Below are 576716 nucleotides of genomic sequence, written 5' to 3'. Positions count from 1 at the left end.
GCTTCTCATTCACTTTTCAACTTTATATACAAAACCCTAAATCCCTTTTGGGCGGTCATCCCCTTTTTACTTTTTTACATGGCCGGCCGTAGCCTAGGCCCTTTTTCCCATTGTCCTTCTATCTTCCTAGCTTCCTTTCCACCGCCCGTCTGCATTTACAAATTGCACGGGTGAGAGCCCAACGCTCCTTGAATTAAACCATGATGCGCTTGTGCTCTTTTACTAAAGTATTGACTTGCGCTTTTCCTTGTGCGCCTTTCTCCCTTATTTAGGACTCTTCTCCTTGTGCGTCTTTGTCTTCCGTTTCTCTTTGCCTTGGCCTTTGTCTTTGTCTTCTGCTTTAGCTTTTTCGAATTTTCCATCTTCATTCATTTGAGGGTTAACATATTTGATAACTGGTTTTCTTTTCATATTGTTGCATTTTGTTTTGTTGAGATATGGGTAGAACTAAGGCTACTACAAGGAAGCAGAAGGTTGATTCTATGAAAATTGTTGAGAATATTCATGGGTCCTCTAGGCCATCCAAGACACCAAAGACACATAAAATGAGATATTCACAAGTTGTAAGATGTCTTAGGGAAATTAGAAAGGCAATGAAAGCTCTTAATAATGCAGTTGCAAAGTTGTCATTCTAGAGAGTGGTCATGGAGATATGCAATAAGCATAGTCTCAATAGATTTAGGTGGATAGGGAGTGCTCTTATTTGCATCTAGGAGGCTACAAAGGACTTCTTGATTCAATTTTTCCAAGATGCATACATCTGTTATCTCCATGCACATAGAGTGACACTTATGGATAAGGATATAATTATCCTACGAAGATTGAGATATAGATTCTCCAAGGTTTTGGAGCCAGTTCCCCTTATTACATATGAGAAGACATATAATATTCTTAATGTGCCATTGTATAGGAAGAAGAAGGAGGACACACATTGTAAAGTGGAGGATGTCACATATGAGAGAGATACAAGATAGCATGAGAATGAGAAAAATACTATAAAGAAACAAGTAGAGAAATGGAGGGAACATAAGAAGAAGACAACAATAAGAAAAAGAAGTAGAGCAACTGAGCTTTTTAACATGCTTGATAGGGTCAACCCAATAGGTTTTAGTGTACATGCCTTCTTGCTTGGTGATATAGGCAATAGAAATTATATTAGTTTTTTAGACTTAGAATGTATGTAGATCCTTAAGTGTAAGAGGAGAGAAGGAAACGACTCCATCCTTCTTGTTGGATTGAGGTATAATATATCTGAATTTGTTTGTTCTTAAGAATAATATTTTTTTATCAATAATTTTTTCTCGTATACTCACTATTTTTACTATTGTTACTAGGTGTATGATGGATGAACTCCCTTTTGATATACAACAAAAGGTTGAGATTCTTGATTCTTCAGTCTCCCACTACATGAGGCTAAGTGAGCTTGAAGCAAATGTATTTGATAATTGTCTTAATAGAATTGATTTTGATACCTTGGAGCTTATTATGATTTCATATCATGAAAAGTAAGCTGTTTGGTATTTTTTCTACTTTCAAAAGAGTTTATTATACTAAATTATTCACCTATGATTATTTCCAAATCTCATTGGAGCCTAATTGCTATAGATGTGTAGATAAAAAATGTTATTTAATCAATTCTATGAAAGGAGTACATGAAAATGCTAAGATGTAAGTTGAATTTTTCCGAGGCTCCTTGATCATTTGAACTTTTATCTATTGTAAATACTCTAAAATTTTTATTTTTGATATAGAGCTATAAAAGTCTAATTTAAGTTCTACAAAAAAAGTCTCCTATGCCTTCTAATCTACTTACACAAATGGAGTATAGACAAGTTGTGGTAAGCTTTTTATAAAATACATCAAGATACTTGATTTCATTAATCACCACAAATAAGTTGTTTAATTTTGCTTTATGTTGTTATTTATAGAGCCCTCATCAAGATGATAGTTATTCTTGTGGCTAGAGGGTGTGTAAATGCCAAAAGATTGGTCAAGTTTATTTATCTTAATGATGATAAAGTTATCAAGGTAATGTGGAATACATTTAGTTTTAAGATATTATTTCACTCAAACAAGAGGACATTGCAAAATAACAATGAACTAACATTAATTTCTTTCAAATGTGTGATAATTTTTCAAATATTGTTACAGTAGTGAGCATGTTTGGTATGTACGAGCAAAGATTTTCAAGTACATGCTTGTCAATTACTGCAAACAAGGAGAATAGATAGTCAAGGAGGCCATAGATAAGGAGGCGATAGAGAAGGAGGTAGAGATTGTGGAAGTAAAAAAGGAGATGCCCTCAACACCTAAGACAACCAAGGCATCAAAGAAGGCCAAAAGAACTCCTATAAAGGATATTCCTCACAAAAAGAAATAGCCTTTGTGTATTGTCTTATACAACCTCATGTATATATATCGTGAAAAAAACAAATGCAAATTTACTGCAATATTTGAGCTTGCATTTATATGAAAGTAAAGAGACATTTTCTTCAATGTCCTTACACTATCTTTCTCTCTCTTCTCTTTGATATCTGCAAAAAAATTAGCATAGATGTTTACCATTTAAGAAGTGGAATCAAATAAATATATATGCACTATATATGACTTGATGCACAAACTTACTCATTTGTTATTAAGTTAGAATACAAATGAACATGGCAATTCGATATCTTCATTCTATAAATCTAGTCTCACATGATGTAGTGTACATGATGATTTAACATTTAGTATTGTAATAATATCCTCATTGAGCCAAAAATCAATGTCTACTATAGGATCTTTGCCAAAATTGTCAAGATTATGATCAAAAACCAACTAGAAACATAATGCCATCTACTATAATAAAAGCTAAGGATAAAATTTTGAGTAGCAAGCATGTATTTGCAAGCAATAGAGTCTTGATTTATCTTGCAAGTTATCTTGCCTTCAATTCTTATATCCCACCCCTCATCTACAAATTCTAGGACATGATCATATGCCAATCTCTTGATTGATAACATGGCCTTTGAAAAGAAATCAATAAATACATTAATAGGCATAAACAAAGTAATCTTGGTTAGCATATTTGGGACATTAGGTTTCAATGTTTCTGTATCTCAAAAAATATTTTACATCTATAGCTCTCACTAGTGGTTGGACTTCATAAAGACCACTCAAGGCTTGTAAAATTAGACAAAGGAAGTGGGGATATTGCTCCTCACTGGCCATTATGCATAGGGATAATATAAAAATGGTCATTAAAAAATATTCCATTCTTTGTGAGCTGTGTTTTTCTCCTATCTTTGTATATTTCTTCTCCAATCAAACCATGCATAACATCAAGAATATCAATAATAGACTTGACAACCTGCCATTCCTCAAGATTAGAAGGACGAACATCTACAAATTTAAAAAAATATATCACAATAAAACCTAATGCTGAGTTTAATAAAAGAAAAGCATTGAGAATAAAATAATTATAATTTAATCTATACAATAAAAGACTTTAAGCTCCATGTTTCAAATGTAACTCTCTATGCATAAATGCATGTTGTACTAAAACCTCTTTTATGCTTTTCTTACTTGCTCCAAGTCTAAAATCTTTGATCTTACCCTTCCAAGTAGAAATGAAGAAACTCTCAGATCTTTATCTTTTCCTTCATATTTTCAATCTTTCTCTCTCCTCTCTCCTTTTCTTTTGTTGTGTGTTTCCATGGATTAATATATGAGAGAAGGGGTGGAGATGAGAGATTTTGATCGTGGGATGATGCTCAAGCATAAAGGAGCATACAGTAAGTTTGAAAGGATCCTTAGTAGCTATTGAAAGCATAAGCATGCCTCTAATCACGATATACATATGTCATAAGATGCGATTTTATGAGTAAGCGATAAATTTTATTATTTTATGATAAATTTTGGTTGAAAATGATTGGAAATGGTAGCATTTGGTTGCCAATGCTCTGATTTATTGAAAATATAAGAGAAATTAAGAAAAATCTATCATCCGATATTTTTTTGTAAACACGCGAAACCCGCAATATTGTGGTTTAAGAGAAATCATGTAGTTTTGGGGTTTTATCATGTGTATAGTATTTGTATGGGATGAAATATGATAGAAAAATAATTCTATGTAAGATCAATCAATATAAATTATTAAATTAAAAATATTGATATTTATCCATAAATAAATAGCCAAAAATAATTTTTTAGTGTGAAAAATAAGAAAAAATAATATTTGTAAATGTGAATGTATGCTACGGGTAAGACACGAGGTTTAGCCTCAGTTCTACTCTTATCTCTATGTTAAAGTTAATTTTTATTGCTTTCATGAAGGAAAAATACATAAAAAATGTCCTCTAAAACTACCACACCGAATGCACAATCTTAAGTGATAGGGAGAAGGGGGTATTAAGTGCTTATAAGATGCTGAATTCTGATGTTTTTATGATGCATGACATATAGGACATGTTGTCAAAGTGTTTGGGGTCGAAAGTCTACCATGGGGTAAGAGACAGTAGGGTGAAGGGAGATTCAAGGAGAGGAGTAGATGGAAGATAAGGGGTTTAAAGAAATAGAAGATGTAGAAGAAACCTGATAGAGGTGAAGCTTGTCAATTTATTTAAGCATCCTATCATACATGAAAGACATTGGCTCATAAGCATAGCTCATAATCAAATACATCCAAATAAGGGTGGGTTGAAGTCCAAGACACACTGAGACAATAGCTCAGCTCACACACAAATGCATAACATAACCCATGATCATAATCCATGATCCATGCTACTACATCCATTGACTACTATAGGTATTCACCTCAAAATTACATATAGCTTCAATCTAGTAGTGGTAGAAACCTTTACAATTAAGACATATATCAAATACTTGTGTCAAATCCTTGTCAAAGCTAAAGAAGCACTTCAACCCTATTAATAACAGTGTATTCCAGTCCTCAATCAAGGCTCTAGAATGCATACAAATCTAATCATAAGCTTGTCTAATGAATGCCCAAGGTTTCCCTACTATTTAGGGACCATATCCAATACATACATGCACTTAGATCACTTGCAAGCTCTTTCAAATTGAGTGGACTATGGGCCCTGTTTATGATAGTTTTGAATAGTCCAAAACAACCCATAGACCAAGAAAAGTCACACCTTTGGCTGTTCCAAGTGGTACACTAGATCACAGGAGCAAGAACCAAGCTCCAGGCATCAAGAAAAGCTTTGAGAAAGAATATGAAGCAAGAAGAGACCTTGCTGGTCATGGATTTCCTGTTCTTTATTATTCATGACACTACCATAGCTCTCTTCCTCTCTTCCCAAATGCATACCCCAGACACACTTTACCTTCCTCTCCTTAATCTTGCATGTTTCTAAATTGAACTCTAGTTGCATGCCCTTAGAAGCTCTACCTATGTTCTAGCTCTCCCCTTGTAGCCCACACCTGTGATTTGTGGTGTAAATCATGTTGATCTCCCTCTTCTTCACCTACATAACTCTTAGTTGCATAAGGCATACTCCAGTTGCCTAAGTCACTAACAAAGGCAAATACCATGTCCCATGCTCAAACCAAGTGGACTTGTCCAACTAAGTGACATCCGAGCAAAATGAACTTAAAGAGTCACTGCTTTATCTACTGTAACATGTCCTAAAGCTCCTGTAGACCAAGTATGCAGACCTAAATGATCCACAATATCTCCATTTTTCACACTGTAAACATAAAATCCCATGATAATCTACGATTTAAAATTAAGAGGGTCTAGTAGCACGAGAATGCTTGGTATTGGCCTTAAGTAGCGCAACAATCTTGGTTTAGAGAAAATGTATGAAAAGACATGTTTTGCACCTTCACAATGCTGGTTGCCAATAATAAACTTATTTGAGCACTATAAATCATACACAATTGCATTGCATGCACCATAAGGTATCAACCTGGATGCGTAGAAATTTTTTTCATGAACGATGATCTACGTTGAGTGTAAGGATACCATGAGATGTAGGGTTAGTGGTTCATTTCTTGGGGAGTGTATCTAATGAGAACTAACTATTATCTCCTAGATCGATTCATTAAAAGAGTGGAGTATGTATCAAATGTGCTTTATGTGTTCCATGACACATCTTGGGTCCAATTCTCGAGGTGTAGGAGAGCCATAGTTAGGGCAGCGACAATTAGCTAAGTGTGCTTATGTGGTGTATAACACCAATATGTGTAGAGACTCCCTCTGAGAAGTGTGGGAATTGTTATTCGTTGGATTACAATCTATACAAATACAAATTTCTGTAGTCAAGATTAAGGTAGTATACCCCTTAGATGCTCTTGGCCATGAGGCCGTAGGGGGTGGTTTGGGTGTGTAGTAGAGGCATGGCTAGTGCCTTAGAGTAAGTGTTGGACCCATTTTAGATCTCCAAAGGTGGTGCATTTTTCGAGAGCTACTAATAAGTGGTGGTCTCCAAATCTCGGTTGATAGGAACCAGTTTATTAGTGTATGCCAAAAGGTAGTGAGATATATCCAAAAGACCATCAAGCTGAGCTTCAGAGGCAAGAAAGAGCTAAATGGGCTAGACGGCGAAATGAGACTATTAGGAGATATTCTCCTCAATGGAGTGGTCCAATATCCCTACAAGGGAGGGGTCTTAGTAACCCTAACGTCATGCATAGTTCGTTAGGGGAAGAAGGAAGTTCTAGTACTTCCCTTCTTCCAGTGAGTTAGCCCACTTCGAGTGGAGTAATAGTTCCCATCATCCAAACACCTTTAGCAAACTCAATTGTTTTACCATGGTGCAACCCATTCCAATTCCAACAGGAATGCCAAACTTACTAGGCCTTAGGATTTTCTCTACCCATTTTTAATGGGTTAGCAGAGGAAGATGCAAAACTTTATATCAATGAATTCCAAAAGTTAATATTCAATTTTCAAATCCAAGATGAAGGACACTTGATGATGTTCTTTAATATGACTCTAAAAGGACGAGCTAGCTGCAGTATGGTATCACAGCCTAGAGGCTAGAACCATAACTATGATTGACATATTTATTGTGGGCTTCCGAAGAGAGTTTTCCCTTGAAAGGGGAGGTTAATACTGGCTACGTGTTTTCAATCGAACACATCAGAAACCTCACGAGAATGTTCGAGGCTATGCCAAGAAATGGAAGAAAGTATTTTCTAAGTTGCAAATCTATATTTCTATTCTAGTTATTGCTCAGTTTGCAATACTTTTTGCATGGGCTAGAATTTAACATCCAAGTGTAGTTAAGCAATGTTGCTCTTGACACAGCAGAGGAGGTAGAGTTATAATTACAAGTGGCCTATACCTCTAGGGCAAACTAGAATTTGAGTCTAGGTGTTAGAAATACTTTGGCACTGACGAATGGAGGTCAAGAGAGGTTCCCATGAGTGCTTCCAATGGGAGAGCAAGCATAATTCAAAATCTGCCCATGTTGCCAACTCCTCCTAGTGTGACCATGTCTATGGCTGTAATGAAAGAAGCTGAGGGAGAGAGAAAGAGAACTGAGGAGAGAGAAAGAGAACAAGAAGAAGAAGGAAGAAGACTAGAAGAGGAGAGAGAAAGAGAGAAAAGAGGAGAGAAAGGAGAAGGAAGCCATGGAAGCTAGAGATGAAGGTGAAGAGTGTGATCTTGATAATAACTGGTTGCCCTAATCTGGGGCTCTTACACCTTAAATACCCCGGTCAGTGTGACGGGGTGTCTAAACCCTAGTCGGTGTGTATCTCGCTTGTTATAATCCATCCCCACTCAAAAGGTTTTTGCCCTAAAAAACAAGGAGAAACAGAGGAGAGTGATGGGTGGGCTAAGGGAGGGTTGCAGAGTACTACTCAGAGCCCTTTGACAATGAAGAATAGGTGTGGAGAGACTAGGGACAGCATGTAGTCCTGGACCGGTCAGCTGAAGTAAACTGGTCATAACTTTTGATAGGTAGCTCCAAATGGGGCATACTATATGTCAAAACGGAGCTTATGACAAGTACTTTCAGCTATGTAGAATTCACATGCATTGGATTTGAGTAAGTACAAAATTGTTCTAAAACAGTGTGCAGTCTGCGGGTGGAAAGTGGGCAATTTGGGTCATGACTAGCTAGTCTTCCAGCCATTGGGGTTCACGAAGGTAGGGAAATTCATCGAGGATGTTTGCTGGGCACCAAGAGGCTTCTTCCAAGGGTAGGCCTTTCCATTAGATGAGGTATTCTTTGATGGATCGGGATCGTAAGTGCTTATCTCGTTGCCCAATAATTGCTTCAGGAATATATTGAGTGATGTCCTCTTCATCAATGGGGGGAAGTTCTTCCACATAGTCCACTGAGGAGCCTACAAAGGGTTTTAGCTAACTGACATGAAACACATTGTGGATTTTGGTGGTAGGGGGAATTTCTAAGCGGTAGGCCAAGTCACCAACTCTCTTCAGGATGCGGTATGGGCCATAGAAGTGGTGGGCTAGCTTGTTACTACTGCCCTCTTTGAGAGTGGAGTAGCGGGACTTAGGCACTTTCAAAAGGACCAATTTCCCTTCTTGGAATTCCAAATGCCTGCGTCTTTGATCAGCATAGAGTTTCATGTGTGTTTGGGCCTTCTGAAGATTCATTTTGCATTACTGAAGTAAAGCTTGCATGTGATCCAATTCAGCTTGACTCCGAGGATTGATCTTATCAGTAAACAAGACTGTAGGAAGGGGAACCTTATACCCATATAAAGCCTCAAAAGGAGAAACTCCAATGCTAGAGTGTGTGGAGTTATTATATGCAAACTCAGCCAAGTGAAGCCACGTATCCCAACTGTGTTGTACATCATGGCAAAAGTGCCTCAAGTATGTCTCAAGCCATTTGTTCACTCTCTTAGTTTGGCCATCAGTCTGAGGGTGATATGCAGTGGATGGAGCAAGCTCGGCCCATGGAGGTGAAAACTATCTGCCAGAAGTTGCTCATAAACTTTGCATTTCGATCATGTACTATGACTTGTGGTAAGCCATGCAACTTGAAGACATTTTCCATGAACTGAGTGGCCACCTGAGAGGCAGTATATTGGACCTTAGTGGGGATAAAGTGGGCAGCTTTGGTGAGGCGATTAACTACCACATAGATACTGTTCCACCCTTCCTTAGTCACGAGAAGGCCGGTGATAAACTCCATTGTGATGTGAGTCCATTTCCCGTCAGGGATGGGGAGAGGCTGCAAGAGGCCAGCGGGCTTGAGCATACTATCATTGTTCTGTTGGCATGGAACACATTTGGTCACAAAGTCCTTGATGTCCCTCCATAAGCCTTTCCAATGAAAGCTCTTGGCAATCTTGTCATATGTTTTGAAAACACCCAAGTGACCGGCAGTGGGGCAAGAATGCATTTCTTCCATGATCTTCTGCGTGAAGGGGGAAGTGTGTGGGATGACAATCTTGCCATGGGACCAAATAAGTCTATGCTTGAGTAGATATTGGGAGTTTTCAGCCATAACCCCATACTGTAATTTCTGAAATATGTGGCTGAAATGGTCATCTAACAAGTAAGGCTCTTGGAGCTCTTCAACCCAATCACTGTGCAATTCTAAGATAGATGACACTCTGCATGCCCACATTCGAGAGAGAGAATCAGCCACAATATTATCCTTGCCCCGCATGTGTGAAATGTCAAAGTCATAGTTCTGTAAGTTTGCCACCCATCGCCTTTGCTTAGGAGTCAAAGTAGACTAAGTCAGGAAGTATTGGAGGACTCGATGATCGTGTTTCACTTGGAAGCGGCTGCCATACAAATAGTGGTGCCATTTATCGATGGCATGGAGGATAGCCAACATCTCTTGGTCGTATACATTCATTTGCATCTCCTTCTCATCAAGCTTACGGCTTTCAAATGCAATCACACCATGCTCTTACAACAATACTGCACCAATACCCTGGCCATTGGGATTGCAATGAATGGTAAAGAGCTTAGAGAAGTCAGGGCAAACAAGGATGGGGGCTGAAGTAAGCACGTCCTTTAACTGTTTGAAGCTATGATCTGCTGTGGCATCCCAAAAGAATGACTCTTTTTTCAAGCGATCAGTCAAAGGTGCTACAATGGTGGCATAGTGCTTAATGAAGCATCTATAAAATGAAGAGAGACCAAGGAAGCCACGCAAGGAGGTGGTGGTGGAAGGAGTGGGCCAATCCTTAACACATTGCACCTTTTTGGGGTCAGCCTGTATACCATTTTTGATTACAATGTGTCCCAAGTACTCCACAAATGTCTGCATGAATATACATTTTCTCTCCTTAGCAAAGATTCGATGCTCTCTCAATATGTCAAATACCCTCCGAACGTGTGTCAAGTGCTCCATAGATGACTTGCTGTAAATGAGGATGTCATCAAAGAAAACAAGCACAAACTTGAACAAAAAGGGCTGTAGGATTTTGTTCATGAGGCTTTGAAAGGTGGCAGGGGCATTAGTCAACCTAAAAGGCATCACAGGAAAATGGTAAAGTCCATGATCAGTCCGGAAGGCCATTTTGACCTCATCTCCTGCCCGCATACGAATCCGATGGTAGCCAGAGCGCAAGTCAATCTTAGTGAAAAAGCAATCCCCTTTTAGCTCATCCAGCAAATCATCAATCCGTGGGATGGGGTAGCGATTCTTCACTGTGATCTTGTTCAAATATTGTAGTCAATACACATGCGGAAGGAGCCATCTTTCTTTTTTACCAAGAGGACAGGGGAAGCATAGGGGGAAGAACTTGGTTCAATGAAAGCCATCTCCAGCAACTCCTTGATTTGCTTTGCAACCTCTTCACGCTCACACTTGGAGAGTCTATAGGGGGGTTTGTTTACTGGCTTGGAATGGGGCGCTAGGTCAAGTGGGTGGTCCACTTGTCTCTTGGGAGGGAGGGATGTAGGCATCTAAAATAAGTCATTGTATTCCTCAAGTAAGGCCTGCAAGGCAGAGTCATATGATACTATGGAGGGCGGATCAGAATTGTCCTTATTTAATTGCAAAATAAAGATCTGTGAGCATTTCTTAAACTCTTGTTTGAGTTGCTTTGCTGTAATGAGCTGAAAATCAACATGGCCTCGAACTTCCTCTAGGTGGATAGGCTGTCCATGCATTATAAACTCCATGTAAAGCTGAGAGAAGTCCATAGCAATTTTCCCCAATTGTTTCAGCCAATCACAGCCCAAGACAACATCAATGGGGCCCATATCTAGGGCAATCAGATCAACCAGTGCCACATAATTTTCAGCCAAGCATAAGGGAACTGCGGGACATACATGTGTGCTAATTTCTTCTTCTCCATTTGCTACTTGGACCTTCAAGGGGTGGTGTAATGCCATAGGAATACATTTCAACCGATCAATGGCTGATTTATTGACAAAACTGTGAGTGCTTCCGCTATCCACAAGGATAAAAACATGCTTCCCATTGATACTGCCTTGAATGTGAAGGGTATTGGGGCTATGCGAACCTGTCCAAGCATCCAAGGAGATCGAGCAAAGGGAAGTGGGAGGTGGGTGGGATGTTAAATCAAGTATCTGTGAGGGCATACCGCCCGGGTCAAAGGGAAACCCATCCTCCAGGTCATAGAACTGCTCATGATCAACATCCTCTATGGGCTCAGTCTGGTCAATGGCCAGGTCATCCTCCTCAATATGCTAATCTTCCATGGCATACAAGCTATGAACTTTGACCTTAGCTGACTTGTAGGGGCATTTGGAGGCATGATCAGCAGTGTACTTATCACCACATTTAAAGCGTAGGCCCTTTTCTTTCCGTTCCTTGACAACATCTAGGGAGGTGAACCATTGACTACTGGATCCATGGGAAGGTGATGCAGTGGACTGTTTATTTTCAGCATATCGATTTTCAACCATAGAGCCCGATGATGTCCCAAAAGTGCCCATTTTCCTTTCAGTATGGAAGACGGGGTAAGTGGATACTTTGGGGCTGTTATTAGGCATAGAAGAACCTCGAAAACCCCCTCCTTATGGGGCTGATCGTGAAGGGATGTGGAGAGGTCCAACACCTTGCTGAAAATGCTCATTCTTACGGTACTTTCTTGCAAATCTTTCAGCCAGTTCGATTGCATCAAGCAAAGTAGTGAATTTTCGGGCCATGACATCAACTGATAGACTCGGTTCCAACCCATAGATGTACTTGTGCAATTTAGCATCGTCTCACTGATGCTTTCCACATACATGGGCAAGTTCATGAATTGATTAGTGTAGTCACGTACAATGAGATTATGTTGGTCAAGTGTACCACCTTCTTGCCAACCATTCTTTTTCCACAGGGGACACAAAAACTTGGACCATATGCATTTTGAAATCTTCCCAATCAATGAACTGTTGATTCTCCCGATTGATATAGCGCCACCAAGTGTGGGCAAAACCTTCCAAGTGGAGAGAAGCAAAAAGTATTTTCTGCTCATCAGTGCGGGGGTAGATGTTGAAGTAGGACTCCAACTTGGACGTCCATTCTTCCATGTCAGATGGTGAGGGAGATTGCCCATTGTACTTTGTGAGAATGACCTTGTCATGCAAATCATAAGGGCCATGCTGCCCATGAAATATTGCCATGCTGGCCATTTGTACCATATGGTCCTTGATGGGGCTGATTCATATGTGGTGCATGGGGGCTCCTAGGTAGAGCGGGTGAAATTCGACCCAAGGTAGGGGAAGGCCTCAAGTGAATGTTGCCGGCATGGTGGACAGGGGAATTCAATAGGGGCTCATCATGCATGTGAGAGGGTTCCTCGATCTCATAAGTAGAAGGGGAAATTCCCTTAGTGCCAAGTATACCCTGTGGTCCATGCGACGGTTCCTGATGTGGAGGGCGTCTAGAGTCATTGGTCTTCTCTTGGGATGAAGCGGTCGCTAACTGAGCAACAAGAGCGGTGAGTTGTTCCAAGGTCTGTTGGGTCTTTGAGTTTGAGATGGCCATGTGCTCGATCGCTTTATCAAACTTAGACATCATCTGGCGATGGTTGGTGACCATATCATTGTGGCGTTCCATATGACGGAGCTCATGTTGACAGAGAGTGTGATCAAGAAGGATATACAGGTCCATTCCAGGCATGTCCTCTTATATATCACCATGGTAATCTTGCACTGAGCTTGGTTCCTCATTCATGGAGGTCCGAGAGTCTCTAATCTCCCTCTGGAGTTCCTCTTGGACCTTGCTTTTGCCTTTCTGGCCAGCCATCTAGATGCAATCCACAGGACCTGCTGTCAGCAAAAAGGGCATAACTCTTAGTAGGAAACTCCGATTGTTGAGTTTTTGGGCTCAAGTTGGAGGGGACGACGGCCTCTTTGAGATGAGATATTAACCTTTATGACAAAAAATGATCAAAATTTTCTATAGGGGTTTTACGGTAGCTGTCCTGGAGCGGTCTACAACCTGTCCATAGTGACCCTAGTGCACAAAAATGGGCATAACTTTCACACCGTAACTCCGATTGGGGAGATTTCTTATTCAAACCAGAGGGGACAAAGCCCTCTTCAAGATGAGCTATAGGGTTTACCCCCAAATTTAGGACAGAATTTTTTGCAATTGGATATTTGTGAGAGTCCTCCAGGACTGTGACCAAAAACACTGTTTATCCCTTAGTGCCAATGTCTGACATGGATAGAGCATAGATCAAGGGGCCTGATCTAACATCTCAATAGCATCTTGAGCATACTGAACATAATCCCGAGCATCATTGCATACCCATCAACTCTGCCATTCATGCATAAGTACATTCACTGCCATACATCTCCATTGACTGCATGTACCTCAAGTGGCATACATGGGTGCCATTATCATTGCAGGGTATTCAAGAGGGATCATTGGGGTAGAGAAGTGTGGCTTATGGAAGTACCTGCACCTACAAACAAGTATTGGGCTCCGGATCACTGGGAGGTGGGCAAAGTTCCCCCCGGTCCGGGTTGTGCACCCCTTCAGGGTCTTAAGTGGTAAGGGAGGGTCACCTCTCTTTTGTCTTACCACCTTGCATGGCATCGGCCTTTTTCCTCAATTGGAGTATACATGGTAGAAATTTTTAATTAGCAATCAGCATGAGATGTATTGGAAAGAAGACATTGGGCCTTTTCATGAGATGCAAGGAATGATGAGGGTTGGGGTAGAAGTTACCTTGGCAGTCCAGTGACTCACTGGCTGCTACTTGCCCAATTTACAATGGCTAATATTCCAAGATCATAAGACAAAGTAGGGATTAATGTCAGCCATTACAATGAAATCCCGGGAAGAGGTATGATGCTTGTATGCAATCTTGAATCTCTCCAACAATGGATTAAGCTCAGCAAGTGGCTAAATTGAGAGATTAAGATTAGAGTGGCATACCTCTTTAATGCTTGTGATGACCATTGAAGCCCAAATCGTCATGATGCCGCTTGCTCCATTGATGAAGTTTGGTTGTTTGTTGGGCATCCGTGGAAGAGTGCTTTAGCCTTCGAGTGCTCTTGCTGGTGAAGAAGGCTCCCAAGCTTATCCCCGAGCTTGAGCTTCAAGGACGGGAAGCTTCAACTGAAGCTTTCATGGCTACCCGCAAAGCTCCCATGCATGCTAAGCTCAATGGCTTCATTTGAGCAAGAGGAATCCTTCACGGGCTGAAAGGGTTGTGGGGTTGAGTTTTCCAGGTCAGAGGAAGCTTTAGTTAGGAGAATCCATGGCTGCCCCAAGCTATTTAAAATAGTCCCAGCTGCTGTCCACCATGGAAGATGGTTCCCGGGTCAAAATGCCAAGGGGAGGGAGGGGTATGATGGATCAGTGCCCAGGAGTGCTGGGGAGGTGGAGAAGTAGGAGGAGAAGGAGGACATGGGTGCTGGGGGAGGCAGGCAGCTCAGCACAAAATGCGCCGCATTTTGCGGGCTGCTGCCTGCTGTCCCTGATGAGCTGAAGGTAGGCACCAAGGTGCTTGCCAGGTAGGAAATGGCCATGGGGAGCTTGTGGGAGGACTGAATGCTGAGGTTGAGGCCTGGGTGCAGTAGAAAGAAGGGATTTACGGATAGTCCACCATGGGAGCCTGAGGGAACAGCTTGGTGGGAAAGAGAGAGAAGTCTGGAATAAAAAGTAACTGTGGTTTTTCCTTTCTCTGAACTGTTGAACCCCCAACTTGCCCTGGGACTCCTAAAATTTGCATAAAAAGAAGTGATGACCTGCTACTTTAACCATTTTACCTCCAGATATGTCTAAGTCTCCAGCCATAGCTCGTGCTTGCTCCAAAAAACTGGAGCTAATTGCAGTCCTTCTTGCTGTACCTATACCTATAAGCTGAGTAACTAGGGTTTTTGGGATTTGAAAAGGAAGAAAGGGGAAAGAGGAAAAGGACCAAATCCTAAAGCTCTGATACCACTTGTAATGAAAGAAGCTGAGGGGAGAGAGAAAGAGAGTTGAGGAGAGAGAAAGAGAACGAGAAGAAGGAAGAAGACTAGAAGAGGAGAGAGAAAGAGAGAAAAGAGGAGAGAAAGGAGAAGGAAGCCATGGAAGCTGGAGATGAAGGTGAAGAGTGTGATCTTGATAATAATTGGTTGTCCTAATTTGGGGCTCTTACACCTTAAATACCCTGGTCAGTGTGACGGGGTGTCTAAACCCTAGTCGATGTGTATCCCACTTATTACAATGGCTAGTCAGATGGCTCCACCAAGCGTTGGAGGCCAAACAATAAATCCAATGTTTTTCCACGGAGTCAGCAGCCAATTCCTAATTAAGTGGTTAGGCAAATGGAATAATATGTAGATGATTGCGGTTATGAGTCAAGTGCCTTGAATGTCCTTGGCAAAGTTAAGGATATGATGAAGCACTATACTGAAAGATCAACGAACAATATAGGCAAATAGCTTTTTATGTCAATTTTCTTATGAAGCATCAAAATTTGATAGGGAGTCGATGCCCTGAAGAAGGTGTCCCCCTCAAGATTTAGTTGTAAGTAGTGTGGTAGCCAACATTTTCCTAGGAATTGTCCAAATGTTAAATGTGGCATATGTGGGAAGTCCGGCCACTTAGCTAGTACATGTTGAAGTAAGATTAGTTCTCTGTAGTAAGGAAGTAAATAGCTAGTTCAAGTCAACCATCCACTGCAAGGAAATAATCTCTAGCAAGATGAGGGACTAAAACAAATACTGCAAAGGGGAAAGCTATTGTAGAGGAGCTACCTAGTGGCAATGGAGTTAGCCTTATTGAATCTATTTGTGTCAAGGGCATTGAAGCTTCTAATTTACAGGTCATTACAAGAGGTCAAAAAGACATTGATAAAGACAAGGTAAAACGTGTTGAGGAAAATCCTAAGCAAGATGATAAGGGGACATAAGTCCTTAATCTTGACATGAAAGGTGGACCTCTAAAAGCCATTGAGATGTTAAAACTAACCCCAATAAAGTGTTGCTAAAGAAGAAGACAAAAGCCAAGAAAGAGGCACCAAAGCCTCTTCAAAGACCAAAGGAGAGAATGGTCTAGCGAGAGAAGAGAGCTCTTGCTAGCTATCATGAATTTGATTTAGCGAGTTGTCTTTGCGAAGTTAAGTCGAATGTAAACCTCCTGCATTTAAAAGTTGTCTCGAGGAGTGCATAAATAATTCAAGAAGATTCTTTGCACACTGGGTATATCGTGGAGCCCTTGGGAATAGTGCGTGTAAGAGATGATTGGTTTGAGCATGCTGAAAAGCATTGTCAAAGGGTAGCAGTATATGTTGATGGAATCTTAGTGAATCATGCTATTATAGACACGAGATCCTCCATCAACATTACGAGTTCAGAATTGATGGAGAGGCTAGAATTAAAAATAAAAAAAGATGCCTCCACGATTCTCTGAATGGCTAATGATAGTTTAAGACAACCTAAAGGTTGCATTACTAAAGTCCACGTGGTTGTTTGTGAATGTGGAATGCATTTTGGAATTTAGGGTTATTAGGTTTGTGGGGTGGCCTAGCTATCAAGTATTTCTAGGCATGCCATGGATCTTATAAGCAGACTGTTAGGTTGATATACATGTTGGTCGATTGATTTTTAGTAGAGATGCTAGACGTGTGGTAGTAGATGCCTACCCTAAATCTTCTCAAAGTGAAAGAGTTTCTTTATCCTCTACAGAGATAGATACATTGGAGGATGCAGCTAGTAGTAAGACGTCATTAAGTGATGAATCCAACAAGAGGTACACTATAGGGGATATCTATCAAGTAGCTTTGAATGCGCCAATAGAGGCTCAAGAGAGGATAAGAGATGTGGATGTAATTGAGTTGGACCTTGTTATGGCGAATGATTCATGCTCAGTTTGGAAGAAAGAAATGACTATGTGTCCTTGATTCAGAAATTCCACAACATCTTTGCCGAGCTAAGAGGAGTTCCTCCTAGCCTAGTTGTTCTTACCATTCCCTTAAAGGAAGGTAGCTACCCTGTGCGACAAAAATAAGGTGTATGCCTTTCAAACTAAGAGACGGGCTATTTGAGGAATTGAAAAAACTAAGAAATGTTGGCTTGATATTTTTGATCCAACACAAAGAATGGTATTTACTAGTTGTTATCATGAAGAAGAAAAATAATCAAATTCGGCTTTGTGTAGATTCAGAGAGCTTAACAAGCAGACTGTTAAGGATTATTGTCCGTTACCATTTATTGATCAGATTTTAGATCAATTAGTGGATAGAAAAATATATTTGTTTATGGATTGCTTTGCTGGATATATAGCCAAATGGCTATTGCGGAGGAAGATAAGTTGAAAACAATGTTTATGACTATCTTTGGTACTTGTGCATATCGTGTAATGGCCTTTGGGTTATATAATGCACCAAGTTATTGGCAACATACAACTAATAAGATTTTTGGTGACATCTCCCAGAGGAGTTAAAAGTTTTCATTGATGATTTGGGGGCAGCCACTACAAGAGATAGACAACTATTATTTTAAGGAAATGTTTTAAGTGTTACACACATCTCTACATTACTCTTAATCCATGAAAGTGTGTCTTTAGGGTGTCCTATGGGTTATTACTGGGCCATGTGGTTAGCTCAATTGGTCATGTCTGACCTTGAAAAGATAAAGGTTATAGTCGCTATAAGTTTGCCGCTACGCACTCCAAAAGAGGTACACAAATTGTGGTCATTAGTGGGGTATTGTTAGAGATTTATCAACGCATTGGTAGAAAGAACATTGCCATTGATGAGCTTGTTATATTTTAACTATCTTTTAATTGGAGGGAAGCTTGTTAAATATCCTTTGAGGATGTGAAGCAAGAACTAGCAAAAGCTCCAATCCTAAAAGCATCCAGAAGAGGTGAAGTTTTTTTATATATTTTCAACAACAATGTATAGTATTAACTACTTCTTAGCCTAAATTTGAGAGGAAAAGTGGTATCATCCAATAGCCTTTATAAGCCGTAAATTGGGGATATATGAATTCAACTATACTTATATGGAGAAATTGTGCCTTGGAATAGTTTTCACAACAAAGAAATTTAGGCACTATGTTCTCTATGAGAAGGTGGTATTTTTTATGAAGGTGGAGGGACTTATATTGTTGATGAACAAGTTGTAGCTACCTGATCGTTTAGCAAAGTGGTTGATCACTTTACAAGAGTTCAATTATGAGATTAGGAGTAAGCCACCAAAGTTGCAGGGTATTGTGGAATGTCTTGTGGATTTCGAGGAGCCAAATGAAATTTTAGTTGAAGGAAGTGACATTGAAGGGTTATCGAAAATTAATGCAGCATCCATCTCTTCCTGGTATGCAGCTATAACACATTATCTATCTATAGGGGGATTTGGGGCTACTTTATCAAAGTCTAAGAAGAGAAAGATTAAGCAACAAGCACTACGCTTTTCGATTATATCAGCAGGTGTCTTATATCGGAAAGGTGTGGACAAGATTTATCGCCAATGTGTAGTACCTGATCAGGTACCATTCATTCTTGAGAAATGCCATGATTCAACATGTGGGGGACATTTTACTGGATAACTTACTGCCCATAATGCTCTCTGTGCTGGATATTGGTGGCCATCGATTTTCCAAGATGCTTTTAGTTATGCTAAGCGCTATGGTGTCTGCCAAAGACACAATGTCAGGGAGAATTGTAAGCAGTCACTAAGCCCTATTTTAATTATGCTACCCTTCAAAAAATGGGGTATTGATTTTGTGGGATCAATATACCCTCCATTGGCTACACAAAAGCGTTATATTATTATAGCGACATACTACTTTACAAAGTGGTCTGAGGCTTGAGCAATGATGAAGGATAATGCCAAACCTGTTTCATTATGGAGCAAATTCTTTACCGGTTTGGTCCACCTAAGGAGATAGTGTCTGATCAAGGGACACACTTCCTGAATAAGGCTACAATAGCCTTCACATAATCTTTGAAGATTAAACACAATAAAACTACCCCATATAATCTACAAGAAAATAGTTGATTTGAGAGCACAAATAAACGAGCTTTTAGAGATCTTATCCAAGATAGTGTCTGAAAGTAAGTGAGATTGGGATAAGAATTGTATGTGGCAGTTTGGGCTTACAATAATATGAAATTCAAGAGAGCTATAGGCCACACCCCGTTCAAGTTAGTATATGGGAAAGAGTGGGTCTTACCATTGAAAATAGAGATACCCATTGTGCGATTTGCTCTCAATCATTCGTTGGGAGAGACAGAAGCATTGCAGGAAAGATTTCTTTCTCTTGCGTATCTTGATGAAATTCAGTTGTAGGCTCCATTACATCAAGAGGTGGGGAAAAAGAGGATGAAAGAACTTCACGACCTTCATGCCAAGAAATATAAATTTGTGAAAGGCCAGTTGGTGTTGTACTATGATGCTTGTTGAGCTATTTCTTTGTAAACAAGAACCCAAATGGGAGGGGCCGTATAAAATTGTACGTATAGGAAAAAATGGATTTATAGCCCTTTTAGTATATTTACATGGGTAAGAGTTTACGAATAAAGTTAACTTTAGCCTTACTACGTGTAAGGGTTGACATCATACTTGGTGCATGTGTAAGTCCTTCATGATTCAGCTTTAACTTGTAGTAGGTACTAAGACAACCGAATGGAAAGAACCATTCCTTATCTTGAGCATCCGTATTTAGAAAAATGTAACCACCAAGCTCAAGTGATCTATGGAGTGAAGGTTATCAGGTTATTGAGTGGCAAGTTAGATCTTTTACATGGGATAGTAAGGTCTACTGCCACCATTGTCAAAGGATTGTTATGAGTATTCCTATAGAGTTTAGCAAGGAAGGAGGGATTATACCTATTATACATTTTCTCTCTTGGATTGACTTTGATTATCATAAGTATGAGTGAGCTTAACAGTATGGCGTGGCCTATCATTGAAGACTGGGTCTATACTTTGTATTTTATCGGAGCTTCTAGAGGGCCCCGTAAACATATGACCATTGGTGTGTTCATTAAAGATCGTTGACATAGGGTTGTTATAAAAATAGGAGTATATTTAGGACACGCTTATACTAATAGTATGGCAGAATACAAGGCCTTGATTTATGGGGTTGAATGTAGCCTGACATGGTGGTATCCACTGGTTATTTCGGTAATAGGTAACTCACAGTTATTGATCAATCAATTGAATGGGACCTATAGTATGTGGGATCCCATCCTACGAATATACTATCGTGCAGCCTTGGATATATTGCATATTTTTGAGACAGTGACTTGTCAACTAATTCCCCAACAGTGGAATCACTTTGTGGATTCCCTGGCCAATTATGCTTTTGTTGAAGATGTCTTTTTCAATTTTGGTCCAGGGGAGCTTTTACAATTACCTTCTAGCATTAGCCAAGGACTACCTTGGGGTCTTCTTATTGACACATTCTATTTTGGCCATTGATGGCTAGTTTGGGTTATGAGTTAGGTAGCAATTAAGTACCTTCCTATTCTATCATGGATGCATAGGATCATTTGTCGTCATATTCATCGAACACCCCTTGCTATTTATGCAGGGGGTTAGCCATTAGCTTGATGCATTTAATGCAAGGTGCTTGAGTAGCCCTTATTCTTGGCTAGTTTTATGCTTCAGTTGAGTTATGTCAGGACCAAGGGTTTGTTTTAGCAATATGCTATTGAATAGTCGTTTTGTGAGAGTGTTGGGGATGAGAGAGAGATGATGGCACATCCCTAATCTACTCTTCAAGGGCTTCAATTTGGTTGTGAGCACACATATTTTTAGTCAAGTAATCAAAATGATGATTTTCAATCTTTCTCTCTCCTCTCTCCTCTTGTTGTGTGTTTCCATGGATTAATGTATAAGAAAAGGGGTTGGACTAAGATGAGAGATTTTGATGGTGGGATGATGTTGGAGCATAAAGGACATAAATGGAGGTTGGAAAGATTGTCAACAGCTATTGGAAAGTGTCAGTGGGCCTCTCATCACGAGATATGTACGTCATAAGACGCGATCTTATGAGTAAGCAATATATTTTATTGTTTTATGATAAATTTTGATTGAAAGTGGTTAAAAATAGTTGCAGTTGGTTTGCCAATGCTTTGATTTATTAGAAATGTTAGAGAAATCAAGAAAAGGATAGCTACAGTCCTTGTCAATCCGAAAAAAATGCCGGGTTACGATCCTCGATTTTATTTTTGCTCGAGATCTTCTCTATTTAATGATTTTATAGTTTCTCAAGTCCATTTTCTGAGAAGTTGAAAAGACTTTAAATCAAAGTCAGGATATCACATCCTCACCCCCTTAGAGGAATCAAGATGTCCTCATCTCGAATAAAACTAGGTATATTGGTTCCATATTGACTCATGGTTAATCCAAGTGGCATCCTCTTCTAGGGTAGTCTTTCCACTGGATGAGATATTCTCTAAGGGTTCTACTCCTCAATTTTCTCTCCCTTACATCAATTACTCTATCAAGTTGTAGCTTAAGGACTCCTTGGTTTGGTATTACAACTTGTTGATCATCAAGGATATGGTTAGGGTTAGCTACATATGCTTTCAATAAGCTAACATGAAATACATTGTGGATTTTTATATTCTCAAGGAGTTGTATCTTGTAAGCGCTTGGTCCTGAGCACTTGAGAACCTTATAGGGTCCACAATATCTTAGACTTAGCTTCTTAAATTCTCCTAAAGACAAAGAACTCTTCTTTGAAATAGACATGGACGAAGGCCATGTCTCCTTCTTTGAAGATTCGTTCTTGCCTTTTTAGATCACCATACGCCTTTTGTCGGTCCTTGGCAGCTTGAGTATCTTGTCTTTGGATTCTGAGAGTAGATATCTAGAAATCTATATTTTTTAGGGAGTTCATGAAATCTGTCCTTTTTGTAGTTGCAGTGGCTAGAGCGACCTACCACTTTTGCTGGAAGGATCTTTGTAACTTCCTCATAGATATATGGGTTTAGTTTGATCTTCTTGCCCCTAATATATAGGGTTGAGTTTACATTGGCTTCACAAAATAGATAGATCTTCACAACTTTAAGATCTTCCATCCATTTTACCCTTTTCAGATTATTCTGAAGATAAGCTAGATGGCTTGCATCGATACAGCAGTATCCTCTGCTAATCATCCACCGTCCTTTACGATATAAAGGCAAGGAGTTGTACAACTGATCTAGTATCCACATCATCTGATTCCTCCAGACAAGACTGGATGAATGTATAGCTGATATAAACATTACTCCGAAGATCAAGAATCGTTTCCAAGATTTGTTATTTTGTCATAATTCAAAAACATACATTAACAAAGAGAAGAAAACATATCCTAGGCTATATTTACCATCCAAGAAAATTTTTTCTTAAGCTTACATCGTATTCTATTCTAATGAGTGCTCTAATATCAACTATGGGGTGTCCACCACTCAATCCAAGGCACACCTTTTAGTAGTCTATCAATAGGTTTTCCACAATGATGCCGCCCCATCGACGCTCCCTTGGAGTATCACAAGGTTTGTCACTTAGGCCCTATTGAGTCTACATCGCAACAGAAGAGTTCCGACCGAACCCACTAGGATTGACATGAATTTTTAGGTTCCTAAAATCAGATGGATCTCCTAACAACCAGCTAGCATCAGTAATTTTGAGTTTCCACTTCCTATAGGATTACCCGAACTAAAGCAATCTTCCCATTGCACTTGATTCAAAGAGAATGGGAGACGGAGGGGAGTGTGGTACATCAATCCTCATGCCCATAAGGCAAAATCCCATTCCGGCCCCCTAAAACAATGCAAGTCAATTCTATCTAACGACTAGTTGGTCAATTTATCGTCTTCCTAGTTTTATCATCGATTTAGAAAAGCTCCCAGCTAACCGAGACCACCCTACCATTGGACGGACCCATTAGGGGTCATGTCCACCCACTTTCCTTTGATAGAGATATCATCTTTAGTTTTTTAATTACCTCTACAACACATTTATTGAAACATATACACCAACTTCCTTAATTAGTCTGTTAAATCATAGGTTCCTTCACGTAATTTATTTCACGAACACACATACAATTCAAACCCTTGAATTAAAAAAACAAATTTATTTATTATATTAGAAGTTTATTACAGTTTCCATCTTTTCAATCCTACAGAAGATATATAGAATTCCATGAGAAAATTCTGTCCACCAAGATTCCTCCCTTGTAAGTAGTATTAGGGTTTTAGGATCCCATCTTGGGTCATAAAGGGACTCACTAGATTTTAAGAGTAATGCAAAATTTCCGGCCAGAGCCCCCCTTGGCATCCACATTTCCTACTACTCAAGACTATCCCTACGAATAGACCTTTCCACTACGGAGCCAATCTAAGCCTCTTGAAGTGATAATCATGATGCCCTTGAGGTAGTGTCTCATAGCTAGCTTGGGGGTAGCCTAGCGTGATCTTTTCTTTTATCCTATTTGCCAAAGTTTTTAATCGGAGATCTAGATTCTAGCAAATACAAACAATCCTTTCAAATAATGACAATCACACCATCATGTAGTTCATAGCTTCACATAGCCAAGGTAGATCTTTAACCCAAGGTAACCTTACATTCTAACAAGGATTCTTATTCCCATAAAAAAGTGTTGAGTACAAATCTTTCAACGTTGTTAAGCAAGACATGAATTTCTTATTTAGGGCTAAATTACCCAACATAAGAGAATTTTCTTTAGTTGATACCTAGAAAAATATTGCGACAATAATTTAATGAGATAATTTACAAGATTCTTTAAATAGACTTTCACTTTTTAAGTGTTAATCAAATCCTAACCATTATCGTGTTTGGCAATAAATATATCGAGTTATTTTACTAATCTCAAGTGCACATATAATATCGTTTACTCATTTTGTGCAATAACCTCTTGCAACTATTTCCATCATGATTCTACGAATTATACTCTTGATTAATCTATCTACAAATCATAGGTAGCAGTTAACCGTTTGTGTGTGTATTAATACGCTCTCTAGATGAAGTTAACATCTTGTGTAAGTGTAAATGTAAAAGCTAACATTTTATGTACTTAATTTTGAAAAAAACCTTATTATTTTATGTGGAGATATGAAAATAATAGCCTATTTCTGAGTTGTGAACAACCTAGTTTGGCACAACATCATTGGGAATTTTGTCTTTGCTTGCATTTGCATTTGCCACATCTAATGTCCCATTCTCATAGTGGCAATTCCGACAACCTTGAGTATTCTCATATCTCTCGCAATATCCATTCTTTGACCGGTTGTGGTGGATTTCATGGTCTTTCTACCTCGTTGCTTTGGAGTCATCGTTCGCGAGCAAGTTCGAGAGATAGAGAAGATGGAATGAATTCGAATGGGAGAGCATGAGAGCAGTTTGCCGAGTTGAAGACCAAGACAAGGGCAGGTTGAGTTGATTCGTTTCCTCTCTAATCCCCTCTCTAATTCCCTCTCTCGCAGCCTCTCGTGAACTTCTTCCCTCTCTCTCTTTCTACTTCTCCCCCTCTCTAGTTTCCTCTCGTAGCCTCTCAGGGGGGGGAGGATATCCTTCTACCTCCCTCTCTTTTCCTCTCTCTTGCTCTATCCCCCCTTCTACCTCCCTCTCTTTTCCTCCCTCTTGCTCTATCCCCCCTTCTACCTTTCTCTCTTTTCCTCCCTCTTTCTCTACACTCCTGAGAAGGGCCTCTCCCCTCTTGCTCGGACCTCTCTCAACTACTCTCCATGCCTCTTATTTATAGCTAAATTAGAGAAGAAGGGTTGTGGCTAAGTACAAGAGCTCTTTATGAAGGGAATCTTAGCAAAATCAGCAATTTGAAGCTTCCAAGATGCAATCTAATGATGCTCAAATCACAAATCAAATGATTCCATTGGCTCCAAAAAGGGGGGTAAAACCGCAGGAAGCCTGGTCAGAAATCTTCCAAATCACTCCTTCTTCTCCCCATTCTCAGAGTGTTTCTTGCTGCTTGTAAGCTACGATTGCGACACGTGTGATTTCGCCAATCCTTATTTTTGCATTAAATCTCCAAAGAAGGCTAAAAAAGCCACTTGCTTTTTTTACATGACACCCTATTCTAGAAGTTTCCATAGCTTTTTAGGATATTTACAATAAATAATATCAAAAATATCAAAAATATGCTAGTTTTATCCAAAAAACTAATATTTTTGGACCATCCATAGTATAGACACTGAGACACTAATGACTAATATGGCTCATAACTTGCGTTTACGTGGTAACTTCTGCAGATGACTACAATCCTTGTCAATCCGAAAAAAATGTCGGGTTACGATCCTCAAGTTTTTTTTTACTTGAGATCTTCTCTATTTAATGATTTTAGAGTTCTTCAAGTACATTTTACGAAAAGTCGAGAAGATTTTAAATCAAAGTCAGGATATCACAGATCACCAAACTAATAGTTAAAATAGCCTAGTACAAATAGATTGATCCTCAAGAGTGGATGGAGTTGTTTCATTACCCAACGTTTCAACTTGAGGATTCTTCATAATCCTATTTCAAAAACACATCAAACGAATGTCTTAGACTAGGATATCTAGGTTTTTGTACATTGATGATGCCCGAAAAGATATGTATACTACTCTATAAAAGTGCTTTGGAGCTTTTCAAGGGCATGTACATAGTGAATCCTTGTGACACATACATGCCAACTCTATTCAGGTTTGTACATTTGTCACCTTATAGTGTATACTTGCTTACACTAATATGATCTAAGGTTGGTTTCCCCTTGTACTCTTGACATTAATATGCAAGATAGACATGAGCATCTCATATAAACCTCCTAAAAAAAACCATACTAGAAAGATGCATTCAACATATAATTGAGATAATGTATTGCATTGCTAAGATCTGATATGCTTGTACCAAAACAATGTTATGAGATGGTTATAGTATGTGAAAGAAAATGTTCACTTTGCTGCTATGGAGGCATTGATGAAATAATATGTTGTTATAGATAGCCTAGAGATGGCTAATAGATATTACCTTTGAATGGAATTTGAGCCTAATTATTCTAAAATACATGTTTATGTCATCCAACAAACATAATATGCATAATAGTGAAAAAAATATTTATGGCATTGTTGGGATATGTAAATCAAATGGTTGGTTTGTTTGTGTGGAGCCATGGATGAAATGGTGTATTGTGAAGGGAAATATACATGGTTGTCAATAAAATCTATAAATGGTCTAGATTACTATATATTACCCTTGAGTGGCATTTGAGTCACATTATTCTAATGTATGAGGTCATGATGGATTTCCCAATATATATACTATACTTTGATGAGTGTTTTATGGTTATCAAAATCTTTTACATGAATACAATAAATTGATGATAGTAACTATAAACTCTTAGATTACAAGAAATAAAATATGATGGGGAATAAGTCTAGTATGAACATGACAATATGTATTATGACATTTTAGCATCTACTCATGAAAATTTAAAGAAACACCATGATTTTATAGCATCTACTCATAAAAATTTAAAGAAACACCAATTGACTTTTGTAATTTTGACATGGCAACACTTTATAGCTCTAATCATTTGCAATTTATTATTTGTAGGCTTCCAAAGGACTTTTCATTGACAAAGATTGACTAGTTATCACATCATCATTGCTAGTGAGAATACCACAATAATAATCATCATCAAAATAAAACTTGGTCCTTATCAAATCATCACACAATCATCTCTTTCAATGAAACACTATATTTCAAACACATAAGAAGTATGTAGTGTACTTTGAATGGATATATAAATGTGGCTTCTTAATCTTTCTTCTAAAGTATTGTTGATGGTGTTCTAGTTATTTTATGTGTTGAATACAAACATAATATAATAAAGTGCTATTATTTCTTCTAAAGCATTATAAATTGTGTTATTGTTATTTTGTACATTGAATACAAAGAGAGTACAATAAGAAATGCCCATAAGAGGAGGAATATGTTATCAAGCCTTTTATATGAAAATTGTATTTAAGGTTCATTTTAAGTCTTCAAATGTGTTTGATCCAACCTTTTATTCCAAATATAATGCCTTACTAAGGGTAAGGTTTTGGCTAGAGCACCTTTATTAAAACCCATGTGAAGGATGATGTAAGAGGATAAATAGTTAGAGGATTATTTTCTGCAGCCTCAATCAAGTATTCAACAATCTACCCATATCTTGTCTTGATGGACATAGTTGTGTGCGAAAAGATTATTCATGTGATTATGAAAAGGGTGCACTAAGGGTCTTTTTTAAAGCACTGGATGATTTGTTATTGTCACTTTTTATATAAATCCCCTCAAAAGTCCCTTAATGTGCATAGACATGGCACACTTGCATATCTTACTTAAAACCACTTTGTGATGATTTTGGAATTGAAATATTAGGGTCTTTCAAGAGAGGTGTTGGTTTTAGACACACCTCAATAAGGATTTTGGATTGAAGTCAATAGCTTGAGAAGAATAGTTCGAAGCTTCTCTAAAAGTACCAATTATCTAATAAAATGACTATAGTGGCTGTGGTTTTTTATCCTACCAAAAGAGAAACATGTGTACATCATAATTCTTATTGAATAAAAGTCATATAACATATTTAGATTTATATATTTACTATCCTTAACACACATTAAAACATGTACAACCACTTTTCCATGTGCCACAAAAATAGGTGGGAAAATGTCATATGTGACTATGACTAAAAAATTATAATTAGGATTTGGAAAAGCTCTTTAAACTATCTATTAAAATGCAAGTGAATAGTTATATTCAACTTGGTAAAGGAGGCTATTATTGAAAAACCAATTTAGGGGATTGAGTAGATTCATGAAAATCTACTCGAGATGTAGATACATAAGTGTTCAATGTGGCAAAAGAAGGGAGAAGAAGTTATTAAATGAAAATCAACATTAACTTGGTGAATTTGGCGATGTCAATTAACCTATTAGGAATCACCCTAGTGGGATCGTTAGGCTATGGTAGTCCAATAGGCCTGGTGAAATATCAAAATATCTTGACAAGCTATTTGAACATGGAAAAGCCTCTATATATAGAGGATTTCGACTACATTTTTCACTTTTCTAGCTTCTAGGTGAGTCTCTTGGGAAGTGCATCCTTCTTGGGTGAAGAACTCTCTTACAAGGCAAAACACCAAGAGTACCCTATGCATTGAGTGGATGGTTCAAAGAATGTTTTGATGAGCCGAGTTCCATACTTTGCATAGATATACGTAAAAATAGACAACCATTGTGTGTCGCAGACAAGATTGAGTTTCTTGTTCGAGTGAGAGCAAGAGGCAATCCTTGATTGTCTACTAGTCTTGGTTCTTGTTTTTGAAAAAACATTGGAGCAATCATAAAGTGCTTTATATCTTGCCTATTTGGTTGTCTTACAGGCTAGGTCATCCTAGAAATGAAGCATTGGTAAATATCGAAGTCATAATGTAAAAACAAGTAATAAGATAGCATGTAAATCTTAACAATTTAATTAAAAGACCATAAAGAACTTGAAAGAAAAGTCTCTAGGGAAATGCAAAGTGCTAGAATTAATTGTTTGGATAACATAGAGCTAGATGAGTATAACTAAATTATGTAGGTCATCTTTAAAAAATAAGTATTAAAATAGTAGGTAAATCTAAATACTTTAATTGAAAAACCATAGAGACTTTAAAGAAAATGCTTTAAGAAAGTGCAAAATGTTAGAAGGTTAAAGAGTTAACACTTTTGAGCATGCTAATATTGGGCATCCTCTATAAATGTGAACTTGTAGATACATGTAGCCTATATTTAAGCCACACAATGTGCCTTATGTCATTACTTCACTCATAGACCATGTCATTTGTTCATGCTTCTATTCTATAAAACTTGATCTCCATCATCATTGCCCATCTCCCTAGTTGATCATTAATGACTAACAATTGAAGCTTGTATATTTGAATAACATCTCTTGGGAAATAAAAGCCTAATCAAATCTCAAGCCTATTCTTATACACTTTATGATTAACTCATCTATCTACCATCCCAATTGATGTGATGCCATTTGGAAATATTCACAACTCTAAAAGGTCAAGACAACTTGCTCTTAGATTTGATACGAAATAAATAGTCTAGTAGCATGGACTATTGCCTCACTAAATTGCTATTGGTGGTTCTTTTGTCATAACAAACATGTATTTGGATGCTCTCTATTCTACCTACATACAATAATATACAAATTGGATCATAAGGATGTGAAATGTACTCTCAATGTACCTTTGTGGCTAGAGTTCCCAAAGCAAAGGTTACAGGTTATATCATTTATTAACTAAGAGTATTTTTGGTGAATTGTTGTGCAACCTCTACTTTCTTGTATTAAGGAGACAAATGTACACTAAAAGACATATATGACACCATTTTCCCTTTCTTTAATAGAAAAATCTTTAATGTAGCACCAAATGAGTTAGTTTATCAATATGTATTAGGTCAGCCATTTCTATTGCAAATGTAGATAAGAGGTTATTCATGCGATATTAGAGATTAAGGAGTCTAGAACCATGCCAAAATGGTTGGTGCAAATGTTAAATGACCATAAATTGAATGCCTTTGTCAGGTAGTACTCATTGTAGCTCTCATAGTACACCTTATTCATTAGATCATTATACACTAGTTGTTTCTAGTATGTGTGATGAGAATGAGCCTATTGGTTTTAAAGAGGCATAAATTTAGAAAATTGGATGGTTAGATGCTATTTCAATATGATGATATTGTTAGCCTACCATTTTGTTAGACAATCATCTCTCGGTTGTGAACTCCATCAAATTTTGACAAAGACGTTAGAGCTTTGACAATTCTTTGTCATTTAGTTTGTGTGCACTACTTTCTTTGTGAGTATTAGATATGTTCACATTGTGTGTGCATCCACTGATATAACTTTGTTAGTGGTGGTCAGGTAGGTGCATTACTGATGATTTTGATCATTTTGGCATGTTTAGATGGCCATGTTAGTATTGTTTGCTCCAGGTAGGCTAGTCAACTAGTTTATGATTGGACAACTATATTACTTTACACCCATGCTTGCTAATTGGCTAGCTTTGATCATTGGGGAAATTCACTCTTCTATAGGTAACTACACACTCAAACTCTAGCCACCTATCTTCTCCATCTTTGATGCTACTATCGTCATCATCTTGATCTAGTACCCCCACTATCATGCCTTGGGTTGTATACAAACTAATCAATGCATCATTGTATTCGACATTCATTTCAGATTCAATGTAGATTTCTCTTATCTTCATACTATCCCTCTCTTCTCTTCCCTCTTTATGTCTATGCTCATCTTCCATTGCATAGTCTCACATAGTCTTAGAGCCTAAATGAGGACACGAGGGTTGAAAATCTATGTTTTCAACAACATTATGGTCCGTCACTTAGGCTCTAACAACACATATTTTTAGCTTTTTGTCTACTATAAAAAAAGTAGATTTTCAACATTGCTTAGGTACTTTCAACAAATGTGAGACATCTACCACTATTCTTTTGCATGTGTATCTAATTATTCTCTCTGTTCATGCTCTTGTATAGCAAAATCCTATACGTTCAGTATCTTTGCAAGTCTACATAGATGGATTACCATTGGTTTAATGTGTTTGATAACTCAAATGAGGAGTCTATTCATATTATCTCGAATAGGTGTCATGATCACCACAAAGATTGAAGGTCAAAGCCATCTTCCAATAAGTCTTGAAGGTCAAAGAAGCCTCCACCTCCCCCTTCTCTCCATGTCTCCCATAGGGTTCGTCCTTTTGGCACTAGGATGGCACCATCAATTCAATTGCTCAATCTCCTTTCCCTACAAAAGGAACATCAATCAGATGGATCTAATTAGTCCCTTTGATCCTACAAAGTGGAATGCATCCTTGCAAACTTGATCTTTGGGATTTTTTCACTACCCCATACCTCATCCCATGGAGGATCTTGTTGTTGGATTGACTATGGATCGTGCAACCCTTTTGGGATCGGCTCAACTCCCAAGCCTTGTAATTTCTCTTTATGAGCCTGCAAGACTCTATGGTTGTTGATGTACATAGTTTGTGGATGGTGGAAAAAGTGTGGATAAAGCTTTCTTCCCCCTCTAGTATAAGGCTTTTGTGCCCATTCTATCACTGTAGAGAAGGAGTTATAGATGCTCTCTATTGATGACTCTTTTTTATGAAGGATCACATCAATAAAATGGAGGATATGAGGGATAAGTTTACATCCCTTGGTCAAATGATATCTGTGGAGGATATGGCAATTGTTTGTGACTCTTTTTCTATGAAGGATCACATTAATAAAATGGAGGATATGAAGGATGAGCTTACATCCCTTGCTTAGATTATATCTTTGGAGGATATGGCAAATTTTCTCCTTACCTAGCTACCATCTCCTAAGAGTGATGTTTTCTACACCAGCCTTAGACTTACATTATAGTATGTGAGACTCTTATTTGGGAGGAGCTAGCCTCGCTTGTGTTGGATCATGACGAGCATCTCAAAGAGATAGGAGCCAATGGATCTAGCTCTAGTGTAGGTGTAGGATAGGGAAACAACAAGAACAAGAAGCATGATGATGAGAAGAAGTCAAGGGCTAAATGCTCACATTCTGAGAAGGGTACTCATTCGGAAGAGAAGCGTTGGTAGAAGTACTCCCATTTGAAGCCAAAGGAAGGTTTGAAGGATTTGAAGGCTACCATTGCTACTATTGAGTCTATATTTGTTCATTCCTTTGAGGTTGAGGATAGAACACTTGCTTTTTCCACTAAGGAGAAGCCATGGCTTGTTGACAGTGGGGCATGTTCACATATGACGTACCAACAAGATTGGCTTCAAGACTTGCCTTCCAGGGGGGTTCCATCACCATTTGTGAAAACTGTTTCATACTAGTTTGTGGACTCAAGACTATTCCCCTTTTTCTAGATACAAAAAATTCATCCATCGAAGTTATTTATGTAGAAAATTTAGGTTTGAACCTACTTTCTATCCCTGGTTTGATAGAACTAGGTATACCCATGGTATTTGCCTAGGATGTTGTGACCATTGAGGAATCTTCTACAAGTTCTCTATTCTTTGCTAAGTACCTAAGAAGGTGGGCTTTAAAAACATACTACCCTTGCTACATGAACTTTCCATGAGCTTGGGTTGCTTTGGCATTCCCATTATGGGCACCCAAATTTTGACTCCCTCAAATAGGCTTCTTGAAAGAAGTTAGTGGAGGGACTTCCAGATTTTCCTCCTATTCACACCCTATGCCCTAGCTACTTACAGAGGAAGCAACATACATAGGCTCATCCATAGGTTGCTTCTCGCAAGGCTACTACTCCGCTTGATTTGGTGCATACTGACTTATGCAAATAGATGTGTATGGTCTCCATTGAGAAGGCCAAATAGTTTATTCTTATAGTTGATCAACACTATGTCGTGCGGCCTTATTTTTTGGAGTACAAGAGTGAGCCATACTTCAACTTTTGTGATTGGAAGGTGTTTGTGGAAATGTAAACTTATTTCAAGGTTCATGTTCAAAGAATAGATCATCGAGGAGAGTATTGCTCGATGGTTTTTGAAAGGTTTTTCAAAGAGCACGGGATTCAATTGGTGTATTCTCATTTGAATACACCCTTTAAGAATGGTGTTGTAGTGGAGCACACCAACAAGACCATGCTCGATGGTGGAGCATCAAGATCTTCTTATTCCTTTGGTCTAAGGTAGTTGCTATAGCAGTACATATCCACAATAGGTCTATGACTTTGGCTTTATAGGACATGATTGAAAATGTGGAGTAGAAAAGGATAGGGAAATTAGAGGAACCTTAGAAAATGATCTTCGTCTCAAATAAAACGAAGAAAAAAATATGTTTTTAAAAAAACTACTTCTTGGGGTCTCTGTTCAATACCTTGTGAGACCCAGGGGCATGCTTGTGGTTGTGAAAGTAGGGGGTATATAATTGATCTATAGCTTCTAATTTTTGGGATTTTCCTATGGTACATTTCACAAATTCGCTTCTTGTAAATTTTGAGAAGTAATCGGGAAGAGAAGAAGACAAAACTCTCAAATAGAAAAGGAGGAGGAGATGAGAGTAGGCCTTCAAGGCCGCAATTTCCATTTTCTCAGGCCTTATAGGCCTCGGCATCACTATTCAGCCAAAGTTGACCTCCATCGCCACGCCTCTCGGTCCTTAGCTTAGCATTTTGAGCCACGTAAGGTTTCTTCTCCAATTGATCTTCGCTCTATCACTCAACCTTAATGGGGCTTAGCCTTCATAATTTGTAGTAACGAGCCTTAGCTTTGATTATTCTCGGACACGATCAACCTTCTTAGCCCAAAAAAAACTTTGCAATGATGAGGTGGCCTTACAATCAGTCACAACAATAAGGTTGAATAGGCACAAGAATGGGCCCACCATCTCATACCATGTGCCATAGCCACCACCCGCCTCTCAATGTGGCCATGAGCCCAACGGCTCATAGTGCACATTCAACTATCCCTCCACGCATGACTCACCAATAAGGCCACCACCTTACACATTCAGCCACTTGACTTCTTGTCGGCCACTCATGGACAAGCTGTTTAACTCCATGTTGGCATTCGTGGATGAATGGTTATCGAATTCCATGTGGCAAAATAAGGCATCTATTAAGGCCCAAAGGCATTGTAAATGATCATTGGCTAGTCCAAGCTGAATGTGGCTGAGATGGTTTATCAAGGTCAAGGGTGCTAATCATGAATGTGATTGATGGAAATCAAGATGCAAATGTTTATCGTGGTCATAAACAAGCTAATGGATGCACAATAATGAATTGAGATATAGACATACTTGTTACTATTATAAACAAGATTAAGGCTAATTGTGTGTTTAGCCTAGTGAGGTGATATGGCATGATCAAGACGCACAGAGAACAAAAGATATTAGTATAATAGGGGAAATTTTAAAAAGGTGAGGGGTAGATTCTACTTGATGATTGCATCTTGGAAAATGCCCATTGCCTATACTAGCTTTCATCGCTCTTTCATTTTTCCATAGAAATTTGAGAGTGATTAGCCACATTAGGAAATACATTTTTGGTTGAATTGCTTCATTCCACATATTATTAAATATGTAATTCCACTAGTTTGGTCTCCAATTGGTATGCCATCTTTCATTTAGCTTTTTACATAAACATGTATTATCTTCCTACACATCTAGAAGGGGGAGGATGGATTTATCCCCCACTAGGTAGACTCCCTTGAGCTCAAATGGCTAGCTGAGATTGATTGCAAATGAGAGGTGAGGTCCCCAAATCTTGTCTCTACTCCTTAGGAGTACAATTCAAATTTTTCAAAGGTCATATTTATTAATTAGTTGGTTATCAAACATCCATGTCCCATTGTGGTTGTCCTAGATGTCTTGCCAACATCTAATTCCCTTCTTAGACAATTTGAAATCTTGGTTAAGTTCTCCATTAAGGAGTGAGTTATGGAAGAAAGCCAACCAAATCGAATCCCTAGACTAAGATGAGGTGATAGGACCGACAATTTCTTATATTTAAAGTAGGCCTCCCATAGCCCTGTTGCTAGGGTTGAAGAGTTCTTTGCCTTGACGTTTATTGGGCTAATGATTATGGTGAGTGGATCTAGGTTCCTCCATTTAGGGGATTCCTCAATATGAAACGGTTTGATAGCTTCATGGAGTAGCATAACCTACTTTTCCTCCTTTCTTTTAAGGCTTCGAGCTACCCATTTAGCTGTGCTAATTTAGCTGCCAAGACTTGGATGTTTGGGAGACCTAGTCCACACATCCTCTTGGGAGTGGTGCATACTACCCATGAAACTTTAGGATGACTTAGTTTTTCTCTTTTCTATTAAGGCTTCAAGCTACCCATTTAGCTACTAATTTAGTTGCCAGGACTTGGATGCTTGGGAGTCCTAGTCTACCCATCTTCTTGGGAGTGGTGCATAATGCACATGAGACTTTAGGGATTTTAAATTTATCTCCATTTACACTCCATTAGAGATTCATTAACTTCTCTCTAAGTCTTTCATACTTGATTCTGAGGGTCTCCAACATGATAAGAAGTAGATTTTGAATGGCATGCTTTATCACCAACTATATTCAAATGTAGCCCTTTCCAATTTTGAAACTAATTCCTCACTTTTTCAAGGACCCAATCCCATCTCTGTTTGAGTGTGATCCCCAAAACGATGGCAATCACAAGCATCTTGCTTCTAGTAGCCAATGTGGAGGGTTATTTAAAAGTCTATTAATCTCTGTTTTGGTTGGATTTATCACTGAGCTAGAGGCTCTACAAAAAATCTAAAGGCAGTTCCAAAATTCTACTAGAGATACTAGGACATTCTTAATAGTGCCCTTGGTGTCATCAAAAATTTGATTGAGAACTATGTCTTTGTTGTTAGAAAGTTTAATATCGTTAATTTCAATATTTGCTTCTATGAGCTAACCAAATGCATCAACAACAATGGAAAATAAGATTGACCTTAATGGGAAAGAGTTGGCCATTTCCATTGATAGCTCTCCTTATGGATGCATTACCAAAAATAGAGTTTTGACGTACTTTATGAACCTCCTTCCTAATCCAATATCTTGTGGAGATAGCAAGATGAAGTCCCATTTGAGTCTGCCATAGGATTTGTCAAAGCCTATGTTAAAAGGACAGAACATTGGTTGGTCTTTTGGGCATACTATCCTTTCTAATCCACACGTCTAGGTGGGAAGAGAGCCTTCTAGATAGGGCTATGGCATATGTCTTATAAGTAGATGTTAATCATGTTAGGGGTCTCTAGCTTGAAAGAAGCTCCTCCTCATCCCTCTTGTGGATCAACTTGACAACTCCTTCATTCACAATGTGTGGTAGTGCTCCATATCTAAGAGATTCTTTCCACACCTTGATCCTAGAGGTGTAATTAGGGATTCTTTCTATTCTTCAAAGAACTCATTCAGTAATCCATCTAGTCCATGACTCTTGCCATTGGCCAAGGCATCTATAGTATTCTCAATCTCAACAAGAGTGAGACTACCATCTAGAATGTCAACCATCCTCTTGGGGACCATCTTTTTCCTAATCATAGCTATTTTTGCTTTTCCAATGTGTCCTTGGATTTCTGTCTCTAAGAGAGCTAAATTTTTGGAGAAGAAATTTTTTGCTATAACCAAAATTTCAACATTGTCTTTGGCTTTATAAACCATGCTTGGCCACCATTGTCCTGTTAAGAGTTGAATACCAGTGGCTTCCTTGACTTCTAGTGTTTTGAACTCTTTCTTAATCTTGAGAAAATTAGTTTAGAGGTGGGGTTCCCCCATATCTAATGAATTCTAATTTCTAGGGACTTGTAGAGGGAATATTTATTGGCTCTCTCGTCTCCTTTTTGGACTTGTTTGGTTCCCCCATATCTATTCTGATTTCTAGGGATATATAGAGTGAATCTTTATTGGCTCTCTCCACTCTACTCTTTTGAATTTTTTGGTTTTAAATTGCCTTAGGAGGGACTAGGTCTCTCTAATTGCTATTGTCCAAGTTGAAGTAGGGGAAATTGGGTGCTAAAATGCCTCAATCTAAATATTTCTAATGCCTATTCTAACATCCATATTCTTAATTAGCCTAGCTTCAATATGAAATTAACAAGATTTCACTACTTGAGAGTTTTTAGATAGACTTAATTGAATCGGGAAGTAATTAGACATCACAATTGTTTTAAACATTTTACATTTGAATTTAAAAATGTGGCCAATAGGCTAGCTCTCACATAAAATCTATTTGATCTAACTTTCCTAAGATTATTGTTGACTTTATTATCAGACCAAGAGAATCCTAATTCATTAATGATGTCTACCAAACCATGAAAAGCCTTAGCATTCAACATTTCTCTTTTTCTTTACCTAAGACACATTGACCCTTTTCAAGATGCCTATCCTTAGGGGATTCAACCATGTCGACTTGCCCCACCAACATTATTGTGAAATATATTAATGAATCCCAAACTTTCACCCTTTATAAAGCTTGTCAAGAGCATACATAAAAATAATAGAATTGTTCTAAAGCTCTAAACTGAGAGCCAACCTAGTTCTTATATTATTTATTATTATTTTATTGACTTGTTCTTTTAACTTATAAGAAATATCTATGCAAGCATCTCCTCTTCTATTGTTGTGCTTGGTTGTAAGCAAATCATGTTCTTTGGAGATTATATGCAGATTATTGAGTAGAATCTCCTCTTTTGTGGTACATGACATCAAGGGTAATGGTATTACATTTTAACCATTCCCTTATAGTCACTACCCTTTTAGGGTTAGTCAACCCCTTAGTATTGTAAGATAGTATACTTACTTCAATAATTTAGTCTTCTAGTCCCCCCCCCCCCCCCAACCCCAAATTTTCCATGAGTCCTCTCCCTACCCAAAGGTGTTTCTCTCACTCTACCCTACCTTTGAGTATCTATTTCAAAGGTTGGGAGTTATTACTATCCTTCTTTGGGCTATCGACAGGAAGAGGACTGAGTGGGATATTTACCCCCAAGAAGTTCCTCCTCTTGAGCCTCTGTAAATTTGATGTCTTGTGTTTGTTCATTTGGATCTATGTTTAGATTTTTAGTAGTTATTTTCTTATTATCTTCCTTATTCCCAAGCTATGTTTCTTCTACAATCACCTCATCATTGCTGGACTTAAAGAGATTGTGTCCCTATAATTTGTTGGCATCCCTCTTGAACTCTGTACCATTAAAGTTGTCATCTAGGTTCATGAGAAGTGTTGCATATCCATTTGAGTTCTTTCCCTTATTGTTGCTATTATTCTTATTAGAGCTGATTGACCTTCCCCTTATTGTGATTTTCTTATTAGTCGACTGACCTTTCCTTTATTGTTGGTATTATTCTTAGTAGTTGAATAACCCTTATTTTTATGATTCCCTTTCTTGTTCACTATCTGAAATCCATCATCTTGGGATTTCTCAGCTTTAGGAGGGGGAGTATCTTGCATTGAAGGCCTTAATTCTCAAGATTTCCATTCTAGACAATTTTGGATGAAATATCCTATTTTAAGAAATTTAAAATAGGAATTTGGGAGGGTTTTCTATATGATGGGTTGGTCCTTGATGAAGTTTTCGTTCATGTTTGATATCAATAAAGAATCAATTAGTTTTTTAATTATGACAACCTCAACAAGGAGTTGAGGATGTCATCTAGGACTGATGTTAATGTATAGCCTTTGGCCCAAGAGTTTGCCTATGGGGGAAGCTAGAAACTTGAGAAAGGGGCACAAGTTGAGGGGTAGATGGGAAAATTTTACCCAAACAAGAACACATGTTGGTTTAGGGCATGCTTCAAGGAATCAAATCCAAGGGTCCATTTAAATAAGAAAAAGCGGGAACTCCTAACCATCCCCATTGACCATAGCTTAGGAGGATGAGAGCAACTTGTTCATGTTCAAATTGGAAGAAGAAATAGTTATTAGGGAGATAGTGCATTATGGCTTGAAACCTAGCATTCCTTAGTTATTTCTAACCTAGGTTCTCAATTCAACTCTATAGTAGAGATAGAGAGGGGAAATTTATTAGTTGGAATACTTGACGTATTATTATTTGGCATATCACATTCTTGGGTCACTTGAGTTGAAATTGATTGGTCGTGCCATGACAACTAGGGATGTTATTAGGTGACATTTGGCCAATAACACTCTCTACAAGGTGAAAATTATTAAGATATCAAGCTCCACATGAGCTAGCATTCACTACACATCTTAACATTGATGTGACATGACTTTACTCACTAGCAAGTTAGGTGACCAACATGGAGGATATGTAAGTAATTCTAGAAATGTACTATATCCATGTAGTCCACTCTTGGTTATGCCACATTAATTGTGTCAACTCATCTATCTTTAGCGGGTTCATAGTTAAGTGATCCATGTACATATGTTCTAGTACTTTAATATTAGTCTCTTATCATTTTGTAGACTAAGTTCTTTTGTATGAAAGAATAATAAGAAGATTATTTCAACCCCACTTGTTTGTGTCCTAAAGTCTCTATTATGTGTGCATGCTCTTAATCGATTCACCTCTCTCTCTTGTTGTTTTACATGGTATCAAAGCAATCGCATGGCTACATAGAGCTCAATCAAATGCTGAGATGAAGATGAGAAAGTGTGAAAGCAAGAAATTAAGCAATGGATAACAAGCTCTTCCATTTGTTCAATTTTCTATAGAATATAGCCACCGGTGCAAAAGGCTCTTATATTGCAAATTGGCTCTTTATGGCTTTTTCACAATGATTTTTTCCATATGAGGTCATTTCAACCTCCATTCTAGTCGTGCAAGTTAGTCGAGAGTAGTTTCTAGATATATTACATAGTTGACTATGGTTGCCATATATAGGTGTAGAGGTTACCATTTGGGTACCCAACATGTAATTCATTTATAGGATATTATATTGCACATGGTGCTATATGTGGCAGGGTAGCTTGCTACTCTACTAGAATTTTTTTTCCTTTGCAACCGTCACTATTAGTGTCACTAATTTCTTTGCATGCGTCGCTATCCACATTGCAAACCGTTGCTATTTGAGTCCCATTTGCGATGCAAATAGCAATGATTTTTGCGACGATTGTATAGAGAGACTTATACCGACGCTTTTAGCGACGACGGGGGCAATTTTTTTAATGAACATTTGCGTTGCTTTGAACGTCGAGTATGAGGCATGTATCTTATAGTGAGAGTCTTACTTACATTTTTTATGAAGGCAAGAATATATGGGTGACCTCTATGACATCATATTGGATTAGTGTAATATTTTATTGAAAATTGTGGTCCCAAACTCAAATCTAATTAATTGAGTACTCAACATATTAAAACAACATTGTTTAGTAAGCTAACATGGGTAAAATTGCAAAATCTTTATGCATCCTTCTATGCATCGCTAAAGCTGATATAGTCTATTTTATACAACTTTCCAAACTATGCACATTTCTCAAAATTCTTATTGTTCTCATCTTTATCAAAATAAATGACTAATACAAGTTGGTAAGTATGAGCTATAAGCATCTAAGACTTACCCAATTCCTTTCAGAAAATATAGTATGTAGCTACACATTGCATTTAAAGTTTGACTTTGTGTTGCAATCTCAAATTAGATGCAAAGAAGATCAACACTACTGGAAGGACTAATCAAAGAGACTCTTGTGGGAAACTTCACTACTTTGGGGGTGGAGACTCTCATTTTATTAAAATATATTTATCAACAAATTCATATTTAAGAAAGTCGTGTGTTGCTAGCAAGGGCCCAAATTTGAAGGGTGGTCAGGCATCACTAGGCCCTTACACAATGTGGAAACATACTTGCAAAGTTGATTGCAATCAAGAAAGCTAATGACAAAAATAGTCATTCATAATTACTCATAATTTGTGTGGCATGAATGAGCTATAGAATGTGGATTTGTCATCATGAGGTTGGAGCTACGTGGTGAAGCTAGGGAGGAAGCTATGACGGCCGAGACATCAATTCATAGTGGTCAAGATCGGACATGCTACTGTAATGGAATGTGTCAGCATGCTTACAGTCTCATTGTGTTCTACATGGTATACTTTGGTATCAAGAGAGCTACATCGACGTGTCTAAACAGTCGGTGACCTTTCAAAGGACATGGGGTAGCTGACTATTAAGTCTAACCCTAACGATGTTTAAGGCCTGACATAGCTACGACAAGTAAGAGAATCCATCTTGGCAGCAATGGTGATTGTTGAGGCAATCGAACGTGTTTTCTCAAGAGGCAGGAGTGCATATTGTGGAGTGAGTGTCATTCGAAGGCTAGTGTGTATTTCTAATAATAAGAGAAGCACTAATTAAAATGATAAGCTTGATGCCTAAACAAAGGACCCCTAAGAGAAGCACTCATTAAAATGATAAGCTTGACCCCTAAACAAAGGAAGAACTTGATAGGGAAGTCAAAGACTTCACAAAACAATTGAATTCGTGCTAGCCAAAGTGAAGGCAAATGCCAAATTATCTTGTTGTAAGCACTAATGGACAAAAATAATCAGGTCATTTGTGCTTGCAAATAACATTGATATCACTTTCTGATTCTTGGGATGGATCAACGACAATTTCTAAGGTGGTGGCTTGCTTAAACTGAAAAGAAAATATAAAAATCCTCAAGTTCTTTTTTAAAATGACAAACAAAAGCCTAAAGGCTTTTAAAAACATGTTGTATTTGAGAGTAGGTAGTAAACTATATAAACCCCTTAAGATGTTAGTGCTAGGGGCCCTTCTCTTGTTTTCTAAGAAATTATAGCATGTTAGAAGAGGAGGGTCGCACTAAGAAAATTTGGATTAAAGAAGTTATGGACTATTGAATAACACTTTGGTCCATACAAATCTCAAGGATTGAGAAGTTAACATTTATGTAGCTATGCGAATTTGTAAATTCAAGGTACAAAGTTTGTTTCACTGATCTTTGTCATGCATTGCTTTACATATGTTTTATGGCTTCCAAAGATTTACGTGTTGTCAGCTTGTTGGTGCTTGATAATTTATTTTATTGAATTCTATTGATAAAAAAATTCATTCAAATTACCGACACTCCTTTTTCTCATGTGTTTTCAAGTTGTGACTAGAGTTTGTCTCTATCATCGCTCATGAAATAATGTGTGGGATATTGATGATAGACTGCTTGGTTAGATGCATTTGTATGTCTATACTTAGTATGCCAATAGTCATTATGACTCTTACATGGCCACTAACTTATCACTTATTATATTTGATTTGTTACACTTATTTACAACTGACATAGTTATAGCACTAGTCAATTAGTATAGTATGTTATGCACCATTTGACTCAATAGGCACTTTTCTTTACATTGTATCTTATGCTCATGTAAGTTACTATGTATAAATCCTAGGCATCACGTGCGTTCAATATTTATAGATCCCTTACTGTGAGTTAATTTTTTAAGTAAAAAATTTAATAGATGTTATGTAATAGCAATATAGAATTGACCACAAAGCAACTCCCAATGATTCATAAAAAAACTCTTAGTAATTCTAGTGACTATGAAAATATCATTGTAACAAAGGTAGATTTCAAATTTTTATTAATAAAAGTAAGATTTCAAAATAATTTTTAGATAGAGACATCAAGTATATAATTAGAGCATGCAATTCTCAACCCATAACTAGTTAACAAAGGGCATTCACGTTAGTATCTTATGGCTTATAGCATTGCCTAAAGCTACGACACACAATTACTAGGAAGCTAGACTAGAGCCCAGAGTCAGTCTTAGTGGTTTTTAATAAAAATATACAAATATAAATACTTTGACTATCCTATTACTATCTTTGGACTAGCTTACATTGCAATATTGATCTTGATGTTGCACTATTATGGTGGTAGCATGGCTCTAGCAAGGTATACCATTATATATTTTATATCTAGTTCATCTTAAAATATCCTCTCCATTCCACTTTTCTAGATCAAAGGCATATATGTCGCACATACATGCACGTGCACACACTCTCTCTCTCTTAAAGATGACGAGATAAATGCTCCTCAATCCATAATTCAAGCAACACAATGAAGCCACGCTTCATTTGTAATTCAAGGAGGTAGGTACATTAAAAGAAAAAGCATGTTGTATTTCTATAGCCCACAAGTAAATTCTAGAATAATCCACACAATTGATTTTTGCATTTGCAAAAAGTATTTTTTATTCCTTTATAAAATAGATATAACTATATAAAAAATGTGAATATACAAAATACACACGATGATTCAATGAAAAAATATGATTTTTAATTTTTACATTTATACAAATCTTATTTTATATTCCTTTACAAAGTAGATATAGCCATACAAAAAATGTGAGATACAAAATTTTTCTCCAATCCATAAGTGTATTCTACTCAATACCTCGACGTTTTCAAGCTAGATTCCATGATGATTCCAACATGTATAGATGCATCACCATGAACCACTAGTCGCATTCCTGATACAGACATCCAAATATAAAACATTTACAGGAAGAAAAATGCCAAAAAAATCACTCTAGAAGACTTTTTTTCTTCACTCTATTTATAGAGCAAATAATACTAAAAAGGACAAAAAATAATGTTCATTTGTGTATCCTCAATGTTCCTTTGTGAATTCATTAAAGATCTTCCAATCATTTTCATCAAGCTCATATTTTTTATTATTATAATCATATGTGAGGTTTGCAAGAGCAATGACACTTTCAATATCTATCATATCAAGGTACGTCAAATCCTATGTAAAACTTTGTGTTCCCTTTGATTTTTGATACCATCCAAGTTGAACCTCCACTCCTAAGGGTCTATCTAGAAGGCTAAACCCTCTCTTGTATTCCACATAGGTACCGCCAACTTTTCTTCTCATCTTTTGAACTCGTCCTAAGTGCCACACACTTTGTCTTTAAATTTTTTAAATACTTTTTTAAAAGCTTATCAATGGCCTTGTGATCTTCCCATTGGTATACTCTTCTTGGAAGAACACAGCACAATCTGAACCAATGCCAAATAGATTGTCATTTGTTTGAGTATGATGTTTCTCCTCCTTGCTATAGTATACTCCTTGTCGCACCCTTGTAAGCTTATCTTTGGAGAATGTGGGATTGCCATTGAGTTGACTTACCAATGTTGACTTAAAAAGAAACATATTATTGTCAAGCTCCACTATTGGATTTACTTTGTCCTTTTCATCTAACAAAGAATCTACTACATGTCTTATCTCACTTGTGTATACAACCTCCTCTAAATCCACTCCATCATTTATAAGAGTTGAAAATTCCTCATTTGTATGAGAATCTTGGAAATTTGAACTGGCATAAGCATCAAAAAGACCTTCGGACCAAGGCTCCAACCACCACTGTTTATTCTCTTTACCTTTTGGTTTCATTTGTAAATGCTCACAAATGTGGTGAGCACTTTGTAATCCCCTTTACAAGGCATCAATTTTCTTCCCATCAGTTGAAACACATTTGTAATCACCTAAATCTGCTTCTTCCACGGTCTCCTTGAGATTCAACTCTCTCCAAACATGCTCCTATTTCTTTTGGGCACATGTAAATTTCACACTATTCTCCTTGCACTCAAGATATGAAAGCCCATTCAAGATCCCTATACTATGTAGCATGTCCATCAAATCATAAGCACGCTCTTGCCCAACCATGCTCCCAACTTTGCTGAAGAAGATTTCAACTACATCAGATCCAATCAAATGTATTAGAAGCATCTTATTCGAATGAAAGTCTTTAAAATATTTTATGAGCAGTACAACAAAGTGGCACGAGAGTTGTACATCTAGGAATGCCACCTTACTAATAATTTTTTTGACAGTGTATATGTGGCATGTTTCATAATCCAAGATCTCCAAACTTGAAAAAAGAATGCCACTTTTGCTAAATGGACTCTCTCCACCAAGCTGAACTGTGGAGACAAGAAAATATCAATGTAGTCTCCTTCAATTTCAAGGTAAGCTTGTGTTCCCACCATGCTCCTCTCTTTTCTATGTTTTCCATTATTTGCTAACTCCCCCAAACACCATTGGACTTGCCTACTACACATTCTTTGTGTTGCAACCCAATTTTGATGATCATCTCACCTAGTATTGGCTTCCTTGAGCATATGCTTGTCAACTGCAAAAGAATCATAAACAATGGCACCATGATTCAAGGTAACCCAAACATCACCAAGATTCAATTGACGCTTTGGTTTGTCAAGAATATTGATAAGCTTTTTTTCATTATGTATAAAATCTTGATCATGTAGACCCAAAACCTCTCCGTTTGATCATTTTGCTGAGAGCGGCCATCCATCCCATTCAATCTTGTATCTGGTGCCATGTTTGTGAACATAATCAACTAACCTTAATTTTCTTCATCGACTACCTCCATCTAATGCATGTCCAATAATAGAACCTATCATTGAGGCAAGCTTCTCATCCCACAATGTTGAGATTTCACTCCATTGTCTTGGACAAAACTTGCATAAAAACGATTGCATGTGCAATGAGCAGCCACAACTAAGCGTAGAAGTGCTTCATGAAGTGGATTTGCAACAAAGACTCTTGCATAACCACCAATTATACAAGTTTCAAAAGCATCAATAATTATATTATAGACTACTTTTCCTTCTCCTACTTTAATCATGCATGAAGTTCCACTTATGGTCTAAAGACTTCTATCCATCAAACCCAATAAGCATATCATCTTTAGGGTTCCATCTACAATCAAAAAAAAAAAGTCATAAAATTTAAAAGTTGATCAAGAATATTTTTAACAAGCCCAAAAAATAAATTTTGCAATATGCTTACCTTATTCACTTCTTTATGATAGTCTCATCTTCCACCAAAATAAAGAGAATCTTTCCTGCAATGCCATGTTTTTCTTTCTCCTTCCGATATATTTCAAGAATAGCATAAAAAATGTGTCCAGGTTTAACATGCACATGAAGTGGTTGGCTTGTCTATGGGCTCTCTTTGTCATTGAGAGTGAAGAGTCATTGAGGTTAGTAGTGAGGAAATCATGTAACCTTGGTCCACCCCACATCTGTGCAACCTCAGACAAAGCTTTGGTATTTGCACTATATCCTTGGCCTCCCTTTAATCGTATCATATTTGTAGCTATCTTGAAAGAAGTCCCATAGCACAGGTTTTCCACCAAATTTTCTCAATCTATATGCTTCTATTATATTGTTACAAAATCTCTTTATATCTCTTCAATTAAGAGACTCCATGTTGGCTTCATGTAAGGTTCTTGTTTTCACTGAAAGAGCTGCAAGCCAAAGCTTATACTTGCATAGTTTAAAAGTGAGTTCTCTTATATGCTTTTTGACAACAAGTGTTGTCTATCTGAGCTCCTGTCTAGTGAGATAATCCAATCTTCTGTCAAATCTAGTTCCCTTGTTCCCTCTCTTCTATTGGGCTAACTTCTCTCTATATACTCTCATCCTAAAGTCAGAAAGCTTAGATATACCTTTGCAATGAGCACAAGATAAGTTTGTGAATAGTTGCCCACTATTTGAAATACGTGGACAATCAATGTGACAAAAGCAACCATCTATTTGAAAGCATGTATTTCCATAATTCAGATTTGCCATGGTAAAATGCTCTAAAAACCAAAGTTTACCACTATATTGATCATCTAATAAAGATTTCACATTGATACTCTTCTTGCTCACCTCAATTATGTAACTTTATAAACCCCAACATAACAAGTTTAAACTTACCAATGAATTTTCATCATCTTCATGGTTATTTAGAGATGAGGCCAATGGATCTCTCTCGTCAGTTGAATTTCCGATCTTTGTAGAGACCATGAACTTGCTAAGAGATGTTTGTTTTAGATCATGCACTATACCCTTTGGAGAACATCCACACAATCTTGAGAGCAATGGCTTGGATTTTCCTCCTTCAAAAATGCTTTTGTGTGCAATATTGATTTTGTATGTTCTATTAAAATTGTATATAGATCAAACCTTGAAGGACACAAATGTAGCCACATATCATCGTACTTGCACCTTAGACGAGCAAAGCTTTTATCTTTGAAGTCATGTAACGTAGCTTCAATGACCTCAAAATCCTAATCTACATAAAAAATAAACTTATATTATATAACAAGTTTAATATTAAAAAGCCTCATTTAATAAACAATCTATTTTTCAATAAAAAAATTTGCATATATAAACTCAAGCCTCATTTAATGCACAATCTGTTTTTCAATAACAAAAACTGCATATATAAACTCAAACAAAGAAAAAAGATAATATATTCACGTTTCTCCATGTAAAAATATAACTTCTCTATTGAAGTCTCTATTTCTTTCATATTCTTTGGTTCTTGATCAACTACAATATGTTGTATATCTGCTTTTGTAAGCCCTCAAAACATAAGATAATTTTTTGCATGACGTTTATTCTACATAATATGTATCCTCATAAAGTTAGAAAGACAAGTATATGCGACATGCTTCCCTTCCACTGAGTCCTTCCCATACAACAAGTTACATTCGTTACACCAAACGTAAACTCGAGATTCTCCGTTGATATCTTCGCTCTGTAATTCAAACCTATCATCCCTTGAGATTATTGATTATTTTAACTTTAGTCTTATTCTATTACATTCATGTTTTCCAAGTCTCGAGAGTGCTTGGACTTAACAATCTTCTTTTTAGCTTTAAAGTGAGGTTGCTTAAAGTGTCATTTTGTTCCTTCACAACTTGTTCTAAACAGTGGTCACTTATTTGGTGAACGAGGTTCATTCGTCACACTAACATGCCTCTTTATACAAACTTGAAGATTATCACTAAGAGTCCACCACTCCTCGTCACTTTTTAATAATATAATTATCCTCAATGAAGTCAAAAGATCCATCTATGAGCTCATCACCTGTAATTTGTTCACATATTTGAGCAAATATAGATTTTGATCCATATTTTCTTAACCTCACAAGACCTAAATTTTCTTGAGTATCATCAAAGCCTTGCTTGGATCTTATAAAAAGCTCTCATAAAATCCAAATGAAAAATCATTTATTCAATTATAAAACTTGCATTCAACATTAAAATATTATTACAAGAGCATATCTTAATTGAACGATAAAATATAATATTTTTAAGTATTATCTTTTTAAATTATATTATAAAGACAAATTGTAAAAAACTCATGGATCTAAAATCTAATTATTAAGATGTGACTAATAATAGTAAACTTCACTAAGAGTCAAATGGCTTAAAGCAACCCATACAAATATTACTCAAGCATGTGAAACATTTACATTCTACATGATAACATGAAAATAGAGTATGATGCTCATGAGATGGTATTATATATTACAAATTACATGTATTCCATATTACAAACCACAAGTCTATTCTACCAAGTTTTACAAAAAATTATAATTTGTTTTGAGATATCTTTGAATCAAGGAGTCATCGTGAGAAAGTTACTATATGTATATCCTCTACATCACATGCGTTTAAGGCCTACTTATAAATATCCTTATCTGTGAATTTTTCCTAAATAAAAGATAACCCTTTTCTATTCAATTTGTAAATAACCCCTTTACATTACACCCTTTTGTATGTAAAAAATATATAAAAATTATATTATAAAAATACCTTATTTTGAATCTACGTGATGCACACATATATTTAGGAGTAACTTACCCGAACAAGTCATAGAAACTAGTAATGAATTAGATATTTTACAAAATATGGGAAAAGATTGTGATATGTGGATTATTTAAAAAGGGTGAACTAAGATAAGGCCAAGTTCTACGAGTAGTCTTTATGCCTGATGCCAGGAGGCATATTTCACGGTGGATTCCGTGCCACGGTGGATTCCGTGAGGTTTTACGGTGGATTCCGTAAACTTTGATGACTGGGGCTCATACACAAAGTGGATTCTTTGTGCAAGAAGTTGATGGGGACGCCTGTCCTTTTCGGGCGTTTCATTAATTTAGTGTGTACATGGGTGATTCCATAGCGGGTGATTCCGCAAAATACATATTAAATTAATAAACTTTTATGAGTTTAGAGTGCGCACTCGTAATAAATTAAGGTTAGGATTTATTTCTAACCAGTTGATTTATTTATGTAGCTGAAGACTGCTAGGTATTCACTTTTGTCGGTTTAATTATATTATTTTACTAACGATTGTGAATGCTTCAGTTGATGTGTAGAGATAGCAGCAGTGGCGGAGGAAAGCATTGGAGTCTAGCGAGTATTCGACCTATGGATTATATTTTGATAGGCGCCACGCCTATATTTTGTCATGTCTATTGAGGCATCGATTATTTATTATTATTTTGTATGCGCCTATGCGCCCGGATATGTTATTTCTATTTGGAGATTGTGTTGGGCGTGCCAAACTCTATGGGCACCGTCCATTAGCTTTATTTCTATTTTTGTAAAAGCAAACTCGAAAGCTAAAAGCTTGTCATATTTTTGTAAATTGGGCTATTATTGAGCATGAAGATGGAAATATACATAAAATACATGCTTTGTGAAGCGCTCACACAAGGCATGGGGGGAGATTGAACCCAATTGGTCTCTTGCTCTTGTCGTTCATGCTTTTTACATTGTAATCTGTGCAAAAAGATAGAGTTCATTGTTCTTGGGGACCTTCCGGGATTCACTACGTGAGCATACAGTGACTGATCTGCGCACCAGTGGTATCAGAGCGGAGCTGAGATCAAGAGCTTCCAATCGCTACCCATCTCGTGCGAAGGTGGAGCTCCTGGAACGATCGGGCTCTACAGTCAATCTCGTCGCGAACCGTCGATACAGGCAGACTTCTGGCGATCAAGAACCCCTGTTTCTGTCATCAGATCGCGAAGGACCGGGCTGTACAGGCGGAGGACCACTCCTTCATCTCCATCAACAAGTCATGGATAAACAGAGTAATTTCTTTTCATTAAGCTTCAAAGATTAAGATTAATAATCAATAAGCTTGATTAGAAGCTTAAGAAAGCTTCAATTCAACAAATCGTTGGCAAGCGGCAGCATCCCGAGAATCGCGGCGGAAAAAACGCCCCCCCCCCACGAATCTGCGCCGTTTTCTTCATTAAACCCCCCCCCCCCCCCACCACTAAGCTTAATCCATTAAGCTTATCCCAATCAAGTCAGACAAGTTATCTCCTAACTCTGCAAGTCAACAACTCCAGGTCCCGCGCCTCAGAAATCAAGTTCTGCAAGTTCACTAAGTCGGCTAAGTTCTGCAAGAAACGAAGTTTCAAATTTCGTACTTTCAATGGCATACGAGAAGGAAAGACTGTTCTAGCATTCATTAGTCAGTTTGATGACTATTTCCATGAGGAAACTTATCCAGAAAAAGATAAAATCAAGTGTGTTACTAATCATTTGGTAGACAGAGCATCACTTTGGTGGACTGTAGTACGCAAGAGCATAGATTGTCCTGCTACTTGGGAAGATTTCAAGAAGAAGTTCATGCAGAATTTCCTTCCACCGTAATTTCATGAGAAGGCTATCAAGCAATGGGATCTACTTCAACACCGGGATCGTGAGCCTATTCCTCAGTATACAGAGCGCTTTTGGAATGCACTCCTCCAGTTACGCATGCTTGAAGACGTACCAGAGTCGACACATAAGCGGAAGTATATGTCTGGACTTCTTGGGCATTACTACGCTGAAGTTAACATGTTCAAGCCTGCTACTCTTGAAGACGCCATTTCACTAGCTCACGACACTGAAGATAAGCTACGCGGTAGAGACAGACAACCACAGCAATTATGGATCTAAACAATTCAATTCCAATTTTAGAAGATTTAATCCAGGTCGTTTCTCTTCATCATCTTTCCACAAGAATTGGGCTAAACCACCTGCATTACCATCCAATGTCAATCCAAATCCTAAGCCTATTCCACAAGCAAATCCAAATGTACCTAGACTTCCCGCCATTGCAAATAATGTAACCAAAGCCAAGCCAATAGTATGCTATAAATGTCACCAGCCTGGACATCTCGCAGCAAATTGTCATTCAAAGAAGCCACCAGCTCATATCAACTATCTTGGAGCCATGGACGAAGACGAACATGAGGATATGCCTAATTTCACTGAAGATGAGGACGACACTACTACTACTTCTGATACTTTACCAGGTATGCCTACTCCACATTCATTATTGACTATGAAATGTTTGGTGCATGGAAACGAAAAGACTATTTTGCATGAATACGGTAGTACTCATGATTTTATTTTAGCAAAATTAGTAAAAGAATTGAAATTACAGACTGTACCTACGCATTATCGCATAAAAGCTACATTTTTAGGCACTAGGTATAATGGTACACAGGAAGTGCAAGACTTAGAGATTCAAATTGGTTCATACACTGAAAGAAGAAATTTCTTAGTTGTTCCATTACAGTCGAGTGACATTATTTTAGGTATGCCTTGGCGACACCAGCATAATCCAGATATAGATTATTCCACACACACAATGAATATTAATTTTCAAGGAACATCTATTACATTATATGGTATGCATGCATCTAATGTTTTTCCACTACTTTCGCATACTCAAGCTAAACGTGCATTACGCAAGAGTAGTAAATCCTATCTCATTTGGGTGAATGAATTGCAAGTAAAGGAAAATCATATGCACCCTAGGCATAAGGAATTTCTTGCATATTTTAAGGACTGTTTTGCAGAAGACCTACCACCAGGTTTACCTCCTTCACGTCCAGAAGACCATAAGATAGATTTGATCCCTGGCACACAACCACCTTGCAAAGCACCATATAGGCATAACCAGATAGAGCAAAAAGAAATCCAGAGTCAAGTTGAGGAATTACTAAATAGAGGTTTGATTCGACCTAGTAGTTCTCCATTCGGTGCACATGTATTGTTAGTCAAGAAAAAGAATAATACTTATCGTATGTGCATTGACTATCGAGCTTTAAATAAGATCACTGTAAAGAATAGGTATCCTATTCCTAGAGTTGATGACCTTATGGACAAACTGCAAGGATCTTCTATATTTAGTAAAATTGACCTTAAGTCTGGTTATCATCAGGTGAGGCTAGATAAATCTGACATATTCAAGACTGCATTCAGAACACAGTTTGGTCATTACGAATTTTTAGTCATGCCATTCGGATTGACTAATGCACATGCTACCTTTAGTAGAATGATGAACCGTATCTTTTTGAAATATCAGTATTGTGTAATTATTTTCTTTGATGATATTTTGGTGTTTAGTCAAAATGAGAAAGAACATTATGAGCATTTATCATTGGTTTTTCAGTTATTGAAAGAAAATCAACTGTATGCAAATCCTGAAAAGAGTGAATTCTTTAAGGCAGAAATTGAGTATTTAGGTCATATTGTATCATCTAATGGAATTAAAGTTGATCCTAAGAAAATTGATGCAATATTGAATTGGCCTGTTCCTAAAAACGTGCATGAGTTACGCTCATTCCTTGGTCTTGCTAGTTTCTATAGGAAGTTTGTACGTAATTTTTCATTACTTGCTTTACCATTAACCAAACTTCTCAAGAAAGGAATTGTTTATCAATGGACCGAAAATCAACAGAAATCTTTTGACTTACTGAAACATGCATTAACCAATGCCCCTGTTCTACAGTTGCCTGACTTTAATAGACCATTCTTTCTAGTAGTGACCGATGCTAGTGGATCAGGAATAGGAGCCGTACTTATGCAAGACAATCATCCTATAGCATATTCTAGTTGTAAGCTGAAACCCTCTGAGCTGAAATATTCCACATATGACAAAGAACTATTAGCAGTTGTACAAGCATTAAGACAGTGGAAACACTACTTAATGGGTTTAGAATTTATGATTAAGACCGATCAGCAAAGTATTAGACATTTACTTAGCTAACCCCAAATCTCTGACCGTCATATCAAATGGGCTTCCTTTATTCAAACTTTTCATCCTATCATTCAATACCAACCTGGAAAAGAAAATGTAGTGGCTGATGCATTAAGTAGAATACCTGCCATTCATAATATTTCTGTCATATCTTTTGATTCTTTGATTGCTATGAAAGATACATATCACCAGGATATTACTTTTCATTCTGATTGGAATAAATTAGTTCAAAATAATTTCATTCCTGTTGATTCATTCTCATATAATGATGGATTTATGTTTTATGAAAAGAGATTGTGTGTTACAATTCCATTCCGATCTTTTGTTTTGAATGAAATTCATTGTCTCCCATATCAAGGTCATAGAGGTATCATATCTACATTACGTATGTTAACTGAAGATTTTTATTGGCCGCATATGGATGCAGATGTATCTAATTCTGTTTCTGAATGTTTGATTTGTCAAAGAGTTAAGAGACATCATGGTAAACAGTTTGGATTACTTATACCTTTGTCTATTCCATCTAAACCTTGGGAACAAATTTCTATGGATTTCATTACTGGTTTACCAAATACTAAATCTAACCATGATATGATTTGGACAGTTGTAGATAGATTTAGTAAACAAGCATATTTCATTCCATGTAAGAAAACTTTAGCAGCATCACAAGCAGGATGAACAGCGTGCACATAACCTGGTGGTTGCTCCATATAGACCTCTTCTTGCAAATCACCATGCAAGAAGGCATTCTTTACATCCATCTGATGTAAAGACCATCCCTTTGATGCAGCCATAGCAATGACTGCTCTTACGGTTGCCATCCTTGCAACCGGACTGAATGTTTCTTCATAGTCAATGCCATATGTTTGTGCATACCCCTTGACTACTAATCTTGCCTTGTATCTGTTCACAGAACCATCTGCATTGTGCTTCACCTTATAAACCCACTTACAGTCAATTGCATTTTTACCTTTAGGCAAAGGTACCAATTCCCATGTAGCATTTGCTTCCAAGGCATCCATTTCTTCATCCATGGCTTTTTCCCATTTTTCTTTTCCCATGGCTTGCTCAAAAGATGTGGGTTCTGGTTCCTGTATCACTTTGACCATATATGCATAGTGAATGGCTGTAAATCCATCATATTTCAGCCTATCCACAGGATACCTAGCTCTCGTAGACCTGCGCAAAGTAGGTTCACTCCCAGGTGCTCTCGAAACATCCCTGGTCTTCCTTACTCCAGGTGTAACAATAGAAGGAATACCCAACTCATCATCAATGCTCTGTTCTCAGCCACTCGATTCACCATCCACATAAGAGTGACCTGCATTCACATCAAACATGGGCTGATCAACCTTCTGTTTTCCTTTTCGTGATACCTGCATACCACTATCTGCATTGCTTTGAGAAGATTCTCCTGATCTCAATCTGCCTGTCCATGGCGAAGAGTGTGAACCACTGCTAGAGGACGCTCCAGGTCCACTAATATCTTGTGACTGTTGCTGTGAATTCTGTGCAGCATTACCATTTTGTGCATCTACATCATCAATCACATTTATTGGTTTATACCAACTACTCATCTCATCAAAAACAACATCTCTGCTCACTGTAAACTTACGAGTAGAAGGGTTATAGCATCTATACCCTTTTTGCTGCAGAGAGTAACCAATAAAGATGCACTTCTCAGCTTTTGGATCCAACTTGGATCTCAACTCATCTGGCACATGTACATAGGCAATGCAGCCAAAAATTTTCAAATGAGAAATATCTGGTTTCCTACCAGTATACCTCTCCTCTGGAGTCATTCCATGTATTGCTGCAATGGGAGTCCTGTTCATTATGTAGACTGCTGTAGCAACTACTTCAGCCCAATAAAAATCTGGCAAGTCTTTTTCATTGAGCATGGCACGAGATACCTCTCCAATATGCCTGTTTTTCCTTTCTGCAATTCCATTTTGTTGTGGGGTATAACTGCATGAATATTGCTGCTTTATGCCATACTCCTGCAAGAACTTTGCAAACTCATTTGAGAGGTACTCTCCCCCTCCATCTGACCTTAGGCATTTTATTTGCAGACCTGTTTCTTTTTCAGCCATAGCTTTAAGGGTTTTGAAATGCCCAAAAACTTCACTTTTCTTTTTCATAAAATACACCCAAACTTTTCTGCTATAGTCATCAATAAAAGTGACAAAATAATGACAGCCTCCAAGAGATGCAGCTTTAGTAGTCCACACATCAGAGTGGATTAATTCCAATGGCTTCTTACTCTCTTGAACATGTCTAGGAAATGGTTTCCTTGCCTGTTTTCCAAACTGACAGGCTTCACATACCTTATGCATTTCTGCAACCTTGAATTTTGGCAATCCTGCAACAATATTTTGGGCCTGCATTGATTTAAGTCGCTGTACATTAACATGACCAATGCGTTTATGCCAGATATCAATATCTGTAACTACACCGGTCCCATGTGCAAACATTGCTGCACTCAATTCAGACATGTCTGCATCCAACGTAAACATTTTGCCCTTCTTCTTTCCTTTTGCTATCAAGCGACCTTTATTTTTCATATCCTCAACAAAGCATCCATGAGGATTAAATCTGACCTGCAAGCCCTGCTCAACCATTTGACCGACAGAAACCATATTCTTGGTGATATTCGGGACATGAAATACATCGGACAGGTATTTCTTTTTCCCATCCTGCATAGACAAGGGAATTTTTCCAATCTGCACAATCGGATGTGTAGTATCATCACCAGTCTCCACAAATCCTGGTTTTTCCATTTTCCTTGCATCCTCCATCCATTCTGCATGACCTGTCATGTGGTTTGATGCACCTGAGTCAACATACCACACATCGTTGCTTTCTTCTGCACTTGTCACAGAATTGTTCATGTGCTGCACCATAAACAAATGCTCATTTCTGTCATCACCCTGTCTGCTAGAAGATGCATAATTCCCTTGTTGTAGTTTTCCATTCATGATGTCATTCTGCTTTTTATAGCAGTCTTTAGCCATATGACCCATTTTACCACAGTAGTAGCATTCAACATTACTGTTTGCATTTTGACCTCTTTGCCATCCACCACGACCTCTTTGGCTCCCCCTGCCTCTAGAGTTACCACGTCCTCCTCCATAGGACTGGTTTTCTTGAGTTTGCTGCATATTCTGATTTCTACCACGGCCTCCAAATCGGCCTCCTCTACCTCTGCCTCTACCTCTTCCAGTATTTGAGTAGAAGACAGCTTCTTTTGAAGTTCCTCCTGAAGAAGATGCACCACCATTTCTCTGTTCCTCGGAAATTAGAAGAGCAATCAACTCCTCAAAATCAGGAAATCTTTCACGAACTGAAATGGATGTCCGAAACTGTGCATAATCCTTTCCTAGACCATTCAAGGTCACAGAAACTAAATCATCATCTTCCACTGGTGACCCAATGGAAGCAAGTGCATCTGCAATCTTCTTCACCTTCATGTGGTAGTCGTTGATGCTCATATTTTCTCTTTGCACATTGTGCAACTCTTGCTTGAGCTGCATTTTCCTGGCTTGCGTATTTGTGCTATACATTTTTGACAAAGTATCCCATGCCTCCTTTGGCGTGCTTGCATCCTGAATATGCACAATCATAGAGTCTGAAATGCGGATAGACAACCAATACATAACTTTCCTGGCTCTCTCATGCCATGCTTTAAATGCCTGCATTTGCTGTTGATTGGGAACATCAAGAAGAACTGGTTCTTTTTCATTTCCTGCAACAAATTCCCAATATCCTTTTCCCATAAGGAAATTCGTCATTCTAAACTTCCATGCTTGGAAGTTGTTCTTGTCAAGCTTTTCAGTGACAATCTGTGAAAGAGAATCAGATGCCATTACAGAAGACTGCAAAAAATTCTGTCACTGCAAAAACCATAGCTTCACCCTCACAAGGGAAAATCTGCAAAACTGGCGAAAGTGGTATTTGACCACACAGTCACTTTCTAGTGACGATTTTGCATCAACAGGCAACAGGGATGATTCTGTAACTCCCAATGTCTCTGCGCACAAGCATACGATGCAATTTCTACAGCAACTTTTCACCGACCTATAGAACAGTGGCTGCATAACATAAAACTGGGCCTTTTCCTGAGTGCGTGCAAAAAACTTCCGCCTCCAAAACAGGCCTCGAAATGGCCTCAAATCAAAAAAACAAGGTCGTCAAGGGCTAAAGCCCTTTTCCGCAGCATATACTGCCCTCTTGCTTCACCGCGAAGGGCGTCTCAACCTGAGACAATGCACTCCTGCAATTTCCGGCTGTGCTACCTGCAGAGATCTGCTCCCAAAACAGAAAATGAAAGCAACACTGCTCCTCTTACCAGACCATCGCGAGCTTGGCTTGCTTTCTTGAGCTCCTTACCACGAACAAGGCTCTGATACCATGTCAAGATTGTGGGAGAGAAGGAAGGAGTCTCACTTGTAGCTTTCTTGCTTGCACAATGGGGGAAGACACACAAGGGTGGAGGCTGAAAACTGTTTTTCTCTTCTTAGTTGTGTAAGCCAAAAGAACTCAAGTACAAAGAAATAGAAGAACCCTAGATATGGGTCTCAAACCAAACTCAACTAACTAAGGTGGCATACTAACTGAGCCACGAACTAGAGTAGATAAGGATAGCTATCATGTAGCTATTATTCAGGGGCGGTGTACCAACCGCATCTGCAACTGACAAGTCGGTGACATAAATACACAACGGTCACCCTGGCGTATCACGAGTGGAGCTCGATATCTCAACAACTACTCCCCCAACCTTGCCTTGACCTTGCCCAGCCCTTCCAAATTGGCGCAAATCAATTTGGGCTAGCTTGAAGACCTGTAAAAAATTCATTTTTTACTTCAACCCTCCCTTGGCACTCATTGGCAGCTTGAAAACACTTCATTTAGCACTTGGGAAGACCCCCTTGATGCTTTACATTGGTGTTATCATTGACATTGATTTGTAGACTAATTTACCTCAATCCAAGACTATTTTCCACTATTCACAGGCAGCCACAAATAGTGTTACATCAGCACTTTATGTTTATGCTTGGTTGGCATTGACATTGGTTGCTCGATTGGTCCCGAATGTATCCCGAATGCTATGGGAATGTATGCCTATGATGTGAGATGCTTTTGGGGCTGAATTTACTCAGTCATTGACTGTTTTACACAGTCTCCACAAGCAGCCCAAAACAGGGCAGCCCTCTATCATTACACTTTATGCTCATGCTACATAGTCATTTGATGCCCAGTTGGTGCCTATACATATGGGAAAGTATGCCTATGGTTTGTCTATGGTTTTGAGCTTGGATTGAGCCACTGTTTGCTCAGTTTTGGGCGTTTATTTGCTGTTGGAATATTCAGGGTTGAAGCTATTTTGCTTATGTTTGGATATGCCTATTGGATTCAGGCTATGTCTTGGATATATATATTGATGTAGTGACTCTCAAGGATTGACATAGAGCTTGGATTTGCTTTCGAATCATTGGTTGAGTGACCGGTCTTGACATGCTTGGCCTATGCCACTACTATATGCACATTATATTGTTTGGAGTTGGATGCTACTAAGCCTTGCTTTGGCTTGACATTTGATTGCCTTGAGCTTACTTTGGCTATTTCTTGGCTTGCCAGAGTTACAATTTGTATGCACTTGATGTCTATGGATGCTATGTACGGATGCTACATGGCTTATATGCTCATGAGGTCTTATTGATGCTTGATCTTGTATCTTCTAGCACTAGTGCTATCATATGCCCTTGTTGAGCTTCTTTGCTTGATATTTACCACTTTTATGCCAGTGGGAGCATCTTGATTTGCTTGACAGACATTGAGCAAGCGGTTTATACTACTTGAGCATTCGAATACTTGAGACTGGGATCTTCACTTGGATGTTGCATGGTTGATATGCAGTGGTCCTCACAGATGTACTTGGGCTCATTTGGGATTTGCACTCCCTGAGCATACACCTCTTTGTGTCAGGTCTTGCCAGTGTTGTGTACACTTTGCCCTATTACACACAGGGTATGCCAGCTTATTGAGGATTCATTTGACATGCTTGGGTGTTTGCTCGATGTCCGTATGACTGTCACATGCTGATTTATGTCTGCTTGATTCTGGTTATGCTTTGACAGTTAGTGGTTGACTTGGCGCATTCATTTTGCCTACAATTTGCTCTCATTGTATCTGGATGTAATTTATTATAGCAAGCAATTATGCATAGACTGATGTGGAATTTTCCTGTTGAATCATCCTGATTTTATGTACTTTTGATGGTACTTGGTGCGCAGCATCATTAGCTATCAGTTCGTGGTCATTTTGCCTTGGTTTTGGTGGTATTTTAGCTGTTTTCAGCAGAAAACAACAAGCAGTTTTGAACTGTCAGCACCGTTTGGACTGCATTATGGCATCTTCTTCTATTGATAGTGCTATCTTCAACATCACTGAGATTGAAGGTACGAATTATGCCTATTGGAAGAGCTAAGTTTGGTAAGTATTAGTGTATAAATCACAGATAAAGCCACTAAGGATGCATGGTGAGTAGCCTAAAACTATGGCTGGTGATGAATGGGATGAGCTTGATGAGTTATGAAAGTTCACCCTCATCTTGTATCTTACTGAACATGTGCATTACAATGTGGTTGAGGAAGCATAGAGTGCTTGGCAGCTTTGCGATAAAATTAAGAACCTCTAAGACAAGAAAAGTCCAACAAGTTAGATGTATTGGCTGAAGCAGCTTATGGACCTGCCCATGAAGGAGAAAATGACAATGTTTGCTCATTTGTGCCAATTCTACACTATTCTTAAGAACTTAACTTTGTAGGGCATTACCTTTAATGATGAGGTTACTCCATTGTTTTTTCTTGGGACTCTGAGTGAGTCATGGGATGTATTCCACACTGCCTTATGTGCTCTTGCTACTATTTTAAACTTGTACGATGTAGAGAGTGCTCTTTTGCAAGAAGAGATCAATCGTAAGAACTTGGATGCCTCTCGTGTGTCGCATGCTTTGACTATTAGAGGCAGAGATGGTAATGAAAAGAATGATTGTGGGTATGGACGTTGCAGAGACTCGTAGAAATCTAGGTCTAAGTCGCGTGGTAAGTCGCACAGCAAGTCTTGTGGAAGAAATGCTAATGTGACATGTCATCATTGCGGCAAGAAGGGTCACACACACCCACAGTGTCATGAGTTGCGCAATGAGAAGCGCAAAGAGAAGGGGAAAGACAAAGTACAGAAAAAGTCCTCAGATTATATCATTATGCCTGTGAAATCTAGTGTGAAAATCGAGGAGATAAATGTCATGCAGACTGATGACTTCGATGGGGAGTATATACTTGCAGCTAGTTCTTGTGATGCTAGGTCATTGACCGAGGTTTACTCTATGTATGCGTAGTGCTGGCTTTTGGATTCTGGTGTTTCATTTCATGTTACACCTTGCCATGAGTGGTTCCATTCTTACCATACTATCTCTAGTTAAGTTCGCTTGGGTGATGATTGGTCACTTGCTATTGTTAGCATTGGGGATGTATAGCTGCAGTTCTCTGCTGGTAGTACTTTTTTGTTATAGGATGTACATCATGTACCTGCGCTTACACGCAGTCTTATGTATGTAAGGCAGCTTGATGATGCTAGGTTTCATGTTTCATTTGGGGATTCTGCCTGGAAGATTACACGTGGCAAACTTATGCTTGCTAGAGGTGGTGTACAGATCGGACGCCGTATGCACACATAGTGAGCGTCAGAAGGTCCCCAAGAACAAAAGAACTCTACTTTTTGCACAAAAAACAATGAAGAAAGCTTGCATGACATGAACAAGAGACTAATTGGGTGCGATCTCCCCCCATGCATTGTATGAGCACTCCACAAAGCATGTATTTTATATATTATTCATCTTCAAGCTCAAAAAATAGCCCAATTTACAATTAGCATGCTTTAGCTTTTGTGTTTGCTTTTGTGTAACTAAAGAATTAAAGCTATTGGATGCCCAAGAAGTCAGGCGGTACCCAAATACAATGTCAAATACAAATATTTAAATCATGCGCCCATGCGCATACAAAAATAATAAATAAATATCAAGCGCTTTAAGATAAAAAATTGATGATAATTTGAATACACGCTATCCTCCAATGCTTCCCACTGCCACCGCTGCTTGCTCTACACATCAGGTGTAAGCACACAAAAGATCTAAAATAGTACTGTTAGTAGCTTCTGTTTGACCATTTGTTTCAGGATGAAATGCAGATGAAAAATCAATCTTTGTTCCTAAGTTAGTAAACAAAGTAATTCAAAAATCATTGCAAAATCTAGAATCACGATCAGAAATAATGACTTTTGGTAAACCATGGTTAGTAAAAACTGTTTTCAAAAAAAATTGAGTAGCTTGAGATGCAGTTAAGATTTTCTTGCATGGAATAAAATATGCTTGTTTGCTGAACCTGTCTACAACAGTCCAAATCATATCATGATTAGCTTTAGTGTTAGGTAGATCAGTGATAAAATCCATTGAAATCTGTTCCCATAGTCGTGATGGAATGGATAATGGCATTAATAAACCATATTATTTACCATGGTGTCTTTTTAGTCGTTGACAAATTAGGCATTCATATACAAAGTTAGATACATCAGTGTCCATATGTGGCCAATAAAAATCTTCAATCAATGTACGCAAAGTAGATATAATTCCTCTATGACCTTGATATGGGGGACAATGAATTTCATGCAAAACAAATGATTGAAATGGAACAGTCACACACAATCTTTTTTCATAAAACATAAATCCATTAGTGTAAGATAGTGAATCAATAGGAATCCAATTATTTGCAACTAATTTATTCCAATCAGCTTGAAAAGTAGGATCTTGGTGATAAGTATCTTTCATTGGAATAAGGGAATCAAATGATATCACAGAAATATTTTGAATTGTCAGTCTTTACTCAAAGCGTCAGCAACAACATTCTCTTTTCCAGGTTGATATTGTATAAGGGGATGAAAACTTTGAATAAAAGCAGCCCATTTAATGTGCCGGTCAGATATTTGTGGTTGACTAAGAAGATGTCTAATGCTTTGTTGGTCAGTTTTGATCATGAATTCAGATCCCATTAAATAATGTTTCCATTGACGTAAGGCTTGTACTATGGCTAGCAATTCCTTGTCATAAGTAGAATATTTAAGTTCAGATGGTTTGAGTTTGCAGCTAGAGTAAGTTATGAGATGAGAATCTTGCATAAGGACTGCTCCTATTCCAGATCCACTAGCGTCAGTAACTACTAAGAAGAATGGTCTATTGAAGTCATGTAATTGTAATACAAGAGCATGAGTTAAAGCATGTTTCAGCAAATCAAAGGACTTTTGTTGATTGTCAGACCAATTATACACGATACCCTTCTTTAAGAGTTTTGTCAAAGGTAATGCAAGTAATGAGAAATTCCTTACAAATTTTCTGTAAAAGCTAGCAAGACCTAGAAAAGAACGTAATTCATGCACATTTTTGGATATTGGCCAATTTAAAATTGCTTCCATCTTTTTAGGGTCGACTTTAATACCTTCTGATGAAATAATATGTCCTAGATATTCAATTTCTGTTTGGAAGAATTCACTCTTTTCAAGGTTAGCATATAATTAATTGTCTTTTAATAACTTAAAAACTAAAGACAAATGTTCATAATGCTCATTCTCATTTTTACTGAAAACTAATATGTCATCAAAGAAAACAATGACACAATGCTGATGTTTCAGAAATATGCGATTCATCATACGACTGAATGTGGCTGGTGCATTAGTTAAACTGAAAGGCATAACCATAAATTCATAGTGTCCAAATTGTGTTCTAAATGCAGTTTTGAATATATCAGATTTGTCCAATCTTACTTGATGATATCCTGATTTAAGATCTATCTTACTGAATATGGCAGATCCTTGTAGCTTATCCATAAGATCATCTACCCTAGGAATCAGGTATCTATTCTTAACAGTAATTTTATTTAGGACACGATAATCAATGCACATGCGATAGGTATTATTTTTCTTTTTCACTAATAAGACAGGTACACCAAATGGAGAACTACTAGGTCTAATTAATCCTCTGTTAAGCAATTCTTCTATTTGGTTTTGAATTTCTTTCTGTTCAATTTGGTTATGTCTATATGGTGCTTTACATGGTGGTTGTGTTCCAGGAATTAAATCTATCTTATGATCTTCAGGACATGCAGGTGGTAATCCAGGTGGTAAATCAGCAACAAAACAATCTTGGAATTGGAAAAGAAATTGCCTAGGATGTATCTGTTTTTCTTTAGCTTGAATTTCATTCACCCATATTAGATAGGATTTACTACTTTTACGTAATGCACGTTAAGCCTGAGTATGAGTAAGCAATGGAAAATTATTGGAAGCGTGCATACCATGCAGTGTGATTTGTTTTCCTTGAAAATAAATTTTAATTGAATGCGTAGAATAATCTATATCAGGATTGTATTGAGAACGCCAAGGCATTCCTAAAATAATGTCACCAGACTGCAAAGGTACAACTAAGAAATTTCTTCGTTCAATATAATCACCAATTTTAATTTCTAAATTATGCACCTCTTGTGTTCCATTATATCTCGTACCTAGGAATACAACCTTGATGCGATAATATGTAGAAACAGTTTGTAATTTCAATTCTTTGACCAATTTTGCAGAAATAAAGTCATGTGTGCTCCCATCATCATGTAAAATAGTCTTTTCTTTACCATGCACAAAACATTTCATTGTTAATAAGGAACGAGGAGTTGGCATACCTGGCAAAGTATCAGAAGTAGTACCATTGTCGTCATCTTCTTCCGTAAAGTCCGGCATCTCTTCACGTTCTTCATCTTCTATTGCTCCCAGATAATTGATATGGACGGATGGCTTTTTGGATTGACAATTGGTTGCTAGATGTCCAGGTTGATGACATTTATAACAAACTATGGGTTTTGCTTTGGATACATTATTGGTAATGGAAGGAAGTTTAGGAATGTTGGGATTTGACTAAAGAGATGGCTTAGGATTTGAATTTGTGTTTGATGGCAAGGCAGGTGGTCATGTCCAAGATTTACGGAATGAAGATGGAAGAAAACAACTTTGATTGAATCTTCGAAAATTTGAATTGAATTGTTTGGAACCAAAGTTACCATTAGTTGGAAATTGTTGTGGTCGCTTGTCTCGTCCGCGAATTTTGTCTTCAGTGTCATGGGCCAAGGAAATTGCATCTTCAAGGGTTGTTGGCTTGAATATATTGACCTCCACATAAAAATGTCCAAGTAGGCCAGACATAAACTTGCGTTTATGAGTTGCTTCAGGTACATCTTCGAGCATTCATAGTTGCAATAGAGCATTCCAAAAACGTTCAGTATATTGTGAAATAGGTTCATGATCCCTTTGTTGTAGAAGATCCAATTGTTTGATTGCTTTTTCGTGGAATTAGGGAGGAAGGAAATTCTGCAAAAATTTCTTTTGGAAAGTCTCCCAAGTAGTGGGACAATCAACGCTTTTGCGGACCACAGTCCACCATAAGGATGCTCGGTCAACTAAATGGTTAGTGACATTTAATTTTGTATTTCTCAGCATATGTTTCTTCATAGAAATAATCATCAAATTGACTAATAAAAGCAAGGATAGTCTTTCCATCGCATGATCCATTGAAAGTACGAAATTTGAAGTTTCTTTTACTTATCTTTGTTTCTTTCCGAATAGATTGGGCTTCAAGTGTTGCATTGATGGTACGTCGTATAAGATCTTCAGGTTGCGATCCATCTTGGTCAGTGGTAGATCATTGCACATTGGCCAATTGAGCTTGCAAAGCTTGTCGTGCTCTTCGTTCTTCTTGTAGCTGCATCATAATCAAATCCAACTTTTGCTCCATTGTTGGTTCGGGTAGATCTCCTTCAGCCATAAAATCTTCCATGGTTTGATCAATCACCCTGCAAAATTCCAAAAGACCTCACACACTCGAAACCTTGTTAGCGGGATGAGCGTAGCTCAAAGGCGGGTTTACAAGGCTTGTATATATATATATATATATATATAAGTTTGGCTTTTGTAGTATTTCTTCTTTATGATTGCAAACTTCGATGTCACAATCGTCTTCCAAGAAAGTAATTTTGCGTATAGACTGCGCATAGTCTGCGTGTTGATGATTGTTTTCTGTAATCTGCTTCTGTCAGTTCACAGGTGTGAACAGGGGCTTCGAGAGGATAGTAGACTGATTCGTGAGTTGCTAAATACGAACTAACTCTATGGTGGTTGTTGAAGATGACTTGTAGGACCTTATTGACTTGGGTAACTTAGAGGACTTGGAGTTTTAAGCTTTTATGACTTAACTTGGATTTAAAGGACCTGAATATGTCGTCGCCAGATTCAGCGATGGCCAGTTCGTGCTACCGCCGCCGCTGACGGATGAATTCGAATAATGAAGCTTTTTATTAAGCTTCTTTTGAGCTTTATAACTAATCCTTAAAGCTTGAAAAGCTATGTATGAATTTTCTTATCTGTACTCAATGACTTGATGAGAGATCTTCCCGTGTGGTCCTCCACCTCTACAGAGGCCGGTCCCTCACGATCTGAGTGTATAGCAAGGGGTTCTTGACTGCCAGGAACACGTGGTATCGACCGTTTGCCATGAGACTGACTGTAGAGCTCGATTGTTCCATGAGCTCCGCCTTCGTGCGAGATGGTAAGCGATTGGAAGCTCTCGATCTCAGCTTCGCTCTGATACCACTGATGCACAGATCGGACGCCGTATGCACACGTAGTGAGCGTCAGAAGGTCCCCAAAAACAAAAGAACTCTACTTTTTGCACAAAAAACAATGAAGAAAGCTTGCACGACATGAGCAAGAGACTAATTGGGTGCAATCTCCACCCATGCCTTGTGTGAGCGCTCCACAAAGCATGTATTTTATATATTATTCATCTTCAAGCTCAAAAAAATAGCCCAATTTACAATTAGCACGCTTTAGCTTTTGTGTTTGCTTTTGTGCCACTAAAGAATTAAAGCTATTGGGTGCCCAAGAAGTCAGGCGGTACTCAAATACAATGTCCAATACAGATATTTAAATTATGCGGCCATGCGCATACAAAAATAATAAATAAATATCAAGTGCTTTAATAAATAAGCGCGACAAAATATGGGCGCCATGCCTAAGATACGCGTCCATAAAAAATTGATGATAGTTTGAATACACGCTATCCTCCAATGCTTCCCACTGCCACCGCTACTTGCTCTACACATCAACTAAAGCATTCATAATTGTTAGAAAAATAATACAATTAAACCGACAAAAGTGAATACCTAGCAGTCTTCAGCTACAAAAATAAATTGGTTAGAACTCAATCCTAACCTTAATTTATTACGAGTGCGCACTCTAAACTCATAAACGTTTATTAATTTAAATATGTATTTTGTGGAATCACCCGCTATGGAATCACCCACTTACACATTAAATTAACAAAACGCCTGAAAAGGATAGGCATCCCCATCGACTTTTCGCACAAAGAATCCACCTTGTGTATGAGCCCCGGTAATAAAATTTTACGGAATCCATCGCAAAACCTCACGGAATCCACCGTGGAATATACCTCCTGGCATCAAGAGGTGCCAAGGCTGGCAACCTCTATTCTCTTGTAGTTGATGGGTCCTCTATTGACCATGTTTTGTTAGTCAGTTCCATCCCACATGTAACTCTTTGGTATGCCTGTTTGGGTCATATGTCCTTGAAGGGAATGAAAATGCTTTCTGGTTTGCAGTATTGCCGCCCCTTGACTATGCATGTTTTGATTTATGTGAGCATTGTCTTTATGGTAGACAGACTAGGAATACACATAAGAAGTTTGGTAGGACACGCATGAGTGAGCCTCTGACACTGGTGCATTCGGATATCTGTGGGCCCATGCCCTATCAATCCATGGGTGGTGCAAAGTATTTTGTGACATTTATTGATGATTTTTCTCGTAAAGTCTAGGCTTATCCCATTAAGCTTAAGTCAGATGTCTTGGCTGTGTTTCAGAGATGGCTTGCATTGGTTGAGAACCAGAGTTGGCATAGGCTGAAATGCCTTAGGACTAACAATGTGGGGGAGAATATGTGTCACGTACCTTTGAGTAGCTATGTGATGAGAGGGGTATTAAGCGTCAGTTGACCTCCTATACCCCACCCTAGAATGGCTTGGCTGAGCGGATGAATAGAACCATCCAGGAGCATGTACAAAATATGCTTAGCCATGTAGGCCTACCACAGAGCTTTGGGACTGAGGCAGTCAGTACAAGTGTGCATGTCATCAATAGATCACCTTCTAGTGGTTTGGATTCTCAGGCTGCAGAGGAGGTATGGACTGGGAAATCTCCGTCTTATGCGCATCTACGTGTCTTTGGATGTGAGGCACTCTATCATGTGCCCAAGGACAAGCAGACTAAGTTGGATCCTAAGAGTGTCAAATGCATTTTCCTTGGCTATGGAGATGTAGGGGAGATGGGTTATCGCCTCTAGGATCCGCAGGCATGGAAAGTCATCCACAACCATGGTATAGTCTTCCATGAAGACAAGATGCATAGGTAGCCTAAGAAGGTGGTAGAGATACGCAGGGTTATATTCCAGGAGAAGCCATGTGCTCTTACACAGCCAATTGGACAACATGCCGTAGTAGTTGGTACTCATGGCCAGGGTGTTGGACAAGATGTAAGACATGTAGCAGAGCCTACAGTGAGACAATCTACTAGAGCTAAACGTCCACCTGATAGATTTGAGCCCTCGATGCATTATGTCTTGGTTACAAATGCAAGAGATCCTCTCACGATTGCATTGCCTAACAGCAAGAAGGCTTTACCATGAAAATAGGTGTACAAGCTGAAAAGTATCCTTGGGCACCCCAAGTCGGCTTATAAGGCAAGACTTATTACTAAGGGTTTTAAGCAGGAGCATGGATTTGACTTTGATGAATGCTTTTCTCCTATGGTCAAGATAACCACCCTACGCTTGGTTCTAGCCTTAGTTGCGCAGCTTGACTTGGACATGTATTAGATGGATGTCAAGACTACATTCTTGCATGGGGATTTGCATGATGAGATTTACATGAGTAGCCCAAGGGCTTTACAGAACCTAGCAGGGACCACCTAGTGTGCAAGTTGAAGAAAAGTTTTTATGGCTTGAAGTAGGCACCTAGGGAGTGGTATCATAAGTTTGATGCCTTTATACAGTCACAGGGCTACAACAGGAGTGCTATGGATCCGTGTCTTTACATGAAGACATCCCGTGATGGCTCATTGCTTATTTTGGTACTCAACCTGGAGCTTGATGTGCTATACAGATAAGAGAGAAACCACAATCAAAGAAGAGAGAGACAATTCGATGCTCAACAAAATTCCATGTTTGTCAATAGAGTAAATCCAATAGATGAGGTTATTTTGTGGGGTTAAAGTTTAGAGAGTTATTAGACACGTGCATGTCAATGCCCACTTTTACAACTTGCGCATGTCAATTGACCTACATGTGTCTTGGCCCTACTATCCTTTCCATTATTATATAATTACAACATTATTTCTCCCTAATTAAAATGACATTGAAACACACGCATTTTCATGCTCCTCTCTCTCTCAAACACGAGTGTGCGTATTCACACACATACACACTCTCTCTCCCCCTCCCATCATAGAGCCATCATAGTTTAAGTCTGAAGTCAAGAATGAAGCTTCAAGTTGCACACTATGATCATCCCGTTGAGCCATTCTCTCTCTCTTTCTCTCTCTCTCTCTCTCTCAAACACACATATCTTCCCTCCTCTCCATGGAACAACCCTGAACAGATTGTGCTTCATAAAATGTGTGAAAGGTGAGAAGGATCGAAGTTTGCTTGGAAGAGCTATGGTGGGAGATCAAGAGCAAGAAAGAGAGAGAGATAGACCAAATGGGAACTCCAACAGTCACAATGTGTGACCGGGCCTTCCTTTATTCAAACTCTCACTAAAAGAATAAAGAATAAAGTGACGGTGATGGGTGCCCACCACTTGCAGTGTGCAATGGTGGGTACTATCAGTGTAGTAATACACAACGGCTAGGCAGAGGCACCTTTATCCCCAACAACCTCCCACTTAAAGGTGAATCTACCCCAGTGAGGAGTGAAAAGAAAAAGAAAAGATACTACAATGTACACATGTACAACAGGATGAGAAAAAACATCCTCTCATCCAATGCCTATCAATCACCTGAGGAAGGCAAAGCGCTTAGTAGTGAGGCTTTTCATGAGCAGATCTGCAGGATTTTTGTCAATGGAGATCTTGATAAGGTCAACAGACTTGTCCTCCACAATTCCACGTATGAAGTGATACCTCACCTCAATGTGTTTTGTCTTTGCATGGAAAACCAGATTCTTGGCAGATTCTTAGCTAGCTGAATAGCACTCATAGAATCCGAATGCAGTGTAGGTATAGAAGCAATCCCAAGGTCATGAACCAAACGGCCCAACCATATGGCCTCCTTGTAAGCCTTAGTGCTGGCTACAACATACTCAGCCTCAATGGTAGAGAGAGCCGTACACTTCTGAACCCTGGACATCCAAGAGATAGCACCTCCAGCATAGGTGAATACATAGCCAGAAGTGAACTTCCTACTATCTGCATGTCCTACATAATGGGATTTTGTGTATCCCACAACTCCTATATCCTAGCTGCCATAGCAAATACACATATTTGTTGTGCCTTTTAGGTATCTCATGATACCCTTCACAGCATCCCAATGTTTCTTGCTAGGTGTAGCCATATAGCGTGCCACAACACCAACTGCAAAGGAAATATCTGATCGAGTGGCTATCATGGCATACATCAAATTTCCCACGGTTGATGCATAAGGGATCTCGGCCATCTTGGCCCTTTGCTTTTCTGTCTGTAGACAATCGGCATGTGAAACCTTTACATAAGAAGGTAATGGACAGCCAATAGGCTTCACATCCTGCATGCGGAAACACTCAAGGACTTAATGAATGTACTCCCTTTGTGAGAGGTAGAGTAGTCCCTGATGCCTATCGCGCTTAATGCGCATACCAAGAATGTGAGAGGCCTATCTCAAATTATTCATCTCAAAGATCTTCTTTAGCTAAGATTTAAGAGCATCCAACTCATCGTGAGCTTTCCCTACTATCAACATATCATCCACATAACACACTATTGCGCTCCACGTTCGATTGCATTCTCAACTCGAGTCATGAACTTATGAGTGGTGCAACTCTTAGGAGCATTCTCATACACATGTCAAATCAACTTGTGGAGATGTTGAAGGAGTGTTGAAGAGCGTGTGGTCTCATGTGGTCACCATTTGGCTACAAAACTACAATACTCATGCCACTAAATATGTCCATACCCAAGGCTTTTGGATGCCTTGCTTATGCAACCTCCACAAACATTCCAAGAGCTCAAATAGCCCCTACCTATAACTCTTGGCTCCCACCCCTAATATAATTAAAATTATTGCAAATTTTTTTACTTCCCCCTGTCAACACCACCAACTAGCGGGAGGGAGGGAAAGAAGAAGTTGACGATGATGATGATGACAATGAGGAGGAGGGACACACATGTGCCACCTCCCTCCCCTTACCCCCACTATCTCTTCCCCCCCCAACTTGTAGCGATGGTTGCATGGCGAAAGACCATTTTTGGCTACCCATATGGAGGGTGGGGAGAAGACCACCATTGCCCCCATAACCCCCCCTCCTCTCTATAAAGATTGATGGACCTAAAAACGGGCCGGCACTGGCTCATGCACTAGCCGGACCTCGTCACTATGCGCAAGACAACCCCTCGGCCTCGCGGCCAGGAGCGTCTATCAAAATCTCTGCCTTCCTAAACATTGCGTTTGTAATACGTTGTAGTCCAACTGATCCTAACCCAATATTGCTCCTCAGAGGGAGTCCCTTTCACATAGCCAAAAGGCTCGAATCACATACACATGGGGTTCCTCCTACGGCTGAATGCCGTCAACCCTCTGCGACTCTCCTACACCTTGGGGATTGGCCCCTCGATGCGCCGCTCAACATTTAGACATTTCGCACAAACGTCGCTCAAGGTACCAAATAAGCGTATCCAGGAATGTACCATTTCCTCACTTGCTGTCCCCTATAACCCTCGTCTATCCTACAGCATAGGAACCTCACGCTCTCAACGGTGGGTCAAGGGCCTACTGAAAACAATTGCTATGCGTATCCAGGAGCTGACTCTGATACTTTTAATTTCCTCTAAATGATCATGCAACGAGGTGGATGCCTAGTGCTCAAACATTTTAAAAACCAGCAGCGTGCAAGTGCAAAATATCTCCTTCATGCTTTTCTTTCTAATCGCTTTGTGCTTCGCTGCAACACCTAGCACCGAAGTGATCTTCGTGCTACTAGGTTTTAATTTTTATCAGTATTATTCCGTCCTAGATGCAATGCATATAAAATCAGCAAATTATCCCTCATGCTCAGCGGCATTTAACCATTTTTTCCACAACTCTACCCTTCCCCGTTTTGATAGTGCATCATTACATTCATTTCTTTTAGGGTTTCCTTGTCATTTTATGTGGAGAAAGGAAGGAAACACGCACTAAAACATATAAACAAGGCTGAAATGAAGCATAACTTCATGCCCCAGCCTTGCTATACATCAACAAACATAAATCCTATTTTTCTATATTTTTCGCAGCCCCAAATGTATTTTTCCCCTATTTTTCATGGTTTTTTTATCATTTTCCCGCCATTTTCTTCATTTTCTTGTATTTTTTAAATTGCTGAAAATGAAAACTAGTTTGTGGGCTGTGGCCCTTAGTTCAGTTGCAACAAAATTGAAAGATTAGTTGATGTGTATCGACGGTTTTCCCCATTTATATGCCCAAAACCCTTGTTTTTCCCCATTTTTCATGCGTTTTCGGGTTTCTTGACATTATTTCGAGCCATGAAATGCATGTTTTTCATAATTTCTGGTTATAAACAGTAAGAACTCAGAAGAATCAGCAGCATAATCAAATCTTAGTCCATATGAACGGCATTCCATTAATCAAAAGCATAAAACACTAAATTTTCTTTGTAATTTTTTAGTTTACCGCTTAAACGCGTGTTTCGGGTTTTTTTTTCCATGGCTGTAGATTTGGAAAACAGCAACACTTCATGTCCAGCAACATCACAAATCACCATTCTCAGCCCGTGTAGCAATCCGATCCATGCCGGACAAGTCTCCATCATTCTTTCTTCATTGCTCCTTCCCACACATGAACTGCCTCTTAGAAGAGAGAGAGGGAGGAGAGAGAAAGACTGAAATCAGAATTCTCCAAAGAGGGCATCATTGCGCGAGCGAAGGACGGCGATAGAGTCTGCAGACAGGAGGGAATGAGGGGCAGTGATCATTGATAGGGGTTGTTTGCAGGCTGCATACTCCATTGATCAACAATGGGGCGCATTTTTCGGCGCCTGCTGTCCACGATTCCTCTCCACGATTTGTTGCATCTCCAACCTCCAAAGTTTCATGTTACATTTAAATTTGGGCTCCCAAGGGTCACTTGCCCATTTTGGCCAAGTTTTGTCCACCTCTTCGCATCTTGACCGGTTTCTTGGCCATTTCCCCGTCCGGACTCGGAATCGAGCTCTGAAAAATCCTGGGCGTCCGGCTTAGCATCCCGCATTGGCCAGTAGCTTGTGTCAACCCGCACAACTGTCTGAAAAATTATGAAAAATCAACAAGTGTCGCTCGGGCGCCTTTAAAGCACTTTGGCGCTTAAAATCGTCCTAGATCGAGCCGCCGCCTTTGACAGTGAATATTTTTCCCTTGATCTTCATAATTTTTAGCTATTTTTAAGCACTTCCCGTCACCTAAATTCCACTCTCATTGGCGACCACGGGATAGGGCGACTCAGCCCGTCGAATCCACGAGCATATCTGCACATAAACAACCAAAGAAGCATCAAACTGATACAAAACAAATATATAATAAAACTCAGCACAATGCTTCCCCTACCCCTGGACAGAACCAAAGCATGATATCCACAAGGAATAGGCCGAGCATCATCTAATAGAAGATCCGAAGCGAGTCACTAACCAGCTGCTCCAACACAGCCAAACGAAAAAGAACTGCCAAAGAGGTTGCCCTAAGTGGTAGTCTGAACTACTTACCAACTAAAGACAACACAACTAGGAGCTCCTACAAGGCGAGGACTCCTATAGCCTGATCAAGGAATATTTTCATTCAGTACATGTCTTCTTTTAGGGTTTTTATTGGATGAACATACTTGGGCATGTAAAAAGGAGGGAGCTGAGCGTAGTGACCCAAGGAGAATAGGGCATCGGTCTCAGGACCTGTCTCGGCACCCAAGAACCTACCAAGCCCTCGCAAGGAGACACTTAATCCTTTTCTAACGCTCACTTTTATTTTCGCTCCAACCTTCCTGGTTTTGTCATTATTTTTCCAGCAAGAAGCCACCCCGAGGAAGACAAGGTATCGGCCCCGGGTCTGACTCGTCCCTAGGAACCTACCAGGCCTTCGCAAGGCAATGATCAACTGCTTATATATTTTCATTTCTTTTCTTTTAATTGATAGGGGTTAGAACCCCTTTTTACACACCTTCGCATTTATATTCATCTTTTAGGATATTCAGGATTTCTTGACATCATTATTATTATCTTCTAGCAGGCTTCTCTAACTGCCTCACTACTAACAGGAACTCCTAGAACGGCTGCCTAGCAGGTTAGCAGGACAGGGCCACTAGGACCTCCTTCTAAAACAGGTCTTTCAATGTCTAACAATGTCTTTACAGGAGGCAATGACTACTCCGACCTCCCTCAAACATACTTAGCCTAAACCTGGGACTTCATGCCTTGGTTGCCGGTTCCCAACAAAAATGTGCCCCCTCGACAAGTACAAATACACATATAACAGGAAAGAAAGGTACTCGTAAAGGAGAAATATCACCTGGAGTGGCCACCAGAAGCTTCCATCGTAGCAAAGGCTCCTCCAGGCTCCACAAAATTCCACAACCCGAAAAACCTGTCCAGCACAACACTAAACAAAAACCCAATTAAACGCACCCGCACTAGACAGGGAAATGGCCCTCTTGGCCTAATGAAATCAGACATGACTTTGCTACAAAACTGAATCGGCCCTCTTGGCCTAATGAAATAAAACAATACTATGCATAACATCCTCCTGGAAACAACCATGATAGACATCAAAGCATACTATTCCCAGGGGAACAGGGCTTGTAGCCCTAAACTAGGTGCAGTAGATTATGACCTATCCCTCCTGCGTATATCGCAAGAGGTGTTCGCATCACATGTCGAATCAGTCTGTGGGTCCGAGATAATAAAGGTAGATGAGTCTCGCTTACCCTCTGCATCACCCAAATCAACCATCGTCTGCCAAAGAGGGCATGTTCAGAAAGCATACCCCACAAACGACCAAGTCCTGTCTCACCATCAATAGATATATCGGGACAAGGGCCACAATTAAAGAAGAGGTCCTCTTCATACGCAAGATTAGCCAATGAATCGGCAAACTGATTCCAATTCCGTGGAATCAGCTGAAAAGACACTCTATCGAATTCGTCTAGCAGGGCTATGGCACTATGATGGTACATACAAAGGATCGGGTTCCGCACCATGTATGTCCCATTGAGTTGATTTAAAACCAACTGAGAGTCCCCTTTTATCAACAACTGGCGGATACCACCCTTCTTTGCAATATTCAAACCCATAATCAAGGCTTTGTATTCTGCCATATTATTGGTAAAATTCGCCCCGAGATAAGCAGCTAACTTCATGACAATGCGTCGTCGGGGGTCGCGGATGACAACTCCTACACTTCCTTTTTTGCATGCACCCCTGGACGCCCCATCAAAGTACAAGGTATACGTCCATAAAGGGTTTACATATCTTGCCATCATGGACTCTACGCGTAATTATGGTAATCGAAATTCAGCATATTCAACGGGTGGACTGTAGGCTCCATCCCTCCATCATCATTGAATTCGACAGGGATGCTCGTCAAAATTTGTAGGCAGTGATGGCAGAAGACCGTGATTTCCCAAATAAATGTCCCGCCTTCTTGCTCAATCACCTTGTATCCTTTGCTCCACCAAATGAGCTTTCCCTGATGATACCTCTGTTCCAAATATGGGTGTTCTAAATAAGGGATTAGACGACCCATCAACCTCTATCACGATTTCCTTGCAGATGTTTGATCGATCTTTCCTAGACCTACAAGGCAGTCATAGCATTAGTACAATCAGAAGTAATAAGGTTTAATCTTATTAAGATTAACCTTATTTTTAAATTCTATCCCCTCAAGGTCAGCTAACAACACTGTAGATTTATTCTTTCCTATTCTAACGATCTTATAGGGCCCATCCCATTTGGGTTCTAATTTGCCTGGAAATAATTCTCGTCGTGCGTCATAATACAGAACAAGCTGTCCTTTCTTGAAGGTGTATTTCTTGGCTTTGAGGTCGTGTAGCTTCTTCATTCGGCGCTTCGCCACTTCTTGGTGCAATAAGCTCTGCAACTTAAGCTCATCTAAATGTGCCAGTGTCGTCAAGCGCTCAAAAAGAGCGTCTTCATCGCTCAAAGAATGATTGATGGCGAACCGAATAGTCGGCAGCTCAATCTCTAAAGGCAAGACACACTCCTCCCCATATACTAACTTGAACGGGGTATGGCCAGTGGCTCGTTTGAAAGTCGTATTATAGGCCCACACTGCCACGTATAACTTTTTATCCCAATCCCGTTTCTTTTCCGACACAGTTTTGGACAGGATGCCCACAAGCTGCTTGTTGGTACTTTCGACTTGCCCATTGGCTTGCGGATTATATGGGGTTGTCTTGTTATGCTTGATGTTCCACAACTCTGTCAAACCTTTGATCACCTTATTCAGGAAATGAGTTCCGCGGTCCGACACTAATTCTTTCGGTGGACCAAACCGGCATATTATCTGCTCTAAAAGGAAACTAGCAGTTTCTTTAGCATCATCTTTCCTTGTTGCACGTGCTTCTGACCACTTTGTGAAGTAGTCAGTTGCTACAATGATGTACCGCTTTTGCGTAGTCGATGACGGAGTAATAGGACCCACAAAGTCTATTCCCCACTTCTCAAATGGAAGTATCGCCATAATAGGGGTGAGTGGTCGTTTCCTATTCTCTCGACTATCATGTCGTTGGCAAATATCGCATCGCTTAACATACGCAAACGCATCCTGGAAGATGGCAGGCCACCAATAACCTGCTCTTAAAGCCTTTTGTGCTGTAAGCCGTCCAGCAAAATGGCCACCGCAAGCAGAATCATGGCACTCTTCCAAAATGAATGGCACCTCGTCAGGCGTCACACATCGGCGATAGATATCATCAACCCCTTGCCGATATAATGTACCTGCGATCAAGGCAAACTTTAACGCTTGCTGCTTAATTTTCCTTTTCTCAGCCTTAGATAATTCGGATCCCGCCTCTCCTGTTGATAAATAATGCGTTATTGCAACATACCAGGAGGGAATAGATGCCGTATCTATTTTAAATATCATCTCCATGTCACTACCTTCAACCACAGATTCTTTCGGCTCCCCAAAGTCCACTAGACATCCCACGATGCCTTGCAACCTTGGTGGCTTACTCTTGATTTCATAATCAAATTCCTGCAAAGTGATCAACCACTTCGCTAAACGATCAGGCGGCTGTAACTTATTCATCAACAGTCGAAGTCCCTCCGCCTTCGTGTAAAACACGACTTTCTCATAGAGAATGTAATGCCTGAACTTCTTGGTCCCAAAGACCATCGCTAGACACAGCTTCTCCATGTAGGTGTAATTGATTTCGGATACCCCCAGCTTCCGACTAGCAAAAGCAATCGGGTGGTACCACTTTTCTTCCCAAAATTGGGCTAAACAGCAGCTGATACTATACATGGTGGCTGCTGAAAATATATAGAACACCTCACCTCTTTTAGGTGCTTTTAAAACGGGCGCTCTTGCTAGCTCTTGTTTCACATCCTCGAATGCTACCTTACAAGGGTCACCCCACACAAACGAACAGCTAAAGGACAATAAATTTGTAAGTGGCAACGTTCTTTCTGCTAAGGCGTTAATGAATCTACGGTAGTAACCAACCGAAGACAGAAAGCTATGAACTTCTTTCGGAGTGCGTGGTGGACCCATGGCAACTATAACTTTGACCTTCTCGGGGTCTGTCGCAATTCCTACCGAACTGACCACATGGCCCAGCAATAGCCCATAAGGTACTCCAAAAGCACACTTCCGTGGGTTTAGGGCGATGCAAAATTGCCTACAGCGCTCAAAGCATTTTCTCAAAATGATCAACTGCCTTTCTCTCACGGTGGCAGCCCCTAAGTCATCAATAAACACCCTCAACTCGTCAGGGGATATGTCACCGAATGTCTTATCGGTTGTTCGTTGCCACGAACCAGGCGCATTGCATAAACCAAAAGCCATCACGTGGTAAGCAAAAGTGCCAAATACAGTGATAAAAGTTGTTTTCAACTTGTCCTCTTCTGCAATTGCCATTTGGTTGTATCCTGCAAAGCAATCCATAAACGAATATATCTCCCTACCCGCTAATTGATCCAAAATCTGGTCAATAAATGGCAATGGGTAGTAGTCCTTAACTGTCTGCTTATTCAGCTCCCTAAAGTCTACACATAAACGGATCTGATTATTCTTCTTCTTTCTAATCACAACTGACGAACACCATTCCGTGTGTTGCACAGGAAAAATCAAACCCGCTTTTCGAAGCTTCTGTAACTCTTCAAACAGCCCGTCCCTCAATTCGAAAGGCATACGCCTTACTTTCTGCCGTACAGGACGACTGCCCTCTTTCAACGGAATTGTATGAACAGCAAGACTAGGAGGAATGCCTCTCAACTCATCATAACTCCAGGCAAAAATATCACGGAATTCCTGGATCAAGGCCACATAGTCCTCCCTTTCTGCTGTGCTGAGCATAGAGCCTAATTTGATTGGCCGCGAATCACCAAGCGTACCAAGGTCTAGCTCGATAACATCTGCATCTCTTATACGCTCTTGGCCCTCTATCGGCTCGTTCAAAGTGATCTGATAGATGTCCTCCGTGGTGGATCCCTCTTTGGACTCATCACTCGATGATGTCTCACTAGCAGATAAATCTTCTAATGTCTCCAATTCTGTAGAAGATAGAGGAGCTCTCTCACTCTGCGGGGACTCAGGGTAAGCATCAACCACCACACGTTGGGCACCTCTGCCGAATATTAATCGACCGGCAGGTATATCCACTTGGCAATCCGCTTGCAAGATCCAAGGTCGTCCAAGTAATACTTGGTAACTTGGCCGCCCTGCAAAACGAATCACCCTAAAGTCCAACAGGCATTCTACATTTGCAACAGTGACATGGACCTTAGTAATGCAGCCTTCCGGCTGTCTCAAACTGTCATCTGCCATTCTGAGAATTGTGGAAGTATCTTTCTGAATCGCAAGACCCAACCTTTCCATTAGTTCAGAACTCATAATGTTAACAGATGATCCCGTGTCGACAATAGCATAATCTACTAATATCCCATCGACATAGGCTGCAACCCTTGGGCAATGCTTCTCAGCATGCTCGAACCAGTCATCACCAACTCGCGCAATACCCAAAGGTTCTACGATATACCCGGTACGTAGGATCTTTCTAAATTCCTTGCGTACTCCTGGGGAAATCTTAATAAGCTGCAAAAGGTTCACATCCGGTTTGACTTCGCAAAGAGAGCCCGCCAAATCGAATTCATGATAGTTCGATAGAGCTCGCTTTTCACGCCAAACCATCCGCTCTTTAGGTCGCTGAACTGGCTTTATTGCCTCTTTCTTAACTTTCACCTTCTTCTTTGGTGGTTCCTTATCGGCTTTACTCTCTACGGGCTTCAAAGGTCCCCCTTCTAGGGCAGGATCCAAAACTTGCGTTCCTTTGTCGCCTTGTTTAGGGTTTCCCTCGACAGGCTTATCCTTGTCGGCTTCTCTACCCTTTTGACCTCTTGTAAGAACAGCTCGTAGATTAGAGGTTTCAGCATCATTAACGCGTACAGCCTCAATCAAACTAACCCCACTACCACTTGGTAGCTCCTCCACTGTAGTCTTTGGTCGTTGAAGTATTTGTTTAGGCCCATTTTCTGGCTGGGAATCATTTCCTTGGGCACGATGATTAACAGGCCCTGGTTGCCGACTACCACGCTGGAGAGAACTGATCTTACTCCAGCAAGTAGCTGCTAGATGGCCAGATTTTCCACAAATATCGCACTTAACATTTGGGCAATTTCTTGGATAGTGCTGCCCGCCACACCATTTGCAACTAAACCTCGACGGTGCACCCTCCTCCGGGTATCTACTTCCTATCAAATTTTGTTGTTTTTTAAGGAAGTTGACATCAACAGCTATTTGTCGATACTGCTCCGTAATCATGTCGGTATAATGCTTCATCATGTCCTTAACCTCGCCAAGAACATTGGAAGAACTCGACTCATAGCCTTGGTCATTACCATGTCACTCCATCGGCCTAACAATTCGATTAGGCACAGGTTGTTGAGTCACAGGCATGGTATTAGGATTGACTGCCTGGCCTCCACCATTTGGAGCCATTTGACTGCCCGTCGGCATCGACATGCTAGGGGGAGTTGGTAATAAAGGGACATTCTGCATCATGTTCCCTCTCCCATTAGGATTAGCCATCGCTATCCCTTGGCCACTACTGCCATTGGCTATTGCCATATTGTTTCCCAATACTAAACCCATATTCGAATTGCCGCGAGAAGCATAGGCTGCTTGTAGTCGGGATTCCACCTCTTGTGCTCGTGTAATGGCAGTATCTATATCCCCCAAGGGAACACTACTCAACTGCAATTGGATATTAAAGTCCAAACCATGTAGGAAATATTGCAATTGGGCAGCTATGGGGATAGGAATAGAGGTGTCCAACTTACGGAAGACCTCTTTTATCTTCTTCGCATAAGCACGAATATCCTCGTGTGGATCTTGGCGGGTCACATTGAGTACACGCAACCAATACTGCCCACCCCTTTCAGGGGCAAACTCCCTTCGAAAAGCTCCATAAAATGCATCAATGTTCAATATAGTTCCGGCTTCTAAACCATGATACCATATAGCGGCTCTTCCTTTGAGAGTCATGTTGAAGTACATCATTAAATGCCCTTCTTCTTGAATGCGACAGTTAAACATCAGCTTTTGAAACTCCCTAATGTGGAGTTCCGCATCTTCCTCAACTAGCCCATTAAAAATGGGTAGCGGGTAACCTAGAGCCGGCAAATCCGTCGTTCCTGCTGGAATTGCAATAGGCTGCGCCATGACGAGGATTGGATTTGCACTAGGAATAGGGACCGGTGGGGTTACACCTCCCGTACTTGACGTGGACTGGCTTATAGAAGGAAGGGGAGCACTAGAGCTTCCACCTTCTCCTAACTTATTGCTCGTGGTACTAAGACCACTAGATCCACTCCCTCGTAAGGGTTCAGCACCGCTACGCTTAGGGGAATATCTCCTAAAAATTTCAGCATGTCGCCTAGCTCTTTCGTCTCTTTCTTGCTTTTGGATTTCTGCTAGACGATGCTTATCAATAAATAACGGATCAATCTTAGTATCCTTTGGCATACACTACTAGTTGGTCCTTAAACAACCAGGATTCGAGAACCGCCACTTTTAAGCGGCTCTTGGCAGACGCACCACTGATGGACCTAAAAACGGGCCGGCACTGGCTCATGCACTAGCCGGACCTCGTCACTATGCGCAAGACAACCCCTCGGCCTCGCGGCCAGGAGCGTCTATTAAAATCTCTGCCTTCCTAAACATTGCGTTTGTAATACGTTGTAGTCCAACTGATCCTAACCCAATATTGCTCCTCAGAGGGAGTCCCTTTCACATAGCCAAAAGGCTCGAATCACATACACATGGGGTTCCTCCTACGGCTGAATGCCGTCAACCCTCTGCGACTCTCCTACACCTTGGGGATTGGCCCCTTGATGCGCCGCTCAACATTTAGACATTTCGCACAAACGTCGCTCAAGGTACCAAATAAGCGTATCCAGGAATGTACCATTTCCTCACTTGCTGTCCCCTATAACCCTCGTCTATCCTACAGCATAGGAACCTCACGCTCTCAACGGTGGGTCAAGGGCCTACTGAAAACAATTGCTATGCGTATCCAGGAGCTGACTCTGATACTTTTAATTTCCTCTAAATGATCATGCAACGAGGTGGATGCCTAGTGCTCAAACATTTTAAAAACCAGCAGCGTGCAAGTGCAAAATATCTCCTTCATGCTTTTCTTTCTAACCGCTTTGTGCTTCGCTGCAACACCTAGCACCGAAGTGATCTTCGTGCTACTAGGTTTTAATTTTTATCAGTATTATTCCGTCCTAGATGCAATGCATATAAAATCAGCAAATTATCCCTCATGCTCAGCGGCATTTAACCATTTTTTCCACAACTCTACCCTTCCCCGTTTTGATAGTGCATCATTACATTCATTTCTTTTAGGGTTTCCTTGTCATTTTATGTGGAGAAAGGAAGGAAACACGCACTAAAACATATAAACAAGGCTGAACTGAAGCATAACTTCATGCCCCAGCCTTGCTATACATCAACAAACATAAATCCTATTTTTCTATATTTTTCGCAGCCCCAAATGTATTTTTCCCCTATTTTTCATGGTTTTTTTATCATTTTCCCGCCATTTTCTTCATTTTCTTGTATTTTTTAAATTGCTGAAAATGAAAACTAGTTTGTGGGCTGTGGCCCTTAGTTCAGTTGCAACAAAATTGAAAGATTAGTTGATGTGTATCGACGGTTTTCCCCATTTATATGCCCAAAACCCTTGTTTTTCCCCATTTTTCATGCGTTTTCGGGTTTCTTGACATTATTTCGAGCCATGAAATGCATGTTTTTCATAATTTCTGGTTATAAACAGTAAGAACTCAGAAGAATCAGCAGCATAATCAAATCTTAGTCCATATGAACGGCATTCCATCAATCAAAAGCATAAAACACTAAATTTTCTTTGTAATTTTTTAGTTTACCGCTTAAACGCGTGTTTCGGGTTTTTTTTTCCATGGCTGTAGATTTGGAAAACAGCAACACTTCATGTCCAGCAACATCACAAATCACCATTCTCAGCCCGTGTAGCAATCCGATCCATGCCGGACAAGTCTCCATCATTCTTTCTTCATTGCTCCTTCCCACACATGAACTGCCTCTTAGAAGAGAGAGAGGGAGGAGAGAGAAAGACTGAAATCAGAATTCTCCAAAGAGGGCATCATTGCGCGAGCGAAGGACGGCGATAGAGTCTGCAGACAGGAGGGAATGAGGGGCAGTGATCATTGATAGGGGTTGTTTGCAGGCTGCATACTCCATTGATCAACAATGGGGCGCATTTTTCGGCGCCTGCTGTCCACGATTCCTCTCCATGATTTGTTGCATCTCCAACCTCCAAAGTTTCATGTTACATTTAAATTTGGGCTCCCAAGGGTCACTTGCCCATTTTGGCCAAGTTTTGTCCACCTCTTCGCATCTTGACCGGTTTCTTGGCCATTTCCCCGTCCGGACTCGGAATCGAGCTCTGAAAAATCCTGGGCGTCCGGCTTAGCATCCCGCATTGGCCAGTAGCTTGTGTCAACCCGCACGACTGTCTGAAAAATTATGAAAAATCAACAAGTGTCGCTCGGGCGCCTTTAAAGCACTTTGGCGCTTAAAATCGTCCTAGATCGAGCCGCCGCCTTTGACAGTGAATATTTTTCCCTTGATCTTCATAATATTTTTCCCGTCACCTAAATTCCGCTCTCAAAGATCCCCCCCCCCCCCCCCCCCCCGCGGATGAAGACAATAACCCCCCTTGTCAAGCTGCATAGAGAGAGAGAGAGAGAGAGAGAGAGAGAGAGAAAGAAAGAAAGTTATATTAACGTCTTCTAAAGACCAAAACTGGCCTATGAGACAAATTGTGATACAACTGATGAGAGAGAGAGAGAGAGAGAGAGAGAGAGAGAGAGAGAGAGAGAGAGAGAGAGAGAGGAAGAAGAAGAAGAAGAATCTAGAAGTTTTCTCCCCTTCTCCTCTTAGAGGGAGGTCACGAAAACCCTCCCTCCTTTGCTATTCCCGCAACAAGCAGTTCTATTGTCTACAACTAACAACTCCATCACTACATAAGTGGAAGGCTTTATTTGAGACCCCTTTTTGGTAAGAAAATCCTAGCTAGTTTTATGAATTAATAGTACCCTTATGTAAAATTATAAACATGAAATATAGATACTCCTTTTATGAATAAATTGATGCATTTTAAAAATTTTCCTTTTGTAAATGTATATCTGTAAGACTATCTTTTTAAAAATTCCCTTCTTTTGAACTCACATGATGCACATTTTTATACATAATAACTTACCCGAGATCTTATGTATACTTTGTGTACATTGAAAAGTGTGTAAAAGAAGAAGAAAGAAAGTAGAAAGAAAATGTTTTGGCATCCATCTCTCCTCTTGTGTGTACAATGTGTGCTTGGGGCAGTAGCTCAGGCAAGTCCCTGCACCATGTGATTTGTATGAGCAATATCTTAACTTTCTAGTGCCAACTGAAACTGATTATATCTTGAATATAAATATTCCATTGAATAGATAGCCTTGTTAGTAAATGCTTCAACAAACTCATCTACAATAGGCCCTACAACAACATTTTTTATTGTGACTTTGTTGACCTATTGCATATCTTGAATGAACTACAACATTCCATTTTTCTTCAATATAGTAAACCATAGTTAGAATATGTATCTAAGGATGGTCCCAAAATTTTCATCCCAATATTCTCATCTAACAACTCTATTAGCTTAGGCAAGTAGGCTCGACGCACACAAGAATTGGCCTTAAATTCCATGGCACATGCAACATTGTAAAAATGACCATGGGAGCCACAACGGTCGGATCACTACAACCAATTTCAACAAGCTAAAATGCAAAAGCCTTTCCATGCTTTGCCAACATCTTCATGAAACACTATTTCTTTGTAGGTAAAAGAAGCCTATCACACCAGACTTTCAACTCCTTCAGTGTATTAGCAATAAATTTATGCCTAGCTCCTTTTAGAACTTATTTTGTATCCCTTAAACTTGGCTAATTGGATAGTTTTATACTTTGTCTCTACAAGTGCTTTAGCCTGATTTTGCATTCCTTTACATTCTTATTTAGAATTTTTTTTAATGAATTCAAATATGTCAAGACTACATACATGTACAAAACAATTTTGAGCCATATTTTCAGAATTAATGACTACTGTAATTTCAGCCAATGTATCAGCAAAAATCAATCCATCAAACAACCCTAAAATACCGTCATTTGCAGCCAAAATCTATATTTCTTAAGCTTTTTTCAACTTGATGCACTTATATCCTTTGAGCCCTACACATAGCTTCAATACTCTTTAATCTTCTTGTGTTGTTCGCACATGAAAATCAATTGTAAAAATATTTTTCATTTTTATCAAGAGGGGCAAATATCTTTTGGACAACACTACCATAGCCCCCTTTTATAGCAGTGCCATCTAAGAACCGTTAAACTCCTTCGCATTTGATAGCATTGGATAATCCTTGAGAGTCTCTATATTAGGTGATGTTTAATGCACACAATCAAGAATTGTACTACCCTTTTGCCATCTTTACTCCTAACACAAGAATCTAAAGACCCATAATCAATTACTTTTGTCTCCATCCTTGCTGCCACAATGTGTGGCTACCCCAAGATAATTGGATAACTCCAAGCATCCTGTATGAAGAAATGTTAGTCATCATGTACTCATCCTACATTGGGACATGCAACATAAAGTTCACTAGGTGAATTATTTGTCCCCCACATTCTCCAACCATGGTCTACATCCACTAACCAACCACATTCTTATACCAACTATGGGTCATAACATTGATTTGAGACCCATGATCCAATAATGCAATACATTCCTTAATCACCCAATTTTTAGGTTCAATTCTCTTTATGACAACAATGGAATCATCAAATGTTTCCTAATGAATGCTTTATGAATCCATTTCCTCAGCAACATGCATCAATGTTGACTAGGTTCTCCCAAAAATTGACATTTTTCAAAATGATATCAATTATTTTATCATGAAATTCACACTTAGCAATGCCAAGTATCTTGCCAAGTGTATAAACTCAACCGTGCTACCAAGGATGCACTCCTCAAGTACCTTTTTAATGTCTAATAGTAGTCTCAATGTCTGATTGTAGGTTATAACCACGTTGCTTGCCTCTCTTCTTTCCATCCAACTTTTTATCTTACACTAAATCTTCCATTATGTGTTCAAGAGTGCCTTTTTTAGTAGCCTTCTATTGCTTCGTTTTACTCCATGTTATGCACTTTGAAGTATTTGCAACTCATAATCTCTTTCCTCTTTTCCTCTACAATAACATCCATATTTTGCACTTTTTCCAAATATGCATAGGCTATAAATGAATCCACTGAAGTATCCCCTCTTGTCATACACTGTATATTCTGATGACTAGCACATGACAATTTAGCCTTAGATGTCTTTTCCTTCTTTGCATAATCCAAAACATGAGATTAAACTTCAGATTTCATGGTAGCCTTATGTGTGCCAAGAGAGCCAATAGATTCTTCAATTTGCAACCTGCATGTATTAACCTTTATGGTTACAAATGCATTTCTTGCTACCAAATCCTCAAGCTGCTTCTAGATACCCCCTTAACTAAAATTTGGTTCAAGAGGAAACCCTCTCTCTCTTGCAAAATCCTCAAGCTGCTTCTAGATATCCCCTTTACCAAATTTTGGTTCAAGAGGAAATCCTCTCTCTCTTGCATGAACTTTAACGTCTTTCTAAAAGACCATTTTTTTCCCCTCTGCATTATGATAAGCCCCATAATCATCCTTTTCATGCTAAAGACTATCACACAATATATACTTGTGTTTCAAATCTTCTCTAATAGTTCTTTGGGTTGTCACTCATCCCCTTTCCTCCACTCTTTCATCCATTTTTGTAACCCTTAGACCATGCAATCCCTTCACTAACTTTTCCATTACATCCTCTTTTATAGATGGATTACTAAGCATAACTAGTTGATCAACCACATGGAAATAGTTGACTCTACTGTAATTTTTGATGCTTTCATAGAGATAGCAAGCGTAGTCCCAAAACCTAACTACAATTTCATTCTTTCCCTCTTTACAATCATATTTATAGCTTTTATTACATGTACCCAATCGGTTTTTAGCCTTATCCTTGATGTCTCATCTTCCAAATGGTCAATCAATTTCTCCTGCAAGACTAGACCTACAATTCTCAAGAATAATTCAATTTTCAGACTACCTATGATCTCATCAACATCCAATTGTGCATATCGACTTTCAAATTCATGTAGCAAAATCGTAGCTACAAGCCCTTTATTGGGTCTATCTACCCAATCCATGAAATATTTGCACGTTACCAAACTAGTAACTTGAAGGAAGAACTCTTCTCTAAGGGCTTTCTTAAAGATGGTCAAATCTGGATTCTTTCTATAACCAATTCACTACATCTAAATATGTGCCTTGTTTAATGATTTCATAGTGTATTATTCAATGCAATTAATTCTCCTTTTGGTTGAGTGTCTTGTTGTTGCTCGGAGAAATTATTCTAGTATAGAGTTTTTGATTTATTGTAATAAATATTGTTGAGCGATATTATTTCACCTATTCCTTGCTATTAGTGTGCTGTCTAATAAACCATATGTTATAAAATTTGCAATATCTTGAGCTCCTAGATTCAAATTAACAATTTTTTAATTCTAAATGGAGCTTCGGATAACCTCTTCAAATTGAGTATTTAATTTTTCGATTTGGGTCAATATTGAAAAAGTTATAGTCCCTAAATAGAAGATGTAAAAAATAATCCTACACCTATAATTGCCCTATTTGACTTGTTTTAACCCCTTTGTCTCCAAGAAAGTCCTTAATATATAAATCTAGTTGTGATACCAATGGTGATGAATAAAATGGTGGTCCATGCATCTACAATAGCTCTAAATCATTGGGGGTGGGCAAAGTACCTCCCTAGGTCAGCTTGTTACACCTTATTGAGAACTTCAAGAGTGAGGGAGGGTCGCCTCTCTTTTATCCCACTATCTATTGCCCTCACATCAACCTTTTAACTTGATCAAAATCATCGATCAATGGCAATGTCATAGCATTCTACTAAAAAAGGTATGAAATGGAATGATAGAAATGAAATTGACAAATGGACAAAATGGAAAATGGCAAGGGGAACTTGAGAAGTAAGGAATAGAGAGTGTACCTTTGATACCATCAGTGACTCAGATTTATTTCATATACTTACCTTGTCTATTAAATTTGATCAAAAGACCAAAACATTAAGGATCAAGGATTAGGACAAATCCAATGACAACAGATTTTGAGTGTGTTTTCAAATATGAATACTATGAAGAGATTCTTGAATTTGATTGCAATAGATAGAATGATTTTAATGGAAAAATTACTCAAGATAGAGATTCTATCAATGATTTAATCTCTCTCAGCAAGATGATAATGGCTCAACAAATGGATTTCAAAGAGAGTTTAAGAACAAGAATGGAAATACCTCTTGATACCACAGTTTTTTGCATAAATGAACACTTGTTCTCCTTAACAAAAAATTGATCCTCTCTAAGCATATCAAATATCCTTCTTTTGTGCATAAGAAGGTCCTTCAATGACTTTCTATAAGTAAGAAAATGACCAAAGAAAACTAGCGCAAAATTGAAGAGAAAGGGGTGCAAAACCTTGTCCATCAAACATTGAAAGGTATCAAGACATTAGCTTACTCAAATGACATAACAAGGAAATGGTAGATTTCATCACCTTCTTACATTCTACTTTAGTAATAGCCCTATCTTAATTTTATCTTTGTGACGTACTCAGCTCCCTTCAACTTATGTACTCTTGGTACTAGGGTACCTATTCTTGATTGCAATCTTCTTTAGATTACCATAATCAATACACATTCGCAAGGTTCCATTCATCTTCTTCAATAACAATAATGGTGAGGCATATAAGGAAGAACTTAGTTCTATAAATACCATTTCTAGAAAATACTTGATTTTCTTGGCCACTTTTCCTCTTTCACATTTGGAGAGTGTATAAGAAGGCTTGTTGATTGGCTTAAAGTTAGGTTCTAACTTAATAGGATGGTCAATTGCTCTCTTTGGAGAAAAGGTTTTTGGAACTCAAAAAAAGACCCTTTTGCTCTAATAATTATCTAAAGACTCATTTCTTCATTGAATTCTGAGACTCATATAAATTTTCTTTGTGGAGATGAAAGATAAATATTTGGGGCCTCTCCTCGAACTTAGTTGTTTGGTTATTATAAGATGAAAATCTGTTCTATTGCCATAGAGATCTTTTTTAACTCTATCAAAGCCAATCACAACCTAAAACAATGTCTATGGGGCCTATTTCCTAAAAGCTAGAGCTCGAGTGGAAGCATATAAGCGGAAGTAAGAGCTATGGTGGATGGAGCAAGAGAGAGAGAGAGAGATACCATCTGTGGGAAGTCCAATAGTCACAATGTGTGACTGGTCTTCCCTTATTCAATAACCATTGAAAGAATAAATAATAAAGTGATAGTGATGAGCACCCACCACATGTAGTGTACAAGTGTGTGGGTATAGTATAAAGTCAGTAAACATGGATGGTTAGGAAGAGGCACCTTTCCTCCCACTTAAAGAAAAATAACAAGTAAAAGAAAAAAGAGAAAGTACAACATGTGTATAGAGTACAATAGGATGAGGAGGACATATGTCATCTCACCAACTTCTTAAGTGAGGCAAAACATTTTGCTACTAATTGACATTTAGTGAGCAAATCTCTAGGATTCTTATTACTTAAGATCTTGACAAGCTCAATAGGCTTGTCCTCTACCACCTCTCTAATGAAGTGATAGTGCATCTCAATGTGCGATGTCTTTGTATGGAAGACTCAATTCTTGGCCAATTTAATATGACTCATAGAATCTGAATGTAATGTAGGAGTCATAGGCATACCAAAACCTACAACCAAATGGCCTAATCATAGGCCTTCTTGCAAGCCTCAATGTACTTAGCCATCCAAGAGATATCACCTCTATCATAGGTAAAGACATACCCAGAGGTGGGCTTTCTACTATTTGCATGTCTTGCGTGATCTGAGTCAATGATCTGAGTTAGTGTAATCCACAACTCCACGTATCCTGGCTACTATAGAAAATGCATATATATGTAGTGTCTTTTAGGTATCTCATGATACTCTTACGACATCCCAATGTTACCCACCAAGTGTAGCCATATAATATGCCAGAACTCTCATTGCAAATGCTATGTCACGATGAGTTGCTATCATAGTATATATCAAACTTTCGATTGCACTTTTGATTGCACAGTAGTCATCTTAACTATAGGAGAAAATACTTCATCGAAGTCAACACCAAGATCTCACTTAAAATTCTTTGTAGCCAATCTAGCCTTATATGCTAGCTTTGGGTGACCAAGGGTACTCTTCAACTTGTACATCCATTTGCATGGCAATGCATGTTTCCCATTAGGCAACAAAACTACGTCCCATGTACGGTTCTTTTGTAGTGCATCAAATTTAGACTACATAGCCTCTCCCAAGAATGAGAATCACCTTTGCACATACCCTCCTCATAGATAAGTGGCTCAATAAAGTTTGCCACCATGACATAATTAATAGATGGCTCATCATGATCAAGAGGATGTGAAGCTCTAGAAAAGTGCCTCAAAAGAGATGTGATATCCTACAACATCCATCTATCCAACAAGGAGTAGGCTTTTGGTTAAAGCTCATTCATGACATACATTACACAAGACAAAAGAATCATTTGAAGCATCAGACTTTATATTATCTTGTGCTTTTCCCTTGCCTTTCTCATTGTATCTATAATTGTGCATTTTATGGCACTATAGCCGAATATAACCCTACTACCCATAATAATGATATGTCAAAGAGGACTCACATCTGCGGGACTGAGATTGCCCACAATAGTGATACTTGGCCATGTTGGTCTATGAGTCTCTGCCATAGTTATTGTTGCCAATACTACTATTCTAGCCTATAATAATCAGTGCATGAGAAGTGCAGATTGCCGTAATGCTCTTTCTCTTTATCTCTTCTATTATTAGAGCACTCTCTACATCATTATATTTAAAACCACCCTTGTAGTATAGATGTGCACTCATAGTAGTACAAAAGGTGCCCCCCCATGATTTAGATAGTGTATCAAGTAAAAAAAAAGACTTGATATTATCTTCAAATTGAATGCCTTGCAATACATGTTGGCTGAAAATGAATTGAAACTCATTCAAATGAGTAGATAGTTGTACCTCCTTCATGTGAAGGTCCACAAGTTTCCTCAACTAGTATAATTGAGATGCAGGACTTTGTTTGTCATAAAGATCAAAAATATTTTCCATAATACATAATCACTAATCTTAGTATCAATGACATTAAAGTACACATGCTGTGATAATGAAAAAATGATAGTAGATTTGTATAGCTCATCAAGCTTTACCAAATTCTCTACATCATAAAGGTTAGGCTTTATGCCCTCTAACTTCAATGGTTTGACCTTCCTCTTCTACAACAAGACTTGACATATCTACATCTTCTAGTATTGAGAGTTATGACCATGAAGCTTTTCAATATTGAAACTAGCACTATCACCTAATGAGCTTGTTAGAATGACTACAAATGTCTACAAATGACAATGCGTGAGAGACCAAGAAGGAATATTTCAAGTGGAAAAACAAGAACAAAGGAAAGAAAAAATATGATAATGATGGTAAGAAAGAGGGGAAAGGCAAATATTGAAGAGGTCAATACCATAGTTAGTGATAACAATGATAGATTAATCAAGTGTATAATTCGTAGAATCATGATGGAAATAGTTGCAGGAGGTTATTGCATGAAATGAGCAAACAATGTTATGCGCACTCAAGATTAGTAAAATAACTCAATATATTTATTGCCAAACACGACAATGGTTAGGAGTTGATTCATGCTTAAAAAGTGGAAGTCTATTTAAAGAATCATGTAAATCATCTCATTAAATTATTGTCGTAATATTTTTCTAAGTACAACTAAAGGAAATTCACTTATGTTGGGTAAGTTAGCCCTAAATGGGAAATTTGTGTCTTGCTTAACAATGTTGAAATATTTGTATTCAATACTTCTTTATGGGAAGAAGAATCCTCATTATAATGTAACCTTACCTTGGGCTAAGGATCTACCTTGGCTATGTGAAGCTATGTGTGATTGTCATTGTTTGAAAGGATTATTTGTGTTTGCTAGAATCTAGATCTCTGATTAAAAACATTGACAAACAGGATAAAAGGAAAGATCGTGCTAGGCTACCCCCATGCTAGTTGCAAGACCCTACTCCAAGGGGGTCATGATTATTGCTTCGAGATGCTTAGACCAAATCCGTAACAACGGAAAGGTCTGTCCATAGAGATAGTCTCGAGTAGTAGGAAATGTGGATGCCAGGGGGGGCTCTGGAGGAAATGTGGCCGTAAATTTTGCATTACTCTTAGAATCTAACAAGCCCCTTCATGACCTAGGATGGGATCCAGGAACCCTAATACTAGTTACAAGGGAGGAATCTTGGTGGACATAATACCCTCGTAGAATTTTGTATATCTTTCACAGGATCAGAATGATGAAAATTGTAATAAGCTTCTAATATAATAAATGAATTTATTTTTTTAATTCAAGGGTTGTTTGAATTGTATGCATGTCCCTGAACTAAATTATGTGAAGGAACATGTGATGACTAATTCAGGAAGCTGGTTGTATATGTTTCAATAAATGTGATGTAGGTAATTGAAAAACTAAAGATGATATTGTCATCAAAGGAAAGCGGGAGGGCGTGACCCTTGACAAGTCCGTCCAATGGTAGGGTGGTCCCGCTTAGCTGAGAGCTTTTCTAAATCGGCAATAGAAATAGGGAGACAATAAATTGACCAACTAGTCGTTAGGTAGAACCGACTTGCATTGTTTTAGGGGATCGGAATGGGATTTTGCCTTATAGGCAGGAGGGTTAACGTACCGCACTCCCCTCCGTCTCCCATTCCCTTTGAACCAAGTGAAATGGCAAGTCACTTCAGTTTGATTAATCCTGTAGGAAGTGGAAACTCGAAATTACTGTCGCTAGCTGGCTGTTAGGAGACCCATATGATTTTAGGAACCTAGAAATTCACATCGATCCTAGTGGGTTCGGTTGAAACTCTTCCATTGCGACGTAGACTTAGTAGGGCCTAAGTGACAAATGCCGTGATACTCCAAGGGAGTGCCGGGTGGTGTCATTTTGGAAAACCTACTGATGGACTACTAAAAGGTGTGCCTTGGATTGAGACTAGCGGACACCTCACATGATCTTAGATTCACCATAACTTCTCCTGAACGTCACACTTTTTTCAAACCACTTTTCACAATTTGATTTCTTTTTTGTTGGAAGTGTGAAATTTTGTATCATAAAAAAGAAAAATATACACAACTGATTTAGATATAGAGGTTATGGATAACTTCAATATAGGAAAGCTTCATGAGTCCACTTACAACAATGACAATAACTTTGATACTACAGAATGGGGTGATATGATAGCCCATGTGTTTCTAATCAAGCTTCTTCTTTATTTGAAGCAAGATGGTGACCACTTTGGACTCCTTTCCATCTTTGCAAGCTACATCAAGATCCATATGCTCATGTAGCTTCTAGAGCTTTTCTACATCTATTTCAACTTGCAAACACAAATCAATCTTAAAACCTCTGAGTGGATCCATAAATTCCTTTTCAAATAATGCTTGATTTGTGCTCATCCAAACGTTCCACAAATAGTAGCTTCTAGTGTAGGGGGTAGACCATATACCTCCCCTAATAAAACCAGTTTCCAATTGAGCCTGGTGGGGTGATATGGCATGATCAAGACTTGCAGAGAACAAAATATATTAGTATTACAACAAGGTAGACTCCCTTGAGCTCAAATGGCTAGTTGAGATTGATTGCAAATGAGAGGTGAGGTCGAGTGCAATTTCAGTTTGTTTTTTATATTTATTAATTAGTTGGTTATCAAACATCCATGTCCCATTGTGGTTGTCCTAGATGTCTTGCCAACATCTGATTCCCTTCTTAGACAAATTGAAAACTTGGTTAAGTTCTCCATCAAAGATTGAGTGATGGAAGAAGGCCAACCAAATTGAATCACTAGAGTATAAAGGGAGAGTTATACTAATATGAGGTGATAGGACCAACAATATCTTATATTTAAACTAGGCCTCCCATAGCCCTTTTGCTAGGTTGAATAGTTCTTTGCCTTGATGTTTATTGGGCTAATGATTATGGTGAGTGGATCTAGGTTCCTCCATTTAGGGCATTCCTCAATATGAAACGGTTTGATAGCTTCATGAAGTAGCATAGCCTACTTTTCCTCCTTTCTATTAAGGCTTCAAGCTACCCATTTAGCTGTGCTAATTTAGTTGCCGAGACTTGGATGTTTGGGAGACCTACTCCACACATCCTCTTGGGAGTGGTGCAAAATACCCACCCATTTAGCTACTAATTTAGTTGCCAAGACATCAATGTTTTGGGAGTCCTAGTCCACCCATCCTCTTGGTAGTGGTGCATATTGCACATGAGACTTTAGGGATTTTAAATATATCTCCATTTGCACTCCATTTTAAATATATCTCCATTTGCACTCCATTAGAGATTAATGCCTAACTTCTCCAAGTCTTTCATACTTGATTTTGAGGGTCTCCAACATGATAGGAAGTAGATTTTGGAGGATAAGATGACATGCTTTAGCACCAACTATATTCAATTATATCCCTTTCCAATTTTCAAACTAATTCCTTATAGCATCATCACACGTCCAAAATCTTTCATATCAACCCACCCCCTCTCTCACATAGAATAGCCATGGGAACAAGGTGCAATGAGGAGAGAGAAAGACTAAAAACTAAAAATTCCATTTCTTGAATCATTTGTCACATGCATATAGCCAAAATAGAGAGCCCCATGTGTAGATTGAAGCCTTGCCTTCCATCTCTGAGACGAGCTTGCCTGCAATGGAGAGCCACAGTGATGAATTGAGGGGGCGCAAAAAATAAGTGCCCTCCCCCCCCCTCCCCCATGCTAAATTTTTAGATTTTTAAGCAATCTAAGGCTTGACCACTAACCTTCAAATTAACCAGTTCCATTTTTTGCACATTCACACTTCTTGGTAAGTGATTTTGGCCCCATTGGTAGGGTAAGTGGACTTTAAATTCCGATCTAACTAGACAACTTGATTTGTGGCACTGAAATCTATCAATTTGATCTCCATCACACACTTTTTGGGTCTCTGATCCAATAATCGCTTCATAATACTACATCTTGCAACTATTAAATGGAGGGTCAAACGACCTCCGATCGACAAATTGAGGCTTGCATTGGATTCTCGATGTCAAAATGCATCTAGGAAAATTCTAGCTCCTTGATCCACACTGGATTCATTTTTCATGAAAATTTGCTCTTTTACATCTCCCATGCCACTTTGACGCTCTAAAAATGACTTCAAAATTCAGCTGTCAACAACACTTTTGCCATGATACACAAAATGCATGGGATCATTGGCTTCACCTTGTGGATTTTTACTATAATAATACTCATCACATGAGTATTGGGATGTCTCCTTTGGAAGCATTGTATGGTCACAAAGTTTAAGTACCTTCCATGTTGCTTCATGATAATGTGAATCCTCATGTTCGTGAAGAGTTAGAGAAGATGGAGGCTCCTATGAAGCAATGTAAGGACAATATTAGAAAAGATTAAGAGACAATGAAATCCTATACAAATGAGAAATGAAGGCATGTGAAATTTGAAAAAGGTAAATGGGTTTTCTTGAAGGTTCCAAAAATGCATTATGCTTCTCTTAAGGGAGGGCATAATAAACTTGACCATCATTTTTATGGTCCATTTGCTTCAAGCTATCCTTGTAGTCTTCATTTGTAATTTGTCCCAATTTCAGCTTTTCAAATAAAGCTCTTTTATACTGGGATGACTTGTAATAAAAAAAGTTAATACCTTAGCCAATATTTAGCTTAGGTCTAAGGTTAGATACAAAAGGGTAAGTTGTAACTTGCCAACGATCTTTTGCCAATTGTAAACATTTCTTGTTTGAGGTTTCCACCTCCCACTATCCATTGAGGGTGCATAATATTTGGTCACCATGGCATTGGGGTGGATTCCATGCCTCTCCATAGCATGAGGAGGATATCATACTACAGCCTCTTATTGCTTTTAAAAAGGTATAAAAATTGGAAAATTGGATGGCCAGATGGTAGTTCAATATGATGATATTGTTAGCCAGAGGAGGCTAGGTAGGCAGAGGCTGAGAGAGAGATTGCATAGAAAGAGAAAGGCATGTTAGCATGCATGAGGACAATTGTGAGGTGCTTGAAATGATGGGTCCATTTTCTGATAATGTGTTGTCTCTAAGAAGGCCATACCAACAATAGCTCAGTGCATTTTGCTTTAGTGAGGAGGATATTTGAGTCCTCTCAAACCTTCAAAAGAAGGTCAACAATCATATAATGACCACAGTCTTAATGTATTGTGAAACTCTAAAAATTTTCTCGTATGAATATGGCCTAAGTCTTACTATTTATTTGCTTTTGCAGCTTAATTCTTGTAAACCTTCCCTCTGATATTCAAGAGAAGGTTTTCATCATAGATTCTCTCCTATCGATAGTTTTGACTAAGGAGAGAACATTGTATCTGGGCGTGTGCACGTGTTGCTGAGATTGCAATTTGGATCTCATACAACATCTGCTTATGGTATACCATGAAAGGTAAGGCCTTTTTGGTATGTTTCTTTTAAGTTATCTCAAATATTTTTTTAATTGCCAAACTTTATTGTCCTCCTTGCCTTGTAGATCTCATTTGAGCTTGATTGTTTATGATATTCCCACATGGAGATGCTTTCTAGCCAACTCAACTAAAGAATACAATGACGATGTGAAGCAATAAGTTCCATGAGAGGGAGAGGGAGAGGGAGAGGGGGAGAAAAAAAAGCACTAACTATGTTTTTCTTTACCAAAACAGTTCTTTGGAAAAGCTAGTAAACGGCTTCAAGGTAGTGGTTCAAGACCACAAAATGTTGGAAAACACAAGATTTCAAATAAAAAATTGCCCTCTTGTATATAATCCAGAGCTTTTGTAATCAAATTGCTATAATTGGAAATGGAATTTGGCATCTATATTTTTATTTGTACTATTGGATAGGTTGAGTAAGAGAAAAACTTATGTAGTGTGAATGTCCTTATATAAAGTATTTCTCTCTTTTCTTTGGGGAACTTGCACATAAGGTTCATCGTGATTCACGTTATTTGCAAACAGGAAAAATGTATCTTAAACAATGTACCATACTTTTGGATTAGATATTCTATTTACCTTGTAACCATTACACTTGAATAAATAAGCAACATGGATATTTAGGTCCTTATTTGTTAGGTCCATTCACACTTGATGCAAAGAGACATTTTCCCTTACAGTGAGCATCCTTAAGAGCTCATCCTCCAACCAAACCTTTAACATCATCACAAGATTATTAGCATCATCTCGTAAGTCTTGATCAATTGCCACGAACTTTCCATTCACATAATGCCATCTAATGTAATGTAAAGTCAGAATAAAATCTTGTGATGCAATCATATATTTGCAAACAATAGATTTATGTTCCACTTTGGATGTTCCACTTTGGATATAATCCTACACACTTCTTTTATATCCCAGCTTTGACCTAGAAAGTCCATACATTTCTTCGATTTACATATGAACATTGATGTTGTTTTCAAAACTTCCTCATCATTTAAAAAATCTACAAAAACATGTAATGGCATGAAGATTGTGATCTTTACTTGTCAATTACCTACATTAGGCCATAGATTTCTTTGAATATCTACATAAATCTTTAATCTATAAGATTCACATGTTTTTGCTGGCCAGGATTGGCCACTTTGCACTATCCAAGGCTAGGAGTAGAAGAGGGTTGAGAGATCCAAATCATGTTATACTTAATGGTGCATTGTAAAATTTATCATTTAAAAAAACCCATCCTCGACCAATGATCTGTTACAGGTTGCTTTGTACAACTGCTCACCAATAGAGTTGTGAATGGCATCAAAGATTCGAAGTATGCTTTCAATAGGTTGCCATCTTCAAGGTTTGATGGATATATATCTAGAACCCTAAACAAACTTCAGTAAATTCCTAAAATATAAAAACTTGGTTTCAAGCCTATTGAAAAGTTTTGAACTTATAGTTTGGTCTATGGCATGGCACGTCAATAGGCCAGTTCTGCAAAAACACAGTTTTGAGTGCATATATGCATGCAGTATAAGCACCTCCTTGATTTTTTCCCCTAATTCGTCAACCTTAAAATCATTGTCTTCCCACTTGTAGATATCAATGAATTCATTTCCACCTCGTCTTCTCTTCCTTATTTGTAATATAACCCAACTACCAATAGAGATGGTAGTAGGAATTCAGCTATTGTTGTCAATATCAAAATTGTTATAGATTGTGATTGCTCTGATAGAAGAGGAGGGGTGCCAAGGACATGAGGCTTCCATTCACATAGAAGATGAAGCAAAAGAAAATGTTGAGTGAAAAGAGAGAATAGAATAGAAAATCTTGTGCAAAAATGAAGGGATGACACACATTTTGCTAAACTATTTGAGTTTTTTGGAAAAAGGGGAGGGATATTACACTGGAGGGAAAACATTTGAGTATATTATTCAAGAATTTCAAGAAAATGATGGGGACACTACAAGGTTGTGTGGGATTGATAAGAAATGTCTCCATCTACTGCTTTAATTGTGCCAATACCTCTTGTTTATTGTGCCATTATGAATTTATGCTCCAAAAATACCTAAAAATGCTTCTTTTAAAAAATCTATAAAAATGAGATAAAATACTTCAAAATTGCAAAAACCCTATTTTACCGTAACGATCACTCTCCTCTTATTGGTTGAGATACTTTTTCTCTCTAAAACTAAAAGGCCCAAATTTGAGTCCAAATCTTCCCCAATGTTTAGTGCATATTGGCATTATTGCTCTTATGTCTCTTGACATAGTTGGGTTCAAATTTTGTGCTAATCTAATTCCAAAGATTTGTTGCTACTCCTGCCATCCAGTATAGCCAAAGATTCACTGTTATGCCACTTCAAAGGAATGGGCTTTTACACATGGTAGACAATGATAAAACTAATCCTCATGAAGAAAGGTCTCTGGGCAATAACTTGTGGATAGGAGAAGAGACCTAGAGATGTTGCTTTTGTAGTAGTATGGCAAAAGAATGATGACCAAGCCCAAACAATCATCAGCTTGATGACAATTATATCCACCATGTAGACACGTGATACATCTCATACCACTTGGGAATAGTTGGACACACTGTTTGGTGTCAAATCTAAATCCTCAAAATATAGATTGTTGATTGAGTTTTTCAGGTTGGATATGAAGGCTAATAAATCCCTTGCAACTCACCTTAATTATATGGAAATTTTGCTAACTCAACTAGTAGAGATTAGCTTAAAAATGGAAGAAGACATATGTATTGGAGTCTTACTTAAGACTCTTCCTCCAGAATTTGCTAATGTCTCTACCACACTAATTAATATGCCAAATCCAAATCAAGTAGATATCAAAGCATCACTCCTTGAAGAAGAGAAAAAGCTCAAAGATAAAGAGGAAGAAAGCACTTCAAAAGAAGAACAAGTACTGTATGTGAACAAGTACAAAGGGAAGAAAGACATTGTTTGTGACTTTTGTAAAAGAGCTGGGCACGGCACATTGAAAATTTTTGTTATTCTAGGAAAAGAACATAGAAGGCCTACCTTGCAACTGTCAAAGACAAAGAAGACCATGAACAAAAAGAAGAAGAATACATTCAAGAGAAAAAGGATAAGCCTCATTAGTCCTTCTATTCCCACTATTCAGACCGACTTTTTTAAAGCATTGTATATACTTCCCTTAATGTTCTTATCATAAGCCTTGAACTCCTCATGTAACTTATGCACCGCAACCTCTACACACTTAGTGAGGCCTTATAATAGCCTCTAGCTTTATATGGTTGGTTTTTCCATGTCTACACTTAACAAGATTCTACTCATGACAACCTCTATATACTCAGTGTTTTTATGGATGTGATTGAGGAGGGGTGTTGAGAAATATGCAATCAAACCCATATGTGCCTCTTTGTATGAAACAGTAAGGTAGGAAACATACAACTCAATCTGGGAAGAGTTTCCTTTATCCCATAGTCACAGTCAAAAAAAGTGGTACCATCCTATAACTATAAAAGAATGTACTTGACTATCATTTGAATATGAATGCTATTGTACTTTGTACATTCATTCTTGTCCATGTCTACTCAAGATTGTGTTTATGAGTCCAAGATAATCTATCTTGGAACCTAATTCGCTTGAGTAATAGTCAGTATGTCTAGTCCATATCAACAAGCTTCTTGTCTTTGACTTCCAACCTCCATAGCTAGCCTTACTCAAGATCTCTGTTTCTCAAAATAAATGTGGTGTACAATGGATAGATGGTAATGCTTATCCTAGGTGTAAGTATACGAATAATGCACAAGTTCACTATGTGCACTGGAGGTCATTAATGCTCTTAGGTGCGTGAATGTATGTGCACTTATGTACACATCACTCTAGGTACAATGTATTCTAAGGAAAGTGGATACTAATTAAAGTGCAACAATTAGGGTGCGTTTAGTGCACATGTGCACTCAATGCTCTAAGATACACCTAAGTGTTGGTGCACTTAGGTTTTTGTCTAGCCTTTGAGTACTAATGTATGATGTGCCTAAGTGTGTACATGATTGGGTTACGAGTGCCCGTGTACAATACTAAGGGGGTGCTAGTGCACGTGCCTATAGTAGGGGAGGTCTATGGTTTTGTGCTCAAGTGTGATGGTTTAAATACAAGAGCTTTGTAAGATGTGGTGCTTAAGGTGTAGCTACATGGAGCCTAGTTGCTATGTGTGTGGACATATGTTCTAATGGTGTGTTAAGCTAAGTACACTAGGGTGTGTGTGCATGAAAAGTTTCCTATGTGCAAAGTGGTGTACTAGTGCACTATGATGCATTGGTGGGCTGATGAGGTGCAAACAAGCTATGTGCGAATGTAGGGTATATTAATGTGGGTGGTGGACTAGGTTCCCTAACTAGATATGTGTCTCAATCTAAGTGGATATGTATCTTAGTGTGGGTGGACTGTATCAAGTGTGAAGCTAGGTACGATGAGAAGATTGTTATGGGGTATGCATATGCGTCTAAGAGGTGCAAGAGGTTAGATGAGCTCTATGTGTAGGTTGCATGTGTGGTGAGTGCACTAAGATCATGAGTACAAGATGGTTTGGGATTTATTAGTGTGTGGGGTCAGTGGTCTAGATCAAAATGCACACATGAGTGCATATGAGTGTTCACCTATGCACACAAGAGTGCCTAGGTGTGCACAAGTGTCACCAAGATGTGTGTGTGTGGGAGGCTGCATGGTGGATGCAAAATGGATGTATGGTGTGTGTATATGGATGTCAACATCAACCTCATGAAGTCACCTTCTACTTCTCATACTTCCCTACAATCCCCCTCCCTATTAGGGAGACATTGATTCTAGAGATGGAGGAGGGGTCTTTGTGCGCATGTGTGTGGTTACGGTTATGTGTGGGTTGGATTTACATCTGCATGTGTACATGAGGATGTGGATGTGTGATGTGTGTTTGTGGAAGCAATTTGTGGATGCATGGTGCATGTGTCGATGAATGCATGGTGCATGTAAGTGTGTCCCACATGTGCAATCCTAGCACCTCCCATCTTATCTTACTACCATACGATCCTTCCTTCCCAATAGGGAGGAATTTGATTGTGAGTGAGAGTAGGCGATTTTGGTGTGTATCAATGATGACGTATCTAGATGTGCATCTATGCATGTGAATTTTGTACTTCTATGCATGGAAGAGGATGATATGATGGCTATTATGAGTGCATGTAGTGCAATTATGTGTACATGTTGTGAAACATGGCTTACAAGGTGATAGATTGTACACAATGATGTGGTGTGTGTATCATTGCATACATCAATGTGCTCAATGTGGTGCATATATGCTCTTGTGCACCCTGATGTGATAGTGATACATCAAACCCTTCTCCCTATCTCATCGCTCCTATCGGTCCTTCCTTCCCAATAGGTTGGATGGTCAAGTGTGCAAGAGGGTGCGGTACTACTCACAAAGTCACACTAGGCACACGTGATACACATTAGTGCACACAGGATGAGAAAGGGATGCACATAAATATAGAGAGACCCTTTTCTTTTTAAAACACAAAAGACCATAAAGAACAAAAGAAATTAATTAGAAATTCCTTCCTATCAACATAGAGTCATTTAATGTGCCACACAAGGGAGAATGAAGATACATGCATCTATCTTCCACATGAGGTGCACATAGAGGCAAAATGCTTCTTGAGATAATTAATCCATATATAAGCATTAAAGGGAAATATGTGCAAACAACATATCCTCTGTCTCTCACCCTTTAGTGTACTCTCTCCCTTCTAGGTAGGGTGAGTCACAATGGGGGTTGAAGGGGGTTGCTCTACATAACTCCCCGGCTTTAATTGTTGAGACCAGAGTGTTTAAAATAAGGGCTTACATGGTGTTATTGTGCAACCATGGCATTCTTTGACAGGGCATCTCCTCTAGCTTGTGATGGGAGTTCTTCCTCCCCAACAACCACTGCTCCTCCTCCTCACTTATTTGTCCTTCCTTTCGACGATGGGAAGTGGCTATGGTAGTCAATACATAAGGGAAGTGATAGAACTAGAGAAGATGAAGTTGGTGATGATGATGGTTGGTGGTGGTGGTGGTGAAGGAGAACTGATAAGAGGATGATGATAATAGGGTAAAAGAAGAAAGCAACATGGATGATGAAGAAGGTGATGATCTTGTTGTTGATGATGATGCTATTGCCAATAGGGGAGAAGTTTGAGATGCTGTCAAGATGAAGGAGATGGATAAGGTGCTCATGCAGATCTTGTTGTAGATCATGGGGTTGATCCTATTGTAGGCTGTGAAGCAAGGAAAAGAGGATGATGAATGTGACACTAAGGATAATCATGTTGATGCTCAAGCTGATGAAGAAAACGTTGATGAAGATGAAGAGGACGATGAAGATGAACACCATGCTAATGCAAACATGATGATGAGAAGTTGCCCACGTGCTACACATAATTGTGATGATGGTGCCTTGAAGGAGAGGTTTCCCATGCTATTCATGCCTTGGAGGTTAGGTGTTGATAATGATGATGATAATGAACCCGATGTTTATGCTAGTCACATTAATGCTCAGTCTAATGATGGTGTATGCAGGGATTGTAGGCAAAAATTCTATGAGCAAAAAATGAGGATGATGTTGGTGTTGAAGATGATGGTGATGAACAAGTTGTCCACGTGCAATAGTAGGCGCAATCCTAAAGATGAAGATGACGATGATGGCACCTTGTAGGTAGCAAGTGGCATGCTTTGATCATGAGCAACAATAGAGAAGATTATGAGTAGTAGCAAATGATAATGACAATTGCTCTCGCAAGCAGCAGAGAAAGATGAAGAAGAAGATGATGATGACAATGAGGTAGAAGATGTACAAGAAGATGTGAGATAGGTAGTAGGGTTACTAAAAGCTACTATTATTTTTCTCCATTATTTTCCTTCCCTAATTTTCTTTATTATTTTCTTCCTCACAAAAAAAAAAGATCCCACAAAAAGAAGCAACCTAAAAGGCTATCAACCCTTAGCACATGTGGAGTGGCTTCTTGTTCTATCACACTCTATGGTGACTATTTACAACTACAGTAACCACTTACCATCTCGAAATTGAAAGCTATTGAATACCATCCTAACATTTATCCAAATCGTATTTCATGAATCCTAAATCTCAATCATAAAACCTAAATGTATGTTTGAGCACGAAAACAAAAATCTAAGTACTTGGAAGCATTTTAGAGTTGATATGAGTATCCCCTCCTATTTTGCAACCATGAACCATGCAAGTAACTTTGCGATTGAAGTGTCCTTGGTCCTAGAAATGGAACCAAAATGTTGGGCACCATGTACTCAATGTTGAGACTTTGAATACCCTCTTATCGATTCAAGAGGTTCAACCACTATGTGGATGACTACCTCTCCGATAGTCTCTTGCAATCGAATCCACACCAGATTATAGTGGATGTACAAAGAAAATCTCCATACATAAAATACATCCATGTATCCCACGATCCAAAGTGCACTTCTTAGGCTCCTACACCCTCTACAGCCTTCATCTTTCAAGAGGAGAGCATGGATAAGGTACGAGACAGTATACGATAAAAGGAGGAGGCTTCACCCTTGGTCCCTCACCACACACTCTCACTCTCTTTTCCTCAATCTCAACCTCTCTCCCTCACTCTTTGCCACAAGACAAAAGCAAGGAAGCAAGAGTCAAAAGTTAGCACATAGAAGAATAGCTTGTTCCATTCTTTCTCATCCTTTTTATACAAGTTTTTAGGCTTAGGGTTTCCCCATTTCCCTTGGCCATTCTAGCACTCTTTTTTGCCAAGTGACCAGTCACTCCTATTGATTTACATGTTCTTAATTCTAGTACCACATATATATCAATACAAATTGCATTGAAGGGAGATCGACTCTCTTTTCATTTTTCAAATTAATGAAAAAACTAAAAAATTCAAAAAATTTGTGGCCCAATCAAGCTCTTTCTTTCTTTCTTTGTGTCGTCACATTGTTAACATGTGCATGAGTAATACTAAATGTGTAAGAGTGAATCTTCATGTACAGGATGAATAAATTAATACCACCCATCCTACACAAGACTGAACTTTGATGTATACTTTGCATGTGAGTGAGTATGCACACATACCTTGTGCTCATGCAAGGGTAAATTTCTACGTGTGCCTATGTGTGCAAGCTTAGTTAATTAAGGAGTTATGAGGCAAGATCGCACGAGTTATGTATGTGTATGAGAGTGAGTGAACATGAGTACATAAGGGAGAGCACGAGTGAGAGTGAACGAGTAGTGCACAAGTGAGAGTAAGTATGTGCGTGGTGCTAATGAGAGTGAATGAGTGTGTACACAACTGAGTTAATGAGTGTGCATGAGTGAGTTAGTGAATGTGTGCTATGAGTATACATGAATGTTAATTCAGTGCATGTGGCCAAGGGATGTGGCCAAGGGAGAAGTAGTGCACGAGAGGTCTTGGTGGTGGACAAGAGAGAGTGGCTATGCAAATGAGTGGATGGCCATGGGGTGGTGTGGTTGAGTGGAAAGACCCAAGCATGAGCATGATATGATGAATGGAGAGGGTGTGAAGTGTGGTGATAGTAAATGATAGTGGAGAGGTGTGCATGATTGCATGCTATAGACGAGTGGAGGAGGTGCCATGGTTGAGAAATGCCTTTTTATTACCACAATGACCTTTTTGTCTCTGTAGCGTAAACAAATAGTATAGATAGAGATGAGAAAATTGACTTAAAAAAATATATATTGGCATAAGATGTAAACGACAAATGAGTTAGATAACGAATTCATTGACTACAACACTGATGGACAAATAATAGAGTAGATCTTACCTGATTCAAAGGCCTCCCAAGCAAAAGGTTTTCTCATAGATACAGGAATACTTAAAGTTAAGTCAAAACTAGAATGGTTTCATTTAGAAGTTCTCAACTATGAGAGCATATGATATCAATCTTCAAATCTAGTCCCCCAACCTTGAAGTAAATGAACAAAGAGGAAAATTAGCCTTTGATGCTCCACCCACCACAGAAGGATTAGATTTAGATTCAAACACAAGTAAAATAATGCATTATGAGTCCATGCTACACAGTCACCATGTTTGAGAGGAACAAGGAAGACTTCAAAAATCAAGATTCATTCATGAAGTCAAGTATATGTACTAGGTATCACCCATCATTATGGTACTAAAATAAAAAGAGAGAATCAAAGTAGGTATTAGCTATTTTTTTTTTTAAAGATACCATTACCCATTGCATATACTAACCACATTATCAATAGAGTGGTAGAAAAAGAAGCTTACAACTTCCTTGATGGCTTTTTAGAATATAACCAAGTGTAAGTCCACCCAGATAATAGGCACAAAATGGCATTTACCATAGAATGGGGAGTGTTTGCCTATATAGTTATGCCATTTTGTTTGACCAATGCTCTAGTCACTTTCCAACTATTAATGTGTATGATCTTCAAAGACATGTTGAGGTGATGGTTTGAGATATTTGTGGACAACTTGTATTTTCACTCTAGTTTAGAACACCCTTGAGAAACTTTAATTAATCTTTGAAAAATGTCAATAGTAGCAACTATCCTTGAATCCACTAGACTGCCAATTTTGGGTTAAGCATGACATCATCTTGGGTTATGTGGTATCCAAGAATGGCATAGTAACCAACTGTGCAAAACTAAGAGTTATATTGAATCTCTCACCACTTGAGAATATAATGACATTTATAACAATAGCATCCATTGCCCCTTAGAACATATTGTATACTTTAGGTGCTTTGTGTTGAACTATGCTTTCATAGCAAGGTCTCTTTACAAGTTCCTAATTGTCAGGGAATGGACTATTGAAATCACTTATGAAGCACTCAAAAAGGCTCTTGCAACTAAACCTATTCTTAGATTGGATAATAATATTCCACATACACATTGACACATCTAAAATTGCAATCAAAGAAATACAGTGCTAGCTCAATAAGTAGAACATGGACTTCATCATGAGTTTCACTAGTAGACAACTCATTGATGCAAAAATGAACTACTCAACTATGGGAAGGAAAGAACTAAGAATAGTATATGTTGTCAAATAACTTTGATACCATTTTCTAGTTACACCATTTCTCTTATTTATAGACTATCAGGCACTATTGTACTTGGTAAATAAACCTTGCATCACAAGAAGAATAGCTTGATGCCTTCTACTACAACTAGATTTTGACTCTCAATGGTAGTGTGAAAAGGAAAGCAACATTATAGGGTTGATCACATGTCAAGAATGATAATGTGGAGAAAATACAACTATCTCCTTAGCAATCAATTCTTTTGTATTCAATGAAAGACTCAACCCTTCAAAGGTGATCTAATGCCTCACTATGCTGATGATATCATTGAAATATTAGAGAATGAATTACGCAAATGACCAATTCAAAATGAATGATTCATATTCCTTGTGATGAAGACCTAACTATGTAAAATAATTACAAAGTAGTAATCAAACAATAGCAAGGTAGTTATGTAGATTAGGGCAAGATGCTCTTCTTTAGAGATGTTTGGGTGAGCACAAAATTAAGAAAGTGTTGTGAAAAGCACATGTAGGAATTGTAGGTAGCCACTTCAATGCAAATACTATGGCACACACGATCTTACATTAACTCTAATGGCTAACATTTTTGAAAGATATAGCATGCTTTGTTAAAGATTGTGATGAGTGCCAATGCACAAAATTACCAATTTGAAAGAATAAGATGGAACACTCTAGCAATTTCCTAATAACCCTTCAAAAAGTTAGAATAGATTTTGTGGAACCCATTAGCCCCATTGCTTCAATACTCACAAGCATGATACATATTGTGGTTGGTAACTGTATGACAAAATGGGCAAAGTCTACCACCACCCACAAGGATGTCACCCAAACAAAGGCCAAGTTCTTATGCGAGCAAGTCATTTCTCAATTTGGTTGCCCCATTGAGATAATCAATGACTCCTTTGATAAATGCAAATATCAAACATCTTCAACCCACCTTATTGGTCCTTCCATAAAATATATTCTACTTATTATCCTCCCAAAAATGGCCAAGTTGAATCTATGATCAAGATATTTATCAATATGCTAGCCAATATTGTTTTTGCCTCAAGATCTGATTGGGATCATGAACTCATGGTAGCTTTATAGGCCTATGGGACTACCTACAAGATCGTTACAAGATAGAATACCTTTAGGCTCACATATGGAACCAATACCATAATATCAATCAAATTCATGATCCTTAGAATTTGGATAACAATTCAGGAATGCTAGGAAGACACCAAAGCTTGGGTTCACACTAGATAAATTAGAATGCTTAACAAACGCTCGTGTCTTGGCCACACATGTCTTGCTTGCTAAGAAGGCTAGAGGTAAAGGTTGTTACGATAAGCATGTGAAATACAAAACCTTTGGTAAATGTGACTTGGTGCTTTTATACTCAATCAAGGGGCACAAGCAGAAGCCAAAACTCACAAGTGTAGGATCCTATTGTGTTCATGTTATTAACAGCATAGGCAATGCAAAATCAAAAACCCGAGAGGGAGAAAGTATTGAGTAGTTTAATGGAAGTCGTATCAAAAAGTACTACCTACTAGGATATTATCTACATGAACCTCCCATGATGAACTTGAAATTCATTAAACATGTCATGGTGATAGAACAAGGGTGGTACAAATAACTTGAGCAACAAATACAACTCAAAAGATTGTCTCAATCAAACTCTTTATCCATAACCCCATATGGTAATGTCAGAGTAGTTGGTCTTAATAACCTAGACTTTGAGGATGAACCCATTATACTACTAGCCTACCTCTAAGCCTGTTTAACCATGACAAAAGTTGTTATATTTGATACCTTAATTGACAAGGGATCTAATATGAATAGCCCCAATACTTTTTCTAGAAAAGATTAGGTCAACTACAATTAACTCCCACCAATGCCAAATTATGGGGGCAAACCATACTCGTTAGGGAAATGTAGACTTATGTCTACAGTGAAAACTGAAAGTATTCATCTTCTCTTCTATGTTCTATCAAACATGGAAGTAATAGGGACTAATATACTCCTAGGATGACCATTAAATACCCGATGAGTTGTAATGCCAACTACATTGACAAAAAAATTTACCTACAATTCTCAAAAGCATCAATCATCTTTGCCTCCAATTGAAAGGAACTAACTATAGGGCATGCCTCACACAATACTCCTATCCCACCACTATAGCATTCACTAAGCAAGTGTGTCATAACTTCACTAAAACAATCACGAGATGCTGAAGCCACAAACCTGTAGCTAGTTTAGGAAGCCCTAGTCATATGTTTAGCTTCAATAGAGGCCTACAAACAAACCCCAACAAAGGCTATGGCCCCCTAAGGCTACTAAAGCCCTCTAAGGCCTTTGCAAAATCTCAAGACAACTACATTCCAAAGTCTACTATGATCTATAAGCTGAAGAACCCTAGTTCTTCCTTGATCTCTACTACTAGCCAAAATACCACTTCTTTCAATGATACAATATAGAGCATCATAATTCATGAAAACATCATAGAGTAGAGTTTTCTACTTGACACCTAATTTTCCATGTCAACTACCTCAAAACTTGACCATTAGTTGGATCTAGCTAAAAACATAGTGCCATTCCAAAACCTAAAGGTCCCAAATCAAGCTTCCTTCTTGATTAGTGATACCAAGCTAAGGAAAAAAACTCTTTATGTAGGTATACACACAATCATTTCACCTAGGGGTTCTCAAGTTAGGTATATTTGGTGGCTTTAGTTGGCGAGCTCCGTTTCTAAACACCTTGCCCTTTTTTTCCTCACTTCACAACTAAGGGTACTTCAAGGGCAAGAGGCCTGAGGCTTGCTCGATCAATCTATCACCCTTGGGCTTTGCACAACACAGTAACTTCATACTAATTGGATACAACTAATGTAGACAACCCCTTAATAAGTAAGGCAAACACAATCAGTTAAGAATAGAACAATTTTCTCGTAGATAACTTTTATTGCTCAAGGTAGACACAACCCCTTAAGAAGATCATAAGTTTTCTTGCAAATTTCTTATGAGAACCCGTTAAGAGATCCATCATCGAGGCCCCATATCCCTATTCCATGTTGCATTTTTGTTCTCCACTGGTGCTATGAGCGACTCCTAGAAGGAGTTAATACATTTATGCCATCATCATTTGTTGGGAGCTTACGCTTGACCGCCAAGACCTACAGACTGCTTATTCTTTCAAGCGTTTCAAGCTGAGCACTAATGGCTACCTCTCACATAGCCAATGCACTATCCCCCTCTACAAGTGTAGTCAACTTATCTTGATGCCCAATTGAGTACCCTCCTCCCTCGTGCACATAGGTAGCTCCACGATTCGTGATGTGAGCTCGAGCAATCTCAATCCCTCTCCTTCAAGCTCCATCCTCCATAGTCACTCGAGACAAGAGAAGAGAAGAGAAGAGAAGAAGAAGAGAGGAGATGATGGAGAGCTTCTTCTCCAAGATCCCTTACCCTCACCCTCACCCTCACCCTCACCCTCACCCTCACACACTCACTCCCTCACTCTCTCACACTCCCTCTCTTAAGTACACACAAGGAAGAAGGCAAGAAGAAGAAGAAGAGCTTTTGCCACACACCAAAGAATGAGCTTCTCATTCACTTTTTGAGTTTATATACAAAACCCTTATCCCTTTTGGGTAGTCATCCTCTTTTTTACATGGCCCTAGGCCCTCTTCCCTATTGTCCTCCTATATTCTTAGCTTCGTTTCTATCGCCCGTCTACCCTTACAATTTGCACACGAGGGAGCCTATCACTTTTTTACAAGGATTTTAGCTATGCCTTTATATTCAAATGTGCGCCTTCTCTTTTTTAGCACTTTTTGGGCTCCGATGGCTGTGCCTTGGACTTCTTATGGCCATGCCTGCTCTTTTGAGCTCTTCCAAGTCTAATTTTCTTTTGGGCCGCCTCTTCAGCTCTTGACTTATGCTTTTCCAATTGTGCTGAGGTTAACATTGTCCCCCTCCTAGTCGAGTGCTAGTCCCATGGCACTAATGGGTAGTAGGGTTGTTGACAAACATCGATCTTGAACACAATGTAGCTATGGAGGTTTGAACTCGTAAACAAGAGACATGAAGACTAATGACTAGACACAGACTTTCACTCAAGTGAATTAGGTTCCAAGATAGATTAGCTTGGACTCATAAACACAATCTTGAGTGGATAGAGTTACAGACTCTAAGTACAAAGTACAATAGCATTGCATTAAAAAATGAACCAAGTACATGCTTTTATAGCTTTCCAGCTTATCCATTATCTTCACTATGCATATGGGATTTAGGACATCTCTTCTTGGACCATACATCATTTGTTATTTCTCAACACTCCCCCTCAAATGATGAGTCCCTACACTTGGTGGCTTTTGCCCCCCTACATGATAACATGGCCCGGGAGACTAGCTCATAGGTAGCCTAGTCAAGTTAAAGCTTGAGACTTTACATCTTTGGCAAGGGTTTTTACAAAGCAAATCCACTATGGGAACAAATTCCTTAAAACAATATGTCAGAGTTGTTGATGGTAGCGGAAGCATCTTCTTATTCGTCTTCATTCATGAATTGACTTTGGTGGTGGTCATTTTGCATATGCTGTGCTCTTTTCTTGTGAAAACATTCACTGGCAATATGGCCAGTCTTACCACAATAAGGACATGTCATCCGACTTTTGTTGTCGGTGTTGATCTCTTCCTTTGGGTTGCCAATCTATTGATGGAAAATCACTATTGATGATGGCTGTGGAAAAGGAACAAGGTTGCCAAGCTTTTCAAATTTTTGTTTATGATTTCCTCTAGGGTTTCAGATAGCTGACTGTTCTCGTAATGCTAGGCTCCACAATGAACAATGTCACACTTTGATGTGATAGGGAGCTGTGCTGGGAGTAGATGGAGAGTTCCCTTGAAGACGCCTCGAGCTGAAATCACATGTATGATGAGATGTAAGTACTCAACTGAAGGTAGGTGCAGTTTGGCTATGGTGGCCAAGAAGAGGTGTGTGAGAATAAGGTAGGAGATGAACTCAAACACTTTGTCCTGAGTTGGAGCTGAGCTATGAGAAGTTGGAGAAGTTGGGAGAAGAGATAAACTGAGCTCACCATGGCTCTGATACCATGTTGACAAACATGGAGCTTGAACACAGTTTAGCTATGGAGGCTTGAACTCGTAAGCAAGAGACATGAAGACTAATGACTAGACATAGACTTTCACTCAAGTGAATTAGGTTCCAACATAGATTAGCTTGGACTCATAAACACAATCTTGAGTGGATAGAGTTACAGACTCTAAGTAAAAAGTACAATAGCATTGCATTAAAAAGTGAATCAAGTATATGCTTTTATAGATCTCCAACTTCTCCACTATCCTCAATGTGCATATGGGATTTAGGACATCTCTTCCTGGAGCATACATCATTTATTATTTCTCAACAAGGGTGGGTGTAGTGAGATGGATTTTTGAGTTTGTATACAAGTCCTTGCTGAGGATGTTGTTGGATGGATCTGCCCTTTGAAATTGATGATGGTGTTGAGACGGGTCCCTCCCTAACACTGATGGTGGGTGGATCTGTCCTTTGAAATTGAAGATGGTGTTGACGGATCCTTCTTGGAGAATGGTAGATGGATGGATCTGTCCTTGAAATTGAATATGGTGTTGGATGGATCCCTCCTTGTTTCCTCTAAGGTCAATACAACAAAAACTTAACCTGCAAGACAAAATTTTGCTATCCTAAGGGGTGCATTTACCTCTTCCTATAGTGCATGGTGCAGGTGCGAGTGGAACTGGGAGTTCACGCAACGAACCTCATGCAAGCCTGTGGTGTTGTCCCACACTTCATAGCCTTGGACCATGTTGGAAATCTGGTACACCTTGTCCTGCCAGTATTGTGGGACCTCCTACCTCCATCGAGTGACAACTATGCTTCCCTCCTCGACCCATCGATTCACCAAGTTGTTGGCCATTTGAATAATGTTGTCCACTACTTCCACTAGTAGGACTTGGTCTAGGGCCTGTGGATAGAGGAATGATAGCTCAAAGGGCCAGGTTTGGAGTTCTCCTTGCTCTCAAATACTCAGTTCTCCTTTTCTTATCATCACTGTGTCACATTTTCTTTCGGCATTGAAGCTCCTTAGAAATTCTGCGCACTTGCTATAATCCATAGCCAGCTCGACCTTCTCTACATACTTCTGTAGATTGCATTGGTCCACGAGTTGTTTTACAGCTGGTTCCAATGATGGCATCTTCTAGGTTTAGGGTATGCTTGAATGTGAATTGGCTATAACCTCTTATTTCTATTATCAAGCCATACTTTACTTTCTCTTCCTTTGTGAATGGGAGCTTGCCACTTTTATCTTTCCCTACCATTTTAGGTTCCTATCATATATCATAGCTCACCATTAGTTTTCTTAAGTCAACTTCCACAAGGAGATAGATATACATACATCAAGGCTCTTAAGAATGTGAAATTCTTAAGTATAGAGTAAAATTTCCGCTTCAAGCAATCCACACGATTCAAAAATATCCATGATAAATTTTCCCACATTTTGAGTCTTGTCATTTAGACATTGATTGACATTTAAGGCATGTTTGTTTTCTTCTTTTCTAGTTTTCTTTTTATGATTCTTTCCTTTCCACCTCACCCCATCCCTCCCTCAGGAATGATTTGAATTTTTCTTAGGATTGGAGAGCGAAGGGTTAAGGGCATTTAAGCGTGCGTGGGTAGGTCATTATCTTGCAGAAGCCATGCATAGAATTGTGGGTTATATTCCAGCTAAGCATGGCGGTCCATATTGTGAGATTTGATGCCTACACGTGTGATATAGGTGACGACATCAGTGATAAGATCACCAAAGTCGATCCTACTAGCAATGTGTAGCTCTTCTTTAGTAAGGACTCAATCTAGGTAAGGGTGGCTCATGACTCCCTTTATGACAATGAAATTCACAGAAAACTGGATACATGTGATCTTCAACGGCCAGTTCTTCACTACTTCGAATGGTCTAACCTTCATTCCATTGGCCAATGTAACATTAAACCTAGCATTCTTGACAGGTGGGTTACCCAAAGCCTGGAGTATTACATGGTTAAGCACACTGACTCCTGCCCCCATGTCCACAATCCCTTTTCGTGTGGCATCTCCTAATGCTAGGACCATTAGGACTACATGCATCTCTGTGCCCTCCCAAAAAGCATTCATGTGTTACCACATCATGATCATGTAGGTCAGTTGCCCCTTGCTCCATTGGTCCTTCAACCCACTGCTTCAACTCTTGCCACAATGTTGGGTGCGGCCTAAGTAGATCTCAAAAAGGCAAAGTCATAGGGGTTTTCACTAACATAGCGAGGAGGTTATCAACTACATGGGTCTCTCTTAATTCAACACTCCTTGGCCATTGGCCCTGGCTAGTTTTTTGGCATGTAGCGTCTAAGCTTTGTCTCTATGGTACCGCATGTGATGTCGATATATCTCTCGATTTTACCCTTGCAGGTGAAACTGATGTGCTCATGCTAGAGAGCTCATCGATTCCATCCTCTAGGATGGGCTCAACATCTTTCAAGTGTTCTTGGGTCTCTTTCACCTACTCCATGATCTTCTCTATCGCTTAGATCTAACGTTTTGGGTTAGGGTACTCCCCTACCTTGCCACTCCCCTTCTCTGCCGTCTTTGGAGCAGACGCCACTGCCTGTGCATCGGTGACTTTCTTTCCTATGGGCAATGTCATAACACTCTCTGTTTTAAGTGTGACCTTGGCCTCCGTCCTCTTCTTCCTTCACCTACGTCTTTTTTTCTCTATCGAGGCTATGTCTAGATTGCTAGGTCCAAGCAGAGTGATATGGCGACATGCTTCGTCTATGTACGAGTCATGACATGTAACAGGATAGGTGTGTCATCTCTGTCAAATGTCTCAACTCCAAATAGCCCCAATGGTACTGATGACTCGTTTGCCAAACTAGAGGGTGGCTTTTGTCTAGGGCATTCGGAAAACAAGTGAGTGATTCCATACTTTGGGCACCTAAGATCGGTCTTTTCTCGATTAGCTTGCTTTCGTTCAGGGCAACATGAGGAGACATGCTCTGGATGACTGCAAGTCCAACAAGAAATCAGTTCTTGGGTCTGCCCCCCTAAGCCTCTACCCTTATCTCTTTTTAACGCCATCACCGGCATTGGTCCATAGTCCATGAGGATTGGATTGCCCTATTCATTGTATGAGACATAAGGGTTCATGTATGCATCCTCGTCGTTTGGCTCCTCCACATAGTGGACTAGAGTCGATGGGTGGGTTATGAAGGGTCCTTGTGGCCTAGGTATGCCTGTTGGGTTGATTTCCATCCTAGGAATAGCTAGTTTTGCATCATTGGTGTTGGGAAAGCTAATAGGGCTTCCCTCTTGAAGAAATTTGGCCGCCTAATCCCTAGGTAAGGTTGGTTGTAAGGTTGCGAGTATGGGAGTCTCCTCGACAGTCTGCAATTCTTGGCATCATGGCAGAACCTACCGCAATTAGCGTAGGGCCTGGATCTAGGATCCTGACACTCTGTTGGGAGGTGGTTGCCACCACAATGTATGCATTGGACGTGTGGACACGTTGGTCACCTCACCATTTCTTGTAGACTTGCTATCTCCATCTTCATCCTAGTCAGCTCTTGGCTTTGGTCTATGCTCTTCCCCTTGTCTTGGGTTCTAGGGGTTGATCGCTCTCACTGGATGTAGTTATCCTTTTTGAGGTTCTAGAGCTAGCCTTGTCTTGGTTCAAGTTCTTGGAGCTCCTCTCCTTGAGCTGGTCATCCACTTGAATGGTCTCTTCAAAAACCCTAGCTAGGACGTCTCTCAATGTGGAGTTGCTTGCTAAAGCCTTTTAAAGCTCTTCGCTAAGGATTCCATTGATGAACACTGTGGAGATGCTCATTTGTTGGGTCGTTCATTAGATGGGATTCTCTTGAAGAGACTCCGCACGTGGGTAATGTAGTTCCTTATGTCCTCTTTGTCCTTTTACCTGGCACTCATCAATCGGCCTATGAGGTTGTCCGAGTACCCTGCCTCTCAGAGAATCTCTTAATGAAGAGATCCTTGAGGTGGTTGAAATTGTTATGCTCTCCTGCATCTAAGCTAGTGTACTAGGTTCTACTCTTGTCACCTAAGCAAAGCTCGAATGCTTGGGAGCATTGGGCAAGGTCCGTGAGACCGTTGGCCTCACAAACATGCTCGAATTGCTCTATAAAACTATACGAGTTGTTGCTAGGTTGGTGCTTGTCTAATTGCTTAGCAACAACATGGATTTTTGACTGACTCTTGGAGCCTTGGTTGGCTCCTAGCCCTGGGAGAAATGAGGTCGCAAGTGCTATTGTGCTCTGCTTGGCAGATGTGTTATCTAATAGTCACTTCAGGAGAAGCTCGCTCAACGCATAAGGTCTCCTTCTAGCACCCTCTCTCCCTCTCTCTCTCTCTCCGTATCAGGTCCTATTCAGTTTCTATTTGCTAAGGCTAACACTCTCTAGATCTCTCACATTTCTAGATTTTGTTGTTGCAAGCTTTTAGCTTGCTGTCCTGATTATATGCCACCATGCCTTGCAAAGCTTTCCATGCTAGTTTCCTCTCCTTTTCGAGGTCTCCTACAATATCCTCGAATGGCCTACCATGGAGGTCCATTCGGGTTTGCAAGTCATACTTGCTCACCATCTGTTGGATTTCATCCGAGAAATCCCCCAGATCGAGCTCTTCATTGCGTCTACGATTCGTGCTAATCTCTACCATATCTGCAATCTCTTGCTTCACCAGGGTGTCAATGAGGTTAATCAAGTTGGGTAGATTCACGTCCCCAATGATGTCGGTCCTCGATGCATGACTCGTGTATTGTGTCTTTTCACTTGATTCTACCCTTGGGGTTCTCGATTGCTCGACTAAGTTTAAGGGTCTTCTTCTGTTGGTGGGTTCGTTTGAATTCTTAAGTTTCAGTGTGTTCCTTATTATTTACAACCGGCCCTCAATTAACATTCACTTAGTGTGTGTGCGTGCTCTTTTCCATGCATGGTGCGAAATCAAGCTTTCGACTTTTCAGTGCACTTCAGATGATAAAATCAATGTGGGGGGTGTGAATGCACAATAGAAAATGCAACTTATGCTATTCCCCTTTTCGTTCGTAGCCTAATGCAGCTCTAAGTACGTTCTCTGGCCGTTCCCAATAATTATCTAGGGTTTTTAATTACTGCTCTTCTCTACTCGGTTAGGGTGGAATTGGGGTCTATGAGTCGGTCCTCAACTCTAAGTGGGGTTGGACTCTCGACTACTAGGCTACTAGAGGTTGCCTCTAGGCAGTAGGTCACAATTTCATGTATTCTCGGCTTTTGTGAGCCAGGTTGTTTATCTAGGGGATTCCAGGGTCTAGTTCAGTTGCATTTGGTCGGAGGTTGGGTGATTTGTCATTGTTTTTATATTTTTTCCTGCTGGTTCGATTTCCAGAATCGGATAGTCCGGGTTCGTGACTCTAGGAGTCAGAGGGTTCGATAGTCAGCGAGCTATCCCACTCTATGAGTGTAGTGAGCTTACCTCGATGCTTGATTGACTACCTCCTCCATCGTTCACATTGATAGCTCCAAGATTCCTGATGTGAGCTCGAGCAACCTCAATCCCTCTCCTTTAAGCATACGAAGTGTTGGGGTAAAGGCGCCTCTGCCGTGACGCCCCGTGTATTACTACAGTGACAGTACCCGCCACTGCACACTGCAAGTGGCGGGCGCCCGTCACGTCACTTTATTCTTTACATTCATTTTAGTGACCAGTAAATAAAGGAAGGCCCGGTCACACATTGTGACCGTTGGAGTTTCCATTTCTTGTCTCTCTCTTTCTTGCTCTTGCTCTCCCACCATAGCTCGCGTGCAAGCTTCAATCCTTCTCACCTTTCAACTCATGTTTGAATCTATGGAATGTATTTGAGCTACGCATAAGCTTCGTCTTGGTTGGTATTCACTGGCATTTGGACCGACTTGGCATGTTCTTGGACCGCTTATGCCTCATGTCTATGCTTGACAGTTAGGCTTCATACATTACATGCTTTGGTTCGTGATATATGCCGCTTGGTTCGTCTATGCTTTACCGACATTGGGAGCTTTGCCTTGGATGTATTTGAGCATTTCCGACTCAGTTTGATCATTTACTTGGTTGCTATCGGATGTCATTGAGTTGACAGAGATCTTATTTTGGAATTATGTATTGCTTGTTGGTTGCTTCCATCAGTTGCTTCATGTATGTCATGCTCTTGGGATGCGTATGACGCATTGATTTGGTCACTTGTCACTGGTACTTTGTCTTAGGTTGCTTGAGCCCTTGAGCTCGTTTGTACGCCTTTTGTGCCAGTGGGAGCATCTTGCATGCTTACTTGACCTTGAGTAGGGATTACATGCTATTGGAGCAGTCTATGTCATTGAGCAGTTACAGATATATTGAGACTTTGGGATTATACTCCAACAATTGGATGTTGCATTGAGTATATGTCTTGGTTCACAGGATGCTTATGAGCTGAGTCTCAGTTTTGGATCCACTTTATTTTGAGCAGACACCTATTTGTGTCAGGTTTTGGCAGTTTGCAGGTACATTTTGCCTAGATTGTCTGGGGGTGTGCCTCTTACTAGCAGATGCTATTTGACATCTCTCGGTGTTATGCTCATGTATTTTCACTATCATTTGGCTTTGCCTTGTCCTCTTTATGCCGGCCTTAGACCTAGCATTGTTTAGTTGACATTAGATCCAGTTTTGGGACAGTTTACTCTCATTATTGCAGTTCTAAAATTTATTACAACAAGCATTTATTGGTGGACTGAGCAGTATTTTTTATGCTAAAATATCCTGATTTGGTGTACCACACCTAGTACTAAGTGGGCAGCATCTTTTGGCACACTTTTCTTGCCATTTGGAGCTCATTTCAGTGGATTTTGGGCATTTTCTGCAGTAAAACAGCCAGCTGTTTTACATTGTCTGTGCATTTCCAGTCTCCATTATGGCGTCCTCTTTGACTGATAATGCCATATTTAACATCACAAAGTTGGATGGTACCAACTACTCTTATTGGAAGAGTCAAAATTTGGCAGGTCTTGGTGTAGAAATCTCAGATTCAGCCACTTCAGTTGAGCGGGGAGCAGCCTGAAACTATGGACAATGACGACTGGCTTGAACTTGATGAGCTATACAAGTCCACGATTGTATTGTCTCTCACTGAAGAGGTACATTATAATGTATTTGAGGAAGCACAGAGTGCATGGGATCTATGGAATAAGATCAAGAATTTTTATGATAAGAAAAGTTCGGCGAGTCAGATGTACTGGTTGAAGCAGCTTATGGATCTGTGCATGAAGGATAATGCGACTATGTCTGCTCACTTGAGCCAGTTCCATGCTATACTGAAGAACCTGACTTCGCAGGATATTACATTTGGAGAGGAAGTAAATCCTCTCTTCTTGCTTGGGACTTTGAATGAGTCATGGGATGTATTCCGCACTGCCCTATGTGCCTCTAGTGCTACTCTGAAATTGAATGATGTTGAGAGTGCTCAGGAAGAGGTTAATCACAAAAACTTGGATGCCATTCGTGTTTCACATGCTTTGACAGTTAGAGGCAGGAATGATCGTGGTCATGGCCGTGGCCGTGACTCGCAGAAGGGTCGGTCTAAATCTCATGGAAAGTCGCGTGGGCGCAACGCTAATGTCACTTGTCATCATTGTGGGAAAAAGGGCCATATCAGACCATAGTGTCATGAGTTGCGCAATGAGAAGCGCAAGGACAAGGGGAAAGAGAAAGTGCAGGAGAAGTCCTCTAATCGCAGCATAGTACCTATGAAGTCCAGCGTCAAGATTGAGGAAATTAATGTCACGCAGACCGAGGATTCTGATGGTGGTGATGAGTTCATACTTGCAGCTAGTTTCTCTGATGCCTCACACTTGACTGAGACACCTAGTATGTATGCACAGTGCTGGTTATTGGATTCAGGTGCGTCCTTCCATGTGACGCCTTACCGTGAGTGGTTTCACTCTTACCGTACTGTATCTAGATCAGTCAGACTTGGAGATGACAAGTCTCTTGATATTGTGGGCTATGGAGATATTCAGTTGCAGTTTTCCACTGGCAGTTCCTTTTTGCTCAGGGATGTACGTCATGTACCTGCGCTTACGCGTAGTCTTATGTGTGTAGGACAGTTGGATGATGCAGGGTTTCATGTTTGTTTTGGGGATTCTGCCTGGAAGATTACTAGAGGCAGACTTGTGCTTGCTAGAGGTGCCAAGACTGGCAGTCTCTATCCTCTTGTTGTATCTGGGTCTTCTGTAGACCATGTTTTGGCAGTGGGCTCTCCCACATGTATCACTTTGGCATGCCCATTTGGGGCATATGTCTTTGAAGGGAATGAAAATGTTATCTGATTTGCAGTATCTTCCACCTTTGGACTATGCACGTTTTGACTCGTGTGATCATTGTCTTTATGGTAAGCAGAATAGGTCTACGCATAAGAAATCGGGTAGGCCATGCATGAGTGAGCCCTTGGCTTTGGTGCATTCAGATGTTTGTGGGCCCATGCCGTGTATGTCTATGGGTGGCGCGAAGTACTTTGTTACCTTCATTGATGATTTTTCTAGGAAAGTGTGGGCTTATCCCATAAAGCAAAAGTCCGATGTCTTGGCAGTCTTTCAGCGTTGGCTTGCTCTTGTTGAGAACCAGACTGGGTATAGGCTGAAATGCCTTAGGACTGACAATGGGGGAGAATATGTCTCACGTGCTTTTGAGCAGTTTTGTGATGACAGGGGTATTAAGCGTCAGTTGACCGCCCCTTACACCCCACCCCAGAATGGTTTGGTTGAGCGCATGAACAGGACTATTCAGGAGCGTGTCCTCTCTATGCTTAGCCATGCAGGCCTACCACAGAGCTTTTGGGCTGAGGCAGTTAGTACGGCAGTGCATGTCATAAACCGATCGGCTTCAAGTGGATTAAACTTCCAGGTTGCAGAGGAAGTTTGGGCTGGTAAGCTACCCTCTTATGCGCATCTCCGTGTCTTTGGATGTGAGGCATTCTGCCATGTGCCCAAGGACAAGAGGAGTAAGTTGGATCCAAAGAGCATTAAATGCATCTTTGTTGGTTATGGTGATTCAGGAGAGATGGGCTATCGCCTATGGGATCCGCAGGCGCGGAAAATAGTACGCAGCCATGATGTAGTCTTCCATGAAGACAAGATGCACAGGCAGCCTGAGAAGGTGGTTGAGATCCGCAGAGTGATCTTTTAGGAGGAGCCTAGAGCTCCTGCACAGCCAGTTGGACAGCCTACAACTGCAGCAGATGCTCATGGTCAGGGTGTTGGACATGCAGCTGGGCAGGCAGCAGAGCCTGCAGTGAGATGGTCTGCTAGAGACAGACGTCCACCTGATAGATTTCAGCCCTCTATGCATTATGTTTTGGTTACAGATGCAGGAGAGCCTTTCACTTATGATGAGGCTATGCATGCCCACCCTACGCTTAGTCTTGGCTTTGGTTGCTCAGCTTGACTTAGATCTATATTAGATGGATATCAAGACGGCTTTCTTACATGGGGACTTACATGATGAGATCTATATGGAGCAGCCTAAGGGCTTTGTAGAACCTGGCAGGGAGCACTTAGTGTGCAAGTTGAAGAAAAATCTTTATGGCTTGAAGCAGGCACCTAGGGAATGGTATCATAAGTTTGATGCCTTTATGCAGTCACAAGGCTACAACAGGAGTGCAACGAGATGCATTGAACGATAGTGGGGAGGGAAGGAGGGAGAGAAATAGAGAGAAGGAGGGAGGGGAAGGAAAAGAGAGATGGAGAGAAATAAAAAGAGAGAGAGAGAGAGTGGCTTCATAAATAAGAGTCGAAACCCAAGCGTGACATTTTACAGGTTTGTAAACGAGAGAGAGAGAGAGAGAGAGAGAGAGAGAGAGAGAGAGAGAGAGAGAGAGAGAGAGAGAGAGAGAGAGAGAGAGAGAGAGAAAGAGAGAGACGAGAGAGAGAGAGAGAGAGAGAGAGAGAGAGAGAGAGAGAGAGAGAGAGAGAGAGAGAAATGCCACCACCACCGCCGCTATCCACAAAGAGGGAGGAGACAAGTGTAAAGGAGAAGGAAGGAACTCACGAAGGAGAAGAAAAAGAAGGTAAGTACGAAGGGATTCTTCTTCAAGCTTTGAGATAAGTGCATTATCTCTACTCTCTTTGTTTTTCTCTTTTCTTTACTTCTCTCTTTATTTTTGTTGATAAAGAGATGTATAGAGAGGAAGGAAGAGAGATCAAAGCAAGGGAGATTGAAAGAGAGAGAGAGAGAGAGGCCATTGCCATCGCCAATCCACCACGAAAAGAGAGGGGACAACTTCAAATGAGGAGGAAACTCGTGAAGGATAAGAAGGAGAGAAGCACGAAAGGATTCTTTTTCAAGCTTTGAGGTAAGTGCATTCTCTCTTCTCTCTTTGTTTTTCTTTTTTCTTTACTTCTCTATTTCTTTTTGTCGATGAAGAGATGTATAGAGAGAAAAAGGGAGAGAGATCAACGACACAAGGAAGAGAGAGAGAGAGAGAGGCCGCTGCCATTGCCATTTCCATCGCCATCCACAAAAAGAGAGGGGATAACTGTACCCAAAGGAGGAGGGAACCTGTGAAGGAGAAGAAGGAGAGAAGCACGATAGGATTCTTATTCAAGCTTTGAGGTAAGTGCATTCTCTCTTCTCTCTATTCTTTGCTTATCTCTTTCTTATTGTTTATGAAGAGATTCATATATATATATATCTTTATATATATATATATATATATATATATATATATAGAGAGAGAGAGAGAGAGGCCACTGCCATCGGCATTTCCATCGCCATCCACAAAAAGAGAGGAGGCATTTGTACCCAAAGGAGGAGGAAACCCGTGAAGGAGAAGAAAAATAAGGGAAGCATGAAATGATTCTTCTTCAAGCTTTGAGGTAAGTGCATTCTTTTTTCTCTCTTTTCTTCGCTTCTCTCTTTCTTATTATTTATGAAGAGATTTAGAGAGAGAGAGAGAGAGAGAGAGAGAGAGAGAGAGTGTGTGTGTGTGTCAGAGAAAGAAATGAAGAGAGAAATGGAGGGGGGAAAGAATGAGTGAAATAAATATAAGAAGGGAGAGGGAGAGAGAGATGAGGATGGAAGGGGGAGGGAGGGAGGAAAGGAAGGAGAGAAATAAAGATAGGGAGGGGGAGAGAGAAAGAAAAATAGATAGAGAGAGAGGGAGAAAAATAAAGAAACGAGGAGAAAAGAGAGAGAGAGAGAGAGAGAGAGAGAGAGAGAGAGTGTGTGTGTGTGTGTGTGTCGGAGAAAGAAATGAAGAGAGAAATGGAGGGGGGAAAGAATGAGTGAAATAAATATAGGAAGGGAGAGGGAGAGAGAGATGAGGGTGGAAGGGGGAGGGAGGGAGGAAAGAAAGGAGAGAAATAAAGATAGGGAGGGGGAGAGAGAAAGAAAAATAGATAGAGAGAGAGGGAGAGAAAAATAAAGAAACGAGGAGAAAATAGAGAGAGAGAGAGAGAGAGAGAGAGATATATATATATATATATATATATATATAGGGAGAGGTAAAAGAAAAGTAGAGAAAACACACACACACACACATAGAGAGAGAGAGAGAGAGAGAAAGAAAGAAAGAAGAAAGAAAGTTATATTAACGTCTTCTAAAGACCAAAACTGGGCTATGAGACAAACTGTGATACAACTGATGAGGTCCAGCTATCCAAAATAAAAGTGCTGAATGAAAAGCTAAAAACTGGAAACTGAAAATACGGTGCTATGAGTGTGATAAGTGTCGTGTATGTGTATGTGCGTATGTAGCTCTGATACTCCAGATAATGGCTACAAAAGGGGAACAAATGTCGGCTGTGATAGGGGAACAACTGTCAGCTGTGATAAAGTGGTGCGATGTGTATATGTAATAGATGCAGGGAGATATACTATCCTGGAATGTAGTAGCAGTCGTCGAAGTCGCTAATAGCAGGTGATCCCTCCTAGATGCAGGATGTGGTACATCGGCGGTGGAGAAAGAGCAAACTGGAGATCTGAGATCCAATGTGTCGAGTGTTGTCGGATCTCAGTCTGTTGTCGATGTAGATCAAGAATCCTCCGGATCTCCTGTCGGTGTGGCTGTGGGGTCCGAAACCCACGGATCCTCGTGCGGCGTCGGGTACGCTGGTCCTTAGCCTACTGTAGTGTGAGCCCGGAGGTCTGGCTGGAGGCTGATACAGTAGCTCTCACTCTGTCTGTCTGAAAGAACTGTGTAATAGTCGTCTGGGTGGGCCCCTCTCTGACTGGGACCCGCTGTGTGCTCTGCTCTCTGATGTGCCATGCCTCTCCCAGAAAACGGCCAAATGATCTCTGATCCATATCAGTCATACATCCCTGAAATGAGCTGCTCAATGTGTATCTAGATCTCAACTCTGAGTATGTCGGGGCATCTGAGAACAAAATGCTCCTCACTCTCCACCTCTGATCTGCAAAGGAGGCATATCCTCTCCTCCCGTGGGATGCCACTGGCTCTGCCACTCTCAATCATAAGCTGATGTGATGATACCTTGAGCTGTCCAATAAGAACTCTCAATCGATGTGGCATATAGATCTGCATATATCTCGGAATCTCTATGAATCCCTGCTCTGATATGCTCAAGAACTGTGTATAATAATGTGCCATCTTCGATGGCAGTGGCTATGCAGGGCTGACCCATGTCCTCTGTATATAAATATGCCATATCTCCTGTTTGATGACTCTATTCCTATCAGAGAGAGAGAGGGTGTAAGTGGGAGCTTGAGTATCATATAGAAGAGGTGGAAGTCTATCAATGTCCAGCCCATGTCTGTCAAACCAAGCTCTAGTCTGTGCATACCATGATGTGGTATCCCCGCTCGAGCCATCTCCTGAGATGCCATATATGCTCTGTATGCAATGCGATCTCTGTCCATACCCTGAAATCTGTGTAGGAAGCAAACTATCTGAAATAATGCCTCGACTAGCATGGGCGGTGTGGCAAGCTCTGGTCGCACAATGTCATGTGGGACTGAGGCCTTGCTGCGAATCAATCTAGATATCATGATCACCTGGGTCTCTCCATCAATGTCCATACATAATCGGCAAGGCCTGGCCCCCATATAGCTGCTCCATACATCAGTGCTGGAGTGACTAGAGTATCAAAGAGCCATCCCTTGGTGCAGGGCTCCTGGAAATGTGCCTAATGACACTGTCGCTCCATAAGAGCCAATGCTGAGTATCCTCTAGTGAGGCGGTCACGAGCTGCCTGTGTCATCGAGAAAGTCCCTGAAGCTGCTGTAAAGGTGACTCCCAAATGAGAGAGAGAGAGAGAGAGAGAGAGAGAGAGAGAGAGAGAGAGAGAGAAAAGAAAGAAAGAAAGAAAGTTATATTAACGTCTTCTAAAGACCAAAACTGGCCTATGAGACAAACTGTGATACAACTGATGAGGTCCAGCTATCCAAAATAAAAGTGATGAATGAAAAGCTAAAAACTGAAAATTGAAAATAAGGTGCAGTGAGTGTGATAAGTGTCGTGTATGTGTATGTGCGTATGTAGCTCTGGTACTCCAGATAATGGCTACAAAAGGGGAACAAATATCAGCTGTGATAGGGGAACAACTGTCGGCTGTGATAAAGTGGTGCGATGTGTATATGTAACAGATGCAGGGAGATATACTATCCTGGGATGTAGTAGCAGTCGTCGAAGTCGCTAATAGCAGGTGATCCCTCCTGGATGCAGGATGTGGTACATCGACGGTGGAGAAAGAGCAAACTGGAGATTTGAGATCCAATGTGTCGAGTGTCGTCGGATCTCAGTCTGCTGTCGATGTAGATCAAGAACCCTCCGGATCTCCTGTCGGTGTGGCTGTGGGGTCCGAAACCCACGGATCCTCGTGCGGCGTCGGGTACGCTGGTCCTCAGCCTGCTGTAGTGTGAGCCCGGAGGTCTGGCTGGAGGCTGGTACAGTAGCTCTCACTCTGTCTGTCTGAAAGAACTGTGTAATAGTCGTCTGGGTGGGCCCCTCTCTGACTAGGACCCGCTGTGTGCTTTGCTCTCTGATGTGCCATACCTCTCCCAGAAAATGGCCAAATGATCTCTGATCCATATTAGTCATACATCCCTGAAGTGAGCTGCTCAATGTGTATCTAGATCTCAACTCTGAGTATGCCGGGCATCTGAGAACAAAATGCTCCTCACTCTCCACCTCTGATCTGCAAAGGGGGCATATCCTCTCCTCCCGTGGGATGCCACTGGCTCTGCCACTCTCAATCATAAGCTGAGAGAGAGAGAGAGAGAGAGAGAGAGAGAGAGAGAGAGAGAGGCCACTGCCACCGGCATTTCCATCGCCATCCACAAAAAGAGAGGAGGCATCTGTACCCAAAGGAGGAGGAAACCCGTGAAGGAGAAGAAAAATAAGAGAAGCACGAAAGGATTCTTCTTCAAGCTTTGAGATAAGTGCATTCTTTTTTCTCTCTTTTCTTCACTTCTCTCTTTCTTATTGTTTATGAAGAGATTGAGAGAGAGAGAGAGAGAGAGAGAGAGAGAGAGAGAGAGAGAGAGAGAGAGAGAGAGAGAGAGAGAGAGAGAGAGAGAGAGAGAGAGAGAGAGAGAGAGAGAGAGAGAGAGAGAAATGCCACCACCACCGCCGCTATCCACAAAGAGGGAGGAGACAAGTGTAAAGGAGAAGGAAGGAACTCACGAAGGAGAAGAAAAAGAAGGTAAGTACGAAGGGATTCTTCTTCAAGCTTTGAGATAAGTGCATTATCTCTACTCTCTTTGTTTTTCTCTTTTCTTTACTTCTCTCTTTATTTTTGTTGATAAAGAGATGTATAGAGAGGAAGGAAGAGAGATCAAAGCAAGGGAGATTGAAAGAGAGAGAGAGAGAGAGGCCATTGCCATCGCCAATCCACCACGAAAAGAGAGGGGACAACTTCAAATGAGGAGGAAACTCGTGAAGGATAAGAAGGAGAGAAGCACGAAAGGATTCTTTTTCAAGCTTTGAGGTAAGTGCATTCTCTCTTCTCTCTTTGTTTTTCTTTTTTCTTTACTTCTCTATTTCTTTTTGTCGATGAAGAGATGTATAGAGAGAAAAAGGGAGAGAGATCAACGACACAAGGAAGAGAGAGAGAGAGAGAGGCCGCTGCCATTGCCATTTCCATCGCCATCCACAAAAAGAGAGGGGATAACTGTACCCAAAGGAGGAGGGAACCTGTGAAGGAGAAGAAGGAGAGAAGCACGATAGGATTCTTATTCAAGCTTTGAGGTAAGTGCATTCTCTCTTCTCTCTATTCTTTGCTTATCTCTTTCTTATTGTTTATGAAGAGATTCATATATATATATATCTTTATATATATATATATATATATATATATATATATAGAGAGAGAGAGAGAGAGGCCACTGCCATCGGCATTTCCATCGCCATCCACAAAAAGAGAGGAGGCATTTGTACCCAAAGGAGGAGGAAACCCGTGAAGGAGAAGAAAAATAAGGGAAGCATGAAATGATTCTTCTTCAAGCTTTGAGGTAAGTGCATTCTTTTTTCTCTCTTTTCTTCGCTTCTCTCTTTCTTATTATTTATGAAGAGATTTAGAGAGAGAGAGAGAGAGAGAGAGAGAGAGAGAGAGTGTGTGTGTGTGTCAGAGAAAGAAATGAAGAGAGAAATGGAGGGGGGAAAGAATGAGTGAAATAAATATAAGAAGGGAGAGGGAGAGAGAGATGAGGATGGAAGGGGGAGGGAGGGAGGAAAGGAAGGAGAGAAATAAAGATAGGGAGGGGGAGAGAGAAAGAAAAATAGATAGAGAGAGAGGGAGAAAAATAAAGAAACGAGGAGAAAAGAGAGAGAGAGAGAGAGAGAGAGAGAGAGAGAGAGAGAGTGTGTGTGTGTGTGTCGGAGAAAGAAATGAAGAGAGAAATGGAGGGGGGAAAGAATGAGTGAAATAAATATAGGAAGGGAGAGGGAGAGAGAGATGAGGGTGGAAGGGGGAGGGAGGGAGGAAAGAAAGGAGAGAAATAAAGATAGGGAGGGGGAGAGAGAAAGAAAAATAGATAGAGAGAGAGGGAGAGAAAAATAAAGAAACGAGGAGAAAATAGAGAGAGAGAGAGAGAGAGAGAGAGAGATATATATATATATATATATATATATATAGGGAGAGGTAAAAGAAAAGTAGAGAAAACACACACACACACACATAGAGAGAGAGAGAGAGAGAGAAAGAAAGAAAGAAGAAAGAAAGTTATATTAACGTCTTCTAAAGACCAAAACTGGGCTATGAGACAAACTGTGATACAACTGATGAGGTCCAGCTATCCAAAATAAAAGTGCTGAATGAAAAGCTAAAAACTGGAAACTGAAAATACGGTGCTATGAGTGTGATAAGTGTCGTGTATGTGTATGTGCGTATGTAGCTCTGATACTCCAGATAATGGCTACAAAAGGGGAACAAATGTCGGCTGTGATAGGGGAACAACTGTCGGCTGTGATAAAGTGGTGCGATGTGTATATGTAATAGATGCAGGGAGATATACTATCCTGGAATGTAGTAGCAGTCGTCGAAGTCGCTAATAGCAGGTGATCCCTCCTAGATGCAGGATGTGGTACATCGGCGGTGGAGAAAGAGCAAACTGGAGATCTGAGATCCAATGTGTCGAGTGTTGTCGGATCTCAGTCTGTTGTCGATGTAGATCAAGAATCCTCCGGATCTCCTGTCGGTGTGGCTGTGGGGTCCGAAACCCACGGATCCTCGTGCGGCGTCGGGTACGCTGGTCCTTAGCCTACTGTAGTGTGAGCCCGGAGGTCTGGCTGGAGGCTGATACAGTAGCTCTCACTCTGTCTGTCTGAAAGAACTGTGTAATAGTCGTCTGGGTGGGCCCCTCTCTGACTGGGACCCGCTGTGTGCTCTGCTCTCTGATGTGCCATGCCTCTCCCAGAAAACGGCCAAATGATCTCTGATCCATATCAGTCATACATCCCTGAAATGAGCTGCTCAATGTGTATCTAGATCTCAACTCTGAGTATGTCGGGGCATCTGAGAACAAAATGCTCCTCACTCTCCACCTCTGATCTGCAAAGGAGGCATATCCTCTCCTCCCGTGGGATGCCACTGGCTCTGCCACTCTCAATCATAAGCTGATGTGATGATACCTTGAGCTGTCCAATAAGAACTCTCAATCGATGTGGCATATAGATCTGCATATATCTCGGAATCTCTATGAATCCCTGCTCTGATATGCTCAAGAACTGTGTATAATAATGTGCCATCTTCGATGGCAGTGGCTATGCAGGGCTGACCCATGTCCTCTGTATATAAATATGCCATATCTCCTGTTTGATGACTCTATTCCTATCAGAGAGAGAGAGGGTGTAAGTGGGAGCTTGAGTATCATATAGAAGAGGTGGAAGTCTATCAATGTCCAGCCCATGTCTGTCAAACCAAGCTCTAGTCTGTGCATACCATGATGTGGTATCCCCGCTCGAGCCATCTCCTGAGATGCCATATATGCTCTGTATGCAATGCGATCTCTGTCCATACCCTGAAATCTGTGTAGGAAGCAAACTATCTGAAATAATGCCTCGACTAGCATGGGCGGTGTGGCAAGCTCTGGTCGCACAATGTCATGTGGGACTGAGGCCTTGCTGCGAATCAATCTAGATATCATGATCACCTGGGTCTCTCCATCAATGTCCATACATAATCGGCAAGGCCTGGCCCCCATATAGCTGCTCCATACATCAGTGCTGGAGTGACTAGAGTATCAAAGAGCCATCCCTTGGTGCAGGGCTCCTGGAAATGTGCCTAATGACACTGTCGCTCCATAAGAGCCAATGCTGAGTATCCTCTAGTGAGGCGGTCACGAGCTGCCTGTGTCATCGAGAAAGTCCCTGAAGCTGCTGTAAAGGTGACTCCCAAATGAGAGAGAGAGAGAGAGAGAGAGAGAGAGAGAGAGAGAGAGAGAGAGAGAAAAGAAAGAAAGAAAGAAAGTTATATTAACGTCTTCTAAAGACCAAAACTGGCCTATGAGACAAACTGTGATACAACTGATGAGGTCCAGCTATCCAAAATAAAAGTGATGAATGAAAAGCTAAAAACTGAAAATTGAAAATAAGGTGCAGTGAGTGTGATAAGTGTCGTGTATGTGTATGTGCGTATGTAGCTCTGGTACTCCAGATAATGGCTACAAAAGGGGAACAAATATCAGCTGTGATAGGGGAACAACTGTCGGCTGTGATAAAGTGGTGCGATGTGTATATGTAACAGATGCAGGGAGATATACTATCCTGGGATGTAGTAGCAGTCGTCGAAGTCGCTAATAGCAGGTGATCCCTCCTGGATGCAGGATGTGGTACATCGACGGTGGAGAAAGAGCAAACTGGAGATTTGAGATCCAATGTGTCGAGTGTCGTCGGATCTCAGTCTGCTGTCGATGTAGATCAAGAACCCTCCGGATCTCCTGTCGGTGTGGCTGTGGGGTCCGAAACCCACGGATCCTCGTGCGGCGTCGGGTACGCTGGTCCTCAGCCTGCTGTAGTGTGAGCCCGGAGGTCTGGCTGGAGGCTGGTACAGTAGCTCTCACTCTGTCTGTCTGAAAGAACTGTGTAATAGTCGTCTGGGTGGGCCCCTCTCTGACTAGGACCCGCTGTGTGCTTTGCTCTCTGATGTGCCATACCTCTCCCAGAAAATGGCCAAATGATCTCTGATCCATATTAGTCATACATCCCTGAAGTGAGCTGCTCAATGTGTATCTAGATCTCAACTCTGAGTATGCCGGGCATCTGAGAACAAAATGCTCCTCACTCTCCACCTCTGATCTGCAAAGGGGGCATATCCTCTCCTCCCGTGGGATGCCACTGGCTCTGCCACTCTCAATCATAAGCTGAGAGAGAGAGAGAGAGAGAGAGAGAGAGAGAGAGAGAGAGGCCACTGCCACCGGCATTTCCATCGCCATCCACAAAAAGAGAGGAGGCATCTGTACCCAAAGGAGGAGGAAACCCGTGAAGGAGAAGAAAAATAAGAGAAGCACGAAAGGATTCTTCTTCAAGCTTTGAGATAAGTGCATTCTTTTTTCTCTCTTTTCTTCACTTCTCTCTTTCTTATTGTTTATGAAGAGATTGAGAGAGAGAGAGAGAGAGAGAGAGAGAGAGAGAGAGAGAGAGAGAGAGAGAGAGAGAGAGAGAGAGAGAGAGAGTGTGTGTGTGTGTGTGTGTGTGTGAAAGAAATGAAGAGAGAAATGGAGGGGGGAAAGAATGAGTGAAATAAATATAGGAAGGGAGAGGGAGAGAGAGATGAGGGTGGAAGGGGGAGGGAGGGAGGAAAGGAATGAGAGAAATAAAGATAGGGAGGGGGAGAGAGAAAGAAAAATAGATAGAGAGAGAGGGAGAAAAATAAAGAAACGAGGAGAAAATAGAGAGAGAGAGAGAGAGAGAGAGAGAGAGAGAGAGAGAGAGAGAGAGAGTGTGTGTGTGTGTGTGTCAGAGAAAGAAATGAAGAGAGAAATGGAGGGGGGAAAGAATGAGTGAAATAAATATAGGAAGGGAGAGGGAGAGAGAGATGAGGGTGGAAGGGGGAGGGAGGGAGGAAAGAAAGGAGAGAAATAAAGATAGGGAGGGGGAGAGAGAAAGAAAAATAGATAGAGAGAGGGAGAGAAAAATAAAGAAACGAGGAGAAAATAGAGAGAGAGAGATATATATATATAGGGAGAGGTAAAAGAAAAGTAGAGAAAACACACAGAGAGAGAGAGAGAGAGAGAGAGGCTATGGCAAGTAAAGATGGCTCGAGATCTCGATACAGGGATGTAAAAAGAAATCATACTAAGGTGAAATCGGAGACTATCTCTAGATTCGAAGAAGCTACAAAGAGCAGACCGTACCATACTTGAAGCAGATGAGAGCCAAAAGAGTCCAAGAGCTGAAAAATGGAGAGAACTTGACAAAAAAAGAACTAAGGAGCCAAGAAAAGAAGAAACATGTAAAAAAAATGAAAAATTCTAGTCAAACGAAGATGAAGAAGAAAAGGGAGAGAATGAGCTCAACCTAGATCTTGGAACACCCCGTCTTCAATAAGAAGAAGCCGATTGTTGCTGCTACCTTGACTACTACAATGAAGACTACTACCAAGAAGGCTACCCTGAAGACCAATACCTCTATAATGAATATCCTCCTCAAGGAGATGGATACTACTACCCTGAATATTTTCCCATCGACTACCACCTAGAAGGAGAATACCTCTACAAGGACTATCCCTATCTCGAAGAATGCTAATCTAAAGGAGCCCAAGAAGAGGAAGAAATGATGGAGTATTATGTGAAGGGAGAAGGATGGAGAATGGATGTGTTTTCAAAGGTAGAACGTATTATGATGGAGTTAGGATACAAGAAAGAAGACAAAGATATGTGGATATGTAAGAAGGATGAATCCTTGCACCACATGTTGTAGCTCAAGAAATGAAGTTTAAGGGGAAGGATGAGCTTGATTCTTTTGATCGTGAAACACCTCCATCCATTGAGATTGAGGATGAGGTCAAGTCGATACCCTCTTGTGAGGCACGAGATGCCTTTGATGAAGGGTAAGGCCAATAAAGAAGAGATAGAAGATGACTTAGACGTAGGTAAAAACAAGAAAGAAGAAGTAGAGCTCAGAGACACTACTACTTCCTATATAAGTATTTCTGGCTCCAATGCCATGGTATAACTCGTACAAATGTCCAAATGCTCCCCCAAAAAAACTTGAAAAATTTTAGGAATAAGTTGAAGTGAGCAAAAGATCAATGGGACTTATTCATATCTCAGGGTCTGGACTGCAATGAAAGCTTGAAGTAAAGCTCTTCTTCTTGGGCCTAAGCAAGTGATAAAAAAGCTCATTGACTTGATTATATCTAGCTTTTGCAATCACAAGCTCTTCTTCTCGGACTTAAGCAAGTGATGAAAACTCTCATTGCGTAATACCTTTTCAAATTGATTATATCTAGCTTTTGCAATTATAAGATTCTTAGAAAAAAAATGATGCACAAGTTTGACATTAGATGTAGGTGACATTGATAAATGAATTATACAAGAATATTTAGTGCATATAGCTAGAAGGGTGGCAAGGTTGCATGCTCTACTACCTAATTTTTCTCCCCTCTGTAACTATCGTTATTTGTGTCGAAAATTTACTTTACAATCGTTGCTATTAGCATCACTATTTGCGTCGCTATTTGCATTGCTAACCGAATTAGCAATGCAAATAGCGACAAATTTATCGCGTTGCTAATAACGACGCGAATAGCGATGACAAGGGTACTTTTTTCCATGAATAGTTCCGTTACTTTAAACCTCGCTGTTGGATCTATATGTTATAGTGGGATATAATTAATCCACATGAATAGTAAACTTATACATGTGTCTTAAAATTTTTTTGACCCTTGACATAAAGATAACTAAACTTATCCAAAATTATGAAGTCATTCTATCCTTGGTGTCAATCTCTTACATTTTGATCACATTAACTATCTAGCCAATTATTCATTGTGAACCTTTAAATGTATACAAGACTATGGCAATTTAGATATATCATATTATGCATGACAAGAATCTAAATTTAAATGGTTTACTAATCTGTGAAATGATAATGAAAACCTTAACATACTTTTCATTCAATATAAGTTAATGTTATTTGGTATATATCTATATATATTTACACACAAAAACCTAGCAAAATAACAAGTATTAAAACCAATTTAACATGTCAAATGACATATAAACATTTAAATAAAATGATATTGAATAAAAAATGATAGTCAAATTTATACAATGTTCATGACTACATGGGTGTTGATTACTGTTACGCTTCAAAATTATTGAGCATTGATCTAACAATCATAATTTGTTTGATAATGTACACATTGACATTCAATTTGGAGAAGAATATATACAGCTTTAATTCCTATTCCTTCCTCTTAATATGTACTCTTAGTGATTGTATCAATAAACTTCTTCATAGAAATTAAACAAAGTTCAATAAAAAGGTAAGATTGTTTGTAATGTTCATGAATGCATAGTCATTTGATCTATTTTTATAATTGTAAACTAATTTTTGGAGAAGAGTTTATACACTATAGGATTGCTTCTAAACCAAGAATATATTCTTATTCTTGATAAGATTGTAGACTTATTAACAAACACACGATTTAGGTCATAATACCTTAAATTGGAACTAATCCCAAGCCTTTATTCATATAGCACTTTTTTCCATGTACGTTCAAATAATTTATAATGATATTTTGCTTGCAATACATATATCTAATTTGTGTATAATACATATGTGACACATTTTCCATCTTTTTCTTCCCTTTTTAGCTACATCTCCTTTTGACATGAATAATAAGCCTCACAGGATCTTATTCACTTCTCCGCGTACTCTTAGAGTATTAGCAAGTCTCACTTTATGTAGTACAAAAGACACATCTACCCCTTGAGGTCTTGCGATTGTGCAATATACCCCTTGTAGGAGGCCCTTGTTAAGAAGCCTCCATATGAAAACATTTATTCGTTCTTAGCCTCATCTCTTATCCTCAACTATCTTATGATAATTATAATTGACTGATCATTTCAAAAAATTATCTAGGTGCACAAAAGCCCAATCAAACCATAGGGATGAAGGCTAAAGTGCAAGCAAAGGGGAATGCCACCAAAACCATTCCTCCAAGTTGGACCAAATGAGCCTATAACCTCAAGCAACTCAAGGTTAGTTAAGCATCCTAGATATGACTAAAACTTAACTTGCAAAGTGTTAGTTCATACTCAAAAATGAGTATATATGGCACATTTAGGTTTCGTTTGATGCAATATTTATCTCTAGACACGTTTTATAGACAGTTGTAACTTTTTGCATCATACATCATTTTGGCCTTTTGCAAACATTAATAAATCACTTCATTCCTCTGTGTGTGTGTGTGTCTCTCTCTCTCTCTCTCTCTCTCTCACACACACACACACACACAACACCCATCTTGAATTTAGAACTTTTTGGAAGAGGGGGGCTATTTAAAGGAACAATTTGATCCAAAGTTGCTTTCAATAGGTGTAACGAGACATCTTTAAAGTTGATATTCAAATAACTTATTGATCATCCTACATATTTATGGCCTTGCTTGAAGAAGAATAGACGAAAATGGTGCCATATTATATGTTCTTTCAAAAACCTTTATCCCTTCTTCGATAAAGTCTTTTGGAGATGGAAGATTTGTGTCAACCTGCAATACATAAAACACTTACATGACCGATGGAGGTAGCAAGGTAGAGAGATTGTCTTAAACCCAAGAGTGTTATGAGAGAAAATCACGAGAATGTCAAAAACACTAGGTTCAAAATAAGCACAACTTTATAATGAGTATCTCACACACACACACACACACACACACACACACACACACACAAACCAACTATTAAAGCAATGAAAGTTACTAATACATCATGACCCAAAATTAACCTAGTGCTTATGCTTTCTGAACTCCTCTATGATGAGTTTGCCACCTGCATGAACCACCCATTTGCTCTCCTTTCTAGTTGCATTCATCTTGGGTAATTTCATTAGGTCATGTTTTGGGTTGAGTTGGTGTAAGTTCCTCTACGATTCATTCCTTTCTTACATTGAAGAAGTGTTTGCTTTTCCCAAAAAGCCTTAGGCTTTTTATGCCTTTCAAACTTAAGGCAATTTAATATTTTTAACGTTCATAACTTTGACATTTAGGATATTAAAAGCTTAGGAAACTTTAAAGCCTTTAAAGCTTTTTACTCCATGTGTTAACGCTACCCTCTGCTGAACGGTCTGCTTTGTCGTGCCCTACTTCTTTTTCTGTTCCTTTGTTGCTTCTTCTTCATCTGTGTCTTCCCGCCTTCATCAGCTTACGGCTTTGTCGCCTTACCAGTCTTCATCGATGATCCCCTTTTGTCCTAGCTTGCCATCGTCAACTTCAACTTCGCCTTCTTTATCGCGATTGATTGAAATGTTTGATCCCCCTCTTCCTCGACTATCTCCCTGTCTCCTTCCTCTTTTCTATTGTCGTTCCCTTTAAGCATTTTGATTGCTTTAATACTTTGGCTTTATATTCCATGTTTCCATACTTTGAAGTTGCTTAATCCTTTTAATGCAATGCCATTTATGGCAGGTTATTAAATATCCTCACAACGCCCTATAGAGGTATAGCAAATCCACTTCCATCCCTAGCAATTAAACATGGCCTTTATATCTATATATGAGAGAGAGAGAGAGAGAGAGGGAGAGAGAGAGAGAGAGAGAGTGTGTGTGTGTGTGTGTGTGGAGTTGGTAAGCAACTAAGTTAAACCAAAATGGGTGGACTTAATGGAGGTGGATATTTCTGAAGATGAAGTGGAAGAAGTGCTATCTCACCTACCTTGAAGGAAAAGCCTTGGCTGGGATGGGCTTCCTAATGAGCTCTTTTCAACTAATGTGCAACAGGTTAAAGACCCATTGACTCACCTGTGTCAGCAAGTGTGGAGTTCTGGTATTATGCCATTAGATTGTCATTCGGTTGTTGCCCAAGGTTCCCTCCCCAACCTATTTGAAACAATAGAGACCTATTTCTGTTATGGGTTCGTTATACAAAATTTTCTCCAAAATCATTGCCAACAGATTGAAGAAAGTTTTTCCGCACTTGGTTCATCCATGCCAATATGGTTTCATTAAAGGCCGCAATATAATGCATAACATCTGGAATGTTCAACTGGGTATTGACTATGCTAAAGCTTCAGGATATCAAGTAATTATATTGCACCTCAATATTGAGAAGGCATTTGATCATGTTAGCTAGTCTTTTTTGCTGCAATTATTGTCTACAATGGGATTTGACCCTCGCATGGTTTCTCTTATTGACACTATTGGTCAAGGAGTTGTGGCTCATATTGCTCTTAATGGAGGGATCACGGAAGAAATTGCCTTATCTCGGTCCCTTAGGCAAGGCTGCCCTCTCAACCCTTTGTTGTTTGCCTTGGTCACTCACCCGATGCCCTCCTTACTGGATAAGTTGGCTGATTAAGGTGAGATAGTTGGCTTGTCTCTTCCCAGTGGCACTCAACTTGTGGGTCAATCTTTGGCAGACGATTCTTTCATGTTCCTTCAGGCTGATCACACTAATGTTAATCGGGCAATGGTGGCGTGGAATCTTTTTTGCTTTGGCATATGGTCTTCATATTAATACTCAGAAATCTACACTTCTATCTTGTAAGGAGACTAATCTGCAAGCCTTGGGCTGGCATGGAATTGTGATCTCAAAGGGAAATATCACCAGACACTTGGGACACCCTATTGGTGTGGAGGTAGCACCCCGGGCCTTATTGGATTGGATGGGCTCTCGGATTCATGACAGGTTCATGTACTGGAAATCTCAAGGTTGGCCTTCATATGTCAGACTGAAAGTTGCTCAAAGTATTATGATCAGTATGATATCATTCTTTTTGCCTCTGCTTCCCTGGACTAAGAAGTCCCTTTTGGAACTTGTTCAACCTATCAAGTTCATGTTCTGGAAAAAGAAGGGGAACCGTTTGGGACAGGTTTGGATTTCGTGGTAGCATGTGACTATGCCTAAACGAATGTGTACAGAGTCATCCTTGGTCAGACATTGCAAAAATTTTCATTGAAAAGACTGGCATCTCCCATGGTAACACGGTCATTCATGCCTCCTGGTGGCATGCGCTTAATTCCTCGAGGCCTCTTGAGATCACCCAATCTTTTCTCCTTTCTCATTTGATTGCATCTTGGTAGGAGATCTTACGTTTTTCAGTTTGGCGCCCTCTTGAGATTCGTAAGGACGCGAATTCGCTGCAAGGAGAAGTCTTGGCCTCCTCCAGATTGTTGGATTGACCGGACAAAGATTTGCATAGATTCAAGTTTAATCGGATGGCTCGTTTGGGGTTGCAGATAGTTTTGGACGGTGTTATTCATGGGCAGTCCCGGCTTTACTCTTTTCAGCGTATTCGTCAACATTTTCGGGTACCCCGAGGATATGGTGATATCTGGTCATTCATATAGGTCAAACTTCAGAGGTTCTCTCCATTACCAGTGCTACAGCCTTTGTATCCATGGTGTGACTGGAAGTTTGTGATACCGGATGATTTTGAGAAGAGGTCTGCTAACCAAATTTACCATCAGATGGTGGAGGCCAAGAGATGGGTCGCTACAAAGGTGAATAAATTATGGCATATTAGGGACGGCAAAAAGAAGTGGCAGGGAAGATTCCTTCAGCTATGGAAGTCCAAGGTTCCCTATTAGGGGAAAGTCTTCTTGTGGAGATTGCTGATTGGTGGTCTTCCAACTGGAAAGGTGCTACGTGCTTGGAAGATTTTTGCTGGACATTGTGTATTCTACACTACATGTGATGAAACATTGCTTCATCTTTTTGCCTCTTGTCCAGTTGTGTGACAGATTTGGTGTTTTATTTCGCGCGTGTGGCTCTTGGCTACTCAGCTATGCATATCAGCCCATTCTTGGATTATGGGAAACCTTCCCTCCATGCCTTCTTTGCATTCTGATTATTCCTGCCAGTTCCAGTTCCTGAGATGGACTGCCCTGTGGCAAATCTGGCGTACTCGAAATGCCTTTATTTTTTATTCGGTCTCGGGCATCCATGGTCATGTGGCCCGTATTCGAGATTTGGTGCTATGGCAGATTTCTTCTATGATATCAGCTGACCTCGTTCTTCCTGACATTGCTGCCCTCTGGCTGGCTATTGTTCACTCTAAACTAGCAGTGTGATTTTCTTCTTGTGTTAAAGTCCTGATAGTCTTTCCTCACCTTTTTGGAGGACCTGATGGTCTGATGTAACAGAATGTAAGAGATTTAGTGAGAATCCTGACCGGATGGTTTGATGTAGATATTTTCCGGAGAGAGAGTTCTAAGCCGACCTGATGGTCTGATCTAAAATATTTACTTAATTCAATTACCTTCACGAAAAAAAAAAGAGTGTGTGTGTGGGTGTGTGCCATGAAATCCTCGACTCTGGACCTTTGCGACTGCAGCTTTCGTTCAATAGAACTGAGCCGCTGGCTCGAACACAATTCTTCGGTTCTTCAGGCCTGCGTAACTGCAAGGAACCAGGGCAGGTCTGATTAGCGGAAGTAGGGTGGGACTGACTGGCGGGAACAGACAGGGCCACGGTTGTAATCAGCTGTCAGGGCGGAATCAGCAGTTCGTTGTGTGAGGCTCTGAGCGTTCTCGACAGCTCAAACTTCTGCATTGAACTGTACTCAGATTTCTAGAAAAATACTTTCTGTGAGGCCCACTTGCAAGCTCATCGGCGAGAAGATTCTAAGAGAACCTGAACTAGCTGAGATCCTTCTGCTGGTTGTTAAGAACCAATGCCAACACAATATGCACTAGATGTAGGAGCAATCCTCTTGCTCAGGACCCGGAGATACGTACAGAAACACCCATGGAAGCAACGATGGTCTCAGTCTCCTTGAGAGGTGTAACAGGAAGATAAGTTATACTGAATATCTATCTAAATAGGTCCCAAGTTGCTGTGTTTTCATGAAGCCAACGAGCAGATTTTTTAAATTTTAAACGACTGTCTTGTTTTTAGTAAAGGATGCATAAATTACTCCTGCAAAAATTACAATAGTCATCGATAATTTTTATTCTTCATCCTTAGTAGCATGTGCTAATGCAATATGGCCTCTCCATGAGAGCATTGCATTAAAGAGATGAAACACAACATATACAAGGATAATAATAATAATAAGACCGGTAATTGAAGAAGCAAATTAAAAAGCACGCCCTCTACATTGTATTGGAGAAGCTCCAAAATTATATCAAATGTTTTAAGCTGAACGCATTCTCTGTCATCCAATCTGCAAGTGCTATTTACCACTCCCCTTAGAGTCATCAAAGCACCCCCTACTCTATTTAATGCAAATCCCTTGGTGCAAATATTTGCTGGCGCACTTCCATAACTTATGGTAGAGACAATGGCAAATTTTAAGCATTGAAACTTGTGATGTCTGTTTTGGGGTATGCATGCTTATGATGTTTTCAAACATGTTCATCTTTCTGAATATGCAAGCACTCGTTCAGTGGATACAAAAGAATTTACGACAAAAAGAGAACATGAAGTACCATTATAGACAGTTTAGGCGCATAGAACCTTACCATTCGATACCAGTGCTTTCCAGCTGGTGGTTGTGGCAGGGGGACATTGACAAAGAAATCATGGGCGTTGAATGCGGCATATAGATCTCCTACTCCTGTCTTCCCTTCATCAAGGCTGTGTATGCAAAAGTTACCAAAAATTTATATTGCATGTACAAGCTCAACAGCCAACCTCTACTAGCAAAGACCAAAAATAATGTTATAATATTCCAAGACTGCAAATAAAGAACACACAGCATCTAGTATATCTCACTGAGGTTTCCATGGGAACCAAAGTGAAGTCCTCACCGGATCTCCAGTCTGGCCGTTAAGTGTCACATGCTCAAAGATCACAGGATTTTTCCCAATTAATGAGAGAATATAAAGCTCAATGGAAGATCTTCGTTGCTGCTATAAAGGCCCTAAAGTTGCTCTCACCCCAATCTTCCCTCTGATGGTTGTGGCTGTTGTTTCTCCCCAACAATAGCAGGTCCTTTTTTGCTTCTACGACTAGTATAGCTTGGGTTGTCAACACCTTCATGTTTGCCAGACTTGTTGCTTCCGCCATTAAAAAGATTAGGTGAGGCTTTCCTTTGGGAGTCCATAGAGGGAAAGTGGATAGCACCTTTCAAAGTTGCAGCTGTTAAAAATACAAACATATGGTATGTATTGAGGGGGCTGCACAAGTGGCACACCCATAAGAAAAAATTATGTTTTATCCTATCCTTTGTATCCATCGATAAAGGGAGTGTGTCCCTACACTTGCTGCACGATAGGAACTCACCTTTTACACCTAGCAGCCCACTAAAGCACTAGCTACCAACTAACTAAATGGAAGCTATCAAAACCACTACCATAAACCACATTTGTAAACCTATATAAAGGTCCCCTATTCTACAACTAATGTAAGTTCTTTTCAAGCATTGTTGTGCTGAGTACATTCTTGTTTCTTTCATATTGTATTGAACTCTTATCTTCAATATATTAACACTAGGTAAGCACATAGAGAGCCATCAAAACCTGCAGTTATAATGACAAAGGTAGTGGAGTGCTCACTCATTCATTCCTCCTAGCAAATTCATGATCCCCTGCCAATGTGGGGGATTGTTACAATGACAGAGGCAGGCAATTCCTTACCCCATACCCCTTTTTGCTAGGATAATGAGATGCAGAAGCGCCCAAAGAGGACAGGCTCTCAAAAGCCTTTCTCTTTTCCTTTTCGGATGAAGTGAATACCATTTTGTTTGTGGTTGTCAAGCTTTATTGATGTACAGTCAGGGGCAGAACTGCCGAAGGCCTCTCCAAAGGTTTTTTCTGTTGTTAGAAGTGCTCTGGCAGACATCACTTATTAGTTGCAGTGTACCAACCTGATAAACTGTGCCACAATAGTAATTCAACTTAGTAGGCCATCCTCCCCTAACCTATCTGATTGTCCTGCTATCATTTGGTGTAGCTTGAGCTAATGTTTTTTAACCAAAGAAAAGTCTATAATTGCATACAAAAAGGGAAATCTAAAACAAGGCTTGGGTAAATAACCAATGAGGTCTATAAGGTCAGACCATGTGTGACTAAAAGTGAGAAAAAGCACCAGAATCCCAGATCCCGAGACAAGCATCTCTCTTCCTCGTAGTCTCTGAGTTCACCCTAAAGCCTTTCCCATCTGCAAACAAGTATGTAAGCGATCCCTGCTGAAATCTTGGAGAGAGTCTATAGAATGAAAATATCCTGTAATTCTAGTGTGTGACAACATCCAGCATATTGGCTATGAGTTCCGATGTGTGACAATATCACTTGGCCCACTCTATTTGTAAAATTCTGGTGTGGCTCTGCTGCTTAAAGCTGGTCCAAGATAAGATAGGATTGACTCTGCTGCTATTCATCTAGATCCTTTTACCCAATTTGGTGGTATTTGCAGAAAAGAGAACATCCTTGGGTCTCTCTACATTGGAATCTCTCCAAGCCCACTCCCTTGGGTCCTATAGTCTCTAGAGAGGCGTCCTCTTGTTCAAGATTCGAGAGAGAGAGAGAGAGAGACAAAGACATGGAGCTATAACAGAGAGTAGTGAACCCTCATTGTTCTCTTCTTCTCATTCTTCCATAATGCTTACTAAAGTCTAATCACACATAACTGATAAACACACTAGGTCACTGACTGTACCACTAACTATAGTTGAGCCTGACCGACTCAGTTATTACAACACACATGTAGAGTGACAACTAAGACAATAGCTGTCTAGATAAGGTCGGTCATGTCGGTGATATTGATCATGAGATTGATTCTCAACACTCCCTCTCAAGCTCAAACTAACTACTGTACTCAAGTAGCTCCTTGAAATGCACAAACTTCTCTTTACCAAGTGATTTGGTAAAGATATCTGCTACCTCGTTTTCTGTCTTCACATGGAGTAGATCAATCTTTCCAGCATGTACCATCTCCCTACTAAAATGGTAATGAACTTCTATGTGTTTGGATCTAGCATGATAAACGGGGTTGCTAGCTAGTATCACACAATTGAGATTGTCACAATGCAATGTGACATTGCTGTCCAACTGTATACCCAAGTCATGTAGCAGTTTCACAAGCCAAACTGCTTCGCATGTTGCTAAGGCTGCACCCCTATATTCTGCTTCTGTACTAGATAAAGCAACGGTTGGGTGTTTCTTACTACTCCTACTAATCATACTGTTGCCCAAACTGAAAGCATAACCACTGGTTGACCTCTTGTCATAGAGACAACCAGCCCAATCAGCATCTGTATAACCTGTTAAGTCGAATGATTTCCCATGCTCATGAAACAACCCATAATCAGTAGTACCCTTCGCGTACCGCATAATCCTTCTAACTGCATCTAAGTGTGGCTTACGAGGTTTCTACATAAATTGGCTAATCAGCCCCACTGCATAACTCAAGCCAGGACGAGTAATAGTAAGGTAAATTAGGCTACCCATCATCTGTCTGTACATAGTGACATTCTCGATCTTAGTCCCAGCATCAACTGCAACTTTGACATTCTGATCCAATGGTGTTTCCATGGCTTTACACTCCATCATGCCATATTTCAGTAGCATATCATGAGCATACTCTTTTTGTAATAGCCATGTACCTTGAGGTGTAGACACAACCTCAATCCCGAGAAAGTACGTCAGCTCACCAAGATCCTTGACATTGAATTCAGCCTGTAACATTGCTTTAATTTCAGCAATCCCATGATCATCATCTCTAATTATGATCAAATCATCGACATAAACCACCAGAAAAACATAACCATGCTCTGTCTTCTTTGTAAACAGGCTATGATCTGCATGACCTATCTGAAAACCAAGCTGCTGCAAATAACTGCTAATGCGAGTATTCCATACTCCTAATGCCTGTTTCAGCCCATACAAGGCCTTTTTCAGCTTACACACATATGTCGGATAATCACGGTGTACATAACCCTCAACCTGTTCCATATACACCTCTTCAAGCAAGTCACCATTCAAGAATGTATTTTTGGCATCCATCTGCCATAATTTCCAGCCCTTAGAAGCCGCTAATGCAATAACTGTTCTCACCGTTGCCATCTTGGCAACCGGGCTGAAAGTCTCCTCGTAATCTAGGCCGTCTTGTTGTGCATAGCCCTTTGTAACCAGCCGAGCTTTATACCTTTCCAACGAACCATCTGACTTGCATTTCACTTTATAAACCCATTTGCAGCCAATGGATACTTTGCCTTCAGACAAACGGACCAATTCTCATGTCTCATTTTCAGCCAATGCTACGTATTCCTCATTCATGGCAACATACCAATTTTCATTTATAACTGCCTCACTGAACTTCATAGGTTCTCTGTAGCCTATCACTTTAGTCATATATGCATAATGTCTGGCTGAATACCCACTGTATGTCAGCCTATCAAATGGTTTTCTGACCCTTTCAGTCCTCCTTAGCTGCGGTGCACTCTGGGCTTGCCTCTCATGAGGCGGCACATACCTAGTTTGCCTCACACCAGGCATCATAACTAATGGTATGCCGAATTTACTATCAAGACTATCACTGCCAGGTGACTCATATCCAAATGTAAGTGGGCCAGTCACATCACCAAACATCTTTTCTTTGCCTTTATCCAATCTCCCCCTCACTGACATATCCGTGTCAGTGGATACAATAGCACGACTGCGGAGTTCTCCTGTCCAAGGACTAACAGTAGATGACCATCACCTGTTGGTCCACTCATAGACGTACTAGCTGAAGGATAATTTTCAGCATAAGTAGGGCTAGCTGGTCCATCAAAGACCATTGCATTCGGATTACCATACCATGAGACCAACTCATCAAAAACTACATCCCTGCTGATCAAAGTTTCCTGAGTGGATGGATTATAGCATTTGTAAGCCTTTCTCTCCTGTGCATAGCCAAGAAAAACCCTTTTGATAGCTTTTGGGTCTAACTTCTTTCTCTTTTCATTAGGCACATGTGCGTAGGCAATGCAACCAAATACTTTTAGGTGACTGATGTCGGCAAGCTTGTGCCCATAAAGTTTCTCATACAAAGTCAAATCATGAATCCCAGCAATAGGTGTTTGGTTCAACACATAAATTGCAGTAACCACTGCTTCAACCCAATAAGCATTTGGCAAATTCTTTTCATTAAGCTTCCATAAGCACCCGATTTTTTCTCTCTCCCACACCGTTTTTTTGAGGTGTGTAACTGCATGTGAGCTGTCTTTTTATGCCATATTTAGCAAGGTACCTGTCAAACTCTTTGGATACATATTCTCCACCTCCATTAGATCTTAAACATGAGATATAACAGCCAAGTTCATTTTCAGCATGCTTCTTAAAGTCCTTAAACACATCTAGCACCTCATCCTTGTGCTTCAGAATGTATAGCCATGTGTATCGATTGAAATCATCAATGAAGGATACATAATACCTGGCACCACCAAAAGGCGCATTATGGGCAGGACCCCATACATTGGAATGTATCAATTACAAAGGCCGAGAACTATTTCTGACATGTCTCACGAACAGAAATCTCACTTGTTTCCCAAACTAACAACCAGAGCAGACATGTCCAAGATCACTGTACTTGAACTTCAGCAAGCCAAGTACAACCTCTTTTTGTTGCATTTTTTTCAGCTTCTCTACATTAACATGACCGATGCGTTTGTGCCAGATTTCTACATTTTGAACTACTCCATTATCATGGGCAAACATGGCTTCCTTCAATTCCGGGATAGATGCATCCAAGGTAAACATTCTGCCATCTCTCTTGCCTTTAGCAATCAATTTACAGCCATTGCCATATTCTTCAATAAAACAACCATCCCTGTTGAATCTAACTTGTAGCTCTGTTCAGAGTCATCTGCCCAAATGACAGTAAATTCTTGGTAATAGAAGGCACATGTAGTATATCATGTAGGCTCTTCTTTTTGCCATAAGGCATAAGCAACAGAATCACACCTGTATGATGAATATCATGCTGTGTATTATCACCAGTACATACAATTCCATGAGACCTTGCTACTAACTCATCAAACAATTTACCATGAGGAGTCGTATGATTGGATGCTCCTGAGTCTATGTACCATTTCTCATCTTTGCCTTGCTTAGGCGTATTTTTAGATACATGCTATATAGCAAATAGTCTATCTCCCTAGTCATCCCGAGTACCGCTGGAAGATGCATAATGTCCATGTTGCCTACCTTTTGCCTTCATATCAGCTTGCTTTTTATGACAATCCTTCGCAATATGCCCATATCTTCCGTAATAATGACAGTCTTTATCGCTATTAGATTGCTCATGTGACTGTCAAGAGCCACCTCTTTCTCTAGGTGCTCTCCCCCTGCTCTAAAGGCTCCAGATCCTCATTGTCCTTGCGTATTTGAGCTATGCCAAGCATTTTGTTGTTGCTGTACATGTGTGTTTTGAGTGACTTCTCGATCCCGAAAAGCTCCATGAGCTCTATCACCTCTAGCTTGCTAACTAGAGTAAAAGACAGTGTCTCTATTTTGAGATGTGCTAGCCAAGCTTTACTTCTTCATGTAGCAACAGTGCAAGTAACTCATCCCAATCAAAGGGTTTTGTTCTCACAGAAATGGACGTATCAAATGCCTTATACTCCTTATCTAGCCCATTCAATGTCATTGCAATCATATCATCCTCTAAAACATGAGATCCAATAGTAGCCAGCTGGTCAAGTATGGTCTTTATTTCCGTCGTGTATACTTGAATGCTCTTGCCATTCCTAGACATGTTGTTGAATTGCTGCTTCAACTGTATTATCCTTGCATGCGTGACATTACCATAATTCTTTATGAGTGCATCCCAAGCATCCTTCAGGGAATAGTAATTGGTAATTTGCATAGCCATCACATTAGAAATACATAAAGAAAACCAATGTAGTACTTTACTAACTCTTTCTGACCATTGTCGGTGAGCTCTCCGTTGTTCTTATGTAGGATGCCGTTTAGGCAATTCGGGTTCAGCTTCAATCTTTGTACGTAAATCCCAATAACCTCAGCAAATAAAAAAATTTTGCATCCTGAACTTCCATAGAGCAAAGTTTTTGTTATCAAGCTTCTCTCCCATAATTTGAGTGATATTGTCAGTGCCTTGAGCATTTGCCATATATGCAACCAAGGTATTCAATGCTATATGCAATCTATAAGAGCTTGATTCCCTGCAGTTCATAAAAAGACTTTTTGCAGTTCAAGAACAGTTTTCCTGCAGTTCAAGAACAAACTTTTTGCAATTCAGAAACAGTCTTCCTGTAGTTTGAAAACAGTCTTCTTGCAATTCAAGAACAGTTTCCTGCAGTTCACGAACAGACTTTCTACAATTCAGAAACAATATTCCTACAGTTCAAGAATAGTTTTATGACAACTTGCTGTAAAATGTATTACAACAATGAAAAAAAATAGTCAACTGAGCATAAACCAAGCTCAAATCAATTTAAAACATTCTATGGTAGTGGCAAAACATCCCAGCAACAAACTATGTCCATACAAGCATCGATAGATGCATAAAACTGATGCTAACATTTACTAGACTTTTCCACAGTTTTGGACAGGCAAGCAACCTATTATAACCAACAGCATAAACTCTACGATAATCAGGATATTCTCAGCTCAAAAATATCCTCAAACCACCATAAACATGTCCCAATATATTGGGAATTTAATATATGACCAAACAAGCATCAATGTTTGTACTGTATGCAAGTAGCAGTATCAAATACTCTAACTATATGTTGTTTATAGCTAGTCTACTGCTATAACCAACGGTATTTTCTTTTCTAAAACAAAAGTATTCAGATCTCAAAACAACCCCAAAACATCTCATTCAGTTACCACTCTATACAAGAGTTGATACATGTTCAACCCGTTAGAATATATTGCATGTATGTCAAGTGAAGATGATAGGTATCCTTCTTGCAAACAATAAATAGTTAATACCTCGGTATAACCAATAACAAATCAGTCCAGACTTTGGACTTTCAACACTCACAGTATCCTAGAAAGCATTTATTACTCAAGTGGTATGGTCTAAGCATTTATCAGTGGCAAATAAGCGTCACAAATACTTCAACCCTGTATGTATACTCTTTCCAAATTCAAGATAGCAACCAATTCATCGTTTCTAGCATTATTGGATAAAAGCCACTAATGCCCTTGAACCACCTGCTGTTTACTGCAGTAAAAAGATAGTCTGCACAGGTCTATGCTAAATATCTCAAAATTTGTGAAGAATTTGAAAAAACCTTATTCTGCAAAGTTGTAGACCACGTCGAAACGGTCAAGTAAGGCGGGCCGTTTCTCCAAAATTCATTTTTGTAGCAAGATATAGCTTTTGCAAAAAAAAAAAGGCTGCAGGCACAGTCTCCTTTGTTGACGTTTCCTTCAGATTTGATGTCTTGATGTCAAATGGCCACTGCCAAGCCTTCAATCTTTAAGCGTTCAGGCTCTGATACCATGTTCAAGATTGAGAGAGAGAGACAAAGACATGGAGTTGTAACAGAGAGTAGTGAACTCTCATTGTTCTCTTCTTCTCATTCTTCCATAATGCTTACTAAAGTCTAATCACACATAACTGATAACCATACTAGGTCACTGACCGTACCACTAGCTATAGTTGAGTTTGACCGACTCAGTTATTACAACACACATGTAGAGTGACAGCTAACACAAGATCGGTCAAGTCGGTGGAACTGATCACAAGCTTGATTCTCAACACCTCTAACATGCCACGTACCTTCAACAATCCATCATGCACATCACTGAATCAGGGTCTAAGTACGATTTCTTGTCGCAGTGAGCAATCACCTTGATTCTCTGGCAAATTTCAATTGATCCAAACCCCCTCGCAAGTCTCTCACCCTCTTCACTGAAAAGTCAAAACTCTCCAGTGGTAGTGATCATTGCAATACACCTTGAAGTCTTTGTCTTTGAGTACTAGTTGGTGAATCTAGAAAAGTGAACCACTCCCCCATAGTTGAAGAAACTCGAGTAGAGAACCTCCCCCAGGAGAGCAAGTCCTCTATCCTACAGTGTGGCCTTATTCTATCCTTACGAGGTGGTTCAAGAGAAGCTTTCTTGTGAGAGGTGGTTGAATACTGGCAACTGCAAATCCAACCTCAAAGCCTTCTCAAAGTCTAATACCTCAATAAGGTTGTGTTTAGAACCATAGAGAAGTCCCCATGTGGCCTCCAAACCAGCTGTTGAGTGTCAAAAATCCAAAATCTAGAGCATTTGTACCAATTAATTAGAGAGGTTGCCTGTCCTAGAGTTTCAGGAGCTTTTTGACGTGGAGCCAATAAGGCACGAGAATACCTTTTAATGTTTCGAAGAAGAGAACTCAAATAATGACACCTTGGAAGAAACCCCCTTGAGCAAAGCTCAAATGCCCCATCAGGGCCTGCTCAGGACATCAGAAAACCATGCCTGAGTAGATAACAAATCTTCCATCTATAAGAAGGTGTCAAAGGCCCATGTACAAAGAAAAGAATATGCCAAAGTCCCATGTACAAATAAAAGAAAGTGATAGAGTCCCATGTGCCAAAGGAGCTGATGTCATTGACCAAGTGCATAATTCAAATGATGCAGCATCTCAAATGGCATGAGAATACCATTTTTTCCCCAAGAAAAGAAAATGCTAATAATGAAACATTGGAGGACACCCTCCTTGAACAAAGTTCAAATGCCCGTTAACAGGCTGCAAAGTACATCATAAAACAATGGCCGAGTGAACAATCAATCTGCCATGTAAAACAAGAGAGCAGCAGCTAGATCGTGTCATATACACAACCAAGCAAGGCAGTTTGGGCATGGTGGGGCTGTAGGGATGAGGGATAACAGATGACAAAAACAAGCTGAGACAGGGAGTGTATATCCAATGGGGCTGCCATTTAGCTGTCAATAACAGGCTATGCTTCTCATAACTGTGGAGGTAAGAGTCAACTGGCGTCCTGGGTCCAAACCCCCCTGCAACTGATCCCAGTGTCTGGTGAGAGAGTGCACTTGAAAGCTCAGTCATTCCCAGCTGAACCCCAGCTGGCATTGTACCAATTGCTCTGTACAACATACAGGAAAGGATGTACAATGGTCAAGTTAAAATCCATTCAAGCCACTTATCAATTGGCTTGAGAGGAGAGCTTGTACAGTATAAATAGGAGTTCTAACACTACCATAAATTAGAGGTGCATGCGGTTAGAGATAGATCCTTTTGAGTAGCTGAAAGTATGCCTTTACAACACATCAAAGCAGCAAAAATCAACTCCGCAACACTGGAAGTTGATTGTAGTCTTCCAAACTGCCACAGCCTTCAAAGAGTGGTGATGAATGTACTAAAGCCCCACCCCCCACCTCAATTGAATAGCAGACAGACAAAAGCATAACCACAAACCTTTTTTCATGTTGACCTTTGCTCTAAAATCACTCACTAGATTAGCTCACTACACTCGTAGAGAGAGTAGCATCTTGGCTATGTGAGAGGTAGCCATTAGCACTTGGCTTGAAAGGCTTGAAACAATAAGCAGTCCGTGGATCTTAGCGGCTGAGTGTGAGCTCCCAACACTCTCAACATAGGCAATTAACAATGTAGAGTTTCAAATGGGAGGAGAAACTACCAAAAAAAATTCGAAGTCATGCCCTTAGGAGTTTATGAGCACTACCTTTCAGGTACGGACTCATTAGTTCCTAATCATGCCAATATACATTGTAGTGAGTGCCGCGTAACATTCAAGAATATCTTTGGGAAAATGGTTTAATCACTAGTAGGGAGGTGGAGAAAATATAGAATCCAACTAGCCAAAGCAAGCAGAATCCTCAAAGGAACGAGGAAAGGGCTAAAAAATTTATTCCTACCACCAAATTTTCTTAAGGACTATGAAATGAAAAGTACATTTTCATGTTGACAGGTCAGTAGTCAAAAGTTGTTCATACATACAATATATCTGACAAAGTATCACATTTAAACAATAACACATGCATGTCACTTGCTAATAAGGATCTCAAGTTCTGTGAGCTTTATTCAATATATCTTTACTTACGTGAATGCTAAAAATCGGCTATGTGGATTACCCCAGTCATCTTCATGCCAAGTCACATCAGCCTGCATTACCATGTTTTAAAAACTGTAAGATATTTCAAAAAGAGAGCATGTCATAAACTGTAGTGAAAGGCTTTTAAGTTTTCCTTTGAGTATGTAATCACATGCCAAACGAAGCTCCTTGAGATGCTGCTTATATGACTGCAATACCTACTAAACAGCTAAAATAAGGCTCTGTTTTTCAAGCTCAGTGATAATAACCACACATGGTCTCCCATATTTAAGGATAATATGTAATGAGACAACTGGCCCAGCATCTGAACAAGTCAGGAGATTTTCAACAGGTGGAAACCCAAGTGAGCTTGCAATGCTGATTTGCCAAGTGCAATCTTCACCCACCCAGCAATAGTACCTTCCCAGAATCATCATCAACATCCACAAAGGAGCATTTTTCTACTTTTACCAATGTTCTACATATTTACAGAGCCCTTAATGTGAGTCTTGTGTTTCAATAAAAACATGGAACAAAAAAATCAACCAGTATGTTGAACATGACAAATCTTTGTAGCAATCATACACAATAGTCTCAGTGATTGATAAGAGTATCCAAACAGTCTCAAGTGGCTCTAGAAGTGTATGAAAGATAGAAAAAACCAAACATCCCATCACATATGGATAGCATCTGATGAAGAAAGCAAGCAACCATAGCAAAGGGTACAGGGGTTGATTGAAAATGAAACTCAAAAATCTGGATACAAATTTCAGAGTTAAGTAGCCTGTTTATGATAATTCAAAGCTGTTATTGATGCAAAGCCTCTTCCCTCACTCTACTAAAATAAATAGTCAAGCATCCATATTAACTTCTGTAACCTTTAATAATTGATTGACTCGATCCCAAATGTAAGAATAATGGAGATTTTTTCCACAGGTCTGTCAAAATGCATCTCTCCTCATCATGCACTCTGAGTCACCTTGTAGTCTCTCCCATCTACGATCGAGAGTGAACTATATCTCTAGTCTATCCAAGTCTTAGAGAGATTCTTTGCAGTGGAGACATCCTGTAAGTCTATACCATAGATGCATCTTGCAGTCCAGATAAACCAACCGTGGTAATGCTGCCAATCATCTTCCATGTATGAAACCATCCCTCATTGCAAAGTGTCTCTGAAAAATCGAAGTGGGAATGCTACTCACATGTTGTCCGAGGCTAAGCAAAACTAGACTATCATAGATATCCTCATAATGAAAGCGTAGTCTTCCGTCAGTGGCCCATGCACCTAACCCCAAGTTACTATCAAAGACATTGATTTTCTACGAAAGACAAACCTGAGGACTTCTGAAACCAGCCTTTCTTTTCACAGACGCGTGGTTGTGAACCCTAGAAACCCGGAGATTTACAGCACACTAAAGCATGCAAAACATCATTAAGTGAAAGATAATCAAAATGGAACCTCTCTACCAATTTGGGCTAGATTGCTCTTGAGAAATTGAGTTGAAAACTGACATCTGATTGACCCCGAAACGGTGGTGCCCTTGCAATATTATTCTTCACATTAATTCGAAACATCTGGTATACAACAAAGAATTGATTCAAATCCCCAAGGACAGTAAGGCCCTGCCCAAAATCCAAGAGGGATTGCTCTTCAAGGATTTGGACACCTGACAGGGATTGGCGTCCGAGGATCCACTCTTCCACTATAGACTAAGCCAATTCTCCAACATTTAGAATACCAAGCTCTCCTCCATTACTAGCAATCACAACACTCAATTTGCCCCTTGATCCGATGCACATCCATGTACAAATTGAGTCTTAAACAATTGCAAGCACATCACAATTGACCATCAGCATAAAGCCCTAATTTTCCCCTTTGCTATTGCACCCAAATTAGCCCACATATAGATCCAAAATTTCACGTACTCTATGATCCACTAACCAAGTTTGCATCAACAACCTTCCTCAATCATAGAGGCACACATGCACTCATTCCAATATTGCCATGCAAACCTTCATTCTTGCTGCTTATTACAGACTAAGAACAACAAAAAATAGTCCACAACACATTGGCTTCAAATTTGAGACTTAAATCTCCAATTTGCAATGCCAAATTCCTTATGCATCTAGCCAAGATAAGGAGAATGAATAGGAGACAGATGAAGAGAAAGAAGAAAATTGTGTTACTATTTGCAAAAGGTCAAATTGTCCTATGAGACTATTAGATACATTTGAGATTCAAGGAATTGTCATGTTTCCCAAATAGAATAAAGAAGCAATACTTAAGAGGAAACATCTAGCTAGGGAACAACAAATAACTCAAAATATTAAACAAAGCACAGAAAACTAATACAATATGAAATTGATATTGGGATCACTACCATCCCATCCCTGCCCTTGCCCCGCCCTTGCCCTCTACCCTTGCCTTGACCTTGCCTTAACCCCGTCCTAGCCCTGCCTTGCCCCCCGCTCCGAGCCTGCCCATGTCCCTAACCCTGCCCTATCCTTGCCCTCTGACCCTGCTTGCCCCACCTTCATCCATTTCTCTCTCTCTATCCATTGCTTTTCTTTTCTCCTTGTCCGTCACCAATATGACTAGGGTAGCTTAAGGAAGCCCCCCTCCCCCCCAAAAAAAAAGAGGGCAGCACCCTTGGAGGGGGTACTCTTCTCCAACAGCCCCCCTTCCCCCCCCCAAAAAAAGAGAAAGGGCAGCACCAATATGACTAGGGTAGCTTAAGGAACCCTCCCTCCCCCCCCCCCCCCCAAAAAAAAAAGAGAGAGGGCAGCACCCTTGGAGGGGGTACTCTTCTCCAACAGCCCCCACTTTTGTTAGACACATCCAAGTGGAGTACCGAAGGAAATCCTTCTTGTCTATCCTTTTACAATCTTTTTTTTTTTTGCAAGTAAAAAGTGGCTGATTATATTACTCAAAAAAACTAATTACAATGGAATGCTCATGCTCGACAAACTAGTTGGAGCTGGTGCAAGGTCTTAAGTACATCATGTGTACAAGCCTCTCAAGGCAGTCTGGGGGGGATGGGAGCAAGAAGCCATGGCGGAGGGAGGGGGGATGCTTGCCTGCATCATGAAGAACAGGTCCTGGCTGCCCCAACTGCGCATGAAGTCAAAACAGAGCTCCTGACGAGCTCGAGACTCGCCCTACACCTGGTCCCATCCGCTGCGGAGAGAGTGGATGATAGAGGTCCAGAGCTCTGCCAAAGTCACTTGTACTGAAAGTCTCTCCCCACCAAAAACCTCCTAACACTGTGCCTTCCAGATGTGCCATTGAGTAAGACTCCCTATGATGTCCCATACCTCAAAGTGGTCTGTTGTGGGCTCCAGTACCTGGCAGATGGGTAGAGCCTCCAAGCTGACCACTGTGCATGACCTAGCCTCAATGATGAAGATCGTGTCTTGCATCCCAGCCTCACACAAAAGGTGTCGGCCTTGGCTAACTACCTGCCAACAGAAAGCTCCACATGAGATACATCCAAGGCTAGGTGCTACACAGTAGAGAATGTGGCATGCTCCTCTCCACACGAGCTGCGCCGCCTCACACGACTAAAGGCAGTGCTTTGGTGTTTCTAGAAACTACTGTATGCAACATTTACACCCTCCATCCTTCTATATTTGGGGTGGCCAACTTCCCACCGCCAGGCCGCCATGTGCCAACAACCATAAGAAATAGGATACCCTCCTCGACCTCCAGCTGTCCCATAGGCGGCACTAGAAAGTCCACCGGAAAGCATCCATGATGCTGTGCTCTGCCTAGCATTTGCTACGCGAAGGTGCCCAGTCCATGTCCTCCTGCATCAGTATGTATCTGCCAATCCTGGCTACGTACTCCAAGAAACTCGGTGGCTTCTTGGCGATCGCAGTGGCCGGCCATAGCAAACAAGAATGCAGCCATGTTGCAACACAGTCGCACATACCAAATCATGAGCCTAGACACAGCCACGGCCATGACAAGGTGGGACGTAAGACACTCTCACGACCATGACAAGTTAGAATATGTCCCAATGGAAGAACGACACAAAACAATAATCAATGAACATAGTGAAACACGAGATTCAATCAAAAAGGTTAAGGAATCCACTAGCAAAGATCAATGGGATACACCAACACATGGAAAGATGGTACGTGGAATGGGCACAAGACTCCACTCTCCCACACAAGCAAAGCAATCTTACAAAGAAGTGTGTATCGAGCCCCCAAAATTAGGGCATGCATTGATATTAACTTGTCATGCATTAGTGCCTATTTTTACTCCTAAAACAGACCCAAAAAGCTTTGTTCATGTTAAAGAGGTTTATTTTTGGATGGTAGGACCATGCCCATTCCCTAGAGACTGCAATCACCAGCAATTTTGGCATTCATCACCAATTGGAAGAAGTCTATCCTACTTTTGTAGCTGCCACCTAGCTGGCACCAACCCTGCTGCCATCACCGCTCATTTGACTTGCTGCCACCCAGCCCTTTCTACAGCCATCCAGCTGATCGCCATCACCTCAGCTGCAGCCCCTACTAATATCATCTGTTGCTGACTGTGTTTTGCTCCAGCTGCCTGCAGTTTTACTGCCAAAAGGATAGCCCACTGGTGCAATCATCATCTTCATTGACTGATCATGGAGTTAAGGTTCCACTCCAACTTATCAAGTGACCTGCTCTACCATATCTAGAGGCGACACTCCTGGAACTCCTCCCAGAACACATAAGGATCCAGATGCCATGTCTTCCCCTGATGGCCAACCACCCAAATCCTCCTCCACACAGTACAATTGTCCCCTCATTCTGCTGCCCTCTGTCAAGGACCAAACGCCCCCCTCCTGCACCGTGAAGAAAGTCCCATGTGGGGCGCCACCCACTCTACCTGCCACCTGTAGGGGGATACCTGTTGGTGAAAATGTAGCGGCCCATACCTCACCGGGCTCTACCAGCTCTCGTATTGGGGAGTCAAGCCACTCTTGACGTATTGCTGCATCAATCTCCCTTCTTTTCAACTCAACTCCTCTCTGACAACCTGATGCCTGTTGCAACACCTTCTGGTCCACCATCCTGTACACCTCCCGCCATGTCCTGATGGTATGGGCAGGGCCGGCCTCCCAACCAGTCCACTGGATGTGGGTGTGCTCGCCAATTTGTACCCCATCCCGAACTCTGACCTGATGGTTCTAGCTCAACATCAATCTCCTCCTAGCAACCTAGGGGGCTTTGAATTACAGCCTTATGGAGGCCCTGCCACACAGAAGTAGGCTGCAGAAAAAGGAGGATCTGGGGGGCACGATCTAGGCCATCGAAGATCCATCTCAAGGACAGCCTCCAGTCACCGCCAAGCCTTGGTCTTCACTCCTGGAGACCCTCTTGCAATAGGACCTTTCAAGTCTACCCTCTTGGTGTGAGACTGCAGACTACTAGCTTGCCCAGAAGGGCCAGACTATGATACTCTGGATCTATGATCCCAAGCCCTCCCTCTGACCCATGCCGTATGATGGTCGCCCATGCCACCTTGGCCCAAGAGTCCCTAGAACCGTTTGACCCGGCCTAGAGTAAATTCCGTACTAGGCGGCGAAGCTAAACTACATAAGACAAGCAAAAGCAACAAAACAAGGCGATGTACCAAGTTGTCACTAGGAGGACCTGGTTAACCACCAGGGCTCAATCCGCTAGGCAAAGGTGAGTAATACTCCAGTAGGTTAGCTTCTGCCGAATAGAGTTGAGGACTAGAAGAAACTACTGGGTGGGAGTAATGTCGAGTCCCACCTGGAACCCTAGCGGTCTGCCCTTTGCACACCCATCTGAATCCCAAGTGGACACCCCACTCCATGCTAGAATCCGGGTCCATCAAGAAACCAACCGACTTTTGCCAATTGATTTTCGCTCCTGTTGCAGTGCAAAACGCCTCGAGAGCTAGTCTCACTCTCTCCAACATCAGCTCATCATTCTCTGTGTAGAGTGTTATATCATCTGTATACTTTGAGTCTAACAGCTCCATCTCCTCTCTCACCGGAAGTCGGAAACAACGTAACCCACTCACATGTGACCTGAGAAAGTGAGACATTGCCTTTACAAAGAGTAGAGACAGATACGAGGCTAGAGGGCAGCCCTGCTAGACTGATCTCTCTGGCGCCGAAAATCCTCCCCCCACCTGCCACCTATGAAAACCATACTGGTAGGCGATCTGTAAAGTGGGAAGACCCTGCGGATCCATAGCCGGGGAAAGCCCAACCTCAGCATGGTGCTCTCTAAGAAATCCCAGTCAACCCTGTCATAGGCTTTCTCGAAATCTAGGACTAGTATCGCCAATCCCTGACCACTATGCTAGGCCCACTTTTTCGCCTTAAAGAAGGTGAAGACATTATCTAGGATGCTCCTATCTTGGACAAAACCTGTCAGTGTGTCATGAATGATGTCTGGAAGCATAGGGGGGAGTCGCCTACCAATCATCTTGGCCAGTGCCTTATAGACCACTAACATCACGGTGATCGGTCTCCACTGGGATAGCTCCAACCGGTCTCCCCCTTTGGGGAGGAGACTGATAAGACTTGCCAATAGACTCCCTGGCATCCATCCTAAGCTGAAAATCTCCTGAAAGGCTAGCAGTAAGGAGTCCTTCACCACCTCCTAGTAGCTAGTGAAGAAGACCTTAGAAAGACATCCTCTCTCGAGCATTTCTACCCGTCCTGTGCATGGAAAGCCTTCTCTAGTTCCTTCTCTATGAAGGGGTCTAGGAGGGAGCATCCCATCTCTTCTATGACGAGGGACGGGATGTAGTCCAATACCTACTGTCCACATTGCTGTCCTCTGGCTAAGGTTGTCTCTAGTTGAGGCTGTCTCTTGCTGGAAAAGGTGTCTGTAGTAGTCAATGGCAATCTCCATCACCTCATCAAGGCTAGAGCGAATCCTCCAATACTGATTTTGAAGGCTGCATATATGCTCTCCTGAGGTGCGGGGCTGATGCACCTAGAAAAACTCCTTGCACATCGTGTCCCTCTTCCGGGCCCAAAAGGCTATTGAGGCGCAGAAGGAAAACTCCGAGCGCTTGTTCTCTAGGTTGGCGAGGGCTGCTCATGCATGCACTTCCTGTGCATGGAGAATGGGATCCCCTGGTGCCTTCTATAGTAGTCTTTGCGTGGCTGCTAGGTTCCATCGGAGTGCTCTCTTCTTCTCCCAGCTCTGCTACGTGCTGGCCTGTAGAGCTGCCTCCTGGCAGATACTGCTCAACTCAGTTGGAACCTCTGCAACCTCCTCTGCGATCCGGTCCCTCCTGTCCAACTCCCTAGTCTAGAGCTGCTCAATCTATCTCTTCACCTCTGTCTTGTAGATCGAGTCAAGGATCCGACAAGATCGTGTGTCTAGGATAGAGGCTGGGGCATCAAGTGTCACGAGAACCGAGCAGTGATCAGACAAAGTGGTCCAGCCAACTGCCCTACCTAGCCTCTACGACAGCATCCCCACTCTCCCACATAAAACCTGTCCAATCACTCCAACAAAACTCCGCCTAGTCACCTGTATCCCCAAGATAAGTCCAGCGACCTCTCCCTCTTGTGGAAGTCTGGGTCTCACTAAGCATCACGTGCTCCTACTGCTAGTAGGAAGATCTCCCATGCCTCCTGCTCCTCCCCAGCCATGCCCTAGTAGTTTCTTCCTCTGCGCTGCTGGTCCTCTAAGGCCTCCACGTTGTTGAAGTCTCCTCCAACTATCTAGGAGTCCACCTCTGGGAGTCCTGCTATGATCTCCACCCAGAATCTGCTGCGTGCCCTAACCTCAGTAGGGGCATAGACATTGAGGTCTCCAAGGCAAGAGTCCCCAATATCCAATCTAATCCATAGAACCCTCCCTGCCACAATCATCTTGTGGTCATGTAGACAAGCGGTGAGGCTCGAGCCAATAGAGATGCATATGTCTCCACTCCTGCCGTGGGCAGTGATAGTGTGCTTCCAATAAGTGTGTGAATTGCCTCGGAGTACCTTCCCTGCCCGATGGGCCCGGGCAGGACTGAGCTTGTGCTCCTCCAAAAGTAAGATGTCGATCCGTCCCGGCGAGGGTAGGCTACAACTCCTGCCGAACAATCAACTTCCTCGAACCATGTGTCCCACTATAGTTGAGGCTGTTCACATTCGAAGATGTAAGATGTAAACTCATAGGGAAACCTGTGATTGACCGAACAGGCATCTGTTTGGTATGGAAGCTGTTGACAAAGAAGAAGAGCTATGGGGCATGCGGATACGCTTCACTCCAGACCTAGACGGTGAACTTGATTCTCCCCATGGTAGCCCTCAGCCTGGCCCTCGAGCGAGGGACCATGGGGGTGATAGATGCTCCTGGTGGTACCACCATGGTACCACCAGGGCATCTATTAACCAGAGGCTGAGAGGCGTGACTCTATACACTAGTAGAAACAAGCCGCATGTGCCAGGAGCCACTCGAAAACATCCATCAGAACTCTCCACTGCAGAGGGGCTCAAAAGATAATGCTCAGACGTGGGACCTCAGCCCCATCCCACTAGTTAATGTCCATCATGCAACCTGGCCACTGCTGGGAAAAGAGTGCTAGTCCTCCTCCCATCCACTTGGAGATGTGGTCTGCCACCTGACTCTTCACCTCCTTCTCTATCTGTGTCATCATCCAATCTCTTGTATGAGAGGTCTGAAGGAAGAAAGCATAGTTTGGTCCATCCGATGGTGCTAGCAGATGGACCTTGCCACTCCTTGGACTTGCGTACCACGAAGATCCCCACCTCCAGAGGTAGTGGGAACTCTCCGCGCTCCGCAATTCTCAGGTAGGACCACGGACCACTGCGAAAGAACTCATGTGGTAGCACTTGCGCCTGTCTCGGGAAACTATGACGAGCGGCATGAACAGATGAGCTAGTGGCTGTGTGTTTGTGTGTGTGGGGTGAGGGGGGCGCTAGGCTGCTAGTGAGTGGAGGATGTCGGCAATATGGGGCTTCTCATCTCCTGTGGGGAGGGGGGGGAGGGGTCAGTTGTACTGGGTGGGGATTAGGGGGACTGATGGGTAGGGAGATGGTGGAAAGGGGGAGGATGGAGGAATGGTGGGGTGATTAGAGGCACAAGGCAAGTGTGTAGGGGGGGGGGGGGGGGGGGGGGGACCGGCGGCCAGATGTCTCTAAGAAACCTGTTATGGAGCACGAATGCCTCCACTGTGAAGCCAGTGTACCAAGAAACCATGTATATGAACCCCTTCATGGAACCATAGGGTGAGTTATCCACTAGCTCACGGGCTACGTTTGCCAAGGTGAGTCGTACCATGAAGATCCCTTGACCCATGAGAACTGCCTCCGCGATCTGCGCTGTGCCAATACACAGCGTGGAGTGAAGTCAATCCCAAAGTTGGGCCCTAGATCGGGAGTGTTCTACGATGTGACCAAAGATCATTGTTTCTTTCAAATCCAGCTCTGTGGCACGGACGGCTAAGAGCTGTTCCTCAGAGAGGACGATGCGCAAGGTGTTTGACTGGGAGGCACTCGCAAAATGTACCGGCGTTTGACCAGAGGTTTCCATTACTTATCCCTATTGAGAACCTACCAATCACGCTGCTATGCTACCAGAGGGGGGGGGGGGGGGGTGTTGCTCCAGATGGAAGGAGCAACTGGAAGGGGGGGGGGGATGGAGAGCAAGGGCAGATGCTGTTTTTTGGCGATAGGGGAGATGGTAGACTCCACGGATGGCTGGCTCTTGACGGGAACATGCGGGTGGGGGCCTCCTGGATGGGGCCGCAGGGCGAGGGAGGTTGAGGCAATGCGGTGAGCGAGGGGGGGGGGGGGCAGTGTGAGGAGGAGGAGCTGACAAAAGGGGGAGCGCAGTGCGACAGGAGAGAGGGGGGGAGACTGGGCAACGGGCAGAGGGAAGGAGGCGCAATGTGATGGGAGGAGGGGGGGAGACCTGGGCGTGATGGCGGGCAATAGCGAGATGAGTAGGAGCCAGAGTCTTTCTTCTTATCCTTTTTCTTGTCTCCTACTTTTGATTTCTTCTTTGTCCTTCTTGCCCTTTCACAATCTACACTTCTGGTACTATCACCCCTAGCAAAACCATCAACATGGTATTCATATCTCCTTCAAGAAATAAAGAAATTGCAAACAAAGCTTTTCAATGTTAAACAAGAAGTAACCAAGAAAGATGAACAAATAGCAAAGCTCCAACAGCAAATACAAGAAATGAAAATGAAGCAACACACAAGAGTAGATTCCACACCACCAGTTGAGATAACGAGCCCATCTTCACCACCAGTAAAGTTCACAAAAGAAGTTTTATCAATCATCAAAGAAAAGGAAAGGGTTGAAAGGACTCAAATATACATTAGGGTCGGTGGCCTCCCTCTCGGATGGGATAGAGCCACACTTCCACAAGAAGAGCAGGGAAATTATATTCTTAGCACAGATGTACTCAAGGAACAACTCGAAAGGTAATCCCATTTGTGGAGTTGGGAAATGCGATGTTCATTGAAGTGAAGGGAAAGCAAGTAAGAGTTGGGTATTTTGATCTCAAAGTTGATCTAAAAAAGAAGATAAAGGTCATGAAGCAAACTAAGTCATTAGCGGGGACATCAGTGTAGATATCAAAGGAACTAACACCACTCCAACTCAAGAATAAAGCAGCAGAACTTAGCAAAGTTAGAGAAGCCAAGGAGGAAGGAAAGTGGGAAAATTACAAAGGAGAGAGTAGAGAATTCCTTATGAAAGCCCCCGATAAAGAGACAAGTCTTTAGTTTTTATCTCTCTTGGCTAATGGATCGTTTGTAATGTAGTGGCAACTCTTATGAGTCATAACTGTTGGGTTTTCACTCACGCCTACACTCATAGAGTGTCAGTGATCGGTAGGACACTGGCGCACTTTTTACTCTCGGGACGAGAGGTTTTCTCCCCCAGACTTATTGTCTTCTTTCGTATTTGCTTACGTCACACACTTACAGGCAGTTATCGTGTTCGGGTGTGAACAGCCCTACAACCCCAAGGTTGAAGGGTTGTACTTTGTACTTTCAGATTACACTCTTTTCAACCTATTGCATTGGGTGTCGTGCTTTACTCTACACACTATCTACTACACTTAGCTGAGCTTGGATCCTCTCTTTCATGTCACATTCGGTATCAGAGCTCCAGCTTCTCAGCTCAACAGTAGGGTCCAGTCTCAACCTTCAAGGGTCCATTGTCAGCTGGAGCTGCCTGGCTCCCTCTCAGTCAGCCACCAGTGCCACTTTAGGAGATGCCCTGTCCTTCTACCTTGCACAGCACCGCCCTTAGTCAGCTCTACCAGTTGAGACGACCTGGGCTACGCCGCCTCTGGTCCACCCACCCCTGACAACGCCCAGCCTGCCTGTGCCGGCTACCCACTACCTCGTCTGCAACTGCCGCCAGTCAGCTCTGGAGCCCGCCTGACTGTCGTTCAGCACTGCCCGTCCTCCTGCAACTCCTGCCCTGTGCCGCCGCCTAGTCCTTGCCATCTTCAGCCCCTCTGCGCCGCCCCAGTCTGCTTGCACAGCCGTCTCCTACTCCCGTCCGCGTGTGCAGCGTCACCTGAGCTTGTACCTGCACTGCCATGCCTTGTGGTCTACACTGCATCTGCTGCCACCAGCTCAACTAGTTTCAGATGTTTTTTAAAAAATTTACTTTTTTATTCCAGATTCATCTCTGGAAAAGGGGGCTTCTGCCTGGGCAGGCAGCGAATTCTGAGTACATGTCTGGGACACGGTTGATGCAAACTGCAGTCTCAATCAGAGATAGACTATTTTGGACAATTTTGGGGCAAGAAATTTAGGGGTTTTTGCTTCTATAGTGTTGCTGGACATTGAATACACCTTGGACTGCGTGCATTACAGACAGTTTTGACAAAGTGTACCTCAGTGTACTAATTGCAGCAAGCTATTTGCTGTAATTTCTGGAAAATTTGGAGATTTCCAAGTTATTCTAGTTTGGACATTGCTTTTTTGCCTTCTTTTGCTATTGATTATCATGGCAAATCAGGGAGGAGATGTATTTACCTATGTATCCAAAGAGGACAGATTGGATGGTAACAATTACCCACTTTGGTCCTTCATGATGAAGAATGTACTTGTTGCGAAAAATCTTTGCGACAGTGTCAGTGGCAAAGAAGTTAGACCCGGACTTGTGGCTCCTACTACTCCATAAAATTCAAGACTCGCGTGAGCAACTTATGAATGCCGATGAGTACTATTTAGATGCACTACTGATATCTACTACATTGAACTCTACCTCCTTTATGCTTGGCTTTTCATACGGCCCTAAACCTCACCATGAGGATTGCTGCACAACCGATTACTTTTCTTCAGTTTATCAGTTTGCTTCTAGAGGAGGAGCAAACACGAAGAAATAGTGGTATGGATGCCATAGCCTCTGAGCAAGCTTGTATGGCTAGACAGAAGGACAAAAACAACCAAGTAAAGAATGCTCCGTAGAGCTCTAGGACTTTAGACACCTCACATGGAAACAAAAAACAAGGAGGCACGCAAGCCAAAAAGGGAAAATGCCATTATTGCAAGAAACCAGGCCACTACATCACTGAGTGTAAAAAGCGCATAGCCAAGGAGAAGAAAAAGGAGTCACGAATGTCTGTTTCTGATGCTCCTTCCACTGCTATTGAGTCAGCGTCCTTTGTTGCAGACAGGGACTATTGCTTTTATATATGCAGTTATGACTCTTCTTGCGCTGATCGAGCATTTAGCTCTACTAAGGATGCAAGCACTTGGTTTTTTGACAGTGGTCCTCCTACGCACATCTTAACTCACATAGATTTATTTGCTTTTGTTGGTGCACCTCCAGTTGGCAAGTCTATCTAGTGCGCCAACAATGCATCATACCTTGTTAGAGATATTGGGGAGATTGTGCTCACATCCATTGATGACTCTATTCTCCAACTACATGTGCTTTGTTTGTGCTAGGAATAAAGAAGAATCTGCTCTCTATTTCTTCTTTGGCACATTGTGGATTGCATGTCACCCTTGATGATGACAAATGCATGGTGAGAGACAAGGGACACATGACTTTGGTCTTGACTGGCACTTTCTATCATGGGTAATATGAGTTAGATCCTCTTTCAATTGATTAGTCAACGTACTTGGTATCCACTCTTACTCCGGCTATGATACAGGCAGAGTTATGGCATGCTCGGGTTGGGGCATGTGAACTTTGGTAGTTTGATGCTCTTACAGCATATACAGATGCTACATGGATTACCTTTTTTGAAGAGAGCTCCTAAGCACTTGTGCGAAGGATGCATTTTGGGAAAAATACATTGTTTTCATTTCCCCGTTATGTTGCTTTTACAACCATAGCCAAGTTACAATTAGTGCATTGAGATGTATGTGGGCCTATGAAGACAAAGTCATTGGGAGGATATTACTATTTTGTGACTTTTATTGATGACTTTACTCAATTCTGTTGGGTCTATTCCTTAGTAAAAAAGGTCAAAAGTGTATGATGCATTCTTAGCTTTTGTAGCACTTGTTGAAAACCAATCTGGCTATAAAATAAAGACTCTCCATTCTGACCGAGGGGGGGAAAATATATCCTCTCTGCTGAATTCCTTTTTTAAGCACAAGGGCATTGTTCATCAATTCACTACTGCTTCTACTCCACAACAGAATGGGGTTGTAGAGAGGAAGAATCGATCACTCATGGAGATGGCCAGATGTATGTTAAAAGCAAGAGCTTGCCACATAGTTTTTGGATGGAAGCCGTTATGTGCTTGCCATGTTTTCGAACATATGCCCCACCAAGGCCTTCAAGAAAATTACACTTTTTGAGGCTTGGAACAGTCGGCAACCTTCTGTTGGACACTTTTGTATCTTTGAGTGTCTTGCATATGCACACATTCCCCAGGTACTCAGAAAAAAGTTGAATAACAAAGCTGTCAAATGCATTTTTGTGGGATATAGTAGTGAGAGCAAAGGCTACAAACTCTATGATCCAGTCTCTAAAAAGGTGTTTGTTAGTAGGGATGTACTATTTGATGAAAAATCAAAATTATCCCTTGCTAGTTTAGACACATATCAAGTTGCTATAATGTATTTGAAGGGCTGTTGCCCATTACATTTGGTGATTCAACTGGAGTTTCAACAAGTGAACTCAATGTTCAGCCAACTGCCCCATTGGAAAATGCAGAAAATTAGCCATTGGCTAATCTGAATATTTAGCAAAGTGCTGAAACTGAAATTCAGTAAGACCTTATGCACAGTCAGGAGGCAGGACAATGCTTAGATGGTATTTACAAACTATGAAAGATAATCATCTGGATGCACCCATGGCTGGTCGTACTAGAAGGCAAGCTCATATGCATGATATTGCACATACCATGGAGTTTGTTCTAGCAACAAACACAATTGAAGATGAGGAGCCTGAATGTTTTGAGGATGCACAACAAAGTGTGCATTGGATGGCAGCAATGCAAGCTGAATTGGATTCTATCATTAAGAATCAAACATGGGATTTCGTGTCTTTGACCTTTGGGAAGAAAGTCATTGGAACAAAATGGGTTTACAAGCTAAAACGGAATGCAGATGCATCCATTGACAAATATAAGGCAAGGCTTGTAGCTAAAGGCTATGCATAGAAGAAAGGCATTGACTATGAGGAGACATTTGCTCCTACCTCCTGAATGACGACCATCAGGTCTATGGTTGCTTTGGCTACCCATTATGGATGGACTATGCATCAATTAGATATTAAAACTGCATTTTTACATGGGGAACTTCATGAGGAAGTATATGTGCAACAACCCATTGGTTTTGCAATTGAGGGATCCGAACACTTGGTTTGCAAGCTGAAAGAGGCATTATATGGTTTGAAACAAGCTCCTAGAGCTTGGTATGGAAAGATAGATGCCTTTTTGCTCAACCAAGGGTTTATAAACAGCTCATCTGAGTCTACCCTTTACGTATGTAAAGAGGGGGGATCCATGTTGATCATTTGTCTACATGTTGATGATCTTTTGCTTACACGGACACATGCTGATTAGATTTCAGCATTCAAACAAAATTTGCAACTTTTGAAATGTTAAACTTGGGGTCTTTGCATTGTTACTTGGGCATTCACTTCACACATGATGCTAGAGGTATTGGGTTATCACAGTCAAGATACATTGGTAAACTTCTTGATAAGTTTGGCTTACAGTATTGCGAGTCAGTTTGTACACCAATGCAACGTGGACTAAAGCTGTCATTACATGATGATAGTGATTTGTTTGATATACACACATATGCTCTAGCAATTGGATGTCTTATTTACCTATGCAACACTAGGCCGGACATATAGTTTGCAGTTTCAGCCCTGAGCAGATATATGTATTAGCCACGCATGTCACATTGGCAAGCTATTAAGCGTGTCTTTCGTTACTTGCAAGGTACTAGATCTTTTGGATTCCTTTATGCAAGAGGAAATCATTGCAGTTACATACTTACAGTGATTCTGATTTGGCTGGTGATTATAACTCACGTCACTCCACTAGTGGCAATTGTTTATTTCTTGGCTCATCTTGCATATCTTGGCTTAGCAAGAAACAATCCATTGTTGCCACATCATCATGTGAAGTTAAATACAAGGCAGCTTTCACTACCACAGTTGAATCCGTATGGATTAGACGCTTGCTAGCTGATTTGGATGTATCTCTTACAGAGCCTACTTCTTTGTTCACTGATAGTCAGAAAGCCATTGCAGTAGCACGGAACTTAGTGTTTCATGCATGCACGAAACACATTGAGATACATTATCACTTTGTCAGAGAGAGGCTACATGCGCCAGTTCTGCTTACCAAAAATGGCCCACTTGGAGCTCGCATTCCGCGCCGGGGTTCAACAGAGCAACCCCGGCCGCTTACCTATTTAAAGTTTGAGAATAGGTCGAGGGTGTTTCACCCCCGATGCCTCTAATCATTCGCTTTACCTGATAAAACTGCGAGGAGCTCCAGCAAGTGATATTAGCCTTCTCTATTGTTCTACCACTAGTAATGTGGCAGGCATCTTCACCAGAGCTCTTTGTTGTGACAAATTTGAAGCATTTCGCAATGCTTTAAATTTGATCTTCTTTGGTGATGGATGATCCTTGTACTTTTGATCACTCTTCACTCCAAGGGGTTTGTTGGGTTTTCACTCACGCCTACGCTCACAAAGAAGTATCGGTGATCAGTAGGACATTGGGGCATTTTTTACTCTTGGCACAAGAGGTTTTTCCCCTAGACTTTCTGTCTTCTTTTGTATTTGCTTACGTCACACACTTACGATCACTTATCGTATTCAAGTGTAAATACCCCCTACAATCGTAAGGTTTAAGGGTTGTACTTTCTAATTTCAGATTGCAATCTTTTCAGTCTATTGCATTGGGTGTCGTGCTTCACTCTACACATTGTCTACTGCACTCTCAACTGAGCTTCAATCCTCTCTTTATCTCACAATAAGAGTTCTTTAGGACTTTCTTTCTTTCTTTCTTTGTCATAGGTTATCCAACATGGATAGGCTGAAGTGTTTAGGTAGGGCTGCTCAATGACGTGTCAATATCATCTAGAACATTTGGTGGAGTCTCTAGTGGCAATGTGGACTAATGGCATTATAGGCCACCTCACACAAGGAACATCCCCCACACCCTCCCCACCGTCTCCCCCTTGTAAAGAAAACACCCTAAAACCGAAGCATAAACAGAAACTGTACGACAAAGTACAGACTGATAAAAGAACACAGTTAGGGTTAGAGTTAGGATTACTCAGAGACAAGGAACACAGTTAATAAATGAAATGATATGACTACCAATAATACGATGCTCATGCAGCAAACACATTATGCAGTGAATGAAAACTGAACCTCGAACTCCTCTATCTCAAGGATTAGGGCAAGGGTAATGAGTTGGAGAGTGTGTCGTACTCCGAACTGATCCCGAATCAAAGAAAGGCAGCCTCCGAATGTCGAACACTAGCAAATGCAGCAGTGAGAAGCTGAATTTAATTTGGACAGTAGTGAGGAGAGAGAAAGACTTAAAACGCAGCGAACAGGTGAGAGAAAGACTAAAAACGCAAGCAAGACAGCATGCAAGAGAGAGAAAGACTAAAAACGTAGGTAGGACGGCCTGTAGGAGAGAGAAAAACTGTAGAGACTTACGTCCCTGGCATATGGCAATTTCCTCCGCGCCGTTGCCTTGACCTTGTAACTTGTAGTACTTAGAACCTCTTCTCATAATGGCTTAGATTGTCATCATGTCTCTTGTAATCAAGTAACCTTGTATTTTTTTCGTAATTAATATAATTACCTTTTACGAAAAAAAAAAACTGTAGAGACTGCAACAAGAGAGAGAAAACTGTCAGGGCAGCAGTTGGGGCTGCAAACGCAGCAGTTTGCTGATGTGGCAGGCTGTACAACAGTAGTGCAGATGATCAGTCAGTCGCCAAGCAGAAACAGCAGCAATCAGTGTGTGTGTTGGGTATTTGACTCACGCCTTACTTACGCCTACGCTCATATGGGAGTGTCGGTGATCAGTAGGACACTGGGGCACTTTTTACTCTCGGTAGGAGAGGTTTTTTCCCCCAGACTTATGGTCTTATTGTCGTATGTACTTATGTGCTTATGTTACACACATTTGGGCACTTAGTGTGTGTCGGGTGTGAACACCCCCCTACAACCCTAAGGTTTAAGGGTTGTACTTTGTACTTTCAGATTACACTCATTTAGTCTATTCTCTTGGGTGTCGTGCTTCAACTCTGTCTCTCACTCTCACACTGTCTACTGAATCTCTGCTGTACCTTGATCCTCTGTTCTCACATTTGGTATCAGAGCGGTCCTCAGTCAACAGCCAGCAGAGCGGTCCTCAGTCAGCAGCCAGCAAAGCGGTCCTTAGTCAACAGCCAGCAGCCCTCGCCAGCTCTAGTAGCCAGTCTGTCAGCCTGTCAGTGCCTGCGCCTGTCAGCCCGTCAGCCCGTCAGCGTCACGTCAGCCCAAGCGCAGCACCGCCCTGTCCAGGCGCCACCTGTATCTGCACGCGCCCTGCCCAAGCGCTGTTTTTCTGTGCGGTGCCTTTGTTCGAAGCTCCAATCAGACCATCCACTCGTCACACGTGACTGACCTGCACCCGCCGTTTTGACCACGCGCAGCCCGCAAGTCTGACATCAACCCGTCCTGCCCGCCGTTTTGACCACGCGCAGCCTGCTCGTCCGATGACCACGTCAGCCTGTCCTGCGCCGCCAAATTGCCCGCCGACCAGCACACGCCAGTCTGCTCCACGTTAGGTAAAATTTTCAACAATTTTTTTTAAATTTCAGCCCAGAACACAGTTCTGGAAGCGGAGGTTCACACGCGGCAAGCATAGAACAAGTGGGGGGATAAATTTCATGCAAATTTCTGGACTGGATCGTCAAAAATTTTGGGGCTTTTGTGTATTTGGAGGACAGTTGCATTTGAACTGCTGATACAGTCACAGAAAGACTGTTTTTGACAGAAATTTTGGCAAAAATTTTGGGGATTTTGAGATAACAGTGATGCAATGCACTGTTTGCACCTTGGGAAGCGTGCATTAAAAGACAGTTTTCTGACAGAGTACGCCCTTGCACATTAATTGCAGAAACGTATTTGCTGCAACTTCTGGAAATTTGCAGATTTCCAGTTAATACTGCTTTGACATTGCTCATTTTGTCTTTGGAAATTTGTCATCATGGCAAATCAGGGAGGTGATGTTTTTACGTATGTATCCAAGGAGGACAGACTGGACGGAAACAACTATTCCCTTTGGTCATTCATGATGAAGAATGTATTAGTGGCCAAGAATTTATGAGATTATGTCAGTGGAGAGGAAACTCGACCGGGAGTTGTAGCTCCCGTTACTCCTCCTCCCCAAGCCGCACGTGGACAACGGGGACCTCAGCCCGCTCCACCTCAGCAACTTCCACCAAGAACTGCAGCTCAAAAAGCTTGGGATACCCGTGATGCACAGGCCTTGTCGCTGATTGCTCTGGCAGTTCAGCGGTCCATCATACCTCATATTCGTTCGGCATCTTCTTCACGAGATGCATGGTTGACTTTGGAGCATATGTTTGCAGGAAAGAATGAGACTCGGATCTCTTTCTTGAAGAAAGAGTTGGAAACTCTGAAGATGCATGAAGGTGATTCTATGCAGGATCACTTAAACAAGATTCAGGACTTGAGGGAGCAGCTCATGAATGTAGATGAGTATTTTTCGGATGCACAGTTGATATCCACCACCTTGAATTCCTTACCTCCTTCGTACTTGTCTTTTCATACTGCATTGAACCTCACCATGAGGATTGTTGAGCACCCGCTCACTTTTATTCAGCTGGTTAGCTTGCTTCTAGAGGAGGAGCAAACACGGAAAAATAGTGGTGTGGATGCTATAGTCTCTGAGCAGGCTTTTATGGCAAGACAGAAACGCAAGAACAGCAAGGTGAAAAATGCTCCACAGAGTTCTGGCACTTCGGGCACATCGCAGAATCAGTCACAAGGGGAGACGCAAGCAAAGAAAGGAAAATGCCATTATTGTAAGAAGCCCGGCCACTATATCATTGAGTGCAGAAAGCGCATTGCCAAAGAGAAGAAGAAGGAGTCAGGAATGTCTGTTTCTACTACTTCCACTGCTAGTGAGTCAGCGTCCTTTGTTGTGGACAGGGACTATTGTTTTTACACTTGCAGTTATGACATCTCTTGGGCCGATAGAGCACTTAGCTCTACAGAGGATGCTGACACTTGGTTCTTTGACAGTGGTGCTTCTAGACATATCACATCTTGCAGAGATTTGTTTGCTTCAGTTAGTGCACCTCCCGTTGGGAAATCGGTACAGTGTGCCAATAATGCATCATACCCTGTTCGTGGTATTGGGGAGATTCAGCTCACAGCCATTGATGGCTCTATTCTCCGCCTGCAAGATGCTTTGTTTGTGCCTGGAATAAAGAAGAATTTGCTTTCTATTTCTTCTTTAGCACGTTGCGGTATGCAGGTCTCCTTTGATGATGACCGTTGCATGGTTCGAGAAAAAGAATGCATGACTTTGGTCTTGACAGGATCTTTGTGTCATGGTTTATATGAGTTGGATGCTCTTTCAGTAGATTAGTCAGCATACTTGACATCCACTCTTACTCCTGCTATGATACAGGCGGAGTTATGGCATGCTCGTTTAGGGCATGTAAACTTTGGCAGCTTGATGCTTTTACAGCGTACTCAGATGCTAGATGGCTTACCTCTCTTGGAGAGACCTCCTGAGCACTTATGCGAGGGATGCATTTTGGGAAAAATGTATCGGTTCTCATTTCCTCGTGATGTTGCTTTCAGAGAAAAAACCAGATTGCAGTTGGTGCATTCAGATGTTTGTGGGCCTATGCAGACCATGTCATTGGGTGGTTGTTATTATTTTGTGACATTCATTGATGACTTCACACGTTTTTGCTGGGTCTACTGTTTGAAAAAGAAGTCAGAAGTGTATGATGCATTTTTGGCTTTCAGTGCACTTGTTGAAAACCAATTTGGATGCAAAATTAAGACTCTCCGTTCGGACCGAGGGGGGGAATACATGTCCTCTATGCTGAATTCTTTTTTGGAGCAGAAGGGCATAGTCCATCAGTATACTACAGCTTATACTCCACAACAGAATGGGGTAGCAGAGAGGAAAAATCGGTCACTCATGGAGATGGCCAGATATATGCTGAAGGCAAAGAGCTTGCCTCATAGTTTTTGGATGGAAGCAGTCATGTGTGCTTGCCATATTTTGAACAGATGCCCTACCAAAGCCTGGAAGACCATCACACCTTTTGAGGCTTGGAACAGCCGTAAACCTTCTGTTGGTCACTTTCGTATCTTTGGGTGTCTTGCCTATGCCCATATTCCACAGGTACTTAGAAGAAAATTGGACAACAAGGCTGTTAAGTGCATTTTTATGGGATATAGCAATGAGAGCAAAGGCTACAGACTCTATGATCCCGTTACGAAGAAGGTTTTTGTCAGCAGGGATATTGTTTTTTATGAAAAATCAGAATTATCCTTGGCTGGTTTGGACACATATCAGGCTGCCCGTGATGTTTTTGAAGGGCTGCTGCCCATTACTTTTGGTGATTCAGCTGGAGGTTCACAAAATGAACCTAATGTTCAGCCAGCTGCTCCTATGGAAAGTGCAGAAATTCAGCCATTGGCTGATCGGAATATTCAGCATCATGCTGAAACAGAAATTCAGCAAGAGCTTGCACACAGCCAGGATGCTAGACAGCTACCTAGATGGTATTTGCAGACTATGCAAGATAGTCCTTTGGATGCACCCATGGCTGGTCGTACTAGAAGGCAAACTCGTTTGCATGATTCAGCACATACCATGGAGTTTATTATGGCAGCAAGTACTTTTGATAATGAAGAGCCTGAATGTTATGAGGATGCACAACACAATGTGCATTGGATAGCAGCTATGCAAGCAGAATTAGATTCTATTACTAAGAATCAAACTTGGGATTTGGTGTCCTTGCCATTTGGGAAGAAAGCCATTGGAACGAAATGGGTCTACAAATTGAAAAGAAAAGCAGATGGATCCATTGATAAATACAAGGCACGGCTGGTAGCTAAAGGCTACGCACAGAAAAAGGGCATTGATTATGAGGAGACATTTGCTCCTACTTCCCGTATGACGACCATCAGGTCTATGATTGCTTTGGCTGCACATTATGGTTGGACAGTACATCAGCTAGATATCAAGACTGCATTTTTACATGGGGAACTTCAAGAGGAAGTTTATGTACAGCAGCCCATTGGTTTTGCAGTTGAAGGCTCAGAACATTTGGTATGCAAGCTCAAAAAAGCAATGAAACAATGTTGAAGCTTTACCAAGAAGCACATGGAAACTTTACCTCTAAATTTACTAGCCTCAAATCCTCCATTAAGTTCTAGGCCGTTTGTCTCTATTTTCTTTGTAGGCTGAGTGAACTTCGCGTGGGTGGCACAGGCTAAGCAGTGGCAAGAAAGAACTCGAGTGTCTAGTTTTGATACCAACTATTAGAAATGAAGGAAGAGAGTGTGTGAGACACTAAACACAAAACAGTGAACAAGAGTGGGTAGCAATTCCACGCTCAAAAGATGCAAGTACTAGAATGATAGACTTAAAGTACAATACATCATAAGTAAATTAGGCCTATCCCTAACTCAATTGGAGTTAGTTTAACTCTAGAGTCTAGTGTCACTACTTTTAAACCGTCCACATCACACAAATTACATTGGGGACTACCCAAAATTGGCAAATTCTAACACCACAAACCTTAGTTTAGGACATTAAGCCATTTAAATATGTAACCCCATGACACCAAAAGTTAAATCAAAAGAGAAATTCAATATCCCTAGCCAAGAATTGACACTAGGCACCTATTGGCACGTGTGCACATTACCCAAGCTAGGATTGTCTTGTCACCGTGACACTACATGTGCATAACTTAAGAATCCCAACTTAAGTGTCCCAAGAGCATTAAGTTAAAAAGTCATGTCCTAGTGGCAGCCTTCCTCCATAGTCTTAGGCTCCATGGTAACATACAATACCTCTAGGTCTCTCTCAAGATTTTGCCACATCTAACACAATCCATCGGATCTCTATTGTAACCTAATCAATTGCCAACTACTAGACTCCTGCGGTCTCCTATGAGAGGCCAAAATCTCTATCCATCAAATGAATAGCTTCTATCATAGAGAGACACCGCTCTAATCTTCTAGCAATAGCAGCATGTGTACTCATCATCCAAATTTGCTCATGAGATTGTCACCCTCTGCTATCAAGAAGATGAAGACAAGCTAGCCTCAAGTATGGCAATAAGGATGTCTTCTCTAATGAAGAAACGAATGCAAGCCTAAGAAGTCTCCATCACAATCCATTCAAGGGGGAACTCACTCCACTATTTCCATCACAATCCTAGCCCCACAATCTCTACCTCTGGTCTACCGATAACTCCAAAAAGGAAAACCATTCTCCCATTATGGAGGCAACCTAGGTAGAAAATCTCTCCCAGTAGAGATAGTGATCTATCCTAATATGGGTCTCAAATCTAATCTCAGATGCTGGCTGAAGAGAAGAGTCTGCCTATTATATACAAAACACAATTAAATACTCAACAGACCAACAATTAGCATAAACCATTTTCCACCATCCATCATCCATGACTAATGATAATCTTAATATAGAAGAGGCATAATGCCAAACAAAGAAAACAGATCCAAAAATATATTGTAGCACTACAAAGTGTGATCAAGCATCAAATGGAAGTTCCTATACTAAAGCAGAGCAACAATCTGGTAGTGAATCAAATTCTTGCAACAATGTGGTACATACTTTCTATAAGGCCTTCTCCAGGTCATGCATTCGCTAGGTAAAGCAGCTGTTAGGAACTTTATTTGGTCAAGAGCAGATGGAAGCCCAACCAGGGCAAAGGTCGCCCGTGATGTCATCATTCAGCCTAGATCCAAAGTTGGCTTGAAGATTATTGAGCTGGATAGACAGAGTATATCTCGCTTAGTGAAGCTCATTTCTAGAGGCCTCCTTCTAGGTGACGAGCCCTGTAAGAATCTCTTGTATGGAAACATGCCTCCTATTGCAGCACCTTGGCAGACCAATATTCATTTGACTTTTTCGTAGATTACGAATGCAAATCTTGAGAGGAGTTTTGAGGTGAATTTGGAGCTACCATTGTTTGAACCTAAAAACCTATTTTTTTGGACTTCACTGGATAGCTTTGACCACAATAGAAGAGAAGATGAAATGTATTTCTGGCCTTGCCAATATAAGAAAAGAAACTCAACCAACAGATTCTGAAATCCCATCTATTTGACTTTTCCTTCCTTCAGTTTAGTTCCGGTTTTCTTGTCCTTTAAACTAGAATATTGGGTAATGTCTTTGCCACAGAAGAATAAAAGAGAGAAAAGCAAAAGATTGGCATACTTATGTTAACGCACTAAAGAGAGAGCTGTCGAATATGCCAGCTACACCCAACACGTCAAAAGGAGGCTAGTTGAAGTGGTTCAACAAATTATCAGACGTGAAAGGACTATGAGACCACTCAAAGAACCAATTTATGAATCTCTGTCCTTGATTCAGAAGAAGAGGAAAAAGGAAAGCTCTGCAGAATCAGATGATTGTACAGAGCATCACATGTTGTTTGTGTATTCTGTAGGGTATCAGGTAGAACCCAAGTTTGCTGGAAGTACAATCTACCAACAGCAACTTCACTTCATCCTCAAGGTATCCCAAGCTCTAGTGCATAGGGAGGATCCAGCTGTTGTATGCAACAGCAATCCAAGGACGCATACCTAAATAGAAGCTTAGTTCCCTTTCGCAACCCATGTAGCAAGCTGCAGAGAAAGTTGATTTGGAAATTGTTCCAAGAAAAGACTCATTTTCCTTTCTTTATGAGACTGATGGAGAACCCTGTTCCCTCCCAGTCATTAATAAAAATACTATTACCTTCTAGAGGAACATCCCATGTTTCTACATTAAAAAGTCAAGAATAATCTTGATACATTTTAAATATGCCTATTCACCTACCTTTTGAAACAATGTATCACTACCTGTTTCAGAAAGTCAGTGCGTCCAAGCAAAGGATTTTTCCTGCGAAATCTGATGGCCTTGGAAAAAAACCTGAAATTGCTTTCAATTCTTTCTTCCAGCTACCCATATCCAACACAAGGAAGAAAAAAGGAAACAATATGAGCTCAATATTAAGGAAAGTAAGAAAAGCAACTGGATTGATGTCCTTCAAGAATGAAAAGCATAACTTAAGTGTACCTGCTTCCATTGAAAATGATTCAAGAAGGAATCATGACCATAGCTGTTGTTATTCCCATAACGAGTATGAGCATATTCATCTCCCATTAGAATCATCGGTGTGCCCTACCAGAGATTGATAGAAAAGAAGATGGACTTAATACAGAAAAGATTGCAATTCACAGTCAAAGTAAAAGATATGCAAAAAAAATTTGAAACCTGTGAAAGCATGAGGGCAAGATGAAAATTTTTTATCTGACGAGCACGAAGGGAAATAATTTCTGGATCACTACTCTCACCTGAGTTGTGCATAAGAACATGAGCGAGCACAGATGGAAGTCTTATCAATCAAAAGAATAATTAAATTTAAGAGCAAACAAGCTAGGTAAATGCAATTGTCTTCTGTGTTATTCACCTTCGATGCCACAGTTCCAACTAAAGTTATCATTGCATCCATCTCTACCTTCCTCTCCATTGGCTTCGTTGTGCTGATTTTATTAAACAAAAAGATGCCGTAAGAGTTCTGAATATAATGTGGAGCTGATATCATCAGAAAGACATGTCAGTTAAAGAAAGTGTAGATATTTGAAGTTGCAATCTCCTTCAAAAGCCAGTTTCACAAAAAGAATATGAAGGGTAAGGATACTATGAGAAAGAGAAAGAACACCTTTTCATTATATGCTACAAGATCATACAGGGAGAAGCCGTCATGTGCAGTCACAAAATTGACACTGTGAAAAGGCTTCCGTCGGTTCACCTGTCCACCTCTACTGGTTACAGAATGTAGGCAAACTTCATAGAATGTTAACTGCACCACCTTTCTACCCATATGATATTTGATTATGCCACATAGTAGGAGGGCCTACATGCCTGTTGAGTTTTCTGGAGGAGAAAAAAATTCAAAACAAAATTGATTTCACATACATGATACATATCTGCCGAGCCACTTAATCGTGTTGCAAATGACGGCTTCATTCCAGCATCACCCTGCAAAAGCAAGCATAGCTAAACATCATGGTGGCATAGTGGATCGCGCAGTGTGTGGGAACGCATGGGCTACTGAAGTATGCAATACATCAGCAGGATGTCTCATTAGTACATCCAATGGAATTAGCAAATCTAGCCTCATCAATGAGTTTTGGAGTGTAGTGTTGTATACGTGTGAGGTTATCTCCACAAATTTATAACATGGGAACCTAGGTACATATAATTGTGCCTCATATACACGAGAACATGCCACTGTGAAGGTCAAGATACCATGGTCTGCTGCTAAGCCAATCAGTCTGCCTGAGATCCCAAAACTCCTGATATCTAGTATTACAACCAATCAAAATCCATAATACTCGCTCCCTTCTTATTGTTTCAACAAATGAAACCATCTGATCCTGGCTACTGTGATAGTCCATTAAGAATAGCTAGGTTATGTGCACTCCCCAATGCTAATAGATGTGTTCCATATTACATCAACTCTCTATCTTGGGCTGATCTGAGTAAACCCACCACATTTAGTGCATGCTCTCAAAACATCTCATTACTTGCTTTATAGAAGCACCGACTATTCCAACTGTGAACATTGAAGTCTCCTACTGGTAAGACATCCCCAATCCTTGTCATGTCCTCATAAAGTAATGAATACAGGGACCTCTCTCTAGTGGAAAATCTAGAATATACAAGGGGAAAGTAACTTACTGCAACATATCTTAGGTCTCTGTGTGCACTCTAATCCACATGTATCTCGCTTTTTGCTGCTTTAGATTGCAGTGCTAAAGGTCATATTTCTGTGAGCTGCCTTTGAAATGCATCAAATAACTTACAACCACCATGTCCATGTATCATGTACACATTATGTAAACCATTGTTTGTAAGATAATGCCTGCTATTGTAAGAGTGAATTAAATCAACCTATATAACTTCATTCAGGTTTAAGAGTTTTATAGAATACACACACCTTTATGAATCTTCGAACATCATCACGATATTTTCCATTCCATTCAGCCCATCTACAGCAAGCAGAGAATTGCAAAAAGCATCAGAGAGTGAAAACAATATCATACAAGCTCAATTTCTTTTAATATGCAATGTACTCACTTGTCCCAGTTTGGGAAACATCCAACTTGATATAACCCTCCACAATCCCAGGGTTCTGCAATCAGTTTGCAGTTTGCAAGCACTGGATCTTTTGCGATGGCCTGAGAAAAGCTAAGAGTAAATTAGAGCTATTAAAAAATTGACTCCTTGGTTTGGAGGAGGTTTGAACAATAAACTTCCTTCATCATTGTTCCCATCATTATTAGTAAAAGAACAAACCTATGTTTTAATGTAAACCCAGGCTTCTTGAGTCTACAACAATTCTTATAAAGTGATTTATTTATTTGACATGAAATACAGCAGACTAAGCAGACAGCATAATCTTCAGATCATAGTGTAGGATCCTAGAGAGGTATTCCATACCCATCTCTACAGCACCTACTCAGCTTTACCTGCTCCCTTCTACATGATGCTTCCTCAATCTCACCTCTCTAACATGATTCTCCACCACATTTCTTCCCTTGGCTGAGGCTGGGACAGAGGAGCACTACACTTGCTGCTGCCCGCTCATTTAGTATGAGGTGAGCTGGCAATATCAATGTCTCTTCCACAGACATCACACAGCAAATATATTTCTTTTATGTTTTCCGAATCATGGTTTTTTGTGCATGGATGCCTTTGATTTTGTTGAGCCTGCTCCAGATGGTAAAACACTTCTTCCTTTTCTTCCCCCCTTGTGTGGCTTCAAATGGTGGTGATGCGTGGCGCATTTTGGGTAATCCTGCCATTACTAGTTTTCTATTGGTTTCTCGTTTTCTTATGTATAAGGAGCACATAAAGAAAGAAAGAAAGAAAGATCTATTAACATCTCTAGAAAGAAAGATCTATTACCATCTCTAGAAGGAAAGAATGGCCTATGAGACCATAACTAATACAACTAGTATCATCATCTCTCATCAGAGAAGAAAACAGAATTATGTCTAGGTCTACATGATCACTTGAAATGGAACATGAAAAATATAAAAAACTGAAAAACTGAAAAGAGTATAGAGAATCTTCCTCTCAATGTATGGAATCCACCAACACTTTGCAAGCTACCACCGACTGACTCGTCGTGGTAGTCTTCATCTGTACCGAGCAATCGTGACCCAAATGTGTCATATGAGCATGCCTACGTTGTTGAGCAGGTACTCTAGGGTGTCGTCCTCCATAGGGTTGTAGCTTTGTCTACTATGATGCCACCTCATGATGTCCATGGATGGCGCCTCTCAATAGGAGATGTAGTGTCTAAGGTGGCAGTGGCCACAGGGTCAACTATATTGAAAAAGTCTGTGACTGTTCTCCAAATGGGTGGATTTGGCTGGGGTTGCCTCTCCGACCCCGTAACGATGCTGCTCTCTGATGTTGGAGCTCCAATAAGAAAAGGCCCAAACATCTTTGGTCCTCATAGTCCAGCACCCATCTCAATCGTACAAAGCGCATTTGCCCAATAGCAACTCCACGTTTGTGAGAAAGTTGATCATCCATATATCCCAGCCTCACTATGAAACCATCATGGAAAAGTTGCAAGAAGTGCCATTGGTATTGTGCCATCTTCGTCTTGAAGACTTGAGAGCTAGCCTAGGGTATCGGTCTTTAGGGAGCTGCAATATCCTCTGGACAAAGGTGATTGCCTCGAAAAGTGCCTCCACTACCACGGGTGCTGCACCCAACTCTCCTTGGATGATCTCTTGTGGTATTGAGTCTTTCGCCCTTATCATGCATGCTATCATCATGACCAACAATCTCTCCGTATGTTTCCCAGCCATCATAATATTGTGCTTCAGGTCGGTTATAGTTCATGACAGGCGCCCATCTAGTATGATAAAGGCTTGGGCCCCAACTGGCTACTCCATAGAATATGGTGGGCACAACTAAAGTGTCGAAGAGCCACAATTTGGTACGAGGCTCCTGGAACAGTAAGTGTGCACACTGTCGATCTAGAATGCCCAAAGCTACACATGCCCATGCAAGCCTAGCCTCTAAAGTCTCCTTCCATGAAAATTGTGGCCCTTTGAAAGTGACCCCAAGCTATACATATGGTCTAACCATTTCCACAAACTGACAATCGTATATAAAGTGATGCTCTGAGTGTATCAGCCAAGCTGTCAAGGTGTTAAAGGCCATAATTTTAGTATTTCCAAGATTAACCTTGAGGCCTTCTCTTCACAAGACACATGCAATGCATCCACATGTTGCTATAGCCTCTCAGGTGAGTTTGAGATGAGCACAATATTGTCAGCATATAACAAAATTGGTATCAGTACCCCAACCAAGCTGGCTCCCATACCACCCCAGCTTTATATGTAATCTGAAATCTCAACAATGTACAATCCAAACAGCAAAGGAGAGAATGGACAGCCTTGCTTTACACCAACCGTGCTAGACACTGAATCTGTTGTGCCTCCAGGCACTCCTACTCTACCTATCATTGTCTCATACAATGTATAAATACACCACTGCATATCCTCTTGGACACCAATGGTTCGCAACATCTACATGAGTCTTGCATGTGGTACCATATCAAAAGCTTTGTGGAAATCCACTAAAAAACAATAGTTTTTTTGCCTTCATCATTGTCCATCCTCAATCAAGGCCCTCAGTGTAACTGTATCCTTGGTGGAAGCTAGCTTGTCCTGTAGACCGTATCCCCTTTGTTTCAGCCCACCAACTCAACTCATGCTCCACAATAGAGGCATATATCTTTGCTAGCATATGGCCAATCATAATAGTGCAGTAGTTGTTAGCAACCAATGCATCTTGGCTCTTAAAAATCGGCACTATTGTGTGGTCACATCAACTTGCTGTAAACCCCTCACATACCCCATCTTGATCATGTGCTCTCCCATTCTTTAACCTCCAAATGGCATACCTCACCATTTTTTCCATAAAGAATCCACACTGTGTTGGCCTGATGAACAGGGAATCTGCTCTTGACATGGAACATCATACAACACACTAGCATGTTCATGCCATACCATAGGTGATGTCAACTTAATTGGGGGTTGTCTACCATGAAATTTCCTCCATGCCTTCTTGCTGTCCCTGCTCAAAAAGAGCTAATACATCTCAAACTCTAGTTTGGCTAGATAATCCCTCTACTTTTTTCGCACAAGATGATGGAGGACATTCCGTACATGCTTGTGTGTGCATGTCTCTAGTGTAACATCCCTCTATAGGCAGGTTCTAGTCTGTCTGCACTCATCATCATACCAAGCATTTTGAGGGGCAGTGTATCTACGTGGTGCAATACAGCCCATCTTACATGGGCATGCCTCTGTAGCTGTTGTATGTAAAACCTTCACTAGAGATTTTTAGTAACATCCACCAGTGGTTCATGCTAGTCTAGCAAGCTTAAGCGATCTCGTATTGCATCACTATAAATATGTGAAGGAGGGTGCAAAAAGTCTATGCATGTTGGATATTTGCATACCATTTCTTATCTTGTAACTTGAACCCCAATATTCATTATTTCCAATGAAAGCTCACATTTTCTCTTTTTGGTTTGTTGATTCTATGAGGATCTTTGCAAGAGGGAAGCTTTGTTATCCAATTGTTAAGCTTATAGGTTGTTGGATATCACATATCATCCTCTCTTCCATTGCAACATGTACAAGACTACCACATTGGAGATGATTGACTTTGGAGCAGAGTTCACATTGATGACCTATGAGCCTACTACTGAGGGCCTTCAAAAAAAGGTGGCTCAGCTGGAGAAAATGTAGTTAGAGAAGAAAATGGCCCCGGAGCCTAACCCAGGCCCTTCAGCCCCTTCATCCAATGTTGATAAGAAAAGGGGTTCAGATGCTATCACGCTTAACGACATCAAAGAAACCTCGTGCAGCTGTGGCTGTAGGTGCGTCTCATGGAGCAGGTGAATTCTTTCAGCCCCCTGAAAGGCCACAATTTCTTGGTGGTGAGAGACGAGACTTTGGGGATGAAAGGTCACAGTTCCTGGTGGGTGAAAGACGTGAATTTGGAGGACCATAGGCTGGCATTCTGGATCTTGCATCTCTTAATGAAACCGGGAGTCCTCCCTCTGCTCAAATACAGTTTTTCACAAAGGACTCACCACTGACAAGAGATCTGTGGCCAGGAAACGTCGATTTTCAGAACGCGATACTGCTTTTGGGCTGTAGACAGCAGACATAGTAAAGCTTTTTGCTATGGTCTTCAAGAAAGCTGCCATCCCCCTGTGGTACTCCATCACTGCCCCTTACAGCTCCTATGTGTCTTCCAAGAGAGCTGCCATCTCTGCCTGTGTACCTGAAAAGTAGGGTTTATTGTTGGAAAATGAGACTAGATTTGAGGGAAACGAGAGAGAAAGAAAGGATCTAAAACCTAAGCTCCGATACCAACTGTAATGAAGGAGACCTAGCAGAGAGAAGGAGAGAAGGAAGAGACTGCAAAGAGGAGAGAGAAAGGGGAAGAAGATGAGAGAAAAAGAGAGAGAAAGACTAGCAAAAGAGAGAAAAAGACAGAAAAAGAGAGAGAAAGTGGAGGGAAGCCATGAAAGCTAGGAGGAAGGAGAAAAGAGACGAGATGACATGATTGTCTATTCAAAGAACGAGGCACAGCATAGAAAACACTTGGATATGGTGTTCAATGAACTGTGTGACCATAGACTAGTTATCAATGATAAGAAAAGTGAATTCTTCTTGCATGAAATCCACTATTTGAGGCATATTGTATCAGCTGATGGTATTCGCATAGACCTTGCAAAGGTTGAAACAATACGATCATGGCCACCTTTGAAGAATGTGCATGAGATCCACAGCTTCTTGGGTTTATGTTCTTACTGCATGAAGTATGTATGCAAGTTTGCTGAAATTGCATCTCCATTGCATACCTTGCAGAAGAAGGATGTGCCATTTAGATGGACAGCTGTGAAAATTTCAGCATTTGAAAATTTGAAGGAAAAGATGACTTCAGATCATGTGCTTGTGTTGCCCGATCTAAGGAAGTCATTCATAATTCAATGTGATGCATGTGGTAACAGCATTGGGGCTATTCTTATGCACGACGGCCAAGTTGTCGCTAATGAGAGCCGAATTCTCCACGATGCAGAAAAGAATTTGCAGGTCTATGAGAATAAGCTCTTGGCTGTAATTCATGCACTGTCTACGTGGAAACATTATTTGTTGGGGGCTGATTTTACAGTGCAGACAGACCATCAAACTTTGGGTACTTTTTGACGCAGACAAAGTTGTCAGAGAAGCATATGAGATGGGCATATTTTCTCTCTATGTTTCATTTTCAGATCGTACATATTGATGGTAAAAAGAATGTTGTGGCTGGTGCACTGTCACGTAAGCCACAAATTTCAGCTATCAGCATGGTTTATCACACTGAGTTGGATGCCATGAAAGAGCAGTATGTTGTTGATTCGAACTTTGCTAATGTTTATGATCAGTTTGCTAATGTTGGATGCCATGAAAGAGCAATATGTTGTTGATTCGAACTTTGCTAATGTTTATGATCAGTTTAGCAATGGCCAAAGGCATGAACACCTTGTGCTAAGACATACATTTTTTATGATGCGTGGACGACTGTGTCAAAAGCAATTAAGGCCTAGAGTTATCACTGAAATCCATGTTCCTCCCTATGCAGAACACAAAGGTATTAATGCCACGGTCAAGGCAGTAGAGCATTTCTTTTATTGGCCAGCTTTGAGGCATCATGTAGAACAATTTGTTAAGACATGCATCGTATGTTAGAAGGTAAAGCATGATAGGCAAAATATGCCAGGTTTATTGTAGCCCTTGCCTATTCTAGACAAGCCTTGGCAGAGCATTACAATGGACTTTATTTTTGAGCTTCCTAAGACACCTACAGGGAATGATGGGATATGGACTATCATTTGCCGGTTTAGCAAACAAGCCCATTTCATTCCGGTGAGGAAGAAAATAAAGGCTAATCATATGGCATGATTGTTTTTGCATCACATCTTTAAGTATCATGGTATATCATAGTCGACTACTAGTGATCGAGACCCCCAGATGACCAGTTTATTTTGAAAGGGCTTGTTTGAGAATATGGGTACCATACTGAATTTCTCATCATCCTTCCATGCGCAGACAGATAGTCAGTCTGAGAAAGTAAATTCCACAGTGTTAGATATTTTCAAGTGCTATGTTTCAGACCACAAGACACAATGAGAGCAGTATTTGCCCCTAGTTGAGTTTGCTTACAACAACATAGTGCATAGTTCTACGAGCAAAGCTCCATTTGAGATGGTTGAGGGTGGCAAGAAGGTACCACCTATTCTGCAAACTAAGGATAAGATCTTTGAGGCTGTTCATTATGTGGAAAACTTAGATGTAGCCTATGCAAAGATAAAATATGCACTTCACAAATCGCAAGAAAAGCAAAAGAGGGTAGCTAATCGACATAGACGTGCTTTGCAATTTGCAGAGGGTGATTATGTATTGCTCCGTTTTGAAAAGGCAAGGTTGAAAAAGATGAAAGGAAGACAAAGATTGTATCCGAAGTTGAGTATGAGATACTATGGGCTCTTCCAAGTGTTGGAGAAGATCAGCGATGTGGCATATCGGCTGAAATTACCTCCACATTGGTGGATACATAATGCCTTTCATGTCAGTTTGTTGAGGCTATAGTTGTCAGGTACGATACGGTAAGGTGTGATAAAATACGGTACTAATTGGTACCTTAGGATTTTATAAGGTACAGTACAATATTAGTATAAAAAAAATAAAATGATTTTTAAATAACAAAAACCATAAATCATTAAATGATAGATCATAAAATACATGTTTAAAGTGGAAATAGCCATTTCATTACAAAATAAGATGAATACATGAGGGTGACTATTGCGGTCACATAGGCTACGCAAAACATGCGATACAACTACAATCTAGTATATCCGATACAAAAAAAAAGAGAATCTATGATGAATCTATGATGAATCATGAGACATCACTATCATCATCATCATCATCATCATCATCATCAAAACCGCCTGAGTGCTCATCAAGAGAGTCTGAAGATGACTCCTCGGCATCCGATGATGAGACAGACTCATACTCATCCTCACTGATGAGGTTACCATCATCATCAAATGATGGCTCCCTAGGTGGCCGCTGTGTAGGCCAGGGGGGGATGTCATCATGAGGCACAGGATGTGAGCTACTAGAGGCCCGCCTTACATACGTCTGCAAGCCACTTGAACCACCCCTCTTCGATGATGGAGGGCGTCGAATGACCATGCCCCTCCTACCACCTACTCAAACTCCTCGCCCACGAGCACGTTGACTGCGAGTGTCACGAGTATCTGCTGCTATAAGCTCTCTATAGAGCTCTCCAAAAATCATCTTCTCCTCCTCGTCCACCTCCTTATGTACACTCGGAAGAGTGTCGCCCGTCAACTTGAATGTATCAACATTCACCTACACAATCATCAATGCAGTGAAGCACGTAAGATTGATCATGATTCATTGTAAATACTAAATGCTAAAGTCTAAATTGTAAAGTATAAAGTTTAAACTTCAAAGTTCAAAGTTTAAAAGTTAAAACAACAAATTTTAAATGTTATGGTTAAGTGTTTAAACTTTACCTACTTCGGACTACCCATGCTCATCATAGCCCTGATCATACGTAAGTTAGTACGGCAATAGACTAGCCGCTCTAACTGTCCTGTGCTAAGCCGATTGCGAATCTTTGTATGAATGAGAGAATGGGCACTCCAGTTTCTCTCACATGCACCAGAAGAGCAATCCTGGGCAAGGACCCTCATGGCTAAGGGCTGAAGGGTCTCTAGTGCGTATCCAAAGTTTTGCCACCAAAATAAAGCCTTCACAAGTGACTCTCTCCTCTAACAAGTGGGAGAAGCAAAAGCCACATGCCCTCTCTGATCTGCATACCATCCTAGCTCCTCTAGCACTGCACTGTGGTCATCAACAGGGACCACACGAGTCAAATAAGCAAGCTGGTCTGAACGGAACTCTCTATCATCCATGACCGCCGGTGACTTATAGGCTAGATGTACCAATGCGGCAAAACCATGGATGGGCTTATGCATCCACGCCCATCTCCTCTCTGCTATCTCTAAAACATGTGCACCTGTGTCTATGATCATTGTACAAGCACGTGCCTCTGCCAATGCCGCTCTAAAGAAGTGAACGAGAAGGCCCATGGTGGACCCCTCGCAATTGCTCATACGTAACACCCTATAAAAGGGAGTCACGACAATGACAACGGCACGGACTTTTTGCCAAAACTGCTCATTAAGGCACAAGCACTGCATGGCTTTGGCCTCCTCTGTCTCATGCTCATCCCACTCATTCCATAGAGTGGACACAACTGTCTAGTGCAAGGCGGACCGCACCTCATAAAGGTGCTCTAGCAATAACCACATGTAAGCAAAGCGAGTTGAAGAAGGCTTCTTCAACTCAAGTGTGCTATGCTCACGATACATTGCAAGCACCTTTACCTTTACCGTGAAGAATGTGACAATTAATGTAGCTTTGCGGACCACCCTCTCCACGCACTTGAGCTTTCCAATGTTCTCCATGAGCAAGTCCAAACAATGACTTGCACATGGAGTCCACACAATGGTACGAAACTTGGCCTCAAGCAAATGGCCCATGCGCCGACAATTCGATGCATTGTCGGTAAGTCACTTGTACTACATTTAAGGGGCCCACCTACAACCACAATTTACAAATTATAAGTTATGTATAAATCAAATTTCAATTATGAATCACGAATGATGATATTATGATTTATCATTATGAAAGAAAGTGAAACAAATTTAGAACGCAAATTGCAATGTATACCTCAATGATAGCTTGTCGAACGTGGCGGTAGATGAATGCGCCCGTTGTTTTTCTCCCCCTCTTGCCGGTATCTATGGTCCGCAAAAAGTAAGTGCCGAGTAGACATGAGACGAGTATGTTGATGATGCCCCGTTTCTTACAATCACTCCATCCATCGGTGAGAATGAAGCAACCATATTTGATCCATGCGGCCCGAATAGGATCAAGGGCTCTATCAATCCTTTCCTTCTTTTCATCAATCTTTCTCGTCCTCATGTCGTTGTATGTAACATGGACCCACATTGGCAATGGCGTTTACCATCTTCTTCCATTGCTCTTGCTTTAGGATATTGAGTGCAAGATTGCACTCAATCACCGTGCGTGCAATTTCAATGTCCACAAGTCGTTGCCTTTCTCTAAGAAAGGCAACCGATCCACGCACATGACTGGGTGCTTGAGAGAGAGAGGATTGTCTCTCCGACACGGCATGAGCCTCCACTCTTTGTCTTTTACCGGAGCCGGATGCGGATGTGGAGCCCCCATTACCAATGGTAGAGGCCTCTCCCGCATCGGTTCAAGATATGCCCAGATTGGATGCTTCCTCGTTAGTAGGCATAGGAGTTGATGCCGATAAGCCACTTCCTCCTTCTCTTCTGGATCCCCCTCTCATCTTGGCGAGAATCTCCTCCACAATATTTGCAGGGATCTCCTTGCATGGAGCAACTTGCCCCACCGTCTTGGAAAGGTGTTGGAGAAGTCGAGTTGCACCACTTTTATAGCGCTTCCCGCAATATTTGCATGTCCAATGGTGGGAGTTGGACTTCTTTGTGTCCCTCTCCACATAGCCGCATGCAAATTGAAGGCCTCGTGGTTCTCACGAGTCATGGTGCTGATGACGAATAAAGAGGCCTGAGAGAGAGAGAGAGAGAGAGATGCTTGAGTCTCCACTCTCGACTCTTGAAAGTTGAAACTTGAGTCTTGAAAGTTGAAAGGGAGACTCGACAGGCCCGAGGGTTGGGATAAACTTGTGGGGTAAAGTTGAAAGAGCAAGAGTGAGAGAGGGAATGTGAGATGAGAATGGCAAATGCTTTGATAGGGTACGAGATAGAGGGGATGGGACATCAGATTTGACTCTTTGAGAATGGCAAATGCTTCAATAGGGTGCGGGAAAGAGGAAGATGAGAATGGTAACTTGTAAGTGCTTGCTGAATTGGTGTAGAAGCATTGAGGAGAGGAGCACCTTTTGTAAATAAGAGAAGGGTCAAAGTTCAAAGTTCAAATAGTCAAAGTCTAAAGAGAGAAGGAATCCAAAGTGGAAAAGGGGGGTGGGTGAGGTATCCAAGGCTTCCCACCCCCCAAAAAGTGCAAAGTGCACACTGCAGCCTGCAGGAAAAGCGCAGGAAACGCGGGACGCGCGGGCGCAGGAATTTATGCACAAAGAGCACGTGCAGGCTAGGTGGCCGAAATAGGCCAGTTTTTTCATACGAAATCGTACCATAGGTACCGTATGGATTGTACCGTACGGACCGTTTCGTACCACGTACGGAGGAAACTATGATTGAGGCCTTTTCATGGTGATGTGCCAAAGGATATGTCTACTGAAATTCAGCCTGAGGTTGAGGAGCTAGATGAGATTTTGGTACCTGAGCAGATTTTGGCACATAAGGAAAGAAAAGTCAAATGTAAAGTTTCCGTGAGATACTTGGTGAAATTTCAGAATTATTCACCAATGGATGCCAAATGGATGAAAGAGGATGACTTGGCAGACCATCCTTAGTTGTTGCAGCTTTACCTAGATACCTTTCAGTTAGATCTGACTTTAGTTCAAGCTCTATTAGGTTCAGCAGAGCAAGGCTCAAGGGAGTATTGCTTGATGCTCAAGAGGAGGTAGCACTCCCCCTCCTCCAGATAAGGACAGCTCTCATACGTAGTGGATCTCGGATGTATTCAGCATGTATCCAAGGTACTGCGCTGATAGTATGTTTGCCATGAGGTCACTACTTAGTGTACTAGTCACTGTAAGATGTATGCAGATGAGTATGAGTTTCAACCGGGCAATGGAACTATAGTTTCACATCGTCTTATGATCAATTCAACATGATTTTGCCTCAATTTTGAGACAAAAATTCTGATCAGTTTCAGCTCAATTTTTTATCAGCTTGAAAATCGTTTATGGTCACTTTTTGAATCAGTTGTGCATCAGTTTTTGCACTGATTGCTGGTCAGTTTTTGCAATGAGTTTGGATCAATTTGCAGTCACATTTGCACCAATTTGTGATCAGTTCTCATATCAGCAAGTGATCAGTTTATGATCAGATTATGCTCAGTTTTCAATGGTTTACATCTAGTTCCATGGACAATAGCATATGTTATGATGCCATTGATGCTTTAGCCATGATTTATGCTTGGTTTTCGCTATACTATGGTTTAGTTTTGCCAGATGAGTTCAGCTCATGAGTAATAGACATGTCACATGATAATCTAGCAATGTTTTTGAGATTCTTTGTGAGTCTTATATTATGTTATGTTGGCTGGTAATTTTCAGCATATGTTAGGCATATGGAATGGTTGAACAACAGTCCAATCGAGGACAATTGCAAGGATTTCAAGGGGGAGGGTTGTCATGAGGACATGTATTTTTGAACCTCACTTAACATGTGGATTAATTATTAATCACATGATTAAGTAAATGTTGCACATGTGAGGTGCGACTGGGGTTAAAGTAAATTTACGAGCCCGAGATCCAAAAAAACCATGGGATGTCAAAGGCAAAAGTTTTTATAAGTTATACCGCACAAGTTCTTGGTGGTATCTAGTGCCAATTGCTGGCCTAGGTCATCCATTTGGCCATAAGTGTCAGTTGGTGACACTAGAGAAGTGGTGTTTAATGGTACCTAACGCCAATCTGATGGTCAAAGATGGTGTAGAGACACTCGGGAACGGAAGTTACCTTGCCAATTTAATTATTGGACAATCAGACTATTTTTCAAGGTACCAAAATAATTATTAGATTAATTTTTAGTATTTAAAGACTGAAAATTAATATTTAATTATGAAAAATACTGGGAAACCCCTTTGGAAAGGCTGCCACTTGTTAAAAATGCCCACACAAGTCTGAAAAACGTCTTTAGATGCTGAAGAGAAGCATTTCTATAAATTCAGCCTGCAAGGGAGAGGGACGAGAGGCTTCTGGTCTGATTTTCAGTCATTGGAGGACCTTCTGAGGCTGCCAAGGGCAAAAGAAGACCAATCAACAACAAGAGGCAGCATCTACAAGCTGTTGAGACAGGGCAACAGCTGTAAATGACTGAATTTCTTCAGTTATTTCCATCTACAAGCTGTTGTGGCAGGGCAGTAGCTACATTTAACTGATTTTCAGTCATTCTTCGCGACAAAACTCTGAATTCAAAGCTCCAAGACTTGGATTGAATAGGGATGAAGCTATTTTTAGCCTATTCAAGTGGACGGACCAGGAAATAATTGAATTTGGGGCATTTTCCATTTCCATCAAAGCGGGTGAAGGCCAATTGATTGCTCGAATCAAGGGACAAATCAGATTAAAGACTTGATGGTGATTTTGAAGAGCAAGGGGAGTTGCAATACCGAAAGGGGTGCCAATTTTGGAGCCAATCGGGTGTGCGTTGTCCAAGATTAGTAGGTAAATTTGTATTTTCAAATTTGCATTAACTGTTTGCTGCTGTAATTAAGTTGTAATTAGAAAATTACCACCCTATCTGAGGAGAAAGGCTGGTTACAGCTAAGGCCTGTAAACACTCTCCCATTTGTATCCCACAACATCTGGTAATCTAGAACTTAAACAATTGATGTGTCTTTGTATACATAGCTATCTCTATCCCACGGAAAGTATTCTCAAAATAACATGCATCAAGTCTCATTGAACCATTAGAATTCCGAAGAGACATCCTTAATGTCTCATAGGCCATGTACCATGATTGTGGCTTCATTTTGCTATGATTACTCTGCCATCTCTATACACAACATACTTGCCTTCTTTACGTGCCTTCAACACGGTTGGCATGCTAGCCCTTCTACACTCTAACTATGCGGGTATAAGATCCTCGTCGAGATAAACCTTTTCACCTTTCAAAGCCTTTCTTTTTGAGAGGAAGTCCCTCTTATTATCCATATCCTCAAATTTTAGAATGAGAGTACCACCTCTTTTGTCACTTGGGTCACCCACCCTGTAAGCATCCATAATGCATATCTCATTCGTACCCATCTTAGCACAAACTGTTTTAGCATCCTCTAGGGGGGTTCCTTTTTCAACCCACCCCATCAGACGAATAGGTAATACATGGAGTTTCCTTTTTCCTTCCTCTTCTTGTGTTGCGTTCATCATTCCTACTTTTTGTTCTAAGGCATTCATAATGCATGTCTCATTCGCACCCATCTTAGCACAAAGTGTTTTAGCATCCTCTAGGGGGGTTCCTTCTTTAACCCACCCCATCATACGAATAGGTAATGCATGGAGTTTCTTTTTGCTCTCTTCTAGTGTTGCGTTTATCATTTCTACTTTGTTCTAAGGCATCCCTTTGTTTTTTTTTACTACCTCAATACATTGTACATTTCTTTCAATGTATGCTCAACATTTCCTACTTTCTTCTGAGCTCCCTCTACCACATTTACCCATGTGTGCATGTCCTTTTTTTAACCTTCCATCTCTTTCTTTAATTCCAATGCAACTGGCATTGCTCTTTGTGCATCCCCAAACTATTATTCAAATGTGCTAAAGCTATTTTCTAGATCTTCTTGGCTCGGTCAAGCCCTCTTTCCACAGATCTCTGACGCTCATGCAGCTTTTTATCATTTGGTCAAGGATCAAGTTTCACGAAACATGCATGTTGCCTTGGAAAGTGGTATACATGAGAACAAGGTAATGGATGTATTATTGCATTTTCCCATGGATAAAAGTCCTAGTTGGGATGGCCTTACTAATGAGTTTTATGACATTTATGCTACTTGTTTAGTGAAACCCTTCATTGCAATGTGCCAATAGGTCCTGAAAATAGAACTTATGCCAATATCATGAAAGGAGGGAGTCATCTCTCTAAAGGATTCAATGGATAAAATTTTCACGAAAGTCTTGGCCAATCACTTTCACAAGTGTCTCCCTCACATTATGCACACCAGTCAATATGGATTCATCAAGGGCAAGAACATATTGCATAATCTACTAAATGTATAGATGGGGATCAACTTGGCCTATGCCAAGCATTCTAGTAAAAAAGTAGTCTTAGTGCAGTTGGGCTAAGGCATTCGATTATCTGGATTGGTACTTTGTTACAGAAATAATGCATATCATGGGATTTGGGCTACATATGTCTCGGTTGATGTACACAATCACTGCTAATGCATCCTCTTGAGTGATGTTTAACGATGGTGTCACTGATCCATTTTCTATATAATGCTCAGTCAGACACAGCTACTATCATGAAGATGTGAAATTTTGAGATACTTTAATCTTGCTATTAACATTTAATTAATTTATTAATCAAATGTACAAGCTTGTTTAGCACATGTGATGCACATAGTAGTTTTTTCATGGTAACAGGCCAAGGACCCCAAGCATGCAATAGGTGTCAAAGGCAAAAATTGTGATAAGTTATACCACCTAGGCTTTGGGGGTCAAATTGCTATCAGTTTTGACCATGAGACAGTTATTTCACCAATAAGTGTCGGTGGTGATAGTGACTGAAATGAATTTTCAAGATTATTTAATTCTAAAAATTAATTAAATGTCTAGATAATACTGAAAATTGGATTTAGAAGGTTGCAACTTGGCAAAAATGCTCTTGCAAACTAAGAAAACGTTTTTGGAGGCTAGGTCTCAACCATTCAATTAGTTTACAACTAAAGAGAGAAAAAGAGAGAGCTACTGGTCCATTTTCTGATTAGAGAACAGCAATTTGCTGCAGAAGACATGTTGTCGAAAATGTTGTTATTGGGAAATATGCAAGCCTTTCAAGGCATAATGAGACTGATGACCAACAAAGTGAAAAGGATTTTGATGGACCAGTTCAAGAATCCGGTGAGGAGAGCAACAAATCTCTTTGTTGAATCGGCAAAGGATCTTCAATTTACCCAATTACTGAATACTCCAAAGAAGAATAGCAAGGGCAACAAGAAGAAGTCATCTTCTACACCTTTAGGATAGCAAGGTGCATTGAAGGAAATGCCAAAGCCTTCACTTGAAGCTCCCAAAGATATTAATTTTAAAAAAATAGTTGGTACCTACAAGGCAATAAATGCAAATGCAATGCCATCGTGGAAGTGTCAATCCAATGGATTTTCGACAGTCAAGCATACATGCTATGATAGGGCAGCCAAGATACTTTGGTGGAACCACAATTTTTTATGCTATGGCTGAACAGGGACCGCATACGAGAATGTATGGTACAAATCCCTATGGTATGTAGCAATCAATGCACGGTGTACAAGGCCCAATGTATTCGGATATGACTGGAAATATGCAAAACCCTATGTATGGCAACATTGCTTTGATGCTTCAGGCACAAAGTAGTATGTTTGGTACTACATCTACACCCCTCAAATACTTATGGGATTCAAGGAATGGATGTTTGTCATGCAAATGCTCTGTTTGATATTGGTTTTGATGTAAATTCAGCAAATGCACCCTTTTTGCAACAGTCATTGTATGACAACTTGACACCCAAAGGAGCACCAAAAGACTATGATGAGGGTGGAAAAGCAGTGAAGTTTGAGTCCTTCAGTAGTGTACAAGATAGATTGAAAGCTTCGACTTTCATTAAGCAATTTGATACAGCTTGTTCAGGGGGAAACTTCATCGAGTCCTCAAACATTCAAAACGCAACCACTTTCTTGAAAGGGAATGCATTGTAGTGGTGGCCCACTCTTTTGATGTAAGGTAGAGCACTGCCAACATAGGTACAATTCAAGCAAATGTTTGCATGGAATTGGTTGACAAGTACCTTTGAGGTGGGCATCATGACAACTTGGAATAAGCTGGATGCTAAGAAATGTAAGAATATAAAGCAATATAATAAGATGTTTTGGGATGCATTGCTACCTATTACTTCTTATCGCCTCGTACCCCTTCATGAGCAAGTGGAAAAATAAGTTTGTGAGGAGCCCAAAGGAATCAAGGATTTGTGCATTAAATCCACCATGTCTACCATATCTCAACTCATAGAGACTATTGCTACCACAGATGCTTTGATGTGTGGAAAGAGTTTAGGCTTCCTAGAAAGTAGGAAGCCAAATAAAAAGTTGTTTAAGACTAAAAAATGGGGAAGATCTGAAAATCAGCTCGTAAAGAGGTCAAAACAGCAAAGAAAGGGCTCAAAAGAAAAGAAACAGCAAAGAAAGTTCTACAAGTCAGGACGCCCCTACTTGGTGCAAAAATCAGGTCAAAATCACTTTTCTGCTCCAAAACCACCTCCGGTTTTGCAAAAACCACTTCTGGTTTTAGGGTTTCGGAGACTGTTTTGGGTCAGATTTGGTACAGATCTGGTCGTCCTTCTCTTTTAGTTCCATTTGCCTTGGTCTTGCTGGATTTTGACATTTGTGGTCAAAACTACGACCATTGTGGTCAAAACTGCCCCGGTTTTGGTCAAAACAGCTTGTTTATTGAGTGGTTTTGTAGTTACAGCTGTAGTATTTGCTGTTGCAGACATACATCTACTGGTGGTCAAAGCTGATTTACTGTGTGTTTGACCAGTGTTGACTTTTAGGGTTGACCGGTCAACTGGTTGACTGAAATTCCTGCATTCAGTTTGAATTTTGCCTGCGGGGATTTGTCTTTTCAGGTACATTCAAATATTGCTGGCAGATTTCAGTTGGTCATACAGTTGGTTTATGCCTGGAAAGCCTTGAGGCTTGTGGAGTCAGTAATTGGTATTTGCAGTTGAGAGCTTGAGGCTCCTAATCTTTGCTTTTGTCATTCTTGTGCATTTGTCTGCATAATGGCTGGTGGCAAAGATGATTTCTTTGGGGCCTTCGGTGCTGATGATAAGCTTGATGGGGTTAACTACCCTATGTGGTCATTCATGATGAAGCATGTCTTGGTTTCCAAGAACTTGTGGAATCTAGTATCTGGCAATGAGCCTAGGCCCGTCAGGTAGGCTACACCTTCTTCCAGTGAGGTTACATCAACTGGTTCTTCCCGTGATGCCTTCATTCCTCCTACTCAGGAGATGATACAGTGGGATGGCCGTGATGCTAAAGCACAGGCATTTATTGCTCTGTCTATCAGAAAAAGTAATGTTCCTCATATCAGCTCATGCACTACTTCTAAGGACTCTTGGGATAAGCTTGCTTCCTTGTATCAGGTACGCAATGAGGCCCGTGTTGCTTATCTTCGCAAGCAACTAAAGGATACTCGTCTGAATGAGGGTGATAATATGGATGCATATCTTACAGCTATTCAAGATTTAAAGGAGCAATTGGCTAATATTGATGAAGACATCCCTGACTCACAGCTTGTATTAGGCACATTGGATGGGTTGCCTGGACTCTTACCAAGGTTTCGCCACTACCTTGAGGTTGGTTACCATGGGCAATGCCAACTATTATTCCTTTGATCAATTGGTTGCACTTTTACTGCAGGAGGAGCAGAGCCGTGTGAATCGGAATGCCAGTATGCACTCAGATCAGGCATTTGCAGCCAATGATCGGAATAAGGGGAGATTTCAGAAATCTGTCCCCAAAAATACAGCAACTAATCAGCCTTCTACTTCATCCTCTCAAGGTGATCAAAAGAAGAAAAAGAGGTGCAATTATTGCAGGAAGCCGGGGCCATGAAATTGCTGAATGTAGGAAGAGGATTGCTTCTGAAAAGAAGAAGAAAGAAGCTGAACTTTCAGTCACATATTAGTGCATGATACAAGTTCACATGCTTGTATGGCAGTTTCAGCCTCTACATGGTTCTTTGACAGTGGTGCTTCTAAGCACATTACCTCCTGTAAAACTTTGTTTACTTCTCTTACTGATGCCCCAAAGGGGGGTTCCGTGACATGTGCCAACAATGCATCTTATATGGTTAAGGGTATTGGGCAGGTGGCTGTTACATCAGTTACAGGCAGTGTTGTCACTCTGGAGAATGTTTTGTATGTACCAGGCATACGAAAAAATCTGATTTCTATTTCAGCCATAGCTACATGTGGATTTCGGATTGTCTTTGATGGGCATAGGTGTGCAGTCTATGACTTGAGTCATGCCGATGCTATTGTATTGACTGGTACTCTTCAGGGGGCTTGTACAGCTTGGATGCATATGACAGTTCAGCTCATGATGCTCATGCAGTTGATGCAGATGTTTTGCCTGATACTTACTTGTGGCATGAGAGGTTTGGGCATCTTAACTTTAATGCTATGGTAAGGTTGCCTAAAATGGTTGAAGATATGCCACAGATGCAGATTCCTCATAAGCATGTCTGTGAAGCTTGCTTGCTTGGCAAGATGCACCGCTTTGTCATACCTAAGGATGGTAGAGTTGGGGCATCACGCAAGCTATTCTTGATTCACAGTGATGTGTGTGGTCCTACGGGCTGCTTCAATTGGAGGTTTCTATTATTTTGTGACATTCATTGACGACTTTACCAGGTATACTTGGATCTTTGCATTGAAGTCCAAGTCAGAGGTGTTTACCTACTTCAAGCATTTCATTGCCTTGGCTGAAAATGATTCAGGCTTGAAGATTGCACACTTGAGATCAGACAGAGGTGGTGAATATATGTCAGAGGAATTGAATGCTTACATGAAATCCCATGGTATTCATCATGAGTGTACAGTGCCTTACACTCCTCAGCAGAATGGAGTTGCTGAGAGAAAGAATAGGACAATTATGGAAATGGCCAGGTGTATGCTTAAGGGCAAGAATTTGCCCAATATGTTTTGGCTGGATGCAGTGATGTGTGCCAATTATGTACTCAACAAAAGCCCCACCAAAGCATTGAAAACACAATCACACCCTATGAGGCTTGGAAAGGACACAAGCCAACCATTTCTCACATGCGTACTTTTGGGTGTTTGGCCTATGCACATGTGCCTTCACAGAGGCGGACAAAGCTGGATGATAAGGCTATAAAATGTATATTTTTGGGATACAGTGCAGAGTAAGGGTTATAGACTTTATGAGCCTTCCACCAAGAGGGTAATTGTCAGTAGAGATGTCATCTTTGATGAGACATCTTCCATCCCCTTGCGGGTCTGCAAAGTGCAGTCTACACTTGGTGTCTCAGATATTTTTGATAGTCTTGGGCCATTGCTTGGATTTGATGCCTTAGATGATGCACCACAGGGTTATGCTCCTCCACCTAATGCTCATTTACAGCCTACTACACTGTTAGATTACGGGAACAGATTTCTTGAAAAGATGGAAGCACGAGACAGACTAACCTCCCAGCCACGCCTAGATAAGTGTTGGCCCTCAAGCTTATCTCTTTGCCAGCCGTCAACTTCCTGGAGTCCTACTATTCCTGGACTCCCTTACTCTCTAGGCTCCCCTTAACCCGTTCGGGCGCCCAAGAGCCCGGACGGTCATTCTCGTGCATGTTCCCCTAAATTTACCTTAATGTAACATTAAATATCCCTTTTAATGTCACATTCCACACTTATGACCTTAATGTGACATTAAATATCACTTTTAATGTCACATTAATGTCACATTTCCTTCCCCTTAAGAATCGGTTTCGTCCTCGAAAACGATATTTGGAAGGTCTAACTGTAAATCGGGAAACCTTTTCTTTAAAGTACTTACTCGCTCCCATATTGAGCTTTCTTCTGAACAATCTTTCCACTTAACCAAATATTCTTGATAAATAGTATTCCTCGTTCGTCTATTACGAACATTTAATATTTTTTCTGGTTCATGTGGATTAGATTGGTCATAGAATAACTCCTCAATATCATCATTTAAGATTAGATTATCCAAATCACCCAGCTTCTTCCTTAGTTTGCTTACATGAAAAACTAGATGTATTTTACTACCAGCAGGTAGTTGGAGCTTCTAAGCCAATTCTCCCACCCTTTTAAGTATTATGAAAGGACCACAATACCTTGGTGAAAGCGTTGGACAATGTCCCTTTTTCATAGTTTTCGTTTGTTCAGGCACCTTAAGATAGACCAATTCTCCTTCTTCAAAGGAGATGTCTCTACGGTGAGGATCTGCATATGCTCTAGCTCGATTTTGAGCTTTTTTAATATTTTCTTGAGCAAATTTTAACATACTATTCATATCCTCCAAAAAATCTTTAGCTGCCTGAACCTTTTCCTTATGCAGTCCTACTGCAAAAGGAGCTCTGGGCTGAAACCCATACATCAACATAAATGGACTATATCCAGTGGAAGAGTGTTTGGCACTGTTATATGCAAACTCTGCTATCAGTAAATACTCTTCCCAATTAGTTTGCCTTTTGCTTACATATGCCCTAAGCATATCTTCAAGAATTTGGTTAACCCTTTCAGTTTGCCCATCTGTTTGCGGATGATCCGCCGTACTCATGCTAAGTTTAGTATCCAATTTCCTAAATACCGCACGCCAAAAATGGCTATCAAATTTTCTATCCCGATCAGAAATTATATTTGTCGGAAGGCCATACAATCAGTATATGTTCTCTACGAACAATCTAGCCAATTCTGGTGTTTTAACATCAGTTGAAGTTGGAATAAACCTAGCCATTTTGGTTAACCTATCCACAATTACCCACACAGAGTCGTGCCCCCTCTATGTTCTAGGTAAAGCAACAATAAAATCCATGGAGATACTCTCCCATTTTCCCGAAGGAATTTCTAATGGATGGAGAAGTCCTCCCATTTTTAATTTTTCAGCTTTATTAACCTGGCATTTATTACATTTGACCACATAGTCAAGGACGTCCTTATTCATTCCAGGCCAATAGAACTGCCTTTTAATAAGACTATAACTCTTATTAACTCCTGGATGTCCCGCACTAGGGGTATCATGACACTCAAAGAGTATCTGGTGCCTTATTTCTATATCTTTCGGGACACATACCCTACCCTTGTAGAGTAAATAACCATTATCAATGGTAAAATTCTTCCACTTGAATCCAGTTTGAGCAACCCCTGATGCTCCATTTCCTAGTTGAATATCCTCAGATATTCCTTCCTCAGTAGAAGCACTTTCAGTTGGATCCCCGTTTTTTATTGCTTCCCATATGTTGAAATATGCCGGATCAACCTGACATTTCCCTTTTAAAGATTCAAGCAAGTTGGAAGTGAACTGAGTAAAACTCAATTCATTAATGATGGGCATTCCGCTGAGTGCATCAGCTACTATATTATACTTTCCTTTTCTATATCTTATTTCATAGTCAAACTCTTGGAGGAGTTCGGCCCATCTGGCTTTACGCCCATGTAAATCTGGTTGATCATTAAGCCACTTAATGCTTTCATGATCCGATAAAATCAAAAGTTTGGCACCATACAAATAGTGCCTCCATTTCTTCATTGCATGTACTATTGCATACAGCTCCCTCTCATAAACAGAATAATTCTGTTTTGCACGATCTAATTTCTTGCTTTCAAAAGCAACTGGTCGACCTTCTTGTAATAAGACCGCGCCTATTGCCTTATCACTGGCATCAGCTTCAACCACAAATGGTTTATTGGGATCCACTATTAATAATACTGGAGCTGTAGCAATAGCTACCTTAAGTTTTTGAAAACTTTCATTTTGGTCTGTTCCCCAATTAAAACTTTTCCCTTTCCCTTTAAGTTGGTCTGTCATTGGAACAGCTATTTTGGCATAATCTCGAATGAATCTACGATAAAATCCAGATAAACCTAGGAAGATCTGCAGCTCTTCCAGGTTCCGTGGAGGTGGCCATTCAATAATTGCCCTTACTTTTTCTGGATCCATGTTGATTCCCTCTTTCGAGATTATATGCCCTAAATATTTGACCTCTTGTACAAAGAATTCACATTTAGTTTTCTTCGCATAAAGGGAATGTGTTCTTAACAGTTGGAATACTAATTGTAAGTGTTCCAAATGTTCTTCTTTTGATTTACTAAAGATCAAGATATCATCCAAAAAGACTACTACAAAATGTCCTAGATAGGGCCGTAAAACACTATTCATCAGCTTCATAAAGGTAGCTGGTGCATTAGTGAGGCCAAAAGGCATCACCAGAAAATCATAATGCCCGTATCTAGTACGAAATGCCGTTTTGGAAATATCTTGTGCCTTAATTCTTATTTGGTGATAACCTGATCTTAAGTCTATCTTTGTGAAGAATTTTGCCCCTTGCAATTGATCAAAAAGATCTTCCATTCTGGGCATAGGAAATTTATTCTTCACCGTTATTTTATTAAGTGCTCTATAGTCAACACAAAGTCGCATAGAACCATCTTTTTTCTTTACCAATAAAATTGGTGAAGCCCAAGGTGAATTACTAGGTTGAATAAATCCTTTATCCAGGTAATCCTTAATTTGTCTCTCAACTTCTTGATGCTGTGTTTCACTTAACCTATACGGTGGTTTTGAAATTGGATGTGTATCCTTATTTATATCAATTGGGTGATTTATTTCACCCCTATCAGGTGGAAGGCCACTTGGTAAATCAGAAGGAAACACATCTTTAAAATCATCTAACAAACTGTTCAATTCATTGTTTACATTCAATTCGCAAACATAAGAAAATTGTTGCTTTATATTACAGAAAGTAAAAGTACTCTGTACAGGAAGAGACCATAGCATATATACCTCACAAACTTCCTTCTTTATCAGCTTCTGAACTTCAGTAGAACACAGCAAAGGATTATCAGATACTTCATGTTCACCTTGAATGACAAAAATCTTACCATCCCTTTCAAATTCCAGTGTATTATGGTGATAGCTACGTTTTAAGGATGGTTCCAATCCCCATAGCCACTCCCTCCCTAGAGCAATATCAGCTCTTTCCATATTCATTATTTGGAAATCAAGCTTATCTTTATATCCTTGAATCTCGATTTCCAAATTGGATACCATTGTATCCCATATTTTATTGTCTTGGCCTTGCATCATACGCACAATGTATTGATGCTCACTGTTTTGTTGGGGAAGTTTCAATTTTTTGACAAGTGCATAATTTATAAAATTATGTGTGGCAGAGTCATCAATCATGACTCTAACCCGTTTTCCAGCTATCAATCCATGTACTCTAAGTAAATCATGTGGCCCAAAAGTAAGCTGCCACAAAGAAGTTGACATACAACACTTATGTTGTATATCCCTGTGCAAGACCTCTAAAGATTTATACTTTTCATGGCCCTTTAATTCTAAGGTCTGCACTACATGGATTTGTTTTTCTTTTCCCTTGCCCTTGTCCTTTCCTTTGTCTTCCCCCTTTTTCTTTTGAGGGCAATTCCAAGCAGCATGGTTAGGGGATAGGCAATTGAAACACAACTTTTCTTTTTTGGCCTTATCAAAGTCATCAGGACTTAACTTTGGCCTCATATATGGTTTCTTTTCAAAAGGTTGTTTTTTAGGCTTGAAAAATGGCATTTTTCTTTTAAATTTGCCCACAAATTTTGAGGTTTCTAATTCCTTAGACTTGGGGTCCATATCAGTGAGACTGGTGAGTGTACCTGGACGCGTACTATCTTCATAAATTAATGCAAATTTAATTGCCTCTTCAAGCGTCTTAGGTAAACTCCGTTTTACTTCCTTTTTACAGGCTTTATCCAATCTCCTAATGAATCCTCTTGTTTTTTGAAATTCATCAATTCCTTCCAGTTTGAGGATTATCTCACGATATTCCTCCAGATATGTCAGTAGGGGCCGTCCCTTTTGTCTGACATAATCCCAATCTTCCCAGTTTCTTTCCATTTCATTTTCAGGAAGAAATTCTTTTAAAAAGACTGATTCTAATTGAGCCCAAGTTTCAGGTATTTTATTCGCCTCCTTTAAAGTTCGCCACAACTTATATGCTTTGGGCCCCAAAGTTAAACTGGCCTCCAGTGCTTGGAGATGTGGTGGGGTATTTTTTAATTTATGTAAATCTTCCCATTTTTGGAGGAAATTAAAGATTGTATCTTTATTCCTATCTTTTTCCTCCCCGTAAAATTGAGGTGGTTTCATATCCTTTCAAACCAGATTATCCCTCAATTTATGATAAGTTTGGGGTTCTTTAGGATCTCGCATAGTCACATCTAAATCTTTCGATGAAGATGGGACATCTGAGATTTCTATCTTATTTTTATCTTTTTCCAACAATAAAGTTAACTGAGATTTTATTTCAGTAAGTGTTTGAGTTAAAAACTCCATTTGAACCCCCTGAGTTTGCACACGAGCAGAAAGATCATCAAATTGCTCTCTCGTGGCAAAAAATTCTTCCCATTGTTCTTCTTGTATGTCTGGTTCATGGGGATCTACCATAGGTTGATCCCCGAAACTAGAACTTTCCATTACCCTTTCTTTCCCTTTTTCTGCCATTAATACACTGGAATTGGAAAGCAAAAATAAGAAATTTGCATACAAGATAAAATACTTCCCTGATTTTTAATGGTAGGCTGTGGCTTCAGTTGTGTATGAAGTTTTTCTGCCTGTCTCACAGCAGTCGCAGTCCTATCTGTCTCAGGAGCAGTCTGATACTGGCGGCTCCCTTCTGATCTAGTTCTCGCGGATGCTGGCAGCTTCACATCTGATCTGGTTGGTCTTCGCGAATGCTGACGGCTCCACGCTTGGTCTGGTTGGTCTTCGCGACCCTGGTTCTTACGTTTTTTTTATTTTTCTGCCCGTTTCTGCCCGTAACGTTTTCTGCCGCGGGTCCCCGTAACGTTAGACCAATATTAGATGTCACTTACGTGACGTGGCGCTGCACTTCTAAAGTGACGAGTCGCTTCTCCATTTTCTTCACGGCCCGTCGATTCTCACGCGACGGGACAGGGCAGAAGTGACGGCACGCGACGGGACAGGGCAGAAGTGACGGCACGCTTTCTCACGCGACGGGACAGGGCACTTCTGACTTCCGTCGACTGATGCTCACACGGCGTTACAAACTGACGACCTGACGGATTCCTTAATGATCAGAAACATAGGCTCTGATACCAATGTTAGATTACGGGAACAGATTTCTTGAAAAGATGGAAGCACGAGACAGACTAACCTCCCAGCCACGCCTAGATAAGTGCTGGCCCTCAAGCTTATCTCTTTGCCAGCCGTCAACTTCCTGGAGTCCTACTATTCCTGGACTCCCTTACTCTCTAGGCTCCCCTTAACCCCGTTCGGGCGCCCAAGAGCCCGGACGGTCATTCTCGTGCATGTTCCCCTAAATTTACCTTAATGTAACATTAAATATCCCTTTTAATGTCACATTCCACACTTATGACCTTAATGTGACATTAAATATCACTTTTAATGTCACATACACAGTCCGAACAGCCACCTGTTTTGACACAGATGCCACGTGCTACTGAGGACATTGTGGAAGAGGCAATAGAGCAAGAATTGGCTGATATTAGACAGCCTAAAAGAGCTCCTCGTTGGCTCTTTGAAACTTTGAAGGACAACAACTTAGATGCTCCTTTGCAGGCCCGTACGAGAGCTGCAGCCAAAAGAGATTTGGCAAACTCGGTTGCTCATGCATTGATTGCTATAGCATTTGACGAGGAGCTTGTTTGTCACAAAGATGCCTTCTCAAATGAATTGTGGATGAAAGCCATGCAGGATGAATTGGACTCCATTCATGCAAACAAAACATGGGAGTTATGTTACTTTCCTGCAAGCAAACATGCAGTAGGGACTAAGTGGGTATACAAGGTAAAAAGAAAAGCTGATGGTTCAATTGACAGGTACAAAGCCCGTCTTGTGGCCAAAGGCTATGCTCAGAAGGAGGGCATTGATTATGAAGAGACCTTTGCCCCCACTTCACGCATCACCACCATTAGATGTGTTATTGCCCTGGCTGCCCATAATAATTAGGAGGTACATCAGTTGGATATAAAGACAGCATTTCTCAATGGTCTTTTGGCAGAGGAAGTCTATGTTGCTCAACCTCCAGGCTTTGAGGTTGAAGGGTCTGAACGCAAGGTATGCTGACTTAAGAAAGCCTAATATGGATTGAAACAAGCACCCACGGCTTGGTATGACAGGATAGACACTCATTTGCTCAGCCTTGGCTTTCAGAATAGTCCTACAGAAGTGACTTTATGTATCCGCAAGAGGGGAGCAGATTTGCTGATTTTGATCCTCTATGTGGATGATATGATTCTCACTGGGCCACATCCCGAGAAAATTGCAGATTTCAAGCAGGAATAACAGCAGTCTTTTTCCATGACTGATCTTGGCCAGTTGCACTACTATTTGGGCATTCAATTTGCTCGATCTGAGGGGGGAATTGTGATGTCACACTCAAGTACATTGGGCAGCTTCTACATAGATTTCAGATGGAGGATTGTAAGCCTGTCTCCACCCCATTAGAGACCGGTTTTCATTTCTCTGCTTAAGATGGCAGTGGTCCATGTGATGCTACCTACTATCAGCAGGCAGTTGGTTGTTTGCTTTATCTATGTCATACTCGGCCACACTTGCAGTATGTGGTTTCTCAGTTGAGCAGATACATGCACAGTCCCACTCATCACCATTGGCATGCAGTGAAACCTGTCTTTAGGTACATCAAAGGCACGCAATACTTGGGCCTTCTCTACAGGGCTGATACTTCACTTATCATGCATGGGTTCACTGATAGTTTTTGGGCTGGTTGCCAGGATACACGCAGATCCCACATTGGCAAGTGTTTTATGCTTGGTTCTTCATGCATCTCATGGTTCAGCAAGAAGCAGGCTACTCTTGCCACATCTAGTTGTGAAGCTGAGTACAGAGCAGCTTTCACAGCTACAGTAGAGTGTGTTTGGCTACGGAAATTACTTGCAGATCTTCTGGTTGGTCAGACAGCTCCTACCGTCATCCATACTGACAGTTAGAGTGCTTTGGCTATAGCACGAAATCCAATGTTTCATGCTCGCACAAAGCACATTGAGGTTCATTATCATTATGTCAGAGAGAGATGGTCAGATGGTGACATCAAGTTGTCTTATGTTCCCACTGAGGACAACTTGGCAGATCTATTCACTAAGGCTCTTCCGCGGCATAAGTTTGAAGCTTTTCACAAGCTTTACACTTGGTCCCTTTTGTTACGTGATCTGCCTTCTCTGTACAGTCATAGGTTGCTATATCCACATTGGATGAATTTGTGCAACCATGACTTAGTCTTTCAGGTATCTTGAGACGTTTCCAGGATACTTCAGCCCATACCATCAAGGGGGGTTTGTAGGCCACTCTATGGGCTATCCATAGGTGTCACTCATTCCTTGGTATGTGCCTTGTAGGCCTAGATATTATCAGTTAGGACCTATGGTACACTTAGTACTAGTTCCAATTTGGACACCTAGTACATGTATGACACCCAATTAGGGTTTCATCATGTTAGGTTAGGGTTTCATTATATTAGGTGTATCTTTTGTATTCTTCATAACTTCAGTAATACAACTTCAGCAGCACGCTTTGCTTCCTGCCTCTGTCTCCTGTTGCTTCAGTTGTCCACTCCACCCAACACAAAGATGGCACAGAGACACTTGAGAATGGAAGTTGCCTAGCCAATTTAACTATTGGCTAGTCAGATTATTTTTTAGGGCACCGAAATAATTAATAGATTAATTTTCAGTATTTAAAGACTGAAATTTAATATTTTATTATGGATAATGCAAGAAAAACCATTTAGGAAGGCTGCACTTCTTTAAAATTCCCATGCAAGACTGAAAAACGTCTTTCGACGCCGGAGACAGCATTTTTAGTGTATTTAACATGCAAGCAAGAGGAAGGAGATGTTGTTTGTCTAATTTGCAGGCATTGGAGGACCTTGTGAGGCAGCCAAGGGCAGGAGAAAACTAATCAACAGCAAGTGATAACATCTACAGGCTGTTGAGACAGGGCAGCAGTAGTAACTGATTGATTTTCTTCAGTTCTTTGCATCCACAAGCTGTTAAGATGGGGCAGCAGCAGTAAATGACTGATTTTCTTCAATTCTTTACGAAGAAAGTCAGAATTTTCTCTCTCCTCAGCATTCTCTTTCATCTCTCAGCCTTTCTACAACCTTGCTCCAAAGATTGCAGCGTTGAGATCACCAGAGGTTGAGAAATTTCGGATTTCTCTGTTGTAAACTCTAATCTGCAACATAAATAAGCGTTTAACAGTAGCCTCGAGAAGCGTGCCAAAAATTGGAAGCTCCAAGACTTGGATTCAACAAGGCTGAAGCTGTTTTTATCCCATTCAAGTGGAGGGACCAACAAATAATTGAATTTGGGGCATTTTCCATCTCCATCAAAGTGAGTGAAGGCCAATTGATTGCCCGAATCAAGGGGCAAATCAAATTAAAGACTTGCTACTCGTTTTGAACAGCAAAGGGAGTTGGAATACTAAAAAGGATTGGGAGAATCCCATAGTACATCAACTTCTTCTTCAATTTAGTTAAATAAATACCAAAAGGGACGCCGTTTTTTAGGCCAACAAGGTGTCCAATGTCCAAGATTATATGGTAAAGTGTGCATTTCAGTTTTGTGAATTTGTTAATTGCTGTAAATAGTGCTTAATCGTTATTTACCACCCTATCCGAGGAGGAAGGCTGGTTACATGGTTCCACTGCCGAGACACCACTCAATCCCTTGATTTGGTGGGCCGGAGGCACCTGATTGCAAGCCAAGCTTTGTGCTAGTGCTGATTTTTTACTCTCAGCTGAGAAACTACAGCAATATGTCTTAATACAGCGAGATGGACTCAAGCAGTGATAATGCCTCTCAGTATGAACGTTCACATAGGAATGAAGGAAATGCAATTCCTAACCTTGCAGACCATGGACAGCAAGCTAAAAAGATTGCTGTCCGGCAAGATGCATAGCCTTCAGGGCATAAGGAGGTTGATGACCAACAAAGTGAAGAGGAATTTGATGACCAGTTCAAGAATCGGATGAGGACAGCAACAAATCTCTTTGTTGAATTGGCAAAGGATCCTCAATTTACCTGATTTTTGAATGTTGCAAAGAAGGATAGCAAAGGCAAGAAGAAGAAGACATCTTCTACACCTTCACGACAGCAAGACGCACCAAAGATAATGTGAAACCCTTCATTTGAAGCTCCCAAAGATGCTAATGAAATAAAACAGTTGGTACCTATGGGGCAAGGAATGTAAATGTAAGGCCATCATGCAAGTGCCAATCCAATGGATTTTGGATAGCCGCACATGCATGCTATGATGGGACAGCCGAGATATTTTGGTGGAAGCTCAATTTTTCATGCTATAGTTGGACAAGGACCACATATGGGAATGTATGGCACAAATCCCTATGGTATGCAGCAACCAATGCATGGTGTGCAAGGCCCAATGTATTCGAGTATGGCTGGAAATATGCAAAACTCTATGTATGGCAGCATTGGCTTGATACTCGGGGCACAAAGTAGCATGTTTGGTATTGCATCTGTACCCCCCAATGCTTATGGGGCTCAAGGAATGAACGTTGGTCATACAAATGCTCCATATCGCATTGGTTTTTATGTAAATTCAGCAAATGCACCCTTTTTCAAACAGCCAACATATGACAACTTGACACCCAAAGGGCTAGCAAAAGACTATGATGAGGTGGACATCATAAGAGCTTGGAATAAATTGGATGCTAGGGAATGTGCATGAAATCCGCAGCTTCTTGGGTTTATGTTCTTACCACATGATGTATGCGGGTTTGCTAAAATCGCATCTCCATTGTATGCCTTGCGGAAGAAGGATATGCCATTTAGATGGACAACAGTGGAAATTTCAGTATTTGAAAAGTTGAAGGAAAATATAACTTCAGATCTTGTGTTTGTATTGCCTGATCTAAGGAAGTCATTCATAGTTCAATGTGATGCATGTGGTAATAGCATATTGGGGTTTTTCTTATGCAGGACAACCGAGTTGTGGCTTATGAGAGCTGAATTCTCCATGGTGCAAAAAAATTTTGCAGGTCTATGAGAAAGAGCTCTTGGTTGTAATTCATGCACTGTCTACGTGCAAACATTATTTATTCGAAAATGATTTTACAGTGCAGACTGACAATCAAACTTTGAGGTACTTTCTAACGCAAACAAAGTTGCCAAAGATGCATATGAGATGAGAAAATTTTCTCTCTATGTTTCATTTTCAGATTGTACATATTGATGGTAAAAAGAATGTTGCGGTTGATGCACTGCCATATAAGCCACAAATTTCAGCCGTCAGCATGGTTTAACACACTAAGTTGGATGCAATGAAAGAGCAATATGTTGTTGATTCAAACTTTGCTAATGTTTATGATCAACTTTGCAATGGCTAGAGGCATGAACACTTCGCGCCACGAGATGGATTTCTGATGATGCATGGACAATTGTGTGTCACAAAGCAGTTAAGGCCTGGAGTTATCACTAAAAGTCATGCTCCTCTGTATGCAGGACACAAAGGTATTCATGCCACGGTCAAAGCAGTCGAGCATTTCTTTAATTGGCCCGCTTTGAGGCATGATGTAGAACAATTTGTTGAGATATGTATCATATGTCAGAAGGTAAAGCATGATAGGCAAAAGATGTCGGTTTTGTTGCAGCCCTTGCCTATTCCAAATAGGCCTTGGCAGAGCATTGCAATGGACTTTACTTTTAAGCTTCCTAAGACACCTACAGGGAATGATGGGATATGGACTATCATTTGCAGGTTTAGCAAACAAGCCCATTTCATTTCGGTGAGGAAGAAAATAAAGACTGATCATATCTTTAAGTATCATGGTATACCAGAGTCGATCATTAGTGATGGAAACCCCTAGATGACCAATTTATTTTGGAAGGGCTTGTTTGAGAATATGGGTACCACGCTGAAATTCTCATCATCCTTCCATCCCCTAACAGATGGTCCATTTGAGGAAGCAAATTCTAGTGTTAGATCTTTTGAGGTGCTATGTTTCAGACCACAAGACACAGTCGGAGCAATATTTGCCCTTGGCTGAGTTTTCTTACAACAACATAGTGCATAGTTTTACCGGCAAAACTCCATTTCAGGTGGTCGAGGGTGGCAAGAAGGTACCACCTGATCTGCAAACTAAGGATAACATCTTTGAGACTGATCGTTATGTGGAAAACTTGGATGTACCCTATGTGAAGATAAAATATACACTTCAGAGATCGCAAGAAAAGCAAAAGAGAGTAGTTGATCGCCACAAGCGTGCTTTGCAATTTGCAGAGGGTGATTATGTATTGTTGCGTTTTGAAAAAGCAAGGCTGAAAAAGATGAAAGAAGAGAAAGATTGTATCCGAAGTTGAGTATGAGATACTATGGGCCGTTCCAGGTGTTGGAGAAGATCAGCAATGTGGCATACCGGCTCAAATTACCTCCACATCGGCAATGTTTAGCTAAAATATGCATTACTTGCTGATTAGCCTTTTAAACAGGCCCAAAACACACTAAAATTCTCTCTTTTAGAGTAAAAACCCTAAAACGGGAGCGGTTCGAGAGAGTTCAGTGGAAACCTTAATTTTTGGGACACCCTTCCACATCGATAAATAGAGAGGCTACCCCCATTCAGCCTCATTCCGTCTATGCAGGTTTCTCACTCTGCGTGCAGATTTCAGCCATCGCTCTCCTTCCACGTGGCTGTCCAGCCCTATAGCCTGCTGCCACTCCATCTGTGTTTGCTCTTGCTGCTAGAGCCTTCATCCATGCTGACGTCAGCTGTGGCGACATCATCATCTGCTGCAATCTCATCATCCAATCATCACCAACCACATCAGACACTATTTCAATCTGCTGTTTACAGCAGACTATGCGCAGTTTCCAGTCCCCCAATCTGTGGTACACTACTGCGTTTACCAATTTCCAGTCTCCAAACTGCCGCATTTTGGTGACCAGCCTGCTGCCATTCACTATTCAGCATTCTTCACACTCTAACTGGTGGTCACAGACTTGGGATCCATCTCCGGTGTACGTCACACTCCGACATTGCTCTGCCCTTGAGCACACTATACACTCTTACATTCATTTACAGCATTCATTCACTTTAGAGTTGTGTTCTCTCTCTCCCTTCTTCTGTTGTGTTTGAGTTTTGAGTTTTGCGTTTAGAATTTGGGTTTTGAGTTTTGCATTTAGGGTTTGAGTTTTGCCCTCTATCTGTGTCTGTCTCTTTGTGTTTCTATCGTGGTCGTACACTGTGTGTCCTCGGTGCAAACCCTAGCACTTTTCTTCACATGGTATCAGAGCTGGTGCTCTTGTAAAGAGTATCCGGTGGATATTCTCGAGAGCTAGTCTTTTTGCGAGGCACACAATACGACTCATAACCGAATCACAATGTCCCAGACACCTTTTCTAGGTCCTATGATGTCTTATCAGGCTTCTCCATCATTGGAGTCGCTTAGACGGCATTATGGACTCGGTGAGGAGGACGACACTCCACCTTCACCACATTTCACTAACATGATAGAGGAGGACTTTGAGGAGTACTATCGCAACAAGTACGGTGATGTTTACACCCCTCCTACCAGTTTTGCTACCACATTTGGACCAGTTGGTGAGGTTGGTCACCTCTCCGATCATGGAGGACACACGGCATTCAAAACGTCTGGCAATCCATCTTCATCATCTCAACCAGGTCCAATGTTAGGTTTGTACAATTCTTTTGTGTTGCATGAATCAAAACCCTCGCTTGTTTCTTCTTTTCAGGTACGGGATTCGGATGGCTTTGCGTATGTGAACTTCGATAGAGGGGGCTCACGAAGCAGACGGAATTCAGCTACATCTAGAGCTTATGTTTCATTTGAGCATATCGCACACACTTCTCACTTCCCTCCAATCCCACTCTCTTCTATATCACACCTTGATCACCTCTCATCATCTTTCCAAAACCTTGGATTACACTCCACATTTGCATCACACCCCCTAGGGGTTGGATGTTCCATCTTCGCTCCTAGCAGCTTTTTCTTCTCCACTACATTCTCTACCTCTTTGCACCATGGTACTTCATTTGGGGGAATGCCACCCTTTAACACAATGCCTCTCACCTTTCAACAAATGAGCACACCCGTAACTCCGGGGTCGACTGTGATGGGCATCCCTCTCACTATCCCCAGCTTCACATCTCACATGACCACTCACATGCAGGGGTTTGCATCCTCAGCTTACGGTGCGTCTTCACATACTCCTTGGGTTACACCTATGCAAGGATTCCCATCTTCTGCTTCTCGTGTTCCCATCCCATCTCCTTGGGTTTCTCATGTGGCTACCATGCCCATGCCTAGTCACCCCATCCCTACCTATGGATCCACCTTGCACACTACCCGCATGTCTGGTGGGCACTCTGGAGCCCATTCCCAAGTGTACTTCACTCCCCCATCCTACCCACAGTACACTTTTTCACACTATCTATTTCCGAGCACTACCACTCTTGTTGCAATGGCCAAGAATGCCTTCACGAACAAGACACGTTTTAACGGGTCGAATTTCACTACTTGGTCGAATTTCATGCAACAAGTGCTTGAGTCTCAGGATCTTTGGAACCTCGTCATTAGTCAAGAGCCTATGCCGGACCCTCGACTAGCTTACCCTGACTACATCTGTCAATGGAGAGCCCGCAATGCCACAGCCAATGTTGAGCTGATGCAGGGATTGCTTCCTGAGTTTCACTCTCAATTGCATCGCTTCCCGCTCGCGTCAAAGCGTTGGAGTCACCTTCTCGACCGCTATGCGGCTCGTGATCGTACTCGGCACATCAATCTCGACTTTGAGCTTCAAGAGTTCTCTATTAAGGAAGGGGATGATGTGAAAGTCAGGCTGGCTGAATATAGGCGGTTACTTGCCGAGTTCGCCACTACTGGCTCTCCAAAGTCAGACGACGATCAAGTTACATCGTTCTTGAATAAGTTCCCTGAAAAATACTTCAATTTCATTCACCACATCATCTGCCAACCTTGATTGCCAACCTTCTACAAGTTTCAGTGCCACTTCTTGCGTTACGCAAGGCTTCATGATCAAGTCTACAAGAAATCCTCATCACAGCCTTCTTCAGAGCAGAGGGGATTGGTTGCCTCTTCTTCGGGAGGGAAAACCACCAATGGCAAGAATTCGCAAGATGCAAAGGCAAGACAATCAAAGGGTGACTCCTCTTTCTCAGATAGAACCAACGAATCTAGACCTATTCAAAAACCACCAATGGCAAGAACTCACAAGATGCAAAGGCAAGACAATCAAAGGGTGACTCCTCTTTCTCAGATGGAACCAACGAATCTAGAGGCTCCATGATCAAGTCTACAAGAAATCCTCATCACAACCCTATTCACAACAGAGGGGATTGGTTGTCTCTTCTTCGGGAGGGAAAACCACCAATGGCAAGAACTCACAAGATGCAAAGGCAAGACAATGAAAGGGTGACTCCTCTTTCTCAGATGGAACCAACGAATCTAGACCTACCTGGCAGTAACTCCCTAAGAAAAACCAATTTTGCACACACTGCTAGAGAGCAAGCCATGTAGATAAGGAGTGTCGCTCCAAGGCCACCCAAAAAGCCTCAACAGACTGCTGCAACTGCATAGTCCAGTGGGGCTACACCTTCCACTCTTGTATCATCTACTCCATCACCCGTTGTTGTTCCTAGACATGTGGCTCGAGTACAGCCTCAGCAACCCATCTCTTTCACTACCCCTAAGGGACTGGCTAATTGGTCTGCAAGTTCCGATCCCATTGCACTTCATGCATCTATCTCACCTTCCTCCCCACCTCGTCAAGTGTTCCCTTCGCAGAGCCCTACTACTAGACGTACGCAATGGTGGCCACCTTCTTAGACTAGTATGTCTCTAGGTCCTTTCGGATACCCTAGATTAGTCTAGCATTCATTTTTTGCACACATTCATTGCATTTATTTTGAGTTCGATTTTCTTTCTGTTCTGTTTTGTTTTGGAGCATCTCACCACTAACCTCTGTGTTTGTAGATTCTCATCTCTTTTGCAGGGTTTTGTCTTTCAATGTAGGGCTAACTTGCAGATTGCTTTGGTCCTACCTAGGCTAGAGACGGGGGATGCGCACCGTTCCTTTCATGGTTTCATCATTCTAGGAGTGATTGCTCTTCTTCCAGCATGACAGTTTACCCTCCCGAGACAGATCGTCCTGTATCTCTCTCAATGCTATCATGGCGGTGACTTCTACCTTGCTCTTCTAGCGAGGTGCTTCATCCACTTCATCTTCTTTCATTCCTTATGGTTTTCGGCACCACACAAAGCCTGACATCAAGCTCCTCTTCCTTCTTTAACATCTACATCCAAGTTGAGAGGGGGTTTCTACCCTTGGTATTCTACAGGCTTTGGCACTTTGTCTTTGACATCGGCTTCTTCCTCCTGTTGTACCTTACCCTTTGCATTGCATGATTTCATCATCTTTCTACTAGGGCGCTTGGGCAAGTAAACAATTTTCCCATGAGGGACATTGTCCCAATGGCACCTGCTGCATGAGCATTCTTCAGCATGTAGCATACTTTGCATCTCATTGTGTAGAGCACCACTTGAGCAGATCCTAAGTTGTTTCCATCAACGGCTGCTGTTACCATACCACCATACTACTTCATCACATGTATACCTCATCTCCTATTTTTCCTTATCATCACACCTTGAGTGGACGGGTTAGCTTGTACTGTTTCATGATGTCTTGCATGTACCCTCCCTACTCCCGTCTTCTGGGTCACTATTACTCAATCGGCTGCATCCCATAAAATTTACCTCACTTATTCAAAATGAAAAAAAAGTTTCATATAGTTCCATCCACCTTTGTAGGGCTTGGTCAGCCACTGGGTAGCCGATGTGCATCCTTTGTCCAATGCCCTGTCCTCTCTTGGGTGACTATTTGGATTCCCTTGGTAAGATAACCATCACCTCTGTAGTCTTAGTAGGCCACTGAGCAGCCGTTGTACACCTTTTCTCCAATGTCCTAGCTGCTTTGGGGTGGGACGCCTTGGGGTAAATAAACATCACAGTGGTTGCCCTAACCTTTCAGCTCAATTTTGGGCCTAAGAGAGGGTGTTGAGCTAAAATATGCATTACTTTCTGATTAGCCTCTTAAATAGCCCCAAAACATATTAGAAAATGCTCTTTTAGAGTAAAAACCCTAAAACAAGGAGCCGTTCTAGAGAGTTCAGTGGAAACCCTAATTTTTGGGGTGCCCTTTCACATCTATAAATAGACAAGCTGCTCCCATTCAACCTCATTCCATCTGTGGGGGTTTCTCACTCCACGTGCAGATTTCAGCCATCATCCTCCTCCCACGTGGCTGTCCAACCCTCGAGACTATTGCCACTCCATCCGTGTTTGCTCCTACTGCTTGGCCTTCATCCATGCTGACATACTTGGTGAAATTTCATAATTATTTACCAATGGATGCCAAATGGATGGAAGAGAATCACTTGGCATACCATCCTTAGTTGTTGCAGCTTTATCTAGATGCCTTTCAATTAGAGCCGACTTTAGTTCGGGCTCCGTCAGGTTCAGCAGAGCAAGGGTTCGGAGTAATTGCCTGATGCTCAAGGGGGAGGTAGCACTTCCACTCCTTCAATTATGGACAGCTCTTGTATTTACTGGATCTCGGATGTACTCAGCATGTATCCAAGGTACTGCGCTAACAATATGTTTGCCATGAGGTCACTACTTAGTGTACTAGTCACTGTGAAATGTGTACACATCAGTATGAGTTTCACCTGGGTAGTGGAACTATACTTTTGCATCAGCTTATGATCAATTTGGCATGAATTTTGCCTCAATTTTAAGACAAAATTAATGATCAGTTTCAGCTCAGTTTTTTATCAACTTAAGAACCGTTTATGGTCACTTTTTGGATTAGTTTTACATTAGTTTTTGCACTGATTACTGGTAGTTTTTGCAATGAGTTTGTGATCAATTTGGGACCACATTTGTAGCAATTTGTGATCAGTTCTCAAATCAGCAAGTGCTCCGTTTATGATCAGATTATGCTCAGTTTTCAATGATTTACATTTAGTTCCATGGACAACAGTATATGTTATGATGCCATTGATATTTTAGTCATGGTTTATGCGTGTTTATGCTATGCTATGGTTTGGTTTTGCCAAATGAGTAAAGCTCATGAGAAATAGACATGTCACATGATAATCTAGTAATGTTTTTGAGATTCTTTGTGAGTCTTATGTCATGTTATGATCGGTTGGTAATTTTCAGCATGTGCTGAGCATATGGAATGGTTGAGCAACACTGCACAATGTTGTGTTAACTATGATGCCTTGTGGAAATTCCAATCCACTATTTTGCTTTTGATGCATTTGGTAGTGCAATCGTGGACGATTGCAAGGAATTTAAGGGAAAGGACTATCATGAGGACATGTATTTTTGAAACCTCACTTAACATGTAAATTAATTTTTAATGGCATGGTTAAGTAAATGTTGCACATGTGAGGTGTAATTGGGATTAGAATAAATTTGCCATTGCTTGAGTTTGCTTACAACAACAGAATGCATAGTTCCACTAGCAAAGCTTCATTTGAGGTGGTTGAGGTTGGCAAGAAGGTGCCACCTATCTTGCAAACTAAGGATAAGGTCTTTGAGGCTAATCGTTATGTGGAAAACTTGGATGCAACCTATGCAAAGATAGAGTATGCACATCACAGATCACAAGAAAAGCATAAGAGGACAGCTGATCATCACAAACGTACTTCGCAATTTACAGAGGGCGATTATGTATTGCTGCATTTTGGAAAGGCAATGTTGAAAAAGATGAAAGAAAGAAAGAGTGTATTCAAAGTTGAGTATGAGATCCTATGGCATGTCAGTTTGTTAAGGCCTTTTCATAGTGATGAGCCAAAGGATATGTCAATTGAAATTCAGTCTGAGGTTATGGAGCTCGATGAGATTTTTGTACTCAAGCAAATTTTGGCACATAAGAAAAGAAAGGTCAAAGATAAGGTTTCCAAGAGATACTTGTGAAATTTTAGAATTGTTCACCAATGTATGCCAAATGGATGGAAAAGGATGACTTGACAGACCATCCTCAACTGTTGCAACTTTACCTAGATGCCTTTCAATTAGATTCGACTTTAGTTCAGGCTCAGTCATGTTCAGCAAAGCAAGGGTCCGGAACAACTCTCGTATATAGTAGATCTCAAATGTATTTAGCATGTATCCAAGGTACTGTGCTAATAGTATGTTTGCCATGAGGTCACTACTCAGTATACTAGTCACTATAAGATGTATGCAAATGAGAATCAGTTCCACCTTAGCACTAAAACTATACTTTGCATCAATTTATGATTAGTTTGGCATGAGTTTTTGCCTCAACTTGAGAAAAAAATATTGATCAACTTAAGCTCGATTTTTTATCAATATGAAAACTCTTTATAGTCACTTTTGGGATCAATTTTGCATTAGTTTTCGCATTAGTTACTAATTAGTTTTTGCAATTTGTGATTAGTTTGGGATCACATTTACAACAGTTGGTGATCAATTCTCAAATCAGCAAGTGATCAGTTTCTAATTACTTTATGCTCAGTTTTCAATGGTTTACAACTTGTTCCATGGACAACAGCATGTTAGTAAATGTCATTGAGTGTTTCAGCCATGGTTTATGCTGAAAATATGGTTTGCTATGGTTCCTAAGTTAGAATAGTTGAGAAACATAAGTTATGGATGCATCCAATGAGTTTCTAGCAACAATTTTGAATTGATTTTCAGTTTTATGTTATGTATATACTGGCTAAAAAATTTCTACAAGTTTGGAGCATGTAGCATGGTTGGACAATACTGGCCAATGTTGTGACTCTATGCCTCATGGAAATTCCAATGCAGTATGCTTTTCCTTTGGCGCAATGCAGTGCAATCGAGGACGATTGCGGGGATTTAAGGGGGAGGTCTATCACCAGGACGTGAAATTATGAGATGCTTTGATCTCTCTAATAACATTTGATTAAGTTATTAATCTAATATGCAAGGTTGTTTTGCACATGGTAGTAATTTCATGAACACACCAAGGACTAGGATATAGTGGTATCAAATGAAAAAAGTTGTGATAAGTTATGTCGGCTGGGCTTTGGGGGTCAATTGGTGTTATTTTTGACCCTAGCACAGTTATTTGGCCAATAAGTGCCAGTGGTGACACTAGAGACTAGCATTAATTAATTAATTAATGCCAATCTAAGAATCAACAAAGATTGGGGACCACTCTAGGTTGCAAATGGCCTCGCCAATTTAATTATGAATGGGTCCATTTAAATTTGGGTAGGGTCAGAAGGGCTGAAATTAATTTTCAAGGTTATTTAATTCTAAAAATTAATTAAATGGCTCGATAATGCTGAAAATTGGGTTAAGAAGGCTGCCACTTCGCAAAAAAGCCCGAGCAAACTGAGAAAACGTTTTTGCGGGTTGAGTCTTAACCATTCAGTCAATCTATAGCTTGCGAGAGGAAAAGAGAGACCTACTAGTCCATTTTCCAATCAAAGATTAGCAATTTGCTGCAAAAGACAGCCATCTAGGGGCCTCAGAAGACAAGGGACAGCAGGGAGTCACCTGCTAAGGGCTAGCAACAGCATTGTTGGTCAGGTGACAACATTTTGGAGGTGCCTAGCAGTAGTAGGTGACTGCATGAAATGCAGGCTAGAGCAGACAGCAAGCAGAATTTAGGGTTTTCTCGTTAAGAAAATTAGCTCTCTCTCTCATCTTGGCTTTCTCTCACCCCCTCCAACCGATTCTTAGTAGATCTCAGACATTCGAGCAGATCACAGCCAAATTTGGTGGATACCAAAGAGATCTCTACTATAAACCCCAAATTTTGCACAAATTTAGGATTTACCAACCACCTTGGGACCCATGCCAATTGATGAATGCATCGTACACTGAATTCTGCACCTACAATTTGTGTAATTGTCACGAATTTCAGATGTTGGATCAATTCTAAAATGAGGTAGCATTTGGCCAATTGGTGGTTCCATCTATGCAAGTCCTGGGTGAAAAATCAAGGGCCAATACATGAATTTATTGGATCTCTTGGAGTCATGTCCATACCCCTAACAATATGGGTGGTGGAGCTATTCTTGATGTGAAGACTCATATGGTGGCCCTCTGCTCGTCACTAGCGAGGATAGCCAAACATGTACTGATGTAGGAGAACATGGAGTGGGCAGCCTCATGCAGCACTGAGCAGGCATTGGACCGAATACATCATCACAAATGCCTTTTGATGGGCTTTCTAGCAATGCCTGTAGGATAGCTGGAAACCACAAAGGGTGTCATACTTCCTCTAGCTTCTCGCACATGGAGGTTTGCTAGCTAGCACAAATGCAGTAGGATGGATCTACAAGTGTAGTCCACAGCAAGGTTTGGAGACTCCAACGCATTGTCTATAGTCATGCATGCAGTGCAGTTGGTGTGGAGAGGAGTCTTCCATATTCTTTGCCATGTTGTGACCAACCTGGGGTGCATATCCTAGGCAGCCATCTATCGGCATTTAGTTAGGGCCACCACCTTTTCTACAAGGCTGAGATACATGGCACAATCTTTATCATTGAGACTAGTTCTTGTGTTGTGGTCGGCTTGAATGCACTTCCCATCTACAAGGTACTCAAGCCCACAGCATCACACTCAAAAGTGTGGGAGATTTTGGGAGCCTCACAGGGTGTTACGTTTGGAAGGAGAGTTTTCAAATGAGTTTTGGCAGCAAGTCCCTCTATGTATACATGACCTTGGCAAAGCTCTAGACTTCCATCATCCACTCCCTCCACAATTGTTGGGACTAGGTGCAACACGATTCTGGAGCTCGTCAAGAGCTCCAACATCATCTTTTGCTCACCTGTTGACCTATTTTTCACAATGCAAGCCAACAACCCCAAGTAGCAATACACTCCTCCGTGGCTTCTTTCCCCTATCGTCCCCCAAAGCACCTTGAGAGACTTATATACCTAATTGTTTTGTGACTTTGGATCTTGCCTGTTGAGCACATATACTTTGTAGTAAAAATCTTCTGAGTAAGATACTTAGCCACACTTTTTTCCCAACGTCGAAAAGCAAAAGGACTATACTCTTTGGGCATGCTAGATAGGGACTACACATGGCATGCATCTCTGACCATATTTAGTTTCTTCTCAGTTTTCGTAAGGCATTCAACGCATGGACTTTATTGAATAGTGATTTCTATTGAAGATCATTTCAGCCTCTAGTAGATATTGATATGACTTTTTCTTCCTTCCTCTTGTCCCAAAACTCCTCCCCCCCCCCAAATAAAAGCACCTATTTTACATAAAGGTTAAGAGAATGCAATTGGCTACAATAAAATGACTCTTTATTTAGACACTCATTGGCTTTCTCCTTCAAATGTGTCAGCGAATGTGCTCAGTGGCTGAGCAATGACCTCAATTCCTAGGCATTCCTCATCTGCATTATTCTTCATATGCACTAGCTCATCATTTCTCAGTGTCACATTAGATTAATGAATATGCAGAAAACGTCAATCAATCACACAAAATAAGATATGTTAGATTTCTTAGACACCCAACAGCTTTCTCCTTCAAATGCTAGAGTTATTAAGTGTTTTTCCTTGATATGTACTAGCCAATTAATTTACCAAGGTTAAATTCAATTAAACAAGACTCTAACAGGACTGAAACAGATGCATGACAGATACTCCCTGATTATACTTGCATACCCGAATGATTGGAGGTGAACTAAGAGGTGATCCATTGCCATCTCGACAAAGGCAGCTTGCCAAGTCAAAACGAAATCCATCAACATGATACTCAGTAACCCTGGAGCAAAAAGGGCATTATGAATATATAGCAACTTAAAATATAATCATAGTTCTTTTTCCTGAGTCACGGTATGCTACTATTAGTTGGAGATTACAGAACAATGCCATGTAATACTTTCTATTTTCTTCCAGAAAAGAAATTTGAAAATTATATTAACAAATCCCCTTGGGACAAAGTATCCCAGCTTCTTCATCCCATACAACAACCCTTCCCCCTTCCTCCTTTTCTTGATGGACAAGAGACTCTCAATAAAAAGTTCAAAAATAACCACGTAAGGGATTCTCAAAATAACAAATATATAGCACGCCGAAAGATTATTACAAGGCCTGAGTGAATGACGAATCAAGAGGTATAGTCACAAACCACGTGTGGCCGACAGTGGAAGAAAGTGCCACAATCTAAGGTCCTGAAGCTCCTCCTCCTCAATCTTTGAGCTAGCTTGTATCCTGATTCCTCTCCAATCTCCCTCGGAAAATATATCCAAACCCTTGGAGAGAAACTTTGCAGAGGATACACCCAATACATCTATAGCATGCCTACATTTAGTGATCCAAATATACTATGCAATGATGCTAGTTATAGGATCCCATCTAGGGTAATGCCCCCAAGTCCACACTAACTCTAAAAAATCTGGCCTGACAATCTTGCTCAAGAGTTGACTGTTGACCCAAAACGATAGGCATGACTCCCCTATGTATCCTTGTATCCATAGACGGTGCCTCTATCTATGACTCATGCAACCATCCCCCATGTCGGCGATCAATTACTCTGCTAAGCCATGAAACACCATACTAAGGGCTCTCCTCCACATCTTGAAACAGGCTCTCCTCCATACTTCCTAGTCCCTAGGACTATCCCATATACAATGTCTCTACACCTCTTCCACTCCCCGCATCTAACACAAGCAATTGAAACTCTGCATGATCAAGCCAAGTGCCAACTGCCAACTGCCAAGTTCGATGCTTTACTAGCCACAAAATAAGCAAGATCTTTCTAGATCTAGAGTTATCCTCAAGTCTCCTTCAGAGTTCCCAAAGAAAAGGATGCATGATACCCTGTGACATCCAATGCTCAGTTGCTGATGGCATCACTCTAAGCCCACTTGTTTGGAGCCTCATACCCAATCAGGTGATCTCTACAAAGCGATCTCTCCAAACATACTCCCAAGGGTGGCCCCAGTGTATAATCCCTGAAGAGAACTCCTTGTATATGCCCAATACCTCCAGCCATCCATCATGCAGGTCACAAGATCCAGGTTTAAATACCAAATATTGTCACCATAAGCAGGTCACAGGATCCAGGTCTAAACACCAAATTGTGTCACCATGAGCCACAACCTAAATTGCTGACAGCATCCTATAAACTCCAACGGATCCAAATCCTCTTCTGAATCTGCAATCCTCATGTACTGGGAAAGGGAATACAATGATCTCCAAGCCCAGTATAATGGCAGCAGCAAATCCACATCAAATATCTTCCCAAGCCCTATAGCTTATACCTACTACAAAATCAAATGAATACTAGGCCGTAATGGTCCTCCATCAGCAGGAACAATAGACTCCAATCTCCACAGCCACAAGTGCTTCAACAATTCCCCACCTAGAAAAAGGCCCCTTACAATGAGCTTCACTAACAAGATCACTCTAATTGTCTAGTCTATGATCCCCAAATCACACCTAGATCGAGGCTGAATGATAATATCCCAACCTACTTTAGCCTCATTAGACTTCCATCTCAACCTCACCAAATGAAAGACCTAATGAAGCACTTCACCTGGCCAATTCTTAGCTTAGAGGAAGCCTAAAAAGAAGTAATATTCCACAAGGTGGCAAGTAGAACCTAGTTAGCAACCACTACCATCCTTGCTAGAGAAATTCTTGTCATACTCAAAATACAGGAGCTTCTGCCTAATGACCAGGGGTAAAGGTGCTAGTTGTTGTTCTTAAGTAATATGAAGGCCCACCTGGCAACCAAGGTATCTCCGTGAGGTGCTGCTAAGAACCCAAGTGATACTCTGAAACAAACTCTAGTCTAGCTATTCATTCAACTTGAAATACCTGAAATTCATTCAACTTCTGCCAATTGATAAGAGCTCCTAAGGTTCTACAAAAAGTATCCTTTGTTGCTACAAAGACCATGAAGTTCTTCTCCACTGCATCCAAATACACAGTCATGTAATCAGCAACCTCTGCATCCAAAGGCTCCTCAAACTCTACGATGGGCAGCATAATGTCGCAACTACAAATGTTGAACCTGTCACCTTTGAAACCACCAATCAAAAGCTAGCTATGAGCTAAGGAATAAAGGGCACTTGCTATGACTTAAGGAATAAAGGGACGCTGCCTCTGAACCAGTGTTCTGGAAAACCCATCCACAACATGGTACCCTCCAAGAACTCCCAAGCATTTAAGCCTTCGTAGATGGCCATGTTTATGCAGATTTCACAAGCAGCAAGTGCTCTGAATAAATAATTTGGACATTACTCGCAGTGGCGAAGATGCCTTGTAAAAGGAGGCCTTTACAAATGTGAGTGAAAAAGAACACGACAATGAAATCGTTAGGTCTCCACCTGGTACTTTTTTAGTTGCCTGAAATCAAATATTCATGCGCATAATAACCCCAGTCAGATTGGCTATAAGTATTGTTGTTTGCCTCTCAATTTTCATTTTTTTCACAATACATGTTCTGCTAAGCGATGCAGATACAAACTTTGCATGTATCTTTAAACATTTCAAAGTTTCAAGTGGAATTAGTCACTCATGGATTCTTCGTCCTGTCAACATTAAGCAATAAGACAATGAGGTTCTCTCTCTTGAAGTGTGCAAGAGCTGTCAATTTCTAGAAAGTAAAAAAGCTTTCCATGATACAGCACTCCCAAACAAAACCTATCTGGATAGGCTGTATGTTGTCATGCATGAGAAGGAACACTTTGAGACTGAACACTTAGGCAAGGATCTAAAACACAATACTAATTACAGTGATTCGTCTCCACCGAGTAATCTCCAATCTACCCTTGTTGCCTTTTGGAATGAGGTGAGTCAATCCCTTAAACACCCTCTGCAGTTTACCTCCTGATGCCATAATCTCCTACAATGCTACAAGAAATCCTGTGCTGAACAAGTGCCACTAGCTCAAAAACAAAGCCTTGGCCAACTCCTCATCCCCTAGGGACTTGCCTAAGGGCAAGACTAGTAAAGCAGCCCCAAAGCTCCTCCAAAAATGCGGCCATCAAATGTCTACTTGTCATCCCAACGAGCACTCTTCCAATCTCTCTCTTTTTTTTTCGTAAAAGGTCATTGTATTAATTACAAAAAAAAAGGTACAAGTTTACATGATTACAAGATACACGAGGGCTCTAAGCCAACGTGTGTAAAATCCCAATACGAAGCCACGAAAAAGTTACACAAGTCATGGCAAAGACCCGGAGGAAATTGCCATATGCCAGGGAAGTAAGTCCTCTCGAGGGAGCAAGTCCGAGTGCCGAATGAGATCTATCTGCCAATGCAAGAGACCTTTAAGCCTGGCAATTTGGCTCGGTACATTAGAGGCCCAATCAAAAACAAAGGCATTCCGAGTGGTCCAATTGTGCCAGCATCCCCAGTATCTAAAAAAGTGGAATAAGATCTTCATATGCAACTGTGGCGGTGTGGGGTATTTTGGGCGCACAAAAACCCAATCGAAAGATGTTAATGAGGACCCCACCACCGCGTGCCAAACCTATGACAGAGCGACCAGATATTCTTAGCGAGCGGGCAAGAAATAAATCGATGTCGGGCAGATTCCACAGTAGTGGTGTAGAAGAAACAATTGCCGTTCAAGATTTGACGCTTGGAAAGGGCCGAGGCAACAAGAAGACCACCAATCATCACCCGCCAAAGAAAGACCTTACATTTGAAAGGTGTCTTATTCAACCAGCCCTCCATCACAATTGCCTTTCACCATGACTGAGATTTCCGCAATCCCCATACAGTATTAGCTTTAACACCCATCCATTGATGATCTTTAATTAGAAGATGATACACCTGATTAGCAGAGGCCTTTTCCAGACTCAATCGGCCTACAAGGTCCCAGTCCTACCAAAGACGATCCACAGCAAGGGCAGGAAAGGGTTGCCTGCTCTGAAGCACTAACAAAAGCTGTTCCCATAAATCACGATATCCATGCGGGTTTCTGAAAAGTCTCTTGGCAGTACAAAACGATGCGAAGACATTACGATTGGCAAGGGTGGCATCTGCAACTGAAGTCACACCCAAACGGGCCATTCGGTTAAGTTTTGGCCTGAGCTCATGTTTGTCTTCCCATGAAAGTAATCTCGAGACTGCCAACAATTCCAGTTGAAAGGAGTTAGTATGCAAGCGGTCCTCCACTGGATGGCAACGCGCCTTTTGGAGCACCACTTTCCAGGAGCCGACCAAATGCAGTAACAGAGAGGAGGAGGGACTGAAAAACCGAGAGTTTGCATTAAGGACATGCCACCAGGAGCTCCAAAGTTGTGTATTACCATGCGGAAGCCCACTGTCCTCAAGAAAATAACGGGCTATAATGGACCACGGGTGATGATCCACACACATAGCGCGAAAAAGAGACCAACGAAGTGCCAGCATATGAGTTTCGGCATCCAAAATAGCTCCACCATCCAAGCGCTTGGGGGTACATGTATGTGACCACGAAATCCACGAAATACCTGCGTGCAATGAATCCTTCTTCCATAACGTGAAACGAATGGGGAGAGTGAGAGCCTTCAAAGTAGTAGGAGTCCATGACAGCAATGGCAAGAAATATGTGAGCATTGGCAGCATAATTGTCTAAGCCACTTTGAGGTGGACATGGAAGGGCCACGCTTGCGACTTCCAATACATAAACTTAGCTCCCAGTTTGTGTGAAATCAACTCCAATAGTTGCTTTGTCCGAACATCAACACCCAACGGGTACCCAAGATGATGACAATGGAGCCACGGGGAACAACCTGACCCTGCCAGCCCAATGACTGTAAATCAGACTCCGTGCAACTGAGAATGGCTGATTTGAAGGCATTGATGCAAAGACCAGAAGCATGACCAAAGCATGTCCAAACATCTAATGCCTTGCGAATGTTGTCCTTTTCCGCACGCAAAATCATAAAGCTATCATCAGCCAAAGATTGGCTAATGAAGTGCTGTCCCAAAGGAAGAGACAATCCGGCCAGCTGAGTAGAAGCTGCCATTGAAGATAACATTGAAAGAACCGGGTGGGTCGCCAGGGCAAAGAAGAGAGGACTCAAAGGGCAACCCTGTCTGACCGAGCGTGCAAGGACAAATGGCTCTATAACCCCACCATTGAGCATAACCCGCGAAGAAGCCGCAGCACTAATGGTGTAGATGAATCGGGACATCCAAGTACCAAAACCCATAGCAGACATAAGTTCTGCAATGAAAGACTAGTCTAAAAAATCAAATGCCTTTTCCAGATCCAATTGAATCAATATCACTTCCTAACTAGAGTGCCTTGCATAGTCAATAGCCATTTGCACATTTAAGATTTTATGCAGAATGTTGCGGCCCTTAATGAAACCATATTGAACAGGATGCACCATAGCTGGAAGGTGCGTGTGGAGCCAATTCGCCAGCACTTTAGAAAAGATTTTATACATCGAACCCATCAAAGAAATTGGTCTCCAATGTTGCAACATTGACGGCGAAGGAACCTTTGGAAGCAGTTTGATAAGGCCTTCTTTTGGTCTGCGGATCAGTGACCATGCGACCTTCTGAATCCTGGAGTCTAGTTATATTTTCTCGAGCAGGAGAAACATGCAAGGCGCGAAAGAACTTATGAGTCTGACAAGCACTATCTTGCAAATTGTCAGTCAAGTTGTGCAGTTTGGCTTGCTGATAAGATTTCAACTGACTTTCTTTAATAAGATCAGCCAAACGCATCGCCAGTGATGACAGCAGAAATTCATCATCTGGGGTGTCCACCAGCAGCTAATGAACCAAAACCAATAAGTCCTCCGCTACATGTCGGCGTCGCCGACAAATAGAGGCATGATGGATCCCATATTGCCGAGCAACCCGCTGCACATTAGAGAGCAGTCGTGCAAAGGAATCCGAGCCCTCAGCGGCTAAGTCCAATAAAAACCTCTCAATCAATTGCTGCATATAGCCCTGAAAGATTGCATGCTTCAAATAAGACGAGTTGAAACGTAAAGGGAGTCTATCCAGAAACTGCATAAAAGGTGCAATGGGTTGTGCAAGTATCTCAAGCTGGAGAGGGAAATGGTCCGACAAGGCATATTGCTGCAAGACTTTCATTTACAGCATCTCAGGAAGAAAATCATCATCCTGCATGATATACATTCGGTCCAACCGCGACCATGTAGTTGCATATTGTGTGGAATGAAAAGTAAACCCTATAGAAGAAGGGTGGAGCCAAGACCAGAGATCTTGCTTAAGTACCGCAAGAGCAAAGGCATTCCACACCCGACTTTCCGAAGCATCCATCACCGAATGCCCTGAAGTGGACTGAGAAGAGTCAACACATATTGAAATCCCCCATCAAAAAACCCCTTCTGCCAAGTGACATGGAGCTCTACAAAGTCTTCCAAAGATCTCGTCGGGATGAAGGGTCATTCGGAGCATAGAGGCCCAGCAACCATAAGATCTCTCCTTCAAATAAAACTTCGATTACCACAAAGCAGCCCTGTACATCATTTTTAATAAGAACTGGCTGGTATTTCTCATGGACAATCATAAGCACGCCAGAATAGTGCTTCCAATCTCTCTCTCTCTCTCTCTCTCTCTCTCTCTCTCTCTCTCTCTCTCTCTCTCTCTCTCTCTCTCTCTCTCTCTCTCTCTCTCTCTCTCTCTCTCTCTCTCTCTCTCTCTCTCTCTCTCTCTCTCTCTCTCTCTCTCTCTCTCTCTCTCTCTCTCTCTCTCTCTCTCTCTCTCTCTCTCTCTCTCTCTCTCTCTCTCTCTCTCTCTCTCTCTCTCTCTCTCTCTCTCTCTCTCTCAACCTAGAAGTCTATTCATGGAACTCAACAAGGTGAATAGTACTTTATAGCCACCTGCCCCATCTCCTAAGGCCCCTAGGCTAAAGATCCACCCACTCTCCTAAGTCTCCTAACTCCCTATCTGCAATGCCTAGGGCCTGTAGTGCGGGAATAGACCTTGTTCAATTTACAAAAAGAAGTTTCTGCACTCCAATCTAGCTTCTTTCATAGCATCTACCTTTGCTTTGGCAACATGCATTCTCTCACCCACCCACCTGCACCATGGGTGCCTTTCCTCTCCTCTTTAAATTATTTCCGACAATGCACTAGCAAGTGTATCTCTCCAACAGGTCCTCTCTGTCAAAAGATGACGTACCAATGAGACAATAGGGTTGCGGGGAGGAACACGGAGTGAACTCGGCAAACATGGAGAAGAGAAGAGAAGAGAAGAGAGAAGAAACTCTGATGAATGGAATGATGAAGTTCTGAATCATGGAGTGAATGTAATACAAGGAAACAAGCGTGCCGTAGCACAAGGAAGATGATGAAGACAGCCACGAACCACGAACCGCAAGGGCCTCCTAAAGGGGTGTGAGGGTAGTGGAGAGGCCAGAGAGAAAAGGTGACAGACTGAATGAATCAGCCGTAAAGAATGAGAGAGAGAGTGGCCTATAAATAGGCATAGTCAGTCTACGATGGCTCCCCTTTTTAGGGCTGCAAATCCTAAATGCAAACCCTAAACGCAAAACGCAGATACATAAACTACGGGAATACGAGAAGATTGAGGTGGAGATGGAATGCTCCACGCTGAAGAATGCTCATGCAACAGGTGGCACCTGGACAGTGTCCCTCGTGGGGAAATTGTTCACTTGCCCAAGCACCCTAGTACAAAGATGATGAAAACATGCAATGCATAGGAGAAATGTCAAACATTGTGTGGTGCTCAGAACCGTAAGGATATGCCCGTAATCGATCTCGAGAGATGGCTCCATACTGACCAAGTGACCAAGGCAAGAAGAAAAGAGGAGAAAGAAGATGTAGAACTCCCTAAAATCCAAGATTTCTGAACTCGAGAATCCGAAACTGAACCTCGCGAGAGAAGCCACTAGCTCTGTGCATCCATGCTGGAAGGAATATGAAGGCCTCCTCACCAAGTCGCGGTTGAACCTCCGAGGTCCCCATCTAGGTGGTCCTTGAAGATCCTGTCAGATGGGAGAGGATCGAGGTGCAGCTGAAGTGCAGTAGACAGTGTGAGAGTGAGAGACAGAGTTGAGCACGACACCCAATGCAATTGTACTGAATAGAGTGTAAGCTGAAAGTACAAATGATAACCCTTATACCTTAGAGTTATAAGGGGCTGTTCACACCCGAACACAGTAAGTGCCCGTAAGTGTGCACCACAAGCACATACAAAATAGTACACATAATCTGGGGGAAAAAACCTCTCCTACCGAGAGTAAAAAGTGCCCCAGTGTCCTAGTGATCACCCGCACACTCCCATATGAGCGTAGGCGTAAGTAAGGCGTGTGAGATACCCAACAAACCCCCCTGGAGTGAAGAGTGATCAAGTGTACAAGGATCATCCGCCACCAAAGGGCGTCAAATTCAAAGCATCGCGAAATGCTTCAAATTTGTCTCGTGGAAGAGCTTTGGTGAAGATGTCTGCCACATTGCTGGTGGTAGGACAGTAGACAAGGCTGATATCACCTGCATGTAGCCTCTCTCTGACAAAGTGGTAGTGAATCTCTGTGTTTCGTGCGAGCATGAAACACAGGGTTCCGTGCCACTGCAATGGCACTCTGACTGTCAGTATATAAAGGAGTAGGCTCCGTAACAGATACATCCAAATCAGCAAGTAAGCGTCTAAGCCATACGCACTCAACTGCAGTAGTGAAGGCTGCCTTGTACTCAGCTTCACATGACGACGTGGCAACAGTGGATTGTTTCTTGCTAAGCCAAGAAATGCATGACGAGCCAAGAAAGAAACAATTGCCACTAGTGGAGTGACGAGTATCAAAATCACCAGCCCAATCAGAGTCACTGTAAGCATGTAACTGCAGTGGTCCCCCCTTGGCATAAAGCAATCCAAGAGCTCTAGTACCCTGCAAGTAACGAAACACACGCTTCACAGCTTGCCAATGCGACATACGAGGCTGATGCATGTACCTGCTCAAAACTGAAACGGCAAACTGTATGTCTGGCCGAGTGTGGCATAGATAGATGAGACATCCCACTGCTGGAGCATAAGTATGGATATCAAACAAATCACTGTCATCATGTAATGACAGTTTGAGCCCAGGTTCCATGGGTGTACAAACTGGCTTGCAATCCTGTAAGCCAAACTTCTCAAGAAGTTGCCCAATGTACCTTGACTGACATAATCCAATGCCTCTAGCATCATGTACAAACTGGATGCCCAAGTAATAGTGCAAAATACCCAAGTCAGACATGTCAAAAGTTTGCTGTAAATTATTTTTGAATGCTGAAATCTGATCAGCACGTGTTCCAGTGAGCAAAAGGTCGTCTACATATAGACACAAAATCAGCATGGATCCCCCCTCTTTATGTACATAAAGGGTAGACTCAGATGGGCTGTTTACAAACCCCTGACTAAGCAAAAAGGCATCTATCTTTGCGTACCAAGCTCGTGGAGCTTGTTTCAAACCATATAGAGCTTTTTTCAGCTTGCATACTAAATTTTCTGAGCCTTCAACTGCAAAACCAATGGGCTGCTGTACATACACTTCTTCCTGAAGTTCCCCATGTAAGAATGCAATCTTTATATCCAGCTGATGCACTTTCCAACCAAAATGTGCAGCCAAGGCAATCATAGACCGAATGGTCGTCATACGGGAGGTAGGAGCAAAGGTCTCCTCATAGTCAATGCCCTTTTTCTGTGCGTAGCCTTTAGCTACCAGCCGTGCCTTGTACTTATCTATGGATCCATCTGCATTCCTTTTCAATTTGTAGACCCATTTCGTACCAATGGCACGCTTGCCAACTGGCAAAGACACCAAATCCCAAGTATGATTCTTATGAATAGAATCCAATTCAGCTTGCATGGCTGCCATCCAATGCACACTATGTCGTGCATCCTCAAAACATTCAGGCTCCTCATTATCATGAGTACATGCTGCCATAACAAACTCCATGGAATGTGCTGAATCATGCAGTCGAGTTTGCCTTCGAGTACGACCAGCCAAGGGTGTTTCCAAATGACTATCTCTCATAGTCTGCGTGTACCATCTAGGCACCTGTCTTGCTTCCTGACTGTGTACAAGTTCCTGCTGAATTTCAGTTTCAGCAATGTGCTGATTTACTGCATGTTCCATAGGAGCAGCTGGCTGAACATTAGGTTCATTTGCTGAAGTACCAGCTGAATCACCAAATGTGATGGGCAGCAGCCCTTCAAAGACATCACGGGCAGCCTGATATGTATCAAAACCAGCCAAGGATAATTCTGATTTTTCATCAAATACAACATCCCTGCTGACAAAAACCTTCTTGGTCACGGGATCATAGAGTCTGTAGCCTTTGCTTTCGCTGCTATATCCCATAAAGATGCATTTTACAGCCTTGTTGTCCAACTTCTTTCGAAGTACCTGTGGAATATGGGCATATGCAAGACACCCAAAAGTACGGAAGTGGCCAACAGAAGGTTTGCGGCTGTGCCAAGCCTCAAAAGGTGTGACGGTTTTCAAGGCCTTGGTAGGGCATCTGTTCAAAATGTGGCAAGCGCACATGACGGCTTCCATCCAAAAACATTTCCTCTCTGCTACCCCATTCTGCTGTGGAGTATATGCAGTAGTGTACTGATGGATAATGCCCTTCTGCTGCAAATAAGAATTCAGCATAGAGGACATGTATTCCCCCCCTCGGTCCGAACGGAGAGTCTTAATCTTGCAACCAGACTGAGTTTCCACAAGTGCACTGAAAGCCAAAAATGCATCATACACTTCTGACTTCTTTTTCAAGCAATAGACCCAGCACAAACGTGTAAAGTCATCAATAAATGTTACAAAATAGTAACAACCACCCAATGACTGTGTCTGCATGGGCCCACAAACATCCGAATGCACAAGCTGCAATCTGGCTGTTGCTCTAAAAGCAACATCACGGGGAAAAGAGAAACGATGCATTTTCCCCAAAATGCAACCCTCGCATAAATGCTCAGGAGGTCTCTCCAAGAGAGGTAATCCATCCAACATCTGAGTACGCTGTAATAGCATCAAGCTGCCATAGTTTACATGCCCCAAACGAGCATGCCATAACTCTGCCTCTAACATAGCAGGAGTAAGAGTGGATGTCAAATATGCAGACTGATCTACCGAAAGAGCATCCAACTCATATAACCCATGACACAAAGAACCTGTCAAGACCAATGTCATGTGTTCCTTGTCACGGACCATGCAACGGTCATCATCAAAGGTGACCTGCAAACCACAACGTGCCATAGAAGAAATGAAAAGCAGATTCTTCTTAATGCCAGGCACATACAAAGCATCCTGTAGGCGGAGAATAGAGCCATCAATGGCTGTAAGCTGAATCTCCCCAATACCACGAACAGGGTATGATGCATTATTAGCACACTGAACAGACTTCCCAACGGGAGGTGCACCAAGAGAAGCAAACAAATCTCTACGAGATGTGATATGCCGTGAAGCACCACTGTCAAAGAACCAAGTGTCAGCATCTTCTGTAGAGCTAAATGCTCTATCAGCCCAAGAGACATCATAACTGCAAGTGTAAAAACAATAGTCCCTGTCTGCAACAAAGGACGCGGACTCACTAGCAGTGGAAGGAGCTGCAGAAACAGACATCCCTAACTCCTTCTTCTTCTCTTTGGCGATGCGCTTCCTGCACTCAGTGATGTAGTGGCCAGGCTTCTTGCAGTAATGGCATTTTCCTTTCTTGGCTTGCGTGCCCCCCTGTTTCTGACTTGTCTGTGAAGTGTTACTACTACCAGAACTCTGCGAAGCATTTTTTTCTTGGCTGTTTTTACCCTTCTGCCTTGACATAAAAGCCTGCTCAGAGGCTATACCATCCACACCACTGTTCCGTCTAGTTTGTTCCTCCTCTAGAAGCAAACTGACAAGCTGAATGAAAGTGATGGGCTCTTTCGAAATCCTCATAGTGAGGTTCAAGGCAGTATGAAAAGCCAAGTAAGACGGAGGCAGTGAATTCAATGTCGTAGAAATCAGCTGCGCATCTGAGTAGTACTCATCCACATTCATGAGTTGCTCCCGTAAGTCCTGAATTTTGTTGAGATGATCCTGCATAGAATCACCCTCATTCATCTTTAGAGTCTCTAGCTCTTTCTTCAAGAAAGAGATGCGAGTCTCATTCTTTCCTGCAAACATCTGCTCCAATATCAACCAAGCTTCTTGTGAAGAAGCTGCTGAACGAATATGAGGAATGATAGAACGCTGAACTGCCAATGCAATCAGCGACATAGCCTGTGCATCCCGTGTATCCCAAGTTTTCTGAGCTGCAGTTCTTGGGGGAAGTGGCTGAGCGGGGTGAGGTGGAGGGGGCTGAGGTTGCCCTCTTGCACGTCCTCCTGGAGGAGGAGTAGCGGGAGCCACAACTCCCGGTCGTGCTTCCTCTCCACTGACATAATCCCACAAATTTTTTGCCACTAATACATTCTTCATCATGAAAGACCAAAGGGAATAATTGTTCCCATCCAATCGGTCTTCCTTGGACACATAGGTGAATACATCTCCTCCCTGATTTGCCATTATTTCCCAAAAGGCAATAGAGCAATGTCAATGCAGTACGGGCTGGAAATCTGCAAATTTCCAGAAATTGCAGCAAACACAAGTCTGCAATTAATGTGCAAAGGGTACTCTGTCAAAAAAACTGTCACTGATGCACGCTTCCCAAGGTGCAATTAGTGCTCAGCAGCACTAAAACATCAAAAACCCCAAAATTTTGCCAAAATCTCTGTCAAAAACAGTCGTTCTGTGACTGTATCAGCAGTTTAAATGCATCTGTCCTCCAAATACACAAAAGCCCCAAAATTTTCTGCCCAAAATTTCTGTCACAAATGTCTGTTACAAAAAGCCCCAAAATGTGCATTCAGTGTGTCACAGACAGACACAGCACGTTTCCCAATGCTGAAAACTGAACCTGCTGCTGCTGCACGAATCCCTGTGTGGAAATAAAAAATGCAGAAATGTTACCTCTGCAGAATGATTGCCGCTGACTAACGACGTGCACGGATCCCGAGGCAACGTCTGCGCACAGGAACAGACTGTCGAACTTGGTGGTGGACAGCTGCCGGTTCAGGAAGCAGCACCTTCGGACAGAAGTCTAGTGCATGCCAGTGGCGCCCTGGGCAGGACTGGTACGTGCTGGGCAGATGGCACGCTGTGCAGAACTGGCGGCACGTTGTGCAGGACAGGTGGCACACTGGGCAGGGCGCGCTGTGCAGGACAGGTGGCACGCTGGGACAGGTGGCGCTGGGGGCGTCTGCAACCAGCGCGCTGGGCAGAGAAGGCTGCGCCTGGACTGAAGACGTCTAGAGATGGCGCGCTGCAACTGGCGGGTGGAGCTGTGCGCTGGCGGCTGGAGCTGACGCTGGCGGGTGGAGCTGCGCTGGCGGCTGGAGCTAACCTCGCAGGTGGAGCTGCAAGTGACGTGGCTGCTGACGAAGGTACAGGCTGCACGTGCTGTACCAGACAGGTACTGACGAGCTGTCAGTGCTGACGCAAGTCCTCGGGAACCGAACAGAGCTGCTGACCAGCTCTGATACCAAATGTCAGATGGGAGAGGATCGAGGTGCAGCTGAAGCACAGTAGACAGTGTGAGAGTGAGAGACAGAGTTGAGCACGACACCCAATGCAATTGTACTGAATAGAGTGTAAGCTGAAAGTACAAATGATAACCCTTATACCTTAGAGTTATAAGGGGCTGTTCACACCCGAACACAGTAAGTGCCCGTAAGTGTGCACCACAAGCACATACAAAATAGTACACATAATCTGGGGGAAAAAACCTCTCCTACCGAGAGTAAAAAGTGCCCCAGTGTCCTAGTGATCACCCGCACACTCCCATATGAGCGTAGGCGTAAGTAAGGCGTGTGAGATACCCAACAGATCCTGGGTATCAGTAGAAGAGGCGACTGATCGAAGACAGCCACCCCAACAAAGTAGAGGATGGGTGAAGAACTTCATGTGGAGTAGGTTCCCCCTCTAAGGTGGGAGGTGGAGAGGCCTCCGCTGAAGTTGAAGAAAAAGTAGATGCCCCTCTGAGAGCAAAGAAATAACATCCCCCTCTAAAGTAGATGAAGAATCCACAAACTCATGGATCATGGACTCCGAAATGTCTGATGACGAAGGAAGTGCCACCGGTCATGCCAAAGAAGGTATCTGCGGGCCGAAGAGCTTCCAAAGGTAGCCTCTCGAACCTGAGTAGTCGAGGATGGGGAAGGGTGGGGCTCAGAATGAGCAAGAGATGAGCAACAATTGTTGTCTCTCAATGAAGCAGACTGGGTGGCCGAAGAAAAGGAAGAAGTTGAGCAGCCACTGTTTCTCGAAGGAGTGGACTAACGAGGAGACAGATCAAACAATCACCGTCTCTCAATGGAGCGGACTACAGATTCGTAGGTCGTGAAAGCCAATGTACCTAAAAATAAGTGGGAGAAGACTACCGTTGGCATTGCAATGATCTCCAAGAGGTTGTAGCACCAATCGATCCTCCATGTGCTCGAAAAGACTTAGTGCGCATTGGATGCATCTTATTGCCTTGAGTGTAGTACTCTAATAGCCGACGCAGAACGATCTTTGTGGCCCAACAAGGAGAGGTGGCACAAGGAGTGTCTAGTGAAAGATGCATATACTCCGCGGGATGAGGAGCAAAGGTCGAAGTCGGCAAGCATCGGTAGTGTGTTCGGTGATGCCATAGTACGAGCATCTAGTAGTCTGGTCATCTGTTGGTAAAGAAGCCATGGATACCAATGTGCCTTGTTGAAGAAGGAAGAGATCATCCACCATGAACCACAAACCGCAATGTCCGCCTCAAGGGATGTGAGGGCAGTGTAAAGCATGAACCGCAATGTCCGCCTCAAGGGGTGGGAGGGAAGAGGAAGGGTTGGAAGTGAGCTGCTAGTGGGAGGAGGATGCGATCAGCAGTAAGAGGTTGGAACCAATAGAAAAACACATGTGAGAAGAGAGAAAGACTAAAAACGCAGGAAAAAACAACAGCAACAGTCAATATGCTGAAATCAGCTTCGAACAGTGTGTGATAGGCTGGAAACAAGTGCCAGACTGTTGTAGACACCAATGGCCAGCTTGGTCCGCGATGTTCTCCGCGTCCGGGCGTGGGCAGCAAGCTGAAATACCTGAAATCTGCAAAAACGAGATTGTTTTCTGAATGGAGAGTGATCAGCAACAGTCACTTTGCTGTAAACAGCTGCAAACTACGGGTGGAATGCTAGAAACAGGTGCCAGACTGTAGATGACAGCAAGGGACAGCTGAGACTGTGATGTCCTCCGCGCAAGGGGTGTGGGCAGCAAACTGAAAATACCTGAAACCTGCAAAAACGAGATTTTGATGCAGCAGAAGAAAGAAGAGAAGTGGATGCCGAACCCGCCACCGGTCTTTGCCTTCACTGGAGTGGAGGATCTCTGCCACTATTTAAGCAGATCCAGCTCTAATACCATGTCAAAAGATGACGTATCAATGAGACAATAGGGTTGCGGGGAGGAACACAGAGTGAACTCGGCAAACATGGAGAAGAGAAGAGAAGAGAGAAAAAAATCTCATGAATGGAATGATGAAGTTCTGAATCATGGAGTGAATATGATACAAGGGAACAAGGGTGCCATAGCACGAGGAAGATGATGAAGACAGCCACAAACCACGAACCGCAATGTCCTCCTAAAGGGGTGTGAGGGTAGTGGAGAGGCTGGAGAGAAGAGGTGACAAACTGAATGAATCAGCCATAAAGAATGAGAGAGAGAGAGTGGCCTATAAATAGGCACAGTCAATCTAGGATGGCGCCCCTTTTTGGGGCTACAAATCCTAAATGCAAACCTTAAGCGCAAAACAAAGAAACGTAAACTATGGGTGAAGCGTGAAGGGTGAAGGGTTTCTCAATACTCTCCTACTCTTGGTCTCCGCTCTAAAAAAAGCATTGACCTCCTACATGCACTCATCCAAATCCCTAGTCGCCCTACCACATGAAAAGGTTGTTCATGATTAATTTGCCAAAAAAGGCACAAGATGAGCATTGGCACAGGATGGGTTGCTCTATTGATGATCCTTGTAGTTTCTCAAATGGCCCTTCATAAATTTACAATTGTAGAATTTTAAAAAAATTATAGGTGTAAAAACACCAAAAAGAGCCTAACCCAAAAGCATGCTTGTGCATGAGAATCAAGATGTCATCGTGTTGTAAAATAAGGCTAGAATCCCTCTGCGATATCATTACACCCCATGACCCAACACTGATACATATAGAAGCCCAGTTTTAGATCCCTACATTATAGATCATTAAGCAATAGTGAAGTGTCACCACCATTGCTGGAAGGACAAAGCAGAATAGCCCATGTTGACAACCAACATGTCCATTGCAAAAACTGCAATGTGTTACTAACTAGGATAACATAGACAGCTTCCATGATCAAATGTTATGCTACATTGCCATTAGACATATCAAAAGATATCACAAGTAAGCTCCATTCTAATTTTCTAGAGCCTAGAACCAACACCATGGTGCTGCCAATCTATAGTAGCTGCTTGGCAGATATCTTCCTCGCATTTACAGGTACATTGGAAAAGAAGAGATCATTGGGAGGTCAACATGAGGTTTCTAATGGTACTCTTCTACATCCCACAATAAACTATTAAGAAGAGAGCGGGGGGGGGATTTTGCTGCCACTCTTTATAAATTGCAACAAGTAATTCAGACCCTCTAGAGTGTCAAGATTCTACATATTTCTGATTTATTGATCAGCAACAAAGGACGTGTGCCTTCTTACCAATGTCTAAGGCTATCCAAGACTAATTCCATCACAACTGGATGGTTACAGTTGAATGTATTCCCTGCAACCAATCAATGAAAATCGATTAAAGCCAGAACATATTCAAAAGTTGCCACAATACTGTCATTTACTAATGCAGGAGTAAATGATTCGAAAGATAAACTTGAAATTGCACAGATGCACAAAAATATGTGCATGCTAGCCATAGAACATGCAACTTGTCATGCATCATAGAAGTCCTATAGCTCTAGGATCATGATGATAATTAAGATTTGAAACAATCAACTAAACATTACTGATGGAACACTCTGTTCATCAAATGCAAAGGCAGCTCAAATGTTGGTTGTTAAACACCAGCCATCACACCTAGTGCTTAAGCTCTAGGTTTGAAGATCTTGACTCCAGTTCAATGAGGTAGAGATGACCAGTGTTTTAATTAGATATATATTCATTCAAGTTTTAGGCTATTAACAGTGAGCCTGATTAATAATTTTTTGACTTTAGAAAAGCGCCGGTGTTGGCTTTAACATAAAGATATTATGTTTGATGTATTAAAGTGATATCCAAACGTCAAGCTCAGGTAGTTCCAGGTACATATACATAGTCAACAAATTGACAAGTTCAAAATAGCTTAAAAATAATAGAACTCAAGCAACAGCAAAGCTATATAAAACTGTGCATTTGAGTTTTTGATGGGTGGAGATGGTGCAAACTGTCTGGGACATGGGATTTCATGTTAAAGTGATATAACAATGTGCTCCAATGCTTATTTCTATTAAACAGAAGTTGGAGTGAACCATGCCTTCTTGTGGCAAACAGGCCCACTCTGAGGAGATACGCTAGGGTTTGCAAAGGAAAACACAAAGTGTACCACCACAACTGAAACATCAAACTCAAACACTAATGCAAAACTAAAAAAGATAAAAAACACAAAATGAAGATAGATTGAATAATAAATTAATAAATGAATGAGAATATACAAAATGCTCAAGAGGAGAGCTGTCTAGCAGCCAATAGCTCTCATCAGAGTGGGCTTAGGGAGGTGTCATCAGAGTGGGCTTAGGGAGGTGTTGATGTATGTTGTCCACCAGGGATGGATCCCAAGTGCAATACCCATCAATCAGAGTAGAGGCCAATGAAGAAAACCGCTGAAAACACGAAAAAGACCTATGCTGCAGATGCAAACACAAATCAAGTCGATGTAGCAAAGTGCTCCAAACAACAAACAACAGCAAGGAAACCTGTAGGGCTGAAAACACAGCAGTCCATCAGGTCCTAATGATCACAGCAGAAACTGGGAACACTCAAACAAGGGCTGCAACAATCAAATGGAGGGCTGGAGTGATGATGAGAGCAACTTGAACCAAACATGAGTGTGGGCCCACTTCAAATGATCACAGCAGAAGTTGAAGATGACGAGGAATGAGTAGACAGCAGCAAAAGGAGAAGCTGGCAGCCACACAATGATGAACTAAGGACAAATTGCGATAACATACAAAGCAAGGGATGAAGCATGTGTCTGAGAAGCCTCCTACTTATAGATGTGTATCCTCCCAAAGTTTGGATCTTTGCTTAAGGGACACAAAAACTTTCGCAATTTTTGAGTTTTGGGGCCTTTTTAATGAGCTAATGAAGGTTTAATCTATAATGCATCTTTTTCAGCTTAGCATCCCCTCTCAAGCCCAAAACTAGAACCAAAAAGGGACTACAAGTATAACTCACCTTGTGTTTACTCTAAGACACCCCACCCCAAAGCAATCAAGGCATCAATCGATGGTTGCATGTCAACTACCCAGGAACATGCCAAGACTACAAAGGCAATGGTCATCTTATCTCAGGAGTCCAAAGAGCCACCCTAAAGAAGCAAAGGCATCTGATAATGGGTGCTCATCAATTGCCTAGTGGCCTACTAGGACCAGCAAAGGAAACATTAAACCACTTTCAACAGTTTCTTTTTTAATGGAATAATAATTATGCCCATGGGAAAAAATGAAGGGATAGTTAGATCCAACATCGTACTACAAAAGATTGTCCCAACCACCCTTCCAAGGTGTCGCTGTCAAGGAAAAGGGGTGAACAAGTATGCAAGGGCAGTGATTAAAAAAACCGCAAGTGGAGAGAACTCAAGATCCACTCAAGAGATGCTTTGCACGATGAGATGCATAGACGAATGTTGCATGATGAGAATACGCATGTAACAAGGCACCACTTAGATAGTGTCCCTCAGTGAAAATTGTTCACTTTCCCAAGCTCTCTTTTACAAAGATGATAATCATGCAATGCAAAGGGTAGGTACAATGGGGAAAGGAGACCAATGTCGAACACAATACTAAAACCTATAAATACCGATGAAGGTTGAAAACCCCGCCTCGACCATGGATATCAATGCAAAGGAGGAAGAGGATCTCATGTCAGCCTCTCTCTCGTGCCAAGAATAAAGATGTAAGCTTACAATGAAGGTAGAACTAACACCAATAGAGCCAAAGGAGAATAAGCCATCCAATATGGGGAATATACCTATACTCCATCTCAAAAGCAGGCTCCTATGCTAACAAAGTAGTGTAGGAAGCCCTAAATCTCAACCTTGGGACAGCACCCTAGTGCTAGTCAAGAAGCACTAAGATAGCAGTCCACCATGCAAATGGATCTAATGGATGAAGAAGGAACACCTAACAGTCCCCCTCGAGAAGAGCGATGAAAGAGTCAGCAACCAAGGCAATCAAGATGGGCCCCTACTCAATCTTAGGAGATGCCTCCAATGCTAACCAAGTGTTGTAGGCACAAACACCACACCTAGCATGCCAAAAAAAAAAAAAAAAAAAAAAAAAAACTACTAGAGTAATAAATGATGTTGAATGATAAAAACACCTCAACTGAAAGAAAAGAAAGACGAATCCCAAGATCAGAAAAAAGGATGCCCAAGACCCAATCTTGATAGAGAAAGTACTATCTCCGTCTCAATGCTGATGGAGGAAATACTCACTATGGCAAGAACCTAAGAAAACAAACCTTCAGGCTAGTTAGAACCCATCAATACCTACAACGTTAATCCTTAACTGACATACGAAACCTAGCATGAAAGGATCAAAAAAGAAACCCCCATACCAATGTTGAGCTAAAAATGAATTACAAACTTATTAGCTCTTTAAAACAACCCCAAATCATGTAAATTACCAAAAAAAATTGCGTCCTATAAGCAAAACCCTAATTTGGGAGGATCCTTTTGAATCTATAAATAGACAAGCTCTTTTATTTTGTCAGCTAGAGTTTTCTTACTTATAGTTTCTAGTCTTCTTGTACTATTTATTACATTTTCATTTACTGTTTTCAAACAATTGTACTCTCGTACATACGATTGTAAATCATCGTCCCATTGGTCATTTTGGAATTTTTTACGAGGTTAGTATATCATTTCATTTCATTTCTCTCTCTCATTTCCATGTTCCAGTCTTCATCTCTGCATGTGCATCCACTTCCCCAAGGATCCACTACAGAGACCCTTTTAAAATTTGCAAAGAGATAATCCATACTCTTAGCACAAATAGGAGAGACTACAAGTTGGTTCTGAGAAGATGAGCAAAAGGAGAGATGCTTTCTTGCAGACATGGGATTCAAGCACCTTCTTTCCCCTAAACCCCTCATATTGTTTGGCACTATAGCCCACCAAATAGGTTGTTGACACAACCATTGTATTATGATGTAATCAATTGCTTTTTACAACGCCTTTGTACTCTGCTTTTACCTTGGGAAGAATTTCCTTGATGTCTTATCAATAGAATTTTCTTTTCTCAAAAAGGAAAAATTTGCAATAATTACCACAAAACGTGATCCAAACTAGCATTTTCCTCCTCTAACTCTAGTCTTTCTAAAAGTATCTCAATAAAATCTCCTCATTTGATGGAGATCAAAAGAATGGAGGAGGAAAAAGATTTAAAATTGAAAAGAGTTCATGTGAACAATGAAGAATAACACAACCTGAAACATGGTCCTAACCTCGTTAAAGACATCCTCATCATGTTAAAGACACGTGGACATTAGGAGCAGCTGAGTCTGAGCTGACCACAAAGAAACTTGAAAGTACCGAGAGGTGAGTCGATTCAAGTCATATCTGGGAAGCGTGAAATGGTCTGCACTACTGTGCTGATGCAGACCATTTCGTGCAAGGCCCCCAGGCCACTACCGGTATGCTCTGTGGTTTGAATTGTTCCCACCTCTCAAGACTGATACGTCCGAGAATCTTCAAGATGGAATTTAGGATGGGAAGGCTATAGAAACCAAAAAAGACAGGGAGATTTACACCTAAACATGAGGCTGAATCACAAAGTCCCAACCGAATAAAGGTGTGGGTTGATTTTGCAGTGTGTGGAGAGTGGAGCGTAGTGGGCGGATTGTTGTATATGCTGGAACAAAAATAAATGTAAAAATAGTTTAAACAAAGGAATATGTGTTAATAACAAAGTGAAAGCTCCTATGGCTACTATCTACCATATAAGGCAATAGTAGACACTACATTTTTTGTGTGTAAGATAGGTTTGATACACCGTGTGGTGGTTCACCAAGTGGAGGTCCTTGACCACTCATGGCAGCTACCTGCAGCTTATTAGGTGCCGGTTTTCCTTCAGCTAGACATGCCTCTTTTGGTTGCTGAAGTGCATTAAGAGTCCTCCAAAAACTTCCTTCATCAACAATGATAATGGCAAGCTTATTCCAGACAAAGAACCACAAAGACTCATTATTGACACTACATTCACAAAGAATTAGGGTGTCGAGGTGGTTATGTACAATATATTATGTATATCTTAAGATATGCATATTGTACATTAGGTCTTACTATGATATTACCAATGATCTTCCATCTAGAGAATTAGGGTGTCAAGGTGGTTATGTACAATATATTATGTATATCTTAAGATATGCATATTGTACATTAGGACTTACTATGACATTACCAATGATCTTCCACCCATGGGAATGGGTAACAACCTAGTTTGTCTGAAAACAGTATGGATAATGAATGACCACCATCCCACTGTCCTTTGATATAAATGAGAAGCTTTTCTAAATGACAAACATCCTTGTATCCTTTGCCTGTTACTTTATCTCTAACCCAAACCATACCTCTCAATCATTTTCATTTCTCTATTGGTTTGAGAGCTCCTTGTTGAGCTAAAAAAGCATTAGCCTAACTTTAACAGCCCCAAAACATGCTTAATTAAAGAATAAAACCTCTTATTTTGAAGCAAAACGTGATCCTAGAGATTTATTGTGTCCCACATGCAAAACCCTAATTCAGGTGCCACAAACTTTCTATAAATATGCATGCAACCCACTACTCCCTCGATCTCATTTTTACAAGTTTCAGGAGCCATAACTAAGATGCCCACACCCCGTTCGTGAAGAACATCACAGTCAAAGTTTCCACCAACCACCTGCTACCATCTAGCGCCTAATTCCAGCCTTCCTTGCATGTTTGCAACTATTGTTAGATTCCAAGAGTTGTCGCCTACAGTTGGGTGTTGTCGCCTACAGTTGGTAGTTGTCACCATCAGCTGGTTGTTGTTGTCATCAACTGGCAGCTATAGCCATCATCTTCTCTCTCCACTGAATGCTGCATTTTGGTTTTCTGGCTGCTGCCCTAACATTCTCCCACTATTGTCTGTTGCATTTGCATCTAACAACTGTTGTGCAGATTTTCTCTCTCCTCAAGGACTTGCATTTTTACTCTTTCTCTCTCTTGCACTGCTGTCTGCATCAAATGTAGCCTTTCCTGGCTGCATTTCCTAGTGTTCAACACCCAAAGGCTGCCTTTGCTATGATTTGGGTTCCATTCGGAGTACGACACACTCTATAGCTCATAACCTCTACCTTAATCCCAAAGATAGGAGAGTTCAAGATTCAGTATTCACTACATAGTGTGTTTGCTGCATGAGCACTGTATATTCATTATTCATTCACTTTATTGTTCATTGTGTTCACTGTCTCTGAGTTACCCTAACCCTAGCCCTAACTGAGTTTGGAGTTTATCAGTCAATGCTTTGTTGTATGATTGGTTTCATGCTTTTTGCATTTAGAGCATTTCTTCACACTTCTCATCTCACAGGCTCTAGTGTGGCCAATTGCTAGACTCCTATATGTTATAAGCCATAAGAAGAGAGAGATCTTCCTAGGTCTAAAACTTTCATTCAATCTCCTTAAAGGACCAAAAAGGAAGAGAGTGGACATCCCATATTTACAATAATGTTGAAAGCTCCTTTACAACCAATCGCTAGAGGAGACATCCCATATTATGTTAGTGTTGAGAAGTTGTGGGTCCCTCTAACTTTTGTATGATTATCCCTAACCTACAATTGTGAAAAGAAAAGTATATAAAAAGGGATTTCCACAGGATCATTGCTCCCGATGGATCGATTCTAAGATATAATAATAGTGACAAGATTGTGATGGAAAAGATGACAAAGTGGGATAAGGGTAATGCTCATAAGTTCATCACTTGATAAGGGTTGCAAAATATTAGAAATTAAGTAACCATAGTTGATAAGATGCATTCACAAAGGTTATTTTGTGCACTATTCAGATAAATTCACCAAATGGCATATTCAGTTCTTAAAACCGTCCCCAAAATTTTGAAAAGATGCAATCAATCTTAGCAACATTAAAGTGAGAACTCCACAACCATACAAAACCTCTAAAGCACCATCTTTAGAAAACATACATTGGTAAAGTCCTCACCACAACCAGAAAAATTGTGTAATTGCACATAGCTTGTTGTGTCCATCATATAGTATGTCTGTCATCCAAACAACTTGTACATCACATATCAAAATTCATGATCTTGCTTTCTAGCACATAAACTGCATACAAAATCAAGTAAGTGGCAAATATTAAGCTGCGTCTTTCATTTCAACATTATTCTATCAGACAATGGTTATAAACTTTTTTGACATGGGCTTTATCTATTTTTAAATGTAGTGAAAGCAATATGTGTAGAAGGCTTATAATAACAATAACTAGTCAAAGGCTTTTCTTAGTTGAAATATCTTGTCATTAGTATAGTATCTCAGCTCGATTACTCTATGAACAAAACATTATCCAAATTATTTATCCACATGAGTTGCATGCCTTCAAGCTCCATGGCAAGCCTCGCTTTTAAGAAAAATTTTGATAAAGATTCTAGCATGCATGTAAATGGAGAATTAGGGACAAAGAGAGCTAATGCCACAAATGTTCTTCCACAAAACCATTGGATGGGCTGACCCCTTGTTTTATTTTTAACTTTTGTTTTTTCTTTTTCATGACAAGGACCAAGGGTGGCACATGTTAAAAAACAATATAGTTGGCAGTGGTGGAAATAGAGTATACAACAAACATTAGCAGTGGACAAACTCAAAAACACAAAGAATGGAACAATGATGAATGAAATCAAATTATGATACAATGGCCTCATGCCTTCATGTCTCTAGGATGCTGGGGTGAGCCAAGGAGTTGGTGAGAAGAGAGTGGATCAAGATGCTTGCACTGTCCTAGCTATCAAGGGCGGGAACACCTGTAGAAGGAATCTGTAGTATTGTAGAGAGTGAAATGCAGTCTATTGGCCATAGCTGTCAAGAAACTCATTTCATAAGGTTAGGAAACTCGTTTCATGCGTAGGCGTTTCGGAAACCTATGAAACACCAATTTTAAGTTTCCAAAAAGACTTCACACTAAAAAATGTGTTTGAACTTTTGTAATCGACATTGATTCATATGAAAACTAACATTGATTACAAGCATAGCAAGAAAAAACATCAAAAACGTTTAGAAACAAAATGTCAAAAACTTGTTTCCTAAGTTTCTTTCAAGAGGGGAAAAAAATGTGAAGCACGGTTTTTTATATAGGGATTGTTTTATAGCTTTAACTAGGAAAAGAGGTTTTGAACCTATGTGGAACTCTCTCTTAAATAAAGAAAGGGCAATCAATGTTGAGTAATAATGTATGAGAGTCAATTGAGAAAAATATGTTACATATCCATGATCCATTATTGACTAATCTCAAAGTTAAGCTATAGTGTGGTTCAGACCTCAAACATTATGATTCATACATATCACACAAGAAAATTGAAATAAGCATGCAAATACCCCATGTACAATATGGACTGAGTCAAGTTACAACATCATGATTCTCACTCCAAATCAAACTGACCGAATGTCGAAATCCAAAATGAATCATAATATATCATAAATAACTCATAAATGAGACTAAAGTTGTATAATAATCAACTTTCAAGACAAGAATAGATACTGAGTCTAATAACTAAACAAGATCCCAAAAAAGTAAGTTTCTCATCCAAAATCTTGACTCCTCATGAGTCATTACTCATCATCATCATCATGTTTAACATTGCCCAACAATTTTTGTCGAATAAAAAACTAAACCCACCACCCAAAAAAAAAAACTTTGTTTATTGTTTTCTTACTTTAAGAAACGTTTCATAAGCTTTAATACTCAAAGAAACATGTTTCTTTGCTTCTATGATTGCAAAAAGTTTTCCTAAGTTTTTGTTGTCTATGATGTATGTATATATCGATGCTTCTTTTATAATTAAAGCTAATGTTGTCATGGATAATGGACTATGATACATGTATATGTTGATGCTATGTTGAATCTTCATTTGCATTGTATAGGATCATGAATTATGATAAATTATATTATATGAGCCATAGTCTATACAGTTGTTCATGATGTCGTATCCACAAAAGTTGATGGGCCACAACCTCCAAATGGTGGAAAACCTGAAAAACATAGATGGACAGTAGCTAGGCAACAACTAGCAAACATGGGTGGCAACTCCAACAATATGAACAAGAGCTCTAGAAGGCTCCAAGTGTTAGGGGGACATGAAATTTTGAGATGCTCTAATCTTGCTGATAACATTTAACTAAGACATTAATCAAATGTGCAAAGTTGTTTAGCACATGTGATACACATGGCAGTTATTTCATGGTAACAATCCCAAGGACCCCGAGGATGCAATGGGCATCAAACTCAAAAGTTGTGATAAGTTATACCAACTAGGTTTCGGGGGTCAATTGATGTCAGTTTTGACCCTAGGAGAGTTGTTTGGCCAATAAGTGCTAGTGGTGACACTAGGTACTAGCATTAATTAATTAATTAATTAATGCTAGTCAATTGGTGTCAGTTTTGACCCTAGGACAATTGTTTGGCCAACAAGTGTTAGTGATGACACTGGGGACTAGCATTAATTAACTAATTAATGATAGTATTGTTGGGATAAAGGCCCAGTTTAACCTCCGTATATAGTACACGCACAATATTTAGCTATACATGTGAATGCACCATTATGTGCCCTAAGTAAAAATACATTTTATTCTTTGTGTACCAACACATTGTTGCTACACCCAAATCGAATCGTACTCTCTCTCTCTCGGTCACTCTCACTCACCTGCTCCCTTCTCCAACTGCTAAACACCCTCAACAACTGGTATCAGAACTGTAGATTCTACAAGTTTCCGGAGACCAAGGGCAGCTGACAGAGCAATCAGCTCGTGAATAGGTTATCGTCGCCTCTGCAGCACAGGTCGTGTTAAAAACGACCAACGAAGAGTGAGCGCCACTAACAGTTGACCAGGCGGTAGGCGACTGGGTAGCGGGTGTGGACCAGGACCAGGTGGCAAGTGCTATGCACGTGGCGAACAGTGTGAAGGCGTGCAATGGGGACCAGGCGACGACTGCGCGTGGGATGGCGACCAACGTGACGGGTCACAGGCAAGTGACGCCAGTTGGAGTGCGACACGACGTGCAGGGTCAATAGACCCCCCCCCCCCCTCCATCAGTTTTTTTCAAAAAGAAATCAAAATTTCTTTTATTTTCCAATTATCCCCTTGCCTTAACGGGGCTTCACACATGGTAGCACAGATTACAGATCTGTGCAAATCTGGCCCAAAAATTTGGGACTTTTCCCAGATTTGACATCGTTTATGTCTGTCAGTGATTTTGGAGTCAGAAATTGCAGACATTGCATGTGGTGACCTCAATTAATTTGGGGATTTTGCCAAATTAGTTAGAATTTTGTTCTTTTGAGTAAAATTTCTTAACAATTGAATCCCCAAAAATTAGGACTTTTCATGTATTGATAAAATTTTGCTCAGTCGGGTCCGATTGACTGATATTTATGAAATTTTGGACTTGAAATTTTGGGGTTTGTGCAGAATTTGGTAAATTTCTGCATTTTTTGCTCGTGTGGTGGCTGGTTCATATACAAACAACAAAGATTTATTACTGTTTGAGAAAAAACAGCAGGGTGTTTGCTGGTTCAGCTTGGGCTTTTACATTTCAAGGGCATTTATTCTCATTTTCGTGATAAAATGATGATAGCTTCTTCCAATTCAGACATCAAGAGTTTGATGGAAATCAAACGATTTGACGGTCATGGCTTTGACAAGGCATTTTGTTCCTAATGTCTGATGCAGATTGGGCCAGAGTAAACAAAAAGGCTATGGCTTACATTAAGATGGGTGTCACTGATGACATCTTGACTGACATTAAGGGTTTAGATACAGGTTATGCAATATGGGAGAAGCTGAAAACTACCTATGAGATCACCACACCTGTTAATCAGGTGCATTTAATACGCAAGTTGGTGAATATGCGGCTGGATGAGTCGAAGTCTGTAGTTGAGCACTTGAGTGCCTTTACAGGCATTTTAAATCAGCTCAAGGATGCAAATGTGGACTTTGATGAGATACGTTGAGGGCGATCTTTTTTATCATGACTCTACCTGACTCTTGGGAGACCTTGGTGGTTTCTCTCAGCAATAACCCCAATCTCTCATATGATGGGGTGCACGCTCAATCTTGAATGAAGAAATTAGATGTATGTCTAGTGGAGAAGGCAACGACTCAACTTATAATGTAAGAGGCAGGGCTAAAAAGAAAAATACAAATGCAGGATAAAGAAACAAGAGCAAGAGCAAAGGAAAGAAAAAGAGTGACATCACTTGCTATCACTATGGTCGGAGGGGCCACAAGAAACCTAATTACAATATTACAAGAAGGAACAAAAGAGAAAGAAGAATGCAAGAGATAAAAAGGAGGAGGAGGATAAGCTAGATGCATCTGAAGGAGTCAAAGGCAAGGAAAAGGCCAATGTGGCCTCTAGTGTTGTCATAGAGGAGCTTTCAGATACAAAGACTCATGTATTATGTGCAGTTGATTATGATGCCCTTGTATATCGCATGCAAGATATGCAGATTACCAAGGCTGATGTGATTAATGTACTTTTGTCAGTTGATAATGATATCACTCAGACTTGGATTGTAGAATCTGGTGCCTCTTTCCATGTAACTCCTTGCTTGGAGTGTTTTGCTATGTTCAATGCAGGGAGTTATGGAAAGGTATATCTTGAAAATAACCATGCTTGCAACATTGATGGGATTGGCATTGTACACTTGTCTTTAGACAATGGGCAAGAGCTTGTGTTGAAATATGTCGGATATGTGCCTGGCATTAAAAAGAGTTTACTATCTGTTGGTTAGCTTGACTTGCATGGTTACACTACTCTGTTTGGTGGTGGTTTGTGAAAAGTGAAAAAGGGTTCCATGCTGATTGTTAAAGAAAACAAGAAGGCAATTTGTATGGTTTGCACTGTAAAGCCTTGAATGGAAAGTTTCTTGCAGTTGCTGAAATTTGCAGCCACTTGGAGTTATGGCATAAGAGATTAGGCCATATGAGCCAAAAAGAACTTGATGTCCTTACCTCTCTGAAGAGGGTTGATGGAAAAAGGCTCTAAACTTGACCTTTGTAATGAGTGTCAATTTGGAAAGCAAATAAGAAATTCCTTTTACTCTGGTGTCTCTCGTAAGTCCGATGTCTTCAACTTAGTGCATTCTGAAATTCCTTTTACTCTGGTGTCTCTCGTAAATCCAATGTCTTGGACTTAATGCATTCTGATGTATGTAGTATGCCCGTGAAATCGTTGGGTGGTGCTGCATATTTTATCTCCTTTATAGATGATTGTTCCAAAAAGATTTGGGTATACCTATTGAAAAAGAAAAGTGATGTGTTTGCTGTTTTTAAAACTTTTCATGCATTTGTGACCACTCAAACAAGTAAAAAGATGAAATATTGAGAACTAATCATAGGGGTGAGTTCACATCAACTGAATTCAAGTCCTTTTCTGACTTGCATGATTGTAAGAGGAAGCTTACAGCCCCTTACAGCCCTTCTTCAAATGGGGTGGCTGAAAGATATAATAGGACCTTATGTGAAAGAGTGTGGCGCATGCTCTCCACTACTAATCTCCATCATGAATTTTGGGGAGAGGCACTCAAAACCGTGGTTCACATTTGCAACCGCTCTCCAAACAGGTTCTTAAATAATGGCATCCCTGAGAAGGTTTGGTCTGGCAAATCAGCCTCATATGACCATTTGCGCATATTTGGCTATGATGCTTTTGTGCATGTTCGAGATGAGCTGAGGAACAAACTTGACCCAAAATCCATCAAAGGCATCTTCATGGGCTATGGTGATGAGGGTGAATTTGGCTACAGAGTGTGGTTACCTTAGTCCAAGAAAATTATTTGCAGTCGTAATGTTGTGTTTAATGAGGCAAAATTGCTAAAAGGTACTTTAGCTTCTAATGAAGATATGAAAAAGGTCAAATTTCAGAGTTTGCAACCACCTATTACTTCAAAAAATGAGCCTCATGGTGCTATACCACAGGCTGAAAATGATGATCAACCGGTTATTTCTGAGCAAGATTATAATGGATAGCAAATAAGAGCACAAGGAGATCATGGACAGCAAGATAGACTTGCTGATTATGAAAATGCAAGTGCTGGTAATGAAAATGAAGGTATTGTACAGCATGAACAGCAGCCAATAAATACTGAAAATAGTATACCTCCAAATGTAGATTCAATTCCTGAAAATGTTAATCATTGGGTACGCAGGTCTACACGCGTAAGAAGGCAACCACATAGGTTTGACCCCTCCTTGCATTATCTAATGCTTACAGATGAGGGTAAGCCTCTTACATACAAAGAGGCCAAGTCATGTGAAATCAATAGTAAGTGGGAGCTAGCTATGTAGGAAGAGATTAAATCTCTATATGCAAATGATAATTGGGATCTTGTGTCATTGCCCAAGAGAAGGAAGTCACTTCCAAGCAAATCGGTGTACAAAGTAAAGACAGTTGATGGGAAACCCAAATACAAGGCAAGACTTGTTGCCAAAGGGTATGCACAAAAGGAAGGGATTGACTTCCAAGAGGTCTTCTCACCTGTTGTGAAGATGACCACTCTACGTGTGCTTTTTGCTCTCACTGTTGTATTGGACTTAAGAGTTGTACCAAATGGATGAAAAAACAGCTTTCTTGCATGTGACATTGATGAGGAAATCTACATGAAACAGCCTGAGGGCTTTGTAGTTCTTGGAAAAGAGTAGATGGTGTGTAAACTAAAACTCAGCCTATATGGGCTAAAGCAAGTACCACGGCAATGGTACAAAAAGTTTGACACTTTTATGCCATTTGATGAGTTTACAAGCAGCTATGCAGATCTTTGCTTGTACATGAAAAAGGACACAGATGGCAGCCCTATCATACTTGTTTTGTATGTGGATGATATGTTGCTAGCTAGGAAAAGCAAGACTAGCTTGGATGCTCTCAAAAATCAGCTCAAATCAGCCTTCTCCATGAAAGATTTGGGGAATGCAAAGCATATTTTGGACATGAGGATTCGTAGAGATAGAATGCAGAAATTATTGTTTTTATCTCAAGAAAAGTACATTGAAAAGTTACTAGACAGATTTAACATCGTTGAAGCTAAGCCTTTTGGGGTCCCCTTACCTCCTTATCTCAATCTTAGCAAAGACAACAACCCAAAAGATGACGTGGAAGCAAATGCTATGAAGGGAGTTCCTTATGCATCAACTTACTAGATCATGAACATAACCTTTTCAAAACAGGATGCTCAATCAATGGCAAAAGAGGTTGACTTGCAAGAGCCAGCAAAGTGTTCTAGATGAGCATTCAGGTACTATGGACTGTCCATCACATCACTACTCAACTAGCTCGGAGATTTTGGACTTATCAAAGTAGACCTCTTCAGGAGCTAGAGTGAGATACAAGACAGTACATGTGAGAGACAAAATATTTATTCTTTGATTACACAACCAAACCGAGGAGGAGCTCAAATGAGCAAAATCAAGGCTTGCGTAGTAATAGCACCCCATTAGCACAAATAGGGCATCACTCACCCTTTTCTGATAAACTTCTTGAGGAGACCGAATGACAAATCTTCTGACATCAAAATGTATAATTGTACTTATGATTGCTGTCTTCTGACATCAAAATGTATTATTGTGTTTATGATTGTTTTGTCCAAAGCCTAGTAGCATGGCCTTGGCTTGGTTCGGGCAGAAGTTTTATATGTTTGAGATGTGGGGTAGCAGAGCATACTGAGACATTTCCTATGGATAGCCTTGCAACAATGTCCAAAGGAAGGTCCTCCAAATAGTCTTCAAGCGCACTCATGGACAAAGGATAGCGGCTTGATCCACTGTTAGGGGATTGGCTTGCAGATATGAGGATACTCGGGGGAGCATCTCCTGTAATCACAAGCTATAAATCGAGGGCGATCCAACTCCTGAATTCTCAAGCTGATTGTTTTTTCATGACACTAGAGCTCATTCTTATTATTACTGCATGCTAAATATGGATAGGCACAGGCAGCAGTGAGCTACCTCCACCGAAAGACCCTTACACAAACCCTCAGAGGCAGTTGCGACAAGTCCAAGGTGATTCAGAGTTTATGACAAGAAAACAGAGGCACTCCTTACCAATTGAGACTCGAGCACCCTTTTCATTCATTTCCTTGCATGTATTGGCAGTATATTTCTCATTGGATTTCCACTAAGCCCATTGTATTGGACTTTCTCTCTTGAGAGCACCCAGCCCAGGAGACTGACCCATTCCCTTTTAAACTGTTACTTGTTCATATGGATTCTTCCTTGTAAATTATCTTAGTTTTCAGGCAGTATCAGCTTTTAACTGAATATACTTCTGGAAAATAAACTGCACATGAAGTAAAAGTTGCCATCATTTCAAATTCTTGACCTAATCATAATAACAAATGTAAGCACTCGTGTTGAAGAATTATTGCTACCAAATTATCTATGCCTCGAAATGAAGTGGTATAAGGAAACTCATCATCTGCTTCATTTGTATGATTGTAGACCACATCCAATATGACCTGCAAAAAGAAGCAAAGGTATTGATTGTTACATCCAATTGCAAATTAAAGACACCAACTCAGTCAAAAGAAACCAGCATAACCTTCAAAACAATTTATCTGACCTCAATCCCTGCTTCATGTAGAGATTTTACCATCTGTTTGAATTCCAATGATGCTGCACTTGGACCGCCACCATTGCTAGCATAACGACTCATTGGAGAAAAGAAATTGATCGTAGAGTACCCCCAAGTGTTGATCTGCAACATTGGTTAAAACAACTTATTTTGTAAATTCCACAATGCAAAAGCTCGACGTTTGTAAATCGAATGACACATTCTGAGAATGGACAATTTGTGAATTCATATGCAAAGTAGAAGTGAAACCAAACTATCATCTTTTCATAAACCTCATGGTTAGATGTCAACATTCACTTCCATTGTAAAATGAGGTGCACCCCGATCCCATAAGAAGCAGGTTGAAGTGATGATCACAAACCATTTGGCCTTCCAAGCATGCCAGTCCTATTCCATTCATCCCTCTATCACAATCATGCATAAACCCTTTCCACAGTGATGAAATCACTTTTCCTAAGGAGTTGGGTCAGCAAAAGAGTTTGTGTGAATCAAATGCATTGTGATGAGCTTTAATTCTTTTATAAGGCTTTCGTGGTACTTGGCTATCAGCATCAGTTTATCCTAGGTGATTACTGCTACCAAATTCTACTGGTTTTTGAGTTTACAGACTTCTTTACATTTTCATTCATGTCAACATGTAAGCCTCTATCAGCTGCATGCACCTTCCAAAATATACTTCCAAGCTAAACTTGGAGCTGCAGTCATTATAATACCATGCCATTTATCCTACAACATAGGCAGCTGTTGTTACCATCTTCCAGTCATATGAACATAAAAGCAGAACTACACAAAACTAATAAGCAGAAAGGTTTTGCCAGAGTTAAATGATCATACCATGTGATCACGAGGATTGGGCCTTCTTTGAAATTCAAATTCATCAAACTCAAACACTGGTAGTAACTCAACCGCATTGACACCAAGATTAACTAGGTGAGGAATCTGCGGGATTAGTTCAATCAAATTACTCAGAGGAACATACTGTTAACTGTTAAGTGTTAAACTAACCACAACAAATTCAAATTCGCTACACTTGCACCTGTAGACCATTTAAGACTACTATCTACTGAAATCAATTTCTTCTTTTCTCCCTCCCTCCCTCCTTGAATTGCACAACTATCTCTTGAAGTCAAAGCATATCTATGTCCAATGTCATCTCATCATTGTTGGGTGTAAAGTCCCTTTAATCTTCGTGTGTATAAACTTACAGGTGTGAACACACCCTTATTTGTACCCTGACATACAAAAACATCTTATTCTTTGTGTACTATCACTCAACTGGTACACTCATCTTGGGATTCTCTCACTCTCACTCAACACTGCTTCTGCTCCAGATCCTGTCTCGCACTTCATTGCACACTCCTCCCAACAAACTGGTATCGGAGCTGCGGCAAGAGTGTGTGTGCTTCCCAAGAGTGAGAGTCAGCTCTGCGCACACGAAGAAGCCGTTCACCTTTCAGTCATTCATTGGGAAGCAGGCCAGTTATTCATTGGGAAGCAGGCCAGCTGTCATTTTGACCAAACTGGTCAGGCACAGGCAATGAGTAGCAGCAGGGCTGTCGTGACTCAACAGGCACGCATAGAGACCAGCTGCAATGGCCAGGTGATAGGTTGGGCAGCTGTGACAGCCAGTGACAGGTCGGGCAGCTGCGACGGCAAGTGACAGGTCGGGCAACAACTCGGGCTTGAAGCAGCAGGTCGGCAGGCAACAGCGCAGATCTGACGTGGCAAAACAGGCCGACAGGGACAGGCGTTAGGTAGGTCAACGGGAGCCATGCTTCATCAGCTTCTTTTTCGTAATTTTTTTTAATCATTTCCTGAAGACTATTCCCCTTTTCATTAACAAGGATTCACATGCATAAGCACAACTGTCAGATTTGTGCATATTTATGCCTGAAAATTTGGGGGTTTTCGTAGATTTGATGCTGATCATGCTTAACAGTTACATCGGACCCGGAAATTGCAGAAATTGTGTACATTAGCCTTGAAAATTTTGGGGTTTTTTTATGTATCAGTGAAATTTTCCTCAGCTGAGCCAAATTTACTGACATTGGTGCATCTTTGGACCCGGCAGATTTGGGGCCTTTGCAAAATTTACTTGTTTTATGCTCTCGAAACACATTTTAATGCGATTGGGGCTGAATGGTCAATGAAATTTTGGGGCTTTTGCTGAGATTTGTGAATTTCGGTAAAATTAGTGTGTGAAATGCACATTGGGGACATTGCTGAAGCAATCTTGGTGCTGTAAGCAATGAAATTCAAGCTTATTATCTCCCACTTGTGAGATTTTGAAGATATCACAAAGAATCCAGGTGTTTTTGTGTCTCAAAAGTGCTTTGCAGTACACATGTTTGGCAGCTCCCATTGAGTTCATATATTGCTAAATATTCGTGGTGCAGCAATCTTAGTGATCACTTGCAGATCTGGGATTGTTGCAAATGTATTTTTGGTGATATTGCTGAACTCGGAGTCACTTTGCAATGGTGTATGCATGGATTATATGCTGAAATCTCAGTTATATTGTTGAAAGTCATTCCTTCTAATGCTGTACATAAACTTGGATCAAATCTTGCTCTTATCTCCTGAAATTTTAGGCTGAAATTAGCTGAATATTCAGCCTAATATTTACTGTCATAAAATACAGCATCGGTACTTGGCACTTTGCTGAATAATGGCCACTAATGCTTCTAGCAATAGTGACACTAAATCTCTTCTTGAAATCAAGAGGTTTGATGGCACTAGCTTTGACTTGTGAAAGGACAAGATGCAAGGCATTTGTTTCTCAAGGATTGTGATGATGCTCTCTTGGAAATCAAGCCTGCAACTATGAGAGATGAGGATTGGGTTAGACTCAACAAGAAGGCCATTGCATACATTAAAATGGTTGTATCTGATGATGTACTTATAAACATTAAGCGTCAATAGGGGTTATGCCATATGGAAAAAGTTGATGGACACTTATAAAATACAACTCCAATAAATCAAGTGCATCTCATGTGCAAGCTTGTTAACATGGAGTTGGATGAGTCTAAGCCACCATTGGAGCATTTGAGTGCTTTCACAAGGATTTTGAGTCAATTGCAAGACTCTGGTTTGCAGCCCTTCAATGATAAATTGAAAGCTATTTTCTTGTTAATAACTTTGCATGATAGTTGGGAGTCTTTGATTCCTTCACTAAGCATCAACCCTACTTTAACCTTCGATGGTGTTAGGGGCTCTATTCTCAATGAGGAGATTAGAAGAAAGTCCAATGGAGAAAGCAGTGGTTCAGCCTATCATATTAGAGGCGGGTCAAAAAAAGAGGGGTAATGCAAGAAAGAAAAGCAAAAGCAGGAGTAAAAGCAAGGGTAAATAGCAAGATGTTACTTGCTATCAATGTGGACGTAAAGGGCATAAAAAGCCCGATTTTCGGTACTACAAAAAATAGCAAGAAAGAAAAAAACAGCAAGGAAAGAAAAAGAAGGATGACAAGAAAGATGATGACAGCTCTCTCTCAAAAGAAGTTGCAAAGGCAAGTGTTGCATCTAGTGTGGTCATTGAAGAGCTCTCTGACACTAGAGAAATACTTGTTGCAACCTCATGTAATGATGTAGATGTTATGATAGCAGCGGGTGATATACACATCACCAAAAAGGAGGTGATTGATGCCTTACTTTCAGCTCATGATTGGCTGTCCCAATCATGGATAGTGGATAGCGGTGCCTCTTTTCATGTTACTCCCTCTTTGGAGTCATTTTCTAAATACACTGCAGTGTGCCTAGGCAAGGTTTACTTGGGGAACAATTCTGCATGTGAAATAGAGAGTGTAGGTACCATTCACTTGGCCCTTGAAAATGTCATATATGTACTTGGCATGAAGAAAAGTCTATTGTCAGTTGAGCAACTTAATGCAAGAGAATATTTTACTACCTTTGGTGGTGGATCTTGGAAGGTCCACAAGGGCTCTATTCTAATTGTTAAAGGCAACAAAAATGAGACTTTGTATTATTTACACTATCAAGCATTAACAGGCAAGTTTTTGGTTGTGGCTGAAGTTCATTCACAAATGGAACTTTGGCATAAAAGACTTGGCCATATGAGCCAGAAAGACCTTCAGGTTCTCTCCTCTTTAGGGAGATTTGATATAAAAGGCTCTGGTCTGAACTTTTGTAATGATTGCATATATGCAAAACATATGAAGTCTCCTTATTACTCTAGTGTCATTAAGAAGTCCTACTTCGTCACTTTTATTGATGATTTTAGTAGAAAACCATGGGTATATGTGTTAAAGAGCAAAAAGGAAGTGTTGGATACTTTTAAAAGGTTTCGTGCATTCGTTACCACACAAAAAGGGCTTAAGTTAAAAGCTATAAGAACGGATAATGGGGGCAAGTATATTTATAATGAGTTTAGAAGATTTTGTGAGATGCATGGCATTAAGAGGGAGTTGACAGCCCCTCACAATCCAGCATCAAATGACGTGGCTAAAAGATATAATCACACACTTTGTGAGAGAGTCAGATGCATATTGTCCACAGCTAATCTCCCGCACTAGTTCTCAGGAGAGGCTCTTAAAACTGCAATTCATGTATGCAATCGCTCTTCCAATCATGCATTGGAAAATTGCATTTCTAAAGAGGTTTGGTCTCACAAACTTGCTTCATAAGACCATTTGCATGTCTTTGGTTGTGATGCCTTTGTGCATGTTCCTGTAACTCAAAGAACTAAACTAGACATGAAATCCATCAAGGGCATCTTCGTGGAATATGGAGATGAGGGAGAGATGGGTTATAGAGTTTAGCTTCCTCAAGACACAGGAAGATAGAACACAGTCGAGACGTAGTATTTAATGAGGCAAAGTTGCTAAAAAATGCTACGTATGGTAACCTTGACAAAAAGAAGGTCAAATCTCAGTATGAACAGCCAGCCATTCAGCAACCATTAGCTGAAGATTTTGTCCCTTTTGATGCTGAAAATGAGCAACAACCTATTGTGCTACAGCCAAAAGATAATGGATAGCAAATAGATGCACATGATATAATAGGATAGCAAGAAGAACATGCTGAAAATAGGTTACAGCAGCAAGAAAACGCTGAAAATCAGCCACCAGGTGATGACGTGCACATACCTCAGGATGTAGGCCCATTGCCTAACAATACAGATCATTGGGTAAGGTCTACACGTGTCAAAAGAAGGCAGCCGAGAGGTTTCAACCATCTTTGGATTGCATTGTATTGACCGGATGAAGGTGAGCCTCCGACATTTAGTGAGGCACAATCATATGAAAACAAGAGAAAGTGGGAGCTTGCTATTCAGGAACAGATGAAGTCTCTGTATGCGAATAGCACATGGGAGCTCGTACCTTTGCCCAAGGATAGAAAAGCTATTCCTAATAAATGGGTTTACAAGGTGAAATGTATTGATGGGAAGCCCAAGTACAAGGCATGCTTGGTTGATAAGGGCTATACACAAAAGGAAGACATAGACTTCCAGGAGGTTTTTTCACCCATTGTGAAGATGACTATGCTTCGTGTCTTGTTTGCTCTCATTGCACTCTTGGATTCAGATCTTTTCACCTATGATAAAATTGACTACTCTTTGTATTGTACTTGCTTTGGTGGCTAACGATAATATGGACCTAGTATAATTGGATGTTAAGATAGTATTTTTGCATAGTGACCTTTATAATGAGATCTACATCCAGAAGTAGTAGGGTTTTGTGAAACACAGCAAAGAAAAACTTGTTTGTAAGCTAAAGAGAGACATTATGGATTAGAGTAAGTCCCAAGGGAATAATACAATAAGTTTGATATCTTTATGCAATCTTATGTAAGGTTTTCATTAGTAGGGCTAATATTTGCCAATTAGCTAAAATTTTATATATTTGCTTTTCTTTTTTTTTAGTTGAGTAGGTTGAGTTATAGCTTTGAGATTTTGCCAAAGAGCTGTCCATTCAAGAAAAGGCACAGATACCAAACGCAAAGAGCTGTTTTGTGGACTTTCGCAAGGCCTTTGACACAATGCCACGTGCTAGACTCGTGAGAAGAATGCAAAACATTGATATGCCTGTAGAGATATAGTGGAGTATATATCCTTGTATGAGATAGTTACAAACAGAGTACGAACACCTAAGGGCATCTCAGATACAGTCAATAGCACCATTGGGGTAAAACAAGGCTGCTCATTTTCACCGGGCTATACATAGATGAAATTTCAAAATATGTGGACAGAACTGGTGGGGCCAAAGCTAGCCTAGTTGGAGTGCGGATTTCACTACTACTTTATGCAGACAATATTGTACTTATATCCAACTAACCTAAGGGACTAAATAGACACTTGGATGCATTACCAAATTTTTGCAGAGATAGAGACCTTAAGGTACACCTTGAGAAAACTACTCAATGTGTTTATTTGGGAGTCGCATTGAAGGGACCACTATTCTCTTGGAGAGTGTCACCAAAGGCTCATTTGGCAAAAGCATATGCAGCCGTAAGTGTATTGGATAGGCAATGTGCTCACATACAACTTCACGAACCATGCACCAAACTGTGACCCTGGTTACACCCACACTTCTATGTGGGGCAGCTATTTGGGGTCCGAGTCTCTTCCACACAAGGGACAGCCTTTGGGAGACTAGGATGGACCAAAGAAGGAATACTATGACGGGTGAGAGCATATGGAAAGACCATTGGTCGTGATAATCTCATACATAATACAAGCAAAGAGCTTGACCCCACATGAGATTATCAGAGCTGAGTTGGAAGCATCACCATGGTGATTGAGGCCTTGTTCCAAGCAGTGACTTTCATACATAAACTATGGGGGCTCCCCCAAGATAGATACCTATGGCTAGCCCTGGCCTCTTCTAGACAGCCAACAGCAGAGGATGAAAGACATTGTTGGTATGCTCATATGAGTACATGAATTAATTTACATTGGGCTGCACATTGACAGACTACCCCCCTTTGACTATAGCCTGGATTGCCCTACACTTGACCTAAGCCGACGATCAGAGCTCAACCATGTGATCAGAGAAAACATACTGAGGTTAGATACGGAGAAGACTTGGATTCGACCCCCTTCCCCCCATGGCACAAGGATGGCACACTACCAGACCCACTTCCTTCACCTATCTTAGGATGGTTTCATCACCTGACCCAATTACATGGATACACAGCTGCCTCATGGATTGTGGATAGTTATTGGTCAAATCCACACCTCATCTCACCACCTGAGGATTGAAACAAGCAAATGGGAGGGTATATAGACAAAGGCATACTTATGCCCACTATGCGATAGAGAGCTAAAGACAAAGGAACACTACATCTAACAACGCATGGTATATTATGATATATGAGGCAAATACCAGTGTCTGTTTCGAGAGGGTTTTGGATCCCTGAGACGAATCATGTAGTTTGAGGACCAAAGATGCTTGGGTTTCTTCCTCTTGGAGCTCTAGAGGCATAAAGCAGCTATTCTGCATTGTAAGAGGCCCCCCACAGCTCAACTCACATAGACAGAGTAGGAGATCCCCATAGCTTGGCTCACATAGACAAAGAGTGGTCACTAACTTTTTCATTGCTACACGATCGAGTATGACACATACCACTACTACTGCCACACAATCTACAAGAGTACATCATCATTGGACCTCATCTTCTGTAGGTGTGCCTTTGGATAAAGCACTAGCACTAAGCCAGTCTAGGTCCCCACATCCACCTAGACGAAGGCCTAGACATCCACACCACATACAAATTAGAACCATCATTGAGCACCACAAGAGACATAGATGTCGAGATACCTTAACCATGAAAAGATACATCTCCTTAGAGGACCAACATCTCATTGATGGAGAGTTTCCCTTTTCTACTTTTACTTCTACATCATTGACATGTTTTCTTTTTATAGGACGCTATTTCACTTTTCAATCTTATAGGCATTTTTTCATCTTTTCTCATTCCAAATGAGAAACACACTGTCCTTGTATGCATTGCTCTGGTCTCATAGGCCACATTGCCCTTTTAGAGATGTTAATACTCTTTTTTCTTTCATGAATAAGTGTATATTAATATTGGAATATTTACATCCGGCCTTCAAGCCAACCAAATAGAAAGGATACAAGTCTCACATTTTTTACATCAGACCATTAGGTTAGCAAAGAAAAAAACATAGATACAACTAAAAGTCTACCACAACTCTAACAGTCTAACACAAAAATGTCACTCAGAAAGGCCAGCTGGAGTGGAGCAAACAATATCCAGCCAAGGAGCAGCAATGTCAAGAAGAACTAGATCAGCTAAGACCATAGAGAGGATCTGCCATAACACTAAACAACGAGCACAGGCCACATGACCATGGATACCCAATATACTCAATCAAAAATGAAGACATTCCGAGTACGCCAAATATGCCACACGGCTATCCATCTAAGGAAATGGAAAAGGTAAAAATAATTTGAATGCAAAGAAGACGAGGATATCATCTTTCCCATAATCCACGAACGAACTAATATCCGGTGTTGAGTTGCCATGGACTACACACAGGAAACAAAACTCCAAATTTGTCTAGCAACAGGGCAAGAAACAAAAAGATGAAATATTGTTTCATCGCATGTAGTACAGAACACATAACGATCAGCAGAGATCTTGTGGGCACGCAATGCATTGCCAATTGGAAGACCCCAACAAATAGCCTCCACATGAACACTTTACCTTGATAAGGAACCTTGGACTTCTAGAGCTGGATGAATCTTTCCTGCCACTTCTTTTTACAATCCTGAATATGCCATACTTTATTAGCCTTTTCCGTGACCCATCTCTTGGCCTCCACTATTGCATGATAAATCTAGTTAGCTGATCTTTTCTCAAAATCATCGGGAATTGCCAGGAAGACAACGGCTGTAATATTGGCAAAGGAGAGGACCTCAAAAGCCTGTCCTATATAGACAACCAAATGTCATGATAACCTCGAGGTACCCGGAAGTCCTAACGGATACGCCGAAAAAATAAAGACGTGCATGTTCAAGAATGACACCATCAAGGACTGCCTGCAACCCCAAACGAGCCATGAAGATATAATGAGACATGCAAGTATTGGGGACATACTACTAGTGGGAGACTTTAATGCTCGAACAAGAAGTGAGCACTCTGCCTTTTATGATATTGAACATGAAATGTTTAAGAAATTGTCCTTGGATGAACTAGGGCTTGCCAGGACATCTCAAGATAAGAAGGTGGCAGCGTGTGGATCCCATCTGCTAGCTTTGGGAAGTGCTCACAGATTGGCTATATTCAATGGCCTATAAAGATGGCTAGGAGTGGATGCTTTCACTTGTTGGAATAGCAAAAAAGGGGTCAGTGTGGTGGACTATGTAATGGGCTCGCCATCGTAAATTCCAAAAATTAAGGATTTTGAGATATCGGATAAGCCGATCAGTATAGCGGCCGACCATGAGATCCTAAAATTTACTCTAGCATGTAGTTAGAGACAAGAAACATGCACACAATCACACACATTCCCACATTATGAATTTCTAGAGCAAACATCGCATATCTATAGTGATGCGGTACGAGATGGCTTAAGTCAGCTAGACCAACATGAACCATTGGAAGATGTCACTAGATCTCTAGCGAAGGTTTTACATGCTGCAGCTTCAAACGCATTCCCATGTAAGATGGGCCCTACTGCAATACACAACTGTACTGCCCCTAAAAATGCTCAGTATGATGATGAGTGTAGACTGACTAGGACCCCGCCTATAGAGGGATAATACACTAGGGGACATGCATACATAAGCAGGCACGAAATGTCTTTCATCGTCTTGTGCGGAAAAAGAAGAGAGATTATTTAGCCAAACTAGAATCAGAGATGTATCAGCTCTTTTTGAGCAGAGACAGTAAGAAGGCATGTAGAAAATTTCAGGACAAACAACCCCCAATTCAGTTGACATCACCTATGGTTTGGCATGAACATACTAGGGCACTATACGATGTTCCATCACAAGAGCAGATACCCTGTCCATCAAACTCTAAGCCAACACAGTGTGGGTTCTTTACGAAAAAGATGGTGAGATATGCCATTTGGAGGTTGAAGAATGGGAGAGCACATGATCAAGTTGGCCTTGTAGCAAAGCATTTTGCACATGCATGTTATGCATTGGCCCCTATCTTGGCGAATCTCTTCAATAGAGCCATATGTGCGGAGATCCATTGTCGCTAACAACAACCACACTATTATGATTGGCCATATGCTAGCAAAGATATCTGCCTCTATTGTGGAGCATGAGTTGAGATGGTGGGCTGAAACAAAGGGGATTCGGTCTGTAGGACAAGCAGGCTTCCACCAAGGATACAATACATTAGACCATATATTCACGCTAAAGGCCTTGATTGAGGAGGGACGATCATGAAGGCAAAAACTATATTGTTGTTTCGTGGATTTTTGCAAAGCTTTTGATATAGTACCACGTGCAAGACTCATGCAAAGGTTGCAAACCATTGGAGTCCTAGAGGATATGCAATGGTGTATTTATCCATTGTATGAGACAATGACAAGTAGAGTACCAGTGCCTAGAGGCACAACAGACTCTATGTCTAGCACGGCTGATGTAAAGCAAGGCTGTCTGCTCTCTCCTTTGCTGTTTGGATTGTACATTGACGACATTTCAGATTATATACAAAGATGGGGTGGTATGGTTGGCTAGGGTATCGATACCAATTTTGTTATATGCTGACGATATTGTGCTCATCTCAAATTCACCTAAGGGGCGATAATGACATCTAGCTGCATTGCATGTGTTTTGTGAAGAGAGAGGCCTCAAGGTTAATCTTGGAAAGACAAATTATGGTCTATAACATGCTCGGCAGCTTGGGTGACATACTCAAAGCATCACTTTATGTATGATGGTTAGTCTATGGAAATGGTTAGACAATATGTATACCTTGGGGTCACTTTCAAAGGGCCATATTTTCATGGAAGGAGACCTCAAAGACTCGGCTTGCACGAGCATATGTAGCTTTGGGCACTCTAGAGCGATAGTGTGCACACATACAGTTCCAAGAGCCCCGTACCAAATTGTGGCTCTTTGACACTTTAGTTATGCCCACACTACTCTATGGAGTAGCCAATTGGGGCCCAAGCCTTTATCATACTAGACAAGTACCTTTCATGGACTGTAACAAACCTGAAGCACAACATTATGATGGCTAGGAACATATGGAGAGACCGCTAGTCATGATGATAGCACGTATGATAAGGGCGGAAGCCTCAATACCACAAGAGATCATCCGAGCAAAGTTGGGTGCAACACCCATGGTAGTGGAGGCACTATTCCAAGCAATCACCTCCCTCCAAAGGATATGGCAGCTCCCTAAAGACCAATACCCTAGGCTAGCTCTCACGTCTTCAAGACAGCTAGCAGCAAAGGGAGATAGATAGTGTTGGTATGCAAATATGAGCACATGGCTGAACTTGCATGGCCTGAATACAGACAGAGTGCCACCGTTCAATTACAGCCTTGACTATCCCACTTTGAGTATCAACCATTCAGAGTTGAATAGAGTGATCAGAGCACATATCACCAAAATGGAGACAGAGAGGACTTGATCCAAGCCCCCTTTCCCATTAGGCACGAAGATGGCGCAATACCAATGTCACTTCTTGCAACTTTCCCATGATGGCTTCATAGTGAGGCCGAGATATATGGATGCTCAACATTCTCACGGGCTTCGAGTTGCTATTGGGCAGACCTGCACCTCATCACATCATCTGACGATCGAGACATGTCGATGGAGCCATGTTGTAGCAAATGAGAGGATGTGCCAGCTTTGTGAATGGGAGCTAGAGACATAGGAACACTACATTTGTAGATGCACTATATACTATGATATCCGAGGCCACTATCATTGCCTCTTGAAGGAGGGCTTTGGACCATTGAGACATGTGATGGACTATCAGGACGGCCTTTTCTTATTCGAGCTCCAACGGCAAAAAGCAACATTGTTACAAGATTGGAGGCAACACCAACCACATCCACCCCTGCAGAGAGCAGTTACAGACTTTTTAAGTATAGCTGACCCCCGACAAATTCCACCTCACACACTACATCTCCTCCTAATAGATGCCATCAAGGGACATCATCAGGAGGCATTACAGTAGACGGAGCTACAACATCATGCAGAGCACAACGCCCTAGGGTACCTGCTCGGCAATGTAGGCATGCTCATATGCGACACTTCGAGTCATGATTTCTCATTACAGACAAAGTTTACCACAACAACTTAGTCAGTGGTAGCTTGCAAAGTCTTAGTGGATTCCATACATTGAGAGGGAGATACTCTATACTCTTTTCAATTTTTCAGTTTTCCATATTTTTCATGTTCCATTACAATTTATCGTGTAGACCTAGACATATTTATGTTTTCTTCTCTGATGAGAGATGATGATACCAATTGTATTAGTTATGGTCTCATAGGCCATTCTTGCCTTCTACTCTCTCTCTCTCTCTCTCTCTCTCTCTCTCTCTCTCTCTCTCTCTCTCTCTCTCTCTCTCTCTATTTTTTTCGTAAAAGGTAATTGTATTACTTACGAAAAAAATACAAGATTACTTGATTACAAGATACATGACGACAATCCAAGCCATCATGTGAAGAGGTTCTAGGAACTACAAGTTACAATGTCATGGCAAGGATGCGGAGGAAATTGCTATATGCCAGGGACCGAAGTCCTCCGTAGAGAGCAAATCAGAACGATGGAGAAGAGCTAACTACCAATACAAGAGGCCCTTAAGCCTCACAATATCCCGCTAAACATTATAGGCGGAGTCAAACAGAAAAGCATTCCCAATGGTCCAGTTATGCCAACAGCCCCAGTATCGAAGAAAGTGATACATGAGCTTCATATGTGGCTGTGCGGGAGTAGGGTATTTGGGCTGGCCAAAAACCCAATCAAAGGGGCGCAGGGTGATACCAACCACCACTCGCCAAACAGCCGACAAAAATAACTAGACTTTCTTAGCGACGGGGCAAGAGATAAATCGGTGGCGGGCGGATTCCATAGTAGTGGTGCAAAAGAAACAGGTGCCATTGGAGATTCGTCGCTTGGAAAGAGCCGAAGCAAGCGGAAGACCCCCAATCATCACTCTCCAAAGAAAGACTTTATATTTAAAGGGTGTCTTGTTCAACCAGCCCTCCATCACAGTTGCCCTCCACCATGACCGGGATTTACGCAATCCCCATAAAGCATTCGCTTTAGTAACTAGCCATTGATGATCTTTAATCAGAAGATGATACACTTGGTTAGCAGAAGCTTTGCTCAAATTCAGCCGGCCTTGTAGGTCCCAATCCTGCGAGGGATGATCCGAAGCAAGAGCAGGAAAGGGTTGTCTGCTCTGGAGCACCGTCAAAAGCTGTTCCCATAAAGACCTATATCCACGAGGGATCCTGAAAAGCCTCCTAGCTGTACGAAACGATATAAGCACATTGCGACTGGCAAGGGTGGCATCCGCAACCGAAGACAAGCCCAAACGTGCCATCCGGTTGAATTGTGGTCTAAGCTCATGTTTACCTTCCCACGAAAGTAAACGTGAGACTGCCAGTAATTCCAATTCAAAAGAGTTAGTAGCCAAGCGATCCTCCTTTGGATGCCACTGAGCCTTTTGAAGGGCGTGTTTCCAGGAACATACCAAATGAGTAAGCAGCAATGAAGAAGAACTGGAGAACCGCGAATCAGCATTAAGAACATGCCACCAAGAACTCCGGATTTGGGTATTGCCATGCAGAAGCCCATGGCCCTCAAGGAAATAACGGGCTATAGCGACCCACGGATGATGATCCGAGCACATGGCGCGGAAAAGAGACCAACGAAGTGACTGCATGTGAGTTTGGGCATCTAAAATAGCTCCGCCACCCATACATTTGGGGGTGCAAGCATGCGACCACGAGATCCAGGAAATACCTGCATACAATGAGTCCTTCTTCCATAGCATGAAGCGAATAGACCGAGTAAGAGCATTCAGAGTCGTAGTAGTCCAGGGCAATAATGGCAAGAAATATGTGAGCATTGGCAACATAATTATCTGGGCTACTTTGAGGCGAACATCGAAGGGCCACGCCTGAGACTTCCAATACATAAACTTAGCCACCATTTTCTAAGAAATCCACTGGAGAAGGTGCTTTGGAGGAATATCAACACCCAAAAAGTATCCAACATGCCTGACAATGGAGCCACGAGGAACAACCAGACCCTCCCAGTCCAAGGACTGCAAATCCGACTCCGTGCAGCTTAGAATGGCTGATTTGAGCGCATTGATACGAAGGCCTGACGCCTGACCAAAGAGACCCCAAACATCCAATGCTTTTCGAAGGTTATCCTTGTCCGCACGCAAAATCATAAAGGTATCATCCGCCAGGGATTGGCTAATGAAGTGCTGTCCTGTAGGAAGCAACAGTCCAGCCAACTGAGAAGAGGCGGCCATATGTGATAACATGGAAAGAACTGGATGTGTCGCAAGGGCAAAGAATAAAGGGCTCAAAGGGCATCCCTGTCTGACAGAACGGGCAAGGACAAATGGCTCAGTAACACCTCCGTTCAGCATGACTCGCGAAGACGCCGCAGCACTAATGGTGTAGATTAGACGAGACATCCGAGCACCAAAGCCCATAGCAGACATAAGTTCAGCAACGAAAGACCAATCCAGATAGTCAAATGCCTTTTCCAGGTCCAGTTGAATCAGTACGACCTCCTGATTACAATGCCTGGCATAATCAATGGCCAATTGGGCATTCAAAACATTGTGCACAATATTTCGGCACTTAATGAAACCATACTGGAGAGGGCGCATAAGGGCCGGGAGATGCTTATGGAGCCGATTCGCCGTTACTTTGGAAAAGATTTTGTACATTGAACCCATCAAAGAAATTGGGCGCCACTGTGTCAACTTAGATGGCGAAGGAACTTTTGGAAGCAGTTTAATAAGTCCTTGTTTCCATGAGGGAGGCATGATCCCCGTTTCCCACACCTGCTGAAACAAAGCCTGCAATGGTTTCGCTAGTTGGGTAGCGAAAGCTTCAAAGAACTCATTAGTGAGACCATCCCAACCCGGACTTTTATCTTTGGGCAAGTGTAACAAGACGTCCATAATCTCCGCCTCACCAATATCCGACTCCATAGTAGCTTGCACGTCCTGCGCAAGCTGATTGCGGACCAGGTCATAAAAAACCGAACGGGCCTGAGTAATTTGGGCTGAAGGTGGAGAAGCGGAACCGAGAAGGTCACGGAAATAATTCCTGCACATATGCACAATAGTCTGTGGATCCAGGATAAGGTGGCCTTCTGCATCCTCGAGTCTGATCAGATTCTCTCAAGCAAGAGAGGCATGAAGAGCGCGAAAGAACTTATGGGTCTGATATGCACTATCTTGCAAAGTCTCTGTCAGATGTTGCAATTTGGCCTGCTGATACGATTTTAACTGGAAGTCTTTAATAAGATCGGCCACGCGCATGGCCAGTGCAAGCAAAAATGCATCATCCGGAGTGTCCACCAGCAAGGAGCGAACCAAAACCAGCAGGTCCTCCGCTGCCTGTCGACGGCGCCGACAAAGAGAGGCATGGTAGATCCCATACTGCCGAGCAACCCGCTGCACATTAGAGAGCAATCTTTCAAATGACGCAGTGCCCTGAGAGGAAAAGTCCAAGAAGAATCTGTCAAGCAATTGCTGCATATAGCCCTGAAAAATTGCATGCTTCAAGTAGGACGAGTTGAAACGCAAAGGGAGTCTCTCCAGAAATTGCTTGAAAGGTGCAATGGGTTGTACAAGCAACTCGAACTGCAGAGGGAAATGGTCCGACAAGGCATATTGCTGCAGCACTCTTATTTCGAGCATCTCAGGCAGAAAATCATCATTCTGCATGATATATATACGGTCCAACCGCGACCATGTTGTTGCATACTGGGCCGAATGGAAAGTAAATCCTGTAGAAGACGGGTTTAGCCAGGACCAGAGATCTTGCTTAAGAACAGCAAGAGCCAACTCATGCCACATACGACTTTCCGGCGCATCCATTACCGAGTGCTCCGATGTGGACTGGGAAGAATCAACACACATATTTAAATCCCCCATGAAGAAGCCCCGTCTGCCAAGTGACCAGGAAGTCTGCAAAGTCTGCCAAAGCTCCCGGCGAAATAACGAATCATTCGGAGCATAGAGGCCAAGTAACCATAAGATTTCCCCTTCGAATAAAATCTCAACCACCAAAAAGCGGCCATGAACATCATTTTTAATTAGAACAGGCTGATATTTGGCATGTACAATCATGAGCACACCCGAATAATGCATGGCCTGTGTTCCTGCATAGAACAAACGAAAGCCATGGCAATCCACAACTTTTCCGGCGTCACCGTGACTCTTGTGCTCAACAACGCACAGAAGATCCCACTCATTCTCATACAATGCAGTCCACATGGCATGTTGCTTGTGTCGAGAACAAATTCCTCGCACATTCCACGTGGCTATTTTCATGTGTATGCAAAACACAATCAGGTACGAGGCACAGCTTGCCTCGATTTGACTTTGTCAGCGAGAATGTCCAGGACTCCCTCATCCAAGAAATCCGCCAACACCGCAAAAGAGTTCTGAGGACCAATTTTGGAAGTAGACGGCATATCTGCTTGCTTGGGGTTGGAACGGGGATAACGACGGTCCCACGGGGTAATGACGTTGCCTCTGGTATCAAAAGCCAGCTTTGCAGGTGGACCCTTTAGACGATCCGAATACATTTTTTTGGCGGGCTGAGGACAGGGGGCAAAGGAAACCATAGCAAGAGCAGAGCCCTCGGAAGACAACATTTCCTTCCTGCGCATATATGTACGCATGGAATCTTGTGAGGTAGTAGGCACAGTACTCTCCATGCTAGCAACAATCCTGTTGCCTTTTTTTGCACGTACTTCAACCCAATCAGTGGCACGGGAATCCAGACCCGAAACCTGTTGTTTACCTTTGGCCAGAACTTGGGGCGGGTGGATAGTATCCAGCGACGGAGCATCACACACCATATCTTCCATGGGCGGAGCAACATGGCCCGCATCTGAAATGTGTTGCTGCTCTGGGCATTCAGCCATAAAGTGCCCCAACTGTCCACAGGAAAAGCAATGGCCTACAAAATTGCCCCATTTCAAACGAAAGTATAACGAATGCATGCCAGAGCAATTGAGGCGTAACCAAGCAGGCCTTTTCCTTGCAGTATCCCATAACATGCACAAGCGGTTGCGATTCACAGCCCGGAGACTGGGAGGGACCAGAACCATGCCCACAGCAGCCATAGCATCCTTCAATAGCGGCCAATAAACAGCCGGACAATTTTCCACTTCTACCCACACAGGGCATTCACGTTGCAAGAGGCGCTGAAGATCTGCCATCGGGCGCCATGGAACCACATGAACCAACCGACGATCAAAAAACAAAGGCAATTTAGACAGGAGAGCAGCACGGTGCGTCTCAATTTTCAAGAGGACCTCAAAAAAACCTCGGGACCCAACAAAAATCTCTTCAATACATTCCCCTTGTAGCAGACTCTGCAGCCATTGGCGAATACGGGAAAGCAGCGGGATTCGACCAGTGAAGAAGAGTATCACAGCGCGATCATAAAACACCGAAAAGGAGTGTAGGACAGTTTTGGGGTCAACGGTAGCTTCCAGAACATCGTCAGGTGCAGAGTCAGAGAAGGCTTCCTGATTATGTTGAACATATTCACCAAGCAGAGTGTTGGCAAATTCCAGCAGATGCTCCCAGTCCACCTCCTGAGAGTCCACAAAATTCGAAGCAACCTGCGCATAGGAACGATCCTGAATAACACCGAGGTATGCTTGGTACGTTTACCCGCAGGCTGGATGTCAGGACGCGGGGGCATCTCTTCAGTGCACGGAACCATATCCTCCGGTTCCTCAGCATCAGAATCCGGGCCAAGTGCTGCCACCGTTTGGTCTATGAAATCCAGATCCAAACCAGCCATCTTGTATGACGAGCTGATCTCGAAGGAGGACTGACGCACAGTGCAGATCACTGTCGACTGAGTTAGAAATCTCGCTCTCTCTCGCTGCCAACAACTCTCTCTCTGCCAATCGCTGCAGGAACAGGCGGCAGGCAGCTGAGATGCAAACGGGTGGCTCACAGGTCGCAGTCCCACAGGGGTGCAGTGTTACGCACGCAGGCCTTCGTCACACAAGCAGCACACGCGCAGGCGCAGGATCGCACTTTCTCTCTCTCTCTCTCTCTCTCTCTCTCACCAGGGCGACCCCAGAAGGAAGGTCGCAGCCAGTAAGCAGTAGGGGTCGACGGGGTAGTCACAGGACGACCAGCGCGTGGAACGCTGTGGCCAATGGGCAAAACGGACCCGGTAGACGCCTGAGGGGAGAACTCAGGCAGGGCGCAGCTCTCTCTGACAGGTGACGGCAGGGTTAGGGGGGTTAACAGGAGACGGCAGGGTTAGGGTGAACAGGCGATGCAGGGCGGACATGCGGACATGCGGACAGGCGACGGCCCACAGGGCCCAGATCTGACGGCAACAGGGAACCTGACACACAGGGCTGACGGGCGACGAGCACACGCAGGACACGCAGGTCAGACGGCCGGTGGCAGGGCGGAATCCACCATCGCGTGCTCTCTCGCCATCGCGCCAATCTCTTCTCTTCTCTCTCTCTCTCTCTCTCTCTCTCTCTCTCTCTCTCTCTCTCTCTCTCTCTCTCTCTGTCTCTCTCTCTCTCCGTAAAAGGTAATTGTATTAATTACGAAAAAAAAGATACAAGTTTACATGAGTACAGGATACACGATGGCTCTAAGCCAACCTATGTAAACTGTCAGTACAAAACCAGGAAAGAGTTACAAAAATCATGGCAAAGACACAGAGGAAATTGCCATATGCCAGGGAAGTAAGTCTTCCCGAGGGAGCAAGTCAAAGTGCCGAACGAGATCTATCTGCCAAAGCAAGAGGCCTTTAAGCCTCGCAATGTGACCCAGAACATTAGAGGCTGAATCAAAAAGAAAGGCATTCCGAATGGTCCAATTGTGCCAGCATCCCCAGTATCTAAGAAATTGGAACAAGATGTTCATATGCAACTGAGCCAGTGTGGGGTATTTTGAGCGTACAAATACCCAATCGAAAGGGCTTAGTGAGAAACCCACCACAGCTCGCCAAACTGCTGACAAAAGCGACCAGATCTTCTTTGCGAGAGGGCAAGAAATAAATCGATGGCGGGCTGATTCCACAGTAGTGGTGCAGAAGAAACAATTGCTGTTCGAGATTCGACGCTTGGAAAGGGCCGAGGCAAGAGGAAGACCACCAATCATTACCCTCCAAAGAAAGACCTTGCATTTGAAAGGTGTCTTGTTCAACCAGCCCTCCATCACAGTTGTCTTCCACCATGACTGAGCTTTGCGCAACGCCCATACAGCATTAGCTTTGGAAACCAGCCATTGATGATCTTTAATCAGGAGATGGTACACCTGGTTAGCTGAGGCCTTTTCCAAATTCAACCGACCTACAAGGGCCCAATCATGCCAAGGACGATCCACAGCAAGGGCAGGAAAGGGTTGCTTGCTCTGGAGCACTAACAAAAGGTGTTCCCACAAATCACGGTAGCCACGAGGGATTCTGAAAAACCTCCTGGCCCTACGAAACGATATGAAGAAATTGCGACTGGCAAGGGTGGCATCTGCAACTGAAGTCAAACCCAAACGGGCCATATAGTTAAATTTTTGGTCAGAGCTCATGTTTGCGGTCCCATGAAAGTAATCTCGAGGCTGCCAACAATTCCAGTTGAAAAGAGTTAGTATGTAAGCATTCCTCCGCTGGATGCCAACACGCCTTCTGGAGAACCAATTGCCAGGAGCCAACCAAATGAACAAGCAGAGGTGAGGAAGGACTCGAGAACCAAGAGTCTACATTAAGAACATGCCACCAGGAGCTTCAATTTGTGTATTACCATGCAGAAGCCCGCGGTCCTCAAGAAAATAACGGGCTATAACGGCCGCGGGTGATGCTCCACACACATGGCACGAAAAAGAGACCAACGAAGAGACAGCATATGAGTTTCAGCATCCAAAATAGCCCCACCACCCAGGCGTTTGCGAGTACATGTATGTGACCACGAAATCCATGAAATACCTGCATGCAGTGAATCCTTCTCCCATAACATGAAACGAATGGGCCGAGTGAGCGCATTCAAAGTAGTAGGCCAAGGCAACAATGGTAAGAAATAAGTGAGCATTGGCAGCATAATTGTCTGAGCCACTTTGAGGCGAACATGGAAGGGCCACGCTTGCGACTTCCAATACAAAAACTTAGCTGCTAGTTTCTGTGAAATCCACTGTAGTCGTTGTTTTCGCCGAACATCAACACCCAACGGGTACCCAACATGCCTGACAATGGAACCATAGGGAACTACCTGTCCCTGCCAGCCCAATGACTGTAAATCGGACTCCGTGCAACTGAGAATGGCTGATTTGAAAGCATTGATACGAAGACTAGAACCATGGACAAAGAGCTTCCAAACATCTAATGCCTTGCGAATATTGTCCTTATCCGCTCGCAAAATCATAAAGCTCACATCAGCCAAAGATTGAGTAATGAAGTGCTGACCAAAAGGAAGAGACACGACCAACTGAGTAGAAGCTGCCATGGAAGCTAACATCAAAAGAACCGGATCAGTCGCCAGGGCAAAGAAGAGAGGACTCAATGGGCAACCCTGTCTCATAGAGCGTGCAAGGACAAAGGGCTCTGTAACACCACCATTTAGCATTACTTGCGAAGAAGCCGCAGCACTAATGGTGTAGATCAAGCGGAACATCCGAGTACCAAAGCCCATAGTAGACATAAGTATTGCACTGAAAGACCAGTCTAAATAGTCAAAAGCCTTTTCCAGATCCAATTGAATCAAGACCACTTCCTGACTAGAGTGCCTTGCATAGTCAATACCCATCTGCACATTTAAGATATTATGCAGAATATTGCGACCCTTAATGAAACCATATTGAAGAGGATGCACAATGGCCGGAAGATGCTTGTGGAGCCGATTCGCCAGCACTTTGGAAAAGATTTGATACGTCGAACCCATCAAAGAAATTGGTCTCCAATGTTGCAACATCGACGGCGAAGGGACCTTTGGAAGCAGTTTCATAAGACCTTCTTTCCAGGAAGAAGGCATTGACCCTGTTTTCCAAACCTGCTGAAACATAGCCGTCAATGGCTTCACCAGTTGGGTAGCTAAACTCTCAAAGAATTCATTGGTGAGACCATCCCAACCTGGACTTTTATCCTTACGCAGGCGTAACAAAACCTCCATAACCTCCTCCTCACAAATATCTGTCTCCAACGCAGTTTGCATATCAAGTGAAACTTGATGTCAGACCAGATCATAGAAGACTGAACGTGCATGAGTAACCTGGTCAAAAGGTGACTGAGACGAACCAAGAAGATCTAGAAAATAATTCCGGCACATATTGACAATAGTCTGAGGGTCAGTGACCATTCGACCTTCTGAAATCTGGAGTCTAGTCATATTTTCTCGACCAGGAGAGGCATGCAGAGCACGAAGGAACTTATGAGTTTAACAAGCACTATCTTGCAAATTCTCAGTCAAATTTTGCAATTTGGCCTGCTGATAGGATTTTAACTGAAACTCTTTAATAAGATCGGCCAAGCGCATCGCCAGTGACAGCAGAAATTCATCATCTAGAGTGTCCACCAGCAGAGAGCGAACCAAAGCCAGTAAGTCCTCCGCTGCATATCGGCGCCGCCAACAAAGCGAGGCATGGTGAATCCCATACTGTCGAGCAACCCGCTGCACATTTGAGAGCAATCGTTCAAAGGAAGCAGTGCCCTCAGTGGCGAAGTCCAATAAAAATCTATCAATCAATTGCTGCATATAGCCCCGAAAGATTGAGTGCTTCAAATAAGACGAGTTGAAACGTAAAGAAAGTCTATCAAGCAATTGCTTAAAAGGTGCAATGGGTTGTGCAAGCAGCTCAAGCTAGAGAGGGAAATGGTCTAACAAGGCATATTGCTGCAAGACAGTCATTTCCAACATCTCAGGAAGAAAATCATCATCCTGCATAATGTACATTCGGTCCAACCACGACCATGTAGTTGCATACTGTGCCGAATGGAAAGTGAATCCTGTAGAAGAAGGGTGGAGCCAAGACCATAGATCTTGCTTAAGTACCGCAAGCGCAAACACGTTCCACACCCGACTTTCCGGCGCGTCCATCACCGAATGTTCAGAAGTGGACTGCGAAGAATCCACACACATATTAAAATCCCCCATCAAAAAACCCCGTCTGCCAAGGGACAAGGAGGTCTTCAAGGAATGCCACAGATCCTGGTGGGATAAAGGGTCATTCAGAGCATAGAGGCCCAGCAACCATAAGATCTCTCCTTCAAATAAAACTTCAACTACCACAAAGCGGCCATGGATATCATTTTTAATAAGAACAGGCTGATATTTCCTCATCCAAAAAATCAGCTAACACGGCAAAAGAGTTCTGATGGCCAGCTTTGGAGGTAGACAGAATATCCACTGTCTTGGGGATGAAACGGGGATAACGACGATCCCATGGTGTAATCACATTCCCTCTAGTATCGAACGCCAGCTTAGCGGGTGGGCCCTTGGGACCGTCTGTATATGCTTTCCGAGTAGACTGATTACGGGGAGCGGAAGGAACCATAGAACACACTGCGTGCTCTGAGGACAACATTTCTTTCCTGCGCATATAGGTGCGCATGGAATTTTGTGCAACATTAGGCCCAGTATCTGCCAAGCCAGCATCAAACTTTTTACCTTTTTTTGGACGAGCCTCTACGCAGTCATTGCCATGGAAATCCAATCGCGAAACAGGTTGTTTACCTTTATCCAAAACTGTAGGTGGTTGGGTCGCATCCTGTGACGGCGCATCAAGCACCATGTCTTCCCTAGGTAGCACAACATGCTCCTCATCTGCAGACGGTTGCTTCTGTGGGCATTCGGCCATAAAATGCCCCAATTTTCCACACGAAAAGCAATGACCTGCAAAGTTGCCCCATTTCAAACGAAAGTGCAAAGGATGCATGCCAGAACAATTAATCCGAAGCCAGGCAGGCCTTTTTCTAGCAGTGTCCCATAACATACACAAACGGTTACAATTCATGGCCCTTAGGCTCGGGGGGACCGGAACAGTTCCCACAATGGCCATGGCATCCTTTAACAAAGGCCAATAGACAGCCGGGCAATTTTTCACTTCAACCCACACCGGGCATTCATGTTGAAGCAGGCGCTGAAAGTCTGCCATAGGGCACCATGGCACAACGTGGACCAAACGGCGATCAAAGAACAATGGCAATTTCGAGAGGAGATCAGCCCGATGCTTCTCCGATTTCAACAGCACCTCATAGAAGCCTCGGGGCCCAACAAAAATCTCCTCAACACACTCCCCTTGTAGTAAATGGTGCAGCCACTGGAGAATATGGGAAAGCACTGGGATCCTGCCCGTGAAGAAGTGTATAACAGCACGGTCATAAAATACCGAAAAAGAGCGCAAGACATTTTTCCGGTCCACCGTGGCTTCCAGAACATCTTCAGTCCCAGCGTCGGAAAAAGCTTCATGATTATGTTGGACATAATCGCCAAGCAGAGTGTTGGCAAACTCCAGCAAATGCTCCCAGTCAATATCCTGCGAATTCACAGAATCAGAGGCAACCTGCGCATGAGAGCGGTCCTAATGACCCATTGTCTCTTCCGGAGCATGCTTGGAGCGTTTGCCCACAGGCTGAAAGTCAGGAGCAGGAGGCATCTCCTCTGTGCAAGGAATCATATCCTCTGGTCCCTCTGCATCAGAATCCGGACCAAGGGTCGCCACCGTTTGGTCAAGAAAAGCCATATCCAAACCAGCCATACTTCGCTCCTGTCTCTCTCTTTCTCGCTTTCGCTCCCTCTCTCTCTCCCTCTCTTTGGTCCCAGCCCCACAGCACAGGGGGCGCAGGGCAAGCAGGAAGCATTGAGCAGAAACAATTAGGGTTGGGCACTTTCTCTGCCTCGCGTATGGTCTCTCTGCGGCGGATGACCTCCGCTTACACTAGGGGCGGAAAAGAGGGTGCGCATAGTAGCGGGGCAGGCACAGGTGAGGTGTCGACACGGCTGCCTCAACCCTGCACGCTGACACAGGGCAAGCGAGCACAGGCGAAGCAGGCGTTCAATCTTCATGTGTCGACGGGGCAGTTTAACAGGGCACTGCACGCTGACGCAGCGCAAGCGACCACATGCGGATCAAGCGAACAGTCGTCAGGCGAGCACGAGCGGGCACACGGGAGCACAAGCAGATCAGGCGGGCAGTCGTCAAGCGTCGATGGTGCAGCCTGACAAGGCGCGCAGGACTAGGCAACGGCAGGGGCAGTGATCCGCAGGTCAAACTGACCTAGGCCAATGTGTGTAAAATCCCAGAACTAAGCCACGAAAAAGTTACACAAATCATGGCAAAGACCCAGAGGAAATTGCCATGTGCCAGGGAAGCAAGTCCTCCCGAGGGAGCAAGTCCAACTGCTGAATGAGATCTATCTGCCAATGCAAGAGACCTTTAAGCCGGGCATCTCTCTCTCTCTCTCTCTCTCTCTCTCTCTCTCTCTCTCTCTCTCTCTTTTTCGTAAAAGGTAATTTTATTAATTACGAAAAAAATACAATATTACTTGATTACAAGATACATGATGACAATCCAAGCCATCATGTGAAGAGGTGCTAAGTACTACAAGTTACAATGTCATAGCAAGGATGTGGAGGAAATTGCCATATGCCAGGGACGGAAGTCCTCTGTAGAGAGCAAATGAGAACCATGGAAAAGAGCTAACTGCCAATACAAGAGGCCCTTAAGCCTCACAATATGCCGCTGAACATTATAGGCGGAGTCAAACAGAAAAGCATTCCCAATGGTCCAGTTATGCCAACAGCCCCAGTATCGAAGAAAGTGATACATGAGCTTCATATGTGGCTGTGCGGGAGTAGGGTATTTGGGCTGGCCAAAAACCCAATCAAAGGGGCGCAGGGTGATACCAACCACCCCTCGCCAAACAGCCGACAAAAATAACCGGACTTTCTTAGCGACGGGGCAAGAAATAAATCGGTGGCGGGCGGATTCCATAGTAGTGGTGCAAAAGAAACAGGTGCCATTGGAGATTCGTCGCTTGGAAAGAGCCGAAGCAAGCGGAAGACCCCCAATCATCACTCTCCAAAGAAAGACTTTATATTTAAAGGGTGTCTTGTTCAACCAGCCCTCCATTACAAATGCTCTCCACCATGACCGGGATTTACGCAATCCCCATAAAGCAGTCGCTTTAGTAACTAGCCAATGATGATCTGTAATCAGAAGATGATACACTTGGTTAGAAGAAGCTTTGCTCAAATTCAGTCGGTCTTGTAGGTCCCAATCCTGCCAGGGATGATCCGAAGCAAGGGCAGGAAAGGGTTGTCTGCTCTGGAGCACCGTCAAAAGCTGTTCCCATAAAGGCCTATATCCACGAGGCATCCTGAAAAGCCTCCTAGCTGTACGAAACGATATAAGCACATTGCAACTGGCAAGGGTGGCATCCACAACCGAAGACAAGCCCAAACGTGCCATCCGGTTGAATTGTGGTCTAAGCTCATGTTTACCTTCCCACGAAAGTAAACGCGAGACTGCCAGTAATTCCAATTGAAAAGAGTTAGTAGCCAAGCGATCCTCCGTTGGATGCCACTGAGCCTTTTGAAGGACGTGTTTCCAGGAACATACCAAATGAGTAAGCAGTGATGAAGAACTGGAGAACCGCGAATCAGCATTAAGAACATGCCACCAAGAACTCCGGATTTGGGTATTGCCATGCAGAAGCCCATGGCCCTCAAGGAAATAATGGGCTATAGCGACCAACGGATGATGATCCGAGCACATGGCGCGGAAAACAGACCAACGGAGTGCCTGCATGTGAGTTTGGGCATCTAAAATAGCTCCGCCACCCATGCGTTTGGGGGTGCACGCATGCGACCACGAGATCCAGGAAATACCTGCATGCAATGAGTCCTTCTTCCATAGCATGAAGCGAATAGACTGAGTAAGAGCATTCAGAGTCTTAGTAGTCCAGGGCAACAATGGCAAGAAATAGGTGAGCATTGGCAACATAATTGTCTGGGCTACTTCGAGGCGAACATGGAATGGCCAGGCCTGAGACTTCCAATACATAAACTTAGCTACCATTTTCTGAGAAATCCACTGCAGAAGCTGCTTTGGGGGAATATCAACACCCAAAGGGTACTCAAGATACCGGACAATGGAGCCACGAGGAACAACCAGACCCTGCCAGTCCAAGGACTGCAAATCCGACTCCGTGCAGCTTAGAATGGCTGATTTGAGAGCATTGATACGAAGGCCGGACGCCTGACCAAAGAGACCCCAAACATCCAATGCTTTTCGAAGGTTATCCTTGTCCGCACGCAAAATCATAAAGGTATCATCCGCCAGGGATTGGCTAACAAAGTGCTGTCCTGTAGGAAGCGACAATCCGGCCAACTGAGAAGAGGCTGCCATATGAGATAACATGGAAAGAACTGGATGTGTCGCAAGGGCAAAGAATAGACGGCTCAAAGGGCACCCCTGTCTGACAGAACGGGCAAGGACAAATGGCTCAGTAACACCTCCGTTCAGCATGACTCGCGAAGACGCCGCAGCGCTAATGGTGTAGATTAGACGAGACATCCGAGCCCCAAAGCCCATAGCAGACATAAGTTCAGCAACGAAAGACCAGTCCAGATAGTCAAAAGCCTTTTCCAGGTCCAGTTGAATCAGTACTACCTCCTGATTAGAATGCCTTGCATAATCAATTGCCAGTTGATCAATACATTGTGCAGAATATTTCGGCCCTTAATGAAACCATACTGTAGAGGGTGTACAATGGCAGGGAGATGCTTATGGAGCCGATTCGCCATTACTTTGGAAAAGATTTTGTACATTGAACCCATCAAAGAAATTGGGCGCCACTGTGTCAACTTAGATGGCGAAGGAACTTTTGGAAGCAGTTTAATAAGACCTTGTTTCCATGAGGAAGGCATGATCCCCGTTTCCCACACCTGCTAAAACAAAGCCTGCAATGCTTTCGCCAGTTGGGTAGCAAAAGCTTCAAAGAACTCATTGGTGAGACCATCCCAACCCGGACTTCTATCCTTGGGCAAGTGTAACAAGACGTCCATAACCTCCGCCTCACAAATATCTGACTCCATAGTAGCTTGCATGTCCTGCGGAAGCTCATTGCGGACCAGGTCATAAAAAACCGAACGGGCCTGATCAATTTGGGCTGAAGGTGGAGAAGTGGAACCCAGAAGGTCACGGAAATAATTTCTGCATATATGCACAATAGTCTGCGGATCCAGGATAAGGTGGGCTTCTGCATCCTCGAGTCTAGTCATATTCTCTCGAGCAGGAGAGGCGTGGAGAGCTCGAAAGAACTTATGGGTCTGACATGCACTATCTTGCAAAGTCTCCGTAAGATGTTGCAGTTTGGCCTGCTGATATGATTTCAACTGGAATTCTTTAATAAGATCAGCCACCCGCATGGCCAGTGCAAGCAGAAATGCATCATCCGGAGTGTCCACCAGCAGAGAACGAACCAAAGCCAGCAGGTCCTCTGCTGCCTGGCGACACCGCCGACAAAGAGAGGCATGATAGATCCCATACTGCGGAGCAACCCGCTGCACATTAGAGAGCAATCTTTAAAATGACGCAGTGCCCTGAGAGGAGAAGTCCACGAAGAATCTGTCAATCAATTGCTGCATATAGCCCTGAAAGATTGCATGCTTCAAGTAAGACGAATTGAAACGCAAAGGGAGTCTCCCCAGAAATTGCTTGAAAGGTGCAATGGGTTGTGCAAGGAGCTCGAGCTGCAGCGGGAAATGGTCCGACAAGGCATATTGCTGCAACACTTTTATTTCGAGCATCTCGGGAAGAAAATCATCATTCTGCATGATATATATGCGGTCCAATCGCGACCATGTTGTTGCATACTGGGCAGAATGGAAAGTAAACCCTGTAGAAGACGGGTGGAGCTAGGACCAAAGATCTTGCTTAAGAACAGCAAGAGCCAACTCATGCCACATACGACTTTCCGACGCATCCATTACCGAATGCTCGGATGTGGACTGGGAAGACTCAACACACATATTGAAATCCCCCATGAAGAAGCCCCGTCTGCCAAGTGACAAGGAGGTCTGCAAAGTCTACCAAAGCTCCGGACGAGATAACGAATCATTCGGAGCATAGAGGCCAAGTAACCATTAGATTTCCCCTTCGAATAAAATTTCAATTACCAAGAAGCGGCCATGAACATCATTTTTAATAAGAACCGGCTGATATTTGTCATGTACAATCATGAGCACACCCGAATAATGCATGGCCTATGTCCCTGCATAAAACAAACGAAAGCCATGGCAATCCACAACTTTTCCGGCTTCACCGTGACTCTTGTGCTCAACAGCGCACAGGACATCCCACTGATTCTCATACAATACAGTCCACATGGTATGTTGCTTGTGTCGAGAACAAATTCCTCGCACATTCCACGTGGCTATTTTCATGTGTATTCAAAACAAAATCAGGTACGAGGCACAGCTTGCCTCGATTTGACTTTGTCAGCGAGAATGTCCAGGACTCCCTCGTCCAAGAAATCTGCCAACACCGCAAAAGAGTTCTGCGGACCAGATTTGGAAGTAGACGGCATATCTGCTGGCTTGGGGTTGGAACGGGGATAACGACGGTCCCACGGGGTAATGACGTTGCCTCTGGTATCAAAAGCCAGCTTAGCAGGGGGACCCTTTGGACGATCCGAATACATTTTCCTGGAGGGCTGAGGACGGGGGGGCAGAGGAAACCATAGCAGGAGCAGAGCGCTCGGAAGACAACATTTCCTTCCTGCGCATATATGTACGTATGAAATCTTGTGAGGTAGTAGGCACAGTATTCTCCATGCCAGCAACAACCCTGTTGCCTTTTTTTGCACGTACTTCAACCCAATCAGTGGCACGGGAATCCAGACCCGAAACCTGTTGTTTACCTTTGGCCAGAACTTGGGGCTGGTGGATAGTATCCAGCGACGGAGCATCACACACCATATCTTCCATGGGCGGCGCAACATGGCCAACATCTGAAGTGTGTTGCTGTTCCGGGCATTCGGCCATAAAATGCCCCAACTGTCCACAGGAAAAGCAATGGCCTGCAAAATTGCCCCATTTCAAACGAAAGTGTAACGGATGCATGCCAGAGCAATTCAGGCGTAACCAAGCAGGCCTTTTTCTTGCAATGTCCCATAACATACACAAGCGGTTGCGATTCACAGCCCTGAGACTGGGAGGGACCAGAACAGTGCCCACAGCGGCCATAGCATCCTTCAATAGTGGCCAATAAAGAGGCGGACAATTTTCCACTTCTACCCACACAAGGCATTCACGTTGCAGCAGACGCTGAAAATCTGCCATTGGTCGCCATGGAACCACATGAACCAACCGGCGATCAGAAAACAAAGGCAGTTTAGACAGAAGAGCAGCACGGTGCGTCTCCGATTTCAACAGGACCTCAAAAAAACCTCGGGACCCAACAAAAATCTCTTCAACACATTCCCCTTGTAGCAGACTGTGCAGCCACTGGCGAATATGGGAAAGCAGCGGGATTCGACCAGTGAAGAAGAGTATCACAACGCGATCATAAAACACCGAAAAGGAGCGTAGGACAGTTTTTGGATCCACGGTGGCTTCCAGAACATCTTCAGGTGCAGAGTCAGAAAAGACTTCCTGATTATGTTGAACATAATCGCCAAGCAAAGTATTGGCAAATTCCAGCAAATGCTCCCAGTCAACATCCTGAGAGTCCACAGAATCCGAAGCAACCTGAGCATAGGAACGATCCTGATGAACACCGATCTCTTCCGAAGTATGCTTGGTACGTTTACCCGCAGGCTGGATGTCGGGAGCAGGGGGCATCTCTTCGTTGCACGGAACCATATCCTCAGGTTCCTCAGCATCAGAATCCGGGCCAAGTGCTGCCACCGTTTGGTCGATGAAATCCAGATCCAAACCAGCCATCGTGTATCACGATCTGATCTCGAAGGAGAACTGACCCTCTCTCTCTCCCGCTCTCTCTCGCTCCAGGCGCGTCACCACAAGATGCTCTTTGCGGGCACCCACCGGCAGCAGACCTTACGTAGGGCAGACGGGACAACAGCGAGAGCGTACCGGGTGTCAGGATAGGTGGCGCAGGTCCAGGTGACCTGGTGTGCAGCAGGCGACGGCGCAGGTCCAGGCGACCTGGTGGGCAGCAGGCGACGGCGCAGGTCCAGGCGTCAACGGGGCGCAGGTAAAGCGAACAGGCGACGGCTTTCTCTCCAGGCGGATGTCGCGCGCAGGAAACGGGACGCCAGTGGATGGCGGGGTCCAGCCCAGCACGCAGCAGAGGGCGACCTCTCTCTCTCTCTCTCTCTCTCTCTCTCTCTCTCTCTCTCTCTCTCTCTCTCTCTCTCTCTCTCTCTCTCTCGTTCTGTGGACAGAGGCAGGGCTGCTCTGTCTCAGTGTGTAGGGCGAGATTGCACGTGCCACGCGCGAACACAGGTAGCAGAAACCAGGGGCGCAGGCCCGAACGCTTGATGTTGGCTCTCACTGAGGCGAAGAAGAAATCTGTTACCTGTGGCGAGCTGACAGGCGACAGCGCCCAGGTCTGACGGCGACAACTGCGACCAGGACCCGCAGGACAGACAGGCGACGACTGCGACCAGGGCCTGCAGGTCAGACGGCCGGCGGCAGGGCAGGGCGCTCAGGCGGCGACATCGCGTCTTCTCTCTCCGCAAAGGTTCTCTCTCTAATCTCTCTCTCTCTCTCTCTCTCTCTCTCTCACACACACACACCTCTCTCTCTCTCTTTTTTTTTTCGTAAAAGGTAATTATATTAGTTACAAAAAAAAAATACAAGACTACTTGATTACAAGATACATGACGACAATCTAAGCCATCATGAGAAGAGGTTCTAAGTACTACAAGTTACAAGGTCAAGGCAAAGGCGCGGAGGAAATTGCCATATGCCAGGAACGTAAGTCCTCCCTAGAGAGCAAATCAGAATGCTGGAGAAGATCTAGCTGCCAATACAAGAGGCCCTTAAGCCTCACAATATGTCGCTGAACATTATAGGCGGAGTCAAAAAGAAAAGCATTCTGAATGGTCCAGTTATGGCAACAGCCCCAATATCGAAGAAAGTGATACATGAGCTTCATATGGGGCTGTGCCGGAGTGGGGTATTTGGGCTGCCCAAAAACCCAATCAAAGGGACTCAGGGTAAAACCAACCACTCCTTGCCAAACAGCCGACAAAAATAACCAGACTTTCTTAGCGATGGGGCAAGAAATAAATCGGTGGCGGGCGGATTCCACAGTTGTGGTGCAAAAGAAACAGTTGCCATTGGAGATTCGTCGCTTGGAAAGAGCTGAAGCAACCGGAAGACCACCAATCATCACTCTCCAAAGAAAGACTTTATATTTGAAGGGTGTCTTGTTCAACCAGCCCTCCATCACAGTTGCCCTCCACCATAACCGGGATTTACGCAATCCCCATAAAGCATTCGCTTTAGTAACTAGCCATTGATGATCTTTAATCAGAAGATGGTACACTTGGTTAGCAAAAGCTTTGCTTAAATGGAGCCGGCCTTGTAGGTCCCAATCCTGCCAAAGATGATCCGAAGCAAGGGCAGGAAAGGGTTGTCTGCACTGGAGCTCCCTCAAAAGTTGTTCCCATAAAGGCCTATATCCACGAGGGATCCTGAAAAGCCTCCTAGCTGTACGAAATGATATAAGCACATTGCGACTGGCAAGGGTTGCATCCGCAACTGAAGACAAGCCCAAACGTGCCCTCCGGTTGAATTGTGGTCTAAGCTCATGTTTACCTTCCCATGAAAGTAAACGCGAGACTGCCAGCAATTCCAATTGAAAAGAGTTAGTAGCTAAGCGATCCTCCGCTGGATGCCACTGAGCCTTCTGGAGGACCACTTTCCAGGAACATACCAAATGAGTAAGCAGCGATGAAGACGAACCTCTCTCTCTCTCTCTCTCTCTCTCTCTCTCTCTCTCTCTCTCTCTCTCTCTCTCTCTCTCTCTCTCTCTCTCTCTCTCTCTCTCTCTCTCTCTCTCTGTGTCTCTCGATCCTAGAGTTTCAATTAAACGCGAAAGAACAGTACTACAAAGGGCAACGGATTCAGCTTTTGTTTGGGATTTGGCGAAGACTGTCTCTCTCTCTCTCTCTCTCTCTCTCTCTCTCTCTCTCTCTCTCTCTCTCTCTCTCTCTCTCTCTCTCTCTCTCTCTCTCTCTCTCTCTCTCGTGACCTGACACCGCAACCACCACCTCTCTCTCTCTCTCTCTCTCTCTCTCTCTCTCTCTCTCTCTCTCTCTCTCTCTCATGACCTGACGCCGCAACCACCACCTCTCTCTCTCTCTCTCTCTCTCTCTCTCTCTCTCTCTCTCTCTCTTTTTCGTAAAAGGTAATTGTATTAATTACGAAAAAAATACAAGATTACTTGATTACAAGATACATGACGACAATCCAAGCCATCATGTGAAGAGGTGCTAAGTACTACAAGTTACAATGTCATGGCAAGGATGCGGAGGAAATTGCCATATGCCAAGGACGGAAGTCCTCCGTAGAGAGCAAATCAGAACGATGGAGAAGAGCTAACTGCCAATACAAGAGGCCCTTAAGCCTCACAATATGCCGCTGAACATTATGGGCGGAGTCAAACAGAAAAGCATTCCGAATGGTCCAGTTATGCCAACAGCCCCAGTATCGAAGAAAGTGATACATGAGCTTTATATGTGGCTGTGCGGGAGTAGGGTATTTGGGCTGGCCCAAAACCCAATCAAAGTAGCGCAGTGTGATACCAACCACCCCTCGCCAAACGGCCGACAAAAATAACCAGACTTTCTTAGCGACGGGGCAAGAAATAAATCTGTGGCGGGCGGATTCCATAGTAGTGGTGCAAAAGAGACAGGTGGCCTTGGAGATTCGTCGCTTGGAAAGAGCCGAAGCAAGCGGAAGACCCCCAATCATCACTCTCCAAAGAAAAACTTTGTATTTAAAGGGTGTCTTGTTGACCCAGCCCTCCATCACAGTTGCCCTCCACCATGACCGGGATTTACGCAATCCCCATAAAGCATTCGCTTTAGTAACTAGCCAATGATGATCTGTAATCAGAAGATGATACACTTGGTTAGAAGAAGCTTTGCTCAAATTCAGCCGGTCTTGTAGGTCCCAATCCTGCCAGGGATGATCCGAAGCAAGGGCAGGAAAGGGTTGTCTGCTCTGGAGCACCGTCAAAAGCTGTTCCCATAAAGGCCTATATCCACGAGGGATCCTGAAAAGCCTCCTAGCAGTAGGAAACGATATAAGCACATTGCGACTGGCAAGGGTGGCATCCGCAACCGAAGACAAGCCCAAACGTGCCATCCGGTTGAATTGTGGTCTAAGCTCATGTTTACCTTCCCACGAAAGTAAACGCGAGACTGCCAGTAATTCCAATTGAAAAGAGTTAGTAGCCAAGCGATCCTCCGTTGGATGCCACTGAGCCTTTTGAAGGACGTGTTTCCAGGAACACACCAAATGAGTAAGCAGCGATGAAGAAGAACTGAAAAACCGCGAATCAGGATTAAGAACGTGCCACCAAGAACTCCGGAGTTGGGTATTGCCATGCCGAAGCCCATGGCCCTCGAGGAAATAACGGGCGATAGCGACCCACGGATGATGATCATCCGACCACATGGCGCGGAAAAGGGACCAACGAAGTGCCTGCATGTGAGTTTCGGAATCTAAAATAGCTCCGCCACCCATGCGTTTGGGGGTGCACACATGCGACCACGAGATCCAGGAAATACCTGCATGCAATGAGTCCTTCTTCCATAGCATGAAGCGAATAGACTGAGTGAGAGCATTCAGAGTCGTAGGAGTCTAGGGCAACAATGGCAAGAAATATGTGAGCATTGGCAACATAATTATCTGGGCTACTTTGAGGCGAACATGAAACGGCCAGGCCTGAGACTTCCAATACATAAACTTGGCCACCATTTTCTGAGAAATCCACTGCAGAAGCTGCTTTGGGGGAACATCAACACCCAAAGGGTATCCAAGATGCCTAACAATGGAACCTCGAGGAACAACCAAACCCTGCCAGTCCAAGGACTGCAAATCCGACTCCGTGCAGCTTAGAATGGCTGATTTGAGCGCATTGATACGAAGGCCTGACGCCTGACCAAAGAGACCCCAAACATCCAATGCTTTTCGAAGGTTATCCTTGTCCGCACGCAAAATCATAAAAGTATCATCCGCCAGGGATTGGCTAATGAAGTGTTGTCCTGTAGGAAGCGACAGTCCGGCCAACTAGAAAGAGGCGGCCATATGTGATAACATGGAAAGAACTGGATGTGTCGCAAGGGCAAAGAATAGACGGCTCAAAGGGCACCCCTGTCTGACAGAACGGGCAAGGACAAATGGCTCAGTAACACCTCCGTTCAGCATGACTCGCGAAGACGCCGCAGCGCTAATGGTGTAGATTAGACGAGACATCCGAGCCCCAAAGCCCATAGCAGACATAAGTTCAGCAACGAAAGACCAATCCAGATAGTCAAATGCCTTTTCCAGGTCCAGTTGAATCAGTACTACCTCCTGATTAGAATGCCTTGCATAATCAATTGCCAGTTGAGCATTCAATACATTGTGAAGAATATTTCGGCCCTTAATGAAACCATACTGGAGAGGGTGCACAAGGGTAGGGAGATGCTTATGGAGCCGATTCGCCATTACTTTGGAAAAGATTTTGTACATTGAACCCATCAAAGAAATTGGGCGCCACTGTGTCAACTTAGATGGCGAAGGAACTTTTGGAAGCAGTTTAATAAGTCCTTGTTTCCATGAGGGAGGCATGATCCCCATTTCCCACACCTGCTAAAACAAATCCTGCAATGGTTTCGCCAGTTGGGTAGCGAAAGCCTCAAAGAACTCATTGGTGAGACCATCCCAACCTGGACTTTTATCTTTGGGCAAGTGTAACAAGACATCCATAACCTCTGCTTCACCAATATCTGACTCCAGAGTAGCTTGCATGTCCTGCGGAAGCTGATTGCGGACCAGGTCATAAAAAACCGAACGGGCCTGAGTAATTTGGGCTGAAGGTGGAGAAGCGGAACCGAGAAGGTCACGGAAATAATTCCTGCACATATGCACAATAGTCTGTGGATCCAGGATAAGGTGGCCTTGTGCATCCTCGAGTCTGGTCATATTCTCTCGAGCAGGAGAGGCATAGAGAGCTCGAAAGAACTTATGGGTCTGACATGCACTATCTTGCAAAGTCTCTGTCAGATGTTGCAATTTGGCCTGCTGATACGATTTTAACTGGAATTCTTTAATAAGATCGGCCACCCGCATGGCCAGTGCAAGCAGAAATGCATCATCCGGGTGTGTCCACCAGCAGGGAGCGAACCAAAACCAGCAGGTCCTCCGCTGCTTGTCGACGGCGCCGACAAAGAGAGGCATGATAGATCCCATATTGCCGAGATACCCGCTGCACATTAGAGAGCAATCTTTCAAATGACGCAGTGCCCTGAGAGGAAAAGTCCAAGAAGAATCTGTCAAGCAATTGCTGCATATAGCCCTGAAAAATTGTATGCTTTAAGTAGGACGAGTTGAAACGCAAAGGGAGTCTCTGCAGAAATTGCTTGAAAATGGGTTGTGCAAGCAACTCGAACTGCAGAGGGAAATGGTCCGACAAGACATATTGCTGCAACACTTTTATTTCGAGCATCTCAGGCAGAAAATCATCATTCTGCATGATATATATACGGTCCAACCGCGACCATGTTGTGGCATACTGGGCCGAATAGAAAGCAAAGCCTGGAGAAGACGGGTGTAGCCAGGACCAAAGATCTTGCTTAAGAACAGCAAGAGCCAACTCTTGCCACATACGACTTTCCGGCGCATCCATGATCGAGTGCTCCGATGTAGACTAGGAAGAATCAACACACATATTGAAATCCCCCATGAAGAAGCCCCGTTGTGAGGTAGTAGGCACAGTACTCTCCATGCCAGCACCAATCCTGTTGCCTTTTTTGGCACGTACTTCAACCCAATCGGTGGCACGGGAATCCAGACCCGAGGACAGAGGACGGCAGGGCTGGACAGGCGACGAACCAAGGCAGGGGAGGCGACGTTCAACAGGGCCCAGGTCGGACTGCAGGACGGGCGAGGCAGCAGAAGCGCAGAGCAGGGATCGGGCGCGGGCAAAAACCCTGACGCGCAGGGCGGACAGGCGCAAACCAGGCGCGGAGCCCGCAGGGTATGCGGACGACAGCGACTGCTGACGAGCAGGCGCCCGATGGGCCAGACGGGCGCAGGAGGAAGCGGAGGGCGAAACGGCGAAGCGTGACGGACAGGGCCGACAGGTCAGACGACCGTCGGCTCTCTCTCTCTCTCTCTCTCTCTCTCTCTCTCTCTCTCTCTCTCTCTCTCTCTCTCTCTCTCTCTCTCTCTCTCTCTCTCTCTCTCTCTCTCTCTCTCTCTCTCTCTCTCTCTCTCTCTCTCTCTCTCTCTCTCTCTCTCTCTCTCTCTCTCTCTCTCTCTCTCTCTCTGTCTCTCTCTCTCTCTCAGCTTATGATTGAGAGTGGCAGAGCCAGTGGCATCCCACGGGAGGAGAGGATATGCCCCCTTTGCAGATCAGAGGTGGAGAGTGAGGAGCATTTTGTTCTCAGATGCCCGGCATACTCAGAGTTGAGATCTAGATACACATTGAGCAGCTCACTTCAGGGATGTATGACTGATATGGATCAGAGATCATTTGGCCGTTTTCTGGGAGAGGCATGGCACATCAGAGAGCAGAGCACACAGCGGGTCCCAGTCAGAGAGGGGCCTACCCAGACGACTATTACACAGTTCTTTTAGACAGACAGAGTGAGAGCTACTATACCAGCCTCCAGCCAGACCTCCGGGCTCACACTACAGCAGGCTGAGGACCAGCATACCCGACGCCGCACGAGGATCCGGGGGTTTCGAACCCCACAGCCACACCGACAGGAGATCCGGAGGATTCTTGATCTACATCGACAGCAGACTGAGATCCGACGACACTCGACACATTGGATCTCAGATCTCCAGTTTGCTCTTTCTCCACCGCCGATGTACCACATCCTGCATCCAGGAGGGATCACCTGCTATTAGCGACTTCGATGACTGCTACTACATCCCAGGAGAGTATATCTCCCTGTATCTGTTAAATATACACATCGCACCACTTTATCACAGCCGACAGTTGTTCCCCTATCACAGCCGACATTTGTTCCCCTTTTGTAGCCATTACCTGGAGTACCAGAGCTACATACGCACATACACATATACGACACTTATCACACTCACAGCACCATATTTTCAATTTCCAGTTTTTAGCTTTTCATTCAGCACTTTTATTTTGGATACCTGGACCTCATCAATTGTATCACAGTTTGTCTCATAGGCCAGTTTTAGTCTTTAGAAGATGTTAATATAACTTTTTCTTTCTTTCTTTCTCTCTCTCTTTCGTAAAAGGTAATTGTATTAATTACGAAAAAAAGGTACAAGTTTACATGATTACATGATTACAAAATACACGAGGGCCCTAGGCCAACATGTGGAAAATCCCAGTACTAATCCACGAAAAAGGTTACACAAATCATGGCAAGGACCCAGAGGCAATTGCCATATGCCAGGGAAGCAAGTCCTCCCGAGGGAGCAAGTCCGAATGCTGAATGAGATCTATCTGCCAATGCAAGAGACCTTTAAGCCGGGCAATGTGTCTCGGTACATTAGAGGCCGAAACAAAGAGAAAGGCATTCCGCGTGGTCCAAATGTGCCCGCACCCCCAGTATCTGAAAAAGTGGAATAAGATCTTCATATGTAACTGTGGCGGTGTGGGGTACTTTGGGCGCACAAAAACAGAATCGAAAGGAGTTAGTGAGGACCCCACCACTGCGCGCCAGACTTGTGACAAGAGTGACCAGATATTCTTGGTGAGCCGGCAAGAAAGAAATCGATGTCGGGCCGATTCCACAGTAGTGGTACAGAAGAAACAATTGCCATTCGAAATTCTACGCTTGGAAAGGGCCGAGGCAAGAGGAAGACCACCAATCATTACCCGCCAAAGAAAGACCTTGCATTTGAAAGGTGTCTTATTCAACCAGCCCTCCATCACAGTTGCGTTCCACCATGACTGCGATTTCCACAATCCCCATACAGTATTAGCTTTCACACCCAGCCATTGATGATCTTGAATGAGAAGATGATACACCTGATTAGCAGAGGCCTTTTCCAGACTCACGCGGCCTGCAAGGTCCCAATCCTGCCAAGGACGATCCACAGCCAGGGCAGGAAAGGGTTGCCTACCCTGAAGCACCGACAAAAGCTGTACCCATAAATCACGGTATCCGCGTGGGATCCTGAAAAATCTCCTAGCAGTACGAAACGATGCGAGGACATTGCGAGTGGCAAGGGTAGCATCCGCAACCGAAGTCACATCGAACGGGCCATGCGGTTAAATCTCGGTCTGAGTTGATGTTTGTCTTCCCAAGAAAGTAATCTCGAGACTGCCAACAATTTCAGTTGAAAGGAGTTAGTATGCAAGCGGTCCCCCACTGGATGCCAACGGGCCTTTTGGAGCACCACTTTCCAAGAGCCGACCAAGTGCCGTAACAGAGAGAAAGAGGGACTGGAAAATCGAGAGTCTGCATTAAGGACATGCCACCAGGAGGCCCGAAGTCCTGTATTACCATGGCGTAGCCCACTGTCCTCAAGAGAATAACAGGCTATAATGGTCCACGGGTGATGATCCACACACATGGCGCGAAAAAGAGACCAACGAAGAGCCAGCATATGAGTTTCAGCATCCAAAATAGCTCCACCACCCATGCGTTTAGAGGTACATGTATGTGGCCATGAAATCCACGAAATACCTGCTTGCAATGAATCCTTCTTCCATAACATGAAACAAATGAGGCAACTGAGAGCCTTCAAAGTAGTAGGAATCCACGGCAGCAATGGCAAGAAATATGTTAGCATTGGCAGCATAATTGTCTGAGCCACTTTGAGCCAGACATGGAATGGCCACGCTTGCGACTTCCAATACATAAACTTTGCTGCCAGTTTTTGTGAAATCCACTCAAATAGTTCCTTTGGCCGAACATCCACCCCCAATGGGTATCCAAGATGCCTTACAATGGAGCCACAGGAAACAACCTGGCCTTGCCAGCCTAATGATTGTACATCAGGCTCCGTGCAACTGAGTATGGCTGATTTAAAGGCATTGACGCGAAGACCAGAAGCATGACCAAAGAGCGTCCAAACATCTAATGCCTTTCGAATGTTGTCCCTGTCCGCCCGCAAAATCATAAAGCTATCATCAGCCAGAGATTGGCTAATGAAGTGCTGTCCCAAAGGAAGAGACAATCCGGCCAGCTGAGCAGAAGCCGCCATTGAGGATAACATTGAAAGGACCGCATGAGTTGCCAGGGCAAAGAAGAGACGACTCAAAGGGCAACCCTGTCTAACCGAGCGTGCAAGGACAAACGGCTCTGTAACCCCACCATTGAGCATAACTCTTGAAGAAGCCGCAGCACTAATGGTGTAGATCAATCGGGACATCCGAGTACCAAAACCCATAGCAGACATGAGTTCTGCAATGAAAGACCAGTCTAAATAGTCAAAAGCCTTTTCCAAATCCAATTGAATCAATACCACTTCCTGACTGGAATGCCTCGCATAGTCAATAGCCATTTGCACATTTAAGATATTATGCAGAATCTTGCGGCCCTTAATGAAACCATATTGGAGAGGATGCACAATAGCTCGAAGGTGCTTGTGAAGCCGATTCGCCAGCACTTTGGAGAAGTTTTTATACATCGAACCCATCAAAGAAATTGGTCTCCAGTGTTGCAACATTGACAGCGAAGGGACCTTTGGAAGCAGTTTGATAAGGCCTTCTTTCCATGAGGAAGGCATGACCCCTGTTAACCAAACCTGCTGAATAGCCGCCAATGGCTTCACTAGCTGGGTGGCCGAGTGCTCAAAGAATTCATTGGTGAGACCATCCCAACCAGGACTTTTATCCTTAGGCAGGTGTAACAAAACATCCATAACCTCCTCATCGCAAATATCTTCCTCCAAAGTAGCTTGCATATCAAGTGGAACCTGCTGGCGGACCAGATCATAGAAGTCCGAGCGTGCATGCGTAACCTAGCTAGAAGGCGACGGAGAAGAACCAAGAAGATCTATAAGAAATTTCTGCACATATTGACAACAGTCTGCCGATCAGTGACCATGCGACCTTCTGAATCCTGGAGTCTAGTCATATTTTCTCGAGTAGGAGAAGCATGCAAGGCGCGAAAGAACTTATGGGACTGACAGGCACTATCTTGCAATGTGTCAGTCAAGTTGTGCAACTTGGCCTGCTGATAAGATTTCAACTAAAACACTTGAATAAGATGAGCCAAATGCATCTCCAGTTACAGCAGAAATTCATCATCTGGGGTGTCCACCAGCAGCGAACGGACCAAAGCCAGTAAGTCCTCCGCTGCATGTCGACGTCGCCGACAAAGAGAGGCATCATGGATCCCATACTGCCGAGCAACCCGCTGGACATTAGCGAGCAGCCATGCAAAGGAAGCCAAGCCCTCAGAGGCGAAGTCCAATAAGAACCTCTCAATCAATTGCTGCATATAGCCCTGAAAGACTGGATGCTTCAAATGAGACGAGTTGAAACATAAAGGGAGTCTATCCAGCAACTGCATAAAAGGTGCAATAGGTTGTTCAAGCATCTCAAGCTGGAGGGGGAAATGGTCCGACAATGCATATTGCTGCAAGACTTTCATTTCCAGTATCTCAGGAAGAAAATCATCCCCCTGCATGATATACATTCGGTCCAACCGCGACCAAGTAGTTGCATATTGTGCGGAATGAAAAGTAAACCTTGAAAAAGAAGGGTCGAGCCACGACCAAAGATCTTGCTCAAGTACGTGAAGAGCAAAGGCATTCCACACCCGTCTTTCCAGAGCATCCATTACCGAATGCCCTGAAGTGGACAGAGAAGAGTAAACACACATATTGAAATCTCCCATCAAAAAACCCCTTCGGCCAAGTGACATCGAGCTCTGCAAAGTCGACCAAAGATCCCGTCGAGATGCGGGATCATTCGGAGCATAGAGGCCCAGCAACCATAAAATCTCTCCTTCAAATAAGACTTCGATTACCAGAAAGCGGCCTTGTACATCATTTTTAATAAGAACAGCATGGTATTTCTCATGGACAATCATCAACATGCCCGAATAGTGCATAGCATGTGTCCCCGCATAAAACAGGCGGAATCCATGACAATCCACAACTTTTCCTACTTCAACGTGACTCTTGTGCTCAACCGCACACAAGACATCCCACTGGTTCTCATGCAAGAAAGTCCACATAGCATGTTGCTTATGATGAGAGCAAATGCCTCGCACATTCCACGTGGCCATCTTCATATATCTTCAAAAAGAGAATCAGGAACGAGGCACCTGTTGCCTCGATTTCACCTTTTCCGCGAGAGCGTCCAGGACACCCTCATCCAGAAAATCAGCCAACACTGCAAAAGAATTCTGGCGGCCCGCTTTAGAGGTAGATGGAATATCCACTGCCTTGGAAGTGGGGTGGGGATAACGCCGATCCCAGGGTGTAATCACATTACCTCTAGTATCAAACACCAGCTTAGCAAGTGGGCCCTTGGGAGCGTCTGTATAGACTTTCCTTGTAGACTGATTACGGGGGGCAGAAGGGGCCATAGTACGCGCAGCATGCTGTGAAGAGAACATTTCTTTCCTGCGCATATACGTGCGCATGGAATCCTGTGAAGCATTAGGCCCAGAATCCGCCAGGCCTGCATCCAACTTTTTACCTTTTTTTGGACGTGCCTCGATCCAATCAGTGCTATGGGAATCCAAACCCAGGACCTGTTGTTTATCTTTATCCACAACATTAGGTGGCTGGAGGGCCTCCTGTGCCAGGGCATCAAGCACCATGTCATCCTTAGGCAGCACAACATGCGCATCATCGGAAGACGGTCATCTTTCTGGGCATTCAGCCATAAAATGCCCCAATTTACCACATGAAAAGCAGTGTCCTGCAAAGTTGCCCCATTTCAAGCGAAAGTGCAAAGGATGCATGCCAGAGCGATTGAGGCAAAGCCACGCAGGTCTTTTCCTGGCCATGTCCCATAACATGCATAAACGGTTTCGATTCATAGCCCTTAGGCTTGGGGGAACCAGCACCGTTCCCACAACCGCCATCGCATCCTTTAACAATGGGCAATAGACCGCCGGACAATTTTCCACTTCCACCCACACCGGGCATTCTCGTTGAAGCAGGCACTGGAAGTCTGCCATAGGGCGCCATGGCACAGCATGGACCAAGCGGCGATCAAAGAATAATGGCAACTTGGACAGGAGCTCAGCCCGATGTGTCTCTGATTTCAGCAACACCTCATAAAAGCCGCCGGGTCCAAGGAAGATCTCCTCAACACACTCCCCCTGCAATAAATAGTGCAGCCACTGGCGAATAAGGGAAAGCACTGGGATCCTGCCAGTGAAGAAAACTATAACGGCGCGGTCATAAAACACCGAAAAAGACCGCAAGACTGATTTTGGGTCCACTGTGGCTTCCAGCACGTCATCAGTTCCCGAGTTAGAAAAAGTTTCATGATTATGCTGGACATAATCGCCAAGCAGAGTATTGGCAAAGTCCAACAAATGCTCCCAGTCAATCTCCTGCGAATCCACAGGATCAGAGGCAACTTGCGCATAGGAACGTTCCTGAGGGCCCATTGTCTCGTCAGAAGTATGCTTGGAGCGTTTACTCGCAGGCAGCAGTTCAGAACCCGAAGGTATCTCCTCCGTGCACGGCACCATATCCTCCGGCTCCTCTGTATCAGAATCAGGGCCAAGGGCCTGCCACCGTCCGGTCTAGAAAATCCATATCCAGGCCAGCCATACTGCTGTCGTCTCGCTCTGTCAGGGAGCGCAGCCAAGGGCAACAGCGCAGGGCAGGGCAGCCGATGTCACAGGTCAGGCGATGTCTCGGGTCCGCAGGGCAGGTTAGCCGACCTCAGGTTCAGCAGGGCGGGTTCAACAGGGCGGGTCAAACGAGGAGCCAGGCGGGCGCACCGACACAGGGAATCGCAAGGCAGGTCTTCGTGCAGACGCAAGGACCGGCCTACAGGAACTCAGCACAGTCGTGCGCGCTGGGTCTCACAGACGGGCCAGTCGTCGTGTGCGCGGGGTCTCGCAGATGGGCCAGTCGTCGTCACACCCTCGCTGTCAGGCACAGAACTGAGGACGGCAGAATAGGATAGGGCGATGCAGATCACCACGCGAACGTCAACAGGGACAGGAGGCTAACGGACAGGCAAGACGCGAACAGCGCAACCAGGGCACAGACCCTGTGTTGGTGACCCGTCCGTCGCAGAGCAGGGCGACGTAGGCAAGAAGGTGGCACGAGATAGCAGGTCGCTGGCTAGGGTTGGGCGCGAGGACACGAACAGGGCCAAATGTTGGTCGAAGGTAGCAGATGAGGGGTGGGCGCGATGACATGAACGGGCAAATCGTTAGTCGAAGGCAGCAGACGCATCCGCTAGACGAGGAAACAGATCCGCCATCGCCCACGCACCAGACGCCTCTCTCTCTCTTTTTTTTGTTTTTCGTAAAAGGTAATTATATTAATTACGAAAAAAATACAAGATTACTTGATTACAAGATAGTTGATGACACTAAGCCATCAGGTGAAGAAGTTCTCTCGCTCTCTCGCTCTCTCTTTCTGATTACAAGAGGCACGAGGGCCCTAGGCCAACGTGTGGGAAATTCCCGTAGTAATGCACTAAAAAGTTACACCAATCATGGCAACGACCCAGAGGCAATTGCCATATGCCAACGAAGTAAATCCTCCCGAGGGAGCAAGTCTGAGTGTCGGATGAGATCTAGCTGCCAATGCAAGAGGCCTTTAAGCCTGGCAATATGACGCGGTACATTAGAGGCCGAATCAAAGAGAAAAGCATTGCGCGTGGTCCAAATGTGCCAGCATCCCCAGAATCTGAAAAAGTGAAATAAGATCTTCATATGCAACTGTGGCGGTGTGGGAAGACCACCAATCATCACCCGCCAAAGAAAGACCTTGCATTTGAAAGGTGCCTTATTCAGCCAGCCCTCCATCAGCGTTGTCTGCCACCATGTCAGCGATTTCCGCAGTCCCCAAACAGTATTAGCTTTGTCACCCAGCCATTGGTGATCCTGAATGAGAAGATGATACACCTGATTAGTAGAGGCCTTTTCGAGACTCAACCGGCCTGCAAGGTCCCAGTCCTGCCAAGGGCGATCCACAGCCAGGGCAGGAAAGGGTTGCCTACCCTGGAGTTCCGACGAAAGCTTTCCCCATAAATCACGGTATCCGCGCGGGATCTTGAAAAGTCGTCTAGCAGTCCGAAACGATACAAGGACATTGCGAGTGGCAAGGGTAGCATCCGCAACCGACGTCACACCTAAACGGGCCATGCGGTTAAATCTCAGTCTGAGCTGATGTTTATCTTCCCATGAAAGTAGTCGCGATACTGCCAACAATTCCAGCTGAAAGGAGTAAGTTTGCAAGCGGTCCCCTACCGGGTGCCAACGGGCCTTTTGGAGCACCACTTTCCAAGAGCCGACCAAGTGCAGTAACAAAGCGGAAGAGGGGCTGGAAAAACGGGAGTCTGCATTAAGGACATGCCACCAGGAGGCCTGAAGCCGGGTGTTACCATGGCGGAGCCCGCTGTCCTCAAGAAAATAACGGGCTATGATGGTCCACGGGTGATGATCCACACACATGGCACGAAAAAGGGACCAACGGAGAGCTAGCATATGATTTTCTGCATCCAAAAGAGCTCCACCACCCATGCGCTTAGGGGTACATGTATGTGACCAGGAAATCCATGAAATGCCTGCCTTTAGTGAATCCTTCTTCCATAGCATGAAACGGATGGGATGAGTGAGAGCCTTCAAAGTAGTAGGCGTCCATGGCAACAATGGCAGGAAAGACGTTAACATTGGGAGCATAATTGACTGAGCCACTTTGAGGCGGACATGGAAGGGCCACGCTTGTGACTTCCAATACATAAACTTCGCCGCCAGTTTTTGTGAAATCCACTCCAGCAGGTCCTTTGGCCGTACATCCACCCCTAATGGGTATCCAAGATGCCTGACAATAGAGCCACGGGAAACCACCTGGCCTTGCCAGCCTAATGACTGTAAATCGGGCTCCGTGCAACTGAGAATGGCTGACTTAAAGGCATTGATGCGAAGCCCCGAGGCCTGACCAAAAAGCGTCCAAACATCTAATGCCTTGCGAATGTTGTCCTTGTCCGCCTGCAAAACCATAAAGGTGTCATCAGCCAAAGATTGGCTAATGAAGTGCTGGCCCAAAGGAAGAGACAACCCGGCCAGCTGAGCAGAATCTGCCATGGAGGATAACATTGAAAGGACCGGGTGAGTCGCCAGGGCAAAGAAAAGAGGACTCAAAGGGCAACCCTATCTGACTGAGCGTGCAAGGACAAAGGGCTCTGTAACCCCACCATTGAGCATAACTCTGGATGAAGCCGCAGCACTAATGGTGTAGATCAATCGGGACATCCGGGTACCAAAGCCCATAGCAGACATGAGATTTTCTGTGAGAATGTCCAGGACTCTCTCCTCCAAGAAATCAGCCAACACGGCAAAAGAGTTTTGCGGACCAAATTTGGAGATAGACGGCATATCTGCTGGCTTGGGAGTGGAGCGGGGATAACAACGATCCCACGGGGTAATGACATTGCCTCTGGTATCAAAAGCTAGCTTAGCAGGTGGACCCTTTGGACGATCCGAATACACTCTCCGAGTGGGCTGAGGACGGGGGGCAGAGCAAACCATAGCAGGTGCAGAGTGCTCCGAAGGCAACATTTCTTTCCTGCGCATATAAGTACGCATGGAATCTTGTGATGCAGAAGGCACAGAATTCTCCATGCCAGCAACCACCCTGTTACCTTTTTTTTAGCGTACTTCAACCCAGTCTGTGCCACGGGAATCCAAACCCGAAACCTGTTGTTTACCTTTATCCAGCGCTTTAGGGGGGTGAATAGCATCCTGCGACGGGACATCACATACCATATCTTCCATGGGCAGCGGAACATGCCTATCATCTGAAGTGTGTTGCTGCTCTGGGCATTCGGCCATGAAATGCCCTAATTTTCCACAGGAAAAGCAATGTCCTGCAAAATTGCCCCATTTCAAACGAAAGTGCAAAGGATGCATGCCGGAGCAATTGAGATGTAACCACGCAGGCCTTTTCCTAGTAGTGTCCCATAACATACACAAGCGGTTACGATTCACGGCCCTTAAACTCGGAGGGACCAAAACAGTGCCCACAGCAGCCATAGCGTCCTTCAGCAGTGGCCAATAAACAGCCGGGCAATTTTCCACTTCAACCCATACAGGGCACTCTCGTTGCAGCAGGCGTTGAAAATCTGCCATTGGGTGCCATGGTACAACATGGACCAAACGGCGATCAAAAAACAGAGGCAGTTTAGACAGGAGAGCAGCACGGTGCGTCTCGGATTTTAACAGCACCTCAAAAAAGCCTCAGGGCCCCACAAAAATCTCTTCAACACATTCCCCTTGTAGCAGACTGTGCAGCCACTGGCGAATACGGGAAAGCTGGGGGATTCTACCAATGAAGAAGAGTATCACGGCGCGATCATAGAATACTGAAAAGGAGCGCAAGACAGATTTGGAGTCGACAATGGCTTCCAAAACATCTTCCGGTGCAAAGTCAGAAAAGACTTCCTGATTATGTTGAACATAATCGCCAAGTAAAGTGTTGGCAAACTCTAGCAGATGCTCCCAATCAATATCCTGAGAGTCTACAGAATCCGAAGCAACCTGAGCATAGGAACGATCCTGATGATCCATTGTCTCTTCCGAAGTGTGCTTGGTGCGTTTGCCTGCAGGCTGAAAGTCAGGAGCAGTGGGCATCTCTTCATTGCACGGAACCATATCGTCAGGTTCCTCGGTATCAGAGTCCGGGTCAAGCGCTGCCACCATTTGGTCTATAAAATCCAGGTCCAGACCAGCCATGGTGTATCACTGCGTATACCGGTCAGAGGCCGAACAAAGATCTCACGGGAGGCAGAATGCGCAGGCCGCTCTCCCTCTTTCTTAGGCAAAACGGACCCGGCACTGGACTGACGAAGAAGCTTGGGAAGCGCGTGCGCAGAAAAGAAGGGCTGGTTCCCTTTGTTGGCTCACGCTGTCACGCGCTATGTGTGGCAACCTGGGTGTGACTGGCTGCTGCCCCTTGGTGGCAAAACGGGCAGATCAGGGCGGGCAGCAGGCAGAGGGCGACGGAACGTCCAGGCAGAGGGCGAGCTCTCTCTCTCTCTCTCTCTCTCTCTCTCGTGAGACAGAGGTGCACGTCTGTCTGCCTCAGTCGTGGCCTGTCCAGAGGTAGTGTAGGTGACGCCGAGGGCAGGGCGCAACCCTAACGATGCAGGTTTAGGAGCACGATTCGCAGGACTGACGGGCAGCTGCAGGGACCACGGCGTGCAGGGACCACGAGGCTCAGGTTTGATGGCGACAGCAGGGACCTCGAATCGCAGGGCTGACAGGCAATGGCTGCGACCAAGACCCGCAGGTCAGACGGCCCGCGGCAGGGAGGGGCGCGTTCCCTCTCGATTCCCTGTCTCTCTCTCGCTCTGCCTCTCTGTCACGTGTTCCGCCTGAGTCCTGCGCACAGGGGCCGCGCAGAGCTGCACAGACGTGATGCTGCACGCGAAGGCAGGGGCGCGAGGCTGGGATCAAGTCGCCGTACAGGGAGGGTCACGCAGGGTTGCCATCGCCACGGTCACGCTGCTCTCTCTCGACATCACCACACTCTCTCTCTCTCTCTCTCTCTCTCTCTCTCTCTCTCTCTCTCTCTCTCTCTCGCCCGTCATCGATTTATCGCTTGCCCTCTTGCTAAGAATATCTGGTCGCTTTTGTTAGCGGTTTGGCGAGATGTGGTTGGTTTCTCACTGAGCCCTTTCGATTGGGTTTTTGTACGCCCAAAATACCCCACACCGGCGCAGTTGCATATGAAGATCTTGTTCCATTTTCTTAGATACTGGGGATGCTGGCACAATTGGACCACCCGGAATGCCTTTCTTTTTGATTCGGCTTCTAATGTTCTGGGACACATTGCCAGGCTTAAAGGCCTCTTGCTTTGGCAGATAGATCTCATTCGGCACTCTAATTTGCTCCCTCGAGAAGACTTACTTCCCTGGCATATCGCAATTTCCTCTGCGTCGTTGCCATGACTTGTGTAACTCTCTCCTGGTTTTGTACTGACAGTTGACACACGCTGGCTTAGAGCCATCGTGTATCTTGTAATCATATAAACTTGTACCTTTTTTTCGTAATTAATACAATTACCTTTTACGGAGAGAGAAAAAGAGAGAGAGAGAGAGAGATTCCACAGTAGTGGTGCAAAAGAAACAATTGCCGTTAGAGATTCGACGCTTGGAAAGGGCCGAGGCAAGAGGAAGACCACCAATCATTACCCTCCAAAGAAAGACCTTGCATTTGAAAGGTGTCTTGTTCACCCAGCCCTCCATCACAGTTGCCTTCCACCATGACTGAGATTTCCGCAACCCCCATACAGTATTAGCTTTAGTAACCAGCCATTGGTGATCTTTAATGAGAAGATGGTACACCTGGTTAGCTGAGGCCTTTTCCAAATTCAACCGACCTGCAAGAACCCAGTCCTGCCAAGGACGATCCACAGCAAGGGCTGGAAAGGGTTGCCTGCTCTGGAGCACTAACAAAAGCTGTTCCAGAAATCACAGTATCCACAAGGGATTCTGAAAAGCCTCCTGGCAGAACGAAACGATATGAAGACATTATGACTGGCAAGGGTGGCATCTGCAACAACTGAAGTCAAACCCAAACGGGCCATGCAGTTAAATTTTGGTCTGAGCTCATGTTTGCCTTCCCATGAAAGTAATCTCGAGGCTGCCAACAATTCCAGTTGAAAAGAGTTAATATGTAAGCGGTCCTCCGCTGGATGCCCACGCGCCTTCTGGAGAACCAATTGCCAGGAGCCAACCAAATGAACAAGCAGGGATGAGGAAGGACTCGAAAACCGAGAGTCTGCATTAAGAACATGCCACCAGGAGCTTCGAATTTGTGTATTACCATGTAGAAGCCCGCGGTCCTCAAGAGAATAACCGGTAATAACGGCCCACAGGTGACGCTCCACACACATGGCACAGAAAAGAGACCAACGAAGTGCCAGCATAGCATGAAACGAATGGACTGAGTAAGAGCATTGAGAGTCGTAGTAGTCCAGGGAAACAATGGTAAGAAATATGTGAGCATTGGCAACATAATAGTCTGGGCCACTTTGAGACGAACATGGAAAGGCCAGGCTTGAGATTTCCAATACATAAACTTAGCCACCATTTTCTGAGAAATCCACTGCAGCAGTTGCTTTGGGGGAACATCAACACCCAAAGGGTACCCAAGGTGCCTGACAATGGAGCCACGAGGAACAACCAGACCCTGCCAGTCCAAGGACTGCAAATCCGACTCCGTGCAGCTGAGAATGGCTGATTTGAGGGCGTTGATGCGAAGGCCGGACGCCTGACCAAAGAGGCCCCAAACATCCAATGCTCTTCAAAGGTTATCCCTGTCCGCACGCAAAATCATAAAAGTATCATCCGCCAGGGATTGGCCAATGAAGTGCTGTCCTGTAGGAAGTGACAGTCCTGCCAACTGAGAAGAGGCTGCCATATGAGATAACATCGAAAGAATTGGATGTGTGGCAAGGGCAAAAAATAGAGGGCTCAAAGAGCATCCTTGCCTGACAGAGCGGGCGAGGACAAATGGCTCAGTAACACCTCCGTTCAGCATGACCCGCAAAGACACTGCAGCGCTAATAGTGTATATGAGACTAGACATCCGCAGACCAAAGCCCATAGCAGACATAAGTTCAGCAACGAAAGACCAGTCTAGATAGTCAAAAGCCTTTTCCAGGTCCAGTTGAATCAGTACGACCTCCTGATTGGAATGCCTGGCATAATCAATTGCCAGTTGAGCATTCAATACATTGTGTAGGATATTTCGGCCCTTAATAAAACCGTACTGTAGAGGGTGCACAATGGCCGGGAGATGCTTATGGAGCCGATTCACCATTACTTTGGAAAAAATTTTGTACATTGAACCCATCAAAGAAATTGGGCGCCACTGTGTCAACTTAGATGGCGAAGGAGCTTTTGGAAGCAGTTTAATGAGGCCTTCTTTCCATGAGGAAGGCATGATCCCCGTTTCCCACACCTGCTGGAACAAAGCTTGCAAAGGTTTCACCAGTTGGGTAGCAAAAGCTTCAAAGAACTCATTAGTGAGACCATCCCAACCCGGGCTTTTATCCTTAGGTAAGTGTAACAAGACGTCCATAACCTCTGCCTCACAAATATCAGACTCCATAGTAGTTTGCATGTCCTGCAGAAGCTGATTGCGGACCAGGTCATAAAAAGCCGAACGGGCCTGAGTAATTTGGGCCGAAGGGGGAGAGGTGAAACCGAGAAGGTCATGGAAATAATTCCTGCACATATGCACAATAGTCTACGGATCCAGGATAAGGTGGCCTTCTGCATCCTCGAGTCTGGTCATATTTTCTCGAGCAGGAGAGGCATGGAGCGCTCGAAAGAACTTATGGGTCTGACATGCACTATCTTGCAAGGTTTCCGTCAGATGTTGCAATTTGGCCTGCTGATATGATTTTAACTGGAATGCTTTAATAAGATCAGCCACCCGCATGTCTAGTGCAAGCAGAAATGCATCATCCGGAGTGTCGACCAGCAGAGAACGAACCAAAGCCAGCAGATCCTCTGCTGCCTTGCAATGCTGCCGACAAAGAGAGGCATGATAAATCCCATACTGTCGAGCAACCCGTTGTACATTAGAGAGCAATCTTTCAAAAGACGCAGTGCCCTGAGAAGAGAAGTCCAAGACAAATCTATCAATCAATTGCTGCATATAGCCCTGAAAGAGTGCATGGTTCAGGTAAGATGAGTTGAAGCGCAAAGGGAGTCGGTCCAGAAATCGCTTGAAAGGTGCAATGGGTTGTGCAAGCAGCTCAAGCTGCAGAGGGAAATGGTCTGACAAAGCATATTGCTGCAACACTTTGATGTCGAGCATCTCGGGAAGAAAGTCATCATTCTGCATGATATACATACGATCCAGTCGCGACCATGTTGTTGCATACTGAGCCGAATGGAAAGTAAACCCTGTAGAAGACGGGTGTAGCCAGGACCAGAGATCTTGCTTAAGAACAGAAAGAGCCAACTCATGCCACATACGACTTTCAGGTGCGTCCATCACCAAATGCTCCGATGTGGACTGGGAAGAATCCACACACATATTAAAATCCCCCATGAAGAAGCCTCGTCTGCCAAGTGACAAGGAGGTCTGCAAAGTCTGCCAAAGCTCCCGACGAGATAACGAATCATTCGGAGCATAGAGGCCAAGTAACCATAAGATTTCCCCTTCGAATAAAATTTCAATCACCAAAAAGCGGCCATGAACATCATTTTTAATAAGCATAGGCTGATATTTGTCATGTACAATCATGAGCACTCCCGAATAATGCATGGCCTTTGTCCCTGCATAGAACAGTCGAAAGCCATTGCAATCCACTACTTTTCCGGCTTCACCGTGACTCTTGTGCTCAACAGCGCACATGACATCCCACTGATTTTCGTGCAATACCGTCCACATGGCATGTTGCTTGTGGCGAGAACAAATTCCTCGCACATTCCACGTGGCTATTTTCATGTGTAGTTAAAACCAAATCAGGTACGAGGCACAGCTTGCCTTGATTTGACCTTGTCAGCAAGAATGTCCAGGACTCCCTCGTCCAAGAAATCCGCCAACACAGCAAAAGAGTTCTGAGGACCAAATTTGGAAGTAGACGGTATATCTGCTGGCTTGGGGTTGAAGCGGGGGTAACGACGGTCCCATGGGGTAATGACATTACCTCTGGTATCAAATGCCAGCTTAGCAGGGGGACCCTTTGGATGATCTGAATACATTTTTCTGGCGGGCTGATGACGTGGGGGAGAGGAAACCATAGCAGGGGCAGCGCGCTCAGAAGACAACATTTCCTTCCTGCGCATATATGTAGGCATGGAATCTTGTGAGGGAGTAGACACAGTATTTTCCATGCCAGCAACAACCCTGTTGCCTTTTTTTGCACGTACTGCCACCCAATCAGTGGCACGGGAATCCAGACCCGAAACCTGTTGTTTACCTTTGGCCAGAACTTGGGGCTGGTGGATAGCATCCAGCGACGGGGCATCACACACCATATCTTCCGTGGGCGGCGCAGCATGGCCAACATCGGAGGTATGTTGCTGTTCCGAGCATTTAGCCATGAAATGCCCCAACTGTCCACAGGAAAAGCAATGCCCTGCGAAATTGCCCCATTTCAATCGAAAGTGTAACGGATGCATGCCCGAGCAATTAAGGCGCAACCAAGCACGCCTTTTTCTTGCAGTGTCCCATAGCATACACAAGCGGTTGCGATTCATTGTCCGGAGACTGGGAGGGACGAGAACAGTGCCCACCGCGGCCATAGCATCCTTCAACAGTGGCCAATAAACCGCCGGGCTATTTTCCACTTCTACCCATACAGGGCATTCCCGTTGCAGCAGACGCTGAAAATCTGCCATTGGACGCCATGGAACCACATGAACCAACCGGCGTTCAAAAAATAAAGGCAGTTTAGACAGGAGAGCAGCACGGTGCGTCTCTGATTTCAACAGAACCTCAAAAAACCCCCGGGAGCCAACAAAAATCTCTTCAACACATTCCCCTTGGAGCAGACTGTGCAGCCACTGGCGAATACGGGAAAGCAGGGGGATTCGACCAGTGAAGAAGAGTATCACAGCGCGATCATAGAATACTGAAAAGGAGCGTAGGACAGTTTTTGGGTCGACGGTGGCGTCTAGAACATCTTCAGGCGCTGAGTCGGAAAAGGCTTCCTGATTATGTTGAACGTAATCGCCAAGCAACGTGTTGGCAAATTCCAGCAAATGCTCCCAGTCAACATCCTGGGAGTCCACAGGATCCGAAGCAACCTGAGCATATGAACGATCCTGAGGAACACCTATCTCTTCCGGAGTATGCTTGGTGCGTTTACCCGCAGGCTGAATGTCGGGACCAGGGGGCATCTCTTCATTGCACGGAACCATGTCCTCAGGTTCCTCGGCATCAGAATCCGGGCCAAGTGCTGCCACTGTTTGGTCTATGAAATCCAGATCCAAACCAGCCATCGTATGACAATTTGATCTTGAAGGAGGACTGACCCTGTTTTCCTCTCTCTCTCTCTCTCTTTTTTGAACAGATCAGTGGGCACTCTGGCCGAGACGCTGTCTCTCTGACAGCCAACGGGCGTGGGGCTTCACAGAAGCTGGACGCCTCAGCAGAAGACGACACGCACAGGCAGGCTGAGCTGCAAACAGCAGCACAGACGAAGGCAGCGGGGCGACTGGTGACGTGGCAGCGCGATGGGGCAGGGGACAGGACGGGACAGGCGGCAGGACACGGGACAGAAGGCGGAACAGGAGACGACGGCTCTTGCTCTGACGTCTAGGGTTTTCACTGACGGCGCAGGACAGGGCGTGAACAGCGTGCGAAGGCGGGCGGAACTGTAGGCGTCGGCGGTGCAGACAGGGCACGAACGACAGACAGGCTGAGGCGGAACGTCAGGCAACGACGGTGCTGACGCGCGCGAGAGGTGACGACAGGCGGGTCGTCAGTCTTCGACGGCACAGGGCTACGCGACGGCAGGGCGTGCAGTACCAGGCGACGGCAGGGCGACAGGAAACGGCGGCACCATTCGCGACGGCCTCTCTCTCTCTCTCTCTCTCTCTCTCTCTCTCTCTCTCTCTCTCTGTGTATGTACAGGAGTACACAGGTTAGGTCAGGTCGATCCTGCGCAGGGTCGTTTTGCAGGGTCCAGCTTCACGCAGGGTCCAGTCGAACCTGCGCTGCCCTGGGGAAAGGGGCCAGGCGACGCGCAGGGCAGGGCGGCGAAAAAACGCAGGGCAGGGCAGGGCGACATGCAGGTCAGGGCGGCGCGCAGGGGGCGACGAAGGGCGACGGGTCGTCAGAGGCTGCCGCAGACCCGCAGGGGGCAAGGAAGGGCAACGGGGCAGGGCGGCGCGCAGGGTGCAACAAAGGGCGACAGGCCAGGGCGGCGCGAAGGGCGTCCGAAGCAGGCAACGGGGCGTCAGAGACAGCGCACGATGTCAGGTCGCCACAGCCGAAGGGTCACGGCAGGTCGCCATCGCCTCCGCAGCGTCTCTCTCTCTCTCCGCATGCGTGCAAAAAACTCTCTCTCTCTCTCTCTCTCTCTCTCTCTCTCTCTCTCTCTCTCTCTCTCTCTCTCTCTCTCTCTCTCTCTCTCTCTCTCCTTTTTTTTTTCGTAAAAGGTAATTGTATTAATTACGAAAAAAAAGTACAAGATTACATGATTACATGAGTACAAGAGACACGAGGGCCCTAGGCCAACGTGTGGGAAATCCCCGGACTAGTATACTAAAAAGGTTACACCAATCATGGCACGGACCCAGAGGCAATTGCCAAATGCCAGGAATGCAAATCCTCCCGACGGAGCAAGTCAGAGTGCCTGATGAGATCTAGCTGCCAATGCAAGAGCCCTTTAAGCCTTGCAATATGTCGCGGTACATTAGAGGCCGAATCAAAGAGAAAAGCATTTCGGGTGGTCCAAATGTGCCAGTATCCCCAGTATCTGAAAAAGTGAAATAAGATCTTCATATGTAACGGTGGCGGTGTGGGATACTTTGGGCGCACAAAAACCCAATCGAAAGGAGTCAGTGAGGACCCCACCACTGCGCGCCAGATTTGCGACAAGAGTGACCAAATATTCTTGGCGAGCGGGCAAGAAAGAAAACAATGTCGGGCCGATTCCGTCGTAGTGGTGCAGAAGAAACAATTGCCATTCGAGATTCGACGCTTGGAAAGGGCCAAGGCAAGAGGAAGACCACCAATCATTACCCGCCACAGAAAGACCTTGCATTTGAAAGGTGCCTTATTCTGCCATCCCTCCATCAGCGTTGCCTGCCACCATGACAGTGATTTCTGCAGGCCCCAAACAGTATTAGCTTTCACACCCAGCCACTGGTGATCTTTAATGAGAAGATGATACACCTGATTAGTAGAGGCCTTTTCCAGACTCAACCGGCCTGCAAGGTCCCAGTCCTGCCAAGGGCGATCCATAGCCAGGGCAGGAAAGGGTTGCCTACCCTGAAGTTCCGACGAAAGCTTCCCCCATAAATCACGGTATCCGCGCGGGATCCTGAAAAGTCTCCTAGCAGTCCGAAACGATGCGAGGACATTGCGAGTAGCAAGGGTAGCATCCGCAATCGAAGTCACACACAAACGGGCCATGCGGTTAATCTTGGTCTGAGCTGATGTTTATCTTTCCATGAAAGTAATCTGGATACTGCCAACAATTCCAGCTGAAAAGAATTAGTCTACAAGCGGTCCCCTTCAGGATGCCAACGGGCCTTTTGGAGCACCACTTTCCAAGAGCCGACCAAGTGCAGTAACAAAGAGGAAGAGGGACTGGAAAATCGAGAGTCAGCATTAAGGACATGCCACCTTGAGGCCCGAAGCCGTGTGTTACCCTGGCGGAGCCCGCTGTCCTCAAGAAAATAACGGGCTATGATGGTCCACGGGTGATGATCCACACACATGGCACGAAAAAGAGACCAACGAAGAGCCAGCATATGAGTTTCTGCATCCAAAATAGCTCCACCACCCATGCGCTTAGGGGTACATGCATGTGACCATGAAATCCAGGAAATGCCTGCCGGCAGTGAATCTTTCTTCCATAGCATGAAACGAATGGGATGAGTGAGAGCCTCAAAGTAGTGGGCGTCCATGGCAGTAATGGCAGGAAATACGTCAGCATTGGTAGCATAATTGTCTGAGCCACTTTGAGGCGGACATGGAACGGCCAGGCTTGCGACTTCCAATACATAAACTTCGCGGCCAGTTTTTGTGAAATCCACTCCAGCAGGTCCTTTGACCGTACATCCACCCCCAATGGGTATCCAAGTTGCCTGACAATGGAGCCACGGGAAACCACCTGGCCCTGCCAGCCTAATGACTGTAAATCAGGCTCCGTGCAACTGAGAATGGCTGACTTAAAGGCATTGATGCGAAGACCAGAGGCTTGACCAAAGAGCGTCCAAACATCTAAGGCCTTGCGAATGTTATCCCTGTCCGCCTGCAAAATCATAAAGGAGTCATCAGCCAAAGATTGGCTAATGAAGTGCTGCCCCAAAGGAAGAGATAACCCTGCCAGCTGGGCAGAAGCCGCCATGGAGGATAACATTGAAAGGACCGGGTGAGTCGCCAAGGCAAAGAAGAGAGGACTCAAAGGGCAACCCTGTCGGACCGAGCGTGCAAGGACAAATGGCTCTGTAACCCCACCATTAAGCATAACTCTTGAAGAAGCCTCAGTACTAATGGTGTAGATCAATCGGGACATCCGGATACCAAAGCCCATAGCAGACATAAGATCTGCAAGGAAAGACCAGTCCACACAGTCAAACGCCTTTTCCAGGTCCAATTGAATCAAGACCACTTGCTGATTGGAGTGCCGCGCATAGTCAATAGCCATTTGCACATTTAAGATATTATGCAAAATGTTGCGGCCCTTAAGGAAACCATATTGGAGAGGGTGCACAATAGCTTGAAGGTGCTTGTGAAGCCGATTTGCCAGCACTTTGGAAAAGATTTTATACATCGCGCCCATCAACGAAATTGGTCTCCAGTGTTGCAGCTTTGACGGCGAAGGGACCTTGGGAATCAGTTTGATAAGGCCTTCTTTCCATGAAGAAGGCATGACCCCTGTTTCCCAAACCTGCTGAAACATGACCACCAATGGCTTTACCAACTGCGTGGCCGAGTGCTCAAAAAATTCATTAGTGAGACCATCCCAACCAGGACTTTTAGCCTTAGGCAGGTGCAACAAAACATCCATAACCTCCTCTTCGCAAATATCCGCCTCCAAAGTGGCTTGCATATCAAATGGAACCTGCTGGTGGACCAGATGATAGAAGACCGAGCGGGCATGCGTAACCTGGCTAGAAGGCAAGGGAGAAGAAGCAAAAAGATCCATAAAATAATTTCTGCACATATTGATAATGGTCTGCGGATCAGTGACCATGCGACCTTCCGAATCCTGGAGTCGAGTCATATTTTTGCGAGCCGGAGAAGCATGCAAGGCGCGAAAGAACTTATGAGACTGGCAGGCACTATCTTGCAATGTGTCAGTCAAGTTATGCAGCTTGGCCTGCTGATAAGATTTCAAGCTAAATACTTGAATAAGATGGGCCAAACGCCGCTCCAGTGACAGCAGAAAATCATCATCTGGGGAGTCCAGGAGCAAGGAACGGACCAAGGCCAATAAGTCCTCTGCTGCATGTCGACGTCGGCGACAAAGAGAGGTATTATGAATCCCATACTGCCGAGCAACCCGCTGCACATTAGAGAGCAGGCGTGCAAACGAAGCCAAGCCCTCAGAGGCGAAGTCCAATAAGAACCTCTCAATCAATTGCTGCATATAACCCTGAAAAATTGGATGCTTCAAATAAGAGGAGTTGAAGCGTAAAGGGAGCTTATCCAGCAACTGCATAAAAGGTGCAATAGATTGTGAGCTGGAGGGGGAAATGATCCGACAACGCATATTGCTGCAAGACCTTCATCTCCAGCATCTCGGGAAGAAAATCATCCCCCTGCATGATATACATTCTGTCCAACCGCGACCAAGTGGTTGCATATTGTGCGGAATGAAAAGTAAAACCTGAAACAGAAGGGTGAAGCCACGATCAAAGATCTTGCTTAAGTACGTGCAAAGCAAAGGAGTTCCACACCCGGCTTTCTGGCGTATCCATTACCGAATGCCCTGAGGTGGACTGAGAAGAGTCAACACACATATTGAAATCTCCCATCAAAAACCCCCTGCGGCCAAGTGCCATGGAGCCCTGCAAGGTCGACCATAGATCCCGTCGGGATGCGGGATCATTCGGAGCATAGAGTCCCAGCAACCATAAAATCTATCCTTCAAATAAGACTTCGATCACCAGAAAGCGGCCCTGCACATCATTTTTAACAAGAACAGGCTCGTATTTCTCATGGACAATCATCAGCACGCCCGAATAGTGCCTAGCATGTGTCCCTGCATAAAACAGACGGAATCCATGACAATCCACAACTCTTCCTGCCTCACCGTGACTTTTGTGCTCCACTGCACACAATACATCCCACTGGTTCTCATGCAAGACAAACCACATGCTATGTTGCTTATGGCGAGAGCAAATGCCTCGCACATTCCACGTGGCAATCTTCATATATTTTCAAAAAAGGAAGTCAGGAACGAGGCGCCTGTTGCCTCGATTGCACCTTTTCCGCGAGAGCATCCAGGACACCCTCATCCAGAAAATCAGCCAATACTGCAAACGAATTCGGGCGACCTGCTTTAGAGGTGGAAGGGAAATCCACTGCCTTGGGAGTAGGGCGGGGATAACGCCTATCCCAAGGTGTAATCACATTACCTTTTGCATCAAAAGCCAGCTTAGCAGGTGCCCTTGGGGCCCTCTGAATAGACTTTCCTTGAAGACGGATTACGGGGGGCGGACGGGGCCATAGTACGCGCAGCCTGCTGTGAGGTGACCATGTCTTTCCTGCGCGTGTACGTGCGCATGGAATCCGGGGAAGCATTAGGCCCAGGATCTGCCAGGCCTGCGTCCAACTTTTTACCTTTTTTTTGTCGTGCCTCAATCCAGTCAGTGCTAGGAGAATCCAAACCCCGGGCCTGTTGTTTGCCTTTATCCATGACAGTAGGTGGCTGAAGGGTCTCCTGTGTCGGGCATCAAGCACCATGTCATCCTTGGGCTGCACAACCTGCGCCTCCTCAGAAGACGGTTGCCGTTCCGGGCATTCGGCCATAAAATGCCCTAATTTACCACATGAAAAGCAGTGTCCGGCAAAATTGCCCCATTTCAGGCGAAAATGCAAAGGATGCATGCCAGAACAATTGAGGCGAAGCCACGCAGGCCTTTTCCTGGCCGTATCCCATAACATGCATAAACGGTTTCGGTTCATAGCCCTGAGGCTTGGGGGAACCAGCACTGTGCCCACAACCGCCATCGCGTCCTTCAACAATGGCCAATATACCGCTGGACAATTTTCCACTTCCACCCACACCGGGCATTCTCGTTGAAGCAGACACTGGAAGTCAGCCATAGGGAGCCATGGTACCACATGGACCAAGCGGCGATCAAAGAATAGTGGCAACTTGGACAGGAGCTCAGCTCGATGCGATTCCGATTTCAACAGCACCTCATAAAAGCCGCGAGGTCCAAGGAAGATCTCCTCAACACACTCCCCTTGAAATAAATGGTGCATCCACTGGCAAATATGTGAGAGCACTGGGATCCTGCCGGTGAAAAAAAGTATAACTGCACGGTCATAAAACACCGAGAAGGACCGCAAGACTGATTTTGGGTCCACCGTGGCTTCCAGCACATCATCCGCAGCCGCAGCAGAGAAAGTTTCATTATTATGCTGGACATAATCGCCAAGCAGAGTATTGGCAAAGTCCAGCAAATGCTCCCAGTCAATTTCCTGCGAATCCACAGGTTCAGAGGCAACCTGCGCATAGGAACGGTCCTGAGGACCCATTGGCTCGTCTGAAGTATGCTTGGAGCGTTTGCCTGCAGGCGGCAGTTCAGAACCCGGAGGCGGCTCCTCCGTGCATGGCACCATATCCTCCGGCTCCTCTGTATCGGAATCAGGGCCAAGGGCTGCCACCGTCCGGTCGAGAAAATCCATATCCAGGCCAGCCATACTGCTGTCTTCTCGCTTTCGCTCGCTCCCTCACTCTCTCTCTTTCTCTCTCTGTGCAAGTCCCGCAGACCTGCAAAATCAGGGAACCACCCGCCTGCAGCAACAGGACAATGAGGCTTCAACGCGGCTGCAACAAGCTTCCACGCTGACGCAGAGCAACCGACCACAAACGGAGGGCTCTCTCTCTCTCTCTCTCTCTCTCTCTCTCTCTCTCTCTCTCTCTCTCTCTCTCTCTACAGGAGCATATCAGCTCTCTGATCTGTGCAGGGTTGCAGTCACGTGCTGCCAGGTTAGGGCTCCCTTTCTCTGTCGCGGCACAGCAAGATGCACAGGGCAGGCACCCGCGGGCAGCAGACGTAGAGCAGACGGCTGACGGGGCAACAGACGAAGGGTACCTGTTTTGCTCGCGAAAGGCAGGCGGAAACGAACAGGTTAATAGGCGGCGCCTGCAAACGGGCAGCAGGTCGATGGATCACGGGCACGATGTGGACGACGAGGCAAGCTGAATCGCGCACGGGTCTGAGGACGCCCAGAACACCAGAATTGCATCGCGTGGTCAGGGGGGCAACAGATCCGCCATCGCCCCTCTCTCTCTCTCTCTCTCTCTCTCTCTCTCTCTCTCTCTCTCTCTCTCTCTCTCTCTCTCTCTCTCTCTCTCTCTCTTTGTAAAAGGTAATTGTATTAATTACGAAAAAAATACTCTCTCTCTCTCTCTCTCTCTCTCTCTCTCTCTCTCTCTCTCTCCGTAAAAGGTAATTGTATTAATTACGAAAAAGTTTACATGATTACAAGATACACGATGGCTCTACCCCCCCCCCCCCTCTCTCTCTCAAGATAGGAGGCGACCCCAATATCATCCACCCCTCCAAAAAGCAATTACAGACTACTTCAGGTAGCTGAACCCCCATCCACAACCACCCCAAACACTACATCTCCTACTAATAGGTGTTACCAAGATACAACATCAGGAGGCATCACAGTTGACAGACCTACAACGCTACGCAGAGCACGACGCCTAGAGTACCTACACGGTAACATAGGCGTGCCCATATGCGCCACATTTGCATCACGCTAGCTCAGTACAAAGGCAGATTGGCGCGATGACTCAATCAAAGGTAGCTTGCAGAGTCTTGGTGGATTCCATAGACTGAGGGGGAGATACCCTTCACTCTTGATCTTTTTAAACTTAGGTCTTTTTCAAACTTTTTCAGTTTTTTCAGTTTCCATACATCTCATTCCAATATACCATGTAAACTTACACATAAATTTTATCTCTTCTTATCTGGTGAGAGATGATGATACCAGTTGTATTGGTTATGGTCTCATAGGCCACGCTGGCCTTTTAGAGACGTTAATAGATCTTTCTTTCTTTCTTTCTTTCTTTCTTTCTTTCTCTCATGTTCCTCATCAATTAGGGGTTTCCGAAGCAACATGCCATTTCTCTTTCATTATATTTCACACATACATGCATTTCTCATCTTTTCTTGCGTTACGTTCTCATTTTCATCCAACATTAAGAGCCTTCTATCATTTTTTTTTTAAAATAGACAAATAAATAAATAACACTAAATATACATGGGGTAAATGGGCCAATGGTGAAATACTTAACTTTTCACACACCATTGGCCCCCCTAAACTCATAAATTGGCCCAACCAACTTTATGAACAGGTGTGTCATATCACTTTTACCTTGTAGAGAAAGGATTTTGGTGGTATAGATTGATTTTTTTTAATTTTAGAAAATTCTTTTTTTAAAGGGGCTCAATTAAGAACAGGTCACACTTCACTCTAGTAAGAAGTGGGAATCACTCAAGTAGGTTTCACATCTAACCAAAAAACTTTGGTCTACAAGAGTATGTGCTAAGACGTGGGATGCATAAGATACTCAAACTTAGCCGTAGGAGCAAAATTCTAACCAACATAGGCATACCACCCAAGGGAACAACAACTAAAGCACCATTTGTGCTAATAGGATTTCAACCTATACGCTACATGACACCTGCATGCTCCACTTCCATCTAGCCAATCACATTCAAATGAAAGTTATATAGAAATTCAAAATTATTTTAATGTTTTTCTAGCTTGCATGAAAGTTGCAAACCCTTTTCCAAAAAAGGCACCTAGTCTGTCTAGATACGTGTGCATCGGGCCTTAGTCAAGACACTATCCTATAAGGCTATTTTAGCATGTTCTCCTAATAGTGGAATACAATAGGATTGCATGCTAAGCAATCTCCTTGTATTCATCTATTATTGTTCTCGCCTATGGTTACTCCTAGGCTTGTTGGGCCTCCTTTCTTAGAGCCTCCATAAATTCATCCTTCTATTATCAACTTACCATTCTACTTGCTTTCCATTTTTTAGGGCATATCATCTTGCATATCTCTTTGTCAACTATCATCAGATTGCTTTTTAAGGCATCTTTACATCGTTTCCAACTACATCTTTCGCCTTCCTGTAAACCATTCAATGAGCTCCTCATCTGCTAGTTATTGCTAGTACTATCATGGCATAGAGTATGGTTATTGCTAGTTTTTCACATGCCTGATGTATACAATTTGAGATATTTGGACATACCAATCAATATATGTGAGGTCAATCTGATGTATATTGTAGAAACAAATGTGTGTGATGTATCTTGATCCTTGTGTTTTCTACTCCCAAGCTAAGGTAAGGTTGACTGTCAGTTGGCAAACACATCATACCTGTAAGGCTCTAATCAACGACACACTAATGTAATTTTTAATGGAGCTAAGACTACTAAAAAGATGGTGGTAATGGTCTCTAGGGGAAGCTATTGTTGCTATCATTTCCCATCAGTAGAGTAAGCAACCAAATCAACCAAGAGGGGTTTAAGACAAACACACTCAACTGTAGCTATGAAAGTTGCCCTGTACTCGGCTTCACAACGAGAAGTGGCCACAATGGGTTCCTTCTTGCTCAGCCATTATATGCATGAGCTAGCAAGCATGAAGCGAAAACCACCTATGGATACACGAGTATTGTAACAAGTAGCCCAATCAAAATCTAAGAAAGTATGTAAATTTGGTAATAATGACCCCCCTCCTACGGTCTGGACCTGCAACTACAATTGGCAAAGCATATTGACATGCTCCCGCATGGAAGCGGACTTGGGCAGACTCAACATCTACATCTGTACCTCTAGAGATACCCGTTTCATAACTGTAATCCAATTGTACGACTGGTCTAATTCCAACAATATCTTCCAAGCAACAATCAAATACTCAACATGAGCTATCACAACTAAAGTGCAAGAGAAAAAGAGGAGGGAGCCAATGCAAGCATTCAGTTTATCCCACTGGGTCTATACCTTGACCAACTGAGCTTTCTCATCAATAGAAAGCTTGGAGACATCACATGCTGTAGGACGGTCTATAGCCTCAATCACGAGCTCCGCCAAATCATACAACTCCGGGTGGAAAGCATCATTACCCACCAGATGTGATAATTCTCCCCATCGAGCTTCTAATTAGAAGGAAGAGTTGGTAACACATGGACCTTACAGTAAACAATAGCTTAAAACTCCACATCGATCTCAGAAGACATTGTCAACTAAATAACCTGCGCAAAAATAAGTACAGCTCCTTCAGACTCCGAAAACGCAGCCTACTAGGGCTTCCTCCACTCGTCCCGAACCTAATTCAACCACCACTGGAGGCAATGAAAACTCAAAATTTCACCAAAAGGCTGAAAACACAGACTTTTCTCCTTCACGAATAGTAAAAACCTGCAAAAAAACAGCAACTCTGCTCCTTTCATGCATTGCACCCATTCGCCTTAGCCTTGTGTCAATGTGCAGCCCTCCCACTCGCTCTTTAATGCTGAAACCACAAACTTTTGTCGCACTAAAATCTCCCGTTTAGGTTTGCCCATGATCAATCAGCCCTTCAATGCTGCTCTAATACCATGTCAAAGTGCCGTGAATGCAGAAGCATATGACCAAATTAAAAGAAAATGAACATGAGAGAAGAGGGAGAGAGAAAAGAGACAGTAGAATGCAGATATCTACAATACATGAATGCTGAAATGAAGAAGGCAGATGTGTACACGAGCTGTCAAATGTATCTTCAGGAGCTGCTCTCTCTCCACCTGAAAAACCAAGTGAGAGATGACTAGGGCAGGCCAACCTATAAATAGGCTAAAAAATAGGGAAAAACTAATCAGGTCAGCCAGTTAAACATTGGCCGACTACTGGCAAAATGCAATCATCACAATAATGCTACACAGAAAACATGGCCTGCCACGTGGCATCCTGTGCGGCCTATTTGGCCTGCCCGACTACCCAAAAATGCTGGAAATAACCAGGTGACTGCATAGCACTATCCAACCTATAAATAGGAAATGTGTAACTGTGCCTAAGAGTACAAGCTGTACAACAGTAAACTGCCAATGCATGTCCAGGGGATGAATAAATCTCTAACAACAATGCCTTTTTCAATCTACATACTTCGTTTTCTTGCCCTTTCTGCACAAAACCAAAAGGCTGGCAAACATACACTTCTACGTGTAAATCACCATCCAAAAATGCAATTTTGATATCCAACTGATAAACATCCCCACCATTAGGAGCTGCTAATGCACAAATGCTATGAATGGTTGGCATATGGCAAGTGGGAGCAAAGATCTTATCAAAATCAATGTCCTTTTGCTGGGTGTAACCCTTTGACAAGAGTGTGGCTTTGTAGCGATTAATACTACCATTTGGCTTGCACTTTAACTTCTAAATCCACTTGTTGCCACATGCCTTCCTACTAGAAGGTAGAGCACATAAGAGCCAAGTTCCATTTTTGACAATAGCATCATCCTCAAATCACATAGCAACAATTCAATTTGTCAAATTTTGTGCCTTTTCAAAACACACAAGCTTATCCTCATCACACAAACTAGAAACAGCCAATGCATAACAATCTAATGCATAGGAGGCACTGAGAGCCCGAATGAGTATAACTAGTCAACAGTGCATCATTGAATTTCTGCTGATAGAGCCAAGTACAAAAGTCCGCTTTCTTCTTCAAAAGAGAGATATCTAGCCCATAATTTCCAAGCTCCCAATACTCACTGCATCATATACGTATAGATTTCTTCTTCATCGTAGGACCAACTACACAATAATATTTTTTTACTAGAATCCTCATTCCATGTTGCCATAGGAGGGAACCTTCCATACAGGACCTTCCTACCTAGATGTTGGTCAGGCATTGTAGGCAAAATAAAACCAGCTCAAATTAAGCCCTAGCAGTTGGCCTTAGGGGAATGCAAACTGCTCATACATGCCCGTCATCTAGGCATGGATAAAAGTTTTCATCAATTTTCGGACGTAATTCAAAGCTCCTGCTAAGACTTGGAATTGTTGATTCCAGTTGGTAGGGTTCCACTGTTGTTGAGTCGCCATTGGATGAACTGTTTGAGGCCACTGTTGTTGTGGTTGAACCATCATTTGAGGCACTGTCGTCTGTGGTGACCACAGTGGATTAGGTGCATTATATTGCGGCACTGTTTGCATCTAGGGATAGGGGTAGGGAACTCTCCCTGGGACTGTATTTGGTGGGTATACCATTCCTGGCATAGGAGGAGGTAAGACTCCTCTTCCTGGAGTCATTGACAGCCTTGCTTCAACTTCGTCATACAATCTTACACCTTCCACTGCAGCTTGCAGATTGACTGGCCTTCTCAATTCCACGAACTTGCAAACTTCTGGTTGTAGACCTCTGAGAAACAGTCCTTTCTGGATTCCTTGGTCACAGTAAGGCCAATTTGAAATCTCGCTACTCAATTCTTTTGATAAATTAAATAGTGTCCCATTGTCTAGAATTACACGCTTTTACTATAGTTCCCACCTTATCATGTATGAAAATCTCCAACCTTTTTGTCAACTATCCCCATTGTAAGGAATTTAATAATAATTTTAGGTTTCTTAGACCTTTTTTTTTAAACTATCAAATAAGGATATGGTCTTGCATACTACTAGCCTTAAAATAAGAGTATGGCCAAGACCACCTATGGCGACTATTCGGATTATAAAATAAATTTCATAATGCTATCCCTATGGTAGGCAGCAGTGCAAATGGAGATTGAAACAAAACTCAAATCAAAAATCTGACAACGCTTATCAAATCTCATGCCAATCTAAGAAAATCAAGCGAAGGGTATTGACAACTTTGCCCAAGAGATCAAAGCCTGCTCTAATACCAATATTAGATTTAGGGAAGAATACATGCACACAACTTGAAGAAGAAGAAGAAGCTTGAGAGAGCACAACTCAAAAGTATATTGAGAGGTATCAATAGAGAAGATTTACGAGACTAAGCATGCCCTAAAAGTAAATATGCATATATACAAGGGCAAGGGAAAAAGACCTCCCAAAGAGGGCAAAAACTGTCCCGATAGTCCTAAGTGTGTTCACACACAATTAAGAACTATGAGTGAGGCCTTGATGAGGTCTCCAATCCAGCTCTTGGATGTCACACACCCCAAAACAAAGGGTTTGTGCCAATTAATGAGAACTTCTAAGGCTCCACAAAGGGTCTAAATTCCTACTACAAATGTCCTAAAGTTCACTTCTTCTCCGTCCAAGTACACTACCTTGTCGTTTGAAAACTCCACATCCAATAGCTTACCAAACTCCAAGATAGGCAACATGATCCCTTGGATAGTTATAGACCTATCTAAGTATAACATCATACCCTTCCCTGCAAGAAACAAGACATAGTTTCATTAACAATACACGGTCATAGAGAGTTTCTATGTCCCATAAGAAAAAACCTAATTTGGGAGGATCCTTTCACATCTGTAAATAGATAGGCTGCCCACCATTCAAGCTATACTTGTCTTACAAGTTTCCGCTATCACCCTCTTCCACTAACTGTCCAACCCCCAACAATTGCTGCTATGAGGTCTACACCTGTCAGCTAACCTCCCACTGTTGTCAATGGTCATCTGCCATCATCCTCAGGTGGTTATGTTGCTATGTTTACCAGTTCCAGCCCCAAAGACTGCTGCATTCTAATTCCCAATCTACTGCCCTTTCATTTCTGGCATCATCCTAATTTGTGTTTGCATCTAGAGCAGGCATTTTTTGTGTTTTCAGCACTTTTCTTCATCATCCTCTGCTTTGACTGCCAGTTACTACACTAAGGATCCGTCTCCAATGGACAACACACATCAACACCTTCTTCAGCCCGCTTCCACAAGAGCCACCAACTGTTGGACAACTTTGCCCCTAAGCATTCTATACTCTCTCTCATTCATTTACAGCATTGATTCATTCACTTTATAGCTCTCTTTCTTCTTTGTTTGTGTTTGCATTTTTGCATTTTGCATTTTGCGTTTTGTGCTTTGTGTTTAGGGTTTGCACTTATTGCATTACCTTCTGAGTTATTTTGTTTCAACCATGTTCATACATCCTATGTTTTCTCTATCCAAACCCTAGCATGAATTCACATGGTATCAAAGTCGGTGCTCTTTTAAAGAGTATCTTGTGGCTTTCGTCGAGAGCTTGGTTTTGTGGGAGATACAAGAATGACACGTATCTGATTCACAATGGCTCAAACAACTCCATTTTCGGATGCTCTAATGCTTTCTCTAGCTACTCATTCAACGGAGGCCCTAAGGAGGCATTATAGTCTTGATTTGGAGGATGACACTCCATCTACTAACTTTTCCTTTAGGGATCACTCATAGTGGCCAAGCTCTTCTTCGTCTCATACTCCTTCACAAGATACATCTCAATTGGAGCACTCTCCTAAGGTCACTAATCACCTCTCAACTGAGGAAAGACTATCCACTCAAGACACAGCCAAAAGTTCAAACTCTTCACAATCAAGCCTAGTGTCAAGTTCGTACAATCCATTTTTGTGTGTATCTGACTTTGTCTACGTTGTTGCTTTTGTTATGCAGGAACCACTATAAGTCACCAAGGAGACCCAGATTAGTAACGTTTAAGGTTTTCGTTTATTGTGTTACGTGTTGGTACATTCTGTGTTTTCACTATGCAAACCCTAGCATATCTTCACTCTCTGATCCACAACTCAAGAAATCCTATATCCCTAGTATAGTGTCCTCACTCCCAGACTACCCTATAATACACATTCTCAAAGTCAAGTAGCACAATGTAATAAGCAAGAGCTGTGGATTCTAAAAAAGCCAAGAGAATGTCCTAAGATCTTGCTCCTCCTAAACAAGATCATGTATAACTCATGAGTAGGATGGATAATGCCCATTATCAAGGAAGAAAAGACAATTTTAGAGCAATCGCCTTTGCAAAGATCTTATATGCAATTCCTATCAAGGCGATCAACCTCCATTATGCGATCTTCAAAATACCTCCATTATGAGGTGAATCAGTCCCCTCAGATAGTCTCACAACCTAATGCCATTATCCAAAATCTCCTAGAATGCCATGAGTAGGCCCACAATTAGAAGATCCCATAGCTCAAGAAAGTCCTGTCTAAACTGTCATCTCATGAGCACTTGCTTAAAAAAAGGCTGTAAGAGTTTTCAAAAACTCCTCTGCTATGGAGGGGGACATCAAATATAGCTCCAACAATGAACACAACTCTCAAAGTCTCCTATTGACCCAATGCAGGGCTTACAAACAGGAGATGATCATTATGTTGTTATCATACACCGCATGTGACTGAGCTCTCTGTACATATTCCAAAGCAACCCCCATTTTATTTTGAGTTGCTGAGTATCAATACACTATACGGTATATATTTTCCCAATGCATGCACTATTACACAATGGACTCAGTGTCCATCACCCTCACCATCTGCAGCACTGTGACAAGGTGTATACTCAATTTGACTTCAAATAATACTAGGCTAATTGCAAAAAGTTGGGCTGCCACACTTAATATTATTAGTGAGAACTTCAAAAGAGGTGAAAACTTATTGCAACTTGCAAAGCATTCGTCCAAAAAGTATAATAGCATTTTTGACACAAGAAGACTACAAGCATTGATAAAATACATCTAAGTTTAGATTGATCTATCTACTGAACATTAGAACAATCATGCAAGGATTGTTGCACATGTCCGTGAAAATAAGAATATGTGCCAATTTGGGAACCTGCAAAAATTCTATTATTGCACTCAACCTATCTGGGAGATAATTTTGCCCAAGCAAGAAACAATGAAATATCAGTCAAGAGTGCATGATCTCTTCCATACATCCAGATTCACAAAATATCTTGTATGTCAAATCAAATCCAAAGAAGATGTGCTTCCATGCAGTGGATACATCTAGGACAATGGATTGATGTTATTCCTCTCTTTGCCAAAATTCTCCCAGCCAAGAGGACTCCTATATTGTGTCTTCTCATTCCCTCAGATCTGCAATACCAGCATTGTAGTTCTATTTAGGCACACCTACCATGTGGTTCAGCCACACACAGTTGAGATGTGTAATCCAGATCAACAACACCTGGATAGACATGAAGAGGACAAGGATTTCTCCAAAAGCACCACTTGCCACAAAGATGGCCTTCTACAAGGACCATATTCTCCATCTTTCCAAGGGTTGGGGATTATCATTGACATCAAGGAAGCCCACAATATGTTACATGAGAGTAGTTGTCTCAATCCTATCTTTGATCTTATTCTCAATATGCCTATCCACAAGGCATATATGATTTTTAAATCATCCCTAACACATTGCACCACATACCCATCCTCTATGCTTCTGGTGCTTTTCCTTCCCCCAAACCCTCCCCCTCCAAAAAAGAGTTTCCAAATTTGAGCAAAGCAGGGCTAAATCACAAGCAAGAGTAATCAACCTAAATACATCACATCACTTTTCATAACATCCTTTTAATACTAACTGCAAGATAAGATGAAAACAAAAGCAAAAGTAGAAACATCACCTTCTCAACAACCCCTAGATATGTCCCCTGCAGATGAGGATGAATTCCCGATGATTCATCTGCTGTGAATGCTCTAACATTCATCTCATAAATAATCAGGTCTTTCTATACCAGAGAAGAAAAAATTTATCAAATGGTCAAATCCAACCTTGAACTTAAAAAACAAATCAGATCTCAAAATTCAAATAGCATACCTCAATATTCAAATAGCATACCTCAGGTATTCGCACCCTATTATCATCATCTTTCCAATCAAACTGCAAAGTCATATCATAAGTCCCCAAAAATCCACATGCTTTTTGGCTTTTATCCCCAAAAAAACGGCGTCCATCAACAAGTTTCGCATATGGATCTAACAATATCAAACTTTTGTCAAATCGGTGACCCTGCTCCCAACCTTGAGGTCCATCAACACGGTAACCATACAGAACACCCTTTAGTGGCAGATCCTGGTTGAACAAGAGAAGTAGTTTTGATCTTTAGTGTAAGAATTAGAAAACTTTCATGTTTTTAATTCATAGAAAGCCATATGTAAGCTCAAATAAAAATTTGGTAGTCTTGCTGCTACCACATGTCATCATCTGTAACTGCTGACCTCCTCAATGCCAAACTTGTTGCCATAGAGCTCCCTAGCCTAACTCACTTGGTGTGTCTGCCTGTTCCCACTCTGCCTGCTTAGCCACCCTCTAGCTGCCGTATCCCACCCTCCACTACTACTGCACTAATCCCCTAGCTATAGGTGTACCCACCATCCCCTGGCCTTCTTACCCCCTTCATTGGCTCCCTTGCTATTGTGGCCAACACCTCCTTTAATCAATTTCTGCAACTGTCATCTTTTGACCCCTTCTCTTCATGCACAATAACATTTCTCCTTGTGCATAGGCACTTTTCTGTGAGTTGAGTTAATAAGCTTAAAGCCTACAATGAACATTTGGTCTCACATCAGAGCAGTCAGCAAGTGCTAACAACCCCCCTTTGGGTCATGGGTGACTAAAACCATGACACAAAAACATAGAAAAAAGGAAATGGGAAGGTCTTACTTCAATAGAGGCAATGTCTAATGATTTTAGAAAGGATATATATAAATTAGAGAGATGCAACATGAGGATGGTTATCACATGGCCTATCAACAAGCTCAAGAACCCAAAGGCATGGTTTAGAGATGTGTGTGCATAGCTCAAAGACTAATGAAAAGCTATAATATCTCCACCACCCTCCATGTATGAATGCACAGTTGTGGTGGGGGGGATTTTAAAAGGTAAATTAACCTTAGTAAATTATCTTACATACAATATATTTAATCATCTCTTCCATCAGCCCATAGCCATCATCATGACCACCGTCGACTTGAAAGCATCGTCGAGGCTAATCATCATCGCAGCAGCCATGATGCATTGACAAACTGATTGTCATCTCCACACTTCATCTCGATCACATCAAAGACCAAGATGACTAACACTCCGTGGAGCAGTCTACAGCCTGAACAAGGGGTTTTTTTTTAAGCTATAATATAAGCCTTAGGCCATAGCTAAGGACATTTTTTGATTCGTGCCTTTTTTCATTATGTTTGTGTTCTTGAAATTATCTCCTCCACACTAATTGGGGTGTTTTGTTGTTGTTGGGGGGGCCGTGTGTGGTGGTGGTGCCAAATTGGTCTATGAGACCAAATGGCAAAGTGTTACATATGAAAGTCAAGGAATTTTCCATGTCCCAAAATAGTTGTCATCTAATGCTTTGACTATCTAAATGGAAAGTAAACAGTACACAATACATAGCTAATGAGTACAAAATGACATCTAAGCCACATATAATGTGGAACTGCTCAAGAAGCACTCTCATCTCAATATCTTTCATGGATCTATCTAGCATAGAGAGGCAGACGCAGCGAGGTAGGGTCTCCCAGTGACAGTGTAGTATCCTTTGTATCTGCAGCAGATGATGCCTCATGTGAGGGCATGGACCAGCTGAGGTTGGGCAGCAGACTCTAAATCTCTCCACGGCTGTGTCTAAGGTGGTCTCCCATGGTGGGGTCATCGATTGGAACGATGAAGGCTCTGTGATGGAGGGAGTAATCGATGCTCTGTAGAACTCCATGAGTGTATGCTGATGTGTGGCTCCATGTCTCTATTGCTGGGTCCATAAGAGGTGCTCTCTGGGGCGATGTAGCTCCAACAAGAATAACCCAATACATCTCTGATCTAGCAAGTCCATAACCCTGGATAGGGGCCCAAATGCCTCTCTAAACAAGCAATGAAAGCACCCTCGAATCTCATTGTACACTAGGCATCTACATAAGTAGTGCTCCTCTGTCTCTGGCTGCTCGAGCTAACAAAGCTAGCAAATCCTATCCCTTGGGGAGGGAGTCTGTGTTGTATCTACCTATCTCGATTTGAAGCTAGTGTGAGGATGTACGGAGCTGTCCAAGGGCATAGCAGACACCATGAGACAAGTGTGCTTCCATGTATCTCAAGCAAACAACAAAGCCATCTGGGGATATTTGTAGAAGATGCTCTAGTAGAAAGCCATCTTCATCCCTAGATCCTCAATAAGTGTCACCCATGTCTTGAATGTGTGTATCTAGATAATGTCCATCCTAATGATGCGGTTCAGCTCCTCTCGACTGAGCTCCAAGCGGGGGCAATCCAAGCTATATTGTAGTGGTGGGAGGTGATCTATGTGTAATCCATGTATCTGTAGCCATGTCTCTATCCCAGCATACAAGCACTCAATATCCCCCTATAATACTAGCTATCTAGATGACTCTAGTGCGATCTAGGAGTATCTCTATCCCAACAAGGTCTAGAGTCTATGCAGGAAGGCCACTGTCTAGAAGATGGCCTCTGCCACTATGGGTGGCGCTCCCATCTGTGCTCTGATAATCTCAGGCGGTACAAAGGGCTTACTCCAAATCATCCGTGAAATCATCAGTACTAGGAGTCTCTCCATTTGCTCCCATTCCTCATATATCTCCTGCCCCGTCAATAGTAGCTCATCTTGTGTGGCTCTCCTCATATGGTGGAGGCTCAATCCCCATATGGGGGACCCATACAGAAGTGATGGTGTGACCAAAGTATCAAAGAGCCAGAGCTTTGTCCAAGGCTCCTAAAACTGTATGCATCCACACTAGCTCTCCATCAACCCGAGAGCCGCATAGCCTCATGTCAATCTATCCTCTGCTACTCTCCTCAAAGTAAATCTCAGCCCTCAAAATGTAATCCCCATGTAAATATATCTCTGGACCACCTCCACTATCTCCTCTCCATATATGGAATGGGGTATTAATTGCTGAATCCACTGGGAGAAAGTATTAAACACCATAACCTTGGTTTTCCCAAGGTTCATTGTGAGACCCCTATCCTGACAAAAGGCCTGTAATGCATCTAGATGCCACTGCAGTCCCTTTGATGTATTGGAGATGAGGACTATGTCATCGACATACAGTAATATGGGTATCTACTATCAATGCCCCCTCAAGCCATCTCCCTCCCCTCCAAGTCCATAAATGTAGTCTAATGTCTCATCAATATAGAGGCCGAATAGAGTAGGTGAGAGAGGGAATCCCTATTTCATCCCAATGGTCTTATTGACCTCCTCCAACAACCCTCCTAGTACTCGTACTTGTCTTGTAACAGATGCATACAATGCTAGTATCCCCCATCTTATCTCCACATCAAGACCTCCAGCTCTTGTAGTCTCTACATTAGCCTAGCATATGGTACACTCTCAAAGGCCTTATGAAAATCCACAAAGCTGCAATATACCTGCCTCCCTTGTGCCCTACTCTCCTCGATGATGGTTCAGAGTGTGAGGACATGATTAAGCGTGGAGTAGCCCCTCCTAAACCAATGTTTATCCATCAAGACCTCCAGCTCCTATAGTCTCTGCATTAGCTTGGCACATGGTACCATGACAAAGGCCTTGTGAAAATCCACAAAGCTACAATATACACACCTCCCTTATGCTCTGCTCTCCTCGATGATGGCTTGGAGTGTGATGACATGATTAAGAGTAGAGTAGCCCCTCATAAACCATGTCTATCCACATGCCCAATGTTGGTGCTTCACTACCCATTTTCTTAGCTCATGCTCTAGCATCAATCCATAAAGCTTAGCTAGTACGTGGCCAACCATGACCGTCCTATAGTTTATAGGAAACAAGGGTCTCCAACTTTCAAGATTGGTACTATAGAATTAGCTTACAAACTAGTAAGGAAGCCTTCACACAGGGCCTTGTTGAATAGGTGACCTAGAAGGGGTGCTAGGATATCTCTAGCATGCAATAGGTGCTCTACTACTAGTCCATTATGGTCCTAGGCCCAACCATTCCGGAGTCTATCGATGGCATCACAAACCCTCGCTGTGCTTAAAAAAGTAGATGATATGGAATTGTCCTTTGGTGGTCGAGGCAACAAGGGCATCGCGAGCCCTCATTGTGCTAAAAAAGGATAGATGATGTGGGATTGGGTCGGCCATTCTAGAGTCCATCATAATCCTGGGCCTAGCCATTCTGGAAGGGGTGCCAGGATATCTCTAGCATGTGATAGGTGCTTTGCTACTAGTCCATGTGATAGGTGCTCTACTATTAGTCCATCATGGTCCTAGGCCTGGCCATTCTAGAGTCTATTGATGGCATCATGAGCCCTCGCTGTGCTAAAAAAGGTAGATGACGTGTGATTGTCCTTTGGTGGTTAGGGCAACAAGGGCTGCCCATGTATCTAGTATAATGAGATAGCATATGCATGCCACATGTCTGGGGAGGTTATAGGTGTGTGGGTTGTGAAGAAATGCTCTAGACGCAAAAAATCATTAAACCAATCGTATGACAAAGTATAGACTAATAAACTCAAACCACAGTTAGGGTTAGGGTTAGGGTAACTTAAAAGACAGTAAACAATTAATAATAAAGTGAATGAATAATGAATATACAGTGCTCATGCAGCAAACACACTATGCAATGAATATTGAACCTCGAACTCTTATATCTCTGGGATCAAGGCAGAGGTTATGAGTTGTAGAGTGTCATACTCTAAACAGATCCCGAATCGCAGCAAAGGCAGCCTCCGAGTGTCGAACACCAACAAACGTAACCAAAGAAGGCTGGATCTAATGCAAACGGCAGTGCAAGAGAGAGAAAGGCTAAAAACGCAGGTACCTAAGGGGAGAAAAACTGGGCGACAGCTATTAGATCCAAACGCAAAGGTCAAAGGTGAGAGAATGTCAGATAGAAACTAAAAACTGCAAATGCAGCATCCTAAGGAGAGAGAAAATCTTGGCGACAGCAGACATGTGGCGCTAGCATCTAGCAACGAGCAACAGCTCCCAACAATAGGCGACAACTCCCAACAATAGGCAACAACTCCACACGCTTGGCAATAGCAGCAATCGCATCAGAAGGCTGAAATCTGGCACCGGATGATAGTAGGCGACTGATGCAAGCTCTCACCACAATATCCTCCGCGAACGGGGTGTGGGCAGCAAAGTTCTGGCTCCTGAAACCTGTGAAACTAGATTGCGGGAGAGTAGTGGGCTGCATGCGTATTTATAAGAAGTTTGGGACACCCAAATTAGGATTTTGCATGTGGAACACAATAACTCTCTAGGATCACATTTCTTTTTAAATAAGCATGCTTTGGGGCAGTTTTTTTAGCTCAACACCCCCACTCAAGCCCAAAACAGAGCCATAAGAAATAAGCCATTGATGTATATTTTATTTTACCCCAAGGCATCCCACCCCAGAGCAGCCAGGGCATTGGGCAAAGGGTTGAGGTCGACTACCCAGTGACCTACCAAGACTATAGAAGCGATGGTTATCTTACCACGGGAGCCCAAGTGATCACCTCAGAGAGACCAAAGCATCGGACCAAGGGTGCTTGTCGGCTGCCCAAGGGCCTAACAAGTCCTGGAAAGGCTGATAAAATTAGCAATGAACTTTTTTATCTTTTTTTTAAAGGCTTATTGGTGTGATTGTTTTTAAAAGATTTAGCATTAAGTGAGGGTTTTGAATTAGTTTTCGTCCTATTGAGTCATTGTGCTCCGAATCATTAAAAAAAAAAGGATGGATAGCCCTACTAACTTCAAACAAGCAAAATAATCCCACATACTACTAGGATAAGTATCTAGGGATACCAAAGTGTATATGCGTGTGTCAATCATATGGAGAATATGTGGAGAGGGAGGCAAAACGGATAAACAAGCAATATAAGCAAAGCCAGCACACAAGCATAGAAAAAAAAACCCTTCAGAGACTGCCATGTGCAATGTCACGATTATGGTGAATCCAAAGTCGACCACTCCAAGGGTGATCGAAAAGTGATAAATGCGCACAAATGCATGTTTACATAAACACAATGCCAATCCATGGATAAATGCAAAGGGAAATGTAAATATTCATGCTCATGCAAAATGCGATGCAGTGGTACCACTTAGACAATGTCCTCACAGAAAAATTCTTCACTTATCCACAAGCATCCTTTTATAATCATGTGATCCTGACAGTGCGGATAAAGTTACAAATGTTCATCATACTACAATACATAAGAAATTATTATCTAAAAAGTAAAGTTGTAAACATTATCACTGTCACTATCAAGAGAAGAAAACCGTCCCCCTCAAACTGAAAGAAGAAGTAAGAGGAAAGCACCCTCTCCCCCTCAATCTAAAGAACTAAAGGAGGGTGTATCCAAGCCGATCCGTGGTAGTAGATGTTATAGAATTGGCCGGTTAACCACCTTGGTTAAAATATCTGCAGAATTATTGCTTGATGACACAAACTCCAAGTGAACAGTACCTAGTTCAACCTGCTCTTTGGTAAAATGGTAATGAACTGACACGTGCCATGTTCGAGGGGAGATGAAAAGATTGTCCACAAGGGCAATGGCACTCTGGTTATCGTACTAGACAATTGTAAGTGACTCGCAAGGGAAATGAAGTGCAACCAATAAGTTCCTCAAATAGATGGCCTCTGTAGTGCCATTGAAGAGAGCCTGATACTCTGCCTCGGTAGTTGAAGCCGCCATCATCTCCTCCTTACCGCTGGCCCAAGAGATGAAAGCCGTGCCCAAGATGTAGAGATAGCCTCCCTGAGAACGCTAAGTGTCAGGGTCTCCCGCTCAATCAAAATCAATGTACCCCTGCAAGCATAAACCATATCCATAAGTGAGTCCAAAATGATAGGTACACCTTAAATATTGTAACACACGAAGACAAGCAGTTCAATGAGACATTCTAGGTGCATTAAAATACTAACTAAGTAAACTAACTGAGAATGCAAGATCTGGCCTAACATGAATCAACCAAAGTAATTTCCCTACAACAAATCGATAGGTATGAGCATTAAAAGGTGGAAACGGCGTATCCTTGTGCAAATAGACAATGGAATATAGACATGTGGCCACCAGCCGTATCTACTCATTGCAATATTGTTCCATCAGCTGTAGGATGTACTTCTGCAATGACAGAAAGATCTCTCTCGGATCTAACAATCTCTATCCCCAATAAATAAAACAACAATCCTAAGTCTGTCATCTCAAAGGTAGCACAAAGCTATGCCTTAATTTTTACAAGAGCTGTAGAATCTGAGCCAGTGAATAGTATATCATCAACATATAGCAAGATATGGATGACCCCCGCGCTAGTGGTGCGATTGTATAGATTTGGATAATAGGGGATACAATGGTATCCGTAAGTCCATAAGAACATGTCCATCCTATGGTATCAAGACCTTGGCACTTGCTTCAACCCATAAAGTGCTTTTCCCAAGCGAAATACCTTGTCAATCCGATCAGCGGAAGAAAAGCCAAGAGATTGCTCCACATAGACTTCCTCCTCTAACTAACCATTCAAAAATACACTTTTGATATCCATCTAATAGATCGGCCAACTGTGGTGAGCAATGAGTACAACCAACATACAAAATGATGTCAACGAAGCAGTAGGTGCAAAGGTATCTTCATAGTCAATGCCGTGCTTTTGCCTAAAACCTTGCACTACAGTCAGCCTTGTATTTGTCTAAAGTACAATCAGCCTTTAGCTTGGTCCTAAAGATTCACTTTGTATCAATGACTTTAGGACAATCCACCAAGGTCCGAGTCTCATTTGAATCAATATTGTTCAGTTTCTTTTCCATAGCCTCACATCATAGAGGGTCCTAGAGAGCCTCCTGCCAACTGTACGTCTCAGAATATGCAATGTAATCAACTATAAACATCGATGCATATGAAGCATAAGGAGCAAGCCAAGAAAACCTTTTAGGGCCCAAAGTGAGATCCCGAAATCCTGCATGGTTTGCCAGTACAAGCGAGGTAACGGGTCTCGCAAAGAAGACCTAAGAGCTGAAGTATTTGCATGAAGGTCAGGGGGTGGACAATAAACCCAACTTAGTAGGCACGATCTCAAATGATATAAGCGGAGGGAAGGACGAAGAGTCCAATGGGAGAGGACTGCATGATGTCCCTCTTATCAAAGAAGACATCCCTCCTAAAGATCACCTTATTCATCAGAGGATCGAATAAATGATAGGCTTTCACTTCAGAAGAATAGCCCACAAAAATCAATATATCTGCTCAAGAGTTGAGCTTTCCTATCTTGTCATCAAGAGTGTGCATATCAAGACGACTATTGAACATCTCGACTGGTGTACACATCCCGCTTGACGGGATCATACAAATGATAGCCTTGGATCTGAGAGCTGTAGCCAACAAATACATGTCTTCGGGAAGCTGCTTCAAATTTATCACGATGAGCCTTGGGAATGTGAACATAAGCATCACACCCAAAAACCCTAAAATAAGAAACATCGGGCTTAGTCCCAAAGTAAGCCTCAAAAGGTGTCATCCCATCAACAGCCGAAGTGGGGGATCGGTTAAGGATATGGACTGCAGTAGCCACAGCCTCGGCCCACAGAAACTGAGGTGTCTGCCGGTGCTCCATCATGGTGCGCACCATCTTGATCACACTTCGGTTCTTCCGTTCAAGAATGCCATTTTCTTGAGGAGTGTTGGTGTTAGCAAACTCCTGGTGAATATCTTTATCTGCACAAAAACGAGAAAACTCATTAGAAACAAATTCACCACCCTTGTTGGAGCGCAAGGTCTTCAACCGCCGGCCCGATCGGTTCTCCTCAAAGAGAAGCCAATCCTTGAAGTGGGAGAAAGCCTCCGACTTCAACGCCAAGAAATAGGCCCAAGTCATCCAGCTTTAGTCATCTACGATCAACATGAAGTACGAGCTTCCTCTCAAGGACTCGTTCCTCATCGGGCCACAAAGATCCGTAGATACAAGCTCCATCGGTGAAGTAAACCGCCGCGAAGCTTTGTTGGGAATCGCATCCCTATGCTGCTTCCCACGAATGCAGGAGACGCATGGCTGTTGGCTCACCACTATGTCCGGCAACCCTCGAACAAGCTGTCCACGTGACGCCCTCCGAAGATAATCATAGTTAAGGTGACCAAACCGAGCATGCCATAGCTCTGATTGTGTCTGAGAGGTAAGAAGAAGAGTAGGGAGAGCAGTAGAAGACGTCAATTTATAGATGCCGTTCTCCTCATATCCTGATGAGAGAACCTTCCTTGACCCACGATCAAGGACTCGCACCGAATCACTTTCAAACTCCACCAAAAGTCCAAGTGAACAAATCTTATGGACCGAAAGTAGATGATACCCCAAACCTGGCATATGCAAGACCTCTGAGGTATGGGTACCACCACGTCCATCTGGAATAAGCTGCATCTCACCCCATCCTGCAATAGACACCGAAGAGCTATCTCCGATGAGAATCTGCCCACGCGAAGGTCGCAACTGGGCAACACCAACTGATGAAGGAGTCATGTGCCGGGAGGCACCACTGTCAACGATCCACTCTCGAGCCTGGGGAGCTGTCATCGCAGCATCAGAAGCCTTCGGTGTAGAGTCCTCAATGACTACTAGATGAAGAAACGCAGCTGATGAGGGTGCAGCCACTGCTCCAGAATCCTTCGTGTCCTTCTTGTTGGTGTCCTTCTTGTCTTTGTCGGGGCAATCCTTCTTCCAATTGCCGGTCTTACCACAAATATGGCATGTGGATTCTTTGTCCTTGTCCTTCTTTGACTTGTTGTCCTCCTTCTTCTTCTTTTGGTCCTTCTCCTTCTTCTAAGAGACTTGACCTGTCAAGGCTTCAGACTTGGAAGCATGATGTCCCTTCAATTGTTTCTATTGGTCCAAGACCATAGGAACCAACTACTCCCATCGAAGAGTAAACTCACGCCCCGAAGCAATAAGGGCAGAGTAAAAAGTACCGAATCGTGGCGGCAACTAGCACAAGAGTGTGATCGCCATGTCTTCGGAGGAAAACGGCTTCCCTACATTCTGAACCTGCATTTGAAGCTGTCTAAGCTTGTTGATGTGCTCCCGCAACGAAGAAGACTTGTTTACGAACAAGGTCCGCATCTGCACCTCCAAAGAAACCCGCTTCATAAGGGTCATCCGGTTATACATCTGGTCAAGCTCTAGCCATATCTCCCGAGCCACTGTCAAGTGCTCGATGTGGGCTATTACGGCTGTAGTACAAGACAAAAAAAGAAAAGAACGAATCCGGGCATTTAGTTTGTCCCAGTGAGACTATGCCTTGGCCAACTCCGCACGAGCATCGGAAGAGAGTTTGGACTCATCTCTCACCGAGGGCCGGTCGATCTCCTCCTGTACAAGCTCCGCCAAATCGTAGGACTCAAGGATGGCCAACATCATCACGCGCCAGATGCGGTAAGTCACCATCGAGCTTTTGATGTGCGGGAAGAGCCGGTAAGATAGGCACCTTCCGGTCCATGATCGTCTGGAACTCCAAGTCAATCTCTGTAGACATCTTCACCGGTAATGCCTTCACAAACGCAAAAGCAACCCCCTTTGACTGTGAAAACGCAGCCTGCTAGGGCTCTTTCTTTCGCGTCCCGTACCTTCTTCACCCATCAGAGGCGATGAAAAAGCAAAACCTGCACTTGAAAGCTGAAAACTCAGCCTTCCTCCTCTTTAAACAACAGTAAACAGAAACAAATCCACCAACTCGACTCCTTTCCCGCGCGCCCACGCTCGCTTCAGCCTTGTTCCGAGGCGCAGCCCTCCCGCTCGCCCTCGAACGCTGGAAACACAGCCTTGTGTCGCGATGGAATCTCCTCTTCAGGTTGGTTCTTCACTCAGTCAGCCCTTCTTCACTGCTCTGATACCATGTCAGAGTGCAGCAATGCGAAGTGTGGGACCAAGAATGAGAGAGAGAGAACCCAGAGAGGAGAGAGAAAGAGACAGTGGAAGATGAAGATCTGCTGTATAAAGTGTGCTGTATACAAAGATATGCAGATATGTACACAGACGCAGTGCGCGGGACTGCGTATCTCCACCTCGACGATGCAACCTGCTGTTCACCTCAAAGTCCGCTACAATCTGCATGATCTCCAGCCTGAAATCTGCAAACAGAGATGTAATCTGCACGAATCTCCAGCCTGACACCTGTGATCAGAAGTGAGGAAAACAGTGCAGAACATCGGCTATAAATAGCCAGCTAGAAAACGCCCAAAATATGCAAGTCGGCAGCCGATTGATACAGTACAGTCAGACTGCCGACTGGTCAGTCCGACCAGTCCAACTGGTACGGCCAGGATCTGACAGACATCGCTAACATCTCTCACCTACTGCCTGCATTTTTAGTCCTTCTCTCTCCTCACTGCTGTCTGCATCAGATCCACCTTCTCACTGCTGCGTTTGCTAGTGTTCAACATCCGGAGGCTGCCTTGCTACAATTCCGGATCCGTTTGGAGTACGACACACTCTCCAGCTCATTACCCCTACCCTGATCCTAGAGATACAGGAGTTCGAGGTATAGTATTCATTCACTGCATAGTGTGTTTGTTGCATGAGCATCGTATTATTAGTAGTCATATCATTTCATTTATGAACTGTGTTCATTGTCTCTCAATTACCCTAACAGTGTTCTTTTATCAGTCCCTGTTTCTGTTTATGCTTTTGTGTTAGGGTATTTTCTTTACAGATATATGGTATGTCGATTCATGTACATCTAATCATATGACCAGTCGTGTTGAATGGTTTCGAGAGATGCAAGACTTACAAAATCTAAGTGCCACCCAATTTCACACATTGGAAAGGTTCCCTTATCCTTACATGATGGCCAAACAAAGCGTCTGTCAAATGTAATACATGTGCTATCAATCACAAAGAATTTAGTGTTTGTTGGCCAAATGGTAGAGCAAGGGTTACAGATTTCGATTTAATGCAAATGGTTATTTTGTAGAAGACTTAAATAATAAATACAGGTTGGTTACAAAAGGAAGTAGAGTTGGCCACATATTCACTTTAGATGCTAGAATTTCTGCAATGATACTGCTATGTATGCTAAACGAAAAGGAGTGGTTGTAAACATTGAAATATGACATAAGCGTATTGGACATGCAAATGTGCAAAGGCTGAAATTAATGCAATCCAAAGGATTGATTATCATAGGGTTACCTACTTTTAGAGTTGCAAAATTTCATAAAGTGCGTTAAGCATGTCAGTTTCGTAAGTAAGCAAGACAACCATTTTCACATTACAGAGATATGAGCAGAAATATACTTGATGTTGTGTATATAGATGTTTGGGGGTCTACACAAAATGTATCTATTGGCGGCAGCAAATACTTTGTAACGTTTATTGATGATTGTTCAAGGAAGCTATGATTATATTTCATAAAGGAAAAGAGTGATGTATTTGAGCACTTCAAATCTTTCATGGCAGCTGTTGAAATAGTAACAGGCTTAAAAGTTAAGCACTTGAGATCACATGGAAGGGGAGAATACCTCTCTATTGAGTTTAGTGGCTTTTTGAGGCCTCATGGGATAAAGGGACAGTTTACTTGCAAATATAATCCACAGCAAAATGGGGTTGCAGAAAGAAAAAATAGGCATAGTATAGAAGTTGCACGGGCATTGATGGTTGAAAAGAATATGCCAAAATATTTTTTGTCTGAAGTTGTTCATACTATTGTCTATATTATGAACAGAACTCCCACAGCTGCAGTTCATAGAATGATCCCCGAAGAATATTTTAAAGGTAAAAAGCTCAATGTGTCACACTTGAAAGTGTTCCGTTGTATTGCATATATTCATGTGTCAGATAAGTTGTGGAAGAAGCTTGATCCAAAGACTAAAAAATGTATTTTTATTGGATACTCTTTGGAGCAAGAAGAGTATCATTGTTATAACCCTATCACTCGTGAGTTCAGAGTAAGCAATGATGTTATTTTTTATGAGATGACCAATTGATATGCATATACTAGTGATGTACTAGATGATGATAATGATCATGATCGCTATCTATAGAAAGAAAAGTAAGAATCACGTAGCCTTAGTAAACCAGAAATGTCATCTAGTACTACACCTACAATTAGCCCTTGGTCTAGGAAACTAAAGAGTAGCCTCACATCTTCATGTGGATTTACACGTAAAGATAAAGGAAAAAAGAAACTGTTGGATGGTAAATGATACATCTACTAGTCATTTGAGATTTGATGGAGATTCTAGTGATTCAGAGAGTTTGAATGATGAGTTTGGTATCCCTTTAGTCAAGACACCAAGTGTATAGAGAGCATATAGTAATATAAAGGCTCCACTAAGTAAATCCAGTGGTCCTGTTAAAAGATTTGGTTTTAAAGGTTATGCAGCTCAGCATTATGCTTATATGATGAAGATAGTTGAGGATATTGAGCCCACTTGTTTTGAGGATGCACTTCGTCATGCTCATTAGGATGCAGCAATGGATGAGGAGATGGTCGCATTAGAAGCCAATAAAACTCGGGATTTGGTACCCTTATCTAAGGGCAAGAAAGCTATTGGTTGTAAGTGGGTTTACAAAATCAAGCATAATGCAAATGGTTCGATTAGCAGGTATAAGGCTAGGCTGGGTGTAAAAGGCTATACTCAAAAATATGGCACAGATTATGAAGAGACATTCAATCCAGTTGCTAGGATGGCAATTATTAGATATGTGAATACTTTGGCAACAACCAAAGGTTGGAGTTTGCAGCAAATGCATGTCAAGTATGCCTTCTTGGATGGTAAATTGCAAGAGTATATGGAGTATCAGAGTGAACAGAGAGAGAAGAGAGAGAGAGAAAGAGAAAGTGAAACGCAAAAAATCTATAGTGAAGAATGTTGTATAAGGATACAAAATTATACACAGGTGCAGAGAAAATATATGCGTATGTATCCACCTTGAGGACCTCGATCTCCGTCAGCCCCGAGTGCAGTCTCCGTCGCCAAAGCAGATTGAAATCTGTCAAATACAAGTGTGTAAAACTGCTGGAAACTCAACCTTATAAAGGCTGAAAAGAATGCCTCAAAAATGACCTGAAATAACAAGGTGACTGCAGCAGTCGGACAGCCCGACTGCTGCCACGTGGCACCGTTGACCTGGTGCAGGAGATGACATTCAACACCCCCTCTTAGATCCTGGACAAGGCAGCAAACAGAGGGATCTAGAATGTCAATGAAGTAAAGCTAGGGGAAGGGCCTTCGTAAACAAATCTACAAGATTGTCTTCAGTCTTAAAGAACTCCACATCAATGGTTGCATCCAAAAGCTTCTCCCTGATGAAGTGATATTGGATCTCTATGAGCTTCGTCTACGCATGGAATATGGGATTTCGTGCCAAGGCAATGCAACTCTCATTGTCGCACCGCAAGATAGTAGGACAAGTTTGGGGGCAGCCAAGCTCTTCCAACAACTGCCAAAGCCACACAGCCTCACATGTGATAGAAGACGCAGCCTAATACTCTACCTCAGTCAAAGATAGGGATACCGTCGGCTACTTCTTGCTACTCCAAGAGATAGAACCAGCACCCAAGGTAAAACAGTAACTTGTAGTAGACCACCTTCGATCCACATCACCAGCCCAATCTGAATCACTCCAACCTGCAAGAACAAGATTAGAAGCACCTATACCTGCTGGATAGAAAATCCCAAGGTCGGAGGTCCCCCTCCAAAACCGAAGTATCCTTTAAACAGCTTGTCAATGCACTTGGTGAGGGGCACTCATGAACCCAGCCAAGAGACCTATAGCAAAACATAGATCAACCTGTGTGTTGAGGAGCTAAATCAATGATCCAATCAGCTAACAATAGCGAGTAGCATCCGCCAAAGGAGAATCGGTGTGTCAAGTGGCCTTCCAATTTGGATCCATAGGAGTAGAAATGGACCGACAATCCTCCATCTCAAAAGTCACCAAGAGCTCCTATACATATCTCTGCTGAGAGATGAAAATCCCCCTCTGAGACTGATAAATCTCGTGGCCCAAAAAGAAATGGAGAAGTCCTAAATCCGTCATCTCAAACTTCTGATGTAGGATTACCTTCATCTCTTCGACCTTTTGGGCATGATCACCTGTAACAATCAAGTCATCAACATACAAAACAAACAATACACAACCACCCTCGAAAATGTGCACATAAAGCTGCAGATAGGCCCTAGAGCGTCGATATCCCAACTTGGCCCTGGAGAAACGAATCAATCTTCTCGTTCCAAGCATGTGGAGTCTGCTTCAAGCCATACAAGGCCTTCTTCAACCTGTAAACCTTCCCATCTGAGGAACCAAAGCCAAGAGGTTGCTCTACATAGATCTCCTCCTTCAATTCACCATTCAAGAAGGCCGACTTCACATCCAACTGAAAAACAAGCCATCCCCTATGGCCAGCCAAGGCAAGAATAGCACGAATAGTCGCCATGCGAGCTGTAGAGGCAAAAGTATCATGGAAGTCAACACCTTGGCGCCGTGCGAAACCTTTAGCAACAAGGCAAGCCTTGTGCTTGTCCAAAGAACCATCACTATGGTACTTCGTCTTGAAGACCCACTTGACACCAATCACCTTCTTATGAGAGGGACGAGGCACAAGAAACCAAGTGCCATTCCTCTCAATAGCCTCCAACTCGGCTTCCATTGCCTTCCGCCAATGATCAGACTGTAAAGCCTACTTCACGGATGTAGGCTCTCTATCCTGCATAACACGAGTTTCAAACAGTAGTTAGAGCAAACAAGCTCTGTAGAATATGCATGGTGCCTTTGTGACCTCCACGGTCCCATCCTGTGGTTCCCACTCCTCAAGGACCCCCTCGATCCCTGAATCTCAGAGTGTGTTACAGGCCCAACGAGGAGGAGGCCGGATCTCTTCTTGTCACTCTCCATCTACTAAAGACTCGGGTACATCCACCAACGGGATCTCCACTGGGGTGGCTGGGGGAAGAGAAGACTCGGAATCTGAAGAAGAATCTCCATCAAGAGGCTCTGGCTCCAAAGGAACTGTCTCGAGAGCCCAACTCTCCCCTAGATCTCCAAGTACGGGGTGTTCCTCACCCCCCTCGGTGGCCAGAACTTCCACGAACCGCACATCTCAGCTTATGTAGACATCCCACTTCATAGGATCATAGAAGCGATAACCTTGGGACTAGGAGCTGTAACAACAAATACCTGTCGTCGGGAAGCCACTTCAAATTTGTCACATTACACCTTCGGGATGTGCACATAGGCATCACACCCAAAGATCCTGAAGTAAGAGACATCAGGCTTAGTCCCAAAGTAAGCCTCAAAAGGTGTCATCCTGTCAACGACTGAAGTGGGGGATCGATTTAGGATGTGGACTATTGTAGCCACTACCTCGGCCCACAAAAACTAAGGTGTCTGTCGATGCTCCATCATGGTGTGTGCCATCTCGATCACACTTCCGTTCTTCCACTCCAAAATGCCATTCTTATGAGGAGTGTTGGTATTAGCAAACTCCTGGTGAATCCCTCTATCTGTACAAAAACAAGCAAACTCATTAGAAACAAATTTGCCACCCTTGTCAGATTGCAAGGTCTTCAATCTCCAGCCCGATCGGTTCTCCTCGAAGAGAAGCCAATCCTTGAAGTGGGAGAAAGCCTCCGACTTCAGCACCAGGAAGTAGGCCCACGTCATCCTGTTGTAGTCATCTATGATCAACATGAAGTACGAGCTCCCCTTCAAGGACTCATTTCTCATCGGGCCACAAAGATCCATAGATACAAGCTCCATAGGTGAAGTAGACTGCCTCGAAGCTTTATTGGAAATCGCATCCCTATGTTGCTTCCTACGAATGCAGGAGACGCATGGCTGCTGACTCACCACTATGTCCGGAAAACCTCGAACAAGTGATCCTTACAATGCCTTCCGAAGATACTCATTGTTCAGGTGGACAAACCGAGCATGCCATAGCTCACATTGTGACTGAGAGGTAAGAAGAAGAGAGGTAAGAGCGGAAGAAGACTTCAATTCCCTAAAGAGAGAACCTTCCTCGATCCACAATCAAGGACTCGAACAGTATCACTGTCAAACTCCACCAAGAGACCAAGAGAACAAATCTTATATACCGAAAGGAAATGATATCCTAAACCTAACACATGCAACACCTCGAAAGTGTGGGTACCACCACATCGATCTGGAATTAGCTACATCTCACCCCGTACAGCAATAGACACAGAAGAGCTGTCTCCTACGAGAATCTGCCCACACAAGGGTCGCAAATGGCCAACACTAACTGTTGAAGGAGTCATGTGCCGTGAGGCACCACTATCCACGATCCACTCTTAAACCTGGGGAGCTGTCATCACAGCATCAAAAGTCTTCAATGAAGAGTCCTCAATGACCGCTAAGTGTAGAAAAGCAGCTGATGAGGGTGCACCCACCGCTCCAAAATCCTTTGTGTCCTTCTTCTTGGTGTCCTTGTTCTTGTCCTTATCGGGGCAGTCCTTCTTCCAATGGCCGGTCCTACCACAAATATGGCATGTCGATCCTTTCTCTTTGTCCTTCTTGGATTTGTTGTCATCCTTCTTCTTTTGATCTTTCCCTTCTACTGAGAGGCTTGACCAATCAATGCCTCCAATTTGAAAGCATTCTGTCCCTTCAACTGTTTCTTTGCAGAAGATAACTCTCAACATGGAGCAGGTAGTAGGTTATGAGGATTTAGAGCATCCCACATATGTGTGCAAGTTAAGAAGGCGCTCTATGGGCTAAAGCAAGCACCTAGAGCATGGTCTAACAAGATCGAAGAGTATCTTATCAATGTTAGCTTTTATATTTCTAATATTAATCACTCACTTTATGTGAGAAAGGAAGATGCACGTTTGGCCATTATAGTCATCTATGTGGATGACTTGATTATTACAGATAATAGTGACAATGGGATTGTTAAAGTTAAGGACTTTTTGAAGAAAAAGTTTGAGATGAAGGATTTTGCTGAGCTAAGATACTTTCTTGGTATTGAGGTGATCAGACGTGATAATGATATATAGCTATCCCAAAGGCAATATGGCTTGGATATGATATCCAAGTATGGTATGACAGTATATAAGTCTCTTTCAGTACCATTGGAGCAAAATGTAAAGTTAAGTTCTGACATTGCGAATGAGATAGAAAACCCTACTATGCTCAACAGAATAGTAGGGAGTCTGATTTACATGACTATCACAAGGCCAGACTTGAGCTATGTTATTGGCCTTGTCAGTCAGTTTATGCAAATGCCTAGAAAGCCTCATTTGGATGCAGTTAGACACATATTGAGATATGTAAAGTCCACTTTACACTATGGACCTTTTAATGAGGTAGGTAAGGATGTACAAGTGTTTGGATACACAGATGCAGATTGGGCGGATAGCATATCAAACAAAAGATCTACCACTGGATTCATGTTTTCCCTTGGTAGTGCAGTAGTTGCATGGAGTAATAAAAAGCAACCCACAGTTGCTTTATCGAGTACAGAGGTTGAGTATAGAGGTGCTACTATGGCAACATGTGAGATGATATGGCTGCAAAAGCTATTGGGTGATTTGAATGTGCAAGGAGATGGTCTAGTTGTCATTCACTGTGACAACATGAGCAACATACAGCTAGCTAGAAACCCAATGGTCCATGCTAGGACAAAACACATTGAGGTGCACTACCACTTTGTGAGAGAAAAAGTACTTGCAAGAGAGATTGACTTGGTATATGCTAGCACATAGGATCAAATAGCTGACATTTTCACAAAGGCATTGGATACAGAGAAGCTTCAAAAGTTTAAAAGCTTATTTGGAGTTGCAAAGATACAGTTGAGTATGAGGGAAAGTGTCGAGATGGCAAGCTCAACATGTGGGATATTTATGATAGACTGCCTGGCTAGATAGGTCCACACATCTACACTTAGCACGTCGCTCGTCATTATGATCCTCACATGGCCACTCACTTATTGCTTATTACATTTAGTTTCTTGCACCTACCTATAGCTAGCATAGTTATAGCACCAATCGATTAGTATAGTCAGTTATGCACTATTTGACTTGTATCTTATCTATACTTTGTATAGATTGTATTATGTGTAGAAGAAGAAGAAGAAACTAGCAAGAAAACGTTTTGGCCTCCGACTCTCTTATTGGGTTCTTGAGTGAGCTTCCTCTTATGTGTATGGTGTGTGTTTGGTACAGCAGCTCAAGCAAGTCCCCCCCATCATGCGATTCTTGATATACCATCACCCTACTTCCCTTGTTGGGGGTTACCTGACTAGGGTACGAGGGTTTGATTCTTGGATTTGAACTATGCATCTCTTGCCTCAGATCGATACTCATCGTCATAATGGCCAGCATTTTGATAATGTTGACAATACCTATTCTTCTCAAGTACATTCCGTCATCCCCATTTAAGTGTGGGTTAATTATTTCCTTGGGATTCACTAGCCCTATTTTGATTTTGATTTTGATTTGAGTTTTGTGTGCCCTTGCCCTGTTGCCCCCTCTGAGAAGATATAACGAGAGCCTCCTCTATCGAGGACGTGTTATGAAATTAATCGAACAACTGTACGTGATACAACAATTGATACTCAAACTCATAAAATGTGGGCATCTGAGGTTGTGAAATCACCTGTTGCACAAAAGGGAAATATTTCCTTTGCAACTTGTTAAGGAACAAGGTAACCTAATTGTAAAAGGACTTAGGGGACCCACTGGTTAAGAACTCAGTGAGGAGATGCCGATACTCAAGCAACTTGACTTTCAAGTCATCCTTGTGATGATTTTTGAATTTTGGATCTCATGATTCAAATTGATGCGACGGGTCCTATCCCAAGCCGGATAGTGGTCAGCAGTCAAGTGTACCCAACACTCGAATGCTAAGTCAAAATGTCGAAGCTAAGAGTGAAACTCAAGCAACAAGCCCTACATAAGCTCCACAATAGCGGAGGCATTACATGGAACTGCAGACGATCTCATATGGAACAAGTGCAAGATCATATTGGGGTTCCAAACCCTGCACTAAATCCCATAGGTTCTAAGATTCTAAGACATGCCTCATCAAATTTGTTCAAGTGGTATAGTTTGACCATTGAAACGAGTCTTGTCATTAAATGCATACTTGGCAAATGAAGAACTAGAACCATTAGGTATCTGGGAAGATGGATAGATGGAATAATAAGATAGAGAATAAGATGGCGGTGGTGGATAAGGAGGAGGAGGGAGTAAAGGTGGATAGGCAAAAATAGGCTACTGATGTCCAATGAGTATTGATTGTTGCGGAGGTACCAAAACGTACATAGTTCCATATGATAGTATACATATAAGTGGAGGCACTTGGATACAATAGCCTTGTCCAAATGTCGGCTAGGGCACTACAGAATGATCAGACGCTCCACTAGGTAATGCCATAGAGGCAAACTGCGATACCAAACAATCCACGCTCAAAGAATACCCTGAAGGGAAAAAACTCGAAAGTGTGTGTTTGGAAGGTCGAGTCTCCATTACAGGTATACCACCCTGAAACGGGTATGTAGAGGTCCAAAAGGCTGTGCCTAAATGTGTAGAACCCCTGATGTGGTTCGCAGTAGTAGATAATGTGGTGCACTTAATGAAAGCGGAAAGAAAGGTACAACAGAAGATGAGGAAGGGAGGGATAGGGGCCCAAAGGGATTTGTGATAGATGTTGTCGTGGAAAACATCATAGATTCCTTTTGTCCATTAAATGCACTAGATAAAGATGCGTCTACTCCATATTGACCATGAAAATAAAATCATTTGAAGGAAAATGAAGGGTACAAATACTTAAAGGTTCGTCTTTTAGCTTATTACCTAGTTTTGAGTTCATAAAGAAATGCATGTCTTCCTCATTAGTCACAAACCAAAGCTTGTTTTGAAGAGTCCCTTCTTGATGAGCATCTCTCAATCCAACAAAAAATATAGAATCAGTTTGGCATAGAATCTGAAATAGTAGAATTCTTACTTAGCATTGGAGAAAAGAAGCACTAGGGAAGTGAGGTATAATCCAGTCAGGTTCCACTTGTGAATGGCCAGTCCGTAGTGGAGATTCCAAAAAGTCCTGCAAGATCATTAGTTCTGTGCACCAAACCTAAAGGAGAAAACTCAGGCTTACCTTTAACCTCCTACTAAGCCCTCTACATAAGGATGAGATCACACTAAGTAGCAAAAAACTGATATGGTCTGTGGACTCCATTGTAGTCCGATGGTTCTCCGTCCATGTCATATCGGACAGTAGCAAGCTGGGAGGCCCACTCTTGATTATTTCTACGGCTGTGGAGATTGGAGTGGTATTGTAAATGTGTTTAAAGTCATCTAACCCTTCTAATGTTCCTGCTTTCGCGAATAAGCTTTCCAATCAAAGGCCAAGGTCTCTCATAGAGTACCTAGCTTTGATACCATGTGAAGAAATGCTTTAAACGCAAAAAAGCATAAAACCAATCATACAACAAAGCACAAACTTATAAACTCAGAACACATTTAGAGTTAGGATAAGGGTAAGTCAAAGACTATGAAAACAATGGATAATAAAGTGAATGAATAATAAATATACAGTGCTCATGCAGCAAACATACTATGCAATGAATATTGAACCTCGAACTCTCGTATCTCTAAGATTAAGGCAAAGGTTATGAGTTGTAGAGTGTGTCGTACTCCGAATGAATCCCGAATCGCAACAAAGGCAGTCTACAAGGTATCAAACACCAAAAAACGCAGCCAAGGAAGGCTGGATTTGATACAAATGGCAGTGCAAGAGAGAGAGAGACTAAAAACGCAGCTAGCTAAGAAGAGAAAATTTGAGCGACAGCTGTTAGATGCAAACGCAAATGTCAGAGGTGAGAGAATGTGAGACAGCAACCAAAAATTACAAACGCAACATTCTGAGGAGAGAGAAAATCTTGGAGACAACAAACAAGTGGCGACAGCATCCAACAGTGGGCGACAACTCCCAACCGTATAGGCAACAACTCTACAAGTCTAGCGACAGTAGCAACCGCGTGCGAAAGGCTGGAATCAGGTGCCAAATGATAGCAAGTAGCTAGTGGAAGATCTGACCGCAATGTCCTCCGTGAACAAGGTGTGGTAGCAAAATTATCTCTCTTGAAACTTGCAAAAACGAGATTGAGGGAGAGTGGTGGGTTGTATGCCTATTTGTAGAAAGTTTGAGCCACCCAAATTAGGGTTTTGCATATGGGACACAATAACTCTCTAGGATCGTTTCTTTCTAAGTCCTAAAACCCCTAAACTTCATTTTCTACTTATGTCCCTTGACCGAGTACAACAGTAGTAAATCACCTTGTTTGAAATCTCGCTGCTTAACGTGCTTGTCAAACCAGTTCTTGTGTCATACCTTTTCATACATTAGCGCATGGGTGGCTAGAAGCCGAGTTTTCGATAAGCGTTCTAGCTCAACTAGATGTTTTATCCAGGCTTCCTTTCCCTCCCACCTCTCTTGAATAGAGATTCTCAAGCTAGGAATGAAGAATTCTACAAGTACAATTGTCTCAAATCCGTAGGTCAACCTGAAGGGGGTCTGTCCCATAGCCATTTTATAGGCTGTCCGATAGGCTCTAAAAGATTTTCTTCATTAATTAAGCATGTTTTGGGACTGTTAAAGTCAGGCCTATGCATTTTCGGCTCAACATGGGCTCAAGGCTTCTAGAATGCTTTCCACGCCTCCTTGCTATCTTGTCCCAAGAATAGCTAGTAAATGCTCCAATCTAGATAGAAAGATCTGATTCTTCCACTGCACTAGGTGGCGACAGATCAAGAGCGTCTAGCTATGTGTATAGGTCCCTCCTACTTCACCTTGCTGGAGGCAAAGATGAGTTTTCTTGCACTCCTCGTCATACTAGCTACTCTGTGGCACATCCTTACTAGGGGGAGTGGTATAGTACATCTATGGAAAAAATACATAATAGCTCAAGTGTAAAGAGCTCCTGCAAGCTGTGTCGGAAAATCCCCTAGGGATATGTGGACATCCATCTCCTGCAAGCTCCAATTGAGATGATCCAAGTAAACACTTGTTGTCAATCCAATGAAGTGGTATTTGGCGAATCTCGGGTGGCTACTCGCTGGAGGGATCACATCATGTCTACAAATGATGGTAAATTGTAGATGGACATGGTCGACTGCCACTACTAGTGGACGAGGGGACACTTTGAACGACTATATGTCGAGGATGAAGGATAAGGAGTCTACGAGGTAGTCCACCGTGCTCACTCCTAGTCTCTATATAGATCCTTAAAAGAGGGCTACATCTGTATGTATAGATACGTGCATATGTGGAAAGCATGTGAGAGCATCCAATCCATGCCATCTATCCAAGCCGTTAAGGATGGCTAATCCATTTATGCCTCCCAAGGCTAGGAGGTGGTAACCATACTCTGTGCACTCAACAGTGTCTTGTGATATCTGGCTATGTCCCCATCTCCTATGGTGCTATCTCTTTGTACATGTGGTCCTCACTCTCAAAGAAGGGAACATGTCTCTGTGTTGTGTGAGCATTGAAATCCCCGGTAGGATATCTCCAATGCTAGAGTAATGCATAATGTCCTCATATAGTGGTAGAAATGGTGACTCCTCCTCCTACAATGCATATGGAGAATGTGCTAGGGAAAAGTAGCACATTGCCATGTATATATCACAAGGGTAATCTATATGTATCCGGATCCACATGAAGCGAGTCTCCTCATCTTTCCACATAACCTATACCATGTGATGTAGCTTTTCCCTGTACAAGACAGCAACTCCTCCAAACCCTCTAGCCCCCCTCCCCCTGGTGATTGGACTCCAGGGCAACATGCCGTCTCCCAGCTATATCATGTAACCTTTGGCAAGTGTGTGCCCTAACTTTGGTGTGCCTCTATATATAGAATGATATCCCTCTAAGTGAAGGTCTCCTGGAATAGCCATGCATCTATCCTCATGGCTCCATTACAGTTCCACACTATGAACTTCAAGTGTGTCTCATAGGCCACGCCCCATCATTCGTGCCTATCTATGATAATGATGTGCCCATCTCTGTATACTACCCATTTGCCCGCTTTGTGGGCCTCCATAATCTGTGGCATGCACTCCCTGCGGTGGGCTACTTGGGCAGGTGTGAGGACATCCTAAAGGTATACCTTTTTCTCCTTTAAGAGCCTTTCTTTCAGAGAGGAAGGCTCGTCGTGAATCCAAATCAGTAAATTGATGATAAGGAGCCGGCCCTTTTCTAGATTCTTCCATACACGCCATGCATTAGAGAAAATGGAGAGAGAGAGAGAGATGGGGACTAACAAACACTACTAGGAGATGTCAAGCGGGAGGTCTCTCTGCTGCAAAACCCTCTGAGCTATGTGAACATATGATTGCACCCCATCTACTGTAGCTCTTCTTCCTCCACAGCAATCTGTGAGCAAACCTGCAAAGAGAGAGTAGAGTAGAGTAGTTTATTATTGTCCATGGAAGGCCAAATTATGGCCCATGGGACCTTTCCAAATATCTCCTCCCCCATGGTAGGAAAGGGTAACTACGATGAAAGAACGATCTATGCAACGTGGTTCTCCCGAAAGCGTAACATGCAGGTGATGAGAGCCCCTAACTTTGATATAGGAGTAGTGGTCAAAAACTGGTGAAGTGGCCCTGTAAAAGGATATCAAAGTCAACTCGTATATGTGCATATGCTAGGCAGGTCATAATCATGTGCTCCTCTGATTCTACAGTCTATAGTCCACACAGCTTACATAGCCTCATCTCTCTTGCCTGTCCACTCCATACACTTGTCTCGATCAATAAAGTGTGTGATCGAGTTCGAAGCCGTGTTATACTCTGTCTAAATACCACTGAGAGCAGGTTGGCTATGTATGGCTATGTGTGTGCCTCTGCTTGCATGTAGGATTCCCAACATGAAGGATAGATATGCATATTGTAATAAGCAAGTTTGCCATTTGATCCCTTGCTTTGATGTTTTGCTTGATACGCTCATAAGAGGTCTGATTGAAATGTGTCCACAACATATGCATCAAAAATCATACAATGTATTTTCCAACATTTAGTATCTGTAAGATTGCAGTTGTTTTTAAAGTGCTAATACTTGCTTTTCCCTGCCGCTAATCACCGCTCCACACATGTATGGCATCTATGGTCTGCAGGTATCTCAATCCCCAAGTATTTGAAAGTAGATACTACCTCTATATACTGTCCCGCATAATGTACTTTTGGTGGGGTCTTTGATTGTTTGGTGCGCACAACCATTAGCTTTGTTTTTTATACATTCACCGTCAAACCAGTATCTTGACAAAATCGTTCAAGAATCCCCATGAACTGCCGCATACATTGTCATCACGCTATGCGTCCACCACTGCAAATCTGAGGGCGAAGGTTTCTGCCAAGAAATTGATCACATTAGTCAACGTCATTAGGAATTTATTTTCCATTTGTGTGTCTCTTTGTTTGCATTTGCATGACGCATGAGCACATGTAGTTAGGTTCTTCAATTTTGTGCGGAAGCATCGCTCGATTGATTGCATAGCATGGATTCTAATTTGCAAACTACATGAGTGTTTAGGCACGAAGTTCTATTCCAAAGCATGTTCTTGGTAGGGCACAATGCATGGGAAAATTGATTCACAAAAAAAAGTTTCCGTTTTGAAGACTCAAGGACTTCAAGAAAAGAATGCAATGTTGATCCTTCGCTTGGACTTTTCTCATGTAACTTATAATTCGGATGTTGCCAGCACAGATACTATGTCAACATTTTGTAGTCTACAAAATTCAAAAGATACCCACTCATGGTATCTAAGTGGGGTATTGCAACATCCGACATTTGTATTCTTTGAGGAGAGAAAGGGAGCTTGCTCTGCTATGATCTTAGGTGTTGAAGTAGACAAGCCCCTAAAGAAGAAGTTTCACTAGTAATATGAGCTTGGGATGAGGTTGGTTGTGGGCACTTTGGCCATATTTGTTTTGCAAGAGTCAAGAAGGGTTAAATAAAAGGATAGGCCGTAGCTATCAAAGTGATAACCAAAGCCAAGATGATAACTACCATTGCCATTTAGGATGCCAAAGGATCTAAAGTGGAGATGCTGCAAGTTATGCAATACTAGCCAAAGGTTATCTTCTGGCTGGTTCAATTGATAAATTACTAGAAGCATCCAAAAATATAAAGTCAAGTGCGGGTGGCAAGGAAAATAACTTTGAAGCTTTATGGCGAGCTTGGCCACAAAGCTGTGGTTGAAAGGGTTTGGAAAGTGGAAACCTTTAAAGATTTCGATGGTAGAAGTCATGGCAATAATTGAAGCTATAGGGAAGTGTTCCAATAAGTAGAGAGAGCTGAAGGGCTTTTCGAGGAAATGGAGAAAAAATATGGTGTATCCATTAATACAATGCGCTCTTTGTAGTCTATGCAGAACGAGAAATGGCCCAGAAAAGAGAGAAGCTACTAAAAAAGTTATTAAAGGTTCCTTCATTCAGCTTTTTCAGCGAACGTGGCGCCATCTATTTGCAACAAGGCGGCTGACATAACCGATGACAATTGGAAAAAGTGTATTATCATAAAAGCTTAAGAAAGCTAGTATCCAAATTAGAGGAAGCCATGCGATAAATTGATCTATGAGCTTTCCAGATGGCACAGCATTGATTATATAAAGGAGAGGGGGAAAAACGAGCTGTGCTATTGAAGACAAAGGAAATCGAAGCAATGTCAATGAAGGATCAACTTGCCTACTACGACGAAGGAGGAAAGCGACGGAGGTGATGCAGCAAAGACGATGACAAGACTAGCATGGCTCGACAACAATAGATGTAGCTAAGGGGAGAGAAGTGACAACGAGTTAAAGTTGACGACAACAGGGACGAAGGAAGGAGAAGCTGAAGTTAACAAAGACGAAGACAAGCTGTAGCGACGAAACGACATGAACGTGAAGGTGATGAGGCCGATGAGAGAGGAGGTGATTGTCAACAATAATCAACATGGAAATTTGAAGTTCAAGCTTCGGCGTCGAGTCCTCGGCGGGACTCATCGCTTCTCTCGTCTCTCACAACTCGACCTGCAGAGGAGAACAAGCACCTACAACCATGGTTAACGTTCCAAAGACAATATTTCATAGCCTGTCGACAAGCTCATGCCATCATCTTCAGCTTTGGTTTCCCTTTGTAATTCTGGACAGACGAAATCTGGAGCGCAGTTTGTCTCACTGACAAACCGAGATTGCTCTTCGCAAGACGAAACAATCACCATAGTTCTCTCTTTGAAGGAGTCGATCATCCAGCTCATGCTCGCCGCCGATGAGCATCTCAGCATTAAGTTTTGCGACTTTTAGCTGGAGAGATACATGTGGAAGAGACGATTTGATGATGTCCTACGGCTATGGCATATTTTGAGGATATGGACAATTTCAGTGAGATGTTCGTTGCAGCTCTTCCTCCATCTTCATCAATTATTTCAGCAAAAAGGACAACGTTAACTTCTTCTATATGTCTATTGTGAGAATGACTTCCATCAGTTTGGGTGCGGCCTTCGTCCCGTGTGTTTGGGACAAAATGTAGACCTTTTGCCTTACTATTTGCCTATCAAACCCACAAGCAATATTTTTCTCTATTGTGCCCCTTATGAGCTTCATCTTGAGGCTCGTAAATTTCCTGAAAAAAACCCTTCCACCTAGCCATTTGATGCAATACTTGAAGGCCCAATTCATATGCTCCTCTAGTATCATAAGAAAGCTTATCTCCTTCTTAAATCTTCTTGAGCTTAACTTTGTATCCTTGATGTCATGGATTCCCTTATGTATTAACATCCTCAATCATCCATTTTAATGCTTATCCATGCCTATATTTCCTCTCTTGAAGACAAGAATCTTTGAATTTTAAAAGGTAACTCGAAAGAAGTACAGGTGATCTCTCTACCATACTATGCTTCCAATGAACAACAATCAAACTACTTCTTATTAAGGTCTTCAACTTGTACAAAAAGTTTACATCCATCTTGAGTTCCCTTCATCTCGCTTAGCATTCCTATGACGAGCGACATTCACAAACCCCGCGCGTATTATTCTGTGCGACAACGTTCCCCAGTATATGTAAAGAAGACCACATCATCTGCATAAAGCAGAAGCAAGATGGCAAACATACCAATATGCGGGCTTTTGGCTTCCTCTTCATTCATAGCCATGAGAAGTATTTCCTCTAGCTTATCAATGTATAAACCAAATAATGTAAGGGAGAGTAGGCAACCTTGTTTAACTCCCATATTACTCTCAAATACTTGTGACAGCCCGTTGCGACCTCTGAGGCGGCAAACCACTCATTGATATATCCTGTAAATTCCCATGCATAGATCATTTGGGACCCCTAATTCTTACATTCGTTGCCATAAGCCAACCCTTGGTACAATGTCAAAAGCCTTTTTAAAATCCACAAAATAGCAATACAAGGTTGCTCCCTCAAGCCGACTCTCATCCATAAGCACACATAAAGTAACCAAATGGTCTATGGTATTATGACCAGGGCGAAAACCTGCTTGTCCATAAGCTCGTTTGTTATTACTTTCTGCCCATTTACTCAATTGCATTTCCAGGATAGTGCTGAATAGCTTTGCCATGGTTGAACTAACCATAATAGTGCGGTAGTTTGGAGCAAATTGCAATCTCCCCCCTTATACAATGGTTGTATCCAATTTTCCTACCATTCTTAGGGAAAACCATATGCAAAAGCATGATGTATCACATGCAACATAAACAGTTTCATCTCCTTTGTTGTCCATTTCAACATCTCCGCATTCAATTGCAAAGTATCACGTGCTTTTCCATTAGCCATCTCGTTGAGGGCTGCCTCCAATGTTTCTAAAGTGGACAGAGCACTAGATGGCCGGGTACGTACATCACATTTGATGGGTTGTACCCCTTTATACATGTAAAGTTCTGTAACATACGATAGCATATCGCCATTTGTAAAATCCCCCATAACATTTGATCGTTTGGTTTGCAATTTTCTCCATGCTTGCCTTGGACATTTCTCAAACTCCCTAGTATCTTCACTTTCTTTGGCCACTACATATCATCGTCGCTTTTTACGCGTGAGAGTATTATATCGTTTTTCCGCCTCACTTGGTGACCAGCATATGCTTGTTTCTTGTCTATGTCAATATGGAATGCACCAACACTACTATGTCCCCTGCATGTTCTACATGGTGGCAAATATCAAGTGTCAAGCCCAAAGCTACATGATCCGATTCTGGATGTTTTCCACCTAACTAGAACTCTCTAATCATGCTAAATCATTCATGTATACCATTGCATAGTCTACCGCACTCGAACCTCCACTAGTTGAGTAGCACGTGTATCCTTCAATATCAAGGAAACAATTCATACCATTCAATATCAGCATGTGCAATCCATTAACCATATCCATCAAAGCACGTCCATGAGCGTTAATGTCTGTATCCTCACACTATCTACACCAACATGCATCTACATCCACAACCTCTTCCTTGTCTAGCTCATCACACACTATGGGCTGAAATTGCACATGTCCAATATGCGCATCTAAGCACCTAAGACCATCACATGTCCTTGTTGCATATATGTGCATGCATCCATACTCAAATCTTCAAAAGGTTCTTGCGAATCCACTTCATGTCGTGCATAGAAGGGGGACTCCTTATGTGGAATATAACATCGCGCAATGTACATCGGTATAGTGTGCTTGAGCATAATCCATATGTACCACTTATGTCAGTCTACTTTACATACATCAATCATTCCTTCCAAATGACATTTGTATATGCATGCAGCTCCTCCTTGCCCTCTTTTTCCTACATGTGGCTGATATGCGCTATGAATTAAGTACCCTGGGATATCCGGAATTCTACATGTCTCCCGCTCCCATGTCTCGGCAAGGAACACAATGTCAACATCACCAACCATAGCATTAATGCTTTCACCTTTATGCCATGAAAACCCTCTGCAATTCCAAAACAACACCTTCACAAGCGTGCAGCTCCCATGGGTCGCACATCCCTATGCATCCTTTAAAGTGTTGTCACTAGATTTCTTTCGCTTATTGTATTGCTTCCTACGTTCCTTCTGTTGCATGGGGGTGCGATCCGGAGAGAGAGAAAGAGAGAGAGAGAGAGAGAGAGAGAGAGAGAGAGAGAACCAAGGAAGGACCTTTGGCAGCCTGTGCGCCATTCGCCTACCTGCTTGCCTACCTACAGTGATGTGCCCCTGCTGCCTGCTTACATCATGCAGGGCCACGTACGATGGAAGTATGCTAGAGTAGAAAGATATCAGGCATTCTCTCATTAGTAGAAAGAAAAGAAAACCCAAATCTCACATAACTATATACAAAAAAATGTGGTGGAGACTCTAGGCTATAGCTGATCTTAAGGTCTGCACATGATCTCAAATATAATGCAATCCCTAACTGCTCTACTAATATGCCTAGCGGTGACTATAGGTTGTAGCTAATCTCAAGGTCTGCACATGATCTCAAATATGATGCAGTCCCTAACTACTCTGCTAATATACCTGGCGGCGAGTCTCAGTGTCTCCTAATAATGGCTCTAATCCGCCGCCTGTGGTGTGGCCTCAAAAGTGGTCCTGTTAGACAGCATCGTCGTGATTGATGAAGTGAGATGGCTCTATCCAATCTGACTCCACGGCGTGGAATGAGAGGTGTCTAGCGGGGTGGCTTTGTCTTTGCAAGGCTAGTAGTGTTTGTAGGGTTGGGTTTGTGAAAAAAATATGTCACTGCTCTCTATGTGGGTCACTCTAGGTGAGGTGGCCTCCTGTCTCACAATAGTATTGCGCAATGCCTCTGAAGCTCTAGAAGGAAAAGGCCTAGGCATCTATGGTCCTCGTACTCCATGACATGACAAAAAGCTCCAAAACGATCATGGAAGAGACAGTGATACCGCCCTCTCATATCATAGTGCTATACATCTGCATATGTAATGCTCCTCTATTCCAAGCTCTCAACCAAAAAGATAGCAAGCCCTATCCTCTACTGGAGTATCTCTCCATCTACCTGTCTCCATCGATAGCCTATGAGAGGAGATACAAATCTCTCCGATAGCAGCCCATACGCTGTGGGAGAGATGGGTGTCCATGTATGTTGGCCAAATAGTGAATCCATCATCACATAGACATAAAGAAGTAACTCAAGTAGAACTCCATCCTTGATCCTAGAGGGAGTGGTGGATGGATCCATGTCCTGGCTGTATCAGTCCTCAAGATATCAACTTTGATCACCTGGTTTAGCTCTGATTGGGCTATAGTCAAAAGCTTGAAGGCGGTCAATATCCAAACCAAGTAGGCTCATCCAGATAGTCATCTATGAAAACAAACAGTTCTTCTCACCCTCTGCTGCTAGTTGTCTAGATGAAGTTAGTGCTAATCTAGAGTATCTATGACGTGGGAGATCCCATAACCTATGCCAAAAGGTCAATGCCCTAAAGAGTGCCTCCATGGCTATAGGTGCTTCCCCCCACTCTACTCTGACAATGGGATGTGGGGTGGAGGGCTTAATCCTAATCATATGTGCTATTATCATAATCAATGACCTTTCCATGCTATCCCAGCCATCATAATAATCTCTCTTTGTTCTAGTTTGATAAGTGAGTGGGCTGAGATGCCTATGGTACAAGCTGTAGCCCCATACCTCTGCTCCATATAGTAGTGCAGGTGTGACTAGGGTGTCAAACAGCCATTAGTTTGGTGCAAGGCTCTTGGAATTGTGTGTTAGCACATTGACTCTCGAGTGCCCCTAGTGCTGCATAGCCTCGAGACAAACGTGCCTCTAATGCCCCTCTCCACGTAAATCGTGGGCCAGAGAAGGTGACTCCCAAATAGACGTATTCCCTCACATGCTCCACTATGTCTCCTCCAAATGTGAACTTGTGTAAAGAGGTTATGAAGACTAATGTGACTTGCAAAAAAGGATGAAATGGGATGACCTAAGGGGTAGGGGCAACCTCCTATTTATAGATGTGAAACCTCCTAAAATTAGGGTTTTGGCTTAAGCGACACAAAAACTTTGGTCATCTTTGAATTTGGGGTTGTTTTAATGAGTCAATGAGGATGTAATGTGTAATGCATCTTTTTTAGCTCAACGCTTCTTCCAAATAAGGAGCCTTGGAAGAAACTATTATCATCCAGGTTACAATCTACTACAGCTTCAATTGGAGGACCATGGCGACATAGCATCCACTCGATTTTTCAAGAGATCAAGACTAGAGACCTAGGGAGGAGTTTTGAGGTCAGATTTGCAAGTGTCATCATCAATGCCTAGAGATATGTCTCATCTAGCCTTCATCACTTACAACCACAATTAAAAAGAAGAGGAGGCAACCTCTTCTCTACAATCACTACCTAAGATCAAAGTCTAACCATAGTCTTGGACAAAGGACTTGTCTTTTTTAGGAAAGATCCTTCATGCAAGCCACTTTTTCAATGAGAGAGGGGATTTCTTTTCACGAGCTATTTTAGGAGATCCAAAGGTAGAGCCTATATGGTCTCAGAGATACCACTATTATGGTAGAGACAATGACAAAGAGTTTTATTCCTTAGTGAAGGATGGATACAGCTACCTCTCAATCCTAGAAGGGCCTCTTCTCCAAAGGGGACAATCCTACATAGGGTCATCATGACTAGCAGATGTAGGATATTCACTTTCATGGTGAAGGGTGATAGCCAGCTTAAAATAGAGGACTTGTATCAGGTAAGGTTCATAGGTCACTTGAGACAGGCAATCAAAGTAGTGGCACAACGGGAGAGGAGACGGTATATTGATTGAAGGGCTGAACCCACTCACTTGATTGGGTAGAGAGACTGGCTCTATCAAAGGAGTCCAATACAAAGCTTACATCAAGATCCAAGAGAATGGATTGGGAGAGACCCATCCAACCATGTAATGCAGCTTTCCTTAGCTACACTGGCAAGCTAGAGAGAAGGATATAGATGAGTAGGATTAGAGCAAAGCCAGTAACCACATCTCACTGTCATAGACAAGATATCCCAAACCCTTCTCATTGGACTTTTGGAGAAGACTACATGACGGTCTCATATCTAGAAAGATCTCTCTCTTCCTATGGCCGATAGCGCATAGGAGCTTGGCAATTGATACATGGCTTGGTTTTGATAGGGACCCTGTTGCATGTCAAGATGCTTTCAAGCAACCTAACATCAAGAAGTCGTGTCCAAATTGGATACATGAGAACTCAAAATTTTGGTTCTTTAAATTTATTTGAGACTTGAAGGAACTAGTGGTTCAATATCAAAGTGAGCATTTGGCAAGCCTGCTTCATAGCTGCATTTCATGAGAATCCCCTGTCCTTCAACAAATTATTCAAACAAAGTGGCATACAACATGACACTATAATGTGTTTAAGATAGCCCTCAATGATGGCACTGTCTAACAATCTCATTGTGTACAAGAAACTCTTGCAAAAACGTTCCACGTGGTACTTGATTTTTAGAATTTGAAGGCTAGAAAAATCATCTTTTTCCTTTTAACCTTATTCAAACACCAAGGTCTATCTAGTGATGAAAATAGAAAATTGTATATTTCAATGAATTCATGAATTCCAAAACATTAGGAGAAAGAAGCAACCGCTTGATAACAACATTTTTTAAATGACATAGATTTTCTTCCAAAATGCAATAAAACAAAAGTTACTGGCAAATTACACTGAAATAGAAAAAGTGTGTTTCCTAAGGTAAAGTTAATACCTCAATACAAACGTGCCATATATTTCCAGTCTTGTTTGCTTTAGGATCAAGCATAATTTCAACAGGTTGTTCAGTCCGTTGAGACGATAGGTACCTGGACAGGGAATTTGTGGCAGTAGAAAGGTTTACAATTGTTACAACAAGGTCCAAAAAGATACTTGTGAGGAAATATTTTTGTACAATTATAGATGTCTTGTGAGGAAATTCTGATATCAATTTTGCATAAGTGTAGATCCCTTTTCATATACAACCCAAGTAGACAGAGATACATGATGGAAGACCATCACCATCTGCCATCAGATTATACAAATGGAGCTAAGATGGTCTATGTGGTTATGATGGTTGAGTTGGAATCTTGAGCAGGCAGTATTGACAAGTGACAATCATAGACAGCAGTACACACACACAAACCAGTACAAGAAAGTGATTGACCAGAATGAAGATTGACTGAGAACCAGGGTCGACAAAATAGCAGCAATGCTCAAAGGGTTGCCCATAGACAGGTAAATGAACTAGAACCTAAAGGCACAAGTAGTCAGGTAAAAATCTCATAAAACAGGACCTAGGCTGAAGTGTGGCAGCCTGCCCTGAGGGAATCGGTTGTCAGGCACAGACAATTGAAAGTAAAAAGGGGCATAGACTGCCCATGGAGCAGCACAAGCTCTACTGCAAAATGTACTTCCAATGCAAGAAATTTTTTGCAAATGTGAAGGTTCTTGAAATTGCCAATATGGCAATCCTGCTACCACTCAAAAGGTCTGACACAATTGCCTTCCAGCATTCTAGAATTCAAAGGTTACGTTGACCATGGTGAAAAAATCAAGTATGTATGCATTTCCATTTTGACTTTCATTTTCCGTCTTGTTGGAGTTCAGATTTCGATACACAAACAATGATCTCTGTTCTGACAGTACTCACTGCACAAAAGTTGATATCTCTTGCTAGTAGACAACTTTAATACAACATCAAGCATGAAAACTTACAAGCAGAGAGTGACAGTTGTTGCATGCTGTGAGAACAGCGCAAAATTGACACCGTTACCAGAGGTAGAAGCACCAAGTGGAGAAGGTTGTCCAGAAGACACCCTCGAATGCAATGCTTCGGGCTGAATCATCAGAATCAAAAGTCAAATTAGACCTCAAAGATCCCTACTCAATTTCTCTAAACGATTTTCCACTTCAAGACTTGATATCAGCAAAATCAACTTCAAGTGAGGTTATCCTCATCAACTTGAGGGAACTACAATAGGTGACTTTCTACAGAAAATATAGAATTACTGAAGCTTTAGCTACCATTGCAAAAATGAATGACAAGGTATTCAATGCCAAAAATGATTATGTCTACTTTTATAGAACATAAGATAATGCAATCATAGATCATTGTTTGCATAGCCAGCCATGATTATTCCTTTATCATTCTCGTGATCAGCTCCAAAAATTGTTGGCATTAGCTATTCTTTGGCTCATAAGGGACCTTATCTACTTTCTCCCAACCCCTCTTTTATATTAATTGCAATTGAGTGTTGGATTTCTTGGCATAGACCAATTCAACCGTACAGTTCAACCGTGCACCTGATTAATGTCCTCTTCAGCTTCGATATCATCTCGCACGAGGTCAGACTGTGTTCCAAGGTCGGTCATACTGGAGACCTGTGATTGATAAAAGTACAATATGAAATAGTTCATGTTCTAAATCTACAGAAATAACATGGTCGTAAGATACCGTTCTCAATTTTCCCATGGGATGAAAAATATTCCTTGTCAGTTGTCGTAAGCTGCATAAAGAAGAATGCAGCCCCGCCATTATGATTCAGCATATTGAAATGCACACATAAACAGAAAATAACAATAGGACCTGAGCAGCACACAAGCATTGAAAACTGTCACCTTCAATAGCCATTGCACACATCTATACATCCAGCACAACTGGAAGGGCTATTAGAAATACATGTATATGGCACATCCCAATTGTGGCTTCATCAAAAAACAACAGTTGCACTCTACACCATGTCTCCACATTCAAATTGTGTATGTTTGTCATGGATGAGGAGTTGATAAGTCAGTGTCTTAGGTAGTCTCATGCATGATGGATAATTGAACACAGCGTGGCCCATCCTTAGTGCATCTATGTCCACATGCAGAATCAGATTTAAATTGTCCAATTGTCAAATGGAGGACTTATGATCATGTTGCCCTATCACTAGAGAAGAATGGAAGTGATAGAAGAGAATCAAGTTGACTATGGTGGGATGGGTGGGATTGGAAATTGTGGTCTTGACAGAATAGATGTGAATGGGAATTGTGGTGCTGATAAAATAGATGTGAATGGAGATGCGTTATTTTTAGGAAATTGAAAAACAGATGATGATCAACAGTTATAATTCATGTGTGTGGATTGCGACTTGGTTTTGCTGATTCAAAATTTCAGCATCCAAAGGGCATGAGAATGGTTAAGCACTAGCTATAAATGTTGTTTGATTGTGATGCCACATATATTTCCAATGGTAACTAATGTCTTTATCTCATTGTAATGCAATCAAGGTGATTGCAAGGTTTCAAAGGGGAGGTCTATCATGGGCTCATGAATTTTTAAGTTAATGCTCTTGGGATAATGAAGTTGTGCAGATTTGAGATTAAGTTAGATGTAAGTTACAATGACAAGCAAATCCTAACTTCGACAATGGGGGGCATTGGCAAAAGTTATTGTGGATAGATGCTAGTGAGTACTTGGGGACATATCTTCGACAAAGATATTGAATGGGCCCTTGGGAACGACTTTTTGTGACATGGGGATTAGAGAATTAGATCATTTATTGTCTTGGACTAAGGTTTGCACTTAATGACTTAGACTAAGGTTTCTCGAAGTTTCAACACTCTCAAGTTCATAGGGCTTAAAATTTTAAAATTGAGGCTACAAAATGGCTAATACTTGGGCAAGGCCAAGTATTTTTCAATTTCCTAAGTTAAAATGGGCAAGAAATACGTTTCTAGAGATTGAGTTCAGCATTTAGTGGGAACAAATGCCATGCAAGGCTAGGAGAGACTATTCTAATTTTTGGGTCAATCTAGGCAGTTGGGAAACAAGAGGAGCATAAAGAAATGCTCAAACACAGAAAATATACACATGTACACAAAGTGATAAACAATAGAACTCAAAGGTGAAGAGCAACTCCAAGATAATGAAGAATGAATCAATGCTCAAGGCAGTAAGAGCAAATACGAAACCTTGAGCCTCCGTGTCTCAAAATGGACTGGGGCAAAGATGGATTGGAGAGTGTATAATACTCTAACAAATCTCGAATCGTAGCAAGCAGCCTCTACTTGCAATCAGCAGCTGCAAACACAAATGAGGATGAAGAATGTATCTAGATCACACTAATGAGTGGCAATGGCTGCATTGCAGCCTGCACAAGGTGAATAAATGCCACTTGATGAATGTGAAGAAACACAAACTCCGTGGTAATAGTCAATATCAAAGTAAGACGTAGACAAAGGCTCCAATGTAGATCCACCGCTCGCTCCTAGACGAAAGTGAGGGTATTTCTTCTAGCACTTCTTCTTGGAGTACAAGATCTTTCTACAATGAGAACACTCAAAATATCCTCTACACTTCTCCTCAAAATTAGTATCAAAGTCTATAGATAACTCCAATTTCTTATGCTTCCCTTTCTTCTACTTGGCTTATCCTTTACCTATAAACGATGCCATAAAAGCACAATTACATGCACTAGCTCCACCAAAATCTGTCTCCCTATGATGCACATCTTACTCAAGCACCAATGGGACTGGCTCCTCCCAAGTGATAGTGTCCCATGTACGAGAGATGAGAAGACTAGTGTAAAACACACCATATGTCAATGACAAAAGATGTAGATAAGTGTCATAGCTAAGTCCTCCAAAAGAATGTCCTTACCAAGGGATATATGCTCATCCCAAATCTCCTCCATCGTGTTGATCTAATCCCTCATTGTAGAGAAATTTGTGATAGAAAGCTCTCCTAGCTTCAATTCAAGAGATAGACAATGTCTGAATGTTCAAATATGGTAGAGTATCGCCAATCAAGTAGACCCATAGTCTCCTAGAATCGTCATCAATAAAAGACATAAAATAACAAAAACCACTATATGAGTTTTTATTGGCATGGTGCAAACATCAGAATGGACTAAATCCAAGATACATGCCTTCCTAGAGGCTCCATAAGAGTATGGACTCTTTACATGTTTACCAAGAACATAATCATCACAAAAGTCAAGCTTTGAGTTTTTCACATCAACTCTTTCAAGTGAAGAGAGTGACTGCAAACCCTTTTGGCTCATATGTCCAAGACGCTTGTGCCATAACTCCATGTGCGACTGTACTTCAGCAACTGCAACAAACTTTCCAGGAAGTGCCTTGAGTAGAGATAATACAAAGTCCCCTTTTTACCACCTCTAGTGACTAGCATAGATCATTTCTGTATTTTCCACATACCACCACCAAAAGTAGTGAAGTAACCTTTGTTGTCTAGCTACCCAACAGAAAGCAAGCTCTTCTTGATGCCAGGTACATACCTAACATCATGAAAAATAAATTCTTGACCATTTTCTAGAGCCAGGTGTATGGTCCCCATTCCTTAAATATCACATACATGATTGTTGCCAAGGTAGACTTTTCCAAGTTTACTTTCTACGTAAGTAGAAAAACACTCCAGAGATGGAGTTACATGAAAAGAAGCACCGCTGTCAATCCACGATTGTGACAAACCATCATGAGCTGATAACAAAGCATCTATCACATCTGTTTTAGTGATATACATGTCCTCCACTATCACAGCAAGAGGATCTGAAAATGCAACCAGCAAATCAGCATCTCTATTCTATTCTATTTCCTCAATAACAACACTAGATACCACATTTGTTTTTTCCGTCTCTTTAGGGGTAGAGCTGCCATCCTCGTCATTCTTTTTGCCTTTTGGATTAGCCTACTTCTTGCATTCTTGTTCCTTTTTAAAGTACCTACAACCAGGCTTTTTATGTCCTTTGCGACCACATTGATAACAAGTTACATCTTGCTATTTTTCCTTGCTTTTGCTAAGATTTTTATTTTTATTTGCAGCATTAATCTTTTTTCAATTCTTCCTCTTACATTGTAGGTTGATCCACTGTTTTCCCCACTTGCCTCGCGTCTAATCTCTTCATTTAGAATAGAACCACGCGCACCATCAAATGTCAAGTTGGGGTTATTGCTCAACGACACAACCAACGCTTCCCATGAATCGGGCAAGGTCATGAGCAAGAAGAAAGCCCTCAATTTAGGATCAAAAGCTGGCAAACTTGCATCCTGTAACTGACTCAAAATACTAGTGAAAGCACTCAAATGCTCTGAGGCAGGCTCGGACTCATCAAGCTTCAAGTTCACCAACTTCCGCATGAGATGTACCTGATTGAAAAAGTTGTATTCTCATAAGTAGCCTTGAGTTTCTCCCAAACTACATAGGTAATATCAAGCCCCTTTATATCAACCAAGATATCATCTATGACGGCCATTTTAATGTAAGTGATTGCCTTTTTATTGATTTTAGCCCAATCCTCATCTAACAAAGTCTCATCACAATCCTTTAGACAGACAATACTCCGCATATGATCTTTCCAAAGATCAAAGCCATTGCCATCAAATTTATGAATCTCAAAGAGATTCTCTGTGTCAAACGTAGATGCAGTGCCAACCATCTTCAGCAATATACAACTGCAATAAAGGGCTGAATGCTTTCAGCCAATAGCAAGGTTGCTGAATTGAAACAGCAAGTACACACTCTTGTACTTCCAAGGTGTCCAAGAAGCAAATGTTTAGCTGCAATTTCAGTCTCAAGTATTGATTACAGCATATACATGAATCAAAGCTGATACATTTGCATTAAAGACAACTCCCACTTCAATAATACATCACCAAAATTCCCAAATGCAATGACCCAAATGCTCTATTTACCACTGTTTCACTGCATAATGAGTATTCAGCAATACATGTACTAAGAAAAACTGCCCTTTTTTCAACATTTGAAACATCCAAAACTCAAAAGACTCCCACTCAGCAGTGAATCTGCTGCAAATTTCATTGTCCAGTCTCAAAACGACTCAAAAAATACATCCCCAATGTGAAAAGCCCCAAAATTTCTACAATGAATCTGCTCCAATTGCGTAAATACATCTTCCCAAGCATCAAGTACAAGCTAATGTTGCAGAAATTTCACAATTTCTGCAAAAGCCCCAAATTTCGGGGTCCAAGAGTGCACAATTTCCAAGAAATTGGCTCAGCCAAGCAAAAATTTCACTTGCATTTGAGAATCCCCAAAATTTCTGAGGCCTGTGTACTCAATGTTTGCAATTTATGGTTCAAAAGTCCCTAAAATATGTGTCAGGCACCAAATCTGGGAAAAGCCCCAAATTTGAAGGGGGAAATTTGCACAGATTCGAGCTGTGTGCTTGCTCACGTGAACACCCGGAAGAGGGGGAAATAAATCAGATTGAAAATTTCTGATTTTAAGGAAAAAAAGTATTGGGGGCGTTGACTTGCCCATCGTCCATGCTTCCCGACACCCTATTGCCCTTCATGCATGTGTCTGACGCACGCCTCCTCCAGTCGCCCAACATGCCGCAATCGCCAGTCTCCCTGGTCCTCAATCCGTCATTGGTCATCTATCCGTCGACTGTACCCGACCCTGCTGCTGGTCCTGCGCCTGTCACGCTGGTCACCGTCAATTGTTTGCTCCCTCGTGTGTTGTTGACCAGTTGCCCGCTCTTCAACAGTCCCCAGATTGTTACGCCTGTACCACTCATGAATGTAACCTGAGTCGGACAGCTATTGCTACCCTGTCACGCTTGCAGCTAGCGACTACTGCACGTGGCCTGCTAGAACCATGGCAGCTCTGATACCATCTTGTAGAGTCGAAATGGAAGCAGAGTCGAAACGGAAGCAGATAGAGAAAGAGAGCTAAGAGTAGGCACATTAATCGAGGAGCTCAATGACCCAGAACTCAACAGTGTTGAACAGTGAGATAGAGTGAGAGTGGGCCGACAGATAGATGTGTACCAGTGTGGTACACACAAAGAATAAAAGAATGTATTTATACTTAGGGTACGGTACACTTACACCCGCTAGGGTGAGTTCACATGTGTGAAGTAATATATACACACGAGAGCGCGTAAAGGACCTTTACACCCAACACCTCCATGATGAAAAAGGTGGCCAGCCTAACCAACCTGTCTGGAAAGAGTAGCAAAATTGGAAGAAGGGATGTCTTCTGGTCCATACTTGTTGGGTAGGTACTCCTCAAACTCTTTCTTTGTGAGGTTAATGAAATTTGGAATATTTGGTATAGGTGTAAACCATAGAAACACACCAATGTAAAGACAGCTGACTACCCGACGTGCGGGGATACAAGTGGGAAAGTGCATTTTATCTAGCAACTAGAAAACCAGGAAGCGCTAGGGTTTTTGGAGGTGTGGCCATACTATACTGAGAAGACCTCAAAGAAATAGTGCAAGTAATGAAAAGAGATTATGATGCACGATATTTATGGATTAGGATACATGCAGGAAGACCATGGGATATATTCATCGCAATATGCTACTTTCCTCCTGCAAATTCTACCTATGCCACAAGATGGATCACCCTTTGATGATGTACTTTATGAGGATATCATGAGATATGCTAGCATTGGGGACATACTATTAGTAGGAGATTTCAATGCACACAATGGAGATAGACAGAGTGACTTTTATATGCATGATAATGCCATGTTCGAAGAGATCGACATAGATGAAATAGGCCTACGCAAGAGAGCCCAAGATAAAGAAGTGAGTACCTACGGGGCACACCTATTGACTTTGGGAAGTGCACATAGACTAGCCATTTTTAATGGTTTGCCACAATGGCCAAGATCTGACAATTTGACATGTGGAATCACAAAGGAGGGGCAAGTACTGTGGACTACTTGATAGGCTCACCAGCATTGATACCAGACATCCAAAACTTTAAGATATCTAAGAGACCAATTGGCATAGCAACAGATCATGCGATTTTGACACTCATGCTCTCTTGTGTACATATGAAACATGAAACACTATGCCTCCCTAGACATCCCAAATACTACTTTACAGAAGACGCCTCACACATCTACAATGGTTCTCTGTAGACCAATCTACATACATTGGACTTTAGTAGATCGTTGGAAGAATGTACAAGGGATTTAGCAGAGGCCATACATGGATCAGCCATGTATGCATTCCCACACACCTTGCCCCGATGTAGACCCACACAATCTACTGCTCCCTAAAATAGCTAGTATGATGATGAGTGTAGAGTTACTCGAGCTCGCTTACAGAGGAAAGTGGAGCTAGGCACTCAGACACATCGCCAAGCAAAGGCGTTCTTCAAACGCCTTATGCGGAAGAAGAAACGAGACTACTTAGCGAAAGCAGAAGCAAAGATATATCTGCTATTTTTGGGGTGGGATAGCAAAAGCGCATGGAAGATATTTCATGAAAGACAGCCCCCCATACAAATTACATCACCAGATGCTTGGCTGGACTATGGGAGACAGCTGTATGATCTGCCAGGACAGTCACCTATGCAACCCCCACAAGCTTGTAGGCCAACACAGTGGTCATTCTTCACATGGAAAATGGCTAGGGATGCAATTTATAGATTACAAAATGGGAGGGCACACGATGAAGATGGACTAGTAGCAGAACATTTCTCACATGCTTGTGACATATTAGCACCCATATTAGCACATATGTTCAATAGAGCAGTATGTGAAGGTTTCCCTATGAATTGGTCAGACAATACTATAATTCCGCTATTTAAAAGTGGTGATCCCCCGATTCCTAGCAACTACAGGACTATCATGATTGGTCATACTCTGGCCAAGATATATGGTTCTATATTGGAACATGAACTCAGTTGAGTGGCCTGAAATGCAAGGCAAGAGAGCACAAGGATAGGCAGGTTTCAGACGAGGATATACTACGCTGGACCATATTCTCACACTTAGAGCCATTATTAAGGAGGGTCGAACTCAAGACGAGCATCTATTATTGCTTTGTAGACTTTCGCAAAGCTTTTGATACAGTGCCTCGTACACACATCGTGCAGAGATTGCAGGACATTAGAGTACCAAAGGGTATATGATGGGCTGTCTATGCATTATATGAGGCAATGACAGGTCATGTACGAGCACCTGGGGGGCTATCAGAGAGGATTGACAGTACCATAGGAGTGAAACAAGGATGTCCACTTTCACCCACATTGTTTGGTCTATACATAGATGAAGTGTGTGATTACAGACCGAGGAGGAGGAGCTGGAGCCAACCTGGCAAGGGTGTTGATACCGATATTACTGTATGCAGATGATATTGTTCTCATTTCAAATTCACTGGAGGAATTGTAGTGCCATCTAGACACTTTGCACATCTTCTGTAGAGATAAAGACCTCACTGTGAACCTTGGGAAGACCAAAACCATGGTTTTCAATACTTCAGCAACATGGGTGACTAGATCTATGTACCAGTTCACATTTGGGGGAGACATACTGGAGCATGTGAGGGAATATGTCTATTTGGGAGTCACCTTCTCTAGCCCACGTTTTTCGTTGAGAGGGGCATCAGAGACACGTCTAGCACATGGATACGCAACACTAGGGGCACTCGAGAGTCAATGTGCTCACATACAGTTCCAGGAGCCCTGCACCAAACTCTAGTTGTTTGACACCCTAGTCACACCTACATTACTATATGGAGTAGAGGTATGGGGTTGCAGCTTGTACCACAGGCGTCTTAGCCTACTCACTGATTAGATTGGAGTAGAGAGGGATTATTATGATGGTTGGGATAGCATGGAAAGGCCATTGATCATGATGATAGCACGTATGATTAGAAGTAAGCCCTCCACCCCACATCCCATTGTCAAAGCAGAGCTAGGGGCAGCACCTATAGTTACAAAGGCACTCTTCAAGAGGGCAGTGACCTTTGGCACAGACTATGGGAACTTCCACGCCATAGATACTCTAGATTGGCACTAACCTCATCTAGACAACTATTGGATGAGCCTACATGGTTTGGATATTGACTGTCTTTCACCTTTGGATTATAGCCTTGACTGCCCTACACTTTCTCTCAGCCGATTGAACCAAGTGATCAGAGCTGACATCTTGAGGATTGAGACAGCAAGGACATGGATCCATCCACCACTCCCTCTAGGATTGACGATGGAGTTCTACAGGAGTCATTTCTTGTGTCTCTTTGATGATGGATTCACTATTCAGCTAGCATATATGGACACCCATCTCTCCCATAGCGTACGGGTTGCTATCAAACAGATTTGCACCTCCTCACATAGGCTTCAGATGGAAACAGGCAGATGGAAAAATACCCTAGCAGAGGATAGGACTTGCCAACTTTGCGATCGAGAGCCTGAGACAGAGGAGCACTACATATGCAGATGCACAGTATACTATGGCATACGAGGACAGTACCACTACCTCTTTCGTGATGGACTTGGACCCCTTCGTAGCATCATTGCCTAGGTCTCTTCCTCTTGGAGCTCGAGAGGCGCTGAACTGCACTACTACGAGACAGGAGGTCAGCTCACCCAGAGGGACACACGCAGAGAGCAGTAACAGACTTCTTCTACAGAGCCGACCCTACTGACACTACCAGCCTAGCAGAGACAAAGCCACCCCGCCAAACACCTTACAGGCCACACCATGGAGTCACATTGGATAGAGCCATTTCCTTTCGTCAAGCACGACGGCCCCATCTACTAGGACCACGTCCGAGAAGGCCACACCACAATCGGATTAGAGCCATTATCACGAGACACCGCAGACTCACCACCAGGCATATCAATGAAGCAGCTAGGGACCGCATCATAGCTGAGATCATGTGCAGAACTTGAGATCAGCTATAGCCCATAGTCCCCACCACACTTTTGTACAGGGTTCTATCAGATCTGGTTCTCCTTTCCTTTCCTTTTCTTTTCCATCGATGGAACAACACTACACATGGTTCAACCCTAGTATAGTCCCATCGTATAGTTATTTTTAGTATTGTTTCATAGGCCACCCACTTATTTGTAATGTTATCTTTTCCTTACTGATGGGATGACATTAGACATGGATGTACTTTGGATTTTGTCTCATAGGCCACATTGGCCTTATGTAGACATTAATCTCTCTTTCTCTCTCTCTCTCTCTCTCTCTCTCTCTCTCTCTCTCTCTCTCTCTCTCTCTCTCTCTCTCTCTCTCTCTCTCTCTCTCTCTCTCTCTCTCTCTCTCTCTCTCTCTCTCTCTCTCTCTCTCTCTCTATATCTCTACTACGAAATCCGGGGACGCTTCCACTGCCTATTCAGCGAAGGATTCGGACCACTCTCCAAGGTGATGGAATTCAAAGACCAGAGATGCCTGGGGCTCTTTCTACTGGAAATACGACGCCACAGAGACCACCTCCTACGAACCACGGAGCAAAGACAAGGAGCCACCAACCAACGCACACTCAACGACTTCTACCAAATACCAGCTACCCTCCCCACCACCGAGGCCCCACCAGCCCAACCGGCCTCCCGGCCCCCGAGGACCACCTTAGAAATAGCCACAGCGAGAGGTAAAGCCCGGCGACCACGCCCCGCCGGCCCCCGTCCCCGCAGAAGACACTGGTCGAAGATACAAGGGATACTACGCCGCCATCGGAGGGCCCTGCCCCGCCGCTTTAGCCTCTCCATGCTAGACCGACCCATGCGGGACATCTTAGGATGAACACCCCAGGAGCAGTTCCACATTGCACTGGGAGTACCTCTAGATTGTATCTAGTCCAGATACCATTTTGTACCTACTCAATTTAGTTCAACATAGCATAAATGTTAGCTTCACTGGGACTTTTGAAATCTCCCAGACATTTGTATGCAACATTTTGGTCTCATAGGCCAACTTGGCCTGTTGTAGACGTTAATATAACTTTCTTTTCTTCTCTCTCTCTCTCTCTCTCTCTCTCTCTCTCTCTCTCTCTCTCTCTCTCTCTCTCTCTCTCTCTCTCTCTCCCCCCCCCTACAATATAGTCCGGACTGCCCCCACCTGAAGATTAGCCGGGAGGAGCTGAACCGCGTCATTAGGCCGGATATTATTCAGCTGCACACAACCAGAACATGGGTGTTACCGGCCGAGGATTTGGGGAAGAAGATGTCCTACCGAGAGCACATCCTACGCCTCACACATGATGGCTTCACTATACACCCGAGATACATGGATGTACACCTGTCCCACGGGGTCCAAAGTGCCATCGGGCAACTCTGTACATTATCACACCAGCTACGGATCGAGAGGCAAATACGGAGCGGACTCTCTTTCCCCAGAGGACAAGATCTGCCAACTCTGCCAGCTGGAGCCAAAGACAGAAGAACACTATATATGTAGATGCCCGACATACTACGAGATCAGAGGCTGCTTCCACTGTCTCTTCAAGGAGGGATTTGGACCACTCTCCCAAACACTAGACTTCCCCGACCAGAAATGCCTCGGGCTCTTCCTCCTGGAGCTACGCCGACATAGGGACCACCTTCTACGGGTTTGGGACCAAACATCCGGGAACACACAGCAACGCACCCTCCAAGAGTTCTACAGACCCTCAGCCACCCCCTCTACAACGAGGACTACAGCCAACCGACCAGTGGCCCCACCCCAAGGAGTCACCTTGGATAGAGCTATAGAGAAAGACAAAGCTCACCGCCCACACCCAGCGGGCCCACGCCCCCACAAGAGACATCACCTACAGATACAACGAATACTACAGCGCCACTGGGGAGCCATACCCCACCGCTTCAACCTCTCCATGCTAGACAAGCCCATGCAAGACATCTTAAGATAACCACGCTCCATGTGTAGTTCCACACAGCACTTGAAGTGCATCTAGATTGTATTGAGTTTGTATGCCATCTTGTACCTACTCACCTAGTTCACCATAACACCAGATAGTAGCTTTACTGGGACTTGGAAAACATCCCAAACATTTTGTATGTAACCTTTTGGTCTCATAGGCCAACTTGGCCTCTTGTAGACGTTAATATAACTTTCTTTCTTTCTCTCTCTCTCTCTCATTGAAGATTCAAAGTGTCAAGACAACCCAATCAAGAGTCCATGCAAGGTTCAAATTTGATGCATTATGAACTCTTACAAATCACAATCAAATTTCAGCCTATTCTCAATTCCAAGGTAGTCATCCATTTATATTGTCTAATTTCAAGAGAAACTAGGATAATTGGGGAAATTCAGAGCAATTTGGAGCTATGGGGGTAATCGAGTCAATTTTGGGACATTTGGGTCAATTTGGAGCATTGAGGGATATTGGGGCAATTAGAGGGACATTCTTTGGGGCACCTTGCGTCATGCAATGCATATTTGGGGCACTTAAGACATGTGCCGCTCCCCTCCTTCCCGTTCCCCCACCTTGGACGTTCCCCCCGTCCGTTCCAAGGGGTCCCGTTTCCGTTCCCATTCCCATTCCCCATTCTAGGTAACTATGGTGTAAACATAGAGGGTGATGGTGAGGGTCAAGGTGGAATGTTGTCTTCCTCGCTGAGTCCATAGTGTCTCCTCAGGAGAGCAAAACTAAAAAATAGAAACTCAAACACAAACAGAAAAAGGGAGAGAAAGGACACAACTTTGAAGTGAATGAATGTTGTAACTGAATGTAAGAGTGTTTAGTGTGCCCAAGGGCAGAGCAATGTGTCAAAGAGTGACATCCACCACAGATGGATCCCAAGTCTATGACCACAAGTCGGAGTGTAGGATGTAGAGGATGCACCAAATGTGGATGTTAGGAAGGCCTAGAGCACCAAACACAGGCTAGATAGGTGAGGAAGAGGGTTGGCAACTATCACCTAATGTGAAGGAGCTATCGCTTGATGGAGGAATTATTGCCTAATGTGGAGGACACCAAATGCAAGCTGTAGATGCTATCGCTTAACAAGGGAGATGGGATGCCAGTTGTCGCCTACACATTGGAGGTGCAAGCTGTAGATGCTATCGCTTAACAAGGGAGATGGGATGCCAGTTGTCGCCTACACATTGGAGGTGCAAATATAGCAAAGGGAAGATGTGACAACAGTCACTGGGATTGGACAACCAAGTGTGTGTGGACTAATGGCTGAAATCTATACTCATGGGTGAGAAGCGTGCACAAGAAGGGATTGGACTGAATGGGGGCAGCCTGTCTATTTATAGATGAAGATGGACCCTCCCAAATTAGGGTTTCATTGAACTCTCTCGAACTACTTCCGGTTTTAGGGTTTTCATTAAATTAAGCTTGTTTTGGGGCTATTTAAGTGGCTAATCAGCAGGAATGAATTTCCGAGCTCAACATCATTGCTATGAAGGCACCAACATTGGCTCCCTCTCTCCATTGGAACCTATAGGTGGTGAATGACACTAGAGGACAGAGTGACCAGAATATATAGGCCAAATCCATGCCATAAATGAAATTAGGTTGGCCAACATTGAATGCTGGTCGGCTAGCATTAAATGCCTCAAACACCATGAAAATGACAAATATAAAATGCCTAAAATATCTATAATGTGGCCAGCCCACTTTGACATGCACAAACCCATACATGAATTGACATATCGACTAAAACACTCTCTCAAATCATGGGTAATCTGGTACAATATAATGATACAATGATAAGAACCCATCAAAGTTCATACAAAATAACCACTAGAAGAGAACCATAGATATCCAGGTAGGGAGTGGCCAGTCCACCACTGAGATGCCTCGGAGAGAATCTGAGGTCAATGTTGATCGTACCAACTCCTGAAAGCAGAGAAGAATCATAGCATCTCTCAATATTTGTCATTAATGTCTCGCAGTAGCATACAAGACCATTGTGTAAAAAATGCCTTTGAACATATGTGACCATGGATTCCCTAGTAGACTGCCAAAGTGTCCCCTCATGTGAGCTCAGACTACGAGTCAATCTTGCTCTCTATCAAATACCAGCCCACCCATCATGAACTTAGATGTTAATCCGAGCTTCAAGATTTGTTAATCTACTAGACTTCAATCAATATGTCATGGAAACCCCTCTCTCGATCCTGTGCACCCGTATACTTGTATGGATGAGGCACAATTACCGGACCTCACCACCCTCTCACACTCCCTCTTTGGCACTGGAGAGTCGTGAGAGATATCATGCATCACTTGTACTAGCAACCTGGAAGGGAGGCCCTTGTAGCTATTGCTAGGGCCACATAGCTAGAGCCTAAACACGAACTTGGAAATGAGGAAGACTCGCCGAGAGAGTTGTCATCCTTTGCCATAGGTCGTGCTTGGTTCTTTCGTAAACCTGCTAATGTCCTATAGTCCTTCTAGAAGTGTCCCTTCCTGCCACAATAATAGCATTGAGACTTTGTCTTCTTATTCGATATATCACCCCTCTTTGAAATTTGAACATCTGGAGCACCAAGATATAGCATCTATACCAACATTTGAATCTCAACACAGCAAGTCTCCAGTATAACATTTGTATATGAGTAAATAATGTTTAGATGCTGACTGTGTGGAGGAGACGCGAGAGGAGCCATGATGAAGGAGATACAAAGAAGATGAAGAAAGGCAAGGGATCTTCAAGGATAAAAGTATGCCAAAAAATGCAAACTCACATGGATTGCATGAGTTCAAAGCATTAAAGAAAGCACATTGAGAAAAGATCAACAGTAACCAAAGTGTAGTGATAAGAACATGATGACCGAATGCACATGAATCCTCTTTAAAGTTGAGTAGTGTATCACAAAGTGTATAAATATAACATTTCCTTCCCCTTAAGAATCGGTTTCGTCCTCGAAAACGATACTTGGAAGGTCTAACTGTAAATTGGGAAACCTTTTCTTTAAAGTACTTACTCGCTCCCATGTTGAGCTATCTACTGAACAATCTTTCCACTTAACCAAACATTCTTGATAAATAGTATTCCTTGTTCGTCTATTACGAACATTTAATATTCTTTCTGGTTCATGTGGATTAGATTTGTCATTTAATAGCTCCTCAATGTTATCATTTAAGATTAGATTATCCAAATCACCCAGCTTCTTCCTTAGCTTACTTACATGAAAAATTGGATGTATTTTACTACCAGCAAGTAGTTGGAGCTTGTAAGCCAGTTCTCCCACCTTTTTAAGTATTATGAAAGGACCACAATACCTCGGTGAAAGCTTTGGACATTGTCCCTTTTTCATAGTTTTAGTTTGTTCAGGCACCTTAAGATAAACCAATTCTCCTTCTTTAAAGGAGATGTCTCTTCGGTGAGGATCTGCATATGCTCTAGCTCGATTTTGAGCTTTTTTAATATTTTCTTGAGCAAATTTTAACATACTATTCATATCCTCCAAAAAATCTTTAGCTATCTGAACCTTTTCCTGACTGCATAAGGAGCTCTGGGCTGAAACCCATACATTAACATAAATGGACTATATCCAGTGGAAGAGTGCTTGGCACTATTATATGCAAACTCTGCTATCGGTAGATACTCTTCCCAATTAGTTTGCCTTTTACTTACATATGCCCTAAGCATATCTTCAAGGATTTGGTTAACCCTTTCAGTTTGCCCATCAGTTTGCGGGTGATCCGCAGTACTCATGTTAAGTTTAGTATCCAACTTCCTAAATACCGCACGCTAAAATTGACTATCAAATTTTCTATCCCGATCAGAAATTATATTTGCCGGAAGGCCATACAATCGGTATATGTTCTCTACGAACAATCTAGCCAATTCTGGTGTTTTAACATCAGTTGAAGTTGGAATGAACCTAGCCATTTTGGTTAACCTATCCACAATCACCCACACAGAGTCGTGCCCCCTCTGTGTTCTGGGTAAAGCAACAATAAAATCCATGGAGATACTCTCCCATTTTCCCGAAGGAATCTCTAGTGGATGGAGAAGTCCTCCCATTTTCAATCTTTCAGCTTTATTAACCTGGCATTTATTACATTTGACCACATAGTCAAGGACGTCCTTATTCATTCCAGGCCAATAGAACTGCCATTTAATAAGACTACAAGTCTTATTAACTCTTGGATGTCCCGCGCTAGGGGTATCATGACACTCAAAGAGTATCTGGCGCCTTATTTCTGTATTTTTCGAGACACATACCCTACCCTTGTAGGGTAAATAACCATTATCAATGGTAAAATTCTTCCACTTGAATCCGGTTTGAGCAACCCCTGATGCTCCATTTCCTTGTTGAACATCCTCAAATATTCCTTCTTCAGTAGAAGCACTTTCATTTGGGTCCCCATTTTTTATTGCTTTCCATATGTTGGAATATGCCGAATCAACCTGGCATTTCCCTTTTAAAGATTCAAGCAAGTTGGAAGTGAACTGAGTAAAACTCAATTCATTAATGATGGGCATTCTGCTAAGTGCATCAGCTACTATATTATACTTTCCTTTTCTATATCTTATCTCATAGTCGAACTCTTGGAGGAGTTCGGCCCATCTGGCTTTACGCCCGTATAAATCCGGTTGATCATTAAACCACTTAATGCTTTCATGATCCGATAAAATCAAAAGTTTGGCACCGTACAAATAGTGCCTCCATTTCTTCATTGCATGTACTATCGCATACAGCTCCCTCTCATAAACAGAATAATTCTATTTTGCACGGTCTAATTTCTTGCTTTCAAAAGCAACTGGTCGACCTTCTTGTAATAAGACCGCGCCTATCGCCTTATCACTGGCATCAGTTTCAACCACAAATGGTTTATTGGGATCCACTATTAATAATACTGGAGCTGTAGCAATAGTTACTTTTAAGTTTTTGAAAACTTTCATTTTGGTCTGTTCCCCAATTAAAGCTCTTTCCTTTCCCTTTAAGTTGGTCTGTCATTGGAACAGCTATTTTGGCATAATCTCGAATGAATCTACGATAAAATCCAGATAAACCTAGGAAGATCTGCAGCTCTTCCAGGTTCCTTGGAGATGGCCATTCAATAATTGCCCTAACTTTCTCTGGATCCATTTTGATTCCCTCTTTCGAGATAATATGCCTCAAATATTTGACCTCTTATGCAAAGAATTCACATTTAGTTTTCTTTGCATAAAGGGAATGTGTTCTTAACAGTTGGAATACTAATTGTAAGTGTTCCAAATGTTCTTCTCTTGATTTACTAAAGATCAAGATATCATCCAAGAAGACTACTACAAAATGTCCTAGATAGGCCCGTAAAACACTATTCATCAGCTTCATAAAGGTAGCTGGTGCATTAGTGAGGCCAAAAGGCATCACCAAAAAATCATAATGCCCGTATCTAGTACGAAATGCTGTCTTAGGAACATCTTGTGCTTTAATTCTTACTTGGTGATAGCCTGATCTTAAATCTATCTTTGTGAAGAATTTTGCTCCTTGTAATTGATCAAAAAGATCTTCCATTCTGGGCATAGAAAATTTATTCTTCACCGTTATTTTATTAAGTGCTCTATAGTCAACACAAAGTCGCATAGAACCATCTTTTTTCTTTACTAATAAAATTGGCGAAGCCCAAGGTGAATTACTGGGTTGAATTAACCCTTTATCAAGGTAATCCTTAATTTGTCTTTCAACTTCTTGGTGCTGCGTTTCATTTAACTTATAAGGTGGTTTAGAAATAGGGTGAGTATCCTTATTTGTGTCAATTGGGTGATTTATATCACCCCTATCTAGTGGAAGGCTGCTTGGTAAATCAGAAGGAAACACATCTTTAAATTCATCTAACAAACTACTTAATTCATTATTTACATTCAACTCACAATCATAAGAAAATTGTTGCTTTATATTACAGAAAGTAAAAGTATTTTGTACAGGAAGAGACCATAACATATATACCTCACAAACTTCCTTCTTTATCAGCTTCTGAACCTCAGTAGAACACAGCAAAGGATGATCAGATACTTCATGTTCACCTTGAATAACAAAAGTCTTACCATCCCTTTCAAATTCCAGTGTATTATGATGGTAGCTACATTTTAAGGATGGTTCCAATCCCCATAGCCACTCCCTCCCTAGAGCAATATCAGCTCTTTCCATGTTCATAATTTGGAAATCAAGTTTATCTTTATATCCTTGAATCTCAATTTCCAAATTGGATACCATTGTATCCCATATTTTATTATCTTGACCTTGCATCATACGAACAACATATTGATGCCCACTCTTTTGTTGGGGAAGTTGCAATTTTTTGACAAGTGCATAATTTATAAAATTATGTGTAGCAGAGTCATCAATCATGACTCTAACCCTCTTTCCAGCTATCAATCCATGCACTCTAACTAAATCATGTGACCCAAAGGTAGGCTGCCACATAGAAGTTGACATACAACACTTGTGTTATACATCCATGTGCAAGAACTTTAAAGATTTATACTTTCCATGCCCCGTTAATTCTAAGGTCTGCACTACATGGATTTGTTTTTCTTTTCCCTTGCCCTTGTCCTTATCCTTTCCTTTGTCTTCCCCCTTTTTCCTTTGAGGGCAATTCCAAGCAGCATGGTTAGGGGATAGGCAATTAAAACACAGCTTCTCTTTTTTGGCCTTATCAAAGTCGTCTGGACTTAACTGTGGCCTTACATATTGTTTCTTTTCAAAAGGTTGTTTTTTACCCTTAAAAAATGGCATTTTCCTTTTAAATTTGCCCACAAATTTTGAGGTTTCCAATTCCTTAGACTTGGGCTCCGTATCAGTGAGACTAGTGAATGTACCTGGACGCATATTATCTTCATTAATTAATGCAAATTTAATTGCCTCTTCCAGCGTCTTAGGTGAACTCCTTTTCACTTCCTTTTTACAGGCTTTATCTAGTCCCCTAATGAATCCTCTTGTCTTTTGAAATTCATCTATTCCTTCCAATTTGAGGATTATCTCACGATATTCCTCCAGATATGTCAGCAGGGGTCTTTCCTTTTGTATAACATAATCCCAATCTTCCCAATTTCTTTCCATTCCTACTATTCTTGGACTCTCTTTAATGCTAGGCTCCCCTAAACCCCATTCGGGTGCCCAAGACCCCGGACGGTCATTCCTCGTGCATGTTTCCCTTAATTTACCTTATAAATATAACAACACGGCTCCTCCATGCACATCCACTAATGATACATTACATGGAGATTCCAATGAGACTTTTGCAGCTTCAAAGAGGGATTCGAAGAAGAAGAAGTCGAAGACCCAATGTTACTACTGTGGGAAGAAAGGTCATTTATGGAAGGACTGGAAAGAGTTGGCGGCTTCCAGGAAGAAAAAGGAGAAAATGAAGCGGGATATGGACTCCTCTGACAAGTCATCATCTGCCTCAGATTCCGACTCAGATCCTCCGGCCAAGGCAAAGTCCAAGGTGGGGAAGAGATCCTCTTCTTCGGATCATGGGAAGAGCTTGGTGACCCCTTCCTCAACTGCTTTCTAGTGGTGGTGATGAGGTCATTCCTCACGACTCTCCAATGCCAGAGAGGGAGTGTGAGAAGGTGGTGAGATGGGACAGCCATACCTCATCTATATTTCTATACAGATGCACAGGATCCAGAGAGGGACGTCCTTGATGCATCAACTGAAGTTTAGCAGGTTCAAATCTTGGAGCTAGGATTAACATCCAGGTTCGTGATGGGATGGTTACTTGACAGAGAGCGGGTGGCCTTCATCTGGAGCTCACATGAGTGGACACTTTGGCGGTCTGGCCAAAGAAGAGGGATCCATGGTCATTTATGCACTACAGCATTCGTGACACAATGGTCACGTGTGCTACATCAAAGGCATTGTTGATAGACATTGAGAGCTACTGTGATCTTCTCTATTTTTCGAAGCTGGTACGATCGACATCGACATCAGGTTCTCTCCAAGGCACCTTGGTGGTGGCTTGATTACCCACTGCCTAGGTATCCATGGTTCTACTTGGTGGCTGCTTGTTGTATGGACTATAATGAGTCATTTATCATTGTATCATTGTATTGTATCAGATCACCCATGATCTGAGAGAGGGTGTTAGCAAAGTATGTCAACTCATGTGTGAGTCTGGGCATGTATTGTGGGTTGCACACATTATGTAGATATTTTAGGCATTTTTATTGTGTAGCATTTTATGCTTTATTGCATTTATTGTTGGTCGACCAACATTAAATGCTGGCTGACCTAACATATTTTATGGCATTATTCATGCCTATATATTTTGGGCTCCTCAGGCAGTTCACCACTTGGAGGTCATGTGGAGAGAGGAGCCAGTGCCAGTGCCCACACAGCCAATGACTTACTATTGTATACGATAGTCTCGTGTCTAATATATGGATTCCATTTCCAGAGCATACATCTGGTTCTCATCTGTATTGTGTTCTTTCTTTCCCTTTCTCTTTTATCTTGTGTTTCAATAGTTTATTACAGCATATGTTTGCGCTTCCATTGTTGTTCCACTTCTCACAATTTTGTCATGGTCCCTATACCTTGGCCTACCATCGATCCTCATGTTGGAGCAATCTTAGACTTGGTAGCTTTTTGTGGTTGGCTGAATGTTAGAGCTTGCTCTTTCCACTTTTCGAGTTGCAGTGATTTTATGCTTGTGCATGTAAGATGTAAGACGTATCCACATCACTGTGGAGGCTTGGAAGAATTCAATAAGTTTTGTGATGACAATGGGATTAAACAAGAGCTTACAGCTTCTTACAATCCATCATCTAATGGTGTGGCTGAGCGAATGAATCGCACCTTATGTGAAAAGATTCGGTACATGCTGTCTATAGCTAATCTCTCGCATTTTGGGGAGAGGCACTTAAAACTGCGGTGCATATTTGCAACTGATTTCCACATCGTGCACTTGACAATGGCATCCTTGAAGAGGTTTGGTCTGGCAAACCGGCTTTATATGACCACTTAAGAGTCTTTGGTTGCAAATGCTGAGTACATGTGCCTGCTGATAGCAAAACCAAACCTGACATGAAATTTCATAGAGGCATCTTCATGGGTTATGGAGATGAAGGTGAAATGGGCTATAGAGTTTGAGTTCCATGCATGAAAAAGGTGCTACGCAGTCGGGACGTGGTATTTAATGAATCAAAGCTGCTGAAAAATGTCACATCTAATGACTCAAACAAAAAGAAAGTTAAATTTTAGCATGATTAGTTACTTGAGCAGCTATCAACCATTGAAAATTCAGCTCCTTTTGATGCTGATTATGACAATCAGCATATCATTATTGAGCCAGATGAAAATGGGCAACAAGGGGATGCTGAACATCAACTTGAACACCAAAATCAGCATGAACATGAATTACAGCAGCCTGAAATTGTATTACAGCAACTTGAACATGTAGTTCAGAAGCCAAATAATGAGGTCATTGACATTCCCTTGGATGTAGATCCATTACCTAATAACACAGATCATTGGGTAAGAAGATCTACACATGTCAGAAGACCTATACAAAGATTTGATCCTTCTTTGGACTGCATTTTGCTCACAGATGAAGGTGAGTCTCTTACATATAAAGAGGCCTTATCATGTGAATTAAAGAAAAAGAGGGAGCTAGCTATGCAAGAAGAAATGAAGTCATTGTATCAGAATGATACTTAGGATTTGGTTACATTGCCCAAGGATAGGAAAGCTATTCCTAACAAATGGGTCTATAAAATCAAATGTGTGGATGGCAAACCCAAATACAAAGCCAAACTTGTGACTAAGGGCTATACACAAAAGGAGGGCATTGATTTTTAAGAAGTGTTTTTCTCCTATTGCCAAAATGACCACTCTTCGAGTATTATTTGCCATTGTAGCATATCTATGGATCTTGAACTTGATTAGATGGATGTTAGAACTACATTTCTGCATGGTGATTTGGAAGAAGAGTTGTACATGAAACAATCCAAAGGCTTTGTTATACATGGAAAGGAGCATTTGGTATGTAAGCTTAAGAGAAGCTTGTACGGTTTGAAACACGCTCCTAGACAATGGTATAAAAAATTTGATGCCTTCATGCTCTCACATGGTTTTAAAAGGAGTAGTGCAAATCACTGCTTATATAATAAGAAGGCTGATTATACTTGTGCTTTATGTGGATGATATGCTTATTGCTGGTAAGCATAAAGCCAGATTAATGCATTGAAAAGACAGCCGAATTCAGCCTTTGCTGAACATATTTTGGGCATGCGTGTAACACGAGATAGAGAGCAACAGCTCTTATTTCTCTCACAAGAAAAGTACATCAGCAAAGTATTTGATCATTTTTCTATGGCTGATGCTAAGCCTCTTAGTGTACTACATTGTTGACCGATGTTCACTCTATGTATGCGTAGTGCTGGCTTTTGGATTCTGGTGCTTCATTTCATGTTACACCATGCCGTGAGTGCTTCCACTCCTACCGCATTGTCTCTGGTTCAATTCGCTTGGGTGATGACAGGTCACTTGCTATTGTTGGCATTGGGGATGTACAGCTACAGTTCTCTACTAGCAGTACTTTTCTGTTACAGGATGTACGTCATGTACATGCGCTTACACGCAGTCTTATGTCTGCAGGGCAGCTTGATAAGGCAGCCAGTACTATGAAGGGTGTTCCTTATGCTTCAGCTTGTGGTTCACTCATGTATGCTATGGTTGCCACTAGACCTGACATTGTTTATGCAGTGGGAGTTGTAAGCAGATTCATGTCAAATCCTGGCAAAGCACATTGGGAAGCAACGAAATGTATCTTATGGTACCTTAAGGGCACACAAACAAAATGTATTTGCTATGGCAAGGGTACGTTAGATCTGCAAGGGTATTGTGATGCAAACATGGCAAGTGACTTGGATACTGGCAAGTCTACTATGTGAGAAGAAGGTAGGATCGAAGCTCAGTACAGAAATCAATAGACAGTATGAGAGTGAAGCACGACACCCAATGCAATAGATTGAAAGAGTGTGAGCTGAAAGTACAAGGTACAACCCTTAAACCCTTAGGGTTATAGAGGGTGTTCACACCTGAACACGATAAGTGCCCGTAAGTGTGTGTCATAAGTACATACAAAATAATACCATAAGTCTAGGGGAAAAAACCTCTCCTACCGAGAGTAAAAAGTGCCCCAATGTCCTACTGATCACCAACACTCCTATGTGAGTGTAGGCGTAAGTGAGGCATGAGTAAAATACCCAACAAACCCCCTGGAGTAGAGGGTGATCAAGAGTACAAGGATCATCCGCCACCAAAGGAGATCAAATTTAAAGCATTGCGAAATGCTTCAAATTTGTCATGAGGAAAAGCTTTGGTGAAGATGTCTGCCACATTACTGGTGGTAGGACAATAGACAAGGCTGATATCACCTACATGTACCCTCTCTCTGACAAAGTGATAATGTATCTCAATGTGTTTCGTGCGTACATGAAACACTGGGTTCCGTGCCACTGCAAAGGCACTCTGACTGTCAGTGAACAAAGGAGTAGGCTTTGTAGCAGGTACATCCAGATCAACTAGCAAGCATCTAATCCATACGCATTCAACTGTGGTAGTGAAAGCTACCTTGTATTCAGCTTCACATGACGATGTAGCAACAGTGGATTATTTCTTGCTAAGCCAAGATATGCAAGACGAGCCAATAAAAAAACAATTCCACTAGTGGAGTGACGTGAATCATAATCATCAGCCCAATCAAAATCACTATAAGCATGTAACTGCAGTGGTCCCCCCTTGGCATAAAGCAATCCAAGAGATCTAGTACCCTGCAAGTAACGGAAGACACGCTTAACAGCTTACCAATGTGACATGCGTGGCTGATGCATATATCTGCTCAGGGCTGAAACTGCAAACTGTATGTCTAGCCTAGTGTTGCAAAGGTAAATAAGGCATCCAACTCCTGGAGCATATGTGTATATATCAAACAAATCACTATCATCATGTAAAAATAGCTTTAGTCCAGGTTCCATTGGTGTACAGACTGGCTTGCAATCCTGTAAGCCAGACTTCTCAAGAAGTTTACCAATGTGTCTTGACTGTGATAACCCAATACCTCTAGCATCATGTATGAACCGAATGCCCAAGTAATAATGCAAAGACCCCAAGTTTGACATGTCAAAAGTTTTCTGCAATTTTTGTTTAAATGCTGAAATATGATCAACATGTGTCCCTGTAAGCAAGAGATCATCAACATATAGACAAATTATCAGCATGGATCCCCTCTCTTTACATACGTAAAGGGTAGACTCAGATGAGCTGTTTATGAATCCTTGGCTAAGCAAGAAAGTATCTATCTTTGCATACCAAGCTCTAGGAGCTTGTTTCAAACCATATAAAGCTTTTTTCAACTTGCAAACCAAGTGTTTCGATCCCTTAACTACAAAACCAATGGGTTGCTCTACATATACTTCTTCATGAAGTTCCCCATGTAAAAATGCAGCTTTAATATCCAGCCGATGCACAGTCCATCCATAATGAGCAGCCAAAGCAATCATAGACCTGATGGTCGTCATGCAGAAAGTAGGAGCAAATGTCTCCTCATAGTCAATGCCTTTCTTCTATGCATAGCCTTTAGCTACAAGCCTTGACTTATATTTATCAATGGATCCATCTGCATTCCGTTTCAGCTTGTAGACCCGTTTTGTTCCAATGGCTTTCTTGCCAAAGAGCAAAGACACCAAATCCCATGTTTGATTTTTAGTGATAGAATCCAATTCAGCTTGCATTGCTGCTATCCAATACACACTTTGTTGTGCATCCTCAAAACATTCAACCTCCTCATCATCAAGGGTGCTTGCTGCCATAACAAACTCCATGGTCTGTGTAGTATCATGCATACGAGCTTCCCTTCTAGTAGGACCAGCCATGGGTGCATCCAGATAACTCTCTTTCATAGTTTGTAAATACCATCTAGACATTTGTCTTGCCTCCTGACTGTGCATAAGCTCTTGCTGAATTTCAGTTTCAGCACTTCACTGAATATTCACATCAAAATGGCTGATTTTCTGCATTTTCCAAAGGAGTAGCTGGCTGAACATTGAGTTCACTTGGCTGAAACTCCAGCTGAATCACCGAATGTAATGGGCAGCAGCCCTTCAGATACATCACGCGCAGCCTAATATGTGTCTAAACCAACCAGGGACAATTCTGATTTTTCATCAAATAGTACATTCCTACTGACAAACACCTTTTTAGAAATTGGATCATAGAGTCTGTGGCCTTTGCTCTCACTGCTATATCCCACAAAAATGCATTTGACAGCCTTGTTATCCAACTTTTTTCGGAGTACCTATGGAATGTGTGCATATGCAAGGCACCCAAAGGTAGGAAAGTGTCCAACAGAAGGTTTCCGACTGTTCCAAGCCTCAAAAGGTGTAATTTTCTTCAAAGCTTTGGTGGGGCATCTATTCAGAACATGACAAGCACACATGACGGCTTCCATCCAAAAACTGTGGCAAGCTCTTTGCTTTCAGCATACATCTAGCCATCTCCATGAGTGGGAAGAAGTACGAGGTGGAGCCAGACGTTGGGAGAAGTCGAGGAGAGGCGCTGTACAAGCTGGTCGCCACCAGTCCGCCCTGGTGGAGTCATGAGCTGCCACGCCAGCAGCCGCCACCATTCCGCCTCCAATCCTCCTAATTCCGCTACCTGATCCTGCGCCAGCTCGCCACGAGGCCTGGCCACGAGGCCGTCGACTATGCCTGCTTTATTTTCCCCCCACGTGGCTTCCCAGCAAACCTTGGAAACTTCCAAGGGTGTGCTACTTTAGGCCCCCTTCTTGTGGGCTTGGGATTACTATTGCCCCCGAATGTCCCTTTTTAAAGCTCATAAGCCCCCTTCCTATGCATCTTGTAACCCCTTTCCCTCCCCCGTGTTTTACACTTTTTAAGTCCTTATTTTCCCCCAAAAGATCTAAGGCCCTCAAAGGTCTTATTACCCCCCGGTGCTAACATCAATAATCTTTTGTCTTGGGCCGTAAAACAAAACCCTTGTGTTCCCTTTCAAACCCTTGTGTTCCCTTTCAAACCCTTGTGTTGCCTTTCATCCCCCGCCCCGCCCCCCCCCCCCCCCCCGGTTTTTTTTTAAACTCCTATAAGCTCTTTCCATGGTATTTTGAAACCCCCCTCCTAGTATCCTTAATTTTCCTTTAGCCCTTACGCTTGGTTTCGGAATCATTTTCCCTCCCGTGCTTTAACCACCTATAACCTTTTTTTTTGGGCTTTACAAGACCCTTTTCCCCCCAAAAGTACTAGGCTTTGAAAAGGTCTTACTACCCCCCTCCTCGTGGTTAAACCCCTTAGCCGTTCCTTGCCCTTTCCAAAATACCCTTGGGACTTGGGTTTTTCCCCTACTCGAAAAAGAAAAGAAGAGTATTGAAGTGCAAGGGAGCGATGGTGGGAATTCCGAAAAGGAAGTGTAAAGCTGTTTCTACGTCCGAAGGACTACAATTGCGATGCCTCCTAAGAAAGTCCAAGGCGCAGTCGCGGAAGGGTCATCTCCCGGTATCCATGTGGATATCTCACCCCAAAACCAGGTTTTTCTTCTTGGCTTTAATTCAGTTTTAAGTCAATCATGCAAAGGGAAATTGTTAGGGGTAGGATATATCTGTCCGAGTTATTTGTAATGAATGACTTTAGCTTATTTGAATGAATGATAATGTATAGAACTTAGTTTCCTTCGAATAGCATCAAGCATTATAAATTACGAGCAAGATTATCTATTTACTATAGTAGTATATTTCAGTTAAATCCTAAAGGTATAGAAATTATATCTTGCACCATTAGTCTTATTCCTTTTCGCAACGAATCATTGTAAATGATTAAATTCATGAAAGGTTTCTTTCGTTGCTCAAATTACTAGGAAGTTATCATTGCTAATTGCACATCTTAGCAAGGGAAATGTTTGTTATTTGGCATGAGTTCATCTGCAAGGAAAAAGGAAGTTTAAATTGAATTGTATTGACTGAAAAGTAAATTGTCACAAGGATAGCAAAACCGTGACAAGGCGATTAATATTACCTTCCAAAAGATAACCAAACCAATCTAAACATAGAAATATTCATACCCTAAGCACTTGACTACTTTCCTTATTGTAGGGTCAAAAAAATTCGTAAAGATAAAGAACTAGGGTTGTCCCCGAGATTCTTAAAAAGAAACCCTAGGCCCGACATACGTCAGCTTAAAGGATCTAAAACGGATTATTCCATCGCAGGACTTGCGCAGCAAGTACAAAATCATTTAGTCTTGTGATTGATTCACAAGGAGAAAGGGTAAAAACCCTCAACAAGGATGGCAAATCCCTACGCAAGTTATCTTGCAAAAGGACGTATTTTTGGATATCCTTCTAAATAAGGAAAGTTGTAAACCGGAAACTAGCATATCTAAGGAACTTTAGGGTTGACCAAGTTGGGTTAATAGGGTATGCCCTACACCGGAATGTAAAGGATCTTGCCAATTTACAAGACACCTTGGGAACGAGTGGTGATACACTCAAAAGGAAAGAACACTTCCTTAGCAGTTTGCCAAACAACACAGTTGATTAATAGAAATGTTTGTGCTTGCTAGAGATTTTAGGGCTCTGTTTGAATTATGAATTACAAATTAAATGAGTACCTATACTTCAGGTTAAAGGCCTGAAGGAAGAGGCAGTTTCAGTTACCCCCGACTACCTGCCTAACCCTAACCAAGGGGGTTGTTCACCGCGCCGGGAACGTGGACCGACCCCGCCGCGAGAGGTCTCTCCGTTGAGCTCTACTTGGAGTAGGAGGACGCTTGGGTGTCAGGGGGGGCTCTAGCCGTAAATCCCTCGCCTTTCGGATCCTGCACAAGAGGCTAACGTGAATCGGGATTGGATCTCGAGGCCCGCATACTAGTTTACGGGCGGAAGCTTAGAATAGTGATCCCTGCGGATTACTAGATAGCCTTCGGGCGGATTATGGACAAGCCTACGGGCGGAACTCATTGTATTTCAAAGATAAAATGATGAAATATTAACAAAGAACTTGCTTGATATCGTTTTCTATGTCACGTCATAAGATTACGTGAAGGAACCAGTGCTTAATGGATTAATCAAAGAAGATGATTGTTATATGTCAAATCAATGTGTTAGATAATTACATAACTAAAAACAAACCGAGAAAAGTGCGGAGGATGGGCCATGGGTCCGTCCTACGGTTGGGTGGTCCCGGTTAGCCAAGAACTTTTCTCAAAAATCTCGATGAACAGCAGGATGATCATCAAAACGAGTAACGGAAGCAATGACCTAGAGTTATGTCTTACCCGATTTACACTGTTTTAGGGGAACGGAATGGAACTATGCCTTATGGCAGAGAGGTTGAGCTTTGCATCCCTCTCGTTTCCCATTCTCCTTGAACCAAGTGCAGCGTGAATCCGCTTCGGACCTGGTGTTTCTGCGTAAAGTAGTTCGCTCGGGTCCGACGCTAGTTGCTGTTAGTTAATGACCAGCCAGGAAAACCCTAATTCCGATCGATCCTAAGTGGGACCGGCCAGGATACTTCCGCTACGTGGCAGACGCGGGAAGACCTAGATCGCAAATCCCGTAACATTCCATGGGAGTGCCGGGCGGAGCTTTCTAGACATCCTTTCCGACGGACTGCTAAGACATGTCCTAGATGATACTAAGAGGACACGTTACAGTTGGTATCAGAGCCGACCAACAACGAAATTGTTTTTATAAGATCTCAATAAATTGAAATAAAGAAATTGTTGCTGTCCAAACATTTCATTACCTTCAATGCTGTCTTGCAGAGTTATGAAGCATGGAACAAGTTTTTGGTATTTCGGGTCATGTTTATGACTGCAATACATTCTCCGCTTTACAGACAAAGTATTGGGAGGATGAATATCCTGGAGCAGATTTATAATCCATCACCTTTATACATAGAACGAAGATGGACGGGGTCTTCAGGAATTTACTATATAGCCGCCCACCGATTTGCTTATCTACAGACCAACCTAAAGAGGATCAAGTGGTTGGAAGACTTGAAAGTTGTGAAGCTGTTCATTTTTGTGGAAGCTCACGTAAATTCGACTTTACATATTCAACGTCGGAGGGTTGAGATGAACTCATATGTATATGAGGAAGTAACCCGTGTAATCCCAGCCGACAGGATTAAAGTGTTGGGCCGCCATGAGAAGTATGGATTCCAACGGAAAGGGTATCCTGAACTTCCAATGAATTATCGATTCCTAAAGATCCATGACCCAAAACCCTACTATTACACAATTCCTGTAGACAAATGCAATACAACGTTGTTCTCCCCAAACTGAATGTAACGATTGGCTTATCATCACATGAAACGTTGTATTCAAAAAGGCTATGCCCATGTAAATACAAATAAAGACTTCTTTTTATCAATATCTGGCTGTGCATAAGAGTTGTTAAAAAGTTAAGTAGCTACATTGTTTACGAGATAGCTAAACTAAAAATGAAAGATAAGCTAACGCCGATTATCATATAATAACGTTAAGAAAACCTTTAACCAGGCACAACCCCAGGTACAGGTTCCAAATTCGCCTCCTACATCAAGTACTGCTGTGACCCAGGAGAAGAAGTTCATTCTCAAGCAGATAAAGCCACCCGAGTTTGACGGGAGAGGCAGATTCGTCCAGGCTGATGCTGAAATTTGGATTGAATCCATGGAGGATTACTTCGAAGCAGCTGGTACTGCACCTACCAATCAGGCCATGCTCACCAAGTTAAAGCTCACCGACGAAGCTAGACTTTGGTGGAAACAATGGTGCAGGGATCAAGGGATTTCAGAGGGGTCCGTTACCTGGGAGAAGCTGAAGAAAGCTGTGCAGGGCAGATACTTACCACTTGCATATCGTACGCAGAAAATGAATGAATTCTACGAGCTGAAACAGTTAGGACTCACTCTCGATGCATACTACTCTAAATTCGTCTCACTTTTAAAGTATGTGCCACAGATGGACATGACGCAGCAGGTGTCCAAATTTTGTGCGGGTTTAAATCCACCAATAAATACCCGTCTCGAATCTATGCGTCCATCAGATCTTCAGGATGCACTCATTCGAGCGGCGTCTATAATTCAGGAGGTGCAAGCTAGACCAAGGGGTAACAAAACTTGGTCTTATAGTGACCCGAACAGAGGAGCATTCAGACCTCAAATGAAGAGAGTTCAAGGTCATAATCAAGGACAAAGAAAGAAAGCAAGGACAAATAACGTCAACAACTTTGTTCCTACTCAAAGTAATGGCCGAAACCTCCGTTGTTTCCACTGCAACGAACCCGGTCACTTCAAGAGGCAATGTCCCAAGCTCAGCGGAGGACATCGTCAAACGCCTTTCCAAGGAGCAGGCCGTGGTCAAGGAACCGCTAACCGTGGAAGAGGAAGAACAGCCTGCATTGCCAATAGGCAAAGATGCGAAGAAGAAGAAGAGGAAGATCCGACTATGGAAGCGGAATTCGAAAGAGCGACAGTCCATGCTGCTTTACACAATAAAGGGCCGAATCGCCAGTTCTCGGTGATTCAGACACCGTCGGACTATCAAGGTAAAGGTTTCAAAACCTTGATTGATTGTGGCAGCACACATTCCTTTATCTCACCAACATGTGCAAAAAGTTTAGGAATAACCACAGTAGAAGCACCTACCCTGCTTGTGGAATTGGCAAATGGTCGTGAGGTAACTTGTACCAAGCAAACTGCTAAGGTGGAATTTTTTCTGGGAGGAAAGAAGATTTCAGTCAAATTCAGCGTCATGAATTTAGGTATCCATGAGTGTCTACTCGGGATGGATTGGCTTAAACCCAACGACGCCCACATTCACTGTGGAAAGGGTCAAGTTTCCTTTCGAAACTCTGAAAGGGAATTTGTCACAACTCAAGGTGAGGCAGGAGTGCCAAGAATCCAATTGGCCAAAGTATCTCGGATCATAAAAGGAGTCAGAAAAGGATTACCCATTTACCTGATCAAACTCAACAAGTTAGATCAAAAGCAAGAGTCTCATGAGGAACCTTCTTGGCTAAAGGAATACGCTGACGTATTCCCTGAGGAATTGACTGAATTTCTGCCTCAAAGAGAAGTAGATCATGAGATTAGGCTAGTACCTGGAGCTGCACCAATTGCAAAGAGACCTTATAGAATGTCCATACCAGAAGCAATTGAGTTGAAGGAACAACTCAAGCAACTATTAGATCAGGGTTACATCCGGCCTAGCAATTCACCGTGGGGAGCTCCAGTACTATTCCAGAAAAAGAAAGATGGGACACTTCGACTATGTATTGATTACCGGGGGTTGAATCAATCAACAGTCAAGAACAAATATCCTATTCCTAGAATAGATGAGCTTCTTGATCGTCTTCACGATGCAAAGATCTTCTCCAAGATTGATCTCAGGTCAGGTTACTATCAGATAAGGATCAAGGAAGATGATATTCCAAAGACAGCCTTCAATACAAGATATGGGCACTTTGAGTTCCTGGTTATGTCATTCGGGCTTACCAATGCACCTGCCACCTTCAATAGATTAATGCAGGATATTTTTAGACCATATCTTGATGATTTCGTGCTTGTCTTTTTCGATGACACTGTAGTCTATTCTAAACAGGAAGAAGATCATGAACCTCAACTTCGGATTGTCCTTGAGACAATGAGGTCACATAAGCTTTATCCAAAAATGAAGAAGTGTGCATTCTTTAAGTGGCAGATTGAATATCTGGGATTCATAGTATCATCAGAAGGAATATCAGTAGACCCAGCCAAGGTCAGAGATGTACTTGAATGGCCAACACCAGTATCTGTCAAAGAAATACGCAGCTTTCTTGGATTGACAGGATGGTATAGGGTCTTCATCAAAAACTATGCTTTGATTGCAGCACCTCTTACAGACTTATTAAAGAAGCAGACTTCCATTACATGGTCAACTTCCGAACAAAATAGCTTCGACAAATTGAAGCAAAGTTTGGTATCAGCACCTATTCTAAAACTTCCTGACCTCAATAAGGAGTTTGAGGTAGTAACTGATGCTAGCATTCTTCCCTTGGGGTGTGTACTTATGCAGGAAGGTCATCCAGTAGCATACTCTTCAAGGAAATTGAAGAGTCATGAAAAGAATTATGCTACGCATGATCTGGAATTACTAGCTGTCATCCATGCTCTAAAGCTTTGGAGGCACTACCTGTTGGATAACAAGTTTACTCTAGTAACCGATCATAAGAGTCTTAGATGGATTTTTACCCAGAACGAGCTCAACATGAGGCAACGTCGGTGGATTGAAGTATTGGAGGAATATGATTTTGAAATCAAGTACCGACCAGGGAAGGAGAATGTAGTTGCCGATGCACTCAGTTGCAAGGCATTCCTAAATTTCCTAATCTTGCAGAATCCATCAACAGCCAGATCTTTAGCTACAAAAGTATCTATGTCAAACAACCCTATACTTGAACTAGCTAGAGAGGAAGCATGCCATGATTTGGCATACCAAACAATGCTAAAGGAAATATCTACCAAGGAGCAGAATAAAAAGTTGCAAGCCAAGTATCTGAAATTTTCCATTGATAATGGACTTGTCTACTACAGAACAAGGCTGTGTATACCAGCAAGCCAATCACTTAAGCAGAAGATAATATGGGAAGCTCATGATTCCCCTTTCGCAGGACATCCTGGCTATGCTAAGACTCTTAATGCAGTTAGAAAAAGCTACCATTGGGAGAGGCTTAAAGGTGGCATTCTCAAATATGTCACTGAGTGTTTATCTTGCCAACGTATCAAAGCCGAACATGTCATGATGCCAGGGAAACTGCAACCCCTTGACATTCCCCAAATGAAATGGGAATTTATCAGTATGGATTTTGTTGTGGGCTTACCCCAAGTCCAAGGAGGATACAATTCCATTATGGTTATGGTTGGCATGCTTACCAAGGTTGCACACCTAATTCCAGTAAAGACAAACTATAAAGCCTCCGACATTGCAAGATTGTTTATCAAGGAGATATTCAAGCTACATGGGTTACCTAGAAGAATCATTAGTGACCGAGATTCTCTCTTCACATCACACTTCTGGAGAGCTATCTTTGAAGCTATTGGGACTCAACTCTGTTTTAGCACCGCCTACCATCCCCAAACGGATGGCCAAACAAAGCGAGTAAATCAAATCATCGAAGATATGCTTAGGGCATACTGCTGTCGAGAGCCGAAGAGGTGGATTCAATACTTGCCATTAGTTGAATTTGCCTACAATGCTTCTTACCAACAGAGCATTCAGATGACCCCTTATCAGGCATTATATGGTCATGATTGTCAAAGTCCCCTAAACTTTTCTGATCCAACCCTAAGGGTTGAAGCGTCAAGACAGATGTTGGAAGACATGGATGATCAAATAAAGTCAATAAGACAAGACATACAGGCGGCCAAGGATAGACAAAAGGCGTACACAGATTTGAAACGTCAAGAAAGAGTCTTCGAAGAAGGAGACATGGTCTTCATTCGCGTACGCCCTAAAAAGAGTTCTCTATCCTTAGGAGATTGCAAGAAGCTAAGTCCAAGGTATTGTGGGCCATACAAGATCCTCAAAAGCCTAGGACCTAATGCTTATAGATTACAACTCCCTGAGAACCTAAAGGTTCACAATGTATTCCATATCAGCCTATTGAAGAAATATGTACCTAATCCTGACCATGTACTTGATGACCAACAAGTTGTAATGCCTAATCAAGGAGTCCTTGAACTAAGGCCTGATAAGATCTTGGATGTTAGGGAGAGACAATTAAGATCCAAAACCCTGAGAGAATGCTTCGTCCAGTGGAAAGATTATCCCGAAGAGGATGCCACTTGGATAGATGAACGCACACTCAACCATCAATATCCCCAGTTTATCTCAAGATGAGAACATCTCGATTCCTCTAAGGGGGAGAGAATGTAATATATCGAATATTGGAAATCCATGGGAAATTAATTTTTTTTTATTCTTCTCCCGTCAGGTGATGGTCGTGCTGGAGGGGGAGAGGGATTTAGAAAGGACAGAAAGCTCCTCGTTGGAGCTTGCTGATCCTCAATGCCATGCGCACTGACACGATGGAAAGGGAGGATTCCCCTCCCCTCCCCTATTTAAATCAAGGGGGGCTGCTGCCGTCTGGGGAGGAGAGAGGGAGAGCTGTCAGGCTGCCTATCATCGCCAGAGCCTGGGAAGGAGTACGAGGTGGAGCCAGACGTTGGGAGAAGTCGGGGAGAGGCGCTGTACAAGCTGGTCGCCGCCAGTCCGCCCTGGTGGAGTCATGAGCTGCCACGCCAGCAGCCGCCACCATTCCGCATCCAATCCTCCTGATTCCGCTGCCTGATCCTGCGCCAGCTCGCCACGAGGCCTGGCCACGAGGCCGTCGACTATGCCTGCTTTATTTTCCCCCCACGTGGCTTCCCAGCAAACCTTGGAAACTTCCCAAGGGTGTGCTACTTTAGGCCCCCTTCCTGTGGGCTTGGGATTACTATTCCCCCCGAATGTCTCTTTTTAAAGCTCATAAACCCCCTTCCTATGCATCTTGTAACCCCTTTCCCTCCCCCGTGTTTTACACTTTTTAAGTCCTTATTTTCCCCCAAAAGATCTAAGGCCCTCAAAGGTCTTATTATCCCCCGGTGCTAACATCAATAATCTTTTGTCTTGGGTCGCAAAACAAAACCCTTGTGTTCCCTTTCAAACCCTTGCGTTGCCTTTCATCCCTCCCCCCCCCCCCCCGCGGTTTTTTTTTAAACTCCTATAAGCTCTTTCCATGGTATTTTGAAACCCCCCTCCTAGTATCCTTAATTTTCCTTTAGCCCTTACGCTTGGTTTCGGAATCATTTTCCTCCCGTGCTTTAACCACCTGTAACCATTTTTTTTGGGCTTTACAAGACCCTTTTCCCCCCAAAAGTACTAGGCTTTGAAAAGGTCTTACTACCCCCCTCCTCGTGGTTAAACCCCTTAGCCGTTCCTTGCCCTTTCCAAAATACCCTTGGGACTTGGGTTTTTCCCCTACTCGAAAAAGAAAAGAAGAGTATTGAAGTGCAAGGGAGCGACGGTGGGAATTCCGAAAAGGAAGTGTAAAGCTGTTTCTACGTCCGAAGGACTACAATTGCGATGCCTCCTAAGAAAGTCCAAGGCGCAGTCGCGGAAGGGTCATCTCCCGGTATCCATATGGATATCTCACCCCAAAACCAGGTTTTTCTTCTTGGCTTTAATTCAATTTTAAGTCAATCATGCAAAGGGAAATTGTTAGGGGTAGGATATATTTGTCCGAGTTATTTGTAATGAATGACTTTAGCTTATTTGAATGAATGATAATGTATAGAACTTAGTTTCCTTCGAATAGCATCAAGCATTATAAATTACGAGCAAGATTATCTATTTACTATAGTAGTATATTTCAGTTAAATCCTAAAGGTATAGAAATTATATCTTGCACCATTAGTCTTATTCCTTTTCGCAACGAATCATTGTAAATGATTAAATTCATGAAAGGTTTCTTTCGTTGCTCAAATTACTAGGAAGTTATCATTGCTAATTGCACATCTTAGCAAGGGAAATGTTTGTTATTTGGCATGAGTTCATCTGCAAGGAAAAAGGAAGTTTAAATTGAATTGTATTGACTGAAAAGTAAATTGTCACAAGGATAGCAAAACCGTGACAAGGCGATTAATATTACCTTCCAAAAGATAACCAAACCAATCTAAACATAGAAATATTCATACCCTAAGCACTTGACTACTTTCCTTATTGTAGGGTCAAAAAAATTCGTAAAGATAAAGAACTAGGGTTGTCCCCGAGATTCTTAAAAAGAAACCCTAGGCCCGACATACGTCAACTTAAAGGATCTAAAACGGATTATTCCATCGCAGGACTTGCGCAACAAGTACAAAATCATTTAGTCTTGTGATTGATTCACAAGGAGAAAGGGTAAAAACCCTCAACAAGGATGGCAGATCCCTACGCAAGTTATCTTGCAAAAGGACGTATTTTTGGATATCCTTCTAAATAAGGAAAGTTGTAAACCGGAAACTAGCATATCTAAGGAACTTTAGGGTTGACCAAGTTGGGTTAATAGGGTATGCCCTACACCGGAATGTAAAGGATCTTGCCAATTTACAAGACACCTTGGGAACGAGTGGTGATACACTCAAAAGGAAAGAACACTTCCTTAGCAGTTTGCCAAACAACACGGTTGATTAATAGAAATGTTTGTGCTTGCTAGAGATTTTAGGGCTCTGTTTGAATTATGAATTACAAATGAAATGAGTACCTATACTTCAGGTTAAAGGCCTGAAGGAAGAGGCAGTTTCAGTTACCCCCGACTACTTGCCTAACCCTAACCAAGGGGGTTGTTCACCGCGCCGGGAACGTGGACCGACCCCGCCGCGAGAGGTCTCTCCGTTGAGCTCTACTTGGAGTAGGAGGACGCTTGGGTGTCAGGGGGGGCTCTAGCCGTAAATCCCTCGCCTTTCGGATCCTGCACAAGAGGCTAACGTGACTCGGGATTGGATCTCGAGGCCCGCATACTAGTTTACGGGCGGAAGCTTAGAATAGTGATCCCTGCGGATTACTGGATAGCCTTCGGGCGGATTATGGACAAGCCTACGGGCGAAACTCATTGTATTTCAAAGATAAAATGATGAAATATTAACAAAGAACTTGCTTGATATCGTTTTCTATGTCACGTCATAAGATTACGTGAAGGAACCAGTGCTTAATGGATTAATCAAAGAAGATGATTGTTATATGTCAAATCAATGTGTTAGATAATTACATAACTAAAAACAAACCGAGAAAAGTGCGGAGGATGGGCCATGGGTCCGTCCTACGGTTGGGTGGTCCCGGTTAGCCGGGAACTTTTCTCAAAAATCTCGATGAACAGCAGGATGATCATCAAAACGAATAACGGAAGCAATGACCTAGAGTTATGTCTTACCCGATTTACGCTGTTTTAGGGGAACGGAATGGGACTATGCCTTATGGCAGAGAGGTTGAGCTCTACATCCCTCTCGTTTCCCATTCTCCTTGAACCAAGTGCAGCGTGAATCCGCTTCGGACCTGGCGTTTCTGCGTAAAGTAGTTCGCTCGGGTCCGACACTAGTTGCTGTTAGTTAATGACCAGTCAGGAAAACCCTAATTCCGATCGATCCTAAGTGGGAACGGCCAGGATACTTCCGCTACGTGGCAGACACGGGAAGACCTAGATCGCAAATCCCGTAACATTCCATGGGAGTGCTGGGCGGAGCTTTCTAGACATCCTTTCCGACGGACTGCTAAGACGTGTCCTAGATGATACTAAGAGGACACGTTACAGATAATGAGTTCAAAGTGGTAGATATCATCTGTGCATCCAAATAGTACTCATCAGCATTCATGAGTTGCTCACACAAGTCCTGAATTTTGTTCAAGTGATCCTGAATAGAATCACCTTCATCCATTTTCAATGTCTCTAGCTCTTTCTTTAAGAAAGAGATGTGAATCTCATTCTTGCCTGCAAACATCTGCTCCAAAGTTAGCCAAGCTTCTCGTGAAGAAGCTACTGAACGAATGCGGGGGATGATTGATTGCTGAACTGCCAATGCAATCAGCGACAACGCCTGTGCATCCCGTGTACCCCACGCTTTTTGAGTTGTTGATCTAGAGCAAGCTGAGGTGCCCGTTGTGCACGTCCTCCTGGAGGAGGAGTAGCTGGAGCCACAACTCCAAGTCTAGCTTCTTCTCCACTAACATAATCCCAAAGATTTTTCGCCACAAATACATTCTTCATCATGAAGAACCAAAGTGAATAGTTATTTACATCCAATCTGTCCTCCTTGGATACATAGGTGAAGACATATCCTCCCTGATTTGCCATGATAATCAATAACCAAAAGAGGCAAAAGAGCAATATCGAAGCGTGACCAAACTAGAAATCTGAAAATTTCCAAAAGTTGCAGGAAATAACTTCTGCAATTATTATACAAAGGTGCACTCTGTCAAAATTGTCTTTAATGCATACAATCCAAGGTACAATCAGTGTTCAGCAACACTGTATCAGCAAAATCCCCTAAATTTCTTGCCCCAAATTTGTTCAAAACAGTCTATCAATGACTGCAACTGCAATGCATGTGCCAATGTCCTCAAAAAGCATAAAAGCTCCAAAAATTTTTATGAATGTGCCCAAAAATTTGCATCCAGTGTCCCAGACACGTATCCAAAAGTCTCCTGCTTGCGTAGAAACCCCCTCTTCTAGAAATCTATTCTGAAATTAAAAATTTTAAAAAAATTACCTTAGAAATGACGGGTTGACATGGGCACATGGATAGACGAGCTGGCAGGCGTCAGAGCTATGGCAAGCTGGCGCAGATTCATCAATCGCAGTCAGGCAGGTGGCGCAGCAATCTAGCATAGCAGATGGCAAACAGGCAGCCTGAGCAGGCTTCAAGCTACAGATCGTGGCGTGGCAACTGCCTTCTGTGTGACTGACATGGCGAGCAATGCCACAGGCAGCATTTCTAGAGATGGGTGGCGCTAGCTACTATTGACGGGTGGCGCAAAGAATGTGAACGTAGGTGTAAGTGAGGCGTGAGTGAAATACCCAACATACTAGCGGGTGAATCTTTGCCTTGACGGGTGGGGCGGTTTCTTGGTGCTCTAGGTTGCAAAAAATAGTAGCACTCTCTACCACTAAGGCTGAATATATTGAAGCCACTGAAGCTTCAAAAGAAGCAGTTTGGCTTGGTCGTTTGGTCAAGGATTTTGGGCTGCCCCACCAAAACACCTATACTTAGATGTGATAACCAGAGCGTTGTATGCCTAGCTAAGAATGCCATGTTTCATGCACATACCAAACATATTGATGTTCGGTATCATTTTATCAGACAAGTTTTGGACGATGGTCTAGTCACCCTAACCAAGATCAAATCACAAGATAACCCTGCAGATGTTCTCACCAAAAGTCTTGCAAAGGCTCCACATAAGCATTGCATCAGACTTGTGAAAATTGGTTAAAGGTTCGCTTCGGACCTTTAAGTGGGAGGTTGTTGGGTGTAAAGGCCCTTTACGCGCTCTCTGTGTATATATTACTTCACACATGTGAACTCACCCTAGCAGGTGTAAGTGTACTGTACCCTAAGTATAAATACATTCTTTTATTCTTTGTGTGTACCACACTGGCACACACCTATCCGTCGACTCTCACTCTATCTCACTGTTCAACACTGTTCAGTTTTGGGTCATTGAGCTTCTCGATTAATGTGCCTCCTCTTAGCTCTCTTTCTCTATCTACTTCCAATTTGACTCTACAGGAGGCAATACCACATTTGGGACGACTGGCGATCCATCTTCATCATCTTGGTCAAGCTCTATGTCAGGTTTATACAATCCTTTTGAGTCATTCAAATCAAAACCCTCTCCTCTTTTGCCTTTCGGTGTGTAAGATCCAAATGGTCAAATGTATGTAAATCTTAACACAAGACGCTTAAGAAGCAGACATTCATCATCAAGTATACCTACATCTTCTATTTCATTTGAGCAAGTTGATTACTTGTCTTCTCTCCCTCCCATCCCACCCTCTTCTCTTGAAGCCACATCACACTCATTTCAAAACCTCGACTTACATTCCATATCCACCTCTACCACACTAGGAGTTGGACCTTCTATTTCCGCTCCTTGCACATTTTCATTCTCTATTCCATATTCACATTTCCCTACCACTTCACATCATGGTGCATCGTGAGGGAGCATTCCACCTCTTAACACATCATGGTGCATCATGAGGGAGCATTCCACCTCTTAACACTATCACCTACCCTTTCCCACAAGCCACTCCGTCCTATGGGGCTTCGTTGCAGGGAATGCCACCCTCTAACACAATTCCCTCTACCTTTCCTCATGTAGGCACATCTTTTCCGACTGAGATGGTTGTGATGGGCATCCCCCTCACTACCCCCAGCTACACGCATCCCCTACTTATGGTGCATCATCACACTTTCCACGGGTCACTCCTACGCAAGGATTTCCATCCTCTGCTCCACGTATCCCTATCCCTCCATCTTGGGATCCTCATGCGGAACCAATGCTCATGCCTAGTCATCCCACGCAAACTTTTGGATCCACCATGCACAGTTCTCATATGCTTGGTAGGCACTCTAGTTCCTATTCCCAAGTATACTCCTTTCCACCACAATACCCACACTATCCACCTTATCCGAGCACTACCACTCTTGTTGCATCGGCCAAGAATGTCTTCACGGACAAGACTCGTTTGAATGGGTCGGACTTCACCGCTTGGTCAAACTATATGCATCAAGTGCTTAAGTCTCACAGTCTTTGGGACCTCGTTGTTGGTCTTGATTGCTCTCCTACTAGCATGGAGACTTTTCTTCCCAAGGCAAGGCTATCATGGTGGCGACTTCTACCTTGCTCTTCTAGTCCCGAATGCTTCTTCTCATCATGGTTCTCAGCACCACACGAAATCCGACATTTGGCTCCTCTTCCTCCTTCGGCATCGACATTCCAATTGAGAGGGGATTCCTACCCTTCTTGGTATTCTACAGGTTTCAGCACTTGTCTTCGACATCAACCTTCCCCCCCATTATACTTTCCCCTGTGCATTGCATGTTTTCATCATATTTGTACTAGGATGCTTGGGCAAGTGAACAATTTCCCCACAAGGAACACTGTCCAAGTGGCACCTACTGCATGAGCATTTCACAACATGTAACATACTCATTGTACAAAGCACCACTAAACGGATCCTAAGTTGTTTCCACCGGCGGTTTGTTCACCACATACACGACCATTACTTCATTACCATTCCCTCATCATCAACTTCCTCGAGTGGATGGGTAGCTTGTTTGTTTTGTGATGGGTTGGACCTAACCATCCCTTCTCATTCTCCCATCTTCTCCTATTACTCAATCGACCGAAAACCATCTCACTTACACAAAAAAAAGTGCATTGTAGTTCCATCTGCCTTTGTAGGCCTTGATAGGCCACTCGGCAATCAACAAGCACCCTTTGTCCGATACTCTATCCTCTCTAGGGTGACTACTTGGACTCCCTTGGTAAAATAACCATTGCCTCTGTAGTCTTAGTAGACAACTGGGCAACCACCGTACATCCTTTGTCTGATACCCTAGCTGCTTTGGAATGGGACACCTTGGGCAAAATGGATTGGCCTTCCTTTTTCACCCTATTTTGGGCTCAAGAGGGAATGTTGAGCTAAGAAATGAATTCCATGCTAATTAGCCACTTAAACAGTCCCAAAAAAGCTTAATTTAATGAAAACCCTAAAACTAGAAGTGGTTCGAGAGAGTTCAATGAAACCCTAATTTGGGAGGGTCCATCCTCATTCATAAATAGACAAACTACCCCCATTCACTCCAATCCCTTTCTGTGCAGATTTCTCATCTATAAGTGCAAATTTCAGCCATTAATCCACACACACATGGCTATCCAACCTCGGCGACTGCTGTCACACCTTCCCTCTGCTGAATTTGCACCTCCAATGTGTAAGTGACAGCTCACAACCCATCTCCCTCGTCATGCAATAGCATCTACAACTTGCATTTGGTGTCCTCCACATCAAGCAACAGTCTTTCATCAAGTAATAACTGCTTCACATCAAGCAATAGCTACCAATTCTCTTCCTCACTTGTCCATGGTACTGCAGGCCCTCCTAACACCTGCATTTGCTGCATCCTCCACATCCTACACTCTTACATTCATTCACATCAGAGTTGTGTTCTTTCTTTCCTTTCTTCTGTTTGTGTTTGACTTTCTGTGTTTGAGTTTTCGGTTTTGCTCTCTATGCCTATGTTTGTCTCGTTGTGTTTCTATCGTGGTCACTTTGTGTTTCCTCTGTGCAAAACCTAGCAATGCCTCCACACACTCTTCTTCACAAGTAACTCATGTCGGATCTGTAATGTCTCAAGTCTTGGTATATGGATTCCATTTCCCAAGCATCTCTTTGCTTGCGAGTTCTTTGTGCAATGTTCTTTTCTTTTGCAATGTTTCTCTTTTCTCTTCTCTCCTATGTTCAGGAGTCTATTACAGCAATTTTCCACACTTCCATCACTACATCCACATCTGGCATTGACAACTTCTAAAATCAAAAGCTCAAAGTTCTAAAAGCCAATGTTTATCTTGATGGTGGTTCTCCGCACATTCTCCCATGTAATGTTTGCTCCCAATGAGATAGATCATTATTCATCACGCCATCAAGGGTTGAAAGTGGATGGTTTGAGTATGTAATGGCCAGGATAGATAGCGCACTGCAGATAATTTTGTGATAACATGGATTTGTCATATGGTATTACTTTTATTTTTCTGCCACATTAACGTTTCACAATGACAAAGTTTGATGATGTTGAAAGTTAATGAGTGTACGTATGAAGGCACCAAGGGAGGCATAGTGACATGCACACGTAGATTGTAATGGAAAATGCATGATCCAATGTGCGATAAGGTATCATGGCACAATGTTGTTTGAATGAGAGATAGAAATAGGTCATTCGATCACATTCAGATCCGACCAATCGAATGCTATTAACACATAGAGGTTCTCCTGTCTCTATCGTGATTGGATAGGAAGGGCTAGCCTATGTATGCCCAGAGCGTCCATTCACGAATGACTATCGCCAACAGAATTTTAAAAATGTGTACTGGCATTTGGTAACTTTATCAGTGCAAACAGCTGGCAAGACGAGCAAACCGGGGCAATGAAGTAGCAAAAGCTCAGGACGAGAAAAGGAAACAAAGAGGAAAACCTGCATTTCTGGAAGATGAGACGAACCTGGAGTCGTGCTTCAAGATCCTCTGGGGCGAGCCTGGGCTAAAGCCAAGGCCAAAGAATTCGATTGTAAGCTTACAGGCCGGAGCAAGGTGAGAGCTTCTGCCAACGTTGCAGCCACCGAGGTATGGATGGGAAACCTGGCATTGCAACATCGAGTGCCTGCGCTTCTTTCTTGCCCCTCCTCTCCCTCTCCCTCCTCCTCCTTCTTGAAGTTTCTGCTTGCTCGTCTTCTTCTTGCTTACATTTTGAGGTTGACTAGCAAAATGCCCGTGACGCCGGTGAAAACCTTTTGCCAGTGTTTAAGAGAGGAAGCAGGACACTCGTGTGCCACGCGTCGGCTCCTGAGCTTTGGAAGCTTTGCTCTTTTCTAGTGTCCCTTCCACGTGTCGCGATGTGACTCGTAGTCGCTTTTTCCTTCTCATTTTCGTTTCCAATGTTTATTCTTCTTTAGTACAAATATCTCCTTGAATTTTTATTTCCAATCTATACTTCTTATAATTGAGTATCTATATCTATATATATACTTCTTACAATTGAGCAATGTAGGAAGCCTATTATCTATCCCCACATAACATTGGTAAACTGCAACTCTAACCTATCAAGTACTAACTATTAGATAACAATTATAGTTCTAAATTTAATGTTTAATGAGCTCTCTCTCTCTCTCTCTCTCTCTCTCTCTCTCTCTCTCTCTCTCTCTCTCTCTCTCTCTCTCTCTCATGTGCGGTGCATTTCTATACTTCTTATAATTGAACAATGTACCAAACCTAATACCTATCCTACATAGCACAAGTAGAGTGCAATCTGAACCTAGAAAGTACTAACTATTAAAAAAGAATTATTTATTCTAAAGTTAATGAGCTCTCTCTCTCTCTCTCTTACACCTTTAGAAGTTCAAGACAAAAAAGCCCTGAAAAATCAAAAATGGAAGAAATCTCCAAGGCGAGAAAAATGAAAGAGAAAGGCAAGCTCAAAAAATGTGCAGGAAAAGCCTCAAATGTAAAAGGAAGCACATAATACTAAGTGCACTGAATATTGTAGCAAGAAAAGTGTTGGGCACATTGTAGTTCATTTTGTAAAAGAGTGTCAGGCTCCCTCCTGTGCAATTGTAAATGTAGACGAGCATAGGTGAAGGAACCATGTAAATAGGAAGGAATAGGGAAAGATGACCTAGGCTAAAATAACTGGTCATGTAAAAAATGGATTGAGCGCCCAAAGAGGAGTAGGACATATATAAAGAGGAGTAGACCCAAGTTGACTCACTCGGTTGGATGCCCGACAAACCACTTGTCATGACCCATAGAGAACCCAATTTCAACCATTAGGAGCAGTCAAAACCCCTCCAAAAGCATCAAGAACAAGAAACTGCTTGACGTAGTTGACTCTATCAAAGGTCACACTCAACAATGTAGGCATTTAAGCACATGTGAAAGCTGGAAAGCTTGATTTCACACAATGCACATTGAGATGCATTGTTGGTGTGTAAGCATTGCACATTTGTTAGCTATTGGGTTAACAAGGAATACATTAAGGGGGATTAAGCTAAAAACAAACCCACCAATAAGAGTACAACCCCAAGAATCAAACAAAGGACCCAGAAAACCAGGAACCAAGATATAGAGGGGACCGAGCCATCACATTGCCGAGAAAAGGAAAGGCTCGCCAAAATTAGGGATACATCTCTAGTTGGCTTAGTTGACCTCATAGATGCACTAATGGGTCAGGAGGCAACTACTATGGTAGGCATCAACTCAAACAAGAACAGTCTAAACCTCGACCTTGACCTTAACATGGTTGAGCATCCATATGACATGTGGCGACGTCACACAATACGACCAATAGACGAGATAGCGCACCATGGGAGACCAGTAGTAGCCGATGTCATAACTAACCTTGAGGAAGAGAGAAAACTGGCAAGGATAGCATTGTAGTGCATTGGGAGTTATAGCCAAGAGTAGAGGGCTTAGAGGTTGTGTCACGAGAGAGAGCTCAATGAGATTCACAGGATCCTAGCCATCTGAGGTAGGAACAAAATGTGAGGCAATGCTGATAGAGACAGAGCCCTAGAAGCTGACCTTATAGTAAGCGAGCTACTCACAAAAAGATTGCTAGACAATACCACCACTAAGCAAAGTGTTGAGAAATAAGGCATAGCCCAAGCCTTATCCTATGGTTATATTAGGTAAGTGTATGAGAGGCTGTGTAAAGGGTCCTAAAGGTCAAAGTGTCTATCTCTTTGTGAGAGACTTGGAAAAGTAGACGGTAGAGAAGATAGAATGAGAAGAATGAAGAAGAAGAGTATGAAGAAAGCTTGAGCCTCCATATTCGTGTCTCAACCACCTTCCCTTGTGCATCCCCATCGAATCTCTCATCTATTTTCAGTCGGTATCAGAGCATAAGCATGGGAGCAAAAGATTGGAGCAAGGAGCTTGCCGAATCAAGGTCTACATCAACTTGAAGGCTTGTTGTCTACCATTAAAATCAGGTACAAATCCCTATCTAAATCACCCACAATAGGTCTATGGATTGGATGAGCTACTAAAGCTCAGATTTGGGGGCAAGTGAAGCCCACATTGGATGCATTTGGTAAGCCAAAAGAGGCTAGAAATGATGTATGACAGCAAGACATTGGGTGTGTTTGAATTCGAATTGGTTCATGAATGGATGTCCAAAAGCTGGAGGGATGCTTAAGCAAGGCCCTAGCTTAAATAGGGGAACTGCTTGAGGCCACAAGCATAGGGGCAACTTGTTAGAAGCACAGGGCCTGCTTATCAGGAAGCAGGGGATTTATGTATGTGATGACAGAGAAGAGAAAGAGGAAACCATTTGCCCATTTGAGAGAGCTTGAAGATCCAAGACCTATTTTTTGAGGACGAGAGGATGTGTTTGATAAAGGTGACTGCTTTGGAGGACATGCCACAGAGTGATTTGGAAAAACGTCGCCATTTCTAGCCACCTGTAGAAAACATTTTTTTCTTCTTCATAAGGCTAATAGCTTTATCATTAAGGCTTAAAATCTCCCTTGCTAAGCTATGTTCATATTGGACATTGGGAAACTTGTTATCTTGAGGATCTGTCTTCACGCTAGAGAGCCCATGAACTGTTTATTCTGTGAACTAGTTCATAGTTAGAAATTTCACACTGCTGCAGAGTTAACTAGTTGTTTTGGAGGCCTAGAAAGTTGATCTTATGCAATGTGTAGAAAATTTCCAAATTTTTTTGTGTAACTTCAACTTGACTGGCACTTCATTCCTAGCACAAAAAATTGCAGAAAAATAGAAAGGAAATTGGTCAATTTCAAGCCCGTATTTTGATGTTTTTTGGGTCATATGAGCACCTTTGAGGTCCATTTTGGATGTTTCTTGCTGGATAATCATTGTACAATGTATGGGCATTGTGTATGAATGTATATGATAGCATTTGAGCTTATGTGTAGCAGGCATTCTCTTGAAAGGGAATTTACATGAAATTTTTGGGCTATTTATGGTACATTTTTTGTCTCGAGTTGACTATTTGAGGCAGTGGATTGGTTCATGTTGCTAAATGCTTGATTGAGACAACACATATTGCTGGTTTTTCTAAAATTGCAGCCATCAAAATGTCAAACACAACTCAAATTACCCAGATTGTTGGAGATACATTGACCAAGGACAACTATAGTGTCTGATCATACAGGATGGAGAACTTTCTGATTGGGGAGATGTCTTTGGGACCTCATTACAGGTGATGATGCATGTCTAGAGCTTCTTGAGGAGCCCATGGAAGAGGAAAAGAAGGCATAAAAGGATTGGACTGGAAGAACATGAAGGTTTTGCATTGGATCTCTATATGCATATCAAAAACCTTGATTCCTCATATCAAGAAGGCAAATACTTGTAAAGAGGCATGGGAGATCATTGAGAAAATGTATGGGACATGTACGAAGGCAAGGAAGATACAACTTAAGAAAAGATTGCATGGAGCATGGAGAGGAAACCGCACTATCAGTGACTATGTTGTAGAATTCAAACAGGTTGTAGAAGATCTTGCATCTATAAATGCACCAGTGGACGATGATGACTTGGTTTTAGTCACAGTTGATGGACTTGGCCTAGCATATAAATCTTTGGATACCTCCAGTTAGAGGAGCCTCTATGCCAAACTTTGAAGAATTGATTGCCTTGCTACTCATAGAAGAAATAAAGTTGGGTTTGAATGCATCTAGCAGTAGCAAGAATGCAAGTGGAGATAGTGTCTTTTATCATCAAAGAGGGCATGGTAGCCCATCTAGAGCTAGAGGCTCATCTTATGGCTATGGTGGTGATAGCTTTGTATGTGGTCGAGGTACCTTTGGTCATGGTGATTTCATGCCTAGAGGCAGGGTGAGAGCTTACTCTAGAGGTAGAGGACAGTCTACTCCTCCACATAGAGATGGTGCATGTAATTATTGTGGGCACTATGGACATTTTGAAAGAGAATGTTATTACAAGAAAAATGCTATGTCTAGGGGTTGAGGAATGACTCAATATAGCCATTATGCAGGCGATTATGGAGGTGCAGGTTATGGATCTAGAGGTGGCTCTGTTAGGGATGTTTCATTGAGGAATTTCGAAATGGAAGGCCTGGCAAATTGATTGCAAAAGGGAAGAAGAAAGGCAAGTTATTTGCCTTGGATGCCAGTACTCCCGTCATTTAGAATTCTATGTATTTTGAAAGTGGGCATGGTCAAGATAAGGATGTTGAATTATGGCATAGGAGAATTGGACATGTAAACCTACAAAGACTAAAACAAATGCAAACTAAACAAGTGGTTTGTGTTGGCCCCATTTTGGTTATGTTAATTATGATCATGTATGTGAGGCTTATTAGTTTGGCAAGCAAGCTAGATTACCATTTCCAAAAAGGGGAAGAATCAACAGTTATCCTTTGGAAATGGTGCATTTTGATATTTGGGATCCATGTCAGAATGTTTCATGTAGAATGACTTTAACAGAATGACTTGGGTGTATTTCATGCAGCATAAAAGTAAAGCCTTTGAAAGACTTTTGGAGTTTAAAGCTATGGTTGAAAAATAGTTTGGTTGTTACATAAAATGCTTGAGGTCTAATAATGGAGGAGAGTACATGTCATATGAATTTTCAGATTTTTTGAGAGATCATGGAATCAAAAGACAAGTGACATGTAGGTATACACCTCAGTAGAAGGGTGTGGCAGAAAGGAAGAACCATATCATTGTAGAGATTGCTAGGGCAATGATGAACCAAATGAATATGCCATTGACATATTGGGCAGAGGTAATGCATACTATAGTACATATCATGAACATGACACCTACAACATTGACTCATCATGTATCACCGTATGAGAAGATGTATGGTAGGACACCCACTGTTGCCTACTTCAGGGCTTTTGGATGTGTTTGTTATGTTCATGTTCCTGATGATTTGAGGAAGAAGATGGAGCCAAAGTCTATAAAATGCATCTTTCTTGGATATTTTGATGAGAAGAAGGGTTACAAATGCTATGATCCAGTGACTAAGGAAGTTTACATAAGTAGGGATGTCAGATTTAGTGAGTATGAATAATAGTACAAGCCCAAGATTGTAGTGGACTTGGATTCCTATGAGAGTAGTGATAATTATGCTCATGGAAAGAAAATTTCAGTAATTGGTAACCTTGGAAATTAGCACTTAGAAGATATGTCTAGACCTCAAGAGAATGCAAAAAGCAATGGTAGCTATAGTCCATGGCAAGTTGAGGAGTTCACAAAAGAGTGTGGAAATTGCAAAAGGCAAGAGGCCTATGGCTGAAAGTTCAGAGGATGAATCTATCAATGATTATTATGGTATTCCTCATGTAAAAACTCCGGGTACTAAAACTGCATGAAAATATGTGCCATCACATGCAAGAGCAAGTGAGACACCAAGTAGTGCACCTCAATTGAGGAGATAAAAAAGGGTTAGATATCCTATTGATCGATTGACGTATAATGGGTTCATGAAGATGCATTATGCTTATATGGTTTCTTATGTACATCATGTGGAACCTACTTGCTTTGAGGAAACAATGGAAAGCAAAGAATGGAGACAAGTTATGGATGAGAAGATGGATGCATTGAAGAAAAACAAGACTTGGGATTTAGTGCAGTTACCTCGTGGAAAGAAATCAATTGGTTGCAAATGGGTGTACAAAGTCAAGTGCAAATTGGATGTTTCTCTAGAAAGGTATAAAGCAAGGCTAGTTGCAAAGGGTTATGCACAAACATATGGATTGGATAATGAGGAGACATTTAATCCAGTGGCAAAGATGACTATAATGAGATCAGTGATTGCTTTTGCTTCTATATATGGCTGGAAATTGTATCAAATGGATGTGAAAAATGCATTCTTGAATGGAAGTTTAGAAGAGGAAGTGTACATGGATTAGCCTGAAGGGTATGTGAATCCTAAATACCTGCATTATGTATGCAAGTTGAAGAAGGCATTGTATGGATTGGAGCAAGCCCCAAGAGCTGTGAGAGGATTAGCATATTCTTGTGCATCATGGGATTTCAGCAGAGTATGGCTGATTACTCACCTTATGTGAGACATATAGAGGATGGTTGTGGTTGTCATATATGTTGATGACCTCATTCTTGAGAGGGAGGTTACTGAAGTTAAGCATGGTCTTCATAAAGAATTTGACATAAAGGAACTTGGTTTGTTGAGATACTTTTTTGGCATTGAGGTCATTGATACACCTCATGGTATTTGGTTGGTACAAAGACAGTATTCTTTGGAGATGTTTGAGAAGTATGGCATGACAGGATGTAAGCCAATGGATACTCCATTGGATCAAAACATCAAAATGATTGATGATGGGCAATATGTGGAAGATGTGACTATGTTTAGAAAGATGGTTGGTAATCTTATCTAATTAACCATTACAAGGCCAAATTTGAGCTATGCGGTTGGTTTGATTCGCCAATTTATGCAAAGACCATGTAAATCACATTTGGATGCAGTGAGGAGAGTTTTAAGGTATGTGAAGAAGACAATTGGATTTGGCTTATTCTATGAGAAGGGGATAAAGCCTACCTTGTTTGGATATACTAATGTAGATTGGATAGGTAATCTTATGGATAGGAGATCCACCAGTGGTTATGCATTTTCATTTGGATCAACCATGGTAAGTTGGAGTAGCAAAAAGCAACCTGCAATTGCTTTATCAAGTACAGAAGTTGAGTGCCGAGGTATTGCATTGGTAGTATGTGAGCAAACATGACTGAGATTGGTTTTATGTGACATGGGGATTGAAATTGATGGTGGAGTCATCATATATTGTGACAACATTAGTAGCATCATGTTGGCAAAGAACCCAGTCTACCATGCCAGGACAAAACACATAGAAGTGCACTATCACTTCATTAGAGAAAAGATCATTGTTAGAGAGGTTCACTTTTGGTCCATGTCAAAACAAATGACCAAGTTGGTGATATCTTTACCAAAGCATTAGGTAAAGATAAGTTTGAGTATTTCAGGAGTGCACTTGGAGTATTACCTTTGCAAGATCATTCTGAGCTTGAGGGGGAGTGTTAAGAAATAAGGCATAGCCTAAGCCTTATCATATGGTTGTATTAAGTAAGTGTGTGAGAGGTTGTGTAAAGGGTCCTAAAGGTCAAAGTGTTCATCTTTTTGTGAGAGACTCGGAAAAGTAGATGGTAGAGGTGCATCCCCATCTAATCTCTCATCTATTTTCACAAAGTGGGATAGCCTTAGCAGCATCGTTGCTAGTTGGGTTGAGAGTTACCACGAATGCCAATAACCAAATGAAAATACCCATATTTGCAAAGTAGCTTGATAAGTACCAGGCTTGCAATGACCCCTATAGCTTCGTTGAGCAGTTCGAGCAAGTGTGCAAGGCAAACAACCTCACAAACCTTGCTCAATGAGCACAAGCTTTCAAACTTTGCTTAGGAGACAAAGGGTGAATGTGGTTTACTAGCCTAGACATGCCAAATGAAATAATTTTAATAACCTCGAGTCTCTTCATCAAGAGGTTCTCTGAAACAGGATACTTCGACAACCTCATCATCAGGTTGATGAATGTCAGCCAGAAGGATAAGGAGGATATTTGAGACTACATCACCCACGTGTAGAGTTTCTATAAGAGAATCCTAGCAGCAGAATGGCCTAATGAATGGGAAATCTCCACCACGTTCATAAACGGAATTCGAAGTAAAGAGCTCTATAAGGCCTTGGTGAGCAATTCAAACCTGCAAAGGGACATGCTAGCTAGGGTCATTGAAGAAGCCATACACATGGATGACTTGCTTAAGGAGAGAAGCTCCAAAACCATGACTCAGAAGGGCACTGTCTCTAGATCCTTAGAAAGAGCTACGACCATTAGCAATAGATCCAACCAGACCACACAAGACTACGGAAAGGGCATTGACCAAAGCCAAGAGTTGGTGGATATGAAGCTAGAGTTGGCTAAGCTTCAAGAGATGATGAGAAGGTCCACTCGACCTCATGTGTAGTGCATGCATTGCGGAGGGTATCACCTCCCAGTTGAGTGCTTGGATCCTTGGTCAAGATCATACACTAATTATGGTAGGTTTGGACATGATGCATTGCATTGCAGATTGCCAAGACGATTTCCATACTCGCAACCATACAATCAATTGTATTATCTAGGGAATAGGCCGTCAAATGTCGAGGTGAGCTCCATTATCTCTCCTAGTACCCAATTGTATTATCTAGGGAATAGGCCGTCAAATGTCGAGGTGAGCTCCATTATCTCTCCTAGTACCCAATGACTCAAAGCCGACTATCCCCATGATAGACATCAATTTTACAGGGATACCTAAATCACATGGACCGATTGTGACCCATCCGTCGAGCGATGCTTTGATACATTACATAGAGGAGCCAAATGAGGACAAAGCATACGTAAACCCTTATGTCTCGTACGACGAAGAGGGTAACCCCATCTTGATGGATTTCAGACCAGTGCCGATGATGGCATTAGGCAGGGGAAGAGGAAGAGGCTTAAGAGGACAGCACCAAGAATCCATCATGTGTGTTGGACTTGCGGTCACTCAAGGCATATCTCATCTCACTATCCTTCCCAAAAGGGAGCAAACCAATCAAGACAAAGTAGACCTAAGATGTCCAAAGTGTGAGATCACACACTTATATGGTGGGTTCCCTAGGTGAAAACCTTCCACTGGTTCAGTAATCGTGCCATCTGTGCCCTTGGAAATGGTGAGTCAAGACCTAAAAGTAATTATGGACCTCTAACAAGGTACATTCCTTGCTTTGAGGATGAGCAAGAGTGGATGCACATATTGGCAACCATTGATCTCTTAGTCTCTCGAAGGATGAGGGTGGATCCAAGCAAGATGTTGACTTAGCTAGCAAACCTAAGATTGCCATCACTTCTAACTTGCCCACGGTACCCTTGTGCATGAAGGTGGCCGGGAGTTCCATGGGTCAACTAACACCAATCACCTATCATGTCCCAGCCAAAAAATTAGAACTCCATAAAATCCTTGAGTACCTATCAAGTTAACTTGGGAGTAACCCAACTCCCAATCTAAAGCCTCTCAAGGATCTTATGGAAAGTAGAGAGTGGCAATGGACTAAGATGCACAACCTAAATTTGTCATATAATCAGACTCTCATGACAAGTGTAGCAAAGCTCAGAAGTAGGAACCCTGCTAGCAACATACAGTCCTAGTATGAGGATTCTGACGACAAGTATGAAGACTGTCGTTCCATCAATGAGGAGAGCAAAGAGGAAGCATAGACCATAGACTATGACACTAAGGGAAGAGTAATTGAGCAAATCAGAGCGGACACTAAACCTCAAGAGGTCAACATGTTTTGAGTGAGCATGGAAGTTACCAAGGTAGATTGCGATCGATCCTGGTTAGAATGCCTCGAGGTGGTAGACTATGAGCAAGTGGGATTAGCTCGTCCTTGCACCACACCATTGTTTGGAGTAGAGTCAGCCACCTCAGAGTTGCGAGCACTAGGGGAGACAACCTCTTCTAGTGAGAATGATGAGTACAATTCCGAGTCAGAGAGGCAAGCTGTGATAGTGATCCTGAAATAGCTCAATCACCTGGGACTCGATGTACCAAGGGGGGGATCTTCTAGTCCATCTGAGGTGTAGAAGGTTAAAGGAGAAGAAAAGAAAATAGTTAAAGTCATCAGAAAAGCTGAATGGCAAAAGAAATCTCATGATCTATCTAAGGCTTCATGAAGTACAAAAAAGGGTGATTGAATAGTGGTGTTGGTAGCAGCCAAACGGGAAGGGTAAGCAAGTGAACCCATTGAAGGACCAGCCAAGGTTAAGGAGGTTAACCTGGCAAGAGGGGAGGATAAGCCTCGACCCATGTACATAGCAGATGACCTAATCGAGGAGGAAGAGCATAATCTCATAAATCTCTTAAGGGAATTTGACGATGTGTTTGCATGGTCCTTAGACGTGCTGAAGGGAATAGATCCAAGTATTGTGACTCACATTCCCATGACCCAGAAAATAGTACCAATCAAGTGCAATGACTATATGCAATGAATCCTAAGCATGCACATGCTATAAATAAGGATATTGATAAGCTATTAAAGGTAGGATTCATTTACGAGATAGAGCACACATATTAGATGTCATCCATAGTCATAGTTATGAAAAAGAATGGTAAGATTCAAGTGTGTGTAAAATATAAGGTCAATGCAGCTACCAAGAGAGACAATTATCCACTCTATCATACATGAAACACATGATAGAGACAGCGGCAGGGGAGAAAGCCTGTAGCTTTCTAGATTTCTTCTCAAGCTATAACCAAGTGCAACTCCATCCGAACAATAGGCACAAGATGGTATTCGCCACTGAGTGGGGTATTTTTGCCTACATAGTTGTGCCATTTGGACAGACTAATGCTCGTGCTACCTTCCAATGCCTCATATGTGCCATTTTCAAGGAGATGCTTTAAAACTTGTTGGAAGTCTTACCAACTGGGAATAGCACTTGGAAAAGCTACAAATAGTCTTTGAATGGTGCCGATAATACAATCTCTCATTGAACCCCTTAAAGTGCCAGTTTTGGGTGAAGCATAGTTGCATCTTAGGGAACGTTGTGTTGAGGAATGGGATAGCCACAGAATTTTCTAAAGTCAAGGTGATTGTAGATCTTCCCCCTCCGACCAACTTCAAGGGAGTTCAATGTTTCTTAGTCCACACAGGATACTACTAGAGGTTTTTACTGAACTATGCATTGATTGCTAGACCCTTGTACAAGTTATTGCTTATATTCAAGTGAACTGAAGAATGTCAACGGGCCTATGAAAGGCTTAAATAGGCTCTAACTTTAGCTTCTATCTTAAGAGCCCCATATTGGTCTATTACCTTTCATGTATACACATCCATGCATCAAAATTTTTCATGGGGACAGTGTTGTGCCCACTTGGTGAACATAACCTTGACTATCTAGTGAGTTTTCCTAGTAGATAGCTCAATGAGGCATAAATGAACTACTCTACAATAGAGAGGGAAGGGTTAGCCATGGTGTTTGCCATAAAGAAGTTCAAATACTATCTTCTAATGACACCCTTCACTTTCTTTGTGGATCATCAAGCATTGCTTTATCTTGTGAATAAACCCTGCGCAATGGGATGCATTGCTCGATGGTTATTTCTACTTTTGGAATTTGGCTTCTATGTGGTCGTACACACAAGGGCAAATAGCATTATATGGCAAATCATATGTCTCGCCTACCCATAGTAGAAGCTGTTGTGGATAGGGAATCAATGACAACCTATTAGATGCACACCTTTTTAAAATATTTAACAAAGGAGAACTATTTAGAGCATAGCTCACACCATGTTGGGTGGATGAATATTCTACATACCTAGGAACAGACTACTAAAATGACCCATAGAGAAAGCTAGATTAAAAAGACTAATCTTGAAGATCCGACTTTATTAGTTGATTGCAGGTCAACTCTATTAGGCAAGATAGGATGGAATTTTAAGGAGATATGTCTACAAATATGAAATGTATGATGTGCTCAAAGAAGCACATGGTGGAATAGCTGGACGGCACTTTGGTGGAGACACTGCAATATGCAAAGTGCTTCAATCCCAATTGTGGTGGCCAATGCTCTGCGATGCAACTAAGTTTGTGAAGCACTAAGATGAGTGCCAATGGACCAGAGTCCCTACTCGTAAGGACAAAATAAAGTTGACCCCAGTGATCATACATCAACCACTTAATGAGTGGGGAATTGACTTCATCGGTCCAATCAACCTTGCAGCTCAATACTCCAAGCCAAGTACATTATTATTGCCACAAACAATCTCACCAAGCATGTGAAAAGCTCAAGCAACTCGCAAGAGTGATGCTAGGACCATGGCCAAGTTCCTTTGGGAGCAAGTAATCTCACGGTTTGGTAGCCCATAGAGTTGGTCAGTGAACCAAGGCACACACTTGATCAATGAAGTGATCGGTCACTTGTTATCCACCTTCCTAATAAACCACAAAAAGTCCTCTCCATATTATCCTCAAGCCAATGGTCAAGCCGAATCCATAAACAAGAACTTGGTGGGTATTCTAACAAAAGTGGTCTCTGCCTCGTGCAATGACTGGGACAACAAACTCATGGCACCTTTATGGGCATATAGGACAGCCTACAAAACAACCATAGGACATAACCCATTCAGATTTACCTAGAAACCAAACCTATTTTGCCAATGGAATTCTTTGTTTCAAGCTTGAGAATACAGCCCAAGAGAGATGGGAGGGCCAAGAAGCATGGAAAAATTGGTTAATAGAGTTGGAATGCCTATCTGAGACTCATCTCATCACAACCCACACTCTAATCTACGACAAGGCATATAAATCAAACTTCCTACTATGCATCTGTACATAGTAGGGTCTTCCAGAATCTCACCTGCATCTGCGCTCAGCTTCACATTCTGCTCCAAAGGAACTGAAATAGGCTTACAGCCTGTCATCCCATATTTGGACAGCATGTCCAATCCATACTGCCTCTGCAAGAGCCGTATCCCACTTGGTGATCTAATCATCTCAATGCCCAAGAAATAACGCAGCTCTCCCAAATCCTTCATCTCAAACTTATGCTTCAATAGCATTTTCACATGAAGGATATCTTCATCACTATCACCTGTCATAATCAAATCATCAACATAAATGACAAGTAGCATAATACCTTTCTCTGTTTTTCTCACATAAAGTGAGAAATCTGCCTTGGAAATTTGAAAGCCAATAGTGACAAGTTACTGTCCTATCTTATCAGACCATGCTTTAGGTGCTTGGTTCAAGCCATACAAGGCTTTCTTCAACCTGCAAACAAACTCATGATGAATAGCATGCACATAACCTAGTGGCTGCTCCATATAGACCTCTTCTTGCAAATCACCATGCAAGAAGGCATTCTTTACATCCATCTGATGTAAAGACCATCCCTTTGATGTAGCCATAGCAATGACTGCTCTTACGGTTGCCATCCTTGCAACCGGACTGAATGTTTCTTCATAATCAATGCCATATGTTTGTGTATACCCCTTGACTACTAATCTTGCCTTGTATCTGTTCACAGAACCATCTGCATTGTGCTTCACCTTATAAACCCACTTACAACCAATTGCATTCTTATCTTTAGGCAAAGGTGCCAATTCCCATGTAGCATTTGCTTCCAAGGCATCCATTTCTTCATCCATGGCTTTCTCCCATTTTTCTTTTCCCATGGCTTGCTCAAAAGAAGTGGGTTCTGGTTCTTGTATCACTTTGACCATATAGGTATAGTGAATGGTTGTAAATCCATCATATTTCAGCCTATCCACAGGATACCTAGCTCTGGTAGACCTGCCAAAGTAGGTTCACTCCCAGGTGCTCTCAAAACATCCTTGTTCTTTCTTACTCCAAGTGTAACAATAGAAGGAATATCCAATTCATCATCAATGCTCTATTCTGAGCCACTGGATTCACCATCCACATAAGAGTGACATGCATTCACATTAAATATGGGCTGATCTACCTTCTCTTTTCCTTTTCGTGAAATCTGCATACCACTATCTGCATTGCTTTGAGGAGATTCTCCTGATCTCAATCTGCCTGTCCATGGCGAAGAATGTGAACCACTGCTAGAGGACACTCTAGGTCCACTAATATTTTGTGACTGCTGCTGTGAATTTTGTGCAGTATTACCATTTTGTGCATCTAATCATCAATCACATTTACTGGTTTATACCAGCTACTCATCTCATCAAAAACAACATCTCTGCTCACTGTAAACTTACGAGTAGAAGGGTTATAGCATCTATACCCTTTCTGCTCTGCAGAGAGTAACCAATAAAGATGTACTTCTCAGCTTTTGGATCCAATTTGGATCTCAACTCATCTGGCATTTGAACATAGGCAATGCAACAAAAAATGTTCAAATGAGAAATATCTGGTTTCGTACCAGTATACCTCTCCTCTAGAGTCATCCCATGTATTACTGCAGTGGGAGTCCTGTTCATTATGTAGACTGCTGTAGTAACTGCTTCAACCCAGTAAAAATTTGGCAAGTCTTTTTCGTTGAGTATGGCACGAGATACCTCTCCAATATGCCTATTTTTCCTTTCTGCAATTCCATTTTGTTGTGGGATATGAATGCATGAATATTGCTGCTTTATGCCATGCTCCTACAGGAACCTTGCAAACTCATTTGAGAGGTACTCTCCCCCTCCATCTGACCTTAGGCATTTTATTTGCAGGCCTGTTTCTTTTTCAACCATAGCTTTAAGAGTTTTAAAATGCCCAAACACTTCACTTTTCTTTTTCATAAAATACACCCAAACGTTTCTGCTATAGTCATCAATAAAAGTGACAAAATAATGACAACCTCTAATAGATGAAGTTTTAGTAGTCCACACATCAAAGTGGATTAATTCCAATGGCTTCTTACTCTCTTGAACATGTCTAGGAAATGGTTTCCTTGCATGTTTTCCAAATTGACAGGCTTCACATACCTTATGCATTTCTGCAACCTTGAATTTAGGCAAATCCTGCAACAATATTTTGGGCCTGCATTGATTTAAGTCGCTGTACATTAACATGACCAATGTGTTTATGCCAGATATCAATATTTGCAACTACACCGGTCCCATGTGCAAACATTACTGCACTCAATTCAGGCATGCCTGCATCCAACGTAAACATTCTGCCCTTCTTCTTTCCTTTTCCTATCAATCGACCTTTATTTTTCATATCCTCAACAAAGCATCCATGAGGATTAAATCTGACCCGCAAGCCCTGCTCAACCATTTGACCAACAGAAACCAGATTCTTGGTGATATTCGGGACATGAAATACATATGACATGTATTTCTTTTTCCCATCCTGCATAGACAAAGGAAATTTTCCAATTTGCACAATAGGATGTGCAGTATCATCACCATCTCCACAAATCCTAGTTTTTCCATTTTTCTTGCATCTTGCATCCATTCTGCATGACCTGTCATGTGGTTTGACGCACTTGAGTCAACATACCACACTTTGTTGCTTTCTTCTGCACTTGTCACAGAATTGTTCATGTGCTGCACCATAAATAAATGCTCATTTCTGTCATCACCCTGTCTACTAGAAGATGCATAATTCCCTTGTTGCAATTTTCCATTCATGATGTCATTCTTCTTTTTATATCAGTCTTTAGCCATATGACCCATTTTACCACAGTAGTAGCATTCAACATTGCTGTTTGCATTTTGGCCTCTTTGCCATCCACCACGACCTCTTTGGCTCCCCCTGCCTCTAGAGTTACCACGTCCTCCTCCATAGGACTGGTTTTCTTGAGTTTGCTGTATATTTTGATTTCTACCACGGCCTCCAGATTGGCCTCCTCTACCTCTGCCTCTACCTCTTCCAGCATTTGAGTAGAAGACAGTTTCTTTTGAAGTTCCTCCTGAAGAAGATGCACCACCATTTCTTCGCTCCTCAGAAATTAGAAGAGCAATCAACTCCTCAAAATTAGGAAATCTTTCAGGGATGGAAATGGATGTTCAAAACTGTACATAATCCTTTCCTAGACCATTCAAGGTCAGAGACACTAAATCATCATCTTCCATTGGCGACCCAACGGAAGCAAGTGCATCTGCAATCTTCTTTACCTTCATGTGGTAGTCATTGATGCTCATACTTTCTCTTTGCACATTGTGCAACTCTTGCTTGAGTTGCATTTTCCTGGCTTGCGTATTTGTGCTATACATTTTTGACAAAGTATCCCATGCCTCCTTTGGCGTACTTGCATCCTGAATATGCACAATCATAGAGTCTGAAATACTGATAGACAGCCAATACATAGCTTTTCTGGCTCTCTCATGCCATCCTTTAAATGCCTGCATTTACTGTTGATTGGGAACGTCAGGAAGAACTGGTTCTTCTTCATTTCCTGCAATGAATTCCTAATATCCTTTTTCCATAAGAAAATTCGTCATTCTAAACTTCCATGCTTGGAAGTTGTTCTTGTCAAGCTTTTCAGTGACAATCTATGAAAGAGAATCAGACGCCATTACAGTACACTGCAAAATATTCTATCATTGCAAAAAAACACAACTTCAGCCTCACAAGGGCAAATCTGTAAAACTGATGAAAGTGGTATTTGACCGCACAGTCACTTCCTAGTGACGATTTTGCATCAATAGGCAACAATGATGATTCTGTAACTCCCAATGTCTCTGCGCACAGGCATACGATGCAATTTCTGCGGTAACTTTTCACCGACTTGTAGAACAATGGTCGCACAAGACAAGGCCTTTTCCTGAGTGCGTGCGGAAAACTTCCGCCTCCAAAAGAGGCCCCGAAATGGCCTTGAATAAAAAAAACAAGGCAACCAAGGGCTAAAGCCCTCACTCGCAGCATATACTGCCCTCTTACTCACCAAGAAAGGCGTCTCAATCTGAGACAATGCACTCTTGCACTTTTCGGCTGTGCTACCTACAGAGACTTGCTCTCAAACTCGAAAAATGAAAGCAACACTGGTCCTCTTACCAGAACACCGTGAACTTGGTTTGCTTTCTTGAGCTCCTTACCATGAATCAGGCTTTGATACCATGTCAAGATTGTGGGAGAGAAGGGAGGAGTCTCACTTGTGGCTTTCTCACTTACACAATGGGGGAATACACACAAAGGTGGAGGCTGAAAACAGTTTTCCTCTTTTTAGTTGTGTAAGCCAAAAAGAACTCTAGTATAGATAAATAGAAGAACCCTATATATGGGTCTCAAACCAAACTCAACTAACTAAGGTGGCATACTAACTGAGCCACGAACTAGAGTAGATAAGGATAGCTGTCATCTAGCTATTATTCATGGGTGGTGTATCAATCGCATCTGCAGCTAACAAGTCGGTGACATAAATGCACAACGGTCACCTTGGCATATCACGAGTGGAGCTCGATATCTGAACACCTGTAGGGCTCAAGGATAACCTATAGATTGGTATATACCTGCTGTTTGATTTGTAAAAAAAAAAACTTTGTCAAACACCTGTAGGTATCTTGAAAATAGGAGATGCCCTGCACCTCTTCCAATGGACCTTCAACCACTTATGGAACCCTGAATATCGCTGATCAATGCTGTATTACTGCCAAACTTTGACAATGGGGAATGTGCCTACACCTGAATTTGAAAATTGCATGGGCTTCGAGACAAGAGGGGTATGCAAAGTTCCACCTCAAGCCATGTTGTGACCCCTTCAGGGTCTTAATCAAGAAGGGAGGGTCACCTCTCTTTTGTCTTCCTGACTCGCCTGGCATCCGCTTTTCCTCACGGAAATCAACATGGCAAGTACATTCTAATGGCTAATCAAACAAGGATGCTATGCATTGACTGGAAAAGCCATTAAATTATTTAATGAAATGCAAGTGGGTATTGGGAAATGACTGAATTGAAAGGGTTATGGATAGGGCATTACCCTTTTGCAGTGACTCACTGCTGTTACAATATTCCCACTTACCATTTTCAACATTATTTCAGTCCTATAGCATCAATGTTCAATCATTTAACAAAAATCCAAGTCAAGTAGGTAGTAAGTAGCATTTATGCAATCAATTAAGCATCAACATTTGGATGGGTAGGAAAGAAATTCATCAAGCAATCATAATCAGTCCTAGGCTGAATTCTACATGCCTTTCAATGGGAATTAAGAGGTTCTATTACACTCAATCTCTCTTATGAACAATGGGACTGGTTCAACAATTGGATGAAAAGAAAGATTAAGTTGAAAGCAATAGAATTACCTCTTTAATGTTGATGAAAAGTAGTAGATGAACCAACCAATCAACATTCAACATAAACCACCATCCACAGACCAAGATTTTAGATCATAAGATCAACTTCAAGAAAGCTTTGTCCAATATGATTGCTCCCATGTAATCTTCTACTCCCGATAAATAAGATTGTTCCAATGCAATAAAAAAAAGCCAATGATTTGATAGAAGTCTACAATAGCTTGTTGGAGAAGATCCTTTGAACTTTGAAGAGTGTAAATTCTTGTTAGAATCAAGGATTCCATGAATTTTTAGACATTGCCATGTTCAAGGGGCTGAAAATGCCTTCAATCTTGAAGAAATTCTTCAATGTAAACTCAATCTTTAAGAAATACCTTCAATTGAACCTTCCCACGGGTTGTAGACAACAAAAGCCCCTTGAATTGAAGTCTCAATGAAGCAAGATTTGATGAAGATTGATGGCTTCCATGTTTTTCCCCAATCTGAGATGAAGAAAATGCTTCAATCTTGCTTGGAAGTTCCAATGTTTGCTCAATGTTAGTCCAATGCTCAAAATAGATGCTTGCCCTTGCTATTAGGAAGCTAGAAGAAGTCAAGAAGAGGCCAAATCTTCAAGAAATTGTAGTATTATTCATGCTGTCCAATTTGAGCCATGGCTAGGGTTGTGAAGGAAGCTTCAGGGCTGAAGGAAGGTGAAATATCAAGTAAGAAATGCTTAATACTTCAGGTTAAGGCTGCATTTGACCATGAGAGAGAGGGCATAGCTTCAGAATGAGGAAGTGAGTTGATCAAGATGATCAACAGGGAGACTAAAAACTGGCTCAAACTATCCATGAGCTTCTTCTTCTCCACATGATCATAAACTTGATGATGCTTGGCCAAATAGGCAGTCCAAAGGTTGCTTGAGACCTTAGGAATCATTCTTTGAAGGTCTCATGAAGAGATATGGCCATGGCAAAGAGAAATGAGCACAGATTTCCATGTTAGTTTTCAGCAAGAAGCTTGGAAAGAGGAAAGAGCAGTTTGTTCCAAAAAGTAACCATGGTTTAACCTCTCTAAACCTTGTTTAGGCTTTAGTTAAGTCCATGATCCTTCAAAATGGCCCAAAATTGACCATGTACCACCAAAATGACCATGAATCTGCCATTGTTTCTTTAGACATTCTCCAAGACCATCAAATTTAGTCACGGTTTACTACAAAGACCTTCACTAGTCACGGTTTTAACTGAATCAAATCCTATGACTAAATCCTGTTCTCCAATTACTCTGTGCATAAACTATAATCAGATTCACCATGAAAACGACCTTCCCATTGGATAAAAAATTGTGCTCTGATACCAATGTAAATAAGCTAGTTCCCACAACAAGCCATTAAATTGAAAATCTGAAGAAATAGACATGAAATGCCAAGAAACCATAGCCAAGGTGGCTAGGCATGTAATGATATTACCAATGTTGGCTGAGAATCAAATGATGAGTGGTTGTAGCATGGTACGCATCCCAAGCTATGGTGGCCAAGAGTATTCACCCTCTTAGATGGTGGGAGATAGAGACCTCAAACATGTAATGTTTGTAAAATGGCAAAAAGATCCTTCACATGTTACATCTCCACCTTTTATACTTAACCTTAGCCTACCCTAGACTAAGGCATTTATGCTTTATTACAATTTTGATGATACTAGAAGAGTTTCTTTCATGAGTAAGACCCATTCATTAGTCATAAAAAACCCTACTTATAATATGATTGCACACATCATGGCATTGAGTAGACCTTGTCTAGCCTCCCCTCCATGTCCATGCTTGCATGCATCAACTCTAGTAGCTTATCCTGATAACTATAAGGTTTTGACCCCAATTGTACACACATGAAAAGCACATGAGCACTATCATATTGATTCGAGTTGAAATGATATTGGACTAAAATTAGATGAATATAACTCTTATTGACAAGGATCATTTGATTATTACCTCTTCCTTTTTAGAGGGTCCTTAAACCTCATGTCAATGATGTTGTTGGATGGGACAACTTTCCATGTGGGGATGAAGTTAGAACTTGGCAAACTTCCTCAAGATGCAAATCACCATAGGGGTTGGATCAGGCTACTTTAATATCCAAAAATCAAATCATCAAAATTTACTATAACAAGCTAATTAGTATAGTATCAAGGTAGTTATTAGCATACAAAAAGTAATCCATGGCCAACATTATTTGGGAAGGGGATTTTTTCTCTAATAATAATCTTGCACATGCAAGTCACCAAAATAGCTCCATATCTTGAAAATTGTAAGATTTTAACCACAATTGTACACACATGGAAAGCACATGAGCACTATCATATCGGTTCAAGTAGAAATGATCCTGGACCAAAATTAGACGAAGATACCTTTATTGACAAGGGTCACTTGATTATTACCTCTTGCCTTTTTAGAGGGTCCTTGAACCTGGTCTTAGTGATGCCATTGGATGGGACAACCTTCCATGTGGGGATTAAGTTAAAGCTTGGAAAAGTTGCTTAAGATGGAAATCACCATAGGGGGTGGATCAAGCTACTTTGATATCCACAAATCAGATTGTCAAAATTTAACATAACAAGTTAATTAGTATAGTATCAAAGAAAGTTATTAGCATACAAATAGTAATCCATGGCCAAAATTATTTGCAAAGGGGATTTTTGATCTAATTATAATCTTGCACATGGGAGTCATCAAAATGGCTCCATTCCAATTGCTCAGTTCTTGTTAGTGGATAAGGAGAGCCACAATTCCAACCTATTAACTCTCCAAAGAGGAACCTCGCCTTATCCTAGTACTTCTCTTTCTTTGTTCTAAACATTGGAAGTTATAAATCCATTTTAGCTTGTAATCATGATTACACAATTGTGTATATATAAGAATCTATATAGATATTTTCGATATGTACACATACCTCTAATTGTCCACAGATGCATATGCAATCTCTCACCAAAGAGGCACGTTTGAAAGAGTCTATGCGATCTCCCGCAAGATGCCTAAAGTTTGAGTCAATGTAGCATCTCATGCCCTCCGATTTGCACATCTTTGATTCGCTTCCTTTTCTAGTAGGTACTTGTTTATAGTCTATAGCTTGTCTACTCTTGAAGCTTTCTGTTAGGGATGATGATAACATGAGAAGCTGTATTGTAGAGCTACACTCAAGGAAGAGAGCTAGACATTGACATCTAAGAATTAGACGTGCCAAAAAGGGAGCCATAATTTTTTAAAACTAAAGTAAGGGCCCTCTTAAGATAGATTGGAAAAAAAGTGAACTTGAAGTAAACTAAAGAGATCTTGATTAACAAGGTTAAAAATGATCTAGTTAACTCAAGTTAAATTGGGGTACTTTTTGGGAATAAGTACCGCCTAATTGTCATCACACCATTGTAGTGGCATAAGCCTTAAGGTTAATAAATAGGAAAGGACGGACCAAAAAATTTGCAAACCTTGTTATGGTTAAGATGCTTCAAATTAGTTGCAATAATATTGACACTCCAAACTAGCTAAAACAATGTCTGTATCAAATCACATTTACCAAGATTTTTACTAAATTTCTTTGGATAAGTTACTCAAAAACATATCCCAATGTTCTCGTTAGCTCATTTGGTACTCTTGGCTATGAAGCCAAAAAAAATTTCAAACACTACATATTTTCAATGCTTTTAAAAACATTTAGCCTTCAAAAATATCAAAGCTCAAAAATTCATTAGAAATTCACAAAAATCATAAAAAAATATGAAATATTCAATACAATGTGATTAGGGTGTGACTAGGGGCTATCAAATATGCCTTGACATACCTAATCATGACCCTAGTCACACAATGTATTATTGAATATTTGTAGGGGCGCACCATATTAGAGATTTCATACTTACAAAATGTGTGATACAATGTGGTTAGGAGTGTTAAGGCATGCTTGAAGGGCCTTGACACCCCCTTATTTCACCATATTAAATAATTAATACTTTTAAAGAAATTTTTATTTTTTTAAAAAAAATTTAAGACTTAATATATTTTAAGATTAATTTTTAAAATTATTGACATTATGTAGTGTTTGTACAGTGTAATTAAAGGGTACCATGCTAAGTGTCGAACATGTCTTGACACCCCTAAATCACATCAAGCATTAAATATCTTTAGTGATTTCTTGAAATTTTCATCTTAAAAATATTTAAGCTTAATAGATAACAATGTTATTAGGGATGTGAAGCATACATTGAGACCCCCTACTTGCATAATATAGAATATTTCATATTATAATAATGGTTGAAGTTTTTAAATTTAAAAAATATTTTAAAATTACTAAAAATAGAAAATGAGCTAAAAATATGTAAAAATGATCAAAATATCTCAAACGATGTGATATTTTTGAGAAGATTTTCATTTTTGTTTGACAATGTAGTAATTTTGAAAAAAAGTAGAAGTATAAAAAGTATGATCGATACTAGTAAACCCACAGATGACTCTTATTTGCATAATTTCAAAGGTTTGTGCTACTAGTAATGGAGTCATTGATGTTGAAATTGAGTCTAGGGAGGAATTATTGATAGGATACACTCCAACTTTATTGATAAATTGCATCTAGTTCCTTGTCTCTTTGTGTGAACAAAGCTAAAGAGGTAAATATAGTATGAACTTCAAGCAAGGCTTGGAGTTTCTAACTTTAGAAGAGAGAAAAGTGATTATATGAAATAAAAATTATCAAGGAAATAACTATTAACTTGTGGAGATCATTGTCATATTGCCTTCTTGTGTGCCATAGGTTTTCCTCTTTTGTGCCCATAATACACATGTATTAGGTTTCCACAAGTTATAGGCCTCTAAGAGTGATGCATAAAAAATTTAAGCAAGGCATTGTCTAGAAGTATTGGCCCCTCTATGAGCGTGTGATGCAAAGGATGACTAAATAAAATTTTAGCATACCTTAGGAATGACTAGAATGGTTGTGTCATTGATCAAGGCATTACTATCCATGGATGCTGAGTCATCTGATCCATTAAGAGAGGAGGCATCCATACCATTGTATGACACGTGTCGAGTATCTCACTTAAAGATGTTGCTTATGCTCCTAAGTGTATAGGCAAAGTAAGGGTGGAGGGATGCAAGTGTGACCAAGTTGTTCAAGTACATTGATCTTGACTCCATTATAAAAAATACTTTTTGTGCTCTTTAAAGGTGCTTTATTTTTTTTTCAGGTTGCTAAAATATCACATATTACTACCAGGAAACATGATACTTGAGGCTGATGATGATGCACGATTGGTGTTACAAAAGCTTGGTATGGACTACAATAGTATCTATGCATATGTCAAGGATTGTGTGTTGTTTCGAGGAGACTATGGGACTATGGAGACATGTTAGAAGTGTGGTGCTCATAGGTATTGAACATGATATGCAAGGGCAAACCATCCCTCAAAAGGTTCTCAGACACTTTTCACTTATACCGCATATACGTCACATATTTTGTATGTTAGGCATGGCAAGCTTGACAATGTGGCATGCATAGAATAGATCCACAAATGGAGTCCAACGAATATGAGTAGATTCATGCGCATGGAGCCACATTGACTCCACCTTTCCATGCTTTGCACGAAAGCCAATGAATCTTTGGCTTAGTCTTGCTATGGATGGCTAGTGTGTGGCCTATAGTCCTTGTAAACTACAACATCCTACCATGAATTTCTATGAAGAAAGGACACCTGATTCTTAGCTTACTCATTCCTGGGTGCTACAAAGTCAAAAACATGGATGTCTACCTTTGTCCATTAGTTGATGAGCTCAAGATTTTGTGGGAGGAGGGGTTCACTATGGAAGACATGAGTAAGCATGACGATTGGCAGTCCTGCTTATATACGAGTCATTCTCATATCGACCATGCATGAATTTTTGGGATTTGGGGAGTGCTTAGGTAAGTGGATTCCATTCCCATTGTTGATATCTAACATGGCTCATTTAAGTTTGTGTTGATTAGATAGTGGTATTGCAATAGGTCTAGTTACCTCAAGTTATCATATGCATGTCCATTGTATGGCCCACAGTTAGTAGACTCTCGAAGGTCACGGACCATGAAGAAGATGGTATATTAGGGACACACTGCTTTCTTGTTGGAGGGTCATGAACTAAGGGAAGGTTTTCTTAGATGACCTCTAGTGGCACAAATGAATGCCCAAAGCTGGTAGAGTTAAAAATGGTCCACAATGAGTCGCATTCAAGTGTAGAATATGACAATTCTCAGTTTTCTACGAGTTGCCGTATTGGACCCACTTATAGATCAGGGCTCCCATGCATATTTTTAAGAATGTGGGTAGCTTATTATTGGACCATATCACAAGAAAGAGAGACACTGTGGAGGCACGAATGGATTTGAAGGAGCTAGGCAAGATGGAGGCACTTTGGCCACAATCAACTCTATCAATCACTTGCAACTACCTCATGCCTCTCCTTGGGTCCTATCCACTAAAGAAGAGCATGTAGTGAAGTAAATTATCAGGTCTATCCACACCCCGATGAGTATGATGTGTTTCCTCAAGTTACATTTTTCTAAAGATGATCAACTATCTTGAAATCCCATGATTGGCATAAGATATGCCAGGTTTGTCCTGACATTGATAGCAACAAGTAACCTCAGTATTTTACTATTTAGTATCTATTCAATGTTTGTAATGCTTCCAAATTTCCATAGTTCATACTAACAATCATAATTGCAGGTTGTCTCACTCTAGAAATATGTTCGTCGATTTATAAGATGTAAAATTTAGTGCAATGGATCTCAAAGAAGGAGATCAAGACATCCTCTATTGAATCCGCAAGGTGGGGAGTAGTAGAGATGGTCTGTCTCTTTGAGAAGTACCTGCCCATGAGCATGCTCAATGATACAAACTCACCTCTCCTGGTATATCTCATGGATGAAGTGGAGATTCCGGGACCTGTCCATATGCGATGAATATTCTTCTTAGAGTGCTTCATAAAAACCTTGAAGGGCTTTGTGTGACAATGAGCTAGCCATAAGGTACGAAGGTTGGCTAGTGTTAGAGGTATTAGTGTATATTTCATAGTTTAAAAAAAAAGAAAGATAGGCTACCAATGGTGGATTTAGACAACAATATGCTATGGTCATTAAAGGATGATGATAGACTAGACCAAAGATGTGGTGGTTGGAAATGGGATAGAAAAAAGAATGGATGGTGCCATGGAGAAGAAAGTGAATCGTTTTTGTATGTTGTATCATGCATCCATGGGGAAGTCGCTCACTATGTACGAGCAACCCAGAAGAGAGCAGGAGGGAGCATGATTAGAATTTTGATGCAATACACACAATCAACTGATTCAATATCCCGAGGGCAAGGAGGAGATGCCACGGTTTATGTCCATGCACTGGTTTCATGAAGCTTTGATCACAGCTTCATGCGAAGAGGTAGAGGTCTCTCTCGAGGAGTAGAAATTCTCGACAAGATGTAGTTCAAAGTTAAGTGCATGCTTTATTTACTATCATATCTAGATTTTATGTGCAATAAATAATCTAACCATTTTGGTGTACAATACAAAATCTACAATGCGGCCTGGTTATGTGGGCGACATTTTCCAGTTGAGCGCATTAACAAAATGTGCTCCACAATGGATTGTGGTGTCATGGCAAAGTTTGAGGTAAGAGAACTGACGGCAGGCCATGGATTCAAATATTGTAGTAGATGAGATGGAGTCTTTGGCAACTTGCAAAGTGTTATCTCAGTGGATTATTGTAGCTTCTCTATGATCATATTCAATGTACAATGGTTTAAAGTGGTATTGGAAGGAGCTAGGGCAATCGTTCGGTGAGGTCCATTTGGATTTCTGAAAGTAGATTCGAATAAAAGATGGACGAATTTACGTGACACATTTGTCTTGCTAGGTCATTGTAAACATGTGCATGATCTTTTTTATTAATTTTTCCATGATACGAGATAGTCACAAATATTGATTCACTCTTATATGTGATATTGAACATGTAATCTTCTATCCAAATCCCCGCCAACCTCGATGGTGGTATGTTATGCCATCAACACCTCGAAGTACACAACTGTATGATGAAAGTAATATCCCCAACATGGATGAGAAGAGTATGTAGGTAGAGGAGTCGATGCTATAGAGGGTGGAGGGCAAAGAGGGTTTGGAGTGTGCAGAGATAGACATGCATGGATAATGTAGATGTAGAGACAAGAGGCCAAGAATTTTTCAAAAATGAAGTGGACTCCTCTTTTTGTGGTGACCTATGTATAGACCTTCCAGTGTACACTGAGGTATGCCAAGAGCTTGACATGGAGCCATAGGTTGGGTCATACTTGCATCTGCTTGCTCAATTCATTCATAATTTACTTTTAAGGGTATTTTAGTATATGCATTTTAATTAGCATCCTTTTTTGCAGGGTTAGGTTATCATGCTTTACCTAAATCCTTTTATTTATTACGCTAACATCATTTTCTATTTGTGTAGGTTAGCTTTGACAATACCTAGAGAGCAGGATGAGTCAAGGGATGACTAATGAGGAGTTGCAGGAGATATTCACATGTATGTCTCTGGATTAGGTGCCCCACTTTAAAGATATGGCGGCAGACCAGGAGTTATCACAGATATCATCATGCCATTTTTTGAGGTCTATTTCAACACGCTCTGATGCTTTGATCTCTAGTAGGCAGTGTCAATGCTCTAGATTGGGCCTGAATGGAGGGAGTGGTGCTAGGAGGTGTTGGAGAGATGTAGATATTGCGAGCCCATAGTTGGTTCAAGAGAGGGTTGCTACTGATCGCTCTTGTACTGGTTCCAAAGAGGGTGGCTCAGGTGGATTTTGTGGAGGCATTGATGCAGTGTCTCCATTCATCGGTTTAGTGGACACTTGTCACCTCCAAGATTTGTCACATCTGTAGGGACATCTACTCCCATGACTCTAGGTTTTGATCAGTCATCTGCATGTTTCACCCCTATGGGTGCTACTCCAAGGAGACACTATGCCTACAGGTATACTAGATGTACAAGGGTCTCTTGGTTATGCTAAGGAGCTTGGTTGTGTAGGTGGGAGAAACAAAACCTTAGAAATACCCTAGTAGGGTATTGATACCTTGTAGATGGCAAAACAGATGCTGTGATCATGAATGATGAGGGGAGGAGGGTGATGTCTCACATGAGAGAGTTGTGGCAACAAGTATTTAGGCACAATGCTTTGGACCATTGGAAGAATATATTGGAGGGGAGAAAGGATTATGTAGTGACATCTTTACATGAGAATTTTTTGGTACCTACGGTGGCATAGAGATTTTCCACTGGGTGGATGATGGTGTAATGTGTCCGATCCTTGTCATGTTTTAGTAGTCCATCGGGAGTCTGATCTAAAAGACGTTGCCTAGCACTCCCACGGAATGTCACAGGGTTTGTCGGATAGCGAATCCCGAGTCTACTCCACAATGAAGCATATTGGCCAACCGTGTTAGGATCGACATGAATCTTGCGGGCTTCTAATGGTCAAGGCATGCTACACCCTTCTAGCATCGGTCTTCAAATGATCTAGTTTGCGCAGAGCATCTAAACCGAGGCAAACTCATATTGCACTTGGTTCAAAGAGAATGGGAAACGAGAGGGATGCATCACTCCACCCCTCTATCCGTAGGGTAAAGTCCCATTCCGGTCCCCTAAAATGATATGAGCCAGGGTTCTATGCTACATTATCTAGGGTGAATACATCAACGTGATTTGAATGTTGAGAAGCTCCTAGTTCTATTGGACCAACCTACAATAGGACGGACCCATTGGGGGCTCCGCCCACCTGCTTCCCTTGATAGCTTTAGTTTTCTACTTACCTAAGGGCACATTTGTTGCAACACATTCAAGAAGCTCCCTTAATTAACCCATTAGTCACATGTTCCTTTACTTAATTTTAGGCACTGATACAAAAACAGTTCAGATAAACTACTTGAAAGTAAACTTTATATTAAAATTTTATCTGAGATACAAATCTCGTCCACAGGACCGTCTTATTTTCCTCCAAGTTTTCGCCCTTGCATTAGTAACAAGGCCTCAAGAATCCATCTCAAGTCACGTAGACCGTTTGAGTAGGACCCGGAGATACAGAATTTACAACTAGAACCCCCTCTGGTATCCACGCCTCCTCCTACGATCAAACCAATCCACAGAGAGACCTCTTGTAGCGAGTTCTGTCCATACTCTTGTCATGGTTATTCAGAACCCCCTTGGATAGGGTTGGTGACTAACTGGGAGTTTCTTGGCACATCCTCAAGGAATTTAACATGATTCATTATACAAGATTATTATGAGAGCTTAGGTCTAACAATCCTTCCACAAACACTGCTCCAAAAATTACAAGCACAAATAGTAATGTGGGCGGGTACTTCAAAACACCTGCTAAGGTGGAGTTACTTTTCTGAGTGCTTAGCATTCAACCTTCATATTTTTCTTGCCTTGGTGTCGACTGCAATGGCCCACTGTGGGGGTAGGGAATACCCTTGTTTCATCCCTCGTTCTTATGCAATAAGAACGAGAATTTATGCAATTAGTCTTACATCCAATTAGCAACACCCATTAGTTTTCGGATGGTAAATTTTTCCTAGGTTCTATAGCTCATGGGTTGGGTGTTCGGCAAGATCTTAGATAATCCAACCTAAGATCCTCAAGGACCGTTTGAGGGTGGCTCCACCCTCTTGAGAATCTATTATGAATTTCAATTCCACTCAAGCTTCTGTTAAGAGTTTCTCCCCTCTAGGGTTCCATGATGGAAATCTTTCGCACAATCCTCTTATTACTTGACTTGATATCATCTGGAAGACCCAGACTTTGGGGTAGAAAAGACCCTTGATATATCCCCTTTCTTTGGAATGAGAATCCTCATAGCTGAATTTATATTCAATTGGTAACATCCAGTAATTCCTGTATGGTAATTGCCCTAATTTTCAACCTTTAGATTAGGGTTTCTTATTTTTGAAATTACAAGATCTAGAGGATTCAATCTAAGATCCAAATTGATCATTTGGTAACCATTTACTTTCTTAGAACTCTATCAAGGTTTCTAAGTTTGCCCTTGGGTTTAATTCCCTCAAGATTTCATGACAAAATTCTTTCATTCATCTCTCCTACAAGCCAAGAGTAACCTAAACCCTTCACAATCTTTGAGTAGTTGCGAACATCGAATGTCATATTGAGAATTGTCTTTCTTTTATGTGGATACAAAATTTGAATTTTTTGCTTCAACATTGAGTTATATCATGGTCTAAAAAGATATCTCTAAGAGTGTTACTGGACTTATCATGAGCTAATTACTAGGGTAGAGATCTATGATCGTATTGATTTGATTTTAAGTCAATTTACGATCATAGCATTAATCGATTCATTTACAATTAAACCCTAACTTTAATACTATCTAGGGATTCACTTAATGAATTCTATCTTATGATTGAGTTTAACAATTTGTATGCACGTCTTGAATCTATCTTTTAAGATGAATGTAATATTCCCATGGCCCATAAGACCCCCCTTTTATAATTAAACTTAATTGAAAATTTTTAACTCTCTACCCCCTGTTGATGTTGCTAGTTGGAGGAGGGAGAAAAGTAGGGGTTGATGGCGAATCTGGGGGACAAGAGGGAGATGACGTGGTCGATGGTACAGCTACTGAAGCAGGCGACAATTGTGATCAAGTCAATGATGGAATCGATGGGGGGCGAGGGGCACATGTGTGCCACCTCTCTCCTCCCCCTTCCCCCCACTATCTCTTCTTCCACAGAAGTGCTGACTGCATGGCAGGGGGCTGAATTGGCCGCCTAGATGAGAGGTAGAAGGAGGGTCCCTGTGTCAGCTCCCCCCCTCTGCCGTGCCCCCCACCAATAATACCCTTCTCCCCCCTATAAAATTCCCCCTTCTTAAGCAAGAGGAGGGGGCACGTCATTTTTCTTCCTTATTCGAAGATACTCTCCACCTCTTTTCCCCTTGCTGCCAGAGAGAGAGAGAGAGAGAGAGAGAGAGAGAGAGAGAGAGAGAGAGAGAGAGAGAGAGAGAGAGAGAGAGAGAGAGAGAGAGAGAGAGAGAGAGAGAGAGAGAGAGAGAGAGAGAGAGAGAGAGAGAGAGAGAGAGAGAGAGAGAGAGAGAGAGAGAGAGAGAGAGAGAGAGAGAGAGAGAGAGGAAACAGAGGGATGCTTTTTTAATCAACCACCCCTCTATTTGGCAAAAGGTTGCCAGAATCATAGCAGAGTGTGGGAAATTCCAACACAAAGGAGTGCATTGAGAGAAGAGAAGGCCCACATTCCAAGCTCTGAAATGGCCTCGAAGCGCAAATTCTTCTAGGTAACCGAAAAGGCCGCAACCATGGAAGGAGGATGAGGCAAATATGCCATCACTAACATGAATGGGTTATCGGGTATAAATGCCAATTCATCACTCCAAAACTAGGTACCACTACGGTGTCTTGTCCAATGAATGGAATGGTAGAGTGTAATTATCATAGAAAGGAACCATACTTCTTCTTAGAATAGAGCTTGCGTGTCCTCATGGTCTCAAGGACGATGCAAACTTGGGGTTCATGATCCTTCTCTCCCTTGAAATAAACCAAGGTGTCATCAAATAAGATAAGTACAAAATCATTGAGATATGGTCTAAAAATTTCTTGCATTAGTCTATTAAATGTGGTAGGGGCATTAATCAATCCAAAGGACATTACTGTGAATTTGAAATGACCATATCTGGTATTGTGTGGATCTGGTAGTATCTTGACCTCAAGTCAATTTTGGAGAAGATTTTTGCTCCTTGCAATCGATCAAGCAACTCGTCTATCCTTGGGATAGGATATTTATTCTTGATGGTCACTTGGTTCAGGCCTCTATAATTGATGTAAAGGTGAAGTGTACCATTCTTCTTCTTCTGGAACAAGTCTAGAGCCCCCTAAGGAGAACTATTGGGGTGTATGTACCCTTGGTCCAATAGCTGTTTGAGTTGTTCTTTTAACTTGATAGCTTCAGGAATGGACATCTTGTAGGGTCTTTTTGCAAATTGGTGTAGCACATGGCATTAGCTTAATCTCATGGTCAACTTCCCTAGGCGGTGGTAATTGTGTCAATTCTTTTGGGAATACATCCACGTACTCTTTTAACCATGATGGTTCTTCATTGGAATCCTCTACATGTTTCGGCTTGATTAGCTTGATCAGATAGATGGGTAATCCTTTCCTTATCGCTTGAGTTATTCATGTTGCCTTGGCTATGCGGATCTTTGGTTTACCAGCTTCTCCTTGAGTTGTAATTAACTCACCTTTAGGATTTTGAAAGGAAAATTATCCCTTCCCACAATGGATGTGAGCATCATTGGGGATTAGCCAATCCATCCCGAGTAGGCACTCATGGACCCCTAAATTCATTACCCTGAACTTAACAAATGTGGGCTCTTTTCTAAGTAGAAATTCCACCTTAGCAGTTTGTCTAGTGCAAGTAATTTCTCGTCCATTTGCTAATTTGACAAGCAAAGTAGGTGTAGCTACAATGGCTATTCCTAACCTTCTTGCCACAAGCTAGTGAAATGAAGGAATGAGTACTGCCACAGTCAATCAGGCTAAATTTCTTACCTAGGTAATTCGATGGAGTTTGGATCACCAAAAATTGGCAATTCGACCCCTTTTTATGGAGACCAACATGAATTGATGCCCTCTCAATCTCACCTTCCATGGACGGGTCTTCTTCTTCATTGATTTCCTTAATGGTGACATTGGAAGTTTTTGGCCTTCCCATTGCTGCATGACCGTGGCCACGGGTAGCCCTGGCTTGCCCACTGAATTTCTCTTGATGACGATTTTTGCCAAGTTTGGGACATTCTCTTTTGAAGTGCCTAGGTTCCTTGCAATAAAAATAACACAGATTCTAGTCATTTCTTTGAGTGGGGACAAAGTCACTAACTACATTTGCCTTCAGCTTCTTCCATTGGCCTTGACTCTATCCTTGCGCCCTTTTAAATTGAGCTTTTGATATCCCTAGATTTTGGTCTTTATGAGACCTAGGTATGCTAATCTTGGATTTTGGTTGGACTTCTTGGGCAATGGGTCCCGCTCTTATCAATCCATCTTGTAAATCTAAGGACACATTGAATTCAATCGAGTGTTCATTGGTGGTTTCGATCCATCACAAAACTTAGAAACTTGTTGCGAAATACTCATTGTCGGGGTATATTTTAACAAGGAGACAAATTTTAAGTAGTACGCTTCCAGAGACAGTCCCAAATGTTTCAATTTAAGGAACTCTTTCATCTTTTGAGTTCTGTATGCAAGTGGCATGTACCTTCCTTGTATTACTTCCTTAGCTTATCCAAAGTTACCCTACTTTCCGTGACTACTTGATCTTTACACCATTGCTTCCACTAGAGCCTAGCTTCGCTGGTGAGTTTGAGCTTGGCAATCATAGCTTGGTTTGCAGGTGCTGTTCTTGTTGCACTAAAGTAATCCTCCATGGATTCAATCCATACTTTGGCATCTACTTCAATAGTCTTCCATTTCCCATCAAATTCCAGGGGTTTGATTTGTTTGAGAAGAAACTTCTTCTCTTGTGCCTTTGCCGGGCTTAGGGCGGGAACAAGATTCTAATTTTACATTTGGTTTCAATTTAAACTTTTGTGTTAAGATTGCATTTACACATCTATTCGCAACTTATTTCAATGCACAAATTATTTTTCATCAATACTTTGCAACAAGTCAGATAATCATAAAATTCTCATTTATCCATAAAGAGGCATAAGCCTTAAGTACAATTATTCGAGGATAGATAGAGATAGGATGGGATGATTTTTCTTTCAAGAGATACATTAGCACCATGTTAATAATTCCTAACTGGATTTAGCTACGGGGACAGAATAGTAATATGGGTTTGGGGAATGGATTCTTAGAAAGTGGTAAGTCATGGGAAGTTCAAGAAATCCCCATTTTTTGATAGCCATGATGTTCGTTTTGCCCCATTACTTTAATTCTATCTGCTGGCAAGACTTTGACCACCTCCTCATAGATGTAGCAAGTTTGTTCTACTTGTCGGCATTCGATGTGTATCATCGAGTTCACACGTGCCTCATGGAAGATGAATAACTTGATAATCTTCAAGTCCTCCAACCATTTTAGCCTCTCAAGATTGTTTTGAAGATAGGCAAATTGGTTGGGATTTATGTAGCGGTAACTTGCACTCTAAGTCCAATGCCTTTCCACATACAACGGTGAAGGGTTGTAGAGTCAATCCAAGATCCCCATCATGTTGGTTCTTCTGTGATAACTTAAAGAATTCATAGCAATCCCTAATATGATATGAAATATGAGAAAGTTGCTCCTATTAGCTGTCTAGGCATGTTTTTAGTGGTCCATCAAGCGATGACTCTAAGTGATGCTACCCAGCACTCCCATAGAATGTTACAGGACTTGTCGCCTAGGGTTTCTCAAGTCCGCCTTGCAATGGAAACCCACTGGGGTTGACATTGGGTTCCTAGTGGTCAACGTCTCCTAACAGCATTCTAGCGTCAGGTCTTGGACATCCTACTTTATGTAGAGATACCCAAGCCAGAGCAGATCCATGATGCACTTGGTTCAAAGAAAATGGGAAATGAGAAGGATGCATCGCTCAACCTCTCTACTCGTAGGGCATACTCCCATTCCGGTCCCCTAAAACCGCATGAATTAGGGTTCTAAACCTAACAATTCCTAAGGATAAAACCTTGTGAGAAGCCTCCCAGTTCTCTGGGACCACCTTGAGAACCCTCCACCCACCTGCTTCCCTCAATAGGTGTTCTTTAGTTATTTAATTAGGTCCTACCACAATTATGTGGGACATTTAAAATCAACTTCCTTAATTAAACCTTTTAGGGAACAGGGTTCATTCGCATAATTTACAGCATAGACACGAAAATAGAGCAAGTAGTCCTTTTTGACAAACCAGTTCCTTAACTTATCTTTCAGTTAATCTTTGTATCTTGCCCATACAAGAGAAATGATATATCCCTTCTGCCTGCAGAAGTACCCGGTCCAAATCACATGGCACCACAATTTCCATCCTTTATCTAGAATAGGATCTTCCAACGCCACAAATGTTGGGGCCACGACAGTCTTCAACTCCATCTGGACTTTACAAGGGGTGTCTAGAGCTCCACTTGACCCACAAGCAGCCTAGGAGTGAAATACTCTTCCCATGGTTGGCCTTTTCACCACTCGTCCTTCGGCCCATGAATTGAGTAGTGCTCTTTTTGGGTTTATTCTACGGTGCGATCTTGGAGGTAATCCAACTGTGCAAAGAACCTTTCCTTAATTAAATAATTTAAGAATCAATCACAGTAAAGGCAGTCAGCCCTAATATCTTTTCCCAAGAAAAGATTCCTTTATCCCCATGGCAATTGGTCATCATAGACCCTTGCCATGAATTTAACCATCAATCACAAGCACTTGGAATGATCATCTAGGTGACATTCCAACAATCAGTTGAATGTAAAAGAATTTAGGATATTGTTTGATCAACCAACAAAACACATTGTATTTTTTCAAACAATGCAAGAATAGACATGATAACATTTCCATCACATATTTTCTCTCCCCCTTGGGATCAAAGAGAGACACTATTCAAAATTTTACTTAACACTCCCTTCCTTTGGCTAGGGCATATGCTAAGGGTTCAGATACTATACACGACGTAAGGTTTATAGGTCACTTACATTGATCGATAACCCAACCTTCTTTCCAACAAGCATAAAAGTAGTAGTCTTTACTTTGTTTTAGGGTTTCCTAATCCTTGAGCTCTCCACTTGCCTTTGAGGCTTGGACTTGTTGTCTGTACCTAGCCTCACTCCAAGTAGAATTGATGGAACTAGTAATTAATAGACGAGTATCTCAAGCTATCTTAGTTTTAATCCTTATGGTCATTGTTTGTGCTAGCTATGCACATCATCAATATTCCAATGAACTAACAATTTGTGATATTAGCACGAGCTTGGACAAAGATCTAGAGTTCCTAGGATGAATTTTCTTTAGGCTAGATCACTTACCATGCCATCCGTCAAGCATGCAAGCTAGAACATATACCTTCAATCTGGTGAAAACATACCTACTAGTTTGCTAAAGGGAGTTGACAATACCTGGGAACCTTATATGCTGTTCATGCTACGTGTGAACTTGTCGCATAACATCTAGATGCAATTTACCTTTCTTGATACATGCTCTTTGCAAACTCCATCTTTTGAATATTTGAGACAAAATTTATCCCTTTCAATGAGCTATTCTCATGCAAATAGTATGGGGCCTAATCTATCTCATGTGAGAATCAAAGCAAGCATCTATACATTTGGAAATACGTTACTTACGACCGGTACCATAGTTGGATTGGCAGGGATGCCCTCGTGTGAAGCTTCGTTGCTTGTTGGGGGATTGCCATTTGTGTGTGACATTCTCCGCTTGGGGGCCATTCTCAATCTTCCTCTTTTTTAGGTGTGATTCCCACAATACTTTAGCTACCTCTTTCTTGAATAGTGGGGCTAATTGGGGGAGAATTAGGCTTGCGGGGTAGCAAATAACCTTGCGGGAAAGGGGAGGGGAATAAGTGTGTGTGGTCACCCTCTAACGAGGGGAAAAGGGAGGAACCTTCTAGAAGGTTCCCCCCCTCTCTCTCTCTCTCTCTCTCTCTCTGTGCCAGCATGCCATCCTGGCCTTCTTCTTTTCTTATGATGGGGGGGGGGGGGGGGGTTATAATGGTGGAGAGGTGGGGTGGGGTGGAGTGGTGGTGGTATTCGCTACCTATTGCCATCTGGATGGCAGATTGGTTGAGAGCCATGGGGGTGGTACTAATCATTATGCCCAAAGGGGGGGTGTCATCATTGTCTCCATCTTCTTCTTCATTGACGTCATCCACTTCTTCTTTTGCATCATCCCCTTCTCCTCGTGATCATCGCCTCCTTCCTCCACGTCGTCATCGTCCTCCTCCCGCCATCTTCCACTTCTCCCTCTCGTCATTATCTACTCCTTCCTCCCCTCCGCCACCTGTTTGGCAACAACGAGGGGGAGGGATAAAAAAAATTGAATTATCTTTAATTTAAGGGAAGGGTTTCTATGTGGAGAGGGGGGCCGGGGATATTACACATGCCTCGTAGGTCTGGAAGTAACGTCAATCTAGAAGTGAGTAAACAAAGAATGTTTTCTTATGAAAGCATCATTTCACTCTACCTGATTTATTCTTATCTTGATTGTGTTATTTGTTGGTTTGCTCTGATACCAACTGTAACGTGGCTAGTCCTTGATATGTTTTAGTAGTCCATCAGGAGTCTGATTTAAAAGACGTTGCCTGGCACTCCCACGAAATGTCACAGGGTTTGTCGGATAGCGATTCCCGAGTCTACTCCACAATGAAGCGTATCGGCCAACCTTGTTAGGATCGACCTAAATACAAATGTGCCACTCTATATCCCCTTCATGTGTCTTCTATCAAAAACTATATAATTGCAAGTAACCAAGTAGCCAAATGTATCTTTATGGCATTGCCGATTGAGACATATGTCTAGAAAATGAATAAAATGCTATCTTATTTGATTTACTTGCCTTGTCTTGATTTTTTTGATATTTTTGTTTATGAGCATTGTATATATGAAAAGGATGCATGTTCAACCCATAAGAAAACTTAAACAAGAAAAGAAGTGAGCCACTTGACTTAATGCACAGAAGTTCTTCTAGTTTACTTTTTGAGGGTGAATTGCTTACTTTCCATGACTGACTCCCAAAAGTAGTAGAGTATCCTAAGTCATCCAATTGGCAGGTAGATATCAAGCTCTGAGTAAGCTTAAATATATGGTATACATTCCAAAGAGTAAAGATAGACCCATTCTAAAAATCAAAGTGTACGTGCACTAACTATATCACATACATAGTCATTTCCAAGATAAATTAAGCCATGCTTATTGCTACCATATAAGTAGAACCATTCCTTATGAGGAGTCACATGAAAAGATGCACTAGAATCAAGTATCCGATTTTGAGCCAATTATCTATCTGCTACAAGTAGAATATGTTTAAGAAGAGTAAAAGTAAGTAGCACTTCACTATCATCATTATGCATAGTCACTGCATTGATTTTGTCAATCTTTACCTTTCTTTATCTTCTTTCCTATTAGGATCCTTATCCTCATTCTTCTTATCTTTTTGATCTTACTTCCATTTGTAATAGTCCTTCTTAGTATGACCTATTTTACCTCAATGCCTTTCTTAGACCTAGAATTTTTGTGTGACCATTCAAGGCCTTTCTCTACCTCCTTCTTGAGTTTCCAATACTTGATCATTTCTGCCCTGGTCCATGGATTTCCTGCATATGTCTTCACGGTAGCACATGCTTAGCACATCCTCATGTATAGGGCTCATCATGGCTCACTCCTAAGATCCAGAGGGTTGCTCCACTTATCTTTTAATGATAAGAGCTATCTGCTCCTCCTCCTCTTGTCTCACTCTTTCTTTCTCTTCCTCTTGTGTCTTTTTGCATTCTTCTTTGAGTTTCCTAGATTCTTCCTCAATCTTGTGCATTTCTGTGCTTTCTTATCTTTTAATTATAAGAGCTATCTGCTCCTCCTCCTCTTGTCTCAATCTTTCTTTCTCTTCCTCTTGTGTCTTTTTGCATTCTTCTTTGAGTTTCCTAGATTCTTCCTCAATCTTGTGCATTTCTGTGCTTTCTTTGGTGATGGATTTGGTCTTTTTGATAGGAATCTTTAGTATGATTCTTTTTCTTTCTCCTTAGCTTGATGGCACTGAGCCCCTCCTGTTTGTTGATCGTCCTTTCACTTGAGGTTTCATGCTGCACTGAGTGGGGCAGTCCGCTTCTTTCTTCTTAGCAACTTGTTCTGTCTCCTCTTATTGAACTTTTTTGAATTCTTTCTCCCCAAAATTCCTTGTTGAAAATGAATTAGGAGGGCTCATTAGAGTGGGAGAGTGATGCTCTTCTTGGGTCGGTGATCATTCAGGGGGTCACTTGCAATACTTCTCTTTCCACCTCCCCCACGACTTCTTGTATTATGGCTGTTAGCCCCCCTCTGAACCCTATGGTTGATGCCTTGGATTTTGGTTCTTTTCTGTCTGACTCTGCTATTGTAGCTGGAAACTCTCCTTCTATTGCCCTTGGAGCTATTACTAGCATCCTTGCTGATGCCTGGATTGTTTTTTGGACATAAGCATTCCAATTCACCTCGTTCAATGCATTTGCTATAAGGCTTTCAAGTAAGGGCACTCCTATTTTGTTCATAAGGGCATTATATCTTTGACTTGAGAAGAGAGTATGAACCATCTTTGCTTAGAGTCTAATGGTGGGCTCAGGAATATCAATCAAGCTAATTCCATCATTCGTGTTTTCTTCTTATCCATTCCTAACATTCCATAGACATATCTCTTCGGCCTCTTCTCCGCCTTCTCCCCTAGCCCCAAGGCCTTCTCCACGATATCTAGGCTAAGTTCGACTTTCACCCTCCTCTCGCATCTTTTGTCTGATTGTCACTATGCTAGTATTCTTTTGGACATCAAAAGTTTTAAAAAATTTAGTGCATTTTCTATGATCAATGTCATGGTCCACCTTATCCAGATACTTAGCAAGATTGTGCTCTGCAATATGGACACATGATTTGCATGCAATTGAAAAGAGGAAAGCTATTGATAGTGAAATGTCTCATGTAGGGCAAGACATTTGTGACATAACTGATTGGGAGTCACTGGTAGATGCATATTTAGGGTATACATATTTAGCAAAATGGCAAAACATGGATGTACTTATGAAAGAGAAATAGAAGAGTAAAGTGTGAAAAACCATGGAATGCATCATCATCCGCCTTTCTTATAATCTAGAGAGTCCATAGTATGGATAGTTCCAAAATACAGGATTTTTGGACAAGTTTAGCCTATTTTTGATACTTTGGATATTATTTCTTGTAAATATCCTAAAAAGATGTAAAAAATTTCTAGAATAGGGTGACGTGCAAAAATTAAGTGGCTTTTTAGCCAGTTTTGGGGAGATCTCGTGCAAGAAGAGGGGTTCCAAATTCATACAGTGCGCTATCAGAGTTTTCAAGCAGCAAATAGCACTCTGAATGGAGAGAAAAAGAAGAAGAGATCTAGGAGAATTATAATTAGGTGTCCTAGGGTTTTACCCACCTTTTGGATCCAATGGAACCATCAAATTTTCCATTTGAGTAGTGAGAAGAAGCTAGTCTTGGTGCATGTTTTTGGTCTACCAAGGAACTCTGGGAGATCTAATGCTTGGAGATTGCTTCTAAGTATTCCCATACAAGTATTTTGTTTATCTTCTTAGGTTCTATCAATACATAGTGCTTTGATTTATTGAGCTTTGTTTTTATCTTGTGTATCTCTTGTCTATTCTTTTTCTTCTCTTTTATCTACTATTCTCTACGTCCTTTTCTCTTTGATCCCCAGTGGATATGACCCTTCAACTAAAACCCCTCCAACAATGGTATTTCAGCTAGTTGAAGATACATGTCTAAGTAGTTAAGCTGCATTTTTTGTGTTCTTTCTCCAAGAATGGGAGATTGTTGGTTCTATCATGCTATCCTACCATTTGGATTCTTGTCACCATACAACAACCCATAATGAGTTCTCTTTGAAGGACATTTCTTGCATAAAATGTAAAGTGATTAGAAAGAAACACTATCAAATGGCAAAATGTATAAACCAAGAAATGAGAATTTACACATCAATCAATTTATACATTCCACACAAGGAATTCATGGAGAATTTTTACTAAAAGAAGAAGGAAATTCAATTCATCCTTTTCTTTTGAAGTTTAACTATTATTTTAATGTTTCATTCACCTTTGAATTTACCCCCTCCCCCTTGGAAATCATGAAAATCCTTCCTAGGATTGTGGAAGTAAAGGTGTAAGGGCATGTACTGCATCCTTTGTGTACCTCATTATTTCAAGAACTAGTGGTAAAAGGTTGGGTTATACTCTAATGTCACATGACAGTCCATATCCTGCAGATGAATGCCCACCTATGTGATATAAGTTAATACATTAGTCAAGAGGTCACCTAAGTTGATTTAGCTTGCAATGTGGAGTTTCTCCTCTGTTAGGATCCTATCCAAGCATGGATGTAGCATGATATTGCCTTCTAATGGTTGATTTCTTGTCATTGTTAATATCCTAAATGAAGTTGAGGCCACATATGTTTAGTCATACTTGGAAGTCTTGATACCATGTTGTTTCTTTGCATTGGTCATGATTTGATAACCCTCTTGTATCCATTGAATGTGTAGATTATACCAATTAGGTAAGAAATTGGACTTAGATTCAACTAATCGTTGGAGCTTAGCAAGTTTTTGTGGTGGCATGGGAATTTTAATATTCTTGAAGGATGGGATTAAGCGTTGGCTTAAGGTCTGTTCTTTTGAAATTTCATTGGTAGTCAACTCTTCTGGAATGGTAGAGGACTTTATGAAGATGAATTCATATTCTTCCCAAGAATAAGTAAGGGACATACCTCATTTGCTATGTTTTCATCAAGTAGGCCTAAGCCTAAGCATTTGTAACTTCTAGCAAACAATGTGAAAATTGAATCCAATCATCACATACACATTAATAACTCATCTCCTATGTCCATGGCCATGTTGGAAGACAATTCAAGAATGGATCATCATTGTTGTGATGGCTTAAGTCCTACCTACTGGTAGCTTTGGTCTAATTGCATTGGACAGGTTGGTAAATGGTGTTTCTACTTTGGGATTCTCATCGTGTTTGGTGAGCATGGTTTGAGAAGTTGATTGGGTTTGAAGTTGACCCTTTGTCATTGGATTTTGTAGTGGTAATCACCTCTCAAAGTTATTAGGTGGAAGCTCATTGATGATTGGTTACTCATTGATGAGTGATGGATTAAGCTTTTGTTCGATAGATCCTTGGAGCGCTCATGGATTGAGCACCCTTCCTCTTGGTTTTTTCCTTACCCTGTTTCAATTTACGTATTTGAGCATTAACTTTTGGAGCCTAGGATTGAGGGGTAAGCATGCCACTCATGAGTTTGAGAAGCCACACCAAGGTGTTATCTTCGTAGTAACCTTGGGCACACAATAGGGCTTTTGGGACCCAGTGCAGCCTAGTTATTTGTGTACCATAGGGATGCCACCTCCTTTGTTTAGGTCTAGAGTGTGAGGCATGAAAATTTGAGTTTCTAATGATTGGCTTTTATGAGGTTGTGGTCTACACTTGGGGACCCACTTGATTGTTTGATTTATAGCTTTAGGTGTGGTTTCTAGATGCTAGTGGGATCTCACAATAGGTATATGTTGTGATGCACTACCCCCTTCTTAGGGTTGACACTAGGGTTAACTACGAGTGATACTATTGGCTTTGGGTGGCTATGGCGCCCTTGCTGAAAGCCATTACTATTCTAACATTGTCTATGTTAAGGCGGATGCATTGCAAGTCGTAGTCAACATTATAGTGAACTTGTGTTTTTGTACACACGACCCAATAGTAATTCCTTATCAACACTTTGTTTATTACGTAGTACATAAAAGATGATGGGTAGGCTCTCAATCTTGATAGAAACCATTAGTCTGCACTTCCCCAAGAGTGGATGGCCGTTTAGTTGCCTATGGTATTAAGGTTTATGCGGTAGGATTGCCCCCCAAATAGGCTAAGTCTTACATTGGGCTAAGTCTTGCATTGAGGTTGACCCATAGTGGTCTAGTGATCACACATTAAGATATTATAGTTAGTTCCTTCATTAATTAGCTCATCAAAGGTGTATGCCTTTTGAGCATTCACTCTTATATGCAGGTAGGTTGGTGCTACTACTTTCTCATCCTCATCCTCTATTTCGGTGATAGTTGCAACTCTCACATTCATTCATGGTTCATTGAGAGTAGATTTTAGAGGCAATCTTTTGAAGTGAAAAAGAGAATGGGAGGTTGTAAAAGACCAAATTTTCATTCAAAATGAAATGGTTGTAGATCGATGAGTTGGAGTTTTCCTAGATGGAGTTTGATGCCAAGAAGCCAATGCAAGTCTCGGTTTGTTGATCGGAGTCTATTTGACTCTTTTATTTAATCCCCATAAGGTTTCGTGCTATGAAGTAGCTACATGATTTGGGAGCTAAAAAGTGAGTCACACTGGCCAGTTTATAGATTTCAATGTCACAAAGTCAATCATCCAGACGGATGTCAAAGTCCATGGCCACTATTCTTGCCCCAAGTACCGCTTACCACCCTCAAATCGATGGTCAAACCAAAAGGGTTAATCAATGGGTGGAAGTATACTTAAGATGTTATTGTCATGATATGCAATCATCTTGGGATAATTGGCTGCATCTTGTTGAATTTTGCTAAAACAATACAAATCATATGAGCATTGGGATGGCTCCTTTTGAAGCACTCTATGGGTACAAGGTTCAAATTCCTTCAACTATGTTTAATGAATATGTGAATCCACAAGCGAAGGATGAGTTAGAAAGAATGGAGATGCTTATGAAGCAATGTAAAGAAAACATACGAAAGGCACAAGATGTCATGAAGTCCTATGATGGTGATAGAAGGAGGCACATGGAGTTTGATATTGGAGATTGGGTCTTTTTGAAGGTGCCCAAGACTCATTATGCATTCCTTAAGGGTGGAAATAACAACTTGGCTCACAAATTTTATGGCCCATATTTGGTGTTGGAAAAGATTGGAGAGCTTGCATATAAGCTCCAATTTCCTTCAACTACTTGCATACATGATGTTTTTCATGTATCACAATTGAAGAAGTATATTGGGCAGGATATACAAGTTATTGAAGTTCCAATTTGTTAGTTGGGACATGATAGATGATTGGTGCCGTCGACTGATGGAACTCCTGGCGATCATGCATAGGGGCATTGTTGGGTGGGTTAGAAGTTGTGGCTTTTTTGGGTTTACTAGCTGAGAATACTACTTGCCTATATTCATCCTCATGATCCAAGAATGCTAGATCAATGGTTGCCAACACATGCATCCAATCATGCTCATTCTCAGAACAAGGAATGTACATAGTTAGAGGTCCATAACCACTTCTGGCCTTTGAATCACCCTTCATATATGGAAGAGATGGTATCCAAGTCCATTGATAAGATTTTCCAATTGTCCATCTCTACTTGGACTACTGATCTATTGCCTAAGAATATCATGTCGTTACACCAATCCTTTATCACTCAAGAATTCCTCATCCAAGGTTTGCCTAGCAAGATATCATAATCCACTCCATTCATGACTATGAAGTTCACATAGAATTGAATTCCTGCTATCTTTAAAGGCTTGGTATGTGCATCACAATGTCATGGTCAGGAAAGTCTTGTGGTTCGTGTCTATCGATTCATTCTATCCATTGCTTCAACACTTGCCACAGTATAGGGATTTGCTTAGTTAATTCTCCTTATGGCAATGCTGCAAGAGTTGATATAAGTGTGGTGAGAAAATTGCCAACCATCTTTCCCTCCTCTACTTCATGGACTTCCTACCAATGCTCTTGGGAAACTCATCTATTCAAGGCATCCATGTTTTGCCCCTGCAGCTATGCATGTGGTGATGTTACCTCTCCTGCTCTCAAGTATATGGATAGACTGGTGGGCTCTTGGTTGCGAGTTCATTGATCTCATCCTCAATGATAGTCTCAATATCTTGCAAGTGAGCTTGTGCTTATTTTATTCATTCTTTGATCTTATCCATAGCCTTTAGTTACTGGTTAAGGTCAAGATACTCTCCAACCTTAGCACTTTCCTTCTCCCTCATCTTAGGATTAGATGTTTCTACTTCTGCATCAGTAACCTGCTTTTCATGTGGTTGTACTCTCTGTTTTGAGTGTTATTTTTACATCAATCCTCTTTCTTCTCCTTCACTGTCTCTTCTTCTCTATAAAGGTTGCATCTAGGTTGCTAGGTCCAGGTAATGAAATGCCATCTTGATTTGTCTAGGCTTGTGCCATGATATTTATGGGGATGTATGTGGCATTGTTGTCATGTGGCTCGACAAAAAAGAGTTAGAGTGACACAGAAGGCATGATTGCCAAACTAGTGGAGGGTTTTTGCCTAGGGCAATTGTCAAATAGGTGTGTGACTCCACATGTGGGACATCTCAAGTCGGCCTTCTCTCTGTTTGCTTGCTCCTTTTCAAGAGAGCAAGATGAGACATGCCCTCGATGGCCATATGTCCAACATGCTATGGGATCATGGTTCTGACCTCCTCCTAGGTCTCTACTTCTCCCTTTGCCTAAAGCCATGACTGGAACACACCTAAAGTCCATTAGTATGGGATTATCTTCCTTGTCATGAGAGACATAAGGGTTCACATACAAGTCTTTCTCCAGTGGTTCCTCCATAAAGTGCACTAGAGTATCACTTGGTGGATGGGTCATTATATGTCCTAGGGGTCCCAGGATTCCTATTGGGTTAATGTCGATCCTTGGAGTGGCTAGCTTTTAATCATTAGGTATAGGTAGTGCCAAAGGGGTTCCTCTTCCAAAGTTAGGATGCCTAAATTGTGGATATTATGGCCGAGCATAGGGTTGCTAGTATGGTAACTAACTTGGCAATCGGCAATACATAGCATTATGCTTGAATCTTCCACAGTTGGCACAAGGCCAAGACCTAGGATCAGGACACTTAGATGGCAGATGGTTCCCTCCACAATGCACACACTGCATGTGAGGTCGCATTGGCCTTTGTAATGACTCCTGTAGTTTGGTCAGCTTTGAGTTTAGATCAGCTATTGCTTGGTTCTAGTCAACATTCTTTCCTTTATCTTGCTCTCTAGGGACCGATTGTTTACTAACTGTTGTGGTTCTCTCAGTATTTCTAAATGTGTTGCTCTCTTGTTGCATGGCTCTAGGGATTTTCTCTCTAAGTAAAGTCATCCACTCATATAGCCTCCTCCTCAAAGACTCTTGCTATAGCAGATCCCTTTGCAAGTTTGAGTTACTTGCAAAGGCCTTATAGAGTTCTTCATTGCAAATCTCGTTGATGAATATGGTGGATATCACTCGCTCATTGGGTCACTCAACTGTAAGCATCCTCTTGTAGAGACTCCTCACGTGAGTCACATAGTCTTATGTGTCTTGTTTATCTTTTTGGCTAACATTCATCAGCTTAATGATGAGGTTGTCAGAGTATCTTGCCTTTGAGAATCTCTTGATGAAGAGATCCTTTAGATAAATGAAATTATTGGGTTTAGAATTATGTAGACTGGTAAATCAAGTTCATTCCTTGTCTTCTAAGCAAAGACCAAATACTTGTGCTTGTTGAGGAGGGTCCATGAGCTTGGTAGCCTCTCATACCTGCTCAAACTTCTTGATGAAGCTATAGGAGTCATTGTTGCCTGCTTGATATTTGTCAAGTTTCTTGGCAACTATGGGTATCTTTCTTTGGCTCCTAGTATTTGGGGTGACTCATAGCCTAGCTTGCGATGATGCTATCAAGACTGCTCCACTTTGCTCATCAGTGGTGTTGTCTAGTAATTGCTTCATAGAGTAGCTTTGTCACTAAAATATTTTCTTCTAAGGCTCTTTCCCTATGGGCATTTCCTTGCATTCTATTTCTACCTAAGATGGCTAGGATCCTATGAACCTCATTGAGCTCTCTCTCTTATTAGTGTGACATTTGAGCCCATTGCTCTTGGCTATCTTCCTAGCCTCCTCTCCTCCTTAAGATCGGTTATGATATCGACTGCAAGTCTTCTATGATGTGTTATCCTTTTTTGTTGGTCATACCATGTGATAAGTCACCGAATGTCATCCAAGTACCCTACTATGTTAAGGTCAAGGTCGAGGTTGAGGTCATTGTTGTTTGAATTGGTACATGCCATGGTAGTTGTCCCTAATCCACTAGTATTTCTATGAGGTTGACTAGGCTGGCTAAAGATGTGTCTCTAATCTTGGTTAGTCCTTCCTTCCCTCCATGGTTTGATGGTTATGTCTTCACTAGATTTTTGTCTCTGATGTCTTGGGTCTCTCGTCGAGTTTTGAGGGTTGCACTCCTATTGGTGGGTACATTCCTTGGCTAAATCCCCTTTAGTTTGTTCCTTATTAATCTAATCAATATGTTAGTATACACACACTTACACTCTTGAGCAGTGTGACTTGACATGAGAGCTATGCAAAATCAAGCTTTCTAGTTTCCACATGTAGTTAAGTGGCTTTGATGCAAGGTACAATCTTTGATGAAATCAATCACATCCACACTTTCACCAATCCGTTTCATGCATTTGTAGCTCTTTTTCATGAATTGTGATTACTTCTAATAGTCAATTTTGGGTTCGCCATGGGTTTTGATAGGTAGTTTGATGGGTGATTAGCCCAAGTAGTTAAATTAAGTCTCTACCAGGGGTAAGCTTTGGAGTATGTGTCGGACTCATGGCGACTATGACCTTGATCTTTTTAGGGTAAGTCGCAATCCCTATGGAAATGACCACATGGCCTAACAATAGCCCATAAGGCACTCCAAAGATGCACTTCTGCAGGTTGAGAGCTATGCAAAATTGTTTGCAATACTCAAAACACTTCCGCAAAATAATCAACTGCCTTTCTCTTACGGTGGCTACCCCTAGGTCATCAACGAATACTTTCAACACCTTTGGGGAGATGTCACCAAAGGTCTTGTCAGCTGTTCTTTGCCACGAACCAGGTGCATTACATAATGCAAATGCCATCACATGGTACGCAAAGGTACCGAAGATAGTGATAAATGTTGTTTTCAGCTTGTCTTGCTGAGCAATCGTCATTTGGTTATACCCTGCAAAGCAATCCATGAACGAATATATTTCCCTACTACCCGCCAATTGATCCAAAATTTGATCAATAAACGGCAACTGGTAGTAATCTTTAATAGTATGTTTATTTAGCTCTCTAAACAGATTTGATTATTATTATTCTTTCTAATCACAATTGGCGAACACCATTCAGTATGCTGAATTGGGAAGATCAAACCCGCCTTTCGCAACTTCTGAAGCTCTTTAAACAACACGTCTCTTAGTTTAAAAGGCATACGCCTTACTTTTTGATGTACATGGCGGGTACCTTCCTGTACAGGAATGGTATGCACAGCCAGGGACTAGGAGGAATACCCCTAAGTTCGTCATAGCTCCAAGCAAAGATGCCGTGAAACTCTTGAATCAGGGACACATAGTCCTCTCTCTTTTCCGAACTGAGCATGGAATCTAGTTTGATTGGCCGCAAATCATTAGGCATGCCAACGTCCAACTCAATAACGTTCGCATCTCTTATTCGATCTTGAGGCTCTATTGACTCATTCAAGGTTATCTGATAAATATCCTCTGTAGTGGACCCTTATTTAGATCCATTGCTCGATGACGTCTCAGTACCAGATGGATCATCTATTGTTTCTAGTTTAGTGGAGGATAATAGAGCTCTCTCACTCTGAGGAGACTCAAGGTAAGCATCCACTATTACAAGATGGGCACCTCAACCTAGAATCACTCGACCAGCGGGTATGTCGACTTGATAGTCTATTCGTAGAATCCATGGCCTGCCTAGCAAAACTCGATAGCTAGGACGTCCTGCAAACCTTATCACCCTAAAGTCCAGATAGCATTCCATACTCGCAACTGTAACGTGGACCTTAGTAATGCAACCTTCCAGTTGTCTTAGACTATCATCAGCCATCGTAAGAAGTGTGGAGCCGTCTTTTTGGATCTCTAGACCTAACCTCTCCATAAAATTTGAACTCATGATATTGATAGAGGATCCAGTGTCTATGATAGCGTGCTCCACTAATATTCCATCCACATACGTTGGAACCCTAGGGCAATTCTTTTCAGCAACCAATCTTCTCCCGCTCTAGCTATGCCCAAAGGTTCTACAATATACCCTATACGCAGGATTTTCTTGAATTCCTTGCGTACTCCTGGAGAAAGTTTAATCAATTGTAGGAGATTTACGTCTAGTTTAACTTCACAAAGAGAACTTACTCGGTCAAAGTTGTGGTAGTTAGCCAAAGTTCTCTTCTCGCGCCAAACCATTCTCTCCTTTGGCCTTTCAATCAGCTTTGGTGCCTCTTTTTTAGCCTTTACCTTCTTTCTAGGCAATTCTTTATCCTTCTCGAGTTCAACTTTACTACCAATAGGTCTTAAAGGTCCACCTTCCATATCAGGATTCAGGATTCCTTTTCCCTAGCATCTTGCTTAGGGCTTCCCTTGACAGGTTTTACAATTCCTTTGTCATCCTCTTTGATATTTTGATCTCTTGTTACGGATTGTAGATTAGAAGTTTCAGCATCATTGACATATACGGCCTCAATAAGGCTGACTCCACTACCATGAGGCAACTCCCCTAGTGCATTTTGCGTTTGTATCGTGTTTTGTAGTCCAACCCTTAATCTTCTCAGACTCCTCAGAGGGAGACCCTACACATTTTGGTGTAATTCACCACGTAGAACAACATAGGAGGCACCCCTTGGCTGATTGCCGTGGCTCCACTGCAACCCTCCTACACCTTAGGGATTGGCCCCTCTATGTGTCGGTAACACATACAACACATATAAAGCAGACTCCGCTCTTGGTACCAAAATTATATCGATCTAGGAATGTACCTGTCCTCACTTACTTGTCCCCTTTGACCCACTGTTTAGACCTATAGCTTGGATTCCTTGCTCTCTCCAGCGTGGGTCATTTATACTTTAACCAAGTGCTATGCATGCCATGAATAGATAGCATGTGTATATGATTCATGCAATAGTGTATGATTGTGCACAAACAATTATAGTTTAAAATTAGCCTATGTGTCATGCAAAAACAGTCCTTTTAATGAATTTTCGCTAATATGCAATGCTTCATTGTAGGAACCTAGCACCAAGGCTAACCTCGTGCTGCTAAATCCATTATTTTCAAATAAACCGTTTCCTAAATGTTATGCATAAAGAGAACAGTCAGACTTTTTATTCTTTCAGTGCTTAAACTATGGTATAACATCATCCTCCCCCTCACCGTTTAAATTTTTACTGTAGTGCATAGGTGTAGGGGGGTTTTTTAATGTCATTTTTTGTATGTAAAAGCAATAAATATGCACTTTAACACAAAGGAAAAGGCCAGCTTGAGGCTTAATCTCATGCTTGAGTCCCATTAGACATTCACATATATAAATCTTATTTTTTCATTTTTTTCAAACGCAAGAAACCTTTTTTTTTTTTTTTAATTTTTTCTATTCATTTTAATAGAAAATAGATATTTTTTGGTTTTTTTCTGATGACAGATCATTTGAACTTAAACTGAGCATTTCCCCTTATTTTATCCCATGTCCACTTGTTTTTTTCCCATTTAAAATCAAAGAAACTATCAATTTTCATCAAAATTAGTTTTTTTTCGGGTATTCAAAATTTATAATTGCTGTAAATCAATACGGGTTCTACATAACAGTGATTGCAACCCTCAAACATAATGCAAGGAACATTCAAATAAAATTTCAACCCATATGCACACCAGTTAGACCGTGAACGATAAAAAACAAGCAAAATTCTTTCATAAAATAGAGCATACCACCTTTTTGCGCGTTTCAGGTTTTTTGAATATTTAACTGGGACTGTGTATCCACCAACTAGCCATGGATTTCAACATAGATCTTCAACCTTCAACCTCCTCAGCCTCTTGGAACAATCTGGTGCCTCCTGGACAAGCATCCATCTCCCGGTTCTCTTCTTGATTCTGGCCACATGAAGTGCCTCTATGTAGGAGAGAGAAATACTAGATTTGCATCTCCACAACCAGGCAGCCATTCCACGAGTGGAAGCAAGGGATAGGGAGCGAAGATTGATTGTAGACCATGCATAAGATCAGTTGAGGGGGTTGTTTACAGGTGCCATAGCCCCCCCCCTCTCCATCAAATGAGAAGATGTCGCCTTCTTTCTGCACGACCGAAAAAAACGGCACCCCCCCTGTCCCCATCAAATTCATTTTTTTAAAAAGGAAAGGCATTCCCTTTGGACTTTTAAAGTCCTTTCCCACTTGCCCTTGGGTCTTGGCCTCCTGGGCACTCCCTCTCCATCGTCCGGTGTCCGAATTGAAGTCCAAAAAATCCTGGGCGTCCATCTTGAAGTCCCACACTGCTGGGCATCTCCCAATGTCTTGTGTGACATGTCAAAAAATTATGAAAATTCACCAATTGTCGCCTAGTGGGTCTTTTAAGAACTTTTGGCATTACCGCTTAAAATCGTACTAATTGCCACCGCCGCATTCGACAAAGTCTATTTTTCCCCTGAAATCCAGAATTTTTTGCTATTTTTAAGCACTTCTCAGCATAAAAAATCATCTATCACCAATGCTCAAGGGATCATGATGGTTGCGGGCCACCAATGTTGATGGGTTATAAGGGCTCCATTGTGTCTTCTAAGTCAACAAGTATGCTCTCCCTATAGGGTGTGTCTACCTTGTGCAATGGTTTGTATGTGTGCATATGTAACTACAAGTTGGTTGCATCCCAGGTAAACTTGGAATGTTATCCCATGCATAAAGACCCGATTGGTGTGAAGGTGTGGCGATATACTATTCTCAAGGTGGCAAGCCATTTGAGCATACCCAAGATGTCCTACGCTTGATGTGATCTAAGGCTATGATGTGGAGGATTGGGGTAGGGTGTTACCCTAGGTGTAGTGCGAGTGTAATGTGTTTTTTTATTTTCATCTTTTTTTCTCATTTTTCTATAGTATAAATTAACTATTACAAGTAACTTAAAGTGGTAAGATACATCACTCAAAGTGTGGTATGAGTATATGTAGAAGGTATCCTTTATTGAGAAGATATTTCTTAATTGATTCACATAGTTGCAGTGATAAATCCAGCTAGATAGGGAATGTTTACATGGTGAACTTGTTGTTCACCATGTCTTCCAATAAACTAAGTATAGGATGTTGACAAAAGTAGGGCTCAATGGTGAAGCAGACTATCTCCACTTGATCAATGCCCGATTCATATCAAAGAACAGTGGATGGAGCTGATCTTCATAGGGTACCACTTGTTGTTGCAAAAGCCTATAAGGAGTCTAAAATAATTGTAGGTGGTGATGAAAGAGGGATCAAGGCAATTGGTAAACTCTTTTACAAAATCTCCAAAGGAAGACACCAGGTCTGTGGGTTGGTCTAAGTTGGTTTTGTCACCGTAGGTGGCTTTAATGTTGGGAATCTTTGAAACATTGTATTTACCATGTTTGTTCTTCTAGTACTCCTTGCCATGCCATCATGGATAGGAGTAAAAGAGTCGACTACCCATTCTTTTTCCGGTGAAGGAACAAAAGGATTCTCAAACTCTCTTACTATTCTTAATGATAGGATAACGCGATTCTGGTAGACGTGGCCATGTTTCTCTAAGCTTAAATTTTAGGTATCTATCCCTGCTTCTGTGTGCTCTACAAGATTCCTAATAGATTGTGATGTCTAAGAGATATGAAAACTTCATTGCAATAGTTTTAGACGTTTGTAGTATGAGCAATTGTAGTATACAGGAAGAAAGCGGCTTTCTGAACCTAGTTTCTTCATTAACTTTAAAATCAAACACTACTGTAGTATTGCATTCCTTCTTCGGGTATCTTTCCATAGACTCTTCTAGATTCTCTTCCTCTTCCTATGGTAGGAGGTCAAGGGAAATGTAATACTTTTTTATCTTCTCATGTGTATGCCTCCTTCTATTTGGGTCTTACACTTCCTTTCTTGAGTACTTTTCTGACTCACCTATGTCAAATTTTGGTAGCTTTAGCATGTCAATAGAGTTATCATGATTGTGGGAGACTCTAATCTAAGATCACCTTGAGTTCTTTAGGTTCATATGTATGTGGGGTGTGGACCAACAATGCCACTTCTCCAAATAGCTCATGTTGCTTGGCCATCACAAACTTATAAGCTTCCAATCGCACCCTATCTTAGTTTTCACTATACAATGTTGCACCTAGGTCATTGGATAACTTCATTAAGGTTATCTCATATAATATTCGTGTTTTGCTTTTCACTTGGCCAATAGCTCCTGTCAAGCTAGCATTGATTTCTTCTTGTAATCCTATATATGGACCTCCCTTTATTCTTGTACTTTTATCATGTGGAAAAATAGGAGACTTTTTCACTTGAATGTGGGTTGGAATAGTGAGAACTAAACCTTCTGTACTCATGACTTGCTTACTCTAAAACACAATGGCTAGTTTAGGAGGCCATATTGACAAGGAATTAGTTGGAGGATAGATTGCACTTGAGTAGGATAGAGTAGTGTAGATTAGGATAGATTGCAATTGAGTAGGATAGAGAAGGGTAGATTAGGATCAAAGAAGAAAAACACATAAAACTCAAAACACAAAAAAACAAAAATAACTCAAAACCACAAAAATGCAAAGAAATTCAAAACTCAAAGAAACTCTTCTTGTATATCAAACTATGTGGCATTAATTAGATTTAGTATTCTCCATAGTACCTAGATTATTCAATCTCTTATGTGCCCATCAAGGTATAAAAGCACAAGTATGACTAGTGTTATCAGTGCACTCAAGATTAAGTTTTGATTCCCTCCTATATTGCATGAGTTGCAAGAAAGAGAGACCTAAAAAGCAAGTGGCATAAGTAGAATTCCAACTTAAGCATTACTTGTATACCTTTATTCAATCATATATGCCATCATTTGCTTTTGGCAGGTGTTTGGATATAGAAGATTTAAAGTTGCTGAAGAAGGAGTTTTTTGAGTCTTGAACATTTTTCTCAAAGTGTTAATATTTTGTATAAAGGGAATGTTGTGTAGAGGCAATTATTAAAAAATAAGATGCAGTAGAGTACAAAAAAATTATAACCAAGTGATGATTTGAGAGTATGGAAAATAAAAATTTTGATTATCATATATGAGTGTTGGGAAACATGCACTCAACATATTTGGGATGCTTAGACATAGTCATATTATTTCAAGAGCTTTGACCATGTTTGATGACTACCTCTCACATAGTCTCTCGCACACGAGTGCAACCATTTGTTTCTAGAGTGAATGGCATGGCCTTCCTTCAATCCCATGAAGAATGTGCTTTGCAGACTCCATGACCCAAGTGAATGCTCCTTTGTCCCTCAACATCTACAGCCTCCACATGCGAAAGAGAAAGTGTGGGCATGACAAGAGAGAGTACTTGGAGAGAAGAATAGAAATGCTTGACTCTCTTAGTCCCTCACCCTCACTCTCTCACTCTCTTTCTCTCAATCTCTCAATCTCTCACTCTCATCCTCACTCTCTCTCTCTCTCACAATAGAAGAAAGAAGCCAAGTGCACAAAGTTTGCACACACATGAATAGCTTGTTCTATTCATTCTTATCCTTTTTATGTGATTTTTTTGGGCTAGGGTCTTTCCATTCCTCTTGGGCATCCAACCCATCTTTTGGGCCAAAAGATTGATAATCCCTTATTGCATACTTTTCCTGTGAGAATAGATGTAATGTCCCCATTAGTTAGTTTATATGTGGTGTTGCACGCGCACACATGAAAAAAAAAACTGCAGAATCTCTACAGGATTTACAGGAAGCAAGTTTGGTTTACTAGAATAGTCTGAAATCTCTAATATCATGTTTAGATAACTTAATTATGAATTTAGATGGATCCAAATATATACTGTGACTTACTTTGAAGGGAATAAGTTGTCCAAGACAAAAGATGGATAAAAATAACGTGATTTACAAAATCTGCATTTTGCCTATTTTTGATGGATTTTCGCAATTTTGCCCGCGGTTGCTTGTCGACCAGATGTTTTCCAATCGTTTTGAGTACTCAAATAACTATATTTAGAGTTCATACGATGAAGCTATGATCCAAACAAGATGCAGGGCAGAAAAAAAATGAAAATATTTGTCATCGATGATGTAATAAAAAATGCCAAAAAGTAGGTACCCTCTCTTTACCTCTTCCCCCCCCCTCTCACTACTATATAAACAGGGGTAGAGCGTCACACATAGACACACAATGACCCATACAAAATCACTCTGCTGCTATTGATGTGACAAAGCTCTGCTGTAATCAGCCAAGCCTGCCTTTCTCTCTCTCTCTCTCTCTCTCCAACCCTACGCGGAAGCATTGCCCGAACTCGTTAGGCTTCTTCCATGTCTCCCACAAGCCGAGGAGCAACAAGAGCAATCCTTACGGGATGAGACGCTAATCGAAAAGGGAGAGCAACAAGAGAAATCTTGACCAGGACGAGACAGTGATCGAGAAGGAGAAGACTCTATTCCACGAGACGAAGAGACATCATCCGGGATATGCTGAAGGTCTCTCATCCTCTTCTACTCTGATCCGAGAAGAGAAGTCACTGAAGAACTCTATCCTATTCTATCATACCTCTATTTTGTCATGGCCCTGAAGAAAAAGAATTCAAAGGCAGAAGTCGCGAATGACCCTATTAACATGGAAGCAACAATTGGAGTTGCGGGCACGAGAGTCATAAATGGAGTCATAGGCATTGATAACAACCCTTTACCAAACGCGACATCATAGGTTTTTCTAAAATAAAGTTCTATCCAATTTCAATAGAAATAAGACAAGTCTCTTGAGAAATACTGACTTAAGGCCAATAAACTTGGTTACAAGAATTGGGAAGTTAGAAACCCCAAAATCTAGATGTCCCTAGTTAAATTCCAAGGGGAAGATTTCATTATGTGAAACTCAAGTGTTGATTGCTACCAGATTAAGCATCACTTGAAAGTTGAATGATTGATTGAAGTCATAACTGCTTGAAGACATCAATCTTGTTTGCGATTTTCTAGATTAGATTATGATAGAATTAAGTATTGGAATAGATAGGAATTGAGGAGCCCTATGCCTCCCCCAAGGATAGGTTCTGAATCCCCATACCAAAAGGGGATGTTTTTACTGCTGTGGAAGCACGGACCGGCTCCGATGGCGAGAGGTCTCCCAGCAGGGATCATATTAAGTAGGAGGTGGAAAGGTGCCAGGGGGGCTCTGGCTAGTAAATCCTTTTTCGCACTTAGGAACTACTTGGTCCTCTGTATGGCCCGAGTTCTACTTGGGACACCTATGAATACTAGCTATAGGTGGATTTGATCTTGGTGACGTGCAGATGCGCCGGATGAGATAGCTTGTGAAATTGTAATTTTTCTCCTATATGGGTGGGAGAACACACATAATGGAATATAATCAATGAACTTGTTTTATTTTGATTATATGTCTGTGAGTAAATTACGTAAACAAATAATTGTGCATAAAAGAATTTTAATTAATGAAGTTGTTTTTATATGTTTCACGTAATGTGGTAGATAATTAGATAATTAAGAACTTCCATAGAGGGAAGTGGGTGGATGGATTCCTGACGAATCTAGTCCTGTGATAGGGTGGTCTCGATTAGCCAAGAGGTTTCCCTAGAAACAAACATTAGGAAGAAACTCTAGGAAGGGCTGATTCACTAATTTACCTAGGGTTTGGTCTCAGGACCTGAACTATAAATTATCTTAGGGGAAAGGTACGATAGCTGTGCCAGAGCATTGCTGACAACAACTAAAAACATGCCATTTATTGCAACAATTTTTTGGCAAAACTGTATACAATTGATACCTTATTACTAAATTTTTACATGAATTTAATGCAGATGAGGTGTTCGTTGTTGTTGTCTTTGGAGGCTGTGTCCTTGCAATCTAGCTAGGAGATGTTGGTACGAGAAAGTTCTTGTATGAGAGGAAGGTGGAGTTTTAGACAAAATTTGATAGGTCTACTTAGTGAATCTCAGCTATGACTATTTAAAATTTTCCTGTAGGGATTATTATTACTTAGAGGAGATAGGACCTTGTTATAAATTAGGAGTTTTTGGGGGAATTTTAAACAAACCACAAGGTCTTGACAAGTTGATAGGATATCTTAGTATTAATCTCAGGGATGGAGGATTTCATTTGTTATGCTACCTCTTACCTCCTAATGATGAAATTCTTTATGAAAAATACATAGCATTATGATTGTGATTATTGTCTACAGTAATACTGCAGTGATGATCAAAGGGTGATCATTAGATCATTGGTGATTATTATGGAGATTTCTTTGGGGAGGTGTTGAATATCAGATTCAAGAGTATGACTCTTGGCAAGGACGAAGTAATTCAAAAGGGACTGCTTTGCTACTAGGCAATTCCCTATAGAGGCCAACATGGGTGTTATAAAGGCAATTTGTAAATTACCCATGTGCATCAAAGTAACCATTAGCAGCCTTGGACCATGTTGGATATGTCTTATAAGCTTGTTGTCAAGGCTTTGGCACTCAAAATTAAGGTATTACTAGCTTAAGTCATCCACTCCCAGCATTATGGCTTCAATTTTTTTTAAATCAGAAGATAGAAAATGCCATCCCTAGCCTTGCAACAGTTATTGACTAAGAATGATTGGTGGACAGGACTACCTCCTAGTGAATGGATTTTGAAAGGCATATAATCACGTTCTTTAGGATTTAGTCTGTATTTACCTTGAAGCAATGGTCTTTGGAAGGAAGTTCTTTAGAATGATTATGACACTCCTTTCAAGTGTAGAAGTTAAGAATATCCATTAAAGGGGCGGTCTCCAAATCCTTTGAGCTAAAAAGGTCTATGAGACAAGGTTGTCCCATAGCCTTGCTTCTCTATGCCATAGAAATTAGCCATTGCTAAGAAGATTAGACTAGAGGGACCTTGCGAAATCTAAGGATGCATGATGTTAGGGCAAGTAATAAGTCAATTCTTTGTGGAGGATAACTCCAACATCATCACGGCCCAATGAATTCAACTCAACACATTGTTTGAGGCTTTTCAAGACTTCTATGACCTATCGGGTTCAATAATAAGCAAGAACAAATTTGAAGTGTTGTAGCTAATGACACTCTTGAATGGCTTCCACTATTAGGCTTGAAGATAATTAAGAAATGGGGGGTTTTTAGATACCTTGGATTGCCCCTTATTAGGTATGGGGATCACTATCGCTTAATGCTTCAATTTACCAAAACGGCTTTACTAGTAAGGGGGCAGTTACAATTTGGGGGTCTCTCCCTCTCTCATGCATCCGTCGAATGGTCACCAAGAAAAAGGGGGAAATTCATTGCTCCAGGTATCTCAAAAAATTCATGCAAGCCTTCTCCCTGCTCGCCAAGATCGCCGGGTCGCTGACATGATTTTAGAGTTTTTTTTAATGGTGGGCTTGGCTACGCCTCCTTTTCTGCAACGGGTCCTTATCTCCCACTTTGGGTCTGCCGTCCTGCCATGGTCCCATGACATGCTTCATTGTCTAGCCCGGTACTTGCGATGCGGATTAATCTATGTATCCGCTTTCATTAAAGATGGGGCGAAGGATGGAAATGAAGGAAATGAGGGGTAGAACATGCTTCGTGTAGTGGCAGGGGCATCCCTCGTCTGTACAATGCCAATGTAATACTAATAATGGAGAATAAAGGGAGTATGCGAGCAGTGTATTTCTTCTTAAGGCCATTCCACCTTGTTCCGCCAAAAAGATACACGAACAGAAGTGGGGCATGGAAAGATTTGAATCAGAGAATATTGAACCTTTGGGTAAGTTTGAAATGGTTATTTCATTGTTAATGCATTGGATGGAACCGATCCTTTTCCGCGTGTACACTAAGGAAGAAGGCAACAGAATAGAATAATTTACTGTTTGGCTGGATTACAAGTGGGTAATGGTCTGAATTAATTGCTAGTCTTCCCAAGGGTCATTGCCCTTATCCGTCTGCTCGGTGATTTCTTGAGGCACAAAACATGCCTCTGGTTGTATGCTCTTCATCAAGGCTTAGATATACTTGCTGGAATGATTCCATGACCTAATAGCCTTGGTGGTAGTGCTGATGGAATAGGAAAGAGTTTCCTTTAGTGGAAATTTCATATTTGTGCTATTACAAGCTTTGAGTAGTTATTGAGGGTCACAAGCGGTGTGATATAATTTGATCTCTAATGGGTTCCAAAAATTGTCATTGAAATCGCCAAAACGAGACTTTAAATCTGAGAAAGAGAGAGGGAAAGACCAAACCTCTTTTCTTTCTCTCGCCGGAGTAGGAGGAGCTACAAATGAGGTTGTGGAACAAATTATAAAGGAAGGAAACGTTTTCTTGCTGTGAGCCGTGGACAAGAGAGGAAAGAGAAGATAGGCATTGACTGGACTGCAGGAGGACACGGTCTTCAAAGACGTGACAACGACCCGTGGGATTTACAAGTACATGCCTAAACCGTTTATCTAAAATGAATGATATATTATAAGTAAATGTTTAGTTTAGTATTTTTAGAAAATGCTTTGAAACTTGTTTTCCTATGTTGAATGGTTGTTTCCATTTATGTGGACCTATTTTCCTAGGACTCATTGATAAATTAAAGGGTGATATGGGAATTTAAAATAAATTATGAATGTGGATACGTGAGAGTATGAAAGAACTTGTTTTATTTTGATTGATGTTTAATAATAGAAGAGAAAGAAAGGACGTTATTCTCGTAAAATAAATTAAATATTTAAACACTTAAAAGCAACGACGAAATTGCAGTACGGAGGGGGGACATGTTTACTAAGGGTTTAAAATTTAGGGGTTTATGGTACGTCAGAGAATTTGATTTGAATGTTTGCTAGCACTTAAATAAGTAAAAAGAATTAATTTTAATCAGGTGGAGAGAAACATATAAAAAATTTAAACGGAGATATACAAATAGATCTAAGAGATCTATACTAGCCGCTCCTGAAAGATGGAGGGAAACCGTAGTTATCTTAGGTTTAGCATTCTGTGTCTAATATAATTTACTGAAGCATAGAATATTTGTAGTTGGACTACTACAAAAAAAATGCAATACAATTAATGGAAGACTAAACCAAATTAGCATTGTTAGTAGCAACAATCACCTGTTTAGTGCAACAACTCTTAGGAGTTGGCTTGCTGACCTGGGTAAAAGTGGCTTGGTCTTTGGCCAGTCATTTTTTGGTGCGTCTGCCGGGAGCCAAGTGCGCTCTAGCGGGTGATCAATTTTCCTAGGGTATTCAAATCCTAGGTATTATTTATGAGTGAATACGCAGCCTCTTTTCTAAGGGACTATTGTCCTAATTTGCCCCAAGAGTGCCAAAGAAAAGTGCTAGATTGGGCGAGGGATACAGAGTTAGTAGAGGGAGGCACATAGTTTGGGCCACAATTAACTGTGGACGTTGAACAATTATCCTCTTGGAGCTGGGGTTATAACGACTGTGCGCAAACCATAGTTCTACTAGCGACACACTTTGGGTTAATAGACGCGGTAGAGATAAATACAATCAGTGTATCGTACCACTTTGATTGGTATCACCGCACAGCTTATCGGACGTTTAGAAGAGTAGTGTGGGATGATGTGTTGCCTTGGATACGTGTATCCAGAGGTTTAAAAATTGCTTTCGACACGAAAGACGTTAGAGAGGTTGCTGAAATTCTAGGCTTAATCCCCGATCAAGAAGAAAAGTTACCTTTTGGGGAAATAGACCCAGAGTTGCCGACTATTTTGAACCTTCTAAGCGCGCATACAAGCGACAACCTAATTTTATAGCTTCAAATAAAACGAGCGTAATTTTGGAGTATGACAGTAAGAGGTAGTTTAGTAATCGTGGATGAATTCAAAAGAGAGATGGAAGCAGCAAAACGAAGCTAGGGATCAGCGAGTTAGAGAACGAGCAGTGCGACAAGAGGCTTGGCTATTAGAAAGGCTAGAGAGGGTCAACGCATTGCTGAACTTGGGAGTAGACGCTGTGTCTAACTCAACGGTAGAACCTCTTCAGCCTAGCTTATCAACTGATAGAACACCATCAAAGGAAAGTGAAGCAGCTTCATATCAATGGGATCAAGTTGTCTCCAGTACTAGCAGTGTCACTAGGGAAAGAGGTAGGCAAAATAGTGAAAATAGGGAGAGTGAAGCTAATGCTACGGTCGGGAGTATTGAACTGCTCTTTGACTGGGATTTAGAGTCAAATTTCGAATTGCGTCAATTATTTAAGAAGCCTCAGGAACCTACGTGGTTTGATACTATCAACGATTTAGGGTTAGGGCTATTATTTAGAGAAACAATGGCTCGCAACCCAATCAGATTAGCTGATTTCATGCAATTCGGGGGACTATGGGACGAAGATCCCGATGCCCATTCGCAAAGATTTGAGGTGACTTGCGTCGCCAATGAGATAATAGATGACGACCAGAAGCTTCATAGCTTCCCTGCAACATTAAAAGATGAAGCAACAAAATGGTATGGGAATTTAGATGCTCAACATAAAGGGACCTATACTGCCTTATCAAGAGCTTTTCTAGAAAAATTTAGACGACAAGGTTTTCAAGATAGATTGGCTCTTCAACTGGATTATTTGTCCCAAGGAGCAACCGAAAGTGTTGAACATTACATTGAGCGCATGGAGACAATCATTCGTAAGATGAATCCTGATCCTGACGATCCCACGCAAAAACGTAAGTTTATTGATGGACTTAATCCTGAAGTTCATCAGCATGTTAGTTTACAATGACCAGCTGCGTTGGCAGATGCTAAAACACATGCTAGATGGTGGGAAGAAGTGCAACTTAGTCAACAACGACAGAGAGATCTATTCAAAGAACCTCGGACAGAATATCCAAGCACTTCAGGCGGGGTACCTAAGAACGTGTCTTATGTGACCGTTCCTTTAAAACCCTCGGTAACCGCAAGTTCAAACATGTCGAGTGTACCTCTAAATCCGTACACTTCAATTCCAGCCTATATGATGCAGACAGGAATGCCTTCTATGCCGCAATCTCAATCTCCTCTGGATGAAGCAAAAGTAGCAGATATTATTGTGAAATCCCTAGGAAAATTAAAGGAGGAAATTATGACTGCAGTACAAGCGCCTTTGAAGGAAATTTATTCGATAACGACACAAGGATCTAGTGCACAACAATCATCGGGAAATTCGACTTCAAACCCACCTCGATCTAATAGCTGGTGTGGTAAGTGTCATGGGTACGGCCATGTGGCTACAGAGTGTCCGACGCCTTCAAGGTTAATGCCTGATCATCCATCGTTTTGCACTTTTTGCCACAAGACCGGTCATTTAGATACAAATTGCTGGCATAAATTAGGTCAAGAGCAACAACAAGCTCGTTCAATGCAAACGAATTACAATTACATGGATCGTAATAATACGACTTATGAGATTGGACCACCCAATCAACCTTTTAGGCCACGAGGATTGCCCACCTAGGGTAGACCCCCAGTGCCTCGAAACAATTACAACAGTGATGGCAATCGAGGGAGAAATTCTCCTTTTAGAAGAAATAATGGAAATTTTCGTAATCCAATGGGACAAGGTGGTCAACAAAGATCTAGGGGACTAGTAATTTGTTATCGATGCCAACAAGAAGGTCACATAGCCACATATTGTCCAAATGCGCGTAAAAATCAAGACTATACTCCTCTTTGCAAGAGGTGCAGTGGTGAAGGACACTATGAAGATAATTGCCCTAAGCGAGAGGATAATAAAATTTCTGACAAAGGGAAACAAACCTCTAACGAACCTTCAACGTCTGCTACAAATTTAGTTGAAGTAGAAACAATAAGGAAAGATACTGGAGTCAAGTCAAAATTTATACCTCGCAAGGTGACCTTTAGAGCTGACCCGATGATTGGTGTCATTACGAGGGCACAAAAGCAACAACAGAAGGAGCAAGGTTTAGAGGAAGAGAGTCCACAATTAAACGGAGCAGTGAAGGATAAGTCTAAGGGCATAGATCCTAATATAGAACTACCTGAATCGGATTCTCCGCAGCATTCCTCTGACCATCCGTTATTACCTGTGCCCTTAGCAAATCCTAAGATTCAAGTGGGAGTAGCTCCTTTTCCCGAAAGATTGGTTCCTCCTAAGGAAGGGAGTAAAGATTATGCAGAATCCGTAAATAAGACCTATGATCTTTGGCTGCATTAGAAGAAATATCATTGACTATTATCCTTCGGCAGTTGCTAGAAATAGCGCCTGTTTGTCGGAAACAACTTTATCATAAATTAGTTTGGCGTCGAAGGAAGAGGATTGAGATAAACGCTTCTAAAGTCAGTGAAAATTCTTCCAAAGGAAAAACAACTAAGGATGTAAAAATAGTAGATTTATTTGTGGACCCAGGAGCTCCAGTTATCGATACTACTATTAATGGCCACTTGCTACATGAAGTGCAGTTAGATGGTGGCTCAACAGTTAATTTGATGACAGAATAGGCAATGCAAGAATTAGGGTTGAAGGATCTAGAACCTACTCATATTGTTTTACGGGTGGCTGATAAAAGAAAAGTAAATCCTTTGGGGTTACTGCGAAATGTGAAATCTGTAGTAGCTGGATTAGAATTTCATGTGAACTATTTGATCATTCGTTCGCAAACGAATATTTCATCATATTCTGTGCTGCTGGGAAGACCTTGGTTATACCAAGCAAGATGCATTCAAGACTGGTATAAAGGTTCAATTGTGATTGGTCCTCGAAATGATAGGGTTAAAATACAAGTTATTTCAAAAGGATTTTTGAAAGAGTCAGGAGATGAGGCAGTTAGTGAAATGGATGAGAAATCCAACAGTGAGTTTTATGATTCGGACATGGAGAGGACTGATCATGAAGGGCCTTATGCCTGGTTATTTAAAACACCACACGCAGCAACAGCAGAAAAAGTAGAGGTCAATATAGTACATTAGCCTCACAAGGTAGAACAGATGGGTATTGGTGAATATGCTGTAGCGTTTTCATCTGACAATGATTCGGACAGTGATATTACTCAGTCGTTATCTACATCCGAAGATACAACCCTAGACTGCTTAATGCTTTCAGCAGAGGAAGCAGAATATCTTGATGATTCGCTTGAAACATGTTTTCAATTATCTACGGATCAAGAAGGAAATAATCAAGAAGATGAATTTTTTGCATACAGCAGGTCGGAAGCGGTTTCTGTGGATGAATTAGAGGAGAAAGAAATGCCTGAGTTAATGATATCTGATGTGGCTGACATTTCAATAACCTCTTTAGAAAGTATGGGAGAAGATGATGTTACTAATAATAATAATAGTATGCCTGAGAGTAGGATCTTAGAAGCTCTTCCTTATGGGGAAAATGCTTTACCCTTTGGATTTGGACAACTGCCAGATAGAGCTAAAAGGATTTATTACTGCCAGCTAGAAAGGAAGGAAAGAGAAAGGAGAAGTAGGCATGGGTGCAAACCCTTACAAAGACCACTATCTCGTGAGGATGAGGATGATTCAGCTTCGGCTTTTAATAGGTTTTCACAGACTTCTCATGAACATCATGGTAATTATGCTAGGATTATTAGAGAATTGAACGAGGCATTGAAAGTAGAGCGTGAGGCAGCGTTGACTACTGTAAATGAAGCAATGAAGAAGATTACTGAGTTGCAAAAGGAAAAGGCAGAGTTTCAGTTTAGAGAAAGGCGATATCTAGATGAAATCTCGCTTTTAGAATTTTATTTAGAAGAAGAGAAATCTAAATTCAGTAGGGGTGAGTTACAGATGGAACAAGCGTTATCTATGGATACGAATTATTGGGAAGAACATGAAAAAACTAATACGTTTTTGGAAAAAAATAAATCTAAGAGTACTTTTGAGCCAGAGACTCAAGAGAAAAACCCTACAAATGTTCCCTGGTTGTGTCATTCTTTTAAGCGTTCCAACGGAATTGCGCAGAAGATTTATCGCTGTTCTAGGGGACCAATAATTGGTTATCAACGAGTCCAATCTGAACCTACTAAGGTTAAATTGCACAATATGCAAGCGGTGGTGTTGCCTCATCCAAAAGAAAGAGTAATGGATTTTACTTTTTATGGGGATGGGCAAGAGCCACAACTTAGATGGTTTGAACCTGCAGCACTTAGGAATTTTGTGGAACTGAAACAAGTCATACATTATTTGGGCTGTCGAATTCAGGGCGAGGAGGATGAGAATCTACATTCATTAATTCTCAAGCTTAAAGATAATCAATGGTTTTGGAGTTTAGATGATCAGGAATGTCTAGAAAAGAATAACGAAATTTTACGTCGATATCATCGTAGGTTACATGCTCAATATCCATGTAATTTAGAGCAGATACCTAGCGTAATTGACTCTGTAAGAACCTCATTTACCATGAAATCTCGTAAAGATGTAAATGTCAATAATGGCTTTTTAGATAAATATGGGAAGGGATATATTGAAAAATCCTTTCCTGAGTTAGTAAATGTCTATGGAGTAGAAGTTGATGGTGCTATGCAAGATAACCTGGCTATTATTCCTTATAGGGCTTTACCCTTAGTAAATTCTGTGAATGTGGGAGAAGAAGCACCGGAATCAAGTACTAAGAATAGCCTGCTTGAAAATGTATTGATGCAGATATCCAAAGATGTGCCCACAATTAAGCCACGAAGAATAGACTCTCTATTTATTGAAGAGCCTAAAGTTGAAGTAGTTAAGCTTAAAATGGCAGAAGGAAAATATTTAAATTTAGGAGACCAATTGGAATCGCCACATCGTGAAAGATTTGAAGAAGTCTTACGAGTGCACGTTGACGCTTTTGCTTGGTCATATAAGGACCTTAAGGGTATCAAAGCTGAATTATGTCAGCATTTTATCGATCTAGAACCAGGCACAAAACCTGTATGTCAACGTCAACGACGAACAAACCCTGTGTATGCAGAGTTAGTGAAAGCTGAAATTACTAAGCTTTTAGATGCTGGATTCATTTATCCTGTTGCATATAGTGAATGGGTATCTCCTATTGTGGTAGTACCCAAGAAGAATAGTAAGAAGATTTGCATTTGTGTCGATTATAGAAAGCTGAATAGCAAAACACGTAAAGATCATTTTCCTTTGCCATTTATTGATCAGGTACTTGATAAGGTTGCTGGTCATGAGCTGTATTCTTTCATGGATGGATTTAGCGGTTACAACCAAGTACTAATTCATCCTGAAGATCAATCCAAAACTACATTTACTACTGAATGGGGTACATTTGCTTATAGAGTAATGCCTTTTGGTTTGTGCAATGCACCCGCAACATTTCAGAGAGTTATGATTGTAGCTTATCAAGAGTTTCTACGTCAATGGATGGAAGTTTTCTTAGATGACTTTTGTGTCTATGGTACGACAAAAGAAATGCCTGAGCTACTAATGCAAGTGTTTGAGCGTAGTGATGATGTAGGTATCTCCTTGAACCCTGATAAATGTGTTTTTGGAGTACCAAAAGGAACCTTATTGGGGCATATCGTTTCTAAAGAAGGTATTGCCATGGATCCATCTAAAATTATTAAGATTTCTGCACTTCCACCTCCAACAAATCTTAAGCAATTGCGTGGATTTTTAGGACATCTAAATTATTATCGGAGATTTATTTCCGATTTTGCAAAGGTGGCATCACCTTTGACAAATCTACTATGAAAGGATACTCCTTTTACTTGGGATGATGTCTGCCAAAAAGCATTTGAATTTCTTAAACAGAAGTTAATTGAAGGACCAGTATTAGCACCCCCAGATTGGACAAAAGAATTCCATATTCATGCTGATGCATCTATGTATGCTGTAGGGGCTGTTTTGTGCCAAGCAGATGATAATAAGGTGGATCATCCAATTTATTATGCGAGTCGAAATTTAAGTGAAGCAGAAAGGAATTATACCACCACTGAGAAAGAATGCCTATCAATGGTATTTGCGGTGGAGAAATTTCATCATTATTTATTAGGGAACAAATTTACTATATATGTTGATCATGAGGCGTTAAAGTACTTGCTTAATAAAGCAGAACTTTCAGGACGTGTGATTCGTTGGATGTTGAGAGTTTGATTTTCAAATAGTTACTCGTCCTGGTAGAGCTCATGTTCTAGCAGATCATCTATCACGATTATTAACATCAGACAAGGAGGAAGGTGTGGAAGATGATTTGCCGGATGCATCATTTTTTACTGTGGAGACACAAGTTCCATGGTATGCTGATATTGCGAATTTTCTTAGTACTGCTCGATATCCACCTGGTGTTGATAAGCGCAGGAAACGTCAGATATTAATGCAAGCACGCTCCTATGGATTATTAGGGGGTTACCTTTATAAATTTTTTCCACGCGTGGGTATCTATCGATGCTGTGTAAGGGAAGATGAAGTACCAGTGGTTCTTAAGGCATTGCATGATGAGCCGTGTGGTGGCCATTTTGCCGGTGAATTGACTGCAAGAAAAGTTCTATTAGCTGGTTATTGGTGGCCTACCCTATTTAAAGATGCTTATTATTATTGTCGAAAATGTAATGTATGTCAAAGGACTGGTCGTCCTTCTAAGAGTTTTGCTATGCCTTTGACACCTATATTGGCATTAGCACCTTTTGAGAAGTGGGGAATTGATTTTGTGGGCCCAATTGATCCGCCTACTAGGTATCGATCGGATCGTTATATCTTAGTTTGTACTGACTATATTACAAAGTGGGTGGAAGCGAAAGCGCTTAAAACGGATAAAGCCATTGATGTGGCTAAGTTTATGTATGAGAATATTATTACACGTTTTGGTTGCCCATTGGAATTAGTAAGTGACCGAGGTTCCCATTTCTTGAATGGTCTTATCAGCGAGCTAATGGAAATCTATAAAATTAAACATCGCAAATCAACGCCTTATTATCCCAGAGCTAACGGTCAGGTTGAAGTAACCAATCGCATTATCTGTGGGATTTTAACTAAAACGGTTGCTTCCCACAGGCGAGATTGGGATGAACGTTTATATGAAGCGTTATGGGCCTATAGAACTACTTATAAGGTGACAGTGCAAAATACACCCTTCAATTTAGTTTATGGCACTAATGCTATATTCCCTATTGAGCAAGAGTTGCCCACTTTACGAGTAGCTCTATCATTACGACTAGGTGAGGTTGAATCTTTGAAACAATGGATTTTACAATTGGTAAAGTTGGATGAGGAAAGATTATTAGCTCTACAAAGTCTAGAAGCAATGCAAAAACGTCGTAAAGCATGGCATGACCAGAATATTAAAGTACGGGAGTTTAAAGAAGGCGATTTAGTTTTACTTTATGACAGTCGTTATTATAAATTTCCTGGGAAGCTTAAAATTCGTTGGTTGGGACCTGTTAAGGTGATTAATGTTTATGATAATGGTTCTCTTGCTGTGCAGGATATTAATGTTGAAAATGAGATATTTAGGGTCAATGGCCTGCGCCTTAAACATTTTGTGACTTAGGCTAGCTAGGTATAGTTAGGTTAGTAGTTAAAATAATATTTTGACTAATCCACCCTTGGATGTCTTTTCTTTCTTGGGGGGGTTTTTAAATGGGATGCAGGTATGGCCTTTTTGTGGATGGATGCGCTTTACCCTCATCTTGATGCCGATAGTACTGATCCTGTTCATGCTGGACCTTACGATATTCCGCGTTTTCAGACGCATGACAGGTTTTTATATGCATCGAGAGGGGAGGCCTGTTGTGGTTATTCTTTTGTGATTATTTTTTGTTTACAGTATCATCCACCTTTTGGTTGTAGGTCTTGTCAGCGGCATTTATTTGTGCGTGCTCAGCTCTTGTGTTGGCAGTGTCGCACATACTTTCGACGCTATGGTACCACTGCCATGCAGGAAATGATTGGTTATACCTACCATCGTCATGATTATAATAGTGTTTTTTCTCCTGAGCGTGGCGCTGGTCAGTCTAGGGTAGGCCGAGAGCAAGCAGAACTTGCGAGATATCGTTCCACTGTCTACCGCCTTACTCCATCTTATCATGATCTGCAGACTAGAGTTCCATGTCCATGTTGGGATTATATCTGTTGGTATATGGATGCGACCGAGGGGCATTCTTTAGATGCTTTACCAGTGGCCCCTATGCCCTACTATGATGATGCAGCTTCGGCTTCGCTCCATGATGTGATGGAGGTTCTTAGCGATGCACCTGATAGCGGATCTGCGACTTCTGATATGCCTATGCTAGAGGCTATTCTTGAGCATCCTATAGCTGGTAGTTTAGTTAATAGGTTTGACTTAGATAGTGTTGATGATTTCGGATTAGGATTATTGTTTTCACTAGAAGATCTCAGAGACTTTTAAGATTTTAGTCTAGATATTTTGTTTTCTTAGTCTTTTATGTTTTTCTTTTATTCTACATTTTGAAAAACAAACAAAAAAACAAATATATATTGTTTAAAAAAAAAACATACAATGCTTTGAGTTATTGATATCCTGTAAGTTTTCATGCACTTTAGTTTTATTTTCCACGTAGTTAGGTAGTTAGTTGCACGCACGGTCAGGGTATTCCTTTCAGTGCTAGAGTTTGGGATATTTAAGTTAGTGAGATGGACAGTTCTATATGCAAGAATGGTTATCAAGTGGAGAAATATACTGCTTCTTAAACAACCAAGCAGTGGGAGCATTACGACAGTCTAGTTGATCGAGATTGTGCCATGAGTATCTAACAATTCTTTTGCACAGGGAAAAGTTTTATTATTTATCTAACCCTTTAACATTGTACTGGCTAGTGTATGTTTCATGTGCAGATTTGACTATGATTTTGCGTTACACACTGTTGTATGCTTCTGTTGATGATTCTTGGAGTTGCAATATCTACGAACATACAAGGTTGTTTCATGCCTAAACTTTTTATTTCATATTCATTTTGGTATTTTTTTATAAAAAAGTACAAGAATAAAAAAATTGATGGAACGAAATTGGATATGTTTTAAAAAAAAAACCTAAGTAATCATAGAGGAATTATAAATAAATATTTTAAACGAATATGAATGATATATACACAATTCTATCTATATGAAGTCCACTCACAAGGGATGGGACTTAGCATTAGGGAGTGATTAAAAGGGGGTGATGTGTGTGCATAACATAGTGAGTTTCATTGTATGGGTGTCCGATTAGGAATCCTATAGGGTTTTCCCCTATCTTTTGGTCGCTTTTCTAGCGATATGTGGGATAGCTGAATAACAAGGTTCTCTCCACGAAATTTTGACTAGGAGTAGCATGGAAGAGAGATGCTGAGTTGGTGAGTATTCTTTGCTTATCATTTGCCTCGGCAGAGTGACTAGTATTATGCGCTAGATTAGATTCCTCGTGCAAAGTTGTTGAGCTGAAATGTTTGACCGTTCAATTAAGTAATGTATTCTTAGCTTTCTAGTTGATCCTTAAAAAAAAAAAACTACTTAAAATCCAATCCAAATACTAAAAGTTCGGAAGAGTCTATATATTTATTCTTTTAAAGAAAGAAAGAAAGAAAAAAAAAACACCCTGAGACTGCAGGGGTTGGAAAAAAAAAACAACCAAAAGAAGATAACCATCGCCTCTGAGGTCCTGGTAGGCTGTAGGGATTTCCTTGATGGGTGCCCTGCGTCCGATGCCTTGTATCTCTTTGGGGTGGGACCTTGTGGAAAAGAGAATCAATGTATATACTCTTTTGACATTGAAAAAATGCCATTAAAACTTAAACTTAAAAGAAAAGCCTTGGACAGTTAGAAGTTACGAACCATTGGCTGGTTGTTCTAGTAGAACGTGGAGGGTTAGCAGCTAAACCCTAGGAGTCCTATTTAGTGTTGTAGTACTAGTTTGCCTTGTTTGGGTTCTTTGTTAAGTAACGACCTTATCAGTGATGCTATTTCAGAAGCAATATTTCTAGTAGGATAGTAGTGTGGCAATTTATTGCCTAGAGGGATTATTGTTGTTTAGCGGCTCTAGACAGCTTCCTAGTTGGTATATTCTATGCAATGGATGAAGCTTTGTTATGCCTTTTAGTGGGGCGAGTGACTAAGGGGAATGTTAGTTTGCACAAGTTTTTCCATAATTTCCTTGACATGTTTGTATTGTTTGCATTTTACTATGACACCAATCAGTATTTTTCTACCTTTGTAGTGTCTACTAGTTGTCCATGTGTGGTTTTGCAGGTGATGTAGTTGTGCTCGTGAGGACACTTCACAATTAAGTGGGGGAGAGTATATTTTTTCTTGATGTTGCGTAGCTGTGTTCGTGATGCTGAATGTTCGTGATGTAGTTGTGCTCGTGAGGACACTTCACAATTAAGTGGGGGAGAAATGACAACAACTAAAAACATGCCATTTATTGCAACAATTTTTTGGCAAAACTGTATACAATTGATACCTTATTACTAAATTTTTACATGAATTTAATGCAGATGCGGTGTTCGTTGTTGTTGTCTTTGGAGGCTGTGTCCTTGCAATCTAGCTAGGAGATGTTGGTACGAGAAAGTTCTTGTATGAGAGGAAGGTGGAGTTTTAGACAAAATTTGATAGGTCTACTTAGTGAATCTCAGCTATGACTATTTAAAATTTTCCTGTAGGGATTATTATTACTTAGAGGAGATAGGACCTTGTTATAAATTAGGAGTTTTCGGGGGAATTTTAAACAAACCACAATGTCTTGACAAGTTGATAGGATATCTTAGTATTAATCTCAAGGATGGAGGATTTCATTTGTTATGCTACCTCTTACCTCCTAATGATGAAATTCTTTATGAAAAATACATAGCATTATGATTGTGATTATTGTCTACAGTAATACTGCAGTGATGATCAAAGGGTGATCATTAGATCATTGGTGATTATTATGGAGATTTCTTTGGGAGGTGTTGAATATCAGATTCAAGAGTATGACTCTTGGCAAGGACGAAGTAATTCAAAAGGGATTGCTTTGCTACTAGGCAATTCCCTATAGAGGCCAACATGGGTGTTATAAAGGCAATTTGTAAATTACCCATGTGCATCAAAGTAACCATTAGCAGCCTTGGACCATGTTGGATATGTCTTATAAGCTTGTTGTCAAGGCTTTGGCACTCAAAATTAAGGTATTACTAGCTTAAGTCATCCACTCCCAGCATTATGGCTTCAATTTTTTTTAAATCAGAAGATAGAAAATGCCATCCCTAGCCTTGCAACAGTTATTGACTAAGAATGATTGGTGGACAGGACTACCTCCTAGTGAATGGATTTTGAAAGGCATATAATCACGTTCTTTAGGATTTAGTCTGCATTTACCTTGAAGCAATGGTCTTTGGAAGGAAGTTCTTTAGAATGATTATGACACTCCTTTCAAGTGTAGAAGTTAAGAATATCCATTAAAGGGGCGGTCTCCAAATCCTTTGAGCTAAAAAGGTCTATGAGACAAGGTTGTCCCATAGCCTTGCTTCTCTATGCCATAGAAATTAGCCATTGCTAAGAAGATTAGACTAGAGGGACCTTGCGAAATCTAAGGATGCATGATGTTAGGGCAAGTAATAAGTCAATTCTTTGTGGAGGATAACTCCAACATCATCACGGCCCAATGAATTCAACTCAACACATTGTTTGAGGCTTTTCAAGACTTCTATGACCTATCGGGTTCAATAATAAGCAAGAACAAATTTGAAGTGTTGTAGCTAATGACACTCTTGAATGGCTTCCACTATTAGGCTTGAAGATAATTAAGAAATGGGGGGTTTTTAGATACCTTGGATTGCCCCTTATTAGGTATGGGGATCACTATCGCTTAATGCTTCAATTTACCAAAACGGCTTTACTAGTAAGGGGGTAGTTACAATTTGGGGGTCTCTCCCTCTCTCATGCATCCGTCGAATGGTCACCAAGAAAAAGGGGGAAATTCATTGCTCCAGGTATCTCAAAAAATTCCTGCAAGCCTTCTCCCTGCTCGCCAAGATCGCCGGGTCGCTGACATGATTTTAGAGTTTTTTTTAATGGTGGGCTTGGCTACGCCTCCTTTTCTGCAACGGGTCCTTATCTCCCACTTTGGGTCCGCCGTCCTGCCATGGTCCCATGACATGCTTCATTGTCTAGCCCGGTACTTGCGATGCGGATTAATCTATGTATCCGCTTTCATTAAAGATGGGGCGAAGGATGGAAATGAAGGAAATGAGGGGTAGAACATGCTTCGTGTAGTGGCAGGGGCATCCCTCGTCTGTACAATGCCAATGTAATACTAATAATGGAGAATAAAGGGAGTATGCGAGCAGTGTATTTCTTCTTAAGGCCATTCCACCTTGTTCCGCCAAAAAGATACACGAACAGAAGTGGGGCATGGAAAGATTTGAATCAGAGAATATTGAACCTTTGGGTAAGTTTGAAATGGTTATTTCGTTGTTAATGCATTGGATGGAACCGATCCTTTTCCGCGTGTACACTAAGGAAGAAGGCAACATAATAGAATAATTTACTGTTTGGCTGGATTACAAGTGGGTAATGGTCTGAATTAACTGCTAGTCTTCCCAAGGGTCATTGCCCTTATCCATCTGCTCGGTGATTTCTTGAGGCACAAAACATGCCTCTGGTTGTATGCTCTTCATCAAGGCTTAGATATACTTGCTGGAATGATTCCATGACCTAACGGCCTTGGTGGTAGTGCTGATGGAATAGGAAAGAGTTTCCTTTAGTGGAAATTTCATATATGTGCTATTACAAGCTTTGAGTAGTTATTGAGGGTCACAAGAGGTGTGATATAATTTGATCTCTAATGGGTTCCAAAAATTGTCACTGAAATCGCCAAAACGAGACTTTAAATCTGAGAAAGAGAGAGGGAAAGACCAAACCTCTTTTCTTTCTCTCGCCGGAGTAGGAGGAGCTACAAATGAGGTTGTGGAACAAATTATAAAGGAAGGAAACGTTTTCTTGCTGTGAGCCATGGAGAAGAGAGGAAAGAGAAGATAGGCATTGACTGGACTGCAGGAGGACACGGTCTTCAAAGACGCGACAACGACCCGCGGGATTTACAAGTACATGCCTAAACCGTTTATCTAAAATGAATGATATATTATAAGTAAATGTTTAGTTTAGTATTTTTAGAAAATGCTTTGAAACTTGTTTTTCTATGTTGAATGGTTGTTTGCATTTATGTGGACCTATTTTCACTTATTAAAAATAGAAAATAGTCGAAAAAGCTAAAACAAATGACTTAAAATGACACAAATACATTTTCATAAAATGTCTGATTGAAAATTTATAAGTTCTGATATATATATATATATATATATATATATATATATTCTATAAAGCTTATAAGTCAGATAATTTACTGAATTTTTATCAAAATTTTTTAAAGCTAGTTTGTTATATTTAAAAATTCAAAAAGAGTTATATTTAGAGAAAAAGCATAGTTTTCCTTAAAAAAAAATGTGTTATTTACTGATATAAATTATAGATTCCTAGTGAAAGATTGGAAAGATAATCTCTGACTTATTAGTGCATTTTTGTTGTAAGGGTTAAAGAAAAGAAATAATAATTTAATAATATTTTACTTAAGAAATGCTCGTATAAAGATATGGTGTTTTGGTTTTGAAAGGAGAGATTATACGTGGTGTGAACATTTATGAAACATGGGAGGTTACAAATAAGAAGTTTAACAACACTTTTTAATAATTAACAATGTTAGGTTGCAGTTATAAAATTTAGTTTAAATTAAAACAAAATAAAATCAAATAATTTAATGATTGGATGGCATGGGGGAAAAAGCCTCAGCATCTATATTAAATTTTTACATGTTATTCATTTTACAACCAATTTCTTAAATACATGGAGTGGAGGGCTACTAGGACTCATTGATAAATTAAAGGGTGATATGGGAATTTAAAATAAATTATGAATGTGGATACGTGAGAGTATGAAAGAACTTGTTTTATTCTGATTGATGTTTAATAATAGAAGAGAAAGAAAGGACGTTATTCTCGTAAAATAAATTAAATATTTAAACACTTAAAAGCAACGACGAAATTGCAGTACGGAGGGGGGACATGTTTACTAAGGGTTTAAAATTTAGGGGTTTATGGTACGTCAGAGAATTTGATTTGAATGTTTGCTATCACTTAAATAAGTAAAAAGAATTAATTTTAATCAGGTGGAGAGAAACATATAAAAAATTTAAACGGAGATATACAAATAGATCTAAGAGATCTATACTAGCCGCTCTTGAAAGATGGAGGGAAACCGTAGTTATCTTAGGTTTAGCATTCTAGTGTCTAATATAATTTACTGAAGCGTAGAATATTTGTAGTTGGACTACTACAAACAAAACGCCATACAATTAATGGAAGACTAAACCAAATTAGCATTGTTAGTAGCAACAATCACCTGTTTAGTGCAACAACTCTTAGGAGTTGGCTTGCTGACCTGGGTAAAAGTGGCTTGGTCTTTGGCCAGTCAATTGCGAGGGATTCCATAAATCATTAGTCTGCTATACTGGAAAAAAGTGTTGTACTCCATGAACCAAAGGTAATGGCAATTACTCCTTCCGGACAAGAAGCCTCTCAAAGGACACCTCTAGATATGAGCTAGTTGTTGATAGGTGATTGTTAGATCAATTAGGAACCTTCAGGTCGGTCCTCCATGGGTAAGAATAGGATGCTTCCTTTGCGGGTAGACCTAGGGTTAACCAGCTGCCGTAAAAAAAAAAACCGATCATTCTAGTTAGAGTACGGATGGCGACAGTTGGGATGCAAATTCTAGGTGACTACTAAAATGTTATTGGTCAAGAGATCAAGGCGAGTATGTTACAAGTGGTATCAGAGCAAAAAGAAATAAAAAACTTGGCATTTTAGCTTGAGATATGAGTTGTTTTCCCTTCTCTTGTTGACATGTGTTTTTTATATTACCCAGAGAGACGAAGATTGGGAGCGATTCCTAGTCTTTCGAGCAATGTTTACATCGACAATGCATTCTATGGATTATGGATAGAGAATGCAAGTGATGTGGATTCTGGATCACATCTATGATCCTTCTCCACTATACCAAGAAAGATGATGGATGATAAGCGGTGGAATTTGTTATATCGACACAAACCATCTTGCCTTCCTTCATAACAATTTGAAGAGGATAAGATGGATGGGAAACCTTAAAGTCATGAAGGTTTATTTATTCCATGAAGCTAGAGTGAATTCAACTTTATTCACTAGAGGTCGGAAGGTTAAAACTAAATCGATATATTTATGAGGAAGCGACAAAGGTCATCCTAGCGGACGAAATTATAGTTGTTGGTCGCTCTAAACGTCACAATTATGACAAAGATGGACTTCCTAATCTTCCTTTAAAGTATCAATTTTTAGATATCCATTCTTCAAAGCCCGATTATTACCCAATGGATGTATCCAAATACCATACCTAGATTGTATTAGGGAAATATTTTCTCCCAAATAACTAGCCATCCCAAAAATAAACCATGTATTTATCCCCTACAGTAAAATAAGTTATTTTGTCTATCCATTGAATATAAAATTGGTTACCATTCTAGCAATTAAGAATTATAGTCAGTAGATATATCTAAAATTAATGGTTAGAGTCCTTAAGTTCATTCAAAAAACTCTATCATGATGTAACGTTCCTTGAAAATTTAATAAAAATCATTTCTATCCTTCTGAAATAAATTCTCTTTTTGAAAATATACGAGCAAATTGTATGATAACATTCGTAGAGCTAACTAGAGAAAATCTTACGATATCACGGGAAGCTGTTTCTACCCTTAATGCTGCTGAGATCCAAGAAAAGAAGTTCTTGCTTAAGCAAATCAAACCACTTGAGTGTTTCCAATTAATCAAGCAATGATCGGCAAGCTAAAGCTAATAGGGGAAGCCTGAATTTGGTGGAGAAAATGGTGTAAAGACCAAGGAATCTCCGAAGCATTTGTTAGTTGGGACGTATTAAAGGATGTAGTGCGAGACCGGTATCTTCCGCCAGCATATCGCACACAAAAGATGAATGAATTCTTTATTCTAAAGCAACTTGGAATGACATTGGAAGCCTATTACTCGAAGTTTGTAACACTTCTCAAGTATGCACCATCTATGGACATTGCACAACAAGTATCCAAGTTTTGCCATGGATTGGATGATCCCCTAAACACATGGCTTGAAGCAATGTGTCCATTCGACCTCCAAGATGCATTGATAAGAGCAAGACCGATTGTACAAGAACTCCAGTTCAAACCAAGAAATGATAAGCCTTGGAATAATAAGTTCCAAATAGAAATATAACTAGGGGCTATGCAAAAAGAGCCCAAGGTCAATTCTAATCTGCTAATAGCAAGAGAGCTAAGATGTCGGTAGTGGAGAACTTTACTGGTGGTAATAAGGATACTTTCAGGTGCTATTATTGTAACAAATCTGACCACATCCAAAGGTGATGCCCAAAACTCGGGCAAAATGAACGCCAAAGCAAGTTTGGTAACAACCAGAGCCGGACAGCCACGGCTAGAGGAAGAGTTGCCGCCATAACCCTCAAGGAAGTAGAAGATGATGAAGGTTCCACCTTGGAAACCGACATGGAAAGAGTGAGAATTCATGTCTTTCTCAACAAGAAGAGACTAAATTGACGATTTTTAGTGATTCAAACACCATCAACCTATAATGGTAAACCCTTTGAAATTGTAATGGGCCATAGGAACCCTCCCCTAAAAATTTTTAAAAGAAAAGGAAAATTTTCTCAAAATTTTTCTCCCCCCCTCTCTCCCTGTCAACAGCAGTTGGGGGAGGGGGAGAGAGAGTGGGAGTGGTGGATTGGGAGGGGAGGCATGCAACCTCCAGGTGGAGGGGAAGCCATGCCACCTATCTCCTCCCCTCCCCTTATATAGGGGAGGGCTTCTCCCCTCCCCTGAAAGAAAGAGAGGAGGCTAGATACGTAGCCACCCTCCCCCGTCCGTTTTGCTGCACAAGGCCCTGGGCCATCATCTGTAGCCACCCCGCCGCCAGCTGCTGTACTACCCCAGACAACCGAACGATGTTCTCCTCCTCATTGTGACCTACCACATCGTCACCTCCCCCTGGTTCGACGTGTAAAATATTACACGGCGCAGCGAACAGAATCTGAGAAAGAGATAGAGAGAGTACACAACAGATAAGAGGAGAATCGGTAAATTCTTTAACTCCAAACAACTGATACAAAGATGGCTCTGTCCACCCGTGCGCTTCCACTGTGTGAAGCTTAGATGGCGATCTAGACAGAAGATAGGTGAAGAGCTTAAGGCTAGCTGGAACAACAACTCTAACTGGGTGAAAGATGAGTGAGAGATGGCTGCGAAGGGGTTTAGCTTTTATAGCCCACGAAGGTCGTTAGGTCGGCCTGCTAACCGACCTACCATATGAGCCTCCACTAGTCGGCCAGGGAATATTCCACGGAATATTCCCTTTACCATCGGGCCGGGGGCGCTGCCCCCGGAGCCCCGCCAGGGGGGCTGCTGGCCCTCCTGGGACCCCCCAGCCAGGGGCCGCTTCCGCGGCCTCCGGACCCCACAATAGGGGCCCCTTTTAACTCCCTTACACCGCAACTCGATGCAATGCGCCTTAAGTTGCTACCAGCTTAACCACTCCATCTAACCCAAAGATTAGACCCACAGCAGTCACCTTTTTGCCATCCGGTCACATAGACCTCATCTGATATACAAGTCAGGACTCAACCAATGTCTGGGCTCACTTTTGGCTTCTCCTCATAATTGGGGCCTTACAACTTTGAGCACCATGGATCATTGGTAGCACCTTATGAGGGTGGGGCATTGATCATATCTAACACAATGTGCCAATGCTCCGCCACCCAGATTCCCACGTGTCATCTCCCCCCACCCATTAGCACTTCGCTAGGGCCATCTGGGCCTCCACATGGCGTTTCCCCCCCGTCTGCAGAAATGGCCCTGGGCCTACGACCAGGGTAGCTGGGGTTGGGCGCTCGGCTCTCTGAGCTCCCAATGATCATTCTCCCCCTCTCCTTGCTGGCGCTGCTGCGGGCCCTCCCAAACACGTCACCCCCCTTTTTGACTGAAGATGCGGGACCCTCCCTAGGCCCTCCAAAATAAATGGCCTCCTTGTTTGTGCCGTGAAGAAAAAAAGTAGAGGGAGAGGATAAGAAGAAGAGGGTGGGAGAAGAGAAAGTAGGTGAGAGAGAGAGAAGAGGAGGAAGAGGGAGAGAAGAGAAGGAGAAGGAGTGAAGGAGAAGGAGGGAGGAAAAGAAGGTAGAGGAAGAGGGAAGTAGAGGGAGAGTAGTAGAAGAAGAGAAGGAGTAGGAGAGAGGTAGAGGAAGAGAAAGAAAAAGGGAGAGAAGGAGGAGAGGAGAAGAAGAAGGGAAAGGAGAGAGGTAGAGGAAGAAGAAGAAGAGGTAGAGGAAGAGAGGTGAGAAGTGATAGAGGAAGGAAAAGAGGAAGGAGCAGAAGGAGAAAGATGTGGGAGAAGGACAAGAAGAGAGCTAGAGGAAGAAGAGAGAAAAAGGGGGTAACTGCTACGAGTCACCCAAACCACTCTCTTGGCAATGAACCACATCTGGTGGTCTTTCCAACCGATCGTGTCTAACCATAACCGTTAAGGTCCGGACTGATCTCCACGAGGCGAATGGCTCCCAAGAAGAAAGTCACGGGAAGCATAGGCGCCCAAGCCATCGGTAATGCTGGAGGGATGAGCGGAACAACCAACGCAGCACACACGAATCAAGCCCAGGTTCTAAGTGTTGAAAAAATTAATTTAGGACTTATTTCTCGTGGAAGGGATAATGTCATGCATAAGGTTTTGTTTATTCTAAGAACTAAGTTGCATGCGTGAAATGGTAGACGTTGATTTCCCATAAGATTTTATGCAGGTAAAATGATAAGGTTAATACCTTACCTCACAAGAAATGCTAGCTTTCACTCACATAAAATGATAAGGTTATCGCCTTATTTCACATAAAATGATAGCTTTTTAACCATTTCAGTGCATGAATAGTCATTTAAATTCACGTTTCACAATCATGGTTAAAAGAAACACATGAAATGTTAATTTCTCTTCATAAGATACACTTGCATCATTAGGGAAGAAAAAACCTAGACTTCCATAGATGCAAGTCACATGTGATCCGGTGCATTAGAGATAAGTACTCATTACTAGGAATAAAGAGAGATAAAAGCCGTTTAGGGGACAACTATACTAAACACACAACGTGCATTATGGTTGGGAAATCCTGCATAGAATTGCACTAAGAGAATTGGAAGGATCGCATGCATCTAAACCGCATCTTGAAAGTTTAAATGAGAAATCATGTGTTGCCATGTGTGTTAATTGAGCTTGGATAGAATTAGAGATTAAAGGACCCTAGGTTGGGTTGCGAATAAGGCATGTGCATTGCCTTGGCTGACCAGCTAATGCTTGAGTTAGGGACTAAGATGCCCTAAGGTAAAACCTAAGGAAAAGGGCAAGTATAAGTCAACTTACCAAGACCATTTAATCTTGTTGAAATTATTGGAATCTCACCAAGTCGTGAAAAGACCCAAGATCGGGTGCTGGGAACATGCGGGACAAAAAGAGAGTCACACCTTAGCAGTCGATCGCTCAAGCGACTTCCAAATATTCGTGCTTGTACTTAGATGCATTATTTGATCTCTTTGCTCAAGGAACTAATTCAAGGAAAAACACTTAATGCTGCAGGTTGAAAGCTTGGAGGGAGAGGCAGGAACAGTTACCTCCGACTGTCTGCGTGGCCCTATCCAAGGGGGTTGTTAGCTGCATCGAGTATATGGACCTAACCCATCGTCGTGAGTGGTCTCTCCGTGGGTACTTCTTGGAGTGGGAGGACGCTTGGGTGCCAGGGGAGGCTCTGGCTGTAAATCCCTTGCCTCCGGATCTCGTACAAGAGGCCGATGTGACTCGAGATGGGATCTTGAGGCCCGGGTACTAGTCTACGGGCGAAACTTGGAACAATGATCATGTGCCTAAGTTACGTAATGAACACAAGATTAATTTGTTTAATTAAGGGAGCTGATTTTGCATGTCAAAATGTAATCTATTAGGTAATTAGATAACTAAAGCAAACTGAGGAAAGTGCGGTGGAAGTGACTTAGGTCCGTCCTACGGAAGGGTGGTCCCGGTTAGCTGGGAACTTTTCTCAAGTGTTGAGATAATAAAGACCTAGTATCAGTGGATGTAGAATCTTCGGTTTATTTTGTTTTAGGACAAAGGAATGGGTCTATGCCATTCGGCAGAAAGGTTGAGACTTTGCTGGTAGGAAATGGAACCTGACCTCACGTCGATCCCAAGTGGAAACGGCCGGACACTTTCGCTCGGGGCAGACTCGGGAAGACCTAGATCATAAACCCTATGTCATTCCCTGCAAGTGCCAGACGGAGCCTTTTAGACCCTCCTCCCGATGGGCTGCTAAGACGTGTCCCGCAGGCGGACAAACATGCACGTTACAGTTGGTATCAGAGCGAACCAACGGAATCTAAGATTTACAAAGGAACTTAATGGAGGAAAGTAAAGGGATTAAGGGGACAACTAGGGGAAGGTGAGGGGAATAGAGTAGTGTTTGCTGTTGAGAACATTTCCTTACTCACTTATGGATGTTGGGTTGTAGAGTCACAAAGCATGGAACAAATTCTTGGTGTTCCAGGTTATGTTTATGACTACAATGCATGCTTCAGATTATCGATGGAGGCTAGGCATGATGAATATCCTAGATCGTATCTACAATCCTTGACCCCTGTACGTGGAACGGAGATGGACAGGAGAATCAGGAATATACTATATAGCAACCCACCGACTTGCTTACCTTCAGACCAACTTGAAGAGAATCAAGTGGATGAAGGATTTAAAGATTGTGAGGCTGTTCATCTTCATCGAAGCTCACGCAAATGCAACCCTACATGTTGGCGGTCGGCAAGTCAAGCAGAACAAGTATGTGTATGAAGAAGTGACTCGGGTGATCCCTGCCGACAAAGTCAAAGTGCTCGGGCGTTATGAGAAGAACGGGTATCAAAGGAAGGGATATCCCAAGCTTCCTATGACTTATCAATTCCTGAAAATCCATGACCCCTCTCCATATTATTACTCAGTCCCTGTAGCCGATTGTAACACAATCCTATTTTCCCTAAATTGATGTACTAATCAGCTTGTTCTACTTTCCCAAAATAAATATACTCAAAGGGCTATACCCTCATGAATGAATAAGACTTCTTACTATTGTCTATCCTAATTGTAAATGTGGCAAAGGGGTTAAGAGATTAGGTCACTTGACTAAAAGCTGTGCTGGTCATATTAACGTAATATAAGAAACGTTTGATAAGTTTTTAACATAAAGAATATTATTGCCCAGGCGCAACCCCAAGTGGAGGTTCCAAGTCCGACCCCTGCACTAAGTACAGTTGTGATTCAAGAGAAGAAGTTCCTTCTCAAACAAATCAAGCCACCTGAGTTCGATGGCAAGGGAAGGACTATTCAAACTGACGTCGAGGTCTGGATCGAGTCCATGGAGGACTATTTTGAGGTAGCAGGAACTGCACCTGCTAACCAAGTTATGCTCACCAAACTTAAGCTTACAGGCAAAGCGAGACTTTGGTGGAAATAGTGGTGCAGAGACCAAGGGATCTCGGAAGGGACAATCACTTGGGAGAAGCTTAAGGAAGCTATGCAAGGGAGGTATTTGCCACCGGTCTACCGCACACAGAAGATGAACGCATTCTATGAATTGAGCAGCTTGGACTATCCCTCGATGCATATTATTCAAATTCCCTCTCTCTCTTAAAATACGTGCCTCCAATGGATAGGACACAATAGGTGTCAAAGTTTTGTGCTGGGTTAAATCCCCCCATAAACACCCGCTTGGAATCAATGCACCCAACGGACCTACAAGACGCACTCATTCGAGCTGCACCAATAATACAGGAGGTGCATACCAAGCCAAGGAACAACATGACTTGGACTTATAGGGATTAGAACAAAGGAATGTATAGGGCTCAGGCTAAGAGAGTGCAGGGTCGGAATCAGGGACAAAGGAAGAAAGCTAGGACCAATGCTGTCAACAACTTTGTTCCTACACAAGGTAATGGCTGCAATCTCCATTTCTTCCATTGCAATGAGCCTGGACACTTCAAGAGACAGTGTCCCAAGCTTAGTAGAGGACAACACCAAGGGCCATTCCAAGGAGCCGCCCATGGCCAAGGAGCCACCGTCATGGCCAGAGGGAGAACCCCCAGTGTTTCCAACAAGGAGTTGGGCGATGAAGAAGATCCATCCATGGATACTGACATTGAGAGGGCAATGGTTCACACCGCTCTTCACAAGAAGGGACCAAATCGCCAATTCTCGGTGATAATCTCCATCGGATTATGAAGGTAAAAGCTTCAAAACCCTAATCAATTGTGGCAGTACACATTCCTTCATTTCATCGATTTGTGCAAAAAGACTAGGGATAGCCACAATAGACGCACCTACTTTACTTATGGAATTGGCAAATGGTCATGAGGTCGCTTGTACTAGGCAAACTGCTAAGGTGACATTCCTACTGGGTGGAAAGTCGACTTCGGTGAGATTCAGGGTAATGAACCTAGGTGTCCACGAATGTTTACTCGGAATGGATAGGCTAATACCCAATGATGCCCACATCCACTGTGATAAGGGCCAAATCTCATTTCGAAATTCTGAAGGGAAACTAGTTACAACTCAAGGAGAGGCTGGTAAGCCAAAAATTCAACTGGCAAAAGCAACACGGATAATAAAAGGAGTTAGAAAGGGTCTACCCGACTATCTGATTAAACTGAATAAGCTAGATCAAAATCAGGAATCTGGGGAAGAACCTTCATGGTTAAAGGAATACATAGATGTATTTCCTGAAGAGTTGATAAAACTTCCTCCTGAAAGGGAAGTCGACCACGAAATCAAGCTGGCGCTAGGAGCTGCACCTGTCGCAAAGAGACCGTATAGGATGTCCATCCTGGAAGCTATTGAATTGGAAGAGAAACTCAAGCAAATGTTAGACCAAGGCTATATCCATCCTGGCAGTTCGCCATAGGGAGCTCCAGTGCTGTTGCAAAAGAAGAAAGATGGAATGCTTCGGTGACTACAGAGGGTTGAATCAATCAACCATTAAAAACAAATACCCTATTCCAAGTATAGATGAACTACTTGACCGTCTTCAAGGTGCAAAGATCTTCTCTAAGATAGATCTCAGATTTGGATATTATCAGATAAAGATCAAGGAAGAAGATATCCCAAAGACTGCATTCAGTACAAGGTATGGACACTTTGAATTCCTAGTGATGTCATTCGGACTGATAAATGCTCCTGCTACCTTCAACAGGTTAATGCAGGATATCTTTAGGCCCTATCTTGATGACTTTGTACTCGTCTTCTTTGATGATACCCTAGTCTACTCTAAACAGGAAAAAGATCACGAACCCCAGCTTTGCATTGTTCTTGAAACAATGAGAGTACACAAGCTTTATGCCAAGAAGAAGAAGTGTGCATTTTTCAAGTGGTAGATTGAATATCTGGGATTCATTGTATCGGTGGAAGGAATTTTAGTAGATCCAGCCAAGGCCAAAGATGTTCTGGAATGGCCAACGCCAACTTCTGTCAAGGAAATACGTAGCTTTCTTGGATTGACAGGGTGTATGGTCACCTGCCGAACAGACCAACTTTGACAAGCTAAAGCAAAGCTTAGTATCAGCACCCATCCTAAAACTTCCTGATCTTAGTAAGGAGTTTGAAGTGGTAACTGATGCTAGCACACTTGCCTTAGGATGTGTGCTTATGCAAGAAGGTCATCCGGTAGCATATTCTTCAAGGAAATTGAAGAGCCATGAAAGGAATTATGCTACCCATGATTTGGAGCTATTGGCTGTCATCCATGCTCTCAAACTTTGGAGACACTACTTGCTGGGCAATAAATTTGCCTTAGTGATGGACCACAAGAGCCTTAAATGGATCTTTACCTAGAATGAGCTTAACATGAGGCAACGTCGATGGATGAAGTGCTGGAAGAGTATGATTTTGAAATCAAATATAGGCCTGGAAAAGAGAATGTAGTTGTTGATGCACTCTGTTGCAAGGCATTTCTGAATTCTCTTATTTTGCAAGATCCATCAATAGCAAGATCTCTAGCCACAAAGGTATCAATGCCAAACAACCCAATCCTTGAGCTAGCTAGAGAAGAGGCATGTCATGACCCAGTCTATCAGAAACTGCTAAGGGAGATCCCCATCAAAGATCAAGATCCAAAGCTAAAGATGAAGTATCAAGAATTCTCTGTCAGTAGTAGTGGACTTGTCTACTTTAGGACAAGATTATGTATCCTCGCTAACCAATCTCTCAAGCAAAAGATACTTTGGGAAATCCATGACTTCCCTTTCTCAGGACATCCTGGCTATGCCAAGACCCTTAATGTGGTCAAGAAGAGCTATTATTGGGATAGGCTCAAAGGTGACGTTCTCAAATATGTCACAGAATGTTTGTCTTGTCAACGCATCAAGGCGGAATATGTCAAAATGCCTGGGAAATTGCAACCACTTGACATTCCTCAAATGAAATGGGAATTCATTAGTATGGACTTTGTTGTTGGCCTACCTCAAGTTCAGGGAGGATACAACTCTATTATGGTTGTAGTAGATATGCTCACCAAGGTTGCACATCTCATCCATGTCAAGACAAACTATAAAGCCTCAGACATTGCTAGATTATTCATCAAGGAAATATTCAAACTACATGGGTTACCCAGAAGAATCATTAGTGATCGTGACTCTCTCTTCACATCACACTTCTGGAGGGCTATCTTCAAGGCCATTGGGACTCAACTCTATTTCAGTACAGCTTACCATTCCCAAAGTGATGGTCAAACGGAACGAGTCAACCAAGTCATTGAAGATATGATTAGGGCATACTGTTGTCGCGAACCCAAAAAGTGGATTCAATATTTGCCACTGGTTGAGTTTTCCTACAATACTTCTTACCAACAAAGTATTTAGATGACCCCTTTCCAAGAATTGTATGGGCACGATTGTGTACCCCTTTGAGCTTCTCGGATCTAACCTTGAGGGTAGAAGCTTCGAAGTAGATGCTGGAAGACATGGATGACCAAATCAAGTCAATAAGACAAGACATCCAAGCCACCAAGGATAGACAGAAGGCTTACACAGACTTGAAAAGGCAAGACAGATCCTTCGTTGAAGGTGATATGGTCTTCATCCGCGTATGTCCCAAAAAGAGTTCATTATCCTTGGGAGAGTACAAGAAGATAAGTCCAAGGTATTGTGGACCTTATAAGATCACTAAGTGCCTAGGACCTAATGCTTACAGACTACGGCTGCCCGCAACCCTAAAGGTTCATAACGCATTCCATGTTAGCCTATTGAAAAAGTATCTACCTAATCCAAATCATGTACTTGATGATCAGCAAGTTGTAATGCCTAGCCAAGGATTCCTTGAGCTATGGCCTGATAAAGTCCTAGATGTCAGGGAGAGGCATTTGAGGTCAAGGACCTTGACATAATACCTCGTCCAGTGGAAAGATTATCCCAAAGAGGATGCCACTTGGATGGATGAAGATATTCTCAAAAAACAATACCCCCAGGTCCTCTCGAGATGAGGACTAATGAGCCATAGGAACCCTCCCCTAAAAATTTCTAAAAGAAAATGAAAAATTTCTCAAAATTTTTTACTCACCCTCTCTCCTCGCCGATAGCAGTCGGGGGAGGGGGAGAGAGAGTGGGAGTGGTGGATTGGGAGGGGAGGCATGCAACCTCCAGGTGGAGGGGAAGCCATGCCACCTATCTCCTCCCTTCCCCTTATATAGGGGAGGGCTTCTCCCCTCCCCTGAAAGAAAGAGAGGAGGCTAGATACGTCGCCAACCTCCCCCGTCCATTGCTGCACAACAAGGCCCTGGGCCCTCATTTGTAGCCACCCCGCCGCTAGCTGCTGTACTACCCTGGATGACGGAACGATGTTCTCCTCCTCACTGTGACCTGCCGCATCATCACCTCCCCCCTGGTTTGACGTGCCAATGCTCCGCCACCCCTATTTCCATGCGTCATCTCCCCCCACCCCCGTTAGCACTTCGCTGGGCCATCTAGGCCTCTGATTGGCGTTCTCTCCCCCCCCCCCCCCCCCCCCCCCCCCCCCCCCCCCCCCCGGCGCGTCTGCGGAAACAACCCTGGGCCTACGACCAGGGTAGCTGGGGTTGGGCGCTCAGCTCTTTGAGCTCCCAACGATCATTCTCCCCCTTTCCTCGCTAGCGGTGCTGCGGGCCCTCCCAAACACATCACCCCCCTTTTTGACTGAAGACGCGGGACCCTCCCTAGGCCCTCCAAAATAAATGGCCTCCTTGTTTGTGCCGTGAAGAGAAAAAGTAGAGGGAGAGGATAAGAAGAAGAGGGTGGGAGTTGAGAAAGAAGGTGAGAGAGAGAGAAGAGGAGAAAGAGGGAGAGAGAAGGAGAAGGTGAGAAGAAGGAGTGGAAGAAAGAAGAGGGAAAAGAAGGAGGAGGTGGAAGAGCAAGAAGGAGGGAGAGGGAGAAGAGAACGAGAAGGAGTGGAGTAGGAGTGAAGGAGAAGGAGGAGGAGAGAAGTAGGAGGAGAGGATAAGAAGTAGAAGAAGGAGAGGATAAGAAGTAGAAGGAGGAGAGGGTAAGAAGTAGAGGAAGGAGAGGATAAGAGGTAGAAGGAGGAGAGGATAAGAAGTAGAAGGAGGGAAGAAAAAGGAGGGAGAGAAGAGGAAAGAAGAAGTGGGTAGAGAAGAAGAAGGAGGTAGAAGAGCAAGAAGGAGGGAGAGAGAGAAGAGAAGGAGAAGGAGTGAAGGAGAAGGAGGGAGGAAAAGAAGGTAGAGGAAGAGGGAAGTAGAGGGAGAGTAGTAGAAGAAGAGGAGTAGGAGAGAGGTAGAGGAAGAGAAAGAAAAAGGGAGAGAAGGAGGAGAGGAGAAGAAGAAGGGAAAGGAGAGAGGTAGAGGAAGAAGAAGAAGAGGTAGAGGAAGAGAGGTGAGAAGTGGTAGAGGAAGGAAAAGAGGAAGGAGTAGAAGGAGAAAGAAGTGGGAGAAGGACAAGAAGATAGGTAGATGAAGAAGAGAGAAAAAGGGGGTAACCGCTACGAGTCACCCAAACCACTGTCCTGGCAACGAACCACATCTGGTGGTCTTCCCAACCGATCGTGTCTAACCGAAACCCTTAAGGTCCGGACTACCCAATCTCCGCGAGGCGAATGGCTCCCAAGAAGAAAGCCGCGGGAAGCATAGGCGCCCAAGCCACCGGTAATGCTGGAGAGACGAGCGGAACAACCAACGCAGCGCACACGAATCAAGCCCAGGTTCTAAGCGTTGAAAAATTTAATTTAGGACTTATTTCTCGTGGGAGGGATAATGTCATGCATAAGGTTTTGTTTATTCTAAGAACTAAGTTGCATGCGTGAAACGGTAGAGGTTGATTTCCCATGAGATTTTATGCATGTAAAATGATAAGGTTAACGCCTTACCTCACAAGAAATGATAGATTTTAGTCACATAAAATGATAAGTTTATCGCTTTATTTCACATAAAATGATAGCTTTTTAACTAGTTCAATGTATGAATAGTCATTTAGAATTCACGTTTCGCAATCATGGTTAAAAGAAACACATGAAATATTAATTTCTCTTCATAGATACACTTGCATCGTTAGGGAAAAAAAACCTAGACTTCCATAGATGCAAGTCACATGTGATCCGGTGCATTAGAGATAAGTACTCATTACCAGGAATAAAGAGAGATAAAAGCCGTTTAGGGGACAACTATACTAAACGCACAACGTGCATTATGGTTGGGAAATCCTGCATAGAACCGCACTAAGAGAATTGGAAGGATCGCATGCATCTAAACCGCATCTTGAAAGTTTAAATGAGAAATCATGTGTTTCCATGTGTGTTAACTGAGGTTGGCTAGAATTAGAGATTAAAAGACCCTAGGCTGGGTTGCGAATAAGGCATGTCTATTGCCTTGGCTGACCAGGTAATGCTTGAGTTAGGGACTAAGATGCCCTAAGGTAAAACCCAAGGAAAAGGGCAAGTATAAGTCAACTTACCAAGACCATTTGATCTTGTTGAAATTATTGGAATCTTGCCAAGTAGTGAAAAGATCCAAGATTGGGTGCTGGAAACATCAGGGAAAAAAAGAGAGTCACACCTTAGCAGTTGGTCGCTCAAGCGAGTCCCGAAATATTCGTGCTTGTACTTAGGTGCATTATTTGATCTCTTTGCTCAAGGAACTAATTCAAGGAAAAACACTTAATGCTGTAGGTTGAAAGCCTAGAGGGAGAGGCATGAACAGTTCCTTCCAACTGTCTGCCTAGCCCTATCCACCAAGGGGGTTGTTAGCTGCGCCGGGTATATGGACCCAACCCACCGTGAGAGGTCTCTCCGTGTGTATTGCTTGGAGTGGGAGGACGCTTGGGTGCCAAGAGAGGCTCTGGCTATAAATCCCTTGCCTCTGGATCCCGTACAAGAGGCCAACGTGACTCGAGATGGGATCTCGAGGCCCGGGTACTAGTCTACGGGCTGAACTTGGAACAGCGATCCTGTAGATTGCTGGGATGGCCTTCAGGTATGATGTTGGATGTAATCCAAAATTATGATAAATAAAGAATAGATGCTTGAGAAAAAGGAACATTCTTGACATTGTTCTTGTGTCAGTGCCTTAGATACATGAATGAACCCGTGATTAATTTGTTTAATTAAGGGAGCTGATTTTGCATGTCAAAATGTAATGTGTTAGGTAATTAGATAACTAAAGAAAACTGAGGAAAGTGCGATGGACGTGACTCAGGTCCGTCCTATAGAAGGGTGGTCCCGGTTAGCTGGCAACTTTTCTCAAGTTTTGAGATAATAAAGACCTAGTATCAGTGGATGTAGAATCTTCGGTTTATTCTGTATTAGGACAAAGGAATGGGTCTATGTCGTTCGGCAGAAAGGCTGAGACTTTGCTGGTAGGAAAGGAACCCTGACCTCAAGTCGATCCCAAGTGGAAACGGTCGGGCACTTCCGTTCGGGGCAGACTCGGAAAGACCTAGATCGCAAACCCTGTGTCATTCCCTGCGAGTGCCAGGTGGAGCCTTCTAGACTCTCCTCCTGATGAGCTGCTAAGACGTGCCCCACAGGCAGACAAACGGGCACGTTACAAAAATTTTGATTGATTGTGGAAGCACACATTCATTTATATCACTAAGGTGTCCTAGAAAACTAGGCATAGACACAATGCATGCACCTAGGCTGATAGTTGAGTTAGCTGATGGAAAAGAAGGTTCCTCAATACAACAAACAAGGTGGAGTTTAATCTGGGTGGCAATCAAACCAACATAAAATTCAGAGCGATGAACCTAGGAAGCTATGAGTGCCTGTTAGGAATGGACTGGTTAATTCCCAATGACGCTCATATTCATTATGAAAAGGACCAAGTCACATTCTTGAATCTTGTAGGACAACAAGTGACCACACAAGGAGAAGCAAGAAAACCGAAGATTCAATTAGAAAAAGCTTCTCGAATCGCTAAAGGTTTAAAAAAAGGCTCACTTGTATACCTAATCAAATTAAATAAGATTGAACAGGATAAAGAAGCCAAAGATGAACCATCGTGGCTTAAGGAATATGCTGATGTATTTCCTGAAGAATTAACTAAACTTCCACCACAAAGAGAAGTTGACCACAAAATCAAGCTAGTACCAGGAGCTGCACCAGTTGCAAAAATGACCATATCAAATGTCCATCCCGGAAACCATAGAGCTAAAGAAACAACTCAAATAGCTCTTAGATCATGGATATATTAGACCCAGTAACTCACCTTAGGGAGCACCGGTGTTATTTCAGAAAAAGAAAGATGGGACTCTCCGTCTTTGCATTGATTAGCGAGGGATAAATCATGTAACAATAAAAAGTAAGTATCCAATTCCAAGGATCAATGAACTACTTGATCGACTACAGGGAGCAAAGATTTTCTCCAAGGTTGATCTCAGATCAGGGTATTACCACATTAGAATCAAGCAAGAAGATATCCCACAATCTGCTTTTAGCACAAGGTACGGTCATTACATGTTTATTGTAATGTCATTTGGATTAACCAATGCCCTTGGCTACCTTCAACAAATTAAGGCAAGATATATTCAGACCTTATCTTTATGATTACACCCTTATATTCTTTGACAACATTTGAACATATTCCAAGGATGAAGGATGTCACGAGTCACAACTGTGAACAGCTCTTGAGACAATGCAGTCTCACAAGCTGTATGCTAAGAAGAAGAAGTGTGTGTTCTTCAAGAAGCAAATTGAGTATTTAGGGTTTATAGTTTCAGTAGATCTAGCCAAGGTCAAGGATGTACAAGACTGGCCGCCTCCAACCACTATAAGTGAAGTTTGTAGCTTTTTGGGTTTAACATGATGGTATTGGGTCTTTATCAAGAATTATGCCTTGATTGTTGTCTTTATCAGTCTCACCAACTACCCGATCTTAGCAAAGAATTCGAAGTGGTTGGTGACTGATGGGAGCTCTCTTGCTTTGGGATGCATAGTCATGTATGAAGGACATCCAGTAGCATATTCCTCCAAAAATTTGAAGACTCATGAGAGAAATTATGCTACTCATGACTTGGAATTACTTGCAATTATCCATGCTCTTAAGTTATGGAGACATTATCTACTCGGGAAGAAAATTTCACTGGTAACCGACCATAAAAGTCTTAAATGAATTTTCAATCAATCAAATCAAAATATGAGGCAACATCGGTGGATCAAAGTCTTACAAGGGTATGATTTTGAGATCAAATATAGACCGGGCAAAGAGAATGTAATTGCAGTTGCTTTAAGCTGCAAATCATTTCTCAATGCACTTATCTCAGAAGAACCTGTTAGAGCTCAAACACTAACTACAATGATATTAATGCCTAGCAATCCTATCATCAAGCTAGCCAAGGAGAAGGTGAATAATGATCCCAAATATCAACAAATTCTGAAGGAAATTCAGAATAAAGAACAAAATTCTAAGCTTAAGACAAAGTATCTTAACTTGTTTGTTGACGAAGGGCTCGTCTACTTTAGGACAATATTATGTATTCCTTCAAGTCAAGATGTTAAGAAGAAGATACTATGGGAAGCTCATGATTTCCCATTTTCAGGACATCCTAGCTATGCCAAGCTCAAAAGTGACATACTTAAATACGTAATCGAATGCTTGAGTTGCCAAGGAATAAAAGCCAAATGAGTTAAGCTACTATGAAAGCTACAACCACTTGATATTCCTCAAATGAAATGGAAATTCATTAGTATGGATTTTGTAGTTGGATTACCCTTAGTTCAAAGAGGATACAACTAGATCATGGTAATTGTGGATATGTTGACTAAGGTTACCCACCTTATTCTGGTCAAAACCAGCTACAAAGCCTTAGATATTGTTAGGTTATTTGTCAAAGAAATCTTTAGACTTCGTGGACTACCAAAGAGAATTATCAGCGATCGTGATTCTCTATTCACTTCACATTTTTGGAAGGGATTATTTGAAGCTCTCAGTACACATCTTTGTTTTAGTACAGTCTATCATCCTCAAACTGATGGGAAGATAGAGCGTGTAAATTAGGTCATCGAAGACATACTTAGGGCATATTGTTGCAAAGAATCTAGATGGTGGATACAATATCTACCTTTGGTGGAATTTGCTTACAATGTGTCCTATCATCAGAGCATTCAAATGACCCCATTTTCACCTCTATATGGGCAAGAATGCCTAACTCCACTAAAATTTTCTGACCCTACCTTAAAGGTTGAAGCTTCTAAGAAGATGCTTGAAGAGATGGACGAACAAGTCAAAACCATCAAGAAAGATAGACAAGCTACCAAGGATTGGCAGAAAGCCTATACTGATCTAGGGAGAAAAGAGCGAATCTTCCAAGAAGGGGACAAGGTTTTTATCCGTGTACGCTCAAAGAGGAGTTCTTTATCCTTGGGAAAATTCAAGAAGCTAAGCCCAAGATACTGTGGACCTTACAAAGTCATAAAGGCTCTGGGGCCTAATGCTTATAAGCTGCAACTTCCTGAAACCCTAAAAGTTCATGATGTATTCCATGTCAGTCTCTTGAAGCCCTATGTACCTAATCCTAATCATATTCTTGATGATCAACAAGTTATAATGCCAAGCAAGGGTTTACTTGAACTTCAACTTGATAGAATCTTGGATGTAAAAGAAAGAATCCTTAGGAATAGGACCCTTAGAGAATATCTCATCCAATGGAAGGATTATCCTGAAGAGGATGCCACTTGGGTCGATGAGATAACCCTTATGAAAAAATACCCCCAGTTTCTCTCGAGATGAGGACATCTTGATTTCTCTAAGGAGGGAAGAATGTAATGTCCCCATTACTTAGTTTATATGTGGTGTTGCACGTCCATACATGGAAAAAAAAAAAACTGCAGAATCTCTACAGGATTTACAGAAAGCAAGAGTGGTTTACTAGAATAGTCTGAAATCTCTGATATCATGTTTAGATGACTTAAATCTGAATTTAGATGGATCCAAATATATATTGTGACTCATCTTGAAGGGAATAAGTCGTCCAAGAGAAAATATGGATAAAAATAACGCAATTTACAAAATTTGTCATTTTTGCCTATTTTTGATGGATTTTCGCAATTCTGCCCGTGGTTGCTTGTCAGCCAGATTTGTTCCTATCATTTTGAGTACCCGAATAACTATATTTGGAGTTCATACGATGAAGCTATGATCCAAACAAGTTGTAGGATAGAAAAAAATGAAAATATTTGTCATTGATGATGTCATAAAAAATGCCAAAAAGTAGGCGCCCTCTCTTTCCGTCTTCCCCCCCTCTCACTACTATATAAATAGGGGTAGAGCGTCACACATAGACACACAATGACCCATGCAAAGTCTCTCTGTTGCTATTGATGCAATGAAGCTCTCTCTCTCTCTCTCTCTCTCTCTCTCTCTCTCTCTCCAACCCTATGCGGAAGCGCTGCCCGAACCTATCAAGCTTCTTCCATGGCTCCCATGAGATGAGGAGGGACAAGAGAAATCCTTACGAGACGAGACACTGATCGAGAAGGGAGAGCGACAAGAGCAATCTTGACGAGGACGAGACGCTGATGGAGAAGTAGGAGACTCTATTCCACAAGATGAAGAGATATCATCCGTGATACGCTAAAGGTCTCTCATCCTCTTCTACTCTGATCCAAGAAGAGAAGACATTGAAGAACTCTATCATATTCTATCATACCTCTATTCCGTCATGGCCTCAAAGAAAAATAATTCAAAGGCAGAAGTTGTGAATGACCCTACTAACGTGGAAGCAACAGTTGGAGTTGCGGGCATAGGAGTCACAAATGGAATCACGAGCGTTGATAATAACCCTTTACCAACCACAACATCACATGTTTTTCTAAAATAAAGTTCTATCCAAATTCAATAGAAATAAGATAAGTCTCTTGAGAAATACTGACTTAAGGCCAAGAAACTTGGTTACAAGAACTGGGAAGTTAGAGACCCCAAAATCTAGATGCCCCTAGTTAAATTCCAAGGGAAAAATTTCATTATGTGAAACTTAAGTGTCGATTGCTACTAGATTAAGCATCATTTGAAAGTTGCATGAGTGATTGAAGTCATAACTGCTTGAAGACATCAATCTTGTTTGTGATTTTCTAGATTAGATCCTAATTGAATTAAATATTGGAATAGATAAGAATTGAGGAGCCCTATGCCTCCCCGAGCCCTATGCCTCCCCCAAGGATAGGTGCTGAATCCCCATACCACAAGAGGAGATGTTTTTACTGCCGCAGAAGCATGGACCGGCTCCGATGGCGAGAGGTCTCCCAGCAAGGATCGTATTAAGTAGGAGGTGGAAAGGTGCCAGGGGGGATCTGGCTAGTAAGTCCTTTTTCACGCTTAGGAACTACTTGGTCCTCTATATGGCCCGAGTTCTACTTGGGACACCTATGAATGCTAGCTATAGGTGGATTTGATCTTGGTGACGTGCAGATGTGCCGGATGAGGCAGTACGTGAAATTGTAAATTTTCTCCTACATGGGTAGGAGAACACACATTATGGAATATAATAAATGAACTTATTTTATTATGATTGTATGTTCGTGAGTAAATTATGTAAACGAACAATTATGCATAAAAGAATTTTAATTAATGAAGATGTTTTTATGTGTTTCATGTAATGTGGTAGGTAATTAGATAACTAAGAACTTCCTTAGAGGCTAGGAAGAAATTCTAGGAAGGGCCGATTTGTTGACTTACCTAGGGTTTGGCCTTAGAACCTGAACTGTAAATTATCTTAGGGAAAAGGTACGACAGCTGTGCCAGAGCATTGTGAGGGATTCCATAAATGCTTAGTCTGCTACTAGAAAAAGCGTTGTACTCCATGAACCAAGGGTAATGGCAGTCACTCCTTCCAAGTAAGAAGCCTCTCAAAGGATACCTTCGAATGTGAGCTAGTAGTTGATAGGTGACTGTTAGATCAATTAGGAACCTTCAGGTTGGTCCTTTGTGGGTAACGGTAGGATGCTTCCTTTGCGGGTAGACCTAGGGTTAACCAGCCCCGGACAAAATCCAATCATTCTGGTTAGAGTACAGATGGCGACGGCTGGGATGTAAACTCTGGGCGACTACTAAAATGTTATTCGTCAAGAGATCAAGGTGGGTATGTTACAATACAATAGAATAGTTGTAGTTTTACCATGAGAGCCTATTCCAACATTACAAAGTATAGGGGATCAAGTCTAGTCTATAGATTCACATGGCAAACCAATACAATTGGCATGACCTCTTAGCAATTTAAATGTGCAATTACTTCATGCACATTGTGTTTTTGTGGATAATAATCCAAAAATTAGGTTCCTTCTTCATGCTTTTCTTGCATGTTGCTTCTTGCAGTTAAACTTACCCGCTTTCTAGTTGAGTGCTAGTCCCATGGCACTCTTCACTATCGTAGGTAGCATGCTCATGCTTGCACCAAAGACATGGATGCTAGGGACATTTTGTGCCACCTTGGAGGAATCCTTTTGGAGTTGATACTGAAGAATGCTTACAACACTACGTCAACTGTGGTTAGAGTGATGGTAATTTACATGACTATTGATGTGTTGGTATTCTTGGGATTCTCTTGGTGAAAATAGATGGTGATTATTCTCTTAGTAAGATTTGATGGTGAGACAAAGGACATAAATATTGGGCTAAAGGTTGATAAAGAGATTATGGTGCATTAATTTTTGGAATCTTTAGTACTTGCAATTGGAAAAACCTCTTGTGTAGAGTGGTTCATGACTCCTTGTATAGTGGCCACCCAACATGTGGAGGGAAGTTAGAGCTACATACATTGGGTCAATTTGGGATTTCCATATAGCTTGTATTTGCTCTTAAATGGTCATGAGCTCACTTGCCATTTCAAATGCTGAGGCTCTCATAGTATATCATACTTGCTCAAATGAGCTTTCACCCTCTCCTTTTTGTTTTAGTGTTAGTTGTTTGAGCATCATTTCCATCATCGCTAGGAAATTGTGGCAACATCACCATTGTCATAATCATCATCTTTATCATCATTAGGAGTAGCATAATAATCATCTTCATCATAATTAGTAGCAGTAGTAGTAGCATAATCATCATCATCATTAGGAGTAGCATTATAATCATCTTCATCATAATTAGTAGCAGTAGTAGTGACATAATCAACTTCATCACCTCAATCATCTCTTGGTTCATCACATTGTGCTCATTTGTGCCTTGTTACCATTGTTTGCACCTTGTTGGTTGTGTGGCTAAATTACTTTTCCTCTAGCATTATAATCTTCATTTGTAGACAACATGAAAAAGAGCATGGAAGAGCCACATTTTTTTGTAAACTACTATATTTTATCATTGTATTGAAAGATGTACAGAGAGATGGGCTAATGAGTAGCACTTGAGTTAGAGGCATGAAAATCAATAGCTCTAAGTGCATACAAGGAGAAGTAATCAATCAATTGACCAAAAAGAGGGTTGGAATATCCAAGGGGGATGAAAAAACCCTAACCCTGAAAACTTTTATAAAGAGGATGAGAAGATGATTATAATTAGTAGTAGTAGGGCACATCGACTGCAAAGTCACTTGCACATCATATATTGTGAAATAGGAGGGGCATATGTGTGCTAAATCTAAAACATATACACAATAGTTAGAATTATTGTTGCATGGTTTTATAAGACGGTTTGATTTACATTGGGTAAGATTGTGTGATGTTTCTTTTGTTAGCATATTTGATGCTTATGGGAACTAGATCTAAGAGATGTGGATGGATAAGGATGGATGAGGTGGCAATCAAAGAGGACACACACAAATGGATGGAATGCATCCCATAAGCAAAGAGAAGGGAGAATTTCCAAGCTAAAAATCTATAAAACAATGTTCTGGCTTCACTATCAATCAATCAATTATCCCTCTTGCATACATTCTTACTTTGAAGAGCTCTCTCTCATATCCTCCATAATTTTTTCATATGGTATTAGAGCCACATCCTTGAGGCTTGTGAGATGGGAGGCATCCATAGCTTCTCATGAATTTCAAGAAGCTCAAGCTCAGCATTCAAATACTCTCTCAAGGTATATTGTTTCGTTTTAATCATCTCTTTCTATCCAATTTTTTGCTTGAACGGATATGGTTCTTGAAGCAAGCACAGTCCTGCTTAAGGAGGAAACTCAAATAGAGGCTTAGCTCAAGTTGAGTGGATGATGCTTAACTAAACAAGGGTCTTGCTTACCTTTGATCAAGGAAAGAAGGAGAAGAGAAAGGAGCAAGGTAAAGTATAGTAAACAAAGCTTAATGCTTAGAAATCCATCACTTACTATCACCGAATGTCCATGCTGAAGTCAACTCCATCACTGCACATAAAAGACCCAACAGGTCTGTGCCATTCTTTTGATGGTGGACTATCCATGACTACCTTGTTTTTTTTCTTTCCTATCTTATCCACTTTAAAACCTTAAAGATTAAGGTTAAAAAAATTGCTTTCACAATTGGGTTCCTTTGTGAACCAGTTTGCCTATAAGCCACTATTCACACTAATGCATCAAACTAGTTTGTACTTAACCCTTGTTCACACTACAGACTAATTGGTGTTTCTATTAACTATTTCATTGTCAACAAGCACTATTCATCTGAATTTAGCCCCTCTATAATTTTTTATTCTCCCTACTTTGTAAATTGGAGTTAGACACTACTATGGAAGATACCCAGTCAAACCTCTCCACTAAGCAAAATGTCAACTGAATATTTAATTGATAAATTCATGGGGTTTGTATTCCACACTTGGTAATCAAAAATCATATATCCACATATGTGGAAGAGCTTATGGGGCATTATCATTGGGAGAGGCACAACAAGCTCAGGAGAGGAATATGGAAAAAACAATGAGAAGCATTTGGATACATAACAGTAGGCATAGGTGATGAATGCATACATCACATTGATGGTATTCCAAGTGCAAAGTTAGTATGGAAGGAGCTAAACAAAGCTTTCGGCAATGAGTCCAAGCACTCCAAGGTGAAATTACTAATGAAACTTTATAATCTAAAGTTTAACCAAAAGAAGATCTCACAAGTCATTTGAACAAATATAAGGGCATTAAACAATAACTAACTATTCTGAAAAATAACACTAGATGAAGATGGGGACAAAGCTATTTTATTTGCAAGTTGCAATGTAGATGGTTATGAAAATCTAGTTGAAACATTATCTAATATGGAAGATTTGAAGTTGCATGACATTGAGGCATACTTACTAGAGAGAGAGCAACATTAAATCCATTGGAAGCACTTCAACCACTACTTGTGAGAATGTCTTCATTACTACAAGAAACTCAAGGCTCAAATACAATCATCGTGGATTAACTAATCATGAAGAAAAGGATTGTAGAAACAAAGCTAAACCTAATTGCACAATTTGTAAATAATTTGGCCATTTCGAAAGGAAGTACTACTCTAACCAAGCAAACTATGCAAACAAACCACTTCAAACTCGTGATGTACCTAAATCAAATGAATCCAATTGTATACCTCCATCTGATGGACACCTATTCTAAATCCTATGATTGTAATGTCCACCATATGTCCACCATTGTTGGCACTAATGATATAGCCAAGGGGACAATGTTCCAAATCAATCCAAATCTATTTGCTTATATCCTACTTTTGGTCACACCACATACTTATGAGTATGATAGGGGACTCAGGAGGGCATTAATATTATTCTATAATCGCATCCTTGATGATAATTGTAATCAATAATGACCGACCATGCATCAATAGGGGGTTTATTAGCATATTTGATGTGTATGGAAATTAGGTCTAAGAGATGTGGATGGATATGAATGGATGAGATGGTAGTTAAAGAGACACACAAAAATGGATGTAATGCATCCCATAATCAAAGATAAGGGAGAGTGTGCAAGCTGAAAAGCTATAAAACAATGTACTTGCTTCACTATCAATCAATCAATCAATTATCCCTCTTGCATACATTCTTACTATGAGTGGCTCTCTCACATATTCTCCATAATTTTGTCATCTTTTGGTGAAGAATACAAAGTATACGAAGTAAAGGAATAGCACGAAGCCATGAAAGCATGTTTTTCTTTATATTTGCACAAGTAGTATAGCTCAACCTTGAAAAATGAACAACCCCATATTTGTTGACAAATGTATAATCTCTTAAGTTGCATAAATGAAAGTGTTATTTAAAGATTCATATTAATTGGAAATTGTTGCAATGGAGAGGCAAACTTGTGGGAACATTGAGTTTATTAATTTCGAAAGGAGAGTATGTTGTTTACATCTAAGCTCATGTACATTTGTGCATACGCTAGAGATTGACCCAAGGATTAGATCCCCTTGCTTTTCTTTTTTATTCAAATTTTGCAAAAGAAAAAAAACACACATCCACAGTGCTTTTGGAAAGCATGAGCTTTCCTTTCTTTACCCCCCACCTCCATCATTATCACATCTCCATCGACTTCTTCGACATCATCACCATCATCATAAAGCTCTTAGCTTTACACCCCCTCCTACAATAGCAGCCCTCCTAGCCCCTCCTGCAACATTGCCACCTCCCTCCTTTGTCATTGTCACCCTCCTCGCCTTCTTCGCCTGCTACTGTAGTCAACCACCATTGTTGCAGTGCCAAGTCTCCATCTCTACTACACTTGCTTTGTCGCCCCCCATTAGGGCCAAAAACGCTTCAAAAATGGCACTTGTAAGAAAGTGATTAAGTTGCTAATTAGTTGAGGTTTAGGAAGAATAAAACCTCTAAATTTGGTTGTCCAGATGTGATTAATGAGAGAATATTTAGTTCATTGAAGAGGTTGGCCATTAATTGCCCTCATCTTTTAATCCAGGCTAGGGGTCACCTTTTCAGCTGTCTTTGTCTTGGAACTCCAGAGATTTTGTATTTTTGATATTTTCGTACGAACTTCGCATTTGTTTGCTCCCGCGTTTTCTTTCTACACACTATTCTCTTTTGCCATTCTTTTTGTTGCACTTGCTTCCTATCACTGTGAGATTCTTGCTCGATTCATTTGCTAGAATGTCTAGCAATACTACTTCAAATAACACAGGCGCAAGCACATGTAAATACAAGCTAACTATTCAGCTAGATCCGATTTACACATCTTGGAGAAGTATACATCATCGCGTATTGATAGATGAGATTGAAGCCAACAGGTTGCGAACATAATGAATGAAGCATATAGATTTGTGGGTGGATGGAAATATTTATCCCAGGGATCCTTTTACATGTAAACCACCTCCTTTTTTCAATGTCCATGACTATATAAGATATGCTGAAGAAGGTTACAATGGGATGCTTGGCTACTGTATGAGGTTATACTCTGCATCTTACACATATATAGCTCAAATGCACAAAATGAAAAAAGCACTAGAAACTACACAAACAAATATTTTAGAGTTGACAAGTCAGATTGATATTTTGAAAAATGTTAACAAGTCATTGCAGGATAAGCTAACACGCTTGAGAGAAACTCCAGTAGGATTTAGAGAGAGGAAGAGACCATTAAAAAATATAACCAACTTGTGTGAGAGAGCAAAGAAAAGGAGACTAAATCTTACAAAGAAATATGTCTCTAACATATCAGGCATCAATATCTGAAACAATGAGGAAAGAATCAAACTTTTGAAGGAAACCATGAATAAGAAAGATATTTTGAGGATTCTTAAGTCACCCGAAAATGCGGATTTGAGAGGTCCAACTCTCAAAGAGTTAGTGAAGGACTTAAAAGTTACGGTGAAAGCAAATGAAATTGTAGAGACATGTGATACTGTGGGTATAAGTCGAAAAGGTTATCGTGCTATCTCTAGATTATGGTTTAAAAATCTTAAACGCAATAGGGTAACTATATTTGGATTGCCCCGAGCCCTTGCAGTTTCGACTGCAAGAATTGCCATGAATCGCAAGATTCCACGTGTTTTTGGAGATTACATTCACATTGAAAGGTCTATGTCCTATGAAAAACAAAAAAAAATGCAATTTTTGATTACAATGCGTTTAACAATATATGGGTTGATCTAAAAAAGGTGAAAATTGCAATTGTTCACATGTATAAAATCACAGTAGAAGAAAATTATGGTGTTCTAAAGTTTGCCTTGAAGTTGGATGAAGCACATATTCAAAAGGGACAGAAGATGGAAATCATCAATGAAAGAGACATAATATCAACCACCACCAAAAGAAGCATCATGAGATAAACCCCATACATCTGAGTGTACTAACTGCAATGGACAAGAACAATTCCTGACATGTCTCATAAAAGGAAACCTTGCTTGTTTCCCAAACATACAAGCAAAGCATACATGTCCAAGATCATTGTAATTGAACTTAGGTAACCTAAGTACAACCTCTTTTTGCTGCATCGATTTTAGCTTCCAAACATTTACATGACCAATATTTTTATGCCAAATTTCAACATCCCATACAACTCCATCATCATGGGAAAACATGGTTGCCTTCAATTCCAGAATAGATGCATCCAACGTAAACATTCTACCTTTAGTAACCAATTTGCAGCCATTACCATATTCCTTGATAAAGCATCCATCCTTATTGAATTTGACTTGTAGATTTTGCTTTGCCATCTATCCAACCAACAAAATATTTTTAGTGATCAATGGTACATGAAGCACATCATGTAGACTCTTTTTCTTGCTGTCAGGCATAAGAAATGGGACACCGCCTATATGTTGAATATCATGCTATGTATCATCCCTAGTGTAGACGTATTCATGAGAACCTACAATTAACTCATCAAACCATTCTCTATGGGATATCATATGATTGGAGGCCCCTAAATCTATGTACCATTTCTCATCTCTACCTTGCTTAGGCAAATTCTTTGATACATGTTGCATAGCAAACAACCTGTCTCCCTTTTGGGTCATTAATTTATTGCATGTGTTGCTATTCCAGTCGGTATACGTGTTGCAAAGCATTGCTATTTTCATCACTAATAACAACATAGATAGCGATGAAAATAGTGATGCAAATAGTGATGAATTTGTAGAGAAGCTTATACAGAGGAAAGGGGTAATTTTTAAATGAATATTTACAGTGCTTTAAATGTCGATATCTGGCCTGTATCTTGTAGTGCATAGTGACAAGTACACTTTATAAGAGGAAACCCCATAAAACAATACACATACACAAATAGAGACCATAGAATATATAATGCCTATCTAGTCTAAGAGGACAAATGAGGAAACTTTAACCTAGCACCTAGAATGCTAAGAACCACATTGTCTCATTTATATTGAAGGAAAACATATCTTCCTTAAGGGATTAAAATGGAATCGCCAATCCTCTACATGAACTCATTAAAATTATAGAAGCCCTAATAGACTAGGAAGAATCTAGGACAATCTCAAGCACAAGCTTTAATGCTAGAGGTTTGGATTTTGATTCCCTGAACTTCTATTGGAAATCCAATAGCTGATTACTCAAAATGATTTGTACACCCGACTAGAACATGTAGGAAGGTCAATCATCGAGGAGATACTAGTAGACATAACAATGGAGAATATTAAGTAGAGACCTCTTGAAGTAAGTTTCTAGGTTTACAATATCACAACAAGATGGATAAGCCAGGAAAAGAGGCTAAGCTAGAGTAAGTCCGGATATTGTGGTAAGAATTAGAACTGGCTAGTTAACTGACCTCTTAACTAATGTCCTGATGTAATGTCCCCATTACTTAGTTTATTTTAATGCATGTATACATTCCAAATAAAATTAATTTATGTTGCACATTTTTAAAAACTAACTCTAATTATGAAACTGACTCTCATGATGAAGATAATTGTTATTATTAATGAAGTATTATATGCCAGTTCATGGAAGGAAGACTTGGGAGACCCTCCAAAGACTAGCTTATTAAGACTATATTTGTAGTATAGAACAACAAAAATAACTAGCCTAGTGGATAGTCACTTGTTGGCAGTTAAGTGGATTTGGGTGACAACACTACTAGGATGGGTGACGTCTTGGGAAGATTTTCCTACAAACTAGTGGGAGCTTTTCATGCGCAACCAATGGCACCAACAAAGCCTTCGTAGCCTATTGCCAAGTATGCAAAGGCCAAGATACCAAGGTCTATGCCTTGGTCTCCGCCTTAGTCATGAGCCTTGGAGTGATGCCCCGCTCGACGATGAGACATGTGGTGCTTGCCCATATATTCGTTAAGTTGCATTAAGTTGGTATCTTCACGCTGCGAAAATGGAGCCCCTCCCTGACATCATGAAAAACACTAAAAGAAAGCGTTCCCTCTTTATCATTGATGATGTCATAAAAAACACTAAAAACAAATGTCCTCCTTTTAACCCCCCTTTCCCTCAGTTACTATGTAGACAGGGGGAGCATCACATCAGTAACACACACAGACACATACATAGACACAACAACGACCTGTGTAGAGGTCTCTCTACTAGTTGATGTGATGAAGCTCTGCGTTGCAACTAGCCAAACCTCTCTCTCTCTCTCTCTCTCTCTCTCTCTCTCTCTCTCTCTCTCTCTCTCTCTCTCTCTCTCTCTCTCTCTCTCCCTCCACACCTATGCGAGAGCGCTACTCGAATCGATGTCGAGATGCTGAGCGAGATCGCACTTAGAGAGCTCCCCAACACAAGGAAGTGGCAACTACTCAGAGAACTCAATACGATACTGAAGTGCAAGCATAATTTAACCCCAAACCCATTCAACCTGAAGGACCGGTTATTCCACAACAAACCTTGGTTGCAGCCATAAACCAATATATATATTCATGAGTGACTCCCCGAGGTGGTAAGTGCCCCTATTATGTAGGATGTCTATGAAGGCTCAAGGAAGCTTAGAGGGGCTTTGAGCCAATAAATTCCCTGTTGACCGTGGATGGAGTGCGATCACATACAGCCCAATCCCCAATGATTGGAAGGTCCCATCCTAGGCTAGAAGGTGTCTTTCTATGGAAAGACGGTTTTGTATCACTCTACGGAGTGATGATTTTGGATTGAAATAAATTATTTGATTTTCAAATTGTTTGTTATGTGTTAAAGATTGAGTTTAACAAACCCAATTTAACATATTAATTAAAGGAAGCTGATTTTATATGTCCAAAGAGTGTGGTATATGCTTTGCTAATTAGAAAACTAAGAAAACCCCATTGAGGAAAGTGGGAGGCTTCGATCAATTCTGGCACCCATATGATCTAGATCATTACATGGAACCCGAGTACAATCCTCGATTTCATATACACTTGCTACAAAAATGAACATACAAAAATATATGTACCTCATCTTGCACATAATTAATCATTCTAAGCAATTCACCCTACAAAATAAACTAAAAGAACTTCTATGCATTAAGTCAAGTGGCTCACTTCTTTTCTTGTTTAAGTTTTCTTATGGGCTAAACATGCATGCTTTTCATATATATAATGCTCATAAACAAAAAAATCAAAAAAATCAAGATAAGGCATGTAAATAAGATAGCATTTTATTCATTTTCTAGACATATGTCTCAATTAGCAATGCCACAAAGATACATTTGGCTACTTGGTTACTTGTAATTATATAGTTTCTGATAGAAGATACATGCAGGGGATATGAAGTGCCACATTTGGCTCCTTTAGCAACAACAAATGATCCATTGTGGACTTTCCATGACTGACTCCCAAAGGTAGTAGAGTATCCCAAGTCATCCAATTGACAGGTAGATATCAAGCTCTGAGTAAGCTTAAATATATGGTATACATTCCAAAGAGTAAAGATAGATCCATTCTAAAAATCAAAGTGTACGTGCACTAACTATATCACATACATAGTCATTTCCAAGATAAATTAAGCCATGCTTATTGCTACCATATAAGTAGAACCATTCCTTATGAGGAGTCACATGAAACGATGCACTAGAATCAAGTATCCAATTTTGAGCCAATTATCTATCTGCTACAAGTAGAATATGTTTAAGAAGAGTAAAAGTAAGTAGCACTTCACTATCATCATCATCATGCATAGTGACTGCATTGATTTTTTCAATCTTTACCTTTCTTCATCTTCTTTCCTACCAGGATCCTTATCCTCATTCTTCTTATCTTTTTTATCTTACTTCCATTTGTAATAGTCCTTCTTAATATGACCTATTTTACCACAATGTAAGCACTCAATGTCTTTCTTAGACCTAGAATTTTTGTGTGACCATTCAAGGTCTTTCTCTACCTCCTTGAGTTTCCAATGCTTGATCATTTCTACCCTGGTCCATGGATTTCCTACATATGTCTTCAGTCCATAAATTTCCCAGAAGATCTATTGTCACTCTCGCAACAAGCACACCACCAAGACCCATAGACCCCTTATTGCTTCAAGTGTTTCAAGCAAATAGCTATGGCTACCTCTCACATAGCTGTGTACACTCTCTCACGTAGTCGCGTGCACACGCGCACGCGCGCGCGCACGCACGCACGCACGCACGCACGCACGCATGCACGCACGACACACACACACACACACACACACACACACACACACACACACACACACACACACACACACAACTGTAGTGATGTTACCTTTGAATTTGATCGAGTTGCCTACTCCCACAAATCTACTGGTAGCTCCATGATCCAGGATACACTTGCAAGCAAGCTTCATCTCCAAGCTCTAAGCCTCAAGCTTCATAGCCATGTGTGTGAGAAAGGAGAAGAGAAGAAGGAGAAGATGAAGAGAGGAGAAAAAGCTTCCCTATGTCCCCTCACACATACACACACACACACACTCCCTCTCTCATACTCCTCTCTCCCTCTCTCATATACATGAATGAAGCAAAAAGCTATAAACAAGAAGAGAGCAAGTTTGGCCACATATCAAGAATGAGCTTCATTATTCACTTTTTGACTTTTATACATGCCTTATCTCCTCCTTTGGGTGGCAGTCCTCCACTCTTTTTCCTCCTCTTTTCCCATTAGCATGGCCTTAACTTGTGCCTCTCATTCTTTATAACTTGCACGGGAGAGAGTCTGGTGCTCATTTACAAAATAAATTACAACGCACTTGGCATTCTTTTGCAAAAATATTAAGGTGATATTGTTATTGTGTGCTTCCCTCTTATATTTAGAATTGTTTCCTATACTTTGTGTCCTCAATTTTTTCTTAATGCACCTTTGTCCTCCATCTTCCTCTTTCCTTGGAACTCTCTTCCACTTTGGATTTTTTGTATTTTCCATCTTGGTCTTCTGAGGGGTTAACATTACTCCCCTCCTAGGTGAGTGCTAGTCCCATGGCACTTGATGGTATGGGCTGAAGATGTTGAGGGTTGGTGTGGAATGGTACTTGGAGCCTTTGTGGAGTTCGGTCATATTGGAGATGCTTTCTAAATCAAGTTTTAATGTTGCTAATATCAAAGATAGATTGATGGTTGAAGAAGGCCTCCACAGTTTTTGGCTTGCCATATCACTACACAATGTATCTAAAAAGAAAAATAAGTGCACTTCCTAGGGGGTGGGAGCACATTATAAGTGGCAACCCATTCATGGGTAGGGGCCAAGTTGTAGTGAGACTTGAGGGATTTTCTTAGGAAATATGGGCTTTTCATATAGCCCTTCAAGTTGATTCTTACATTAAGGGGCGTGGTGGACAAAAATGGGTGGTTGCACCCAGTAAACCTATTATCGCTGATAGCTGAATCTAATTAGCTCATAGAAAATGCTAGCAAGAGGGTGGATCTCGTTATGAGGTGGGCCATTCCACAGCTATCTATCCCTGCATTAATGTTAAAAAAGAGGGGTGGTAACTGCTCTTCCTCTATAGTAGGCTTTTGTTTTAGTAATATTCTTAAGAGATGGAGATAATTACAAGGGGTGATGAAGGCAAGATCTAGGCAAGAAGAGAAATTCTTGAGGAAGCTTGCTACGGATGGGCAGAGGTCCCTCTTTGTGAAGGTTAAGCATTCCTCTAGAGTGTGGCATTCACATTGTAGATCTTAGGGAAATCATACCTACCATGCACCTCCTGGTTGAAATCAACTCCAATTCTCCATAAGTAGGGCATGTAGGTTGTAGGATTATTCCACTCATATGATAGTGTGTTATAGAATGCCATCTAGGTATCTAAGTTAGAGTCCCAAATGTTTCTTTGCCACTTTATTTGTGCTTTATAACCCTCCACTTTCCTGGGCACCTCTCACCTTATCCTCCCAATAGTCTGCAGGCTCCTATTACCACCTTATGGGTTGTCTAATTCTCTCCTCTATGACCATCGCTTCCCGAATATTTTCGAGAGCTTTATCACTTCCTCCCCTTGGAGATAAAAATCTATTCAGTGATTGAGAGAAGGTGAAGGTGAATTCAAAGGGTCAATTGTGATTCTCCCACTGTTTCTATACTGCAAGTTCCTAACTTTAGTTCACATGATGTTACTCCTCTCCTTGAGGAATGGCCACATTAGTAACTTTTGCAGCTTGGCCTAGAGTTTTCTTCATGCTAGCTCTATCTATTCTCTCTGGTTGTGCCTCATTTTCACCATTCTCTTAGGGGGTATGGTTTTCTTACCTTTCCTTATCCTGTTTTGATTTATGTATTTGGTCATTATCTTTTGGAGCCTGGGATTGAGGAGTAGACATGCCACTCATGAGTTTGAGCAACCACACCAAGGTGTTACCTTCGTAGTAACCTTGGGCACACAATAGGGCTTTTGGGACCCAATGCAACCTAGTTATTTGTGTACCATAGGGATGCCACCTCCTCTGTTTAGGTCTAGAGTGTGAGGCATGAAACTTTGAGTTTCTAATGATTGGCTTTTGTGAGGTTGTGGTCTACGCTTGGGGACCCACTTGATTGTTTGATTTATAGCTTTAGGTATGGTTTCTAGATGCTAGTGGGATCTCACAATAGGTATACATTGTGATGCACTACCCTTTTATTAGGGTTGACAGTAGGGTTAACTACCAGTGAAACTACTAGCTTTTGAGTGGCTATGGTGCCCTTGCTGAAAGCCATTACTATTCTAACATTTTCTATGGTAAGGTGGATGCATTGCAAGTAGTAGTCAACAATATAGTGAACTTGTGTTTTTGTACACACGATCCAATAGTAATTCCTTTCCAGCAATTTGTTTATTACGTAGTATATGAAAGATGATGGGTAGGCTCTTAGTCTTGATAGAAACCATTAGTTTGCACTTCCCCAAGAGTGGATAGGATTGCCCCCCAAATGGGCTAACTCTTGCATTGGTTGCTTGCAATTGGGGTTGACCCATAGTGGTCCAGTGATCACACATGAAGATATTATAGTTAGTTCCCTCATTAATTAGTGCATCAAAGGTGTATGCCTTTTGAGCATTCACTACTATACGCAAGTAGGTTGGTGCTACTACTTCCTCATCTACTACTACTTCCTCATCCTCTATTTCAATGATAGCTACAACTCTCACATTCAGTCGTGGTTCTATCATTCGATGTTCATTGAGAGTGGATTTTAGAGGCAATTTTTTGAAACGAAAAAGAGCCCGAGAGGCTGTCAAAGACCAAATTTTCATTCAAAATGAAACGATTGCAGATCGATGAGCATGAGTTTGATGCGAAGAAGCCAATGCAAGTCTTAGTTTGTCGATCGGAGTTTGTTTGACCCCCCATTTAATCCCCACAAGGTTTTGTGTTATGAAGCAACTACATGATTTGGGAGCCGGAAAGTGAGTCACACTGGCCAGGTTTATAGATTTCAACATCACAAAGCCAATCAGGATCTCGAATCCAAGCACATTTGCCCCTCTAAAATTGAAAAAACCACTTTGATCAAAGTGTGAACTTAAAGATGTGTTTTGTAATATAAAATTTAATGCTTAAACAAGCTTTAGATGTGAAAAATCACATCTCTTATGAATTGTGGGGGAGGGGGGCGCCCTCTTTAATGATTAAAATATCATTTTTGGAGTCTGCAGCCTCATGAGATTTGATCAGGGCAATATGCTCTGCTTCCTATTGCCATTGAAATCACCTGATTTGATGTATTAAATAAAGAGATTTGTTTTTATTCTTTCTCTCTCATCCCTCCTCTCTCCTCTTGTGGATTGTTCTTATGGATCTGTAAAAGAGAGGGGGATGGGTTGAGATTGACATTTTTGGTCAAACGATAAATCAAGAGTAGAGAGACACATCAATAGGAGTTGGATAGATTGTCAATGGCCATGGAAGAGTGTTAGTAGGCCTTCAACGTCGAAAAACACGCATCATAATGATCGATTTTATGAGAAAATGGTAGATTTTACTGTTTTATGATGGATTCTTGTTTGAAATGGTTAGTAATGCTTGGATTTGATTGGCAATTCTCTGTTTGATAAGTCATGTTGAAAGAATCATAAAAAATTAGTCGTATAATATTTGGATTTGACTAGGCAATTTTAGGAAAAATATGTGATTTTTGGGTTTTTGGTGTGCATTTGCCGTTCCCATGGAATGAAATATGCTTAAAAAATAATTTGATGTAAGAGTAATTAATCTACATCTAAAAATCAATATTTTTTATAAATAAATAGATAAAATGAAAGAAAAAAGAGAAAAATTAGGGTTTTCACATCATATAAATAAGAAAAAATAAGTTTAATGTGTGTAATCATTGAAGCATGAGGTTCATTAGCCTCAGTTCAACCCTATTTCTTTGTTAGAGTGAGTTTTTATTGCTTTCAATAAAGAAAAATACATTAAAAACCATGTCTTACACCCATCAATGCAAGCAAAATTGTAAACAATAGGGGGGATAGGGGGTTGTTGAGGGTTGAAGTATGTTAAATGATGATGTTTGATGCTGCATTTCATATAGAGTTTATGGTTGTTTAACCTTGTGAAGATGAATTTGTATTCTTCCTAAGAACATGGTAAGGAATGTACCTCATTTACTATGTGTTTGTCAAGTAGGCCTAGGTCCAATCATTCATAACTTCTAGCAAACAATGTGAAAGTTGAGTCCAATTGTCAGATGCACATTAGTAAGTAATCTCTTGTGTCCATGGCCATGTTGGAAGCTAATTTAAGAATGGATCATCGTTGCTGTGATGGCTTAAGACCTACTAGCAACTTTGGTTTAATTAGACTAGACAGGTTGGTAAGTGGTGTTTCTACTTTGGGATTCTCATCGGGTTCGGTGAGCATGGTTTGAGAAGTTGATTGGGTTTGAATTTTGGTTGAAGCTTTTTCCCTGGATTGTGTAGTGGTGATCACCTCAAAGTTATTAGGTGAGAGCTCATTGATGATTGGTTGCTCTCATTGATGAGATCAGTTGAGCTTTTGATCGATAGAGCCTTGGAGCACTCATGGATTAAACACCCTTCCTCTTGGATTTTTTCTTACTCTATTTTGATTACATTTTTGGATACTATTTTTTGGAGACTAGCATTGAGGGGGGGACATGCCACTTGTGAGTTTGGGTTGCCATATCAAGGTGCTACCTTCATAGTAACCTTGGGCTCACAATAGGGCTTTTGGGACCCACTGTGGCCTAGTCACCTATGTACCATAGGGGCACCAAGGTCTAGAGTGTGAGGCATGAAAACTATGAGTTTCTAATGATTAGCTTTTGAGAGGTTGATTTTTGCCCCAAAAAGGTGCTCAAAATTTGCTGAAAAATCCAAATTTCAAGGGAAATTTGAATTTTGTTGAAGGCAGTAGAGGCAATTGGATTGATTTTAAGCGGTAAGCAAAAGACGGGTTCCAAAAGTGCTTTGAAGACCCACCAAGCGATGGTTGGAGAATTTTCATAAATTTTCAAAGTTTCCAATCAAACTTCGAGAAGTGGCCGATAGTGGAGGACTTCGAGTCAATCAGGCAAAAATTTTCGGATCATTGATCAGACGCCGGACGTGGAAGAGGTAGTGCCCGAGGTGGAGGACAAAGGTTTTGTCATTGTAAATGGTCTTGGGTAGGAGGGGGTGTGACCCTTGGGGCCTCCACCCCCCAAAATGAAATGCGATGGGGGGAGGGGTTTTCTTTTTTAATGAAAAAAATGGAGAAGATGGAGGTGCATGCGACGATTTGGCATGGAGAGGCTATGGGGGGGGCTGAAAGCAACCCCCTGATCTGATTACATCAATGATCTTTTGAATTTCTTCGCTTCCTATCGCTTGGCTTCACATGAGGAATGGCTGCCCAAATGACCTGGTTATAATCTAGGCTTTCTCTCTCCTCCCTCTCTCTCTTCCAAATGGTGGTTCACACGGATGGAATCAAGAAGAAGAGGGGCTAAAGGATGCTTGTCCGGCCGATGGTGATCGGATTGCTCCAAGATCAAGAGGAGGCTGAGGGAAGGTATTCATCATTGAAGAATGATTGCTGGTGGGTTTGTGGGCTGGGTTTGTGGGCTGCCCGTATTAATTATAAAAAAAACCCGCAACACGCGCATAAGCAGTATGCCTCATTTTTACAAATGAAATTTGCTTCTTTTTTATGATTGATGGTCTAAATGAAATTCATATGGAACAAAAATTTGTTTGGATCTTGTTTTCATCATGATTGAGGCATGTGTATAAGAGAAATGCAAAACCATAATGATACATAGTAGCAATTATTAAATTACAACCCCAAAATCGCATTTTTAGAGTAAAAATGAAGATTTTGTTGGTTTCGAGTGGGAAAAAGAGATTCATGTGGGATAATATTCTGATAACAAACATCTTTCAGCTGTCATAATCTGTCAATCAGCATAGATTAGAAAATACCCTATTTTTATAAATAAATAAATAGAAAAAATAGAAAAATTGAGATAAAAATAGATTTTCGTGCTTTAAAAATTAAGGAAAAATATGATTATTATTCATGAATGTTTTTCAAGGTTGAGGCATGAGGTATAGCCTCAGGTCATCCTTGACTTTGTATGTCTTAGTGCATTTTTATTGCTTTATACATTGAAAACAACAAAAAAACAAAACCCTACACCTATGCAACGATGCAATACATAAATGGTAGGGGAAAAAAGGGTCGTGGAAGTGTAAGTGTTAAAAATGAAGTAAAATGTGATCTTTTGTTTGTGCACGACATATAGGATGATAAAAATTTAAGTTTAAAGAGACTAGTAGCACAAGGAAACTCGGTGCTAGTCTCTTGCAACGCAGCAAAGACACATAGATTGAAAATCATTAAAGAGCTGATTTATGTACTCCACTTTGCTGATTTGTTTTAGAATAAAATGTTTGTATACAAGAGGCATCCACAATTTCATTTTGCATGCCACATGGTATAAAATCTTGGATGCATAGCACCTGTATGCCAAAGATTGACCAATGCTGAGAGTGTGAGGAAGTCCTTGCTATAGATTAGACAAGCGGTTCCTTGGGGAAAGTTTAGTGAGGAAACATCAACTCCTGGATCATTCGATAAATCAAAGAATTGAGCTTGTACGCTTGTTCTTTATGTTGAAGCACCGCATGTTGGGGCCAATCCCCGAGATGTAGGAGAGCTGCAGTGAGACCGTGGTGTTTCAGCCAAGAGGTTGCCTCCTATGTATGTGATATGAGGTATTATACATGTATGTTATGGGATCTCCCTCTGAGGAGTATGGGAAGGCAAATGTTGGACTGTGTCCTATTACAATTGTGAAATTGATATTAGATTTTAGTGTAGTGTGAGCCAGCGCTCCTGGCCGCGAGGCCGTGTGGAGTGTCTTGGGTGTCTTAAAGGTCCAGCTAGTGCTAGAGAGCCAGTGTCAGGCCCATTTTAGGTCCCGACAAGTGGTGCATTTGGCAACAGCCACCAATAAGTGGTGGTTCTGAATCTAGGTTCTCTAGGGAACAAATAGTTAGTTTATGTCCTCTGACAAGAACCATCAAGTCGAAATACATAAAGAGGAACCTGTTGAGAGGGCTAGACGGTGGGTTGAGATTCTAAGGCATTATTCTACTCAAAGGAGCAGGCTGATACGCATAAGAGGCAATGGTTTTAATAATCCAAGTGTCACAAGCAACCAAGAGGAAGTCCTAATACTTCCCCTCTTTCAGTTAATCAACCCACTTCAAGTGGGGGTGTAGTTTTATCTACACAAACTCCTATTGTCAATCTGGTTGTAGGCATGGCACAACCCATTGCAATTCCAGTAGGGACATTGGATTTCCTAGCATTAGGAGCACCTTTACCCATCTTCAATGGGTTAGAAAAAGAAGATGGAGAACTCCATGTTAATGAGTTTGAAAAACTCATGTTCAACTATCTAATCCAGGATGAAGGACACTTAATGATGTTCTTCAACATGACAATAAAAGGAAGGGCAACAGTACGGTATCACGGTCTAGAGTCTAAAACCATAACTTCCATTGACCAATTCTTCACGGCCTTTCGTAGAGAGTTTTCCCTTGAGAGGGGTGGACAATATTGGTTGTGTGTCTTGAATGTAACACGCAAGGAGCCAAATGAGAATGTCCAGGCCTATGCCAAGAAACTGAAGCAACTTCTTCATAAATTTGATACTTATATTCCCATTCCATTGGTTGCACAATTGCAATATTTCGTACATGGATTAGATTTCAACATCCAGGTGCAGGTGAGTAGTGTTGCTTTGGCCGACATTAACACTGCTATTACCCAAGCATGAGGAGTACAGTCGCTCTTGCAAGTGGCTTATCCAACAAAGGTAAATTGAAATGGCAATAATTTGGCACTGACCAATGGGAGTCAAGGGGACACCATGTCAAATACGAATGGAAGGGGGAGTATCAAGCCAAATTTTCCTATGTTACCAGCTCCTCCAAGTGTGACTATGCCTATGGCTAGTCAGATGGCTCCACTGAATGTTGGAGGCCAAACAATGAACCCTAATGTTGTCCCAGTAAGTTAGTGGCCAATTCCCAATCAAGTGGTCAAGCCAATGGGACGACAGATAGATGATCGTGGCTATGATTCAAGTGCCTCAAATGCCATTGGTGAAGTTAAGGATATAATTACCGAACAATATAGACAAATAGTTGTTGATGCCAATCTCCTTAAGAAGCAGCAGAATTTGATGGGGAGTTGATGCCCTGAAGAGGGCGCCTCCTCAAGATTCAACTGTAAGTGGTGTGGTGGCCAACATTTCCCTAGGAATTGTCCCCAAATGTCAAACACGATATTTGTGGAAAGTTTGGTCACTTAGCTGCAACTTGTTGGAGTAAGATCAATTCTCTCCAACAAGGAAGTAAACAACTAGGTCCAATAAATCATCTCGCACAAGGGAATAATCTCCAACAAGATGATGGACCAAGACAAATATTCCAAAGAGAAAAGGATACTGTAGAGGAGTTGCCTCATGGTAGTGGAGTTAGCCTTATTGAGGCTGTATGTGTCAATGGTACTGAAACTTCTAATCTATGAGTCGTAACAAGAGGTCAAAAGACTAGAGAGGGTGACAAAGGAAATGTAAAACCTGTCGAGGAAAATCCTAAGCAAGATGCTAGGGGAAAGCAAGTCTTAAATCCTAATATGGAAGGTGGACCTCTAAGGCCTATTGATATAAAGTTGATCCTGATGAGAAGGATAAAGAATTGCCAAGAAAGAAGGCAAAAGTTAACAAAGAGGCACCAAAGCTAATCCAAAGACCAAAGGAGAGAATGGTTTGGTGAGAAAAGAGAGATTTGGCTAACTACCATGACTTTGATTTAGCAAGTTCTCTTTGAGAAGTTAAACCAAATGTGAACCTCTTGCAATTGATCAGGAGTACGCAAGGAATTCAAGAAAATCCTGCGTATTGGGTATATTATAGAACCTTTGGGCATAACACGAGTAGGAGGAGATTGGTTTGAGCATGCTGAAAAGCATTGTCCCAAGGCTCCAACGTATGTGGATGGAATATTAGTGGAGCATGCTATCGTGGGCACTAGATCCTCTGTCAATATCATGAGTTCAGACTTGATGGAGAGGCTAGTTCTAGAAATACAAAAGATTCTTAGGATGGCTGATGATAGTCTAAGGCAAGGTTGCATCACTAAAGTCCACGTTACAGTTGCAAGCGTGGAAGGCTATCTCGACTTTAGGATGATAAGGTTTGCAGGACGTCCTAGCTATCGAGTTTTGCTAGGTAGGCCATGGAGTTTACAAATAGACTGTCAAGTCGATATACCCGCTAGTCAAGTGATTCTAGGTAGAGGTGCCAATTGTGTAATAGTGGATGCTTATCCTGAGTCTCCTTAGAGTGAGAGAGTTCCTTTATCCTCTATTGAACTAGAAACAGTAGATGATCCATCTGGTAGTGAGACGTCATCAAGTGATGGATCTAAAGAAGGGTCCACTATAGAGGGCATTTATCAGATAACTTTGAATGAATCGATAAACCTGCAGGATAGGATAAGAGATGCGGATGCAATTGGGTTGGACATTGGTACGCCAAACGATTCGTAGCCAATTATAAATTAGGTTCCATGATCAATTCAAAAGAAAGAGAAGACTATGTGTTCTTAATTCAAGAGCTCCACTACATCTTCACTTGGAGTTATGATGAACTTATATGCATTCCTCCCAGCCTGGCTATGCATACCATTCCTCTAAAGGAAGGAAGTCGGCCTGTATATCAGAAAGTAAGGCACATGCCTTTTGAACTAAGGGATGGGTTGTTCGAGGAGCTATAAAAGTTGTAGAAAGCGGGTTTGATCTTCCCTGTTCACCATACTAAATGGTGTTCACGAGTTGTGATCAGGAAGAAGAAAAATAATCAAATTTGGCTTTGCGTGGACTTCAGAGAGCTGACTAAGTAGACTGCTAAGGATTACTACCCGTTGCTATTTATTGACCAAAATTTGGATCAATTAGCAAGTAGGGAATATATTCATTCATGGATTGCTTTGCGGGTATAACCAAACGGCGATTGCTGAGCAAGACAAGTTGAAAATGTCATTTTTAAATATCTTCGATACCTTTGCGTATCATGTGATGGCCTTTGCTTTATGCAACGCACTTGGTTCGTGGCAAAGAACAGCTGATAAGACCTTTGGTGACATCTCCCCAGAGGAGTTGAAAGTATCTATCGATGATCTAGGGGTAGCCACTGTAAGGAATAGACAATCGATCATTCTAAGAAAGTGATTTAAGCATTGCAAACAATTTTGTATAGCTCTTAACCCACGGAAGTGTGTCTTTGGAGTATCCTATGGGCTCTTGCTAGGCCATGTGGCTAGTTCAATAGGGATTGACTGATCCTAAAAATATCAAGATCATAGTCACCATGAGTCCATCGCGCACCCGAAAGAAGTACATAGCTTTCTATCATCATTAGGGTATTATCGAAGGTTTATAAATGCCATGGTAGAAAGAACATTGCCACTAACTTACCTATTGTCCTTTAACTGTTTGTTTGCATGGAGTGATGCTTGCAAAGTATCTTTTGATGATGTGAAGCAGGAGCTTGCCAAAGCACTTGTTTTAAAAGCACCTAAAAGGGGCAAAATGTTTTATATATTTTCAGCAATAACAATGCATAGTATTAGTTGCTATTTGGCCCAAATTTGGGAGGAAAAATGGTACTATCCAATAGCCTTACCTAGTTGGAAGTTAGGCATATCGAAAATTAACTATACCTATATGGAGAAGTTGTGCCTTGCGATGGTATTTGAGACCAAAAAGTTCAAGCACTACATTCTTTATGAGAAGATGGTTTTTTATACGAAGGCGGAGGGACTTAGACTATTGTTGAACAAGTTACAACCTCCTGATCGTTTGGCAAAGTGGTTCATCAGTTTGTAGGAGTTGGATTATGAGATCAAGAGTAAGCCATCAAAGCTGTAACAGGGCATTGTAGAATGTCTTGTGGATTTTGGAGAGCCAAAAGAGGACTTGACTAAAGGAAGTGACATGGAAACACTGTTTAAGATTGATACAGCTTCTATTCCCTCCTGGTATGCTGCTATAACACACTATCTATCTACAAGAGAGACTTGAGCTACTCTATCAAAATACAAGAAGAGAAAAATTAAACAACATGCTTGAAAATTTGTGTTAATCGTAGGAACACTATATCAGCAAGGTGTTGATGATATCTATCACCGATGTGTGATGCCTAACAAGGTTCCATTCATCTTGGAGGAGTGCCATGACTCCGCTTGTGGAGGGCACTTTGCTGGGTGGTTGACGGCACAGAAGGCCTTAAGAGCTAGATATTTAGTGGTCATCCATCTTCCAAGATTCATTTGATTATGTTAAGAGATGTGATACTTGTCAACGGCATGACAATAGGGAGAATAGGAAGCAACCATTTACCCTGATTATGACTATACTTCCATATGAAAAGTGGGACATTGAATTTGTGGGTCCTATTACTCCATCATCCACTACGAAAAAGTGATATATTATCATGGTGACTGACTACTTTACGAAGTGGTCAGAAGCATGAGCGACAAGGAAGGACGATGCAAAAGAAACTACCAGTTTCCTGTTAGAGCAAATTATATGCTGATTTGGTCCGCCAAGAGAATTAGTATTGGACCGTGGAACCCATTTTCTAAACAAGGTGATTAAAAGCTTGACTGAAGCATAGCAAATTAAGCATAACAAGACAACTCCTTATAACCCACATGCAAATGGGAAAGTTGAAAGTACTAACAATCAGCTTGTGGGTATTCTATCAAAAATAGTGTATGAGAGGAAATGTGACTGGGAAAAAATACTGTATGTGGTGGTGTGGGCGTATAACACAATGTTTAAACGAGCCATTGGCCACACCCCATTCAAAAATAGTTTATGGGGAGGAGTGTGTCTTGCCCTTTGAGATTGAGTTTCCGACCATAAGATTCACAATCAATCATTTTTTGGGTGATGAGGATGCCCTATTCGAGCATTTTACGATTCTAGCCCACTTGGATGAGCTCAAATTATAGAGTTTCTGGCACAAGAAGTGGCTAAGCATCGGATGAAGTAGTTGCATGATTTAAAAGCAAAGAAATATACCTTTAAGAAGGGGTAGTTAGTTCTTTATTACGATGCATGGAGCAAACTATTTCCTAGAAAACTTGAGCCCAAATGGGATGGTCCCTACAAGATTGTAAGAATAGGGAAGAATAAATCCACGTCATTATTGGCTGATCTTGAGGGGGTGGAATTAAAAAATAAGGTTAATCTTAATAAGATTAAACCTTATTATTTCTAAATGCACTAACAAAATAAATGCCTTGCAGATCAATAGTGGGCCGATCAAGAACTTGCAAGAGATGGAAGAGGTTGATGGGACATCTGATTCCTTATTTGGAACACCCATACGTGGAGCAGAGATATCATCAGGGGAAGCTTATCTAGTGGATCAAAGGATATAAAGTGATTGAGCAAGAGGGCGGATAATTCATTTGGGAAATCAAAGTCTTCTACCATCACTGCTTACGAATCTTGACAAGCATCCTTGTTACATTCAATGAAGAGGGTGGGATAGAGCCTTCAATACATCCTCTGAACACTAAATTTTGACTATCATAACTACGAGTAGAGTTGACGATGGCTGGCTATGTGAGCCCATTGTGGACATACACAATGTACTTTGATGGAGTTTCTAGGGGTCCCAACAAGAAAGGGAGTATAATGGTAGTTATTAAAGACCCCCGACGTAGAGTCGTAATGAAATTAGTAGTTTATCTCGAGATTGGATTTACCAATAATATGGCGGAATACAAAGCCTTAATCATGGGGTTAAATATTGCTAAGAAAGGTGGTATTCATCAGTTGTTAGTAAAAGGGGATTCCTAGTTGGTATTGAACCAACTAAATGGGACATACAAAGTTCAAAATCCTATTCTCTCCATGTATTATCGCACTGCTATGACCCTGCTTGATGAGTTTGAGAGAGTGTCTCTTCAGCTGGTTCCACGTTATCGGAATCAGCTTGTGGACTTGTTAGTTAACTTCTCTTATGAAGAAGGCATTTTCTTTAACTGTGGTCCTAGTTTGGATATTTCTATAGATGATGAGATAGGACCCGGTCGATTGTGGGGGCTTTTATTAGAACATGACCTATATGGCAGGCGATGGTTAGTGTGGGTAATGCAAAGGATGGCCAATACCCATTTACCTTTGTTATCTTGGACCCATAGGTTGGTTGTTAGACGACATGTTATGTGTACACCTCTTTCTATTTATGCAAGAGGTATGGGTCATAATTTTATGCATTTAGTTTAGGGAAGGAGCCCTCTTTCCTCCTTGGGATGGAGCATCTAGTTGTCTATTAATAATATTTTCCAAGGGGGGATATATATGAGCTGGTTTGCTTGATTTCCTTAGGCTAAGAGGGCCGATTTAGTCGATCTGAATGTTTTCTTTCTTTAGGCTAAGAGGGCAAGTTAGTTTGCAATAAAATGTGCCATTTCTTTAGGCCAAGAGGGCCATATGTCTGTTTGGTGCAGGTACATTTAATGGTTTTCTATTTTAGTGATTGCACAATATAGGTTGACGAAGTCGTTGGAGGGAGCCTTTGCTGTGGAGGAGCTTTTTGTGGCCATTCCAAGTGGTTTCATCCCCTTTTCGATTCTTTTTCCTTAAGCATATAATGATATATGTGTATGTCAAGGGTACTCTCTTTTCGTTTGTTGGGGACCAGAAATCAAGGCATGAAGTCCTAGGTTTAGGCTATGTATGTCTGAAGGAGGTTTGAGTAGTTGTTGCCTCATGTATAGGCATTGTCAGGAGCTAAGAGACCTATTTTCGACAACAATCCTAGTGATCCCATTCTGTTGACCTGCTAGGTGGCCATTCTAGGATTTTCTATTAGCTGTGAGGCAGTTAGAAAAACCTGCTAGCATAGATATATGCAAATGAGTAAAGCGCTGAATAGTTGAATAATAAAAATATACATAGGTGTATAAAAAGGGGTTCTAACCTTTCTAAAAATAAAAAAAGGAAAAAAAAGAGAAAGACAAATCCTTGAGCAGTTGTTCATCGCCTTGCGAAGGCCTGGTAGGTCCTGGGGATGAGTCAGACCTAGGGCCGATGCCTTGTCTTCCTAGGGGTGGCATCTAGCTAGAAAAAATAAGAATAAGAGAAGGTTGAAGCGAAAATAAAAGTGAGCGTTAGAAAACGATTGTGTCACCTTGCGATGGCTTGGTAGGTTCTTGGGTACCGAGATAGGACCTGAGGCCCGAGGCCAATGCCCTATTCTCCTTGGGTCACTACACTCACCTCCCTCCTTTTTACACGCCCAAGTATGGAAAATATAGACCTAAAAGGACAATGTGCTAAAAGACAATACTTTCTAATTAGGCTATAGGAGTCCTTGCCCAAGAGGAGCTCCTGGTTGAGTTTTGTCCTTAGTTACGTAGGTAGTTTAGACCACCACTTAAGATGACCTCTTTGATAGTTCTTTTTAGCTTGGCCATGTTGGAGCAATTGGTTAGTGACCAGCTTTAGGCTTTTTGTCAGCTTATGCTAGGCCTACTCCTCGTGGATTTCATGACTTAGTTTTGACAGGGAGTCAGGTGAGAGCTGTGATGTGTTTTGTTGTGTATTTTCTTTATTAGCTTGATGCTCTTTGTGGTTGTGTTGATGTGCAGATTTGTCCATGGGATTCGACAGGCTGAGTCGCCCTATCCTGTGGTTGCCAATGAGCAGTGGATTTTTGCCCCATGAAGGTACTCAAAATTTGTCAAAAAATCCAAATTTCAAGGAAAAATTGAATTCTATCAAGGCAATTGAGGAAATTGGATTGATTTTAAGCAGCAAGCAAAAGACGGGTTTCAAAAGTGCTTTGAAGATCCACCAAGCGACATATAGACTACCTACACCTGTTACATCATTGTCAAACAAAGTTCAAAGCTGCTGATGATATTGCTAATATGCATGTTACTATTTTTGATGAAGTTAAATATATGATTGCAAAAGCCTAGCAATCATACACAAAACAAGCCAACAAGAAAAGAAAAGCCATGAGTTTCAAAGTGGATGATTATGTTTGGTTACGTATTGAAAAGCAAAGATTACAAAGTGTTGACAAATACCCTGTTGTAAAGTTAGCTCCTAGATTATATGGACCTTTCAAGATCATTCATAAAATCAAGAATTCAACCTAGTGATAGATCTATGATGTGATTTCAGCTCTGGTTTGGTTTCAGGGTCTACAAGTTAAAATTTTGAAAAAAATCCAAATTCGGCCCTATAGGTCCGAATTACAAGGGCCAAATGTCCGATTTGACCCATTCGAATGGCCGAGGGATGAATGAGAAGGGCCGAATGCAATTGGTCTGAATGTCTAATTCGGCCAATCCGAATGTGGTTGTTCGAGGGCCAAATGGCTGAACGGTAGTGGGCCAAGGCAAGTGGGCCGAATGCACAGTTGGTCCGAATGGTGAATTCTTGGCCACGAGCCGAATGTCAGCTTGTCCGAGTGGGGTTGTCCAAGGGCCAAATGGCGAAAAGGTAGTGGGCCAAGGCAAGTGGGCCGAATGCACAGTTGGTCCGAATGGTGAATTCTTGGCCACGGGCCGAATGTCAGCTTGTCCGAGTGGGGTTGGGCCGAGTCGATAGGGCTAAGGGCCGAACGCAGTGCAATTTTGGCTTATGCAATGATAAATCACTCGAATCACACAAGTCAGGTCACAACATATTGCAAGCACATCCAGATCAAAGCTATGGATAGACTAGAAAAGTTGTATATACCTGGAATAGCAAATAAACTCCAAAATAAAAATTGGCAAAAAAATCAAACCCTCATGCCCTGTTATGACAACAAAAACCCTATTACTTATTTTCCTTTGTTTTTGTCTATTTTTTCCTACCCTAATGCATTCAAATCATCCAAAAAAAAAATCTACACTACTCCAACATGTTTTTTCAAATCCAAAAAACCAAAAACTTCTTGCTACGAAGATTGAATACCTCTTCAAACTCCCTCGCTTCCTACCTATCTACCTCAAGCACCGGTTTGGGGAAAACCCTACTTCGATGATCGATTCGGAGCATGCAAGCACTCAAGGCTTGAATCCGTTGGTCCTGGCGATGTAACCAAAATGTAGAGGCGAACTGCCAAGACCCACGGACCACTTATTGTTTAAGCATTCCAAGCCGAGCACTAATGGATACCTCTCACATAGCCAACGCGCCATCCATCTCTACGATTGTAGTGAGCTTACCCCCATGCCTAATCGAGTTGCCTCCTCTCCCGAGCACTACGGTAGCTCCACGATCCAAGTGCAAGCTTCAAGTGAGCTCCATCCTCAAGCTCCACAGTCCAAGCTCCATTGCCACGAGCAAGAGAAGAGAAGAGAAGAGAAAAAGAGAGGAGAAGATGGAGAGCTTCTCTACCATAGTCCCTCACCCTCACACACTCACTCCCTCACACTCTCACACTCCATCTCTCAAGCACAAGCTCAAGCAAGCAAGAACAAGAAGGAGAAGAAGAAGAGAGCTACATTTGTCCACACACAAGAATGAGCTTCTCATTTACTTTTCAACTTTATATACAAAACCCTAAATCCCTTTTGGGCAGTCATCCCCTTATCCCCTTCTTTACATGGCCTAGGCCCTTTTTTCCATTGTCCTCCTTATCTTCCTAGCTTCCTTCCTACCACCCATCTACTTTTACAATTTGCACGGGTGAGAGCTCAGCACTTTTAAAATAAATTGTGGTGCACCTTGCGCTCTTTTACAAAAGTATTGACTTGTGATTTTTCTTGTGCGCCTTTCTCCTTGATTTAGGAATTTTCTAGACTTCTTGTGTTTCCATATTTTTCTTGGCGTGCCTTCATCTTTCGTTTTTGCTTTTGCTTTGGCCTTGTCTTTTGCTTTAGATTTTCCAAAATTTCCACCTTGTTCGTCTAAGGGTTAAAACCCCCTAGTTAGGGGCCACTATTGTAGCCCCAAACTCCAAATAAGGGATCCCTAATAACCCCCACACGCCACAACTTAATGCATTGTGTCTCTAGTAGCTACCAACATAACTACTCTATCTATCTCAAAGGCTAGATCCACAAATGTCATCTTTTTGCCATTCGATCACATAGATCTATTTAACATACAAGTCACCACACATATTCACACATGGCTTCTCCTCATCATGGGGGCTTTACAACTTAAAGCACCATGGATCATTGGTGGAACCATATGAGGGTGAAGACATTCCTTAGCCATGTTGCCTTGTTGTTCACAAACAAAGCATTTATTTGCAACCCTTAATTCTCTCTATTATGCAATTGTTTTCTAGCTCTTTCATTAGTAGTAGTTTAACCTCTTTTTAGCTTGATTTTTGGATCTTTCCCTTTTCTTAGCCATTGGAAACTTCTTATTCAGCTTCTTAGCTATGTCTTGGAAGCTTCAATATTTTCCACATAGTAAAGCATCAACTTTAGTAGCTATTTTATGAGTTGAGATATATTACATATGATTGATAGCTAATGAAAAAATCATTGATTTCTTTAGGCAACCCATATACATACTTTTTCCCTTGCTCAAGAAGAGGAACTAGAGAATAAGAAGTGACTAGTAGCAAGGCATCCCAAAGCTTCTTATTATACTACTTTAAATTCTTACATTGTGTTGCAAGCTTATTTCAAGTTGTCATAATGTCCACCTCAAATATGCTTGCCAACCAATTTGAAGCAAACATTTTCTTAAATTATGTCCATGTTGATTGTTTGCTACCTTGCATTAAGAGTATGGATCACCACTACAATGCATTCCCCTTCAAGAAAGTGGCTTGGTGCATTCATTTTGCCTACAATTTGCTCTCATTGTACCTGGTTGTAATTTATTACAGCAAGCAGTTATGCATGGAATGACGTGGAATTTTCATGTTGAATCATCCTAATTTAATGTACTTTTGATGGTACTTGGTGGGCAACATCATAAACAATCAGTTCGTGGTCATTTTGCCTTGGTTTTGGTGGTATTTTGGATGTTTACTATAGAAAACAACAAGCAGTATTGAACTATTTGCACCATTTTGGACTATCGTATGGCATCTTCTTCCACTAACAGTGCTATCTTCAACACCATTAAGCTTGATGGTACAAATTATGCCTATTGCAAGAGCCAAGTTTGGCAAGTATTGGTGTAGAAATTGTAGATAAAGCCACTAAGGATGCATGGCGAGCAGCCTGAAACTATTACTGATGATGAATGGTATGAGCTTGATGAGTTATGCAAGTCCACCCTTTGTCTCTCACTGAACATGTGCATTACAATGTGATTGAGGAAGCACAGAGTGCTTGTGTTGGGACCAAAAATAGGCTTGATACTAGCTCTCTAGCACAAGCTGGACCTCTAAGACACACAAGACACCCCACACGGCCTTGAGGCCAGGAGTGTCTAAGGCTCACACTACACTAAACTCTAATATCAATTTTGGGTTTGTAATAGGACACAGTCCAACATCTTCCTTCCCCTACTCCTCAGAGGGAGATCCCATAACCATTGGTATAATATACCATGTATCACATACATAGGAGGCAACCTCTCAGCTAAAACATCGCGACCTCATTGCAACTCTCCTACATCAAGGGGATTGGCCCCAAGATGCACTGCTTCAACGTAAAGAACAAGCGTACAAGCTCCATTCTCTTGTATATTGAACGATCTAGGAGTTGATATTTTCTCATTGAACTTACCCCAAGGAACCACTCGTCTATCCTATAGCAAGGACTTCCTCACACTCTCAGTGTTGGTCAATGTTTGGCATATAGGTGCTATGCATCTAGGATTTTATACCATGTGGCATGAAAATTGCAAATGTGAATGCTTATTGTGCACAAACATTTTATTCTAAAACAAATCAGCAAAGTGGAGTGTAAAAATCAGCCCTTCAATGATTTTCAATCTATGTGTTGTTGCTACGTTGCTAGAGATTAGAACTAAGTTTCCTCGTGCTACTAGTCCTTTTAGACTTAAGTTTTTATCATCCTATACGGCATGCACAAATAAAAGATCATACCTTAGTTCATTTTGCACACTTAAACGCTTCCATAATCCCTCTTTTTCCCCTACCATTTATGTGTTGCACCGTTGCAAAGGTATAGGGTTTTGTTTTTTGTCATTTTCAATGTATAAAGCAATAAAAACACACTTAAACACAAATACAAGGATGAGTTGAGGCTATACCTCATGCCTCAACCTTGCTAAACACTCACAAACATTAATCATATTTTTTCTTAATTTTTAAAGCACTAAAACCCATTTTTACATCAAATTTTCTATTTTTCCCTATTTATTTAGTCATAAAAATAGGATATTTTCTAATCTATGATTATTGGCTGATTATGATAGGGGGAAAATGTTTTTATCACAATTTTATCCCACATGAATCTCTTTTTCCCACCTAAAACCAACAAAATCTTCATTTTTACTCTAAAAAGACGCTTTCCGGGTTGTAATTTAATTATTATTGTTAGAAATCAAGCTCACCGTTAGTGTGTCTTTATCTATGACCGACATCTATGACAGCTAGTGTGTGCAGCTGTCTACATGTGACTACATTAAATAAGTCGGGTTAGTAGTCAGTTAGTGACCTGACTAGAGTTAGTCTATCTAGTCTAAACTTACACTAGGTCACTTTATCTTTGTATTGTGTGTGCTTTTCAGTTTAGAGTGTGGAACATGAAGGAATGACCTTGAGAGCCTGAAGGCTCAAGAAAATGGAGTTTCCCTGTCTCTCTCTCTCTCAACTTTGAACATGGTATTAGAGCCTTACTTGGTGGACCTCTTGGAGCAGGAGGGAGTGAAGATGATCTCCAGTTGAAGACTTGTGTCATTTTTTCGAACAGGCTGAATGCCATTATAAACTGAAGGTATGCATTGAGTGATTGCCTACTCTATGGGTCAAGCTACAGGTTGTGGCCTGTTTAGAGCCTTGTGAAGGGGTATTGAGCACTAGTGTGTGCTCCATCAGCATCAAACTCAGCAAATCGAGTTGCTGGAGTAAAGGATAGATCTGTGTGAACTGTGCCTGTATGCTGCTATCAGTTGTTGGGCTGCACTTCATCAAATGCTAGTGCATTTGGTCATCAAATGCTTGGTTAGGTTAGGTATGAAGTGCTTTGAGATGGCAAGAGGCAAATGCTTGACCTAGAGCTCTGACATGAGCTGAGATCAGAGTGGGCATATCTGAAAAAAAAGGGCAGCACTACTGTATACACATTATACATGGTATATGCAACACATTGAAGAGCTTTGGAAGCTCTCTGACAAGCCTAGAAGCACTCTTGGAGCATAGGTATATGCTGGAGGTCATATGTACCTGTTGTGATCCATTGCAAGCTGATTTTGGTAACTGAAATACTCAGATGTGGAGCATTTCAGACAGGCTGAAAACTGTCATTTAATATGGACAGCAAGCATTTGTTCTTTACTGAAGCATAGTGTGACATTTGGTGACATCTATGCGATGTATGTACTGACATGTGTATGTCAGAATGTTCATGGGTTGAGAAAAGCATTAAGTGCTACTGAATGCTGAAATTTTTGGAGCTGAAGCAAATGCAATCTTGTCTTGTTGGCTGAGTACAAATTGCAGAAGTACTGTATGACTTTGCTCATTAGAGACAGACAGTCTATGGTCACTACATAGTCATGCATTGACCTTGACATACTGGAGCAAATGTATGATTTGGTTTGAAGACACTTTGAAGCGGTTTGGAGCTTGCTATGCTGAATTTTGGTTGACTGCAACCTGCAACTAAATTTGTTGGCACTTGTATGTGCTGGTTATGCACTGTTCTGTGCCTCTATGCTCATGTCTTGACTGCCAAATGTACTAGCAGCTACCTGGGAGATTTTGGAACATGTATGACATGATTACCACTCAGTTTTGGACTTGAAATTGCTGCTGGTTACTCACAGTTTACAGTTTTCAGACTGCATGTATGTACCTTGGCAGTGAGGTTACAGAAGCTTAAGCTGAAGCAAATACATAGCTTATGTATTGACAGTTATATCTATAGTTGAGACCAATTGTTTGTGGGTTTTTTTGGGGTGTCAGTGGGCTGAAATACCCTGTTTTTTTCTGCAATTTAGTGCAGAAAACTGTCATAAACTGTTATGGACTGAACTTGGTCAGTCATACTTATTGGTCTGCAGGGAGTCAGGCACTTGATAGACAGTCTATTGCATCATGGCTAATACACATGGGACTAACAATATCACTCAGATAGTTGGAGAGAAGTTGGATAACAAGAACTTTGCATTATGGAAATTCAGAATGAAAAACTTATTGGGATCTATGTACAGGAGATGAGGCTGCTCTTGAATTGCCTGAAGCAAATGCAACAAATGAACAGAAGAAAGCTCACAGGTTATGGACTGAAAGAGCATGTAAGGTACTGCATTGGTTTTCACTATGTATATCCGATGCTATGGCTATTCAAATCACTGGCTGTGAGTCTCCGAAGTATGCTTGGGATATACTGATGAGAAATTATGAAATGATGACACATGCACGAAAGATCTAGTTGAAACAACAGTTCAATAATATGTCTAGAAATGGCAGGAGCATCCAGGTGTATACCACGGAGATTAAGACCATAGCTGATCAACTTGCTACTATTGGCTCAAGTGTATCAAAAGATGATATGATTGATGTTGCCTTGAATGGCTTAGGCAAAGAGTACAAAGCTTTTGACACTTCCATTTCTACTCAGAGAAGAGCCCCCTAGCTGGGAAGAGCTAGTTGCTTTGTTGCTGCATGAGGAAGTCAAACTTGGTTTGAATACAGGTTCTAGTGCATCTCAGAGTAGAGACACTGTGTTATACTCTAGCCAGCGTGGCAGAGGACCCAGAGGTCGTGGTTCATTTCGAGGTCGTGGTGATACTCGTAATGCTTATGGATAGTAGCAGCAGAGCAGAGTAATTGGCATGGTGCAAATACACAAGGCCAGCATGGATCTGGTGGGTTTAGAGGTAGGGGGAGATCACCCCGAGGTAGAGGTGGTGGATCTGGTTCATGGCAGTCATCTGGTGGGTTTAGAGGCAGGGGGAGATCACCCCAAGGTAGAGGTGGTGGATCTGGTTCATGGCAGTCATCTAATCAGTCCAACAGGGACAAGGACTGCCATTATTGTGGCCGGTATGGGCATATTGCAAAGGATTGTTACAAGAAGCAGGGAGATATGAAGGCAAAGGGCAGATAGCATGGGCACTATGCATCTTCCAGTGGTGCTCATGATGATCCAATTGATAGACTCTTTGCCATGCAGCATGTATCTAAAAATGCATTGAGACATGATAGAGATGACAGAAGGTACATTCACTCGGGAGCGTCAAACCACATGACACCGCATGGAGAGTGGTTTGATGAGATGGTTGCAGGTACACATGGTCATATATGTATTGGGGATGACACCCAACATGACGTAAAGCATAAAGGGATTGTTCCTCTTATGATGCCTGATGGAAAGAAGAAAGGCCTGCATGATGTATTACATGTACCAACCATAACAAAGAATATGTTGTCTGTGGGTCAAATGGCAGAACAGAATTTGCAAGTGAGGTTCAACAAAGATGGGTGTTTCATTGAGGAGTATGGAAATGGCTGCAAGTTAATTGCCAAGGGCAGAAGGGATGGCAGGATGTTTACATTGGATGCGACCATTCCGGGACTCAAGACAGCCATGTTTGCTCATGATGAGAGTGCCATTCGGGATGTAGAGATTTGGCACAAGTGGATTGGACATGTCAATGTACAAAAGCTGAAATCTATGCAGCAGAAAGAAGTAGTACTGGATTACCTAAATTCAAGTATAATGATTTTGGTCATGTATGCCCTACATGTCAGTTTGGGAAGCAGGCATGGTTTCCTTTCATGAGACATGTAAAAAACAGCACTAGGCCTTTACAGTTGGTGCACTCTGATGTCTAGGGTCCTTCACATAATGCTTCTTTTGGTAGTGCACGGTATTATGTCTCATTTATTGATGATTTTAGCAGGTACACTTGGCTTTATATTTTGAAGCATAAGGATGATGTGTTTGATGCATTCAAAGACTTCAAGAAACATGCTGAAAATAAATTGGGCTTTCACATATCATGCTTGATATAAGATGGAGGAGGTGAATATGTCTCAAACTACTTTGACAGGTATCTTGCTAAACATGGGATCAGAAGATAGCTCACACGTAGTTATACACCGCAGCAAAACGGTGTTGCAGCGAGGAAAAACAGGGTTTTGATGGAGTCAACTAGAGCTATGCTGAATGAAAAATGTCTGCCAAATGGTTATTGGGCTGAAGCAGTGGTGACTGCTGTCTATGTACTGAATCGAACCCCTACAGTAGGGATTCATGATGTCACTCCGTATGAATGGCTCTATGGTCATAAACCTAATATTTCACACTTGAAGGTATTTGGTAGCATTGCATATGTGCATATACCGGATGAGAAGAGGAAGAAATTGGATCCTAAGGTAGTGAAAAGTGTGTTTATAGGATATGCATAGGAACGGAAAGCTTATAAGTGTTATGTACCTTCTATGCATGAGACACTCATAAGCAGAGATGTGGTATTTGATCAGTTAGCATCCTGGTATGGGAATCCTGTTGCAGTGCCTAACTGATGGCTCACCCAGTAAGAGTCATGCTGAAAATACTCTTACAGAGAGTACTTCCATGAGTGGTCAGACAGGTGATGCATCATCTACAGTGAGTCCTTGGACAGGATGATTACGGAGTCGCACTACTGCATCCACTGACACGGATATGTCAGTGAGGGGGAGAACAGATAAGGGAAAAGAAAAGGTTTTTGAAGATGTAATAGGTCCACTCATTGCAGGTTATGATTCATCTAGCAGTGACAGCTTAGACAGTGAATTGGGGATTCCGTCTATTATGACGCCAGGTGCTAGGCAGAGCCGTTATGTGCCGCCTCATGAGAGGCAAGCTCACAGTGAGCCACAGCTCAGGAGATCAGAGAGGGTCAGACGACCTGTTGACAGGTATACTTACACTAGATATTCAGCCCGTCATTATGCTTATATGACAAAAGTAACAGGTTTTAGAGAACCAAGTAAGTTTGATGAGGCAGTTGCAGATGAGAATTGGTATGCTGCTATGGATGAGGAATATTCAGCTTTGGCTGAAAATGGTACATGGGATTTGGTACAGTTGCCTGAGGGCAAAACCCTATTGGATGCAAGTGGGTGTATAAGGTAAAATGTAAATCAGATGGATCATTGGAAAGATATAACGGCAGGCTGGTTGCAAAAGGGTATGTGCAATAGTATGGTCTTGATTATGAGGAGACTTTCAATCCTGTAGCAAAGATGGCTACAGTTAGAACTGTGATTGCTTTGGCAGCAGCTAATAGAGGCTGGAAACTATGGCAGATGGACGTAAAGAATGCATTTCTCAATGGAGAATTACAGGAAGAGGTTTACATGGAACAACCTGGAGGCTATGTACATCCAGAATTTCCAGCACGTATGTCGGCTGAAAAAGGCACTATATGGGCTGAAACAGGCACCCAGAGCATGGAATGCTCGCATAAGCAGTTATTTGCAGCAACATGGTTTCCGATTGGGTGATGCTGATCATAGTCTATTTGTAAAGAAGACAGATAGTGGCTATGTTTTCCTAGTTGTTTATGTTGATGAATTAATCATTACAGGAGATGATGAAAATGGGATTGCTGAAATAAAGACATGTTTACAGGCTGAGTTTAAGGTGAAGGACCTTGGAGAGCTGAAATATTTTTTGGGGATTGAAGTTGCCTCTACACCTCAAGGCATATGGCTGCTACAGAAGCAGTATGCTCATGACATGTTATAGAAATATGGTATGGCTGATTGCAAGCCTATGGATACGCCTTTGGAGCAAAATGTCAAACTACAGATTGATGTTGGGACAAGATTGAGAATGTTACTATGTACAGACAGATGGTAGGCAGCTTGATCTATCTCACGATCACTAGACCTGACTTGAGTTATGATGTGGGGCTGATTAGTCAGTTCATGCAGAAGCCTCGCAAACCACACTTGGATGCAGTCAGGATAATTCTGAGATATGTAAAGAGTACCACAGATCATGGGCTATTTTATGCATATGGGAAACCCCTTGACTTGATGGGGTACACTGATGTTGTGACTGGGCTGGTTGCACGTATGATAGGAGGTCAACCAGCAGCTATGCATTTGGATTGGGTAGTAGCATGATCAGTTGGCAGAGTAAGAAGCAGCCTACAGTTGCATTGTCTAGTACGGAAGCAGAGTATTGTGGTGCGGCCTTAGCGGCCTGTGAAGCTAAGTGGTTACAGAAGTTGCTGAATGACTTGGGACTACACTTGGATAGCAAAGTCAAGCTGTACTGTGACAATTTGAGCAGTGTTATGTTAGCAAGCAATCCTGTTTATCATGCAAGATCAAAACACATTGAGGTTCACTACCATTTCATCAGAGAAATGGTTTTAGCAGATCAGATTGACTTGGAGCATGTGAAGACTGAAGACCAGGTAGCAGACATCTTTACCAAATCACTTGGTAAAGATAAGTTCATTCACTTTAGACAGCTACTTGGAGTGATGCAGATGATTTGAGTTTTGTTTTTGAGCTTGAGGGGGAGTGTTAGAAATCAAGCTCACCGTCAGTGTGTCTTTATCTATGACCGACATCTATGATAGCTAGTGTGTGCAGCTGTCTACATGTGACTACATTAAATAAGTCGGGTTAGTAGTTAGTTAGTGACCTGACTAGAGTTAGTCTATCTAGTCTAAACTTACACTAGGTCACTTTATCTTTGTATTGTGTGTGCTTTTCAGTTTAGAGTGTGAAACATGAAGGAATGACCTTGAGAGCCTGAAGGCTCAAGAAAATGGAGTTTCCCTGTCTCTCTCTCTCTCTCTCAACTTTGAACAATTATGACTATGTATCATTAAAGTTCTGCAATTCTTTTATGTACAACTCTCAATCATGGTGCAAAAAATATCCAAACAAATTTTTGTTTCATATGAATTTCATTTAGACCATCAAACATAAAAAAGAAGCATATTTCCTTTGTAAAAACGAGGCATACCGCTTATGTGTGTGTTGCAGGTTTTTTATAATTAATATGGGCAGCCCATAGACATGGCCCGCAGACAACCAATGATCATTCTTCAATGTTGAACACCTTTCCTCATCCTCCTCTTGATCTTGGAGCGATCCACGGACAAGCATCCTTCAGCCCCTCTTCTTCTTGGTTTCACCCACATGAACTACCACTTGGAAGAGAGAGAGAGTGAGGAGAGAGAAAGACCAGATTTGGACCACGCCATCCAGGCAGCCATCTCACATGCGAATTTAGGCGATAGAGAGTGAAGGAATGCATGAAATCATCAATCTAGTCTGATTGGGGGGTTACTTTTAGTCCCCCCATAGCCTCTTCTCCATAATCGTCGCATATACCTCCATCTTCTCCTTTTTTTTTTGTGAAAAAAAAAGTGCCCCCCCCTCCCCCTCGGGTAGTGTGAATTTTTTTGGGGGGAGGCCCCAATGGTCACACCCCCTCCTACCCAAGACCATTTACATTGACAAAACCTTTGTCCTCCACCTCAGGCAGCACTGCCTCTTCCACGTCCAATGACCAATCGATGAGCTGAAAATTTTTACCTAACTGTCTCAAGGTCCCCCACTATTGGCAACTTCCAGAAGTATGATCCAACACTCATAAAAATTATGAAAATTCTGCAGCCATCACTTGGTGGTTCTTCAAAGCACTTTTGAAACCCGTCTTTTGCTTACCGCTTAAAATTGACCCAATTGTCTCTGCCACCTTCGATGGGATTCAAATTTCCCTTGAAATTTGGATTTTTTGGCAAATTTTGAGCACTTTCTTGGGGCAAAAATCTAGCAGTCAGCTTGGCATCTTCGGGATAACATTAAGAACCTCTATGACAAGAAAAGTCTAGCAAGTCAGATGTATGGCTGAAGCAACTTATGGACCTGTGCATGAAGGAGAATATGGCGATGTCTGCTCATTTGAGCCAGTTCCATGCTATTCTCAAGAACTTGACTTCATAGGGGATTACCTTTAATGATGAGGTTACTCCATTGTTTTTGCTTAGGACTTTGAGTGAGTCATGAGATGTATTCTACATTGCCTTATGTGCTCCTGCTACTATTTTGAACTTGCCTGATGTAGAGAGTGCTCTTTTGCAGGAAGACATCAACCATAAGAACTTGGATGCCTCTCATGTGTCGCATGCTTTGACTATTAGAGACAGAGATGGTAATGGAAAGAATGACCGTGGGTATGGATGTGGGAGAGACTCGCACAAGTCTAGGTCTAAGTCAGGCAGCAAGTCTTGTGGGAGAAATGCTAATGTGGCATGTCATCATTGCAGCAAGAAGGGTCATATAGGCCCATAGTGTCATGAGTTGTGCAACGAGAAGCACAAAGAGAAGGGAAAAGACAAAGTATAGAAAAAATCCTCTGATTGCAGCATTATTCCTATGAAATCCAGTGTGAAAATCGAGGAGATAAATGTTATGGAGACTAATGACTTTGATGGGGATTACATTCTTGTAGTTGGTTCTTGTGATGCTATGCAGTTGACTGAGGTTCACTCTATGTATGCGCAATGTTTCCTTTTGGATTCTAGTGCTTCATTTCATGTTACACCATGCTGTGAGTAGTTCCATTCCTACCGCACTGTCTCTAGTTTAGTTTGCTTGGGTGATGATAGGCCACTTGCTATTGTTGGCATTGGGGATGTACAATTGCAGTTCTTTACTGGCAGTACTTTTTTGTTACAGGATGTACATCATGTACATGTGATTATACGCAATCTTATGTCTACAAGGCAGCTTCATGATGTTGGGTTTCATGTTTCATTTGGGGATTCTACCTGGAATATCAGACGTGGTAAACTTGTGCTTGCTAGAGGTGCCAAGGCTGGCACCCTCTATCCTCTTGTAGTTGATGGGTCCTTTGTTGATCATGTTTTATTAGTGGATTCCATCCCACATGTATGTTCAAAGAGTAGAGAGAGAGAAAGGGAAAGACTCCATATCCATGAGCCTTCAGGCTCTCAAGCTCATTTCTTCATATTCCACACACTAAACTAAAAAGCACACACACTCTACAAGATAAAGTGACCTAGTGTAAATGTAGACTAGACTGACTAACTCTAGTCAGGTCACTGACTGACTACTAACCCGACTTATTTAATGTAGTCACATGTAGACAGCTGTACACACTAGCTGTCATAGATGTCAGTCATAGATGAAGACACACTGAGGGTGAGCTTGATTTCTAACACTCCCCCTCAAGCACAAAAACAGAACTCAAATCATCTGCATCACTCCAAGTAGCTGTCTAAAGTGAATGAACTTATCTTTACCAAGTGATTTGGTAAAGATGTCTGCTACCTGGTCTTCAGTCTTCACATGCTCCAAGTCAATCTGATCTACTAAAACCATTTCCCTGATGAAATGGTAGTGAACCTCAATGTGTTTTGATCTTGCATGATAAACAGGATTGCTTGCTAACATAACACTGCTCAAATTGTCACATTACAGCTTGACTTTGCTGTCCAAGTGTACTCCCAAGTCATTCAACAACTTCTTTAACCACTTAGCTTCACAGGCCGCTAAGGCCACACCACGATACTCTGCTTCCGTATTGGACAATGCAACTGTAGGCTGTTTCTTACTCTGCCAACTCATCATGCTACTACCCAATCCAAATGCATAGCCACTGGTTGACCTCCTATCATATGTGCAACCAGCCCAGTCAACATCAGTGTACCCCATCAAGTCAAGGGGTTTCCCATATGCATAAAACAGCCCATGATCTGTGGTACTCTTTTCATATCTCAGAATTCTTCTGACTGCATCCAAGTGTGGTTTGCGAGGCTTCTGCATGAACTGACTGATCAGCCCCACAGCATAACTCAAGTCAGGTCTAGTGATCGTGAGATAGATCAAGTTGTGTCTGTACATAGTAACATTCTCAATCTCTGTCCCAACATCAATCTGCAGCTTGACATTCTGCTCCAAAGGCGTATCCATAGGCTTGCAATCAGCCACACCATATTTCTGTAACATGTCATGAGCATACTGCTTCTGTAGCAGCCATATGCCTCGAGGTGTAGAGACAACCTCAATCCCCAAAAAATATTTCAGCTCTCCAAGATCCTTGACCTTAAACTCAGCCTGTAAACATGTCTTTATTTCTGCAATCCCATTTTCATCATCTCCTGTAATGATTAAGTCATCAACATAGACAACTAGAAAAACATAGCCACTATCTGTCTTCTTTGCAAACAGACTAGGATCAGCATCTCCCAATCGGAAACCATGTTGCTGTAAATAACTACTGATGCGAGCATTCCATGCTCTGGGTGCCTGTTTCAACCCATATAATGCCTTTGTCAGCCGACATACATGTGCTCGAAATTCTGGATGTACATAGCCTTCAGGCTGTTCCATGTAAACCTCTTCTTGTAATTCTCCATTGAGAAATGCATTCTTTACATCCATCTACCATAGTTTCCAGCCTCTAGCTGCTGCCAAAGCAATCACAGTTCTAATTGTAGGGCTGAAAGTCTCCTCATAATCAAGACCATACTGCTGCGCATATCCTTTTGCAACCAGCCTGGCCTTATATCTTTCCAATGATCCATCTGATTTACATTTTACCTTATACACCCACTTGCATCCAATAGGTGTTTTGCCCTCAGGCAACTGTACCAAATCCCATGTACCATTTTCAGCCAAAGCTGAATATTCCTCATCCATAGCAGCACACCAATTCTCATCTGAAACTGCCTCATCAAACTTACTTGGTTCTCTAAAACCTGTTACTTTCGTCATATAAGCATAATGACGGGCTGAATATCTAGTGTAAGTATACCTGTCAACAGGTCGTCTGACCCTCTCTGATCTCCTGAGCTGTGGCTCACTGTGAGCTTGCCTCTCATGAGGTGGCACATAACGGCTCTGTCTAGCACCTGGCGTCATAACAGACGGAATCCCCAATTCACTATCTAAGGTGTCACTGCTAGATGAATCATAACCTATAGTGAGTGGACCTGTTACATCTTCAAAAACCTTTTCTTTTCCCTTATCTGTTCTCCCCCTCACTGACATATCCGTGTCAGTGGATGCAGTAGTGCGACTCCGTAATCATCCTGTCCAAGGACTCACTGTAGATGATACATCACATGTTTGACCAGTCATGGAAGTACTCTCTACAGGAGTATTTTCAGCATGACTCATACTGGGTGAGCCATCAGTAGGCACTGCAACAGGATTCCCATACCAAGATGCTAACTCATCAAATACCACATCTCTGCTTATGAGTGTCTCATGCATAGAAGGTACATAACACTTATAAGCTTTCCGTTCCTGTGCATATCCAATAAACACACTTTTCACTACCTGAGGATCCAATTTCTTTCTCTTCTCATCCGGTATATGCACATATGCAATGCTGCCAAATACCTTCAAGTGTGAAATATCAGGTTTATGACCATATAGCCGTTCATACGGAGTGACATCATGAATCCCTGCTATAGGGGTTCGATTCAGCACATATACAGCAGCCACCACTGCTTCAGTCCAATAACCATTTGGCAGACATTTTTCATTCAGCATAGCTCTAGCTGACTCCATCAAAACCCTGTTTTTCCTCTCTACAACACCGTTTTGCTGCGGTGTATAACTGCATGTGAGCTGTCTTCTGATCCCATGTTTAGCAAGATACCTGTCAAAGTAGTTTGAGACATATTCACCTTCTCCATCTGATCTCAAACATGATATGTAACAGCCCAATTCATTTTCAACATGTTTCTTGAAGTCTTTGAATGCATCAAACACATCATCCTTATGTTTCAAGATATAAAGCCAAGTGTACCTGCTGAAATCATCAATAAATGAGACATAATATCGTGCACCACCAAAGGAAGCATTATGTGAAGGACCCCAGACATCAGAGTGTACCAACTGTAAAGGCCTAGTGCTGTTTTTTATATGTCTCATGAAAGGAAACCGTGCCTACTTCCCAAACTGACATGCAGGGCATACATGACCAAAATCATTATACTTGAATTTAGGTAATCCAAGTACTACTTCTTTCTACTGCATAGATTTCAGCTTTTGTACATTGACATGTCCAATCCGCTTGTGCCAAATCTCTACATCCCGAATGGCACTCTCATCATGTGCAAACATGGCTGCCTTGAGTCCCGGAATGGTCGCATCCAATGTAAACATCCTGCCTTCCCTTCTGCCCTTGGCAATTAACTTGCAGCCATTTCCATACTCCTCAATGAAACACCCATCTTTGTTGAACCTCACTTGCAAATTCTGTTCTGCCATTTGACCCACAAATAACAGATTCTTTGTTATGGTTGGTACACATAATACATCATGCATGCTTTTCTTCTTTCCATCAGGTATCATAAGAGGAACAATCCCTTTATGCTTTATGTCATGTTGGGTGTCATCCCCAGTACATACATGACCATGTGTACCTGCAACCATCTCATCAAACCACTCTCCATGCGGGGTCATGTGGTTTGACGCTCTAGAGTCAATGTACCATCTGTCATCTCTATCATGTCTCGATGCATTTTTAGATACATGCTACATGGCAAAGAGTCTATCAATTGACTCATCATGAGCATCACTGGAAGATGCATAGTGCCCATGCTGTCTGTCCTTTGCCTTCATATCTCCTTGCTTCTTGTAACAATCCTTTGCAATATGCCCATACCGGCCACAATAATGGCAGTCCTTGTCCCTGTTGGACTGATCAGACGACTGCCATGAAGATGCGATAGACTGTCTATCAAGTGCCTGACTCCCTGCAGTCCAATAAGTATGACTGACTAAGTTCAGTTCGTAACAGTTTATGACAGTTTTCTACACTAAATTGCAGAAAAAAACCAGGGTATTTCAGCCCACTGACACCCCAAAACAACCCTCAAACAAGTGGTCTCAACTGTAGATATAATTGTCAATACATAACCTATCTGTTTGCTTCAGCTTAAGCTTCTGTAACCTCACTGCCAGGGTACATACATGCAGTTTGAAAACTATAAACTGTGAGTAACCAGCAGCAATGTCAAGTCCAAAATTGAGTGGTAATCATGTCATACATATTCCAAAATCTCCCGAGTAGCTGCTAGTACATTTGGCAGTCAAGACATGATCATAAGGGCACAGAACAGTGCATAACCAGCACATACAAGTGTCAACAAATTCAGTTGCAGGTTGCAATCAACCAGAATTCAGCATACCAAGCTCCAAGCAGCTCCAAAATGTCTTTTGACCATGTCATACATTTACTTTGTAGTGGCAAGTTCAATACATGAGCATCTGAGTAGGCATAGACAACCTGTCTTCATTGACCAATGGCATAAACCTCATGAGTTGTTTGTAATTAACCAGGACAGTGTAACTGCATTTACTTCAGCTTCAAAATTCAGTTTTCAATGATGCTCATTGCTTGCTTCAATTCTCCATGCATTCAGCATGTATAGGCCAGTTCATATAGATGATGGAACCCCCAAGATGACCTGTTATTGCTTCAGTAATGCACAGTACTTGTCATTGACTGTGTATTACAGTTTTCAGCCTGTCATTGATTTTTAGATCTGAGTATTTTGAGCAAAAGATCTCAGCTCCAAGACATTTGATCCAATGTATACATGCTTTGACACATTCTTGTGCTCCAAAGATGCCTTCTGAGTGTAGTACAAGGCTCCTATGTGTCAGTAATGACTGAATGCATGCTGTCCATTCATGTTTACAGCAGTTCAGAAATGATTACAGGTCTGTGTCTGTCACTCCAGCTCATAACAGAGCTCCCACACAAGCATTTACTTCTTGCACACTTCAAATACCTTCAATAGTGAGCATACATGCTCTATGAACCTTGTCCAGGTGCCCCACTGAAGATTGACAGGTTGTTGTCCACTCAGATCAGCAGGCGCAGATCACACAGAATTCCTAGCCTTGTTTCCAGCTGGTCCTCCTCATCATGAGGCTCAATGACCACTTGCAGATGCTCAAAGATGCCTACCAAGGCTCCCAGGAAGGCCTCAACCACTGTGATAAAGCATGGGGTCCAAGATGAGCAAATGCATACCTTCAGCTTTCAATGGCATTCAGCCTGTTTGAGAAAAATGGCAGAAGTCTTCAATTGTAGACCATCTTCACTCCCTCTTGCTCCAGGAGGTCCACCAAGTAAGGCTCTGATACCATGTTCAAAGAGTAGAGAGAGAGAAAGGGAAAGACTCCATATCCATGAGCCTTCAGGCTCTCAAGCTCATTTCTTCATATTCTACACACTAAACTGAAAAGCACACACACTCTACAAGATAAAGTGACCTAGTGTAAATGTAGACTAGAGTGACTAACTCTAGTCAGGTCATTGACTGACTACTAACCCGACTTATTTAATGTAGTCACATGTAGACAGCTGTACACACTACCTGTCATAGATGTCGGTCATAGATGAAGACACACTGACGGTGAGCTTGATTTCTAACAATGTATCTCTTTGGCGTGCCCGTTTGGGCCATATGTCTTTGAAGGGAATGAAAATGCTTTCTCGTTTGTAGTACTTACTGCCCCTTGACTATTCATGTTTTGATTCATGTGAGCATTAACTTTATGGCAGACAGATTAGGAATACACAGAAGAAGTCTGGTCAGACATGCATGGGTGAGCCCTTGGAATTAGTGCATTCGGATGTTTGTGGGACCATGCCTTGTCAGTCTATTGGCCCATTCCCTGTCAGTCTAAGGGTGGTGCAAAGTATTTTGTGATGTTTACAGGTAAAGTCTAGGCTTATCCCATTAAGCTTAAGTCAAATGTCTTGGTTGTGTTTTAGAGATAGCTTGCATTGGTTGATAACCAGACTGGGTATAGGCTAAAATGCCTTAGGACTGATAATGGGGGAGAATATGTATCAGATACCTTTGAGCAGCTATGTGACAACATGGGTATTGAGTGTCAGTTGACTGCCCCCTATACCCCACTCTAGAAAGGTTTGGCTAAGCGGATGAATAGAACCATCTAGGAGCATGTACGCAGTATGCTTAACTATACAGGCCTACCATAGACTGAGGCAGTCATTACAGCTATGCATATCATAAATAGATCACCTTCCAGTTGTTTGGATTTCTAGGTTGCTGAGGAGATATGTACTAGGAAACCTCTGTCTTATGCGCATCTACGTGTCTTTGGATGTGAGGCATTCTACCATGTGCCTAAGAACAAGCACAGTAAGCTAGATCCTAAGAGTTCCAAATTCATTTTCCTTAGCTATGGGGATGCAATTGAGATGGGTTACTACCTTTGAGATTCCCAGGTGTGGAAAGTCATCCACAACCATGATGTAGTCTTCCATGAAGACAAGATGCATAGGCAATCTAAGAAGGTGGTAGAGATACATAGGGTTATATTCCAAGAGGAGCTAGGTGCTCCTACACAGTTAGTCAGATAGCCTACAACAACAATTGATACACATTGCTAGGGTGTTGGATAAGATACTAGACATGCAGCAGAGGCTGCAGCGAGATGGTCTACTAGAGTTAGGCATCCATCTGATTGATTTGAGCCCTCCATGCATTATGTCTTGGTTATAGATGCAAGAGAGCCTTTCACCTATGATGAGGCTATGCGCAGGGGTGATAGTCACTCTTGGGAGAGGGCTATGAAGTCTGAGATGGATTCCCTGCATAAGAATAGGGCTTGGGATTTGGTTTCCTTGCTTGCTGGTAAGAAGACTCTGCCATGCAAATGGGTACACAAGCTAAAAAGTACCCTTGGACACCCCAGCTAGCTTATAAGGCAATACTTGTTGCTAAGGATTTTAAACAGGAGCATGGAGTTGACTTTGATGAAGTATTTTCTCGTGTGGTCAAGATGACCACCCTATGCTTGGTTTTGGCCTTAGTCACGCGGCTTAACTTGTACATGTATCAGATGGATGTCAAGATTGCATTCTTGCATGGGGATTTGCATGATGAGATTTACATGGATCAGCTTAAGGGCTTTGCAGAACCTGGCAGGGAGCATCTAGTATGCAAGTTGAAGAAAAGTCTTTATGGCTTGAAGTAGGCACCTAGGGAGTGGTATCATAAGTTTGATGCCTTTATGCAGTCACATGGCTACAATAGGAGTGCTATGGATCTGTGTCTTTACACTAAGACAGCCCGTGATGGCTCATTGCTTATTTTGGTACTTTATGTGGATGATATGCTAATGGCAGCAAAAGCTCATGATGAGCTGGATGCTCTTAAATCTCAGCTGCAGAAGAGCTTTGAGATGAAGGATTTGGGATAGGCCTCTCACATTCTTGGTATGCACATTAAGCGTGAAAGGCATCAGGGACTACTCCACATCTCACAGAGGGATTACATTCATAAAGTCATTGAGCATTTCTACATGCAAGACGTGAAGCCTATTGGTTGTCCATTACCTTCTTATGTGAAGGTTTCACAAGATAATTGTTTGCAAATAGATGAGTAGAGAGCCAAGATGGCCAAGATCCCTTATACATCAGTCGTTGGTAGTTTGAGGTATGCCATGATAGCCACTCGTCTAGATATTTCCTTTGCCATTGGTATTGTGGAACGCTATACGGCTACACCTGGCAAGAAACATTGGGATGCTGTGAAGGGTATCATGAGATACCTAAAAGGCACATCAAATATATGTATTTGCTATGGTAGCCAAGATACAGGAGTTGTGGGGTACACAGACTTTGATTATGCAGGACATGCAAATAGTAGAAAGTCCACTTTTGGCTATGTATTCACCTATGCTAGAGGTATTATCTCTTGGATGTCCAGGGTTCAAAAGTGTACGGCTCTCTCTACCATTGAGGCCAAGTATGTTGCAGCCACCACTGAGGCTTGCAAAGAGGCCATATGGTTAGGCCATTTGGTTCAAGACCTTGGGATTGATTCTATACCTACGCTGCATTCAGATTCTATGAGTGCTATTCAACTATCCAAGAATCCAGTCTTCCATGTGAAGATGAAACACATTGAGATGAGGTATCACTTCATACGTGGGGTCGTGGAGGACAAGTCTGTTGACCTTGTCAAGATCTCTACTGACAAAAATCCTACAGATCTGCTCATGAAAAGCCTCACTACTGAGTGCTTTGCCTTCCTTAGGAGATTGATGGGCGTTGGATGAGATGATGTTTTTCCTCATCCTGTTGTACATGTATACATCGTATTGTCTTTTCTTTTTCTTTTCACTCCTCATTGTGGCACATTTTCCTTTAAGTGGGAGGTTGTTGGGGGTAAAGGTGCCTGTGCCTAGCCGCCCATGTATTACTACACTGACAATACCCACCACTGCACACTACAGGTACGGGTGCCCATCACCATCACTTTATTCTTTATTCTTTTAGTGATAGTTTGAATAAAAGAAGGCCCAGTCACACATTGCGACTATTGAAGTTCCCATTTGGTCTCTCTCTTTATTGCTCTTGCTCTCCCGCCATAGCTCTTCCAAGCAAGCTTCAATCCTTCTCACCTTTCAAAGGATTCATTTTATTTTTGGCTAAAAGGCCTAAACAAGTTGGTTGGGTTAGGACTCCTTATCCCTTTTTTGAGTCATAACTTTGGTAGAAGTATCAAGATGATCAATTTTCTAAGAAATGCCTTTTTAAGTATGGGCAATCAATGCTAGTGTTCACATGGATGGGTAAACTTCCCATTAAACTCAAATATCGATGAAGTGGACTATTTCGGGTGTTCCACAATTCAAGGTCTAATGCTTTTTACATGATAGATTTGTAGGGACACCTCCTTCCTAATACAGTGATTGGATTTCATATGTGGCACTATCATGGTGTTGGGCTCTAGTATCCATTATGATCTTTGAGGCAACTTGATGATTCTCATGGTCTAATGATTTCTAATTTCAACCAATCTTCTGATTTGACTCCAATGGATGCTTGTATTGCGCTCTAGATTGCAATATGTCTATGAATCTTGGCCAACATGGCATATCTTCAATGTTCCTCTATTTTTCAAGGTATATGATGGTGACAATGATGGGGTTATGGTTTTTTGAACTAGGTGCGATAGTTATACGTCATCATGGATTCATGGACTGACATGGCACACATGCATTGTTGGTGGAATTTTTATTCCTTTGTCTCAATGTTGTGGCATATTAAATGTTTTTTCTTTCTTCTTGCCGCATATTTTTCAACTTTACCTTTTCCTTTAGCCCATTTTTTGGGTTGCTCTTTGCATCATACTTGTGCTCCTTTCATTATCTACAACCATGATCACCTTATACTCTTCAACTCTTCCTTCCCTTTGGATTGTGAAAATTTTCCTTTTTCCAAAGATGGCATTGACCCTCAAGGCTCCTCCCCTTTGTATAGCTAGCCTAGGTTATCATAGGCATGCAACTAGAGGCACAATCGATCGTAGAGCAATTCATCATTGGGCCTATGGTTATTATTGGCCTTGGGGGGCTCACTATACATGTATACATTATGTCATGTGTGTTTAGGGTCTATTTATAAATACCTATACATGTGAATTGTTCTAGATTAAAACATAAGCCTCTTTTATTTAATCTATAAATAACCCATGTATATGGCACCCTTATATATGTAAAAATGGTCATTAAAAAATCCCTTATGTTGAACCCATGTGATATACACATATATTTATGAGTGCCCCCCCAAGAAATTGATCATACAAATTATGTATTAAATGACCAATTGATACAAGAATGCCTTTTTTTTCTTAGTGCACAGGTGGCACTTGAGGTTATAATGGTTGTCATCAAAGCAGATGCAAAAAGTCTTTGACTTGACATCCAATGAAGCAATTCTTGGATGTAAGATCCCCACTAATCTAACCATGATGTTATTGAATTTCTCGTGGAGGCCTTGTATTTGCAAGTCAAGTCCTTCAACATCTCTAACAAGGTGGCCTTCTTGTTCTTCTTAAAAGAGAGCCCTATCTTAACTTAAAGATATGTTCTCTTGGTAGACCCGATACCATGATTGTGTACCCTATGCATTTGGTCCCATCCTTCTACTCCAGTTCCCTCTATAAATGATATTTTTATGGAGAATGAGGTAAAGGCCCTAGTGTTAGAGGGGCTTGTGCTTCTCATTGGTGACAAGGATGACTAGCCTCCTCTTCGTGCATTCCTTGATATGTTGATGGGGGCTTCAGGTGGTAGTTCGGAGACTAAACATATGGAATCGCTACTAGAGACTATTAATAGGTCCTAGAAAAGTAGAAAAGTAAAATTCAAGAGCAAGTCAAACAAAGTGTTGGAGGAAGATGCTCTTTGTTACCATGTTGAATTTGAAGCATAGGTAAAGTATATTCTTAAGCATATCCCTTTAGAAGAAGATGTGAGATATCTTGGCTCTTGGGATGTAGATAGATCGTATGGCTTTTTATGTCCTTAGCTCTTTTTACATTTGAATCTTTCCAAAAGCCATTCATCTCATCATGGAAAATCCTTTGGTAAAGCCGAGCATACCAAATAGGATACTCAACCATTATAGGATGTTGAGTAGTAGGATGGTTGGATGGACTAATGAAAATTGATTGTGATGATGATCTTGACATCAAGGCACAATCCAAGAAGGCATATTTATAGGGTCACTTAATTTCCAAAATACTTTTGCCACAAAGCATATGCTATGGATACATTCTCTAAAGGAGCAAAAGGAGAGACTTGTGGGATGCATTGATTACACAGATCACTTGATGGCCTTAGTCCAAGTGGATTGAGACTAGCTATAATATGAACTATGGATATAGCATAGTTTACTGAGGGTTTGACAGTTGAGCTACTTTTCTTCAATGTGCATGAGTTGCCTTTGTGGAATCAGATTGATATGTGGATGTAGCATAATAATCTTACTTATCAATTTTTTCTACTGCTTCCACAATACCCTCTTGGTCTACTAGAATTGGCCTTTGGCTATTATACCTCCTCATCAAGTTAGCTATTAGGTAGTTTGTTTCTTGCTCCATTATGTCCTCCAATGCCTTCTCCTACTTCTATAGTTGCGCCACATAAACTTTCTCTCTATGATGACTCCAATGACCTTGAAGACTTAGTGGCACATCCTCCATAGAGTAGAGACACAAATATCTATACATGACTATTCATGGCAATCATGCAAGAAGTGTTGCTAGAGTAGAGACTCTGATATATATGTTGTAGTAATTATTGAGCTACATATATTTTCATACTATCCATGCATATTTGCTTGTGAATGAGCAAGAACATTGTTATTTGATGTATTGTAGAGGTTTTAGAAGTATCAGTCTTTTAATGTACTTTTGAATAGTTTGGATACTATTATGTTACTATATCTATGAGAAAGCATGAATATTGCAATACCATGTTTTAACTATATGCAATAATTTTAATAGCATTTTGAACAATGATATATGCATTATTGCCGAACAATAGTTCATTTTATATCTTCTTTTAGTTCTAGTTATATTGAGTAGATATTACAAAAAGTTTGCTAGTTTTGTGGTACAATTTGCTAATCTTCTAGTTGCTCTATCACTTGATAGTTGATTGTTGTTTTGCACAAATGGCTTTATTTTTTGCAATGGATAGGGAACTATACAAGGCTATGAAGTTTGATGGTATCAACTTTAGTTTGTGAAAGGAGTAGATCCAAGATGTTCTCATTCACAAAAAGTAGGTAAGGCCCATAAGAGGTATAGATGGAAAACTAGCATACATGTATGAAGATGATTGATCAAAGCTTTGATAGATTAGCTAAATCTAGTATTAGGCTAAACTTGGTAGAATCTGTGTATTTTACATTATGGATGAGACCACTACACATGACTTATGGAAGAAGCTATGTGACACTTATGAGAAGGAAACTCTCGAATAAGGTGTATCTCATGAAAAAGTTATTTGAGTTGTAGATAAAGGAGAGCTATAATATTACATCCTAACTCAATGAATTCAACATCATATTCAGTCAAATGCAAGCTCAAAATTTGAAGTTCAGGTTAAGGCAGGTCCTTGCCTACATCATGAATACCTTTAGAACATCCATAAGTAATTTAGCTCTAGATGGTGAGTTAAAGTTTAATGATCTTGTTAACCCTCAAAAGACTAAGACAGAAAATCCGAAGTGGAAGACAGTCCCAACATAAGAGGAAGACGGAGGACAAATGCGCATTAAGGAAAATTTTAAGATACAAAGAGCATGAAACAATTCTAAATGTAAGAGGGAGGCACACAAGAATAAGCAGACCTTAATATTTTTGCAAAAAAAAAAATCCAGATGCATTGTAATTTATTTTATAGAAGATCATCAAGCTCTCTCATTTTGACCACTCAAGGACTTGCTAAGGCCGATATCTATCTACTCAACAATCCAAGTTGGAACTCAGACCTATAGATGAGACCATAGAGTTGACTGTCACCAAAACTTTAACCTAACAGTCTAGGTGTGATTGAAATTACATACCACTGACTGCTTACCCTTGGTAGAGACTTAATTTAACTGTCTAGGCTAATCACCCATCAGAATACCTATCAAAACCTACGAGGGACCCAAAATAGACTATTAGAAGTAATCACAATTCATGAAAAAGAGCTACAAATGCATGAAACTTATTGGTGAGAGTATGGATGTGATTGATTTCATCAAAGATTGTACCTTGCATCATAGCCACTTAACTACATGTGAAAACTAGAAAGCTTGATTTTGCACAACTCTCACATCGAGTCACACTGTTCATCAAGAGTGTAAGTGTGTGTATACTAATGTATTGATTAGATTAACAAGGAACAGAATAAAGGGGATTTAGTCAAGGAATGAACCCACCAATAGGAGTGCAACCCCCAAAACTGGACGAGAGACCCAAGACATCAGAGACAAAAATCTAGGGAAGACAAAACCATCAAACCATTGAGGGAAAGAAGGACTAACCAAGATTAGAGACACATCTTTAGCCAGCCTAATCAACCTCATAGAAATACTAATGGAAAGGACAACTACCATGGCATACAGCAATTCAAATGATAATGACCTCAACCTCAACCTTGACCTTAACATAGTAGGGTACTTGGATGACATTCGGTGACTTATCACACAATATGACCAACAAAAAATGATAACACATCATAGAAGACTTGCAGCCGATATCATAGCTGATCTTAAGGAGGAGATGGGGCTAGGAAGACATGCAAGAGCAATGGGCTCAAATGTCACACTAATAAGAGAGAGAGAGCTCAATGAGGTTCATAGGATCCTAGCCATCTTAGGTAGAAATAAAATGCAAGGAAACGCCCATAGGGAGAGAGCCTAAGAAGGAAATCTTATAGTGAGGGAGCTACTCTACGAAGCAATTGCTAGACAACACCACTGGCAAGCAAAGTGGGGCAGTGTTGGTAGCATCTTTGCTAGCTAGGCTAGGAGTCACCCCAAGTACTAGGAGCCAAAGAAAGATACCCATAGTTGCCAAGAGACTCCAAGCAGGCAACAATGACTCCTATAGCTTCATCAAGAAGTTTGAGCAGGTATGAGAGGCTACCAACCTCATGGATCTTGCTCAACGAACACAAGTATTTGATCTTTTCTTAGAAGACAAGGAATGAACTTGATTTACTAGTCTAGATAATGCCAAACCCAATAATTTCATTTGTCTAAAAGATCTATTCATCAAGATATTCTCAAAGGTAGGATACTCTGACAACCTCATCATTAAGATGATGAATGTTAGCAAAAAGGATAAAGAGGACATACGAGACTATGTCACTCACGTGAGGAGTCTCAACAAGAGGATGCTTACAGTTGTGCGACCCAATGAGAGAGTGATCTCCACCATATTCATCAACAAGATTTGCAATGAAGAACTCTATAAGGCCTTTGCAAGTAACTCGAACTTGCAAAGGGATCTGCTATAGCAAGAGTCTTTGAGGAGGAGGCTATATGAGTGGATGACTTACTTAGAGAGAAAATATCTAGGGCCATGCAGCAAGAGAGCAGCACATTTAGAAATATTGAGAGCCCTAGAGAGCAAGGTAAAGGAAAGAATGTTGACTAGACCCAAGAAATAGCTAATCTAAACTCAGAGATGTCGACCAAACTACAGGAGTCATTGCAAAGGCCAATGCGACCTCACATGTAGTGTGTGCATTGTGGAGGGAACCATCTACCATCTAAGTATCCTGATATCCTAGGTCTTGGCCTTGTGCCAACTATGGAAGATTCAAGCATAATGCTATGTATTGCCAATTTCCAAACTAGTTACCATACTAGCAACCCTATGCTCAGCCATACTATCCACGATTTAGGCAGCCTAACTTTGGAAGAGGAAACCCTTTGGCTCTACTTGCACCTAATGATTAAAAGCTCTCCAATCCAAGGATGACATTTACCCAATAGGAATCCTAAGACCACTAGGACCTATAATGACCCATCCACCAAGCAATACTCTAGTGCACTTTATGGAGGAACCATTGGAGGAAGACTTGTACGTGAACCCTTATGTCTCTCATGACGAGGAGGATAATCCCATACCAATGGACTTTAGGCATGTTCCAGTCATGGCTTTAGGCAAAGGGAGAAGTAGAGACCTAGGAGGAGGTCAAAACCATGAGCCGATAGCATGTTGGATACATGGCCATCAAGGGCATGTCTCATCCTACTATCTTGAAAAGGATCAAGCAAATAAGAGAAGGTGTTAGATATGATCAATGCCCCACCCTCATTAGGTGCCACCAATGATCCATGGTCCTCAAACTTGTAAGGCCCCCATTATGAGGAGAAGCCAAATGTGAGCCCGGACATTGGTTGAGTCCTGACTTGTATATCAGATAAGGTCTATGTGATCGGATGGAAAAAAGGTGACCCTTGTGGGTCTAATCTTTGGGTTAGACGGAGTGATTAAGCTGGTAGCAACTCGAGGTGCATTGCATCGAGTTGCAGGTTAAGGGAGTTAAAAGGGGCCCCTATTTTGGGGTCCAAGGGCTGCGGAAGTGGACCTTGGCTGGTAAATGAAATATTCCTTGGAATATTCCCTGGCTAACTAGTGGAGGCTTATATGGTAGGTCGGTCAGGCTGACCTAACGGCCTTCGTGGGCTATAAAAGCTAAACCCCTTCACAGCCATCCATCATTCATCTTTCACCCAGTCAGAGTTGTTGTTCCAGCTAGCCTTAAGCTCTTCACCTATATTCTGTCTAGATCGCCATCTAAGCTTCACACAGTGGAAGCGCACGGGTGGACAGAGCCATCTTTGTATCAGTTGTTTGGAGCTAAAGAATTTACTGATTCTCCTCTTATCTGTTGTGTACTCTCTATCTCTTTCTCAGATTCTGTTCGCTGCGTCGTGTAATTTTTACATGGTATCAGATCCCAAGGGGCTCTAGAGATTGGAGAGTGTGCAAGAGGCAAAGACTTCAACAGCAAAGAGAAACTATGTCGACTTCTGGAAATGGTTCTGGCACATTAGGAAGTGGTGCAGGAGGTGGTGCTGCTGTACCGGCTATTCAAACACTGAGGATTCGTCCACCAACCTTCAGCGAAGGCAAGTTAGATGGTACAAACTACACCTTGTGGAAGTTCAAAATTACAACTATCCTTGATTCTTATGAGCTTCTGGAGACTGTGATGGGGAATGAAGCAGAACCACAGCCTACCCCCGACCCATCAAATTCTAGTGTGATGATTCCTCTGAATGCAGATCTTCCTCAAGCTTGGAAACGAAGGAATGTAGATGCATTGTGAGCCTTAGTTACAAGCTATTCTAACAGTGTTCTGACTTTGATTCAGCATATACAACCAAAGCATCAGAGGCTTGGAATATACTAAGGAGTCCGTACGAAACACAAACCAAACAAGGATTCAAAACTTGGAGAATCAACTAGCAGCGGAGAAGTTTGCTGAAGGAGAGGCGGTTGAAGCATTCATCACTCGGATTAAGAATTTGCACGATCAGATGACTGGCGTTGGGATAAAAAAGACTAGCGAAGAGCTAGCTCGAAGGTGTCTTTGAATTTGTCCACAAAAGTTTGATGGACTAGTAACTGCCCTTAATACTCAAGTGAGACCTCAAGCTTTGACTTTTGAGGAGTTTTGTGCATTATTGATGGAGGAGGAGTTGAGGCTGAAAGCCCGAGAAGGAAGCAACAATGGAGATTTTGCATTCTCTACCAATGCAAAAGGCAAAGGTGGTTCCTCCACAAAAAATGATGGTGACAAAAATAAGAAGGGCGACAAGAAGAAGTTTCAAGGAGAGTGCTTCTATTGCAAGAAGAAAGGACATGCAATTGCAGATTGTCCTATCAAGAAGGCATATGAAAAGAATGGTACCCTTAAAAGTAAAGGGAAAGAGACAGCCAATACGGCTGAAGCAGAGTTGGAATTATTCATGGAGACCATTGAGGAAGTGTGCTCCTCGGTGCAAGAAGAATCTACCACTGACTCATGGGTGTTGGATAGTGGGGCCTCCCATCACATGGCCAACAAGAAAGGTCTATACAGTTTTATGTAGCCTCTATAAGAATCCATCACTGTGACGGTTGGAAATTATGCTAAATGCCCTGCTGCGGGCACATGTACTATTTCTTTTGTTGCTGCAAATGGTGAAGTCAAAAAGCTTTCAAATGTGTTGTATGTTCCCAAAATCACGAGAAATCTATTATCAGTTGTTGCTACCATAACTGATCTTGGTCATGAAGTGAGGTTCAAAAAGACAAGTGCAAAAATTCTTGATAGTGCTGGCACAATTGTTGGCAAAGGAGAAAGAAGGAACAACCTGTATGAGCTAAGTGCTCTTACAGCCATCGCTGGAGTAGGCACAAGTAAGCTTTGGCATGAAAGGTTTGGACACATTGGATTTGCAGTGTTGAAGGAGATGCAAAAGCAAGGTATGGTTGCTCACCTACCTACAATAACTGAATTGAAGGAACCATGTGAAGCTTGTATGATGGGCAAGCAACAGAGAAAGGCATTTCCACAAGAAAGCAAGAATAGAGCACATGCTCCTCTAGAGTTGGTGCATGCTGACTTGTGTGGTAAGATGCCTACACAGGCCTTGGGGGGATCTTCTTATTTTATGTTGATTGTCGATGACTACAGTAGGAAGATGTGGGTGTACTTCCTTCGTGATAAGGCCGCATGTGAAGCAGTATGGTTGAGAAGGATTCTATGGCATATGTGAGTGCAGGATGAAGAACCAACTGTGCTGAGATTTGACAATCAGAGTTGCATCGCCATTGCCAAAAATCCAGTGTTTCATACATGCACCAAACATATAGAGATCCAGTATCACTATGTGCATGATTTGATGGAGGATGGGATAGTGGAACGGGTCTACTGTCCAACAGAGGAGAATGGATTAGATATCTTCACCAAAGCACTTACGAAGGATCTGCTTCAAGTTCATCTTCAGAGACTCGGCATTGGGCCGAGGAGATAGTTCACCTATGGGTGGACATTGAGGGAGGGTGTTAGATATGATCAATGCCCCACCCTCATTAGGTGCCACCAATGATCCATGGTGCTCAAAGTTGTAAGGCCCCCATTATGAGGAGAAGCCAAATGTGAGCCCGAGTCCTGACTTGTATATCAGATGAGGTCTATGTGACCGGATGGCAAAAAGGTGACCGGTTGTGGGTCTAATCATTGGGTTAGACGGAGTGGTTAAGCTGGTAGCAACTCGAGGCGCATTGCATCGAGTTGCAGGGTAAGGGAGTCAAAAGGGGGCCCTATTTTGGGGTTCGGGGGCTGCGGAAGCAACCCCTGGCTAGGGGGGTCCCAAGGGGGCCAGCAGTCCCCCCTAGCAGGGGTCCGGGGGGCAGTGCCCCCCGCCTGATGGTAAATGGAATATTCCCTGGCTGACTAGTGGAGGCTTATATGGTACGTTGGTCAGGCCGACCTAACGGCCTTCGCAGGCTATAAAAGCTAAACCCCTTCACAGCCATCCATCATTCATCTTTCACCCAGTCAGAGTTGTTGTTCCAGCTAGCCTTAAGCTCTTCACCTATCTTCTGTCTAGATCACCATCTAAGCTTCACACAGTGGAAGCGCACGGGTGGACAGAGCCATCTTTGTATCAGTTGTTTGGAGCTAAAGAATTTACTGATTCTCCTCTTATCTCTTGTGTAGTCTCTATCTCTTTCTCAGATTCTGTTCGCTGCGCCATGTAATTTTTACAGAAGGTTGACTTGAGATGTCCCACATGTGGAGTCACACACCTATTCGCCAATTTTCCTAGGCAAAAACCCTCCACTAGTTTGGCAATCATGCCTCCTATGTCACTTTGACTCTTTTGTGTCAAGTCACATGACAACAATGCCACATCCATCCCCATAAATATCATGACACAAGCTTAGACAAAGCAGGACGGCATTTCATTACCACAACCTAGCAACCTAGATGTAGCCTTTATAGAGAAGAAGAGGCAACGAAGGAGAAGAAAGAGGACTGATGTAAAAATAACACTCAAAACAGAGAGTACGGCCACTTTAACGAAGGAAAAGCAGGTTACTGATGCAGAAGTAGAAACATATAATCCTAAGACAAGGGAGAAGGAAAGTGCTAAAAGGTTGGAGAGTATCTTGACCTTAACCAATAACTAAAGGATACGGATAAGATCAAAGAATGAATAAAAGAAGCACAAGCTCACTTGCAAGATATTGAAACTATAATTGAGAATGAGATCAATGAACTCGCAACCAAGATCCCACTAGTATATCCATATACTTGAGAGCAGAGTTTTGATCCCGGGATGTGCCTAAAATTTGCCAAAAAATCCTGAATTTAGGGGAAAAATATTTAACATCGAAGGCGACGCTGCAACTAGGACGATTTTAAGCACCAAGTAAAAGACGGCTTTTAAAGGGCGCCCGAGCGACACTTGTGGATTTTTTATAAATTTTTCAACTGCCGTGCAGGATGTCAGGAGCTGCCAGTCAGTACGGGATGCCGAGACGGACGCGCAGGATTTTTCAGAGGCCTTAATGGAGCTCAGAAGCAGAAGAGGCCAAAATTTGGCCAAGATTTGAAAAGGTGGACCAAAACTTGGACCAAAGGGGGGTGCCCTTTGGGATTTTTAACCCCCCTCCCTTATATTGAAGAGAATATGGCGTGAAGAAACGTGAGCATGGCGTGAAGAAACAGGCGCCGAAAATTGCGCCATCCCCCCCACATCATGATTTGGAGGCTGCAAAGAAGCCATGGAACGGGTAATACCCGGCATCTTCTCCCTCCTAGCTGACTCTATCGCCGGTCTTCGTGCGAGATATGGTTGTCTGGATGAAGAGATCAGAATCTAATCTTTCTCTCTCCTCCCTTTCTCTCCCCTCTATGGGCTGTTCATGTGCACCATCTTGATGAAGGAACCGGGAGGGAGAATGAAGGAAACGGTGATAGAGATGCTGAAGATTGATGAGCAGCATTGGATTGAGAGCAATGGAGGCTCCTTCTGCTGGTTATGCAGTCATTCAAGGCATCTCGGGTTACGTAAAAACACGATATGACCATTTTTATGAAGAAAATGAAGGATTTTTTTATAGTTTATGATGATAATTATGTTCTTATTGGATGAAAATTTATTTGTGTGCTCGTTGCATTATGAGTAATTGCTATTTATCAAAAAATTATGATTTTGTAATGATTAACATGCTTTATCTAATTCTCGTAAACCCGAAATGCGGTTTTTAAGCAGTAAAATGATAGTTTTTCCGTTTCGGGTGGGTAAAAGGTGTTCCCATGGGGGGGAAAATGGAAGATAAATTGAATGTTAGTATGTTGAAGTGATTGGAACAAGAAAAATCAGAAAATAAGATATTTTATTGCCAAATAAATCAAGAAAATGGGAAAAATAAGGGGAAAAATAGAAATACCTCTTGGAAAAATATAATGATTGTTTATGGATGTGTGGTAGTGGTAAAGCATGAGGTTTACCCTCAGTTTGCCCTATCTCTTTGTCAAAGTTTGTGATTTATGGCTTTCTATACATCAAAACATGACAAAATGAACCTCTACATCTATGCAACGAAAGCAATACCTAAACATAGGGGGTTGGGATGTTTGAATGGTGTGATTTGCGTGCCGATTGTTGCTGATTTTCTGATGCATATCATGACATAGAGTTCGTTGTATTTTAATTAAGAGGATAGTAGCACAAGTGTTGTCTCGGTGCTATCCTTACATTGCCGCAATGGGTTAGTAAATGCATTGGAAAGCCTGGTTGTGCACCACATGTTTCTGATTTAAATTATGTTTGAGCACTTTAGGAGCATCCACTTTGCATGTGCATGTCGATCATGGTGTCAAAATAAAAAGGCCTGGATGCATAGCACCTGTTTTCAATGACAATGACCCACGCTTGAGTGTGGAAAGGCATCTTAAGCCGTAGAATAGACGTTTGTTTCTTGGGGGATTATTTGGTAAGGACACAGGGTATCTCTTGGAGTACTTTCGAAATGAAAGAGTGGAGTTTGTTCGTTTGTTTTATATGTTGAGCAGCGCATCAAGGGGCCAATCCCTGCGATGTAGGAGAGCTGAGTGGGGCCACGGTGATTTCTACCGAGAGGTTGCCTCCCATTTATGTGACTATCGTGGCATTTATTGCTAATGTGTATGGGTTCTCCCTCTGTGGAGTTTATAGAAAGGGAAACGTTGGACTACAAAACTATAAACGCATAGATTAAGCTTTAGGACAGTTCGTCCTTTAGTAGTAGATAGACGCTCCTGGCTCGCGAGGCCATGAGGGTGTGTTTGTCTGTTATGAGTATGAGGTCTGGCTAGTGCCATAGCTAGTGCCAGCCCATTTGAGGTCCCATCAGTGGTGCGTCTGTCGGGAGCTGCCAACATGTGGTGGTTCTCGAATGTAGGGTTATTAGGGAAAAAGTTTGTTTATGTCATTTGACAAGGACCGTCAAGCCGAAATACAAAAAGCAGAACGTGCTGAGAGGGCTAGACGCCGGTTGGAGATTGTAAGTCACTATTCTCCTCAAAGGAGTAGCTCGATACGCATAAGAGGCAGTGGTCCTAGTAACCCAACTGCTGCACATAGTCCTTTAGTTGCAGGAGGAAGCGCAAGTTCTTCCTCTCTTCCACCAAGTCAACCCACTTCAAGTGGGGGTGTGATTCCATCAGTCCAAACTCCCATTGTAAAATCCGATTGTCGTCATGGCACAACCCATTGCAATTCCTGTAGGGACGCCGGATCTGCCAGCTTTAGGAGTGCTTTTGCCTATTTTTAATGGGATAGTCGAAGAAGATGTGGAGTTTCACATTTGTGAGTTCCAAAGACTAATGTTTAATTACCGTATCCAAGATGAGGGACATCTTATGATGTTCTTTAACATGACATTAGAAGGGCTGTAGTATGGTATCATAGCATAGAGACTGGAACCATAACCACAATCGACCAATTTTATGTAGCTTTTTGAGGAGAATATGCCCCTGAAAGAGGTGGCCAATACTCGTTGCATGTTTTGAATGTAACGTGCCAAGACCCTCATGAGAATGTGAAAGCCTATGCTAAGAAGCTTAAGGAAGTGTTTCGTAAGTTACAAACTTACATTCCTATTCTTTCGGCTGCCCAATTGCAATACTTCTTGCATGGATTGGATTTCAATATTCAGGTACAATTGAGCAGTGTGGCTTTGGCTGATATAGACACCGCCATCACGCGGACAGAAGGAGTAGAGTCACGATTACAAACAGCCTACTCCTCTCGAATAAATCTTAATGCGGGTCTAGTACCTGGAGGAAATTTACCATTGATGAATGGAAGTCAAGGGATGCCTATGAATAACCCTAATGGGAGAGGAAGCATGGTTCAAAATGTACCTTTTCTGCCAACCAGTGTGACTATGCCTATGGCTAGTCAGTTGGCTCCACCGAATGTTGGAGGCCAAGTTTCGAACCCTAATGTTGTTCCTGTGAGTCAACAACCAATGCCCAATCAAATGGTTAGGCCAATGGAACAATGGATAGATGATCAAGGCTATGAGTCGAGTGCATCTAATGTCCTTGGCGAAGTTAAGGATATGATGAAACACTACACCAACATGATTTCTGAACAATATCGGCAAATAGCTGTTGACGTCAATTTCTTGAAGAAGCAACAGAATCTGATAGGGAGTCGACGCCCTGAAGAGGGTGGTCCCTCAAGATTCAGCTGTAAGTGGTGTAGCGGACAACATTTACCTAGAAACTGTCCAAATGTTAAATGTGATATTTGTGGGAAGTCGGGCCACTTAGCCGCTAACCTGTTGGAGTAATATTAGTTCCCTCCAACAAGGGAGTAAACAGCCAGGTCCAGTTAATCATAGAGCGCAAGGTAGTAACCTCCAGCAAAATGATGGACCAAGACAAATATTGCAAAGGGGAAAGACCACTATAGAAGAGTTGCCACAAGGTAATGGAGTCAGTCTTATCGAGGCTGTACGTGTCAATGGCGCTGAAACCTCTAACCTACGAGCCGTGACAAGAGGCCAAAAGGCTAAAGAGAGTGATAAAGATAATGCAAAACCGGTCGAGGAAAACCCTAAGCAAGGGGATAAGGGGATGCAAGTCCTAAATCCTGGCGTGGAAGGTGGACCTCTAAGGCCTATTGACAAGAAAGTTGATCCTAAGAAGGATGAGAAAGTGCCAAGAAAGAAGGCAAGAGCTAAAAAAGAAGCACCAAAGCCGGTCCCGAGACGAAAAGAAAGGATGGTTTGGCTCGAAAAGAGAGCTTTGGCTACCTATCATGATTTTGGTTTAGCAAGTTTTCTTTGCGAAGTCAAACCAGATGTAAACCTCTTACAGTTGATTAAATTATCTCCAGGAGTACGCAAGGAATTCAAGAAGATCTTGCGTATTGGGTATATTGTAGAACCTTTGGGCATAGCACGAGTAGGGGAAGATTGGTTTGATCATGCTGAAAAGAATTGCCCTAGGGTTCCAGCATACGTGGATGGAATATTAGTGGAGCATGCTATTGTAGGCACTGGGTCCTTCGTCAATATCATGAGTTCAGAGTTGATGGAGAGGTTGGGTCTAGGCATCCAAAAAGATAGCTCCACCCTTCTTAGAATGGATGATGATAGTCTAAGGCAACCAGAAGGTTGCGTTACTAAAGTCCATGTTATAGTTGCAAGTGTAGAATGCTTCTTGGACTTTAGGGTGATAAGATTTGCAGGATGTCCTAGCTATCGAGTCTTGCTAGGTAGGCCTTGGATCTTACGAATAGACTGTCAAGTCAATATATCCACCGGTCGAGTGGTTCAAGGTAGAGGTGCTAATCGAGTAATAGTCGATGCTTACCTTGAGTCTCCTCAGAGTGAGAGAGCTCCTTTATCCTCTACTAAATTAGAAATAGCAGATGATCCATCTGGTAGTGAGACATCATCCAGCGCTTAATCTAAAGAGGGGTCCACTACAGAGGATATTTATCAGATAACTCTAAATGAGCCGATAGAGCCGCAAGATAGGATAAGAGACGTGGATGTGATTGAGTTGGACCTTGGCACACCGAATGATTCGTGGCCAATTAAATTACGTTCCATGCTCAGTTCAGCAGAAAGGAAGGACTATGTATCCTTGATTCAAGAATTCCACGACATTTTTGCTTGGAGTTATGACGAGCTGAGAGGCATTCCTCCCAGCCTGGCTATTCATACTATTCCTATAAAAGAAGGTAATCGTCCTGTGCATCAGAAAGCAAGGTGTATGCCTTTTGAATTGAGGGACAGGCTGTTTGAGGAGTTACAGAAGTTACAGAAAGCTGGTTTAATCTTCCCTGTACAGCACACAGAATGGTGTTCACCAGTTGTCATCAGGAAGAAGAAAAACAACCAGATTCGACTATGTGTAGATTTTAGAGAGCTGAATAAGTAGAGGGTTAAGGATTACTACCTGTTGCCATTTATTGACCAGATTTTGGATCAATTAGCAGGTAGGGAAATATACTCGTTCATGGATTGCTTTGCAGGATACAACCAGATGGCAATTGCAGAAGAGGACAAGTTGAAAACAACTTTCATTACTGTCTTTGGTACTTTTGCGTACCATGTGATGGCCTTTGGTTTGTGCAATGCACCTGGATCATGGCAACGAACAGCAGACAAGACATTTGGTGACATTGTTGGAGTAGTAATCTGAGATCCCCGATGTAGAGTTACGATGAAGTTAGCTGCTTATCTCGGGGTAGGATTCACTAACAACATGGCAGAGTATAAAGCCTTGATTATGGGACTGCATATTGCCAAGCAAGGTGGTATTCGTCGGTTGTTAGTAAAAGGGGATTCCCAGTTGATCTTGAATTATCTAGATGGGACATACACAGTGCGGAATCCCATCCTTTGTATGTATCATCGAACTGCTATGACCCTACTTGAGGAATTTGAGAGAGTGTCTCTCCAGCTGATTCCACGTTACTGGAATCAGTTTGTGACTCACTGGAAAACCTTGCTTATGAAGAAGACATTTTCTTCAACTGTGGTCCTAGTTTGGATATTGCTATCAATGATGAGACAGGACCCGGTCACTTGTGGGGAATGTTATCGGAGCATGTAATATATGGTAGGCGATGGTTGATATGGGTGATGCAAAGAGTAGCCGAGACCAATCTACCATTGTTTATCCTGGACCCATAGGCTGATTAGACAACATGTTATGTGTATACCTCTTACTATATATGCAGGAGGGATGGGTCATAACCTTATGATTTAGCTTAGGGCTGCAAGTCCTATTTTTCCTCCTTGGAAATGAGTATATTATTGTATATCTGTACTATTTCGGGGAGGGATGTGTAGGTGCTATTCTGTTTGATCTCGTTAGGCCAAGAGGGCCAATTTTGCAAGGTTTTAAATGTTTTGTTTCATTAGGCCAAGAGAGCCAGTCGTCTGTTTAGTATAGGTGCGGTTAATGGTTTCTTGTTTTAGTTCTATGCTAGACAGGTTTAAAGAAGAGCTTGGAAGGAGCCTATGTTGCACGGGAGCTTCTCGTGGCCCTATCCAAGTGATATCTCTCCTTTACGAGTACCGTGTTTTTATGCTATATGTGTCTGTGTACTTGTAGGGGATTTTGTTTTCTTGTTGGGGACCAGTGTCCAAGGTATGAAGTCCTAGGTTTAGGTTAGGTATGTCTGAGGGAGGTCTGAGTAGTTGTTGCCTCTTGTAAAGACATTGTCAGGCATCAAAAGACCTGTTTTAGGAAGTAGTTCTAGTGACCCTGTTCTGCTAGCCTGTTAGGCAGCCATTCTAGGAGTTCTTGTTAGTTGTGAGGCAGTTAGAGAAGCCTGCCGAAGGAAAAAATGATGATGATAGAGGAAAAAAACTTTGAATATCTCAAAGAAAATAAATATATACAAAGGTGTGTAAAAAGGGGTTCTAACCCCTATAAAAATAGAAAAGACTCAGAAAGGAAAATTTATAAGCAGTTGATCATTGCCTTGCGAAGGCCTGGTAGGTTCCTGGGGACGAGTCAGACCCTGGGCTGATACCTTGTCTTCCTAGGGGTGGCATCTCGCTGGAAAAGAAGAAAGTAAGGAAGGTTGGAGCGAAAATAAAAGTGAGCGTCAGAAAAGGATTAAGTGTCGCCTTGCGAGGGCTTGGTAGGTTCTTGGGTACCAAGACAGGACCTGAGGCCGATGCCCTATTCTCCTTGGGTCACTACACTGAGCTCCCTCCTTTTTACACACCTGAGTATGGAAAAATAAAAACCCCAAAAGAAGAAATGTGCTAAAAGAAAATACTTCTTGATCAGGCTATAGGAGTCCTCGCCTAGTAGGAGCTCCTAGTTGTGTTGTCCTTAGTTAGCTAGGTAGTTCAGACCACCACTTAGGGCGACCTCTTTGACAGTTCTTTTTAGTTTGACTATGTTGGAGCAGTCGATTAGTGACTAGCTTCGAACCTTCTATCAGATTATGCTAGGCCTACTCCTCGTGGATTTCATGCCTTGGTTTTGTCAGGGGGTAGGGTGAGCATTGTGCTGTGTTTTAGTATGTATCTATTTTGTATCAACTTGATGCTTCCTTTGGTTGTTTTGTGCAGATCTATTGTGGGATTCGACGGGCTGAGTCACCCTATCCCGTAGTTGCCAATGAGAGCGGATTTTTGAGCTTGGGATGTGCCTAAAATTTGCCAAAAAATTTGGAATTTAGGGGAAAAATATTTAACATCAAAGGCGGCGGCTCAGCTAGGACGATTTTAAGCACCAAGTAAAAGACGGCTTTTAAAGGGTGCCCGAGCGACACTTGTAGATTTTTGATAATTTTTCCGACTGCCGTGCGGGATGTCAGGAGCTACCAGTCAGTGCGGGATGCCGAGACGGACGCGCAGGATTTTTCAGAGGCTGAAACAGAGCTCGGACGTGGAAGAGGCAAAAAATTAGCCAAGATTTGAAAAGGTGGACCAAAACTTGGACCAAAGGGGGGTGCCCTTTGGGATTTTTAACCCCCCTCCCTCATTTTGAAGAGAACATGGCGTGAAGAAACGTGAGCATGGCATGAAGAAACAGGTGCTGAAAAATGCGTCATCCCCCCCCACATCATGATTTGGAGGCTACAAAGAAGCCATGGAATGGATAATACCCGGGATCTTCTCCCTCTTGGCTGACTCTATCGCTGGTCTTCGCGCGAGATATAGATGTCTGGATGAAGAGATCAGAATCTAGTATTTCTCTCTCCTCCCTCTCTCTCCCCTCTATGGGCTATTCATGTGCACTATCTTGATGAAGGAACCGGGAGGGAGAATGAAGGAAATGGTGATGGAGATTGATGGAGATGCTGAAGATTGATGAGCAGCATTGGATTGAGAGCAATGGAGGCTCCATCTACTGGTTATGCAGTCATTCAAGGCATCTCGGGTTACGTCAAAACACGGTATGACCACTTTTATGAAGAAAATGAAGGATTTTTTATAGTTTATGATGATAATTATGTTCTTATTGGATGAAAATTTATTTGTGTGCTGGTTGCATCATGATAATTGCTATTTATCAAAAAATTCTGATTTTGCAATGATTTACATGCTTTATCTAATTCCCTTAAACCCGAAATGCGATTTTTAAGCAGTAAGATGGTAGTTTTTCTGTTTCTCGTGGGTAAAAGGTGTTCCCGTGGGGGGGAAAATGGAAGATAAATTGAATGTTAGTATGTTGAAGTGATTGGAACAAGAAAAATCAGAAAATAAGATATTTTATTGCCAAATAAATCAAGAAAATGGGAAAAATAAGGGAAAAAATAGAAATACCTCTTGGAAAAATATAATGATTGTTTATGGATGTGTGGTAGTGGTAAAGCATGAGGTTTACCCTCAGTTTGCCCTATCTCTTTATCAAAGTTTGTGATTTATCGCTTTCTATACATCAAAACATGACAAAATGAACCTCTACACCTATGCAACGAAAGCAATACCTAAACGTAGGGGGTTGGGATGTTTGAATAGTGTGATTTGCATGCTGATTATTGCTGATTTTCTGATGCATATCATGACATAGAGTTCGTTGTATTTTAATTAAGAGGATAGTAGCACGAGTGTTGTCTCAGTGCTATCCTTACATTGTCGCAATGGGTTAGCAAATGCATTGGAAAGCCTGGTTGTGCACCACATGTTTCTGATTTAAATTATGTTTGAGCACTTTAGGAGCATCCACTTTGCATGTGCATGTCGATCATGGTGTCAAAATAAAAAGGCCTAGATGCATAGCACCTGTTTTCAATGACAATGACCCACGCTTGAGTGTGGAAAGGCATCCTAAGCCGTAGAATAGACGTTTGTTTCTTGGGGGATTATTTGGTAAGGACACAGGGTATCTCTTGGAGTACTTTCGAAATGAAAGAGTGGAGTTTGTTCGTTTGTTTTATATGTTGAGCAGCGCATCAAGGGGCCAATCCCTGCGATGTAGGAGAGCTGAGTGGGGCCACGGTGATTTCTACCGAGAGGTTGCCTCCCATTTATGTGACTATCGTGGCATTTATTGCTAATGTGTATGGGTTCTCCCTCTGTGGAGTTTATAGAAAGGGAAACGTTGGACTACAAAACTATAAACGCATAGATTAAGCTTTAGGACAGTTTGTCCTTTAGTAGTAGATAGAGGCTCCTGGCCCGCGAGGCCATGAGGGTGTGTTTGTCTGTTATGAGTATGAGGTCCGGCTAGTGCCATAGCCAGTGCCAGCCCATTTGAGGTCCCATCACAACATCACCACATGTATAGCTGTAGGGGCAAAACATGGATGCCTTGAATAGATGATTTGCCCAAGAGCATTGGTAGGAAGTCCATGAAGTAGAGGAGGGAAACATGGTTGGCAATTTTCTCACCACACTTATATAAACTCTTGCAGCATTGCCACTGGGAGGATTAACTAAGCAAATCCCTATACTATGGCAAGTGTTGAAGCAATGGATAGAATGAATCAATAGACATGAACCACAAAACTTTCCTGACCATGACATTGTGATGAACATACCAAGCCTAATGCTAAATCCAATATGTCAGTTCCTACAAGTGAATGCATTTTGGGAAGGCACTAAGATGCACACAGTCTTACCTATCATTGCCTTAGGAGATACAACACAAAATGGGGTATAGTAGACATAGGAGCAGGGGTTAGTGCACTTAGCTATGCAGACTTGCAACCTTGGGGAAATTCACCATTAGAAGCTACATAGTTCAATGTCACTCTAGAAAATGGGATGAAGGTTAGACCCTTCGAAATGTTGAAGGATTGGCCTTTAAAGATAGCAAGAATTCAACTCTCTGTGAACTTCATAGTCATGAAGGAAGTGGATTATGATATCCTGCTAGGCAAAAATTGGATGAGGAATGCTTGAGTGATAAAGGATTGGGGTAATGGCCTGATATTCTTAGGCAATAGATCAGTAGTCCAAGTAGAGCAAGTAGAGATGGACACTTGGAAAATCTCACCAATGGACCTGGATACCATCTCTTCCATATATTGAAGGGTGACTCAAAGATGAAAAGCGATTATGGACCTCTAACTATGTACATTCCTTGTTCTAAGGATTATTACGATTGGATGCATGTGTTGGCAACCATTGATTTGCCATTCTTGGATGATGAGGATGAATATAGGCAAGTAGTATTCTCAACTAGTAAACCCAACAAAGCCAGAACTTCTAACCTACCCAACAGTACCCCTATGCATGATGGCCAGGAGTTCCATCAGTCGACCGACACCAATCATCTGTCATGTCCCAACTAACAAATTGGAACTCCATAGAATCCTTGAGTACCTATCAAGTGAGCTAATTGGCAACACAGCTCTGCAAACCTAAGGCCCCTTAAGGATCTCATGGAGGGTAATGAGTGGTGATGGAATAAGGTGCATGACTTAAACCTATTATACAATTGGGCTTTCATTACAAGTGAGAAAAAACTTGAGCATAGGAACCCCAAAAAAATGCACAATCTAAGTGTGAGGATCCTGATGATGAGTATGAAGACTATTGTTCCATCAGTAATGAGAAAAGTGAAGAGGAAGTGGAGACCATAGAATATGATACGGATGGAAGAGTAATTGAGCAAATAAGATTAGATTCTAAACCTCGAGAGGTCAAATTTTTAAGAGTGAATGAAGGAGTTTTCAAGGTAGATTGTGATCAAACTTGGCTAGAATACCTAGAGGTAGTGGATTATGAGAAAGCGAGATTAGTCCAGCCTAGCACCACATCATTATTTAGAGTGAAGTTAGTCTCAGATCTACAACCACCAGGGAGACAACCTCGTCCACTGAGAGGATTGTGAGTACAACTCCAAGTTAGAGGTAAGCCTCTAATAGTGACCCCGAAATGCCTCGACCACCTATGGAACCAAATGCACCAATGAGGACCTCCCAGTCTACCCAAGGCACAAGAGGCTAAAGTAAGAGAGAAGGAAATAGTCAAAATATTCAAAAGCTAACCAACAAAAGAAATCCAAGATTTGCTCAAGTGCTTCACAAAGTTCAAGAAGGGTGATCGAATAGTGGTATTAGTAGGAGACAAGCAAAAAGGCTAGGTGAGTGAATCCATTGAAGGACCAGCCAAAGTTACAACTTTGCAAGGGAAGGGGAAAAGCCTCAACCTATGTACATAGCAGCAGACAACCTAATTAAGGAGAAAGATACTAGCTTCATAAATCTCTTAAAGGAATTCTCCAATGTGTTTGCATTGGCTAGAAGGAATAGATTTGAGTATCATGACTGATAATATTCCTATGACCCCCAATGTAGTACTAGTTAAGCAATGACCATACACAATGAGTCCTAAGCACACACATGTAGTGAAGGAAGAGATTGATAAGCTACTAAATGCATGATTCATTTATGAGATAGATTTCATGGACTAGGTATCACCCACAATGATATTCATGAAAAAGAATGGAAATATTCAAGTGTGTGTGAACTATAAAAAGGTCAACACAACTACAAAGAGAGACAACTACCCATTACCATACACCAAGCACATGCCATAGAGAGTGGTAGGAAAGGAAGCCTACAGTTTCTTGGATGGATTATTAGGCTATAATTAAGTGCAAGTCCATCTAGAGGATAGGCACAAGACATCATTCGGTACTGAATGGGGGGTACTTGCCTACATAGTCATGCCATTTGGGCTAATCAATGGCCCTGCTACCTTTTAGCACCCCATGTGTGCCATCTTCAAGGACATGCTCGGAAAATGGTTGGAGGTAATTGTTGATGAATTATGCATTTATACCAACTAGGAAGAGCACTAAGTAAAGCTACAAATAGTCTTTGAACAGTGTAGGCAATACAGTCTCTCACTGAATCCCTTAAAGTGCCAAAATTGGGTGAGGCATGATTGTATTTTAGGACACGTTATGTTAAGTACTACATGGAAATTTTTTTTAAAAAAAAGTGAGGTAAATTTTATGGGATGCGGCTGATTAAGTAATCACACCTCTCCCACACTCTACTCAATCAAACTCCTTTCAATAAGCATCTAGGTCATTGAGTGTCTATTGAAACTAGTAGTGCACATCCACTTCAATATCAATAAGAATTTTGTAATCGGGATTCATTATGTGAAAAGCCAATTGGTAAGACCTTTCCGCATTTGAAGTGATTTGGTTACACCATCCTAAAATGTCCAATGAAATGTCAAGCCATATACTTCAAATTCTAAAATGTATGTATCAATAGCCAATCGGTAAGACCTTTCCACATTATGCGAAAAGCCAATCGGTAAGACCTTTCTGCATTTGAAGTGATTTGGTTACACCATCCTAAAATGTCCAATGAAATGTCAAGCCATGTACTTTAAATTCTAAAATGTATGTATCAATAGCCATAGACTCCTTGAAATTTAGGGTAATTGTAGATCTTCCCTCTACATAGGGTACTACCGGTGGTTTGTGCTAAACTATGCATTTATTGCTAGACCTTTGTACAAGCTATTGATAGTATTCAAGCATACCAAAAAATGTGAACAAGCCTATGAAAGGGCTCTAACTTTATTTCTTATCTTAAGAGCCTTAGATTTGTCCATTACCTTTCATGTGCACATTGATGCATCAAAGTTTATGGTGGGGGTAGTATTGTGCCAATCTGGTGACCATAACCTTGATTGTCCAATGAGCTTTGCTAGCAAACAACTCATTGATACAAAAATAAACTATTCCATGGCAAAGAGAGAAGGGTTAGCCATGGTATTCACCGTAAAGAAGTTTAGACATTATCTTCTAGTGGCACCCTTTACTTTCTTCGTGGATCATCAAGCATTGCGTTATCTTGTGAACAAACCGTGCACAACAAGACACATTGTTCAATGGTGACTTATGCTTTTGGAATTTGACTTCTCTATGGTAATACACAAAGACACACAACACTATATAGAAGATCATATGTCCTACATACCCACAAGTGAAGTAGTTGGACGATAGGGAATTATTGATGACCTATCAAATGCACATCTTTTTAGAATGTCCAATGAACAAGACTTGTCTAGAGTAGACCTCACACCATATTGGCCGGCGGATGATATAGTCCACATCCTAGAGAATGGATTTTCTAAATGACCCATAGAAAAAGGCACTAATTTTGAAGATCCAACCCTATCAGTTGATTCTTGTCGGTCAATTATATTGGTTAGGATAGGATGGAATTTTAAGGAGATGTGTCTACAAACATGAAATGCACAGTGTTCTCATAGAAGCACATGGAGGGATTGTTGGAGGACATTTCAATAGAGACATCACATCACCCAAGGTATTCTAGTCTCAATTGTGGTGGCCCATGCTATTCCATGATGTAGCTAAGTTTGTGAAGCATTGTGATGAGTGCTAATGGACCAAAGTCTCTATTCCAAAATGGAGTTAACCCTAGTGATTGCATGCCAACCGTTTGAGAAATGGAAAGTTAACTTCATTGGTTCAATCAGCCCTAGGACATAGTACTCACAAGACAAGAAACTCATAAAAATGATGTTAGGACCACGGCCAAGTCCCTTTGGGAGCAAGTAATCTCATGGTTTGGTTGTCCCATAGAGTTGGTTCTAGTAACCAAGGCATACACTTCATAAATGAAGTGATTGCACACTTGTTATCCACTATTTTGATAATCCACAAAAAATCCTTACCGTATTACCCTCAAGCTAATGATCAAGATGAATCTAGAGGCCATGGTAATAGATATTGATGCCAAAAAGCTGACCATCCAATCGAATCATGAATCCGAGGTCATTTTTCTCCCATTCAAACTTGAACCACTTGCGAGATAGTGTGAACATGAGAAAGATGAACTAGTTTTTTTAAAGCTTATGACTAATTATGATTAAAATAAGCAAGAAACCTCCAAAAAAAATGAGATAGGGGGTGTAAATTCTTTTGCGCCCCGTTTTTTCCTTGATTTTGGGGATTTATAACTATTGAGATCATCGTCCCTCCTCCTGGCCATGAGACCCTGTAATTCTTTGCTCCCAATCTGTAAAGAAAGACTAATAAAAAATGGAAATGAATAGGAAATCAAATTATTCTAAGCTACACACAACAATAAATGTATCAAAATGAGTTACAAGCATGGCGATGCCATGGAACATCTTCTATTACCATAGCACAATGTAGCCATGAGGTGCAAACCAAGTCCAAAAAGTTGAAAACACAAGAAGGATAAAATTGTGATAATGCCAAAGAATGATGCTACATTAGCACTTCTTGCCTTTTTATACTAATTCCTAAGTCCTCTTTTCTCTTGGCTCAAGTATTTACAAAGTTTATACTTGGAATACGCTTCAACTCTCATATTGATAAATTGCTTCATTACAAATCATCCCCTCCTAGATATGTTTTGTCCTCAAAATTGAAGATAATGAGGTAATAGGAAAGTTGTCAATGAAGAAAATTATGTTGATGAAGATCCATAAGCATGTGGAAGCACTTTGTGTAAAGAAACATCACAATGAACCTGAAACAGTGAATTGACTGCTTGCTGTCCAAACACGATTGCATAAGTAGAATCGCCATAACTTTTGACTGGAGTGTCCAAATTCAATGTTTGAAGTGTAGAGATGAAATACACAACTAGAGGCATCATCCCATACCATCAAGTCCACTTTTTGATGACATTAATGTAATTTAATTAATAACAGTATTTTAAAACAGCAAGTTGTCCTTGCATAGACTATCATCATTCATCTTGCAAAAGCCATGGAAAAGTGTCCAAATAAGAAGAAGGTTGCCAAGTGGACTCTTCATTGGTAGCCCCTTCCATTTGATAAAAAATTCAGTGAGATTTTGGTTCCTAAAAACCCTTTCATGCTTCCCAATAATCTTCTTAGGTTCATAGATAATCAGTCCATCTTCATTAAGTGGTGGAAGCTCTTCAATAACTTGTATATCTTGTCCAATATACTTCTTCAATTGTGATACATGAAAAACATCATGTATGCGAGTAGTTGAAGGAAATTGGAGCTTATATGCAAGCTCTCCAATCTTTTCCAACACCAAATATGGGCCATAAAATCTGTGAGCCAAATTGCTATTTCCACCCTTAAGGAATGCATAATGAGTCTTGGGCACCTTCAAAAAGACCCAATCTCGAATATCAAACTCCATGTGCCTCCTTCTATCATCAACATAGGACTTCATGACATCTTGTGCCTCTTGTATGTTTTCTTTACATTGCTTCATAAGCATCTCCATTCTCTCTAACTCAACCTTTGCTTATGGATTCACATCTTCATGAAACATAGATGAAGGAATTTGAACCTTATATTCATAGAGTTCTTCAAAAGGAGCCATCCCAATGCTCATATGGTATGTATTTTTGTAGCAAAATTTAGCAAGATGCAGCCAATTATCCCAAGATGATTGTGTGTCATGACAATGATGTCTTAAGTATACTTCCACCCATCGGTTAACCCTTTTGCTTTAACCATTAGTTTGAGGGTGGCAAGCGGTACTTGGGGAAAGAGTAGTGCCCATGGAAGTAAACAAACCCTTCCAAAAATTTTCCATGAATCTAGTGTCTCTATTCGACACTATCCTCAAAGGCATACCATGTAGCTTGAACACTCCTTCCAAAAATTGGTCGGCTAGTTGCTTTGCTGAAAATTGTGTCTTAGTTGGAATAAAATGGGATGATTTGTTAAGTTTATCAACCATAAAAAAAATGCTATTCTAACCATGCCTTGTGGTAGGGAGGTCCGTAATGAAGCCCATTGAAATGTCGATTCATTTTCCTTGTGGGATAGGCAAGGGCTGAATGAGACCGGCTGGTAATAAAGATGAATCTTTATTTTGTTGACATTCCAAACAATGAGACACGTGCTCCTTCGCATCCCGCCATAGGCCTTTCCAATAGAAACTCTTGTGCACTTTGTCAAAAGTCTTAAACAGACCAAGATAACTATCCAAGGGTGAAGAATGCATTTTTTGAAGGACTTTCCACCTAAAGTTGCTTTGAGGATCAAACAGACCTTTCCCTTGTACCATAAAAGTCAATTATGCCATTTAAAGTTTGGATATTCTTCATTTACCGCTTGCTATAATTTATGCATTATTGTGGTAGCATGCTCCTCCATCATATATTCCTCTTGTATGTCATTTATCCAATCTTTATATACAGTGGAGACAGTAGATACATTACATGCCCACATCCTAGAGAGTGCGTCTGCCACTACATTGTCTTTTTCGGCCATGTATTCTATCTCAAAGTCATATGATTGAAAAGTTGCCAACCACCGTCTTTGCTTAGGAGACAAGTTGGGTTGTGAGAGAAAGTACTTCAACACCCTATGGTCACTTTTCACTTTAAAGTGACTTCCATAGAGGAAATGATGCCAGTTTTGACTGCATGTAGTATAGCTAGCATCTCTTGCTCATATACATGCATTTGCCTCTCTTTTTCATCAAATTTTATGCTCTCGTATGGATGACACCATGTTCTTGGGCTGAAAAAACTATCAAGATTGTGGGAGAGAAGGAAGGAGTCTCACTTGAAGCTTTCTTGCTTGCACAATGGGGGAATACACACAAGGGTGGAGGCTGAAAACCGTTTTCCTCTTCTTAGTTGTGTAAGCCAAAAGAACTCTCTTACAAAGAAATAGAAGAACCCTATATATGGGTCTCAAACCAAACTCAACTAACTAAGGTGGCATACTAACTGAGCCACGAACTAGAGTAGATAAGGATAGCTATCATGTAGCTATTATTCATGGGCGGTGTACCAACCGCGTCTGCAACTGACAAGTCGGTGATATAAATACACAACGGTCACCCTGGCGTATCACGAGTGGAGCTCGATATCTCAACACTCCCCCTCGAGCTCAATCCCAATTCCTGCACACCAAGCAGGTCTCTGAACTTGCGCAGCTTCTCTGCGCCCAATGCCTTCGTAAATATGTTAGCTATCTGATCCTCTGTGCTGACATAAACTAGATCAAAAAGACCTAGTAAAACCCTCTCCCGCACATAGTGATAATGCACCTCAATGTGCTTTGTTCTAGCATGATAGACTGGGTTATTTGCCAAGTGTATACTACTCATGTTGTCACAATAAATGACAACTGGCCCATCTGTAGACTGATGCATATCATAAAGTAGCTTATGCAACCAAGCTACCTCACATGCAGCCATTGCTGCACCCCTGTACTCAGCCTCTGTGCTCGACAATGCAACTGTAGGCTGTTTCTTGCTGCTCCAAGTGACTGCAGCACTCCCAAAAGAGAACACATATCCACTGGTAGATCGTCTATCAGAAATACTACCAGCCCAATCAGCATCAGTGTATCCATGCAGCTGTATCTGAACCCCAGTCTCATAAAATAGTCCATACTGCAATGTGGACTTCACATACCTGAGTATGCGTCTAGCCGCATCCAAATGCGATTTCCTTGGAGCCTGCATAAACTGACTTACCAATCCAATAGCATAGCTCAAATCTGGCCTGGTAATAGTCATATAAATCAAGCTTCCTACTATGCGTCTATACATAGTAGGGTCTTCCAGAAGCTCACCTGCATCTGCGCTCAGCTTCACATTCTGCTCCAAAGGAACTGAAATAGGCTTACAGCCTGTCATCCCATATTTGGACAGCATGTCCAATCCATACTGCCTCTGCAAGAGCTGTATCCCACTTGGTGATCTAATCACCTCAATGCCCAAGAAATAACGCAGCTCTCCCAAATCCTTCATCTCAAACTTCTGCTTCAATAGCATTTTCACATGAAGGATATCTTCATCACTGTCACCTGTCATAATCAAATCATCAACATAAATGACAAGTAGCATAATACCTTTCTCTGTTTTTCTCACATAAAGTGAGAAATCTGCCTTGGAAATCTGAAAGCCAATAGTGACAAGATACTGTCCTATCTTGTCAGACCATGCTCTAGGTGCTTGCTTCAAGCCATACAAGGCTTTCTTCAACCTGCAAACAAACTCAGGATGAACAGCATGCACATAACCTGGTGGCTGCTCCATATAGACCTCTTCTTGCAAATCACCATGCAAGAAGGCATTCTTTACATCCATCTGATGTAAACACCATCCCTTTGATGCAGCCATAGCAATGACTGCTCTTACGGTTGCCATCCTTGCAACCGGACTGAATGTTTCTTCATAGTCAATGCCATATGTTTGTGCATACCCCTTGACTACTAATCTTGCCTTGTATCTGTTCACAGAACCATCTGCATTGTGCTTCACCTTATAAACCCACTTACAGCCAATTGCATTTTTACCTTTAGGCAAAGGTACCAATTCCCATGTAGCATTTGCTTCCAAGGCATCCATTTCTTCATCCATGGCTTTCTCCCATTTTTCTTTTCCCATGGCTTCCTCAAAAGAAGTGGGTTCTGGTTCCTGTATCACTTTAACCATATATGCATAGTGAATGGCTGTAAATCCATCATATTTCAGCCTATCCACAGGATACCTAGCTCTCGTAGACCTGCGCAAAGTAGGTTCACTCCCAGGTGCTCTCAAAACATCCCTGGTCTTCCTTACTCCAGGTGTAACAATAGAAGGAATACCCAACTCATCATCAATGCTCTGTTCTGAGCCACTGGATTCACCATCCACATAAGAGTGACCTGCATTCACATCAAACATGGGCTGATCAACCTTCTCTTTTCCTTTTTGTGATACCTGCATACCACTATCTGCATTACTTTGAGAAGATTCTCCTGATCTCAATCTGCCTGTCCATGGCGAAGAATGTGAACCACTGCTAGAGGACGCTCCAGGTTCACTAATATTTTGTGACTGCTGCTGTGAGTTCTGTGCAGCATTACCATTTTGTGCATCTACATCATCAATCACATTTACTGGTTTATACCAGCTACTCATCTCATCAAAAACAACATCTCTACTCACTGTAAACTTATGAGTAGAAGGGTTATAGCATCTATACCCTTTTTGCTGCAGAGAGTAACCAATAAAGATGCACTTCTCAACTTTTGGATCCAACTTGGATCTCAACTCATCTGGCACATGTACATAGGCAATGCAACCAAAAATTTTCAAATGAGAAATGTCTGGTTTCCTACCAGTATACCTCTCCTCTGGAGTCATTCCATGTATTGCTGCAGTGGGAGTCCTGTTCATTATGTAGACTGCTGTAGTAACTGCTTCAGCCCAATAAAAATCTGGCAAGTCTTTTTCATTGAGCATGGCACGAGATACCTCTCCAATATGCATGTTTTTCCTTTCTGCAATTCCATTTTGTTGTGGGGTATGACTACATGAATATTGCTGCTTTATGCCATGCTCCTGCAGGAACCTTGCAAACTCATTTGAGAGGTACTCTCCCCCTCCATTTGACCTTAGGCATTTTATTTGCAGGCCTGTTTCTTTTTCAACCATAGCTTTAAGAGTTTTGAAATGCCCAAAAACTTCACTTTTCTTTTTCATAAAATACACCCAAACTTTTCTGCTATAGTCATCAATAAAACTGACAAAGTAATGATAGCCTCCAAGAGATGCAGCTTTAGTAGTCCACACATCAGAGTGGATTAATTCCAATGGCTTCTCACTCTCTTGAACATGTCTAGGAAATGGTTTCCTTGCCTGTTTTCCAAACTGACAGGCTTCACATACCTTATGCATTTCTGCAACCTTGAATTTGGGCAATCCTGCAACAATGTTTTCGGCCTGCATTTATTTAAGTCACTGTACATTAACATGACCAATGCGTTTATGCCAGATATCAATATCTGCAACTACACCGGTCCCATGTGCAAACATTGCTGCACTCAATTCAGGCGTGTCTGCATCCAACGTAAACATTCTGCCCTTCTTCTTTCCTTTTGCTATCAAGCGACCTCTATTTTTCATATCCTCAACAAAGCATCCATGAGGATTAAATCTGACCTGCAAGCCCTGCTCAACCATTTGACCAACAGAAACCAGATTCTTGGTGATATTCGGGACATGAAATACATCTGACATGTATTTCTTTTTCCCATCCTGCATAGACAAAGGAATTTTTCCAATCTGCACAATAGGATGTGTAGTATCATCACCAGTCTCCACAAATCTTGGTTTTTCCATTTTCCTTGCATCCTCCATCCATTTTGCATGACCTGTCATGTGGTTTGATGCATCTGAGTCAACATACCATACATCATTGCTTTCTTCTGCACTTGTCATAGAATTATTCATGTGCTGCACCATAAACAAATGCTCATTTCTGTCATCACCCTGTCTACTAGAAGATGCATAATTTCCTTGTTACAGTTTTCCATTCATGATGTCATTCTGCTTTTTATAGCAGTCTTTAGCCATATGACCCATTTTACCACAGTAGTAGCATTCAACATTACTGTTTGCATTTTGGCCTCTTTGCCATCCACCACGACCTCTTTGGCTCCCCCTACCTCTAGAGTTACCACGTCCTCCTCCATAGGACTGGTTTTCTTGAGTTTGCTGCATATTCTGATTTCTACCACGGCCTCCAAATCGGCCTCCTCTACCTCTGCCTCTACCTCTTCCAGCATTTGAGTAGAAGACAGCTTCTTTTGAAGTTCCTCCTGAAGAAGATGCACCACCATTTCTCTGCTCCTCAGAAATTAGAAGAGCAATCAACTCCTCAAAGTCAGGAAATCTTTCACGAACTGAAATGGATGTCCGAAACTGTGCATAATCCTTTCCTAGACCATTCAAGGTCATAGAAACTAAATCATCATCTTCCATTGGCGACCCAATGGAAGCAAGTGCATCTGCAATCTTCTTCACCTTCATGTGGTAGTCATTGATGCTCATATTTTCTCTCTGCACATTATGCAACTCTTGCTTGAGCTGCATTTTCCTGGCTTGCGTATTTGTGCTATACATTTTTGACAAAGTATCCCATGCCTCCTTTGGCGTACTTGCATCCTGAATATGCACAATCATAGAGTCTGAAATACCGATAGACAGCCAGTACATAACTTTCCTGGCTCTCTCATGCCATGCTTTGAATGCCTGCATTTGCTGTTGATTGGGAACATCAGGAAGAACTGGTTCTTCTTCATTTCCTGCAACAAATTCCCAATATCCTTTTCCCATAAGGAAATTCGTCATTCTAAACTTCCATGCCTGGAAGTTGTTCTTGTCAAGCTTTTCAGTGACAATCTGTGAAAGAGAATCAGACGCCATTACAGAATACTGCAAAAAATTCTGTCACTGCAAAAAACACAGCTTCACCCTCACAAGGCCAAATCTGCAAAACTGGCGAAAGTGGTATTTGACCACACAGTCACTTCCTAGTGACGATTTTGCATAAACAGGAACCAAGGATGATTCTGAAACTCCCAACGTCTCTGCGCACAAGCATACGATGCAATTTCTACAGTAACTTTTCACCGACCTGTAGAACAGTGGCTGCACAGCATAAAACTGAGCCTTTTCCTGAGTGTGTGCAGAAAACTTCCGCCTCCAAAAATAGGCCCCGAAATGGCCTCAAATAAAAAAAACAAGGTCGCCAAGGGCTAAAGCCCTATCCCGCAGCATATACTGCCCTCTTGCTTCACCGCGAAGGGTGTCTCAACCTGAGACAATGCACTCCTGCACCTTCCGGCTGTGCTACCTGCAGAGATCTGCTCCCAAAACAGAAAATGAAAGCAACACTGCTCCTCTTACCAGAACACCGCGAGCTTGGCTTGCTTTCTTGAGCTCCTTACCACGAACAAGGCTCTGATACCATGTCAAGATTGTGGGAGAGAAGGAAGGAGTCTCACTTGAAGCTTTCTTGCTTGCACAATGGGGGAATACACACAAGGGTGGAGGCTGAAAACCGTTTTCCTCTACTTAGTTGTGTAAGCCAAAAGAACTCTCTTACAAAGAAATAGAAGAACCCTATATATGGGTCTCAAACCAAACTCAACTAACTAAGGTGGCATACTAACTGAGCCACGAACTAGAGTAGATAAGGATAGCTATCATGTAGCTATTATTCATGGGCGGTGTACCAACCGCGTCTGCAACTGACAAGTCGGTGACATAAATACACAACGGTCACCCTGGCGTATCACGAGTGGAGCTCGATATCTCAACAAAAACCCCCAATCCTCTCCCACTAGCATCCGAGTAGATCACAAAGACCTTAGAAATGTCAGGACAAACCAATATAGGTGCTAAAATGAGGAGTTGCTTCAGCTCATTGAAGCTTTTTTTGGCTATTTCATCCCAAAAGAAAGCTTATTTCTTTAACTGTCTGTCAATGGTCCAGCCACATGAGCATAATTCTTGATAAATCTTCGGTAAAAAGAAGAAAAACCAAGAAAACCACTCAATGAAGTAGTATTTGTTGGAGTAGGCCAATCTTTCACACATTGGACCTTTTTTGGATCAACCTTGATGCCATTTTCTCCAACAATATGTCCCAACTATTCTACTCTTTGGTCATGAATGTACATTTGGTTGCTTTAGGAAACAACTTGTGACTCCTCAATATGTCAAAAACTTCTCTAACATGTTGTAAATGCTCTTTTTTGTCCTTGCTATATATCAATATGTCATCAAAGAACACCAAAAGTGTCTTGAACAAAAGTGATTGAAGTATTTTGTTCATTAAATCTTGGAATGTGGCTGGAGCATTTGAAAGACCAAAGGGCATAACCATGAAATGATACAGTCCCCTCTCAGTTCTAAATGCAGTCTTGTATTCATCCCCCTCCTTCATGCATATTTGGTGGTATCCTGATCGCAAATCAATCTTTGAAAAGACCTTGGCATCCTTCAATTCGTCCAAGAGATCATCGATCCTTGGTATTGGATACCTATTTTTAATAGAGGCCTTGTTCAAGTCCCGATAATCTATGCACATGTGGAATGAACCATCCTTCTTCTTGACTAAGAGAATGAGAGAAGCAAAGGGAGATTGACTTGGTTGTATAATACCCATTTCAAGTAGCTCCTTTACTTGGCGCTCAACTTCTTCTCTTTCCACCTTTGAAAGGCGATATGGAGGCTTATTGATAGGCTTGGTATTTTGAAGTAAGTCGATGGGGTGATCCACTTCACACTTTGGAGGAAGAGAGAAAGCAAGTCAATGGGGTGATCCACTTCATGCTTTAGAGGAAAGTGACTGAAATAAATTATCATACTCTTCCAAAAATTTATAAAGACAAGGATACATATCTTTTTAAGGAGTAGAGGACTGATCCTCATCAATCTTTAACAAGAGAAGAGCAAACATACATGCCTTTGCATTGCTCTCTCCCTCTTAATCTTCTTGGGACTAATCACCTCTAGCTTCTTCTTCTCAATCCCTTGAAGAGTAATTTGCTATCCATGCCATTGAAATTCCATTTGCAACCTATTCAAATCCATGCTAAACCTGCCAATACTTTTCAATCAATTGCAGTCAAGTATAATATCAATGGGGCCCATCTCCAAGGCAATAAGACTCACCGAAGTGGTACAAGATGATAATAAAGTGATGGGAGCATTAGAACAACTCTGATTATTGCTCTCATAAGCTCCATTTGCCACTTGGATTCTTAGTGATGAAGGCATTTCTTGAGTGTACAACTTCAGCCCATCAAGAGACCATGTATTAACGAAGCTATGTGTACTCTCGATGTTGATAAGAATATGAGCAATTCTTCCATTAATGTAGCCTTTAAGATGTAATGTATTGTCCCCTTTGGAACCATTCAATGCATCATAGGAGATGTAACAAAGCTTCAATGAATCATCCATGTAGTAACCACTCGAGTCGAATGGAAAACCATCCATAGGGTCATAAAATTCTTCATAGCAATCATCATCATGGTCATGCGTCTCCTCAAGAGTAGGTAAGCATTCAAGCTGAGATAGATTGCTTTCATTTGCCTCAACATCCAATCCCTCTTCAAAGATCATGCTCACTTTGGCATTCTTGGCTTTGCATTTTGTCTTATGGCCGGTAGACCATTTCTCCCCACATTTGAAGCATAGACATTTCGCGTACAAGTCCTTCAACTTGTCATTAGACACATGCTTTCCTTGCACCATAGGAGTTGAGTTTTTGCCACATATTTCAGTCCTCTTTCCATCTGATCTATTTTCATCATTAAATCTAAAATTACTCCCCTGTTTTGATCCATAAACAGAAGGAAATGTAGGAATCTTATTGTAGGTATTTGTTGACTTCCCTCCTTGTTGAAATTCAGTCTTTGTTTGCCCATAATTTGTAGTTGTTCTAGTAGACTAGTTTAGCTGAAAATGTTACCTTGTTCTTTGCTGAAAACTCTTGTATTTTTTACCATATCTTTTAGTCAATTGTATGGCAGCTTGTAAAAAGGATGGTTTCATAGCTCCCACTTTCAAAGATAGAGAAGATTCAAGCCCAAATATATACTTATTCAGCTTGGCATTGTCAGATACTCCATCCACATACATGGAGAGGTTAAGGAATTGGTTAGAATAATCTCTAAGTGGTAATCCCCTTTGCTCAAGAGCATACCATTTCAAATCATTACCAATCCTTGACATGTACCGCCACCAAGTGTGTGCATATCCCTCCAAATGTAGGGCTGCAAATTTTTTCTTAGTATTCTCCGGTCTAGGATAGAAAGAGAAATACATCTCAAGCTTGTCAAACCATTCTTCTAATTTGGTAGGGGATGGATTTTACCCTTGAAATTAGAAATTGTTATTTTCTTCTTCTATTCCCACTCATTTTGATGAGATTGGCCATTATTGTGTTGTTGTCCATTAAAATTTGGACCAAAAGAAATTTTCTTTTGAACATCATTACTCCATGTTCCATGAACATGTGGTTGTTTCTTTCCATGAGTATGTACAAACCCATTTGGCTAATTAAATTGTCCTTGTGGTGGAAAGAAAGAGTTGCCAACAACATGAGGCTATCCATAGACTTGATGTCCATACATTGGAGAGTGTATATTGGTTGTAGCATTCATTGGTGGTTGGTGTCCACTTATTTGATGAGGCCAAAACTGATTTGAATGAGGAGCTTGTTTAGAAGGTTGATTATTTACATGATTATTATTGACTTGATGTTGCTATCCAAAAGAATTTGGAGCTGAATTTACATGACCATGTCCATTGTAATGGTGCTGCCCATGAAAATTATTACCATAGTAGATTGTTGTCCATAAAAGAACTTGTAAAAAGGATGGCATCCATGTGTGTCATCATCAAGCCTTGAGTTAGCATGAGTCTTATCATCCAAATCCTATCCATGAGGGCTAGTGTGGGTCTTGAGTTGATTTAGGGACTGAAATTGAGGCTAAAAATGAGAGGGTTGAGCTCTTGATGGCTCTCCAACTTCATAGTGTCCAACAACATTAGGAGTTGTGGTCTTTTGCTGCTCTTGAACAATGGGAAGACTTTGAGGATTTGGAATAGTTGTAGGTAATATCCCCTCACTCAAGAGAGCCACAACCTTTTCAATGCTAGACTTCATTTCCTTTATGTTATTGGAGAATTGTTGAAAGCTATTAGAATCAATAGAGATATGAGTAGTGCCAATCCCCTTCACTTGTTTGTTTACTGTAGCATGTGTTGAACTAATCTCTAGCTCCTCATTATCATGATTCTCATGGTAAATAGCCTCTTATGAAGCTCCACACTCTTTATCCAACTGATAGTCCCTTAAACCTTCACTGATGGTATCCATAATGGATTCCTTTCTTTTATTTTTAGCCATAGGTGACATCCTATCCTAGATTTACAACAAAAGAAAAACTCAAATATCTTGAGCTCTTATGATCCACATGACCAACTTTTTGGCTTTCTATAAAGCTTAGCATGTCCCCTTTCAGATGAGCAATCAAGTATTGAAAATGGTTGAGTACATAAAATTTTGTAAGCAATTTACTATAGCTATCTGGAATTTCTTACAACCTGTGAATGCTCTATTTTGGTCATTTAATGACTTGTACCATCAATTTCATGCATGTACCAACTATGTAGACCTGCAAAGGAACTCCATACAGCTATAACACTAAGAATAACCTGTGCAATAAACCAAAGGATTGAATAATCCCACTATAGACTACAAGATAAGGATCCAATCAATGGAACCTTGTTTGCATACCCTATTCTAACTCTTTATTATTGACCCGAATTACAAATGCCACAAGTAGCATACATCTTGCTCATCATAGCTCTATCCTGATTTTTCAATTACATTGCATTATGTTGTCATACATTTGCCTTATTCAATGGATGCCATGCATTTGCCATTACATCATGAAACCAATGCCCATAACATCATGCTGTAGACTGAATTCTTGTGCCTTTGAAGTGATACCTGCACCCAAAATTTAAATGCATGGGATCCAAGACTTGAGGGATGTACTGATGGGACCTAAAATGGGCCGGCACTATCTATGGCACTAGCCGCAGACCTCATGCACAAAACAGACAACCCACCACAGAGCCTCACGGTCCAGGAGCATTAGTAATACATCGATGTACACTAAATAGACTTAATTATGTGTTTGTATAGCTGATATGTAGTCCAATGTTTACCTTCCCTTCTCCTCAGAGGGAGATCCCATAACATGTAGGCATAGTGCCTTGCCACACAAACATTAGGAAGCTCCCCTTACCTGATCGCCACGGCTCCACTACGACTCTCCTACACCTCGAGGATTGGCCCCAAGATATGTCGCTCTATCATATAAGATATAACACACAAAATCCACTCTTTTCTTGTTTTGTACAATCTAGGAATATATAAATCCTCACCAAAGAGTCCCAAGGAAAGCTTCTAGGAAAACTCTAGCTCGACCATCAGCCTCCGTTTGATTTTTCATGAAAATTGGCTCGTTGACTCGTCTCGGCCATGTTTCCGCTTTAAAACAAGCTCGAACCACTTCTAGATCGGCTTAATGTCGGCTCATAAAATGCAG

At 41.8% G+C, this 576716-nt stretch overlaps 1 protein-coding gene across 3 annotated transcripts; it reads right to left on the bottom strand.

Moving 5' to 3' along the window:
* Positions 1 to 133695: 133695 nt before the first annotated feature.
* Positions 133696 to 397899, bottom strand: ISA3 (isoamylase 3). 3 transcript variants are annotated; one of them, XM_087662417.1, is made up of 24 exons: positions 397636 to 397899; positions 355654 to 355705; positions 355503 to 355580; positions 354915 to 355036; positions 353932 to 354025; positions 320139 to 320372; positions 319924 to 320028; positions 250833 to 250937; positions 249987 to 250121; positions 249796 to 249882; positions 241365 to 241422; positions 234633 to 234696; positions 217580 to 217679; positions 176142 to 176242; positions 176002 to 176053; positions 174978 to 175040; positions 174721 to 174810; positions 174469 to 174541; positions 174273 to 174352; positions 174075 to 174179; positions 173858 to 173956; positions 149329 to 149390; positions 138818 to 138932; positions 133696 to 133907 (listed from the first exon to the last, which is right to left on the bottom strand). In XM_087662417.1, exons 1-24 carry the CDS (start codon positions 397785 to 397787, stop codon positions 133794 to 133796), a joined length of 2340 nt encoding a protein of 779 aa, XP_087518543.1. In that variant the 5' UTR covers positions 397788 to 397899; the 3' UTR covers positions 133696 to 133793. The 3 variants fall into 3 exon arrangements, with proteins under 3 accessions (XP_087518543.1, XP_087518545.1, XP_087518544.1); XM_087662418.1 differs by lacking the exons at positions 133696 to 133907; positions 149329 to 149390 and having other exon boundaries at positions 138826 to 138932; XM_087662419.1 differs by lacking the exons at positions 353932 to 354025; positions 354915 to 355036; positions 355503 to 355580; positions 355654 to 355705; positions 397636 to 397899 and adding an exon at positions 347442 to 347598.
* Between the last annotated feature and the right edge of the window lie 178817 nt (positions 397900 to 576716).

This window comes from Lygodium microphyllum, chromosome 22 (genome assembly GCF_053477565.2).
Source record: "Lygodium microphyllum isolate KBCC chromosome 22, Lygodium_microphyllum_v1.1.10, whole genome shotgun sequence".
NCBI lineage: Eukaryota > Viridiplantae > Streptophyta > Polypodiopsida > Schizaeales > Lygodiaceae > Lygodium > Lygodium microphyllum.
This window is presented reverse-complemented; position numbering and strand designations above follow the sequence as displayed.

Excerpts from the sequence above, each read along its gene's own strand:
- ISA3 (XM_087662417.1), bottom strand. The coding sequence starts at position 397,787 with ATGTTGCAATGCCAGGTTTCCCATCCATACCTCGGTGGCTGCAACGTT. Across the intron at positions 149,391-173,857 it reads GCACTGACTTTCTGAAACAG|GCTGATGTGACTTGGCATGA; the intron begins GTAGTGATACAT and ends ATGGTAATGCAG. Across the intron at positions 133,908-138,817 it reads GAAAGCACTGGTATCGAATG|GTTGACACAAATCTTCCATC; the intron begins GTAAGGTTCTAT and ends TATGTATTGCAG.